At 40.5% G+C, this 416,454-nt stretch overlaps 5 protein-coding genes and 2 long non-coding RNA genes across 21 annotated transcripts; 3 read left to right on the top strand and 4 right to left on the bottom strand.

Annotated features, from left to right (window-relative positions):
* Positions 1 to 8,809: 8,809 nt before the first annotated feature.
* Positions 8,810 to 21,308, top strand: MC2R (melanocortin 2 receptor). The gene is made up of 2 exons (XM_031589012.2): positions 8,810 to 8,884; positions 20,198 to 21,308. The coding sequence occupies exon 2, from the start codon at positions 20,277 to 20,279 to the stop codon at positions 21,306 to 21,308; it is 1,032 nt and encodes a 343-aa protein (XP_031444872.2). The 5' UTR covers positions 8,810 to 8,884; positions 20,198 to 20,276.
* Positions 20,568 to 33,217, bottom strand: LOC149918537 (uncharacterized). 2 transcript variants are annotated; one of them, XR_016465097.1, is made up of 4 exons: positions 32,889 to 33,217; positions 22,334 to 22,403; positions 22,154 to 22,228; positions 20,568 to 21,301 (listed from the first exon to the last, which is right to left on the bottom strand). It is a non-coding gene; the product is annotated as an uncharacterized LOC149918537 (long non-coding RNA). The 2 variants fall into 2 exon arrangements; XR_016465096.1 differs by lacking the exon at positions 22,334 to 22,403.
* A 22,699-nt stretch (positions 33,218 to 55,916) lies between these two features.
* On the bottom strand, positions 55,917 to 60,435 carry MC5R (melanocortin 5 receptor). 3 transcript variants are annotated; one of them, XM_031589009.2, is made up of 2 exons: positions 60,085 to 60,435; positions 55,917 to 59,253 (listed from the first exon to the last, which is right to left on the bottom strand). In XM_031589009.2, the coding sequence occupies exons 1-2, from the start codon at positions 60,171 to 60,173 to the stop codon at positions 58,194 to 58,196; spliced, it is 1,149 nt and encodes a 382-aa protein (XP_031444869.2). In that variant the 5' UTR covers positions 60,174 to 60,435; the 3' UTR covers positions 55,917 to 58,193. The 3 variants fall into 3 exon arrangements, with proteins under 3 accessions (XP_031444869.2, XP_031444871.2, XP_089993460.1); XM_031589011.2 differs by having other exon boundaries at positions 60,077 to 60,435; XM_090137334.1 differs by lacking the exon at positions 60,085 to 60,435 and having other exon boundaries at positions 55,917 to 58,941; positions 59,028 to 59,117.
* Positions 60,436 to 86,262: 25,827 nt separating this feature from the next.
* Positions 86,263 to 101,611, bottom strand: RNMT (RNA guanine-7 methyltransferase). Of its 4 annotated transcripts, none has more exons than XM_090137336.1 (11): positions 101,543 to 101,611; positions 100,260 to 100,536; positions 98,652 to 98,784; positions 97,310 to 97,432; positions 95,399 to 95,514; positions 93,981 to 94,162; positions 93,218 to 93,382; positions 92,174 to 92,291; positions 89,945 to 90,046; positions 88,982 to 89,015; positions 86,263 to 87,126 (listed from the first exon to the last, which is right to left on the bottom strand). In XM_090137336.1, the coding sequence occupies exons 2-11, from the start codon at positions 100,494 to 100,496 to the stop codon at positions 87,089 to 87,091; spliced, it is 1,248 nt and encodes a 415-aa protein (XP_089993462.1). In that variant the 5' UTR covers positions 100,497 to 100,536; positions 101,543 to 101,611; the 3' UTR covers positions 86,263 to 87,088. The 4 variants fall into 4 exon arrangements, with proteins under 4 accessions (XP_089993462.1, XP_031444867.1, XP_089993461.1 ...); XM_031589007.2 differs by lacking the exon at positions 101,543 to 101,611 and adding an exon at positions 101,143 to 101,226; XM_090137335.1 differs by lacking the exon at positions 101,543 to 101,611 and adding an exon at positions 101,136 to 101,194.
* MIMS1 (mitochondrial inner membrane structural 1) lies at positions 101,213 to 118,735 on the top strand. Of its 3 annotated transcripts, none has more exons than XM_031589006.2 (5): positions 101,213 to 101,347; positions 112,028 to 112,140; positions 113,188 to 113,657; positions 115,839 to 115,950; positions 117,231 to 118,735. In XM_031589006.2, the coding sequence occupies exons 3-5, from the start codon at positions 113,212 to 113,214 to the stop codon at positions 117,495 to 117,497; spliced, it is 825 nt and encodes a 274-aa protein (XP_031444866.1). In that variant the 5' UTR covers positions 101,213 to 101,347; positions 112,028 to 112,140; positions 113,188 to 113,211; the 3' UTR covers positions 117,498 to 118,735. The 3 variants fall into 3 exon arrangements, with proteins under 3 accessions (XP_031444866.1, XP_089993467.1, XP_031444865.1); XM_090137341.1 differs by lacking the exon at positions 101,213 to 101,347 and adding an exon at positions 101,365 to 101,538; XM_031589005.2 differs by lacking the exon at positions 101,213 to 101,347 and adding an exon at positions 101,663 to 102,002.
* A 15,607-nt stretch (positions 118,736 to 134,342) lies between these two features.
* LDLRAD4 (low density lipoprotein receptor class A domain containing 4) lies at positions 134,343 to 397,217 on the bottom strand. Of its 7 annotated transcripts, XM_031589000.2 has the most exons (7): positions 396,985 to 397,217; positions 355,667 to 355,750; positions 300,926 to 301,386; positions 265,901 to 266,041; positions 145,482 to 145,636; positions 136,229 to 136,282; positions 134,343 to 135,020 (listed from the first exon to the last, which is right to left on the bottom strand). In XM_031589000.2, the coding sequence occupies exons 3-7, from the start codon at positions 300,963 to 300,965 to the stop codon at positions 134,478 to 134,480; spliced, it is 933 nt and encodes a 310-aa protein (XP_031444860.1). In that variant the 5' UTR covers positions 300,966 to 301,386; positions 355,667 to 355,750; positions 396,985 to 397,217; the 3' UTR covers positions 134,343 to 134,477. The 7 variants fall into 7 exon arrangements, with proteins under 7 accessions (XP_031444860.1, XP_089993464.1, XP_089993465.1 ...); XM_090137338.1 differs by lacking the exons at positions 355,667 to 355,750; positions 396,985 to 397,217 and adding an exon at positions 331,601 to 331,757; XM_090137339.1 differs by lacking the exons at positions 265,901 to 266,041; positions 300,926 to 301,386; positions 355,667 to 355,750; positions 396,985 to 397,217 and adding exons at positions 148,197 to 148,478; positions 148,718 to 148,805.
* A 2,339-nt stretch (positions 397,218 to 399,556) lies between these two features.
* LOC149918538 (uncharacterized) lies at positions 399,557 to 405,932 on the top strand. The gene is made up of 3 exons (XR_016465098.1): positions 399,557 to 399,928; positions 405,134 to 405,185; positions 405,302 to 405,932. It is a non-coding gene; the product is annotated as an uncharacterized LOC149918538 (long non-coding RNA).
* Positions 405,933 to 416,454: the final 10,522 nt, after the last annotated feature.

Raw genomic sequence — 416,454 nt, forward strand, 5'->3', positions numbered from 1 at the left:
ATGATTAAGAGATTTTCTTAAAAATAACCTAGGCAAAACAAGTAAGACTGACTACATTAGTAGAAGTAGTCAACTGAAATACATTTATTTTACATACGCCCTGTGCATCAAACGCTGCTTATTTGAATGCACCTTTTTCCTTTACTTTAGAAGGAGAAGAAAAAACCAACAGAATTTCTATACCAGTAGAATTCCCCTGAGAAAATCCATCAGATTCATCCCAGGATGAGGCCACTCTGAACCAAATCTGTGAGGTATCTGTTCTTCCAAATCCTATTGAAAAGTTCTCAGCAACTTGGAAAACATTGAAGTGTAGATGGTTCCTAGAGGTGACTGCTGCCAAGCAATACTTTACTAGTTCTGCATGTTGCATAGGTGATAGCTCTTGGAGAAATATTCATGCCTACACTGCACTCTCACAATACACTCTCCTCTGTGTTGAGTGGGATGACTCAAGGTTTTTATTCCTGCTGAAATCACAGGCTAAATACCTGTATGAATATGGTGTTTATGGTTAATAACACTGGTTGAAAAATAGCTAGTAGTTAATCTGGCTTGCAATAGCCATGCACTCTGTCCAATACATGGTGTAGACCCCCTATGCATTATTTGTTGTCTCAGGTTAAATAATTGTGCTTGAGCAATAAGGGAAAGGAAAGGAAAAGGAAAAGGAAAAGGAAAAGGAAAAGGAAAAGGAAAAGGAAAAGGAAAAGGAAAAGGAAAAGGAAAAGGAAAAGGAAAAGGAAAAGGAAAAGGAAAAGGAAAAGGAAAAGGAAAAGGAAAAGGAAAAGGAAAAGGAAAAGGAAAAGGAAAAGGAAAAGGAAAAGGAAAAGGAAAGGATTTTGTGGGAAGAAGGAAAGGAAAATTTGTGGATCAAATTTCCAAGCAGTCATACCTGCAAACTGGATGTATTCAGATTTCTTGAACAAGCCCTACAGCAGTGCTAGTAAGTATTTAATCCAGTGACAGTACATGTTCTGAATATGCAAACTTTATTTTGTGCAAGACTCTAAATATTCCTGGTAGATAATCTGCAGGTGTGACATGACTTACCTCCCTGTTTTTCAGTTTAAAATCCATGATGGCTTAATATTTGCCAAGAGATGTTCTTATTTAAAAGATTCATAAGCTGTGGACAGTTTATGAAAACATTTTTGTACTTGTTCAATATTCTGAATGCAAAGTCATGCCCTTTGCAATGCTGCTATCACAAACTGAGTTTATAAATAGGAAAAAAAATGTGCATTATCTACAGCATTATTTTTTAAGACATTTCATATTGTTAACATAATGACTGGCTATTTCACTTCTCTCTTCTAGGTTTTCCTTGGTGAATTTCCTGTATTTCCCCATTTAGCACAGATGGCTCTTAGTGGGAAAACAAAATAGCTCCTTTGATCCCAGTTGTTAGCAAGACTCCAGTACACACAAATGTGTTTGCAGCCACACATCAGCATTTGCATGAGCATGAATCTCTCACAGATAGTAAAATGCAGTCACTCTCCTTCTCAATGCATCATTATCCTAAAAGGTGACAATTAAAATTATTTCAAAGTTCAGACTTAAATAACGTTTTGATTAATTACACTTTGCTTACAATTCTCATATTTTGAAATATCTCTCATTAGCCTTATATTCCACAAGCAAATTTGTATGACTGCATAACTTTTAAAAACTCTAAATATAAATAATTTTCATAGTCTGTACAATGGATGTGTCAAATCTTTTCTTTTCTTTCACTTTCTGAACTACTGTGTCTTTTAGGCTAAATTATTCACCTTCTCTCAGAATAAAAAGCTGGCTATTTCTATTTCTGTTTAGAGCAAAAATAGCTGTTTAATGGCCCTGAACTATAACAGAGTAAGACGAAAGGCTAAAGCTTGCTGAAGAAAAACATCTTCTGAATAAAACGTTGAAGAAAATAGTCTTCTTTAATTTTAATATTTTTAATGTTTTCATATTTTTCATATATGTTTTCATGTTTTCATATATTTTTAATGTTTTAATACAAAATACCAGAGATGAAGAATTACAGTCAATTTGAAGGAATTCTGCATTAGATCTCAGATCAGTGTGAGATGAATCATTGAATCATGGAGTATGCTCATTTGTAAGGGATTCACAAGGACCATTGAGTCCAACCACTCAAAATTCAGGAAGTTTTACTTAAAAATAAGGCTGTTTCTGGAAAATCCGTGAGGTATCTGCACATATGGATTTTGGTTGGAGCAGGCTTCAACCCAGGTCTTTCAGAGCAGTTTTTCCCTCTCATCATGCTATGCAATCTGCCTACAACCCCATAAGCCAAGTTAACACAGGCTGCTGTGACCATGTTCATTCCTTGGTACCTTCTTACCAACCGCAAGGATCATTACTGTTACAGAATCTTCAGCAGCCTCTGTCCTTTTTAAATACTGTAGAGATCAGAGAAATTTTTCCATGTTCCACCTATAAATTGTTTTAGTATTGATAACTCATTATTTGTAACTGAGGAAGATTAAAACATGAATAGTTGCTGTTCTAATCTTTGCTTCTTTTGTTGCTTTTTAATTACATTCAGAGTGGAGTTTCAAATCCTGATGAGAGACATACATATTCACTAAAACCTTGACAATCTTGCATTTAAATGAAAATGACCCCAATACCACCAAATCATACCAAAGAAAAGCGCCTGCTAACTGTAAGACCACTGAGTTGACTGAACCTTTGTTTTGACCTGAGCTTACTGTGCCTATATACACAGAATTATAGAATATTCCAAGGTGGAAGGGTTCCATAAGGATCATCAAGCCCAACTCCTGGCTCCACAAAGGACCACCTAAAATCAGATCATATGTCTAAGAGCACCATCCAGATGCTTCTTGAACTCTGGCAGCTTCGTGTTCTGCCCACTGCCCCGTGCAGCCCATTCCATGCCCACCACCCTGTGGTGCAGCAGCTGTCCCTAACCCCCAGCTGCCCTCCCCTGACACAGCTCCAAGCCGTTCCCTCTGGCCCCGTCGCTGTCACACAGAGCAGAGCTCAGCGCTGCCCCTCTGCTCCCTGTGAGGAGCTGCAGCTGCCATCAGGCCTCCCCTCTGCTCCTCTGCTCTGTGCTGAGCAAACACAGGGACCTCAGCTGCTCCTCATACATCTTGCTCTCTAGATCTTTCTCCATCGTCATAGTTCTGATCACCTTAGTGACTGTTCTCTGTCTGACCTGCTGGTAGCCCATATCAGAAAAAGTTAGCATTAAAAATTTCTGTGTCGTCATCATCCTCCTGTCTCCTTCCTTCAATGCTCCGTCATAAGACCTTCGCAGCAAAGCAGACAAATCAGACAGAAAATCTGTTGCTGTGCTCTGCCCTAGCAATCGGCAGACCGTCAGGCCCACGGGGTTTGCCAGCAGACCAGGGGAGTCAGTACTGAAGCCTGTGCTGTATCATGCAAGCTGTCTTGAAAAGAGAAAGAGTAGGTTATAGGTCTAAGGTCCCAGATGCACCTGAATTCCTACTTTCCAGCACAGTTCTGTGCAGCCTTTGCTGTTCACCGCAGCTATGCTAACACTAATAGTTAGGCTAAAACAAGCTCTGGGGGGCTGAGGGGATTATTTCATTGTAAGTTCTTTCTAGTTTATTCATGACTCACCCATTTGCATCTATCTATTGAAAAATACGTTTTGGTTTTTTTTTACCTCAAGGGTACTAGACAGATAAACACATTGAAAATGATTATATGCTCAGACACTGCAGCAGTAGACACCAAGATAATGTCTGCTTCTTCATTTGCTTTCCGTTCTTTTCTTCTATCACCTTCATCTTTTGTTGAAGCTTCGTCCTGCAAAACTATTCATTATTGGATTTGTTTTCATTATAGAATCATAGAATTGATGGAAGGGAACTTTGAAGGCCATCTAGTCCAACTCTCCTGAAATGAACAGGGACACCTACAGCTAGATCAGGTTGCTCAAATCCCCATCCAGCCCAGCCTTGAAAGTCTCTAAGGACAGGGCATCCGCTACTTCTCTGAGCAACTAGTTCCAGTGCTTTACCACCCTTATTGTAAAGACTTTTTCTTTATATCCAGTCTAAATCTCCCCTCTTCTGGTTTGAAACCATTTCCCCTTGTCCTGTAACAACAGGACAAAGAGTTTGTCCCCTTCTTTCTTACAGATCCTTTTAAGATACTGAAAGGCCACTATCAGATATCTCTGGAGCCTTCTCTTCTCCAGGCTGAACAGCCCCAGCTCTCTCAGCCTGTCATCACAGGAGAGGTTTTCCATCCCTTGGATCATTTATACGACCCTCCTCTGGATGTGGTCCAACAGGTCCATGTGTCATCTGTACTGAGGACTCCACATCCGGACACAGTACTCTAGGTGAGGTCTCACCGGTGCGGGGTAGAGGGACAGGATCACCTCCCTCGACGTGATGGCCACATTTCTTTTGATGCAGACCAGGATGCGGTTGGCTTTCTGGGCTTTTGGGCACATTGCAGGCTCATGTCCAGCTTCCCATCCACCAGTAGCCCCAAGTCCCTTTCACCAGGACTATGTTCAGTGCTTTCATCCTCCAGCTTGTATTTATAGTCAAAGTTCCCATGAACCAGGTGCCAGACTTAGCACTTGGATTTGTTGAACCTCCTGAGGTTCACCTGGGCCCGCTGTTTGAACCTGCCTAGGACTCTCTGGATGGCATCCCATCTACAGGGCATACTGACCACACCACACATCAATACTATACTATGTGTACACACACACACACACACACACACACACACAGAGTCAAGCTTCCTCAAGGTTCACTGCCTCCACCCTCTGGCTCTGGACCTAAAGATTGTTAAATAGAGAGGAGGAGTGATGACAACACAGACACAGGATGACTCTCTCTTGTTTTTTTTTTCTCTTCCTCCCTACGAGTCCAAATGCCACTTGTGAAGATTAGCATGGATGAAAAAAAAAAAAAAATCAATTTAATAGTGTAAACACTTTCAGATTTTTTGCTCAAAGTTTTGATATTTATGCATGGCTGAGAATAACAAATGAACAATATAAGAGTCTTTTCAATTATACATAATAGATAACCAAACGTAGTCTATGCAAAATGTGTTTATTTGGAATAATAGGCAGGTGATACAAACTAGACTGAGAGCAAAATGCAAGCCTTTGTTGATTTTCTGTCAAACAAAACTAATGAACTACCCAGTAAAAGCATGTTATGGATTAATTAATAGTCAAAGGAAACAAAATACAAACGCCTGAAGAAATGTACTTTTCCTTCAGTTTCTATCCTGAGCCTAAACAAAAACTGAATGCTAATGTTTTATAAGGAGAAAAGCAACAGACAAAGCTATTATGTTGGTTATCTCCATTCTTTGCATGTCAAAAAATGATAAGCATGTTATTTCAGATAGTAATTTTTCTACACTTAACAGAATACAAATGGTACACAAACAGCACCTTAAACATCACCTGATTCATAAACTTAGAAATCACATAACAAAAAGGTATATCAATTTTTTTTAAGTCTAAATTTTAAACAAAGAATCAATGCATTTAGAGATTACCTATATAAACTGGTCTTAAAAATCCATTTGGACGATGCTTTCATTTTTACCAAGAGGTGATATGAAATAGTCATCAGAAGAAGTACGCATTCCAGCAACAACCTAACCTTCACTTGTCTCTCATTGTGGATTTAAGTAATATAAAAATTTTATGGCCTGTCTTTGACATTGTAGTGAACCTTACTCCACTTACATAGTAACTGTATTAGAAGCATTTTAACACTGAGACATTCATACTTCAAATTGCAGTCTTCCTCTCTACAGTATTATGCCTCCAATTCAGCTGAATTTCACTGTCCAAGCTCTCAGCACAAAGATAAATCAGTATTTTATAGAACAGGAGGTAGTAGAGATGGTCAGTTTAAATGCAGTTACAAATCTAGCATTGTAGGGATGCTGTCTCAGCCTGACATGAAGTCCTCATACACACCATTACCAGCCCTTTGCACAAAAGGAAAGAAGTAGGAAAAAAGGAAAACTTCAACCAGAATTATCATAGGATTACACCTTTTCCCCTTCCCACCTCCTCCTCAGTACAGGTTGTTGCTCTTGTCCTCATACTGTCCCACTGAAGTCCTTGGGGCTCCAGTTTTTCTGAGAGTAAGATAAAAAAGAAAAGTAGAAAAACTGAGATAATGCCTCAATTTTGTATTCATCAGCTGGAGTCTTCAATAAACTAACAAATTATTTTACTGATTTTACTCCATAAAAGGAGACTCCACAACATCTCTGGGCAGCCTGTTCCAGTGTTCTGTCAACCTTACCATAAAGAAGTTCTTCTGCATGTAAGTACGGAATTTCCTGTGTTCGAGTTTTAGGTCACTACTCTTTGTTCTATTGCTACACACCACTGAGAAGAGTTTGGTCTTATCCATTTGCCTCTCACCTCCCTTTAGATATTTATAAACTTTTATCAGAGCCCTTCTCAGTCTTCTTTTCCCCAGGCTGAACAGACCCGAGTTACTCAGCCTTTCCTCATATGGGAGATGCTCCAGGCCCTTTATTATCTTTGGCCCTCCACTGGACTCCTAGGAGATCCCTGTCATTTTTATACTGGGGAGACTAGAACTGGACACAGTAGTCTCACTGGGGCAGAGCAGAGGGGGAGGATCACCTCCCTTTACCTGCTGGCCACGTTCTTTTTAAGAAGCTTTCAGATTTCTTGTCTATGCTAACTTAACTATGCTAACTGAACTGTGATGTGAAAGCTCAACTTGTCAGTAGCAAACTAAAATAGGTCAAAAGACCATCTACTAATGAAACATATTTTTGCTAACCTTAGTGCACTACATATTTTACAATTAAGCAATAAAGCACAGCTTTCCCATCAACCAATAAAAGATAAAAAAGCAAACTATCCCACAGAAGATTTAAAGTCAAAAGCTAACCCGTCACGTGCAACAGTCTGTCATCATTAACAATGCTTATCAAGGTCAAGGAAAGTATGCCTACCTTGCAGTTCTGGAAGTGTGGTATGCAAAATCCTAGATTATTTCCCTTTTAATTAGTGTATCAGTTCTTCTTAAATTTCAAAAAACTATGTGGGAAAAAAAAAAAAAAAAAAAAACCCTTAATTATATGTATCTTGAAGGCTTTCTTGAGTTTAAATTCGGTTAATATTCGGTTTAAGACAAGGAATATCTTCAAGACATTTCCTATATCCACACATTTTTAAACAAGTATAATAATCCGAATCTACATACAAATACAATTTATGTAAATGTACTGTAAAATGAAGTATAAGTTTATTTCTTAAAGGCAATTTTATCAGTGAAGACAGCTCTTATTGAAACTACTATAAAACCAATTATTTTGTTGCCAATGCTCAAAACCAAAATTGGTAAGAGAAATAAAACATAAAGTTCAGGATTTTTATGGTTGTTGGTTTGTTTTTTTTTTCCAAATGAAAGAATCATGGAAATGAAGTGACAAGCTTGTTAACAGAAATTCTTTGTTATCTATCACAGTAGTTGCTTTTCAAAGGTGAAAATAACTACACTGTTATTTTGATAGTGGATAATTATATGGAAATCAATTATGAAATGCCTCCTCTAGGTTCTCTTCGTTTAGCATTTCCCCCAAAAAGTTCCATAAAAGAAGAAAGGAGAAAAAGCAAACAGTAGTTAGGAGTGAAAAAAGGGAAGGTGATCCTAGACAGCTAATCACCCTTAAAATATGCTCCTTTTGACTACTCTTATTGGCACTTTTGAAGAAATCAGTATACTTTTTCCAAGATGACTACATATACTCCTAATATACTATTGATTTTATATACTGAACTTTATAGAAAATGATATTTCAGTCATCTTAGATTCCTGTATCTGAGGAATTGTGTCTGAACATTCCACTCCATGTGAAAGTTGCCTTTCAGGGCAAAAGCACGTGAGGCTGCTGGTTCCTGACTTTGTCCTCATCAAGCAAGAACACATGATCAAGGAATTCTTCTCCTTCTTTTCCCCTCACTCCAGTACACTAGCTGCAACCACTTAGTGCAAGAAAATAACACCAACTACCTCCACTGTTCCTTCAAGTGCTTATAACTAAAGACAAATCAAGCTTCCCATTGCTTTGGCACCATAACTGTACATTTACACTCAAGAGCATTCAGCTTATGTGCAACTAGGAACCAAGTAAGGATGACTGGAGGCAGAAGTACACACGTGCTGCACCTTGGACTTTATTTAACCCAAGTTCATCCAAAAAAATTCTCACCTGCCATTTAAGTACTATGTGAGTTATCATCACATGTCTTATTTCAGCATACAAAATAAAACATGCTAAAAAATTGGCTGTCTTTTCTGTTGAAGATTTCTTTGAACATATGGCAGTGCCTTGGGGATAAATTCATTATTTGTGTATCTTTAGACATTCCCTAAATCTTAATTTTATATTATATTTGTCAAGTCACTGAAAAAGAACAAGTAATATCTTTGAACAAATATTAGATTATTAATAATAAAATTGCAAATATTCTTGACAAATTCTTGACTTGCAAGCCAAAGACAATTAGGCCATAATATGCTTCAGAAAAATCTCTGCAAATGTCTTCTCTAGAAATCTGTCCTCAAAACAACTGACATTTCCTTTTTGTTGATATCATAGCATAATTAGATGCTTTTGGGGAGCTGTTAGGTCAGGGCTTGAACTGATGACTGAACACCTGGTGAAAAGGTGTGTCTAGCCCAGAAAGCACAGATTGTTTGCACCTGTGCTCTACACTTGACCAGAAGCCACACTGGGCTCGTGTAAGAGTCAGACACTGAAAGGGGAGCATCTCTTGGATCTAGACTGCTTTCTGAGAGGGAGTGCTCTATGGCTAGATGTCCCCCTCGCTAGCTGGGTGAGTTTTAGTTTTTGTTCTGTGTATGGTTTTTAGCCTACCTGTGAGTACTTTACTGGGTACCACCAAAAGCCTACTTGAAGAAATTTTGGTTCTTTATAAGCAGACCAGTTGCCTTTTCTGTAATGCCCTAAGAGATTTCTTTGCCTGACTTACTAAGCGTGGTACAGAATGCCATAGTTGATCTCTTCCCTGTCTTCTGCATGGAGAAAATGTGTATAACATGGAAGCAATGTTCATGTCTGTTTTGGCCAATCAAGAGTCCTAGTTCTCACGCACTCCTCTTCTAATTAACTTTAGAGTTGATGGCTTCCCTTGAAAGCTTGATTTATTTATGGAGTTACTAACTGCTATAATTTCTTATCTCTTTGTCTTTTCATCTGTTGTGAAAGCACTCTATTTTCCCACGTGCTCTTCAGAATTGAAACTGCAGTGAGAATAATACTCATAACATGCACAATCTGGCTATAGTTTTGCATGCATAGAACTAGTAAAATTTCTGTGAGATTAGTTTCAGGTGATAACAGCTTTCTATAATTACTTTGTATTGTTAGTCTTTGAACTAGAACTGTCTACTGATTTCATGGCTCAACAGATAGAAATAATATGCTTTAGATAATATGGTAACAGATTTTTTTTTTTACTTATGATATGCAATTCTAGCTGTTTTTACTGTAATTTGTCATAGTACACTTGATTTACACGGTAATGTTTCTTTGGAAGCATAGTGGAAAAACTCCTGGCCCCTCTTTGACACGTTCTTTCAACTTGCACACAGGCCCATCACAAAACATAATTAACATTAGAAAAATTGCTCTGCTTTAAAATCATATTGCATTGTGATTTTGTAGATGGTTTGTTGTCATTTATTTCTCAACTCTGAAATTCTGTAGATTTGACTCCCGTTCCATATGCTCACAGTACCACAGTCAATATCTGAATACTAGCCTTACTAGTTCTTGCCATTTGGGCATGCAAGAATGTTAACAGTCAGTTTAACCACAGATCTCTGCTGTATAGTAGAGAGCCTGTACAGCCAAGTCAAAAAGGCAATAAATCCAGATCAGTCTTCTTATTCCTGCAGGTTTGTATTTTATGTGCTGGAAGTATTGTGAGCTGCAGGTAGAACTGAAGGACCAATGTTGTCCCTTGTGCACCCATGGATCCAGTCCTATTGAGCAGGTTGAAATAGTATCTGAACATAAATACATAGATAAGTAATGGAAGATTGTTAACCTAATGTAATCTGAAGATTTCTCTAAGGGCTTTTTTCTACTTTTCTCAATATCTTTATGATAATTTAATGATCACAGAGTAAATCATGTTCCCAATTCTTTTTAATAACCTGGCAAGTCACCAGAATCCAAAAACAAAAATGAAAACTGCCTTGAGAGTGGTGAAGAGCAAGGCTTTTTTTCCTCTTTGGAAATCCAGAAGATGTCAGACTATGATGGAATCATAGAATCACAAGGTTGGAAACGACCTGCAAGATCATCTAGTCCAACCGCCTTCCCATTCCTATTAGTACCACAAGCACTAAACCATATCTTGTGCTCCAGACCCCTCACCAGTTTTGTTGCCCTTCTCTGGACACACTCCAGGGCCTCAATGTCTTTCCTGTATTGAGGGGCCCAAAACTGAACACAGTACTCGAGGTGCAGCCTCACCAGTGCTGAGTACAGGGGGACGATTACCTCCCTGCTCCTGCTGGCAACACTATTTCTAATGCAGGCCAGGATGAATATACATTGTTTGCTTTTTTCTTTCTTAGGTTCCCTGCTTCTTAATGTGTTTTCACCTCCAATTAGTAAGGGCCAGGGATTTGCTCAATTCACACTGGAGCTGTCAGATTGCTGGTTACAGACAGTTTGAGTTTTCAGCAGTCCTGCACAGACATGAACGAAATACTCGGTTTCTTATCTCCCAGTTCACCCTTTCTGTATTAGGTTTGAGCTTTTGTTTGGGTCTGTGGTAACAATCAAATTTTTTCAGTTTATACTGTTGAGAATATGATTCTGCTTTTGAACTGTTTTCTAATCTTTATTAATGAATCCAAATGGGAAGTCTGTCTTTTAAGTCAATCTTCTGTTTTTTTCCTGAAGTTATTCTTTCCCACCTGTTTGTTTCTGTAACAGGGTCTGCCAACTCCCCATGAAATACTATTAAAGTCCTACAGATTTCTTTCTTCAGGACCTGAATTACAGTTCTCCGTGATGATATCTTAATTTTCTCCAAATTATTACAGTTGGACATGGGTGCTTTTGAGTTTTTCTCTCTTGTCAGCTCTGCAGCCAGTCTTTGGTAAAGGTCTTAGATTAAAAAACAAAGACAGTGACAATCTTCCTGACGGGCAGTAAACATCCTGTGACATCTCAATCAATTAGCAGGGTGTTTAGACACCATTTATAATACAGAACATGGACTGTTTGTGAATAAACTTGATTTGCGGTCTCACAAATATTAATAGGGAAGCTTATAAATATCAGGAGGAGTGGAAAAGTTAACCCGCTCAAACATGGAGTGTTTTCCCCTTGACTTGTGCATCTTTTATTTCTTTTTCCTCATAAGCATTCTCAGAGAAAGTGGATGATTGATTTTAAAATGACCCTAATTCAAGGTTACGCCAATGAGACAACTGTCTTTCTCTTTGATTTAGATGTTCTAATCTTTCCTTTACGTAAAGACTGTGTTGGCTTCATTGCCCTTATAAGCAATCTTGCTTCCAGCATTACCAGCACACTGGCTCACACATAGTTTCACCAGCAGGTAAGTGGCAGTTTAATAAACCTATCTAGAATTCAGTAAGCCTGCTTGGAGAAGGTAGTGAAAGATGCGATGTTATTTGTATAATGAAGTTCCAAATTTCTAATGATCCTTTAAATCTTTTATTTCATAGTCATTCTTCTGTAACACAAGATTTCAGCAGGGATTTTTTTTACCCTTTTAAGAAGCTTGAGTAGTTTCCTATTTAGGACCTGAAGAAGTACAATAGGAAAGATTTAGTTGAAATGCTTCTTCTGGATACTGCTTCCACTGCTTTAACTCAATTTTATCACTTTGTCAGCCAGAGGTCACACATCTTTCTAAGTGGTCATCAATGAGGCTTCTGGGTCTGTGCAGGGATTGTAGTTCCTGCTAGGTATGGCTTTGTTACATTCACTCTGTGGCAGCAAGACTGAATTCTGCTCTCACTTAATCTAATATAAATATTGAGTAACTCCATCAGTCTTCTTGATATTGTTAAATATTTTCAGCAGTATAGCTGACATAAGAATATGTGTTTGGGGCACTCTTAACTACTAAAATTCTTAGTTATTTAACCCCAAGTCATTATGCAGCATACAGCCAAGGCAGAGTATAGATGATATCTGTCCTTGAAGGAGCTGACTACAGAGAAAGTCTAGGCAGAGTACATTTGTATATTTAACACACACTATTGCAGATACTTGAGCTAACATTCACTCTTCTACTACTGTTAGTTTTTTAGACCATAAACAGAACAATACTGCACACACGCACACATATATGTGCAGTTCTGTGCAGAAGCAAAACCACAGCACCATTTCCATGATCCTAGTGCAGGAAAAAGCATAACCTAATATGGGACATCTTTCTACACTTTCTAAATCTTTCCAGAAGTGAGTTCAGATGGCAGTCCTCCATTTTCAATGAGACTTTGACTACTTCTACCCATATGAGGAGTTGCATCAGCACTGGATGACAGTACGCAGACTGAAGTTTTGTGGCCTCTACTCCAAAGCAATCAAATTTCTATGGGCTTGCAGAATTTGGGATTGATTCTTCTCATATTTGTTTTCCTGTCTGTTACTTCTCCCTCCCAGATCCTTGGTCATGAAGACAGTTCTGAAAATCAGCATCTTCAAGAGGTGTCTTTTTCACCCTGCCCCCATCCAGAGAAAATGAATATTTGTCGAATTTATTTCTAATCACTCTTTTCACTATTTTTACTTTTTAATGTGAGTATCTCAGTGGCAAGATAAATAGCACACTGGTATTTTTAATTAGCTCCCAGGAAATAAGCTTGTCTCTTCCATATATTTTCTTTCAGTAAGACACACATGGATTTACAAGATATAGTGCATTCATGGCTGTTAAAGCACACAAGATCTACATCCTTGGTTTCTGTCATTTAAAATTAGAAAAAAATTCCTAGTAGTTCCACCTATTTTAACTATTGCTTTAATTGCAGCTACTAGAGCATTCGCGGCTGTAGAAAAAGATGGATGGCTCTTTAAAAAAACAAACAAACAATCAAAAAAAACACCAAGGGCAGTTCTTAGAGCAGAAACACAGCAAGAAATGGTTAGTGTATCTCTGTACAGGAGATTTCATTGGTGCTTGTTGATAACATCTGTGATGGCACTATTACTGGCAAACTTGATGATTTACTGGAAAGAATAAGAATAGAGCATTGGCCTCAGAGATGTCATTTGAAGGCCTCTTGATTGATTCTTACAGTGATCCCACAGAACTGTTTGTCCACTATTCAAATTCACTATTTTTTATTCCTTGTGGATACTTATGCTTAAAATTAATTCATGCTGGAGGTAAGTATGAAAGAATAGTGTAGTATAAGCAGTCTGTAATGTCTGAAGCACAGTAACCAATGCTTCCAAAAATCATTGTCATTGTCTTGTTACCAAGACAGTAACAAACTACAAAGGACTTGTCACTTCTCTTTACAACTTTAAAAAGGGAACAGCAGCATGATGGAGTGTGAGCCTCCATGCATTTCCAAAAAAAAAGAAACTGTCATGATCACATCTATTGTCCAGCTGCAAAGGTGGGGAAAATCTTCACTGAATTTAATTCCCTTCTCTTACAGCTACGTCTTAAATAACTCGTAAATGATCCCATCCCAAGGGCGTAGCATGTTGTCTTCAGTGGTGGGAAACATAAAAACACAAATCTTTTTCCTCTCTGATATTGCCAAGATTTTAAAAATGTTGCGAACTCAGTCCATCTTTTCTTTATCATTTTCACTTTTCTGGCTTTCATCGTCTTTGAAGTACCCAGGCTTTGCATGATGTTTTGAACTGAAGCTGTTTTAGCATTGTATGGAGATGAGTAGCCCTGGCTAATACAGTTTCTGTGTAGCCTGAATGTTTTCTTGTGTTTTTTGTTGCTGGAAACAAAATCATGGCATGCTGTATATACCTAAGCTTAAATATGAATGAGTATATCCAGGTTTCTTGAAGTGACATTTCTCCTTATTCCTAAAAAACATCTAGAATATTCTTTTGAAGGTGATTTTATGGGGAAATGATGTGGCAGTAAGAAATATTTCTTCTACATTTTCTTCATCTCTGTACTTTATAAAACCTTCAGACTGTCCAGTTTCTGATCCAGTATGAAAGTTCTTCTATACCATATCTAAAGTCAGGAAAATATAAATAGAATTCTGTTCAATGTATGCATGTATATCTGACACTTAAAATGTCAGCAAGAGTGATTTCCAACCTGATTTCACTCTAGAAGTGTTGCTTATAATGAAGTCAGAGTAACTACTGTGTAAGAAACATTTTGCTAGAAATTAGTTGGTGTATGTGTGGCTTTAGGTTCAATAATATTTTTTTCTGTATTTAGTTTGCATGAGTGTACATTTTCCTTTTATTGTATCATAGCTGCCTTTTACGTCTAGCAGTGTAAAACTTCTGTGAAAGTACTAGACATGAAAATTGTATGGGACATATTCCTTATTCTGATGCAGAAATCTCCAAGACTTAGAGCAGCAAACGTCTTTATATATGTTGGCTATATTTAGGATTGATGCTAGTCCATGAAATTGCAGTTAGGTTACATAATTTTGTATAGCATCCTGGGCACATGTGGAAAAATTGGAAGAGCTGTAATTAGCCATTAATATCTGGCTAACTCTGCTTTGTTGAACACTAGAGGGAGATCAAAGCAAAAGAATAAATGACTAATAGACTGTAGACTGTAGTTACTAATTCAGTTTGTTCATAAAACTTCAACTGATGAAATGAAACAGCAGGTATGGTATTATGCTAATTTTTCAGCATTGTTTTCTCATGCCTTTGTTTGATATTGTTTTACCTGAAACATGATTTTAAAGAATAATGAAAACCTGATAAGGGAAAGGACTGTGCTTATAACAGTATTTCAATGAGCGAATTCTGCATGAAATATTTTCATATGAGACATCTGCTTTGATGCGAAGATTGAAATTTCAGCAGCTGAAAAAATGAAACAATAAACACACAGTCCATCTGTCTTACCGTTTTCTAAATACTCAGGACTTTGTTTTGGTACAAGCCTGCAGCAGTAAGCAGAGGAAACTCATTTATCTGCAGGACTTTCATCAGTGTGTAAGCAACTGAGACTGATCACATTCAGAGTAGGATACAATCCTTTCACAGTCATAACTGCTGTTTTATTCAGTGTTTGCTGAAAAAAGTTAAAACAAAAAATGTGACTGTTATAATACATATTTTTTTTTAGATTTGTGTAAAAATAAAGTTATCAAATGCACACTTTCTTACCCTCGCAGTTACTGATGGGAAATACCAAGGCTTTCCATAGAATTTCCAAAGGAAGGGCCCTTAGGGCATTTAATAGTTTCCTGAGAGGAAGGCTCTGGCTTATCAGGCTCTAGCAGAGAAGGAACATTGGCATCCTAGCTTCAAAACTAAGGAATTATTCATGCTGCAGTTTGTACAGAGACCACTATGTTCTTAGGGATGCCTGAGCTGGGTGGAAACAGGACTGTGTTGGTACTTGTTATTGCAGTGAAGAGTTCACAGTGGGTTAGGTGTCCTGTATAAACTGTTCCTGAGTTCCATGCTCCTACTGCACCGCCTGCCAGACATGGTAATGCCCTTGCACAAGCATCAAGTGTGTACTGTTGTTATTTAGGGGAGAAAAATGGGCTTCTACAGGCTCAGAGGATGTGACAGAAATGAGAGGAAGGAGAAGAGTAGGTGGGAAGGGAGAGGTGGAACTTGGCCTCTTAGCACAGCAAGCTGCTACAGCGGCTCAGGTCTTGCTGTGAGACCATAACCACTCTTAAGAGTACCAGGCAGCTCTCTTCTACACAGAAAACAATAATATCTATCTAATATTAATAGTAAGACTATGTACCCACCTACAAAGCTTCTTGTTTAATGTCACATCTAGGAGAGACAGGTGGCTTTTAGCCAAGGAACCACATCTCTGAGACCAGGCACCCAGGGGAGCAGGTATACTGTGTAAATTCATCTGGTACAGTGACAACATTTTTAAGAACTATGTAGTTAAAACTAAAGACAGATTGGGGATTTATGTGCTCTTTTTCACTTCTTGCTTGAGTTAAGCCCACATGGTAGGCAAAAAGAAGTGCCCACCGGAAAATGCATGGAACATCTTGTCCTCATAGATCACCTTCTCTGATAACAGGTCTAGTCCTTTTCATTACCATGGAAGCCAGTGCTGACCTAATGAAGGGGAGGAAAAATTGTCCTTTTATTTGTTTTACAACTTTATAAACTAAGTCTCAATGTTTTTAAGTGGCATGTTTCCTTCATAAATGCCTTGTACATCTGGAAGAGCTGGAAAAAAAAAGAAAAAAATGTTTGGTTTTTTTTTTAAATGGATTTGGGTACAAAATCATGATCACTTGAATGGGAGTCACTGCAATGTATAAAGCTCTCATTCCTGTACATGCATGTGACCTGTGCTGTCATTTTTTTAGAAGAAAGTCATTCTCGGCTGCATCAGGCAGCATCATCAGTCATGCTCTTTGTCCAACCACTTCCACAAGGGATTATGTTCCAGTCTGACCAAGGTGTTACTGAACTTCTAATGCATAGAAAATTGATTTGTTTTTTTTGTTGTTGTTGTTATCAATATGCACTGGGCATGCAGGAAAGAATTATGCATTTTGTCCAAGGCTAATCCTGCTCAGTGTAGAGACCCCTCAACATCCACTGGGACTTTCTCAGCATGGCTGCAGACAGAAATACTGGTGTTGTATCTTAGCTGTGCAATATGCATGGTGCCAACATATTTTGTCAGTGTCAGAGTGTTGTAAAGAAACAAACCGTAATCACAGTGAATGAATATAACTGACAGGTAATCCAAATTACATTTGTTTCCTATGTTTCTACACCATTGTCTGTATACTTCCCAGTCCTGGCTTGCTGTCCTCCCTGCTTTGTCTTGCTTTAAAAAACTACAGACTGAATGGAAATTGCTGATAATATTACAAATGTATGCATTTTAGCAACTTCACTATTGTTGCCAGCTCATTTCCCATTATGCCAGATCAGGAGACTGCTTCTTTATATAAAAATAATGTTTCAGAATATCCAGACTGAATGAGTTGTTGACTTCTCCCTCCAGGACCTAATTTAAACGTGTGAAGAAAAAGCCTGAGGTTTTTTGTTGGATTTGCGATACTTACCATTAAATTTGAAAATGTGTTTCAAACAAAGTTTTTTGGTTATGTTTTGTTGTTGTTGTTGTTTTCATTGTTTATATCTCTTCAATGCTTTCTGCTATAGGCAAAGTTTTTATTAGACTGCATAACTTCAAGAAAGAGAAAAGCCAAGTAGCTCAGCCACTGATGGGGAATGGGGGGGAGAATAGATTGTTGTGTCCTGTTTTTAACAATCCTGAGACATGAGCACTAGTTGTTAAAGGTTGTTTTTTGCAGCCACGTGCAAAAGATAAATCTGAGATTAACTGGAGACTGGTGCTGTTTAATTATATTGATCTTTTATCTGGACAGTATAATGATGAAACAGATGGAAATGGTATTGACAGTGGAGAGGAAGTGTTGCATCCAGGCTGTGTCTGGTAGTGCAACCAACACAAGAGGGTAAATTTTTTTCAGCTGATGGCCATTTATATCTTTGTGCAAAATGGCCTTGGCTTTAATTTCAGTAGGTAGTAGGTAGAAATATGACTCCGAGTACCAAGGTACTCTTGTGTCTTCCTTTTGTGGAAACTACTAACTTTAAGGACACACTGAGGTTACTGATCATGTTCACAGGAGCTTTACACTCCGTATGTAGCCTGTCTATCCTGTGCTGCTCATAAGCATTGAACTATTTCGTGCACACTCTCATCATTCTGTAGCTGCGAAAGAATCCTGTAAATGTGTGATTACGGCAGAGGTATGAACAAAATATGCATTGTGCAGGTCAAGCACTGGATTTACAACCTGTGTACAACAGGATATGCATATAGAAACTTCTGTCTGGGAAGTCTCAGACAAAAAAGTTGTGACTGCACTGAAGCATCAGAACAGGAATAATTGGGAACATCTTTCATGGAATCCTAATAATAAAGTCTTCAGTAGCCATGTATACATATTGAAGTGAGAACCTCTGCAATAAGAACGTCTTTCTTTGGCTGTTAATTGTCTGAAAACAACATTAAGTGATATAACGTAACCATTCATTTCTATAACTGCTAAGAATCCTTTACAAGATTTCAGCCCTAATCAATTGCTACACTCAACACAGAGTTGTTATAAATTTTAGAACATTTATATTCTGTAAAAGCAGTAAATGTAATATGTTATGCCATTCATAATGCTGCTTTCAGCGAAAGAGCCATCATGTTTATCAAGGGAATAAGTTCAGCAGTATGAGTGTACCAGCAAAGCAGCAGTATTGGAAAAGAGTTGTGAAAGAACAGGGATGTAACAAAGGCTTTTTTTTCCAACTCATTATCATGTTTAAATCCCATTTGAACGAGGCTTTGTTTGGAGTGTCCGTGTTGACTTTCTATTAAGAATGAAAATTAGGTTACGAAACAGATCACTAGATGAGAAATCATAAACTTAACAAGGACATTCTCTAAGTGAGAATAGAAAAAGCATACCTCTACAAAGACATTGGTGCATCTCTTGCGTATGCTAACAGATGTTGACCTAACTGTCCAGATGTGCTGCAGAGCAATTCAGTTCTTTCATTCCATTACAGAGCCTTTTTTTTTTCCCCTGATAAGTATGTGAGCTGTCTTGAAAGAAAGCATTCAAGGGAGCTGATAGCTTCTTTCAATTGAGTTCATGTTCTCTGGTTGGTCCAGTTTTCAGCATATTTCACCACAGGCAGTACCTTACTGGCAATCTCAGCAGATGATAATAGCAAACCCAGATCAGAAACCTGTTATCCCTCGATATGTGGCCGAACACATTTGAGCTGAATGCTCAAAATGCATTAGAGCTGATCACATTCAAGCAGAGGTTCAGCTATACCATTTACAGGCAGCCACTTAAGGAGGATTTGTATAAAAAGTAATTAAAACTTCTGAATTCTTCTTTTGAAACAGTACTAAAAAGCATCATTGCATTTAGCAAACCTGACTAGCAACAAATGCCCAAATGCATTTCAAGACATATCGGTATGAAAGTGCCAAAGAACTAAAGGCTGCTTTGAACTTAAAAACAGGAGAATATTTCAGTTCTTAAAAAAGGGAACATTCCAAATAGCAACTGCATTTGTACTTCACAAATGGAGCTATTAAAATTACAAGAAAAAGTGTGCCTTATTCTCTATGGGTAATATCTGAGCCAAATTAATATCACATGCATTTACACCTTAATGAATAGCTTAAAAAGCCTAATCCTTTGGAAAGATTCCTATAGGCTTTCATGTAATTTAGACCAGGATAATTACAGATAAAGAAAAAAAAAATAATTTCAGTGCAGAAACAAAATATTTGATCTTTTAAATAGTTGTAAAATACAGCCAAAAAAAGATTTTGCTTTGGATCTTAAAAATATGTTCAAATCAAGGGGATGTTTCAATTTGCCTGAAAAGGCAGTTTGGCACTAGTATCTAACATAACTCTGAAAAATTCAATATTTACAATGTTCACATCTAAATTAAGAGCATTTTTTTATTTCAACATCAACAATGTGGTGGTAAATATGCTACTGCTCTGGACAACGGCTTATCTTGGCATTAGTTTCATCCATGTCTAATAACACTATAAATCTTGTGAGAAATGCCAGACTTTCCCAAAGCAAACAGCTGGGCCAGTAGAGACTGCCAAATTTCTTGAAGTCTGTGAAATCAGTTTCAATAAACATGGGATGTTCGTTGGTAAAGAAAACTATATATTTTTTTTAAACTTCCCTGAAGCTAACAGAGAATTTATACCTTATTTTCCTCTAAGGCACCGTGGAGCTTGGAGCAGCTCTTATTTTATCCAAAGCAACTTAGCTTCACTCCAGTGATATATATTCATTCAATTGCAAAAGGTGATATTTCAAATGTTTGCTTTTTTTGGCATGCAGCAATTTTCTTCTTGATATTTATTTTTCTATATGTTCTATTGCAGGAGAAATTCAAAACATTTCAGTTAAGACTTCAAATTGTTCCAGATGAAGGAGAAAGCCTTCAGCAAAAGGATGGTCTGAATGACAGGTCAGCTTCAGAGTAAAGCCAAGCCTGAGAAACAGCAAAACAGAGGCTTTTCAAGAGCAGAAGCAATGAGCACTGAGATACCTTCCAACCTAATCAAACATGCAGGGCAGACAAGCATTCCATCTCTCGAAAATAAAACAGATTTTTCCTTAAATATCACTGACTGCAACCAGGTCGTGGTGCCAGAGGAAGTCTTTTTCACTGTTGCTGCTGCTGGCATACTAGAAAATCTACTTGTCCTTGTCGCTGTCATCAGAAATAAGAATTTGCACTTGCCCATGTACTTCTTCATTTGTAGCTTAGCCATTTCAGACATGTTAGGCAGCTTGTACAAAACTTTGGAGAACATCTTTATTATCTTGTGCAAAATGGGGTACCTGACACGTCGTGGGGACTTTGAGAAAAAGCTGGATGATGCCATGGATTCCATGTTCATTCTGTCTTTACTGGGGTCCATTTTCAGCTTGCTAGCTATTGCAGCGGACAGATACATCACTATCTTCTATGCTTTGCGGTACCATAATATAATGACAGTACAAAGGGCTTTGGTCATCTTGGCAATCATTTGGACATTCTGTGCTGGCAGTAGCATTGCCATTGCACTCTTCTCCCATGAAATAGCTACAGTCATTCCCTTCACCATCCTGTTTCCTTTAATGATGTTTTTTATACTGTGCCTCTATATCCATATGTTCCTCCTAGCTCGATCTCACGCCAAAAAGATTGCCTCGCTGCCAACCAGTGCAGTCCATCAGAGAACTAACATGAAAGGAGCCATTACACTGACTATTTTCCTTGGAGTCTTCCTTTGCTGTTGGGCCCCCTTTGTTCTTCACATCCTTTTAGCAAGGTTTTGCCCACACAACCCTTACTGTGCCTGCTACATGTCCATTTTCCACGTGAATGGGACCCTCATAATGTGCAATGCAATCATTGATCCTATGATTTTTGCATTCCGAAGTCCAGAATTACGGAGTACGTTTAAGAAGATGTTCTGCTGTGCCAGGCATAACTGGAACTGGTAGAAATAAAGGAAGGTGAATATTACAGAAGCACACCCAATGCAACATCAGTTTGCAGAGTTAAAAATACTAATGCAAAATAATACTACACTTGCAGGTCACTGCCAATGATTTTCAGAGGGCTGTAAAAGCATATGCATGAGCAAAGTATCCAGACAAGTCTTTTCAACCGAACCTCCAGAAATATTACTGATTAAGTGAATTCTGCTGATAATTTTCATGCAATAGTCTAAAAATAACTGCACCACTATCTTTTATCATTTCAGAAAAACTTACGTGTAAATCTTCTGCAGCAAGCCTTTTGTTCCCCATGAGATGAGTTAATGCAGTAATTTCAATTTAAAATGTATACTACTTTAAAATTATGTTGTTTAAATCACAAATAAATGAATAATTATTTTAAAACTTCACACCTATATAGAAGTCTGTAATAAAGCAGAAAATATGAACACGTGTTTGTACTTTGCTGGCAACGCTCACTCGTTACTTTGTTCTTCAACATTGGGTCTCCTTAAAATCTTGCCATTAGTAATTTTCAAGTGTCAAAAATAACTTTTGGAGCATGAGTCCAAGCAAACTTATTTTGGTTTAAAAGCTATTTTCAGTTACTCAAGAGTTTTTCCCAACATAGAGATGTTGTGGCAGCACAGATTATAGGCTTTCAATTTTAAAACCCCAAAGCCAGGTCTGGGTCAGCAAAGGGAATTGTTGACTTGTGAGCTCCTCATTAAAATTCTGTAGGCCAGTTTATTTTAATAAAAGAATAGGCTTCAGAGAAAGTAAAAGAACTCTGATATAGCATTAATTTTCTAACCATGACACAACAAGAAATTAAAAAAATAAAATACCGGACAGCAAATTGAAAGATCTCCAAGGAATTCAGTCATCTGGATAAGGGATCAGCTAGCCAGTTTGGAAAAATCCTACAAAACAGATTGCAATTTACAAATTCCTAGTGAGAAATTTTTGAATTATCCCTGTCAAAATAATATAACACTTAGAAAATTGTAAGGCAGAATAGTTTTCACCTCAAAATATCCTGAAGCAGTCTGGAGCATACGGTGAATTAACCTCACAGTAATTCCACACATTATTCAGCTGTGCCAGAGACAAAAGATTTAGTAAAACACAGACATGAAACTGGGGGAGCCAAAGCATGGCTAGAACAAGAGGAGAGGAAAAGAGAAAATCTATTCATGCACAAATAGAGATCTTTTCTATTGTGTCTATCAAAACACAATAAGAAAAACACATATTTTAAGATATATGGGATATGGACAAAAGTATAAGTATTCAGAAGAATTTAGGGTTACAGATAAAGATGTAAGAAAGGAAGCAATAAATCTGAAAGTTTCTACAGAACTAAACAAAGAAAATAAATGAGAAAAAATGAGTTGGTGAATGTCAAAATGATAAAATGTTTTGGAAAGAAAATCATGATATAGACAGACCTTACATTATGTTTTCAACACATGAAATATATATAAAATGCAGTTCCTTCAAAACTATTTTCCATCCTCTTCCCTACTAAAGAAATAGATAAGAGAGCTAAGTACCCTCCATCATGTTAGAAGTCACTGCATGTCCTACGTCCACTCTAACTATATATAAACAAAGCCTCCATGTTCAGACTGTGGTCTTCAAATGTAAATTTTAGTAAAATATGTGCAATAAATATATATATAACTTCTAAACATGGAGAAGTAATCATTAAAGAAAACACTATACGTTTATCACTGTAAAGAGGAAGGAACATTCCAAAATGATTCCTATCACAATCCAATTGTAAAATATTTTATTGAAATCCTGAATGAAGTCCTTCAAGAAGGACCACTCATTTTGTGGAGTCTGTGGTAGCTAAGAATAAGACAAATGTGAGAGCATGGATTGGGGAGGACAGGCTTACAGTTTTAGCAGGCTCTGTATGGTGCCAGCCAACACATACTGGTTTTTCTACCACACCAGAATGGAGATAGGGTGGCTCTGTCTGCAGGAAAGAGGATAACTTGGACCCTCACCTACACAAGTCTCAGGACCCAGCTGGGATCAGCCTTTCTTGCAGCATCCCCAGGCTCAGAGGAGAGAGAAGGATAAAATGTAGGCCATGGACATCAGAAGCCAGAGCCCTTTCTGTCCAGCTTTCATTCCCATGCTACTGACACTTTGCTTTGCAACAAAGACCTGGGTTTCTCTTCACTGCCTAATCCTGTATAGTTGTGAGAAAGGCTAGAAGCAAGGAATTTGAACAAGAAGCTGTATCCAGCCTCATTCTAGCCCTCCAGCCTGCCTTACAGATTCCCATCACCCTGTCTCTCCCCATCTCAAGGCATAGCAGGTAGCAGCAGCTGTGGTCTGAAGACCTTTCATGCAGCCCTCATACAGTCTGTGTTGGACACAAAATTCTCTCTTTTTTATATAAAATCCTAACATTTAAGAAAAGACTTAAGATACAAAATCACTTCTACAAACATCTTTCATCCCATTCCTCTTGGCTGTACATCAAGGGCTGAACAAACTGGCCTCCAGTAACTGAGCAACTATCTGCCCTTTGCCATCTCCACCCTTCTCCACCTCCAGCCCCATCTCCAAGCCTGGAGTGACTTTTAATCTGCAGAATACGGAGCAGCTACCTGGGTTGGAAAGTAGATGAGCTCTCAACACATCCTGCCAGAAAAATGTCTTTCACTGTTCTTTCTGCCCCACACAGTCGCTCTTAATCTAAAAGATGGAGTAGTTATAGCCTTGCATTTCAGAAACACCAGCGCTATGAAAAAAATAGATTGTTACCTACTGGGACACCTGCATGTAGATTACTGTCCAGTACAATTTTTTTTTTTTTTCTATCCATCTTGTTAAAATAAGGAGTCAGCAAATATTTGGCAGGTATTATCCCACATACCTCGTTTTGAGCTGGAAGTATTTCAGCAGGTATTGATATTGGATCTCAGATCCAAGTACTGTTAGAAATGTTTCCACATACTGTGAACAGAAACTAACAGCCTTTTCTTTGTAGCCTACCTGGTATAACCTGAGCAATACTTAATCTTATGGCTTCAGGTTTTGTCTTCAAACTGGCTGCAGATACAGGATGGCTGTTACTGTTAGATTGTCTAATATGCAGATAGCCAGAAAAATGAGAAGAAAGCTGTTACATAACTGGATCTAAGACAAAGCACAGAGAGAACAGGTAAACTGTAGGAAAACTACTTTTGTTCCTCTTTTGTAATATGTCGAAGACAATAGAACATTCCATATGAATTTGTAGGAAATGCAGATCCTATGCATTTTCTGTACAGCTGAAATCTGCAGAAGAATCTCAAGCTGAGCCTAAATTTATATAAAATAGTATAAAATTTAAAAAAAAAAAAAAATCAACAGCCAAAAAGTATGTAAAGATCAGAAGACACTTGTAAGAATTTCAGTTTGCTCTAATTCTGTTGATATCGAGCATTCTGAAAAGATTTTAATTCTGGGGAGGCAGAATCAGAAACAACATAAAATATTCTTGAATTAAAAAACTTCTTAGGTAGATTTTCCTTTTTAAGTATGTCAGCAATTTACTGCATGTCAGCATAGAGCTACATCTCCATATGTTATTTCTTGATTGGCTGTAAATTTGGCCTGCAGTTTATCAGTGGAGCAGTTTCCAAGCAAATAAGCTTTTCAGTTTCACATGTTAATATCTCCATATACTTCCCTCTGTTGCTCTTCAAACAGATTCTTAAAGCCATGAGTTGTGAAGCCTTCATTGTCTTGTACAGAGGTTACTCTAGTTATATGATTTTCCTTCATCTGACCAGCATTAAATTACAAGTGTTTGGAAGTCAGAATTGTACTTTAACTTTGGGAGAAATAAGTACATCTTGGATCTCATTGGAAACTAATAAGCCTGGGTAGAACAATAACGGTGCCTGGAAGATCCACTCCTTTCAAAATCACAGGCGACACTGCAATCAGTGTTTCATTTGGAAGAGCCCAGAGAACTTCTCATGCCTGTGGCCACAAAACTTTCCCTAGTCACTGCAGAAACCAAAGAAGAAAATCTCCTCCTCTGCCTCTGTTTTTGAACTGAACTTTATGTTCAGGAACAAAGTGAACAAATCTGATAAAGGCTCCCAGGGGAACTAATTCCACTGAAGCAGTTGGTATGCCAGTGAGGGACAGACTTGCACAGCAGTTGAATTTTGTTCACAGAAGAGCAAGACATAGTTTAACAACTGCAAGAAAACTCCTGCTTCCTTATGACCCTGCACAAGACTTCCAGCAAAATGATTTGAACTCCTATTAACTGAACAAAATTGCAGTTTTTCAAAAATATTTAAGTACCTGAAAAGGAAGCTTGCCTTCAAGTGCAGCACACCATCAGGAGGTAACAGTATTTATTTATAATATTTGCTTTTAATAAGTGTTACAACTCAAATATTAGTCTTTTCTTTTCTGAAATCCCAAGCAAGAAACATAACATGCAGTCAGCTAAAACTACAGGTGGGAAGAAAATGATAAAAGGGATGGGATCCTAAAGTATTTATTTTGAGACCTAATATTGCTTGTAATTGTACTAAATTGAAGTTATGTTCATAAACCTACTAACATTGTTGGTTTTCTAGATTTGGCTTAGTCTGAGAGGCTTGGAAATGACTTTTTCAGTTCTACATATCCACATTTCAGACTAATGCTTTTTTTAAAAGTCTTTTTGAGTTAGATTTTAACTAAACTCTTCAAATGATACAGTTATTCAAACAATCTATTCACCTAAGAGGAACAGCACCCGTTCTTTAATTCACTCAGGGTAATTATAGAAGATAGCCATCTATGAAGATATTACATGTTCACCATTTAACAGTGCTTTGATAGCGCTTTGAAGCTTCAGGCTTCAGGCTTTGTTTGAAGTGTCACTTTTACAGAAGATGCAATGCTATTGTGAGCTTCTGATTCAAAGAGAATGGCTTACAGCAAACTTCTGGAGAAATGAGCAGGACTATTTAAGAAAACTTTTCATATCCACTTGAAAGCAGTTTTCTTATGCCAGCAAACCCTCTCAAATTACTGCTAAAAGACAAAAATTATATTTTTCAACAGTCACATAGTATAATGAGTGACCATTAGCTTTTAAGTAATTGCAGCTAAACCAGCAGAAGAACAAATGCCGAGTAATTAAAATTATTATTTCTTTCCTTTATATTTATATATATAATAAGACCATAAGACAGGTTTGTCATACCAGCTTTCACTGTTTTAGCAGTACCTTCACACAATCATTTTTCACAACTATAGCCCACCAAATGTTTTGCCTGGACTTTGTACACGCTATCTCAATTAACAAAGGCTTCTCAGAAACCATCGTCTAATTGGAGGATGCAACTTTACAGCAATTACATCCTCTAACACCCTGATTGAAGTTGAAGGAGACAGAGAACATAACCAACGTGGATACTTCTTGTGACAATTTTGCTGCAATGTCAGACATGATCTATGTAGATAAGCAAACAAGTCTTTTATCAATACTGGTGTACAGAAAGGTTTCCAGAATAAAAAGGCAGGCCTCTTTCCCAACCACTCAGGCCCAGGACCCTATGTCAGCCCAAGACTGTCAGCCCTTGCCCCAGCAAGGCAGCAGCAAGTCTGGATTCCAGCTACCCACAACCCTGCCCTGCCCAGGCAAGGCCCTCACTAGCCAAGCCTACATCCCAGCCTGGCATGGCCCAGCTTTGTCCACAGAAAGTTCACTCCAGTGCATGAGGCTGGGTTTGCTTATTGCTCCTAACCACCTTGCTCCTGGTGGGATGAAGAGACTAGGCCTGTCTGCCAAGGTCTTCCCAAGGGAACCCAGGAGAGCCTCCAGCTCCCACAAGGTCCTGTATTTAAGTTCTTACTTACAGTAAGGTATGTAAATGCATAACTAATATGCATTTACAAATCTTGCCTGCCCAAACCTTATCCACTCTACCACACTTAGTTTGGCATCACGCAGCAAACCCCCGCACGAGCTACACCCACAAAGAAGGCTCTGCACAGGGCATGAGAGTATTCAGCTCCACAGGGAGCAATGGTGTCATGTCAAGGTTACACCAAGTAGCTCAATACAGTTTCCAAAGACAACGAGGAGTATCTCCCCAGCCCTTTGAAATCCTGTCACAAAGGTTATTCTGCTTAATTTCCCATTCCTGAAAACTTGTTCCCAGTGTTTGGTAGCAATGAAAGCCTTGGGTAGGCGTCTTCCAAACTAGCTTCCCAGTTTCAGACTTTCAGTAGTTGCTCATTTTCAGAATTAATTGATATTACCCACCATCCTAAATATTCATTTGAGTTTTCACTTGAATTTTAAAGGATGATTTACAGACTCTGCTTGTGCTTCATTCATGTACTGGTTCAACCTCATATTTTCATTTACTTGAGAAATGAAACCACAGCCTAGCAATTTGGGTAATCACATCATCTGATTTGACAGCTAAATCTGTCTTAACTGCCAGCTTGTGCAATGAGGAAGAAAGGAAGAAAGAAAAAAGCCCTTCATCCTGGCATGGGGCAGCCCATGTCAGAGGGCAAACCAAGAGGAACTGATGGAGGCCTTTGGTCTCTCATCTGTGCTTAGCTTCATCTCAGATCACAGCAGAGCTTTCGACAGAGGAGGAAATTTGGATGAAAGGCAGCTGCTGGCTCCTGGATGATAAGGCAGATGAAAGAAATGAAGCCTTGCAAGTGAAAGATGACTGGTTAATAAGAGGTTGAAATTGGCAGTGCTTCCTATTAGAGATGCTGGCACTACAGGTTGTTAGAAGTCTGGGAAAAGGCCCAAGGAATAGAGCAATTGAGGAATAATCCTTCTTTAAAATAATAGAGTTAAACAAACTAAATCAATTGTTAAGTATTTTTCTCTACATAAGGTCTTGAGTGAAGGCTTTGTCTGGGGTGTCAGAAGTACTGGGAGCATGACAAAGAGAGGACTCTACTCTCCGGACTCTCAGGTTGGAATAGTTATCAGCAAAGTTAGGATCAGACTAGGAGAGAAGAGGGCACTGCTGAGATCCTGATATGAAGAAAGAATTTCTGGGATGGCGTAGGACAGTGTCAAACAGTAAAATAAATGGGTAAAGAAGACATACTCATCTTGCAGAGCCTGGGAACAACCCCAGGCACAAGTACAGTTGAAAAGCAGCTTTGCAGAAAAGGATCTGAAGGTATTGCTAGACATCAAGTTGAATACAAGCTATCAGCATGCCCTTGCCTTAAAGAAGGCCAATTGGGCTGGATCGGGTACACTAATGCCAGCAGGTCAAGGGAGGTGATCCTTCCCCACTATCTAGCAGAGCTGAGGCCACACTTGAAATGCTGTGTCCAGTTCTGGACTACCCAGTACAAGAGAGACATAAGAAATACTGAGGAGAGCCCAACAAAGTGCCATGAAGACAATGAAGGGCCTGGAGTATCTGCCCTAAGAGGATAGGATTGTTCAGGTTAGAGAAGAAAAGGCTTAGGTGGAGATCATATCAGTGTGTATAAATATCTGAAGGAGGGTGCAAAGAGGATGGAACCTCATTTCAGTGGTGCCCAATGACAGAACAAGAGTCAATGGGTACAAACTGAAACATGAGAGCTTGCCCAGAGAGTTTTGGAATTTCCCTCATTGGAAGTATTCAGAAGCCACCTGGACACGGTTCTGAGGAACCAGCTCTGGGTGACTCCACCTGAGCTGAGGGGTTGGACCAGATGACCTCCACAGTTCCTTTCCAAACTCAGGCATTCTGTGTTGTGATTCTGTGATTCTGAGTGTTGAGAGATGAGTGAAAGGGGCAGGAATGTCTAGAACAGTCCTTGTTTGTGTTTTGTAATAGCAACCAATAAATGCTACTTTTTTCAACTGCTTTTGCTGTTTAATAGCAGTGTACTGGGTGACACTGAAAGGTATTTACAGCATGGGTGGCCTCGAGAGACCGGGGCTGCCCCATACTGGACACATGGCTCCAGCCAGCTGCAGTGTCTCCACCAACAGGACATGGCAGGGCCCAGCTGCCGAGTTAGTGGTGCCTTGGAGGAAGCACGTGGAAGAAAATGCAAAATGCTGCAGAGCCATGAGGAATGAGGAGAAAGTGTGAGAAACAGCTCTGTAGACAGCCAGAAAAAAAACAGAGAGGGAAGAAGTCACTCCAGGAGCCATAACAGAGATTCCCCTGCAACCCCTGGAAGACCCCACAAGGAAGAAGCTGGATGTGCCCTTAAAGAAGCTGCAACCTGCAGAGACTGAGCAGTAGCAGATTTATCCTGAGTAACTGGATTCCATGGAGAGGATCCACGCTAGAGCAAGGTAAAAGCAAAAGAGTTGGACTGTTACGGACTTATTGCAACCTTCTTTCTCCATTCCTCCCATGCTGTTTGGGTGGAGGGAAGAGGTAGAGGAGTTGATGAAGGAGTGAAGCTGAGCCTGAGAAAAAGGAGGGGAAATGTCTTTTAGCTGGCAATAAAAATTGAATTCACTCTCCCCAAGTTGAGTCTGTTTTGTAATTGATAAATGGTCTCTTTGTCTTTATCTCAACCTATGGGTTTTTTATACCCATACCCCATCCTGTTGAGGACAGGGAAAGAGAAAGTGGTTGCATGGGCATATGGGAGACAGTCAAGGGCAATTCACCACAGTCTGTAAATCCTACAAACAAGGATTTATTTTCTACTGTGGAGGTCAGATGCACTAGGAATACAAGGGAAGGGGGCAAATTACAGGTGAACAAAATGTCCTGTAGTAGACTAGTTTAGTGAATTTGCACCAGCTTTCTTAGAAATCTCAACCTGAAGCATCCTTAGCGCTCTTACACTGGCATGAAAATGCTAATTTAGACTGACAAACCACTGACAATGATGTTTTGCTCCAGTATGTGCATAAGCTTTCATTTGATCATCACTGACCTGAAAACACTGGAAAAGACTAAAACATCTTCTCTCATCATAGTTTACAAGAGTAAATGTTGCAGGTACACAAAGCTTTGTGTGCTGAGTACCATCTGCCATCTTTCTGATGGTGAAAAGCAAAGGAAAACTCCTCTGACTGTTGGAAGGCAATCTGAATTCAACTAAGAGGTGATAATAAAATGCCTTTAGAGGTTACTAGTGTTGCCTTTTTAGCATGAAATAGTCTGAACACTCAAGAAAAACACTTTGTACTTAAATTGCATAGCAGTAGCTTCTTAGCTTCCATAACATTTGCCTACAAGTATTCCCAAAATGATCCATATATTTATTGTTTATTTAACCATTGTTCAAGTTCAAGCTGTAATATTTCTGGAACTGACATGAACCTTGACATGACAAAGGCACAGTTTTCTGGCAATTCTCAAGTGAGATATAGAGGAAAGGCATAACCTGACATGCTTGTGAGCCAATTATTCATACCTTGCATATTGGTGCCAAAGCTGCAGTACGACACAGCAAAAAGAGAACTTGCCTCAGAAATCCCATTTAAAAGGTGGCTAATAGGAAAAAACTATCCTGGTGATCATCAGTTGAACTGCTGCCAAGGAGGAGGGACACCACTGGTGGCAGCAACTGAAAAGAGTGGCAAGACTGGAACTGATTCACCCAGATGTATCATGCTGTGGCTCCTCTGAATGTTCACAAAAGGAGTTGAAGTATTCATGTGTATCTTCACAGACTAACAGACAACTATAATTACTTTATATTGTTTTCTTCATAAAATTTTTTTCAACTTAGCCACACAAGCTTTCAATATTAGTCCTGGTTCCACTTGATTTAGTGACCAAAGATGACATCGAGTGCATTTCCTGTGTTATCTATTTGGATATTTCCCTGTCAATCTTCAAGAGGCACTTGGATAATGCACTTAATTTTCTTACTATTTGGTTAACCCTAAAGTGGTCAGACAGTTGGATTTGATAGACTTTTGGGTCCCTACCAACTTCTATTCTATTCAATAAATAAGTATTAAAAGGGGCTCACCAGGAAGTCTGAGCTATGTGTTCATTAAATAAGAACAAAATCCAGCCTCAAGTACTTTTGGAGGGGTAGTTTAAACATCAGGTCATCATGTTCATAGTCTGTCAAAAGGCAATGACAGCATTTTACAAGAATGATTCCTCTAAATTCTTCTCTAGGCACCACAGAATGTGACAAGATTCTCAGAAGCAAAACAGTTTAACTCTGTTCTCCAAGCTGTCTTCTCTTCTATGTGCACAGGGAGTGGATGGAGACAATTAAGCTGCATTCACAACATGGTCTGTGCAAATTGAGAGCTTGATAGCATGTGTTTGGCCTATGCAAACTGCAAAACATGAATCATTCAGAAAAGAGCATGAAAAAATTACTACATATCTGCAGCTCCCACTTGCAAGCTCTGCTGCAAAACAGGTTTCCTCCTGACAGCAAGATCAATCTGGTTTTGAACTGGTTATTTTTGTAGAAAGTCATTCGGAATTACATTTAGCCTGTAATGGAGAATTTCTCCCCTAGAAAAGTCAGATAAACTTAAACTACTGAATGATCTCATATTGCCTGCAGTTAGATTTCTAAAAGCACAGTATCTCAGCCTAAGGATTTGGAAAATGTTTTCCTGAAAGCAAGTGATAGAAAATGAAGAGGAAACAAAAGATCTGATTTAAGTAAGTCTGTGCTCCTAGCCCTCCTGGCTATCTTGATGACAAAGCCTTCCCCACAAGGAATAAGCTTTACCAGCTGGCAATGTTATGAAATAAATACCTTAGAATAAGAGTCAGAAATGGCATCTGGAGGTTCAGAAGTGCATCTGTTCTGTTAATGGTACCTTCAGATCAGTATTTTTGTGTCACAAATGAAGCTATGTGAAAAATAAAGTGTTGGTTTTAAATCAGTTTAATTGTGATTAAAATGCTGATTTCCATCTGAGACACTTTTTTTTTTTTTTTTTGGCCATTGGTGAGTCTCTTCAGTAAATACCTTCTCAGTTCTGCTTAATAAGTCTTAGAAAGTCATAATTAAGCAGTCTTGTGCACCTGACCAGTTACCATGTTTTCCTCAGCAGGCTGCATAACATGTGCCCAAAGCACAGCTTTATTCATGCAACAGAATAACAGCCAATAGAAGAGGCTATAGGAGAGAAATTAGGAATATGGGGTTTGCTATCGCCTGCAACTTGTGGGGTGATGCCCAGAATGTTCTGAAAGTGAAAGAAGTACAGGTGAATGAAGCCATGCTCTCTGAAATGCAAAAACTTCTGCAACAAAGCATGGCAGCTGGAAGTACAGCGTGGGTGACACAGAGCAATAGCAAAGGAGTTGCCTGCAAATATCATCTTGGAGAAAGAAAAGGCAAAGGAACCAGCTGAATCACGTTAGTAGTGCTTTCTAGCAACAGTAAAAGAAGTGGTAAAATCATCAAGAAAAAAAATGTCAAGCACTTCTATGCAAAGACCATGTGCATTGTACAGTTATTACTTCACACAGCGTCCTTATAACATTCAAGTAATAAGAAATGAGAGTAGAGATAGAATACAAGAGATTAGTTATAACAGCATATAATTCAGTAGTAGTAACAGATTATATTAATTCTAACATTTATGCTTCAAACCTAGCAATTTATGAATTACCTGAAATGCATACTTACTTTCAAGATGCTTGGCTTTTGAAGAATGTTCTGTAATATATTGTAGACTTTCTTTTCTGTAATCCCTTTTATCCCTCAGCATTAGGGACATCTTGCTGCCCTTTAAAAATCACTTTTTCAAAAATCATAGTATGCGTTTTCAATTCCTGCTCTTTTCTGCTAAATCCCCACTCCTTTTCTCATGGCCAACTCACCACCTTTTTCTCTAGCTGCAAGGTGAAGCCTTAGCACTACTCTTTTAGACTAGCTACCAAAGAGTACTTTTTATATGGCATTACCCAAGTTTATTGCAAGAATATCAGCTAGCAGAAAGGTCTCTATTATTCAACTGTGAGAAATGCATTGAGGTGTGTGGAGCCCATATTTTGATCATGTGGAGAAAATGTTCTCACACCAGGGGTAAAAACTCCCCCCTGCTTTCCTCCATAATAGCCAAGATTGGTCTTGGCTAATGGTAGTATCTGAGCCCCATAACAAGGAACAGCTGCAAAATATTTCATCCCATCCTCACCATTGTGACTCCAAGGAGCTATGTACTACAAACACCTGTACTCACCAGATCTCCAGGAAAAAAAAGAAAAAGAGAGAGAAAAAAACCTGTTATTTAAGCGAATTAGTGCATAAAATCTAAAGACAAGATTATGATTAGCTGGACAGGAAAGAATATATCAGAATATCTCCCAAAATGCAGATAGCTAGCTTCTATTTCTGAGGGGGTAGGTGAGAACCGGGAGTCGAGATGTGGGCTGATGCTTCAGAGGGTGAAGAAGGCAACTTTGAGTAAAAATCCAGAGTTCATCCCTACAGGAAAGAATGTAAAGGTAGTAAAATCTTCCCTAAAACAATCAGAGCAGTGAATTAATTAGTTTTAATAATAGTGTAGACTGACCTCTGTGTGGGTGGTTATGTGTCTTTAATCCTTGTTTAAAACCACAGAAGCTTTCTAACAAGATTGTTCTTTTTTTAACTCTTTGGCTTTGCCTCTTTTGTTTTTATCAAATAGATATAACAAGCGTAGTGGATTACCTGTGAAGAATTTCACAGCCTGTACGTTAGCTTCCCTGAAGAAATACTAGCATCCCTTCAAGGGAAAAATGTTGTAGCCAAACACAATGTTGACAGTAAAAAATGCCTGTTTAAAATAAGCTTTCAAATATGTGTTTCCATGGGAGCAAATTAGCCATAATATATGGAAGTAATATACCCACACTTCAGCCAGCATTATTTCTTCCCCACTCCCTGGACATGTCTTGCTGTCTGCATTTCAAACATCTGTTTACATGTTCAAGATTTAGATGCCTGTCCTCAGCTTACTTCATGCATTTCTTTAGCATGTTCTATACACCATTAGAAAAGCAGTGCATTACCAAAACTGTAGTTTCATATGTTTGAAATAGAATTCTACCCGCTTCCAAGGCTGAATAAGGCAACTGAGAAAAAATAAGAAAAGGGATTTACCCATGCACAAATAACTTGTATTAGAGCAAACATCAAGGAGAAGAAATGCAAGAAGACTCTTTTTAAAATGTGAGAAAATGGGAAATTTACAATCCATCAAGATAAAAGGAAGAACTGAGAAGTACCGTACCTCTTCCACTAATGTACAACTTGTTTAAGTCTATCCTTAGCTTTCCAGCCTATGAACTTTGGATCTGTATACAGACACCTGTTGTTCGGTGCCCTTTTTGTTCTAGGAAAAATGTCTTTCCCAACCATAGTTCCCAGCTGGTTGCACAAGTTACCTGAAAAATAATTGAGCTATTACACCATTATTGCTTCAGATCCTTTAGGAGAGGTCACAAGCTGCTATGCCACAAGAGGTGAACAAGAAGAGGTACAATCCCAAGCAGAACCTGGTCTAAGCAGATGCTTTCAATGGAACCTATTACAGAAAGAAGTCCTTGTGCCATCATTTAAAGGGATTGATCTCTGCCTACTTTTCAAACAAGTGAAAGGAATTATTCTGTGACTTCACCATTCCATTAGTTATCCCAGAGGTTTGTTTCTGTGAGACTGAGTTTTTAAATCTCATGTTATTTGCTGTTAACAGTCTGTACGTATCATCTGTGATGCAGGATGAATTTCCACAGCGCTGTTTATACATGTGAGAAGAAGAGGAAGACTAACAATAGCCACCCTAAAATTTTGATGAGGTAGTTTGGGTGTGTTTGACAGGCTGCTAGCATTTTGCTCACAAACATGTCACTTGTCAGATGAACTGGTAAATAAGTAATTGTGATATTTAACACTGCAGAAGCAGAATTAGCCAACTAGTATAAAAGTCTCTGAGAGAGAAGTTCAAGTGATAAGGAAAATATATGTTTTGAGGGAAGAACAAACAGAAACAGTCCAAATTAATGAGGCCAATATGATCAAAGCACAAAGGACAATGACTTCTTCCTATTAAAAAGTATATGCGAAGGAGTGGTGGTTTCCAGTCAGGATGAGAACTTCATATCTTTGTCTTTAGCGTACAGTGGAGCAAAAACAAAAATAGGATTGATGTTTCTTTCTATGGCTCTGATGAAGTCCAAAACCATAATGGTGAAGGGAAACCTCTAAAAAAATCTGAAGACATACTGATTCAAAATTCTACATGCTGGAAGACATGTAGAATTTTAGGGTCAGAAGCTTCTTATTAGTAACTGTAACTGCAGCTTTTTTTTTTACAGGAACTCAGTGAGTGTAATGAATGATGCTACTAATGAAGACAGCTTTCATGTTAGTTCTAAAGAGAAAATTGCAGACTGATCAGAATTTCTTAAAATGGAAGTATATAGTTATGACTTTTATTTCCTAACTATTTCTGGCAGTTTTTTATCTGTCAGAATGTAAGTGACTTGCTGCTTCTATTCATCTCTTGAACAGATAGTTTCATGGTCAGTTATTCTGCCTGTTGAATTTAACAGTGTTGGTTTCTCTGGATGTAAAAGTACCTGTTTTGCAGCTGAAGGTAAGCACAGTGTAATTGTACACATTCAGCCTTGGCAGGAGTTGTTGATTTAAAGCCAATGAAATCATTACTGAGAAATCTCTAGAATATTTTACAGATGATTCACTATTGTGCCTGATCTCTGAAATCTCCATTGATCAAAACAAACTTTATGTCGTACAGAGGAAAACATAAGCAATTATATTAATTTATCAAGGGATAATAACAAAAGCTCCATTAAAAGGGCAAATATATTCCCTTCTGAAAGATGCATCCCAGTGTGTCTTGTTAACAAATGCATAACTTTGAAGTGAGATCTCACCTACGGAAGCAGCATTCTTTACCTTTCACAGAAAAAATGTATTAAATCTACTTCAGCCAATGGCCATCAGAAAACAGTAAATTCTTCTCTTCCTTTTTGCCACATCAACTGTAGCAACAACATGTTTCTTGACCTAGTCATCTCAGATTGACCCAAAGTATTTACATCATCCTTTATCACCATGGCATCTATATTTATTGTATTCATTTCCCAGCCACTCGTGTTTTTTTAATAAGTAGTGTTAATAAAAATAAAAATTGCTCAAAAAGAGATTCATAGATGACTTGTCCCCTATAGAGTTTTACCTGTTTCCCAGCTAATTAAAGCAGCATTCTATAAGGGAATTACTTTTCTATCAAAAAACACCCACTGATGATATTTTAAAAAGCTTATGGAAAATATAAATGCGTTTCAAAAACAGAGCCAATCCAAAAACTGAACTTTCCTCAGGAGCTAGCAAGCTGTAGGTGTTACTTGAGACAATAAACCGAACTAGGAAAATAAGTTTTTCTAATGTGGAAGCAGCTATCTTGGGGACAAAGGTTGGTAACCAGGTTCTTTCCATGTCTAGTAGTTGCATAACTAGAGGTTTTGAAAGAGAGTGGGGGAAAAAAAAATAACCTAATGGCACTGCCAAAAAATAAAGCCTAAAATTGCTGGGAGACAGAGCGAGTAGTTACTAATTAGTCCCTTCCCCAGCTAGAGATAAATATCTGTACTTCAGGGAAACATGTTTTAGCTTCTTTTTATTATTATTATAATTACAGTGACTAATTGAGGATTCACACACACAGTCTGTTTGTAGGCAATAGAATAAATAAATGCAGTATGCTCCAGAGAGATGACAGTAAAGGAAAAATAGTAAGCAGGCAGTTAGGAATGTCATGTATTTCACCCTAGCAAACTGTCTGGCATGGTAGTTTGCTGCTGGCTGATGACCCATTTTTTCATTAGCAGACCTGTTTTGTTTAGGCATAACAGCACAAATAATATATTGTGCTTTCACACCTATGTTCGTCTTCTCTTTTCTTCCCACACAAAAGGGATATATACTTTCAGTACACGTGGGATTTGAATGTACAGAGCTATTCTCCCACTCAATAATCACTCCAGCTTTGATGTCCAAAATTATTTTTAAGCCACTGGGAAACTACATACAAAGGGATGGGTGGATGGATGGATAGATGAGTGTTGCAACCCCAACGCAAACAGACACTGCATTTCTGCCTGTACCTACTTCTCTACCTCTTAACTTGTCACCTGCTAGTGCACGGCTATGTAATTTCAAGTGTCATGTCTAGCTATCCATGATATTGACCTCCAGAACATACAGATTTTAGACGTCTAACAGAAATTCATCACTAACTCCTTGCTTTTTTAAACTGCTTGAAGCAGTTTTGCACTTTTATTAAAGCTGGGATGCAGATCAAACCCTCCTGGAAGATCAGAAAGTGAATCATGATATTGGATCTACTGGGACTGATGGAAAAGGGAATGCAAACAAACTTCTCTCACTTGCAGCTGTAAAGTACTGGCTCCCTCTTCCACTCACTTCCTTTTCCCCATTGAAATTAGGACAAGTCATTACTATCTGCTGTTGGATTCTGCCACAACTGCTAACCTTGAAAGTCACTCTCTGTGTCGTCTGAGGTCTCAAAGATTTTATTTTACTGAAAGGTTTAGGATCCCTTCTTTTCTCCATGTGTAACGCAATGACAGACCTAGTACATAAGGAACAAAGCAGTTCAGCAAGCTGACTTGGAAAGAAGAATGAACTCCCTTCCAGTACTTGAAGGGAGTATATAAACAGGAAGGGGAGCAACTGTTTACATGGGTTCATAGTGATAGGACAAGGGGGAATGGTTTTAAACTGAGACATGGGAGATTTACGTTAGCTATTAGGAGGAATTTTCTCACTCAGAGGGTGGTAACGCATTGGAACATGTTGCCCAGAGAGGTTGTGGATGCCCCATCCCTGGAGGCATTCAAGGCGAGGCTGGATGTGGCTCTGGGCAACCTGGTCTAGTGGTTGGAAACCCTTCCAAGAACAGGGGCACTGAAACTAGATGATCATTGTGGTCCTTTGTAAACTAAGCCAATTTATTATTCTATGAAATACTAGCTTAGGAAAGATAGCTTTATTTTCAAGAAAAAGGATGAAACTATAGCATCCATGAGTGCAGACTCAGTGCGATTGAAGTTCAGATTGGCTACAGAGTCGGGCCACTGCTGGCAGAAACCTGAGCACAGCTGTGAATAAACTCATAAAACTATTTGTTTCATTGAGTCAAACATGATCAGGATGACCTACAAAAACACTCTATTTGCAACATGTAGAAGAAACAAAATTTTCTAAGTCATGAAAGAAACCAGAAGGTAACAAAAGAAAGATGGTAGCAATAGGAGCGGAGCCACTGACATACAATCAGCAGTGATATGAGCAAGAGTGAAGAGTGAAGAAGAGGAAGAATGGTCCAAAAGAGGACCAAAATCTAACATGATATCAGAAGAGAGCAGAATAATTTTTCAGTGATGAGCTGATAATCTCCAAATCCCTGCAAACCCCCTGAATAGTTAAAAGCTTTTACAAAAATACTCCTCAGTAAATAAATAAATATTTTTAAAATAATAAAAATAAAAACTCAGCAAGGACAGCACAGGTTGCCAAAGAGAAGGTGAAAAAAAAGCCAGTCTGCCAGCTGTGCTGGGATGCTACCTGCAACTGCGCTTACCATAGATTTCTTATTAAAGACAGAACTTGGTTTTAAAAATATAGAGAGTTCTGACATTATGAACATATAATCTTGTTTGACCTTGTCATAACAGAACAATGAAATGAAGAGAAGCAGAAAAGGGTACTCCTTCATTTATGATGTCTCCTCCATTCTTCCACGAAAGTTAAGTCATCCCAGTCAATGCATTAACTCCTCTGCTTCTCCCTGAACTTCTTGAGTTGTCTTTGACTGCTTCACCTTTCATCACAGAGTTGTCACTTGGACTACTCAAGCTGATCAAAAGAGCACGAGGGAAGCTTCCTCCTTTTATTTCAACTTGCCAACAGAACAAGTGGGAATGCAAAGTCTGAATGAACTCCAGTGTCATACCTTCAAAATAACATGGGTCACTTGAGTACTGTGAAGTATCTCTGCCACTGTTTTAGTCTTCAGGCAGTGAGATTGTATTCAGCTTTGTACCTATTTATTTCTCTGCCTGTATAATCCCCTTACTTCCAACTGCACAACAAAGGCTTTGAGAACAGAAAATCCTTTTTGACACAGTGCCACAGAGAACTGAAGGATTAGACAGAGTTTTGAAGATGTGCTCTCAGTGCCCTGCAATATTTAGACCTGCAGCAGCATAATTTGCTTCAGGAAAGAGTTCTTTTGCAGAATGTTGTTTCGAATTGGATCTCCAGAGGACCATAGTGGCACCTGTAGTTCATGCTTCACACATTTCTTTGCAGAAGTGCAAGACTGTTGCTTTTACAAAGCACCCTTCCACCTCTGCCAATTATGACTCAGCCCTGTTCTATTCTAAACAGTCAGTGGTAAGAACTTGTATTTTCTTTAGATACAGAAAGTGTGAGCAATCAAAAAAAAAAGAAAGAAAGACAAAAGAAGAATTAAGCAAATACTATCAGTAAAGCTGAAAGAAAAAAATAACAAGAACACTAAAAACTCCTTTAGTTTCATAGAATACACAAAACACCTTAAAGTAAGAGAAAACATGACAAAATGTGCCATAAACCTTACATTCAAAAGTAGTCTCCCAGGCTCCCTCTTTGTTTTTATAATTGGAACTTCAAATTCTAAGATATTTGTTTTTAGTATTTACTATAGTACTATACAGTACAATTGTACAACTTACCAAATAGAGCAGTACAATATCTTAAAAATCACTTGGAAAGGGACAGAGTTATGGCTGATTTTGTATACACAACTTCTTTTGCTCTTAATATGTTCTTATACATGAACATATTGTTATAACTGAATGCTTCCTGAAGAATGCCCTACACAGGAGAGAACAAAAGTCCTTTTTGTTTATATGAATAGTACTTGCTCATTTCTTTTGTTCTAACTTTTGCCTCTGCTATCCAGAAACAATTAACACTTTGCTGACGTGAGCTTGCAGGAAACTCCACTGAGTGAAAGTGGAGAAGCAGGATGTACATTCTTGTTTTGGCTCCCACTCCTGTATCTTGTTTTCAACCAGGACATTGAGAACAGTCAGGGGTCTACATTTCCTAACTTGTCAAGTGAAAGAAGCTCCAATTTCTGAGGGAAGATGTGCAAATGCTCATGCAGAACAGAACTAAATACTATTACCATTACCCTTAGAGATTTAACACAGTTCAGGCAATCTGGTGGTATCAACACTGGAACAACATGTAGTTTTGCAAATTTAGGTTAATACATATTGGCTGAACTCCACAACAGTGCAGCATGCCTACTGCTCACTGCTATTCTAAAATCTTACCATGTTCATCAGAGCACCATTCCTCTTCAAAGCTTCCATTTTTAAGGGATTACACATATTATGTCCTCTTGGGAGCTATTTAACAGATACTAGCTACTTACTGAAACAGAATTACTCAAAAGAAACAGATAGGCTTTCTGTTTTGCCACCATTTTCAGCCTTTAAGGAAAAGTTTATCTTTGTTACTTGTTCCCTCCGTTGTAGCACCAAAGCAGTGAAAAATCAAGGGACATTGTCTCTCAATTAATGCTAAAGGAGATAGCAAAGGGATAAGCCTGAATGAATGCAAATATTTGAAATCCGTTCCTTTAGATCTAAAAAAGCTTTGGATCAATTTAAGAATGAAATCTTAGCTGGCTTCACTGGCCTTGTCATTATTGAGTTTTCTAAGGAAAAGATAACATGAGAGTGTATTCCTTCAGTGAATTCTTTCAAATGCAATTGCAGATGAGCAGCACTTCCCCATTTGTGTTCCTACTGAAAAGATACAGAAATCTCTCTGTGTTCAGTAGGTTCAGAAATACTGCTTTCAGGATCTAAAACAGTTATGGAACTGTTTTATCCCTGGCAATTATGTAAGAAAATAACTCAACATGGCAGCAGTGAGCTCTCCCTCTGGAGTTTTGAATCATCAAATGGTATGTAAAACCACTCAAATCAAGAGTTCGAGTCTGTAAGAATAAGAGATGCTAAGCATTTTTCCTTTTGAGAGCTGCTATTCAGATGTTTTGGTGCTATTCTTGAGGCAAAGAAAGCATCACAGTCATGAGCATGTTTATTGTAACATAGGATGAGTTGCCACAGTCATCTTAATCCCATGCTTTTTTTGTTGTTTCTCAGACTGTGTAATTGACTCTTTTCTTCTTTCACCTTAAGCCAGTCCATCTAGTTCTCTAGTTTTCTCTTTTTTTGGAAATGATTCCAGTGTGTTAGGATCTCTGCTGATTCAGTGCTGAGAGAATAAGTACAGGGTTGGTAAATCCTGATAAGCTACTTTCCAAAGCAAAAAGGCAACATGATGGACAGAAACACAACCCTTACAGGAGAAAAAAGCTGCCGAGCAAAGTCTGTGTGAAATAATGACATTGCTTTAAATTCATTGTGAGCCTGCCCTATATGCAGTAGTGCAAGAGGCTGGCTGGCAGAGACAGCAGAAATGTTTGTATTGTTTCTTCTGGCTGTGAAAGTTCTCTGGTTACCAATGGAAATGTGTTAAAACCTGAAGTCTCAATTATTCCTACCCCTATGTTTATTCATAGGTGGTGATGTGATGGCCTGTGTATGAACTGCTAATTGTTTATACTACATGAAGCAAGATGGCAAGGACTGCAACTATAGCATTTACTAAATTGACTTTATCGTATACCTAATCCTGATCCCACTTTCCAGATCAATTAGCCCAGTGGCTCCAGATGGATAAAGGGGAGCCACTGGATGACAGCTTTAGCTCGGTGCTCTTAAGCTCTTTGCTTGGCCGTAACCGTGCAAAATGACTTCTGACCATGTCTTCCATTAAGACATAGGTCTATGTCTCTCATTTCCCTTCTCTGACACAAGGGGAACACAAGAATATGGATGTATAAGTGGAAGAGAGAAAAGACAGTCACAGGTTTTTCCTCTGTCTTCTTGCAGTTTTGCATGCATCTTTATCACCCTTATGGTCCATCTGTCAGTTCTCATCTAGGGCTCAAAGGAGGAGAAAAATACTACTTCATTCACAATTGACCCATGAGTTGAATGGACCCTTGAAATGAAATAAATAAAATAATGCAAACAAGTGACATTTCCCTCTACATGATTCAAATGGTCCGCCTCTTCACTTCTTAATTCTTTGTAGTAGTCCACTGCACTCCCAAGAAAACTGTTGTTAGATTAAGATAAGTGTTTTCAGATATTTTGTCTAATGGTGTTCCACAGTTGGCACTGTATTAAAAAAATTCCTACCCTGCATTTCCACTTTGAGAAAAGAGGCAGAGGCAAAACTGTTACTTTTGTTCATTTTAAGTACAGTATGGGAAGAAAAAAAAAGGAAAAAAAAAGAAGCATAAATCAGAATACATTTACACTGTAGTAAGGATTTTAAAGAAATAGACATAAGGGGGAAGAATATCTCCAGAGTCCCCAGTACTGACTGCCTTTTATTTTGTAGTCAAACCATAGGTTATATAATGGTGTATGTAAAATGAGGGTCAACATAATTCCATTCACATCAGTTAATTAAGCCCTTGAAATTTCTTCCTGCCTTTCATCTTGTCTAGAAGAAAAAAAGAACATCTGGAACCTGCGTGTTCCTTCCAGCATCCTTGCCTGTTCCAGAAAGCATGATGTTTTTATGCATTAGCCAATCAATCTTTTAGCCAGGGTCTTGGTATCACATCACCTCTCATGGCTCTTTCCTGTGCCAAGGCAACAAAAAGGTGAGGTTTGGTAAGTCCTAAAGACCCTGCAATCCCTGCTCTGCACACAGTCTGTGTCAGGGGAACTCAAACCAGTTTTATGAGGAGCCTCTGAAAAAATCTAAGCAAATAGAAACTTGCACTGTACAAGCGCTAGCAAGTAAAGATTTATGATTTAAAATAATTATTAACCAGATGGATTTCAGGGCTGCTAAAAAAAATCTGGCCAAAGGATATATTAGTCTTAAACAGGAATTTCTGCTCAAAACCAATTAAATATAAAACAGACACTTGAAAACTTCAGAACTTTTATAATAACCCGTAATTCACCATTTGTCCATATTTCTTATTTTTTCCCAAAGAAGTTCTCTCATGCCAACTGGCAATTATTCTGTCATTTAAGTTCTGCATCGTTATTTATACAGTTCACCATTCTGATGGCTGAATGGATCTTAAAATGACAGCTTACTCTTTTACTTGTGGAAATTTAAAAATGAGCATTGGCAGGTATGAATTTATGGTGATTTGTATTATTCCCATGCATGTTACCTCCTTCAAATTTTGTAATGTAAACACAATATGTTTTGGAGGCACCAAAAATACAGAAATAACGAAAGCTCTGGATGATTGGAGATACAATGGCCTGAATTAATGTAAAATCTGAGTAAGGTTAATTGTGATTTAATCAAATAAGATTAAACAATTCCAGAAAATTAACTAGTGAATTAGAAGTGTCATGTCACTGCTAGATCCACATAAAGTAATTTTACATATGTTATTCCATGGGCTTCATCTGTCTTTCTGATTTTTTTTTTGTTTTATTTTGTTTGTTTTATCAATGACTTATTCCTTCAAATCTTGTCAGTTTAAGAAAAAAATTGTATTACTTCATATTTCACTCTGTGATTGCTAGCTCAATTCTTATGTTAAACTTCATATAGTTCTACTGTTCTGGTCTTCACCTGGTCTCATGAATGCTTCTAGCATGAACCTCTAAGCTTACAAGCATCTTTTGGATCATATTGATTTACCACTGTTCACAAACTTTTTTTGGGAAAGGGAGCTGAACTTTGCTAGCTTTCCATGTAATGATTAAAAAAACATAGACCAGAGCAGATTTGTACACCAAACCATCCTGACTATCATAATAAATAGAAAAAAAAAAAAACTTATCCTGTGATTTTTGCATCAAAATTGTTGAGCTGTTAATACCTCAGTTTTAACAACACCATTTCAGCATATTCTTGCCATGATGTTTTCACATCATGATTAGTTTCACATCTTGATTAATTATGTTAAGACAATAGTGGCACCAGAAATGAAAATGAACACTTCCATGTATCTGGTAAAGAGTTTACATTATCAATTTACACTGATAGTATCTATGTCTTTTAATGAGTCTTGCTCTTTTCTAGCTCCAAAATAAAATGTGTGCTCATCATAGGAAGAAGGGGCAAAGATTAATGTTACTTTGTAAAAAATAAATGTCTTGATGAGTCAGGTAAGATCAATAGGAACTTGAATCTGTCAAGTACAGAACACAGACTCAATGATCAGGCTCAGCGTATCACCTTGGGTACATTCACCCCTTGCAGTGTTCCACAGTGCAGACATCTCTGATGCAGCCCTAAAACAAGCTTTCCCCAAGACTCTGGGAAGCATATTTAGGCTAATAATAGGTAAATATTGCTATCAATCCTAGCTGGTACAGTTAACACAAGCACAACACCATATTTAGGCAGCAAGGTTACCTGCCAGACTCAAGTAAATCCTTGTTCTTCAGAGATGCTGGGACTAGCCATGGAATCTTAAAATCATAAAAGTATAGAATCACCAAGGCTGGAAAAGATTTCTGAAATCATCCAGTCCAACCTATCACCCATATTTCCCACCAAAACACATCCCTCAGTACAACATCTAAATGTTTCTTGAACACCTCCAGGGACAGTGACTCCACCACATCCCTGGGCAGCCTGTGCCACTGCCCCATCACTCTCTTTCAGAGAATTATTTCCTAACTTCTAACCTGAATCTCCACTGGTGCAACTTGAGGCCATTCCCTCTAGTCTTATTGCATCCTAGTCCAATCTTAGCACCCTCCTGTTGCCTCCAGAGTTACCAGGTGTGCTATCTCCTACTATATCAGAAAGAGTTTGCACTTATAGAGAGCAGTCTGTTCTTATGTATTTGTTTGACTTGGAGACTAAATCAAGAGCACTGCCATAAGGTTAACGAACAGCAGGTGCCAGTCAGCTACAGAGCTTTTCAATGAAAAACCTGCAAACTACAAAAGATGCCCTCAAACCATCTGACTGCAGAGACTAAGGGAATTTTAGACCAGACGGTGAGCAATCAAAGACAGCAACCTTTATAAAAACAAGGTGTTTTAAAGAGCTTTAGTTGTTTTCATCCATATCTGATTTTCTTTTTTTCCCATGGGAGGAACTCATTTTAAAATTAGTCTGTTTCTGCAGTGCAGATGAATGTGTTGCTGCAGGAAGCACAAGCAGTACTTATCACCAGCTGCTATGGAGGTCCATAGTTACTAAAGGGAAATGTTCTCAGTGGACCCCTAATACTGGCCTGGAATAGGAGATTGGTGAAAGAGTAAAACTGGAAAGCAACAGTAAAAAGAATGCCTTATCTGCAGCACAAGCAATAAGAAACAGAGGCAGAGAGTCACTGACAGCTTATCAGCCATAAAACTAATTCCCCTAACAAACTGAGAGTCAAGTGTGCCTTAGCAGAAAAGTGGAAAGATTTTGAAGTGCACAAGAAAAATTAGTTCCATAGCATAAAAATCCTTTCCCTTGGTTTTACAGATGTAACAAGTTTGAGGAGAATATTACAAGAAAAGTAAGGATCTCTTTTCTATGCATTTGCACATTTCAAGAATAAGAAATGGCTTTTCCTATTATAGCTTCCATTTTTTTAAAGGAGAATTTTCTAGCTCCGTCTAAGAACAGTGGGAAAATTGACGAAGATTCTGTCCCTCTTGTCTTGGTTTTGGTTTTGTCAACACACTTGCATTAGGAATAAGGTTTTTAGGCATCATCATACTCTCTATGTCCTTCAGCATGCTTCCTTCAGTAGCTACTAAGCCCTACACTACAAGCCAAAACCAAGCGAAGGTGGATGCAAATACTCGTATCAGACTAACTGGTACTCATATCGAGTACCGGAATTCCAACTACAAAACTATGTGGCTTCAGAATCAATAGTTTATCAATAGTTGAATTAAGCTGGTCTCTTCAACTTAGAGGTACTTCCCTATATCTTTGTACTAGCATTATCTTGCCTTCCAAAGTTTCCCTGTCTGAAAAAATACTTTAAATGAAAGCAGATACTCTATTGAAACTAATGTCAAATTAAATGCAGTGCAATGAGAAATGCAGTATACTCTCAAATACAGGTTTTAAAGTATACTTCCCCAGTGGCTTGGCTTAACAGAAAAACAAGTCAGTCTAAAAAAGCCTTACTTTACCTACCATCCAAACCAGTTGTAATGAATATGAAACCTTTAAGATGTGAAATTCTATTGCCTATGGATATCTTTGTTAATCAGTAAACAAAATCAGTTGTTTCTGGTCTCATCAGAAAACAATCCTAAGTAGTACCAGCATTTCAGAGAACTTGGGTACATTAGGCTTACAAGTAAGGCGAAATGTGCAAAGTGCTCTTACACATTTTGAAAAATCCTCTACAAGCTTTCCCATCCTGCAAATCACTGTGTCAAACTCCCTCTCCTCAACCCATACTCTAGCAACTGTATTTATTTATTCAAGCTCCATTCATTCTGGTGATCACAGCTGCAGCTTTAGAGTTTTTTATGTTGCAGAGAGATTCGGGACCTGTTACAGCCACTCAGGCTATCAGCCACAGCTCAGTAACCAGGGGAAAAAAAGGGGAATACACTCAATTGTCTTTATTGAGAGCAAACACTGCTCTGTGATGTGAAACTTCCTCCTCAGCTGGCTGTCAGGGGAGAGGAGGAAGGGCCCAGACTGGAGAACTGCTTTTTGAGCTGACTGCAGACATCAGGAAGAGGCAGGTGGGAGCAGGAAATATCCTCCAGAGTCATGGAGCACTACTGCAGCACAGCACACAACACTTTTTCCCACTTCTGACACAGGAGGAAACTAAGCTGAGGGTTATCATACCACCCCATGTGACACTGCAGAGCTCTTTTTTGTGCCTTGAAGCTCAGCTCAGACTATGTTGTGATCTCAGAGAAGTGCCCCTGAAGCCTAAAGTGATCAGATCAGTATTTTGTAGCCCCGCTTGCAAGAGTAACTCAACTCCAGCTTCCTGCCTCCTCCCTCAGGGTGATGGTATGTTTCTGCCAGCAGACTCACAGCAGTAGTTTGAGATTCCACTCATTAGCGTTTGCAAAATACTTTGAGATTCTCAAAGGAAAGATGCTACTGAATTCTAAATAACTGTTCAATTAGCTCTGTACAGAAGTTATTCCACCCAGCCAAGCTGAAAGATCAAAAAAATCATAGAATGGCAAGCCACAGAAGAAAACAAAGCAAAAATCAATTTGGAGATGGTTAACTACTTCCTCATTTCTCTATGAAGAGAGTTCACTACATCTCCGTAACTATCCTGAATTTATCCTGCTGGGCTTGGGGCAGTGGTGGCCTGGGCTGAGCTCTGGAGATCTGTAACCATGAGGCCTCTCCTCCCATGTGGATGAGCTGTAGAGGCATCTGTGTCACATCCCTACCATCGCAGCCCTGAGACGCCATCCTGGGGCTGTGCCGAGCCCTATGCCTTGGAAATACTTAGCTCTTGCAGTCACAGCCAGCTGCCTCCCCTCACCTACCCACAGAGGCTTTTGGGAAGTGATGGTGAGCAGTAACTGCTATTCTTATTTTAATCAAATCAGTCACTCAAGAGGCAAAATCAACAGGCTGCTCTCTCTCATGCTGCAGGTTCTGCCATCTATATCAACTCTGTTTGATGACTGTGGATTTCCTTCACTATCATTAGCCATAGTCTCATCAGTGAACGTTTTGTTACAGCACTATCAGCACTGATTCCTAGCACTTGGCTGTCCATTATTAATTCAGCAGAGCTTTAAAGGAATTGTAATGCCAGGTGTCCAGCTTCCCCAGATCTTCGTTCTGGTTCTCTCCCGAGCATTAAACCTTTTTCATTATTCCATCCAGTTATTTATTACCCTCTTTATAAATTCAGAACAAATTTCTAACTGACATTTTGAGCAAAAGGTCATCTGAAATACACACAGTTTTGCTTGTATTGCCTGCCTTCCCTCCTAAAGGTTCTCTGGAGCTCATGTTCTACATGTCATCTATTTACTCGTTGCATTGTGCAATAGGCCTTTGATCCCCCGCTCATCTACCTGCCAGCACTCCCTCCCACGAGGTAGCTCTGGGGTGTCTCTCCTCTTTTCCATTCCTTTCTAATTAAGCTAGACATGTTTTCAATAGCCTCCTCTCCAAATACAGAAGAGTATATTGCTTAAAATGCCACGGTCCAGCTTAGTTAGCAATCACACATTACGGAAGCACCAGGTGTGTGGACAACAAAATCAAGGGGCTGAATGAGGAGCTAGGAGCCTAAAGGCAGCTGTCTCTTGCTGAGTGTATAAAATCCTTCCACCATCTGGGAATTCTTCCTTCCTGGAAGTTTAGCTGCTGTGCTTTACAGGAATACATCTACAGGTTGTATACCACAGATCCCATCTAAAAAAACAAATTCAATCAACATTCACCGAAAGGATACCTCTCTCTTTCACTGAGGGGACTGAGATAAACCAATTTTCCCAGAGCAAGCTATACACCAAATAGCAATTTTTCTTCACAAAATTTTCGTTCAAATAGTTACTTCTAGATTCAGATTCATTGGCTGTGCCAGTGTCCTTTTTGAAGTGAAAACCTGAATATTTAGCAGCTTCACTGTGAGATGAAACACCTGGACTTCATTCAAGGGCTTATCTTTTACTTCTTCATTTTTAATGCACTTTATGCAGGGACATGGACTGTCGTTGGAATGGCACTTCAAATTTGAGTGATTCATCTCTTTCCTCTGTCATTTGAAAGGGATTTTTAAGCACCTGCATTACAAACTGTGATTACCAAGCAGAGAAGCAAACCCAGGAGAGGCCAAAGATTTAACCAAGAATTTTAGTTTGCAGTACCAGGTGACTTTGCTGAGACCCCTCTGCTCAGAGCACTGGATTCCCCTTTTGAAGACTTGACACAAAATGAGAGATGCAACCTCTGAACTTCCACCTGTGAATGGAACTGAGTGTGTAATAACAGTAAAAGCACCAGAACCTGGTCAGCATCATGGAGCCCACATTCATATGGGCAAAGCAGTCATGCACACTGGCTAAATGAAGGAGATAGCCTGGTCCTTAATAATGAGCAAAACAAGCATCAAACCATTGCATGGCAGAAGTTTCAACCCAAATCCATGAACCCATCTGTGCAAATCCAGCTATCACATAGAAATAAGTACTAGTAATAGTAAAGTACTTTTTCAGACATGGATTTTCTACCAATAGTTAAAATATTGTTATTTTCCTAAGGAAGAAGGAACTAGAGAGCTACCACATCTGGAATTCCTGATACATATCTCAGCAATGAGAAAATGTCTTACTAGAGACTTCAGTGGAATGAGATCCTGTTACACCTAGTGAGGATCTCATACAGAGACTTTCAGTCCAGTTTCCAGTGCTTTCTGACTTTCTTCCTCTAAAACTGAAATTGGCACTAGTTCTACTGAGACATTCTTTAGCACAGCCCTCAAAACAGAAAATGCAGTTCATCCTCATCTGTAAGGTGAGCTGTGAACACAGATTAAAAACTCTTTCTTCCTCAAGCTGCACAAATTTCTACCGCCATATAAGAAGAGAACGGGAAATGTCTCTTTACCATAGCCAGAGCACTTTATGCCCTCTGGGGAAAACCTTTGGGAAATAGTAACTTTTGGTTTCAGTGATGTATCTCAGAGCTGAGGTCAGTGTCAGCAGTGCTAGCAACTAACTACGTTACATCAGATTTAAAATCAAGGTAAAGTACCTGAGTGTTTCCTGCTACCCTTCAAAAGGAAAAATATCCTGGACTCATTTCATTAACTTTGAATGACACAAGGAGCATGTGAAGCAGAAATAGTACACCCACTATGAACTGTATAGAAATTCAAGGATTTGGGTTCTTATTCAAACCCACACAAAGCTTTCCTCAAAACAGTTCAGAGCAAAGCTACGATACATGAAAGTATAATTCAAAGATAGCAGGTAGTCCAAGGGTCACCTTTTCAGGATGAGTGAAGTAGGTACTGATTTTCTGTGCAAGACACAAATGCCAGTGAAACAGCCAGCTTGCAAGCAACAACACCTACTGCTTGCCAAAAGTAACTATTTTCTGCCAAAAACTGGCAAACTGAAGAGAAAAAATAATCCACTTTTTTTGTATGCTTTTATTTTATTGCTGCTAGCTAAGGCATTCATGTAGCAGGCCATCTAAGCAGCTCACTTGATGCCTTTCAAAATCATCTGGAACCAGCATACAAAGATTACACATCTAATTCTTGTCATTCTTTAATCAGCAGTAAAACCTGCCTAATTGAAAGGAGATGAGTGACAAATTCCCATCAGGTGGTAGCTGTCCAAATGACATTCATACCACCTAATTCAAACAAGTGATGGGTTTCCAGACAAAGTTTGTATCTGGACAGGAGGTCTCTGATATTCACCCAGGCCATGGCCAACCCTGAGTCTGGGCTTCTTCCCCATCAGAAGTGGGGCAGCTGGGAGCTGTGAGACTCAGTAAGTTCTGCTACAGAGCTGGGACACAGCCAAGGCATGTGCTTGAGTCCAGAAATGCAGAAGCATTTTAAGTTCCATATTTTCAGCATGTTATATGTAACATGTTACATATACATTTTATATGTTGATATGACATAAGCTTCAGCCACTGAAAATGTAAGTCTATTTGGAGAACAGAGAGCATTTGTGCCTATGAGCAGTTGCAGAGAGGTAATTCGTTAGAGATCTTGCAGTTTTCTGAATTCTGAAGCATGCTGCGCTAAATGCAAGTATATTCTTAAATATCAATATAAAAAAAAATAGAAAACAAAGCATGCAGCATCATTTGGCAGTTCAGAAATTTATTGTTCACCTGTATCTGAATTATCATATGATCATCCAGTTCCCTCCGTGTCCAAAGAATGCAGCAGATCTGGGAAAGCAACATAATGAAACAAGATACTAAATACCATGACAAATTAGGTAGACTTGGCTGGAAAATAACAATTTTGTAGGTGTATATATGAGAGTAGGATGATGAATGGCATAGGGAAAGTACATGGGGACCAGTTATTTATCTTCCTTGCAATATAAGAACTCAGAGGAATTGAAAATTCCCAAGCAGGTGTTTTAAAAGAGAAAAAAAAACACTTTTCCAAGCAGCGTATCTAAAGCATGAAATTTACTCTCACAAGATGTTGCAGATAAATATAAAGAGATCTAAGAGATACATTCATATAAGAAACACTCATGGAAACCTACCAGTCATAAAGCCATAAATATAACCTGCCCAAGAAGTCTCTAAATTGTAAAGCTTGCTGGAAGCTTTGAGGGTATTCCACAGGATTATCATGCACATCCGGCCATCAAATTCCCCAGAACAACTCCTTTTTGGTTTGATGGAGGCCCAGCTCAGTTTCATGTTCTTAGGAGTTTTTAGATGAGGAGCTAAAAAAGAAACTGCTTTACAGATATTCTTAGGACCATAGGAACTTAAATTTCATCAGTCTTTGGTGTGACTGGCACTAGTGGAACTCTGTTCTGTCGCATTAATTCACTATAATTTTCAAAATCTCAGGATGCAAGAGGCATAAACGTTTTTTGTCTTCAGATGTAGATTTCTGCTGGTTTGTTCACAGCTGGAGGAATTACTCAAGAAACAATATGGAAATTGGAAAACAGTGCAAAAAAATAACTGAAAGAGAGAGCAGAAAGGTTAGAGAAAGAAATAAATATTATACATCTTACATATATTTCATTTCTTGATGTCATTTTTTATTTTACTCTATATTTAGCAGCAAGGCCTTATACCCATGTAGGCATTATGTAAGAACAGAAACAATTCTCCTTTTCCATTCTGTATGAAGAACCAGCTGGATCCAAGATGCTCATAGCTCAGGCTGCTGGAAATGATAAGAACAGGTAAGGGGAAAAGTGTTTCATAGAATCGTCAAGGTTGGAAAAGACCTCTAAGATCATTCAGTCCAACCATCCACCTATCCGTAATATTTTCCACAAAAACATGTCCTTAAGTACAGTATCTAAATGTTTCTTGAACACCTCCAGCAACAGTGACACTACCACCTCCCTGGACAGCCCATTCCAGTGCTTGACTACTCTTTTTGAGAAGAATTTTTTCCTAACATCCCACCTGAATCTCCCCTGGTGCAACTTGAAGCTGTTCTCTCTAGTCCTATCACTATTTGCATGGGAGAAGAGGCCGATCTCTATCTTGCAGCAATCTCTATTCAGGTAGTTGTACAGAGTGATAAGGTCTCACCTGAGCCTTCTGTTCTTGAGACTAAATAATCTCAGTTTCCTCGGGTGCTCCTCATAAGGCTTGTGCTCCACCTGGTGATCATAGAATCATACAATGGCTTACATTGGAAAGGTCCTTAAAGATCACTGAGCTTAAACCCCCCTGCCCTGTGCAGGGTTGCAGTAACCCGGTAGAAATTTACATTTCAGGATTCCAGATAACCTAGCAAAAAAACTTATGCAGGCAATTCAATCCCTGCTGTCGTAGGCGTTAACGAGGTATCGGGTTGTGACACGATAGGACCTCTCCTGCTCTGTGACTAACATGTGATGCATGCTTAAGGGGATTAGGCAAAACAGGATGTGTATTTAATGGGTTGTCGTGCCTTAATAAATTGCCATTTGCTTCTCCCTGATATTTGGTGTCAGTGTTGCTATGGCCCTAGTGAATGCAGATCACTAGCCCCCTAATGGTGCAGCCTCAGACACGGTGATTGCCAGAGGTAACAAATCCCTGTCCACATGACTATCCCTGATCCCCATTTTCACATCCTAACTCTCACATCTTATTCATCCACCTTGCCTGACAAGAAGGAAATGTGCATGCAGACCAGTGTGGTTGAAGACTGGGACTGTCCATTGTAAACCCTGTACACAGCAGTGACCACCATAATCTGTTCTGTTCTTAAAGCTGATCATCAGGAAAAGAAGGATTTACTGAAAGAGTGGAGGAGAATCTCAACCAAAGCTCTGGAGATAAAACAGGACCCTTTGAAGTTTTAGAGAGTCAACTGTGGGAGTTGACTATTTTCCCACCGTTTCACAAACGATTTGTGTCTTCTTAAGGTTTCTATGTGTAGGAAATTCCTGTGGTTTCTGAACTTCTTTTGCACCGGATTCCTGAAGAACACGACCAAAGTCTCCAGAAAGACACTCAGAGACTCAGGTGTTTCTAAAAGGAAAAGCACAAGAAGCGAGAATGTACAATCCAGGCCCAAAAGGGAAATGAACACTCCTTGAACAAATAGCACAGGTGGATGCATCACAGAGATGAAAATAATCCTTACACCCAGCCCAGAGACAGAGGCAGCAGCACTCAGTAGTCAGAGCCCTTGTTGGCAGACCTGTGCCCATTGGGGAAGTTGGGCTGGCCTAAGTTGTGATAACATAAGCAGAAGGATCTCTTTACTCCACTCAGCTAGGAGATGTTAAAGCTCTTGGAGAACTAACTTTTCCACATACCTTAGTTCGGCCTTGGGTGAGAGAAAAGATTTAGGTTTTCCTAATGCTGATGTAGGAACATGAGGGGTATGTGATTATCCTGGTAATTCCATCTTAGGCAAAAGCCAGGCATCTGCTTCAGTCTACAGAAGCAAACAAAAGTTAGAGCAACAGCAGAAGCACCTCAGTATAATTATAGAATCACAGAATCTTATAATTGCTCAGGTTGGAAAAGAACTTAAAGATCATCGAGTCCAACTGCAACCTAACTATACTAAGCTAAATCTAACAACCAACCACTAAATCATGTCCCTGAGCACCACAACACAAATGGTTTCTAAACATGTCCAGGGATGGTGATTCAACCACCTCCCTGGGGAGCTTATTCCAGTGCTTAACAACCCTTTCTGTAAAGAAATTTTTCCTGATATCCAACCTAAACTTACCCTGGTGCAACTCGAGGCCATTTCCCCTCATCCTGTCACCTGTCACCAGTGAGAAGAGACCAACCCCGCTCTCGCTGTAAGCACTTTCAGGTGTTGGAAGAGAGTAATAAGGTCTCCCCTCGGCCTCCTTTTCCCCAAACTAAACAGCCACAGTTCCTTCAGTCTCTCCTAGTAGGGCATATTCTCCAAGCCACTGACAAGCCCTGTTGCCCTCCTTTGGACCTGCTCCAGCACCTCAACGTACCTTCTCTACTAAGGTGTCCAAAACTGAACACAGTACTCGAGGTGAGGCCTCACCAGTGCCGAGTACAGGGGCAGGATTACTTTCCTGCTCTTGCTCACCACACCATTCCTAATACAAGCCAAGATGCCATCAGCCTTCTTGACCACCTGGGCACACTACTGGCTCATATTCAGCTGACTGTCCATCAATACACCCTTTCCATCAGGCAGCTTTCCAGCCACTTCTCCCCAAGCCTGTAGAGTTGCCTGGGGTTGTTGTGACCAAAATGCAGGACCAACACTTGGCCCTTTTGAAACTCATACAGTTAACCTTGGCCATCAATCCAGTCTATCCAGGTCCCTCTGTAGTGCCTTTCTCCCCTCTGGCAGATCAACACTCCCTCCCTTCTTGGTATCGTAAATCTGAACAGAGTCATTTATGCACCATCACCCCCCATCTGCATTGTTATGGAACAAAGAATCTAGTCTTCAGCTTTATGAGATGAAGTTCAGGTGCTAGAAATGTTGGTGAGGTGTTTTTTGTTTTGTTTTAACATTCTGCCAGCTCCCACTAAACTGCTTAAAATGCATCTGTGATTTCATCATCCTCTGTGAGTTTATAGAGGTTGAATCCACCTAATATAGATTAGAGTTCGGAGTCATTCCTCACTAAGAAAAAAAAATACTGACATATAAGTCGGAAGCAGTGCTGGTCACCAAAGCAGCAGGGGGAAAAGAAAGTTGGTTTTGAAGCTCTGGAATAGAAATAATTTACTTCTTTTCAATGACTGACACCAACCCTAAACTTCTAGCAGTATATGCAAGAGCAGTACCATTAGCTGTAGGGACATGATGCAACAAATGCCTAGCAGCTAATTTTTTCATGGCTGTTCTTTGACAGCAAATTTCATGCTTCGACTGTGCCTGTCTGTCCCAGTCTGTCAGAATGCTTTCCAAGAAGGGAAAGCATGCTAAATGTTCCTTTCATTTCTCTAGTGAAGCAGGAGAAAGAAACAGATTAAAATATATTATGAGCTTACATGTGTTTGATATGCAATCCTATAGCATAAACATAAACTTTTTTTTCAGGGACTGGTCTAGTCTGTTCTTAAAAATGCTTTCATTTCCCCCTAAAGATGACTTAGTTTGTACAATGGAGATGTAATTCTCGCACCAACAGGAATATTGCTTCAAATACAACCACATGTGTGAACCTGCCACTCAGCCAGAGTGGCAAGGCATCTGTTTATACTGAGAATTGAAATCCTAGAATATAATATTCCTTCTGTGAATAATCTAGAAGGTGTAAATTAGTGACAAGTGTAGCACACATTAAAACAAATAACCAAAAATAGTGGGTTTTCCAACAATCCAGTTTAATAGTTTCTTCATATATTTGTGTTTTTACATCAAATAAAATGGCAACAAAAAAAAAAAAAAAAAAAAAAAAAAAAAAAAAAACCAGAAATGTACAGTTCAAGAAAATACCCAAAGCCATTACCATTTTGGCTTCCTATTTGATGATATACAGTTATGTACAAAACTGTTTTATTTGCAGTAACCAGTGAAGATTTAGTGATTTATTTACAATGTCAGCTGGTGCCTTTTGCTATGCAATTGAGCTGTTTCATTTTTGGTATTTACATTCATAGTAGCAGAAGCCCATTCCCAAAACTTATTTATAGATAGGGCTAAGACATGGACTGAAACAAAGCAAGACTCTCACTACCAATCACAAATGCATCTGTGAAATCCTATTTTTATATAAAACTGAAGGAAGAGTCCAGCACCAAATGCACTGCTGTAGCCATTATATTGACAGTCAATATTATAAAGTGTCTCCACTGAGAATAGCATTCCCACTCATGCCTGGGGGAAGTACGTGCAAGCTGGAGGCAGTATATATTTCAAGCTGCAGAAGATAGATAGAATATATAACTCTAATGGTACTTGTCTTGAAGTAGATATCTTGCCAGAGACCTCCAAAGCAAATGAAGATACAAAGTATGTTATCCTTTTAAATGCGTATGGAGAATATTTTACAGTTCTTACACAGAGGTTAAGCTAGGAGGTGTAAAAGATGAACATTTCATCATAATACACAAGCTGTTTCAGAGAATCACAAAATAGCTCAGATTGGAATGGAACTGCAGAGGTCTTCTATTCTAAATCATTCAGAGCATGGCCAGCTTCAAGGTTAGAGTCAGCTTTAAATGTAAAACAGGTTGCTCAGAGCTGTGTCTGATTAAGTTCTGAATATCTCCAAGGATGGACAGTATGAAAATGCTGGGCACCTACTGTCATGTTTGACCACTTTTATGTTAAAAAAAAAAAAAAAAAAACTGCTCACAACATCCAATGAGAACTTTTCACCTTAGAAGGACAATCTAAGGTTCATTACGTCAATTATAATCCTTCTATTGACAACAACATCATTAGAGCATCTCTAGACCAAATATAACAGCATTATTCTCTAGGCTTTTTAGAAGAAAGGTTTCATTTTTCTACATTATATTCTGACAGCTAGTCAGTAGGGTACCACTGCTTGAAATATTTACCTAGCTTGTACGTATCCACTGGCATCAGGAAATCAATGCCACAGTTGCACTTCCTTAATCTGTGACAAATTCAGTATTTTGCACATTATACAGCTGTTACAGAACAGCATGCTTATGAGATCATGAGTAGGTGCAAATTGCTCACATAAAATGCATGAGGGTTTCACCACAGAAACCTCTCAGCAAAGATAATAACAGTTTGTTTGGGGAGCAAAAGCTAGTATTTCATATTATAGCTGCATGTTTGAGATGTGATCACGTTTGTTTTGCTGTCAGCCTGCTGTCCCTCCTGATTGTCAAACCTGTTTTGTCTCTCACAGCTTGAAAAATGCAATCTACAGCATGGTTTCCTCCAATAAATGCTGCTCCTAGCTAAAATGCTTTTCTAGCTCCTATATAAAGGCAGTCACTCACCCGATCATTCCTTCCCAAAAAAACATTACAGCATGAGCTAGAGGCCACACGTCCTTTACTTCCCTAGCCCTAGGAATGAGGAAAACAAACTAAAATTAGCTCAGTCTTTGTATTCAGGCTTAAAATCTCCCCACATACACCATTATAAGAACACATACAGTCAGAGATGACAACCTACTGTGTCCAACCTAGGAAATCTGTTGCAATGCTTTCTTCTTAAATACCACACATTTTATGACAGTAACAGTTACAACCAGAATACAAGACACCGATGTATGCATACATATCGATCGTAACTTTGTTGAGCAAGGTATGTGAACCCTCATAATTGGAGCTACTTTTCTGACTTTATCCCTTTGGAAGAAAGCAGAAAAAAATAATAATTCTAGGCATCAAAATGAGCCATGCTGTATCTAGAGAGAGAATGAGTATCAAGGGAAATACGTTTTGGGATGCTGATGGGCTTATTTACACAGCCAGTCACACTTGTCACATTTGGTAGAAAGGGAAATAAGGCTTTCCCTGTGCAGTCCTCTTGTAAGATCCAGACTCTTCAGAAGGGTAAATGAGATGCAAAATATTCTTTCTCCCCTCAGTGTAGATGCACACAGTAACTCCTACCATCAGTGTGAGGGTGGTGCATGGATGGAAAGAAAAAAACAGTTTCTGATTGCCACAAAAATCTTGACAGCTGACTAAAGATGTTCCACAGGCCTCTCAGCAGAATGACAAGGTGATGCAAGATGCTGCATTTCAGTTCTCTTCCCTGGTTTTGTTTTCCTAATATTTGTTTGATAGCCCACAGACCATTCTCACACTATAGCAACAAATTATCTCTTTGAAAGTCTTCCTCATTTCCTGGCTACGAAAGGCATAGATCAAGGGATCAATCACCGAGTTGCACATAATGAGAATGAGGTACATGTTGAAGTGAGACATGAAGCAAACGCAGTAGAGGTTTTGAGGGCAGGAGATCATCAGGATGAGATGGAGGAAGAATGGAGCCCAGCAAACAATGAAGATGCCGAGAAGCATAGTCAGAGTGATGGCACCCTTCATGCTGGTTCTTTGATGGACAGAGTTGTACCCAGGCAAAGCAGCTATTTTCTTCACGTGAGTACGAGCCAGGAGGAACATATGGATGTACAGTGAAACCATGAGGAACAGCATGGTAAAAAACATAGTGATGAGACAAATTATAACGTAAGTTGATTCATAATAAAGAATAAAGATAATGCCACAGCCTGTGCAAAAGGTCCAAATGCATGCAATGATAAGCCCTGATCTTTTCACTGTCATGATGTTGTGGTAACGCAGGGCATAGAAGATAGTGATATATCTGTCTACTGCTATCGCCAGCAAACTGCACATGGAAGCCACCACAGATATGCAGATCAGTGAATCAAAGACATTGTCTATATGACGGACGAAGGCATCTTCCATAATTATGTGCCTATTGTTTATTAAGTATATTGTTATGGTCTCCCAAGCATTAGACACGCTAACCAGCATGTCAGCCACTGCTAAACTGCAAACAAAAAAATACATGGGTGAATGCAGGTTCTTGTTCTTAACAATTGCACATATCACTAAGATATTTTCAAGGAGGCTTACAATGCCCAGGGTTAGGAACACCTCAGCTGCAATGACCACCTGCTCACATGGTGACGACTTGCTCTTTACAGTAGGCACAGTAAAGTTGCTGCCAAAGGCACTCAGGTTTAGTTCAGAAACATACAGTTGCGAGGATGTGTTCATGTCTGGAAGCAAACACTTTCTGTTCTCTCTGAGGAACTTGCCAAGGAGTGTGGTAAATGCATTTTCCAAAAGGCAAAAGACCCTGCCAAAAAAAAAAAAAAAATACAGCATGACAAAAACAGGCAGAAGTTGACAAGACAAATATCAAACATTTCTATTTAATTTGGCTTGTACACATCCTGCCTCTTCTACACAATATTCCGCTACTGATTCTAAATTAACTTCCACTTGGCTCAGAGTTTTTCTGCCCATCCAAACTGGGAAATTAAAGCCACAGACTAATGAAGAGATTCATACATTCTTCTCTTGCACTTTAGTTTATCCTATTCAGTCTCCCAGAAGCAATCACACTGTCCTGGAAATTCTGCCAAACACAAATAGACAGCAGAATTTCAGTTCTCAGAGCCCAGAAATGCAGGAGAAAAGTACTACATTGTGCAGAACCTCATCATTGGAATGCAATATATAGAAGTACTGCCACAAATAAGAACTGAACATTTTCAGTAAGAGATTTACATGCTTCCTGAACTTTGAACTACTTAAGTTTGCACAATCTGTGTTACAAACAGTCTGTCTGTGCTATGCTAACAAGCTCATTTTAAGAGCAGAGTATTAAACCACGAACCAAGGCAAATGCTTACATTCTGGGATTCCGTGAGATTACAGAATCAGTAGGAGGGAATTCTGGCCCAGCAATAAGTTTTCTATTCCAATTCATGAGTACTTTTTGTCTTTTAGTAATGCGAATATTCAGTGCAAGCTGTAAGACATCATATTCTTAACATGGGGAACTCTTACAGCTGATTGTCAATTACTTGTTGCAAGTAAAATTCAAAGCTCCTCAGGCAAAACTATTTTCAGTTTTTAAACATAACCTTTCATTTTCAATCAAGAAATAACTGTACCTATTTACCAGAGCTGCTCCTTCAGCTGCTCTTCCTCTTCATCTCCTGCAGCCTTTCCTCCAGAGAGCAGGAGTTTCAGCCCCTCCTCACCCGACATCTGGGGCTGGGGACTCCTTGGTGGGGATGGATGACATTATAGAGGAAAATGAATGAGTAAATCCATACAGTCAAGGCTGAGCACGCATAAATTACTCACTGTGCAACTGCCCTTTTATAGTCTCCGAACAATAATGACTTCAGTACTCAAACTGTGGCTCCTCCTCCCCTTTGCCCCTCTGAACTTCGCTTTTCACTGATCCTGTTAGCAAAGGTTCCGGTCTTTACCACCATCTAGTGGTCTTTGCCTGTCTTTCTTTTTATCAGGACAGTGATTCAGATCTAAAACTCGTGAGCTTTTAAAATTCTTGCTGTTCCAATACCTTTGGGGAAAACTACATTAAAGGACAAAATGCACTAGGCATGCTGCTTGCTAAGCACATCTCATATGGATTGGTTTTTCTGTTTTCTCTGCTTTTGCAAATACTCGCTATCCATAACTTCACATTCCAGAAGAGATAAGAGCAGAAAATCATTGTTAAAGTAGGAGGCTTATTTTATTGTTCTTAAATACATTTGTCTTTCATCCACAGTTAGTTTTGTAAGAATAGGAAGCACACCATCACACAACTCATAAAAGAACATACTATCAAGCCTATCACACCACTAACAGAAGAGAGAAGCAAAGCCATTTATGTGAGAAACAATATAGAAGAAATAAATGATTGTATCCCAGCTCCCTTGTCTGGAGCAGAGATTTCCATGCATATAAGGAGGAGCATACAGAACACTGTGCTGGGAGCCAGAGATGAAGTTCTCTCTTTCTCCATATTGCCACCTTTCCACAAATCAGAGGATTGGATTTCTTCTGTGGTATACAGTAACTCCAAAAGCTTATTTTTAACCTACAGCATTTTTTTTCTTAAAGAATCACCACCAGAAAGCACAAATGATAGGGTTGTACAATGTGCTGTTTTCACTGTCTACTTAGATAGATTTTATTGATAGAATGCAGCTAAATCTGTGTTTCTGATTGTTATACTCCACAGAAGCTTCCTTTGTTGTTACTGCAAGCTTCACTTCAGAAACCCTCAAAGACCTGAGCCATTGTATGAAAGGTGCTTATGTATGAATAGTCCCTGAGCCAGAGGAGATAGTGAAAAATGTTCTGATTCATATGCGTAAAAAGGCTTCTTTAAGACTAGGCAGTTAGTCTGGAGGTGAACTTTGCATACCCCTTCTCCCTGCTAAAGGAAAGAGAATTTAGATTACCACAAAATAGAGGCAGAAAACTATGCTCAAGTACAGCTGTTAGATCTGAGCAGATAGTGCCAGCAAATAAACAGCACCCGAACAGCAAGTGAACAGAATCTGAGCTCAGAGCTCCTTGCTGTGCTCAAAAGAATATAGGATGCCCATCTCCAGTTCTCTTTCTGTTCTGCAATGTAAAGGATGTTTTGGTTCTTCTACATAATCTTTAGTTATCTTAGTTATCATTAGTTATTGTTTACATGGTTTCTGAATTTCCCACAGCAGACTCTGGAAATCATACACCTACACATAATGTCTTCCTTCTTTCTCACTTCTTATACCTACCAATGTCTGTGCAGATGTTGTGCTTTTTCCACTTTTACTAATTTCCCTTCTAGTACCCTAATATTTTGTTTATTATACTCTCTCCCCTTAAATTTGGTTCATCTCCCCATTTACAATTCCTTCTGTACATTCAGTCACTCAGTTTCACAAAATTCTTACAGATCATCTTATCTGCCTTCATGGTAGTTCTGTGTGCACCTTAGAGCACTCTGGGCAGACCACCTGATTGCCAGAAAGAAGTCACACGGCAGAGGAGATGGGCTGGCTGCTATTCCTTAGTGTAGTGTCAGGTCTCTCAGATACAAATTATGAAGCAACCTTTTACCCTTTGCCACAGCCCAGACACTGCAGGCCAGACCCTTGTTATAAGTGGCAATGCTGGACTAAGAAACTCTTTTACTTACAGAAAAAACTTTACAGGAAAAAAAAAAAAAAATGATCTGCCTGGAAACTGGGATAAATCATTAGATCTGTATAGATCTGATGTCTGGTATAGATATAGTTTGTTTACTTTAGAAGATGAGATGAAGAAATGCTTGGAAAAAAAAACAACAGTTTAATGGTAACATTTCTGCAGCAAACAGCTATGCACATAACAGCTGAAGGGGCACCCAATTAGTGACCAGTGATTAAATGAATTCTGAGGATTGTAAATGCAGGGCATAGGTTCTTCAGGTTCTCTATAGATTTTCTCAGGAAGAACTGTAAGCTTCCAACCTTACAGATGGAGGGCTCCTGACTGACAAGTTATTCTTGCAGGTGCTTGTGAGCTTGGTGTTCATCTCCCTTGCTTGTTCTGCTCATTAAATTCTCTGTCTTTGCAGTCAGGTCAGCACTCAGCATTTTCCAAGGCCAAAAGTACTATGTCTGGATGGCCAAGCCGGGGCAAACAGTACCTCATGCATGACTGTGGGTGTGTAGCTATTGGGCTGCACTGACTCGGCATGCAGCCTGATCCCATGAGCACACACAGAGGAACACTGAAGTCCGACTCTTGTCCTCAAAGCAGCATTTTCTTATCACAGATTGAAGAAGGAAGTAGCGGCAGCACACTGAGGTGGAGGCCCACAGGTCTGCAATTGCTGGGGAAGACTGAAGCAAGGTCCCTCAGGCCAGCATGCAAGATGAGATGTGAACGTGGCTGGTGAGCCTGGCCCAGTTATTTCAGATATGGGCTCTGGGAGAACAGGACTTGGGAGAGCTTCTCTTTAAAACAGCTGCAACCAGGGTGCCTGTCTGTACTACTCATCTGTTTTCTCACCAAATTCATGTACTTGACCCTTCCTCCATGCTGCTTGAATGTGTTTTCTGCAAAGGGCAAGAGTGAAATTGCACACCATCTTCATGACAGCAAGGTACTCATTTTGTCAATGAAAGCAAAAAGGAGGCCAACAGTACAATGTGCCCCCAAAGAATTTTCTGTAAGAAGAGCTTATCACACTTAGATGAATTCTGCTGTTAATCTGTGCTAATCTTAATGGGTTCAGAGTAGAGTTTCACTGAGACCAACACAATCCTTCCCAACTTGTATGTGTTAATACACTGAGGTGATTTAATTCCAGTGTCCTCCTGTTGCTTTTTTTCATCTGTACAATGAAAATATATCTGTCCTTCATAACACAGCTGTGGATTGATGCTCTTGGACTGTTTACAAAATCTCTCCTCTGTCTGCTCTTTGCCTGTACTGTCATCAGCACAGAATTTAAGAGCCACAGAGTATCCTCTCGAACTGCACTCTGCTCACAGAAATAAGCCATGGATCCAAGGCAAAAGTGAAGATCACAGCCTTTGAAGATGTTATAACACAACAAATGTTCTCTAGCTGCTTAGACACAAACAACTGTTTCTCTTGACCTCTGCTCTGAGCAGCATTGCCTCAGCCCCATCAAGGTCCCTTCTGTTATCTCCTCAGTATTTTCAGAGCAGTTCCACAGCATTTAATAAAGACAGGCAATTAATCCTGACTGAAAATAAAAGGCGTCAATCCTTGCCTTGAAATAAAAAGCAGGGAATGAAGTGGTGATAGACCCTTTGTAGTTCAGTCCTGTCCCCTATGTAGGACAACTAAAAGCCTAAAAGAAATGCTCTGTAGTAAGCAGTACTACACACATTTTTAATGTATATCATGACCCTACTTTTCAAATGGTATTTGCAGGAAGAATCACAGAAAAGCAAGACTGAAAGAGACATCCTGCTGTGGGTGATGGTGGGATTACCCACACTTCTCCAGACTGCACTGGTACTTCTCATCATCGCCCCTTTCACCAGAGTACACCAGCCTACTTTCAGATCATCTTTGGCCACTATCAGTCCCTGGCAGTTCTGCTTCTCCTGCTAGAGGAGAAAGCTGAGAAAAGTGCAGTGCAGTATAAAAGGTATTCTAGAAAGATATATCTTAGTAATCTTAAGTGGATGATGTCGTAACTAGCTCCCTGAACTGTAAGAGGGAAATAAGAAGTTTGGTAATCATCATTTTTATGTGCCTTCTAATGGGAGCCAGTTCCAGCAATGAATCATCCCCTAACAGTTAGTTTGAGCACGGGTCAACAGTACAGACCTGCTGAATCATATAGGAGTGCTAGCACCAGACTCAGAGAAGCACAGATGACCAGCACCAGACTGCAGAAACTTTCTGATAGAAAGGAGAGGTTAGTTTAATAATGAACAAACTGAGGGGGGAAAAAAGAAAAAGAAGAAAAACTTAGCATGCTCTTGTTTGAATACCTCTTTTTTGCTAGACCAAAGAAATTTCATGTGTCTTTATCCATTTGTATTAGTAAGCAAAAATAAATAAATAAATAAATAAATAAATAAATAAATAAATAAATATGATATATCCTTGGTGTCATTTCTGCAATATTATCTTTGAGCATGGTAAAGGGAAATTTTAAGAGCATATTATTTGTGTTTCTTAAAATACTCGTACATCAGAATCATACAACATATAAAATGCTGCTAATTTTTTTCATAATTTAGCTCCTCAGTGGGACTTTGTTATTTGGGCAATTATATTTTATTGAATGGTCACAGCCAATTCATGTGTGCATGCAGTTCTTATCTAAGCCAATCTTTTGGATTCAATGCACTTTCTCACTAAATGTGAATGTACATGCAGGCCAAGCAATGTTCAAGAATGCCATGACAGCAGTATCTTTATACTGAAATACAGGTTCTTTCCTCACTCTGTACAGACTTGTAAAAATAAGGCTACCTTCTATTAAATGAGGTATATAAATACATTGTGAGAATCAAATCATTACCATTTTGCTCAGAACTAAAATATTTTCTGTCATGCCCTTGTTCCACTGCATTTTCTATGCTTTCCAACAAAGCAACCTTGCAATATACAATATATTTTTTTAGTGTCAGGATATTTTTTAACCACTGTATCCTGAAAGAAATAATAAAAAAAAAAGAAAACAACATTATTTCGGGAGTAGGAATTATTTATCATAGAATCATAGAATCATAGAATCACAAGGTTGGAAATGACCAATAAGATCATCTAGTGCAACCATCTTCACACTACCACTGCTACCACAAGCTATTAGACCATATCTCGCAGCTCCTCATCCAGACACCTCTTGAACACTGCCAGGGACGGCGACTCCCCCACCTCCCTGGGCAGCCATTCCAGTGCCTGACCACCCTCTGAGAGAAAAAATTCTTCCTCATGTCCAACCTAAGCCTCCTCTGATACAACTTGCAGCTGTTTCCCCGGGTCCTGTTTGTTGCCTGGGAGAAGAGGCCAAAGCCCTCTTCACCACAACCTCCCTTCAGGAAGTTGTAGAGTGCAATGAGGTCTCCCCTGAGCCTCCTCTTCTCCAAACTAAACAATCCCAGCTCCCTCAGCCACTCCTCATAGGACTTGTGCTCCAGACCCCTCACCAGTTTCGTTGCCCTTCTCTGGACACACTCCAGGGCCTCAATGTCTTTCCTGTATTGAGGGGCCCAAAACTGAACACAGTACTCAAGGTGCAGCCTCAGCAGTGCTGAGTACAGGGGGATCATCACCTCCCTGCTCCTGCTGGCCACACTATTTCTAATGCAGGCCAGGATGCCATTGGCCGTCTTGGCTACCTGGGCACATTTTTGGCTCATGTTCAGCCGAGCATCAACCAACACCCCCAGGTCCCTTTCCTCTTCACAATCATCCAGCCATTCATGCTAGCTGGGCCTGATCCCCTGGAATCTTCTAGCTTTCACCTGTAAAGAACTAAAAATGTGGGAATTTGTTACAGCTGAAACCAAACATATCAAAAGAAAAAAACAGTAAATGAAGTTAGCCACAAACATGTCTTGAGAAAGGAGAGAAGTCAGTACACTGTTTGAACACAGAATACTGTCTTCATACAGAAGTAACAAGTGCATTCAGTTGTGCCAGTGAGAAACTAAACCAGTTTACGCCAAAGCATTGCCTCCAATATCAACCAGCACAGTAACAAATATCAAGTGATTTTCATGAGCACTCCAAATTCATGACGTTTGAAATACCAAACAGCAGGCACCACGTGCTCAGTTATATTTAGTGTCTAAGCCACTATTATTTGGAAAAAAAAAATCAGAAAATCAAAGAACAGTATGATTTCAAAGAGAAAGCAGACTCTAGATCAAGCTCTGGTGTCGATGAAAAAAAACAAGGAAGATCACAGCATGGGTTAATCATTCAAGTCAGAAGGAATGGCATATTTGTGTCTCTGAGAATTCAGTTGCTATTGGATCATTTGGAAAATCAATTTCTGGAAGAGTTAAGATGGACTATGCCATAGTTTTTCCATTGAATTATATTTCTGCATGCAATCTCTAATTATTGATAAATAAAAGAAGATTGGCATCTACAATCTTTCTTACCCCTCTTGCTGATCTCCTGTATTACTGCAGTGTGGAGACTAAACATTACAGACTGGTGAAAAGCTGCGTCTTCGAAAAAGTGAGCTTTGTGCTGATGAAAAATGATAAATGCAACAAATGCACCTCAGAGTATATGAAAGAAGAAAACAGTCTACAGCCAGCTGAAAGGTGGGAGTGAAATATTTTCATTTGAGAGATGAAAGACAGATGTCTCAAAAGTTTATAATAAGAAATGAAGCTTTAATAACTGCAATTTTTTTTCCATGAATCCATTTTGAGTTGTCAGCCGTCAGTTTCCAAGGCTGACAGACAGAAAGCTCAGGTGCTCAGGAAACCACAGAGGTCTAGGAAGGAAGATTCAGATGTGTAACCTTACAACAGAACAACACCATGACAAAAGCTGGTGTTCCACATAAGACACATTTGGAGCAGCAGTTTGATTCCACAAAAATACCATTGCCCTCCAGTGCTAGCTACTGTGCTTGTATTTATTGTACTCACCCATGGACACGGACAGCCACCAGCACTGATGCTCCAGAGGTTTAAACAATGAGGATTGTGTTTATTACCACGACTTTGCCAATATCATTAATGTCACAGAGCCACAGAATATGGCCCTGAATTACCAAAACAAGTATATTTTTTGTTGGTATATCCCAGAAAGTCAATGATGAGTTCATATGAGAAGTCCTCTGATAGCCAGTGGGGAACAACTAAGGTCTGAACACCTGATTGCATACAAATAAAGGAGAAGAACTAACTTTGGCTTCAGGGAAAGCAATAGCACAGTAGTCCACTTATATTTATACTAATACATGTGAGCAAATATTTGTATATATGTATATATATATGCAAGCTCATGCCTCTTTATTTTTTTCAAAAAAATAAATTTGCAGGCAGAGCAAGTTCACAGGCATTTATTCAAAGAATAGGATTTTTTTAAAAAGGAGCCCCTTTTCTGGCAAATGATAAATATATTTGATTAATGCATATCTTAATTTTAGTAACAGAATTAATATCTACCTGTGGTACTGACATTATCAAGTTCAGTGATACCATCACTTCTGAAAAACAGGAAACACAAAGAGTTTAAGAGCCCTAGGTTTAGAACAGTTAGAGCTTTGCCTTCATTTATAGTGAGAAGCAAACTAGAGAAAATGGATTATCTCATCCAGTATGTTCAATTAATTTGAGATTTGCAAACAATACTATTACCAGTGCTAAAAGATAGATAAACTCCTACCAACATAGTGACAATAATAATGAGATAATGAAAATAAAAGCCATAATTTTGTTTTTCAGATTTCTAAAACTCTGTTCTCAGCAGATTAAACAAGACTAGCAGAAAATTGCAGTTATAAAATTATAAATAATACAATTGATTAAAATACAAAGGCAAATTGAAGTTTAACACTATTATAGAATTGTTAATATGAGAGATAATTAACAAAAAAAAACAACTTCTTCATTAGAGTCTTCCTAAAAGACAGTGAATTTCCCAGTAACTAGAAGTTCCTTTTTGTCTTCTTATTTTGAAGTTAACTTAGTGAGCTAAAGAAGTGTTAGAGAACACCAGGAAGGCCATAGGAATTTCTTGTGAAGGCCCGCTCCTGTAAGTTACGGGGTGCAAAGAAATTCAGGACATCTGATTCAGTGGAATTGACAGCTGTGGTCCTTGCCAGTTTTAGTATTGCAAACTGATGTCTCAGTTACTCGTAGTCGCAATAAGACATTTTTCCATGTGTGTGACTGATACACAGGCAGTCAATACAACAGAAATATATTGTATCTTAATATTTTAGCCCTATCTAAAAAGTTTTCTTCCTATCGTTTCAGCCCTCTTTTTATTTTATTCTTGTTCTTATTATTTTTGTTTATTGAGGTTGTTCTCAGCAATCATTGAATTGCTTTTTTTTTTTTTTTTCAATGCCAAAAGGCATTCCAGAAAAGATTTTCATTAACAGAAGAATGATCATTACTTCTGAAATTCAGGACATTTGGGGAGGCTATTAAATATCGATTTTAAAGGCTAATTCTAAGCACACATTCTAGAAAACCTTGCTGTATGTGTTTTCAAGCCTAAAGTCATGAGCACATTGGAGGGTTGGGATCTGGAGATTATTTTTTTGTTGATTGGCTTGGGGTTTGGTTACCTGAATTTATCTGAAAAACATCATTTGCAGTTGAACACTGGAAAATACAGCCATGAAACAACTATGCATGCAGTATGGCATGACTGGAATCCCATTTACTTCCATCAAGGTCCCTTCAGCAGCCCTCACTTCTCAGTCTGCCCTCTCTGCACCAGCAGTACCAGCAGGAACACTTGGAAGCCATATGACAAACTGAATCACAGAGCAGTTCTGAGTTTTAAAAAAGTAATTTCTTAAAAGGATGGCTGTTTTCCTGCTATGCTTGGGTTCTGATCTGTGTATCTACATAAAGACCTGTGTAATGCAATCAGGAGGTGAAAATAGCCAATGGGAGACCAAAACTGTGGCAGGCAGGAGAGCTGCTAAGGGAAACTGAAGCCAAAGTAAAGCCTTGGAAACCAAAACCACTACCTTACACAATTTTTACACTTAAATAAAATAAATACAACTGATCTCACCTGTTGGCGTGTGGCTACTAACGCCGTATGTCTCTTAACAGGTATACAGATGCATTCATTTAGGAAAGCACAGCACAGCTGACAAGGATGTGAGCTAACTCTAAGGATGTCAGTGAGGTGATGAAGGGAGTGAAGCGGCCTTCCTGAGCAGAAGGACAGTAATGACACCCATCTGTTCCTCCTCTCATGGCCCAGACTTAATTACAGACTTTTACTGCCTGAACAACTGTATAGTCCTGTAGTTGGACGAGTAAGGTTATTTGGGAGGGAAACTGGGAGGCTTCAGCCCCTGCCTCCCAGTGGTTCTGAAATGAGCTGCCCTGAGTTTGGGCCCCAAGGCTGTTCAGTAAACAGTAGGCATCTCCTTCAACACATCAGTGAAGGCCATATTTATGGGTTTGATGCTGTTGTTTAGACTGATGCTCTATTTCACCTAGAGCAATCCCAAGCTCAGTATAACTGCAATAAGAAATATGTCAGACAGGATGCAATAGTCAAAAAGACAAGCTCTCTCTTCCCCTCCCATAACAGAACACAATGCATCCCTCAAACTGAGAGGGATGGCAGTGAGACCAAGAATAGCAAGCTGTAAACAATATACTTATGTGTCATATCATTATCCTTTTATAGTTCTGTTTTTGAAGTCTGAAAATGCACACATTTGTGGCAGAAAGTCCAAACTCCAATTTATTTATTTTTTTCACTTAGGTTAGAAAAGAAATGTCAGTTAGAGGTATCATACCTTTACATTTTGTCTGGCACACCTTGTTGCAGTTGCATGGCTAAAAGTGTTCGTGTGTAAAGCACTTGCCTTCTCCAACTGTAACTGAGCTGCAACAGCACAACCAAACCTCCCATGGGAAGTTGTGCCATCCCATGTAACTTGTGGCTACCTGATGATAAACAGCTGCTGTGTGTAGAGAATCTAAGGGTGAAGCTTAAGTATTTGCATTTAGATGCGTGTACACAACTACATAAGGAGAAATGGTGTATTTTTTCAGCACATTTCTACAAGGACTGCTCCAAAAGCAATGCAACCTATTTTATAATGTTGGCCCACGACATCAAAGGCGAGTGTTCCATTATATTTTATTGCCATGTGACAGATGGCAGCAGAGGGGCAGTCTGACAAAATAGCATCTGGCTTGGAAGAAAAGGTGTGATTAAATTCCTCCATGCAGAAAAATTGCACCCATTGACATTCATTGGCACTTTCTAAATGTTTATCGAGACTAAACAGTGGATGTTGAGGTGGTGACCAGTGTGTTTCAGCAGCAACAGCATCATAGCAGCTATAAACAGCAGATCACCTATAGAGAGATCTAGACAGGCTAGATAGCTGGGCTGAGGCCAGTGGGATGAGGTTCAACAAGACCAAGTGCAGAGTCCTACAGTTTGGCCACAACAACTCCAGGCAATGCTACAGACTTGGGGCAGAGTGGCTGGAAGACTGTGTAGAGGAAACAGGTCTGGAGGTAAATCTGGATCAATACTCAGCTGAATATGAGCCAGCAGTGTGCCCAGTTGGCTAAGATGGCCAATGGCATCTTGGCTTGTATCAGAAATTGTGTTGCCAGCAGGAGCAGGAAAGCGATCATCCCTTTGTACTCAGTCCCGGTGAGGCCACGTCACAATTACTACGCTCAGTTTTGGGCCCATCACTGCAACAAAGACACTGAAGTCCTAGAGCATGTCCAGAGAAGGGCAAAAAAGCTGTGAGGGGTCTGGAACACAAATCTTACGAGGAGCAGCTGACGGAGCTGGGATTGTTCAGTCTGGAGGAGAGGAGGCTCAGGGGAGATCTTATTGCTCTCTACAACGACCTGCAGGGAGGTTGTGGGGTTGGCCTCTTCTCCCACATACCTAGCAATAGGACTAGAGGGAATGGTCTAAGTTGTGCCAAGGGAGATTCAGGTTGGACATTAGGAAGTACATCTCCAAGAGGGTGGTGAGGTACTGGAATAGGCTGCCCAAGGAGCTGGTGGAGTCACAGTCCCTGGAGGTGTTTCAGAAGTGTTTAGATGCAGTAGTGAGAGACGTGGTTTATTGGAAAATATTGGTAATATGTGGACGGTTGGACTGGATGATCTCAGAGGTCTTTTCCAACCTTGGTGATTCTATGATTCTACCTCCCCTCATATGCAGGCTTTTGTTCACTGCTGGTGAAAATGCATAGCTAATGGTGGTGACTATGTTGAAAAATAATGTTTTGTAGTTGAGAATTTGATATCAAATAGTGTTATTGAGCTCTTTGTATCTGTTGTAGTTTCCATGGAAATAAATAGGAGGTATTACCTTCAGAGTGATCTACATATTTGCTGCCTGAAAAAAAGCCTCTGTCAACAGGCTACACAGACCTTTTAGGTCTGAGACTATCTCGATTAAAATCTTGATTAAAATATCCAATCCTTTTTCAATTTTAGAAAAGGGATGCTCCAGCATTTTCACCCGAAATCAATCACTGTAATTTTTCTTTCAGTACTACCTGCTCTTGACTTGGCTAGGGGAGAAAAAAAATAAAAATAAAAAGCAAATATTACTATGAACAGCAAAGAGCAATCCATGCATTCATGAACGTTGGTTTGTGTTCTCTGCCTCATATACCTACCTTGCATACCCTTGAAAAGGATGCATCAGACAATCTTTGTTTCCAGTGCCCTCTGCTATCCCAAACATAGCAGGAAAACAGCCATCCTTTTAAGAAATTACTTTTTTACAACTCAGAAGTGCTCTGTGATGAGATGAATGGGTTTTTTTCTTAGGTACAATGTTGATACACTAATAGCATTTTGTTAATTTCAAGCTTCCCATTAGACAAAACTTTGCCCTTTACTTTCGGTCAGGAGAAATACAAGATTAAAGCAATGTGTTTTCTTTTAATATTGTAAAAGTCATGTAGGGATTTTACTATTAAAGTTAAGTCAAATATCTTAGAAGACTGTTGGGGAAGCTTTGATGAGCAGTGTAAGATAGACATATTTTTCTGACTGCATTTACCTTGAATTATGACTTAATAGAGTGTTTAGTTCAACTGTTCGTAGCAGAGAAGGCACAATGACCTATCCTCATACACTGAAATACTGACTGATTTCAGAGAAAGCCTTAACGAAAGAATATGAATGAAAAACTCCAGCTCCCAGCGTTCAACAAGAGGTCCCTAGCGTTTCAAAACAATCTGATTTCTCATTTGACCTCTTCAAGGGCATTTTGACAGCAGATTAAGAAATTTGGAAAGTTTCTGGGAATAGATTCACACTGATGGGAGCTGAATGTCGTACTGAACAGGCTGGTGTGACTTTCAGGTATGAGGGAAGCATTATCCAAAAATTCACCCCCTCTGCTATTCCCCTTTCCTTTGCTATTAATATAGATCACTACAGCTCTGTTTTCCCCGTTGAAGTTATTTAAAGTCACCTTGACCACCAGTTGTAAAAAGTTACTCAAATTTCATTGATTTTGTAAGATCTGATATCCTTGACCACTATTATTATTATTATTACATCATGGAAGTGCAAAATCAGATATTCTCTTCCATAGCAGGTTGTTTTACTGATGTTACAGTGCAAACACAGATTTTCTTCCTCATCTTTTCAGATCATATAATTCATAACAACGATCTTCCGCATAATATTTTCTAATAAATGTGTAAGTGGGCTCTCAGGAACAATGAGTAAAGTACTACTGAAGATGAACTAGCTACAGATTTGCCTACTCCACTGAAACCAGTATTGAACTCACATTATCAAGTCACCAAAAAACATGTAGGCTCTTTTTTGTAGACCACCTACACTAACCCAATTTAGCAAAGACAATAAAGTAGGTCAAATCCCAATTGCAATTAGCACCTTCCCCATCCACTGTTAACTGCCTGCACAGAAATGTAATCATGCTGTACAATATCCCTGCCATTTAGTTACACTAATGGCATAGCCATCAAATTTTGAAACTTACATCAACATAGTGATAAGCAGAATCTTTAACATTCAGTACAAGTGTTTAATTGGATCTCAAGAACACAGAAAATGATGCTGTGTATCGGTGATAAAGTAGGGCACTGTAATGATTTCCCTCATACTCCTGTAGACTTGTGTAATGGAACTGTTAGGTAAGGGCTTGAGGTGGTGATGGAGAACCTATTGAAGGGGTGCCTTTGCTTTCCATGCTCTCAGAAGGGGTGGGCACAAGGTGGAGCCACATTGGACTCATATAAAGGGAGCCACTGAAGAGGGCCCGTCTCTTGATTGAGGCTGCTTATGGAGCAGGAATGCTGTATGGCCAGTAAATCCCTCCCCCAGTGGGATGAGTTCCAGTCTTCTTTTTGTATGTGACTATTGGCCTAGCTGCAAACCAGAGAATCATGGAATGGCCTAGGTTGAAAAGGACCTCAGAGATTATCTGGTTTCAACCCCAATGCCATGGGCAGGGTCACCAACCACTAGACAGGGCTGCCCAGAGCCACACCCAGCCTGGCCTTGAATGCCTCCAGGGATGGGGCATCCACAACCTCTCTGGGCAACCTGTTCCAGTATGTCACCACGCACTGAGTGAAAAATTTCTCCTAACATCTAACCTAAACCTCCCCTGCCTCAGTTTAAAACCATTCCCCCTTGTCCTATCACTATCCTCCTTTGTAAATAGCTGTTACCCATCCTGTTTGTATGCTCTCTTGAAGTATTAGCAGGCCACAATGAGGTCTCCCTGGAGCCTCCTTTTCTCCAAGCTAAATACTTGCCTGGTATTGCCAAGAACATATCAGAAGCAATTTTGTTTCTTTGTGAGTAAAGCAACTTACTTTGACAGTACTGTTTTTTCTAATCAATATTTGTGCTCTCCATTTATGATTTGTGGCATATATGCTGACTGTAACCCTACTAGGCAATGAAGCAACTCTCTTCTAATGAATAGTTAGCTGATGTCCTCAGCATTCAGGATATGGAGAAAACGGATTACAACAAAACTATTTGGAACACTAGCACATGACAGTACTGTACTTGGAAACACCTTGATGCAAGATAGAATATGTAATATGATACTGCAGCCTGATTGTACAACCAGACACTGCATTTCCGCATTTAAGAAAAAATAAAATAATTAGACCTAATCACACATTAACTCATACATTATATAAAGGCCTTGTACCTAATAGTTTTCAAATATTTTTCCTGCAGTTGAGGAATTTCTTACAGAATTTCTATGCAATGTTTGAAAGATATCTCTCGGTGAATGAGCATTGCCTCAAAAGAACTGTTTTTCATTTAAATTAAACAAGGGATCAGTTAAAAGTGCTTTGTCAAAATCCAGCCTCTGTTGACAATGAGTTTGGCTGTGATGACGTACAGACAGATGTGGGTTGTGGTTGCATGTCTCCTCTGAGGCAGAAACACTCCCAGAAAACACAGAGGGAACAGTTAGATATGCAAAAATACCTGAGAAGGAGCAGGAGCAAAAACAAAAACAAAAGAAGAGCTTTCTATTAGAGTACTGGCTTGGAAGATGTTTATGACTGAAAGAAGCAAGCCATATCTGATTACTACTACCCTTGCCAAGGAAATTATATTCTCACCCTTTGGTGAGAGGACTTCTTCAGTGTAAGGATTCTGGAAGTGCAGAATTTGTCTTGTAAGAGTTGTTTCTCTGGACTAGGAAAATATAAAGAGCTTTCTTCTGGATTGCCCTTCACTAATTTGATCACTGATTTGGTCACCAAAAACTCATACTGAAGTCCAGTTAATATACTGAATCTTTTTACATGGAAAAATTGATTTCCTACATGATCAGCAAAGATCCAGACGATGGCTTCAACTATTTGTTTACAGTGCTAGCTGTACCTCTGTATGGTATAATTGAGGACTTTAACTGAAAATGAGGTAAAAACAAAGGTCAACTAACTATCTCTCACCCTTTGAAAGACATAAACAGTCTTTGAGACATTATGGCTTTCTTCATAAGGCAGGCAGCTGGGGTAACCACCTCTCCCATGAGAATGACACAGTCTTGACAGAGAAGTAATGAACACCAAGGAAATCCCAAATCTCTTAAGTATCCATGATGATTCATTCTAAGTGAAAGGGTGACAGTAAACTTTGTACAGTTTCCACAGTAATGTCCTTACAGGTAATTTCTTCATGTTCTTGCGCAGCTGTATGCCACCCTACACCCTTGGGCAACTTGTGTTTCCTGGTAAAGCTCTTCCAAATTTTGTGAGGTGTCTGAGGGCTTTTAATATGAAAAATACTCAAAACCATAGGTGGCCTTCATACTATACAACTTACCTAACAGAGGTTTTGCCTGTTTATAACCAAATCTTCAAGCACAATGAATAGTACCTCTTGCTTTACATACATCCTCTCACTAATGTAACAACCTACATTCCCACCTGCTGGGATAAAGTTTGTAAAATTTGCCTGTAATTATGAACTATTTTTTGCCTTTCTTCAGTAAGACAACAAGAGCAATTGCCTTGTGTAGTTAAAATCATATTAACTACTGTTTCTTCATTCTGATTATATTTGACAAAAGCTGCAATATATGTTGCAGAGCCTCTGCTCCTTTCAGAAAAAAAATCACCACAGCTGGTATGTAATCATACTGTACTAATGGAAGCAAGAGATTTCTGAGGCAAGTAACAATAACAAGTAATAGAGAGGCTTTACTGGCCCAAAATGCGATAGCAGCCAATCTCAGTCACTCATTATTACTTTACTAGCTGTCCCATGCAGGTCTGGTTTTGATGGAACTACACAAAACAGCAGATGAAAATTTAAGCGTGCACTACAGTGCATGATCTTTAACATTTACCTCAATATGTAAAAGTCTCATAGTGTTCAGAATATTTTCAGTTCTGTACTGGGATTAGTTGGATAAAGGACCAATGCCAAAATTACTGACCGTGCCTCCTTGTTCCACAAGCAATCATGATTATAAACTCATGAATAAATTGGTTTATTTTTTTCTACTATTACTTTCCTTAGGAATAACAAAATGCTTGAGATTTTTCATAACTATGATACAAAGTCCTTCCAGACACACGAAACTGCTGTGGTGCATCAGTGGGAGAAAAAGGAGTTTTCTCAACTGAGAAAACCATCTTAGATTTCTGAACTACCAGACTTGCCTCCTGCTCCATCTTTTTCAACAAAAGTGTTGCTTTTTAGGTGTGATGATTGCTGTTTCTCACAAGTGGCATTAGCTACAACCAACTCTGCCAACGGAGGTCACCAAAGAAGGATGAGAAGGCTTGTCTCAACAAAATATTATGTGGCAATAAGCAGGTTTGGATATAGGCATTTAAGCAAAATAACTGCTAGACATTGATGCTACTGCATCACTTGTTCTGGTAGGGCTGAACTGCTGCAGACTCTTGTTGACAGATGGGTCATATTTATTCTGAAATTAATTTGCTTTCTATTTCAGACCTTTAAAACCAGATGTAGGCAAAGAAATTCATAAAGCAATGTTTGGGATTCACAGTAAAGCAGGACAAAAGGAATGGCTATACTGAATAATATGCACACTCCATCCCGTCTACATTTCCTCAGACACTCAGAGCACTGGTGTTCTCTAACTTTGGGCAATAATTACTTCCCTTGGAAAAAAAATAAATAAATGAGAGCATGGCATAAACATCCTATGGTAGAAATCCAATTTCCACTGTTTTTCCTAGGATGGGAGTTAACTATCTGGAAAGCTGATACATAGGTCTGCGAGCATTTTTTTCACCCCGTGCTTACTGAGCAATCTCGAGTGTCAGAAAAGAATAAGGCTGTTGTTAGTGGTCTACATTACCTGGTTTTTTGGCAGTCAGCTTACAGAGAATTATTGTGTCTTAGGAGCAGGCAGACACTGTCTTGGACTCTGGTGATTCAAACATACAATGCAAAGCTTCTATGAGGAAACTTGGCATTTGTCTTGGGCTGGCAAAAAAAAAAAAAAAAAAGTATATCATGATACTCCCAGATGAAGTGCTTCTGTTTTTTCCTTCACTAAGACCCTGACAAAATATCTTTCAGATATGTTATACAACTCAGCAAACGCTGAGAAACAAGCAAGTGCCAGAAGAAGAAAAATGGTATATTTGAACCAGAGTATGGTGTATTGAAACCACCAGAGTGATCAAAATTAATGAAATTATCTGATGAGTTGGCCTTCTGATTACAGCCCATTTATGCAAAATCAACACCAAGGAGCAAGTTTATCTGTGAACTAGCTTCAAGGAAGTGCAGTGATGAGAAAAGATGAAAACTTTGAACTGCCTCCTTGATTTGTCAGTAACCCTCAAAAGAAAATAAAATGGTTCCACTAACAAGCCAAACACAGTTCAGTTAGCAAAAAAGTAGGCCAGCTCATCAGATGATGCCTTGATTGCATCAGAATTACACATGCACTCTTTTGGAAGCACCAGAAACTGGAAAGTAAAACAGTCTCTGGAAATAAGAAGAAGAATGCAGAGGAGCTCTGGGAATAGTATTTAGTGGAAAGAATGAATGAAATCCTCGGTGGCTTAACTTTTCCCTTCCCTGCTGGTTTCTGAGCTCTGTATAATGCAGATTTGAGCTGTGAAAGGAAGGTTCTGGTCAAAGCCTGTAATGGCTGGACAGAGGGACTTTCTTGATCTGACTCTCTGTAGGACTGTCCATTGAACTGAGCCACAAACCTATGGCCTTAGGAAAATAAGAGCAAAGGCAAGCCTTTAACTCTGTTTCTTGGACTGTTGGATCTGAGACAAAGCCATTCTAGTTAAGAGCAACATGAAATTTTACAGATACAGTATCTCATCAGTATTGTGTATGAACTTAAATGAACACATTGGAATAGGATGGCAAGACGAGAAGGTCAGTGTGGATCTACTAACTGCTGGTGCTTGGTACAGGAAGGAAAAACTTCACATTATACATGCAGAAGCAGAAAGCCAGCAGATGAAAATACACCACACAGATTTAAGTGATTCTTTGACAGTACAAAAGTACTACAAAAGTACTACAAAGTACTGCTGTACTATTTTGTGAACCAGCTTCTGGCCAAATCAGTCATCCATCCAGATGACAGATATTCTTATGTGCAATAAACCCTGAGTCTTTGCTGAGTCACTTTGCATTTCTCTTGTCTACCAGAGTATTAATAGATCTCACAATTCAATTACCTACTCACATAGTTCTATTATTTCAGTATTTCCCAGATTTCTGCGCTTTTGCTAGTAGTTTGTAGATCCACCCTGTGTTCATCCTGCTGCCTGCCTTATGTCATTACATGAATTGGTATGGTTGCTCAGCAGAGCACTGCCTGCCATGTCTTATTAGCATTTTTTAATTACAGTAGGACCGAATGACATGTCAGTTACTTGTAGAAATGATGCACACTCTTATTACAAAAGCAATTACAAACTCATCACTAAGCTTTGGTTTCAGCTTGGACCTGAAATTTTAAAGACACCGCACTTCATCCTGGTAGTTCATGACAACATATCCCCTTGACTAAGCCATTGCCTTTTAATAAGCAATTTGTCCTAATTCATTATTTCACACTTTATTAAGCACAGGTAAACAACAGTCTGGGAAATTCTTTCATTATTTAACTCCTTAGTAAATCACCACACTAATTTCAGCTATCCTCCCTGTTTGTTCATAATTGCTAATTTCAGTGCTAAAAGAAGAAAAAATACATTTCAGCTAGAGTTATATTTTTGTAATGCAAAGTAATGCACTCTTCTTCTCTATCAGCCCCTTCATCTCAGCTCTCTTGCTATCCCTTCTCTTTGCAGAAAGTGTTAGTAATGACATCTATCTTAAAAAAAGGATTCTTACAGGCAATGCATACTCTATTCAATACAGTTTGCACATTTGCACAAACTTACTGATCAGGGTTCTGAAAGACTCCACCACAGAAGATGCAAAACTATTCTTCAACTTGGGGAAAGCAAGAAAAGAAGTTTTCTACAGGAATTTAGAAACTGCTGAGTGAGTTTGGAGGAATCATAATTTCAAATCCAGATACTTAAAACTCCTCTGCTGTCCAGTTTTACAGATCTGAGATCTTTATTCTCACTAGCCCTTTGTATAATCTTATGCCAAGCAAGCCAGACAACAGAATGAATTTTACTCTCACAGCACAAGGTGAGTTACATGAAGTCTGCAGTCTCAGTGAACAATCTACAAGGAACCCTCTGGAACCCTCTACATAAGTATTTCAACCTTATAGTTGGTCAAACTGGATTATGCTTTCAGATCTAATAAGCTTAATTCTACAAAGAGTTTCAATGTGACAGAAATAAAACAAACACTTTACTTTAAATCCAAAGTCAAGATTACGTAGGTTAGATTCTTACTGAAAGGAAGGAAAATATGTCCTGCAGGAAGAATATACTATTTTCTACTTACTTAAGGAGAAGTGCAGTTAGCCTCACACTTCAAACACAGAAATCCTGAGTATGAATTAGCTTCTCTCTGCTACACTGAGCAGTCATCATACACTGGTGAAGTGGGCAATATTAATACCCTAAATCCAACACAATTTAGTTTCATGCCCACATGGAAGGTTCTTCACACTAAATGACTGAGAGGTACTACATCTATGAACAATTTGGTTTTGTTTTTACACTTTAGTTTATAACACTAGATCGCTGCTGGAAAGAGCAGCTGAGAGAGAAGAAAACATGATAAGCAAAAACACCAATATTGTCTGGAGACAAGCACATCTTCAAGAAAGGATGAATGTAAACATTCACCTGATATAAGCTGTTAAGCATAAATTGCTAAGAAAAGCAAAACGAGGGCATGTTCTATATTCCCCAAACTATTTGCAGAGCGATGTATGTTCCCTTCTATGGACAGCTCATGGAAAACTCCTCAGCTACCAGACCGAGAATGTTTACATTAATTTGTAATGTACACTTCTGTCAAAAACTTATTTGTACTTGGGGGCTCATGGCCCTTTCACATATGAAATTGAAATATTTCATACAGTTAACAGGAACTGATTATTTAAAGTAGTAACCATCATTTATTGAGATTCATTTAAAGCAAAATAAATGGGCAGTGATTATTCTACACTACAATACGAAGGATCAGAGGTGAAGACTTTGCAGAGTTGAGTAATATGTTCCACTGATCAGTACTCTTGTACCTATACGATTCTCCATATAAGTCTCAATTAGAATAATTCAACTGATAATTCCTACAGGAAATGCAAAAAGCACTTTTAATTCAGTGCAGCATTTGATGGCAGAGTAGAGAACAGAGGAAAAGGAAAATAAGTGAAATTCAAAAAAAAATTGTCCATTTGCTCATCATAAGGTGTACTGTTCTACCTTGTACGAACCATTTTTCAACAGAACTAGTAGCCAAGCAAAAAATTAGAATACTGCTCCTTGGTCTATGAAAAACAGGGGTTTCAAATCTGTGTTTTATACACAAAACAAGACTTTGCATTGATTATTCAATGGGGAAAGTTCTAACTCAGCAAACAAAACTATTTTTGTGCCTAAAGGCAGAACAGTTCTATCACTGCCAAATTAGACTGAGTGCAAACTGAGAAGGAACCTGATATGGCTTGGAGCCAGCCAATCAGCTGGCTCGTCTTATTCCAAGACTACGAAAAAGACTGAAAAATTAAGAGGAGCAAAAAATCACAGAATGGCTTAGAATGGAAGGGACTTTAAACATCATCGAGGTCCAACCCTGTACCTTGAGCTGGTTGCTATCCACAAGATCAGGCTTCCCAGGGTTCTGTCCAACTTGGCCTTGAACGCCTCCAGGGATGGCACATCCACATGCAAGTCAAGAAACTATTACTCCAGAAAATGTGAACATCATTACTTTGAAGCCTGCGGAAATGTTCATTCTACTACAAAGTATGTGTAGTGAATTTCCAGTTTAACTGACATTAGCATGTAGTTAAGTAAAGGTGAGCAAAAGCACAGCTTTCTTTCAGACTACATTAGAAACACTTCTATGAATGCAGATAAGAACATAAGGCTAAGAAAGTGCACAGTTCTTAAGAACCTGTCTATTGAAACATCATGGCCTATGAATTAAAAGATTATCCCTTCCTTGGGCTTCAGTTATTAATAGTGCAAATCAGTCAGACATTACATATTCAAATACCCTGTCCTAGAAGCAAATTTCAGTTGCTGGGAGACACATCAAAGCAAATAGTAAAGCAACAGTTTTGAGAACCAGCTTTAATAAAATGAAGAAAAGACAACATCTTCCATCTCAGTGGCATTTATGCACCATCAGAAAACCTATAACCTATCAAAAACTTATTTATCAAGTTAGCTTTGTTCTGTCTTACATCTGCTTTCTAAATAACAAAAACATCCAAGGCAGTACATAAATCTATGACAGTGATGGTATCTTGTAAGGGAGGCCATTTCACCAGCACATCTACATTAAATTCTACACACTGAAGCTGCAGAAAAACTATTTCAGCACAGGGTATTTATAGATATCAGCACTAGGATTCAGATTTCAGACGTTTTTCTTTAAATTTCAACTGAGGTTTCTTGTTCAAAAACTTAAACCGTTGTCTCCATGTCTTTGGCACCTAAATGACCTGATTTTTGTGCATTTCTGAAAAATCAGGACACTTATTTGCATTCATGTGTAACAATGCAGATGTTTCCTCACTTTCTTACAGGCAGAGGCTCCCATTTGTAGCAGACAGTGAACGCTGGGGACTGACATTACAAGACAACTAGTAATCCTGTTTAATTTTAGACAAGCCATTTCTCCCCATGGCTGTATTATTACTTTGGCAATAAGTGGCTTGCAAAAGTGGATTCATCATCAGCCCCTGATTACTCTGCAGATGTTCTAAATTTTTTGCTACATAGCTTAGTGTTTCCCAAATTAACAGTTTTCAAAGTCTTTACAAACAGTTTAGCAATCAGAAGACAGCATATAATTACTCTTTTTAATAAAAATAGATATTAGGAGAGTACTTTATTAAATAAAATGTGATTCAAAAGAAAAACACTCCTAGTCAAAAGACTGAGGTGTTCACTAAATTATTCAAACACTGTAACAGGAGTACACGTAAAATTTGCAGCAAGGAGAGCTTATTAAGTCAATCAAATAGATTCTACCAGGCAGCAAGCCACCTTAAGCACTTGATTAAAACCTAAGTACAAAACACAGCACATGCTTCAGTGCTTTGCAGCAATTTTTATCACGCTGGTCTGTAATTCACAAAAGCAAACTCATACAATACAGCATTGATACAACAGTAATTGACTGTAGCATGATACACTTCCTGCACAAATACAGTGCTTAATGTCATTATTTTTTTCACAGAATTATAGAACCACAGGATGGTTTGGGTTGGAAGGGACCTCAAAGCCTACCCAGCCCCAACCTTCTGCCGTGGGCAGGGCTGCCCCCGAGCAGCTCAGCTGCCCAGGGGCCCCATCCAACTTGGCCTTGAGCACCTCCAGGGATGGGGCACCACAGCTTTTCTGGGCAGCTGTGCCAGTGCCTCACCACTCTTCTGTAAGGTTGTAGAATATCCTAAGACCCACAAGGAACAATTACCTATACTAACACTACTCATTACCACATAACCTCAGCTGCAGGAGGCAAACAAATATGTAATTGCTTCTTTGAAAAGTGGAGACAGGAGAAAAAAAATGTTAGGGCTAATAGCCACTGGCAGCCAGATACCTGATTTTTGAACAAGTCTTCCATCCTTACGTCACCAAACATTTTTCATGAGCATCAAATCCTTCATAAATAGAAAGCGCTGATGTTTGGCTTTCTGTCAACACAGCTCTGTACGTACAGAGCATGCAGTCTTGAACATACAGAGCAATTAGTTAAAAAAGAATTTTCATACGCTCACTTTACAGAGGTTTTTTTCAAGGCTGAGGAAGCAAAAACATTTTTCAGTAATGCTGGCTCTCCACACAAACTGAGCAAGTGGTTCCAACACAGGTCTCAACTGCCAGGATGGACTGCATGACTGGAGCGTTGCAATGAGGAACACAGACCCTTGAGGAAGGATGAGACACAAAGATGAAGAGAGGTAGAAAAGTTGTCATTTGTGTAAAAGCACAGATGGAATACACAGAGCTCTGCCTTAGGATGGACAGTGAGCCAACTGAGAGCTTATGGGTAAAGATTAGAGAGCAGACAGGTATGATGGACATACCTGTGGGTGTTTGCTAGAGGCTACTTAACAACAAAGAACAAGTGGATGTCTTTCTACAGGCTGCTAGAAGCAGTTTCACATTCACAGGCCCTGGTCCTCAAGTAAGACTTCAACCACCCTGATATCCAAGGGACAAACGCAGCAGGACAAAAGCAAAAGGAGATTACTGGAGAGTACTAATAACTTCCTGGCCCAAGTGATAGAAGAAACAATGAGAAGTGCTCTGAGGAACATAGTGTTTACCAAGAAGGGGCTGGTTGGGAAAATGAAGATTAAAAGTAGTCATGGCTGCATTGATCATGAGATGGCTGAGTTCAGGATCCTGAGAGCGAGATAGAGGATGAAAAGCCAAGTCAAAATGCTGGACAGCAGACTGACTTCTTCAAAGATTTGCTTGGAAGAGTTCTGTGGGATAAGGTCCTGGAGGAAAGAGGGGCCCATATAAGCAAGCTTCATATTCAAGGATCACTTTCCCACAAGCTCAGAAGTAGTCTATCCTAACAAGTAGGAAGTCAGGAAAAATGTTAAGGAGCCCACATAGATGAGCAATTTGTTTCTTGCAAAACTCAAACACAAAAAGGATGCATACAAACAGTGGAAGCAGGGACAGGTAACCTAGCAGGAATACAGATGCTGTCCAAGTATAAAGAGATGCATTTAGAAAGTCCAGAAGTCCGACTTGAATTGAATCTGGCCAAGGATGTCAGACACAGAAAAAAGCTTCTGTAGGTACCTAAGTCACAAAAGCAAGAGTAGGGAAAACGTGGACGCACTGCTGAATGGGATGGGGGACCCAGTGACAGAAGACAGAAAAAATGCTGAGAAATTGAATGCCTTCTTTGTCTGTGTTTATGAGTAAGACTGTCTTTCACAAACCTCAGGTCCCAGAGACCAGGGGAAGAACTGGCACAAGAAAGATGTACCCATGATAGAAGAGGATCAGTTCAGGGAATATATGAACAAATAGGACATATGAAGTCTATAGGCCCTGATGGAATGCACCTGTTAGTGCTGAGGGAGCTGTCTGGTGTCATTGCAAGGCCACTTTTGATAATCCTTTAATGATCTTTTTAACTAGGAGAGGCACCCACAGACTAGTAAAATCCAGTGCCGCTCCCATCAAGAAGGCCAGTCACCTCAATCACTGGAAGGTAATGGAGCAGCCAATCCTGGAAACCAATTCCAGCATGTGAAGGATAAGAATATCGTCAGTAGAGATTTACCAAAAGGAAGTTAAGTTTGACCTACTTGATTAACTATGAAATGACTGGCCTGGTACATGATGGGAGCATAGTGGATATTGTCTATGTAGAGGTCAGGAAGACCTTCGATACTGTCTCTCCTAAGATCTTCATAGAAAAAGTTGGCAAAGTACAGTCTGGTAATGAAGATAAGGAGGTGAACAAAACTAGTTGAAGAGATGGTCCCAGAGCATAGTGATCAGTGGTGCAAAGCCTAGTTGGGAGCCTGTAACTAGCAGTTACCAAAGTGATCAATACCGGATCCAATCCCGTTCAACATCTTCATTAATGATCTAGATGGGTAGAGTACAACCTCAACAAGTTTGCTAATAACACAGAACTGGGAGGAGTGGCAAATACACCAGAGGGTTCTGCAGTTATTCAAAGGCTGAAGAAATGGGCTAATAGGAACCTCACACAGTTCAGTTAAGTGCTAAATCCTTCTACTGTGTGAAGAGCAACAACAGGACCAGTACATGCTGTGGGCCACCCAGATGGAAGGCAGATTTGCAGAAAAGGAACTAGGGGTTCTGGCAGACTCCAAATGAACACAAGTCAAAGGAGAAGCATGCCCATGCCAAAAAGGTAGCAAATATGTAAAGTGTGACTGGTGGTAAATGGCACAAACACAGGAGGTGCCATCTAAACATCAAACACATCTTTACCATGGGAGTGACCAAGCAATGGCACAAGTTGCCTATTTGAATGGGGAAAAGTTAGTTCAGACTTCCAGTGGTGCCCCTTCATATCTCAACCATTCCACAGTTTTCATTTCCAATATGCTGAAATTAGCTTAGAAGAGGAAAACACTCCTCTGTATTTCTCCCCTTTTTATTATTGTAATATCTTCCAAAAATAGCAAAACTACGTACTTTCAAATGAAACTTGATAAGAAATCTAACAAAACAGCTTTGATGCAAAAAAAATTCAGTGAAACCTTTCAACACTTAAGTGTTGGCAAATTTCAGGTAGTTTCTTAAGTACAATTTCTAGTTAAAAAAAATCATCTTTTAAAAATAAATTTAGTAGAACTCATGACTGTGATACTACTGATTTAGTGAAGGTTAAACATAATCTTCTAGAAAATTAAAAATTAAAAATCAAGAGTTAGAGGAAAGTGTTTGACCTAATTTACAGAGGAAAGGCTCTACAACTACAAACTCAAATAATCTGAATGTTTAATAGCATTGTTCTTTCTTAGGTTTATTATAGGTTTGGAAAAAATACTTGCGTATCATCAACACTATTGATTAATCTGTATGTAAACTAGAATAGCCAACATCATCAAAAAACACCTCTTAGCTCAAGAAGAGACAGAAAATTCCTGAAGTAACTCTCATCTTCTCACTACCAGGTGGCTACCAGCATAATGAAGGAGGACTAAACACCACACCAGAAATCCCCAAGCCAGGTCCAACAGAATGGCAGAGAGTAGGACAGGAGTTAGGTACCATTCTGCCTATCAAGAGCATCAGTTTATATTCGATGGTGTGCGCGCACATATGCAACCATCCCTACCAGAGTGAAATTCCAGTACCCTCAACTATTATACAGGTTCCCTTTTTAGCTCATGATCATGTTCTTAATGCTTTAAGTGAAATCCCCATCACCACTAAGAGCTAATTCTTCTGCCAAGCCATTTGGAATTTTACGAAACAAGCAAGACACATCCTAAGATCCATCTAGTAAGTTTCAAAGAGACATTAAAATTATGAAAAGGTCAGGACAGTCTTTAATATAATAGAAAATGTTCAGTAATTTAAGCTCAGCAACTGTTATTGATTACTGTATAGTCATACTTGGAAAAACGATGTAAAGATTTTTAAAAGTTCAGAAATTCAATTATTTTAGAGCAGCTTTGTACAGAACAAACTTATTTAATCTTGGATGCACCATGAAGTGACACTATATATCAGCAAGCAAAAAAAACCAACTAAAAACATCATGAAACTTTACTATGTAAACTACACCATGAATATCTCTAAGGTAGATTTACACTGCAGGCAGGAGCACAGCACATAAGTAGTACTCAAACTGAGTTGGGTATTGTTTGTCACTTAGCTCTGCAAGCAATGTAGACATACCCTACATGTCTGAATCTACCATATTATGAACTAACCGAGCTTTGCATTACAATATTTAGGCCCTCATTCTACATCACTGAAGTTAACAGTAATTTTCCATCAACTTCAGAAAGTGCAGCATCAGGCTAGTAAGCACAAACACAAGACTAACAAAACATTTTTTTATAACAGTTGTCAAGTTCAAACATAAGTTTTGAGAGCATTCAGATTGCTTACAAATGCTTAAAAAGACTGGTTCAGAATCTTTCTTATATATACACACACAAGTCCATCTGTCACAGACAGGCAATGTAACTCAGAATCATGAGCTTGCTCTCATTTTTGGTAGTGTCCTGCACACTTCTGATAATTAAAAAATAAAAATAAAAAAATAGTTGCCACAATGGAATTCTGACTGCTCCAACTTGCACATGGATATGATCTCTTCTTGCTGAGTCTGGTACGTGAAGTTTCACAGCTGCTTCTCAAAGGCAAATACCAAGTAAATACCTAGGAAAAAAAAAATTGAGCATTTCAAGTTTTAGCTTTCTTCCCCAGCTCATGTAAAACATTCAAAATTTAAGCTGGTTTGCATTCTGCCCAAACAAGCTATTAACATACTGCTGATACCATAAGAACTGCCATGGTTTCCCAACAGGTATCTCTAGCATTCAATTCCAGCATGGTTTTAGACATATTTTCAAGATAGAGCTTCAAGTGTGCATAGAGGCAAATATTTTAAGTACTGCTGATATTGTTGATGCAACAGCAACTTCAGTTAATGATACTACTGAAATGTGAGCGCTGCTTAGATCACTCAACCATTTTACACATAATTAACATTCCCTGGTGCATAAGACATCACATACAACTAAGTTTAAAGACTTCTTTATACAGGCAGTAATGACAATTAGGGGTCAAATGATCAACCACACTTTCAATTAAAAGATGAATATATCCATAATACAAAACTCAATTTTCCTCTTGTAAATATTTCTTTATCCATGATATTTTAAAAATGCCAGATGGCATTTTCTCAACTGCAAAACAGTATAATTTCAGAAACGGACAAGTCCACAGCAGCAAATTGGAAAATACTTACTTGGCATTTAATCAATGCCAGCTATTTCAGAAGTTCTTATGCTTCATACCAGACAGGTATGTTAAAGCACTGTGAGTTCAAAAATAAATGGATTTCCAGTTAAACTCAGAATCTGTTTTAACGGATGCCTTGGTACACTGCAAATCTTTCAAGACAAGCCTATTTTATATTCCTCAGCAATAATGCAAACAAAAATAATGAACAAGCTGTGTTTATCTTCTGAAATAGAGTTTCTGATGATTTTAAATCTCTCTGGGGAATAAATAAGCTAGAACTGTGGAGATACAGTCAACACTAAACTTCTAGATGCATAAAAAGTCTCTCTCAATTAGATATGTAGATTAATTAATACTTTAACACTGCTTCAATAAATATTTACCTTAAGAATCACACCAGTAATAATTTTAAAAGTAAACACCTTAAGATTTTTTTCCACTCATTAATTGATTTGCATTTTTTATTTTAAATCACTAACACAACAGATACAATGGTCTGAAAAACTGCAATTATTGGTTGGCTACAGTTACACATCAGTTAATAACAGTCTCCCTGGAGACAATTTTTACCCTTAGAAATTTCTATTATATGTAAATATTTCATAGTATTTTTCAATATTTCGATATTGAAAAAAAAAACATAGCAAATGTTTTCCTTGAAACATCCTTACATAACTCAAAGCATATTTAATAACATTGTATCCTTTTCTGTGTGAGGCACTGATTTCTCCCTTTATAAAACATCCAAACCTCTCTTCACCATCCATGCTTTAATTGCTTCTTTCTGAAACATATTAACCACTGCGGGCAAAAAGTACAGTTCAAGTCAGTCTTCCCAGATCAGAGTTGTTTCTGTTTTGTTTTAAATGAATGCATGTTCCAAATCTTTTCCAATTTGTTTTCCAGTAATGGTATAACATCCATGTACACATAAGTGTCATATCTGAAGAATTATTTTGCTGGTATTAGAAGATTTACACTAGCATCCTCTTTTCAAACGCTAAGAAAAGCTTCCCCGAAGTGTTTTTGGCTCAGAAGTCTTCATGCTAGAAGCTACAAACATAAAGCAAAATTTCAACCTATGCATTCCCCCCAGCCAATCTCTTGAGAGGTCTGCATGATCTAATCTATCTATGGGCATTTAAAAAACATAACAAAATCTTGTTCCATTTAAAATATGCATTTTCTTCCATAGTTGACAGACTATTTTAATATGCTTTCCACAGCAGTCACTCAGTTAACACCAAGTTCTCAAAACAATACTTACTTGTTGCTTCCCATTCAGATTTACTCAGTGTTCCCTAGAAGAGGATACAAAAACCAGTTCAAACAAAAAAATGAGAAAACAATTAAAAATCTGTTTAACTCAGAGTAATCAATCTTTCACAGACCAACTTCTAACTACTCATATTAAATGGGTTTTCAGGCATTAGATGAGCATTACAGTAGATCACAGATGCATACAACTCCACTAACTAGAATGATGGGGAACTGGGATAGTCCTGATAATGGAAAACACTTACGTTACACAGGTGTAGCAGAAAAGGAACACCGGACTGTTGGGCTCAGTGCTTCTACAATGCAGGACCACACTGGGTCTAACACTGCAAGTCAGCGCGACCCTACTGCTCATTGGTTGAAGTTGCCCAGCACTCATGCAGATGCCAAAGGACTGCCACATTCCCCAGGAATACTGCCAGCCTCCACCTCCCTCCACACCACAAAAGCACTATCTGCAGACCAACTCCCAAGCCAGTTCATGTGCTATACAAAAAAAAAAAAAAAAAAAAAAAAACCTGCCTGGCAGCACTAGGAAGTCCACTTCTCATTCTGTCTTTCAGATGAAAGCATGGCAGAAGTGGAAACAAGAAAAAAGCTGCTACCAGCTTACCCTATCAGTTAAGAAGTACAAAACAAGAAGGAACAAGATCTTTTTGTGCCTTCATTTGGGGCTTTATTTAATCAATACACTACCTACCAACTAATGCTGATTAAACAACTCGTCTTTTAAAAATCATTATAAAAAAGACTTGTTTAGGTAACATAGCACTTACACTTTCTTCTTACACTTATTCCCAGTCAACAGCTACTGTAGTATTAGTAAAAGAAGTACATATTCAGAACATAAGTAGAAGATTCACACCAATTTCACTGCAGTTGAAATGAAGAAGGTACCAAACATCTACAAGACTACAGCCTCAATTTAGACACCAGGTGAGAGAATATTTACCAGTGGTAACTTTGCCTTGCCATCTTTGATAAACTCTTTTGCATGCTCATAATCATCAGGTTTATCAGAGGCAAGCCTGGAATCACCAAATGTGGAATATGGCTGCAGAAAACAGAAAAACAAGAAAAAATATTAATTTGGTATAGGATACACTAGTCATATCAGGCAAGGGTTTGCAACAGTATGGCCCAAAATGGAGGTCATTAATTACTAAAATATGTTACATTTACATCTTTCCATTAAAGCACCCATCTGATCAGGTCCAACACTTACCTGTTTTCCCAGAAAATCTAATACTCAGAATTTATAAATTAACTTTCATCCACTGCATGTCTGAAAAAGGGCAGACAGAATAAGCAATAAAAGTTATGCTCCACACGTAGCTCATTATGAACACAAACTAGATATATACTCCTTCAGAACAGCAACTGATGGAGTTGAGAGTCTTGGTCAGAGAACTCAGTGAAGTAGAACTACTGAAAACAAAGTAACTGTAAGACTTCAAGAAGAATGCTTAAAGTGCCTGAATAACACAAAGGAGCTATAAACGGAATTATACTCCTGTTTCTGCAGAACAAGAATATACTATTAGGGATACCTGTTACTGCAAAGCAGCCTATACTTAACATTGTTGTCTTCAGTTGGACGTAGCCACTAATTGAAGACAGCTCTACTTTTCTAAGAAAGATGCTGATATATAAGATGGTCTGTTGCCATGTTACTGGCAGTATGAACACCATCTGCTTTAGAGTCAACAAAGGCACTGAAGTCTACTTACAGCCCACATGACTAAGCTCACCACATACTCAACTAGATAGCTTTATGCTGAAAAATTTTGCCTTTTGATGGGAAGAGGGGAGCATAGGGAACAGTGACTGAAGGCAAACCCTCATTAAAAAGTTCCTCATAAGCTGCTACCATCACCAAGTATAACAATTTTATAACAATAACAAGGATAAAAAGCAAAACCACCAGACAAAAATACAAACTCAGTTACAGTTAAGTTTCTTTTATTTTTCTCTCTATAAACACACCCTTCCTTTTCTTCCTACAAAGATTAGTTTCTGTTTTTCAATCAGTACTTCTTGCATTAAGGCTTAACTTTCAGCTTTGCTATTGAAGAAGATTGGGATTACAGTTCCTACGGTGTGATAACAAGCATGAACTTTGTGTTTTTGTGCAAAATTACAGAAACCAACATGCTTGGTCAAGTAACACCAGTAAACATGCACTTCTACTTACTAGTTAATAAAAACAAACTTGCTTCAAAACTAAAATTTTATCTACAAAACTGCTCTCTACCAGGTGCACACACAAAGGTCTGAGAAGGCAGGAGCACTGGAGGCACATTCCCCTGCAGCCCACAGAGAAGACCAAGGTGAAGCAGGCTGTTCCCTTGCAGACTGAGAACTAAATCATCCTTGTTGCAGACATAACAGCAGGTATCCATGCTGCAGATGGTGTAGGACTTCACACACAACTGGTGGATAATCCATGAAGGAAGCTAGGAAACTGCAGCCCATGTAAGAGGTGCCTATGCTGGAGAAGTTAGGTTTCAAAGTATTCCTAAAGCATTTCAACCCATGAAATGGACCTGGAGCAGTTCTTTAAAACTGCAGCCTATAAGAAGGACCCACAGTGGAGTAAGGGAAAAGTGTAAGGAGGAAGGAGCAGCAGAAAGGAGCTGTTATGGAATGACCACAGTCCTCATCCCCTGGAGCCACTCTGTCAAGGGAAGCAGGTAAAGGAGTCATGAACGAAGGAGTAAAGTTGAGCCAGAGAAGAAAGGGTCGGTGGGGTGTATCTTCATTTCCCACCATACTTTTTTCTTTTGTTCTTTTTAAATTTTCAGTAAATTAATCTTCCCTAAGTTGAGTTTGGATTGCAAATGATGACAATTAGTAAGCAGTCTTTCAGGCAAAAAGGTTCAGGGTTTGAGTCTTTATCTCAAACCATGAACTTTTTTGTCTTTTTTTTTTTTCTTTAAACTCCCTGTCATGGTTCTGTTAAGAAGGGAAGTGAGAAATCAGCTGGGTGGGCATCTGGCAGCCAGACAAGATAACTCATAATCACTCTTTTCAGCCACAGGAGTTCAGTCAGTACTTTTCAGCACTTAAGGTGGTCCTTAATTAATTGCACAACATCCACAACAGGAATTTCAGTTATTTCACAAATAATTAAGAAGATATAAAATACTATTTGAAAGAAAGATGTTAACTCCACGTTTACCTCCAAGGCCTGCATTCTTCTTAGCAGCATCTTATGCTCCTCATTCTTGATTTTTTCTTCATAAAATTCCCGAAATGTCATTTTGTAAACTAGCTTCATACCATGCTTCTTTGCCATTCTGTCAAAATAATTTTCATAAAGAAATAAAATTATTGTAGCTTCATTTTCAAAGGACCCATTTTAAGCCACAGTGACACCTCATGGTATTCACTGGGATTACAATCTTTCTAAAATTCTTTTAGTAAACTCATTTGGATGAAAATAACTGCATTATCATCATAACGTGTACTTTTTTATTTTTAATTAAACAACAAAAATCTATACAGAAGTCGTCATAAACATTTCAACAGAAAAACATCTCCAGGACTCAAGTCAGTAATCAACATCTGCCACATCAGCTATTACGTATTTATTAAGGAATCCTCTTCCTACTATATTTAGTGCCTTACATATTGATTATATGTTAACACTTGTTATACAACACTGAAGCTACAGGCACCAGCAACTAATGCTAATACTCTTCACAGAGAACTGCAAACAAAGTGTGTGAAAATATACAGATTTGAAGGGAAAGCTCAACATTGCTTTACATTCATATTGAGCTTGAATGGCACAGAAAAAACAATTTGGAAACATTTGTCAGTATCTCAGAAAACAATAGATTGGGAAAGGCCAATCTGAACTAATGCAGTGGTAACAGCAAAATGGTGCTCACAGAAAAAAAACTTAGAAGAAGGAAAAAAAAAATCTATGAAAGTTCAAACAAAGGCTGGAAAAGACAAGCAAGATCAACCAGGTACAGAAATTCCTACACAAAATCCAGGATAAGTCTTTGCAGCCACTGACCAGGGCACCTTCATTTGAGAGCAATGGACAGATGTTAGATTACAATCTTAGATAGAAATCCAAGAAAACAAAGAACAGAAAGACATAAGAAAGACAAAATAAGATTCTCTGCAGTGATTTGCAGAAATACACAAGCTATATAAATACTTATGTTGTTTTGCTGCTTTCATTATATCATGAATTCAAAATTCAACTTACTCCTCCAGTAACGGAAAATAAACCAAAAACTCAGGGACATCAACAACTTCTTCTAAATGGAAATCATATTTGCAGCCAAACAAAGGATATTCTCCCTTCTTCTCAAATTTTACACTGTATACATCATTCCCAAATGAATTTGTTTCTGAAGCTTCAAGTCGCTTTCTATAAAATGAGATAAACAGTAATTGATATGATTTTAATTTTATGAAGAAAACAACACACAAGAGATCTCAAAATGTTTTTTTCCTCAGTATCACCTTGTTCAGTTTTCCTGTACTTTCCCACATTCCAAATCCAATAAAGCAATGAAAATGAAATGAAATTAAGAGGCATACTATATTCTAAAAGTTTATCATTCCTCTACAGTAAACCAGAAACATATAGATCTAGAAAAATATTTAGCCCAGGCACAGTCTACAGGCTCAAAGCATGTTTATTGGTATTACTATAATAAATCCTGACAGCTGCTGTCCAGGCTTCAACTACTTTGCCATTATTTAAGTCACTACCAAAGGTTTGTGTATGAAGATCCACACTGACTCCAGAAAAGCCATGGGTACAAGAATCAGTACCAGAGACAAGAATCAGTACAAGTTTACCTGTTTAAGTTAACCAGAGAGATTTTCCTGACTAGAATCCAAAACTGTTGCAAAAATTTCAGTTTTGTTTACACAAGTGTATCAGAGCAATGTAAGAACAACTATGACTTGACAATACTTCACAGACTTTTAGAAGATTAATAGGCTAAAAAAGCACTTACACAAGCTCAAAGCTATTTGGAGTTGTGCCAATGAAATAACCTCCAGGAGAGAGGTTCCCACAGGCATTTTTAAGCATCATGTCAGCCTGCTCATATGTCTCAAATGAGTAATGGTAAACGAACTGACAGCTGCAAATGTCAAAGCGTATGTCTGGATCACTGTATTTGGAAGACAGAAGATCCTGAAATTAAAAAGGAAAAAAGCACTTGTGACAAAAAGCTACACAAACAAGCATGATTCATTTAAGTCTTCTAGCAAAATTCACTACTCCCATAATTCTTTCAAGTCACTTAATATCTACTCCTTCACAAGTTCAACAAAAACGAGACAAAAAAGGTAAGAGAAAGAAAAAGCTCACTGATAACACAGAAAAAAACTTGTTATCATGATAAAAGAATTATGTCCTAAAATTCTCCTCATGTCATCAAGTAACTACATCACTACATCTGAAAAGTCAAAGTTCCCTAGAAATTTCTAGAGATAATTTACTGCTTAAGATTTCATAACCATTCACAGTTTGGACAGAAACAATCATCATAATAAAACATGCTTTCACTTTTCTATGTCTCTGTAATGACAACTGACATTCCTTTTGCTAGGAAAATATCCATTACACATATTATTGGAGGAGTTCTATTAAATATAGCAATTTTCATGCCAACCAAGTTGCATTTGTTTGTATTTTCGAATACGTACATACATATATAATTACACACCCCTCTTCCTTTGATCTAAATAACCAGTAACTCTGGAGAACATGGAGCTCTTGGAACGGGTACAGTTTGGCCATGTACTCCAGCAGTTTTCCAGCTTCTCTTTTCTGGCTACAGAACTAAAAGCAATTGAAAATAACAAAGCAGCAAGAAAATTCTCTCCAGGGCCCATGATGTGCTAACGTTTCACAGTTAGCAGTTCTAGCTCAGTTTCTCTTCCCTCTCAGACTTCTCATTCACTTCCTCACTCAGGGAAGGTAAATATTGTAGTAATTAAAATGCTACTAGAAAAAATACTGCAATATGCAAAATGAACTGTACAAGTCAAATTACAAAGCACCCCTTATACTTCAGCAGGAAAACACTTTCACCGAGATAGTTTTCACTACCCCATGCTGGACTCCTGAACTCCAGAAACAAATACTCATTCCCTTCCCTCATCAAATGAAAGAAACCAAAAGCAACAGGTTTATTACCTGAAAAAGACAATCAAGCTTCAAGAACGTTGCACTTCACAGCAAATACATTTAACATAGTTTTATGCAACCTTGTAATAATCTGTATGGTTGACTCTCCCAATAGTTCAACAATCTGATTTAAAAAATATAAAACAACAGCCGGATACTACACAGCTACCATCACTTCCTACGTTGGCTGAACAAAAGAATGTTAAATCCCAGAAGTATTATAATCCATATCTCTACCTTGGTACTATCTGCTTGTATAAATTCTGCATCAAAAATACGTTCATTGTAGCGACATCGGGCTTTCATGTCTTCGTATCGCTGCTTGCACTGCTGCACAGAAATATCAGCAATATCTATAGAGAGAGATTTTTAAAAATAAACAGAAATGTAAACCTCGCCCCAGACAAGAAAACTAGAACGATTACTGGAACACTGCAGAGTCATAAAGCCACAAATTAAAGCTGATCTCCAGTTATAGTCTGACATGAAGTTTTATGCCCAGCTTGTAGAGAAAATCTCATTTGCAGGTAGCATCTGAGATTACAACTTCTGTTTGTTTTCGGTCTCCAACACCAATAGAAGTTGAAGCCACTAGATTTTAGAAGGGGGCAGACTCTTTAGTGGGGACTCTTTAGGGGTGATAGAACAAGGGGAAACGGCTACAAGCTTAAAGAGGGTAGATTTAGGTTAGATACAAGGAAAAAGTCTTTTGCAGTGAGAGTGGTGAGGCAACAGAACAGAGAGAGGCGGTGGATGCCCCGTCCTTGGAGACTTGTAAGGTGAGGCTGGATCAGGCCCTGGGCAACCTGATGTAGCTGTGGTGTCTCTGTTCACTGCAGGGCAGTTGGACTAGAAAACCTTTAAAGATCTCTTCCAACTCCAAGGATTCTATGATTTTACAAAGTTCCCATCCTCGCGAGTGCAAAGAATGCTTTCAAAATTTCACATGATATACTAAGTGCTGCAACCATTAAGTGTCTACTTTGGATTAGCTAAATCAGTAAAGCTTCAAGGCATTTTTCAATCAGTACTGAAAACTCTTTACCTTTTTACAAATACACAAGATGTTGAAATATGAGTATACATTACAAATAAATACATTCAGAGATTTTTCTCCTTTTAAGGCTATTTCCTCCACAAGCAGAGTTTCACTGAATAATGACACTTTGGAGAAATTTTAAAACCAGCAATGCACAACTGCTAATTTATTTACATAAGGTCTCCGTAAGCAAATTCACTGACTGTATTTGAAGGCTGCCAACTGAAAAAGAAAGGCAGCAAAGACCTATAAAATGTAGAATACCCAGAATAATTCTCAAGAAAGGAACTGTATGAAATTTTGGTACATATTAAATTTGAAACTAAGCAATGCTTCTTCTGACTGATTATACCTAGAATGTTTTTTGAGAGAAGGGAAGATGATAACATCTTCCTTCTCTGAAAGAGTGGTCAGAGTGGTCAGGCAGTGGAATCGGCTGCCCAGGGAGCTGGTGGAGTCACCAACCCTGGAGGTGTTCAAGGAATGTTTGGATGTTGTGTTGTGGGACATGGTTTAGTGAGAACTATTGTTGATAGGTGGATGGTTGGACTGGATGATCTTTTCCAACCTTGGTGTTTCTGTGATTCTGTGATCTTCCCATTACCTAAGCAAACTATTAAAAAATTATTTAAACAACTTCCAGCTCTTCCCCTTTCTGAGTCTGACTACAATAACCAAGACCAGTTTTTGTCACAGCATTGTAGGGTTTGTTCATTTTTTTTTTAAATGCAAGTTTTATATGCATATTTCCAGAACAGTTCAAAAAATAGTAGAGAATACCAGAGAAAAGACAAAATACAAAATATCAGCCACTTCTCCTAACTTTCACCTAACACAACCAGTGATAACAATGCGCTTCTTTACTAATACTAGTTTTTATTTAAGAGTTGAACTGGAATTTCATAATAATAAGAACGATTAATATTCTGTGTATGCTGGCAAAAAAAACAAGTTTCTTCAAGTTAATATACAAAATAAGTCTTTTTGACAAAAGGTGTATGCACTCCAGGGCATACCATAAAAAAGGAAACACTACATGACCGGAGACATTCTTTTTTTTCCTCATAACACCAGTGAATTTTCCCCAGAAAGTTACTGTGCCTTCTTACCTGTACAGACAAGTTTTTTAATTCTGCCTTTCCTCCATTTCAGTAAGTCTCCACCTTTGCCACATCCCAGATCCAAAACAGTAATATCGCTCTTTTTCTGTCGTACACGGTCTATAAATTCCCCTAGGAAAATAAAAGACAGAATGCTCATACAGTCTGTGACTTATTTCTATTGTACACAGATCCATAGAGGACCAAAGAGGTTTAAGGATTTTAAACCATCTAAGAACTTACTTTGCCCTTGAGTCTTCTTAACACTGCAAACTTAAACTCCTTGTGCTAGAAACTACTAAATGATGAAAGTAACAACTACAAATTGTTAGGACAAAGAACAAGATAACATATTTTCTGTACATTCTGTACATTGCCTGTAATGTGACTGGAGCAATGAACTACGTCCTTGGCAAACAAAAGCAAAACAGCAATCACTAAACAACTGCTCCATGCACAAGGAGAGAACAGAGTTCCCTTTCTTTACCACTACAGTGAAGGCAGATGTTATTTTTAAGTGTGTGAAAGCTAAAAGATTTAAAGCCAACTAAACATGTCAGCCACGACCTTTTCTTGCAGTCACGTTACAAACTTGCATAATGTTCCCCACTTGGTCTTTCCCAGGCCTTGCAACAACACTAGCCACTTGTTCTGTGTTCCACTGTCTTTTTACTCAACATGTACCAATTTAATTTTCTTTTCTATCTCCGCTCTGTCTAGAGTCTCTGTGCTAATGCTGGTGTTAGGAAAACAATGACATGCTAGCAACTTCACAGCAAGAGACGAAAGTATGTTTTGAGACTACAGCTGTAATGCCAGACTAATGAGATAGACTGTGACTGAAAGGCTTGACCACAGATTTCAAGAACAGCTTTACATAAACCTAAACACTGCTTTTAACTGTTCTGATAAAACACAAGAAAAAACAGCATGCTAAGACAAATGGTAACAACATCCCTTAGCATAGCTCCCTCCCCATGAATTTGCTCTGCTGATAAATCTTTCCCTTGTTGGAAGTTTTAATTCCAGAGTGAGGAAACCAATCCGTGGACAACAGATATTGCTTTATGTAAAAAGCAGCTGCTTCTTCTCTAGTTTTTCATCTTTTTAAACTGCTGACTTCGGTATCACAAAAAATATTTTGTGTGTTCAAGACCTAAGGACAGACTGTTTTGAGAGTAGTTTAGAAACTGATTGAGATAGATTCAAATAGCAATAAAAGCTCAATCTAACAAGAACAGATTATTTATGATTCAAAGCTGTCCCTTTCTCTTTTAAAATAGTATGAAAATAATAGTATGAAAAACAAACCATTTCATTAAAGTTTAAGCAATTAGGTGAGAAAACTTACCAATGAGGACACTCTTTGTCCAGTTATTAAAGTTTCGGAGGTAGAATATGCGACTCTGGCTGCGTTTCTCCAACCCAACTTCTTGAAGCTCATTATAATGTGCAGCTACAGCTTGCCCATGGCCTGCCCCACTCTGTAGAGAGAAGGAACAGTATGAAAGAGAATGACTCGGTGAAGAGTATCCCATTTAGCATTTATCTAGCTATAGAAATATCTCTGGTTTAGCTTCACCATAACGAGCTGAAAATAAAAGCCCCATATGATACTGAAAAGCATTTATAACTGCATATAATAGCTCCAAACATCTCATCATCTTAAAAACAATCTTCAGTTGTATACACAACACGTGAAAAAAAAAATTATAAATAAAATAACAGAACACTGAGAACCAACAGAAATTCTGTGAAGCACAAAAGCAACTAACTGGACAAACAAACTGAAGAATTCTCAGTCAAAACTCACAAACATGCCACAGAATTCTAGCCACTATGAGTTTACATTCCAATGGAAAGCCCTCCCAACAGTAATCCACAACAAAAGTCAACACCCTGATACCTTATCAATGACATACCAATTTCTTAAGGGAAAAGAAGGTTTCACAGACTTTAATAAGCTACATTAGTTCTTCAGTGTTTTATACCATTTTTGAAAACTTAAGCATGTACACGGACTTTCTTGTCTGGAACAGTATAACCTCATCATTTATTTATTACCTCCCTTAGCTGACTGAGACTAACAAATACTTTGTCCCTTTCTAGTCTTTTTTAGGAAAAGCACAGGTGGCCTGCTGAATAGCTGCTGAAGGTGACTTTGACAAGCATGTGAGACACATACATATAATCCACCAAGGCCTCTCAGCTGCTGCATCCACAAGGAGAAAACTACAGTAACATCCAGATTGTTGGCAGCTGCTTTCAGTGTAATCACTTCTCTACACCCTTAGGCTACACAAAAGCAATGGATTATTTGTCCATCTAAATCTGATCCTGCACGTACTTTATTAAAAAGATGAAAGGGTGCTTCTACCACAACAACGGGTATTACTTTCCCAGACTGTGTAAGTTAAAATGCAGTAAAAATTACATAGAAACAAAGCATTAGGATAAAAACATTTTAAAGTTGTGGTTAAATATTCCCAGAGGTTAAAATTAGACCAGATGAGAAAACAGCATTACTTTCTACAAACCCGTACGCAACAAGAAAAAGTCTTATATAAAAGATTGCTTCTCTTTTTCACCATTCAATTAGAAAGGCAAATATTTTCTGCTGTTCCTACACAATCTTAAACAAAAAAGAAACAAAAGAAAGCATCTCCAAACCTTTCAGTTTGTTAACAAACCATAGTGAAAAGGATGCACTTTCTGAAGTTTTCCAAATTTTACAATATTTTATTCAGGAAATAAAAGGACAAATTATCTTAGGGAAGAAACTCTTTCACGCATAGATAACTAGAGTAACACACAGGATAAAACTCAACATAAAAAACACACTGACTTCTACTGACCCTCTTTCTCTTCTTTAGTCCAACATAACTTCTGCATCCACTACACTGCAACAAAGCTACCCACACATTCATGCCAACATTCTGTTAAACTGAACAATACTCACCGGAACTTTCTTAGGAGGTTCATCTTCAACATCTGATGCACTCCTTTTCAGGCCACTGCCCTGATCACCACTAGCAAGTTTGTTCTCATTTTCGGTGGAGTGCGTTGTACCTGAAGTTGAGCTATTGCCTTCCAAATTGATACCTGAATCTGACTCTGAAGCGTGAGATGTTCTCTCCGCTTCTTCATCCAAACTCTTCTCCACTTCCTTTTCTTCAGCCTTGGTTAAGTCAGCCATTTTTGAAAGGTTAAACTCCCTACCTGTTGATCAAAATAAACTACAGAGAAAAAAGATCTACCATTAGCACTGAATTTAACATACTGTTGATTAGAGTAATGATTTACCATAGCTATCTTTCTTGATTAACCTGCTAAGTTTCATTGGGTTTGAGACCATAACCATCCTCTTCCTTCCAGAACATAACCTACAAGCCACTTTATATTTAGAAACACACAAACCAACGGAACGCTTCAAATTAATAAGCTTATCTTTTAATGTCACATAATTTCCATCAAACACAGAAATCAGGACGCTTTATAGAAAGGAATTCTCAACAGCAGTCGTGGATCCTGAACTTTACCAAGAGCATCCACGATGCCCTCACTGACACCAGGAGCCTTCAGCCGCGTCTGTATCCCCATAACCCCCGGTGCAGAGCAGCACATCCCTGCCACAGGGCTCACCGAGGCTCCACGCCACTCTTATCAAGGAGGGCCCGCTCTCCCCAACCAGGCAGCTACGGAAGCTGCTTTCCCAGCGGCGTGGCTGCCTCCCGCCCCGGCTGACCGCCAGGCCCACAGCTAACGGCCGCCCGTCTCCCCGCACTACTGTCTGTCTGCCCGCCGCCGCCGCTAGGCCGCTGAGAAAGACGCGCACCGCTCACCCAGCGCGGCCCTCCGCCATCCTGTTTGCGGAAGCGACGCCTCTACCGCGGAGACGTCATATCCGGAGGGGGGGGGAGGGGCGAGAGCGACACCGCGCACGCGCGCAGTAAGAGCTCGGGCTCGTTCTGCGGGAGGACTACGAATCCCAGAAGGCCGCGCGCGGAGGCGGGAGAGCCGCGCGGTGGGACTGCGCCGTGCCTCAAGGTGATGGTGGGGACGGGCGACGCTGCACGTTGTCCTGACGCGCGCGGGAGCGAGCGAGGGAGGGGGGCGGGGAGGAGGTGGAGGGAGCGGCGCGCGCGCGCGCGCTCGCGGCAGTGGCCGTCGGTCAACCGCCGCCTGGCGCGCGCCCAGGGTCCGTGGCCCGCGAGGAGGAGCGGTGGCTCGGCCGCAAGGTACCTTGGGGCGGGGGGACCGGCACGGGAACGGGAGGGCGCGGGGCTTCCGGATGGCCGTCGGCGCTGAGGGGCGGGGCGGCGGCTGCAAGCCCTCGGCCCCGCAGGCGCGCGCCGTCCCCCCGGCCGCGGTGTTGTAGTCGTAGGGGAGCGGGGGAAAGGCTGCGGGCGGGGAGGGGCTGAACTCCCGGGCTCCGGGCCGCACGCCGTCCCGCACGCCCCGCGGCCGCCCTGCCTCGCTTGGAACGAGTCGCCGCTGTGGGACGGCATTACGGAGCTGAGGGGCCTCGGCCGGGAGTCCCAACAGCATACCGCAGGTGGCTGTGCAAAGGTTGTGCTCAGCGTGCTGGGTGCTTCTTGGTGACTCCTCGCAGTGTGTGGCAGATAAACGCCAAAGACTCCTTTCTCCCACCGGGGAGTCTCAAAGTTGAGAAATCTGACTGTGCTTCTCTGAGCTTTGTGAGGTAAAATGATGCTTCTGTGCTCCTCTCGGGCCGTCAGCCTTTCTTCTCATGCTTCCTGTCTGGACTAGCTTTGGAAGTCTTAGAACCCACAGGAGACAGTGGCTAACAGAACAAAACAGAACCCTATTGGCAAACGTGTATGCATTTATGGTTCTCATTGGTAGTCTGCTTCTTAACAATGAGTGTTTTCCAGACACTCAGAGTATGAGAAGTCAGAAGGCTTTTTGCTAAGACTGTTAGATCAGAGGAGTCATTTCTTACTTTTAAATCAAATGTGCCTCTCTGTCAGGTATTACAGATTGCGTGCCTGACCTCATTTGTGTCTGTTTCTGAAGTGCCTTCTAAAGCCAGCTCAGAAGAGGAAGCATGAATTTGGACAGCAGCACATCAAATGCCCCAAAGTCCACACCAAAATGTGTGTTAAGCAAACCTCAACTGACAGCATTCCTCAACTTAGCTAAACCCAAAGAGTTTTATACTGTTGGCAAGCATAAACTTAAAAAGATTCCTTGAAGTTATGATACTTAGGGAGTGACAGGGAACAAGCTCTTAGTCTGAAGCATACCTTGATGCGTGTGCCCCTTGTTAATTTGATTTGCAGCTGCTTCTGTATGGGAAATGTTCGTGCAGAGGGTAATGTATCCCCTGTCTCTCTCCTATGAAGCTTGACAGGTGTTTATCTCCTTTCACTGTTCAAGATCTGCTTGACTTGAAAGCGATATGACTGACCTCTGTGGCAGCATTGTGGAATTGCAATCACTGCTCCCATTGGGGAGAAAAAGAAATCATTGGATGCTTTGTGTGGGTGGATATCAGATGGCTTGCACGTGGCAAAAACTGAGTAGGCAGATTCAGACTCTGTTAAGAGTATGTAACAAATGTAAGTTAAAAAAAAGTCTAGTGTGACTTTCCATGCATCTGCTTCATAGGCTGTAGAGCCGGATAAGAAACGATCTGATCTAGTTTAAAAGGCTCCATGTAGTTCTACTGTCGCAGATGATCTCTTCTCCATGTAAACTGACCTAGTTCTCTGTGTATGCTTATAGACATCATTGAGGCAATGAAGTCTGCTCTTGGAAGACAGGGAGTTCTCAATGTCCCATTATCTCAGATAACAGGCCCTCGGTTTGCATCTCAGCATGTTTCTGGATCTATATGGCAGTGTGATTTCAATGTTGATCTTGGAGATAAGCAGACAACTGGTGCAATGGCAAAAACAGAAAAAGTAGTGATTTAAAAAATGTTTCTAAAACTGGTAGTTGAATCTATAGCATTCCTTGAATTCAGTTAGTTTTGCAGATTCGGAGTAAGATCCAGTATAAGTGTTGATATTGTTATGCTATAAGCCCAGACTGTTGAAGCTGAAGGTTTTTTGAGAAGTAAATCCAACATCAGCAATGCTTCCAGAGTAAGAATTGAATAAAACCACGAAGAGCTGAGATCTGCCAAATATGACTGAAATCTTCCTGGGCAGTATGAATGCTTAAGAACTTGGTAGCGTGTGGCAGTTTGTGTTGGTGAAATTTCAGAAGAGAATGCTTATATTCAGTGTTTTCCAGCCCCAGAAAGAAGAAAGTCAGAAACCAGTCTCCGCTGAACCAGTCTCTGTTTCCTTAGGAAAGATAAATGCAAAAGTAGCGTGAAAGTGATCTGACCACTTAAAACCTTCAAGACTCATAGAATGTTATGAGCACAATAACAAATTCAGTTGCAAGGATTTTTTTTTAATTGAAAAAATAACTACCTATTCTTGCTGCTATTTCATTACCATAAGGACAGGGAGAATAGTTTTCTGTTTTCTCATGATCCAAGACTTAAAAATAAAGAAAAAAGCTGCTGTAACCTAAGCAGTATTCTCTTTTTTCTTGCTGACATAACCTTCACTTTCACTCAAGTCAAAGTTTCTACTAGAAGTAATTTGTAGTCTTTTTAGAATCTTGGACTATGATCGTTGATCTAAAGTGCGTGAACTACGCAGTTGCCTACCAGAGTATCAGGGTAAAATCCTTATGATCTGCTCAGATGATACCTTCCTAGATTCAGTTGATCTTGAAGGTACCAGCACAGGTGTGTTGAGTCCAACATACTTTGTTCTTACTAAGTCAAGAACACATGGCTTCAGATTGTCAGGAAAATTGCAGTTTAACTGTGTCTCAGTATATCAGCTTGGTGTGTGTTATTATGTCAGTCCTCCAGCCTTTTTTTTCTGTTGTTCTGTCCAGGGCAGAATTAATTTCCCCATTAAGGCATTTGTTTATATGATAGGACAACAGCCTTGCTTGGTGTCTGGACTTTTCTGAAGCGCACATGGCAGTGATCTCAGTTCTCAGGGACCTGCATTTCCTTTGAGCCACTCAAATCTTTTCTATGCTAGTGGCCTTCATCATTTAGTTCTTCTTAACATCTTATTATCTTCAAACTAGCTATATGATGTCTGATTCAACAACAAGAAAGGCTTTATTTTTATTAAATTTCCAGACATAACATTGCTCTTTCTAAACAAAGATATCTGAATAGTAAAACTAGGGCTCATTCCATTTGTACCCATCAGAAAAAGAAAGTATCGGTTAGCTGGGCTGTAAACTGTAGTCCCAGGGATCTGTTATTTGATGCGTCCAAAAACTGACCTTGGCTGTGTGCAACAGTCATTATGTAAACAAAACACAAAGTTGGCTGTTTGTGGCTGTGTGTAGTGTTGTAGCAGGAGATCCTCTGCAGTTCTCCAGATATTGAGCAGTGTATCTTTGCAAAAATGGAATGAGGGAAGAGAATGAAGGTTATACCGTCAAATACCAATGAGCAAATTCCACAGAATGGAACACCTCTCCTATGAGGATGGCTGAGAGAGCTGGGGCTGTTCTGCCTGAAGAAGAGAAGGCTGTGAGGTGTCCTGATAGCTGCCTTTCAGTATATAAAGGGGAGCTACAGGATAGAAGGTGACAGAATCTTTACCAGGGTTTGTGGTGATAGAACAAGGATAAATGGTTTCAAGCTCAATGAGAGCAGATTTAAGTTGGATATAAGGAAAAAGCTTTTTACACTGAGGGTTGTGAGGCATTGGAACATGTTGCCCACAGATGTAGTTGATGCCCTGTCCCTGGAGACTTTCACGGTGAGGCTGGATCAGGCCCTGGGCAACCTGATGTAGATGTGGTGTCCCTGTTCATTGCAGGGACGTTGGATTAGATGGCCTTCAGAGGTCCCTTCCAACTCTAAGGATTCTGTGATTCCAAATTATAAAACAACAAATTTTCAGATACATAGATTTTTTTGATTCTAAACATAGATGCATGAGTGGCTTTACAGCAGTTCTGTAAGTTTCTTCCAAAACTGGTTGGTGGAATTGAGTAGCATGTGAAGACACTTGCCTTTAGCTGTGGTGACAGTGCTTAGCCCCAGCGTGTACCAGTCAGTTAGCTCTGCTTAGTTTGTGGTGCTCTGGGTTTCTAATGAATAAGACATGGAAAGTACTGGTCAAAGAGGAGGGCATGAAGTTGGGTAGAAACTTTTGTTTTCAGCATGATTTCCTAAGAAAGTGAAGTGTATGCACTGGAATTAGGTAAGAAAGAACAGACCAGTAATACTAGCTAGCTTTGACAGAGTGGTTGCAATCAGAGAAGTAGTAATTTTTTGGATGTTTTTTGAAAGTAAAAGGAAGGTCTTACCCGGTGCTTTTGAAAAATAGCTGTAACGTAAACTCAATCTTAGGAAACAGAAGAATATGTGTGAGGGAGTTGTATTGAATGCCCTAACTGTGGAAGGATCCTCAGTTGAATTTCATTGTTTTTTGGATGCCAGTAAGCTCAGCCTTATGACATCACTCCATAAGAAGTTGTCCTCAAATCTGCAGCTCGCGAGTTCTTGCTCTCAGTAAGAGGGAGAGAAATAAGACTACTTATCCTTGTTCTTTGTTTCTTGCCTCTGACTGTTGCAGCATCCCCTAGAAGGACAAGAACAACTTATGTTCTGTAGCTATGAGGAGTGATTAAAAATATGTGGCTTAGGTACGGCATTTTCTGACTGGAAGATCTTTCCACTGTGTTTTCTTTGCTAAGCAACAGTAGGCTGTATATTGCATCAAAAAGAATTTGTGAGTCCACTGAGCTCCACACTGTTTTTCTAGTAACTACCCAGCACATAGGGAGGTGTCTGGTGGGTCATGTTCTACTGGTAGGCTCTGAGCATTGCCATGTCTTTGAGATGTCTTAAGCAGCTCTTGATTGTGGAAATGAGATGGTTTGGGTAGATGGCATTGAGATGGGTGAGGGAGAAGTCAAAATGCTACAAAGAGTCTGGCTGACTGAAAGACTCCTCCAGGTACCCAGGGGACCATCTGAATCCTGTTGTGGTGCCCTTTTGTAACCTCAATCTGGAGGTTATCTTCTGAATATGCCCAATTTGTTACTTGAGGCTGCGCCCAAGATTGTGGTCCTATAACTGAAGTCTCATCAGAGTTCCTTCTGGTGTGAAGTCTCTGCTCTGTGAGTGATGCTCTTTCAGATACTTGCAGGTGTTGTCACTGTGTTGGTTGCACGGTTGACAACGTTATCAGTCATGTCCTCTAAGCAAGACATGCTGCCTGAATTGAGTAGTGGCCAAAGAGAGTTTATCAGTTCAGCTATCCAAACCTTAACAAAAGTAATATGTTTTGTCATATGAACAGGTTGCATTTGTATGTGGAGAGGAGGGGAATAGCGTTTACTAAAAATTATGATGATGAATGTGGTTTTGAGCATGTGTGTGTTCTGTAAATGTTATGATCAGCCTCTTCACACATAATTCTTCAAGATTTTCTGATTGATACTACGCATAGTTCCCCATATGGACAACTTTGAATTCACAACAGAGAATTCAACGCTTAACTCTGAATATTTAGAAAAGATTTGCAGTGGAAGTGAATGTCTGCCAACAGTAATTCTGCTGAGGGATGATCATTCTGTGTTGGTTTTTTTTTGTTGTTCTTGTTGTTGTTTTTGCTGGGAGAAAATGACAGCACTTCAGTGTTTAAAAATGTGAAACAGTGCAGTTTGAAAGAATGAGAGTCTTGAACTTGATGCTTCCACTTTAGATTCTGTTCCTGTTGAAGTTGTTTGGTTGGGAGACAGAGGATTGGGTTTAGTTTAATGCAGATTTCATTAGGTAACAATTTCATTATGACTGGTACTGTTGGCTATGTTTGGGATAGGGAGAGAAGGGATGAGGGATGATGAGACCTGCAAGGACCTGAGGTGGCAAAATGGCATTTATTGCAGCCAGAAAGGAAACAGTTTTGGTAGTCTCAATGCAAGATGAGGGAGAAGGTTGTACAAAGTTGATGCTAAGATCCAAGTTTAAGCATATTCTTAATAAATGCCTTTTACAGTTAGTTAAAGGAAAGTGTATGAGTACCTACACTTTTGATATTGCCTGTTCAAAAAGGCTGAGCTTTATTTGACTTAGCAGTAGTTGTTCAAGTGGAGGTGACAGTATCTGCAGTGTGTTTCCAGTTGCTTTATTACACCTTTCATAATAGGAGCAAATGTGTGTTTCCAACTCCAAGAGCTGTTTAATTTAAAAATGATCTAAATTTTATGTCAATCAAGTCTTGAGTAATTGGGAAGATTATGAATGTGAAAATGAGCTTGACTACTGGAATCCAAATTAGGAATAGCAGGAGGTCTCAAGCAAGCTGCAATTCAGTTTTGTCTTTTTTTCTTAGGATTTCAAAGACATGCAAGAAACTGTTCTAGATGAAGTTTACTCATCTGCATTGTCTTTTGCAAAGCTTTTGCTTGACTTAAAGACTTTCTTGTGCCGGGCAGACCTACCCACACCCACCCCACATACTCATGTTGATGGCCCTTTGGTTGAACTCTCCTGAAAGAAAGACACCACTGTTTTGAGGGAGTTGAACTAATGAAATATCGAAAGATTCAAGGATAAAAGAGGCTGTTTGGGGTTGCTTGGGAAAGCTTCCGTATTGTCCTGAAATAAAAGGGAGGATAGAAACCTTTTGTATTGGTGCAAGAGATGTACTGCTGTAAAAAATCAGTAGAGGGCAGAATGAAACTTTAGAATGAAGGAGCCCTGCATAGATGTTCAGCACTGCAAACCCGAATGGAGTTCAGGGATAAAACGTAGAATAATGCTAGGCATTAAACAGTCTGGAGCAGAAAGCACTATAGAGAGCTGAATATTCTTTTAGAAAATAGATAGAACACTCACACTTTGGAAGTGCTCAATTGTGTGCAAATTGGAGATCTAATGCCTTTCCATATACAGGAGAACAGGGATACTACTGTCACATTGACTGGATGCAGATCAGCTGTTAAGACTTCTGTTTGGCATTCCAGGTCTACAATTCATCATGCTCATTGCATTACGTTCTCCTACTTTACTTAATGACTGAATCCAATGTTCAGAGTTCATAAAGCTCTGCAAGAAATTCTATTCTACCCAAAGCAACTTTTGGTTGTGCTTGCCAATACTCAGAAGACTGTAGTAGTAGAGACTGCCATGTTTATAGGGACACTCTGAGTGTTTATTCTATTTTCTTGACCTCACTAAGTTACCAAAAACAGTGCTAAGTCTGAGCATGAGCTATAGTAGTTTGACAAAGTAAGGGTTTAAGAAAATAAGTCTGCACTTATATCAGTACTGAACTGTAGGAATACAATAAATTTAAAAATTAGAGCACAGCATTTGCTAAGGGAAAATAGAGAGGTTAGGCATGATGGAGGTGGAAATGTGAACTGGAAAGGATTTCTGAAAACACAGTTTGTGTCCTTTCCAAATTCTTTTGTGTACACAACACACAGCTCTCTGAGTTTGCTTGATCTTTTTTTTTTTTCTTTTTTTTTTGCTCTAAAATTGATAGGAATATAATTTAATTTTCTGATTTCATAGAATAGTATCTTGGGAGTGGAAAAAGCTCATAGATCTTCATTGGGAACTCTCCTGTGGTATAATTAATGTTCTGTTTTTAACCACTGTCAGAGCAAGTGCTTTAAATCCATCCGTATTTACATATTGTGTCCAGAGTGTTTCTTGTAGAATGAGAAAATAAACCAGTGCAGTCTGTGTATGCTGTACCATCAATTCCCTTGGATTTTTCTGACCTCTTTAGAAAAGATCTTAGAGTGGAGGTTTTGCCGTCTTAAAGGTACTGCCATTCTCACATTTTATTTTCACTGGCAGTTCAAAACTTGTTCATTATGAAAGGATAACTGTTCTTAATGAAATGATCCTATTTGGAAGCTTCATCTGACGTTATCTCCGGCATCATTTCTCTTCCCAGAAGCAGATATCCACAGTGTATCTGTCTGGCTTGTTGCTTGTGTGTTCTCCCAACATCTCTGTTTGTTGGGGTTTTGTTTGGTTTGCTTAACATGTTAGTACGTATCCAAAGCCATCTCTGTGATATCTTGAATTTCTGCTTTCGTCAGAAACAAAAGCAAGTTTAATCTCTACATCCTAATAATCACTGGAAGACAAAGATTTTGCTGTGCAAGTAGAAATGGGTTTCTCCTGAAGTACATCAGTTTTGTGCTGAAGCTGATCTAAATTACAAAAGTAAAAAAATTGCCTAAGCAAAACCTCTGGCACTGCAATGAGGAGCTGAGCTATGCTCAAGAGGCCATGGGAGACACTCCCTTTATATCAGAGGGCTTGTTGATCACTTGTCATGAGACAGACTTCAGAAATAAAATGGATGTCCAAAAATCTCAGACAGGAGTGTGTCCTGAACAGCCAGGATCTCTTCAACTTAGTTTACTGCCAGCTGGAGATGCCACTAAATAGCTAACAGAACATGACCACGCAGAAGAGACCTTATCCCAGTGTCATGGTTTTATGTTTTTTGGTTTTCAGTATTCCGCATCAAAACATCATGTACTGGAATTAAAGTGCTAATGCTCCAATTCCAGGTACCTATCCCTATACATTATGGAAGTCGTGGCATCTGACCCTTCCGGGGGGGGGCGGTCTCTTACTGCCTGGCAGTGGGTGCTGGAGGGTGCTTTCCTAGACGTTCCAAGCTTTTCAGGTTTGACTCGGTCTCAGGAACTCTCTCTCTCCTATCTTATTTGATTTATTAGTCTCAATTTCAATTAGATTGTATTATATTGTGTTATCTTGCATTCCGATATCACAGTTAGTAAAGTAAGTTTTCCTTCATAGATTGTTGCCGCTGTTATTTTTTTTTCCTCCCTTCCTTCCTTCCCATTTTGTGGGGCTGGGGGGAAATGGGGAACTGGGGCCTACTGCCCCCTGTCACAGGCATAGATTGATCTAGTTAACTCCGTGACACCCAGAAGTGTAAATTTCATAGTTTGTCATACTAGCATCAATTCAGTTACTCTCCACATGAGATTCTTACAGCAGAGAACAGCTGCATTTGTCATTAGATGTCTCCATGTTGGTTGTTCTTTTTATTCTTTTTTCTTGTTTCATATTTATGATGAAGCTAATAGAAAAACTAAGATGCTTTAAAATTCCTTCCCTCTGCCCAGTTTTTGTACAGTACTCCACCAGCTTTTCCACCTTGGTGTTTGAAGATTTTAGCTTCTCTGTTTTTCTGTGCCCTTGCAACGTCATGCAATAGCATGGAAAACAAATAATGGAATTAAATGCAATTAAGAAAGAACTTTTCAGAAGTCATCTAGTGCCGTTGTGGATAACATTTGTGTTACTGTCCATTCTTAGAATCTGAGGGGTTTTGAAAACCATAAGTTACAGGGGCAGTTGTATAACTCATGTAACTAATTATTTTCTTGAGGAAAGTATTGTACTCAGAGAGTAAAATAATGCCTCAAATCCATAGGCTGACATATTGTTTTTTTTCCTGCTGCATGTTTGAGCGTCCAGGACCCTGGGAACTTCCTCGCACTAATCACATCTTAAAGGATAGATTGCTCTGGATGCTTATTGTGTTTTAGAAAGATGAAACAACTGCAGTTCCATATCCAGACACCTCTATTGTATGCTTTGGGTTGTCTGCCCTGTTTAAGAGTTGTTTGCAGCGCTGAGCAAAGTAATTAAAATACTGCAGTTGAGCAGCTCTGTACCCATCACCCCTTTAACAGTACTCGTTAATTAAAGTCAATTTATAAGGTATATGCTGTGTCATTTTATTAATTTGCATTTCCTACATGCTGCTCTATCCATTGCAGGTATAATGCTTTCCTCTTCTAGGCTCATAGTGCTACTTGACATAAGTGTCATCCGCAACTTACCCTTCAAAGGTCTCTTCTGTGGTCAGATGTAAAATAAACCAAGTTCCATAGAACAGTAGCATCTCTTGGAAATTTCCGATTGTTTTATTCTCTCAAATGTAAACCCTATTGCATCTACATTTTTCCTTATACATGAAGTATCTAACAAAAAGCTTTTTAAAGCAGAGAAGAAGAAAGTAAGATGGTTCTCAGAATGTTAGCTGGAATATACTGTCATATGTGCCTACAAGGTTTGGGACCTCTTTAGGATCTACTCCAGAGAACTTCCCTTTGGTCAGGCAAGTCTTACATCCTGGAGAAAAACTGTGTAGTTGGTGAGCTCCAGGTCCATCTGAGGATAAAGAAACAACAAAAATGGCACAAGAAGTCTTGGCAGCGGTACTTTTTCTTCCCCTGCTTTCAGCCAGCAGTGACATTATGACTGTTGTTGAGTTCTAAGCACACTTAATTCCCTCAGCAAAGTTCCTGCAATTTATTTACCCATCACAGTGAGCCGCTGACTGACAAGTGTTGAACACACTGTGGTGACCCCGTTGCTTCCTCCTGTTGAGGGGAATTTTAACTTTTTTTTTTTTTTAATCTTTGAACTTTGAATGAAACACTAATTCACAGGAACTTTCAACTTACACAGGAAAAAAAACCCTGCCATTGGGCTGTCAGTGTCCAAAATGGAAACCACACTGGTACATCTTCAGTAAGCTGACTGAAGAGATCTTCTTCTGGTACATCTTTCAGGCTGACCAGAGATCTTAATAGCATCTGTTGGCTGTTCTTTGTATTTTCTCTAAATGTGTCTTTTTTCTTCTTTGGCAGAGTTGTCAATATGTTCAAGACACGTATTTGAAAGGAGGAAACTAGTGGACGAGCAGCAGTTTTTGAAGACAAAATCTTACCCTTTTTGTTGTATATTTGAAAAACAATAAAGGGTATGTATGAGTTCATTTCTTTTAAACCTCGGTTTATATTATGAATTATTTATCATTTTCAATAATCTAGATGATTTAACTATGAAAAAACCTGATCAAAATATATATAAAGGTGAAGGAGATGCACCTGCAATACCCTATACTCTGTATAGTCCTATACCTACAATAGTGGGTGAAGGAGATGCAAGGATGACAGTGGAGCTTAAATTAAACTTGAATGATTTCTAGTGTGCATCAAGATTTATTAACATAGTTACACATCTAAAAACATCAGGAAGATTTGCATGTTAGCATAACTAACTTAGCTGGCATTAGTTATATAAAATCAATTGCAGACATTTTTCTTTGGTGGGAAGGAAAGTTAGTTGTTCAGTAGTTTGCTGTTACAAGTTACTATACATACCAAACAAAATTCCTGTTTTGTTTTATGCAGAACCTCACAGTTGTTCTTGTGAGCTTTCAAGAGTAACTAATAAATCATAAGGTTATAAGAGGATGATCTGCAGTTTTAAAATGCTCTTTGAATTGTAATATTTGAGATTACAGGGATTATTTTGCTCCTAACGATGAATTTTTTATCTTAGTTCAATACCATAATTAATTTTAATTATACTGTGTATGGTATCTCTTTAAGAACATCCCATTATCAGTAAAGGACTCCGGTAAGGTCTTACTGCATCTGTTCAGGTTGAAAGTATCACCTGAGATATCAGTTACTCCTAAAAGTGAAGTAACTTTTCAACAGCTGTGCCATATTGTGCAGATGAAGCAGTAGTTATCACTAAAAATCTTAAAAATTGTTTCAGACAGCAGAGTGAGCATTGAGGGGCACAAAGGGGATATTTTATTTCAGAAGTGAAGAGGTGAAATCTAACAAGATTTGCTTAATTCTAGAAAGTAACAGTTTCTGTGGAAGAAGATAGGAAAACCTTCTGAAGTAGAGGAATAGGAAAAAAAAAAAACTTTAAAATTAAGAACACTGGAGCAATTGCAAATCAGTTAATTGAAATGGAATTTGCTTACAATTTCCCTATTGTTTCTTTGTAGAAACCTCAGCCCCATTTCATCAAGATGCAAAGGAGTGTATTACATACTGCTTCTCAGCTGGCCCATGGGATATGTTTGTTTCCTCGCACTGGTGCCTTTCATGGCTTAAAAGGAACACCAGTGTCATCTAATGTTGGATGCAAAGTGATTTTGGCACTGGACCCTCCTAAACGATGTCTTCACGCAGGTGCAGCATTCTTTGCCTCAAAGAGCAGTGCTGTTTCATCACAGCCAGCAAACGCTCCTAGGAAAGTACCAGAAGAGAGAGAACCTTTGACTTCAGCCACTGAAGTACCCAAGCAGAGCCCTGTAGAATCAGATGCTTCAGATCCTGATCCATTACAAGACAAATCAATTAGTCTTGTTCAAAGATTCAAGAAAACTTTTAAACAATATGGAAAAGTCATGATTCCCGTTCATCTTGTGACTTCCACTGTGTGGTTTGGATCCTTTTACTATGCAGCCATGAAGTAAGTTGATATTTTGTTGCAGTATGCAATGCTGCTGTTTAATTGACCTGGACTTTCACAGGTGAATGGACGTAAGTTATTAACCTGTGTTAAAAAATGCCTCTGTACGTGATAGGGAAATGAGGCCACATTTTTACCTGAAGCATGACATTAATACTGAAAGTATGTAAGGCTCATGAGGTTGTTGTGTACTTAATGTTATCATGCAATTACTGCTGTATACCAGATGTGTTTGTTGCATTTGGAAGAGTAGTATTTTGCAAGAATGTAGCTCTCCCCCAAATATGCATGGATATAAACAGCATTGAAATAATTAGTAAACTTCCACCAGATATAAATAGAGATTTGGAATCCCAATTGAGTTGTTAGATAAAATCATTATAGATCTGTTCTTTGTCTTTGGATTTGAAGGATATTTCATCTCCCTTCATTCCCAGACTTCTCCTCTCATTGGATTTTTAAATCTTTTACCTCACTCTGAGCTCCTCACAAAATATACATATTTCCTTTTTTATTTCTGCTTCCTGTATTTCCCTCCCTCTACTTAAAAAAAATTACTGTAAGTCTGTAGCACAGACTTTTAATTGGAAAATTAAGTAGTGTGGCCAAAAAAAAAAAAAAAGCCCTTACATGTTTCTAATTCAAACTACTTTAGTGCGGGACAGGTAATGTTTTGGAGAATGGCATCTATTACAAAGAACTACATCAGCTAGGAACTATTAGTTCAGATGAAAGAGCATGTGGAAATGGTTTGCTAAATATAAGTAAATGTTTATCTCTGGATTGCTGGTGTTGCATATTTAATAATAGAACATATGAAACAATGACATTTTGTGGTGGCGAGGATGGGGCTTTGACAACAGAATGCCCTACCACACAAGTGTTTGTTTTAGTTACTCTAACCAGCTGGCATCATTGCCCTTTCTAGGAGCTATAGATCCAAATGTCATTCTAAGTTTAGCTCACATTGAAAGAATAAAGGTCTAGAGCTATTAAAAATATTTTGCTTTGGATGAATCCAAGTTGATACTCATATCCAGGCTTTTCAAGTTTGTTTTTTTGAAGTGCTTAGGTTAGCTGCTAAAATACATATTTAACAGATGAAAGCAATTGAAATATTTAACTAGGAACTAATCATAACAAAACTGATTTGTCGTGCTACAGGAGCAACACTATCTTGAAGTGGAAAAATAACTTTCAGAATGACTGCTCATGGTACATGACCAAACCACCGTGGTTTATTTAACAACATTGATAAACACTATCTTTTAGGTCTTAGTAGATCTCAGTTTTCTTCTCTGGAATTAGGCTTTTGTTGATTCTAGTAACTTAGAAAATTCCTGCCTGATACTGTTCCCAATCCTGCTGCTAAAGTGATCACATGCATAGAAAAACACTTAAAATGCTGGAAATAGTAGATAGAAATTGACGATGATGCTAATGATACAACATTTCTAAATTTGGGGAAGTGAGGTATCAGATCTTTAACTGCATGTAGCTTTCTATTATAATGTAAAGGAGGACTGCCTTTTTTTCCCCTGTTCTTCTGGTGCTGATATAATTTCTCTGATTTTCAGATAGAAAGAAATCATAGTAAGAGCTCATTCCACCCATCCTGCCACCTTGTATTAACCAGTATTAACCAGATAGAACAGATGAGCACAAAAGCCCTGCAGTATTGTGCATATAACATTTGCAACCTTTTGCCACGTTCCATTTGTTTCATTTAAAAATGAAGGGAGGACACTGAAATCTGGATCCTCCACATGTGAGCATGCTGCAGATTAGTCTGAAATTTCAAAAGGGGAAAATAAAATATTTTGGGCTGAATGGAACTTGTACAGCTGGAACCTGAGCAGCTGCCTTAGAACCCACTCTGTCTACACACCTCCAAACGTAGTAAACTGGAATGCAGGTTAGGTTTGCAGCTGCTCAGCTCAGCAGGGGTAATGTAAATGGGCTGCCTCCTGGTGGAATGCTTGGGGGGTGGGGGGGAAACAACAAGACATTAATTTACCAACACATACAAAAACTTAAGTGCATTGTTTGTATGAAAGCATCTTGCTATCAAATAACAAAAGATTGTGTGATTGAGTTTAAGAGTGGAAATGATGCTCTACACCACTGTTCAGGTTTCATATGCCATCCTATTCAATTTCAATTATTTTTTCTCTTTGGTAGAGGAGTGAATGTTGTTCCATTCCTAGAGTTGATTGGTTTACCAGACAGCATAGTAGACATCCTGAAAAATTCCCAGAGTGGAAATGCACTAACTGCATATGCACTGTATAAAGTAAGTATTTTTATGGTTTGTAAACAAGCTCTATATCTTGCCTAGTTAAGTAAGTAGTGTTTATTTGTTTAAATCAGGAAAAATTATTGCTGTTTTCTCTCTTTGATAGTTAGACACATTTCAGCATTCATTTCTGTAATACGAACAGTCACATGCAAGTTAGTACGAGCTCTGTGTTCATTTAAGAATCTGTACTTCTAAAATAACTTTCTTGCTGCAGGATGATTGTCTTCCCTCAGAGATTTAATTACAATTAAGCTAGTCCTCTGTATCCCTGAAATAATTAACAGGGATAAAGAAGTAAATTTCAAATGCTTTATGATTTCCAGATGAGCGTAGGTGGGGTTTTTTCTTTTTTTTTTTTTTAAAATTTTTATTTTTTTTTATATTCTGGAAGTGAATTGATTTGTCTTCCTCTGTTGTCATCAAGTACTTTCACTGTCCACTTGAATCAATTACTTAGATTTAGGTTTGGGTCTCATTTAATTGTTGTATGTGCTAAGTCTGTGTTTAGGGAGCCAGAAATATGTCAGACAATGCAAAAACAATGTATTCACTTTGAATGTCACTCATCAGTTTCCTTTCCAGAGGTGGTGTGCTGCTTATCTGTTCTTTTAAGGCCACCCCTGACTAAATGTGAAAGCATTACTCTTGCCAGTTACTCCTGTGCCTGAAAGAGATCAATAAAGAAATGCAGTTAAATACAAAGGTTTTATTATAGATGTGAGATTTGGCAGACATGAAAGCACTAGAGTAAATTGCAAAGGGAAGATGGTACATCGATCTTTGAAGTCCTGAAAGAAGAAGTTTGTTTAAACTTTCTAGGATAACAAACCTGGTCATTGTATTTTGGGTTAGCTGACTTCTTAAGGTCTTTCTTAGCTTTGGCTTTCTATAAGTGGGTCCTAATTTTAGACTTAAGTTAGATACCTATGCTCTTGTGGATTTTAGAATTCAAAGCATACCCTGTTAGTATTTCTTCTTTGTTTATATATAGCTCAGTGCTCATGTGCTGCCTGTTCTGTACTGCATTCTGAGGCAGTTAATGCTCTTTCTACAAAGTGCTCAGGGAGGTTTTTTAAATGCTACTCTGATGCCTGTGCTGGTTTTGTCAAAAGGATACTTAAGTAAGAAGTATGCATTTCTGCAGTGTGTACTGTAAATTGTTTTATTTCTTAACAAACAGAAGATATTTTTAGTATCTGACTCTGGTCAATGTACATTGTTAATATTAAAAATACATTCTGCTTGATAATACTGTCCTGTTTTATTTCTTTAAGATTGCAACTCCTGCCAGATATACTGTGACTCTGGGAGGAACATCCTTCACTGTTAAATATCTGCGTAAGAATGGCTACATGTCCACACCACCACCAGTAAAGGAATATCTACAAGATAGGATGGAAGAAACAAAGGATAAAATCACGGAGAAAATGGAGGAAACAAAGGATAAAATCACGGGGAAAATGGAGGAAACAAAGGATAAAATCACAGAAAAGATTCAAGAAACCAAAGATAAAGTTTCATTTAAAAAAATAAAGGACTAAGAGAGGCTTAATTTTTGGAAATCCCTAACTTAGCACTTTAACCTTTTTTGAGGCAGGAGATACAAAGTGCACTTCTGAGCTTTCTTTGGGTTTTTTTGTCGTTTTGTTTTTTTTTGTCTGCAGACTACAGCTTCACTGTGGATATAAAATTACATATTTTCTTGCAGGCTGAAGTTTCCTGGGAGAGATAAATTGTGACAAAATTTCAATTAACAGAAGCAAAAACGAATTTCACATGAGAAGTTCATATCCAGCAGTAATAGTGTTAACAGTTACTTCTCAACCCTCCCCCCCCCCCCTTTTTTTTCTTTTTTCAAAATTAAGATGATTTCATATTAAAGCCACTACTTTACTCCTCCATCTTAGTGCACAGCCATTATTCCATCAGACTGAATCTTCTGATAAGTGAGAATGGAGATGCCTCTACTGGGGAAGAAGACTTATTTTGTATTTCTAAGTATGTAAACTCAGACCTCCTTAATCGTGATCATCTCTCAACTTGGAGACAGACCATTGTCACTGATACTGCACATGAAGAAAAGAATGGATTAGTTACTCAGTGTGAATGAATTCATAACAGCTACATGGACTTCAGCTGATCTGTGACAGTTTACAATTTGGGACTGCTACAAACATTTCTTGGAAAGTGCATCTTTTCAGAAATCTCAACTGCAAACTATAGGAAGATGAGTTAATCACAACAGCCATACTGTCAACTATACTGTCTTTTTCTAAAGTTGATTTTCAGTAGAAAGTTATTAAAATGAATCAATAATTGTATATTAAAAACTAGGATTTTTTTTATTTTGTTGAAGTTTACAAAACTGTTCTATTATTTCATGGTAGTCCTATAGCAACAGAAAAAAAATCAGAAGAGAGGTTTACTCACATAATAGGTATACTAATGGAACTTTTTAAATACATCAAAGTTAGAGTTAAATCCCAAAGTTTCTCTTCCTATCCAAGAATCCCTTGGATGTCTGTAGTACAGTTTAGCTTTCCTGAGACAGTGATCACAGTCTAGCAGAAAACTCTAGGTTTTCTTACATTGAGCAAATACTTGTTTGCACCTGAAATGCTGAAAGGACTAAAGGTGAAACTACTCTTTTTGACTAGACTGGCAAGCTTCTCTCTTAGTTCTACTCAAATTGTAGGCTGAACTGAGTGGATTTTTTTCCTGTTTCTGTAACGGACCTCAATTCCTAGTAAATCTCTGCATGTGCATTTTGCTTAACAAAGATGTTGGGGTTTTTTTGTGGGCTTGTTTTTTTTTTTTGTTTTTGTTTGGTTGTTGGGATTTTTTTTTTTTTTTTTTGCAGGGAGATAGATAAGTAAAGCAGCAAAGTTGGGCCCCAAGCATTGTAACTGACTAAGATAAAAGAAAATAACTGATAAAATATCACTTCTGCCCCACTCTTTTACTTTTTCAGTGAAATCACCAAGAACCTGTTCATGTTTAAGTCCATTGAACTTCATTAACTCAATTGTGCAGGATTTATTGCGTACTTCTCTGCCTCTGTTCACGTGTCAAAATAGTAACTGCAATCTAATGCCAACCTCACAGGGCTGTTGTGAGGAATAATCATTGTATATTCAGTGTCCTGAAGATGTAAAGTGCCACATTTCTGACAAATACTATTAAAAAGTAATTCTCTCTAACTGCAAGCTCTTGAGAGTGTTGAGGTGAGTACTACTTTAGAATTAGAGATGGGATACTTTTCCTCCTCCTCTTTTAGTGTACTTTTCCTCACCGTCCTTGAACATGTTTTTCTGACCTAGACTTGGAAAATGGAAAACCAGGGGGGAAAAAAAGGCAGCATTGCACTGTGCATGGCGTGGTCTGGGGCTAGAGTCTGGGACATTTAGTGGTAGTTATGTTTCAGCTCTTCCTGGCACCAGACAGGAGCTGCACAGGGGCACTGTGCTGCCCACAGTTGGCACACATATGATGGCAGTGTTCCTCAATGTGAAGCAGCCTCAGGAGGTGCATTTGGTAGCACAGAATGAAGAGATGCAGGTGCTGTGGCTTGGGGAAGAGAAGGGTTTTGTGATACATTCCCTGGAAGGGAGAGGTGTTGTCCTTGCCTCTTTCCAGAACGATCAAAGATCTGATGGGACCAGGGTGAAGGCATTTGCTGCCATACAGACAGTGGAGAAACTGCTGCTTTAGTGACTTACTCAATTTCTGCCTTCTTCCTCATATACAGCAGTCCCGTAGAGCATTACACTGACTTTGCTGCTGATAACCATGAATGTGAGGGTTTTGAGTGACTGCTGCAGCAGGAATTGGAATGAAGTTGTATCTCTCAAGCAGGATCCAAAGTAGCAAACAAGGATCTGAAATTAAGGCCTGAGATGAGGCAGGAGCCAGAGTTAGATCTCAGAGTGGTGCCAGAGCCAAATTGGCAGCCCAAAAAGCAGTCAGAGCACAACTAGTGGCCCATCACAACTAGTGGCCCATGGTGAGACTGAAGGCATTGCCCAAGTAAGGGCTCGAGGCAAGTTCAAGCCAAAATCATAGTCTGATGTGTTCCCAGAACTGAAATAGCAGCCTGAGCAAGATCTAGGGGTGAACTCCTATCCCAGATGCACTTGAGCAGAATCAGAGGCCTGTGTAAGATTCAGGGAAGTCACAGCTCAAGATGGAGTCAGACCTGAAGTTGTGAGCCAAGCACAGGCCAGAGCCAAAGCCAAGGCCATAGATGGGGCCAAAGCCAAAGTCACTGCCCCAGATGGAACAGCAGCTGAAGCCACAGCCCCCGCTATTGGGCCAGGGCAAAAGTCAAAGCTGGAAATGAAGCCACAGATATGGGGCACAGTGAGCTGGTTGCTAAAGTAGCAACCCAGTGTCAGGCGAGACCTGAAAGACACAGGTCCAGCTCCAAGCTGGAGCTTAAATCACGGCCTACAACCAAGATGGGGCTGAAGTTATAGGCAGAAATGGGGTCAGATCTGAAGTCTTGCACTGAGATAATGCTGAAATCACAGTCTGGTGACACAATGACAAAGTAGAGCCCAATATCAGACCAAAGCCAAAGTCACAGCCAGGTACAGGCCTGGATTGGAAGAAGCTGCCAAAACATGGACCAAATGTGCGGTAGCCTCCTGGGCAGAAGTTGCAGTCCAGTAACAGGCTAGAGGTGAAGCAGCTGCCTAAGATGAGACTGGAGGCACAGTAATAGCCCAGACAGGGAACAGTGACAATGACGGGGGACCCAATCTAGACAGGAGTTCAAGCTGTGCCCCAAGCAATGTTAGAAGGCAAAGTCACAGCTGAAGGGAGGACTGGAGCCAAAACAGTCAAGCAAGACCAGAATGGGGTGGGTCCTGAAGGCACAGTCCATGAGGCTGGGCAGAAGTCAAGGAAGATGAAGCAAGGACCAGAATAGACGTGAGAGTCCCCACAGAGGGTGAAGCCAAAGTCACAATCCAGTATAGAGGTAGAGCCAAAGTCACAGCCTAAGTGGTAACCCTAAGTGGTAGTCGGGCTGGAGCAAAAGTCATGGCTTTGGATGAGGAAGAACCAAAGTCACTGCTAAAACAGGGGCCAAAGCTGCATTAGCCTTCTGAGCAGGGACTGGGATAAACCTTATGGCCTGATAGCTGATTGAAGCCGAAGTAGTGGCCCAAGATAGCACCAGAGTTGAATTTAGAGCCCCAGATGGAGCTGAAGCCAAAATCATAATACAAGACAGGGCTAGACCTGAAACTAAGACAACATTGAAGTGAAAGACAATCAAATCATGGCCCATAGTCTGCGCCAGAGTCACAGCCCAAAATGGGGATAGAGTCACAGCTGTAACCTATGATGGCTGTAGCTGACATGGCAGCTGAAAGTAGAGTTTGCTGTGAAGTTATGACTCAAGGAGAGAATTAAGGTAAAGAAGCTGTCCAAGATTGGGCTGAAGTAAAATTTGCAGCCCCAGATGGGGTGAGAGAAAAAGTCACAGCCCAAATAGAGGCTTGAGCTTGAAGAGGAGCTGACACCCACAGATCACTTGGGATGGGAATTTCCCACTGGCAGGGATCAAGCACACCCATATCCCAGTCCTGGGCTGAGCTGTGAGTCAGACCCAGGAGAACTCACCACACAGTCCTCATGGGTACCTTCTGGCTTCTCATGGATCCTTCTGGCTTTTCTGGCCATAAATATGTGGTTCCATACCCTTTAACCACAGCATAAGGGCTAGATGGAGAAGCACATATGCCACAGCCACTGAGAAACTCTCCAGTGGCCTGAGAATCCTAAAATCGTAAGATATCCTGAGTTGGAAGGGATACAGGGTACAGTTGGCCCTTGGGGCTGCCAGAGCACACTGTGGACTCATTCACCTTGCCATCAACCAGAACACCCAGGACCAAGGGGGGTTGGAGAAAATATTTTAGAGATTTCCCCTCCCTTGCCTTGAAGGACAGGGCTGGAGCTGCTGGAGGGGCACTCAGTGGCAGCAGAGAAAGCACCTGGCCTCTGGCAGCACTCTGCAATCCAGCAGGGCACCTGCCACATCATCTCCTGGGTCACTGCTGTCCTCATGTGACCATCCTCATCAAAACACATTTCTGATTGTGTTCCCCGTGGGTGTCAGCTTGGAGCACTGAGCAGCGTTTGTACTTATTCATCACTTACCGTCAGCAACAATAATAATTAGAGAGCTGTAATTATCCCCCGGCAATTATCTGGCTGTTTTGATGAAGATGATCCTCTAAGTAGAAAGAATACATCTTGATTTCATAAGGCCACAGGGCAACATGTAGCATTAAGTTTGGGTTTGAGTTTAAGCAATCGACTGGACAACTACGGAGGAGGGAACACCGGGGAGGATACACAGGCTTGTTTGGCAGATAAATAAATAAATAAATAAATAAATAAATAAATAAAAGCAAACTAAATACAACTGGGTAAAGTTTCATCAAGAAATGAAAGAGGGGAAGGTTCAGGTTGGATAGAAGGAAGGCTTTCTGCTCAGGAGTTGTGAAGCACAGGCACAAGCTGTCCAGGGACGTGGTAGAGTCACCGTTCCTAGAGGTGTTCAAGGAATGTGTGGATGTGGCACTGAGGGACATGGTTGGTGAACAATATTGGTGGCAAGTGGATGGTTGACTAGATGATATTAGAGGTTTTTTCCAACCTTAATGATTCTATGATTGTATGAAATATTTCTGACTGCTGCTTTGGCTGGCCAAGTGATCTGCCTTGTGAAACTGGGGGCAATGGTGGTTGTGCCAGCATCCATCTCTAAAGGTGAAGGCCTGAATCTTTTTCATTTCCATAAAGAGTGGACCTGTATGGGAAAACAGATATTCCCACAATCTCCCATGTCCCAGTCAGGAGTAACTCACAAGCTGTGTGGCAATTGCTATGAGAAGAGTTTTAGCCCAGACCGGCTCTTTACTTCTTCATAGTTACTGTCAGATGGTGATTTTAGTGTGCTCAGTACCATTTACCTGTTGAAGTATAATTTTAATTGAGATGAAAGTGTCCATTTCCCCTAGCATATGGCTAGAGCTAGTGTGCATGTTTTCTTATCTACAAGCATGGTATTGGTAGAACATGCAGCATAATCTAAAAAGGTGAGAGGACTTGCACAGAGCAGCTGATGCCATACGGCTTTCAATGTGCACCAGTGCACTTCTCACTGAGAAGCTGCAGCATCTAATGCTGCACCACTGACCCTCTAAAACACACACAGTTGGACTGCAAAGCCAAAGGGGGCCAAAGTGGTCAGAAGAGCAGTTCTGCAGCGGCCAGCCGAGCCCCATCCATCAGGTTTCTCCAAAGGGAAAGACACCAGCTCATTGGCTTTTTCGGAGAGCTGTCAAGTTTGCAGCTGGAAGCAAATTGGAAAAGCACTTACAATCCTAACCCAGTTGTAGGAAAATAAACAGCTCCTATACATTTAGCTGTTGCCATAAACCCTGCTGAAACTGTATGAAAATGTGTTAATGCTTTCGATTTGGCTTACATGGCTTCTTCACCAAGTAAAGCCAACTAGGGCAAGCTTGGCTCAGCACATGAAAGACTCAGAGACTGGTAACATAATTACACATGTATGCCTATGCAGGGGGACATGTGATAAGCTGTAACATTCCCAGAGCTTTGAGGACAAAACTAGTTTGTTTGTTTTTTTTTTTCCTCTGGGAGTTTCTTGCTGTCTAGGGTTAAATGTAGGTCAAGCTGTCTGAGCCATGTCTGTGGCACACAGAGTGGGATTAAATCGGAATTTTCCACTCAACTCCACTGTCAATCACTGTAATGTCTGCAAATGTTAAATTAATCTGGAGTGATCTGGCATTGCACTGAAGGGAGCTTCTTGGGCTCAAGGGTGACGTTTTGGCCTCCGTGGAAAAATTGCCTTCTCTCTCCAGGCAAGGGGTGGCTCCGTTCTGACGGCTTTTTTAAAACCCTGAAACTACCAGCGAAACCCAGAGAGATGATATTCTGTACAAGGCAAAAGCACACAGATGGCAGAAGGAGCAGGGAGAGAGAGCACCTGACTGCAGGAGGGACCACGAGCGATGGAGGTGGGGAGATGGCTCTGCACTGCATGCTGCCGTGTCCTTCTCCATGCATCCTTAAAGCAGTGTTAGCACCTTTGTGCAAAGCGCTTCGTAGCAGAAGCCATTACTGAGTACAGAGTATTTTGCAGTGAGGATCTGCTGGTTTGCACGTGTTACAAAGGACAGCAAGCATTCAGCATGTGCCACTCCACGTGCAGTCCGTAAATCCTCTGGCATCCAGCATGTTGCCTTTATCTTAGTGTGTGTCCAGCACTGCTGCACATCCCAGAGTCCTTCCAACTTAATTAATATCTAAGTGATTTGTAGCACCCAAGGTAAGCAGAAGCAGGCAGTTAACCAGCACTAAGTATAGCAGGTGATTTCTCAAATGCTGAGGAATATTCTGGGAGTAATTAATGTTGTGAACTGTATGGGCTACTGAGAAACGTAACTCGTCACTTTGACCACATGGAAAAGAGTGGGCTAACTCAGCTCTAATCTCTGCTCTCAGATGTAATAATTTCACACTCGGTCTAGAAAAAGAAATGTAGAAAACAAGCCAAAAAAGAAAAAAAACCTCCAAGTTTTTATTCTTACCCAGTGCTGGAATTGTGTGGAAGTGGCACAATGCACGTGGAACAAAAGCTGGGCATCACTGCAGCAGAAGCAAGCGATGAGAACAGGATTCAGCAGTGAGGTTTTTAAAATGTGCATTTTAATTAGAACTCATTTAAAGCACAACCGATCAAAACAGTGATAATGAGAGAAGCCTAATTAATTTTTGTCTAAGCAACCGAGCCTCATTATAGAGCGGTCTTGGGGAAGAAAAGGGTTTGGAGTGGTACAAGCAGGGTGTTTGTAATGAGAGGCAATACTGTGGGGAGCCTGGAAGCCAGACCGAAAGGTTTCACAGGACTGCAGCAGCCACTGTATTAATCTTTAAACAGGAAAAGTAACCCTACTGAGATGAGACATCCCATTTATAGCCAAGTTCTGAGTTGCAACCATTGGCAAAGATATTAAAACACAATCAAACAGAATGGCATATTATAAAACAAATATAAATACAATTAAAACCAGATTAAGTAAAAGATCAAAGCAGTCTCAAAAAAGCAGTTTCCAGGGAGTTCAGGGTTCAGACAGCAGAGGAGGAGCAGACGCTCAGAGGTCTGGAGCGCTTCTAAGCACCACGGCCCTAGTTACTTTCTAAGCACTGAGGAAGAATTAAAATGCTGTAGAGGGGGAGATGCTAACTCTGGGTGGTTATACGAAAAGAGAATTGATACACTTTTAAATGGTGGCAACAAAAAGTGCTGCAGCATTTAAATAAGGAAGCCATTTGTAGAGAACAGCAAAAAGAGCTCCTGTCCAAAGGTGGCCTAAGGGCTGCTCCTGAAGGAGTGTGTCACAAACGGGCTGGGGATGCACAGCCCCCTCAGCAGCCTCTTCTCCACACACACTGCCCCCGGTCTGCAGCACCACCTCCCTCTAGGCATCGCTCTCCAAGAGGAATCAGCGAGCACAGACACAGGTATGAAATGTAGTACAAGACAAGGATTACATTAATAATCATGCTACATGAAGCATCACTTTATACTTCAACATAAATAGAAATTAACTGCTCACTTCTCACGTTGTTTAGCTTTCCAATAGCAAAGTGAGAGGCACCACTTGTCAACAGTTGGATTTACCCTCTATTACCAAGAATACTTGCTTTTCCCCTGCATATCCTTTATTTTCGCTTTTCAATCAGTTTCTTCAGCTTCATGGTTTGTGAGCACTGCCCTGCCAGGGGCAGCCACAACACTGGGTGCCCGCAAGGGGGTCAAGGCAGTGTTGTTAGTCTATATTTCAAGGACTGAATCCGCCCTTCGACTCCTTAATGACCAGCTAGCAGCTTGAGAGAGAAAAGCAAGGACAAAAAAGGACAAGCCAGGTTTGTTTTACAGAATGTCACCCTGGTGTTTCATCCCCTTTTTCCCCACTTCACAAAGAAATTCAACAGGAGACAAATGCATTTCATGGTTTTTAATAATTCTGTGCTATGGTTTAACCACAGCATATTAAGAACAAGCATAAAATCTGTATTTAAAACTAACAACAGCACTTAGAGCAACATCTTCCTTTAAAAGTATTGCAATAACAGACCTTAGGTCTAAAAACTAGGACATCACCATTTGCTCAATTAAAAAGAGTCAGATACACAACAGTTGAAATCTTTTCCTTTATATAACCGGGAGTTACAGTGGAAAATAAGCAACAAATTAATTGTGTTAAAAGGAAAATAAGGTTAAAACAAACAAACAAACAAACAACAAAACTTAAAGCAAATCAGGTTTGTCATAGCGTCACATGAACAACTATTGAGAAATCCCAATACAGTTGTAAAAAAAAAGTACTGTTTTTTAATAGATTTGTTTTTACAACAATAAAATTTAAAAGAAAGATTAAATATTGTTGATAGTGCTGTACATATTTCAGAATAACTTGAAACAAAATGGACAAAAATATAAGAGACGGTGAAAGTGTGATCTTGAAAGCCACAATGTTGGAAATACAAAAAAATCCATACAGCAATAAAGCATTTTACACTGTAAAATAACTAGCAAGAAGCAACAAAGAGAGGGTCCACACTCTAAAACCAGGCATTGGGTGGTTAGTTTTAAGTAAGACAGCCTGACCAATATACATACTGTCATGAAATGCTCTGAGCACAGCAGCATTGGGCAGTTGATAGCTATAAAGATTAAAATCCCTAACAGCGCTTACATAGCCTTGGTACTGCAAGTAGAAAAGGTTGTTCAATGATATTAAGGTGATTTTATTATTATTTTTGCTGTCCAGGCTCTGTGATGCCTGAGGCTCTCCTAATTTCTGCATATACCTTTTCTAACACCCCGGCTGCCTACTGCGCTTTGTGGAAAATGGCAAAGTGTGAACACGGTGGTGAAGACACTCAGAGTCTGCTCCTGCCACTGCAGCTTCAAGCCAATTAGTGCCTCTGGAAGGAGACATGCTCCTGTTTGGTCCACTCAATATGCAAGTTTTGATACGATAAATCACACCTTAGGTTCTTCTAGCACAAGGTTTGCTCTGTAAAGACTCCTGCTAGTCAAGGCCTGGCTTTTTTTGTTTGCTTTTCTTTCTTCGTGCACAGAAGTTGTTCTGCAGCGCAAACAGAGACGTGACATGGCCAGGCAAGACACACTTCCAGAACAACTGCTCTATGCCCTGGCAAACAATAAATGAGTTAACAAACAACAGTCATAAAATATGCATACTTCACTATGGTACATGCTTACTGATAAAACAGCTCAATAAGAGAGAGGGATGGAAACAAGCTACCTGCACAGGCTTGACGATGTGGAACTGGCCATAAAACGTATGGATTTCTTTAAAACGAAGAACAGAACAGCCACGGTCAACATTCAGACACGGGACACCCGTGGGGGTTTTAAAAAGATATTTACAGACAAATGCGTAGCTGGAGTTTCAGGTCGGCAGATAAGCCCTGGGGCGGCCAAGGGCTGTGCTCTGAGCCATGGGCTGTGAGCGCTGCAGGTGGGAGCCAGGGGCTGCTCAGCCCGCAGGGCTTCACCACGGCCTTCACCAGGCTCAGGTACGGCCCCTGGGAGTTCTCACAGCACTGGGCTACCACCTGAAAACCAACAAAAACACTACCTCGACGACATCCTGACACACCGCTATGTTACATCTGTGGTTAAAGCCTGACAAGTATAAAAAAGTTACGTACAGACAGGGGTATCTATGAGAGATCAGCCGGCATCCATCAGCAAGAGGACTGGTCTGTCTCGGACCGACAAACTTGTACATCACCTACCGTCCTGGGATAGTTAGAACTAACAGCTTAGAAAAATAAGTAGAGTATCTGCAATTCTCTAAAGTAGAACTTCACGTTTAGTTTTCCTGAGGTATTTGCTTCACCGAACAAGCCACATCGAGAGCGCGTGGGGCACGGGGACGTGCGGGGGGACCCAAGCAGCCGGGCAGGCCCGTCCCCTGGCCGGCACCACCCTACCAACTGAAACGCACAGCACAAAGGGCTCCACATCCACACTGGCTCCAACCAGGCTGCGGCCTTCCTTCTGCCATACTACGTATCGACCTGGGCTCAGCTGCTGCTGTCAGTGATCGGCACGGCAGTGGGGCATGAGGAAAGCGAGGCCTCGAGGCCTGCGCTCCGCTCAGCACACAGCGCAGCAGCGGGGAAGCAGCACAGCAGAGCTGGCTGGTTACACGCAAAACTCTTGTTGGCCTCCTTTTCATTTCACGGGGGTGGTCTAGATCGGTTCCCACTTGTCTGAGCTTCACTTCCCATCAAGGACGCAGACAAAAAAAGATCTGAAAGGTTTTAGCCCATTTCTAGGTTAAAAAGAAACGAAAGCAACACCACAACTTAATCAAGGATAATAAATAATAAATCTGCTGGAGAAGTAGTAACGAATACTGGTCCAACTCAGCAATAGCAAGGCAACGACCAAGACAAGAAGCATCTAGCTGCAAGGTTAAAGCTGTGGAGGTTTCGTTTGTTTTGCTTTTTTTTTCCTTTTTCTTAAAGTGACATTTAAAGAAAAAAAAAAAAGAACAGATCTTCACAGCAAAGATGCATCCAACGACCAGTTGCTATACACAGGTGAGCCAAGAAGGATTTGTTCAAACTTTTTCCCTTATGATATTATATTGATATTTAATAGGAAAATAAAATACATAGACTTTTTGTCATTTGTATGCATTCATTTGCAAATCTTCTTACAAAAGAGGACCAAGCACAGAAGTTGGCATTCACAAAGTCTATGCCATTATTTTGTGTTAAAATTGGTATCATCTATACATTATCTTACAGTATTAACATCTATTTGTTTTTGTGTGTTTGTTGTTCTACCCATTGGGTAGGATATGTGCATAATATATTCAAGTTATACACAGCACCATACAAAAACAAAAACAACAACAACAAAAAAACCCAAACAACAACAACAAAAACTAACAAAACTGGAAAGAAAAAGACAGATGACCAAAAAAGCACCATTGTAAGTGAGGCACAACAAAGGTGGGAGCGCGAGGCCTGACCCAACGCCCCCTGGAGTCAGCAAGAGTCCATCCAACAACGGCACCAGGCATTGAGTCAGGCCCTCAAGTGCAAGGGGATCCCATCTGCTCAGACCTGAACATGAGGCACCTTAGTTGCTTACAAACTACCAACATGCAAACCTCCTCAAAATTATACCTAGCACGTACATCGATAACTCATTAATAACCCTACCAGAGCAGACAGACAAGCACAAACCAAAGAGAGAAAGGAAGAAGAAAAAGAGACAGTTTCATCACCCACAAGATCCTACACATCCCACACCATCTCAGAAAGCTCACATACCAAACCAGGTAAAATAGCAGCAGCAGCAGCAGTAATACAGCAAAGAAATGACAGAGTCATCTCCAGCAGTAAATCACACAGAAAGCGGCTGTTGGGGTGAAGGGGGAACTTTCTGGGATATGAGTTTGTTTCTGCCAACCAACACAAAAATAAGCTCTGCTGGTGCTGAAGCAGAACCAGTGCCACCCGGTTGCTTTTGCTCAGCCTGCAAACAGGGAGAAAACAGCAAGGCAGAAGGAAAAGCTGGGAGAGTTTGCAACAAGTCTCATTACGTGATTATGTTGTTTTTCCTTTGAAAGCAGAATGGCCCTGAAATGCATTTAATGCCAGTGACTCTTCCAAGGGAACACCAGCAGCCTCCTTCCCACCAGCATGATAAAGGACTTCATCCAAACAGAGCTGACACTGACAAGGAAACAGTTTGCTGGAAAGAGACAACCGGCTCCAGCATTGCTCGTGGAGGCTGAATTTTGTGATGCAGCTCCTGCTAATCCCCAGGTGGAGCCATGTCAATAAAATGACTTATTTTTGCTGGTGTGAGTGTGCCCAGTGGGGCTTTTGCCAGCACAGCGACAACAAGCAGAGGTGGGACAGAAGGTAACTTGCACCCCTGACTGATGAACCAACACTGGCAAGCTATTAAATATAAAAAAATCTTACCAACCAACCTTTTCAGCTGCGCCATTCTTAAAATTTTGAGGTTCAGTTTACTAATACAAAATAGAGGAAATACAAAGAACTTGGCCAGGAAACCTCTGTACATCCAGCATACCTTCACAAGGGATTTTTTCACATTCTAAGGGGCCTCAACTGGTCTCAAATAATACAGCGTGAGTCCTCTTTTCCAGGTATTTAAAACAACTGACACATTTGGGGGTAGTTTAGAAGAGCAGTTATAGCCATGCTGGTTGGCAAGCAGGCAACTCAGGCCATTGGGCATTGATTCAATTCTTCCTAACGCCATTTATCTAAAAAGCAAAGATGTAATCAAAAGCCAACCTTCATCCATCCAGTACACTAATATATCCCTTGGTTCTGAGCATCAGCAAGGTTTGAAATAACATGCTTCTGAGATTTAAAGAATGCATGAATTACATTGCTTTGCATAAATCATCACATGAGGTCTACATTAGAGCTGTCCCAAAAACATGAGGATTTTTCAAAGCCCAGCCTGAAAAAGGAGAGCAGTTGGATGGAAGATGGACTAGCATAGCAGGGCATGGGCTAGGATCCACTCAGCAGAACTTCCCAACTGACAAAAACAGTGCACAACAGTCACAGGAGCAAGAAACAAATATTCCTCATGCCTCCCAGTGTGACAAACGATCTGTCATCGCTCCTGGGAGCACGATGCCAGTTAGCATTTCTGGGAGGTGATTATGGAATAGTAATTAATACATAGAGAATGGATGAACAGGTCACAGGCACAATTTTGCATGCAGGTATGTATACACACACATGCACATCAACACAACTCAATGGTAATGACCAGAGAGAGCCTGGGGACAATCGGACAATCATAAATATCTTCAAGTGTACCAGCAAGCATACAGTTTAACCTTGGAAAAGGAAAACAAAACCCCCCAAAAACCTACAGAGAACAACTTTAGAACATCCATTTCCACCTGCTTAAATGTGCAGAGCTTGGAGTAAGCAGAATGCTAGCAGCCCATCTACTCCAGAGCATCCCCATGCCCCAACACCAGGGTGTCAGCCTGCAGGCCCAGCACCGCACTGCCTGACAGGACTCATCCAGCACTACACAGCTTCTTCTTCCATCCACAGAAAGCACATTCCTCCTGAAATCTTTTCCTTATGGCGAAGCATCCCACACATCCAGCCCTGCAGGACCACAGGAAAGCAAACAGATGTATTTAGCACCAAGAAGGGACGCATGCCAAGCCGCTAAGGGGAAGAACTAATCTTTGCGGTAGACAGAGGAGAGGTCATGATGCTTTAATTTGTAATAAAAAAAATAATTTTTTTAGCCTGAAAATTTCTGAGCTGGGCATATCGGAGTGAATTTTGGGAAGATGGGTTATTCAGCAAAGATCAGGAGATGCAGCCAGAGGTCAGGCTAGTAGGATTGATCAGACAGAAAACTCTGCACATGCATTATATGTTTTCCGTGCACGGTAGAGCACCAGTATGGAGTTGTAATCTACATAATTAACTCTACAAGGCTTACTGAAATCTTTAATAGCTTCCAAAGTCACATTTGAGTGGCTATGGAACCTAATTCTGGGTGTTTTCAAAGGGAATTCTCCACAAATGCTGCACAGAATCACCAGCATTCAGAGTATACAGACTTCTAAACCTGTAAGTATTAATAACACTATTTAATTTTGTTACTTGTTTCTGGTGCAAAGGCAGATTTCCTCTCACTATAACAACAAAAAAGGAACACACACACTTCTGTAACTTTACATTGTTGCTGGGATTCCCATCAAATACCCTTAATATTTATTCAGAAATATCGCATCTATTCCCGTAAGAGGCCCTCAAATGAAAGCAGTGGATGACAGCTTGCCTGCACCAAGCACCAGGCCATTACAATTCCTTACTGATGGCTGCATGTGAGCTTTGCACAGTAAAACACAAAGAGAAGGCAAAGATGCAGGAAAAAATGCAACCATTAGGTGAGCAAATATTAAGAGTTGTTGTTTTCTCCACTACTTTTTTCTGCAGAATGGGTGAAACGGCTCACATTCTCCACAGAAAAATGTCTTCAATCAAGAAACTGTGACAACCATAATTCCCAAGAACACGAATGGAATACGCAGAAATTCACCAGCATACAGAGATGCCAAAGGATGGCAAAGGGCTGACTTCAAAGAAAGTATGTTCCCCAGAGGTGACCCTGAAGGTAAGTCCAAGGCTCACTCCTGTGAGATCTGCACAGGGGGAGATGCTGGTGTTCAACTGGTCCAACCCCAGGGCCCCAACCAGGCATGCTCAGACACAACCATCGAGTTCCAGCTGTTCTCACCTAAAGGCTTCTTGGCTAAATAACCCTTATTGAGGCAACCGCAAAGGATCTGCGTAGGCACACGCACTGTCTGGCCAAAGCTCACTTCCCAAGGACAGCAAAAGTCACCAAAGACCAAAATCAACACTGGCTGGTCTTGCCTTCTGCAAACATTTCCTAAACTAGCATAAAACCAAATTAGCTTATGAAGAAAACAACCTATGATGAGGCCTACACAACACACGCACACACACACCAAAGACACACACACTGTTTTGGCATTAAAACTCTGCATAGATCAAAGATTCGCCTCAGGTGCCCAGCCAGAAGCCATGCAGAAGTCCTGTCTCTGGCCATAGGAGCCGGCACCCGGTGCATGTGGTGCTTGCACCCGGGCACCAAGCACAAGGCTTCAGGGGGTAGAAAAGGTGAAAAATCGATGACGCGCACACACACACATATATATTAGAAAGTATTCAAACTAAGACTCCATAGGTTCTTACTTTAAGTCCATTTCCAAAATGCATTTTAAGTGCAAGTTGTGCTTTTTTCATGTGCTTGTGCTGCCACTACCACCATTCACCAGCTGCCTTCCAGTGCTGCGTTTGCTCCCACACAAAACAAGGTAGGGAAGAAGTGCCTCGCGCGCCATTTTACCAGCAGGCAAAACCTTCCCATTACTTTTAAGACCAGCATGACAAAAACCAGGCTCATAGACGCTTCATTACTACACGAGTGACCTCCATCCATAAGCACAGTCCTGCTGGCGCCCACGAGACGACGTGCACAGAGGAGGGCTCCCACCACAGCCTCCAGAGCTGAAGGCCAACACTTAGCGTGAACGCTCCTGCCTGCCAGCCCCGGCACTGCTGCGGAGACCACGCGGGGGTCACAGCCACAAAGGCCCATTCACTCCAGCGGGATGGACTGCCAGGGCTGAACTTCAGTATCTAAAAGATGCAATGGAGAGCGCAAAGCACAACAGAGTCTCACATATGTTAACAGCATTGCAGGGGAAAAAACCCACCCTGGGTTTTTAAACAATTTATTGCATAATGTCATGATATGTGACTAAATACACTTCAGGCTACAGTGAGAACAAAAATCTCTAAAACCTTAAGTACTGGCGATACTGCATTATGAAAAGAATGGCAGCACTTTGTTAGGATTAATACAAATCAACACATCTGGGTTTTTGTTTTGTCTTTTATGAAACAAACAAGTCTAAACTGCAAAATAGCTAAACTCTAAGTGATGGAAAATGCTGGGATGTCACATTTGCCTTCTTCCATCCGAAAGTCACCAAGACACTTCAGTGATGCGCTGTTACTCAGATGCAAATTATTGCAAAGTCAACAAGTTAAGTGTCCCTGTATTTCTCGATTTGTGTAAGTCAAGAGATGTTAGGCTAAGTCCTGTCCCCTTCTCTAGCAAACCTGGGGGGGGAGGGGCAGACTCCTCCAGATCACTTCTGGGGCTCAATTGTTATTCCACAGGTGAAAAGACAACATATAGAAGAACTTCACATAAAACAGTTCCCTCATATATAATTTTTAAAACATTAAGATAGTGCAACTTTTTAAAACACATTTATCACAACACAAATTAATTCCTTGCATTCATCTAAGTTCTCAACTTTATACCTTGGCACACAAAACAGGAATTTTGATTCATATTTAAAAAAAAAAAAGCACACCCTGGGAGAAAAAAAAAAGCAAACTGGCCAATTCTTCCCCCATTTAACTAGCAAATCCTTCGTCTTTCTGCCATTCAGTGAGTACAAAATCGGCTGTACAAGCCTCATTTCTGTGCTAAGTTTACTTTTTAGAATTAAATAATTGAAATAGTTTATTAAAAAAAAATAATATATTCCCCTTCCCCCCACCCCCCGAAACACTGCTCATAGACAATTTGAATGGAAGTTTATATTTCTTTCGATCTGCTTTGCATGCAATTCCCCTGAAAGGAATCAGAAACAAACAACTGGTTTGCACGTTTGGTTTTACTAAAGTTGTACCATGTGAAATGTAACAACATTGTGCACCGGAGCACGGGGCTCTTCCTCCGCCGCCCTGCTTCAATCTCTTGTCTTCAGTCCAAATGCACCTCGGAGAGTGAGTTAGACCAGGTTCCCTGGTTTCCGGTCTTGGCCTTTGCTGGGGACAATTGTGCTCTCTGAATTGTTCTGCTGAAACTGAAGTCTGCTCCCCCTCTGCGAGGAAGGAGGAGCATTGCTGTGCTGGTGATGGAAAAACGAGGAGCCTGGGTAGTGCCCCATGACCTCGCTGTACGTCGGGGGTGGTCCTTCCATCCTTCCATTACTGCTATAGTTGGTTGCACTTATGCCCGAATTGCTGCTCGGTGGGCAGGGGCCCCCATTGTACATGGAAATGTCTATCAAGTCGCTATCAAAAATGGTTCGGTTGGGCGGTGCCCTGACAGATTCCCGGTTGAGCTCCATCTGCTGCTCTGGGTCCCGGAGCTGAAGGGTGCACGGGCCTTGGTATGGTGGCGGCTCTTCCCCATCCGAGAGGGAAATGGTTGGAGGAAGGTCAATCTCATGCTGCATGTATGGGTAAGTAGGCTGGAAGCGACTGAAACGGTCCCGCTGCATAAAAGATGGGGCGGTAAACCTGTCCCTGGACCTTGGAGCATACATAATCTGCAATGGGAAGAGAGAGAGACATGACTCCACAGCTGAACAAAGCACTGAGGGCTCTCCGTATTGATGAAGAACTAATAGACAGAAAATGCTTCTATCATCTATCTCAGAGGTTCGATCCCACAGGTATTGTGTGTGCCTGCTTCCACACACACTCATGGAAAAGAAGAGGTAGGAGTTCAAGAAGAATCTAACACAAGATATTGCAGAACAGCTTCAAGAAAGACGATCCTATACAGCTCCTTCTAACATTAAAACATGCACAGCTAAGATAAATGAATTCTGCTTCTGTACATAGGAAACATTCCAAATTATTTTCCTCTCTAGTCTTGACTATTAAGTAGTTCTTCAAAAACTTCTTCAAAAATATTGAACTTTAGCTGCAGCCTGAGCCTACACCTCCTACTCCAAGTTAACCTAACAGCCAGCACTAACAAAAAATTCATATGGTCACTTTAGTATATTTTGTGAAGGTCTCACGCCTTCACTATGAGAGCAGAGCAGCTGTCCTCCTCCTCAGCTTTCAGCCTCTGGGGAGGATGTCTGCACTGGGAGTTGAAAAACTGTCTCTCGCATATTAAGCACTGGAGAAGGTCAGGATTTACAAGAGGAAGAGTTTGAGATAGTCTGTGAGGAGCTATTGCTTCTCACTTGATCCATTCCAAATCTCGACAGACACACCGATTTCTTAGATCTACATCTATCAAAATGCTCTTTTAATTTCTGGGTCCCACAGGGTCCTTAGTCCCTGACCCACACAAATGCAGTGTCAGCTGCACAGGAGAGCTGGGCCACTCAGGACAGCGCACCCACAAGTTACCACACAGGCCCAGGATCTGTGGTGGCCAGAGGCTGGGAAACACTGGTGATAGGGAATGTGCATACATTTAGGAAAAATACAGGGAGAAAAACAACAGGTCTCCTATATTCCACTGAAAAATTACTGAGCCTCTGCACATCACTTACCTGCAAATGTCTACTAAGTTACAGGGAGCTGCTGATAGAGATGAGGCATCAGACAGCCAGAATGTCATTCTTTTAATGAAAATGTCTTAGACATTTAAAGAATGGAAGTTAAGACAGGCTCAGATGTTCACATGAATGTGATACTTGATCTACGCTCCAAGGCCTTATTTACTAAGTAGATGCATGTTTTAAGAGAAGGCAAATGCACATTATGCCAAAGATGGTAAGAAATGTCACTGTACCTCTGAAGCACCCTGGCGTGAAACCGAGCTTTCCGAAGGCCACAAGCACCCTTCCTGCAATGCAGAAGGCAACAACACATGAGAAAAATCACATGACAATCCTGCCTCAACACCACAGTGAGCTTCTAACCATTGGTTATCCACACCTAAGGGAAGTCCCAACCCTTGCTTTCTATAAGTAGAACAAACAACAGGTCTGCATGCAGGTTGAGCTCAGTGCACTGTGAACGTGCAGAGACACCAGCCACATCAGCCAGCCTCACAAACCACAGGGATGCAGCAGGCCAGTCCCAGCCGCATGATGGAACGTGGCTGCCATGAGGTCTGATGAAGCTCGTCCTGCTGCCCAGTGTCCTGATTACACAAGCAGTCGAAACAGTGCACAACAAAACCTGATGACTCCTGTCATGTCCCATGGAGAAGGGACATTTGCTCTACACACAGGAATACCCTGGTCAACACTGACAGGTCTTCGATTCCCACCATAAATCAGCAATGAAACTAGTTTCAGCCACCAGTTCCCCTCTTCAGGCACTTCCCAGCCACCTTCCCAGGCCAAAGTGTTTTTTCTCTCAACCCCCGGCAGCCTCTTTTAGTGCTGTACCCCGGGCAGAATAAAAGGGTGAAGAAAAAGTTGTCAGTAAGGGAAAACAGCTTCAGGTGTACTGTTATTTTCCTTCTCAATTAATTTTTTAATTAATTAAAACGTACTGCAATTGATTTATTTTACTGGAAAACTTCAAAGCTGAAAAGGACACACTAGAGAAGCTACAAAGGACAGAATTTCAACCTTACTGGAAAAAAATCAAAACAATACACGGTTGCGAGCATTTTCTTAGTGCTAAGTAAACTTGCATGATTTTATAGGCATCAGAAATTTCAGGAAGGAAAATGCACACTGCAAATCCTACTGTACAGCTTTTTCTCACCAGAGCATCTTTGAACATATTTCAGATGTAAAAATAGACCTAACTAGATGTTCAGCATGGCACTCAGAGACCAAAACCGTCTGTGATCTTGTCAGGAGAGTCCACCACAGAGGAAAGCTGTTCTGGGAGGAATCTCCCATAGGATTCAGCTGTTAAGAGAAATGCTTTGAATAACAAAGCCTGTCAGTCACTTCTTTTCTGTAGCTATAGAGAGTAGATAAAGAAGGCTGACAATTTAAGTTATTTACAATTTCCTTTTGCAAGTATCCCCACTCACTAACACCTGTTATGAAGGAAGAATCTTAGGTAGATTCATGTACAACAGTGGCTATATAAGATTTTGCTAACTACTGTAACTGCAGTAGTTCAAGTTACACCAGTATCCACCTTCCTTTACATCTCTCCATCACCTAGATGCCCACGTTCTGAAATATCTGAGGGTGTGTTTGCACAATTACAGGCAATCAAGTTATCAGCAGCTGGCCAAGCAGGCTCCATGCCTATTGCAATTCAGTAAAATCTAGTAGTCAATGCTAAAATGCCCAGTTAACAACCCATGGGCTGCCATTCAACAGCAAGCTCCCAAGTGTGCGGCTTTATGATTCGTGCCACTTTCTCTCCTTTAAAGCATTCAGGTTCAGAAGAGAGAAAAAAGCCAAAAGCAAAGACCCAGCCCAGAAAGGAATTCAATCCACCTCCAACATTCATGTTACTTAAAAGTCACTTCAGAATGTGTTGCCAGTGTGAAAGCGGAAGTGATGACACCCATCCTATTACCCACTTAAGGCAGGAGACTGAGAAGAACCAAGGATATGGCACAGTGTGGAGCAAAGCTTTCCACACAGACACACAGTAGGACCTGCATACTGCATCTTGGCACACAGAACCAAGGATGAGCCTTGGAATCAGCAGCATCCAACAGAATGTACTTCTAATGCTGATGTCTGACAAGAGAAGGCACTGCAGCTACTGCAGGGACATGCAGAAAGCAATTAGGGTGCTGGGATCCCAAAACCAAGAACAGGGGTTCAGTCTTGCTGTGATTCTTACTTAATGCATGGACAAGTTTTAGAATCACAGAATCACCAAGGTTGGAAAAGACTTTCAAGATCATCCAGTCCAACCATCCACCTATCACCAATAGTAGTGTTGAAGGACTAAACCACATCCTTCAACACAAAATCCAACCGTTCCTTGAACACCTCCAGGGTCAGTGACTCCACCACCTCCCTGTGCTCATTCCAGTGCTTGACCACTCTTTCAGAAAAGTAGTATTTCCTAAGAAATGAACAGTGAGAGAGGCAAGGAGAAAGGGAAGGAGTTGGCAGGATCACCCACACTCAGCTGTAAAGGAATCCTTGAACCCTTCTAGAATAGGAACTTACTGCACCGTGACCTGCAATGCCAAACAAACATGAAGAGGGGCATCCTGAGCTCCACTGATCTTGGAGTGATGGCAAGGGGTTCAGAGGAGAAGAAAGGAAAAAATCTGGTGCAGCAGGATGGAAATATCCCGAAGACCTTTCTTCAGGGTGCAGGAAAAATGAAATAATGTGGGACTGCCATGAACAATCTGGGCTGACTGGTTGCTTTACACAAAGAGAAGGTGTTATTTCTTGCTCTCCCCTTGTGTGTTTACTTGCAGACTTTCATTTGACAGCTAATATGATTCCATGTGGCCAGATCAGCAAAACACAAGATAGCATTTGTATTTATATTCTCTTGTTCTGAGGACCCAATCTTAAGGAAACCCGAAACAAAGTCAGCACTACAAATAAAAGCAGATCATTTCTTTTTTGCTATGTGAGTTCCAGCATCGTCCTTCAGGCTGGGCGTATGAGAGGAGAGACGGCTGGCAGTCCTCACGTCAGACCACCACAGGCACAAGGAGCTCTCAAGTGTGTCAGTGAGGGCTAAGCCTGAGTACCTTCCACCTATGCTTCTTCTGTGGGCCATACAACACCTCCCTGCTTTTTGTAGGTACTTGATAACCTCAGCCACTTCAACTTGCTCCTTCTTAGGACTGAAGGTCTGCAGGCGTGAGCTTCAATATTTATAAGTGAGAAGGAGGGAAAGCTCAAGCACTCATCCCCTGTGCCACAATCATTTCTAACACTGTTAGGTTTTGAAATAAGGATATAAGTCTTCATGGTAAGTCCTAGTGCTTACAGTTAACACTAGAGTAAGCCAAATTTTAAGGCTGCAGGTATGGCTTCGGCCGACCTTACCTGCCTCTGGGCTTCATGAAAATTTACAGATATACATTTTAAGATTAGGCTTTGAAATATCAGCATTACCTACTAAATCCAACAGGGATTTCTTGATTGTCTTGTGGTGATGATTAGTCAAGGTTTAGAATGTAGGATGCTGGATAAACCTAACTAACTTGCTTTAGTTGTATTTTATGAACATTTATAGCTTCAGACTTCCTGAGGCTGCATTTAAGCACCGTGCTTCCTGCAGCTCTCACTGCCACCCAACTTCCATGGGTCAGCATCAGCATACTGATGGCCAGGGGGAAAGAAATGTACTGGAGGAGGAATTTTTAACTCAAGATAAATTGCAGGTAAAAATGTATGCTCTGTAAGATAAACTCCTCAAACTGTAATGAAGCTAAACCAAGCCATACCATCTCAAATTTGCTTATTTACTGAATCCCTTAAGGAGATTTTTGGTTTTTTTTCCACTTTTTTCAATGTCTGACACTTAGAACTCTGCCTGAAATGTACTTCCTGAGAAACAGAAGTCAGCACTGCACTTGCTGAAGTGCATTTCAAAGAATCAAAGAGCCACAGAGGTTGGAAAAGACCACTAAGACCATCTGGTCCAACCACTGGCCCACCACCACCAAGCCCACTAACCATGCCCCTCAGTGCCACATCCACACAGTTCCTGAACACCTCCAGGAACAGTGACTCCACCACCTCTCTGGGCAGCCCATTCCAGGTACTGAGAGCGTCTCACTTTTCCCTTTGATTTTATATAATAAAACATGAACAGGTATACATAACATTCACATATATGTACGTATACACCTCTGTTTTGCAGGTGAAGCGTTAAGCAGGCAGTGCAGTGCAGTTTCTGACTGCGGCCCTAGGTGGCAGTGCCATATTACACCACACTAAAGCAGCGCTCTGGGAACACACACACACAAGTCCCCACCACACTGCCTCTTGGCCAGTGCAGTCCATCAAAGCTCCTAAGATGCAACACTTTCTGTCCTAGATACGAGCAAGGCAAAACTGCTGCTTTGTCCCTAACAGAATGACAAGCACTGCAGCCAGACTGCTCTTTGCTTTAAGATCTGCATTTCCCAAAGGCGGGAAAGGTTGCAGTGTCTGGCAGAAGGGCACACGGCTCCAACCAGGGGTTTGAGAATGACGGGAGTCTGACTCTTGCTCTTACTCTGCCTCATGAGATCTGCAGTGCTTATTTCTGTTACTTGATGCTTTAAGGCCTTTATTTTTCCCCAGCTTCACAACACTTTTCCACCTCGCTTCTGGAAGTGAAGGAAACAAACATTATTATACTTTCTTTAGGTTAGCTGTTAGGGAGAAATTCTTCACTCATAGGGTGGTGAGGCTCTGGCACAGCTGCCCAGAGAAGCTGTGGTGCCCCATCCCTGCAGGCGCTCAAGGCCAGGTTGGATGGGGTCCCAGGCAGCTGAGCTGGTGGGGGCAGCCCTGCACACAGCACAGGGTGGGGCTGAGTGGGTTCTGAGGTCCCTTCCAACCCGAGCCATCCTATGGTTCCAGTATTTAGAGATGAAGCAAGTTGCCCAAGGACACACTGAGTCAGTAGCACTCAGGAGTCAGCGCTCCTTGCTTCAGGTCCCACCTGTAGATCTCCTCAATGCTGCTTTTCTTATTAAAGGTGTTCTGACTTCATTGTGGTGAACTTCAAAGAGCAGCAGCTAGAACACGCTGTCTTTCCCAGCAGGCAGGAGAACACAGTGTGCACCCAGCTCCTGCCAGCTGATGTCTGGCACAAAGGAAGAGGTTTGGCCAAGCAGGGTGGCCTCTCCCATCTATGCTTTCCTCTGGTCATACACTTGGGTTCTCATTGGCACTGGGATTTTCACAGTTCTCACTCTCCTGAATTTCCATTTTTATTTGGAAAGAGCAGTTCTGGGACAGCACACAGCACTTACATGCCCATGCTCGGGGGCCTGGACACACAGGACAGACCCCAGTGGCAGCAGACCAGCGTGAACATTCCACACTTCTTCCCCATTGATTTGGTAAGAGACAAAGACATAATGACAGAAGCCACCAAGACGGGAGGGAGAAATCCATTTAGCGCCATCAGAAGCTCATTAAGCACCTCCCCACAAGTCACTTCATGAATCAGTTCTCCCTCAACGTCCCCCTGGAAATCACGGGTGATGACACTCCGAATTAATCACCACCAAGCACGATTCATCTCAGTACTGCCCCGGCGTCCGACACCACCTCAGCTCTCCCACAGCACAGCAATTGCCTGCACCCCTGGGACGTGCCTTTCTGGGGCTGCCGCGTGGCTCCATTCCAAAGCCGACAGTGGCTTTTCTCCAGCGACGCGGCCCTGACCCCACCTGCTGCCACTGGGCTGGCCAGAAGGGGGAAATGTTTAATATTTCATTTGCTGCGATACAGACACCACTTACGCCAACACAGCTGGTGCTCAGCAGTGCTCATGGTTCTCTCCCCCGAGCTTGTATTTCTGCTCATATTAAGACCGCGGTTAAACTCCATATCAGCTGTTGCAGCAAACAGGGACTGTGTGTTTTTAAGGTTTGTGTGTTTTAATATCCACACCAGGAGACAGCATAGTTTGAATCTCGGCAGAAAAACCTAGTACTTCTGAAAGCTCAGAAGTCTGCCCGTGTCCTGCTGTGGTCTGCTTAAGGCCTCCACACAGCAATCAGGGAAATAAGAGAAACACAGACAGACCAGGGAAAAGATGAGAATGTGGTAAGGCTCTAGAAAGGAGGAACAAAAGGAAAAAAAATAAAGCTAACGTTGAACCAGTGGCCATACAGAAAAGTGTATCTGCAGAACAAGAATGCAAGCACCACTTCTTGGGAGGTAACTATTGTATTTTATGAGATCAGTCCCTTATCGACCCTTTGAGTGTTACTAACAGCTGGGATCCCAGTGATATTTCATCTGCTTTTTAATATTCTGATCTCTGAAAAATGGGAATTTCAACCTCCAGGCCCTTTCTATTTTTCTTTTAACATGAAGAAAGTTCAGACAGACGAAGCAGAAACCCACAAACACAAGCATGCGTTGCATTTCATTATTTTGAAGCCCATGGGTTTTACAGGTGTAAGGCTGGTGATGAAGGTGACAGAGATCTCACCCTTTCATGGCTGCTGTAGATCTAAAAGGCAGCAGAATGAAAAAGAGGGGCTGTGGGCAAACCAGACCATCAGTGCAATTCAGTGACAGCTCAGCTGCTGGAAGGCACCATTACCAGAGATAGGCCAGGACCAAAAGCAAGAGGCACGGCTTAATGTAGCACAGGCATGGAGAAAATAAAGCCCAAATGAATAGCAAAGGCAGGATCCAGCTACACCTCTGCAGCCTCAGCCAGGTAGGGGGTTTTCTCCACATGGCTCATTGCAGAACTAGCCAGCTCATTTACTGTGCTCTTTTAAAAAATACTGCTGAACTTCCTCTGTTTTCATTCACCATTTCTCTACCAACAAAAGGCCTGAGTCAGAATGACATTCCGTGGACACATTAGTGGTTAATAAACATTTAAATCCATATTCAGAGTCTGAACACCACAAAAAGCCTGTTCCCTTGGGAAAAAGCCCGCTTCCCAACAGCACTTGCACATAGACCAGTGCCTGTCTGGTTAAAACACTGATGCATATTACTGACCCCCTGTCTGACAGCACATGCTACCACAGAACCATGAAATGGCTTGGGTTGGAAGGGACCTCAGAGCCCACGCAGTCCCACCCCCTGCCATGGGCAGGGCTGCCCCCACCAGCTCAGCTGTCCAGGGCCCCATCCAACCTGGCCTCGAGCACCTCCAGGGATGGAGCCACAGCTTCTCTGGGCAGCTGTGCCAGCGCCTCACCAATCTCTGAGTAAAGAACTTCCTCCTAACAGCTAACCCAAATCTCTGCTCTTTTAGTTTAAAAACATTCCCTTTTCTACTATCACTACCAGACCATGTAAAAAGTTGTTCTCTCTCCTGTTCATAAGCTCCATTTAGGTTCTGGTAGGCTGCAATGAGGTTTCCTTGGAGCCTTCTCTTCTCTGCCATCTATTGACCTTGTGCAACCTGCTCTGGACAGCAAGACCGGATGGGTGCCTTCCAGTCTCACAACACCAGACAAATACTTCTGTTTCCTGACTGTCAGACACTGCACGCTACTTCTGTGGTCTGTGCTGCAAAGAGCACACAGCTGGTTTCTGCCAGAATTTCTTTCTAATGCCTAAGACAAGGGAGAACTCAAACATATTTGACACCTGACCTCAAAGAACTCTCAATTCCTCTTCCTCACATAAATGGCATTTTTTTTAATAATGACTCCAGCTTACCAGAAACCAAGATGAGTAACTGTGGTGACAAACCCACACCAGTCAGTTTTCAGAAGAATAAATAACCAGTTCTTGCCAACCCATTATCAATTCCTATGAAGTGCGCACTTGACTGATCACCATTTCTTACAAAGGTGCCATCAAAACGAAACTGAGTCAGAGTTTTAAAAAGGACTGAAGAGCAGTTTTGGATACTAAAGCAGCTGCTGAGTCCTCACTGTCAAATCACATGTCCTTATTTGCAAGAAGATGATGCTTCCTCCCTGGTTTCCAAGAGAAAAGGCACCATTCACTCTAATAGCAGTCAGTACTAACGAACCATGCACAGGAAATAATGGGTTACTTCATGCATTTGACAGCTTACTGCCATTTTAAAAGATTTGTGAAGATGAAAATGTGTTTCCTTTATCTGAAATCATGTCATTTTAGGCACTCATAGCAATTATAGCTAACATTTTCTGGACAGAAGTGTGATTCTTGAATTAGTGTGTCCATTTCAAAGAAATTCTTGAATTAATCCAGTCAATTTTTCCAGTTCAGAAGTCAACAAGGTTAAGGTTTCACAAGCTCTAGTTTCATCTGTAACCAAATTAGAGCCCAATACTCCTGAAGAATGGAGAGATAGGCAGCAAAGCTACCTCCTCTCAAGGAGGTGGCTCCTCTCCTCCCCTACAAGGTGGAAGAGTCACCTCAGTGGAAGAGTGCTAAAAAAAAAAACAATTTGTTTTCAGCCAGATTGGCCCCCTGAAGTTCTCACTATGTCCTTCTGATAAGGAGAACAAAGAACAAAGGGAAAGACTCAACTGGTGTGGAAAGAAGGGTAGTTTAAGCTTCACTAGACTGAATACTAATTTAGGTTATCAGGAACTGTGCCTTCCGGTTGCCATCATACAGTTGCTTTGCCAGAGAAACAGAATGAAAAGGTGGAACAAACAGAGCTGCCAGGAACTCAATGCATCACCAAGCGAACCTCACAAACTGCTCTGTGGCCATCATGGCCAGCAGAGAAACCAAGGACACTGCTCAGAGGATGCCAAAAAGCACATCAGAAAAAGGGTCTCCCTACTACATCATGGGATGCTTCGGCAGCGAAGGCCCAGAGGGACACCTCTAGGTCAGGGATGCTCTGTGGTTAACCCCAGCAAGGAAGCGGTGCAACCCATCCATCAAACTTCCATCTCACAAGGCAAGTTAGGTACCCACGTACTGCTGAGTTGACTATGGACGGCCTTGGCGAGTCCAGATTGAGATTCAGTGTTAAGTCTTTCACTCTCTAGCAAGACATCTTAAACACTCCAGGTCCCTGGGAACAATACTGTGCCTAATATTTCACATTTTTTTGGGCAACTACTGGAAAAGCTCCGGATCCAGTAAAGTGTCTCTGCAGCTCCATAGAACAGTAACAGTGGTAAAACTCCAGGACATTAGTAAATACACAAGAAGTCACAACATAAGTCAGTTCTTCGTATCCAAGGAAGTAAATGGCTTTGTTTCTCTTTCATTCCTTCCCAAATCACAGCAGAGAACAGTATGTCACACCTGAACCTCCAAGCATATAATGACAATATACTACATAGAACATAGCAGGGCCTAAAAATACTCAAAGGCAGCAAATTTTAAATTTACATTCTATTTTTTCCACTGACAAATGCAGCTAACTATAGGAAACACTAAAACTGACAGTAGAGATTTTTAAAACAGTTGCATGTATCAGAGCTTCTCTGCAGCCTCTGATGCAGATGAGCACAGCGTGAGAAGGAATTAGGTAGCAGAGTGGGTACTCACTGTCTGCAAAGTATCCTCCTGTCTTCTGCTTTGGCTCTGACGGTTGATAAAGGAGCGCGTCGAGAGTTTGTAATGGTTCAACAAGCAGATGATCACTACCACCATAACAGTTATAACCACAATGATAATGATGATTTGAACAAACTCCAGTTCAGCTAAAATGAAGAAGAAGAAAAATACGTCAGTCACACACACAATGTAATTCATCACAGAAATAACCTGAAAACACTCCATATTTCATCAGAATCAATGCTGTCCATTTTGCAAAGTTTTGCAAAGAAAACTGTGCCCTAGAACAGTGTGATTTTTTTCCATTGTATTGCACTGCTAATCAATTCATTTGAGTGGCTGCAAGTCTAAGGTAAGAAATTTCTCAGTGATCCTTCACTGCTGCCTTTACTGCTAACAGTCTTCAGCACAAACAATTCTTCTGCAAAAACAAAACAAAATGAAGCAAATCCCCTATTTTAATCACCACCAGCATCACCATGAGAAGCCAGCGGGCTCAGTAAGCTTCAAAGCAAAGCTCACAGACCGAGGCCACAGGACACGGCACCCAGCATTCCAACAATCCACGCTGTGCTGCTGGATCCAAAACCAAAAACAGGAAGATTGAAGGGGGAAAGTTTATTTAATTTTTATCAGCTAAGTTGTATGAAAGTTGTCCACTGAAAGCCACCTTTTTCACTGACTGGATCTATACAAAGTACCTTGTCCAATTACTTACTGCTCTTGAACTAGAAAAGAACTAACTTTTCTAGGGCATTCCCATTCAGGTATAAGTCTAAAAGAGCTCAGGCACTCAATACCACCACAATTACAAAGAAACCAGGCTCTTAGTGAACACCACCAGAGCCCACCACCATACTCAAAGCTCTGTTCATACCACTAAGTATATTTAGAAATGAGTCACTTGCATTCACTTTTGCACCCTCCCAGCTATAGCAGAGCAGCATGGATGAGCAACCTAAGGGAAGAAGTTGCCCTTTGGAAGCTACAGTTGCTGGTATTTCTATGGAAACTGTGTTGCTTGCTTCTCATCTTGAATGACAACCTTGGTTAATGGGAGGAGGTCTCAAGCAAAAAGCAAAGAAGCAACAGGAGTTGCTTGGTTCTCAGCACCTTGCAAAAATCACACCACTTTTGGGAACAAAAACATGAATTTGGAGGAATCAATATAAAATTATTGCTTTAAAAAGCCAGTGAGGGAAGAATGACACCGAAAAAAGGAAAAAAAAAATAAAAAGCCAAAGCAAACATCAGAGAAAACAAGTCTGTTCTCTCTTATCACTTTCATTTGTAGTCATCCTCAACCTTCTATGCAATACCAGTAGCTGAAGCTTACACAAGCATACTGCCACTACAACAGCGAGCTAAAATCACGTCTTTTGCACACTCAGCATTGCATGTGGTGGAGCTGGAGGAAACCCGAGGCGGTCTCACTACTCTTGGACCCGTGGCCAACCAACCCCCATACCTAAAGAGCCAGGAGCACACTGCTGCCCAGGGGGACTGGTGCTGAGAAGCGCCCAACACAGGCTTGCCACAGCTGTAATTCAGAGTTTGTGGCTACCATGCATCAAAATGGTTTCTTTGACCCGAAGTCTTTTGGCTTCTCCCCCCCTTTGGTCCATGCAATGCTTTAGTCTGGAAACGGAGAGAGCGTTGCTAAAGGGCACCACGCAAAACTGGCAATGTTGATTTAGGCTTTCCTAGAATGCAGAGATCACTGGAATGGCACGTTACTTCTCTGTGCCAAGGGCACTCTCCTACACTGGTCGAGGCCCCGGCATTTCGGCGGCAGAGGACGGCACCTCTCCTTTGGGAACCAGCGGTTGGGGCTGTGCGCACTTCCCTCCGGGGAAGGCGGGGGAATCGCCGGGACGCGCAGGGCTGTAACACTATATGCGGCCACGCGATAGGATCGCGGCACACACGCATGAGCACATGGGATTTTCCAAGCTCAGCCTTCTGTCGCTGACATTAGAACACCACAAAGCATCCTGCTGCTGTTCCAGTGGAGGGTAAGAGGCGTTTAACCTCCTCTTCCTCCTGCCCCTCGGGCTCACCAGCGGGTTATTAATAGGAAAAGGGAAAGAGCAAAAGGCACGGGCTGAGGCCGTCTGCGTTCGCTGGCACCGCTCGCGGCAGGGGAACGGCTCCTGGCGTTTGGGCACACGCACTTGGCACGCGTGCGGGGGGCGAGGGACCCCGGTGACGTGTGGCAGCCCCCGCGCTGCCTTCCCGGCACGGCTTTGTCCTAATATGGACTTTTTCCATAAATAAAGTGGGGGAGAAGGCAGGGGGATAGGGAAACGGGACATTTTCACCTCCCGGTATCCGCCCCATGCACGGACAGGCACACTGCTTCACATGCAGCAAACAGCACTTGTATCACGTTTTTGTTGGTTTTTGTTTTTTTGGTTTTTGTTTTTTCCCCCCCAGAATAATACTTTTCCTCACGAAAAAGTCAAGCGTACATGTAATGAAAACACCTTCACAGAGAAATACGAAAAAGACGAAATCATTTATTGCCCTATCCCTGCCCATGCAAGTGGGAAAGCCCGGCTCGATGCCCGAAACCACCCTCTGAAAGCCGGCTGCGCCCCGCGAGCCCTCCGCCGCGTCCCGCACTGCCTGCCCCGCGCTGCCCGTCCGAGGGAGCTCCCGGAGCAACGCCCGCGCGGCCACGAACGACAAGCGAAGCGGGAGTACCTCGTTCCAACAACAGGTCTCTTAACCGTGCATCCTTCACCGCGGTACTGTTAAGCTGCTCCCTGGACATACTGTGTCCGCTGGGAAAGGAGGGCCTCCGCGCCCCGCATCGCCCGCCCGCCTCCGAGCTGCGCCCGGCTGCTCTGCTGTCTGTCTGTCTGTCTGTCTGCCTGCCTGCCTGTCTGTCTCTGCAGACACCAGGCGGAACGCGGCTGCCCTCAGCCCGACCGCGCTTAACGATCAAACCGTCTCAGCCGGTTAAATGCGCTTCCTAGGCTCTAGCTGGAACCAGATGCAAAAATCATAATTGGAAAAAAAGAAAAAAAAAAAGAAGAAAAAAAAAGAAAAAAAAAAAAAGAGAAAAAAAAAAAGAGAAAAAAAAAAGAAGAAAAAAAAAAAAACAGCGCGGGGAAACGATCCGCAGCGCTCCCGGCCCCGCTGCTCCCGCCCGGCCCCGCACTCCCCGCCCTCCCGCGGGCCGCGCACGGGGGATCGCGCCGCAGAAGGACGGACGGACGGACCTTACCGCGCAGCGCCGCGCCGCTCTTTAAGCCGCGGCCGCCCGGCGCCCGGCGGAGCCTCCGCGCCCTCCTCCTCCCGCCCGGCCGCTCCGCCGCCCCGCGCCGCCGCTCCGCGCCCGCCTCCGCGCCCGCCTCCTCCTCCGCCCCCGCCCCGCGGCGGCCCCGCGCCGCTCGCCTGGGGGAGCCCGCGGCCCTCAGGGCCTTGGGGGCCGCCCGTCCCCGGGTGGGGGTCACCCGGCGCTGAGCCGCCATTACCCTCGGCGAAGGCGGCTCACCGCCGACGCCCTCCTTTCCGGCCGTGGAATGAGAGGGGCCGCGGAAGCTCGGATGCTGAAGCGGTGCGCGATGATGCGACGCCGTGGGGAGAGACGCGGGGTTTACGATATTAGGGAGACGCATCCTGGTGTGATATTGCAAAACGAGAGCCGCCAAAAGAAATAATCCATAAAACCTCAAGCCATCTACACGCAGAAATTAAAAAAGGAAAAAAAAAAAAGAAAAAAAAAGAAAGAAAAAAAAAAGAAAGGAGGGGGAGGGGAATGAAAAATACCACAGATTTTGGTCTCGTTTCACATGTCGTTGGCATGACTCCCAGCCGCTGCCTCCCCTCAGCCCCTCCGCCTGCCTCGGCCCCAGCACAGAGCTGCCTCTGCTGGCGGATGCCGGGGCACAGCTTCACCTCTAAGCCATTACTTCTGCAGGCAGGAGGGTGCTCAGCTCCCGCTCGGTGCCCGGGATGGGCAGCAGGCCGCTGTGCAGCCCCATGCCCTCCCACAGCATGGCTGCCATGCTATGAACCCCAGGAACCGCTCTGGGCTGCATGGCGACAGTGCTGCTCCCCACAAGCCCCATGGCTGCAGACCCACAGACCAGCCTCAGGAAACCAAACCAACTTGGAGTCAAGGGGTGAAAGCCGAGAGAGGAAAAACCATCCCAAGTCAGTTGCCCGTCAGGTCAGCACAGCCATGCAGACAGACCTTCCCACATCCCCGCTGCATGGGGCTGGGCCGCTGGGTGCACCAATGGCTTTTGGCGCTGAACAAGTGTCAGGTATCCCACCAAGCTGCCCTGTCAGCACCAATGGGGACCTTGCTTCCTTCTCAGGTCCCCTGCCTGGTGGCGAAGGTCCCACCCCGACCCATCACCCATTGTGCTGGGGAAAGGGCTGGAACTCCCCAGGCGTACTGAGTCGCAGTGCTTCTCCGCAAACCACCCCAGTCTAGCACCTTAATGGGAAAGCCGAGGGCTGGTTAAACTGGGTAGGACTGAGGTGCAATATTTTAAGGCTAGCTGTAATGATCTGTCACCTGTCTCCTAGTGACCGTGGAAACAAACTAATTCTGCAACCCACAGGACCTGCTTTTTTATTTTACTCATACTAAAGATGGTAATCTCTGAAATGGAAGAAAACACAATCTCTGCTGAGCAAAACTGGGAAGACGCTGTTTTCTCAATATGACTATCCCTTTTACCCCTTTTTTTTCCCTCTGCTTCTCAACAGATAGGAATGACTATAACGTTCAAAGCTGCTGAAGAATAAGACCAAAAGCATTGCTTTGAAACTGGAAAATAAGGGGGTGTTTGCCCCTGCCCACAGTGTCCCATGTGGGCCACCTGCGGGGGAAGCTGGGTGGTGTGGGGCTCGGGCTCAGGGGAGCAGAAAGTGCTTTTCCCACTTGCAGTGAACACAGGTAACCGATGTGCCAGCACATACATACCTAGATACATTATGTGGTTTTGTTTAATGTGATTAGGTGCAAGGATCCAACCAGATGGGAACAGCGTGGAGATTAGCGACACAAGCCGAAACCAGCAAGTTTGGTGGAGGGATTTAATGCAGACGAGGACAGCATTTAAGGCCTCCAAATTAACTTGCTGTTAAAGCTGTTCTTTACTATGCATTAATAGGAAGGATTGTGAAATTGATTTCTCTCTTTTTTTTTTTTTTAATCACTGTGTGCAATCCTCAGTCGAAGAGCTGCCTCCAAATCTTTTTTCCCAGAAAAACACAGCAGTCCTTGATGTGTACAGTTAGCCACACAGCCCACACTGTCCGTGTAGCCACACCATGCAGTGGCTTGTTTTTGTGTGCTGGACGGAGGGTTCAGTCTGGGACACAGAATTATAGCGTGCTGTTTGAAAAGTAATCACATTTCAGCCCTGACTATCCTTGCTCTGTTTATCCTGGTGAGTGACAAAATCTGCTCATGAATTATCCCCACTGCAGGTTTATGTGTCCTCACACACAGCCTCGACTCAGGTAATTTACAGCCGTCTCCTCCAGTGAGGTTAAATGCTGCCATGCTGATCGCACCCCAGCCCTACTTAGCCTGGAGACTGCACTGCTGGTGATTGGCTCCCATACCACTGCTGGAAAGCAGGGATGGAATTTCCTAGAACAAGGAACAGGAAGCTCTGGGCACGGGGGACAATGATCAGTACAGGCTGCTCAGACCATGGAAAAACATCCTAAAGGGACAAAGAAGGTGAGTTGCTGAAAACCAAATTTCCATACCAGTACCCATTACACTGAACGCCAGTGTACCGTGATTCCCACTTCTTCTAATCACTGACATTAAACTGTCAGGAAATCACAGAATCATACCAGTTCCAACCCCCTGCCTTGGGCAGGGCTGCCCCCCAGCAGCTCAGCTGCCCAGGGCCCCATCCAACCTGGCCTTGAGCGCCTCCGGGGATGGGGCACCACAGCTTCTCTGGGCAGCTGTGCCAGCACCTCTCTGCCCACTAAGTAAACAATTTCCCCCTAACATCTAACCTAATTTTCCCCTCTCTTAGTCTAAATTCATTCTTCCTTGTCCTATCAATATCAGACTACGTAAAAAAATCGATCCTCTTCCTGTTTATAAGGTCCCTTCAAGTACTGGAAGGCTGCAATGAGATCTCCCTGCAGCCTTCTCCAGGCTGAACAAGGCCAGCTCTCTCAGCCTGCCCTCATAGGAGATGTTCTCCAGCCCTCTGAGCACCTTGGTGACCTCCTCTGGACCCACTCCAACAGCTCCACATCCTTCTTGTGCTGGAGGCCATGCTGAGAACACCACAATCCCTTACATCCTTCATTTTGATGGTATTTCATAACTTTTACTTATTTTGGGTTCTAATCTAACCATAGGTTGTAAAAATGAGCCATTTAGGTAAGAGAAAACTTACTGGGAAGTTTTCAGGCAAGGAATTTCATGATTATTCAAAGTTATTCCAATTGCAGCTGCAATGGAGTACCTTACTGAGCTCCACACAGTCTCAGCGGATGTTTCCACACAATTTCCAGCAAGTACAGGAAAGAGTCATCCTCCATTACTTCATTTTTTTTAGCTCATTCAAACAGGAGCTAGAAGAGATGCACTAAGGATCACATTAAAAAAGCTGAGAGATCACACCATGCGTTATCCTACCATAGGAACAGATGAAAGTTAAAGTAGAGACAGAATTAGCATGGGTGCTAGAATGTATGCATATGCAAGAATCCACCTCCAGCACAAAACAGAAAGTCCTGTTGTAGAAATATAGGTTGCTAAATAAGCTATTAGCGGTATTTTACACACAAAAAGGAGTGTTCATTCTTCCACCCAGGCACGCTTTTCAGGGTTAGAATGTCTCCCGCCAGGTGGATTATTCAGTCCATAAATCCCAATTGCCAACAAACTCCCAGGCAGCCAGGAAAAGAAAACAATGGGGAACAGACTAACACAATATTTCAGTGCTTCCTAAGGTGTAAGAATAGACTTAAAAACCCAGACAGTGCAGAAACCATTATAAGAGCACAAGAAAACCCAGAGAGTTTGGATTTAAAAAAAACACCACCACCACTGCAACAAAACAACAAAAACCTAAGGGCAAAATTCAGAACTAACGCAAGAAGGGAAAACTGAACAAGGATTACAACAAGGTACAGAAAATACAAGCAGAATGTGATGAGCTGTATTTTATTTCTGACATTAATATAATCAGCTGGCTTAGAGATAGGAAACTCTGCCTCACTGATATTGCAGTCTAGTACCTGAAAGGATAAAGAGAGCAACATGCAAAATGTGGAATCAAAAGAAACCTGAGGGAGAGAAGCGATGTAACGCACCCTTTGAGGCCAGTGCTAGCAAAAAAAGAATGTTCTTTTTTTAAAACTGCAATGCCAATGTAAGCTAGCATTAGCATTTAAAAGTGAGTAAGGGAACAGAACCCCAAAATCACAGAATGGCTTGGGTTCAGAGGGACTTTAAAGATCATTTAGTTCCAACCTGCAAATACACTGATACTGAAAAATGGATCTAGAGTAAAATGAAGGAGTTTTCTTCTCATTCTTTTATCCTGTGGTTAACTCATTGTTTGTCTTGCAGCATTTACATACATGCTGTCTGGATGTATAATCATAAGGGAAATTAGCCCTGGATAACCCTATGCTGCAGCACGTTTACAGAAACTGCTATAGAGAAAACAACCCCAGGAATAAAATCGGGGGTGTTCAGACCATTGGAAATCAAGTGAGTCACGCACGATAGGTCTGAAGGATGAGAAAATCTCTTTAGGAGAACATGCCATTAAACATTACAATCAAGCATAAAATTGCTCTGCCACAGTATTTTGTTTTATTTGCATTGTTAAATTTCTTCTCCTAACAATAAAGGATAGTTTATAGCACTAATGATTTTTATAAAAAGAAGCTGTGTAAATGAATCCCAAATGGGGAGCTTCTTTCCTCAGAACTGTAGACTCAGTTTCCTTCCTTGATCGCAAATCAGTGACTCACAGATTTTGCCATCTGCCTCAGGATACAATGGCGCAGCTTCTAACGAGGTTTCATGATGGATTAAGGTCCTATGGTGCAAGAGAAGTGTAAAAACTTATGCAAATTAAAAAAGCACGCTGCATATCCACCAATTTCCGTGGTGCAATAACTATAGATGCTTTGCCATTAACAACTGTCATCACTGAAACCTGTATGACTGTTTCACTAAGTTCCTTCCTTCTGGCTTCTCCAGCCCTGCTTAAATGACTTAAATGTACATGGACACACATACATGTTTTTCCTTAGTAAGTCCATGTAATCAATCTGGATAAGGGGTCACAGTTTAAGAGTATTTAAACTGGTCTGCAAAACACATTCACCTTGCTTGCAGTGCACCCCGCCCCCCCCCCCCAAAAAAAAGATGGGGACTAAAACAGTGAGCATATGTGAAGATTTGTATTTGCTACTGCTTACAACCTATTTCATGATATAAAGGAATACTTTCTGTCCAACCCTCTGTTAGTCAGGCTCCTCATATCAGAAGAAGGGCATAAAACAGCACTTTGGGATACTCTTAGATCCCATCTTTCCAGTGTGTCTTTGACTTCTGAATCAAAATGGAGATATTTGTGAACTGCTTCGATTCCAGCAGCTGCAGCTTTAAAGAAGCCCCTCAGTTTACAGTACAATCTTGAGAACTGACAACACTGGGAGTAAGATCCAGATATAGTCAAGTCTTCCTAGGCCAGCAAGAGTGAGAACAACTGCAGATATGATGCATTCAGCTCATGGGGAAGCGCTGGGCAGTTCCTCATACTGCACCACTCTTCTGACTAATGCCCTGGGTGAGAGTGCAGATGTCACAGAATGTATGAGACAGGAGATGGAGAGAAAGCCCACAGAGAATCCCACAGCCTTGCGATGCTTTCTGCAGGATATCCATATCCGCTTGGCAGCAGCCAGGAAACATAGCTAGGATATTGGTGTGTGTTCGCTGCTCTTGGTTGTGTGTTTTAATGTGCCATCACAGGAATTTCTCAGCAATCAGCAGCATTTCCCAACAAAACATCTTAGAGAAAAGAGGGAATTAAGAGAGCAAGCTCAATGCTCAATGGGAATTGCATCTCTCACCGCTGCTTGTGAAAAGTACACCTTTGGGTAAACACCCAGCGAAATGACAACCGTGCTGCCGAAGCTATTTTTACCAACGCAGAATATGTTATCTTTTCATTTTGTATAAAGGCAATAAAAATTCATAAGATTCATGCTCTGCATTTAAGGAGAAAAGCTTGGTAATACAGCACTCAGACCACATGGTTTCTAACAGTACTGTGAATGGTCTGCATTCTTCAGCCTTTTGACATGTTCACAGAGATGGTGTTTACACTGACTCGTTCATAGTACATCACAGCCCATCATAGCACATTTTAATGATTCAGTTCATCTCTGACAAAAGGAAACATCTGCCATAATTTCTTCTTTCGTGAACTTTATCACGATTAAAAATCTGACGTTTCACCAGCCTGCGTGCCAACCGAGAAGCACGCCAAGCTCGGCACTTCCCGATACATACAAATGCATGCAACGTGAACAGCTAGTCCCAACAGCACCACGCCGTCACTAGCTTGTCAGTTCCCACCACAAAAAAGAAAAAAGATCACAGTTTGTGGGCAATAATTTCATAATCTTGATCTGGTTTCCATATGACAGAGTGCAAGAGAGAGAAAGCAAAAAAAAAAAAGAGAGAGAGAGAGAGAGAGAGAGAGAATGCTTCACAACTCGGTGTGATGACAACATCGTATTTCGATGTCTTGCCCTACTGCAGGCAGAAGGATGTTAAAGCAGCATGTCAAAACTGGTGTAGGTAGCATCTAAAACCTGATTTCCTAACAACACTTGATGGACAGCATGCTAGCAACCTGATACAAAACAGGAATCCAATCTCCTTTATGCAAAATGCAACCAGGCCCACCCAAGGCATCAGAGTATTCTTGCTTCCAGCAGAACCAGTGGCACCTCACACCTGGCTGCCTATGCCAGTCCCCTCTGGTCGCACTGCAGCACAGCACCACGTGAAGCTGGGACTGCTTGGCCACTTCTGAAGGTGGAAGCTCCAAAATCACAAAGGTGCATTTTCAAAATCTGTCCGGCAGCGAAGGGACAGGTGCCCTTTTCCAATGAAAAAATGGCAGGCCCCAAACAGCTGTAATAGCATGTTTCCAAGTGCAACAGCAAAAAACAAACAAACAAACAAAATTTGCTTGAAATCTCATCAGACACACTGGAACTGACAGCTAATGCGTCTCACAGTTGGTTGGCTGGTATTTTTGGATGGGAGGCTGCATTTCAAACGACTTCATCGCATGTTCCCACTTGGTACAACTGTACATCTGACACTGTTGTGACTCACCAGCAGCGTTTCGGTGTAGTCCACTCATGGGATTCCATTACAACCCGCTTAGGCAGGACAAAACTTTCTGCATGCATTTCCTTGTTGAAGTTTTGACAGTAAATATTTGTTTGCATGGTTGCAAAAATGCAGTGTATATGGATGTGCACACATGGAGTGGGAAAGGGTTATAAAGCACATTCACCAGTGCTCACTTTTATCAACCCTTGGCCCCAGTTTGGGTAGCAAAACTACTGATGCTTCACAGACTTGCTAAGGTGATCATTTTTAGTTAAAACCCACATGGCCTCCATGCGCGATACCCTGTTACCAAGACACACTTGACTCATTTGTGAGTTCACTGAACAGCCCTGATGGCTCGCCTACCAACAAGGGAATGAGGGGCAGGTTTGCGTGCCAGGAGGCAGGCTATTCTTACAGCACTTCGGATGTGCTGTCACAACAGCAAATCCCAGTTACACATCTACCAAAAGTGCTAAGGGGATTTTTCCAGGATTTCATGGCACCCAGCATCCTTACCTGCCTAACAGCTCTGAGTGGGCTTCTGGCCACTCAGAAGTTCCCAACAAGCAGCTGGTGAGACTGTGCGGTGGTGTGCATGCGATGCAGCATCTAGGACGTGTCTGGTACCTGAGGTGTGTGCTGGCCATCTGCCCACAGCAACTCAGCCTCCCTGAATGGCTACTTTTACAGGTCACATGTATTACTGTATAAGTAACTGCTGTTTCTCACTCTGGTGGTTACCTGCTCCCAGGTCAGCAGCTCAGCATGAGGAGCTGTACCAGTGTGGCAGGCTGTGTCCCACGGGGTGCTAAGCCCCCATCAGCTGGAGGAGAGCGACTTCTCACCCAGAATTTCACCTATCTGTGAACCTGTTTTGAAAGCAGACCTGGAGATAAAATAATTAAAACAAATTGAAGTGTGTCTGCTAAGCTTGATCAGAAGAGCAAAGTACAAGAATTCAGCAGAATGACATCAACATCCTCTTCCAATGCTGAACATATCACTGCATACTCAAGAGAAACCATGTCCTAAAGACATCAGTACTGCCCAGCAGTCAATTCTCCTGGTGATGTCATCTCAACCCAATGTGGCACAAACTTTGAATTATCCACATCACAACTCTACACCATACAGCAAGAGTTTCCTCAGGAATGTGCTCCCCTTGCTGCCACTGGAACATGACAAGGGTCTCATGAGAACCACAGAGCTCCGCCAATGGCAGCAAGGTGGAGAGACATGGCCATCCAGTGCTGAGCAAGGACAGCAAGGCTGGGTTGCTGCTGCTGCCTCAACAGCCGTACTTCCTGACTTGGAAGCTGTGTGTCATTGTATTTGCACAGTTTTGCTAAATTAATTAGAAAAGACACACCCATTGCAGCACTCATCCTGTTTTTTTAGCCACATCAAATACCTTCACCTTGCCGTCGACACATCTAGTTTCTGTTTTACACACAGAAGAAGGTAAGAAGGGGATTGCTCAAGCCACGATTGTGCATACGAGGAGCATGAATCTGTCATTCAGCCCAAACTGGCTCCCAGCCTAAGTCGATCTGTTTTGGGGCAGGCTGCTTAGACATTCTGAAATTAAAAGGACTGGGGAACTTTTCCTTTGTGTCCTCTCAGATTTGTTGCTCTCAAATCCCAGACTAGGACATTTTGTTCATTCTAAGTGTCTTCCTCAAAGCCAGCTTCAACCTGAATGCCTCTAAAAATATTCAAGAAGGTGTTGTTTTTTTTTTTTCATTTTGCTTTGTTTTTTTTACTTTTAGAGTCAAGAGTTGTCATTCTGAGTGTTAAATCTCAGAACTTTGAAGGTCTGTTTTTTTGCTTAAAAAAAAAGTTGTTCTTTATTTTTTTTAGCAGCGTGAATTTCCACTGCATAAAGAACTATGAGTCCCAGTTTCCAAAATGTTCACATTTTATCTTTTTTTTGTTATATTTCTTCAGTTAATACTTTACAACTCTGCCTGTGAGTGAAGTAGCTTTTGTACTCTGTTGCCTACACATTTTGCCATTTCTAACACAACAGTGCTGTAACCCATTTGTTTTCTCAGTGCATCTTTCAGCATTGCTTGTACTTCACAGTGCAGATGTCTAATGCAGATCAAGGCAGGCAACGCAGTATATTCTGTTCCAAAAGATATCCCCACCTCCTCATTTGTTTTGCAACATGGTTATCAAAGCATTAAATAAATAATGCTTTAGTTAGCATATATCCATTGTTTTACATATTTAGAACAGTTTAGAGATGTTACTTAATTTCTTCACGTGCTCCTCCTGTGAAGTAGATTTTATATGGAAGGAAACTGAACTGCAGCTACAAAGCAAGTCAACAGCTAAACAAAATGATCCAACCAACGGTCCTTACTCAGTTTCCAAGGCCGGAATTAATCCCATTTGTAAGGAAGAAACCAAATAAAAAATTGCAAACCACCTTCTGCAAATGAACAAAATGCAGGCTAAACTTTGATCACCACTTTTTCTCCCTGAGCCTCTAGCCCTGATCCAAAGCCCGAGTTGTCTCCATCTGTGCTCGCACACCCAACACCCGTACGGCTCACTGGTCAATGCAATTTTCAAAGTTTCCCATCTTGAACAATTTATTTTCAGGAACAAAGCCTGGAAAAGGTCCAAAAACCCAGTGTGTGTTGGCAGCGGCTCAGGATGCTGTCTAGGTGCGTCTGGCTTGCTCAACTAACAACTCTTTCCACTTCCTCCATTCAGAGCACATTTGTATTTTGCTGTACTGCAGCAAGCCAGGCATTAAGTTCCATTCCTTCATTTCTAAAAAGGCTACCAGTTTCTCCCACCAGATCCCCAGCTTTATGGGCTGTCAGACATTCTGTTTTTTAGCTGGTGACTGAGAATCTGATAGCAAACGTACAGTTCAGGATTTACGACTGGGAAAACAATTTCCCAAAATATCTGCATGAATGTAATGCAGAACTACACCACACTATAGTGGTGAGTATTCCTGCTCAAAATGGAAGTGCTAAACTTCAAGCACGGCTCCATGCCTGAGGCGATCCAAGAAACTTCTGCGATGAGTAGCAGGGCTCACTCAGCACTCTGCAGGCAGCAGCCATCTCCCTCCCTCTCCTCCTCCTCCAGGTAGCACCCACAATATGAAATTGTTTTTCAGCTGTTTTTAAAGCAAATTCCACTCTATGCTGCTGTCATCAGGATACTGTTTCTCAGCTGCTGCCCTCCAGTTGTTAAATCCTGAAATGGTCCCTCTGAAGATTATTACACTGATTTTTCATGTGCAGTAACATGGAGAGAAATAAACATTAATATTAACCTAACAGTATTGTTCAAATAGTAAGAAATGCCCCCTTCCCCCTCCCTCTGCTCCTTAAAGCTGCAAGAATTAAATCCATAAAGGCATTTACAGAGAATGTCTTATTTAGGGAACAAAACAAAAGTGACTGACAGAGTTATTTGTCATTGCTGGTAAATAAATTTGTGCAGCTTACAATGTTTACCCTGGAGTACCAGCGGAAGATCCATTCGTGATGCATTAGAAATGAGCTTCAATGACAAACTTCAGCCCTCCGCTCTGGCACAGCTGATGTATTGACTAGACAGGTAGATATTAGGTACTCTGACTGTCTGGATGCTATGGAAATCATGCTGCACACATCTGACCATTGTCAATGGCAGAAGACAAGAACCGACCTCATTCTTATTCTAGCCAGGAAAAAGGCCTCGTCTGCATTAGCCTTTTTACTGAAAGGCTGCCATATTTGTCAGTTCAGACGCATGTAAGATAAGCTTCTTCCCCGTTATCTAATATTTCACCAGGCAGTGGAAACGAAGGATAAGCAGAACCCAATAGTCTATGTGGGCAGGAGATCTTGAATGCTGTCAAGCTCAGCACAAGGCTTGGATGCCCGAGACAAGGGGGAAGTTTACAGCAGAAGCTAATCACTTCATTTGGAAGAAAAAAAACCTCACAGGGATTTGGAGAAACTGTTATGACTTATCCTGACTATGCAGCAAGCCAGACGACAAGTGTAAAACCCTTAGTGCAGCATTACACTCCGTGGCACTCCCTCCTTCTAATATAGGTACCACTCAGCTGGAATTGCAGCCTGGTCAGAAGGGATTAATGGGGGGAGCTGCAAAACCTCTGCCTTCCCAGAGTGGCTGCAAGAGACAGAAGGACAGACAGAGAGGAATGAAACAAAAACCTGAATTCTACCTTCTCAGCATGCTGTGGCACAGCAGCTCACAGGAAGGTCCAAAGCATGGTGGTTCAGGCTTACCTGATGCTCCCCCCCTGCCACTGTGTGGGCTTTTACACTGCTCCATAGAATCCCCGATAGATAGGTGCTGAGGGAGCCAGGTAAGATGAAGACAGCCCACTGCCAAGCTCACAGAGTAAGCACACTTTAATGGCATGTCTGCTTAATACACCATCCAAAGCAGCGGTGGCTGTACAGTGGCACTACTTGATTTCAGTGCTCTCACACGAGAATCGAACTGCATTTACATAGGATTGCAAACCCACCACAAGCTTCTAATGCTGGGACACCCAAAACAACCCTAACGGGGTAAATTTGGTAGTATAAATGGACTGCCAGCATAATATCTCCCCCTAACACCTCACCTGCCCACCCCTAACAGCTCCATCCCTTCCTACAGCCCTGCTGCACCACCTGACCATCCCTGTCCCATGACGGAGTGACACACAGGCAGTCACGAGAAGTCCATTCCCAGGCCTCGGTGCCTACCATGCCCGCTGAGGAGGGCAGCTGAGAGCATGTGAAACAAAGCCTGGCCTGTGGCTAATTTTAGGCCTGGCAGCCTCAAGGACATAGTAGGCTGTCTATCTCTGGCTTTCCCACCTCCTTGTTCTTCAAAGTCATCCCCTGAAAAGGTCATCTCTCCCTGTAGTGCTGTTTCCTTCCTCACATGAATGAGTTAAAACTTGGTGACAGCGTACACATGGTGCTTGACCTGACCTCGGCATGAAGCCACCTTCCCAGAGCCTTCCCAGCCGGCTGGCACAGAGAGGACATGGGGCTGCAGCCCCTCCTGCCTCGCCTCACCATAGCTGCTGCATGGAGTACTCAGGCACACACAGAGGGGAATTGCTCTGCCTTTTTCACATGAACCTTGCAGTATTTGTTTGTCTGTTTGTTTTTAATCATGTGGGGAATTAGGAACTAGCAGAAACCTCTTGATTTAAAATGATCTACTTCATGTTGCTAGGAAAGAAAAGGGAAGTGGAAGTGGCCAGGAACTGGTGCCATGTGCAGTCTGCTGGCTGGCCTCAGCATCACAGAATACCCTGAGCTGGAGGAGATCCACAGGGATCATTGAGTCCAACTTCCAGCCCCATACAGACCACCCAACATTCAAACCTTGTGTCTGAGAGCGGAGTCCAACTGCTCCTTGAACTCCAGCACTCGGGGCCGTGCCCACTGCCCCATGCAGCCCATTCCATGCCCACTGCCCTGTGGTGCAGCAGCTGTCCCTAACCCCCAGCTGCCCTCCCCTGACACAGCTCCATGCCGTTCCCTCGGGCCCCGTCGCTGTCACACAGAGCAGAGCTCAGAGCTGCCCCTCCGCTCCCTGTGAGGAGCTGCAGCCGCCATCAGGCCTCCCCTCTGCTCCTCTGCTCTGTGCTGAGTGAACCCAAGGACCTCAGTTGTTCCTCAAACAATCTGGCCTCTCGACTAGGGTCCAGCTCCATTTCTCCTTAAAAAGCAGCCAAACCTCTGTCACGTGGACGTTGGACTCCCCACACAGGAGTGATGTGCTGTATGCAAACTGCCCTGAGCTATAGGGCACAATGTCCCACTGACCTGGGCAAGCTGCTCACCCATGGGCACCTCAGCTGGAGGCAGTCCCAGCACCCAGGCACAGGCCACCCCCAAATCACAGCTGTGAAGGAGGAATACAGGGCAGCCATTGCCATGCTCTCCACCCAGAACACGTAGCAGAGCAGTGCCTGTGTTAAGGGAGTGTCAGTGCCAGAAAGCAAAATGCAAAAAGGAAAGGAAGGCTACAGTAGCTTTTCAAAATGATATAGTTTCAGTCTTCACTTCCTAAAATGCAGCAGTGTTTTACCTAAACACTTGGAAAAAAATATAATAACCTGATGGTCTCCCTTTACTCCTTACAGTCTTCCATCTCTGTCAGTATTTCCACACAAACCCATAGAGAACGTATATGGCTCTCCATTGCAATGCCAGTGCTGGATCCCAGCCGCAGGGCTGTGACAGCCTCATGTGCAACTGAGGCAGGATGTAATGGAAATAGGAGTTTCTGGAGAAAAGCTCATTTCACGTAGCCGTACTCCATACCTCTTCCTTTTGCTTCATGTTCCAGCTAGCATTCAAAAGCTTGCACAGAAATAAATAATCTCTTTTTCTCTTTAATATTATTTTTAATATTCTTTTTTCATTTTTCTAAACCTTGATTAGACAGACATGTCTACTTTAAAAGCAGTCTCTAGCAAGTCCATTCTCTAATGAAACAACTAGGGCAGAATGGCTCACTGTTAATGTTGCATTTAGTCATTAAAAATGTGCATTTGTGATTCTAAAAGCTGCTAGAGGCAAAACACAACAGAGAGATACGTACTCAAATTTGCATTTAGTTTCCAGCCTGGTAGATTCAGTGAAACTAAAATTAACATTTCCACCTTTTATATGCATTTATGGACAAATATACATTGAATAATAACCACCACTCATCTGAATCATCTTTCAGTGGAGAACTAAATGCCTTTTCAAAACCCTAAATAATTTAGCATCATGATAGTGTGAAGTGTGTAAAGATACTTTTATATACTACTGCATTAGCTCTGGGCACCTTAAAGCAACAGAACACGATGGCTTTGGCAGGGAATACACACAACCCATTGCTATAGGAACAAAAATACTTGAACTGGGCTGGAAACCATCCCTAAATAACAGTAAGATATAACCCAAATCATCATAACAACAAATAATACAGACTATACAGTGGGATCATTAATTATGAAGAACTACAAAGACCTCAGTTTCAGATTTCATCCATGCTTGTTAAAAGACATAATGGTAAAATTAATTCATTCTTATTATTTGTGTTACGGAAGCACAAAGCTCCTAGTCCAGAATCATAGCTCCAGTGACCTGGGCAACATGTAATTAAAAAAAGACAGTCTTTACATGTACAATCTGAAGGTCTGGAACTACAACAAAAAAGATGAATTTCTTATGAAATGAGAGGAACAGAATGCTCACATCCACTGCATAGAATTCTGGGTACTCTCAGCTCCTCAGCTGCCTAGCTGATAAAAACCCAGACAAACCCTGAAGGAAGCCTTTTTACCATTTTGACAGCAAATATTATTTCCCATGTATCAGGTACCATCTAGTGAATCACCAAGACAGCTTGCTCTTGTAGGACAAACTCCCACCAGGCCACAGGCAGTAAACATGCAGCCAGACTAAAGGGGCTAACAGGAGAAATGAGCATCCAGTACATTTTCTGCATTGCAGATGCTTTGGGCTCTCTTCTTCTGAGCAGTGAAAGAAAGAAGGAAAACAAGGCCCAGATAGTACCACAAATAAAGCTGTTTCCTATTATGAATTAAAGGCTTAAAAAAACAGAAATGACATCTGAAAAGTTTAACTTAACTAAAAAAAAAAAAGAACAAGATGGACACACAGTGTAGTTGCAGCACAGAATAGCATAACACACACAGTCGTCTTCACTACCAACAGCTGGAAAACAATGAAGCTGCTAAAATTTTGTTCCATCCCCCAAACTCTGCTTTCCTTTCAGGCTATGATGACCAGGAGCAGAAAACTACACCTTGTTTTCCAATACCGGTTTGAAAATTTCACAGCTCAAATTCACATAACTTCTGGCAGAAATTTTTTTTCACAGCTCCTTGGAGCAGGGAACCTTTAATAATTTGCTCTTGCAGTGCCAAGCCAAGTGCCAAAAAAGAAGGGAAAAAAAAAAAGAGAAAAAAGCCACAGTGGCAGCAGAAAATAATCAAAGACAAACTAAGGTCCAATCTAAAAAAATACCAAAACAAAAAGAAGTTAAAGTGAGGGACTGCAGATCAGCGAATAGGTGAGATGAAGCATGCACCCAAACAGGTGCTTGGATGCAGTGACCTAACGGGCTGCTCTGGCTCTAACAGCTCAGGAGCTTCCGGCACTACCGCCCTACCTGCAGCATCCCTGCATTGGAAAAAAAAGCCTTTATATAGAACTCATTTGTTAAGAAGTGGCTCTTCAGGCTATTGTAAGACAATAATTTACAAGGCAAGATTCACTCTGTGCTTTGTTGCTGAGGAGAGCAGAAACAAACTTATTGTTCCTCTCCTACAGTGGTTTAAAAGAAGAGCGCAATTTCAAGGGCAGATCAAAGCTAGACTAATTATTTCCTTTCTGCATATCCTATAACTAAGTGTAACACGTCACTAGGGAAGGGTGAAACAAAAGATGAATGTATTTGCACACACTAACAACAAACACTAAGAAACAAGGACATTATTTATGTAATAAAAGGATGCATAAGGGAAAACATCAAAGCCTATATTAAATATACAAACCCACAAATATATCACCAATGGTGCCTAAATAACTAAGGAAATAAAGTGGCTCTTCTCTTTCTCCATATTTACTTCAAATTACCCGTAACTGCTGAGGCAGTTAAATCCTTCAAGTGCATTACTGATCGTAAGAGTTTGGCAGTTCTAGTATTGCCCACTTGAAATTAATCCTGAGACCAAACAAATCCAGCGTTTTCGTTGTTTTCTGCTGTTTGGAAACATTTGAGTTCACTACGGCCTACACATAAAGATTTAGACTGCAGTCAGGAAGGCTAGAAACATGCTTTGTTGTGATTTTTTAATGAAACTTGACATTTTTTTTAATACAGCTCCAGGAATCAGGGCTTTAAAGCACTCCAGCTACCACAAGAACTGAAGAGTGGTCAAGAATATAATTTGCCCCTAGAAACTTGCAAAAGCAAATAGCTATTGTTCTGCATCAATTCCCCTCTACAGGAGGAAATCTCAACATGAATATTCTCCTTGTTCTTTTGTCCTTTTCCCAAGTTACTTCATCTGTTAGTTAAGAAATTGCAAAGATCTGAGGGAAAAAACAGCATGTGAGTCTGATGTTTTGTCCATGATTCACCAATGATCTCCATGGCATATTCCCAGCACTCCATCCTCAACTACTGCTTTAGGGAACCTCCAGCACGCGCAGTGACTCCAGCACTTAGGGACACTTAGAGATAGCACACAATACACAATGGCATCTGCGAAGGCCAGGCAATTGCTGTATTTCTGTTAAGATCTCTCTAGGATTCAAAGGACAGTTATTATCATATAAGCAGAATTGCATTTTCTTTCTTCCCCAGGAAGACATGTTCTTGGATGATGGACTTTTCTTTTACCCTCAAAGAACAAAAGAGGCTCCCTGGAACAGGCTTTCCCAGGGCAGAAAACCAGGAATGTTCAGAGAAAGCCTTCTTGGCCAGAACAGAGTAAGGAGGTGACACAGGGAAGATGCACAATGGGGATGGAGGGATGGCTGCAACTGCAAGGAGCGCACAGCCACCACCACCAGCTGGGTCTCCAGAAGTGGCAAATTGTGCAGTCCTGCAGGAGTAATACTTAGTGTATTTACTGCTCTTTTTGTTCACTCTCAAAGCCTTAGGAAACGCTGTCACCTGGCTTCCATCCAGGGAAGGCTGCACATACCAGGCTGAGTGTATGGAGAGGAGTACAGCCTGGCACGCACAAGTCTGAATGGCACACCTCAGTTTCTACAGTAAATCTCAGAGCAAACCCAAACTCCTTCTCCATTTCTACACACAAATAAAAGGCCTTTTATTTGCTTGACAGTGCCTTTTTTTTCTTTGCAATGAGCGCCCTTTTACTGTTCCTTGACAAAGAGTACAGATACAGGCATTTCTCACCCACACAGTACTCAAATGACTTTCAAACCTTTGTGTTAGCTTGTCATTTTTTGCAGCTTTCACACCCCTATTGAAACAAAGCTTAGACAAACCCTGAAAACTAAGGATCTCTCCAGACATGTCTAGACTCTCAGTTCAACAAGGCACAGTATTTTTGAACTCTCTAACCTTTATGGGAGGTGACCAAAGCCAGCTCAGACAGACTAAACTGACACACCGCCAGCTAATACCCTGAACACCTTAAAATGCAAATAGCTCTAATCTTATTAAAAATGGTGCAATTCACCCTACTGCAACAGCAGGAGGGGGAAGGGAAGCAAAACAGTAGCACAGCCTACCATTCTCATCAGACAAACAAAGCTGTAATATTTATGAATTATTTCCATTTACAGTTAAAGAAGTCTGAGAACTAGGAATTATTATTTTCTTTTAATCCATACTGAGCCCGGTAAAAGACTGTATCCAGGCTTAGCGTGGGAGGTGAAGAACTGCCACCATCTCCCAAAGACATGACTAATAGGAGATTTGGTAAGGCAGAAAGACAATGCCAAGTCTTTTCTCATACAGTGCAAGTTGGATGAAAGCAAGCATGTAGGAAGGTAGCTAGATCATGCCAGTGTAGGCTTATGCTGTACCTTCATTATAAAGCAGGAACCTCAGTAACTTGGTGGAGCAAACCACATAGAAGAAACACAACAAATCACTCCTTGTGAGCCACAGCTTTCATGTTATCCTATCTCCTACCTCAGATATGGAATAGAAAGAAACTCACTCCAACGCAATGCAGGAGCTGGGCAGTTACACGTTAGCATGCAGAGAGACCTATGCCATGGATGCAGCGAGCCTCACAAACCACAGGACTGAAATTACCTAAAACCTTCCCATTTACAACCAGGTAAAGAACAGCCTCAATTTCCACTCCTACAGGGTTAACATTGCAAACATGAGGTAAATGAGGACTAGTGAAAACTTCATTTTAATGGGGCCGTGCTTATCCAGTAGTGGAGAGAGAATGCTACAGTGGATTTCCACATTCCCTGCCAGCAAAGCATTTCCAGCTCCCTTCCAAAGACTCCAGAGCACTGAGCCCAGCCCTGGGTGAAAATGCTTCAAAGTGATGCTGCACGACTCCAAGTCTGAGATTACTCACATTTCTGGATATCCAATTCCCTCCTTCTCCACTCCTTCACTTTCTTCTCCAGCACAAATGTATTAGCAGCCAAAGCTATCAAAGGGACAGGGATAACAATGCAGTACCAATGGAAGAGATATACTACTGTAAGACAAAAGACTTCCAGCCATGCTAATGAGCGAAAGCATATAGGAGAAAGAACTTCCAGAGCTTTGGATGCATTTTACTGTGGTAATTTGCAACTGGTGTAGAGCAGCGTGTACATACAGGAGTGTGACAACTTGACAGAACACAAGCAGCAAGCTGCTTCTCTTTTCTTAAGGCTTCCCTCAGCAGGGTTGCTTTGAGGAGGTGCAAGCAATTCACCAGTGGAGGCAAAAGGAGGAGACTGATTTGTAGAACTTCAGTAGAACTTCTTCATTTCCAGCTTTGCAAAGACTGCAGCCTCAAGGCATGCATCCTACCACAAGAAAGCCCTGTCTAAAATAAAAACTGATCACACTATAAGCACTAGGACATAATGAAACATATAGTTGCCTTCAGATCATGGATTTTTGTTAAATTGGGGTAAATCTTTTTCTAAGTGAGGTCTCAAAGTAAAGCAAAGAAAACATACTTCCTGGAGCAAAAGGAATAAAACACATTACAGCCTACAAGTGCTATTCCAAACAGATGCACAAAGACACATGATTCTGTCCATCTTGGATCATATGAGCATAAAGATTTACTATACATCTATTAGCTTTCCCATGCCATTAAAAAAGAATATTAACTGATGTTCTGTACTTAAAATTCAGGTTTTAGTCAAATCGCAAAAGAAAGAACAGTCCCTATAAGTGGTCTGAGTTTTGCTACTACTCCCATGGATCTGAGAGGAGAGATTTGGTAACAGTCTTCCAGTCATCAGAAAAAAGGCCAGCAAGAACATCAGCAACTAAGGAAAACTTGTAGGGAATGGGCAGGAGGATCTGGAAAAAACCTCCAGGATAACAGTGGAAAACACAGCTGTCTGCCTGAGGCACATTAGCTAGAAAGAAGCTCACTGCAGTAGCTGCTGATCTTCTAAGGAGTTTCAAAACCATCAGGCAGCACAACTGGCTTTCCCTCTAGCAAGTTATGCTAGATCATAAAACAGATCAATTATATTAAGAAAAAAAATGAAATTCTGTCAGTGTGAGACACTGAGCAATACCTGTGCCATGGTGTGTTTTTCCAGCTTACACAAAGGTCCAGCGACAGATAACCTTGGGTGGTTACTGCTAAGTCAGTGCTATCAATTCCAGATTTTCATAGTTTCCAAACTATGCTGAGTTCCTCAGTGTCTTTGAAGTCCTGTCACCAATTCAGATTGCATCGCAGAATTTTCTCCTGCAGGATCAGAGTGTTCACATGGAGCAGAGTGAGGCTTTATACTGAGTTTAGTCTCAGAATGAGTTGGCAGATAAAATGGGAAATCTAAGTGCATGGTGGAGCATGAGGACAGAAAAGTAGGAATATCAAGGTTTTCTTAACAGCCCTGCAAACTTTACAGAACCTAAACCTAGCTCAAGTGGCAACACTGCTGGAATAGAATAGTGTAAAAGAAGAGGCAGGAGGGATTCTAGTTTACAAGACCCACCTTGCTAGAAAGACTTGGGTCAGTTATTCCAAGCCAATAACCTAAGACCCCAGAACAGAGCTTCACCCAAGGAAAGAATTTTGTTCACGTCTTTTGCTTGTCTTCTTTGGCTCCATTCCCAGTAAAGCACTGCTGACTGTCTCACTCCCATCGTCTGGCAACTAGAGACAGGAAATTGGAGAGGCACCACAGCACTGGGAACATAAAAGTTGCCAGCACAGTGACAAAAAGGCAGGAGATGCCTCCTTTGCAACTCCCCTTTATCCACTCAGTAAATCCATGTGGATGATCAGCTCTATGCCACAAAGAAGGAAAAGATCCTAAAAATTCTTCTGAACACTGAAAGGGGAATCGGGAAATGTTGCACTGTTTTCCTTCACACTGCTAGCTCACTGAGGTCAGCGGGTGCAAGGAAGGTACAGTATAAGGACCACAGCTGCTCTGCATGCCATGCACCACTGCACCTCCAAGCTGCAGGGTCAGAAAAAACAAAACTGTATCAACACTTTGGGTTTAACAGTGCTGATACTGTTCACTCTGCATTTCTGACATGTGCCAGTGATGGTGTGGGGCAGAAGAAAGTGCAGTGAGCACTAAATGAAACAGAGGAGAGCCCTTGGCATTCAGCATGTGTCAGTTGTCTGAATTTTCTCAGATCACCTCAGCAGCACTTACGATACTATATAAGTCATTTTTACTTGTACACTGTCTCCTGCACCACTGCACACAACCTGGCTCAGCCCTTGGCAGAACCAAAACTATGAGGTCCTTCAGGATGAAGAACCCCACTTCAGCACAGGGCCCAAAGGCATCAAATCCAGACCGAGTTGCAATTTATATTCTGCTGGTTGCACTGGTTTTAAGAAATGCTCTTTAACTCATCAGGACAAGGAAGGAAATATGCTAATTTAAATAAATCTATTTCTAAAAAGACATTGAATTGGTATTGCTTGGGTTGAAGTAAGGCTGGCAAGGGTTTCTGCAAACAAGCCAGCTCGGCAACTGGAAATATTTCTCCTAGCATGAGAGCGCATAAAAAAGGTTCATAAAGTTATGCAGGAATTGTCTCTTACCCTTATGCTGCCGATATGAATGCAGAGTTCTTCATACAATATAGTTTAGACCTGTTTCTTGAAAGTATTAAGCTACACCAGCAAAAAAAAAAAAAAATTGTTTTAAAATCATTACATTTGCCATCCGCTTTCCACTGGCACAGCTGTATGTTTTAGGAGAGTGATTTGCACATAGCCCTCACTGTCATACCAACATTTTCCAGTGCAGTCTAAGCTGCAGTCATCAAGTAAGAGAATTTTTGGGTACAAGTTGAAAGGATCTCCCCAACCAGTTTGGAAAGGCTGGAGAGGTTAGTTCAAGGAGAGGCTGGATAAGGCCCTGGGCAACCCGAAGTAGCTGTGGTGTGGTTCACTGCAGGGGAGTTGGACCAGATGGTCTTCAGAGGTCCCTTCCAACCCGAAGGATTCTATGATTCTATTCTATAAAATATACATTGAGTAATTTTTAGATGTATAGCAAAAAAGTCACTGATCATCTTCCCTTTACAAATGAGACTTATCTTTCAAGATGTTCAACACTGTCATTGCAGTCAATTTTGGAAAAACACCTTGTGACACTCAAGATTAACAAAAATTAACAGTGCTGGAGGAATGAAGCAAAATTTTATCAGTAAATCATACAGCTTTATGGCCTGAGCAATGCCAAGCCTGTAAATTTTACCTTTGATTTTGCTTTAATGATGTGGATGTGATTAATAAGATTTGGTACCTGAAGAACTCTCCAGGTAACATAATAAGAATGTGTTTTCGGACAGCTCTGCTTGCAGCCCTTGCATAAGGTAAGCAATTTTTAAAACACAGTAGTTCAGAGCTGTAACTGTCCTACACATAGGGTTCCCAAAATCTCACTGGAACACTACATTTTTTAGGAAATAATTCGATGTGCTTTTTGCTATTTTCCTACTCTGCTCTCACCACTGACTCCAGAAGGTTTGTTTTCCCTTGCCCAAAATGACCCATCACCACTATCACAAGCTAAAATTACACATAACTGGCACATACACTGAGAAATATGAAGGATCACTTTTAATGTGATTTGCTTTTAAAAGCAAAAGTGCAGTTACAAAATAGTTGGCCTACTTCTACTTCTACTTAAACAAACAATCCAGAAACTCCTCTTCATAAATGAAAAAATCACCTCAAAAACTTCAGTGTGGGAGAGAAAAAGGTAAAGACACCATTACCTACTAAATTCCTCAGGGGAAAGAAAATTGGTTTTAAGAAATAAGATTAGCACTAATGAAAGGAAGAAAAGTTAGGAAAAGCTTTGGAAGATCTGGGTCATTAGGATGAGATTTCCATGTTTTTATTAAATAAGAGCTTTCTCAGCTGTCTCTTATTGAGAACAGCATGTCCCTTGCCCTCATGGCAAGCCCACCACAGAGCTGCTGGCGGCCAGATGTCCCGTCCTCCAGTTCCTCATGTCCCACAGCCCCAACACCCGCACCAACTCCTCTCCTGGAGAGCAAAGCCAGCCACCGAGCCTCCCGTACTCTTGAAGCAATAGGGGCCAGAACTACAGACACACTGTCTACAGACACACCTCCCTGTGAGTATGAGTGGAAGCATCTGTATTAATGGTGTCAACTTCTTTTCACCTACTTGTGCTATTGCATTCTTTAAAAAACGTTTCTCCTTGAACAGGCCGCAGAAGGAGCCTCATCAGTTGGCTTCCCTTTCCCTGCTGGCACGGATCCTGGTCCCGCTGACGGGACTGGCGAGGTGCCCATTGATTTCAGCGGGAAGAGGGTCAGGCCCGGTCCTGCCGAGGCTGCTCACGCAAGCGCGTGGCTCCACCCTTGGTTTCTCACATCACGCCCCGTGCTGCTTTCCAGAAAGCAGAGACAGATCGGAACGACGCAGCCCCATTGCTACGTGCTGCCCCTTGAAGCCTCATGCCTGAGTGAGCAGGCCTGATAACACACAGTGTGTCCCACCTTTGCCCTCCAGGCCTTTCAAAATGGCTTCCAGTGGCATCTGTGCACCATCTTGTTGCTTTGTCAAGGACCGTGGCTGTCCTGGCTTGTGGGAAAGCTGGGCATCAAGGAAGCCATCTGTAATACTCTGACATTTGCACTTTTTCTTATAAGTCCCAGTTCCTGGAGTCATGTTTCTTCTTGAGAAACTTGGCTTCCATTTAAAAGCTAATCCTTCCAGGTTCCCGTAAGCGCAGAGGACAGCCTGAAAATCTGGCTGCAGAGTTTCCCAAGAGGAAATAAAAAGCCAGTAAACAAATAAAAAGAACTGGAAGCTTTTGTTGGTTTGATGTCATTTGTTGATTTTTCCTAACATCACTATTTTAAGCAATTCCCTATCTCTTTCTCTCTTTTTTTTTAAGGCTTGGCAGATGATTTTTGAATGTTTCAGACTGGCAATTTGCTCTGAGCTGAATCCTGATTCAGACTGCCATCAACAAAGATTAAAAAAAGAGTTTCCTCACTTGTTTGTCAGCATTATCCCATACTCATTAATTGCATTTTTATATCTATTCTTTTATTGTAATACTTTAAACCTCTTTCTTGGACTAGATTCAAACTTGGGGAACAAAGCCTGTCCCCAATCTAGAAAACCCTCAAGGCAACTAAGAGACTTGGAGCTCATTTTATGCTTATGAAGCTGGTGCAGGAATTGTAAATATATACCTATGAGACACTTGAGATTGAAGAAAAAAGCTGACTGCTGCCCTTTGCAATTGGACACTTTACAAATAAGTATGTAATTGGGCCCTAGTTGCTGACCTGTGTAATGTGCACTATTTCAGTATTTCTGTATTTCCGACTCAAATGAAATGATGCTCATTAGAAAAATGTTCTGCTTGCATTATTCCACAATGCTTGAAACTGCTCTTCTCTAAGCAAAACTGAAACAGAAAGTGGGATTTATATTTTTTAATGCACACACACATCCTGTTTTATTTTTATTTCAACATACTTTCTGCTGTTAGCAAGGCAATACATGCAGCTTGGACAATTGCAGATGTTTAAGAAGAAGCCGTAAGAAAAGGAAAGAAAGAACAGACTTGTGTTTGCTTAATATTGACGTATTTTATGCACGTGTGTGCAAGAGCCTGCATTAGCTGTAACTCTCCCTTTGCATTGTTTGACTAAAGAAATAACAGAGAAAAGAATGAGACTTTCAGTGCAGCTGGGTCAGCTCGTACCATGGGACTGGTATCTGGCACGGGCAGGGCCCAGCTGTGCAGAGTATCTTATGCCAGTGTCATGACCCAGCTACTACAAACCAGGGCTATTGCACAGTGGTAACAGGCTCTAGCAACAGGCTGCTGTGGCTGTAAATACGTAACCCTGCCTTGTCCCCGGCCACCTGGAGCAACGCCTGAATGAGAATGTTCCTGCGCTCAGACTGGCACTGACGAAGACGTCAATACATCCCAGGATTTATGAGCCTGCACACTTCAGCTGCTTACAACAACCTTCCTCAGAGAGCAGCATCAGCTGGGCTGGGCTGTCTGTGCTTGGCTCACTAGGATGGAAACTCTTCCCACAGCCGCTGAAAGAAACCCCATGTGTTTCCCCTTGCTTACCCAACCCCCAGCAGCCACTCTCCTTCATCAGCCAACATGAGAAAACATGCTGCTAGAGAAATACTTACAAGGAGCTATTTCAAATAACTATTTTTATGGTATTTTGAGCCTGGGCTCCCTAAAACACAACCATGAAGGTCTCTGATTTGACCTCTAACAAATTATACCACCATCCCAAAAGGAAAATGCTACTTATTTAAATTCTTTACTGCCAGAAGTCAGGGGCAGGAGGTTGCAGAAGAAATTTTTAGTAGCAAAGGAATTAAAACCCAAACAAAACATTGGCAGCCAGCTCTGAGACAACATAACTATAATACATTTCACTCCAGGTTTAGGCCTGCTAGCCAAATAGGAAAAATACAAGTTATGGTGGGGAAGTCAGGCTTGGAAGCCTAGGCTTGACTGCTCTTCTCACCCCTCTCCAAAAATCTTTGTGTTTTTTTGCTGCAACTTTATGAATTTTAGGGGAAAAAACATCAAGCTGGTATCCCAAAAGCTTTATGATAGCGGTAGAGAGGACTAAACAAAATATATTTATTTTCAGTGCATAGACAAATGAGGAAGATTCAAGGACTTACTTCTGAGAAAAATAATAGCAATGTGTTACCAAGTGACTGAAGAAACAGCAAGAGAGGCTGGAGCAGCTGACGCAGCCGTGAAACTAATAAGCTGTTCCAGGGTGCCTCTGCTCACGGAAGAGATGGGACAAGATAAAAGCCTGGGAGAAAACACCACTACCAGGACTGACTACATCTGAAAACATCCTCACCTGTTCACAGCAAAGCCCAGGGTTTTACCTAGGATTTTAGTACGGACTAAACAACACCAAGAATAAGTGATGTAGAAATGTAAAGTTAAAAAGTCCCTTTTGTCTCACAACTCACCCCAAAAGACTTCAGATCTCACTTAAGCACAGAAGATGAACTCAACACCCTGAAGTAAAACATTTCCAAATAATAAAATTATAAATCTGGGGGCAAAGTGGTGACAGCTGATTTTTCCAGAAAATACTTGTTCACCTTGAAAATAATCCCCAAACGTACCTGTTTGGGATATACATACAGTCAGAAGGCTGTATGTCAGATGGTTTTACAATGCAAAATACAATATAACAGTCTGTGCTGAGAAGTCAGAAACTACCGACTGACCTCACTGTGACTGAGGAAGGAGCAGGAGACTTCAAAGAATTTCTGAGTAGTGAATGCAAGCCCTTTTGTCTTTCTTTCTTTACCTTTTTTTTCTTCTTTTTTGTTTCTGCTAGGATGACTTACGATGATGCAGGAAGATCTGAATAATCCCTTCCTGATTTGTTCTTGATTTTTAAACTTCACAAGAACAGAAAAATCACATCATTCATTTTTTCCATTCCCACAGAGGAATTTTTTTCAAGAGTGCCTCTGGAAAATTCTTACATTTCACCAAGTGTAGCCTTTCAACCAAATGTTCCCTAGGATTAAGCTAGTATTCACAACACCAAGAACATTTTGCAGTGAATAGTAATCCCTCCTTCTCTGGACTGCTCAACTTTCAGTAGGTTCAAGTAGAAAGCACTCTGAGAAGTTGAGGAACTGCAGGATCCTGCAGTACTGCACAAAACAGTAAAAATCCTCAACCTAACAAACAATAAAATCTTTCCAACTCTCCTTCCATCCTCTTTCTGTCATTTATATGTATATTTTTCGATCATTCAGATTTTTCTATGAGGAGTAATCCGAGAGTGTGTTACTTTCCAAATCTTTCAGAAGTTTTTGTTCTGCTCTAGGTGTTTTTCTTGGAACATGTATGCAACCTTAGGGACAGGAGGACTCTTACATTCATTTTCTCACATGGAAAATTGGACTCCACAGTGGCTGAAGTTGATGAAAACCTCACTGAAAACAACTGACTCATTCTGGTAGAAGCTTAAGAGAGAAAAAAAAAAAAAAAAAAAAAAAGAATTAGGCTCTTGCTTCCCTACAGAAATAGATCAGTGATATATGTTTATGCAGTGACATTTTTCAAACACTCATTAATAAGAATACTTCGCATGAATATTCTGTAAATTCCTTAAGAACCAGATACTTCTTCCTGGGACTAGCTCTTCATTAAACGTAATGACTCCTTAATCCAGAAAGGAGAAAATGTCCATACCACCTGCTAGCATTACTGAAAGCTATCTGGGTAAATGCACAATGTGGCAAAGTATGAATATGGATTTGGTAAAAAATAATTATACTGTAACCTTCTGACATCGAATGGAATTGTGAACATTTTCTTAACACACTTATGCACACACAAAGGAAAAAAACAAGCAAACAAGAACTGTTTGAAGATGAATTCCTGCCTTCCCTCTACAGTCCTCCCCACCCACCCAGCCAGAAAATGTGATTTACCAGAAGGAGTTCACAATGCTGCTCTGGCTGAGAAAGTACACTGAGAACTTCACAGTGAGCCCAAAATAGCCTGAAAAGAGGAAATGGGTGGGGGTGAGGTTCTTTCTTCTGCTCACAAAGAGCTTCACCAGCCGATATAGATCAAGCAAAAACAGTCCTGACATGCAGAGCGGCACTTGGAGACAGTCCTCCCCGCTTTTCCCAGTCAGGTTTATTTTAAGTTCACATCACAGGCAGCTTGGCAGCTACATGTTTCCGAAAGTTGCCCCTGCCACTTCCACAAGTTCAAAGCGTCTGTAAGGGTGCAGCTCACAGAAAAGAAAATTTTGAGGGGACAGAAAAGGCACTCGCAAGCTGCTGAAGGCAAGTCACCAAAAAAAAGAGAACACAATTACTACTAATTAAGTGAAGCTGAGAACTTTTCAGTTTTCGGTACCTCATTACTATTTTTCAAATAAATGCAACATTTCCACTAGACATCCATGTGCTAATTGTGCGCGATAGGCACTGATTGTCCACTCAAGCAAAGAAAGAAGTTCTTATCAAGAGATTCAGTTGTGTAAGCTGCACCTTGGTTGTTTTGTCATAGAGTCTCTCACCGTTTTACTGTCCTTCCAGAAGAAAATTTTCAGTTAGAAATAAAAAGAATGTATGTTTGTGTAGGCATGCAGATGCAGAACCAGGAACAATGAACATGGTGGTTGCATGTGAAACCTTGATTTATTCCATTAAGAAGAGAATCTGAGGAACAGTAATTGCATAGTATGATTAGAGAAACTAATCATAATGGAAATACAAACAAAAGTGTAAAAGCACATAAACATGAGTAATATCTTCAGCCTGCATTATAGAATCCTTCTTATCTATAAAAACAGCAATGGGAGATGAAGCAGAAGGTTTCTGAAACTAGAAAAACAAACAGTAACCAAAACTGAGTAAACTTCCTTGAAAGAACATGCTTTTATTATTTCATACCCATATCTTTTACAAATGCCAAAGCTTCCTGATCCCTCTTGTTAAGAGTACTACGTTTCTGGGTAATCTTAGATCAAAAAAATTATCAAAAGCATAGTTCCACAAGGGAAAGACATACTATTTAAAATCAATGGATTAAACTAGACAAATAGATTTTAATCACCTCTTCCTAAAGTAATTTATTTAAGGGAAATAAGAGCCATCTCATCCTCAAAAGTCCATTTTTAAGGTATCTATAAAGAAATGAAAATACAGGTCTTCAAGTTCATCCTGTACATTAATGTGATTATTGGAATACCATCAATCTGAAGCAGCAATCTAAAGCTATTCAACTAAAGAGAAAGTAAAGCTGTCCACAAAGAAGAAGTTGCCAGCCTTTGCCTCTTTATGATATGCAAAATGATGTGACAGCTTTCAAAGAATTTCACATGGTTGGTGTTTCTTATTTTACTGACATCTGTTTCAAAATGGAAGGACAGAAGAGGAATAGTACATCTCTTGTAGAGCAGCCCAAGAGCTCACCATTCCCATGCTGTACACCACTGCCCTATTATACAAGGTCTCTCTATCCACCTTCTACACAAAGTTAGACAGATTAGCTTAAATTGCTGTAAAGAACTCCTATTTCCTATACTCAATACCTTTATTCCAGCAGCTGGCTGCTCTATATTCTTAAAGTGTACCTGAGTCACCTTCGTGTGTTCTCCTCAGCGCTCTGGGAAAATCAGGGTTTAGTAAACAGGTCAAGCAAATGAAAAGATTAGTCAGTATTGTGTTTCAGATGGATGTGAGATGAGATTGCACTGAAAGCAAGTATATTAACAAAATTAAGAAGAAAGGTTTCCAGAATCTTTGAACAATCTAAATGGGCTACTCTACACAAAAAGCAATCGTTCCCAAGTTTTGGGCTTCAGTCTTTCTGACCTTGCTATTGAAAACCATTACTAACGCACTGGGGAAAGCTGTTGCCATGCAGGCTGGGTGACATGGCCCATATGGGTTCCACATGACTGAAATTAAAGGAGTTGGAAAGAAGAGATTAAGAAGGCACCGAGACATAAATATACTTACTGAAGACAGAATAGCAATTATGCTTACATTTACTCCACACTGTTTGTTAACATACATCTCTAAGCAAAGGGCATGAAATTCAATACACTTAAATATTCTGGTGACACACACAAGAAACTAAACTTACACAAGGTAAAGCAAGCTCTATTAAGAATTAATTCTGAATTTGAGAAAGGGTTGAGATTACAATTCTACTTTCATTTTTGTTTCCCCCTACTCCCCAGGTTTTTTGTGACAGAAGTCATCACCAGTTTGAACTCAAATCTTACCAAGGACAAAATATTAGATGGGAAGAAGAAATATGACCTAACCAGCATGGCAATGGACAGCGTTATCTACAAAGGCTTAAAAGCAATCCAGTATGATTTTACTCTTCTCTGCGCCTCTGTTAGAAATTCATCCAGCTCTTCTATGTCTATTTGGCACTGGTGTGACAGGTTGTGATAGTTACTGCTCTGTGAAAGCACTTTATAGAGAATGGCAGAAAAAAATTGTACAAGAATCTCTCATGTTCTAAACACAACTCTTCCTGCTAATTGGGTTTACGGATCTTACTTTCTTTGTGTTATATGGTGGCTCCACATTATCATGTTCTGGTTCTGGTAAGTACACCATAATCCCAGCATTAGAGGTTTCATCTATCATTTCAAATCTTTAACAAATCCAAAATGAGAAGGCAAAAGGAGAATATAAAAAGTTTTTCCCTGTAAAATTACTTCTTTTGAATAACAGTAAAAACAGCTTAGATTTAAATCTGATCAAGCAGGAAAGAAACCGGCTAAGTATGCAGACTGAGGAACTGCAGACCAACTGAAAATGTCTGGTGCCAGTATCCTCAGCAACTCCAGCCCTCTAACAGTCTTCTGAACAGTGCGGATGCCCTCCCTCAGCTGTGAGACAAGGTGGTTATTACAATAAATTCTGTATATACACAGAACTCCCACAGACACAAAAAGCACTGAGAAAGTTTTGCCAATTCAATGGTATCAAAGTAAATCAGTCCCCATACTGGGGTTGCTGCATACGGAAGCATAGCATATATGAGTCTTAGCTCAAACTGCAGCTCACACATATCAGTATACCATAAATAATTTAGTTTCAGTGGCCATTAAAGGCAAAGGGTAACCAGAGGAAGAGGCATAGAGAGTTAGCCCACTAGCTGAACACTAGCTGAAGGCAAGTGGCAAAGCTAGGAAGAGAACTCAAGGTCATGTCTATACTGCTTCAAAAGCCTGACTTCTGGAGAAGCCATAAACACAATGTGCCGTGCCTTGCACAACACAGGTGCACTCTTTGCTTTTCATAGAATCATATAATCACAGAATCACAAAAATCATAAAATATCTCGAGTTGGAAGGGACTAACAAAGATTACTGAGTCCAACTCCCAGCTCCATACAGACCACCCAACATTCAAACTCTAGAGCAGTGTCCAAACACTCCTTGAACTCCAGCACTCCGTGCCCACTGCCCCGTGCAGCCCGTTCCATGCCCACTGCCCTCGGATGCAGACCCTGTCCCTAACCCCCAACTGTCCCCCCCCCCCCCCGACACAGCTCCATGCCGTTCCCTCGGGCCCTGTCGCTGTCACACAGAGCAGAGCTCAGCACTGCCCCTCCGATCCCTGAGGAGGTGAGGAGCTGCAGCCGCCATCAGGCCTCCCCTCAGCTCCTCTGCTCTGTGCTGAGCAAACCCAGGGACCTCAGCAGCTCCTCATACATCCCGCCCACCAGACCTTTCATCATCTTTGTAGTTCCCTTCTGGATGGCCTCTAATAGTTTTATGTCCAAACCTGCATGCACTACTCACGGTAAGGCTGCACCACAGGAGAGCACACCATACTTCCTTTCCTGTCCTTTCTCCTAATCCATGCAGAAGGTTGTAATATCTTCTTAGTTATCTACAGTGACATCCCATTTTATTTTTTTGCCTTTTAATCATGTTCAGTAATTTCGTATTTCAATACGAATAATAATTTCAATATGAATACGTAATGACAGATCTAAAGATCTGCCTTGTTCAAACATCTCGCCTTCATAACCTGTCTGAAGATTTCCTCAACATACACAATCAGTAGAATTTCTGAAACCCTTCTCTTGTCTTTAAAAAAATTATTAAAAAGCACAACAAAACATTTAAAATTTTGTTCAATTTTTTTCTAGCAATAAGAAGTCAACATGTAAATCTCTACTGGAAACCGAAAAAGTGCCCCTTCACAATAACCGCCAGAGAAATTTTTGCAGGGATGCCACAGGCTCCGTACTACTAACTTCTACTGTGCCTCTATCCTTTTGAGCCCCTTAGCTTGCTCGAGGCATGCTCAGAGCCATGTACCCTATCAGTCTCATGTTCACATATGTTCACATCAAATGAAAAAAAAAAAAAAAAAAAGATGATTCTTCTATAGTACAGCGTTGCTTTTCAAAGCATTCTGTTTCCCGTTGACTACTGAGGAAACAGTGGATCCTCATCATTTCTGAGAAGTGGGCCACAGAAGACTTCAGAGCTGAGCTGATACTGAGATGGTGGCATCTTCAGTACAGTTACACAAGTCACAGCCTTCTAAAGCCAAACAACAGACTGAGCAATGAACTGCTCATTACTGTAAACTACAAAGTACTCTGTCAACACAAAATTAAACACCTAAAAATCTGGCAAATGTAAATGTAGAGGCGTCACATTTTAAAATGCAGCCCATTTTCCTAACGGATACATGCCTGAATGAGGTTAAAAATCTACTCTGAATGTTCTACAACTACTATTAGCTGGAAAGGATTCATCAGGAAGAAAATAGCCGCTGTGATAAATGACAAGGAATTCAGTGTTCATCCAGCAGCTCAGCCCCAGCACATGTCAAGGCAGGAGCAGCTGAGGTGGTTGTTAGCCTGGGAGCAGCACCTGGGGCTCCACGATGAGCTGCAGAAGAAGGCAGCTCCTGGAGGACGTGCATGAGCAGAGCCAGTTCTGGGATGGTACGGCAGTGCACCACAGGCAATGAGGTGACACAGGGACAGGCCTGGCTGGCCAGAGACTGAAACAGTGAAACACACACTGAGAAAGGAAGAAAAAAAGCAAACTATAGCAAGCTAAGTCAGATATCACTGACATTTTGCATACATGATGTCTGTACTTTCCTCTTTTGCCTCACCTACCTAGATCACAAGATGCTGGTCTTCTACCCAATAAAAACACTTAGTGACATCGGGCCCTTCTCAGTGAGCCCATCCTTGGCAGGGTTTAGGCCTTTTGCTGGTGCCCAGGAGTGGGGGCAGTGGGCAGCAGGGGAGCAGGAGCATTTCTTGTTCCCTTCCCTGTCAGTGACACCTGTTCGGGAGCAGGGACAAAGGCACAAGGGGCTCCGGGAAGCCCCAGCATCCAGCCCTAGCCACCTTTCATTGAGGTTTCTTTTTCTGGAAACATTACAGACAGCCTTGAATAGAAGAGAGTTGTAGGATGGGGAAACAAAACTTGGTGACAGTTGTTAAGGGAGTGACAACAGTGCAATCAACAGACGGGTTCGTGTGCAGGGAAGTTTGATTCAGCTGATTTTTATAGCCACCTTATTATGTCAGCAATCGGCGTTAGCCGCAGTGTACCAGAATAGCTGCATCCTTTGACCGCACAGCCAGCAATCTCCTTGTGGGCCTACAGCTAATGGTTATTCTGGAATAAGAAAACTTGAATCAGGAGAGAATAACTGATTTAAGATCATTTTAAGGTCAACTTGCTTTGCTGCGAAAGGGCAGAAAGTCTTTCCAATATGAACAGGAATTGGGCCTGACATTTCAAAAAAGGGAACCCATCCCCACTGCCAAAATGCATATGATGTTTGCTTCACCCGTGCCCCCAGCATGCGTGAGGAAGCCCAGCATGCCTCAGCTCACACTCCCATGCCATGCCAAAGAAGGTGTGGAATCTAAAAATTCCCCAAATTAATGTGAACTACAGCAAACATCTCAACAATCCAACTTCTGTTTCAAACAAGCACTAACAATAATCTGCTACACTGCTGTGGCGTGGGCCTGAATCAGGTTATATTTATTCATTTTTTCTTGTTAGAAAAGAAAGAATTAGGAACATCTGTTAAGCTTTAGAAGAGCAGAAGATTGGGTACCTTTAAAAAAGAACAGTATTTCCATGCAAATATAAACTTATCATAAGCTTCCTGAAGCATACACAGGATAAAGGCAGTATTGCTGCAGAGAAGGTGTCTGCTTTCAAGGGGATTTGCATTCTCATCGAATGCTGGACTGGGTCCAGACCAGCCGGAGGATAACCACCCTCCAACCTCCCTGAGGAGACGTACAGAGACGAGACTGAAGCAGTATCATTTCTGACAGAAATCAAATCCTGGCTACTGCACTGCTGGGAACACTACACACAGGAAGGAAAAAAAATGTCTTCCTTATCAAAAAGAGCGATTGGAATTAAAACAATTATGTGGAGCTCATTCAGATGAGACTTTGTCAAAGGACCTGATATGGGAACACATTATGTATTTAGTAAATGCACACAAAAACGAAGTGTCTGTTAACATAAAGTATAACTTTGACAAACAGAAAAGTACAAATTAGAGCTGTCCAGTTAGAAAAGCAATTCATTTACATGCCCAGGTTAAGCAAGCTAAATAACACATCTAGTCAAATCAAACATAAAGCCATGGAGAGCATTCAAAGAATACCATTTGTGGAAATTTCAATCGGTTCAAATTTTAGCACTATTGCCTCAAAGGAAAGGATAACATCTAGCAATATGTCTCCAAAGATCCAAAAACAAGTGACCTTAATGGAAGCTTATGGACATTAGGACGTTGCATTACAGGCAGTGGGTATGTATTCAGTACTTGCTTCTTGATGTAATGGTCCTGGGGATATATATAAGAATCACAGCTCAGACTGAGGAACAGGTTCTTGATATTTGCTGTGTTGCCATACCCATGGAATGACAGGGTCCCAGCATGGCTGAGGCAGGCAGGGCCCTCTGAGTCCCCCAGTCCCAGCCCTGCTGCAGCAGGGCCACCCAGAGCAGGGTGCCCAGGCCCACGGCCAGGTGGCTTCTGGAGACCTCCAAGGAAGAGACCCCACAGCCTCTGGGCAGCCTGTGCCAGTGCTCCGTCACCTGCACAGCACAGAAATGCTGCCTGCTGTTCAGAGGGAACTTCCAGTTTGTGCCCACTGACTCCTGTCCTTGGGCTCTTGGAAAGCCCTTGCCCCTCTTTGGAAAAAGCCTGGCTCCATCTTTGCACCCACCCTTCAGGTGTTTGTAGATATTATTATCTCCATTCTTCTGCAGGAGTAGAGAATTTGGTTCTGCCCCACAGCAAAGTGGATAGAAAAACTATAAGCAAATTTTCAGTGCCAGCAAAGCACAGGAATGAGTGAAGCAAAGTCAGTGCACGAGGTGGCAACTGTTAAGTTTTGTCAAGGTGGCCAACAAATGAAAAAAAAACATATATTGTTTTTAGGTTTGGTGGTGAGCTCTAAGATTGTTCCCAAAGTAGCAGCATTTGAATTGTGTAGGACCTACACAGACCCTCAGCCATAGCTAAACCCTTTGTGAAAATATGTTTGCATCAGCACCAGAAAGCCACTGCCCTAGATGTCCGCAGGATGGATTAGCAGTTCTGCGCTGTCACAGCAGGAGGATGGCAGTGAGCCCCACAATGGGGTAACACAGGAAACGTGCAGCAAACTAATGTTCACCTAGGCTAGAATCAGCAAGATTCAAAAGTGAAAGGACAGCCCATAATAACATGCTTGACTCCTAAAGGACAGAGATCTACCCCGAAAACAAGTCGTCATCACCAGTCAAACAGAATTGAAATGACGTGATAAGGACTTGGCAGGTGATGTTCCTCATCCTCCAGGTGCACACAACTGATCCCACCTAGAGAATGGAGGCTTGCAAGTGGGAATGAATCTGGTAGGAGCACAAGCGTGGGAGGAATCAGTTTTGTTTAAGACAGGTATCACCTTCCCTTCCTCAATATCTCACTGAGCTTTTCTGCATTAATTCCCTTGTCGTTATGTGTTATGATTAAAGTTGAGATTCTTAAGAGGATCTCAGAGTTGAAACATGCAGAAAAAACACTATACAGTGTGGAAAAAATAAGATTGCAAGAGCTAGCAGGCAATACTGCAAACATTTTAACATGGTAACACATAGAAAAAGGTAGTCCAGTGATGGAAAACTCTATTGCTGGTAATTTTACTAGTGAACAACTCTTTACCTAAGACAGAATTCAGTAGGTAATGTTACTTTACTAGGTGTATTTGAGACAAACATTAGCAAGGGAAGAGAAGAACAAGATTCTGAAAGGAATGGGGAAGTTCTGTAGGAGCAACAGCCTGAAGCCACTCAAGATGTGTGATCTCCTCACGGAATTAAAGCAAATACTTATTTCAAAATAAACTGTTATTCGGAAGTGCTCTGGTCACATGAGTTTGGAGCTGAGTGTCACATCACTGCAGCCCCGCAGGGCCACCAGTCTGCTCTGCTGCGAATCTTCCCAGCCAGGCAGACCAGCTATAAAGTTTGCTCTGTTTCCTCACAAGCATACTTGATCCAGTTACAGGTGTGATCCTTACCTACAGTTGATACCAGCATAGCCAGCAGGCACATCTATAGGGGTCTAAAAGTTTCTCTGTAATGCTGCTGTAGCTATTCCCACATGGGAATTCTCTGATACTGAGGAGCATACCAGCACTGAAATCCAACTGTGTCACACAATTTTCTACAGACTTTGCTGTGGCAGTGCTGCTGAGTGCTGGTCTCTGAAAGGTGGTGGCTTCATGCACCAGTTGCTGTTTTCTAGGATTTATGACTGAAAGGATTAAAACCAAAGAAAACTAAAATAGATCCCCGAAGGATATTAATGGCTCTTTCAAGCTCCTTTGCATTCCAGATCTTATTATTACAGAAAAAAATATACTTAAGGTAATAGATACAGTTTCCAAATGGTTTATTCAAAGAGCAAATTCTAACTCCTTATACAAATATCTAATATGCCAAACACAAATCACTCTGGTGATCATTTGCTCCTCGTATACTTAAAGGACAGCTGAAAGTTTGGGCCTTTTTAAATGGATGTGCATACCACTGTTGACAAACATGAGGCTAATACCCTGGAAACATCTGATGCCCAGGGGAAGCAGTGGGAGCTGCAGGTTCCTGCACTTGGTAGGGATTTATATCTCTGCTTCCCACATAGGGATATAAATGTGCTCATGTGTCTGTGGAGAGGTGTCGAATAAAATGCAGATATAGATAATAATTATTTTTTCACCTGAACATTCCGTGCGATGACATGTCTGATTATAGCTTAACATCAGAAATTAAAACTTGATAGTTCATTTTAACGTAGTTCATTTATCTTCTATGTATTCTGATCCTCAGCAAACGAAGGAAACCCACTTCCACAAAGCCAGACGACGAATCATTATGTTAACTATCACACTCACAGAAGACAGGAAGCTTTATCTGTTTATATCGTAGTCATGGAAAGGTCCAAGAAAAGAAGAATGTTAACTAATAGCAATAATAAAAAAATAAATCCTTCAGCCATGTGTTCCATTCAATCATTTACAACATATATTTTTAAAATGAACAAAACACACTGTCCATTTGCTGGGGAATTATTTTAAGGTCCTGGTGTCCCTTAGACTCTCTTCTCACGTCGTTAGATGTCTGCCTTTCACTCTCTCGGACAGAAATGTCTAGACATCCAAATTAAGGAGTGACCAATCACCAACAGACCGATCCCTCTGCGCACAAGGTCAGCGCTGCAGAGGCACACACACACACTTGCAGTATGCACCGTGCAGGAGACCTTTATTTGCGCACAAAAATATTGATGTTGCTAAGTGATACTCAGGCAGTCACCAGCCCCAAGTCTTTGTGTTTGTTTATTGCTGTGTCTTCTTTCCTGTGTAAACAATGCAATGATGATGCAGGGATAGAAAAGCCTTGCTAAATTAAAACAGCTATGGAACTGACTTATTATGTCTGTGTGATATCAACACATGACTTTTTTTTTCTTTATTTTAATCTGTTAGGTCAGAAGGAAAAAAAAAAAAAGGAAATCACATATATCCTGAATAGTCCCAAACATCCCACTTACCTTTCATTAAATATAATTTATTTACAAGGTTCCTCTGCAAATTAATCATGCTGGAACCAGATGTAAGCTTTTTTTTTTTAAGGTAAACCAATGGCCCTAGATTAAATTAGTGCATGTAGTCAATTGGAGTATGAGGCAAACTGAAAATGGTTCAATGGATTCACTTTACTATTACTATTTAAAAATTCAATCCAGTTCCATTCAGCTCTAGAATACAAGTTTCTATTAAAAAAAAAAGAAAAATACAGACAAAGAAATAAAAAGCTTGTCAATTCCATCAGCATTTTGGGTCCCCTCCAACTCAGGATATTCTATTATCCATGATTCTATGACTGTCCATTCTCAGCTGACCTTGGAAGCCCAGCATAAGTACATTTCAGAACCTTTTACACCCTACCTTGAATAGCAAAAGACAGCACAACAACATCAAGATGAAAATGAACTGTAATTCAGGTAACTTGTTTCTGGTTTTGCTCTAGGTTACTGCAAGTCATGTAATAAATCAATGGACAAGCATAAACTTCTGTTCTTAATTGCCATGTACATAGAAGCTCCTCCCAGACTGTGTTTCTTACTCCACCACAGAAACAACAAGGAGTTCACAAAACAAGTGTTGCTGAGTGACTCCATTTCACACGCCCTGACCCACAGCCATGCCCAAAGTGCTGCTCCAGATCGCTTTCTGCTCCACAGGCCACATCAGGCATGGCAGGAGACTGAAGGATAAGAGAGCTCAGTCTCATCTTTGCACTGAGACCAGACTGCTCCTATAGCCATCAAGAGGCAGAAGAATCAGCCTTTAAATACCATCTGAAGCATTTATATCAGAAGTACTTTGGATAAATACCTTACTTGTGGGTTGGGGAAAGAATAGGGAAACAAGGAATTACATAGAACAGTTCTTCAGAAAAGCTGTTTTAATAAAAAATATTCCTTCCCAGCTGGCTTCTATTTGCAGCAAGAATGAGATCCTTCAGACCATGGAACTTAATGGTAATGGCCCTACTGTACAGGACCCAAGCCACCTTCAGCTACTGTGTGAGCAGACAGGCAATCAACTCACCCTATGAAGAGCAAACAGTTGCACCACTCAGGAAACTTACTTTTTTCTTCTTAATTCTTTTCTTAAAAAGCCTTTTATATGTTACTGAAATCCTAATTGTCCTACTGAGATTTCATGCTTCTGATTTTGTAGAGGAGAAAGCTTAGTCACAAATAAACCTTGCACGGTGGAAAAATGTCAAGGAAGAAAACATCAAGCCAGACAAGTATGACTGGAAACTCAGATGTAAAGAATTCAAATGTTTCAAAACATGCCGTGATAGGTATATTCCCACTTCATTCCAAGCAAATAAGATTAGCGTCTATTACTGAGAATTTTATGCCTCAGAAGAAGGCCCTAATTATATTTCACACTGCTCTGAAGACTCCTGTAATATACACAAGTCTTTAATGTGGAATTTTATACGCTATTTATAGCATATAGGCTCTTTTTGATATTATTACTTTTCTATGAAGCTCCTTTGAAGTCAGGTAATTACCTTAAGCGAAATATTTAGCCTGTTGTGAGAATCGAACTATGAGATTTGCGTAGAACAAATAAGTCATCATGTAGCACAGCATAAAGGTTTCAGAGCCACAAGTAGGGTTGGAAACATTAATTATGAAGACAAAGCCAAGAAGGCATTTTAAAAGTCATTTAAAGTGAGAGATGATACATCTGTACAACACCATGTCGCACTTCATGCATACCACTAAAAACTATGTGAGCTACATGCTAAAGAGCATAAAACTATTTCATTACTAATTACTCTCCTTAGTAAAGCCACAGCTGTAGTTACTGCAGGCCTGGCCAGAGTCAGGGTGTAACTGTGAAGAGGTCAGAAGGAGCCACTAAAATAGCTAATGATGATTTGCAGTACCTTCTCCCTAACCAGAAACATCAAATCATTAAAGACTTGTAAATCTGGATTCTTCTCATCTTTCTCTGCAGTTATGAATCTCCTTAGTGGGACATAGGACCTGTGGCTACCTTATATTGACACACACTTTTACATCATTTCTACACTGCTTTCTGACGTAAGATTATCCATGGCCATTTTGTGTTTGACCCAAAACATTTGCAAGAAAAGTCACTTGCAGTGAGAAGTCACTGTTAGGTCCACACAGTTCCTTAAAGCTACCTGAAATTAAAGAATGCTAAAACGCCGTGCCACATGGATCACAATTTGTCACACAAATATTATCCCTTATATGTAATATATAATATAGTAGGTGAAATCAAAACTTTGAGAAGTAACTGAGACAGAAAGATGATGCCAACATATAAATACGTGGCTCGCTCCCAACGCATGGGAACCTCTGGGCATGAAGCTGAGTGATTGTCCCTGAAGGTGTTCAAGAAACGTGCAGATGTTGTACTAAGGGATGTGGTCTAGTGGGGAAATATTGATGGTGGTGGACAGCTGCACTGAATGATTTTGGAGGTCTTTTCCAACCTTGGCGATCCTATGATTCTAAATGGTGAGTCCACCGCTACAGACAATATCAATCCATTACCATTTTCTAGAAGTGGAAGAAATTCACCTGGCTTACTGCATTCAGACAGGTTTTCCCAACTGCATGTCCTTCACAATAATCTAATAAATTGAACTTTTTATATGTATATACACACACACATATATATGTATCTTTTTTTTTTGTTTAAGCAAAAGTCTAATTCCGTATTAAGAATGCTTGCAAAAACCAACACATTAAAAGCAGTCAGCAGGGAGTGTTGCAATTAGATGCTTGCACAGTGCTTCCCTCTGTGCCTACATGCAAATATTTTTTCATCTTATACAGACTTCCAGAAAATTCCACATTTTACTGCAGGAAGACAGACCTCTTCCTTTTTCTCCATTGAGATGTGAGGCCATAAATTGCATACCATCATTACTTCATGGTATAAAAAAAATTTCTCCATAAATTGCCTAAAAAATTCCTGACATCTTTTGTTTTGTTTGTTTTCCTCCTGCACAGAACCTCCCCCACTACAGCCTAGCTGATGACACTGATACTGCAGTTTCACCCTGCCAAAATAAGGGGAGAAGCACAGACTAGGACTAAAAAGGCAGATGAGATAGGGCAAGCATCGGTAAGGAAATAAGTTCCAAGAGCCACATCTAAGATGACTGAAGTGTATACATGGATGATAGGAAACATTTTCCTTCAGAGATGCTGTTGACTGTATTCTTTTATGTAGGGAAAAAAAAATAGATTTTGGACTAATAAGGGCAATCACAGAAAGACAGGCTCACAACTCAACTCTTCTGAGTTTGTTAGAAGCAAAACTCACTCTCTACTGCAGGAGTCTCCTATAAAGCCAAGGTCTGCAGAATGCTGCATGCTCTCAGCATAACTCATTCCATCCCAGCTAATGGCATACAGCAGCTTACAGCAGGCACTCCTCCATCTTGTGAAATGGGCTACAAATACCTTCGTAACAAAATCTGCAGCTCTCTACTTCATCCTCCTCCTTCTTTAAGTAACCTACTGAAGGCAGATAGACTACAGGCAAAAGGGCTACAGCAAATGCATGAACAAACCCAACCAGCTGCAGGAAGCTTTAAGAGAAACTGTGACTGTCTCCCCTGACCTAGGGGCAATACAGGACTAAGTCTTTTCCTAAGCCAATCCAACTGCTCTGGTCAAAGATAAGCCTGTATTTTAGATTAATGTTCACTTAGGTCTGTCCAAGTCCACCTTTTTGCTGTACTTACACCCCAACACTCCAGGTTTGTTAGGTTATTAATTGCGAACTGTCCTGTCCAAGTCTCCTGCACATTCTTTATGTCTCTACAATGGTATTCCTTGCAAATGCCTTTTGGTCACATTTAAAACTGGGGCAAACTCAGCACATATGACTATCAATGGCAGTGTTATTTTGGTTTAAATCAGCCCTGGAAACACTTTCTATCTATCAGGAAGAAATGAAAACTGAAAGATTACTGCTGTCTTACTCCATACGAATGCCTCCATGACACAGAACCTCCATTACCAAAAGAAGACAGGAGATGGATACCTCTGGTAGCTGCACATGAGGTCAGAAAGAAATGCAGCCTTTTGGCAAAAGCTGGGCAAAGGCAGACTTTTCCCTTCTTCTCACTGTTCTCATGGCTTCCATCATGCCATGAGTACGGCGCTGATCCAGCTCCTGGCCCAGGAGCACCCTGCACAGGGGCTTGTGCTGCCAGATGTGCCTCTCCCCATCTGCAACTAGGGAAGAAACTGGAGTCAAGCAGCAAAGTGACAAGAGAGGCAGCAGTCTTCAGCAGCCATGGGAATGATAATTTCTATGGACTGGAAGATGAAATCTCACAGGGAAATAATGCAAACCGTGGCAGCCAGGTCAGAGAGGGGCCCAGTGGCACTGGCTTGAGTTTTAAGGCAAAATCTTACAGTAGACATGCATGAACCTGATTTCCTCATCCTCTGAAGCGCCATAATAATGACAGCCACATACCTGCAAGAGGTAATAAAGCAAAGCAGGAATTTTGCCTGCACAAAATGTAAACATCAAAACAGCTGGCACAGTTATGTTAATCAGGTAATGCTCGCAGAGCGCTTTGAAGATGCTTACAATCCTGTCTAGACATCATCAGGCTCACTGAGAGACTTCAGCCTTTTCAGACCAAGCAGTGCTTCTGCAGGTACCTTTGCACCGCACTGTCTGTCAGGACTCCAGCCTTGGGATGTGTTTGTGAGGGATACGAGGAGCAGCGACTGCAGGCTCCAAGCACAAGCCAGCAGCTAAGCAAAGCAGCACAGCAGGCTCAGCCTAAATATCGTCGGGGAACCAGGTGGGAGTTAAAATAACCACAGCAGCATTGGAAAAAACACATCATTTCTGCACAGTGCAATAGATAAAATATGCATTCAAATACAAAAGCTATTTTTTTGATGTTTCACCAGAGAAACAGGTGAAGGTTGAGACTGTCATAACACAGAACCCTTTACAAAACAGTTTGCTGTAAATGGTGAGAACTGCATTTACTGCACTAACAAGCTGGAATGAGAAAAAATGCCTTTGACATAATAAACAATATCTGTAGAGCTGGGAGCAGTGCAGTGGCAAATGTCGTCACACACAGTCCAAACAGGGAATATAATAAAGCGACCTATGGCCAATGAGATCACAGATTTTGTTGAGGTTTGGAGAAAATCTATCCAAGACATTTCAAATCTTGCACTTTTTATTTGCTCAAAGGAACGTGGCATGCAAATAAAATGAAACCCCAAAGACTGACTGCACAATACCCAAGCCTTTAATGTCAGGTTTCCTTCAGAACCAAACCAAACACTGCTTTTCTCATGTTAAGAAACTGCAAATCTCAGAAACCTTTTCCACTTTGGTATCCTTATCACCTCAGACTGTAGATGGGGAAAGAAGTCTGGCATTGTACAAAAGGTACAGACAGCTGCAACATGAAATACTCATACTCTAAAAAATCTGTGAATTGTAGGAGTTGAAATGGACCTCTGGAGATCATCCAGCCCAATCCCCTGCTAAAGCTACAGTAGACTGCAAAAGAAAGTACCCAGGTGGGTTTTGAGTATCTCCAGAGAAGGAGACTCCATAACTTCTCAGGGCAGCTGAGACTCCAATTGACCCTCAGCAAAGACCCAGTGCCACTGAGGACGCAATGGGAGTTGGAGGTTTCAGCTCAGCCACAAGCTCATATCCAGGAGCCTTTTAAAGCTGGTGTGATGAGATACGGGGTGAGGCTGCTTCCCATCCCCCAGAATGTTCCCTTGGAGTGGCTCCAAAGTAGGGTTGGCATCCCCTTCCTACTGCCCTGAGCCCAGTGCAGCTCTGGTCAGGAACTTTTGGTCAGGATAGGAAAGGCTGAGGGAAGAAAGGGGTCCCTGCCTTTAGAAAATGGCACTCCAGAAGGAATGCAGTGATTTCAGACTAACAATGTACATTCCAAAACGCAAAGAAAAAGGATGGTTTTATTTCCTTTTGCCCTTTCAGAGCATGCCCCAAAATGAACCTTCTTTCTCTGCTGGGGGAGCATGAGAAGGGTCTGCTCCCTGTCCCCATAAAACAACTGTATGACAATGGTCTTATACTGCAGATTTGCTTGAATACTAGCAAGTGGTAAGGTTGTTTTCTTGCTTTTGAGGTTTTGCTTTGTTTTACATATTTTCCAGACTCTTCGCTTCAGCTGTTAAACATTAATTTCTAAGCAGGGAAAAGCTCTTAATACCATTACAGCTCTTATTTCTCATTTTGTCCTTAAATCATTTCTGTCACTGTCCCTAAAATAAAGCTTTAATTGGAAAAGGATTTTTTGTAAAAAGAAGTCCTTTGTAAGCCTACTGGCAAAATACACAGGAAGAGCCAAGCCAACACCTGACTTCTTCCCTTCCTGGGAGAGCACTGCCTTTCCCTCTCTGTTACAAAAAGCATGTATATGTAATGAGCCCAATTTTCAGTCTCCTTTTAACTGGGTTACCCTTTCCTTGCCCAGAATTTTGCATATGCTCACATAATTATGCCTTGAAATTTGCAGATACAATTACTTGCTGACACACTCTGTTATTTGAATGATAAAGTATTTGATTGTATCCAATGAAAACAAGATTAAGATGTGGAAGCAAACGTGTTTTAGCAAACCTAATGTATTAACTTAAGCTTCTGTTGTTTTATGGAAACATGATCCTCTAACAGCACGTCTACACCCTGTCAGGAAGTATTGTCTAGAGACCTTGCATTACAAGCAGCCCAGCCAGAGCACTGCATCACCACATTGGCTAAGAAATAGGGGTACATAGCAATGATCACGTTAATTTCTTTGTTTTTTTTTTTTAACAGGAAAGTCTGCTTGCATAAAAATCGAGCTAACCACGCCACAGGAATGGACTCACACAATAACTAACAAAAGGGCATTTCTAAATTAGACAGATTTTAGAATTCCTGTTACATCTTTATGTTCACAGGTTCATTACATACAAGAAATTTCTCTCCCAAAGACACATTCTTAATTAAATTAGAAATTGTGTTAAGAAGAGAGGCTGTCAGGATACCAAACTACAGTGTATCACAAGTAGAAGAGGTTTTTGATCGAATTCAGTTAGCTTTGGCTACAACTTTTGAAGCTACATTTACTTCTCATTAGTTTAAGTTCAGTTCACTAAATTTTTAATTGACGTTTTGTTAACAAATCTCACAAAAAATCCTTAAAGCTGCATGATGCATCTATCTGGGGGCTGACTTTCTCTCTCTGCAGTGTTACAGCACTCTGCCGGATTTCCTGCTGCTCACCATCAATGCAGACTACTGGTTGGAAAATCCAAATGGGTTCAACTGGGTTTCAGAATAGTTATCGCGTAAGATTTTATTGATACAGCATGCAGATGTGAATCTGGGGAGATTACACTAACAATTCATTCTGGTTGGCATCTGTCAGGAAAGAAAGCAGAGCCCAATGATTACATTTAAAGTTGCTGTATAAAAAAATCTAAGGACAGGGAAAAAATATCCATATACTTGGAGGCACTGTCAGTAAGATCAAGAAGAAAAAAAGATTGTTGGTATTAATACTTTTGTCTGTTTGAGTATACTGGCATCACTGGACAAAAATATCCAGAGCCCGGAGTCCTCTGTGTTAGGTCTTGGGGCATCCAATGAAAAAACAGCTCAACACAGAGAGATATTTAATGAACGAGCATTATATGGAATCAATCAACATAACAAGACTTGCCACTTCAAGCTATTCAGAAATGATGGCAGTGCTTACATCAGGAGAGCTTAAAGATTCTTGTGCTCTTTTTCTTTAATTTTATCTAGTTTCAGAGCCTTTACGGATCATGTGTTTAAGCTTTTCTTTGCGACAGAGAGATGAAAATTAACCTTTTTTACAGTGAGACCAAAATTTTTAAGTATGTCTATAATCAGCAGACTTAGAAGGCAGATTTTAAAGAAAATGTAAATCAATGTGTGACTACAGAGAAAGACTGCAGGAGTCAGTAGCTATAATCCAGCGCTGACAATGCACCACAAATTGGATATTAACTTCAGAAAGAATCAGATGGTGAAATTCCAGTGAGGCCTTGAGCAGCTTCAACTTCAAGCGATAATCCAGAAAGTCTGTGCCATGCCGAGCAAACCATTGTGCAAATGTACAGTAGAGGACAAGCAGTCACTGATAGCAGCTCAGTTTTTGCTGCTGCATTCAACACAAATTTTTATATATGAGGGCCAACTTTACTTTGTGTTTCAGAACCACACAGTGGCCATAATTAATCACCCACCTACTAATACTCCTGCAGTCCAGGAGGAAGCCTACACTTCAGCAGTTGTATTTACAGGGCACATCCTACAAGCACACGGTCAATCACAGCCACAGAGAGAAGCAGAATACTTTTTCTGCATGGGTTGTCAAGTGCTGCTCCTAAAACCAACCTGAACTCGTGTTTGTATTCCAGACTTTTGTTCCCATTGGAGCTGTAAAGGATCAAAAGCTGTTTACTCCTTTGGCTTAGTAAGTTCTACATCAATAAGGTTTCAGTAAAATGTGCCAAAACCACCAATCAAGGCTTTCAAGTTGTTGCTGGTGCCTAAGGAGAGATGACACAGTGTGTTTACAGTTCATGCAGCTCCAAACTCTCCAGTTCTCTGGGTAAGAGGAGGACAGCATGATTGCAGTCCCCAGATTACAGCTTGCATTTAGGAAATGCTCAAATGTTTGTAGCTTTTCCATAGTAGTCAATAACTTTTGACCATGAGCTGATCAAGAATACAGATAAAAATACTTAAGAAAATATTAATCCTGTCTCTATATCATGAGAGTAAAAATAAGAAAATACAAGCTGTGTCCAAGATGTTAAATGTCTAAGAAATTCTTCTTCAAGTCGATTCCTACCTTCTACATTCACAGGAAACAAATTATTTTGGCATAGAGAGAGAAGAAATTGTCAGCTTAAATTAATTTTGTATTACAATTATCTGTGAAACAGAAAATGCTGTGATGACCTATAAAAAAACCTTCAAATTTTCAGACTTTTGCTGACTCTTAAAACTTGCTGCTGTTAAATAAGTATTTTTGTTTTGCAAACAAGGAAGCAAAATAAAATAGTTAAGTGGCTTCCCCAAGTCATTCTTAGACCTAGAGAAAATTTCAGAAGATTTGATCCTGGATCCTACATTGCCTACCAACATTCCTCATAGAGCACATGAGTATAAGCTATCACCAACATAAACGTTTGTATTATTTCTACTAAATAGCTACATGAATTATGTTAAACTCATCTCTCCTTCTCATGCTGTCGCTCTGCTGTTGGTGAGCACTACAGCCTAGCTCACAGCTGTAGGACGATCCCAAGTCAGAGGGCAAGAACAAGTGGCCGGAGGTAGAGCACAACCAAGTGTGGATGAAGATAAAATTAGACATTCAAAGCAGTGATCTAGCAAAGTCCTGTTTTGACCACAGGGTCCTACAGGTTCTATTTTTTACTCACACACAAAATCACAGGAATATCAGGCTGAAGAAATTTGGAGCTTAACGAGTCAAACTCCTGCTCAAAGGTATGATCAAGTGCACACGGGCTGTCTATGATAGATGTGTATCTAAGCTTTTCCTAAAACCTGCTAGCAGGGATACTTTAGATAGGCTGACAGATACCTAGATAGGCTGAGACAATGCTTTACTACCTCAGTAATGGAAGTCTTACTGACTTCTAGTCCAAACCGCCTCTGTGGGACATCAGATTGATTTCTTTGCCTTCTCGTGGAAGTTGTGGCAAACCATTGATCACTGTCACTTAAATACTGACATTTTGCATATCTAAGACTTATGTCCCTTCTGGTCTCCTTTTTTAGTAGGCTACCATTCTTTTCAACTTTTTTTTCCACATCTTTGAAATCTCTTATTATCCAGAACATTCTCTACTTGCGTTTAACCTCCCTGAAAGTGAGTTAACTAAAACGAAACACAGTGCCCCACAGATGAGGATCAGTACAAAACAAAGCAGAAAAATCATTTCTCTTGTCCAACTGTTAGTCTACTACTGCTGAAAACTAAAATATCGGTGAAGAAAGCAAGTGATTCCCAACAGTATAGTTTTATATAGAGAATAAAGCTAAATATGATGCAAGGAAAGTCCCTGCCCTACAGAGCTAGCTCATCTTCTGAAACAACATAATTACACGCACATTCTCACACATATTATAACCTGGTTAGCTGCCTGCGTGACCTACAAATTCTGCTTGTTATTATGCTTTTATATTTATTCAACAATCTTCACTGTGCTTCAGCTCATTTTTCAGAAATGCCACGTGCCGTGACCTTGGCACTACCGTCCCCACGCAGCACGGACCAGCCTGCAAGTGGCCACAGCTGCACTTATCCAGGACTGCAAGGTCTGGCCTTTCAGATGGACATTCCTATAGTAAAGAGTGGCTCTATTTCAGTCATGAAGCTTATGCTGGGCAGGTAAGCAGTCACCTGAAGGGGTCTTGAGTGTCTATTGGCTCTCTGGCCAATTCTGAGAAGGAAAGAAATTAAAAAGCAAAGCAAGACTGTCTGCAGAGAGGGAAGATGGACACTGAGTGCCAAAGGATCACTACTGCAGTGAGGGAACACAAACAGGGATCCTGAAGTAGATCTGTTTTCATAGAGTTTCCCATGTGGCATATGGTCTTCAGTCAGAAGGACTCAGACAAATCTTTTTTTGCCAAGGTCATACCTATTTCTTTCAAAGATTTGACTGAAGGAATTAACTGAAAACTTAAATCTCCCAGAACCTGGGGAAGCAGCTTCTTAAACCACAGAGTATGTGGAGCAGCATGGCCTCTAATGCTCAAATGCTCTCCTTTTCAGATTAATTTCCTGCCAGACAAGTTCCTGGAGATAGTTCTCTGTAGTGCAGAATTCCTGTATTTACACAGCTCGGGGCAGCAAAGAAGCTCAGGGCTGGAAGTCACCAGCTGGAAGTCAGCACCATTGTCTTGAATGTGACATGAGAGTCTTTAGTCCCTTTGACCAGGCCAGAAAAACCACAAAGGAAATGGAGAAATCAGTTCACATAAGGCTACTTTTATAACATCATAGCCTGCAGACCCATCCATATTGATTACCTGATTATTGCAAGCTATGCATTTTTTCTGGACATACCACAGCTACCAAGTTCCCTCAAATTACCTCCTACAACTCATTGTAACACAAGCAATCTAAAATGTTTCTGCAAATCACAAAGACAGATTTTATTTAATTTCAACAAGCAGCTGTTGAAGCAGAATGACAAATAACCACAGCACAGCCACCTCCAAGCTCCCCCCAAAAGCTGTAAATACATTTAACAACCTGCAGCATAAACACATCTTCTGCTTTCATTCTGCTTTCAACCAGGACTTAATACCTTTCTGAAAATGTTTTTGTTACAGATGTATCTGATGAGAAGAAAAGCTTTAAAAGATGCAAATGCCTATTTTTCCAAAGAACATACACACAGTGTCTCCTGCATTGCATCTCTCAGATGAATCAGTTATCCAAAAATACTAGTGGCTAACAGTCTTTCTGAAAACAAATGTAGTAATAAATCTGATTAATTTAACGTTTACTTATTTTAACTTGATAACTAACCTGGGGAATATTTGTCAACTGACGGAAGTCACAGAAGCCTGTAATAGCCTCTTTGTTGCCTTACAGTATTTCCATAATCCACTTTTTGCCATCAGAATTTAAACCAATTCAAATTTCTGAGTTGCAGAAGTGAGGCATTCACCAAACTGCAGGTCGTGGCGTTAAGTCCAGCTTTACAGTCCCACTCATACCACAGCTAGTCACCACAACTGCAGGTGCTGCCATCCTTCAAAGCTCATCACTGACATGATCCATCATGACAACATCCAGGATTTCTTTTTCCTGTAGCATTGTTTTCACGCAGATCATTTCAGTGGTGGCTCAGCAGTTTGGCCCTGCCAAAACTAAGGTGGTGGCAGGCAGATGCAGATCCAGAAGGCTCCTGCACTGACATCGCCGATGAAGCCACTGTCTTACTGAGTTATGCTCTCAGGAACCTTCCCTCGAGCTCAGCAACTACAGTAGCATATGGAACATGCTGAGACAGCTTCCAACTGAAAAGCAGAACAAATAAACCAAAAAGAAAAATCGACCTAAAATATTCGACTGTTCCTGACTGAATACTTTATCAAATTTGCAGTTTATAAGAGCTGCCTTGAATTTCTATAAAATGAAACCAGCTGCAGTTTCACCTATCTTTAGTGAAGGGAAGGGTCTTCAGTTACCATATAACCATCTTCTTCAGTTTCAAGAGGAGTCCTTAAGGGGCCATCTCTAGGACAGCCCACTGCAGGACTCGAGTCTCCTTGCCCTGAAACAAGTCTGCCCACAGTCTTTGGTTATATCAGACCAAAACCAGGAACCTTTTGTTCCTGACGGTGAGTATCTCACATTCATCCCAAAGGTCAACTGTGTCTCCAATTAAATTTTTGAAAAATCAGAATAAGCAGAGCAAGAAATAGTAAATCTGCATGCCATTTTAACTCCTCCCCCAGCCAGGGTAAGCAGGACTCACTGGGAAGGTATGAGCACTGTGTTTTAGCCAGGACCATCCCATCAAGAATACCTAAACAATGACTAACAAAGGTGACAGCAGTTCATGCAGTGTGCTGTGTCACTGGGAAAACCATGTTTTCAGCTATGTACAAATACTCTTGAGTTTGAACAGACAGCTCTCGGGTATGGTACAGGGATCAAATTCAGGGTGGCTGACTCGGGCAGGGAGGTTCTGGCTTTCATTCTCAAGGAGTTTGTGAGAAAGTCACCTTACCACTTTCTAGCTCCATTTCTGTCCCTTGCTCCGCTTCTCTCTTCCTGCTTTTGCCATTTAGAGTACCACCACTTTCAGGCAAGGACTGAAGGCTGCTGCATGGCTGTATGGCACGCAGGTCACCCAGCTATTTTTGGGCTTTTGCTCTCTGTTCTACTTTGCCTAGTTTCATGGCTTCTACTTTTGCATACCACTAGTTCCTAGACAGTCTCTGCTCACATTTTTAGTTGCAGAGTACATAAAGGCCATTAAACTTTGAATAACAACAATAATCACTATCAAACCTACAAAGAAATCAGAATTTGAACTGTTCTGCCTCCTGGCAGAAGTAAATGACTGAGGAAGAACACAGGACAAACACAGAGAAAGCTCACAAGCACAAGCCAGCTTCTCACAAGAGAAGCTGAACGGCAGAGGCTGGGAAAAGTGCAAAGTATTTCTCAAAGTAACCTCTTGTCCGTCTGGCACATTTCAAGGGACAGAACGTCTGGGTCACATAGGAAAGAAGCTGGAAGCTCCGTGAACCTTGACAGAGCCATGTTGCAAGTTGTAAGAACTGCTTCAAATGAGGAAGTTGGGGGGAAAAAAAAAAAAAAAAAAGTGCCACTGCAAATGTCTCTCAAAACCACTTAAAATACAGTAAAGCTTTTAGAATAGGAGACCCAGTGTTGCAAAGCTTTGCAATTCCACTGAAAGTCTCATGATGCTTTATTTAGAGTCAGTGCTGTTAAAAACAGTTGATTACCTTGGAATTGGGTGCCATTAAGGAAGGCCTCCAGCAGTGGTTACGCAGAAGAGCTTGAAAAGCCAAAGTAGGCTGCAAAGCCTCAAGAAAACAACCTGTTTACTAGAGGATCATGATCTTAAAGCTAATCATGACTTTGACAGATTGGCTCAAGATTTTGTTTAAGAGCCAGCGTTAGCAGTATCAGAGAAGTGGAAGAAAAAAAAATCAAAACCAACAAACCTTGCCTTAAAACTAATCCGAAATGAATTCCTCAACAACATGAGAGAACTGGCAGCAAGAATGGAAAGCTATCTCTGCACTGCTTTGCCTTTAAAGCTGCTCAGCAAAGAAAATCTCATGCCTCCCTAAATCAAAGGCTAATAATGAAAACCAGCAGAACTTCAGAAATACATAGGGCTTGTGAAGCCATTCCTGGAAGGAAAGGTATAAAGAAAAGGTAGAAGGGAATCAAGCGGGTGTTGCTTCCAGCACGCTAGCTGGAGCCTGGCAGTCAGCTGCAAAATAGGTGCAGCCACTTCAGAAACAGGAGATGTGGGAGCTGGTGGAAAGCAGATGGAAGGCTTGCTTGCTATGCCAGGGAAGGTTATTTTTTACTGCTTCTTAAAAATTATAATATACACCCTGCGGATGTTCACTGTGAGGGAAGTGGGGCGAGAGGATCAGCCCGTGGCCACAGCAGTGGGAGAGAATCATCAACACTCATCAAAGGTGCTCAGATGGGAAAAAACAGCCTTCAAGTAGGCCAGATCAAGATAACGGAGATGTAACGCCATGAATAAACTATCACTTCCACCTTTGCTACGCTTATCTCTTCCTTCATCATTATTTCTCCACTCCCCCCCACCACTCCTTCAGATTTCCATTTCCAAGTAAGACAGAAGATCAAGATGCGTGTTTGTAATTTAAAAGGCACGGAACAGAGGAAGACACGCAGGGATTAAAGCACTCAGGCTTCTTTCTCACTTGAAGGTTTTGTTTTTGCAGGGAGGAGACCGGTCTGATTTGAGCAAACAGTGTTTTGTCAGCATGTGGCAGCCAAGAGAACATCCTTGCTGGGCATCAAGAGCCACACCAAGGACAGGCAAGGAAGAGAGCAGGGAAGTTCCCCACATGATGCCTGGACTCACCAACAAAGAATGGAAACCAAATTCATCCTATGGAAAGGGGGTCTGCTTAGCTCTATTTAAAACAGTTGTATTGTCTTCCTTCTCCCTTTTTGTCTGCAGCACCTTCTCTTTAAATTACACACCAAATTTGTAAACAATAAAAAAGCATACTTGTCCTAGGATAATTAAAAATAGTTACAATAATATGAAAAACTAATGGAGACTCAACGAATGCCTGTCGGGTCCCTCCCTGCATGAAAACAATATAGAGAAGGAAAGCTAGCCAGGCAACTCACAGGAGACTCAGATTTTTTTTTTTTCCCCCTAGATTTTGGTTTTTGTTTCCCATTTGTTTTTAATACAGCCAGGACTTCTCTCAGACCTGCCAAACTCCACAACATTGTTGTTCATTCAATTTAAAATCTGTTCCACTGAAAATCGAAACAAACAGAAAACAAGCTGCAGGGAATAGAACAAAGTTGCCTTTAAAATCTCATTCACCTCTCCAAAATACAGTTGCACTCGCCTGGTACATCTCTAGAAAATTAACACAAAGCAAAAGGTCAGTAAGGCCCGTATCCCTCGCTGGAGTGAGCGTACATTCAGATGGTTGGAGGGTGCAGATGTCAGCACACACGGCAGCAGGGCCTGGCTCAGGATTGGAAGGAAGGAGTAGGAAACAGTAGGAACTTTTCTTTTGACTACTCCATCTCTCACACAGCAAGCTGAGCAGAGCAGATCAGTTAAGAAGGGGCCCAAAATCTGAAAACCTAGGTGCAGCAGCTTTTGCATTGCCTGGGTTTCACTAAGAACTTCTAAAGTGTTGTCAGACATTTTATCTTGGGCGATTTGTTTCATCAGCCAGATGCAGAGGCCCACCAGGAGCTGAGCTGCTCAGGGCTGGAGGGAAGGCTGTCCAGGCCACAGCAGTCTACAGACAGCTCAGGTTCCAGAGATGTGTCTGCTGGTAGAGCCTGGCACAGAAACACTTAGAAAAGATTATTTGCTTCACTGGTGACCAAGCAACTTAGCTGCTGATTGAGGATGGAGAACTAGCTGTGCAGACAGACGCCAGAGGAATTGCTGACTTACCAGATTCGGAAGAAGTGGGATGCTGCTACGTTTCAGCTCTGAGGTCAGGCTGACGTTTTGCTTGCACAGTATATACTTATGCAATAACACTGTGCAGACTGATAAATCACTGGGTGGAAGGTATTTATATGCGTCTGCTGAAATATATACTACCATGGCTAAACCTTGCATAGAAATGTAAATATTTAACAGCAAAAAAGGGGTAAATCTGTGTGCCTATCAAAATATTTTTCACTCAATGACCTTATTTAAAACTTACTTCTAACACTCTAAATAAATATTACTTGTTGTGTTTTGAGAGTCGGCAGTTTGTTTGTGATTAACACTGTTCACTAGAAGACTGCATGTAAACTATGCTGATGGTTTCCAACCTCTCTGTACACACAGAGCCCTGAGAGTAATGTGGTTCCCTCTTTACCATTTGCTGAAGAGCTACAAAAGAGTAAAACTGAGGCAGAGGCAGGACAGAACAGGGTGCAGTCCCACAGAGTACACACAGGAGTGGCATGCCCTGTGAAGAACAGTTAAGGCTGAAGACAATTTTTGGGTAAGTAGCTCAATACTGCAGATAAAGGTATACAAATGCATGTGTTGCATAAAACTTTTAAAAGACCATGTGTAGCTAGATATGAAATCAAATTAATGGCTAACATGATATTGTGTAAGCATAATTATCAAGATGATGGGATATCTTAAGTTAATTGAAGGAATATTAGCAGGTTCATAAATCTTGTCAGATAGATTTATCAGATTGGAATATTCTGAAAACCTCACTAAACAAGCTCCTACTTTAGAAGGAGTACGATTAGACTGTGTTATTGCACATCTACAAAAACAAAACAAAAGGTCAAAGCAGCGTGCCTAACATAAATCGCACTTGGAAATTACATTACAGGTTGGCACGCACTCCATTCACAGCATCATCTAAAGTACCTCCAGCCAGGAAGAAAAAGATAAAAAGTTCCTCAATATTCAAGAGAACGTTAGCAAAAGAAAACTACATCAGGGTGTTAGCCTTCCGAAACACCCAGTGAAATATATTCTATGAAAATTAGGCTTAAGTCAAAAGAATATTAAAGGACCATCCTACTCTCTAGTCTTCCCACATGACTCAACCACATTTCCCAGACTCTGCTCACAGTGTAACTCAGCACACAGCTTCAGCTCCAGAAATGCATCTGCAACTCACTTTAGCCCGAGCTACATAGACAAAATGAAACATGCCATAACTTAGGAGATGATGGCATCAAATGAATTTCTCAGCATAACTGTAGTGGTGGTTAGTATGACTGAATTTTGTCACTGAAGTACTAAAAGAGTTTTAGCAAAACCTCGACAATGATTCAGTCATTTAGTAAGAAAAGACCTTATGTCATAGACACTGTAGGTTAGCATTCAAACATTGTGTAGTAGCACCTCTGTGATGCAATGGATTTTATTCCAAGCCACATTACTCTATGACCAAAAATCTCTTGAGCCTCACTGTTTACAAGTTTTTACTACAAATATAACTGAGAGTGCATCACAGTTGCCACAGAACAACTGAATCTAGAAGAACATCCACACGACATTTTTCTTGTAAAATAAAGTTGCTTTATCTCCTGTGTTCAGTAATTTGAAACAATAGGACTTCCCTAACCACCTACATGAAGCTTCCACAGTCACAGTAACAGACTTGCTCTTGATTTAACTTTCTCAATCAATAGCTAAGGTGTTTTCTTTTCTAAGATGTACTTTGGTTCATTTGAGATATTTAGCATTAATAATTAGAAACAATCCTCTGAGAAATAGCTTGAGTCCGGTGTTCCGAATAGTTCCGAAGACTCTAATTTGAAATTCAGCCACCTCATTGAACCCTCATGGAAAGGTGGAACTCTGTTCATTTCCCCTACCCTTCCTCCGTTTCACAGATTGAAGATATAGGACTTTCCAGCCTTTCTATACGTTGCAAGGATTACTACTTGTTTATTTTATTCTACCCATAAAAAATAGCATGCAAGAATGTGTCTTCAATGTTGTTCCAGGACACTGTCTGCAATCTTCATAAATTCTGATGCTGAAGTGATTTACAACTTGATCTCATCTCAACCTGGGCTTACCAAGCTTGAGAAATACTGCTTACTCCTTTCATTAAAGGAAACACTTTTCCCTGCAATATGCAGATGACTGTAGAATTGACTGTTATAAGCTGCTGAGGGTAAGAATTTCACAAAGTGTATGATGACATCTGTACAGATCAGAAGGCTGTCCGGAGTTACAACAGTTAAAGATTCAGCAAGAATATTAAGCACTGACTTCTGGGTTTAAGCCAACCACGATGAGAAATCAAGCTGAAACTTAATATGGAGCAGTTAATGTTTTCTCTGCTTAAACATTTCTCTAAAAACTGGAATCGTTCACTTATGTATAATTAGGGGGGATTTCCCTCCCCAGTCGTTTAGAAGCAAAATGAAAGGCGAGGAACATTTGGGCCAAAGAACTTTAAGGCAGAGTTTTAATAAGACCAACACAGCACCACTTTAAACTGCCCCAGGATTCCAAAACCAATCCAACACAAGGACAGTGTGACAAGAGCTCATCACCCCTTCAGCAAAGGGATGAGCTGACAGTGAGAACAGGACACCCTGTGGCCCCAACGTCCTGCACAGAGGCTTCCACTAACTTACACTGTGGAGGTGTGGGGAGCACATTATGTGGACCATGGTGCAGACTGCTAGCACTGGGCTGTGTGTCCAACACACCACAGTGCAGGGAGTTCAGTGCACAGACACCCACATGCTTCTGCATGGAGTCAGCCCCATGGCCAGCAGCTAGCTCAGTGCTGATGACACGTGATGGCACTGATGAAATAATATGGAAAACAGTTAAGCCATGCCTGTACATCCATGCCTTCAAGCTAAAATGGTCTTCTCAAGCCAGAAATGACTCCACAAGGACAGCTCTAGCATTCCGCTTAATGTGCCAAATGGGCAGCTGGACTGATTGCCCTTCTCAGGGGGCACAGTGCCGTCCTTTTCAGGCACAACCTGTTCTGACTGCCCTATTGCAGACCCTGGCCTTCCTTCTGCATCCACTGACTGCACTGTGCACTGAAATCTCCATCTTTTTTTCTCTTCCTTTATATGGTTATGGAAGAGACGTACAACAAGCAGCATGCTAAATGATTTACATGACCCACCAGGGATGGAGAGAGATTTAGAAGGAAGAAATATCAGCAAGCTGGACAGATGGTTGTACTGCAGGGGTTATGGCCACAGAAAAGGCTTCAGAGACTCAGAGGAGAGCGAGGTGCAGAGCCTACAACAAGCAGCCAAGCAAAGGGATGGTAAGGACTACTGGACTGGGGCAAGATCTACTCAGAGGCCACGCAGTTAATTCCAAGGCTGGGTCACCAAGCAAACCTGTAAACAAATGATTTGAGAAGCAGCTATGTAGAGTTTAGCAGTTCAAGTACGCAAAGTGCAATGAAAGCGTACAAGCAGAGAGGGCTGCTAGCATGGGCTCCCTTCTCCAGCTGCATGAACCCTGCAGGCTACAGGAAGGCAAAAGTGATAGAATATTACATGATACTAATAGTGCAAGAAACCATCGGGTGGTATATGTCAGAAGAGTACCCTAACCTCATCACTGCCAGATTTCTGCAGGCACAACAGCAAGGGAAACTTTTGAGAAGGATACTGTGATCATCCCGAGGATGCTTACAGCAGCTTCCAAGACTGCTCAAAACACAAAGTAAAGGCAAGTTTGCTCATGTCACTCTTTTCTTCTAATCCTTCCACCAGTTTTCTTTCCTCTATAACTAAACCTCTATCATATAAATTGCTTGCCTTTGTTTTCAAGAGCTATCCATTTCTTACCTATCATTATCTCATTTGTCACTGAAATATCAGCTTCTGTCTCTGATCTAGCAGTGATGCCAGCATTCATCACCAACTACAGTGACAAGCTGGGACAACAATCTTTGCAGGAGCATTTGCTATGGATATGAGTAAGACTGCGTTTGTCAGGGCAAGAGAAAAGCACACTGCAGTAGTCGAAACATGAAACAGTGAATTTTATCTAGATGAAAAGATGGATAGAAACAGAAGATGTTTTGAAAAAATATGAATTTGTCTGAGACACCTCAGACTCTTCTTGCAACTGTGTATAATTTTACATATTCTACTCCAAAACGCAAACAAGGTTCTATTCAGAGATTCTCATGACTTTTTGCAGCATTTCCTTGTTAATGGCTTTGTATGAAAAAAAAATCCATTGTTTTCTACATAACAGCACAGCTACCCAATTAAAGGCAGTAAAACAATCATACAGACAAAACAGACAATTCAAAAGCACAGCGAATGTGCTCCTATTAAAAGCAGGCTATTTATTGTAAATAATGGGTTGTTTTGTTTTTAATTTCTACATTCCTTCACCTTTATTCAGACCCATACTATGTATCAACTTGACTGTTATTTTAAGCACAGCAGCTGCAGGAGCTACAGACACACTGCAAGGAAACAAACAACCAGAAAAAGTAGAGGAGATTAGTATCACTAAATTACAACACAAGCTTTAGGTTTAATTTTTTTTTTAAACGTGGATATGCAAGTAACTGAGTAATCGCCGTGCCATTATTTGCATCCCAGCAAATCATATTCTAAGGACGACAGAATCCCAGCATGGCTGAGGCAGGCAGGGCCCTCTGGGTCCCCCAGTCCCAGCCCCGCTGCAGCAGGGCCACCCAGAGCAGGGTGCCCAGGGCCATGGCCAGGCGGCTTCTGGAGACCTCCAAGGAGGAGACCCCACAGCCTCTGGGCAGCCTGTGCCAGTGCTCCATCACCTGCACAGCACAGAAGTGCTCCTGCTGTTCAGAGGGAACCTCCTGCGCTCCAGTTTGTGCCCATGGCTTCTTGCGCTGGCATTGGGCACCTCTGGAAAGAGCCTGGCTCTGTTCTCATTGCACCCTCACTTCGAGTATTTATAGACATTGGTAAGACTTCCCCCTGCACCTTCTCTTCTCCAGCCTGAGCAGCCTCGGCTCTTACTCTGTTGTCACAACAGAGGTGCTTCATCCTCTTTATCACGGTCCTTCACAGGACTCTCTCCAGCGTGTCCATGACTCACTTGTACTGGGAAGTCCACAACTGAAAAAATCACTCCTGAATACAGCCTTAACTGATGGAACAGTCAGAGATAAAATTTCCTTCATCTTTATCTACACGTTCACATACACACCAGCGCCATTAAATGCAAATACTAGGACAACTTTCCATCAACTGCTCAGGCATTCAGGATTGAAGACATGCGAAATTAATAACCACATGTAAAAGCCAGGCCTGACTCATGTGTCTCACACTAACATGTTTGTTGATTTGCACTGTTACACCTATATCAAGTCAGTGGTAAATCAGTCCAAAAGAGACCTCAATACCTCAATTTTTTTCTACTTTACCAGCTACCTACTTCCACACATAAAAACTATCAAGAATGTAGCGAAAAAGCATGTCATATTTCTGAGCAAGTGACAGTGTGCTGCCTTCTAAATATACATTTTCATGGATGGCACCAACATTTGAAAGAAATTTTGTAACCATTATCTGATTGTACATTTCCCTGCATTTAAAAAAAAAATACAAACAGAGTTGACTGTCAGCTCTCCTCATGCTTCCTGGCACATGAGCACAGAAAACATTCATTTCATAAAGCAACTTCATAGTTTCTAACACAGCAGCAAATACCATTTACCTCAGCTTGTGATCTCAACTTAAAGCCTTCAAGCTTCCTGCTGGGCCTCCTGTAGGCACCATACCACACAGTGCCCATCTTTGGGCTGACTGAATTTTAGGAGTAATTTCAATGTTTTCCATTTGTTGATGACTTCTATGTAAATACTGATGGCCAGGAAGATTTGATAATTACTAGCTGGTTGCCTTGAAAGTAGCTTGCTTTATTTCATGCTGCCTGGAGTCTGCAAAAAATGAAAGGCATCCCCTCCTGGAAGGTTGCTGCCACAGTAAAAGAGGCACACAGAATTTTACTCCTGAGCAAACCAAGAGGTGCGTATTTGTGCCTTCTGCAATTTCTGCCACAGGGATGAAGTTTATAACCAACTTCCCTCAAATTTCACATATTTACTTGTCACATACTTCTTAGCTCCTTTGTGAGAAGAGAACTGCAGAGGCCAAGATTTGTGGATGCAGGACTGGGTTACCTTCCTGGCCCACTCAGAGAAGACAAGCCACACTCAATGAACACAACCATCCCTTTTCTCCCATGTTTGACCTGTTCCAGCCGCAACTCTTCAGCACAGGACCATCTCCTTTCTGTGTCAGTCCAGGTGCTTGTGTCCCTACATGAGCCCTGGGGCTGAAACACTGCAGCAGCACCTCCCAGAAGATAAGTGGAGAGAGGAATGAAGTGCCAGAGGGAAGGAGAAAGGCGAAGGATGAGCTGGCGTGCTGAAATCGACTCGATTTGGATTGGTTATTTTATGTAAACTCAAGATCCATAGGTCCATGATATTACAAATTTCCAGTTTGTAGCCATCCTACGTGTTTTGTTTGCCAGCCTTTAAGTACCACTGAACAAGCTTCAACAATTTATATCTTCCTAAACAGGACACAATATTCATCTCTAAGAAACAGCTTGGAAGCTACTTAGAAGATAAAATTCAGGAGCTTGAGACAGCCAAAGAGCATTTCATGTAAAAAAAAAAAAAAAAAAGAACTGCAAGCATGCATACTCTGCAAGGACGTGCATTAACTCATTATCAAAAAGTTATAATGCATACCAAGCAGAGTTAATGTGAGGAGCAAGCAAGAAAATTATTGTCACCTCAGTACAAACCACGGTAGAAGTATTACAGAGACCGCTCGCAGAGGAGAAATTATTTGCTGAAACTCTTCACACAGTCAGCAATTTACAGCGTTTTTTTGCCCCCCTAAATTATACACCTCTGATTATGATAATAACTTCAACCTGATAGCATATTTGCTGGAATGGACCTGACAAAGCAGCTATCGCTAATGAAGCGCAAAGTCCATTACAAGATGGAAACCGGTGAAGCTATTAGGTCCTTCAGGACTGGCAAAATGCCAGGTGATGATGGGCTGCCAAGCAAGTTCTGTAAAGCCCATGATGACCAGGTGGGTCCCATCTAAAAGCCAGCATTTCTGAAAATGGAAAGACAAGACAAATTTTTGCAATCAATTTCATAACACTATCACTTCTCTGATAGACAGAGACACCCAGAAAGGCAATCAGAGGCCATGGATGATGGATATGCAGCAAGAATTCAGGCAGATCAATCACTGTAAGAACGGTCATCTAATCTTACAGCCCAGCTTGCATTTAGGGTGTATGCTGAAGTGTAGGAGAGATTTAATATCATACTAAGACCAAGAAAATAACTACCAATGTAAAATCATAGAATCATAGTTAATTAGCAGAAGCAGACTACTAATGAGAACCATAACTGCATACAAGTTTGCCAAAAGGGTTCTGCTTTGTTCCACTAGCCACTGTCTCCTGTGGGTTCTGAGACTTCCAAAGCTAGTCCAGACAGGAAGTATGAGAAGAAGATGTTGAAGGCCCAAGAGGAGCACGGAAACATCATTTTACCTCATACAGCTCAGAGGAGCACAATTAGATTTCTCAACTTTTACCCGTATTTGTCACACGCTGCAAGTGACTCAAAAATGCTTTTTTCTTGGATATGCAGTTGCAAATATATGTATACATACATATTTTATTATTTTTTTATTATTATTTTGTAAAATACTTTCTCCTGATTCAAGTACTGCAAAATGCTGCTCACACTTCTATTTCAGCTTGAAATTTAGGGAACAAATAGGAAGAAATATCCCAAAAAGACATTAATATGAGCAATCATGTCTATAAAATTTATACAATGCTGAAAGAATGTTGCAGCTATTCCAGCACTCTGTTACTGACATCTGAAGTTTGGTTTGCTAAACCTTAAGATTTTCAAATTAACCAAGTATTTAATGCACTGCTCTGCATTCCTGGGTTAACCAAATCTGAGTGATAATTTAAACTGAGCAAAATAAAGCATGACCTGGATTAGGTAATGGATGATGAGGTACAATTAACATTACTATTCAAAATAATGGGCAAGATTCTCTTTGCTACAGAATTTCTGCTTGGTTCAGCAGGAAGGAGGGTCAAAAAAACAATTACTGCTCCCAACTTCTTTGATCCAGTCTTGAAACACAGACAAGCCTCAAGTCTGCTTTAACATGCAGCAGAAGGCAAAATCCCTTAAAACATACTCTGGCAGTTTGACGCTTCAAGAAAACTTGAAAACTTCAGCTTCTCCTGTCTCCCTGTTGGTTTTAACAGAAATGGTCTGTAGGATGCTGTAAAGCTGTGAAGTTTTTTTTTTTGTTGTTTTTTTTTTAAGTTTATCATGGGTAAAGTCACAATTCAGTGACTTTCCTAAAGGGGAAACTAAATCAAAAACAGGAGTGATCGCTCAAAAGAACTTGCAGTATGTCCCAACTTAACACTAAACAAGCTTAAGAAGTGTTTCCTTTGCTCACTCATGGATGCCATCTGAGCAAAGCTGCAGCATCAGAAGTTACACTGGAAGTTGGTGAGGCTCAGAAGACAGCTCGGTGCTTCATTCCCACTCAGGAAATCCCTGAGTATTCCTGGGAGAAAAGAGCCCTGGAATGGATATCAGTGCAAAAAGATAAATTTAGAACACTGCTGAACTGCTTCTCTGCTTCCACAGCTCAGTTACACCTGAAAAGTCCGAAATAACCACTACTAAAGCACTCCTGATGTGATTCCTTGTATTTCATCTTCTGCAAATTTGATACCAATATTGTAAAAAACAATTTAAGACCTTGATTTGCTATCAGAAGCTTGTTCAGCTCGTTCTCATCTTTAAGGTTTCTGGTATTGAGAACATCTTGAAAGAAACTCAGCAAACAATTTATCCATATCAAACCACTCACTGAGGCAGCTTTGTGGACACCTGTAACCAAGAAGGAATTTCAAACAGACAGACACTGAGTGTGATTCCATCAGGCTGCCTCTGCCGGTCTGAGAGCTTGTACCTACAAGGTGCTGCTTTTGATGACTCTGAGGAGCATGCACTAAATAATGCAGCAATTCTGGGACTTTCAGAAATTCAAAGCCATTTGGAAATGAGGAGTTACCAATTCTAGGATTGCATAGACACATATCCGGTTTCCAGTCCTATACAGTAAAGAAATTTCTCTTCTTTCTGTGAAAAAGATGGATAGTTTAAATCTAAATGAATTTATAAAGAACCTATGGATATAGCAAATACTGGGTCCAACAGCACTCAAGCATCTTATCTGTTGACAAGCACATAACATTACTCTATAATCTGCCGGTGATTTCAAAGTTTCTTTTTAAGAGCTGCTTTTACTACTGAGTTCTCAGGAAATAAAGACTAAAAAAAAAAAATCAGGAATGGCCAGGCACATATGAACAGACATTTCAAGCCACTGGTAAAGTGGTGGAATGATCTCTACGATAATATGAAGGGAGGTGAATTAACTCTCAACCTCTTTAAAGTCCCAGATCTCTTACTACCTCTGAAAAACTACACTATTAATGTGCAACCAGTGGCTGTCAGTTGTGTCCAGCAAATCCAGGCATGGATAGCTATGCCTGAATTCAGCTTCAAGGTTTGATGGCAATCAGATTCATCTCTTGATATGGAATTCTAAAGAATGGATTTTGTGTAATTATCCGATAATACTACTGCTAATAAAAAGGAATTAGGTACACTCAGCTTCATATGAGCACCAGTTTTATGTTGGTCTTTGGTACTCCTCTCTTAGAGACTCATGCTAGAAGAACAGTGGTAGAATTAGACATTGTTAAAACTACAGAACTACAAAATCTGAATACAAAACCCTGCTCCGTTCTTGAATAGAAATGCTTCCAGGTTGTCAACAACAACTGAACTATCTGAAATATTATTCATCATTTAAGATAAACCAAACTTGACTGCTTTCAATACTAAGATTTACCATTCATGTAGCTGTGAGAGAGATTACATCACAGAGAGAGAAATAATGCATCACCTAAATTCAGCGGGTGGCTGCAGACCAGTATGCAAGATATTGTGCCCAAGTTACATCATTTTGTGTAGCATTATTTGGATGAGCAAATAAAAAGAAAAAGGCATTAGATATCAAGGTCTGCTTTCAAACACAACTTCCATCCTTCTCTGGAACTTTAGCAATAAAAATAATTCAGAATTTTACTGCAGTAAAATTTCATTACACTTACAGTCGCATGAATATTTTCTCTCTAACACCCCAGCACTTGGTGATTTGTAAGGTCTCTTTATTCAGCTATGAGCAAAAAAAGGTGCAAATTATAATACCTGTTACAGTCACTCCCCTCTCCCTGTGCTTGAGCTGTTCAGAAACTAAAATACATTTAAAAAACTCAAGAAAAGTGTTTACAAGACAGGGTGCTCTGAACAGCTGCACACAGATAATATCACATCCTGACTTGGGGTTACAGTCCCAACACTTCGGCATTACAGTTTCTGTTTTCTGAAGCAGAGTCTTTTCTCTTTTTTTTTTTTTTTTTTTTTTTTTTTTTTTTTCAGTCCAATGCTTCTTTTAATAGTATTTGTACAAGGAATCCTATCAGACTTTTCATCAGGAGATTTTTTTCCAGTTCCCAATAGCCATGAGAGGAGTTTTAAGATCTGTGATCAAATCTGAAACTACTGAAATGTAGACAGTGTAAACCTAACTGTGTATCTAACCACAGACCTTTAAGTTTCATATCACAGAATCACAGAATGGCTTGGGTTGGAAGGGACCTCAAAGATCATCTAGTTCCTTCTGTTGCTGCAGGCAGGATTGCTAGCTAGTAGTTCTGGATAGTAGTAGAACATATTTTTTTTAAAAAAAAAGCATTCTGCTGTCTCTGAGCACCTTCCTTTAGAAGGGGTTCCCTAATGTGCAGTCATTTAACCATTGTCTTTCTATAAAAGCAGCACAGACATTTCAATTTAGCAGATATGTTAAGTCAGAACTCAGGTTGAAAGTAACTTGCAACTACGATCCTGGATTTCACCTTTTTCTCTCCACAATCATTAATGCACCAAAGCTTCATGTAAGTGGATTTCCACATCACACAACACGTGAACAAACAACAGTGTTCACAGCAGAATCAAATAATGTTGTGCATTAATTATGTTTCAATAATAATGCGATAATGGCTTTAGGATTAGAAGCTCTGGAGTCCAACTTTAATAATAATTACCCACAGATCACATGAAAACATGCATAACCTCCTTATGTCTCATTGCATCTTCTTAAAATATATATATATATATATAAATAAAAAAGGTTTCCTGTGATGTCAACTTCCTTTTGACAGTGTCACTGTGGAACTGAATTGTTATTAGTGAATTACATTAAGAGGTTCAAGATAAGAGGATGTTTCAATTATACTTGTTAAACAGTCACATTCAACTCATCATCATTTGTCTGCATATCTGCTCTGTTGCTCACGCAAAGAGCAATGACGTGCACAAGGTCAAGATGTACAGAAATTCTTAGTCTGAGATCCAAGTCTCAAGGGCTGACAGTGGGTATACACATCTGCAGTATGTATAACACCAAAGCACATGCACATGCCTTTAACTATTCATGTGTGCTTTTTACATCAACCCTAGCACCACACAGCTGTCTTTCCTATTTTCAAACACAGCACAGTCCAGAAAAACTACTGCAGGAAGGAGCTTCACTTTCCACTGATGCTAAACTGCGTGACCCTGGTCTTTGGGGATTTCATTAAATCTTCTTGTAAGCAAACAGGGTTTTATTTGAGCAAGGATAGAGATGGGAGGCGTTCCACACATGGCTGTGTGTACACGGAGATAGAAACACACTGAGTAGACAAATAATCTCCCACTCAACGCCAGCCTTTCAATATTGATTGAGTTCAGACTATTTTAAAGCATATCTGCAGGTACATTCCATAGCATCTTGCGAGAAGATTAGAAAACACAGCCCAAGTAGTTTCATGAATCACTGGACTTGAAACAACTCAGTGAGAAAATCACCACTTTGAGCAGCCAGAAGTTATCTGAGGCTAACACCTCTCTTTTTAGGTTAGATTTTATCTCTGCTTTTGACAAATGTTGTCCACCTTTGGTTAGAGCCAAGACTAATGCATGTTTCAGTAACTAAAATGAACATTCAGAATTCTGCAGTATGACAACTAAAGAGACATATACGTCTTTAAAAAAAATAATCATACATGCACTAACACCACCACTTTCATGGTGAGTAACAGTTAAAGCATTTTGTATACACTTTCTGTTTCCTCTTATGTGTATCTAAGTACATAGGATATTGCAAAACCGCTTCAAGAGAACTCTTTATTCCATGCCATGCCATAATTTATCTAGTCATTCCTTCTGCCAATTTTTAAAGCATAAGAAAATATGCTTTAAACCTACTGATGTAACTGTAACCTATAGTGCTTTGGTATTTGGGAAACCTCAAAATCAAATCCATTTTCAAATACAAGACACAGAAGCGTGAACAAAGAAAAAATCTACAATAGATTTTGTGAACTAAAAATCAGTTTGCCAGAAGTACACTTACAAAGGAAGGAAAAAAGAAATCTTGCACTCTTGTATTGCTGCCCTCCCCATCCCAATCCTCAAAAATGAAGTGGCTAGATCACAGTTTCCTGCTAAACTCCCAATCCAGCTCTGTCTTTAACCAGTAATAACTACAATTAACATCTTGCAGGTTCTTTGGCTTATGTGAAAGGAGTGCAAAGTCCCAATGGAGCTCCTGGAGAAACAGCAACCACAGCATGGCCAGTGATAACTGATGCAACTTGGCAAGTTCCTTTTCTGGCTGACTTACAAAGGCAAGAAGTAAATGGATAGGAAAGGGAAGCTCCTTCCAGCTTTTACAGGGAGCAGCAACTTTAACTTGCTGAAGAGCTTTGCTGAAGCATGCGGGCAGTCTTACATGGCTATTACACACACAACTTTGCTGTTGGAGAGCACGCAACTCTAAGCTACCAACACATCTCTGACATTCCTGCAGGGCTGAGGACTCTACCACCTCCCAGGGCAGTCCATTCCAATGCTGGCCACCCTTTCCATAAATAAATTCTTCCTAATGTCCAATCTAGCACAACTTGAGACTACTTCCAACACCCCGTCACTTCTGAACGGAGAAAAGAGATCCTCCTCACTGCAACATCCCTGCAGGTAGCTCTAAACAACCCCCTATTCTCCAAACTAAACAGCCCCAGCTCCCTCTGTCACTCCTGAAATGTCCTGTTTTCTAGTCCCTTCACCAGCTTTGTTGCTCTTCTCTGCACACGTTTCAGCACCTCAATGCCCTTCTTGTAACGAGAGGCCCCAAACTGAAGAGTATCTGAGGTGCAGCCTCAGCAGTATTGCGTACAAGGAGCAATCCCTCCGCTAGCCCTGCTGGTCACACCATTTCTAATGCAGCTCAGGTTGTCACTGGCCTTCCTGGCCACCTGGGTACACTGCTGGCTCATTTAAATTCATGCTACTCAACAATAGGCAAAAATACTCTTACTTTAAAAAGACATATCTCAGCTTGGTGTTCTAATGTAATGGACCAAGAGGCTATTTGGAGTTGCAATTACATCACTAAGACAATATGGAGCTGGCAAAATCAGATTACTAATATCCAAAGTAGTATATGGTCTTAATTGCTGATAGGTGGATGACAATAGAAAGCTAAAAATTGAAGTTATGCTGCCTATCCATTTGACAACTGTTAACGGCACCACTATTAAAACAACAGAAAAAAGCAAGTGCTGTTGTTTATTTTTTATTGACTGATCTGCACTTTACTTGTTTATGTAAGTAAAACAGGATAGCTGTTTCTTTTTAATGGCATCATATCCTAAGGTAAAAATCATTATGGAATAAGATCACAGCATTTGTAAGGAAGTGGTAAAATAAAAGAAAAAAACAAAGTCAAGAAAATGTAGAGCTCACAATTCAGGGCATGGGTGGAGGCTTAGGAGTTTAAAATCATCATTTGAAAAGATACATATGCTTAATGCAAAGATTACATTCATTCAATGGATCCAGGAGTTCAAGGCCATTAACCCATTTCATATACATTAAAAAGTAACTTCTTTTGCCACCGGTGAACAGTGCCAGCACTGTTTTGTCATGTTCACGCAGGCAAAGATTGCTGATAAGATAACCACTCTGGAATCTACCACACCTCCCTGTTAGGAACCTGCTGCATTTCCAATTTAGATGAAGATGCAAATTGTTAAAACAAAAGATAAGCCACAGGACAACTTCTAGATACTTCCTTTTCTGGAATAGAAAAGAAAATGCTTGCCAAAGAAGAGCGCTGTAACCAATGGGTGACAGATTTTTTTTTTGTCTAAGCAGTAGGATTTAAAAAGAAAATGATACAAGGAGCATACTTAAAAAAAAAAAAAAAAAAAAAAAAAGATCATTTTTGCACGGTCGCTGGCCAAAAAGCAGCACAGGTTATGCTGGCAATGAATGTGACTACTGAAACAACAACATATTTCCTCTCACATCTTAAGCAATAATGTTCTTGCTTTTGCCTTAAGTGAGGTAATATTGGGGAAAACAAATGAAGACTACATTCTGTCTCTATTCTCCCTTGAGAAAATTTAAGAGAGTGAAGTCACAACCCAGTGTCCATTCTTTAGATCTACAAATGACAGAATGGAAAATGCCACGTTATTTCAGAAATGAGCTACTTTTTTCTTCTTCTGTTAGTCACTCCTACCTGAAGGCACCAGGGCTATGGAGATGACTTCTTCAAACTCGTTTGAACCTTTCCTATCTGGCAAGTTAATGCTTGTATACCTTGATAACTTAGGAGCTCCATCTTCTGGTACGCTAGTTGGCCCAGATGCCACAAAAGATTAAATTCACAAATCAAGAAGCACACAGACTTTTATAATTTAACTGCAACTTAATATCCAGAAATATCTCAGCAGTCTACTTGTCCTTTCAAAAAAGAATCATCTGATTTCACAGACCTTCTACTACTTCAACAACACATCCGAAAGGTCTTCTGCATACGTCAAACTAGGCTGAATCACTAGCAACAGGAAATTGCCCTTTACAACTATGAAGTATTAGAAATACAGAAACTATGTAGAATTCAATTATCTTTTTTGTTGCTGAGGAAAAGAAAACAATTAGCTCAAACACCTCCTTCGGATATTTCGACAAAATATAGTATTTTGGTGCAGTTTACCAAAGTCAAGCAAGCATCCTTTTTCTGTCTCTGCTCAGAGGAGCCATAAGGTCCTGCTTTTCTCTTGACAAACATGAAGACTATGCTTTCCTCTTTGCCAATGGCATTTCTTTTATATTACTCTCTCAAAAGTTGAGAGCACAGCACCCCCCTGTAAGATGATGCTACAACTTCAACAAACTTAACAAAAACACTAATAAAATCCTCACCAGTAAGGTTGAGCAATGGGCTCCCTACTTCTTTAGAGGTTTTCTTTAATATTTCTAACAAAAATATTAACTAGCCAAATTCATAGCCTTACAAATTAAAATGTTCAGCTCTACTCATTTCAGAATGGAGAACCAGTGCCTACTTCTGTGTTTTTAAGGACTTTCTCCCTGAAGTCTCTCAGTAGACAGTGACATGGTACTGTTTCGGAGCAGAAAATTCCCTTCCTGGAAAATAACTCAGCCATTACGCAGGTCTACCAGAGTAGGACTTGACATCCCCGGTCTCCCACCCCATTTCCAGGAGAGTGATGCACATTTCAGAAATGTGCTTTTTCTGAATGAGGACTATTAACAGGGAGAAGGAGGAAAAGTTACTTGCAGAGTATGGCCACCTGGCAGGGTGGGTCCAGCAGAAGAGATGTGTGTTTTGGCAGCCAGATGGTGGATCAATTAAGGCCTTTTCTCCATGAGATAGTTCCATACCATCCTTAACAGCTGAGCCAATTGCAATTTAGAAATACATCTACTGATCAACATGGATAAGGAAACTATTGTATAAATGCTACCTTTATGCAGAATGACTTCAGATTTCTGAACACCGAAACAGAAGAGCAAAAGGCTTAATTTCCGTGTGACTATTCTCCATGTCTTCCTCATAAAGTAAGCCATGGAACTAAATGCGGAGGAGGCCAGCTTCATATAGGTATGGAATGGAAACACATTTATACACAGGAACATACTAGTGCTCCAACATAAAGGCAGAGGGTTGATCTATCTGCTGCAGTGGACATCTGCAGCTCTTGAATACACAACGCCGCTACTGTAAGGCCTCAAACAAATGAGTAACGGTGACACTATAACCTGGACTACTTGAACCCTGTTATGGAAAAAAAGAGAAGCAGCAGCTAGGCAGAGGGATAGTATGACACTTTGAAAGATACTGCAGCAAAATCAACTGTTGTCGGGGATTTGTATTTTTTTCCATTTTGAAGGGCTTTTTTTATTATTACTATTTTTATTACTACTTGTCAGACTGCTTGTCTGAAATACATTACGAGTCTTAATATTTTTTTTTCAGCAATACACAGCATGCTGGGAGTCTGTGATCGAAGACACTCCGCACAGGCCAACAATCATAATTACGCTGTGATTTTATGCCCAGCAGGAAACTTCTGATTTGCCACCTAGGAACAAAGCTAAAGAAATGATCTAAGGTAGCCAATTAAAGTTTTCATAAAGAACCCCTCATCTATCCTCAAAAACCAAAATCTCCTCTTACAGCACAATCCTCTTAGCACTTATCTCTCCCTTCCTCATTAATACAGTTTCACCTAGCTGGCACTGACACACGCAGAGACAGGGAGAGAGATACACACACATATATACACACTTTACTTTTTTCCTTCTGTTCTCCTGACCTTTCTGATTTGGTTCAGCATTTACTAGCCCACCTGTCTGGCAGATCTTCCCTGCAACGTGTCCTTCAAGATGAAAAACAGAATTTGATAATGCACAGTGACAAACCTTGCAGAGAGCGAGCGGGCAAGCAAAAGAAAGAAAGCGCTAAGGGAAATCGCTTCTAACCAGGATCTGCTGCTGCACAGCTAATCAGGCAGGTATTCAGTTGTTCACTCCTGCAGACTTGCTTAGCATAGAAATAGGCTGTCTGCCCAGGAAGATGAGGTAATGTCTAGGTTTAATGCCAATCTCTGTAACTGGCAGGACACATCGAGTAAATATTTCTGCTGCAGGAGACCACATTAATTTGATTTTGCTACCAATTTTCATTATTGTTATTATTTCTATCACTATAAATATGCATGAGTTTACCTGCTAACTTTGAGAATGCAGACAGCACAGAGATCCAGGTAAGGCTGCCTGCACTTTCCACCTCAGAGCTACAGGATTGGATTCCCCCTCCAGAGCCTTTCTCGTCCTCAGCATCAGTGTCATTTTGTCCTTCCATCACTTCTGAAGGACCAGATACTTGTACTCTCTAACCCAATTCTGCAGTACTAGACACCCTTTTCTAATCAGAGCATATTTTGTCCCTCCTTACTGTACCACAAAAAAAAACCTATTCAGTACTGCAATACTGTGGTCATCACAATTCTTTCTTGGGCATGCACTGCTTTATCTGCAGATTAATACAGCCATGTTTTCCAGCAAATTGTCAAAAATATGAACAAAATGCCCCAAAACAACAAATAAATCAGCTTCTCACAAAACACTGTTAAACAAATGTGACCTTTTCACCCTTTTTGCTCTCTTCACAAGTAGAAAAGATCTCAAAAAGTCAAAGCAGAAACACAAGAAGTTTGTGCCTGTTTACCCATCTTGCAGCCTCCCCAACACAGCCAGAGCTCTAAAACTTAACTGATATTTAAAGGAAATTGGGAGTACACAAGCCTGTGGGAGAGCAATAGAAGAACCTTTCAGGAACAATCCAGTTGAATTCTGTGCAGCATGGTGGTTCCAGAAGAGGCAGAGAGCTGGACAGAAGGTTTTGTGACAAAAGAAGACATTTGTGGTCCCTCTTGTGGTTGGATTACAGACAATAATTTCTCAAAAGTAACTTTTTTTGGCCTTACTCACCCATACTTCTCCATCAGACCAAAAACAAATGGTGTTTTAAAAAAAAATGTTCCGAACTTTTAAACGATATACTACATTGTCAGATTCTGGATAATCTGCTTTTGAGGTCTACCATCTACTTGAAAATATCCTGAGGACCCAACAATGCTTGCATATTTGGTTAAAAACAGAGACAAGGGCAAAGACTTCGTTTTTGCAAGTAAACAATATTCAAAGACTTAACACTGCATTTATCCAATTAAAAAAGCCTCGAATATAAATGGGCATTTTTCTCATTTTTTCATTAGGTCTCTCCAGAAGAGCACATTCCAACCTTAAATAGTACCCATATTAATTTCTTTAAATCCACAGCTTTAACAGCATAACGGGTACAACCATGCTCTGGATGCTACCAGGTTTCATCTGCAGGCACCGTGGCAACAGCGAGCTCAGGCCAAGCATCCCTCCCTTCTCATGGGTCTCTCAGCCCCAGCTGTGGGACAAGCCCATACCATCCCCTGGTTCCTGGGTTTGAACCAATTTGCAAGTCTCCAGCTCAAGTCCAACATGGAAATACTTGCATTTCACATAAATACCTCTTTACATTCTATGTCTGTGCATGATTGTGCGAATGTCAGGTAAAATCAATCGTGGTCACATTCTTCTGCTCAAAAGTTTCAAACAATCTTTGCTGTATTAGGACTGAACAAATTCTTTGCAAACTGGTAGCAAATCTCTTGCATGGAAACGACTTTCTTCCTTGTCTCACCTTTCATCTCTTGAATGTCAGCACATATTTTAAATCACATAGCATCAAAGAGGATAAGGATATATTTCCGTTCATTCTTTTTCCCTTTGATACCAGAATATACATGAGCACTTTAGTTTAAAATCTGGTATCACTTTTGATACACATACTTGGGGCAGCACACCAACTCCTCATTTTTGTCCTCCATGCTTGAAGACATATTACATTTTTAAACTACACTGTTCCATTTGGTTCCACCATAACCACCAGATTTAACAACTGGCGTATGTAGCCTACCACATTAAAGTAGTGTACTAGCTTTCTTGGGGCTCAACCAATTCTGGGCAGACATACAGTTGTACCCACTTCTATTATATGCACGTAGTTCAATCAGGTTCTTTGTAGTTGCTGCTCAGGCATCTCAATTACATTACAAATTTGTAATCACTACCAGTGATTGAAAAACATGAAAGGAACATTTTATAAGCAGAAAGACTTAAGATCTTCATGAAGAGGAAAGGCAGAAACTGTCACAGTTTCTTTCAGATGTCTCTTTATAGCAAACAGCAAGGATAACTGAAGCTGAGTAAGCTTATGTAAATGGTCCATCCGAAACGAGGTATGCTTTCTTCCCTCTCGCATGCCCCAGACAGTAGCAGTATCTGACAAACCTGAGATGGAAAATGAAGCAGAGACCTTTGTCAGAACTAGAAACAAACATGACTCTGCTTGGCAAGAACGCAGTGACTATTCACAGACTGACTACAAGCCAGAGCATGAAGAAAGAAGGCCATTTTCTGATTTAGGGATGGACAGGCACAGCAATCCAACTTGAAAGGAAAAAAAAATCTCCCCTCACTATGAAGAAAAGCATAGCTAAAATGAAATCTGTGGTCCTAATGTTCCTGTGATCAAGAAACAAGACTCTCTGCCCAGCAAGATTCAGTAACACAGGCTGACAGGCATAGGTAATGGATGTGCTTCACACACTGCATTTCTCGATAGGAATCTGTTCACATATTACATATTCAGCTGAGGCCATGCCCTGGCAAAAAAAGACCAGCATGGATTTGACAGATGACACATTAAAGAGATTTTTCAATATTTTGTACAGAAAAATGTGTCTGTTTAGAGGAAGGCTGGATATGCCTGCTGCAAAACAGCAATGGCATCCAAGTATTGGACATTACCAGATTGTACTGTATACCAAAGTGCTAACACACTTCTTCGCACGCTTCCATTCACTGCCAAAACCAAACCAAAACAGGAGCTCATCTCCAGGTCTGTCAAGTTCGCATATTTTACAAAGGACAATTCACTTTAAAATACTTCACTACAAATTATTTTTAGCAATTCCAGTTTTAAGTCATGATGTCACCAATACACAGGGATCACAGACAGCTGCTTTTGAGTGCCACTACCCCCCGAGGTCAGCAATACCTCTGTCTTATGCCCTTGACTTGCTTATTCTCTCCTTCGTATGAAATCTCCCTCAAGAGATTCTTAGCAGAGTTTTAGCCACATTCAGTTTGTACCCTGGAGGCAAAGTCCAATGACAAAATAAAAAGAAACTGTGACTGCAACACTCAGCCTTCCCAAGGACACCCAGGTTCTTCCAACAATTTTTCAGAACTAAAGAAGAACACGCTGTAGTCTTTCAGATTTTACTTTTCAGCAGCTGTTAGAGATGGAAACATGAGCATCTTAGCCATGAACTAGGTCTGGAGAGTTAACATCCTGCTCTGAACCAGGCCAAGTCTTAGCCAAAGCACTGCCCTCAGGGTGTCCTGCCAAGCAGAGACAAGAGAGCAGGGCAGACTGTTGGGTATGCCAGATTCTCTGTGACATGAAATATGTGGCATACTGTGGGTGTAAGCCTTGGCAGCGGGAGCAGGAAAGCTGCAGTTTGGTCTCTGTGAGTACCGAAGTAGTTGTGACAATCGATGAGGTAAAAAATGCTGTCTTTAGGAAGCAGGAGGAAAAAGGTCTTTCCCTGCCTCTAGACAGGAACTCACAGCAGTGCCCAGCAGCTGAAGACAGGGGATCAGGCCAACGTGTCACCACAAGCAAAGGGTTTGATAACTAGAGTGGGAGGTCTCGTGGCTACAAAAAGGGCACACAGAAAATTTATTAAAAAATAATAATAAAAAAAAAATCAAGAGGATCAAGAGGATTTTGGCAACCGGCACACAAAGGTCACTCGGCAAATCTCACACACTGATGTGAACTTCTCACTTTTCTCTCCACTATGCTGAAGAAATTCTCCTCAACCCCCTCAAGTGGTGACAAGTGCTCTTAATCCTGCTCTCTGCCAAAATTCCTTCATCCCCCAACCTGCTATAATGACAGTGCAGAATGAAGATGAAAGAGGAGGAAATAAAAGATTCAGTAACATTGCTTTCCTGTTTCCCAGTCACTGAAAACAAGGTTGATGAATCTTTTCCTGAGAGAAAAAAAAGCTTTAGTTAATTGAAATTTTTCTTATTTGCCATATCCTAACCATGTATTGTAACCACAGGACTAAAAACATATTCAATTCCCTTCAACTCAAGCAGAAATCAGAGACTCAAGGATAGGGATTAAGTGAATAACAAAGCCTTTCTTCCCTCTTATTAAATACTTAAATTTCCTTTAACATGTTTCAAATAAGCTAACTGAAATTTAAATATTTAAGGAAGTTCTCAATTGAACTTTTGACAACTTCTAAAATTTTCCCCTCAAATACTTCCATCACGAATTATTTCAGTTTGATATAAACTTGTGACAAAATGTAGTAAGCTCTAATGTTTGTTTCTCAGCAAGCTTACATTGTGCCTGCCTTACAAGGAGCACCTGAGTTATGGCCCTAACTCCTGGACAGCATAGCTTCTCACTCATCTCTACTAGTATCTTTGCACTAGCAGCAGCTGTAGGTCAGACTACAACAGTCAGGAGATCCATGAAAAAACTTGCATTGATATTGACCTGCTGCTTTTCAGAGCAAGATAGCATTCCTTTCCTGTTTATGTTAGCACAAACAGTTCAAAATTCAAATTGCTTCTTAGTCTGTTGGTTATCTTTGTGGCAATTTCAAATAACAAAGACAAGATATTACCTAATTTTGTTTAACGCAGAGGTTTTATGGAAGCAAGCAAACTGATTTTCAAACCTTCTTAAATACCTTTAGCTTCTGATCTATAGCCACATATCCTTGATGACAAAATAGTCAGCTGATTTCTCCATGACAAAATTAAGCAAAATGCCGACTCTGAAAAAGCTTATTTGCATTGCTCCATCCTTCAGACTCCTGGGCTTCTTATGGAAAATGCCTTGATTGCCACCTCACCATATGCTGGCAGCTCCTCTTCTCTGTCCTTCTCTTGTACCCTCTGGGTAGCAGACAAGAAAAAGCATTGCTAACATTTTCACATAGCTAATCTTTATGAACCAACAGCATTTCTGACAACCCATTCCCTAGAAACTATGGCTATTACTGGAGGAAAGACATTTTTCAACTACTCAGAAGGATACGGCAACAGCTTTATAAAAACTTGACAAGAACATTGTATGTATTGCTTCAAAACTTTACACTACTCTACATCATCCCTCAGCAATCTCAGTTCTCCAGGGAATAATTTTTCTTTTTTTTCTTCTAAAAGTCATGCCGTTTGCACACACAGGCTACAAAAACCACGCTCAGCCAATAAAGAAAAAACATGTAATATTCCCTTTTTCAACAGGGAGCTCTGGTTTGCAAAGGACTTTTGGCAGTAATGCCCTGAATTCCTTTTCCTTTCACTGATCAACTAATCTCACACTAACCAATTAATTAAAAAGGTGCCATAGAAAATAATACTGGATCGTTTTAGCCCTTTCTCCAATTCTACTATTCCCTTCACAGAACTGTGCCTTCACCTTCATGAGTGAGTGAGATGGGCAGGCAGCGTAGGCAGCGAGAGATGGCTGCCGTGCAGAGCCACGACCAGGAAAACTGCTTCAGCACAACAGGATGGATTTACTTGGCACCACTTCAGCTGAAAGAACATCATATGAAGAAAAAATGAGAGGGGATTTCAACCACCCACCTATGCCCGTTCATGACTTTGCTTCCTCACACTACCCACTTCATGGCACAAAGTTGGGCCCTAAGTTCTTCTCACTTCCACATAGAAGAGCAGAGTGGAAAGTTCAATAACCTTTCCAGAATCGTATCTTTTAACATTAAAACGCCTCAGCAAGCAGCAGTTCCTTCCTCATTTCTGACCATATTTCTTTCCTGCACAGTTACAGACTATTTATCTTTTTCAGTAACCATGATACTATTCCTTCCTTATAATCTGTAGTGCAACTCGGCTTATGACACCAAGACCATTAATATCTGTTATATTCTGGTTAAACTTAGCCTCATGAAGTTATAGCCATTGAGCAGAGATGGCTAAAACTAATTCATAATGCTTCTAGGCTTTCACCTGCTGGAAATGCACCAAAATTTGCTCTTTAAATATAGCACTTGCAGGCTGCTGGTGAGTCTCAGGTCCTTCACTACGATATCTGTTTATTAAAGCTCTCTCTTTTTTTTTTTTCGTCGTAAACACAATGAGCTTGTTAAAGTTTGCATTTATATATAAAGTGTTTTCCATTGAAGCCAGCAGTTTTCCCTTTAATTTTGACATTCAAGCACCATTAGGTCTAAGGACGAGCACTGAAGTTCTATCAGCCTTCCACATTCAGAAGACTGTATCTGTGACATCTGATCACCTTTAAAAAAAACCAACACACTAACTTTGGGACATTCAGTAGAACACAGACAAGGGTTTTTATTTCCCATTTTCACTGAATGTATGTTTTCATGTCAGCCAGAGTGAAAGCTAACACAGTTGGAATATACTAAATGTCAATATTTAATCTGGCCTTTCCTTTCCAATTTTTTAAACCACAATGCATCATCCCAGCATGATTAATAACAACTCTTCTGTTGCTTCCCCTGAACCGACCTGAGGTATGTTTGTTGCTAGGTAATGCTTTGTTGTGAGCTGTCCTCCTAACATAGGAAAGATTAAGAGATCTCAGATGGAACCAAAGACGCATGCCAGTAATCACAGCTGAAAGGCGCTTGCACTTGACATCTTCAGATGGGAACAACATGTCTATTGTTTGGAGCCATCAGTACTTTGCAACAATGCCTGACAGACAAAACCACCTACCTTGTCAAGAATTGGGAACCTTGTCAAGAAGTCATTTGTACTGATTGGATAAACAAAAGGGGAATCTGAAGCAGCAGGTTCATAAAACAAACAAAATGTCCTAGAAATGGCCCTTATTCACCGTTACATTTCTGAGTAAAAAGGAGCTCTAAATCTACTTCAAGTGGTCCCAGGAGGATCCAATAGTCATAAAGAAATCTTGCACTGACCTCAAGCTTCCACAGCAGCTTTTATAAGAATACAATACAGCACTGCCAAGGGAGTGGGCTTAGCCAGAGAAAGGAGATTTTTGGCCAAGGCATTCCTCCATCTGACTAATCCTTGGCTTTTCAAGAGCCTGTTGGAGCCACTGGCAGCCTTTTCGAAAAACCTAACGCCTTTTTAGTCCAAACCTATATGAGATAATATTTCAGCAGCCCCAAATCAGGCAAATGTGTAGTCACATTTCCTCTGCACTTTAACTATTCCTTCACCTGACAATGGCATTTATTTGAAAACACTTTCTCTATGCAATGATCCACATTCTTATTAGCGTATTTACAATACGCTATACATAGCCATATTTCCCAGTTTCTGAGCAATACCCTTGGCAGAAATAAAGGAAGCCAGACTGACAGAAAAGTTATACTCCAAGATTACTGCACTGTATTCCTTGCCAGAGGGTAATTTGTCAGTGCAGTTGACAAATTGAAAAAGGGGAACATTTTTAGTGCCAGCCCCAGAAAACAACAGAACTGAAAAACAAAACTCATACCCTTGCTGAAAATACCACTATATAGCCTATAATATAAGGAGGGGAAATAAAAGAAGAAAGAAAAAAAAAAAGAAAAAAAAGTCACCACACCAAGAAGCTTAAGTCCTTAATCTTATATCCTTTAAGAACAGCTGAGTAAATAGGAATACATTCTACTTTTCCCAGTTAACGAGCTAGTTGTGCATTCTGGTGGCACCTAGACTCCCATCAGGAGTCAGACATCCTTTTCAGCTAGGCACTGTAAAAACACTTACTAAAAGCACAGACAGTCCCAAAAGCTTTATTATCTAGAATAAATAAATTATCATGAATTAAGACTCAATTTTCCAGCAGTGTGGGTAATTAAACACTGGAACAGGTTGCCAGGTGGTAGACTCGTCATCACATGGAGTCTTGAAGAGAGATTCAAAAAATATGTTTCCCACTGATTTATAGGAAAAGCTAAAAGGCTAACATTAACAGGGAGGACCAAGTTGAAAAATTACTGTGATCAGTTCTGACCCCTGCACACGTGAATCCCCTCAGCCTCTCACTGTGTTAAGACAAAAGCAATTAATAGTACTGCACTCAAGTGCTACTGATACTTGGAGTTCTGCACAACAAAGCAATGACAACCACACTTCATCAGCAGAGAAGGACTTTTCCCTGTTGTACATTTCATTTTTTTTTTCTTCCACAAGCTGTAGAGGTCCTTCAAAGTGCTGTGCCACTGCAAGAGTCACTGGATAGGATCTAGCCACATTCTATGGTTATATAGAGAACTTTACTTCTTCAGTGCCTAAATAGATATATGTCATTCTACTAGTTAAGCATCTCCCCAGACCTGGAAGCCCAGAGGGTGTTTTCTGCAATGGTTTGGAACTTCTGCTTTCCTTCTTAGCATGGCATATGAATCACAGGATTGAAACTCTTACCTCTGCTCATCCACGTGGGCATCTCAAACCTTCAGTGTGACCTCTGTTCAAGCTTGCTTTCTGATGTGGCATGCAACAATTTAAGAAATACTGTTGAGGTCAACTTGAAGGGTACATGAATGAAATTCCAAGGTCTTTCAGACCCTCAAATTCAAAAATCTATTGAATAATCTTCAGTCTCTAAATCCTGTGAAATCCATAAAATTTATTTTCTGTGGGCAAAATACATCCAAAACAGTATTTTCTACCACATATAACTGACATTTTCAGTTTAATTATTATTAAACAGCTTAAACTTCATTACGTATCTTACTGCGTCTATGCAACTGCCTTGGTTACTTGAAAGCATTAAACTACTTGTCCCCAATGACTTCTCACTGATGGCATTCTGCTACATGTCTGGGAGCTTTTCTTCCTTCATTAGACGTATTACAGGCCACTGTGCACAGGTAGTTATAAACAGTGTGCTACTTCTATACATTATTCATATGAGTTACTGTATTAACAAAACTCAGAAATGCAGAGCAATCTTAAAACAAAATGGATTTCTTTAAAAGAGCATTCTTCTCATGGATTAATACAAATCTCTGTGAGAAAGTTATGGGGGCCTAAATGAGCAAAACTTCTTGGACCTTGGCAGTAGAAACAGCAGTGAGATCTTCAAGATTATGCTGGGTTTTGTTATTGCAGCTTTAGGAAAGCTGGCAGACTGCTTGCCACATCCCACACCCTTCCCACATCCCTGCCAGCTGTCTTGAAGAGCGAAGACAAATTAACCTTAAAAACTTAAGGTAGTCGGCCAGAGGCTGTGGAAATGCTGAAAACAAGGAATGGCTGAGCCAGCCAAATCACTTCATTTCCTTAGGCAACAGCAAAGAGAAAAGGAATAGACAAAAAACTTGAGGACACGGGGGGCTTCAGGGGTATGTGTGTTTTTTATATATATATATATTATATACACTGCATATATACATATGCAGTAAATACATAATTATGCTTGAGAGCAAAGCACTCCCTGAATCAGAGAAGGGAAATAGATGAAGAAAGTCAGTGCTTCAGCTTTAAAAAAACTCAAAAAAAACTCAAAAAATCAGTCACTCAAAATTCAGCAGTTTTTCCTTCTTTGATTGAAAGTCAGTGACTGAGTCCGATTTTTTTTAACTTCACATTCTAGTTTGAATTCCAGAGACAATGTAAAGCTCAGAGAATACAAAACCATTCCTATCAAAGAAAAACAAAATAAAAACCCAGAAGTCCCCATAACCAGCACTTTTCTGAAAGCCCTGCTTCTGAAACATTACAAGAAGAATCATTTTCGTCCCAATGCCATTTGATCTGGCACTGCTACCCAGAAACTCTGCACAATTTAATCAATAAGACAGTTTCTAACCTTCAGGGATATTTTAATCATTATAACCATCCATGGCTATCAGCTCAAATTGTGCGCCCACTCCTAAAAACCTTCTTCAAGGAGAGTTCATTCTACTGGCACAGGTTTTAGGGCACGTATTTGATGATATAACAAATACTACGAGTCTGAGAGGACCGTGAAATTTCTAAAATGGAGCAGGCATGCTACCCTATAAAACATATAATAAAAATCCCTGTCAGATCAGTGCAGGCACCAAAGTTTATGTAGAGCAGACATTTGCCTAGTAAGTACCATCAGCATAGAGCCTGGCTGAATGCTGCAGCAGGAGCATCTTTTGTCCAGAGGGGTTTATTCTGGTTTCAAGCCCAAGCAAGGTCCATCAGTGCAAATACCAGTTTCACCTAAAAAACACAACAAACAAAAAACAAAAAAAAAAAAAATACCCCAAAGCAAACCAATCAAAAATCAAACCAACCCATGTCAATACTCTGGGCAGTTACACCTGGGTTACACGGTGTCTTTCTCTGGGAGGGGGGGGGGAACGTTTGGGACAACCCAGGCACTCTCTATAGAACTGCAGTCACCCAGACCTGACTCATCTCCTGTCAGCAAATGAGCCACTTGCACAGCAGTTTGTGTTAACTGCAATCTTTGAGGAGAAAAATAAAACAACAAAAAGCCTTCCATCACAGATAGGCATCATCTATTTCATATAGCCACATCACTCCTTTCCAAATGCAGGAGATAAAAGGCTTTTTTTTTTCTCTCTCTCTCTCAAAAAAAAGAAAAAAAAAGAGACAGCAAATTAAGCACTGAGATTAAAAAGCAGTTTCTGATCAGCGAGCAACTCCCATGCTGGAAGCAGAGGAAGATATCGCTGCCTGTCGATAAACATCACGACTCCCTGACAATGCAAGTTACCACCTTGAAGGCACTGCCAGAAGCAGTATCATCACCAACAGCAAGGAGCTGGCAGGACACAGCATTACACAGAGAGATCACCCGAAGGTCACTGAACATTTACCTTATGGTAACAAGCCAAAACGAGATTATCTCCACGGATGCCACCTAATAAACTCACAAGAGGCTGGAAGAGATGCCAGCTTGTCCAGAGTGACAGCCACTCAAAACTCTGGCTGGCAGAGGGGAGAGCGAACAGTGAGCCCTCGCGTCCCTGCAGCCCATCTGGGAGGCCAGCGCCATGTCAGCGCAGGCAGGCGCCATGTTGTGCTCAACGCCTTGCCTCACCCGTGGTGCCAGCCGCACGGCCTGCGCTGCAGCAGCACACCTGGCAGCCTGCAGAAATACCGCAAAAGGGCAAAAATAATTTCTACAATAGCTCACGAATGTAATCAATTGGGGCGTTGTCCCAAGGAGGGGTATTACTTCACAGCACTTCAACAAGGTACAGCAAAGTGATAACACACTACATGAAATAGTCACGGATAAAACCATCCAGCACTCTGGAAAGCATCAGAACTTCCATACTTGCAGGCCACAAAACCAACTGATCTGAGTATAAGACCCCACCTTTTCTCAAACCTCTTCTGTTGCAGCAGTGTACTGACAAGTGAAATGGGCAGGCAGCTGCCAAGCTGTCCGGCGCTGGGTGGGGTCTGTAGCTCACCATTGCCCTCAGCCTGCTCCCAACCCTATGCCCTGTGAGGACAACTCAGTGTTAGAAAGGATGCAGGTCAGACATTCGGCCTGTGTCCAATGTGATCAGGCACAACTGGGGCCAATGTGCAGGCTCGCTATTGTTTAATCATATTAATCATATTTACACTAATAAGGAAAACTGTATAGAGTGCTTCAGTGCTGAGCGTGCATTGAAGTATTCAGTCATTGCTGCCTTTCTCTCCATGTGTATTTCTACCTCCCTTCTTCAAAGAATGTTTTAAAAACTCTTCATTCAGATGATTGACAATAGGGTACGTTTATGTAAAGTCCAAAAGAAGTCTCTGATTGAAGAATATGTTATTTGTGGCAAGTGCTACTTGCCACTGACATTGCTAACATGGATAAAGATTCTTCTTACGCAGTGCATGGCAGCAAAAGACACTTCATGACTTCTACAGTCAGTTTAGGGAAAGAACAGAAAAATAGGTAATCCTGCTCCAGCTGCTCAGGATCAGATCAACTAAACATGTTTGTCTGCTCCTAGGAAACCTGGTCTCTTTGGGAATTATGGAGAGGAAGGTCCTGAGTTGTCTCGACAACTTTAGATATAGCCCCTGGGGTTCATCATGGCAAACAAAGGTCAAAAAAAAGCAACGCTCCTCAGGAGCATGCCAATGCTATTAGTAAAAGCCTTTTTAAAACAGCTGATGCTTTGATTTTGTTGCCTTCACAACATCAGGAAAACAAGAGTCACACCTCACGCTGACTAATAATGAGCTGACTTCACCTAGTCAGTGGGCAGACATTTACGTGGCCCCAAGAATATCCCACCGTTCATTCTACGCCAGCAGAAGGCACCATCTGGCCTACTATATTGGTGTCGTATCTAATTTCTGAAATTATGTAGGGCACTCTTTCAGAGAAGTAGGTCGCTGTGATATTTTGGATGCAGAGGTCTTCCACTCTTAGAGATCTGAATCAAACTTACATGTAAGCATAGTGCTGGTTGCTATGACATAATTGTGAGCTTGTTTATGTTATGAACACTGTGTAATGAAGTCTGCATGCAGACTCCTCTATTCTGGGATTGAAAGTACTTTGACTTATGAGTTATGGCAAACATTTTCAGTCTGGGTATCTGCTGTCACAGGAACTATTTAGAAAGCAGCGGGACAGAAAGGCGTGCACAAGGGGAAGGTGCTCAAGGACATGATCAAAGGAACAAGATTACTACTCAAAAAGAAATAAAGAAGTGCATGAGTGCATGTGTTCCTTAGATTCCACTCTGCTTAAGAAAAGGCTATTCCTAGTTACGTCCTGCACCCCTCAAAGTCAATGGTTAACTTTGCATGTCAGTCACCAACCTGATTCAGTACACAAACCAGTCTCTAAATACTTGACACTTTAATTTGAGACAATACTGCAAGTCACTATTCCTTCCCCACACTTCAGCAGAGCCATCCAGCCATCCCAAAGGAGGATGATATTACCAGAGCAGGAAACAGTGCGATGACCTTTCACAGTTAATTTGCTCTTAAGATTCCTGCGCAAGAAAGAAATATTTGGGTTCCTGGAGATGTATCATAACCACAGTTTCCCCATTTGAGGTGGTAACAGGAACAGCTGTGCTCTACGCAAATGCTCTTGAGTACTGATCTGAAGCTAGTAGATATAAAATGAGTTAACATTTTCTTTTCTAAATTGCCTGCTCCCATTCCCAGAATATACATATGAAAAAGCACTAGTTCTCCTACTCCAGCTGATTCATACACAAGGGCAATAAATGTCTCAGTGGGATAGCTTTGCTCAGAGCTGTTTTGGGAGCTGCCATACACGAAAGCCAGTCAGGGGTTCACAGTTATTGACCTACACCATACCAACTTAATATTTTTACACTCTACAGAGATGCCTACAGCTTTATTTAAAATTAAGCTTCAAGAGTGGTGAAATATTTCAGGTGGGTAATAAAGAAGGACAAAAGAAAAGAAAAGGGGGGGTAGGAGGGCATGAAAATGAGAGAGTATTTGAATTTTATTCTACAGTTTTAAGAAATAATCCTTTAGGAGCATGGAAAGAACATCACCATAGAGTGAAGTACTAAGTGCCACAGCATTAACTGAGAGCACAATGTACTTGAGAGCACAATAAAAACTTGGCTCTGCTTCTGCTCTCAGAGTAGAGGCACTAAGATTTAATTTCATAAAGCTGAGCCATGGTACAAACTTCATTTCTCCTCACAAGGAAAAAGTACTGACCCATTTATTTATTTATTTACCTTCAGGACTTCAGACTGACTGAAAGCAATTTTTCTCATATTTTCATTGAGTTTCTAATAAAAGACAATGAAACTAAATATATACACTGATAGAGAAAGAAGTTGTGTGCTAGGTCACGGAACTGTAAAAAACTGTATGTGGAATGAAAGTTACCCAGGAATTAACCACACTGCACACACTAGTGGGGCAGACCATCACTCAGGACTTCAGGGTTTAGAAACCAGATCCAAACACATCTGAATTACTTTCTCCCAGATGTAGACAGCAACACTGAAAAGCCAAGCCCTGATCATTACTTTCTAGCATTACATACAACTGCACATGTCCTTAGAGACTGGTATTATCACTGCATCAGCAAGCTGAGCTTCCCAAAGGTGCTTTTGCAATCAGTTGCAGAAGAAGCCTGTCTGTGCTTCTGGGCATTCAAGGTAGGGAGCCAAAACTGCAAGAAGGCTTTGAAGGACTATCAACTCTCAAGTTATTCAGCCTGTGTCCTCACTGCAAAGTGGTTGCAATACAAACCTCAGTGAACAAAAGGAGCAAGAGCTTCTGACTCTACATCCTCTCTCCAAGTAGATGAGTCCATCTGAGGACAAAGAACCAAAAAACTGCATTGAGAAAGTTTTACATAAGGACAGGAACAAAGCTAAGGGCAACACCCAAGAAACCAGTTAAGACATAACGTGAAGTGCTGAAGAAGCTGTACCCAAATCAAAAGAAAAACACATTACTCTTGCTGTTCTCATTTCTATAGCAGAAATAAACACACAGAGCTGTGACAAAAGCTCCTACATAAAGAGAAGGTAGTTACAGAGAAGAGTAAAATGAAAGCACCCTCCTGAAAAGATCTGCATCGAACAAGAGGAAATCAAAACAAAATGTGTGGATAGTTCTGTGCTGGGTGAGTGCCAGAGCTCCCCATAAGGTACTGATGAACACAGACTACAGTACTTACCTATAGCTTGAAGTAACATTATCATACTTTTTCAGTAAAAAACTAGAAACCTAACTTAACACAGCATTTATTTTTATGAACTCTGTGCTGTCTCTGCTGATTTACATATTGTTTGCACTGCTTGAAAAATGCCATCGACCACCTCTAGAGGCCATTTAAAATCAGCAACATGCTATACTTGTTTTAAATTGGTTAAGTGGGTGCACATGGGGTCTTAGGAAAAAGTGTTCTGGCTCGAGCAGGAAAGTAAAGCCTTTAGTAAAATAATAATAACTAGAAGATAAACATGTATTTGGAAATCCACTGAGGCAAGAGAACAAGCTTAAGTTGCAAGTCATGGTAAGCTAAGTAAAAAGCACAGAAGTGCATTTTGCTGTCTGCCTCTATGGGCCAAATCATGCGAGGGATTGAGTGTTTTTTTTCTAGGGACTGCAGTTAGACAAGGCACCCTTCCTCTCCTGGTGGCTTATGTAAGCCTTTCTGTCTAGACACAAGTTTGACTGAGAGAACATGCTGGTCTTAGATTTTTCTCGGGACTTTCCTCACAATCTGGAAGCTGCAGGTGAACAACACCACACAAGCAGTAACTCTGCTTGACTTCAGCTGTTTATATAAAAAGTCTGAGCTTTTCAGTATTGAGCAGAGAGTGAAGAGAGTTAAAAATCCAACTGTATGGGTTTAATTTCTTACTTCAGTGATATTTCCAAGGGGTTGAACTACCATGCCAACACAGACAAGAACCAGTATTTCTCAGTTACTCCTGCAAACACAAAGCAGAATGTGCACCATCCTACAAAATAAGCACAGAGAAAGAGAAAAAAAAGGGGGGAAAAAAGAGGTAACAGAGGACAAGGAAACTACATGCAAGCAAACTATATATAAACAGCTTTATATAAAACACCTTCTATACCCCACACGTTTTTTTAAGGCTTCCTGGCAACAACAAATGGCATTTTGTTCTCTGGGAAATAACATAGCCTAAATCAATGACACGTTGAACTCTAATACAAGAGCAGTCTGAAAGCAACATATGGGTTTGGTTGAGGTCATGATAATACCTTTGCAAGACCAACTAAAATAGCATCTTTTACTAGAGTTCTGAGGAAAAATTGGCATTTTTATAATTCTTAAGGCAAAATGAGGGGAGAAAAGTCTTTACTAGTCATGAAGTAGTAGAAGTTCAGGTACCAAGATCTGTTTTCTTTTTAAATACCAAAGAAAAACAACACAGCCAATATTCATAGCCAATGCAAGTTCTATTCTAGCAGATGCAGTAAACAATCAAGAACAAGAGATAATGGAGGTGATCTCCTAGCAGAAAATACTTAGGCACCCCTCCGACTTTTGCCTCACCTCTGACTAATACTTCCCATTCTGATCCAGCATCCTGAAACCAGCCAGCCTGCATGCAAGCAGACACAGTGCAGGACTACAAGATGCAATTTAGCATGCTTTAAAGCACTTCCAAACGCTAAGCAAAAACTCATAAACAAATAGGCTTCTGAAATCGTCCTCTAGAGCCTGTGCAAAGCAGCCAAATATCATTTGAGATCAGCCATAGAAATAAAAAAGGCTGCTGTAGTTATAAATGGCTTGTTAGTGGAGTTCATCGGCAGGGCAGTCTGTGATTGATCAGTCGGCTGTCACCAGTGGGAACCACTATAAACGTTTTTGGCAGAGGGACTGTGATGGAATGATGAAAGTATTTGGTCAGCTAAGGAAAAATACAAAATAATTACATTTACTAAAATACAGACAAAAAGGTATTCACGGACATATACATAGTTGATGGTAATCCTATAAGCTTGAAAATTTTCTGCAGGTACACAAGAGGTCTGATGGAGCTGCTGACAGGAGGAAAAAAGCATTTAAGTATTATATACATAGTATTATATATATGAAACTATTAGATATATATTAGAAACATATTTAGAATATGTATATATATATTTCATATGTACCATATAAATGAAATATATGTATATTTATAAAATGTACATATATATAAAATAAAAAAACACACTCAGCTTTTGCAAGAGGCCAGATAAAATCTGTTTGGCATCTCCCAAGATTCTTCTTCTTTGATCTTGCTGCCAACATGATCCATACTAAATGAAGAAGCAGAGCGTACACCATATATCTATCAGTAAGAGTCAGGGGAGGCGTTGGGAGAGGCATCATGAAGGAACATTATGACATTTTCATCCATGTCACTTTTGCAAATCAAGACAGAGATGGTTATAAAAGGAAGAGAAAAAGCTATCACTTCTGTTAAGTAGTGGGTAAATAATGCAGAGTATTACAATTAAAGAAAATGCCACTGTCCACTACTGTGTGTAGGCACACGTGTATATAAACACACATACAAGCACACACATAACTCTCCCAGCAGCAAAAAAAAGAAAAGGACACTGATGCTTTCATTATCATCATGGAACCTCCGTCATTCATCCCAATTTGCCAGCATGCATAAGAGCTGTGATTCTGGGTCCCTACAATCTCTCCATGATGGACTGTGTGATGTTTTGGCATAGCAGCCTCAGGAGAATAACTGAGGAAAAAGAGCACAAGTGACCTAAGGCAGAAGAGTAACCCAGCCATCCACAAAGATACCAGCCCACTCTGCTGCTTCCTGCCACAATTAAGAAATGTGGAAAAGCCTCTTTAAAGAACAGTTTTTGACGCTAAATAAATGATAGACAGACCTTAATTATTTTGGCTATTTATGTAATAAATACATGTAAAAGCAATGGTGAACTACAGGGATCTGAATGTGTTTAAGAATTACAAGAGTGAGGCGAAAAGCTGAATCTATCCTGTATCAGTGTCAGTTTGAACAAACTGCCGCGAGTGGATGGCTTTTGAACAGCCTGCATGAGATCTCACCTCTGCACGTCCCGTACAAGTGTCCACGCCACAAAGCCATCAGCCCAGCTGGCAGTCTCACTGTTACGGCAAGGAGTCAGCCCTTCAGCCGACCTGAACAACAAACACCAGGGGGATTCGCTGCTGAGATGCTATGCTGGGCAAGCTTACAGGAGCACTGTCCATATGTTCTACTCATCACAGGACTGCCGACAGCGAGTACTCAAAAATATGACTCACATGCCATAAAGTTTTGAATTTGGCTTAAAAATAGGAGCTTCCTTTAATAAATAAGAGGCTTTAATATTTTATTTCTTTCTAATTTCTGAGCGCTTAGAGCTCCTAAGCATCATTTTATAGAAATGTTGGGAAGGCAGACCTCAAACCTGAAAGCTGAATTTCACATGAAACCCTTGCTGCCAGTAGACTGGTTTTCCAGCAGGAAAGAAGCAAATACCATGAAACAGGAATAAAATCAGAAGGTTATGCAAAATGCTTTTGCATAAGCAAACTCAATCCAGAGCACTCCAACAGACCCCTAGATTTACTGGCCAGTCCTGTCTTAAACCTCATGTTCTAGCAGAAAGCAGAGATCATCATCCACAGACACAGCAGTACATATTCTTCTTGCCAAGAAGTCCACAGTTCAAAGCCAACAACCCATTTTAAGCAAGACTATCTCAGTTCTTGTACAATAAGTGAATTACATGTGTTTCTTACACCGTTTGTGATTTTTCACACTTGCATTTCAAACTGCCATTGTAGCTTTAGAAAGAGGACTGCAGTTCTGCATGTAATCACACAGGCAAGTTATATTTACCTGCTGTAACAAAAAAGAAGGAACATACTTTTTTTCTTTCTTTCATTTTTTCAGCCTGGAAAAGAGGAAGTTCAGGGGGTATATAATCAATGTGCATGAACACCTGAAGGAAGGGTGCAATGGGAACAGAGCCAGGCTCTTTTCAGAGGTGCCCAGTGCCAGCACAAGAGGCCATGGGCACAAACTGGAGCACAGGAGGTTCCCTCTGAACAGCAGGAGCACTTCTGTGCTGTGCAGGTGACGGAGCACTGGCACAGGCTGCCCAGAGGCTGTGGGGTCTCCTCCTTGGAGGTCTCCAGAAGCCGCCTGGCCATGGCCCTGGGCACCCTGCTCTGGGTGGCCCTGCTGCAGCGGGGCTGGGACTGGGAGACCCAGAGGGTCCTGCCTGCCTCAGCTATTCTTATATTTCTCCAAAATGGAAGTGGAGCTTCAAGAGACTCTACGTTTTGAAAACACATTTCACATGACAGTGACAAATGATCAGAAGGTGACACATCACAGTTAAGTGAACATCACTGCTCTGGGGATCATCAGATTCCTGTCTGCTGGCTACACAGGACAACGCTGTTTCCCCTAGATAGGCTGAAGGCAGTTCAGTCTTCATTCTCAATATTACCTTACTCTGACAAATATAAACCCAGTAAGCCTCACTTAAATACACTGCTATTGTATAAAGCTGACATCTCTCCCCAACTGCAGATTTGCTACGCCTCGGCTACCTTCGATCTCTGTGACTCACTGTTGGAAAATCTGCAGTTTCACAGGGTAGACCCCTTTAAACAACTGTTTTTCTCAGTTTCATTTAGTTGCATGTTTACTTAAAGGAACATTTCTCTGCTGCAGAGCCAAGGGTGATTTATTCCTCTGTGATCTCCCATAGCCCATAGAGCAATGCTTTCACAAGGAGGAGATGTGCACACAGCAGGCCTGGAACTTGCTCATCATCACCATCCCCATGGAAGCTGCTCGCCCATGAGCTCTCCATCAAGCAGAGCAGGCAACTATTTCACCTGTTAGTCATCACCCCTGTACTCCATGGTCACGCTGAGAACAATCTAAAAATTAAATGGGAAATGCAGAAGGGGCAGAAGAAGGATCAGATAGATCGACAAACCATAGAAAATAGCAATGGTGCCACATTTGGTTATGGAAAGGACTAAGGGATCCAGGCTGCCACATGCTCACTGTCTCTCACATCCCACCCTGCCAGCTCAGTGCCTGCAGGGATGGCCACCACGCAGAGGGATGTGCGACAGCAGAAACTCCGAGCACATCCCACTGGGTGCAACCCCCACCAACCTGGGCATCAACACCACTGCTGCCAGAAAATCCAGCTTCAGTGCGAGTTGAACTTGTGTCTTCAAGCAAGTGTGCTGAAGTCTGCTGCGTTCTCCCATCTTTGCAAGCTGTGGCTCAGCCCACGCAGGTATCTCTGTGCATGTTGCAATTAGAGCGCCGAACTGCCAGGCAGACATCGCAGCGGCACATCTCTCGCCATGCCTTTACACTCCCCTCAGCCTCTGCCAGCACCTAGCAGGGCATGTGAGATACAAATGCTTTCACACCTACATGTTTTGTTTAATCAACCGCAGATGCTCAGATTGATTGAGCAGCGATTTGCATAGATTAGCGTGATGTCAGTATTTATAATACAGGAGGAACATCATGCCAAAATCCACCCCTGTATAGGTACACATGCACAACAATAATTGGACTGGGATTTGCACTACGAAAACACACCAACGTTGAAAAATTCAAGTTGGATATAACAGATTCCCTCAATTTTCTCTTTTGCGCATATATCTTGTCTAACCAGTGATACTGGAAATGTTCCCCCATGTCTTTCCTAAAACAATTACAGCAGCTGTCAAAGCTGTCACTGCAGCCAGACCTACCTGAAGAGGCTACGCATGGCCAAGGATATATTTCTACACATCATAATTAGCATCTCCTCAGAGCTGGTTGTGGGAAAAGACCATAATTTTTCCTACAAAAATATTCACATTTTAACAAAAAAATTCAAAATACAGTGGAAATTATGTCAAATGTTCAGTGGGGAAAAAAAAATAAGTTATCCAGATAAGGTTTGAAATTTTCTTTTTTTTTTTTTTTTTGCTGAGAAAAAATAATTTGATTTCAGATTGAAAAAAGAAGCATCACTCAGCATTTCTAAGAAGTATTAATCATTTGTCTTCTGGAACGACAGCTACAAGGGTACATATTTCAGTCATTTACACAATGGCTATCGTTACTTAAAATGTTTTATAAAAAAGGCACTGAATACATAACTCAAAAGGATGGACACAAAAATTAAGTGTTGTATTCTCTTCTGGAATCTAAGTTACACGTTCCGTTGAAATACAGTCAAATACAGTGAATAAAGATTGCTTTATGGGGCAATAATCCCCATTTCAGGGGAGGTATCAGGAAAAGGTGCTGTACCAGAAGGCAAGCAGCATGGAACAGGTTGCCCAGGGCAGTGGTCAAAGCCCCAAGTACTGGACTTCAAGGAATGTTTGAACAGTGCTTTCAGACATAGGCTTTGAATTTTGGGTGCTCCTGTGTGGAGCTGGGAGCTGGAGTCAAGCATCCTTATGGGTCCTTTCCAACTTCGGATATTCCATGTAACTATGATTCTATGATTCATTTTATCATATAATATTAATAAACATTAATACCTGTTTTACAGCAAACCATAGCAAACATCTGCCAAGATCATTTCCCTTGCAATGTGAAATGGTTACCATTACCAAAGGACACAAGTGGATGTGCGGCTGTCCGGAGAGGTGAGTACTACAAGTAGCGACCCAGGTACCTCACAGAGCACTTCAGATGGCTTTCTGCAAAGCTCCAGGGACTGCCAGTATCTCCATTACTGCCCAGACCAAAGGCACTTTTCCCCTGCAGTATCAAAATAATTGTAGGTAGGTACTTTGGCAGGCAAATTTTTTCCCCTTTTTCTCCTTTTTTTTTTTTTTCTAAGAAAAAAACACAGCAGTCCAGGGTCACATCCCAAACATAATACCAGCCAAATCCCAAAAGCCAGCACTAGCTGATGCAGCACACACTCTACTGGCATAGCTCGTTGCCCATGAGGTCTTTTCAACCTTGGGTTACCCACTCAGAGGATGACGAATAGTTTCCAGGCCACTGAAGAGTAGCTTGGGGTTGAAAAACCCATTTAACTTGTTTTGAAACCTCGGTGTAAGTTGTGCTCTGGTAAGACTGGAGTCTCAATTCTGCATCAGAAGTTTCTCACAGCAGTACGAGAAACACAGGAAGGTTTTAAATAGTAATCATAGAGAAACAAGAGTGAATTCAAAGAACATTTTAATTGATATATACTTAAATTTTACCCTGCAAGCTTTCTGATTCAGCGCCCTAGTGCACAACTAACTAAAACAGATGGACATTCCTGGCAATAAATTATCTTTTAGCAGATAATATTGATTGATTTTAACTGCCCTTCTTAAACATGTTCTCTTACCAAAACATTTGTTTCCTTGCTTTTACACAAAAATTGTAGGATATTTCTAGAAGTAGTAAATTTCTAAAGGTGGCTATAGCTGGCAATTTAAAATGGATGTTTTCCCTCCATTAATTTTCCTTGAACAACAGCAAGCACTGATGAATCCACCCCTTTCTCCCTCCTTTCCATGATTCCACTAGAAAAACACAAAGCTCTAAACAAAAAAGTGAAGAAAACACAAACAAAATAATTTAACAGACCCAAACCTCAGAATACACGATCCCATCCTTGAATGTCAGTATGAAATTCAGAAGGCACACCAATTGCTGAGAGAAAAGCAGGAAACAGCTGTAGGTACAGTGAAAAAGGCACACATTCACTCTGTTTCTCAAGTACATGAATATGCACTTTCTTCTGTATAAACTGACCGCTTTTCCATTTGGAAAGTGCAAAGTGATAATTAATGTACAAGGTTAAAGAGAAAGGAGAGAAAAAACTCTTTCAAGGATGCGATGAGAAGTTTCTGCTGGAGGCTACATTAGCCAAAATAAGAATGTCCACTGTACAATATCTAATTTCATGCATGAATGCTGCTCTGGGTCACAGCACTACACTCTCTCCCTCTGAAGCTCCTCCATTCACCCCTCTACACCCCAGACTAAAATATGGCTATTTATAAACTGTTTTGATAACTGGTGTCCCAACAGCCTCACAGGTTTTATAAACAAATGTGTCTGTCTAACCTGATATTCAATTTATAGCATTTTCCAACCAAGAGAAGTAAAAACCAGGATGATGCACAAGGCCATTACTTCCTGATTCAGGCAGAATGGAGAAGAGCAGTAGTGACAGATGAAAAATTACTCCTATTTTTGCCTGCAAAATTAAGAATTCTGCTAGAGCAAAATAAAAACTCCTTCCAATTTCCTTTTTTTTTTTTTCTTAAATAGCCAAACTCGTGTTCATTTTAGGGAAAACATCCTTGGGCCACCTGAGGTATGGTTTATCAGGACTAACATTCTCAATTTTTCTACTTCAGTTCAGGAACAGCAAAATTGCTCAGATATCTCCTACGCATCCCGGGGGACAGAACTTTCTGCTGAAATGAAATGATGGCAGATAGCCAGGCTACAGAACAACAGCTTCAGGGTTACACAGGACAATGTAGTAGCATGTACGAGCACTGAATTAACTCGGACTTATCTATCCTCATTAGCATGACGTTTTCCTAGACTAATACAATCGTGCTTCTGACGCCTAAGAAGTTCACTTGCGTATATCTCAGCTATCATAACTGTACCATCATGGACACATCCTTTGATGTTATGTTGTATAAATAACAATGATTCACCAATTTCAGCATCAGCGGACAGTCTGACTAGGAAAATCAGGCACAAACTAAAAAGGAAGGCAAAATAAATCCACTAAGAACTCACTCTATGCACCTGTGGAATTGCCACGATTCCAAGTAAGATAAGCTGTAAATAACAGCTTTATCTGTCTAGACTAAAGCTTTAGACTGGCTTGGAATCAACATAGCCTTCCAATAAGGCAAATCTCCAGGAGAGGAAGACGACAAAGGAGACAGGAAAAAATCAGTACACGAAAATTTCTTTAAAGATGCTGCATAACTTCACAGAATCCCAGCATGGCTGAGGCAGGCAGGGCCCTCTGGGTCCCCCAGTCCCAGCCCCGCTGCAGCAGGGCCACCCAGAGCAGGGTGCCCAGGCCCATGGCCAGGCGGCTTCTGGAGACCTCCAAGGAGGAGACCCCACAGCCTCTGGGCAGCCTGTGCCAGTGCTCCGTCACCTGCACAGCACAGAAGTGCTCCTGCTGTTCAGAGGGAACCTCCTGTGCTCCAGTTTGTGCCCATGGCCTCTTGCGCTGGCACTGGGCACCACTGAAAAACTAATGGATTCCTTCCAATATGTCCATGTCTCTTGTATGCTGGAGAGCCCTAGAAGGCAGTTCCCAGAAGACACTATGGCAGTCCAAAAGTTCCAGATCTCTCCAAAATCGAAAAAGTGAATAGTGAGTACTTATTTGAGATTCACTCAGAGATATTAAGCTTTATTTTTTGTTTGTTTTAAGAGATCCATACTACTGTTAGGCCCAGAGAAAAACACTGAGGTCTCCAACCAATAAAAATGTTGATGAATACCAGAGACAGAATTATACATCTTTTTCACACGATTTATAGCCGCCTTCTAGAAAACTACTAAAATGGAAAGATTATTAAATTGTTTACTGCTCAAATACATTCTGAAGCAAAAATAAATGCATTGCCAGCTGGTGTTCCTGTGCTCTCTGCAAAGAATCAGTGTTCGACACTTATCTCATAGGACCCAAAATTCTTCTTTCTGGCTTTTTTTTTTTTTTTCAGCACTGTCAGGTTTTTTTTTTTTCTAACTTTTCCTCTTTAAAAAAGCTAGATCAATAAATAAATTCTTGACATAGCTGTTTGCATAACATCATGAACACTGTGGGAGAACATAGCGTGATCCTTACCCAACCCCTCACTGCCAAGGGCAGCTTGGGCTGGGAGCAATGCACGACAGGGAACAAACCATTGCAGGGCGCTGCCCCATCGTGTCCAGACCTGAAGCCCCAGGTGCCCAAAGTCTTTAAAAGGGAAAATACTCTTAAAAAATTGTAGTTTTTCAAGCTGAAGGAAAACAAGAGGGAAATAGGAGGGGAAAAAAAAAAAAAAAAAATACCCCACATACTAGAGTTCTCTATCCAGAACTTGATAAAGGATTGTTAAAACCAACATTTTAACAAAACCAAAGATAGGCTATCAACTTTCTCACTACTGCTCAGCCTCATATTTTAAAGGCACAACATTTTCCAGCCCATACTGGGGAAAAAATAAGACCAAGAATATGTTAGTCTTGTTGTGGCTTACTAGTAAGTTATTTATAACACCCTTCAAAATTTTGGAAGGTTATGTTATGGAGTCCAAGTTACATTGCCCATTGTTTTACAGCCAGGTGCAGGAAACTCAAGTAAAGCCAACATTCTTACTGGGAAAAAAAAAACACACCAAAACTCTGGATTGCAGAACTTGCTTTTTATGAGCTCCTAAGTCAGTACTATGCATGTGGGTGCTTTTCTCATATATGTTAGCAAATGTAGGTATCCCATAAATTAATATATATCATCCGTAAATTGAGACAGCTCTTCATTCTTCTTCTATAAATGCTGGGGACTAACAGAGTTTCATCTCTGAAAAGAAACCTCCAAACTTACAATAAAATTGTTCTCCTGCTAGATGATTTCATGTTAAAGACAGGTGTAATTTAAAGCAATTTTGCTGCTTGGCTCAGGACAGGACAATGCAGTAGTCTCATTTTGTACTTCAAACCAGAGACAAGAAGACTTTCTGTTTTTTCTAGACAGAACAGAACAGGCAATGATTTGGACTATTCTTTATTCTTTCTCAGTTCTTGCAGAACAGAACTAAGTCACCCATTAAAGACTTTTCTCATCTACTAGAGAGAGCACTCCCCACATCTTAAGGAGATAAAGAAATCCAGCTAGTGGCAGTGCAAACACTGAAGGATAATAATAAATATAAAGGATTCTGTATTTTCACCTAGGTGAAATTATACTGACTTCAACAAACAGATGCAATATCTTTTTCATGCAGCAGACTTTAACAACGACTGTGTAATTATCAGGCAGCTGCCAATTCTGAATGGGATGCTTTTCCGCTCTTGCACAGCAATAGTCAAAATTTTGCTTACTTTTAGCATAAGGTCAGGTAGTCCAGTGCAAAGTCTGTGTCTGAGGAAGTAGCATTTATGTACCACTTATCTGTTTTTCCCCTCAGAAAATTCATTAGCCAGTTTCCCTTCCTGCTTACCCTTAACCTCAACTTCCGAAAAAGTATCAAATTCCACTTACACAGCGCTCTTTATAATTAGACAAATTGTTTCAGAAGTTCAGTTACAACATTTTCTGCTGTAGCATCTGAAACGCTAGATATTAATAAAAGCTTTAATCGTTCGGAAGAAATACCATGCTATTCACAATTCTGTGGCACATTTTAAATTCCTCTGTAAGGAACAAAATACAATAGCCAATAAACTGGTTATTTCTGTGTACTTGGACATCGTTTTCTGAAGTCAAAATTACAGTCGTTTTACACCTCTGAGAACACACCTGTCATTTTAATTTTCATCTGTGATGCAGGAGATGGTAAATCCTGTTTTAATATACACAATATTCACATTATTATAAATAAAAGTATCAATATTTTATGTATTGTACACATAATGCAACATACTAGTACAATACATTACATATTTGCACAGGTGTGTTCATGTCTATTTATAGAGACATTCACATCCCTGGCATTCTCTGATGGTCAATGTATACAACATTACAACGCGGATACTTAGACTGTCCAATTGAAGTGTTTGAGTCTAACAGACACCCAATACCACACAAATACATTAATTACCATGTAAAGGCAAAACAACACAGCAAACCACTGCTTGTTACTAACAGAGTTTGGAAGATTTGCAGTGTCCCAAATCCAGTGTTATACTCCTGAAGCTTCTTTTGTATTAATATGCATTCTCAACCTACTACAGGCACCTCGCCATTAGTCTGTCTTTACCTTCTAAGTTTTTGTTCTTCTCTCTCTGTTTTCTCAAACATTTCTGCTTTAATTCTGCCTTGTGCTAGCAGCTCAGCCTCCCATTCTCATTTTCCACATTTTACATATTTCCTTCGGTCATTCACTGGCACATGTCAACAAAATTTACCCGCTAACCTGCTTGCTGATGTTGACATTTTCCAGGAATATGTGCGTCACTGTACAAGGAACTTAAATAAAATGAAAAAAAAATGCAGATTTCCTGGAAGATGCTGAATTAGAAATCCTTTATGCAAAATCCCTTCAGTTATACAAAGACTGGGAACCCAGTGTAATGTTCCATCAGATAAACTCGAGCATTGCCCTTTGCTCCTGCACGTCAAGTGGTGTTTTCTATCACCAACTGCTGCTTCCACAGACCTGAATTCAGGAGTTTTCTACCGTGCTGCTGCTATCTCAGATGATGTGCGGGCTCGATAAGTAGTTATGATGGATAAATACACAACTGGATCACCATATACTGGAGAGCCCTTTTGTTCACAGGGAAATCTTGCTCCCCAGCTTTTTAAATTTACATCAGGAGCTGCTGAGTTTTTTTCCATTTTATTTCCTACCTATTTCTATGGCTGGTTCTGATCATTAACTAAAGTGTATGACAGCAAATCATCAATAGCCAGCTATGCTTTCTTTCTTTTCAACAAGCCTCTCTGCAGTTTTCCTCCAACCACTTCCCATATTTTAGGGACTAGGACCACATCACTTCACTCTAAGAACCTCAGAACATCTGAAGGTACTTGGATGACATGTGTGAGACTGAGGAAAATGAAGGGTGCAATGACCAAACTGGACAGATTTCAATTTCCCATATGAAGAAGATGCCATTCCTATTTGATGAATGTCTCACAATTTACCACCTTCCAACATCCAGATGCTATTATGTCAATGAAGGCTTCAAAATCCTAGCCAAAAAGGTTTTCAGCCTTCCTGTTTAGCTCAGAAAACACAGTCTCAAGAACCATGTTTTTTAAAATCAAGCAGTAAAATAGGTCATATTTTCCTTTAATAAATGCTTACCTGACCAGGTAAGTACTTTTTTAACAAAGAAGTAGGATATAGGTCAAAACCTGAGAACACAAAAATACCAGATACAGTAATTTTAGGACACTTAACACAGAAAGCTCTAGGGGAGAAGAATAGCTCTTTTCTTTTTGCAAAAGCATACGTCGTTGGTGTTTTTTTCTGTACACTTGTTCAGAAACGTATATTTGGCCTTTTTACAGTAATGAAGAAGAGGTATAAGACTAATCTGCAAATACTGAAGTGCAGCTACACTAGCAAGAGGTTAAAGACAGAATTTTTCTCAGGCAACAAAACCAGTCTAGGCTGACATAGAAAAAATACCATAGCCTTGAATCCAGCTGAAGACAGCAGATCCAATCCAATCAGAGAAATGAAATCCAAACAGTGAAGACGCAATGCATTTTCCCAAAAGAACAAAGGAAAAAATCAATTGGGCTCATTTTATTGAAGATCTTTAACAAGAATTCAATGAAAACAATTTCCATTGTTTTTTTCTGGATGAGCAACTAAAACCTACTGAACCAGAACACACTGATGTAGGCCTGATGTAGGAAGTACAGATACAGTTCTACTTAAGTACCAAAGAGGATCTGAATGCACATAGGAGCAAAAAATTTTACATACCAGAATTAATTTTATGTGGAACTTGGGACAAAAATACCTATTACCAGCAGAACTAAAAACTGTTTCTGAAGAATCATATAGCTTCATTCAACAGTGGATTTTAATAATTGCTTGTTTGACATTAATAAATATTTAATACTGAATATATATCACATGTAATATATATTAGCACTAAATATTAAAAATACATTAACTAAATTTTCCTTGTTTATTGATTTCTTATGGTAATGGTTAATTTACCTTGACTATGTTGTCCTTTTGCATACATGAATTTCATCCAATGCTCTCTAGAACTGTTTGGATCCTTTTTGCCCCTCTTTTCCTTTCACGCCCTCTTTGACTGGGCAGTTTAATTAATATCTATTTCTAAGAATAAGTGCTGTCCTGGGGAATCTAACTAAATGAACCCTGTTTCTGAGAAGACCTGTAACAACACACCAAGCTTTAGTGAAACTTCATTTTACACGGAGAACAAATCCCTCCTTCAGACTGCTGTAACGTTTGACTTATCACTGGGAACAGGAAGACAAAGTTTATATTATGTTTTGTGGAAAAAATCCGTAGCATTTGGCTGAAGTTAACAGAGACTAAAATGACCTTCTCCCCAAAAACTTCTTCAGCTTCCAGAAAACAGCTCTTCATTTACAGTGGGTGTCTCTGTAGAGCTCTTCAGTAAACACATCCTCTTCCCGCACGCTATTCAGACTACCTCTTACCCGGTGAGGTAACATAAATAAGTTTAAAAATAAATATGCTCATAAATAAGATATAAATAATTTCAAATAGGCACTGCTCATTAGACAGCAGGGCATTCATGCAAAGTAACCCCGTGACCTGACTTGGTGCATAAAACCCAGACTTCAACTCCGCACGGGTTCCTGAAATCTCTTCCAACAGCGGCCGGCATAGACCAGGGCATGGGGAGGGGAGGGAAGGGAGCAAAGCTGCCAGGTAATTTTTTTCATTAAACTTCCAGGGGCTCAAAGCTTGGCTTATGACACATGGCAGGAAAAAAAATGATCCAGCAGATTCAGCACTGAATACTTCTTTGTTCATTTTATTCTCACATATTTTGCCACAAAGAACAGAAGCAGCACTGTTAGACTGGAATATGTCACCGAACTCGATTCTTTTATCTGAAACCTAAGGCTAAATGACTTCTTTTATCTACTTTGCTGCTTCACTGTCCCTCGCCAAGTGCCTGAATGAAAGCGAGGAAGCTCAGCGCCGCTGAACTTCCAGATGCCCATGGACCTCCTGACGCCACACTTTGAAGGGAGGGAAGTGGACTGATCAGGCTAAAAGCATTTTAGGAGGCAAAACATCAAAAGATGGCAGGGAGCAGTGAGGCGAGACTACTGGCTGATTTCAGCCTTGGCACTGCTTTAAGTGGGGAGACAAGGCCTGGCCCAACCAGCCCCTTGCCCTGCACTCCTCAGCAAAGCACAGCCAAGGCAGCAGGCCCAGCTCGAGGAGAGGAAGCCAGCGTGCTGACATTCAGTATAGATTTGCTGTCATATATGTTAACTACCTCAGGAAACAATCCAAAAGAGCTCCCCTTTATGGTACAGATTTTGCTATACTGTACATCCAATTAAAAGTACTCTCTGAATGCATTCTGTGTGTCTTGTGGAAAATGCTCAACTTCTTTTTAAATTAAAATTTAACGTAATAACCCTTTGTGTTGCATTCACTGAAGTAACTGAATGGAAGAACCGTTAAGGCCAGAAAAGACCTCTGAGAGCATCTAATCCAACCAGTGACCCATCACACCGTGCCCACTAACCGTTTTCAGTGCCACATCCACACGGTTCTTAACACCTCCCGTAATGATGACCCCACCACCTCCCCGGGCAGCCCGTTCCAGAGCCTCACCACTCTTTTGGAGCTGTGGAGCTTCTACTCAGCCAGAGGTGTGAAAGCCACTCAGTATATGAAAGTTTTTGCTTCTTTTATTAATTTGTGAATATTCTCCATATTTAGCCATTACGAAAGGAACGGACAGGATGAATGATTAGATATCCAGCGGGGCTAAATCAAAGAAGTTCCTTTGGACTCAGTTCACAGTGCACATCACTGCAGTGCAAGGTTCTTCCCATCCAACCCTATGAACAACTCCAGTTACAGATCTTCTTAATGACTGCCTAATTTAGGCACAAAAGCAATGATGATTTATAAGAATGAGGTCTACTGTCACCCCTAACCTGAGCTGAGTCACCTTATATGAGTAATTATGACTCTACTCCAGTACCATTTGATTTCCCAATTGCTGAACAACAGATTATTGCTCCTTGTTTTCTTTGTGAAAACTCAGCACAATCAGGTGCTCAGAATGCCATACAATGGAATAAACATGGATCTGTGGTGCTCCACCTGCAACAACGTTCTTGCTAGTAATGCATGCACAGAGTGGCTGGTTGCAGACTGAGCACCACAAACTTTCCTGGCTGATGGTTACGTTTTATGAACACCACAGAAACTGTAAGAACCAAAAATCCCAGGCAGTTAATAATAAAGCAGCTTCAAGACAGTCGTAAGAATGGGCAGCTGGGAACACGGGTGCACACAGCGAGTTTCAGATAGTGACAGCCACACAAGGCAGGGTGATGGCTTTGAGAAATATAGCAACCTTTTCTTCCCACCATCTGCCACACCTCCAGCTCTCTTCCCACTGGCTGACTGGCCAGGCAGCCTTGCTCTGTCTACCACAAGTTATTCATCTTACAGTCTCTCTACCAAATCTAACTTGATCTGTTCTCCCTCAAACTAACATTGGCCCTTCTGTGTTACTCCATCCTTCATGGACACACCTAAAAGGCCCAGCTGCACTTCCTAAGGATTGCCACCAGTTTAACATTCCAGCATTGAAGTTTCAAGTCTTTCAAGGTCAGCCAAACATACCTCCTCCAGGCCATGTACATTGTGAATATGTAATGTAACAAATGAAAAGCTGTGTTAAAATACACTGGTGCAAGCAGTGGGAGTATTGTGTAAAACTGCAGTGCAAGCTGACGGCTTCCACTCCATGAAACTCAGCATGACTTATTTAAGCCTATCTTCAATATGGTGTGACTGCCAAGGGCCAAGAGGCCCAGCAAGTGGTCTTGTGATGGAATCAAGTGGAGTATGCTAAGGCAAGAGGTTGCCTTGATTCCCATTTTCTTGTAAAACTTAAATAGCATTTGACAAGACCTAAAGGCTAGTGGCAAGACTCAGAGATCAGCACTCATCCCTTCAGTAGGTTGAGTGATTCAGTCACATGCAAAAGAAATATATCTGCAATTGAAAGGGTTAAATGCTTGACACTACTGCTATCCAAACATATTTAAAAGATCATTTTCTATCCTAGCCCTCTACCAATGAAAGAAAAAAAACAATAACACTGCACTATAGTCTTCAAACACTTATTTTTATAGCTCTCTCATTTCAATTAAATTTCTCAGTGTTTATGGACAGTAAGCTCTCAGAATACTGCATCGTACTGCAGAGTAACATACTGTTTGTGGTGGAAACTGTGAAAATATTGTGTCATGTGGAATATAATTTTGTCTGGTTTCATTTGTTTTGTTGTGCTTCTGTTAATTATTTTATATTTTATGATAAACAGTTTAGGAATACAAGTTATGTGGCATCTTCACCTATACCTGTTTGTTTATAGAGTTGTGAGGTGCTGGAACAGGCTGCTCAGAGAGGTTAGTGGATGCTCCATCGCTGGAGGTGTTTGAGACCAGACTGGATGGAGTCCTGGACAACCCGGTCTAGTATCAGATCTGGAGGTTGGTGGTCCTGCCTATGGCAGAGGGGTTGGAACTTGAAGATCCTCGGGCTCCCTTTCAATCCAAGCCATTCTATGATACTATGATTCTATGATTTATTGGCAACATTTAAAAATTCTGGTTTTCAAGACACAACACCTGTATCTTCCTTCTTCCTCCCTTTATGTACAACATGAGGCAGAAAACAAGTATGTTTCTTTTCTTTTTCTTTAAAGAGATAAGCTGATCACTAAGAAAATGCCAAATACTGCCTTTTTCTTTCAGATTCACGTGATGAACGTGATTAAACCTCAGAAAGGTCTGCATCACATCTGCAGACTTCTAGCAGTTGTCAGCCCCGCACTGAAATCAGATTTTCTCTGGAAAATCACCTCTGGAGCTGTTGGTTTTTCCCCCACTGGTTGACAAGTATAATTAATCAGAAGAGAGGTGTGTGTCTGTACATATGTACGTATGAATAATGGAATGAGACACAGCTGGTAAAACTAGCAAAGCATAAATGTAATGTCTTGACCACTTGTCGCTATTACAAAATCTTACGGCATTTTTCCCTCGTGTATTAGTCTTGCAATGAGGATAATTAAATTCAGTCTACTTAAATCCTTAGCTTAAATAGCTCCTATAGTCATGTATAGAAAGGTATTTGCATGTCTAGCTCATATTTAAGCGACTTAACTGCCATGGAGAACAGGAAGAAACACATCTTTTGAATATGGTGTATGTACAATATTATTAAATAAAATAATTTCTACGGAGAGTTTACGCAGTCTGTAGTTTAGTTTCTGTTTATCTGAAATATATACATATACATTTGCTATAATAGCCATTTATCCACATAGGTAGAATGTGATGTAAAGTCTACTATTGCTCTTTTTAAGTTAGAGACCATCACAGTTATGAAAAACACCCTTTGCACAGAAGGTCTTGAAATAATATTTCAGAGGGACCAAAATAAAAAAATTATTATTTTTTTTAATCTAATTGATATGGTTCAGTGAGCAGTTAGGTTCAGCTAGCCCTGCAGAATAGAGGGGAAGAAAAACTAATTATTATCATAATCTAATCAAGCTCAGTATATTGCAAAGTACAGCAAAATGCTGTGTCCGTGGGTGCCATTCAAAGATCTCTGAAATCTTTATTATGTATAAACATTTTTGTACACAGTTATTAACTTGGCAAATGATGTCTTTATAGAATCCATAATAGAAAGTGTGGCCAAATATCTAACTGAAGCGTTCCAGGCAATATGCAGAAACAGTTGTACTCATGTAGAAATTAGGTTTCCCAACAGAGATCTCTATAGCCCCGTTTGCACTTGAAAGACATGCCTCGTTTTGCTTTATTCATTTATTTATTTATTTAGCTAGCCAACAAACCTAATCTATATTCTGTAAAACACACTTTTCAACTGTGGAGGAAAAACAATGTTTTAGCATTCTGTAGGGAGAGAAGATAAGGAGGGGCAGAAGAGCAAGGAAGGGAAAGAGGGAGTATTTCCCCAGCTACCTGGAAGATAAAAACATTCTTCTAATTCACAAGCTTTTTAATATGGATAGAGGAGAAAGTTGTTTCAGGAAAGCGTGAGAAACACATTTTACAAATGCATAAACTGGATCAGAGGAAGATCATTTCTTCTTTTACATTCTGGCAGCAAAACCAGAGTCACCCTTTCTGATTGCCAGATGTTCCTTTCACCCAGAACACAACACAGAGCATAGTAGTAGGTAACTTAGAACTACAGTCTGGCAACACTACTTGTGCTATTTCTGCATGCTCCTACAAGGGTGGGCAGGGGCTGCAATGTGCCACAGATCTGGACTTTGCAAAAAATAAAAATAAAAAAGTTCTAGCATATATATGTGTATGCGTGTGCATCCACTTTTAGGAAGTACAACAAATGGGAACGCTAAAACTTGCATTTACATTCTTAAACATAAAATAGTAAAATATGAACTCCAGACAAACTGCCATAGTTCTGCTAAGGAGGAATTCATCATGCAGGTGCATACCATGCATCTCAACTCAGTGATAACAATTCAGAAATTGGCCACTCATTACTGACTCTTAACTGAAAGAGATAAAGAAGAATCAGCCAGGGTGGAAAGCTTTAAGTTGACAAGGCTCTGTTTGCATTTATCAGCATGACAGGAAGCAAAAGGGATGAGTCAGGTTTCACCTGCAGTGTTAACCCAATGCCATCTCTTGAAGGGAACAAAAAGCTGATGGCCCTACAGTTACAGTAATCCACACCAAGAAATTAATATTTTCTAATGAGGAAGTCCTAGAGTCCTCGCTTTCAAAACAATGTTAATTGAAACATGTTAGTTATGGTACAATGTGGAGATAAAGACAAGTGTGAAAACCCAATGCAGGACACTGTTCAATTAATCACACAAGTACCAGTGTTGTTCAACATTCCAGCAGCTAATTAGCACATGGATGGTATCTGAGTAATAGCTGGCTGGTGCAGAGATGACCACACATCTGTTCCCCACCTCTCTGCATCACTCTGCATGTTCACAGCCTACACACATTTCTCCCTCGAAGTCTTAATTAACAGACACTTTGTGTTGCAATAAGCAAAGACACTGTTATCACCTGCTACAAGAAGAGAAGTTCTTCACATCTTGTCCACTAATGTCAAACAATTACAGTTCAGTACGTTACATTTAAAGAGCAGACTTTCCTGAAGGTCCGGCTGATCACCTACAGGAACCTCATATACAGAAGGGCTGTAGGAAGCTTGCTCAAACTGGCTTCCTCTGCCATTCCCAGCACATTTCCCATCAGCTTGCTCCCCTGGGCTGCTGGCCACCCCTCCCAGGGCCAGTGGTGCTGTGCAATGCACCACCCAGCTCCGGCTGGCAGAGATAGCACAGTTCTCACCGCTAAGCAGCTCGATGTGCCAGCACAGCCTGCTATCCTCCTCCTATGAAAGAGAAACATAAGGCGGACCAGATTTCTGCTTTGTAAGGTACGATGGAAGGCTTGTATGCAATGCAAGTGATTACTTTTTAGTCGAGGAAGCTGCACGGCAGGACTTTGATGACAGCTGCACACACGCACCATTCAAAGTAACTCATAGAGACTTCAGGTTTACATCACACATGGGAGCCTACACACTGTCCTCCTTTGGACAATCAGCTCTCTACAAGACTGAAGAAATGACTCGTGCTCAAGTTCCATACAAGGTACCAGTTTAAAGCCTGAAACCTAAGCCTAACACATTTCCTAAGTAATACTCCATGGCTACAAGTGGATTCGGTGTTCAGAGACTTTCTTTCTTTAAACATTGTTGAATTCTTGCCTCCAGAACATGACATAGTAGTAAGATCTCAGTCTCTACAGTCTCAAAAGTCATGAAGAGAGGTTGTGGATACCCCCTCTCTGGAAGCATTCAAGGCCAGGCTGGATGAGACTTTGAGCAACCTGGCCTAGAGCAAGATGTCCCTGCCTATAGCAGGAGATTAGAACTAGATAATCTTAAAGGTTTCTTCAACCCAAACCATTCCATGATTCTATGACAAAACTATTACTTTTTAAAATCAGCTTTGAAATGCATTGAGTGATCTTTTAATCTTAGCACACAACCAAGTTGCTAACCTACCTTCTGTTCATCACTCATAGTTCTGTGTACTTCCTTATTTCCCCACTATTTATTGGCACTCAAAAGTAAACAGTTTCAGACTTCCTGGTTTCTATTCATATCAGTTTGTTCACAACTTCTTTCTGCTGGTTTCCTATGTTTTTCATGTCTGAAGCATGCTCCTGTGCTGCAACAACTGAACACAGCATTCCAGAGAAAGGTGAAATGTTGATCTATGTAACACCACTATAACATTTCACAGCCTGTTTTTATTGATTCAGAATATTTTATCTGACCACAACTATATTCTCTAAAGAGGTCTTAATTCAGCCCGTCATAGTGATACTTAGGTCCCTTTCCTTAAATTACACAATTAATTAGGATCCAATAAACTGCATTAATAGCACATACTTTGCCCTCCGGTATGAATTACTTTGCATTAATCGAGATGGAGCTTCATCCATTATTCTGTTCACTACTGACCTCATTTGATTAAATCTTTCCAGTATACCTCTTCAGACTTCACTAACTTCAACCACACAACCAAATATCATTACATTACATTCATCATTTTTTAAGATACGCTGCCACAATTTTAGAATTATAGTTGACTGATGAAACTTACGCCTATTCTTCATTCATTCTTCATCAAAAAAGTCACATTTTAATGCAAATGGATTTTTTATGTACCTACTTAGAGTCTACTTAGCATATGCATTTCCTCACCCTTAGCTGTTGACATACAAGTGAAAAATTGCATGTAAGTCTCTAAACACCAGACATTATGTGCTAATGTCAACAAACAACACAAAGCATATCTTTTCTAAACATTTTTTTAATTCTGTCAGCTTATCATTGTATTTCTTCCAGTACAATACCTGTTTTACTGATGTTGTTACTGTTTAACATCTCTTTGCATGTTTTTTCAATCATACAACATTTTTGTCTTTTGTTACTTCTGCAAAGTAGATGAATATATTATCTTCATTTTATAAATAAACTAAGGAAGGAAAAGAATAATAATTTACTCAGGATTGCACGGCAGAAATGCCAAGAAACCCTTAATTTGTTGGCAAGACCTATTCAGTGATCACCAATTCTTCCATTCTTTTATCATTCCAGTCCTTCCTCTAGTCTTTCTAGCAACAAGAGAATTTATTTTTCCATGTATGCTATGCAATAGGCTTGTCAAAAGGAGACACAGTTTGAAACTTGTGTTTTATACCAAAGCAGATGCATTTGCAGGAGGAACACAGCCAGCAACAAATACTTAGGCCCGGCTGACTGATCATCTATATTGTAGCAGCCTATCAAAAGTGGCAGGTATTCACAATGAGAGCTACAGCTAATTACAAACAACAGCCACATACACCTTTCATACCAGTAATTAAAACAAATGAGCCAGCATTTCTTTGTCATGGAGAAAAATAAAAGAGCAAGTCTGCAACATAAGGATTCCAGCCATTGTCTAGAAAAATTTTGAGTGGTAGGAACAGTCATTTTTTGAGGAATATCTGAATCTACTGGAGAGACATCAGGATCATTTCTTATTGAAAGGTTCTTCAATACCACAGCGTTATTTCTGGTATTAGCTGCAATGCACTGAACAGAAATGAGGAGAATGAGTACATGAAGGAGCATGGCAGGGGCAGCCAGGCTGAGGTGCAGGAGTGCCATGGATGCCATGTATTCCGGGATGGCTGCTCTCCGGGAGGATACAGACTCTCCTCCAGAAATCCCAAGGAGATCACTGTTAAATCATGCTCTGAGTCCACATTTCCTCAAAGCATATAGTTTAACCCGGCCCAATGAGCTAGGTTTGAGAAACAAGAGAAAACTACGTGATCTTTAGCTGTAGATGTGGAACACCAACTATCCGAGACCAGAGAAACTGACAATCCCACAGACAGTACTGCACGCGTTCTTACAGGACCTCCTATTCAAATAAATAGAACCATAGTTCAACCAGCCCTAATGATACCGATTTGTCTACACACACACACACACACACACACTTTAACTTAGAGCACAAAAAAAGAACATTCTAAATCTTGGTAAAATATAAAAGAAAGATTGTTTAGGAAAACTGTGCTGCCAAGAACACAATAATATCACCAGCAGCCCCCACACATTTGTTATTGCATTCAGCACAAGTGCCAGATGAACATCTGCAGTGTAAAAATGCAGCCCATTAGTTCCTTCAGCTTGTTAGCATATTTTAATACTGTGATCACAGCTTTCTATTTCTATCAAGGTGCTACTAGGTGCCAGACTCAGTACTCGCATGGTGCGTCATTATTATCTCTGTACCCCCCAGGATCTTAATCTGTCTTACTTCTGTGAACCTATTACACAGCAATGCTGAAACAGAAGAGGAGAGCAGGGAGAAATGTGAGAAGGGAAGAGGAAGCTACTGGTACAGCAGTATTGCTGCCAAGGTAAGTAAAGCTGTGATCTTATCATGTATGGTTGGACTAAAGCCGTGTTATGTACAACCCTCTTTAGCCTCACAGACTGTGTTATGTTAGAAAAAAAATCATCTTAACGCATACAGAAAGCAAGTAATTTAACAGCTCTCTCTCCTGACCTGTTTTCCTTTAGCTCCTTACAGTATTTGCATAAATAGTTGGTCAACCTTCTCATTTATGGTTTAAATAGAACGTGAAGAACATTATAACCCTAATTTTAATCTGAACCCTGTAATTAAGGGAATTAGTATTTTTAAACCAAGAAAGAAATCCCAAATAAGTCTTTCGAAGGAGCAGAGCAGAGCTGCAGACTTTTTCATGTTGCTGCTGCTATTAGTCTTAGTGCTACCTAGCTGTGTTACTTAAGACACGCATGCGAAAAGAACAGAACTGAGGGCATGCCTGCTGTAATGTATGCACACATACACCCACAGCACCTGATACGTGTGTGCTACACAGGTGGGGTGACAACTGTGTCTTTTACATGCAGAAGGTTCTATGTGTGCATCTTACTTCTTAAGCATCCAGGTCAAATTTAAGCCTACTTTCATCACTAGATGAACTTGGTCCACTCTTAAATATAAAGCCATCCGAATAGAGACTAAATAAAAAAGCTCCACAAAATAAAAAAATAAAAAAATAAAAAAAACACACTACAAAATCACTTTACAAAAGACAGAAATTCTGTGCTCCTCCTGTGGAGCACACAGCATTCCTCCAAGGAACCACGTTTACTGGGAAAAGCAGAACTGCTTGGCTAATTTACTTACACTCTTCCACTTCGCATCTGCAAGAGTGGTCAGTGCCAAATTCAATACTGACCTGGCTAAGCCTTTGATCTGACCCAAGACAGCTGTTCCTAGGAACACATTTAACTAGCTAGTATGACTCCAGTAAGCCCTTGTCTTAAGCCAAACTAGACTTTGCTACTGAGAAAAAATGGTATAACACTTTCTGCTAGCACAGTCTCCTTCCAAACAAATATAAATCCAGTAATGCCCATTGAGAGACACCCTCTTCTAAATTCTGATGCTTCATTTTTCTGATGCTACATTTCTCTGGGAAAAAAAAAGGGACAAATACTTTGGACAGAGGTTTTCAGAATGAGAGAGACAGGGGAAAACAACAAACAGCTCTTAATTCCCAAACACTCTTGTATTCAGGCAACTATCTATAGGTATATGTTTACGTGGTTTAGCGAGACAAAGACTAAGGTCTTTACTAACCCTGCAGTTTCACGGAGACCTTAAGCCAGTCAAGGATACACCACCACTGAATGCAGCACTCCCATCCATGGCTGCACCGCCCTCCATTTCGTGCTGGCACAAATAGTTGAGCTGAGTGCAGAACTAAAGACATAACACTGGCTGAAACCGAGTACAAGTTTCTCAGGGTTAGTCAGATGCAGATCAGGTCTCCAACCCAACTCAACTGTGGCTGCATGAACATCTGCACGGGGACACTGACCACTAGCTAAGCACATGAACAGTTTCCAATGCTATACAGAAGAAACAGTTTGCAATGCTCCTCTAGGCATCTGTATTAGCCAAGTCAAACAGCACAAATGCAGTCTTCCTAATGTGCATTTACCAGTGCTAACAGATCTGAATGAGCAAAAGAGAGAATGATGGCTTTAAAATTCATGCAGGAAGACTTCATAACTGCATTTAAAATTAGAGAGTTTTAGCTAGGCAGCTCCAAGTGCAGTGTACAGCATAACCACTGCCAATGCCAGCGTACAGGGAGGAAGCGGAGCAAGGAACAATGCTTATTAACGTGAACTGAAAATAAAATCAACGGAAGTTGCTTGATGCCATTCTATATGATTTCTGATGTGGTGTCTGAACACCTATTAGTTGTGCATGAAATATCGTCTGACAGTAACTGACACACAATTTGTTCTCTTTCACTCTTGGGTGGGTGAAGAATTGTGCTTTTGGCATGACACTGCACTGTGGTTTCTGTACTTTACACTTACGCCTGTACCTGTGGAACGTTTCTGCTACTACACACTTCTCATAGAGAGAACAGTTTGACAAAAAGTGCTCTCGAAGTATGCAAGAGTCCATCTGCCTACCTCATACTGGTCTGCAAGGAGCTTTTGTCTCTTGCAGAGCCAAGCGTATCTGTAACATGGAAAGGCATACTGTACTGATGCACGGCATTATTCCTCTGAGTTTGCCAACTTGAAATTTAGGCACCCTCTCAGACACATTAAAGTCAGTCTTTGAATCAAGATTTTAATACACTGTATGCTTTGAGAATATAAAATTGTCTTTTGCATCTGTAAGAAATCAGTAGCAGAAAATGGAGACAAGAAGAAAAAAGGAATTATTAGACATGATCTTACTAAATTGAAATGTTTCCTACTACATGATGCTTCCTAAAAGCTATCAGGAATTGAAGGAGGGGTGAATGAAACGCATATGAAGAACAAACAGAAACAGTTCTAACAAGTTTTGTTTCTAGATCTTTTTGATTAAAGCTGATACAACTGACTTACATAGCTCACAAATGAATAATACAGCATTTCAGAGCTCTTGGAATTCCCACACTTGAAGCTGCATGACACTGAGTTTTTTTCTTATCTCATTAACTGTACAAATATGATTAATGTTCAGCTGGAAACTTCGTGAAATGGAAATTCCTCAGCAAGAGCTGCATTCAGCTCTGCTTGTAAGTAGATGCAAATACCTGATGTCATATTGGCATATTTCAGGGTTGTTACCGGCCACGTATGCATGTCTGGCTTGTCCGAATTGCTAATAGCATAATGCTCCAGGAGAAAAATGGGTACACTCCAGCATTACCAAGTTCCTCTGAAGTTTTATTACAGAATTCAGAATACAGAATGAGATCAGCAGCCTACTTCACTGCTTACACTAAACGCCAGGAAATACGGTATTTTTAAAAGTACATACAAAATGCCAGTGTAAGAAAAAACAAAGAATACACCTTTATGCTTCCCTTTTTTCAAGAACAGGACCAGTTTAAAGCACTTCAAGAATGAAGGCAGCATTACAGGCTGAAAGCAAACTGGATATTCTAAATAACAAGTTATCTGCCTGAGATTTGGTTTTACACACAGATGTAAAATCTAGAACGTTGCCTCTTATTCTGTGCCACAAAACCCAGAGGACCCTTTGCTTTTCAAATGAGTCACCATATGTATTAATTTTTTGTTGTATTTCACCAGTCAAAAAATACTCAGCTCCATCAAAATTCACTCCAGCTACATCATAAGATTTTTGCTTGCTTATCATTAACTGTCCTTAGAGACAGAGAAAGGAAAAGTGGCAGTGGCAGCAGTTAATGGCACACGATCTCCCTTTGGCCACACAGCACAGGCAGCCCCATGTGCCCTCCCTTTACCCACTTGGGCCATGGGGAGCCACGGTGGGCAGAAAGGATGAAGCCTTCTATACCAGCGGGCCACATCCAGAGAAAGGCAGCAGCAGAATGCTTCCAGGTGTGCTGTGCCACGTAGCTAACAGATCAATGCAATGACTGTGCAGTCCCACATGCACGCACACTCCATGGCTCTCCTAGCCACCAGTCCTGCCAGGCTCTGTATCCGAACAGAACCTCTGCACAGTGCCAGGGCATACGCAGCTGAAATCAATAGTGCCGTAACACCGCAGCTTTCCTTCCTCTCCAAAGCTCACTGATAGAGGAGCTTCAGCTGAAACCAGCACGGAGCTGTGGTGGGGAGCAGGCCCCGCTGCCGGCCGCGAGGCAGGCCCGCATTGATTGCCATCTGATTAGAGGCAGTGTGTCCTGACTTTCCCCAGTCACTTAAGCCGGCGTCTCGTTGCTTGTCCTTAGAGACCACAGCTCCACTCAGGCAGAGAGCGTCTAGACAGTATTCATGATCCATCTGTCTGGCACAGCCAGGCTGATGACAAACTCTATTAGAACCGAAACAATTTTTTTCTCTCTTCCCTCCTCCCATCTCCCTTTTCCTCTGAGAAGCCGTAATCTGACACTGAAAATTACTATCATTGTTGCAATTCTCAAAATAGCAGTGCCAGACTTTCATTAACATCAACGCTAGACTGCTAAATATTTAAAGAAATGGATAAATTTCACCTGAAGTGGGACAGCCCGGCACACATGAAAGCAGAAGCACAATCAAAATGTAAATCTAAGCGGTTGTTTTTATCTGCGCGAATTCGGTGTCACAGTCAGAGGGGGATGCCAAAGGTCTCCTTAAACAAAATATTTTCCTTTGATTGAGCTTTTTGTTTTTCAAACAGACTCGTGCTCCAGCCCCCCGCAGATCCCTACAAAGCTCAGAGCTGACAGCAGTAGGAGGGGTGCTGAAAGGGAGAGCCAGAGAGCTGCGGTGCGGCTCCTTTTTTACCTCGCCGAGGAAAATGAACTCCCACAGCAAGCCCTGCTCTGCCAAAACAGCCCTGGCGCATCGCCTCCATCAACGCCGACAACTTGAGATTTGATGCAGACGTCATTTTCACTTGACGAGAAGGATTCGTTTCCCTTTTTTATTGTTCTCCAAATGTTCATACGTGTCAATATTTGTGTTCAGCATGCCCGTGAACACCAGCAGATCACAGCAGTCTTCCTGCGCTGTTTTCTGCTGAACAACGAACCCAAATCTGCACCATCCCTAAAAACTGCAACGCCACTCAATTAGAGGGACTTCAATTCTGCTGTCCGCAAACAGACTACAGCTCCCATTTCCAAATCTAATTTACTTCTAGCAGGACAAGGCAGGTTGATCATTTGTTGTGAAACAAAGGGAAATGCTCTAAGAAATGAACTGTGTCCTGATGGAAACGCGCACACTGTTCCTATTCCTCAGAGCCCAAATTCTGCAGGTCACATGCAGCTGCAAGCCCCCCACAAGGCCAGGTCTTTCTAATGTTTAAAATTCTACAGTGAGCTGCATTTTTCCAATCACAGTTTCATGCACTTAATACACTCAGCCTCAAACCAGAGTTCAAGACCAGCCACCTCGATCAATACATATTCACGGTTGAGAGAAACAAAAACAAGAAATGGGCATTCCAGTAGCTGGCATGGGCTCCTTGGAAAGAGGCTACCTGCAGTAAAATGAAGAGCTCTCTCTGAGTGTCCTCACCTAACCTACTACTCTGATACATTCAGCTCTGATGCCTTTGCATGCCTTTTGACCAACTAACACCTGCGGGATGGCAACTTGTGCTGTCTGAAACCAGTTTCTAACCCGCATGAGCTAATAGAGCCCTCGAGTCTCTCTGTGCCATACAGAACCAAACCTCAAATGTAGCAGCATAAGGAAACCTTACCTACTAGTCAGGAGAGGAAAATGAATAAAAACAAAGGCTGCAGAAATACAGGATTTGTTTCACTTTGCATAAGTGCGCCCTACTGAGTTCAGCAACATTCAGAAAGACTGCATTAACAGCCTCCACACAGAGACAGGTGAGAATAGCAAGGAGAGATGAACACTCAGCCTATGGGATTAATCTACCTTAACACACAGCCATTGCATCTGCTGTAATCATAAGATCCAGGGAGCAAGGCACCCACAAAAAGTATCTGTCTATGCTATTGCTCATGCAACATAACTAAACCAAACAAGCTACAACCAGACATGCTGGATTGGACTGCTGGCAGGAACACAAATGAGAAATGCTTCAGTAGCCAGGAAATATAAGTTACCACTAACATGGGCATACTGCTGAAATAAGCTGAAGCAAGGCATCCCTATGAAAGTTTATTTAGACATCGTTTGGAGGCAGTCTACATGTCACCATGAAATTAGATTAATATTGCTTCTACCGGACAGAAGTCTGAATACAGTGGGAGAAAAGGATTCTTTGGAAAAAAAAGTCCAGGGAAAGCAATAACACACTAATGCAACCTGCTCGGGGTAAAGACCACAGCAGTTCCAACAGACAACAGGCAATCCTGCTCAGATGCAGACCATCATACACACTGCTCCTTTCAACAATTTCCCGCCCAATCAAGAACCGTGTGCAAGAAGATGCGAGAATAATTATTTCCTTTTTACAGTGCTATGTTACCTACCTGCTTGTCACTGTGTAGAGGCTAACTGACATACATATTTCTGCACTACATCATCAGATAGGACATTTCTAGCATGTGTATTCTGGTGCACCCTGGTAGAGATAGCCATTAAAATCATTGACCAAAAGCATGGAAAAGTTTCATAATTCAAAATGCCTTTAAGGCCTGGGGACCACACTTAACTATTCTCAATTTCTTTTTCAAGGCCTGAATAGGCCAGTACAGCTCCCTGCCACATTCCTAGTGATGTTCTTTCCTATTAACAGTTCACAACAACTGCTACCATTTAACAGCCTCTTTAATGGAGAGAACATAATAAATATAATTAATCCTAATTTCTTTTAAATACTGTTTACAGCAGTAGCATTTTTCTGCTTTGCTTTGATCTTATTTTTCTGTTTGGTTCACCTTTAGGTCCACTGTTTTACTATTTGTTGTATTTAATTTAGTACAAAAGTCCCTTCATTTACCAGCACATGTCACACAGTCTCTACTGCAGTGAAAAAATATAGTCATTATTGAGGTCCAAAAATACAACAAATAACCAACCACCCCTTCTGCCTCAAGGAAAGCAAGAAGTTACATAGTTCAGGATGCTCCTACCAATAAATGAAATATTTCCTCTTCAAGCTGCTAATTTGCCCTGTTGTTACAAAACTATCAGACAACATAACTGTTTATGTAATCATTCCACTTCACTCAGCACTGGGGAGCAGAACTACTGCTCTGAACACCATATTTTAAATGGAGTCAGATAAAATGAACAAACTAACAGACCTGGGGAAACAATTTAAATGAAAGAACTTGGTATTTTTTATTTTCTAAGTCTACCAGAGGGTAACTGAGCAGTCCACATGGTAGCCATCTTGTCATGCATAAAAGACTGACAGGAAGGAAGAAGACCACACCAACCTCAGCTCCTGTGAAGCAGCCAACTGCTGCTGAAGGCTTCTTAGAGACAAATTCTGTCTGGTTTGGTGTGGGTAAACTTCATCTTCCTGAGGCACAGGGAGCACCAGCTAGCTTCCCTCATGGCTGCCTTTCAGGCCTGCCTTTCTTCTTCAGGGCAGCGAACTGCTCAAACGCCCCAGGGGAGAGGTACTTTGAGGGAGATCAGGAAGTCTACCAACCCAGGACCAAACAAGTAATGATTTGAAGACTCTAAAGGCCTCTGCAGGCTACTGAACAATGACTCAATCCATGAGGCTATAGGAAATCAAATGGACCGCTTGGATCCCACTGAGGAACTCACAGGGTGTCGCTGTCACCCCTCGGTGCCTGCAGGGCATCCACACCACCCCAACAGCCATCCCAAACATCACAAGGCTGCACAACAGCCTACAGTGCTGGCTCCATTAACACCACCAAATAAGGAAATAAATGTTCATACCCAGAGCAATTACGGTCTCATGCCTGTAATATCACCAAGCTTGTACCAAGATTTCCAAAATATGTAACGAGACAGTGCTCCAGCTGCAGCTTGTTTCCAACGCTATACCCAGTCCTTCCCTCCACCTGTACCACAGTGATTTTCCAAGCTCCTTTTGGTCAAACTCAGAGACAAGGGGGCCCAAGGAGGTTGTGGATGCCCCATCCCTGGATGCATTCAAGGCCAGACTGGATGTGGATCTGGGCAGCCTAGTCTAATGGTTGGTGATCCTGCACACAGCAGAGGGTTGAAATTAGATGATCATTGTGGTCCTTTTCAACCCAAGCCATTCTATGATTCTGTGATTCTATGATTCTAATGGAGGAGCTGCTGTATGTCAGTCAGAAAATCCCCTTTTACATGCACAAAGTATGAGGCAATTGAAAACTCAAAAGCCAGTTAGCCTAAATTAACAGGAAGTACATGTGATGTTGTGATCTGGACCTGAGTGTTTTTTCGTATGACTTCCATTACAAAAACCAAAACTGAAGCAAAATAAAATGAAATAACATAAAAGCACATGTACAGCATTACTATTTTAAAACGTCTGATATCATAGCAGAAGTACAAGATCACTCACATGTTAAATTGGAGGTTAGAATGAAGAAAGGGAAGGGAATACACCCAACACCTGTCAGTTTTCTATTATCAATTAACTCCTGTGATCATATCATGTTTAATATTGCATGCGTTCAGTGCAAAAATTACAGATACACGCTGCTTGTAATTTCTATTATTAACAGCAACATAATTAACATAGATACTCCATAGCCAGTCACAACTAGAGCTCAAACAGCTTTTCGAGAGCTGTCATTATTGGCAGAACAACACCAATGGCAAGCACTGCTAGACACCTCATTCCATACACTACTTTCTCCATCAGACACTGACCAGTGGAGGGACCTATTGATCTGTGGCAAACAACTGTCAACCCTATCAGAAAGGAAATGGTTTAGGGAGCATGTGACAAATTGTCATTCTCCTAATATATGCAATGCTTGTTTCTGCTATCCCTGCATTAAGTAAAGCATTTCTGAAATAACAGTTTTAATCTTTTTAAAAGCAAATATTGAGGTAATACAATACCCTGACATATGACAGGAAATCATCACAGTAACAGCACTTCTCTTGCACCTGTAGGCCAGAATCACTATTGGGAAACTTTGAATTGTGGTTTAAAAACAGTTAAAAAACAGAAGATACAAAAAAACAAAATCAAAATTTGATTTTTGTGTCCATCGGTGATGGCAAAGTATTGAGAGAGGAATTCTGTCACTCTGAGATACCTAGGCACCACAGAATAGCAAGTAAAGCTATTTTAAATACATACCTCCAAAGCTCAGTGACCTACCAAATTAGGGCTGACCTTTGCACTAATAAAATATATACCATGACTGAAACAACTTTAATAGTCTCAATAGCGTGTGAAGACTATCTCACACACAAAACACAAAACATTTTTCAGAAATGGAAAAAAATTGGAAAACATTTTTAAAATCGCTTAAAATATTATGCTTTCTTTCTCAGAAACCACTTACAGTTCATACAATCGCAACCTCATTTCCTGCAGCACAAACTCCTCCACTTCCCTCCACATGACCTCAACTTTCCAGATTCAGACACCCACAGAAAGCATGTTAGACAGCACTGCTGGTTCAGTGCTCTGTCTCAGCTCCCCTAGATATGATACAGCAGACCAGGTTTCTGAAGACACTGATTTTTGAGGTAACAGACATATTCCACATACATACACAGATGCACACGAAGAGCAGGTACTCACAGCTAAAGATGCCTGGAGGTGGATGCTCTGTTACAAGCAGACAGTTCTCTTCATCACTGTTATCCCCACAGTCATTCTGTTGGTTACAAATCAATGAACCAAGATACAAGCATTTACCACTGGCGCAGGTGAATTTGCACTCTGAAAGGCAAAAAGGAAATCAAAACAAAAATTGATGAGGAAATCAGTGTTTATCTTCTTCACTACCTAGAATGACTGATATTAAAAGTAATTGGTATTTTTCACATAGATGCTATCTTGGTGGATGGGTCTTTCACACTTCATCACCAAAGGAAATAATGCAGTATTTGTAAGCATTGCAAGTATGAATGATGTCTGACTATACGTGATAAATTTTAGATCACTAGAATCAATCCACTAATAAACCAGATTTGCCATTTTGAAAATTCAACTTATTTTAAAAAGACAAAAGATTTTTCTAGTTTACATTGCTTGCAGTTCACTTACTTACAACACAGACTGTTATGTTTGTGTAGCAGTTTATGTATGTGGAGCAAGACAGCACTGTGAATAAACACAATCACTGTCCCATGTAAAAAAAAAAAAAAAAAAAAAAAAGTCTTGCCCAATGTAAACAGCACCAGCTGTAAGGCAGTAGCTAGTCTGTAACCAGCAACAGTCCTGTCCAGACACAGACAATTATGCCTTAACTACCTTCCCAAAGCCAATCTGCCAGTCTCCCAGCTAATTACAGCCAAGCACTCACTGCCTGCACACTGAGCTCCCACATTTCAGTTTGCTTTTTTTTTAGAAGGAAACTCTAAAACCTCTATAAAGCATCTGGATGCTATATGCAGGCTCACTGTATTCCTTTACATTTCATTCACTGAAAACAAATGAATGGTTTGCTAAATATGGTTCAGTCACAAGGAAAAACTCCTCTGAGACCAGGTATTTAAACAAAAACAGCATTCCTTCAAGCTCATTCTTAACTTCTCTCCCTCTTTCCTTTTGTGCAAAAGGACTGAGGCTATCTAACTAATCTCACTGGACTGATCCCTATCTCTTAAAAGACCATGTCAAGGTAGAGCTTCTCACCCTCCCCTCCCACTCAATTTTTATGCTGACTTGAAAGCTACACACTTACCTGCTCTGGGTGACCAAGATGGACAACTGCCATCCTTGGCCTCCTGTGTACTGATAAAGATTCAGGAAGTTCCACCAGCGGTAACTTGTCATAGAAATTAGAGCCTAGCGCCTACTCATGGTGCATGCTTTTCTTTAACTTTCTGAGCCCAGTCAGACAAGACTTCAGTCTGACTTACTTGTCCTCAGTCTGAAATGGCAACAGCTCAGTATTTAAACATGGCATTATGTACTGAGATTGTCTACTTGGTCGATAATTAAAATTCCATTGCCCTTCAGCTAAACTGATCATTTAAATGTCACCTCTAGAACCAAAGCTTAATAGTAAGCATTTGAGATACAATTAAGAATTATTCACAGAAATATAAATACCATTATAAAACGCTTTTTCACTAGGCTTCTTCCAAAGATAAATACACTGCTGACATAGAATAGAGGACACATTGTATCTAGACAAATTATAGTTTAATGATTACACCTTTAGCATGTTGACAAATGCTGGCGATTGTCATTCTGAAGCAATGGCAAAGTAGGTGGAACTAAAACCAAGAAACACTCACAAGCCCTTTATTTAAAGTAGTACAATTCCCTGCAATCGAGGCTTCCCCAAGGCTGCAGTTTGGGCTGGCTGATTCTGCTTAAGAGAGATGATTTTTATCTTCAACATTTGTTCATCTTAAGCAGCTTCAACAGGAGAGTTCCCACTAATCTTCACAGCACAAGGATTGGACTTGCTCTGAACTGAGAAGACAGGAGCTGTAATTTAAAAAGACCCTAAAACAGTTACCAAGGGATGACATTTGCACACCTGTATCTGATGTGCAACATAAGCATAGTGATCACTGGGGGGTGGGAGAAATAAATTGGGAAGGGGAATGAAATCATTTTTCACAGCATATTTGCTTTGTAACTAAGAGTGATTTGCAGGCCTCTCTCTGAAAACTTCACATCTCAAGTATTAATGACATCTTGCTATGCATACCAACAAGAAGTTGCTGCAGTAAAATATATGCATCAACATGTGCAACATGTTAAAATGCTACTTAAGAATATAAATAAAAGCTGTAATATGCTGTATAAGAAACACAAGCATTTCCTGTGCACTTAGAATATGTATTTGTACTGCATTTGGTCAAACTGCACTTAAAAATCAGTAAGTATTTTCCTAAGTAAAGTCCTCAAGATTTATAAAGTATTTAAACTATAGAGTCAACTGTTATACAAAGCATTTTTCCACATTCCTCATCCTCTTCAGCCTTGACAAAGAACTGAAAAGCCATTTAAGGCCTGGACCAAAGAGAGTAAGCCTTTGAAATCCAAGAAACTAAGAAGGCTATTAACACTTACTTTTGCAAAGGCACAGAAAAGATCCGTCTCAATACAATCTGATGATTACCACACTTAGGACTCATTTTTGCAAACTCACAAAGTAAGAAACTGGAACAAGGAAAGCATAAAGCCGTTTTGGAAGATTAGAAAAGTTAGCTTGAAAGGGTTCAAACTTTGCAGACATTTTAGATGGGCACACCAGAAAAGGCAGTGAAAATTACTATAAATTGCTGAGATGTTCTTAAAATTAGAGTAGCAACAGACATGCTGCTTCTGTTTGAAAGAGAAGTATCAAACACCATATTGCTTGAAGTTAGAACACATGGCATGTCACTTTGGCCCCATTTTTTAATTCTTTACTGTGTCTTCATGTTGAGCCCTAACATTAAGCCTTCCACATTCCCCTCATGACTGATATAAAATGCTCAAGCAAGATGTCGACTCAAAAGAAACTAAAGCTAAGAACTTTGATTCTATTTGCCACCAGTTTATATGGTCTTCATATACAACACATGAAGCATTAAATTTTTAGTAGCTCTGTTAAAGTGCTGTATTTTAACTAACATTATTGTAGGAGGACAATTGTAAGAATTTGTGATTTAAGCTTTTTTTTTTTCCCAGATATAAACTGCATTGAAATTTGGATTCAGTATTCCACAGCTACTTGCTTCTTCCTGTGACACAAATAGCACCATTATCAAAGTGAAAGAAAAAGAGTTATCAGACCTCTGCTGATGTCCCCACAGGGACTGGATGGTCACTCTCTATGCCATGGGAATTCTCTGTTGATTACAAAATGCTCCATCTCAAGCCATGCCATCATGCTGCACTGGGGTTGCCATCATGTTGCTGACTGGGATGGAGCAAACTTTCTCCAAAGATGAATCAAGCAAGTAAGTCTGTATGGCTGAGAGAGAAGATCCATTCCGAAAGAAGCCCAACAAGAAGATCATCATGGAATGGCTTAGAACTGGGAGAAGCTAAAATCTATGCATGCATGAGATACCAAAGAAGCCCAGAAGTACTTGTAAAGAGCAGTCTAAGCAAGCAGTGACAGCTGACATTACACACAGGACAGCACTTTCTATGTCCTAAGTCTAGAACTATCCAATGAAACCTTTCTAAGTATCTAAAAAAAGGACTTCTCTATACAATTATGGTTCATTGTGTCTTTCTTTATATTAAATTAGAGAAGGACCACTGATGTACAAGGGGCAGAAATACCACTGTTAACATCAATGATGACTTCATATGCTATCTAATAAAATTTAATACCTTATAGAGGACTCAGTAGTGCAAAACTTAACCTGCACAATCATGTTCTACTGAAGTCTGAAAGACATTTTTAAAAGAAAAATGCACTGTAGGGATGGAACAAATGAATTAAACAGATTATTCAATGAAAACATAAAAAAACTTCCGAACAGGGAGCATACCTAACATGAGGTATTTGTGACCTGTGAACTGAAACTCAATACTTCAGAGTAGTTTGCATAGTAAATATATTCAAACAACATGTGCTTTTTCTAAAAGTGGAATGAACTCTTTTTCCAAAGCAAGGCAAATCAAAGTCAGTTTGATGCAGATAGTAGGAAACAAATATTAAGAATATTGTCAAAGTTAGTAAAGAAACCTGCAGAGATCTGTACCAAAGTACAGGAGAGACCTCCAAACACTATTGTGGAAATCCAGACCAGTTCAGACTAGACCAATGTGCCTAATGACACACCAGAAATCTCTTATCAGTAGAAAGCCTTGCACTTGGCTTGTCTAGACAAGAGGAGGGGGAAGAGCTCCAGCTCTGAAAACAAGCCAGCACGATCCTTCTTTCACAAATAACATTTGAAAGCTATGCAGTTTTCCTCTCCATTTTCAAGTGGCAATTAGTGAAACATCAGTAGGTTGGTCAGCAAGGCTCTAACTACAGCTAAACTTGAAGCAGATGACAGCTATTGGAGGTTGAAAAACACAGCCCTCCTTATAATTACAGCTTACTACATTTGTAATTATGTCTGGAGCATAATTTGAAAATGTATCTTGCCAATATACTGATTCTTAAGTCTTAATAAACACACTTCTAGGTATAACTAGACTATCTTGGAAAAAATGAATGCCAAGAATACTATGATGTACATATCCCATTTTTATGAACTCTATGTATCTAGTACCAACGGGCATATTGCTCGTAAGTTTGAGGTAGATGCTCATTCGCATCTATGTACAAATATTCATTAGTATACAAATGAACGCATTCAGAATCATTAATTGTAGGTTCTCTTTCAGCTGCAACAGCAAGAGATGAATTTGCCTCATGATACAAAAAGAATTTTCTCATTAAGAGGCTTCTTTTCCTGTAAAATGCAAGATCTGCTATTGTATGTGACTATTTTACGCTTTCTGTGCCTATCCAACAAGATAATTTTATCCTTGCATTCAACTTAATTATTTTAGACTTCATTTACACTTGACTTCATACATATGAAGAGCATTCCTATTGTTTTGTCATCACACTTACTGTAGGGCATTTTTAATTATAGCTAAGTGCTGTTTGTTTTTCTAACGCAAGTCCAACCACAGGCCAAAAAAAAAAAAAAAGCAATGAAGTGTCATATTGAAAAAATATGGTGTTTTAGACCACTGCTATGATGCATGTCACAGCTCCTTATTTAACAGGTCTGAGATTGTTATCTGACCCAGAGCCATAATTCTACTTCATCCATTCAGATAATAAAAAAATGTATTCGCACACCCAATGATCTAAAACTGTTACCCCTGCACTACTGTAAAACAGTTCTAACCAACAAAATGAAATCCTAAATTATATCCAGGACTGGTCCACAGTAAAGACACTCCCAAATCCACTGAATTGGTAGCAATGCTGGCAGTACAGCCAGCAGAGGGTGATCAAATACCCTAGTGGAGTAACGTAAATTGAAGGCGAAAATCCTTGCCCTTGGGTCAATCTACATTCCAGAATAAAGGCCTAATTTCTGATTTCTTAAATAAGAACTTCACTTTAAATACGCCAACGTATTTCTTCATATAACCATTCAGATTTCAACACATAACAGCCTAAAAGAAAATATGTTTAAAGGGCATCATCACCTGCTGTAATGGTAATAAGAAGCAGAAGTAAATTGGGAGGGTGGGAGGCGCACACTTTCACCAGAGATTAAAGAAATATAAACCACAAATACCAGACTCAGTACAACAAAGCCCTGTTCAACCTCTGATAAACATCTGTCTGTGTATTATTTTTAATATTGTAGATTGTAGCTTTAGAATGGGAAATAAATCATAAATAGGAGGCAGTGTACACTAGGAACATGTTTATTTGGGAAAAAGCTTTGTTAATAAGGAAGATGGCAGGCTGCCATACGATCTAATAAAACTCCACTGGTGCAGGGAAAGGAGGGATAAATAGGTCTTTACAAAACAAAACAAAACAAAAAAATCCACTTCATAAAAAGAATGCCAAGCAGAATACCAGCAAAAAATGAAAGCAGGTCAGCTTATGTAGAATAAGAAACAAAGCTGTAATGCACAAAGGTCTGGCCTCTCTGCTCAAAGCCTCGTAGAGGAGAGAAGACTGTTCACAGAGTAGCACAAAATGGAGAATATGAGATGTTCTCTGCCCAGAAGAGATGACAACCTTAAAAACATGCTGTTTGAAAGGTTGCTGTTGATTCTAAACCAGTTTCATCTGCTCAGCTACTACCCTCTTCCAGTCTCTTGCTTTTCCAGCAATTGTTTTTCTGTGTTCTTCTTAGGGCAAAACCTGACACAATGCAGTTATACTACTTACTATTTATGCTAATACCTAAAGGAAATAAACATAATATTCTTACATTCTGGTAGCAAAATCTGCTATTCAGTTCATCGCTTCATGGACATTAGGACATTTTACTAGGCTTATCTTAATAGCCTAACTGCATTAGACATCATTGGGAAAACTGAAGGAACTCCTTTATTTTTGGATTTTTCAACAGAATCAGTTTCCATCTGTAATCATTTTTACTCATATGTACCCATGTCTGGTGTGAAAAGAAACAGAAAAGCATCCTTCTAGAATCCTTCAAGAGTATTATGAGAAGACTTTTCATTAGCACTGACAATTGTCTGCATCTTCACCAAATTCAAAAGACTCAATCACCATCTCATCCATGCAATCGATGTGCCTCCCCTGCTTCATGGCTGGGACAAACATCTGCCTTGAGCAGGTTCGATCAAGAAGGAAAAGCCAACAGTTCTCATCACATTACTCATCTCAAGCTGACAACCTCTCCAAGGTGAACTTGAAGACTATTAGGCTTACCCAATTAGTCAGTTTTTGCTAGGAGGGGCAAATAAAGGAATAGTTGATTTACTGCCATCTTCGGGGATATATTTTTCTGTTTTATTTTTCATTTATCTTTCCATAAAACAGCAAGACAGTATGAAAATGCTTCAAAAACACTTGCAAACAATATGTCAAGACCTTCATTCTATTCCGAATATATATATAAATCTGCAGCTTGGCTCAAAATGTCCCCTTGTAGTCTCCCCTCCCCTAGGAAATAATATGATTTTAATATTTTGTCAACAACCATCTATTTCTTAATTACACTAAATCATATTCTATTTTACTTACAGTCAATTAGAAAAAATAAATAAGTATATACAAATTGCATATTATAGTAGACACTTGATCATATCCATTTTAAGGCTTAAGTTCACTGCAATGCTAATCCGCAGTCTCAATGCAGTCTTTAATCCTCAAATTTGCCTTGTATAATAATTTGGACATGGCCGTGGCAATGCTTTAGCAATGTTCTATTTTAGCATGTTTTATAGTTCAGAGCCTAAGATCTGCATCACCTTTGATGTAAGTCTGGTTGTTTTTTTTTCAGAAATACAGGCACTGATGGTGGCTGGCTGCCCTTTTACCAACTTGCTTTTCTTGAACTGCCAATCACCAGTTTATGTTCATATAGCACTGAAACTCCCAAACTTCTGAACCAAAAGTCCCTTGCTCCTTAACTGTGTACAGACTCCTCTGCACTTGCATCAGAGTAGCCTGTCACCTTCTCCATCCACAGAGCTTCTGCAGAAACATCCCCCTCAGCATCACGTGCCCTTGGGGAAATATTTTCCCTGATCCTGACCAGCCCCAGGCCTGTCAGCCCCTGCCCCAGCCAGGCCGCAGGAGGGCCAAGCTCCAGCTCCCCACAGCCCTGCCCGGCCACAGCCTTCCTGCAGCCAGGCCCAGCTGCAGGCCCACAGCCCAGCCCTGCCTTTGGGGCCGGCTCTGCCCTCATGCTCCCAGCGGCGTCACTCCTGGCTGGGGTGGTGGGATGGTCCTGGCTGCCAGCCTCAGATGTTCCTTTATGTTCTAGCAAATTTCCCCCAGTCGAGTATGTGGAAGGTGCGTTGGTGATTCAGCTAATGACACTCTCATTTTCAGTTGTGAAATTACATGAAGAGACGATTAAAAATACATTAAAACTGTACCTTATAATTTTTGTCAAGCACAATGTTGTTATCACGGGCAACTGGAGATGGGAAGAAATTGGTACATGCAAATGAGATTTTCTTAACTTATCGTTCTCCTTAGTCATAAATCAAAGAATTCCCGAATTATGGTAAATATTTAAAAATTATCTTAGCTGGTTTTCATCTTAAGAAATCTTAATAATCTCAAGCAGTGCTACTTGCCAGGCTGCTGGAGTGCTGCATACATTGGATTTTTGGGGAATATTGCCTGCATAGCAAATAGTTCAAGAGTAGATCATTTGATCAGGAAACATCACAACCTTTGAATCAAGCGAAGTACCAACTAAAGCACATCTCTTCACAGATGCATTGCTAAGCATTGAGCTCTCAAGGGAGGCACCAAAATGCAGAGAAATACCATCCTCACATACAACACAGAGTATTACTGCAGCAAGTGGGGGTCTGCTGATACAGGGACTTCATTTTCCATCTATGTGACATTTAATGCAGACAAGAGCATGCCATGTTATCAATCTCATACTGATGATAGCATTTTTTTTTTTCCACATAGTGTGTGTACTGAGTAGAAAATACCAAAGGAATAAATGTATTTACCACATGCCAAGATACAGGGCAGTTACAGAGTTTCCAATGGAAACTGAATTACAGATTTTAATGTAAAAAAGAGCTCTCTCTTCATTTCTCAGATGTATTTGGATTGTGCAATGTTCACTACCGTGACTAATGACAAGTTTTTTTATTACATATTATGAAGACTGCTGTTAGTTGTGTCTACCAGCTAACAGCTCTCCAATCCACACCACCAGAGTCACGTGTTCCTGTCATAAACTCCTTGTTACAGCTCATCTTTATACTTAAAACATGGCTTCCCTTTAAAACAAGTCCAGTTATCTAAGGAAGGTCTAATTCACATCACTCTGCCTGAGTATTCATTTAAAATTTGTAAGTCAAATAATACACAGAGTATGGCCAAACAGCTTGCTTTCACTGCTTGCACCTTACAGTATAGTCAATGTTTTTTCACTAATAATTGCATGATGCCACTGATTATTTAATTCTTCAGTCTTTATTCAACTCTAAAAATGAATCACTCACTTCATTCACCTTAGTACCTTTCCCAGAAGGCTGGATTTTTGTGGCTAAGCTTTTGAACTATGTAACATGTTTTTCCTATCGTAAAATTATTCTTCTCTACCTCTTGCTTTCTCCTTCAGCCAATTTCCATTAGCACTCACTCCCAAATACATACTGCATTGCAAATGTACACAAACTCCCACCTATTTGCACCTACATATAATAGTGAAGCTGGTAGTCGTTAGGGCTGCCTAACATTTTCCGCTATAAAAGCCTCAGTGAGTCCTTCCCATGTGCAAAGAACGCAGCAGGTTCTTGAGGTTGAGCAGGAAGAACAGCCTCAGGCTACAGAAGCGCCTTTTCGTGGTCCTAGGAAATTCTGTCCTGCTCTTTACTGAACAATAATTTATTTTTTGTAAAAAAAAATAAAATAAAATTTGCACTTATTTTTCCATTGTCTGTGTCAGAAGAGTTTCTGGCAACATTCCCAAATAACAGAAAGACATAGACACAGTGAGGCTCGGATGATATCGCTGCCAAACCATACTGTGACAGCAGGGGAGCTGGCAGAATAACTGTGGTGGGGAACAGGGTGAGCTCTGCTCCCCCAGGCTTTCACATGCTACTTCAATTCCACTTTCAGGTAGCAGTGCCACCAAGTACAGTCAATGCCTCTGCCCTCAGATGCTCTTCTTCTGCCCACAGTGCTCCCAACACTGAGTGCACAGGACAGGCAAACAAGTGGGCAGACATGTGACTGCACCACAAAGAGGAAAGTCAGTGTTTTATCATTTGAGGGTGCTTCATTTAGCAACCTAAGCAGCATAATTTCAACAAAGATTTTTTCACACTACATCTATGCAATATTGTTTAAGCATCACTAACATCTATTTGGCCATACAGCAGCACTTTAACCAAGATTACTTCACAATTTCCCTGGTCAAAGTGCTTACAAAGTGGATAATGCAGAAAACATCGGTATCAATGTCCCAAAGAAATCTCTATTACATAAATCTTACTGCTCTTCAAGCTGTATCACAGAAAAAAAGTAATAAGTAGGAACAGCACATGATGTTGAGGTACAGGTTAGATATTAGGAAAAATTCTTCTTAGAAGGAGTAGTGAAGCCCTGGCACAGGCTGCCCAGGCAGATGGTGGGCTCACCATACCTGGAGGAGTTCAGAAACCATGTGGATGTGGCACTGAGCGACCTGGGCTAGTGGGCATGGTGGTGGTGGTGGGCTGGTGGTTAGACTAGATGATCTTAGTGGTCTTTTCCAACCTTAACGATTCTATGAGTCCATCTATGTACCATGCAGCATTCTGAGAAACTCTACAGAACAGAAAATCAAAGTCATATATACCATGGCAGATACAAAGTGTGAATGAATACAAAGGCACAGATTTGACATTCTGCAGTCTCTCTTTGATGAGCCTAGGCCATGACAACACAGCAGGCTGTCAGCAGCAATGAAAGGTCCCACTGGCACTCCCAGCGGAGTGATTGGGAAGGTTGGGACCAGGGGCAGAGGGTGAAGAGGGGTGCTGAAGTTTCCAGGCCTGCCAGCGAGGCCCAGTCTGTGCAGAACAACCGCACACCAGACCTTGGTGCAGCAGCACAGTCTGGCACCCAGCTGGCAGCCATCACTGCCTCATTCTAAAGCAAGCTTTGAAAAAGAGCAAGACGTGGTTCACACTGAAGCCGTGGTACCAGCTGAACCTACACACCTGAGGGTTGACAAGCGGTCATGCATACGTACATGTGCAGTCAAGGTTTAGGGGACCACAGACAAATGATGCTGACTTTACTGGTAAAATGTGTGTCACATCTAAGAGCCAAACTGCATTTGATCTCCAAATCATACCTCAAAATCCTGGCACATTAGGTCAAGCTCTTCTGGTCATGACTTCTGCCTGTGGCTTGTCTTCATGGCCAGACTGGTAGCTGCCATGTTTGGCATGCAGCTCAGCCACACCAGCCCTGAGATAGCAACGTCTGTCAGAGGAACGGGACAGCTGGTGATAACCATTTCAGCCACCTGATTGTAATCTGCCATTCTGTATGCCAGCATCCCTATAGAACTTGTTGGGTGTAGACAAGAGATGGGCTAGGACCAACCTCTGGTTAGAGCTCAAGTTATCAGTGTATCAATCACATGTTAAAGCATATTTAAAATTACACAAGTGATCCACTGAACACAGAGAACCACCCAAAAATATACTATTCACTGACAGAATAAATAGCCAGAGCATCGTTAACTCAAGAGCAGTTATAACTGTATTAAAACTGTGGGTGAGGTAGTTTGTCGCATGTACCACCTGCTCATTATTACTAATGTTGTCGGAAACAGTGATAGATTTCTGTGTTTTTATAAACCAACATAATTAAACTGAGGTCAGCTTCATAGCACTGATCTCTCCTCTGATTTCAAATACGGATCTATTTATAACAAAGTGAGAAAGCAGCTAATAAAGAATACTGCTGATTTTCACAAAAAAAAAAAAAATAAGGAACAAAATATGTGTTAGAGCTTCCCTGTACGGTCTATCATGTCCCCATAATTAAGGCTCATTCAGCATTTAAAAAAAAAAAAAGAAGTTGAGATATTAAGAAAAAACATCTAAACAAATTCATTTTCCTTGTTGTTAGCAAAGATGTATTTAAAACACAATGTTTTACTATTGAATGATATTCTAACACGTTACAGTTCTTCCTGAGAGGGATGATCATTTTGAAATCCAGGCTGCAGATTAAAATCATGATATGTTTTGCACATACTACACTCAGACAGCTGAATATAAAAAGAATAACAGCACACCCTCAGGAAAAAGAAAGGAGGCTTACCAGCTACTTAGATAAGGTAAAGAGCAATCTAGCACACAAATATTTGGGAATCAAATTCAAAGGGGAGTGAAACTATGACATAATATAACACTGGGCTCCCTGGCTTTTTTTTACTCTTAGCCCAATTAAGGTCTCATCTATTTACTGATAGATAACTAAGGCTACAATTAAATGAAGACTGTGAATGCATTAGCACTTTTTAGTAAGTCTGTGCACCAAACCTCTTGGTTGCGAGGTTGGATTTGAGATGATCATTTAAATTGGTAGGTAAGAGTAAAAACATTTAAAATTGCTGGCTGTTAAGAAAGAGGCTCACAAAGGAGTAAGTGAAGAAAACAAAATTATGGTTTTAGTTTCAGAAGAGTAGACTAGGGTCCTTCATTCTGATAATCACCATTTTGCTGTCTTTAGAAGAGTACAAAAGACAAAACTTGGGGCAAAAAACATCTATTTGATGGCATCCAAAATGGGAGTAATTCACAATCTTACACTGCATTAAAATTAAGAGCAACACAGACATGGGGCGATGAATATGACAAGCTAAGCATCCCTCTCTTACTTCATTGACATGCAGGTCTGTCTCATTGCTGAGGTGGTGTTTGTTTGGTAGGCCACTGAACATACATTTCTCCTTAACGTATAATTTAAAGATCTTGCTTGATTACTTCTTTGATACTAAAGATGACCTATATAGAGGAAGATTTTGGATAGATACTGGAGGGGATGAGGATATAAAAGAGACATTAAAATAAGAGTAATTCTACTCCTTCTTATTTTCTTTATATATTTAGCAATTCATTCTCTCTCAGCAATGCTGTGGAGAGAAGTCAAGAAATATTACACGAATCCACACGATGAAAACTAAGCAACTGATATGAGAGAGCATTACTCATTAAATCACTTTAAAATCCTCTAGATCAGATCTTCAGCTTTCATGGGACTTCAGATTTATTTCACTTAATGCTTATTTATATTAAATGCCTAGCAATCAGCATGGAAACTCTTGCCTTTTGCATAAAGATTTCAGCAAGTGTCTTCTAAAATTCTTAAACTTTCAAGCCACATATCAAGAGCAAAACAGGGAAAGCACAACTTGATTAATAAAGGAACCGTAACAGTGTTCTTTTGAAATATTTTTCTTTGGAACATATAAACAAATACATCACAGAGAATTAAAACCAAAAAGCAAGGAAGTCTAATCTTTCTGTAGTCTTTCCTTACAAAGTTCAGCTTTGATTCATGCCATCAAATACAGACTTATGTTCTCATATAAATACATTTAATAGCAAACCCAAAATAAAGGCATTGTAGGCTAGAGTTTAGAGCACAAGTCTAGCCTAAAACGTGAAGAACTGACTCTATGACTCCTTTACAAAGTGTTCAGTCTATGAATCGTTTCATACTCTTTAAATATAAGGATAATGTTGAGTTCAATATTTTAATTCAGATTCATCACAACGCTATTGGATTATTGTACATGACAATTCCTCACAGGTCAGTAGGAAATATATTTCTCATTTTAAAACCATATTGTTGACACTGATTCTAAATCAGACAATACTGTACAGCATGCATTAGGTGATGAAGGCTGAAAAAAGCACATTCCAAACACACACAGAATACTCCTTCAGTGCTGAGCTACAATTCTCCGGCTTCCATTTTACTACTTGATGTATGCATACAAAATCATCAGGCTGAACAAGAGGAATGGCTTTGATTAATTTCATATAATGTTGGGGAGAAAAAATACTTGCTATGCTAGTGGTTGGACAAGGAAGCAGCCTGCAGCATGACACTACTACATTGCAACGTGTGAGAGATTTGGTCCTGTCACCAATGGATGGTCTCCCAGCTTGGAGCATCATGACGGGAATGCATAAGGTTGGGTATCAAAACAACCAAGGGTAAAAAGTACTATGCTGTCTTAAGTAACGATTACAGAATTTTTTCCTTCTGAAGTGTTAAAAGTCACTGAAGATTTTCTAGATTAAGAAACTGAAACAAGATTTCAATTATTTTCTTAGCTGCAGTTCTTGGCAAACTGAGTAATATTACCACGTCTCAGTGTTGACAACCAGTATTGATTATTAATTTTAATAATTTCCTAGTTTCTTTTTTTTTTTTTTTTAATCTCATCAACTATTACTTTGTTATCTGTACAGATTACCTCCATGGAACCTGGACATTCTGTTTCAGCTGTACCACACAGACAGCTATCAGATGACTTTCGTTTAGTCCAAACATTTACGCCTATCAAAGCAAAAGTAAAACCAAACATATCCATGGTCTCATCTTACAAGAAATGTCTATTTCTTTGTTGTTCAGAAGTGGTTCCAAATGTCCCTTTTAAACCATCTGCAAAGAACAATTGTGTGAGTGTATAACTAGCACTGCTGCTAGCGGACCTTTACCTTGTTTATTTTTCATTTCCTGAGGCAGAATTGGCACCTAAAGGAGAAATTCTGAACAATATCTTCTTAGAGAACTAATCCATATTCTTCCTGTATCTTTCAGTTCTTTCAGGATCGCATTTCTATGCCCAGTGAAGTCAGTAATAAAGCTGTGTTCACTACAAGACTGCAAGGATCAGAATTTCAACGAGGAAGGAGGAAAAATTGTAAATTTCTTACACCAATATACAAGAATGTCTTTGTCCCTTATGACAATTTCCCCAACTACTTCAAATTAAAGTAGTCAGATAAACGAAAATGATTTATTTCTGTGTGAAATAAATGAATATTAGCAGGGAATGTAAGACATCCTAAGGATGGAAAGCTGCTATGTGCACCGTCTGAAATACGGAGCATCACAGTCGATGTCAATTGTCTGTGACACTGTCACCTCTCCACCCTAGAGGCTGTGCAACTGGGCCTGCCAAAGACAGCCATCAATGCACAATGGCTCTAGAATAGTTCAGAATGAAAAAATAATAAATTTAATTGTATTGCTAAATTACTGATTTAGGAGAAAGGTGTGAAGGTTTGGAAGAGCTGCTCTGAGAATCATCATGATGAACACCACAAGCCCCCGGTACCTGAGAAAGATTTTGAAGAGAAATAAAATTAACAACACAATTTGTGGACATATGAGTCCTGGTTTGTAAGCTATAGGTTGTCTTTGTTATTCTATTTCCAGTACATCAGAGAAGGCTAATTTCAAAAGGACCTACAAGTGAACAGAGACTAGTAACTCTTGGCTTAATCTCCTATTAAAACATGAACAGCCAGTTTATTTTATTGCTAGTTCAGCCATTAGTATCAATGGGTCACGGGCTCAAATTCACTTTCATTGGCAATGTGTCCTCAGTCCCTAGCACAGGGGTGATAATATGTCTCTCAACAGTTCATGTTGGGACTGTAATACACCCATAACAGCACTTCCAATAGGATGTAGGAGTACACCTTGAAACAGAGATCATGCCTTTCTGTGGCTGTGTGCCAGTACTACACCAACTGATGCTCCCAAATTCCAAGTGAGCAATCAGCAATCAGCGCAAGATGCTGATGGAAAAGTCTCTTCTGCAGTAGCCATCATAAATTGTGCAGGTGTATTTGCAGCACATAAAGGGTCCAGGTGCCTCTCCCAGTTCCTCTGTTCCAAAAATATGAACAGGATAATTAAGCATGTCTAGGATTCACTGAGCTGGCAGATTTAGTATTGAAGGAGAACACCTTGTACAGTAAGCAAAGTCCTGATGCGTGCAACATTACCTGCAGGGGCAAAGGAGACAGCAGTATTCATGGATCAGCTTTCCCCCTATGTCTCACATCCAGTGTTTTTCCCTTTTTCTGTCATCCTGCAGAAAATACCCTTACTTACAACAACAAAATTTTCAGACTGAACAAATATTGATCAAGTCATAAGTTTAGATGGCAATACCAGCTAGCTTCTGAAAATGAGCTTCACGGGTACTTTTAATTTCTTTGTCATCACAGTAGCCAACAGACACCGATCTTTCAGGATTAAAATTAAACCAAGCTTTAAAATATTCACAACAAAATTTATTTCCATCTATAATGCAAAGGGAAAAATCAGATTTTGTGCCTGAGTTGTTAAATTGCCATAGCTGACTTTAGTTGACTTCTGACTGCCATCACAGAAGCAATACTCGTTACATAGGATTCAATACAGAAACCAGCTCCATTGCATTCAGCATGAAAACGATACATTGCAATTGATGAAAGGTCTATTCTTGATACTAACAATGTTACTTAGCAAGGTAATAAATCATAAGATGGAAAATTACCCTGGAACATAAACTTGAAGTTTCTTATACATTTGTAGAAGTTCTCAACTTACTTGCACTTTGCACCTTAGTCAATTCCCCCTTAAAATTGATACCTCTAGGCTTTGTAAGGTACTTCATGAATGTAGAAAATACGCTGTGTCTTAAAACTCTCATTTCAGAAAATGTTACAAGCTTCCAGGTTACTAGTTTAATACAAAATGAAAAAAGTTACTGTAGCAACTCTTTTCCCCCCTCTTCATTTTTTAGTATTAAAATTTCTCTTCTAAGGAAGAGCAGTGCTGAGAGAATTGCAAAATGTGTTCAAGCAGTTGCAAAACAAATCCCTTATACGATGGCTCATGCCAGTTCTCCATAGATTAATTGTAAAGCTAGAATAAATGAGTGATTGTAACACAGTATTTGGAGCCCAGACAAGATTTCAAGATTCCTAACCCATTTAAATTCCTTATCAGTAATTATAAGTTTCCTACTACCTTTCTGTTCATCCCTTCACAAACAATTGCAATATCTTGCTACCCTCCATGGGGAAGCATTTTATGCTGTAAGTAGAGACCCTTTAGATAGTCTGATGACAGAAGGTTTCTAACTGAAGCTAATATATTTTTATAATAATAATCACCGTTCCCATAGGAAGAGAAACAGTGGACTTCAAAAAAAATAAAAATAAATAAAAAATAAAAAATAAAAAAAAATCTTGGTCTCCTCCACTGTGTGGTGCAACTTAAAATGTACACAGCAGCTCTCACAATGGCAGAAGGTACATTCCAACCATTTGTTCCTCAGCATGGCTCTACTACAGACCCCACTGCAGTCAGCTTGGTCAAGCCCTAGCAGAAGGACCGTCAGAGCCTTTCTATACTCCCTAGCAGAAGCCAGTCTCTGTTTCAAGCAGTGAGCTGTACGCAAGGGGACATCACGGTTTCCAATAAAGGCCTCTTCTGACCCCTCAGGGTATGAGACAGAAAGCTGTAAAGCCATGTTCTCACGGTACCAACTGGACCACAACCATGAGCACAGACAATAATTCTTACTGAGAGGCTCTTTCCTGGACATATTATCAGAAAGAGGTGGGAAAGTGACAGAGACACAGGGCAGTTATAAGCAGACCAGTACTTCATTATCTTCTGTGTATTGATTGTGTCGCCATTAGTCCCAAAAATGTTCCTGTGCAGAAGCTACTAGTGGAGAATACACAGAGCTCTGAGAAGAGCCAGGCATCAGGAGGAAGGAGGAACATTCAATCTGACAGAAAACTGCAAGTACTACGATGAAGAAAGTGAATTACCCGCTTTGGGAGAATTCTCTTTGTGAGGATGCAAAGCTGTAGTCTGTGCCCCTGAAGCCAGGATGACTTGACTGAGGAGCATGAAACCAAGATTTAAATTGATCATTTGAATTGCATATGACAGGCCACAAAATAAATATTTTGGCTACCAATAAGGTGCGTAGTGAGATCCATGGAGATGTGAACAGAAGCAGCAGAAAAGCAAATCACAGGCTCAACTGCTTCATCAGGTTTACTGAACAGCCTGATTTGAGCTTAGGTAGAACAGTCTGCCCTTCTGGCTATACCCAGAGTGAGAAAGGACAACTCTGCCTTGAAAACGTGAAGGGAGAACTTGTCACAAAGGGAAATGGTGGAAAGAAACTCTAACTCAGTTGAAGAAAATAAGAGTGTGTGTCCTGAATGGCAAATGCTGAAATTACGACGTTGTGGTTTACTGTAGATGTGGCAGTTTAATCAATGCAAGCTTTAAAAAGAAACAAGTTATGTTTTAATTGATCAGCTGATAAAAGTGGAAAAAACAGACAGCATTCGAAACACACAGACACGTCCTTCAGGGAGCTGAAGGAGGGACTGCAATGCATACAGCTTGTCTGTGCTTTCCAACTAAACCAGATGGACTAATGAAAGAAACTACCACTCCCTACAATCTCTGTCTTGTAGAAATTGCTAATACAGAGATGCATGGCCCAACATCAAATAATTCACAGCAAGTAGAACAGCTCATGTCAGTAACACGACTACCCATGAGATCAGCAGAGACACAATGCCTTCCCACGTCACCATAAGTCACTAAAGGAAACAATCTCCAAATACTTCTCAATAAGGTCCAACAGAATAAATCTGAAGATAAACATTGCATTTGACACGCTATACATCCATGCACCTGCTAATATAAATACCTGAACTCCAAATCATACATAATTTACTCTTCATGACACCTACACTGGTAGGTCAAGAGCAGATGCAGAGGAATTAGGAAAGCAATCATTCCAAACTCCAACTACTTTGCCATAGAAAGTAAAATCTAAGATTATCTTTTCCAGCAAAATGACTTGGAGACTAAGAAAAGAAAAACAAAGTTCCCTCATATCTTCAATTTGAAAATCATCATAGCTTTTCTGGTCAGTTTTATTTTAGCCTTTGTTTCTTTTATGTTTTTCTTCATATTTTTTAAATATCTTATTCTCATACTAAATTTTATGCTATTTTAAGGATGCAGCTTCAGATCTCCTTAATTCTCCTTAACACACAAACTCTGAAATACATAAATCCAATGATATGTTATAACCACTGCAAATCCTTATGAAGGCTACTTCTGCAGTAAAATTTAACCAAATAAAAAAAATCAACAGTATATTACTTTCAGCAAAGTTGCAGAATAAACTGAAAGTAATGAGGCAGGAAAAAAAAAGGAGAGTGTTATTATGTCATTTCACAGTACATAATTCAGTCGTTTGGAATCACAGAATGGCTTAGGTTGGAAGGGACCTACCTCAAGGATCATCGAGTTCTGACCCCCCCACTACAGGCAGGGCTGCCAGCCACTAGATCAAGTACTAGATCAGATTATCTAGAGCCCCATCCAACCTGGCCTTAAACACTTTCAGGGATGGGGCATCTACAACCTCACAGGGAAGCCTGTTCCAGCACCTCACCACTCTCTCACTACAAAACTTCGCCCTGACATCCAATCTAAATCTCCCCTCCCTTAGCTTAAAACCATTCCCGCTTGTCATACCACTATCTACTGCTGTAAAAAGTTGATTTAACCAATGTTTATAAATACTGGAAGGCCACAATGAAGTCTCCCCACAGCCTTCTCTTTTTGGGCTGAACTAGCCTAGTTTCCTCAGCCTATATTCAGAATAGAGGTGCTCCATGTCTCCGATCATCTTTGTGGCTCTCCTCTGGACCCTTTCCACAGCTTTCCTGTGTTGAGGGCCCTAGACTTGGACACAATACTCTGGCAAAACAGAGGAGGACAATCACCTCCCTTGCCCTGCTGGCCACCCCTTTTCTGATGGAACCCAGGATACCACTGGCATTCTGGGCTGCAAGCACACACTGCTGGCTCATGTTCCGCTTTTCATCAATCGGGAATTCCCTAAGTTCTTCTCAGCAGGGCTACCATCATCAAAGGAATCATCAAAGACAACACTGGCAGGTGAGCACAGCATCAGCACATTAAAACACTTGTACAGTGATGAGAAAATACAAATGTTTCATAGTGGACCTTAGCAGTAACACAAACTCACTTTGTACTAAAGGCGTATCTGATTCTCTTTAACATTATGAGATTTGAAATATCCTTTTCTAAATGAACTGGACATATTACTCAATTTTGTCTTTTCTGGTAGATGCATTTAACAAAACTAAGTGTCCTTAGCTGCTCAAGCCTTATTAAAATGGGACCCCTTGTTCCATTTATACAAAGGCTACCTACTTTGTCCTTCATTAAAAAGAATTTCCGAAGAATAGTCTTTTGAATACAATTCTATCAAGGCATGCCTGCTGCAGCAAAGTCTGCAAATATATACATTACTCTCTCAGTTTAAGTTGTATATTTTTAAACCCTTGTAGTACTGTTAAGATATTGACAATATTGCACAATGTTCATCAATAAAGTAACATTTTTTAAGTTATAACTTTAAGTGCCTTTGTTAAATGATTTCTACTTTAATAACTAAAGGATTACGGTTCCATTCAATTTAATGATTCATAATTACCATGCAGATAAAAGAACATATGAGGTTAAAGCTATGACCATTAGCTGTAACCCAGACAGCGTAGCACTGTATGATTTATCTATTTTCTTCAAGAATAAAATTGAGGTATAGAGAATTACTATTACAGTATGAACAAGTACAGAAAGCTTGGGAGTGAACGCATGGAATAACAGCAAAAAGGAGAGGAAGGAAAAATGGAAGCAGATTGAGAGTTTATTTCCAAATATCTAAGAACTGCTTTCTCGGCATCATCATATAGTGTCTATGCAGTATCAAACTGATCCAAGTTTTAGACAGTGGCCCCATGTTTAAGAGGAGAAAAAGTAAGAATAGGCACACTAGACTTATGATACTCTCCTGAAAATAATCATGGCTCTTTCAGTTTAAACTGTTTCATGACTGGCAGGTTAAGGATAAGATTTCCAGAGTTTGTTCCCTTTACAAGTATTTCAGGTTTTTCTAACCCACTGATGGCAGAGCTTTCATTGTGGTGGTAAAGACAGAAATCTCCGTTAAAACAATCATGTCAACCACCGTATTCACATCTAATTTTATCTTCGGGACCAAAGAGTCCTCTGCAAGGCTTTACCTTGGAACACACAACCACAAGTCAGGCTTTGACATTTTTCTTCCATCTCTTCCCGCACAGTGTTTCCAGGTGACAGCCTCAATCTTTTTGATGAGAATTCTCCCCCCACTGCCTGTCCATGACTGGTTTTAATGCTGTTTTGTTTATGCAGCAGAAGATGGCCCCTAACAAACTGAAGAACCTTGAACGTACATTTAAAAATTTCCTGGAAGTGAAGGGCTCTTATGCTCAAATATTTGTAGGTTTTGGTATCTTGCGTGTTTGCTTTCCAAATTGATTATTAGTTCTGTTAAGAAATATGATCTCTCTACAAACCCTTTTCACATCAGAGAAAGCAGAGAAGTCACGTAAAAAATAAGCATTTTTGAAGCTCTTCAAAATAAGACTTGCATGGTGTTATAAGATCTATGTACTAAGTAACAAAGCAATGAGCCTGCCTGCCCCACATTAACCAACATCATAGTTTGCACTTCAAGATCCTTGAAGAAGGAGTGAAACTAATATGGGCAGCTCTATTTGTATTCAGCTCACTGTGTTTTGTTTTGTTCCCCTCCATTTCAATAATCCTACTCTCTAGTTGGCAATTCAGCAACAGATTTTTTAAAACCTTAAGTAATATGCTGTATTCTTTAAGCAGTTCTGTACCTCAGTACTTCCTTTTTCTCAGCGTACAATTAATACTTGTAGATAAGAATGGCTGATTGTGGCACAGATTTTATGGGTAGCTGTAATTCTTCTTCAGAGAGATTCTTTCCAGCAGTGCTGGCATAAAGCAAGCCTTCAGATTCCACACGACATCCTACTGACTTACACTTCTCAGGCAGTGAGTAAAGAGAATAAAGATGCAACAGAGGAAATACAAGAAAAGGGTGCAGCTAAATAAACTCTGACTTGGAAATAAAAATAAATAAATTAGCGCTTGTGGTTATAATCTCACCCCTCGTGCTAGGTTCAGAGGTTGTAGCTTTTAGTTCTTAGGTCAGCCATGCTTTCTAGATCACTCCGCATAAATATTTCATTCTGTGCCTTAGTTGACTATCTGTAAATGGAGGACAGCAATAACTATTACTCTCTGCTTCTAGTTTGCTTTTTTTTTTTTTTCCCCCTTTGTGATTTTGAGATTTTAAAATGGGCTGACTTCCCCTGTTTTAGCACAGCAGGGTTCTCATCTCCATTTAAGGCTCTTTGGTGTTACTGCAACACTGAGCATTACCAGCAGGAGCCATATGTGTGAGAACATTAACTTGTTTGAGAAGCAGAATAAGATGCTTTTAAAACAGCGACATACTTGAGAGATTGCACAAAAGCCACTAAGTCAATGCTATGTCACTTTTTCCATGCATACACTAAAGACGACACTGAACAAAAACATCTTTGTGCGTCATACTTGTTGACTTTATTGTTGGAGCTAAAGCCTGTTCCTTTTATTACACATAAACTCTACAACTCCTTCTATAAACAGCACCGATTTGGGCACAAAAGTTATGTTCTTTACGGAAATAAAAAATGTTTCTTTCGTTCACAGATGCCACCTACATCCTGAGCTAAGAATTGTGAAGTTTTGTTGAACTTACTCTTGCATTGTCATGGCAGGTCATGCGTCTCTTTGAATTCTTGCTCTGAGCAATGGAAGCAGATATCTGTACAGAATATTTCTTTTGAGATAAACAAATCAAGTATAATAAAGCTCAGAAAGGGGGAAAAGAGAGAGTCATGCACAAACTCCAATTTTTTCCTTTAAATCATGGACTGACTGAATACACAGCCAGGCTGTGAATTTGTCCTCAGCCAGTATAAATTACTCATTTCTACAGTCTAAGCCTGGAGGATATATAGACAATTCTCGAACAATTCAGACCCGAACAAGCCTTCCAGGTTTTTCTCAAGTTGCTAACTTGTCCTGGGTCAGCACACTCCTCCCCCACCTCAGTATGAGCACACCTACAATGCAGTGGCAGTGTCCATCAAATGCCACTGTATGAAACGACTCTACCCACTGACAGCAGAAGCAAACATCCTCAGAGGCACAGACCAAAGATGCTGCTGGCATGTGGGCTGTAAAGCAGGATTCTTTGGGGCTGCTTTCGCAATTAAAAACTCTTAACTCCACTCCTTCAACAAAGCCTTGTCTATGCTTGCCCTTAGCTCAAAAGGGAATGACTTTCTAGAAAAGAAAGCAATAGCACTAAGGACACAGAAATGTTTCCAGAAGAGACCACAACAGAACACAACATTTTAAGAAGTAAAATCAAACTGCACAACATATCAAAGACCTATTGCTCAATCTGTTCTTCACAGTATCATGCCTGTTCTCCTACGTATGCCCTTCTGTACGTATTATATTAGTCTCACTGCATTAAGGCAATTGATACCCACAACTAGGACCATGGCAACATCATCTGCAGAGGATGTCTTTGGCCTAAGGCTTGAATTAGACTAAAATGCTAAATATAAAACTGATAATCTGAGACTTCCCTGCCAGCAAGAGCTCTGAATCCCAGTGGGAGGATCCACGAGGAATCTTGGCTTGAACTGGGAGGTCTGAGAGCATCTATGTTATACAAAGGAGAGACATGAACATGCCTGGGAATCCTTTCCCTTCATTGCCATGAAAGCTTTCTAATGTGAACAGCAAATCAACATTTACCTGGAAACTGACTATTCTATGACCTCCACTGTACTCCCCATGACAAAGGGTATTCTGAATGGCCCAGAACTTTATTGGAAAAGGTAGAAATACTGATATTTATAGTACAAAGTAACATTAGGGCAGGCTATGTAGGTTTAGCACCAAAATAATTTTTTGAGAGGGTGCTGGTTTGTATTCCAGCCTCAATCCTCTATTGCAGCCTGGAACTTCTGATTCACAGCCAATTGGCCAAAACAAGGTAGCAGGGTGCCCAGCAAGGACAATACACAAAAGAGGGGCCAGGCACTTTTGACCACGCTTCCCCCACTAAAACCATCAATGCTATTTATTTCAGGAGTATGAGGCAAGGGTGAAAAGAAGTACTGACCTGGTTTCAGATGGGAAAGAGTTGACTTACTTCACAGTGTCTGATGCTATATTTTGGCTTTAGTAGAAAAACAACATTGATAACACACCGATGTTTTGATTGTTGCTGAGCAGTGCTATATGGAGCCAAGGACGTTTCAGTTTTTCAGCTTCTTGTATTGTCCTGCCAGCTGAAGGGACAGGGCTGGGAGGCAGCCACTACTCGGGGACCTCCTGGACATTGATCAGCAGGTAGTGAGCAATTGCTTGTACATTACTTGTTTAGTTAATATATGTATATGTTTTTAAAATTATCATTACTGTTATTTCACTTTTCCTAGTAAACAGTTTTTATCTCTCATCGTAAGTTCTGCTCCTTCCTTTCTTCTTACTCTCTCCCCTATCCCTGTGGGAGGATGGGGAGCGAGCCAGCATCTGGGTGGTGCTGAGCTGCTGCAGGGCTGAACCACCACGAGCAGTTAGCATCACCAGCTTTCTGTTATCAAGCACCACCGCTGTAAAAGAATCATTTTTACATCACCTGTTCTTAAGCCTATGCAGCAGAAAATAGCTCCTAGCAAACTGAAGAATCCACTCTAAATTGCTAATTTAAAATGTTTTACATTTCTAAGCCCTCAGGATATGAAGGCAGTTGCAACTGCATAGACTGGAGATTAATGACACAGTTTCACAGTCCAGTTAAAACAATCTAATGGCAGCCTGCTGCTAGAATGGCCAGTTCTGTCTTCTTCTGCCATCACCAACAACTGTGCAGCCAGCTTACTTGTTGTTTTCTTTTTTCCCCCCTTTTGGTGAGGCAGAAATGATAGAAATAGTTTTTTCAGCTGATTCTGCTCACTGGTCCAGCTGTTGCCCCAGATTGTTACCCCCATCATGAGAAACACAGTGGAAATGGACCCATAGTTATGAAGAACAGGGAGCTTATGGCCAGTTTATGCCACCTGCACACAGAGACAGCTTAAACCTGGAAAACATGTCTTGACGGTTTTCAAAGAACACTTGGAGATTCAACTGCCCAAACTACTGCCTAAGTTTTACAGTCAAATGAAAGCAGGATGCCAATTGAAAAGGACTGGAAGATGATAAGAATCATAGAATTGTTTGAGTTGGAAAGGACCTGTAAATGTCATCTAGCAGAATTCGGTTTGAGGACCAAAACCCAAGTTGCTGGGCTCCAGAGGGCTCCAGATATTGTTAAAGCTCATCTGCCCGAAGCCCTCTGTCTGTTCAGAAACCAGTAGGTTTCAAGTCTTGCATGACCAGCGCTTTGGAAAAGCTCAATCTCAGAAAGGAGCAGTGTTTTTACAGCTATATCAAAGCACTGCATCACATTCTCTTCAGGGAAAAGATTATCTTCGGGTGGTATGCCTTGAAGGCTGCACTCTATCAGCAAGTAGTGATCCTACTAGAATCTTAACATTTTCCTTATTCACTGTTGGTGAGCACTGAGCTGAAATTAAAAAGGGTGGGTGCAGCCCTCCGGAAAGGCTTTGGAGCAGGGGATGGGCAGCCCCTAAGGAAAAAACATTGGAGAAGTGGAGTCTGGGGTGTGTGCATGAGTGGATCTGCTTGCTCCACCAAGGAGTGCTCTGTGGGGCAAGCCCAGCCCCAGGACAGGAGGTGAAGGAATTTGAGCATCCATAGAAAGGCTCACAGGAAGGGCTCTGTCCTCCCAGCAAGAAGCTTTGCTCTGAACAAAAAACAAAGCAATCAACAAGCAAAAAGATCTGGCAAATAAATGAATCCCCATGCATCTTGGCCTCTTCTCCTGGAAAGCTAAAGGGATTAAATGTTAGAGAAGTAAATGTGACATTTGACACTTTCTATACGGTGTTGCCTTTGCCTCTATAGCTTTTAGGCTTTTTCACTACATTTAGGCTTACTCATACCTCCTTGTTCTGCAAGGACTGATATGTAAAGGTGCTGCTGCAGCTTACAACAGAGAATCATAACATTAATTCATACTATTTATTTTATTGTAACTGAAAACTGATATTCTATCAAGACAAAGAGCCTGCTCAACAGTACAAAAAACATCAGGACAAAACTTAGCCTCGCGTTGTTCACTAAAAACAACACTGTCTGGCACTGAACGGTTGGAAAAAACCCACATTACATTTATGTGAATAGGGAGTTTGGACTAATATTGTTCCTGTTTCCGTTCAGCCACTGCACCTCCTCAGCCTCCAAAAGGATGTTGTCCTCCAAAAGTCAAGTCCTTCAACAGCTTGACATCAGCTCTGGTTTAATGCAATGACAGGCATTTCCATGCTGTTTCCCCTGCAGTCCCGCTGGGGCTGGGCACCAGCCTGGCCTCTCTCCTCTGACCTCCCCTCCTCCTCCAGCACACGACACTGAGCTCCCCCTGCAGGACTGCACCCCACACTGAAATCTATGGGGGTTCTGCCTTGTCACCCCTCTTCTTCTGAAGAAAAACAAGAAAACCTTACTTTTAGGCAATGGAGATGGGGGATGTAATCATCCTGCCTCTGTAGCAGAGCGCCAGCAGTGGAAAGAGCAGTGGAAAGAGAACCCCCCACTGCACATTTGAGCAGAACAGTGACTAAAAAACACCAATGGATTAGGTTATGCCAGAGGACTCCGAGCTATTTTATTAAAAAAAAGAAGAGTAAATGTTCTGTATTCATTATTCTGGCACCTTGAGAAGCAGCAAAGGACATGTTTTCTGCACCACACCAGCAGCCTTGCCAAAGCATCAGATATGGCACTGAGAAGGTTGGGTCAGTGGGCATGGTGGTGATGGGTGGATGGTTGGACTTGGTGATCTTAGTGGTCTTTTTCAACCTTAATGCTTCTGTGATTTGAAACAGCCTCAGCTAACCAGGAGCACAGCTCACACCTCATATTTCCTCTTTCAAAAATAAAAAAATTAAAACAAAAAAATCAATGCTACCAATTTAAATAGAACAAATGAACAGGAAACAAACTGCCAATTCAACAATCAGTTTTCATTCCTTTTTATCTTCCATTTTTTACTTGAGGGACTATGCATTCGTTTTCTCCATTGAAAAAGTCTGCAGCTTTATTATGACTCAATACTGAAACACAGCGTGTTCACAGTTCAATTTATTGTCACATTCAGTCTGGAATGGGCCATTTGGCTGATTAAGTTGTATACCATGTGAAGGCACCGTGACACATACTATTAGAAATGAGAAATGGCAGACGGACATTTTCAAAGAACAAGCAACATGCTCTGGCTTTGAATATCATCTTCCAAAAATGGATATCAAATATGAGGATTCGACATCCTCCAAGAAAATGTTGGAGCATTCTCTCCCATGACTTCAGGAAGAATTTGCCATTTCCAGCAGTACACTTCATCAAATAATACCACTTGCCCACTTGCCATGTTTCTCTAAATTCCAGCATGCTTTCTGCCTGGTCTGCACCACTCACAGGCTTTTCATTTGCACTATGGACTAGCCGTTACAAGAAGAAATGGACCACGCACCTATAGCCAAATCTGTATTCAGACCAGAAATTAAAGGATTCAAAAAAGTGACCTAAAGCAAAAAGCACTGCTGCTCTAGTCACCTGCTGTAGGGATCGCAGGAGAACTAAGCATTGATTGAAAGCTATTGCTCTCACGTGGCACCACCATTCTTGAACTGGTTTTCAGTTTCTCAGTCACCAGTAATTTCATTAAAGCATTTAACCGTGAAAAGGAGATTTCTGAGCTATTCATTATTACACTTAAAACAGTTCCACTGAATCCTTCTGAGTGTAACATATTTGGATAACAAACTCTTCAAGACAGACTGTATCTCCTTCCACGTATTTTTGCTGAGAATACTATCTGTGCTCCAAAAAACTGCATGCTCTTAAGAAAATGTCTAAGAGACTACAACGGAATACGATCTGTTACTATCAGTGCGCTGAGTAAGGGGCACTGCAAAAAGCAATCTGTTCCTCCCAAGATCTAAAAGACACTAAGAGCTGTCCATGTGTGACGTAGTAACCTTGAAAATTCATAAAGTAAGAACACATTTGTCAAAAAATTGCAGAGAACACAGGAAGGTCAGACTAGCTTCATAGCTTCAAGAGGCAGCAGGAAACAAAACCGCAACAGAAGGGAACAAGAATGCTCAGCTACATATTCAAGTTGTATTCTTTAAATGTTTATCTGCAATTGGAAATCATGCAAATAATGACAGCAGCAATGTGGTAGACCTGTGTTAAAGCGTAAATGAGTTTTCAACTGCTTTTAATATTAATTAGATTGTATACTTACTAGAAGACATTTCAAACCTGCTTTTCTGTTTTACATTGAGCTTCAATTAGAATTTGGAGGAAGAAGGCTATCTTTAGCATCAGCTCTACCAGTTACATATTTTATGACAAGCAAATCATCCACAAGTTTATTCATTAGAATGAAAACAACCTCCAACGAAGGTTGCTTTGGTTTCGGCCTATTTTTTATTATTCTTAACAATTACCTTTTCTATACATTTACCATCTAAGAGTTGTAAAAAACTTTTCTTACAATGCTTGCAAGAGAAAAATGGATGCAGTATTTCTGAAACATGAAAATGCTTCTATACTCATTGCACAGATACAGAAACATAAGTGATGCCTTCCCAATAAGATGCTTAAAGAATAAAGTTACAATGAAAGCCAGGGCAGGTTAGAATAAATGCTATGGGGAAATACTCCAGCACAAAGAGTGTAAACTTTAAATACATAAGACACTTAATCCATCTGTTATCAATTATTCCAAGAGAATCTACTTTAGCATAGAGAAGACAGGGTAGTGCAGGTGGGTTAGTAACGTATAAAATGTACGTACATTCATTATCCAGGGAAGCAGCAATAATAGAATCACAGGAAAGTAAGGCTGGAAGTGCTCTCATGAAGTCCATCCCCTTGCCCCAGGGCAAGATCAACCATACATAAACCACTCCTGACAGATATTAGTCTAACTTGTTCTTAAAAACCTTCAGTGACGGAGACTTTGCAATCTCCCTAGGCAATCAACTGCAGTTTTTAACTACTCTTACCATTACAAAGACTTTCCTAATGTCTAACCTACGTCTCCCCACTATAGCAAGCTTGTCTGAAAACTAAAGAACAGATTTTATTACCTTCCTCTTTACATGAAATTTCCATATATTTTTGAATGGTTATCACATCTTCCCTCACTCCTTCAATCTCTGAACAAATAATGGCCAACTGAAGCATATGCAGTCTGCTGGAGCAATTTCTCCAGTCTCCCGTGCAATCCCTCCAAAGAGTCTCCCTATTCTGGAACCATAATCCCTAGGTCAGACATCTTCACCCAATATATCACCAGTTAAGCAAAACAGACAAATAGAAAAAGGAGCCAAATTAAACATCAGGTTCTCCCATCACCTTGCGCAAAGAAAGGTCCCACATAAACCAGCAGAACTTACTGCAGCTGAGGTGTGAGGTAGAGAAAGATACCCCTGAGGAGGATGAGAAGGGCTGAGTCTGCAAAAGAGAGGAAGAGGTTTTTAGACAAACCTGGAGGTTATCTGTAGTGAGTTGGTCTGGAAGTGGAAGAAGTCCAGAAACAAGAGAAGGTGAAGGACAGTAGCAAAAAAAGTAGGAAGATTGCCACAAGGGTACAGAATCCTAAAGTGAAATCCAAAAGGGGAATGACGGAAGAGTCTCAGTACAGAGGGGAACTGGACACTGGGAGAAGAGGCGGTGAGAGGCTGGGAAAGCACAAAACCCTGAACAGGAAACACAACAGAAGTCCTCAGTGCTAGACGTACACAGAGCAGAGGTAAGGGCATCCCCTCAAGCTGCATTCCTCTGGCCAAGAGGAACTCCAAAAGTCAAACTCAGTTTCTCTGCCAAAGCGGGGTCTGGTGGAGTATCAACCAGGTCAAGGGGCTCTTCCTAGGAGTAACTCTGCCTGTATGCATATTGCCCAAGGTCAGGCTTTGGTGACAATGACCTTGAGATAAGGCTGCAAGGGATTATAGAAAGATTTGAGGGTAGAATCACTTCCACAGGAAAAGGCGTGAGGGAGAAGATGCGAAGCAATGACAGAGCAGGATAAGAAGGTGACAGAAATAGTCAGTGCTAGACAGAAGGGCAAGGGCCCACTGCATAAAGCAACCTCCTGCTATTTATTCCAGTTTCCATAGTGCCTGAGCTAATAATCCCTCTAGCAGTGCAGAAGGTCACAGGGCAGGAATGCCCAAGAGTCAGCTCAGGTCTGTCAGAGCTTATGCTGAGACGGTGCTAATAAAATCCTGATGGACCTAAGCTGACCTTGTGAGGTCAGGATGCTTCATCCACTGATTCTTAATTCACCCCACAGTATTCCCCTTATCCTTTGATCATCCTGGATCTCCCCATGCCACACACTCGCCGGTGATGGAGAGCTGACTTCAGAATCACTCTGTTCAGCTACACCAGCACTCAAAATACACACTGGTGAAATGAGCTGATTTTAAAACACGGACCTCGGCTGCCCCTGTTCCCCGCCACCGATACCCTCACACTGGCACAGCACCAAGGGAGACCCAGGTAGGATGTGTTCCCTTCACGGCAGCTAGGAAGCATGCCAGCGAAGCGGGTCTCCCAACCATTACATCACTGCAGGCCCAGCACAGCAATGTTCATCATGGCCATCCAGCTCAGGGTGTCAGATGTGTCCCAGCACAAATGCCCACTGCTTTGTGGGAACCTAAGGAAAAACAGCTTCCAGCTTCCAAAGTCTGAGAATTGCTGCTCTGAAATAGAGCTTTTTTTTTTTTTTTTTTCAATTCTCATGGGCCACGTTGTCTAGAGCTCTAGCCTTTTTCCTTTTCCCTGGATGCTTTCAACAGGCCCAAAGAGTGCTGCTCAGAGCAGAAGTGGTGTACCAGCCACACAAATGCTAAGCAGAGTGGAAAAATTATTTTGCATGTCTTCCACACAGACTCTTGTCCATATATTCTAGCATAATGTTTATGACATAGTATTGTTGATTCATAGCCATTTTCTGGTCTCCTGCAACTGCCCATCTGTTTTCTGCAGACCTGCTGTCTCACCAGTTATACTACATTTTGATTTACGCAGCTGATTATTCCAGCCCAACCACAATTTAGAACTTGTCCTTAATGAACTGCATCATATTTATTTTAGATCAGTTCTTCAATAGACCGCGTTAGTTTTGAATTCTAATCTTGTGCTGAGAGGGTTTACATCCTCTCCCTCATTGGTGTCTTCTGGAAATTCTGCATGCAGATTCTATCATCTAAGTCATTAATTAAAATATTCAATATATTCAAGCAATCCTGGGCAGAATCACCCTTGACATATCCTTCCAGCTTGGCTATGAATCACTATTAATTAACCTGAGAATAGCTTTCCAGCCAAGTGGGTGCCTACCTTGTAGCCCACATTGCCACCCTGCTAATGAAAGAGTGATAGCCTTTCAAAATCAAGACATGCTTTCTCTGCTCACAGAGAAGTTGGGTTCAACTGACAAGGTACATCCTGGAAGAGAACAATTTACATTTATTTATCTCATTATCATCGACAGGTTCGTTGTAAAAACAAAACACACAAAAAAAAAAATGTTCATTTTTTGATTCTGACATCTTTTCCCCAAAGACTTAGATTAGCCATCCACTTCAAAAGGGGGAAAAAAGAACCCACAAAAGTTTACAAGTGGAAGCATTGTTGGGCCCTTCACAGCTTGTTTTTTTTTGAACCTCGACTGTCCTCTAAATGTTCTCCAGTGGAACTGCTAATTGCTCACATCCTACTCAAGCTATTTCATACTATGCTGGAGAGATAATTTAATAAGCTGTCGCTTGTTTTAAAATACCTATCTCATCTAATTAGTTTATTATCAGGTTTTTTTTTCCTGTTCTGTTTGGAATTCATACCTGTCTTGAAGTAGAATTCCTTTTCTTGCCACCTGATTGCAATCTCCCTTTTTGGCAAAGAAAGATGCAAAAAAAGTCATAAACTACTTGGTCCAACATGCACACATCAGATCACAGGTTTTGCCCTTCCTTCTCTATAAGTAGTACAGAAAGTCAGTCTTCCTCTTATTACAAGTGAGGATATAGTACGTTCCCTTGTACCATATACTTTACCAGCTGCACTTTATGTTGTGCCTTGGCCTATCAAATTTGGACCTTGCAAACTCCAACTACTCTTTTATATTCATCTTGGTAGCACATATAGTATCCAATTTCTGGTCAAGTCCTTCTCATTTTTCAGATCATGCAATCTTCTTTTTTTTTTTTTTTTTAATAGAGACATCTTTTATTTGTGCTTTTAAAACTCTTTATTATGACTAGAAAAGAAAAAGCTAGATCCTTTAAAAATTGTAAGCCTTCCTGTAATTTTTAGGTTTGTTTCCTGCGAAATCTTTCCTGTCAGTTCTATGAGCTTACTTCCTTGCATATTATTGCCTTCATTCTGAAATTCTCTCATCTTCTGAAGAACATGATTGCTATCACTCAAATTGCCTTTTATCATCATAGGCTCAGCCATCTCTTTCCTAATCAAGCCCAGAAGCACTTTCATTGCCTTTTCCACATTCTGCAATCCCAAACCTATCATACTTGCACAATCCACTGAAATTATCATTAAGGCAGTAAAGTTAAAAGGGTTTTACCATATACTGCTGTTTGATAATAAATGGTAAATACAGTATACCTCTTGGAACAAGAGCCATGTGTAATAAACAGCAACTCTGGCATCTGTATCAATAAACTGAGCATTAAAGACAGGATGAAAGTAACTTCTAACCTTACCAGTAAGCCTTCCTAGGTCACAGCATATTAGGAGAGGTAGAAATGAGTGCTTTGAAACACTCTAAAGGTGGCTACAACACAGAGGTATCGTCCTCCAAAGCTTCTTTTAGCAGCACTACATTCAGCTGTAAATTGAAAATGATTGCCGTAGTTGTTCCAATAGCTACAATCACTTGGCATGGCTAGATTCAGTGTTGACACTGCACTGCTTTCAGTCAACAGCTTCTTCTGTGCAAATTAGCTCACTTCCACATGTAGTCATGCCCCCTCTGCCACTAGCCACTACTGTTTACTTCTACGGTTAACTCAGCATACCAACAATAGGAGCAGCACAGCAAGGATAAGAGGAGGAACTATATGCACCTAGCACTACACTGTTACCTCAGGAGCATGTTATGCTAATGTAAATTCTATGAATTTGTCTGAGAAATACACACCTACCCACTGTATAATGCAAGATGTGCTATAGAAGTCTAACAAGGAACATGAAAGACCACCAAAAAGCAAATTCAATTCAAGCTAGGAGAAATGGAAGTCTCTGCCTTCTTCTCATATAAAAGCAATGGTAACTCCACCTGTTTGCTTTACAAGTCTCCTGCCCATTTCTTCTAGAATTCTCCTGAATGCATGGTGCAACTTAACTGTACTAAAGAATTAATAAACATTTAGTTAATAAGATTTCAAAATGTTTATTAATTTCTTTACCTGAGAGCAACTCCAAGGAATATAACAATTCCTTATGAGAGAGAGAGTACAACCCTCAGGCTCTCAAAGTCCCCAGAACAAGTACGAATCTACTGGGTTGTCACCACAATCTGACTGCTGTCCCAGATCTCCAAGGACACCAGTTTCATTATTTGCCATTCCCTTCTACCCGGCAGCAGCAGCCATGAGGTTAGCAACAATCTGACATTCTGCTGCCTTAGCAGTCTGATCCAAGCCAAGAACCTGACCTTCTAGGCACTAAGGGATAGTAGATGCTGTGGTAGAAGAGTTTTAAGTTGTAAAGAAAACAATATAACATTACAAGGCTGTTACGGGTAACAGTTTTCAGACAGAGACAAGCTGCAGCAGAAGGCAGGGCGGGAAGAGGGAACAGATACTAAACCGCAAAGCCAAAGCTTTCTATGGAGAACAAAAGAGTAGCAGGAAGAAGAGGATGAGTGGAGGAGGGCTGGCAGAGTGGCAAGGAGAAAGAAGCACAAAATGCCCAAGCATCACACCTGGGAGCTGTGGGAGCATGCTATGTGTCCAGCAGAGGCAGAAGAGCCCTGCAATGGTTCCTCACTTCACATCTCCCAACAGCAGTGAAACAAACAGCAGGGAACTCAGAGACAGAAAATGATATTCCTATACAAACAAGCCATAATCCAGGAACCATTTGAAAGCAGAATTTTTTATATGGAGAAATAAATGTCTCACACATCACTTATTTTCACTTTGGTATTAATCTACTATCTAGGCCCATTAAGGCAAGAGAACTATCCAACCGATTTTCTATCTATTTCTCGCAGGGTCTCAGATGGCAAGATGATGTGGAAAAAAAAAAAAAGAAAAAAAAAAGCAGGAAGGGGGTTATCAGAAGATCCTGCTTTCTCCCACCTCTCAGATTATAAATCAGTTCAGGCAGAAGACATGCAGTGCGTTCCAGGGCAGCTTACACTAGGGGGAGCTTCTCTCAGGGAGACCCACCACCTTCGTATCCTTTCTTACTACATTATTTCGAATACATCTACACAGAAGTGTACTGGAGACAGTTGAAACAATTACTGTTTAAATACTTCGGTTTTGCCACTCAGCTGAGCCATGAGGAGTTTAAGCACAACTTAGCACAATATCACAGAATGGCTTGGGTTGGAAGGGACCTTAAAACCCATGTAGTCCCAAACCCTCAGCTGTGGGCAGGGCTGCTCCCCAGCAGCTCAGCTGCCCAGGGCCCCATCCACCCTGGCCTTGAGTGCCTTCAGGGATGGGGCACCACAGCTTCCCTGGGCAGCTGTGCCAGCACCTCACCATCCTCTGAGTAAGGAATTTCCTCCTCACATCTAACCCAGATCTCCCCTCTATTAGTTTACAACCACCTTCCCTTTTCCTATCACTATCAGGCAGAAATCTAGCAAGTTCTGCTCTGAGGCATGCTCTGGCTGTAGTGATAGATCTCAATGCTGCCATGTTTCTGAGAAGCCTCCTGACACAATGTCCATCCTGTACCCTCACCAAAATCCCACATTAAAGGTAAGAGCAACTTAATAGACTACATTTTACACAACGGAGATAGGCCCAACTGACCCAGGAGGCTATTCATTGTTAAGCTGTTAATGAGTACTTTAATGAGGAAAGCAAAGATTTAACTTCCCTAAGGCTTATAACAATTCATTTCAGGTGGGCAGAAAATAAAGATATTATTCACTGTTAATACCAGAGTTGAACTGTTCCTCAAGTGAAATGTTTTATAACGTTACTTAAGCTCGAAATACTACAAGATACTATTCAACTTATTTTCAAAACTCTAGTAAACTGCCTCAAAAGTACTAGGTTAACTACAAGAGAAATTCTTACCTGTGAAAGCATTTGTGGCCTGAAAACCAGCTTCCTGCATACTGCTCTCCCAGCAAAGCTTGTGATTCCAACCTTAACCTGTCCTTACTGGAGACAACTGCTGAGCTTGAAGCTGTCAAGTCACTTCCATCTTCGCCCGTCAGAGTCCATTTCTCTTTCTATTCCTGGATTTGGCACCATCCAATTGCCACCTGATCCCGGGTCTTTCAGTCTGTAGGCACTGGGGATATCTGCACTGAACCCAAGCAGCAAGCGTTGGACAGTCCCATCAACCGGCCAGCCAGAGGATCTGAGCCATGGTGGACGTGGAAATGAAGAAAATCATCTGCCAGGACTCGATTTTCCTTTTACAACTAAGTTCTAATCCTCTGTTCCTCCAGCACCATTTTTTCAAGGTCCCAGCCAATGGTGGTGTTCAATTGTCTCTCCTCTCTCGTGTTGTCTCCTCTCAGGCACGCTCACTGAGAAATTAAAAAGGAAGAGATTATGTTTCCTGATGACCTGTAGCAACATTAAAATTAACAGACTCTAGGGAACAAAAACCCAAAACACATTATCAGGAATTGATTGTACACATTAAAGGAGATCTTCAGAAGGCAAATATTGCGATTTTGCTGAGATGTAAAGTGTGACCACACAGCTCTTTGAAGTGCAAAGAGGAACAGTGCTGAGGGTGTCATATGCATCTCTGAGAACATGATATGATTTACATTTCAAAAGCCACATTTAGCAGAGATGGGGGCAGCAATACAATAACAAAATTGCAGTTGAAAGGGAAAAGGAAAAATACTCAAGGCTCTCAAAGTCTAGTCTATTCAAAAACCACAGTGAGATTATTAGCATTTCATATAGCTGCTTCCCGTCTCTTTTGGAGCAGGAAAACGAAGCACTGGATGCCAATGCTCTACACGCTGTTCTGTCTTCTGAGGTTAAAAACCTTTCTACGTCTGTGCCATTGATTATCTGTTTAAAATCTCGACTGTAACACAGATGACACAACTCAGACATCTTCCAACATTCGGTCATGTTAAAAATACCCATAGGCTGTACAAGAGAAAGGTGGGAAAGCTGTTCCTGATACTACTTCTCCACGAGAGCATGGCTGTTTGCAACTCCCTGAAAACCAGAGCTGCTGCATACCTAGTTTTCTGAAAACTAGGATACATTAATAGGGTGAAGGACAGCAGCAGAAAAGTACATACGTAGGGAGAAGATTAAGAAAAAAAAAGGAATGGTTTTGCTCACAGAAAGAAAAGAGGACTTGGGAGAAGAATCCACTCGCCCCCCAGCCATCCTCCTCCTCCGTAGTGCTTGGCTCCCCTCATTCAGTAGCACAGGCAAGTCAAAGCTACGTCAGTGATGATCTTATAATCTACTAATGGATTTTAACTAATGAGTCTAGTCAGCACTTGCAGTACTGGATCAGGATGAAGTCCACCTACCGGGGCAGCCCATAGCAGCGGGTGGAGAACCACCGCCAGTCCCAGCACTGCGTGCTCCAACAAACGGTGTGAGTTCAGGCTCAACAGATGTGTGCAACCCACTGCCTGCTCCCCAACCCCACTTTGATGTCTATTTTGACCTGTCGCACCTAGTGACCAGCCAACAGCCTGAAGCACATGGCTGCACGGCCCCTAACTGCAAAGAGGATTCTCATACCGCTTGCAGCACCTCCTGCTCCACACACACAACTGCATGCAAAGCTGGCTGGTCCTCAATGTCTTTATTAGGGCTTTTTGTGACAGACAAAAAAAGAATCTGCTCTCAGGTGTGTTACTGCCACGAGTGTGACACCTGATGAGCACTGACTCTCTGGAATACACTGAACAAAAATTAGATGCTATGATGAATTTTCTATCCTAATGATATTGATACTGTTTTCTCAATTCTGGGAAGTCAGTATTTCTGAAAAACACAAATTTTTGCTCAAAACACAATGCAGGACATTCAACTCATTTAAGGCTACAGATCACATTCAAGATATTTTCCCCACTTCTTACCAAAACAGCCCAACTTAACAGAAGAGAACACAAAAGTGGAAGAAAAACTGACAATAAAGCCTTTACGTGTCATAGTTCCTATCAGAAAAAAATGAATAAAAACTTTAGATTAACATTTGACAAGATACTATTCGTCAACCTCAGCCCTTCAATGTGCTCTGTGCAACTAATAGCCATTTCATATGAGGTCATTTTAATTTAAAGTACATACCACTGAACAAGTAAAATATACATACATCATAGCACAAATTCCTCTTGGCTCCTCACAGCATGCTAACTATTCCGTAATGACTACAGATAGATGCTGCACTCATCTCCCAAGCTTTTTCTCTAGAGGTCTGAGTTTCTTCTATATTTACAAGAATGGGTCCATATTTGCATTCATTTTCAGCCTTCTAGCTCATGGTTTTGGTTTATAAATCCACAATTTTGATGCTTTCCATTTTTCAGCATTTTCATGTTTTTCCTCATTCTAACGATTCTCAAGAGATTCACACCAATACCTTAGCAACCAGGGAAAATCTCTCATGTTACTAAATAGCTACATCTTCATATTAGATATAACACACTTCCAGTTGTTTAGAGAATAAAACACTATTACTTTTCTGAAAATTAACTTTTTAGTGAAAGAAAAATTATTTTCTACATCTACAGCATCCCTGCTAAGCTTGTTAAGAACAAAGTGGTGCTGCAGAAATTCTACAGAGCTGGCACATTCAGCAACCGCTGCTTGTTCCCAGGGAAAGAATGGGATTTTAACAACTATTCTGGACACTGAAACGCTTGCAGAGTTGGCTTGGAGCTCAAACTTTAAAAGGTACTGCACTCATGCATCAGTCTTAAGACCTCCTTGAGGCCTCAAATGCAAGAAGAGTCCGATATCTCACAATTACCCTAAGTGAGCATCTGCTGCTGCAAGAAGCGCTCTTCTCCTTTGGCACTGAGCTGGGAAACAGCTGGCAGGACATGAGCAGCAAACTAAGCAGTGCTGACAGAACTACAACAGTGTGTGATCTTCAGTTGCCCATTAAAGTTTTCACAGCCTGTGAAGAACCCAGTGGGAACATGTCCCATTGTATTGGTAAAGAGAAAATCTAAAATAGAAAGACCTAGATACTTTCTCTTTGCTCCATCTGTTACCTCCTTTGCAACAGGAACTCTGCTCCTACTTCTGCTTTCATTCATCCATTGCAGTGTTAGGAGCGTCTGAAGCACACCAAAGGAAAACATCATATTTTATAAATACATGGCTGTGCCATAAAGATTTTCAGCTAAGTACTTACATGACTAAAGAAAAAAAAATGAAATGCTTTTTTTCCCCCCTTCTCTCCACTTTTCTCAGATTTGAGCTTGGGAAAGACACCATCACGTAAACCTCACACAAATTGCAAACAAAATATTTGGACTATTTAACATATTATGTGAGTTATAGGTTCTCATGGTATAGTTAGCCAGCCAGCCTGTTATTGCTCTTTTCTAAATAGCTAATGATTATATATTAAAGGGCCACTTTAAAAAATAATCTGAGAGAGAAGTGGCAGCCAGGGAGTGTAATTAAATCCTGCAATAATATCTACATTTTATGAAGTGTTGTGCAATCATTAGTCAGGACCAAGCCTGGAGGAGCTTGCACAGAAAGAAGCAAAACACTAATTTTTCCAAGATTGGTATCTCTTAAACATCTTTAACAACTCAAAAACATTTTGAAAAAGTTACTGACCAGCTTGTGAGCTACCAATTAATTTAACTTCATCAAGGAAAAACTCACGGCTTGAGCTTTTAGCTTTTGGGTTAAGGAAGAGTGAAAGGGCAGTGGTACCAAGACCCCCACAGCAGAACACTGCTGAACAGTGGCTGCAGGAGGGCAGGAGCAACAGGGGATTGCAACAAGCCTCCGCATCGAGAAATTCAGCAATCCGCCTGAAGGGAGGACTGCCAGAGCTGAACTACCCATATGCTTCAAAACCCTTCCCAGTAAGGCCAGTATGTTTTGAGGCAGCATCAAACTGGATATAAATCTAAGAAGCTTCTAGCTAAAAAATAAAAAATATATATGTATTTTTTTTAAAGTCTGACACTTTATATTTATAAAACAATGCTTGTAAAAAAATCTTCTGCAGTTTGCTACAGCAGCTGAAAATGAAGCATGTGTGCATACAGAGCTTACCTCTCCATCCCCTACTGGAGCCTGCCAGAGTTTGCCAGGCTTTGGGTTTTCTTCTTATGGAGACTTCTAAACTAGATACTAGCATTTATCAGTTATACCTAATTCTTCTTAGATGGTAAGATCTGTGTTTCACAGTGTGATCTTCATTTACTTCCATCTATCATTTGTCTTCTTTAAGATAACACTTCACCAGTGCTAAGTGAACCGTGGGTTTTGGGAACTACTGTGCTTCGTAACTCAAAGACACTTAGAAAACTCAAGGTGACATTCACAGAACGTACAGAAATCAGACCAAAAACCAGATGTTTAAAATACGTTTACCTAATCACATCTTTCTCACGCACAGATATACATCATTTGTTTTCACTTTCTATTTTCACTGTACAGCTTAGTTGTGACATTTCAAGCAGCTGCTCTATTTCACTTTTTTGGTGAATTTCTGTGGCTGACACAATTAGTCTGTATGTTAAGTTACATCATACATATTTCTATTCTTGTAGATACTTTCAGATATGCTTCAGCTTGTTCAGGAATAGTATCCAAGCTTTCTTCCTTCTTTTCTTCTTGTTACAGAACCCTCTGACTTGCAGCAAACATGAGGACCATCTAAGCAAGCTGTGGTCCCCCTGTATCAGTTGGAGAAGGAAATGGGACTCAAGAGGGCAGATTGCCAAAATGAAGCATCTTTTTTTCTAGCCTTGTTACAAAATGATCTAGAAAGCAAGATATATCCCCCAATGCCAATGTCAACACACACTGCAAAAAACACCACAGGCGAAGTCCAGTTTTAAAGAAAAAGAATAAACGTTTCAGTAACAGTATTTCTCCTCCTCCATCCTCCTGCTTCTGTTTGTTTATTTCTCTTTCGAATGAAACACCGATATAAAATGGGCCTGTTTAGTAGCTTCCTGCCAAAGTGAATAGCCTCTGGTAATCAGACAGCAAGGAATATTTCACTTGGACAAATCCTATAAATAACTGATAACACAAAGGAGCACGCCACATTTCCTTCCATTAATCTTGTTAACTGAAATAATTAATGTGAGTCCTCTATATTCTACCTCTCTGAAGAAAGTACAGAGCCATACATTTCCCTATAGTTCCACTGACAGAATGCAGTTAAAACCCCAGTGGAAAAGTTCACTCAAATCTCCATGACAAGCTATTGGGCTTGGATGAGATAATTATTGCGAGAAATTGTAGGAGCTGTGTTATGCAGGGCAAATGAGAAGATTGCACTGTTTGTTTTTGGACCTTAATAAAACTATAATTACCAGAAGATGTCAAAAAAAAAAAAATCATTAATCATGCTGCTCTGTGAACCTAACCAATGAGAGAGAAACCTAAGCTCTGAATTTTATTTTCCAAAATAATGACAAGGTAGGAGGAGCAGAATCCAGTCTCAATTAATCTTCTTCCACAGTATCACAGCATCAGTTTTGAATTTGTAGAAGGCTGGTAAAAACTACGTTACACTAAGCAGACTGGAGAAAAGAGCACAAGTTTTTGACTTATGTCCCCATTACTTGTATCAGAAACAAGTCATCACCAGAAAACCTGGCAGATGATGCAAACCTCAAGGCTTTGGAGCATCCGATAACTAACTATACCCCAAAGAGCACTTAGTATCCCTGGGCACCACCCGAAAAACAAGTTGTGAGTCACAGCTACCAGGCCCGAGCTCCCACGGTAAGGAAGTCACTAGTTGAAAGCTGCTCTGCCACATGCGACACGCGAGCAGAGGAAGCACCAGAGGAGAATATCACACTGCCATTGCCATTCCTAACAGGGAACATTACCGACACAGAGCTGAGCACAAGATGATAGAGACAGTCAATAAATGGTCCTCACCTCCTCCCCTCCTACAGTAACTCTTTGCTGTTCTTTCTGGCTTCTTTTAACCTCAACAAAAGCAGTGGGGGTGCGTCCTGCCCTGCAGCCCCGCCACAGCCACAAGCAACACGTGATGTTTACAAGCTCTGCTTTCAGAGTATGCAACAGCCATTTCCCAGCTTTTAGCCAGCCCAAGCTTTCCAGTGTAGAATCCTTTATAGAGGATTTTAAGTATAACAGAAGGGGCACATTTGTCATCTCCAGTGACAAACCTCACATAACAGCAGCAAGCAGGCAGTGCTCCCGGCCTATGGCACACAACCAGTGCCAACCCACACCAGATAACTGATGCCAACTGGGGCACCTTCCTCTCCATCAGTAGCACCTCTGGTAAAGACACTACAGCCTCCAGGGAACAGGGGCACAGCCAACAATTCTAATATACACATACACATGCAAAGATTCACATACATATATCAGTTTTGCTCATAAAAAGCAGACTGGGGGAATCTAGGCCAAGCTGCACTTAGGTTTTTCAAGGCAGAAACATCTGTACTGTGATTGTTCTGGAAAGGAAATACTGAAGACAGCATCTCCCACGTGAAAATGTCAGGCAGCATACAGACACTGACAAAGACATACATACAGCCTTCCCTTAAAACATGACTGAGGACTATGGGAAGAGCTACCCATGGGAATCTGAAAACGAAACATGAGCTTCACAATTTAATTCACATAGACTGCCACCTCACTGACTGAAGAAGCACCGACAAGAGTTCTGTAACTTTCAGGAGGGCTGTTTCAGTCAGTGCTATCCAAATCCATCTGTTGTGAGCAGCAGCTGCTCAGGAGCAGAAGGAACACAGGAGCAAGGCCCGCTGCCACGTCACACACACCACTACACAAAGCCATTTCTAGCATCCTGCAGATGAAACCACACCACAAGAATTCATCTGGTTTATTTACAGCCTCAATGGCCCAAATGCAAAAAGAAATGGAAGCAGAGTGCTCTCCAGACAAGCTCACCTCAGTGAAAGGAAGCTGGGGACAGGCACTGGGCACAGCAGGTCCCCCAGGCAGGACAGGGATATCGGCCCTGCAGCACAGCTGGGTGGGCAGTGGCCAATTCCAACTGCCTATGCAGATCATATACCATGCAAATCCACTGTACTGCCAGTGCCATAAAAACCACCACCACCAACAACAACAAAAAAGCAGTACATTTGTATTCGGGAAGGATTCTTGCTATAAGAAATACCTAAAATTTCTCCTACATAACTACACTGTATTGTAGATGACTGAAAAATCCTGGAGCCTGCTGTTCCCTATACTACCAGTCTTGATTTTCACACAAAGCTACAACAAGCTGCATGAAGCAATAGAGATTCAAATATCTGCCTGCCCTTCTGAAGCCCATGTCTCAATTTTGCCCAGTATCTAGCAACAACAGCAAGCCGAAATTGCAAAGTTACCATTATACTGCAACTGAGCTCTCAACTCAGTGCAACAACCTCAAGCATTCAAATATATTTGCTTATTCGGGCTTAAGTAGTTCCCTCAGTAGTTCTTAGTTCCAACAACTGCAACTTTCAGCATGGAGATGAGAAAAGGAAGAAAATAATGATTTAGCATCTCTTATTTTTCTTGGACTCGGTAGATTTGCCTGTGGTTTTTTTTGGATGTGTTACGATCTCTCTAGGCTTCTGATCCCATCACTGAAGTGGATGCTGCTTCTACCTGTGGGTTAAGGAGCTATGAAATGCTTAGGTACCAGGAGTGCTCCTAGTAAAATAGATCAGAGAGAAAAAACTAAGGCAACATTTTGATTAATTTAATTTTGCACTTGAGTGAATCTATCATTCTGCAAACTCATTACAATCCTATTAGTGTGGTAAAACTGCCCCAAATAAACTCCTTTTATCAAGTAGTAGGCCAGTATTGTTTTATTTCCCAGCAATACTAACAAGACAGTGTCCCTTAAGATTGTTCTTCTTTAAAAAATCTGTTGGAAAACAACTCACAAAAATACCATAAGATGCAAGTGGATGACACAGTTGGAAGCAGTATCCACTGGTGATCACTTAAATCTCATTTTCCGGAGAACACCACAGTTCAGTCTCTCGAATCCCTCATTACTTAACATACAAAAGCAAAGAGGTTATTTTTTTCTTGTCCTTGATGGAAAGCTTTTACATAAGCAAACAGCACAAAGAAACAGGAACTAATGTTATTATCAGCTAAATCTGAGAAATTCCCCTAGCCAAGAAGTTCTTGTTTAGTATTAATATAAGGAAGCAAACAGCATCTTGACTCTCTCACTTTGGCTACAATTTAGGAAGCATCCGACCGTTTTTATCCATACCTTTTAGAAACAAATGTATTTTAATATACTCTTGTCATGCTTTACAATCATTCCTGCTACACTGATACACTGTGTTAGAGTGCTTCAATTGCATCCGAACTGCACAGAAGTGTTTTAGCAATTCAACACTGACAGCACATTAACTAATTAACTGAAAGCAAAACGCGCTGAAGTATTTGGAAAAAAAAAACAGCCTAAAAACTGGTATTTGCATTAAGGAAAATGAGGCTGTTTCATTTCTCACGTGCGCACAACCCACTCACGTGTTCTATTTCTGCGCTGTCTGCCTTTTCAGGAACTCTGACCTCTCTGGTCTTTTTTTCCACATCCACTTAAGAACCAGAACACGAGCATTATTTCTAAATACTCCTAAGATTACATGAGTGGTCTTCCAAGCCAACTTGTCAGTCTTCTCCCACCCCAACCCTCTGCCCATTAATACACAGCCTCCTTCAGGAAGGGCCAACAGCAATGTAATGCAATGTGTCATGAAATTCAGTTACAAACAGAAACTCTGCAATCTCATATCAGAAGAAAGTAATGATCTACCTTTGCTATGGAGTTACAGCTTTGTATTACCCAGATGCTAACTCACCACAAGTTTCATCATAACAAATACTTATATTTTTTCTTCTTTTTAAACAAGTGGAAAATGTAATGAAATCCTGACTTTTTCCTTTAATAATTCAGCTTCCAGTACCACTGTAATGCTTTCTGATAGAGACACCTGTCTTCTGCATTGCAGCCCCATAGCTGAGAAAACAGGGTGGGCTTATTAATAAAGCACAATAAAAAAACAGATGTTTGGGATGGAAAAATGCAACGAAGGGGAGAGACTGTCCTCTCAAAACATTCATGAGAAAAAGCTCATCCAAATAAAAGGCAGTTGTCTGATAAGGAGGCAGCTGGAACCAGTGATGCTGATTATTCTTATTCCACTACATCCCACAGCAAGTCACAAACCTATTTAGAGGAGACAGAAGGGAAAACAGAAAAAATCCCACCTGTATTAATCTATACCATGTAGCTAAAGCTCTTGACAGTGCAACCCAGTCCTATGCCCAAGGAGCAGGCAGATGGGTATATATATGTTCTTTCTGCTAACAGCATTGGCAGAAAAGGGCTTCATATCAACACTTTCAATACTAAAAAGAGAAAAGAGGACAAAAATAAAACAAGAAACACTAGGATCCCAGAAGAGTTAAATATCTAGAATTTTGGATCAACAATGTGAGCATCTTATATAACACAGTTCATCATATGCTACCCAGTCAGTCATGCATCAAGAGCAGAAACTGGGTTAGCCACTAAATTTCTACGAAACAAACTGAGACCTTGATTTTAAAGCACATCAGAATGTACCCAATGCTTTGGTACACTGTTAAAAGTTAATTATTATCACATTAAATATCTGTACTTTGCATTACTTTTAAATGCAAAATTCTTGGGGCTGGGTTATACACTGATCCAGCATATGATGATCACCTTCTGCACAGGTAAGCAGTAATTTCTCCCCATGCTGATGCATGGAAACCTCCACATGCAAGAAAACCTTTCTGAGGCAGGACGGTGGCCCCAGAACCCACAAACAAAGGTGAATCCTTACACAGACAGCACTGACCAAATTTTCCTATCTCCAGCCCAAGGTTACATATCCATCACAGGAGGAATGTGACTGTTCCTGGAGGTGCTCTAGAAACATGCAAACGTTGGCACTGAGGGATACAGGTAAGTGGGCATGGTCGTGGTGGATTGATTGATAGTGGGACCAGATGATTTTAGTGGCTTTTTCCAACCTTAACAATTTCATTATTCTATACACCCCATGCCCCAGAAATCACCATCCAGCTCTCTCTTACAATGGGACCAATCTCTCTTCTCCTACAATGGGACCAACAGAAATGCCATGTCGTGGTCACTGAAAGCACAAGGGACGATACCCAGCTGAGCTGCACACAATGATCTCCCTATCACAAAATGCAAGAATTGCTCATTCTCTTCAGAGCCCTTTTTTTTTTTGAAGGAGGAAGTCACCAGTCCATATGCATAAACAAGGATGCCTAGTTCTGATTTACCTAGGCACTTTTCTGACTTGTCTCACCCCTTCTGGCTCACCATTCGTGCTTTTGGCTTTGTTAGTGTTTTTCTTCATTTTTAAATAACGTGCAAGAAAAACTAACTGAAATAGCGTATAAAATCTGTTCCCTAGCAAAAATAAAAACAAACAAACCAACCAACCTCAGAATGTCAATTCATTACACGTTCTTGAATTTGTGATAGGTCATTTTCAAGCATGTACATCTTCACAATTTTAAAACTTAATAACTGACAGAATGTTGAAGGTGTTCCTCTTGTTAAATCACGTTATGCATCAAAACAGAACCATTTTACAATTTAGACTGTGGGAAGAGTGAAGCTCCAAACTTATTTTGCATACAGAAGCCCCAAAAAAGCCCTGGGCCTTTTTATTATTTATTAAAAACATACAGAACAGGCAAGGAAAAACATCCAATATGTATTTGCAGACAGAACTATGTGGTTTTTTAACAAATAACCAAACTAAATTTACCTTGTGGGCATAAGCGAACATCAAAAATGCCAGCTCAGAGGGTATTTTTCTTTCAGTAACACTATCACTTTGGGAAACTATTAAAACAGCACAAACTTAAAAGCGGTACTAACAAAAACTGAATGCAGTTCAACTCCAGCTTCCAACTAGATGCCTTTTTTGCACACATATGCTTTGCCTTCCATTACTCAGCTGCATAATATAAACCACCAAACTGCACTTTAAACAAATGTGAAGTGACAATGCCAAGTTTTAATTGAAACACATGAAGGCAGTTGGGCAATGCACAAGCATTTCATAGGGAAGCCAGCAGTGCTCACAGCTGGATGAAGTCTCCACCCTGCAAGGGAGAAAGGGATTGAGTTTCCTCACTTTATTTTATCTTTCCTTCAGAAAACAGACAAATATACTAAATAAAAAAACAACAACAAAAAAAAACCACCACAACTATTTTCATAGTCTGAGAAATCTTACTGTTCAAAACCCACAAACAATATGAGAAAACCTCTCAGCACTGTAAGACCAAAATAAAGCATCTCCAAAAATCACATGAGCATTTGCATATGCACTTGTGTGGACAGTCTTTATATGAAGACACGCACATGCGATGATCTTGCAATGTATGCTCTTTTAGAGCACCTCACAGCACTAATGCAAACATTTTTCTGCATCAAGAAGAAACTAATTTATGCTAAGGAAATTCACCTCACAACAGTACAACACAGTATTTTTTCAGGTAGTTTTGCTGAGATTACTAAGTCAATTTTACCATGCAAATGAATAGAAGGGAGGCAAAGGAGAATACCTAAAAAATAAAAATAAATAAAATAAAATCAAGAAGTAAACATGCAGCATGCAAACTAATCCATGTTAGCTGTATCTCAGCTTCAACATTTCCAAGTCAGACTTCCTTCTGTTGCTGCTGGATCAAAAATGCACTTCTTTGCTGTTTATTCATTATTATTTTGAAAAGGCACAAAGCAGGTCTGAGATGGAGGTCACCTTTTCCCATCAGTTGCTCCTCAGATGAACACCATTAGCTACAAAAGTCTTTCTGTCCATGCACAGTGATGTTAAGATTATAGATGTCCCAATAAAACCATAGCCCTCTGCTATCCTCCAAATGAATTTACTTCTGCAACCAGCTGAGTAACGGTGACAGTAAACTTCCAATTTTGTTTCCTTACTGACGTTTTTAACTTCAAAACTCACAATCTACACAGCACGCCATGATACAGCTGCAACGAAAGCACTCAAATTATGTCAGCAGAACTGCAAAATGTAACTGCCGGACCCGGCTCCTTCCCCTTGGGGATGCTGAAGATGTCAGGCAAATGCCCTCTGTTCACATCATTAAAACAAAGAAAGCTATTGCCATGAAATCATCCACTGTGCAGAAACTTCATAAGCCCTTCTATTATCTTTTATAGCCTAAATTGGGAATTGAGAATCTCCTGAGTGCCTTGCAGCACATTAATAAAAAAACACTTTGCTTTATAAAGTTTAGCATTATTACTGTATCACCTTCATCAGCTCAGTGGAGTCAGGTTTATTTTCCCCAAAAATGTCTTTACAAGACGTGATTTTTTCAGTCACTGACAAAGGCAACGATGGTTCTTGGGGTCTCTTTCATAAGACTGCTTCTATTTCCCTTTCCATCACAGTTTAAGAGCTAATTACTGTGTCCAGTTCTGGGCTCCCCAGATCAAAAAGACAGGGATCTCTTAGAAGGAGTCCAGTGGAGGGTCACAAAGCTGACTAAGGGCTTGGAGCATCTCCTGTATGAGGAAAGGTTGGTGACCTGGGTTTGTTCAGCCTGGGGAAAAGGCTTCGTGCCTCTGAGACACTCAGGAACACACTTCTTTGCTCTCCTTCACTGAAGCTCATCTCAGCTTCCCACCTAACCTCATCTCTAGCTCCTTCCTATCCAGGTCTTCTCTGAAACCACCAAGCGCTGACTGTGCTCCTATTTTTCTCACCAAAACCAGGTGGCTCTAACATTTGACGAGTGCTACTAGAAATTAGGAGAACAATACTGTTTCAGCACAGCAAATGAGAAGGTTTCTTGAATGAACTTCAAAACTTTGTAAGCAGAGTATTTAAATCAAATGAGGAGCATGAAGCATTTTGAAGTCATGTCTCTTGAACATGAATGCATGAAGCATTTTTGAAGTCAGTTTCTTAACAAGCGTTGGCTGGCAGCACTTTTCCCCTTCTTTTTTTTTTTTTTTTAATTAAAGTATATACCTTGTGCTGCATCTCAGCTCATTAAATATGTTGGGTTTTTTTCCCCATAAGGAGAACTGGATGCACATGCAGGTTTGCTGCACCTCCAGAGGCAAATAACATTTTATTTTTTTTAATGGTGAAGAACATTATTCAAACCTACATTTATTCACAGAAGTTATTTGAATAGAACTTACTCCACTCTAAAAAACAATCATCTAAGCAAATAAATGATTGCTCACATACAGTTATGTAGAATTAATACGCTCCATTACGTTTCCAGAATATTAACTCATTTTTAAGTGCAAAAAAACCTACAAAAAATGTAACTAGAAAATCTCACTAAGATCATTCCAGGGATATGTAGCTGAATTTTCTTCTTTATCCCTTCTCAGATTCTTGCATACTCAAGATAACAGTCAGTTGATTTCATCAAATTAAGAAACTCTCCTTTAACATTTCAAAAATACTACTAAAAACAATACACACACAAGTAAAAAATATAAACAAAACCTGAAATGTTGTCTTCCTAGATTGAGTGGCATCCATAGGCTCTGATATCCACAAATAATGGAGTCACATCACGCTGACAAAAGCATGATTAAATGATTCATTCTCTGATTATCCTCTTGAAGGCACAGTACAGTGAACATCACTAAGATTTTCAAATCAAGCTCCTAAAAAAAGATCGTGTTGCTCTCTGTTTGTTTGGGAACATGCATTAAGCTAATCGAACTGACAGGTTTTGCAGCAGAATTCCAGATAGCCCAAGTCCCACTCTTCCTCGAGTCCAGCAGCCCAGAAACTCAGACCTGTTCATATTCACTTCTTCTTCCAAGTACTCCCCAGCACAGCATTTTACAGAATTTGTTCCTGATATTCAAGTATAAAAATGCCTTCAGAAATGAAATATGCATGTCTGATAGCGCTTTTCCTCCTGTACATATGGCTTCAATGCTGCTCAACAACGTCAGCCCCTGCTCTGAGAGGAGAACCACGCACCTCCTTAGGGGCTTCCTCATCACATCAGCTCAATGTGGCTAAGCTAGACGAGGCAAGAAATGTTTTACTAGCATGTATTGAGAGCAGCACTGAAAAGTTAAGAAGCAAAATCCTAATTTCTGTCAAATTTCCAAATAAGGGAGGAGTGTGAGCTTCTCAAGAAAAATTCACCAGAGCATTTCTTTTCACCAAACGTGTTTTTTATTAATCCTGTTATTGGATACTGTGGAGCCATGTTGACCAAAATAAAGAACATTGAAACGCAGACAGCCAGCATGGAGAACTTCAGACCAAAAGTTAAAGATAGGCAAAGTGATAAGCAGCTGAAAACAATCACACAGTAGTAAATAGTTAATAAAAACCAGTAGCTAGATTACATACATTTGTTTTATAGTTTGTGCATGTTCACGTCTTTCTTTTGAAGCATGAAGATTAGCACAGTTTTCATGGAAAACAGCTAGAAGAAATGATTCCCCTAAAAGCTAAAATTTTCATCAATAACAGAAGAACACTAAGAATATGACTCTGAAATCTTAGATAGTAAGGCAGATGTTTACCAATACGGTTTTCTTCCATCAACACATACACCCCATCCAAACATTTGGAGAGAGTCCACTTGCTATTTAAAGTTAAATCTGATGCATTTCCTTGTATGAGTAAAATATGTATTTGTACGCTTCAAACCTCTCAGCTTATTCCTGTCAGTTGGACAGCCGAGATGTGGAGCTGAACTCCAAATCTCAGGCTTCCCCTAAGATCCTTCCCATAAGAAATAACATACGTGGAACAACAGTAACATATGTGTTATGTGATCATGCAAAAGTATTTTAAAAATGAATTAATATGGTGAGAGGGTCATTCTTTGTTTCATGCCTAACAACTCCAGCCAGACTGTGAGAAGCAATCTGCTGGGAAGGCAGGATGTAGCTGGACATGGATTTCCTACAGCCCTATGTTTTGCAAAAAACAGGACTTTGGAGGAAGCCGAAATGCAGAAGATGCCTTGCTAGTTTCCTCTGCTCCTAATGTAAGGCCAGGAACAAATTTCAGCACATAAAAAAGAAATATCTCTACATCGGTATGCTTATTTTAACAAACTGATAGATCAGGCTTTTAGAGTTCACAACTAAGCAATTCTTAGCAGAAGTAAGAAGGGAATAAAAAACAAGGACTTTCAAACAATTTTATCAGTTGGGAAAGACATAACCAAGGCTGCAATAGCAGAGTCTATTAAATCCAGCTGCTGACCGGTTTTTAAAAAATGCTACTACTTAATATGACTTGGGAATTACACCCTTGCTGTTCTAAACTAAATATCCTATGGACAGCTTTCAGATTATTGCTTAAACTCTCAACATTAAGACAAACGCAGTTAGCAGAGCAAGTTCCTTCATGTTAAAGAATATGAAAATGTACTTCTTACAGGAGCTACAGCCTCTGGCTATATCCAAATTATAGCAAAACTACAAATAACAACTTAAAACAAAACCTACCAGTATGTTTGTATGCTACTAAAGATCCAGCAGAGACTATGTGAAATTGTCTAAAGGAAAAATGCATAAATAAAAATACTTGGTGAGATGAAACAAGCAATCTTCTGTCCAAATGTAAAACTACCTCCTGACAGCTCTCGAGAAGTATGAGAGTTAAGAAATAGAACTTAGCTTTGAAGTGGACAATCTGTTAGTGTTTGTTGAGAACTGTTCAGATAAATTATGGAATAAATGATGAATGTAAGGCATGGAAGGACAGAAAGAACTGAGCCACAATGCTCTGTAACAGGCAACTGCTAAAATACTGCCAAGAAAAAATGCCTTCCACCAAGGAACTACAGGACAATCCCCAACATGAGCTACACTTCCCAGAATAGAAAAAAGCTGAAATAACTGTGTTAAGCACTCCATTCTACCTTTGTTTCTTGATCGTGCTGCTTCATTTTCCTCTCTGGTGAGACAGTCTGCTGACTCCACGTAGCAGGGAGAAATGAAATTTCACTATTTAGAAAAATCAAAATAAATACCTCTTTTATGAAATTACAAAAGAACCAACCCAGAAAGAAATTGCCTTTCTCATGTCTCCCTCTGTGCTGAGAAATTCTTTTTAGTCTTTCACGGAAACAACAGGGGAAATCCAAGAGGACTTTCTCCCTGCTCCCTAGAGCTAGCTTTCTTCTCTTCAAAGATGTCAGGGACCGGGGCCTCCCCTTTGCTCCAGTGCTTAGTGCGAAATAATTTGCTCCCCTTCCATTACTTCTGTACTAGCCCAGGCCGGCCAGGCACACCATGGCCAACAGCTCTTTCCTCCTTAGTAGTACTGAGGATTAATGAATGCCCAGGCCCCAAACACGTCTCTGACAGGTAGCATGAAGTGCCAGAGCCCAACAGGCAGGCCCTGCCCAATGCTGCTTCTCATCATTTGCCTTGGGGAGTGACTAAATTGAGAACTTCAGAATAAGGAGCAAAGGATATCTTCAACCCTTCTGCTGAAGTGCTGGGCTGTTTCTCAATAATCCTGCTTACATACAAGAGCAGAGAGCTCTTCCTTGGACCAAACAAGGAAGCAATGGAGACAGTGGGGCCATGTTGGTTTTTAAGGTCTTTTTATGAGTCACAAAGTAACACAAATTAAAAATAAAAACGTAAGTCAACAAGCCACTTTGAAACTAAATACAAGAAAGGATTTTTTCAAAACACAGCAACTTGCAGGGGGTAACACATACACCTCATCTATTTAGGGCCAACGCTTTCACTACTTAGTTTTGAAACTTTATTATATCCTGTCAAAGAAAACCTAAATGGGCGCAGAGGTTATCAAACTGGAGGAGTGCTTATTAATACACTACTAATTGTTCTTATGAACACTGTGAACAACTGATTTCTACAAACATCACTGATTTAGCTTAGTAATACTGTCTAAAGAGATGGGACTTAGTCTGAAGAAGAATAAATACATTTTATTTTAATAAAGATATGAAATACACGAGAAGCATAGAGACTTTTTCAATGAAGAGTTTGATTTCTGTTTGTTTTTAACCCCACACCAGATTTCAAGTGCTCTGTGTTTCAGTGAAATTCATCTCCCATTCAGTGGGATTTTTGCTAAGAACTTCAATCTGACCAAATTTTTTTTTTTACCCAGGGAAGCCACGCTCATTTCACAATTTTGTAAGTATACCAAAAGTATTATGCTTTACACAACAAAAGGAGCACTCAAAAATAACTATAAATATTTGATTTCATATCTATTTTCTTCAAGCTTCACTTGAAAAAAGAACCTGTGTGCGCCTAGACATGTTAATACTGAAGGTAATCACTGGGTACATTCATTTCAATTACAGACAACAGTCAGGACAAATTCCTTAGTTTTCTTTTCTCATAATCAAAAGGAAATCTTTCTGAGAAGTTTGGCCAGATTTCATCTGACCATAACAGAGGTTTGCACATCTACATTACTCCAAACTCTTCTTGCAAGTTATGAGTTCAGATTCACTATGGAAACAGGCTTTCAGTTCATTTGAGAAATAACTAAGTCATAAGGATTTAAATCCCCGTGCTATTCATTAAAAATAATTATTCTGTGCATAAAGGCTTGGTGCTGAGTGAACGGTCAGGCTGAAGTATTCCCTTCAGCTGCAGAACAGACATATCAGAAGCACCAAAGATGCATTTCCTCACACAGCCCACCCTTTATTGCTCATTTGGAAAGACTGTCTCCAGAATAAGATGAGACTTCAGACACCCATTTAGTTCCCCACTCCTATATTGGCTTTTCCAATAGGAGTGCTGATTACGAGTAGACAATAATGATTTTGTAATGTGAACATCTGTGCAACAGAAAACAGTCTGAGATCAAATTAATGGCATGTATGTCACCATTAAACAGGTATCAAGATTTTTTTTTTTTAGCTGCCATTAAAGCAAATTCTTACCAAAGATTTAGCAAAAGCATTTAGAAATCTATGAGTGAGGTACTCTTCTGTGTCTTTTTCAAGTTAAGTAAAATACTTTTAAATGAAACAATCAAACTGCTCTTATGCAAAGCTCTAACTGAAGCCTAAAAATATAGGACCCAAAATTTTCTAACTCATTGGTCTCACTGTAACATTAACTGTCACACTGCCTAGAGTAGCAATGAATTATTTTTAATAAGGAACACTATTAGTCGTTCCTCTACTTAAAATCTTATCCATGTCCTTAATCAATGCAGCTTTTCTTATACTCCCATTTTTAAATGTTTAAATCCAATTGAACAACATTGTCTTCAACATTGGAGAAAGTCCCAACGCATAAAAATTCACTTTGGTGTTCTATTAAATAAGCCAGCCAAATCTATGCGGCAGAGAAAATGCCAGTTTTTAATAAGCTACTGAATGCCTACTTTTCAGCAGCAGGAATATAATTTATCTCTAACAGCATGCATACAAGAAGTTTTCCCTACCTCTAAACTCTGAATGAGGCATTCACTGAGGATTAAAAAGCAAACATTAGAAAAAATAAATTTGGTGGGCAGAAAATTTGCTATTCGTTTTGAAGAGTACAGAAAATTTTTCCCTTTCTCCTGGCAAAGAGAGGAGGGTCATGTTAAAAAGCTTGAAATTATTTTCTTCTCTTTAGTATCTGAATATGAGACTACATCATACAACAGAAAGCTGAGCAAACATTCAAGCATGATGCAAGCCTGTACTACCCACCTCATTTCCTAGCAACTACAGCACAAGTGATAAATATGAAGCAGCAAAAAAAAAAAAAAAAAAATAGTAGTATTATAATATGAAAAGACAATACAAAAAATAGTGCCAACTGATGTTGGAAAAAGAGGTCAGAGACGGTCTGTAAAGGAGCAGCATTACAAACTACCGGCTTCTACGTAAGAAATGGATAGTGAAAGATAATGAATGAATGGTCCAGAGACAGACAACTGGCCACCCCACCTACATTCAGTAGAAAGGTTAATGCAATCAGCAAGAAGAAGAATCCATCTGCCAGGAAAGCCATTTGATTATTCCAGTGTAATACATGTTTACATTGTGATTACTCTAATCTGATGTTTCAAAAACTCTCATCTGCTTCCTTGTTTGTACATATCATTAGCAATACCATCAACATTAGGCTATAAAAAGCCCTGGCTTAACTAGCTGCACAGAAGTACTACAGAAAGCATTACAACCACATAAATTCCACTGGCATACTCTTGACCAGGAAAAAAATCTGTGGTAAGCAGGAAAAAAATAGCAAACCTGGGTTTCTTTAAAAGCTGAATTCATCTGCACTGACAACCACTATCTTTCATGAATAATGGCTACAAATTAGACTCAAATTCTGAGGTTTCAGATTCCATAGAGAAATTCTATACCAGATTCAAAATTCTCTTTCAAATTCCAAATACCACCTCAGCAATTCTTGCCTGATTCTATAAAGAAAAAAAGAAAAATGAAGTACAAATGCTGGTTAGGATCTGTACTTACTAAACGTGCTTTTGAAGGCAATCATTCCTAGATTATAGACTGGTTCCAGAGGACTGGAGTATGAAACATTAACTCCCTGAAACAAAATGCCAGCCATCTCTATGTTCCCATCAAATACCAAGGACCAGGAGAACTTCATATTGAATACTGCCTCAGGAAGGGTGCTCTCATCAATTGTGCTGCTGACAACCGGGACGACTGCTCTTCTCAGTGCTTTCAGGACTCAGGGTACCTCAGGACTCTGCTCTCTCAGTGCACTACCAAATTACATGAATGTCGCAGGAATTACTTTCTCAAGAAAGGGTCTCATACACACATTCCGCTTCAGTCACAAAGGCTGAGAGGCAGCAAAAAGGTAGCTGGGTTCTTTTTGGTGCTGTTTTCCCCTTGCTGGAAGCTCTCAGCACATACTCTCCTTCATCTCTTCAACCTGGGGAGCAGCACACCAGTAGCTTTCAGCACACACAGAGCTGCCTCCAAGCTGCATACATTATTTGCAGCTCTCTAAGAAGTAATGTCAGCTCTTTGACACATTTTATTTTACACTGAACATGGAAGTTTTGCTTCCTTACCATAAGCAAACATACAGCACTTAAGGAAGGCTGGAAGAGTTTCTAGCAAAGAAAATCAAATCTGGGAAGTCCAAATTCCACTTCAAATGCTTTCTGAAGAATTTAGACCTAGGGTTCAAGTCTGGGACCAGGCCCTGTTAAAACCAAGCAGACTTGTTAAAGTAAGCTTTAAAGTAAAAGAAGTACATTTTCTGACGCAGTGATCCTAACCAATCGGGCTTGTTTGTTTATGCCTTCACAGAGTTTGTTAATCATGACAAGTGTCTCAGCTAATGCCAATTAGCAGATCCAGCCACCTGGAAACAACCAATACTTTCATATATATTAATAATGCTCTAACAGTACTTTCCCAGTAGCTTTGGTAGTTATTACAGAGCTTTATAAGCATCTTATGCAGTTCCTTCTTAACGCAGAGTATTTACACTACAGAAATTAATGATGTAGTATTTTAGTCTTTATTATTCCCCAGAGTTTGGAGTGACCCGTCTCTTTGACTTTGTAAGTAACTGCATGCTTAATTTGCTACTACCACTGCAATTTTTTTCAAAGCATGACTCAAACTCTAAATCCAAAATTAAATGCATTATTTTCCTATAAATCTCCTCTTGTGGCACTAACGTGTTGGGCAAAGTTTGGGCAAAAATCCTTCTTCATGCAAATTTCATAATGGCAATCATAATAAGCCTTTCTTTAACACAAAACATTGTATCTTATATAAGATATGTTTAAAATATTTACTACCTTGTTAATTCTTTTGTTCCATGGAACAGGCATTTGCTATGACACACAGTTTGTCATCCCATCAACTCGGTGATTCATCTACTTTTCCTACACTTATCTCCCAAGATATCTTTCCTAAGTTGTTTTTTTGTTTTGTTTTGTGTTTCTCTTTAATTTATCACTGCTTAGGTATTGCTCTTTAGATTCTAAACCCAACTTTTTCCTCTACGCTTTATAAGGTTTAATGTTTAAGAAGCTGTTAAGCACCACAATTCCATGCACTTCATTTCCATAATGATCACCTCTTGTTACAAAAATAAAAACTAGAGTTGTTTGTCATATAATTACAGAGTTAAATCACCCAGGGGTTAGAACACACAATTCGGGAAAATAAGACAACATCTTTCCACACAGACTCAGTGCTTAGACTGGGGCAGTCTCTGGTGCCCACACAATATGTACCTCATCTATAGACAGCAGAAATAATACACAAAAAACTGGAATGAAGCATTTTTCAATGAGCACATCCTCAAAGATCCAGGACAGTCGGTGAACATCACCTCCCCAACCCTGGAATATTCATGTTATCACAGGTTCTGGTAGGACTGGCAGGCATGTACAACTCCTGCTCAGCACAGCTCCCATCTTTTCAATTAGATCATACTTCGCCTTGAAGCTGTTTGGGTCACCACAATCATCAGAAGCCATAGCCACCATAGGAAAGAAACCCAGGTCTACACACAAGTGAAGTTTTATTTTATCAACATCAATTCAGCTCATCAGCCCAAACTTTTGTAACTTGTGGTTACCTAGAAAGTACTGTCACAACACAGAGCAGCTACTTGAAGGGTACCTACCCCTCACACTCAGAACAATCCAGATTCTACCCCACAAACAAGAGCACGTGCATACAGCTCAGTGTTACACATCCTTCAGATGTACTCAGCACCCACCAAATGTACAGCAGAACGGGGCCAAGGTCAGTCAGAGACAACTGCAGATGAAATGAAGTCATAAGAGGTTAAATTTATAAAATACAACAGCAGTTTGCATTACTTTTTGCTAGCTGCCACAGAGCCAGAAAAGAGGTGCTTTCCACAGAGGTAAATACTACTACATTCTCAACTGGGTTATGGGTTACAAAGTGATGAGATTAGAGAAGACCTTTTTAAAGCTGAATTAAAAGACACACTTACAATGCCGAAGATACTTGTTTGAATCTGATATCTTCAATAAATGTTTGGCAAAGAAAATTACAATGAATCCCCAGAATACGCTACTTGTTTTTTTCCCTAATATTAAAGCCACTGTAGTGGCTTTAGTAGAGAGAAGTAGCTTTTTGAGTAGAGAGAGAAAAGAAATAACAAAAATACATTTCTATTTCATACACTGTGGCTAAAACATATATTCTTAGGAGGATATAGTACTGCTCATCTTCCTCTTCAATGCTCCAGCAGAAGAGAAAAATGCTTGGAGAGCTCAGGAAAGAAGGCAAAACCACTCAAGCACCCAAGGCTGTAACATGCTCTGCAGGAGAAATAATACCATCACAAAGCACAGCATCAGCAAAGCAATCACAAAAGATTTCTTACCACCTTCCTGTCTCCTAAAATGACAACTGAGGCCTAGAAACTTTTTGGCATAGAACACAAAAGATAACTAAGAGAAGAGCATTGGAATTCAGGTGAACAGAAAGAGCAGATGTGGAACAGGTGTCTAATCTCTACTTTATAAAGTGTTGGCTTTTCAGGCTCACCCCTGAAATAAGAGAAATGTGAAGCAGAATGTAAATCCTGAAAAGGTTCCCATGTCAGGCTTACCAACATCAAACAGGGGCCATCTACAGGTAGGCAGCATCAGTCTCAAGAGGAGATGCATTTCTTAACCAATAACAGAAAGCAGGACAACAAACACCACAGCTATGTCTGTGACACCAGAGCCCAGGGCCCAGTGTTAATGTGACGCGTTACCAGGTGCTGCCCTCAGTTGAAACGAAAAACCTGGGGCTTACAGTCTCTGTACACTAACCTGCAGAGAGATCACTCAACCCTCCTAGCAATTCTTTTTTTAAATTTTAACTCAGATTTCCCATAGGCCTCAAGATGCACACAAATCATCTTATTCAGCTTTCCTCAGGCAAAATGCAGCAAGAAAACCTTTGGCAGCAGAGGTCACCAAGCAGAGAACTCCCATAAGCTCCTGGTAGCCTGCTTCCCTCACCTCCTCATTAGACTGGCATCAGGCTAGTGGAGGAAAGAACCTTGGGCTCCTTCAGTAGCTTCTCTCTTCTGTAAGCTAACAGGGGAGGCTTAAAAGCAAGGAGAGCATTTTCAGAAGAACCGGTGCTTCTTCATGAAACCCTGCAGTCAGAGGTGTAGGAGAGACTAACTGCTTCCCTGCGCTGAAGCAAACCCTCCTTTCTGGCTTACAGCACTTCTTACACAACCTGGCAGAGGTGTGTGGTGAGCTGTGGGGCTGTGATGACTAAGAGCAACAATAACCCAATCAAAGAGCAGCAAAGCATTTTTAGAGCTGAAGGCTCATGCTGGAAAGTTTCTGCAGCTCAGCAGCTTCCTTCTGATGGGCTCAGCAGCACAAAAAGATGAATCACAGCCTTCTGCAGAAGAGATCTTCATTTCCCAGTGAAATCAAGGTTTTCTCCTCTCTGGTTGAGAGGAATAAGCCCCATGCCACTATACAACTGGATGTGAGTAAATTTGCAATAGCTGTACAGGTGGGAAGGGAAAATCTCTGATGTTAATATAAAAATGGCATAAAAATGTGTGCACAAGAGGATGAACAACAGTAAGAATGCAATTTCTTGGGTCTGAAAGGTCGTCTTAAAGGCCATCTTAAATCCTCCATCTTTTTGAGTATTCTATAGAAAACCTGTGGCTACCAAGGGGTGAGGCAATTGAAGGGTTTAGTGGAAAGTGATTTGCTAGCAGAGAATTGTCACAGCCAGCTTGTCAGAGCAGTCAGTTGCCCAAGCAACACTGACCTCAGGCTCTCACACTACACCTCAAGTGTTTTTCCACCCAGCATTTCCTCCAGATACTTTTCCGTCTTCTAAGACATCAGCCCTCTGCTCCTGCAGCAAACAGCAAGAACAACAACCTAGCTTCAATATTGCAACACAGCACTGCTAGGGAACTAAAAGCACCTACTCAATATTTTCAGGCTCCAACAGCAGGACCATACCCGACAGTTACCTGCTCCTAGCAGCAAGCTCGCTGCAGCTGGCTGAACAATGCCTTGCTCTACACCAGGGCCTCTACAGGACACTGCCATCCCAGCTTGGCTCTGTTCGCCCATCTGATGTTAATTCTTCCTGCTCTATAGCCTGGCTCCAGTCTCACTGATTTTCAGCTGTAATTTACCAGGAGCGGAGACTTCAGTCCCATGTGAATAGAAAGACAATTGTGCCTCAGTCACACCACTGCTTTTTAAATAAGCATACACGATATGCATGGAAATTCCAGTAATACTAGAGCAGGATGGGAGAACAGAACCAGGGAAAGGAAGAGATTTTGTGGAAGGAAAGAGATTTTGCTGAGGGAGTACTGTATGTACTCGTGGAAACCATAACAGACCAGCATGGAAAACAGCAATAGGTTACTCCTCCCTCTAGCTCTTTTTTCCTGGTGGTGCAACTTTGCTGGGCCCCTATCTGATCAAGAAGCCACAGCAAAGCATATGAGCTACTCTGTGGACTCAGCAATCCTAGTTATTCCTCACTTATTACAAAAAAAAATTAATTCTTACACTTGAGATACATCAGCATAAATGTGATACGTTAGCTACAAGGCATACTCCATAACTCACTTTTTGTCTTTCAAATATTAAATTGGATTGAATAAACAAGACAGAAGTGGAAGGCAGCAAATCTATGCAACTCAACTACGAAAATCAACTCTTTAAGGTTACTATTAGTCAGAAAGGCATTAAAAGAGGGAACATACATGTTCAGTTCAGTTCTGGTGAAAAGATTTTCTGGCTTGCCATTAAGGAAGAGATTTCTGAGAGACTCAAGACCTAAGTCCTGAAAGCAAAGCATACAAGTGGACATTCAGACAACTCCCTTCCTTCTTGGATATCGGTGGGTTCACCTGACCTCTGGAAAGTCACCTGAGTCTTTACTGATTCTATTTACGAAAGAGAGTCAGTTGATCTGCAACACTTTAAGCCTGACAAGGGTGCCAACCCCATAGCTCAAACCTGTGGTCACAGCGCACAATTCCTTCTTAAGCCAAATCTGCCCTGAGGCCTGGTAGCCAGAGCTGATGCCCAAAATGGATGCTGTGAAAAATCACTGCATACCCCAAGCTGGAAAGGATCCACAAGGATCATTGAGTCCAATTCCTGCATCCACATAGGACCATTCAAAATCCAAACCAATGTCCGAGAGTGTTAGACACCAGCAGTTTGGGGCCTGTTCCCCTTTCCTTCAGTCCCAGCTCTTCAATCTGTCATCTTGTGGGAGGTAAAAAGGAAAATCATGAAGTGTACTGTTATATCACTTCAAAAGTTGCCTGGAAGAGGGGAAAGTTTTGGTCTGTGGTTGGTTATAGCTCCTGAACAACGGTGGCTGCAGAGACAGGAGAGTTGAGCAAAGCCAGAGGTAAATGGGCAGCAGTAGAGAATGAACATCCCACTCTACTGTGTGACAGGCATACAGCTTTCCATCTGAACTTGCCAACCTGCTACAGCTGCTGTTGAGGTGTCAGGCGAAGATGCAGACAGATCTATCTACAAACTCAGAGTGGATTATATTTGTCATTAACAAAAGGCACTTTTGTTGAATGATAATGTCAATTGTTGAAGATAATGTCATGCAACAAACAGGGTAAGACAAGAACTAAAGAGAATTTGGTAGGTCTGCAGAGTCCGGTAACAGAACAGCTGATGACTAAATGTGAATGTTAGATTTTGCTAGTTCCAAGAAGAGCTGGATTTGAACCCACAGAGGCACCAGCAGCACTCCTCTCATGTCCCCACTGCTCCAAGCCACTCACAGAGGAGTTTCCAAAACATACGTCCTTGCCCATCCCACCATACACCAGCGGTATGCTAAAATACATGGACTGCATTTAAATGCTTCCCATGCTATTTAATTTTTAATTATTACAATCAGGAAAAGTTGCACACAAATAAGAGAAAGGAACTGTACTGCCATATTTACACACACAAGTTAATTCAACTTTACAGTTTTGACGTATGTAGCTTATTAGACTCTAAAAAATGTAAAAACACCATTGGCATTTTGCATATTGCAAGTGTCTGGTAGATAATGGCCCTGCAGATTTTATACAGAGCTGTGCAAGTAAACTTGCCAAACTTTCATCATCACTCCTTGGGAAGCTCTGAGGAAGCCTATTAAATTGGCATTTTGTTTGACATGTACGCAGAATGTGCCTAGCGTGCAGAACAGGCATGGCAACAAACCTTTTCTCAACAGCTGTGCTATTTTAGTTAATGATAAACATACATCCAGAGCCACATATCACCACAACTGAAGCCAGTGAGAAAAGCTTCCTCGCCCAACAGGAACAGAGGCCATCACAACTGAGAGGAAGTCATTCATTTATTCCTAACTACACAGCTAATTGTCTCACTGCTCAACATGGCAGAATACAGAGATGACTGTTCTAAATTAGGTGAAGTTCAAAAAGTAATGTCTTCAACACTGCTGCATCTTCCCTCGGAGATAGATTCTCACCCACAGCCACACGTGCAGTCAGCACAGATGCTGTGGGGGCTGTGACCACGTAACTGAAAGAAGAGTTTATTTTCCAAGAAGCTTCCTTAGAGCCTCAGTCTTGGAGGGCAAGACTCTTTCTGTCATCCCTGTGGCTTGCCCCACTCCAAATCTGTTCAAAACAAAAGAAATCTGGACACATGGAATGCAGATGTTAACGAGCAAGACAGCATATTGATTTGGTTAAGCCATTTAATTTTGACAAACTGCCAAAACAACAATAAAAGAATCACAGCGCTTAAATATTGGAGATTTCATCAGCAGCCTACAATGAGCAGGGAGATAATGAGTCCCCTGCAACCTCTAGGAACCGATCGATATTCTCCATGGAACTGCAGTGACTGAGAATTCCAGACAGCGCCCTTCGATTTCCTCTGAAATCTTATCTTTACAAAGTAAACAAACATGAGATAATAACCTTTAAAGTTGCCGCAGCCATTCATAAGCAGATTCATTGCTACAGAACAGCAGCTGACACTCAATACCGCTCCCTGTCAATGCTGGTGTTCTGTGTGTCACAGCCCCCAGCTCCTGAAAGGCACAGGCTGCAGTCTCCACCATGCAGACACATGGAGAACAAAGTGAACTGGGACTCCTTACAAGAATTTTCTGACTTTTCTCTGGATCAGCAGAGCTGATGTAGTGGTGTTTGGCTGAGGGTTGGACTAGACGACCTTAGTGGTCTTTTCAGACCTTAAAGACTCTATGACTCTCTCCCCCCTACAACAAAAATTAAACTTACCATGTAATCAACTGAGTCTACGATTTGTAGTCATAAAAAACACAAAATATTGCAGAACACACCACAGAAATATCCAAATTCCTAAATGTGAAAAATTCCCTTTCCTTTCTGCCATGTATACTGGAGCACTTTTTAAAACACAAATGAACATGAACCAAGTTAAAAATGTTTTCTACTTTATTTGCTTGAAATCAATCTGTGGTTCCTATGTTTAGAAATATCTAAAGCAAACCCAATTACAACAGCTTTTAAAGAGCACGTATCTGAAACTTTACTATTCTCTACGGACATGTTAACTATATTTGCTTCAACAGCCTCAAAATTAAGTTAATGGCTGTATAAAAGCAGAATTTTTCAAACCAAACTTGGCCATATTCATTTTCAAAGAATTAAGAGACATTTCACTCTAAACATTTGATAAATGGCCTCAAAAACAGCAGCGTTTGGACTCCATTAGCCCTGTGTCTTCATCAGTTAAAAGCATATCGTTTTATCGTACTGAGAAGAGAAAAAGAATGGACAAGGTAAGCACCATGCATCGCCCTCATGTTTTTAGAGCAGTTTGCAGAATGCCCTCAGTACACACTGAGCTTACAGACCACATAAGAAAGGCCATTGCCCGAGAGAGCTAACAGCTGCAGCCAACAAAGCAAGCACAACAGCCCTTTCATGCAAGAGAGAGATGAGGGCATTCATTTGAGTATATCAGCTTAATAACATTACGCTAACGTTTAAAGCACTTAAGAACCCTGAGACAAGCAGTACCAAAACAAGATCAGAAGTTGGCAAAAAGGGGCACAATTTCCTCCTCGTCCCACACACTCTGAAGCAGCTGGCAGACACGGAGGGGCTCACCTAGATGTCTCAAGGAACCATGCTCGGCAGAACGATACCAACCCACCATAGCACAGGCAAGATCAAGGGTCTGTGGCCCTCCAGCTCTGGCTGTCAGCCAACCAGGACTTTCCTTTTGACTATTGGTGTGCACGCCTTTGCTCTCACGTGTTCTCCGACCCTCCTAGAAGTCACCATCGTGCTGTTCTTACAGAGATGGCCAAGCCCAAAGCACCAAGTGGGAGAGGTGACACTCACATTGCAGACTGCTACCATCGCATCAGAGCCCGTGAGATGCCAGCAAAATCCATTTGCTCTGAATCAGTTCCTACAAAAGTCATTTCTTTCCTTTGATTAAAAAACCGACAGTCCTTTGCTCTCTCCAAGGAGCACATGCCTTTCAATTCAAAGACTCAGTGCCTCCACTACCCAGCAAATTTCCTTTGTGGGCTTCTGCAGTGTCATCACACTCCTTCTGGTACTATGCATTAGATAGCTCATTAATAAATCAATCACTGGCTATTATCTACACGCTACCAGATTGTGTGCCATACCTAGGAAAACAAGGAAGCTGGAAAAACTCTGTAAAAGGGAAAAAACAACCTTCCATAGGAGGTATGTGTTAAGCTCTGGGCACAGCCAGCAGCTCAGCAGTCCATGGCGCACAGGGGCCCCTCAGCCCCAAGAAGAGCACAGGGCTAGGAAAAGGAGGGCAGCACCTTTCAGTATGGGACAAAACAATGTTCAGTCTACAAACAAAATGCCTTCGCAGTTAAATAGTAATCCCATTTTTCCTTCCTCCCCATCCCAACTCCCCTCTCCACCCAAAGACCTGTGGGATAAATTTCGTCTTTATCTAAAGATGGAAAAAAATAAAGGAATGCAAACCCCACTATGGATAAGAATTATAGAAAATAGCACAGAATGGTTTGGGTTAGAAGGGACCTCAAAGCCCATCCAGCCCCACTCCATGCTGTGGGCAGGGTTGCCCCCCACAGCTCAGCTGCCCAGAGCCCCATCCAACCTGGCCTTGAGTGCCTGCAGGGATGGGGCACCCATAACTTACTTGGACCACAAATGTAGAAGAGCATCACTTAACTGATAGCAGTGTTTGCAAAAAATATTGTTTAAAAAGGTTAATTTTTATTTCTGATTATCACTGTGACATTTACTGAATATTAAGGATTCATTTGTAATCAATTAATGTAAATTATTACCTTCTATACTCCCTGCTGGATTAATTTTATATTATTAGTGATTAAAAAGAAAAAGGTGGCTATCAATTATCACAAGGTTCTCCTTAAAGACGTATGGCAGATACTTAACAACGTATTAGCACACTGTACACCAGCAGTTGCTTACCCATTCATTAAGAAGTCATTAATGTGTTACTTGTTTTTGACTATAAATACAAAATAGAACTTAATTTTCTCATTTCCTGCCAATTCCTGCCCCCCAGCTTGTGCTACTAGGAAAAAAATTACTGAATATCCTTTCTGTGGGTAACTGAAGAAGGTAACTGGAAGGCTTAACACTGAGATTGGCTTAGAATTTTTCTCTACCAAAGGAAAGAAAGATTTCCCTTACAACTCCAAATCATAATGCTTAGGAAAGAGGGAAGACAATCTAGCAGGTTTATACATGATCCTTGATGAATTACTGAAACACTGGAATGAAAAGAGGAAGCTACTGAAATGCAGGGAAAAAAGCACACGTAGGTAAAGAATCAAGTAGCTTAGCACAATAATATGGGAAAGTATTTGAGAATTTGGATCATTCCATTACTGTGAGAGAAACATTTTCCTGTTACAGGAGTATATGTAGGCTGATCAAACAGCCTGCTTTTGGTAGGAGTGTCCCATCTTCTGTACACCCAAACATTCCAGCTTGGATGGGCTATCCTGAGAGTCATGTGTACAGCCATGATGATAATTTTACCAGTTACACTCACACCACCTCAGATTTTGTTTGCAATTTACTTTTGTAAATTCAAACCACTTTCAGCATCTCAGATCTGTAATCAGGTGTATACTATGTATAAATACTAAATGTAGTTTAAAATGTAATCAGGTCTGTACTTCTGTAAGACAATTTATTATTTTTTTTTAATTGTATTTATTCACCCCCTAGACAGCATTTCTCAAAAGTCCTGGCAAATGAAAATAAGCAGCATGATTATTCATGTCTCACAATGCAAGACTTAAAAAATATTTAAGAAAAAAAAAAAAAATCTTGTTACACTCAGTGCCAGTAAGGTACTTCATTTATGTTTTACTGAAGAGCACCAAGCATGGAAGTATGTCAAGAACAGCATTTGGCAGATGAAACTAGACCAGTACCATGGGAATCAACTTGCAGAGCAAGAGAAAAACACAGCCACGCTATAAGGAGGGAAATACCTACACTTCCTTACCTATACAACCTACCTGTTGTGTAGGAATTTACATGCTGGGCAGTTTGCAAGGCAGCTCTACCAGCTGGTGCCTTCTTGGTGAGCTTTTAAGAAAAAATTTGGTTTCAACAGGGAAGGAGCAACAGTGACTGCAAATGAACACCTCAAAAAGCAGCAGAAAAGGAAGCGTAAACTGAGGATAGCAAAGTCCTTCTCATTTAGTGGGAAGATCCAACACATCAGCCTCCAACAGATATTAGGAATGGACAGAATAAAACCAAACATTGCCAGATGACCCCGGAAAACTGCGCTTCCATAACTTACATCAGAAACAACCAAAGGGCAGAAAAACAACTGGCAAGAGTGTGCCCAAAAGGTGAACTCTTACCTATCCTTTAGAAGATCAGCAATCAAAGCAGGCAAAAAAAAGAAAGAACATCACCTAAACATACTTATAGAATTGAGCTTGAAACGCTCTTCCCCTTTAAGTGTTTAGAGAAGAGCTCACCCTGATGAAAACAGAGCTTCTAAACCAAGCATGTGGTGTCAAGAAACAACTCGTCAGGAAGAATCAAAAGCAGAAACAAATGGAGGAAGAGCACTTCCTCTCCACAAAGCTTCCCTGAAGCCTGCAGCCTCCTAACTGCAGTGATGAGATAAACATTTTCTTCACAGAATTGGAAATGTCTCTTCCTCAAGACAGAAAGAACACACAGCGAAAAATCACAGCGAGCTTAGAGTTATGAGCAAGTGTAAAATACAACAGTTTGCACATCCCAGACAGCCATAGCCTGTACAAATGAGATAACCTCTTGTCCTGTACTTACCATGAATACGAATGTCCAGCAAGACACTGAAAATAGTTGGCAAGTCTGACAGATTCTGTCACTAATCAGTCATTTCAAGATTTTTTTGAGCTATATTAACATGTTTAAGTTGCACGTATACAGGTTTCATGAGAAATGTTTCAGCATAACCACATCCCAAATAAATCTGCAAGAGCTCAATAACAGATAAGCTACACTTCAGTTGCATATATTTTTTTGTTTAATGTTACTGACAAAAATAATACACTACACTCAAAACACTTCATGAATGACATTAAATATTAAAATTATAAAAAGAAGAAAGGCTGAATGTTTCAAACAGGAAAAAGAAGGGAAAGATGAACATTAAAGCAAGCAAACAAAAAAAAAGTAGCATTATAGCTATGGGGGTTTCCTAATATTCCAAAAGTCCAGTTTCTTGGGAGAATAGCTATTAACTTTGCTTGGTAAATGGTTCTGAATAACTAATTCAGATAATTGCTCACTAGAAGGTAGAGAGAGGTTATAAAGGAGAAAGAAACTCCCAGAAATAGTAACACATTTGGGGGAATACTATATTAGGTGAGAGCTGGTATCAGACAGCGACACCAACTCAACAAGTTGTAAGGTGACTAACATTTCAATGTTGGCTTTTCTTTCTGCCTGTCTAAATTAAGACACTTTTAGTCCGACGGATTTTACCAATTAAACTGTGCATTTTGAGATCACTGACAACAAAAGAACTTTTGCAAGCGCAATTCAGCTCCAGACCAGAAAAGCACATGAGCTAACTTCAACAGATGTGACCTTTAGAAGCAGTATTATTCACCCTCTGCTTGTGGGCACTTTGACACATTAGCACTTTGCAAGCTCTCCAGGCAGCATTTTATCAGTGGGCCCATCCAGGCATGATGTGCACTTTCACAGCATATTACTGTATCTTGAGGAGGAACGCTCCAGACTGCAATGGCCTTTCCTTGTAGGACAGGCTTTAAGTGTGAAACAACTTCGTGACATTCTCCCTGGCATCCTAGAGCTCCTCTACATACCCAAAAATTCAGTGTGTAAAACCAAACCTCATAAAGGAGAAACTCATTCTAGAGTAGCTTATCTACTAGCAAATCAGTCTTTGATCTGCTTAGAGCTTTACGTTCCAGAGTTCATCATCTTGACTTTTTCCTCCTTGTGCTGAGCATTAAGAAAATATCTGTATTGGTCTACCTTTGACAGTGGAGGCTGAACGCTTAAGTTTAAAGAGATTAAACATGTATTTGGGCAATGTTAACAGAAACAGAGCCTCTCATCTTACATCTGTACCAGCCAGAAATAACTCCAATAAAGTCAATCAGCACAAGTATACAAAGGGACGGAATGCAATCCAAAGAGTAAGACAACCTTTCCCATACAGGTGCTACCCAGCAAAAAAAAGGGAAAAAAAAAAAGGAAAAAAAAAAGAGCTGATGAAGCAATTCGAGGTCACATAAAGACGTCAGAGCAGCCTGGAGCAGATTTTTCTTCCCTAATCGCTGACCGGCTTTGCCCTAGTATATTCCTGGTGCTCACCCAGTCCTGGCTGCCTGAGCAGGGGATTTCTCTATGAGAGTTCAGGGCAATCTCCCAGGCAAGGCAGGAGGCCTCGGACTGCACACACAGCCTACAGCTACCTCAAACCACTCTGGATTGGTAGCTTGGGGTATCAAACTAGCCAGAGCTAACTCGTTATTATTAAAAACAGTTGAAAGTTATGTTTTAAAGCAGATTCAAATGCAAGTAATCAAAAATAGCTTCTCCTGTTTCCTGTTTTATAAACATATCAACTGAGCAGCAGTTTGGGCTACTCACCACCTCCAAGCCCTTGTGCCTGGGCACCGGTGCAAATGCCCACCTGGTTTCACCAGTTTCTGAAACACACAGAAGTCATGTTTTCTACTGAACCTGCAGAGACTGCTTTCATCCTTACCCACACAACACCACACAGTTCACTGTCTTGAAAATGCAGGGTAAGAGGGATTCCTTATGTTAAGCATTAGGCTAACGAATTTGACCTGGCAATTACCACTGGGATCTGCTTTTCCAGATTTGGATGCAACTTTGAAAAGGATATGCATTAGGGGAAACCCAGGAGCTTTGCTGCACTTCACAAAGGCCTTACATTAGGCCTTACACCAATACAAACATTTTTAACAAAGCTTCCTGTTGCCCAACTTTTCTTAAATGCTGCTTCCACCACTGTATCACAGTATAATACATTCTCATCAATTCTGCAGTCGCAAAGAATCATGTTCAAATTCTAAAATTCTGGCTAATGTTACATAAAGGAACAAACTTTAACCTATATACATCAATTTCAAAATAAATATTGTAAGTTAATGTTCCATTGTCTTTGTTCTGCATCTGTCTTCAGGATTTAGCACAAAGTGATGAAGAAGTTTATCTCACATATAAGACATGGCACTAACACTGATCTATTCCCTCCCCAAAACACCAACAGAAGGAGCTATGGATCATTGATCCAAAAAATTAAATGCTGAAATGTACATCGAACAACGTTACTCTCCACTAGCAGATATCCTGTGGGGAAAAAAAATAAAACAAATACAACTCATATGTCTAGCCAAAAGAAAACATTCAGAGAAGAACAAGGTGAAATTCAGTCCCACTCCTCAGGACGAAATGTATCTTATTACAAGCTTCAAATCTTCAGCAGTGTCTGCCTGAGCCCAGCCAGAACATGTGGAGAAAATTTATGGCATTTTATCATGGTCGGCTTGGGGGAAGGAAGAGGTTTCTCTGTGAGGTCAGGCTCAGGAAATTATTTGCTTTTTTCTTCAGTTCTTCAACATGCTTTCTCTTTTACTGCTAACATTGCAGTAATTTTGCCTACAGAAAACTGACTAGCTGAAACAGTACGAAATTAGGGTTAGCTTGCACTGTAAGTTCAACAGTAGGTACACCATTTTTTCCAATCTTTGATAACATCAAAGTCAAATGCCAGTTTGTAGTTGAGCAGGAGGACTTGCATCTGTCGAGCTTCAAGCTCCATGCATGCAACAAACTGATGAACTCCTAAATAAAACAGGCACTATTTGAAATTGTACTGTGTTTCCTTCTTGCTACTTGTCAACTTTCCAAACAACAGATTTTTATTAACAGGGGAAAAAAAAAAAGTTTTATCAAATAATGCACCTCTTACTAAATTCATCATGATTTTATCAAAGAGAAAGAGACCTCATTGTAAAAACAAATGGCATTTTCTTGAAGCTGTGTCTGCAGCTTACAACTGAGCCGTTATTCATCCAGAAGCAAAATAAGGTACAAGGATATCACAAGAAAACAGGGTTGATAAAAAATTTTAGGAAAATACTATGAAAAACAGATTTCCCACAGCTGAAGGGAAAGTGGTAAGATCAAACACAGTACTTCCAGTTCTCCTTTTTTAAGCCCTATAAAAATTTGAAAGAATTCCTGTATATTGGATTGGAAAAAGATGCCACAACTTTGTCCTTATTTGTGGAGGATTTAGAACAACAGCTGTCAAAAAGTTGGTGGCTTCAATGGCTTCAATGACAAAACTACTACAAGAGTCTTGTACTCTCTGAAACAGGAAAAGGCTGAAAGACATCATATGACGTGTCAGATAAAGAGATCAACAGAAAAAAATACTTGTAACAAGAGTATCTTCACTAAAAAATAGCTAGGCTTGATGCTTTCTAACTGTAACAGCATGTGCTGATGAAAATATTTATAATGTATTAAATCCAGGCTTTCTTTCTAGCACACTGAAAAACACCAGGGAACAATAACCAAGGAATGACAAAATGAAAGAATGGCAGAAGAAAACAGACATGGCTTGATTTTTGGGTGATCCTATGCTGAGCCAGGAGTTGGATTTGATGATCCTTATGGGTCCCCTCCAACTTGGGATATTCTGTGGTGGTAGATACACTTCATATTGTCTGAACAGTGATGTTAAAGAATGAATTAAAATTTCTGCTAGGCAGTACTGCAAGGTGTACAAACCTACTGTTCTACTACCTATCCTAGAATACCTTTCAATCAGTAGAGGAATAAATACAGGGCACGATATAGTAAAAGAGAAAGCAGAATATTCAAAACTTGAAAGAAAAAAAACAACTGATCATCCTCTCTATCTTCCCAATTAACATTTTAGCTACTTAACGCACTTAAATTCATGCAGGCGACAAGCAATTTTCACTGCCTGCCAGCCAGGATCACCAGAACTATAAATCCCTTTTTATGAGAATTCCCTTTAAATATAAATTCCTTGTGATATTTCCCTTAGTATGTAGTAACATAGCAATGTGCTTCTACATAGTCTTTGATCTGCAAGTTGGGCATGAATTCTTTAAATTAGAGTCACTTTTAAGGAAAAAAAAAAAAAAAAGGATGAGAAAGATGCAGTATTTTCCAGAAAATCCAAACAGATACAAGCTTTAAACTTTCTGATTAACAAGACCAAACTTTAGGTGTATTAGAATGTAAAATATTAGATTTGGATTTCATTTTATTGAGATGGTGGCAATGAAGAAGGCTGACTAGAAACAAAGCACAGCTTCTATACGTATGGAAGCCACCCCAGCAACCGCTGCCAACCAGCCATGTGCACCTGCAAAATCCATCAGACTGATCTCGTGCCACCACAGCTCATCTGAGGACAGGATGTTTGGCAGCAGTCTATCAAACCTCATACAAATATTTTACTTTACCAAAAGAAAGAAAAAGTGTTTTGCAATTAGTAAATAGTTCAGTGTGAAATATTAATGTACTATCAAAGGGTGGATTATTCACAGATCCTTTCAGTTCGTGCTTTGAAATGTGAAGTTCAATTTGCACGAGATGTGCTTATTTTAAGAAAAGAGACTGAAAATTTGAATGGAACTAAATAAATGCAGCCTTCTCCAAAGTCCTGTACTTTCAGCGTTTATCTCTCTAGAACCTCAATTTAATTTCCATCTTCAAAAGTTATAATTAGCAATTTTAGAATAAACACGTCATGCTTAAATACAAACTTCTCATCTCACAAGGTTATTACTCACAGTCACTCTTCCATAAATAGTGTTAATATAAAATACCACTGGTGCATAGTAAAGGCTGTTTTGACCTGAAATACCTCCCTAGAAAACACAAGCTCAGTGAGCTCCTAAGAGCTTCCAACTGCTGTAGTTGAATAAAGAAAGAGAGTCATGCCCTGACCACCAAGGTTTGATTGAAGAGAACAGTAAAATAAATGCTAAAGTGCATTACTGAGTTTGGCATTAAGAAAAAAAATAAAGGAAATTGTTTGGAAAAGAAAACAAATTGGAAGCACAGATAAAAACCAGAAAGCAGGTGGTAGAATAAGTTTTTTATAACAGAAATGCAGAAGAGAAAGCTAGGTCACTCAAATTTATCTAACTGTATCTTAAAAGAACCTCCTCAGAGCCAGAAAGCCTCTACCAAGTGATTATTCGTTAGGTGCATGCTCCAGCACTGCAATTTGATTTAATTATTACAGCTCCACAGTTATTCATTCTTTAAGCCATAATGTTCATAGAATCATACCCAGGCAGAATGCACCTCAGAAAGTTTACTGCACGTTCGTGCAATGCAAAAAAAACACCTCTTCAGTAACAGGTAAGCAGCAAAGTATCCCATGCAGTCACTGTTATGTTACTGAAAAGCATTTTTAAATATTACTTTCCACACACTTTGCAATTCATACATCACATGAAATCAATTAGAAGTTTAATTTGCATCTAGACTCTAAGCCTGCCATAATGATTTAGTATCATTGGAAATGTAATCAATATTAAAGGTAATAAAGAAGGGGTAAAGGATAATACTATCATATAAGTACAGCAACTGCTGCATTAAATCCTTTGGGATTAATAATTATGGTTCATCTAACCAAGTAACTTTAGACAGCAGCCTAACTGAATGCTCCAGTAATAAATCAAGATCCATCAGTGTGTATGCATTTAAAAACATTTCCAACTTCACTGATCTATTTCTTAGACATTTATTAGGTTTGAAGTGTAAGGTTTTGTGGCTCTTCCAATGGAAGAAATTCTCTTTTTTTTTTTTTTTGTGGTAACTGGCACTGCTGTTAGTATTTCCTACTCCAAAGAAGTGCACTGTTTCTTATAGAGAACAACATCATCTGCACATGTAAACCACGGAAGATGTACATTATTCCTATGAATGTATTCAGCTCATGAGCCGCCTGAAATTAAGACAGTTGTTGACAGTGATGAAAATTTTTAAGTTCAGAACAAACACAGATGACTTTTTACAACTTCGCAGAACTTAAAATTCTTCCAAATAACAAAATAGGCTAATGAATATACACTGAATTGAATATAACACAAGAATATCTCTGTGAAGCCCAACTTATAAACAGAAACATATCTTCAGAAATTGAGAAAAAACAGAAAGATAAAAATCAAGAACAAATAAGGGAAGTGCACGATCTTTTAAGAAAGGAAGGGAAAAATTCACTGCTGCTTAATCACCTTTTCATCAGAAGGCCACATTAATTCTTCCTACTCTAAAAGAATCCTAATTTCAAAGAGAGCTCTTATATCATAAAGCCATAGTCAATCAAGTTGTGCTTTGCTATGAAGAACATTGTACTAAAAACATAAAATTGCAATCAAAATACCAGGTTTTGTGAATTTTTCTTAGAAAGGAGAACCTCATGAGGCCTTGACAAAGCCACATAATTAAGGATAAAGCCAAAAATATGAAAACGAAATAACCAGTTTGTGAGATAAGAATAAATTACTAATCACACCCTAAGTGTGGATCTACTTCTTGAAATAGCTGAAGGCTACAGGATTTTCCATTTTGTACTGGAGCCCAAAGCAGGAAGATGTTGCCAAGATCAGTGTAAGAAGTTGCATGAGAACACCAGAAAATTTGTTTCTAATACCTGTTTGTCCTAATTAAAAAGGTTATGTTTTCAAAACACTTCCAATGCCAGAACAAAGTTGCTGTTCATATGCAGGCAGTGAGGATCTAGTGGTAGTGATTGAGGGAACAACCTGTATCTAGGAGACTTCATACCAGCCCTACAGGAGATACCAGGCCTAGCGATCAGGCTGCAGGCCCGAGGGTTTACTCCTTACTGAAGTCTTTGGAAGATTTACCTTCTAAAACTCAAAAATCCTGTATTAACTCAGACAAAAAGGTGGGCCAGCTTGCTTAAGTGAAGGAGTCCCTTAAGTGCTGCTGACTTTTTCACATTTGAAATGCAATTATTCAGCTACATGATGCTGAGTCATGAGAAAATGTACAAAACATATTCCCATAGCTAAGCCCTTTTAAGTAGAAAAGAGTGCAATTAAATTAAAATACATCCTAGAAATGCTGTTTTGTTAATACTGCAGGAAAGCAAAATAAAGTATATGCAAGGTCACTTGCAGAATAAAAGAAGTACTGGAAAGCAATAGCTTCTTCTAAAATGACCTGGGATTTCTTTTCTCCTGATTGCATAATGACCATACAAATACTTGCATATCATTCCAAATCAGTTATAAAATCCAAATAACTTTTTCCACCAGGATTGTCTCTGACTCTTCTATAAAGTTTTATAAAAATATAAAAACTACATATAATTATTTATAAATATCTTTATAGAATAGAAAAAGCAGTGATGGCCTACAAGCTGAAAAGATTCCATACCACTTTGAGCTACATAACATTTCAGAAAGGTGTGTTGCCACTGGATGGGTGAATGAAAATCGCTGTTTTCAATCCTCTTTGCTCAGTGCAGCTGTCCTGACTGCTATCTTGAACAACCTGCAATTCTCTGAAAGAACACAGGAGATATCTGTAATTCACAAACTAAACATTACCTCCTCCCCAACATTTAAAGTAATTTTCAAGTAATTTTGTAATCATTTTGCTAAAGGAGTACAAATTCTGCAGAACGAAAACTGTCATAAAAGTTCTCATTCTAGAAATAAGAGCTCTTCAGACACAAGTCCACACATATCACAGTGGCACGAATGAGAGATTCTAATGCTCAGGACTAGAGTGCTTTCATCTCAGAAGAAGGCAGAAATGTCTCATTTCCTTTTGCTTAGAACACAGACATATATGACAGAGCATGCTCAGATTGCCTCTGGCTTCCTTTCAGATGCAGAAGTGCAACTGAAAACTCCGAAGGAGCACTAGATAGAGAGTATGTGTACAGTGTGTGCTCCTCAGAGAGCTCCAGCTACCATCAGGTAATCTTTACTTTGTCGGGTCAGAGGAACAGTCCACGTATTCGTTTGGGTCAATACAACCTCATGTAGTTACCTTCATATCATTAATTACTTGGCAGACAATTCTATTACTCTTCACAGAATTGGCTGCTATAGAAACTGATCTACCAAGGGAAGCCATGAAACTGCACAACACAGACCAGATACAAGGAAGAAATTTTTTTTTGCAATAAGAGTGGTGAGGCACTGGCACATCTTGCCCAGGGAGGAGGTGGAAGATGTGGAACCTAATGTCTTCTTAATTTGTGGATTGAGATGTGAAAGGTTGCCCAGAGAAGTGGTGGTTGCCCCATCCCTGGAGACACTCAAGGTCAGGCTGGAGAGGCTCCGAGCAACCTGTTCTGCTGTAGGTGTCCCAGCAGACACCTGCTGTAGTTGACACCAGCAGAGTTGGACTAGGTGACCCTTAAGGGTTTCTTCCGACTCAAACAATTCTATGAACATATGTGGGAGACAAAGACATTTTCTCAGTGACACCAACCAAAGCCCCTGGGATTGAGGAAGAGCAAGCTCCAATCTGGTGAAAGGAGGAGACTGAAAGAGAAACAGACAAAGGAAACACACACAGCTGCCTGTTCAACCACATTATCACAAACATTCAAGAATAATTTACAGAGGGGAGAAGAACCACTGGCATCTCCCGATGGTAGAAGCCAACAGTTGTTTCAGATACAGCATGCAACCTGACACAGCTCTCTAAGGGCACAAAAGAAGATGGTGTTTATATTCCAGCTGTGATCTAAAAGAAACATTCTCCTCAGTTCATCTCCAAGAGGGCTGCAGGAGACAAGCAGGTGTCATAGGAATAACTCCCTCCTAATTGTTTGTTGATTCAACACATAATGGGTCATGTTGCCATGCAAGTTTTGGAGGGAAGTAAGGATACCTCATGTATACTTCTGATAGATCATAGTTCTCATGTGTTGACCTGAAACTCCTACTTCTCCAGCTGACACAGCCCTCAGTCTCTGTGACCCCTCCTGCTCTGTGTCAGCTGTCTGTAGAGATGGTGACTGCTCCTCAGGATGCAAGAAGTTTCCTCATGGATTGGCAAGAACAGCTTGGCATCTGCAGGTCCCTTGGGTTGGGAAACAGGTAGCCTCCTTGCTCAGAGCTGTGTAGAACTAATTCTGGTATTAGGCATAAGAGGTGCCTATCTCCTTCCCTGTGCTCAACTACAGCTGCCACAAACTAGAATCTGTCTGCTCAGGAGCTGACAGTTACTGCCATGAACTCCATATTATGTGATGACTAGGAGAGTTCACCATGCATCTCTCCATACTCCAATAGAAAGAAAAGAAATGAGGACAGTAACACCAAAACTACTATAGCATGTCTGCAATCAACACGCAGTCACCGCATTCTAAGGAAATAAACTGCATTTCCAAATACAATGCAAAACAGATAGAAACTTCATCACTTTTTTTTTTTTTTTTTAAATGAACACACAGTGAGGTACTTATGGTTCAAAGCATTACAAAAGCCCAATATTATACTCACGTTGCCTTTCCTCCTTTCCTCTTCTCAGAACCTAACTGAAAAATGTGTGAATATGAATCAGTAATTCCATATTGTCTGGGGTCTGAATACTCAAAGAGACTAGAATTTGCTGGGCCAACTGCAGGAAATATTTTTTTCATCCATGCATATTCCAATTGCTGCTTCCTTCATCAATGTTAATGCAAGTGTTGATTTAACAAGCAGCAAATATACCAGAGATATTGATGACTTTAGAAACTTACATATGCATTAGATTTTCAAGATGACCATTCCTTAAGAACTAAATTAATTCCTGTAAACCTCCAGTGAACACCAGACCTCATACCAAATTTAGGCATCAAGCTCTGTAATGCAGTTGAACAATGTTTGTCTTCCATAATCACAGTGTCCTGAGCTCTTAAGATTTACATTAATTAAACAAGAAAAGGTCACACAATTGGAAATGTTCACAATTTGGGCAAAACTCAATGACAAAATCTGTTCCATCTATCACCAATTTTTTATACACAGTGACTGTCACTTTGACAGAGTCTATCTGTCAGCTTGCTCTTGGTCATACACAAGAAACTTCATCCTTCATCCTCTGCAAGATTTCACAGGCCTTGTCTTGCCAAGCTCAATGAGAGAGACACACAAAAAGAGGAAGAAGAAACAAAACCCAATAGCCCTCAGGGCTTTTTTTGTCATCTGCTCAGGAAACAATTTCTCTGCAGCTTAAGAACTCCTTCAGATTTAACTTAAGGATTTCAGTATTGAAATTCTGAAAGAACAACATTTATGTTTTTACAGCTAGGAAGGTCATGAGGCAGAAAAAAATCATTGGTTTTAACTCCCAACACTTGAAAATTAGCTGCAGCGCGACCTCAGACAAGGGAGTTTTAAGGTCTCTCTCCTCACACAGGTTATCCACTAACATTGTTACTTCTCCAATTTTTGAAGCCTTGAAGCCTGCTATAGAAGCATACTCCCTCCTCATCCTATACGATGCCTTGAAAAAAACAGAACCAGAAAGCATCTCCTATGTGTTCAGATTCTGACACCATCTAGCTAAAAGGCCTTTGTAATACCTCTATTTACAGACAAACGATGAAAGTTCAGATAGGAGTTTAAAGAGAAGTTGAGGCTTAACCCCATGTTATGAAGTCTTTCCTGTACCCGAATAATCCTCTAAGCATAACCTAGAAAATTCTTTCCTCTCTGAACATCCTTTTCTCCAACTTTTCTTATTATGTGGAAAACTTTTTCCCCAAAGTCTGTTCACTCTCGGGTATTTAACAGGTGATTTGAAAGAAATAAAAGGATGAGGAGAAAAAAAGCTCCTACCCTTCACATCACAGTGGACTGCACAGGATTGGTATGAAAGCCTGCACTGCAGCACAATGCTATCAAATCTTGGGGCCCTTCAAAGGATCCAGTATTGCCTTCCTATCACTGGAGGAGGCGAGAGCTAAAAAAAATAATAAAAAAATCACACGACCTCACCAGCCTGAGAACAGTGGGCTTAAGAGTAAGCGTTCAATCAGCAAAGACACTAACAGAGCAGATGAAAATAAAATGCATTCAGAACCTTTCACAATCTATTTCTGGGTAAAGTTCTCAGTTTCACATGGTTTGCTGCCACTTTGAACTATACTTAATGCAGCTAGCTCTTTAAGTGGTATTCAATGCACCAGATACAAAGAAAAACTACAGAAGGTACCAGAAAAAAAAGTCCAACATATGAATCAAAGCATATGTGTTGCTGTCACTCAGCATCAGACCCAGGATGTGTTCCACATAGAAATAAACATTTAAAGGACTCCTGTTCCGGGACATAAGGGAGAACACCACAATCTAGCACCCCACACCATGATACTGACCTCTCAACAGAAGCCCCACCAACAAGCGGAGGAATCAGCAGACATACCTCAGTGTACACCAGAAACCCCAAGTAAACCTCATTTCCAAGAGAGGCATAAAATAGCACATTCATTTCTCTTGAGATAGGCAGGATATACTACTTTTTCCATCCTGCTTTTCATTTTTTTCATTAGGACACCACAGATTGCAAAGCCTAAAAGGAAGCACATGAGCCAAAGGAATTTTTAGCCTGAAGACAACTGTTACAAAATGAACTTCTTAACTGCAAGTTATGAGGAAGTTGGACAAATTCAGCGTTTGACCATCTTCATAAAACACAGCAGAAGCCTTCCTGTGGGAAAGCTTCTCCATAGTAACTAAAACAGCAATTCGAGTATTGAGTCCCTGTCAAAAATACCCTCCACACAAAAATAGAGTACAAAAGGCTCTCAAAAGCAGAGAATTCAATGACCCAAAAAGAGGAGAAGAGGAGGCTCCAGGAAGCACATGCAGCTTACTGCCATGGATCTGTTTTTCTAGTAGGAAAATGAGAGACAGAAATAAAAAAAGATAAAACGGCAATTTAACAGTGCCTAACAGCATTACAACAACCAGTAAATTGGTGATAAGGCTTCTCCAACAAGATAAATATATGCTTGATTTTCCAGTGGTGCCTTCAAGAAACTGCCCTCATATTAAGAGCTAAGTAGATGGCTGTTTGCAAGGTTTCAGGGGAAACTATACAGCAGCTCAAAAATATACTGTGAAAGGACTGTGCTGCTTATTGAAGAAGTAAAACCACTGCTTACTTAAACCAAGGGACAAACAATCAAAGGAAAATATGATTGTGCACTATTGTTTTATTATACACACAACAGTAACTGAGTGGCGCGATGCAACAGGATTAGTAAGCCTAGATTTAAAACTACAAGTGATCTTCTCCAAGGCAGGTGGGATTCCAAAGCTAGGAACAGGAAAGAACAATGTCACAATAGCTGGTAAATTCAACTCGTGCACAACAAGCCCATATAGTAAAGAGCATAAAGAAGAAAACCACATTTACATAACATGCTGTTTCCCTATTAAGGACTCAAGCAGCATAAGGAAGATTTAAAGCATTCTCCGATAAAGTTCCTATCTAAGAAGAAGAAACCTAGGAAAGAGTACAGAAGACCCCCAAAATCTAGTGAGTGGCAACCCTGGTTGTGGCAGGGGGTTGGAACTGGCTGATCTTTAAGGTCCCTTTCAACCCAAGCCATTCTTCTGCTTGTCCATTAAATTTTCACACACTTCAGCGTAGGCAGAATTTCACTTCAAAAAGATCCAAGGGGAAAAAACCTAAAGATCATTTAATCTTTACCTACAATTAGCCTTAGTGAGCTTTATATTCTAACTTGCACATGGATGGTAGAAAACATTCTCAGCTGTCCCCTAGCCTTACAACTAGAGATCAGAGCACTGTCCATGTCTGAAGTTATCTCTAACTCTATTAAGCTTTAAAAATTAATCTAATTTTTTTAATGTTGAACTTACACATTAGTCTTAATTTTTAAAGTATTTTAATTTCAGCCAGCTGTTCCATGAAAGGGAACTAAGAAAAATACTGTTTGGCTCTCAGTAAAAAGGCAGACTTGATAAAGAAAAGCCTCCCAAGATCACTGTTTCCAAGAAAGGGTCTGGTGTAGTTTTGCATAAAGAAAATACCTTCTGTAATCCTCAAGATTCTGAATTTGACTAAGACATCTTTGAAAGCACACAGGCTGCTCATGTTCATGGAGTTCAGCAGTTGAGGTCTCAGAGGAGTCTGGCCTGACAGAGCATCCTTCCTGCCCACACCAGGAGGAACCAGTGAAGGAACCAGGCACCACCACAGAGAGCAAATCAGTCCAAGAAAGCAAGCAGAAACCCCATCATGCCTTCCTCCTGTAGTCACCAAAACAAACAATCATTAGAACATAATACTGAAAATGTATACTATAAGGCTCATAAAAGAAAGAGGAAGAAACAGGAAAGGAGGAGTGTGTCTGACTCCAGAGTTCAAAATTCTACTTAAACAAAAGCACAAAGATTTGGGAGGCTTGAGAAGAGCGCTTTAAACTTTATCAGAGTGCAACACTTCAGTACACATCCATCGAAAGTAATCACACTGTAACTATCAGGTGAGATGTTAGGAAAATCTTCTCTGAAAGAGCAGTCAGGTGCTGGAACAGGCTGCCCAGGGAGGTGATGGAGTCACAGGCCCTGGAGGTGTTCAGCTGTTGTACTCAGGGATGTGGTTTAGTGGGAAATATTGGTGATTGGTGGACAGTTGGACTGGATGATCTTGGAAGTGTTCTTCGATCTTGGTGATTCTGTGATTCGCTATGAGAAACACTGCAGAGATGCCAACCAGCAAACTGCTGCAAGAGGAGAAGGCATGGCATTGCCATGAGAACCACCTCATCACGCAGGGCTTAACAGAGCACCAGCACAGGGAGTAAGCTCACTCAACTCCACCTTCCCCCCCGCCTCACCTGTAGAGTAGATGCCTACAAAAAACTCAAGCTACCACCATTTTCCTTTTAATGAAAACACAAGCTGTTATTACAGTAAATGATAGGAACAAACAGAATATGGGTTAGAACAGTGCCACATCAGCACAGGTAAGTATTAAGATTTTTCTTACGCCACTAACGAAAAATATTCTGAAATGAAATGAAAAAACAGAACATTTGATGTTGAAAAAGATGATGCATAGAAGCACGTACTGAACTATAATGTACAATATATTTAAAGCACAAGGGATAAAGAAATTTTGATTAATGAAATGGTAGATGGTATTAAATTAGGTATCTCCTGAAACACTAGGCAACTTCATGCAGTCTGTCTGGGGATACAATTAGGAGAAATTCTTTCAATTTAATGTGAAAATAAATATTTTTAAAAAATCAGTAATATTCCCAACTACAGTCTTGAAACGACTGTCCAACCTTCAGACAAAACTATTACTAAAAGCTTTCTTACAGTTCTTTTCTTACTTCTGAAATAATTTTTCTACTGATTTCATGTAAAAAAAAATAATAATTGCAAGCTTTATAGAAAATAGCCAAGAAAGCAACAGGATGCAACACAAAAAAATCACAATTAAACTGTGCCTAAAATTTTCAAAACATACACTCTCAAATACTTTCTCATACCCAGTAGCTACAGAATCAAATCTTAGGGAATTCTCTGATCTTCTTCAGCTGTATAAAATTTGAAATAATTATTCTGAACTTCAGAATAGCTTGAAAGACCTCAACTGCGTGATCACTGCTCCTTTGTGTTGTTGTTTTCCATTTCTAAACATATGCCTGGATGCCCTGGTCTTGCTGGTAGAGCAGTCGCCTCACGCACACAGTCTCCCTTTGAAGCCTCCCAGCAGAGCCAAGAAAGGAGGATGCTGCAGCAGCAGGCTCCCTATTCTTGGGTTATGCAACAGATGACATCATTATCAACAAAACTGGATGACTCCGGCTGAGAACAGACATGAAGAATTTGAGAGCGAATTTTCCTTTACTTTTGGAATTAAGGACTGCTGTTTGGTCAGTTTGAGACGAGGCAAAAATCACCCAAAGCAAGAGCCGTTCATGTCACAGATTACTCCTCAGTGAAAAGTCCTATGATAAATATTACTGTCACAGATGTCATTCAATCCTGTTTCTTTCCTGGGAAAAAAAGTTTTTCCACTCATGGTGAAACTGGAAGGAAATATTTAGCTCAGAATAATATCAGTAATTTAAGAAGCCTATTTACCTGCATGAGAACCAAGGGGGTTTCACTCCCCAGAGATAAATGACCACATGCCAACAGGATGCAGTCCGGTTTCTCACCTCCCTGCAGAGAGATCCTTACCCAGGGCAAACTCATCTGCCCATCATCTGTGCATGCACAAATCCTACACATCACATTTCTCTCTTCTCTAGCTGTTCTACCAACTTCTACATCATAAATGACGTAAACTGACCTTTTTCAAATGCTTCAGTTTACTGAAAGTACCTACTAATTGGTCAGGGAGTGAAGGCATGGATTCTAAGTCCTCACAGGTGGCAAAAAAAAAAAAAAAAAGGAAAGTATTAATTTCTGAAGGAAATAGCTCATATAACTCCATCGCTGTACAGCTGACAGATCTAGTTGTGTTGTCCTTTGAGATAATTGGGACGGATGTTTTGCACTGCATGAAACAAATCCCTTTAGTCAAGTCCTGACAATGAACATACAGTGAGAAGGAGCGATTACGTAATACAAACAATAAATACTTTAATCTGTTTGATTTGAAAGATTTCAGCCATCGGGGCTAATGAACGCACAAAAACAAACTGAGGTTTTAAGCAGCTTAGCTAAAAGCTTCTATACTTTTGTCAAAAGACATAGAAGTATTTAGATCTTGGAGACAAGAATAAAATCAGTATGAATCAGTAACACAGAAATAAGTATACGGTTGCTCCTAGTAATAAGAGAAACTTTTCTGACAGTGCTTTAATGGGCTAATTCCAGGTTATTATAAAAGTGTAAACTTGGAAAGCAAAGCCCAACCTCAATGGTGCTTTACAAGCTCCTCCAACACAAGCACTGAGCAACGTTGTGCATTTGGTGATACTACAAGATAAGTGTAACATTAAAATTAATGTTACCCAATAGAATAAGGATTATAAAGTACAGCAGAAGTCACCTGACCATGTAATGAGTTTACAAATACATATCACTAGACAGTGAGTACAGAAAACCTAAAAAGAAAACAAAAACACAAAAGCTTCATCTTCTGGGGTTTATCTGCAAGAGTTCTCCAGATATTAATTTTTTCCTAATCTTATACATCTGGAAAACTACTGAAAAGAACAGGCAAGGAATGAGAAGCTCTTGGACCCACTTGTTACCATCCTTGTCTGACACTGAAGAATCAGAGACCTGCATCTTACAGGCTCCCTTATGCAACCGTATGATATTTTATTGCATGATGAGTCTCCTCAAAAGCACAAACCTAAATAAAATCAGCTGCTTAGCCGGCCTCTCTTCCTCTTCACCTTTCTTCAAAAGTCAATAACTATTAGAAACCACAAAAAAATAAAAACAACAATTGGCATTTCCCTCAAATCATGCCAGAAGAAAAATCACTGATGAGTCAAGTTAATTTGTGAGTGCGACAATGAGAGTGATTCATAAGTGCTTCAGGTTTAATACTTGAGAGAGAAAAAGCTCCATCAATAAAATAGGATAGAAACACTTTAAACACAATACGTAGAACAGATCGTAAGTTAAGTATTTTATTTTCAGATCTGGATAGTGCTGTTCCATGTGTTCGCCACAACGGTTGCAAACCACCAGCAGTCACCTTCAGCAGCTCCTGCAGGCAGGGAGCCCTGCAGAGGACACTGAGATGTCACACCACATTCCTGGGCTGTCTTCAGAGCAGCTGCAGAGCAAACTCTCATGTCAACTGCAGGGGCAAAGCAATGAGACCCCTGGCTGAAAGCACAACAGAAGTCTCATTAAGGCACAGCTCAGTCACTACCAGTACCTTAAGAGAACACAGATTTAGTAAAGCTGCAAAATTTCTTTGTTTGTTTTCCCCAAATTTAACATCTGGATAAATTATTAAACACTGAAATAAATCTCAGTGCAGTGATCCCAGAGTACAGTAACCAATGTGTATAAGAAAGAGTTCACTGCTGCTGTGATGCTGCTCCTTTCAGACAACAGCTCAGATACTCAGCATCATATCAAAAATGACCTCTGTGCCTGAGCTTCTGCAGCAAATCACGTTTTCAAGTGCATTCCCTTCCTCTGCCCTTCAAATTCATCACATTTCTTTCCTTCCAACCCATATCCAAAAGTAGAAGATCTGTGAAGCAATTCCAATTTAAACCCAAAAGGATATTTACCACAACATTATTTTTTAAATTTATACTAGATTAAATACAGAAGTCCAAACCTATAAAGAAACAAACAAACAAAAAAAAGATCCAGAGGGTTTTTTCATCAAGCAGCTAATAAAATAACAGAAGCATTTGAAAGTCCTCTCAAACTGTTATGACCTTGTTCAGTCATATGCTTCGGGTTGACCACTGAAAGAAATGCAAAGCAATGCTTGTTTTCCCACATCTCCCATCACAGAGCAAATGACAGTTCTGATGCTGGGAATGGACTGCCAAAGTATTTTGCCTCTTTAACTGTGATATAAAAATTGAAAGAATTAAAAAAGAAAATAGCCACGTTGTTGTTAACACTTCGCAACTTAATCATACATCACACTTGTACTGCAGAAAACATGCAACGAGATTCAACTTCTACAGTGTAGCTGGATTTAAAATATGTGCTGTGTTAAAGAAAGATTACCAAGCACTGCAGTGCATGACCTTGCCATCTTCCTTCTCACTCAGAGGCATTTCTTCTCTAACAGCTGAAAATCATCAGAACATTAAGTACTAACATGGACACTACCGAACATACACGCTCTCATGAAGGATGATAAAATTACTTAACTGTGTCTCTTTTGTTTTACGCGCTCACTTACATTCCTCTCAGGAGCAATATATTACCAGTGTCACTGCTAGGAACAAGTAAGTGACATATCAAGAAGAGCCGTTTATCAATAAATACTTCACTTCTCCTGTGAAGTTAATCTTCACACACAGCTATGAGGCAGGAAATTATCAGCCAGTATTTCCCACGTGGGGGCTGAAGTCACACTATAGACTGCCCCAGTCCTTGTGGTGATTCAGGTGTCAAATCTGTAACAAACCATAAGCAATCCTGTCTCCTGCGTTCATTCAGTCCTTGCACTTCGCCCATCTGACAAGAAGGAAACTATCAGAACGATGCTGCCTTGTCATAACTGGAATGAGTAACTCAGCATTTATTAAAAGCCATTAGAAGCTTGAAAATAATCTTACCATTAAAATAGGAAATAAGAAAACACGATTTATCACCTGCTTTCCCTTTCATCTTCCAAGGACATAAGGATCATAACCATACCACAGGTCTTTCTTTGGAAAAAAACATCTTCCAAACAGAACCTGAGAATGCTTTCTCTAAATTCCTTGATCTCTCTTTACCCAGCTTCAAGTTCTGAGATATTCCCCTATAACCAAACATGAATTGAATGATAAGAGGGGATATTAGCAGCCTACTGCAGGAACATCTTAAGGAACGTTTCAAAAAACCTTCTGAGTAGTTCTTTCCTTTTCTCATGTTCCTTAAGATTAAACTAAATGAATGGGATAAATTCTGGAGAGCACAGACAATGAAGCCGGTCTATTTCACTGCAACCAAGAGCACCCTTTTGTCCACTGCTCAGCTGATTGAAGACCGACCAGCTGTGCTTCTCTGCTTCCAGTTTCCTCCTAAGGTAAGAAACTTGTTTCCATTTTCTCTCTGAAACAACTGGAAGACAACTTGCATCACAGCGAGGGCTACATGCTTGTACAGCAGTCACACAAAACACCGCCCGTTTCCACCATGAATTTCCAGCTTTAAGACAAGTTAAGCAGACAGCCCAGCCTTCATAAAGTCTGAACAGAGCTACCAAAACATATTCTTCCATAAGAGCTGAGCCAATATAAATGTTATCAAACGCAAAGGAATACGGGATGGAACAGCAGCAAAAACAGATAAGCAAATTTCAGTCCAAAACAAACTTGCAACAAAAGATTAATTCCATTGTCTTCCACGTGTGCAAAAAAAGCAACAAGTAGCATCTGCATCAAAAAATGCTTTGTGCAAGCCTGACAGCAAGGCTAAACAGAAAATACATGACGAACCCTTCTTAAAGTGTTTCAAATGACTTCTCAGTCCTCGTCTTTCTTGGTGAGGGTTTCAATGAGCTTAACAGGAACATTCTTGTGCACGGGGGTCCACAAGATCAATATTCAGTTGCTGACTCAATATTTCACTCGTGTCCAAGAATCATTCCAAAGCCAAATGTGAGAGAGTAGTATTTAATATAGCAAAACATAGCTTCAAAATGAATCAAACATATAATCAATTTTATGCAATGAAATTCTGCACTTAACTGAATTTCAAAGGCCTCTGAAGTTCAGCTCCAGCCTTTCAGTTGATCATCTAGATTATTTTTTCCCCTCTCTAGTAATCAGGAGTGAGGGACAGGTTACCTCAAAAATCAGCATCAGAAAGCTCAAGAGTTAAGTGCTTCTTATGGAAGTACATATTTGAGAATGAAAAATATCATGGTCAACAATAACACAAATGAGCAAACTAAAAGAGCAAGTTCATGCTTTTCTGTTCTAAACATAACATTTTAGATGTTATGTTTACTCAAATGTCAGAAAGGGGAATGAAAAAGGAGGAACCTCTTACCTAGTGGTACCCAATTCAGTATGCACAACACAAGGGGAGTCAACAATTCACATTTCCTAAAACAGATGTTCATGCATCTCATGCTCCTTCCTCTGTCACTGCAGGCAAATTCTTTATTAGGTTCTAGTAAAAAAAATTCTCTGAGTGTATGCAACATTTTCAAAGGGGGAATAAAAACTGTATCACTCTCTTCTCAGTTCTCGTTTTAAGCCTTCTTACATTTTGCAATAATGCTTCTTCCTATATAGATATGTATTTCCTCTTGTCTTTTATCAATTTAAATAGAGCAGAATTTGATACGACTTTCTCCAAGAGCCAGCAAATAAAATATATATATATAAAACATTTAGAAAATGCAGTGTATCAGTGATTCTTTATTGTATCTTCTCCAATGAATACTTCCTGAAAGTTAGGCAACTCACTTGTAAGAAAACAACCATCCTCTAACAACATGAACTTCCTCCTCAAGGGTCCTGGAGAAGATGACAATCTATTGCTTTGTGGAACAGACTCCAAACCATGAAATATGCACAATCTGGAGGAAAAGAGTTAAATAAAGCTGCTAAAATTCAGCAGCATTGCAAGCTATTCCAAACTATACTTACTATAACCTACACTGGGTGTCCTCTGCATAAGCACCAGTGTGACTTTGTGGACTGCTGAGACTCAGTCTGTTGCAACTGGCATAAGTTGCCACAGGCGAGTAATCACAAGAAACTGACCTTGGCAAAAGCACATTTTACACTTCACTGCTGTTCAACTGTGTTAAACTAAAGAGAGAGCAAGCGAGCACAAGGGGAACAGGGAGGGAGAAGGAACAAAGGGGGATGAATAGAAAGCATAAAAGTGATTGCAGCCATTTTCAGCTTTACCTGAATTTAGGACTCTGAGGCACATCACTTCAAGTGCACAGTGCAGCCTAGGGTTTCAGATGGATTCAGGGCTGGAGATGGTGAGGGGAAGGGATTAAGTCCTAAATTAGGAAATAACATCTCCAAACACCTCTCAAGAAGGAAAGAAAAAGATAAAGGTGACAATCACAACTTCACACTTACCACCACCAGGTTACTCACTGAAAGAGGGTTTTTAAGTTGTTTCTTCCCCGTTTGGCTACACCACTTAAAAATACATTTTAGAATCAGCTGCAATAAAGACTACAGGTAATCCTCAAGACATGCAGCAAAATAATTTAGTCCTGATTGAAAAGTTTCAACACAACCTTGACTGCAGTGGCTCTCTCAAGGGCCCCACAGCAGGTAGCAGGAACTAGCATGGTAGAATTGTTGTGTCCTCTCGTAACCATCTTCTGAGTTTCCTTCAGTTTGGATCAGTTATGTGCCCACCATATCTTTTTCTTATTTTCTGCATTCCACTTTTTCCTATTGATTACATCTCCAAAGCAGCAATCCTGGCAGAGCAAGGTGGCATAGGATTCCCTGGCTAGCACTAGCCCCACATCCTGCCCAAACTTCACAGCCAGTTGAACACAAAGGTCAGCCAGTGGGTATTCTGCATTTCTAGGATATTCAGTGGCTGAAGCAAAACACACAGAAGTTTTGGAGGAGTTAAAAAAAAAAAGTTAAAACAAACAAAAAAAAACAACATTCACTCTCCAATTATGAAAAGCACAAGGTAAACAAATCTTGACAAAATGAGAGTGTACACATTTTATATCTCAGTTACTCTGCCACTCAGTGACTTAAGGATCAGAACCCTTTAAAAAAGTCCAACTGTATGCAGGTTCCCTTCCAAAACCTGAAGGCTGCTTCTCTCCTACATAGACAGTTTTTCCATGCTTCATCTGTTCTCATAATTAACTCAAAACCCCTACTACAAAATTCAGCTTTCGTTCCTCTCACACATCCAAACCTTTTACATATCTGTGAGAATCCAGTCTCCTATTCCAAGCTCTGCTCTTCTCCACTTTAGTCCTCCACATGTCATATTACTACAGGATGAAGAACAATGAGATCTGATGTGTGCTTTTTTTTTTTCCCCCACACAGCCATGTTACCTCAAACCACTCCCACCCGTGTGAGAGTCACCATGGTTTAATGACCTCTGCTGTCACTGGGTGGAGAGATGCAAGACTTAGCCCTGACAGCAGATGGCCCGTTCACACACACTGATGTTCAGCAATTCAACAGTGATATGATCAGCCTATAAATTTAAAGAAACAGCAAGTCCATGAAGCATAGCTTAAAATTCCAAGGGATTCAGGTACTGAAGTCTGAACTTCAGATCTGGGTCAAAAAGGTGTCAGCTGTGGATCTGCAGAATGTTAGTCATCTCATCAGATTGTAGCTTTCACAAATAAATGATGTTTGAAAGGCCCACAGGCACTCTTTGTGACAGCAGGCCACAACTGTGCCAAAAGGGGCTGGACGGACCAAACTGCTCACTTCGTCTGCGTGGTTTCTAAGTAAACTTAGCAGGGTCTAGGCTGGGAGCACACTGATATCTGTCATATTTTGCTGACTGTGCACTTCAGCACAAAGTTTAATTATTCAACTTCATACTGTCTTAGTGCTAAAATAGCTGAGGAAGACAAAAAATAAAATCAGGGAGACTGCTCTAGTTCTGCTGCAATTATGGCCACCATTTGGGCTCAGCTATGATATGGTCACCATTTCCCATAAAGAAGCATAGCAAAACAAACAGAAAGAAAGTAAGTACCTGAAAGGTTCTCAGGAAGACTGAATATTCATGTTCATCTGACTCAAAGTAAGCATATCATCATATTATACAAAAGCACTCTCAGCTGAAAGCAGGAATTTGGTGTCTTTTATTTCTTTCATGCATATCCTAAACAGGTTACTGAACTGTTCTTTCCCTCTTTGCAGCTGCCTCTCAAGCTCTGACACTACACCACTTGTTACTCAGTGCCAACTGATTTAACAATTCAGTGTCTAGGGGGCTCGTTTTCAAGATTTATTTTTTGTAGGTAAAACAGTAATATTAACTGGGTCTTCCACATCCCAGGCAAATAATTACTGATACACTGACTACTCTGAGCAAATCACTTCCTCATGTCTTTCACCTGAGAGATTTCCCTGAGATCCATATATTTCCACAGAATATCCCAGGACTCATAAATCAAAATCTTCCACTATCTAAAATTAGTAGTAAGGTTTAGTTACAATTATGTATATGAACAACTACCATCAAAACATGCATATGTATGACTGCAAGAAAATACATATCAAAAAGATCACATCGTGATAAGGCAGAAAAGTTATGAGATCAATGCGACTACAGTGCACCCCTACTACAAAAGATTGGTTTGTCTGAATTGTATTTACCTTTCTAAAACCGTTTCAGAAAGAAAAGTCTTGTGTAGTTTAAACTCACCCAAAGTAACATAGCGATATCCTTGATGTCCAGGGAGTCAGGAGATTCTTCCTCTTCCTTCTGGTTGTGAATACTGAGTGTGACCTACAGGAAAAAGTGAAAAACACGGATGGTAGACAATCCTTCTTGTTCTCAGTGGGTCAGCATTTTCAAAATTGCTACAGAACACTGCGCTGACTTCAGAAGATCGATCACTACTGGAGTTCCTGAAAGATTTCAAATCAGACTTGTGTTCTTTCTTAAATATCTCTACAGAACGGGTTCATTTTTCCCTTTGAGATCACTGCCTTAATTACAAAGATATTTAAGCGACAGGCCTGACGCTCTTCTTTACACAGAACTATAACATACCATTTGCACTTTCTGCCATTAATTTAAATTTATTGTCAGGGCACTTGTAACTTTCAGAACTCACATTTCCTTAAGATTGCTAAACTAAAAGGAAGGTTATGTTTTCTGTGCTGTCAAGTGCTTTTAATACATTCTACAAAACCAGCAGCGACATAACTAAAACCCATGGAAAACACAGAATTACCCTTCCTCCCATTCAAAACTTCATTTAATAAATAGTTATTGGCGCTTAGGTTCAGCACTCAATAACTCCGAATAAAGATGTCTGAAGTCTAAAAACAGCTGTGGAAATTTCAGCAAACTTTATCTTCTGCAGCCAACTCTGGGATTTCCGTGTTTCTAAGGGACTTCACTTTTTCTTGACAGCACTCTGAACATGCAGCTTTGCAGATATTTACGCTGTATAAAGCCACCTCGATCCTTCTAGCTCTTTCAGTAACAGCAAGCAAATTCGCAAAAGCTTTGCCTCAGATTTCACAGGCATGTGTGTGCCTCTCTCAGTACCCAGGCCGCCTTGCCAATATGTAGGATTAAACTTTTTCCAAGGTTGAATAAGCCACCATCTGTCTATCTTGTGTGGTGCTGTGCGCCATCCGGGAGACTTGTCCCTCAGAGCATGTTTCTACCATATGTCACTCCTGAGTGATCAGCTATGCCAAGACATTTGGGAAAAAATGACTAAGTCTAGCTGGAAAACCCGTTCAGAATTCCAGAGGAGGTCTGCCAAGGCTGTATTTGCAAATAACTCTGCATCCACCAGTATGCAGGTATTGTATGCAGTAACGAATAAACTTTACCTGAGCTGACAGAATGATCCGCATGATGGAACGGCCCTCTACTGTCTAGAATTCACAGACTTCCTAATAAGCCAAGAGGCTCAGCTATGATGTGTCTTTAGGAAAAACACAAGGAATTTTTACGGAAGAACTGTAATTTCTATCACAACTAAGGTAAGCAGGAAGGGAAGAAAACAGGCGCAGTGTATTTCAAGAAAGACTATTTGGTCTTTACAACAAATTACCAACTTCTTTCAAAATAATCAACTAAAATACCTAAGGCAACTGAACATAAGTTCTTCCTAATACACAACAGCATCTGAAATACTTGTCTGCATGCAAAGTAAACCTAAACTGAATTTTAAACCAATGATTAATCATGGTTCACACAATTAGAATTTGGCTAATAAAAATATGACTCTATCCAATTTCAGATTTAAAGAACTGCTTTATGTTCCAATTCCCCAATTATTAAATTAAAGACCAAGCCAGCATTGTTCTTATGGCCAGCTCAAGGCTGCTCATTTACATAACTGACTTTCAAGGGCACTTCATTATGCAGCAATTAATATCAACAGAGAATCGACCAGATCTGCTGCTTAACTTTAAGGAAGATGTTCCTGAGAACACTGAAAGAAGACAGAAACTAATAAGTAGCGATGACAGCCTCCCTCAGTGAGTTCAGCATGGGAAAGGAAATCTGTTCCTGCATACAACAGCAGAAGTATTAAATACCAGTAGACAGGCTATGGGAATCATTACATTTAGTGAAAAAAAAAACCAAGACAAGGAGTGATAGGAAACACAGCAAAGGATATTCATGGAAGTATGAGAGTCCCTTGCCAGTGTTTTTCATTCAGAGTCTGGATGATCAGTATTCTGCCACTCTTTGGGTTATGCACCCATGCACGGGTCCATCGCCCCATGGGTAGGAATGTCATTTCTGCGTGTCTCTGAGGAACTCAGAGGGGACTGCAGATGGAGACCGAGACAGGAAAACTATCAATAGTTGCCAATTGGGAAAATTCTCCCTCTGGAAAAGCATTTGCACTGTGAAGCTGGTAAGGATGCTTTGGATCCAGCTTAATCAGGATGAGTCCCCAGTGTTTAATAATACAACTCTGCATTCTGCTTCGCACATGTGGTGAAGTTCACCACACGCTGTTGTTCTCAGAAACTTATTTTTAGGAAACTTTCCTACGCTCCTGGAATTCATAAGCTTGGGAATCAAACAATCACATGAAGAAGCATTCCTTCATGAATAAAATCACTCTGCGGAACAACTAAATAACTATTACACAAATGCAAAACTTAACCAAAACATCTGTTGCTAAACCTAAGAGCAGGACAAGTAAAAGGCAGACAGTGAGGTCTATTTCCACAGGAAGCCTCATTTAGAGGAGAAGACTGAGGAGAAAGTGTTTACAGACAACAAAGGCTCTCTGAAAACGAGTTCTATATTCTCTGAGCCACCATCTGCAGGGTATTTTCAATTTTCCCACATTCATTCAGCAAAGTTCATTCCCCAGCAGAGGCTTTGGGCACTAATTGGCAAGAGGTTTGTTTTGGGGACTTTTTTTCCCACTGACCAAGACATAAAGAAAATAGTGTGGTGGGAAGCTATTGAATGTCACTAACAAGCCCAGAGGAGCCAGTCCTCTACAAAAAAGTCAACTCCGTGGGTACAGTGGTACATCAACAAAAAAGAGGTTGTTGCTCAAAATGCTAATGCAATATTAAAGTAAAGCACAGTCCCTCTTTTCATCAGTAATCACTATTCGTAAATTTCCAACAAAAAAAAAAATCCTACTTGTGATATAAAAATCAACTTGAGGCTTTTTTGCACTTAAAGATGCAAAAAGAGGAACAGAGGTAATAATAAAAAAAAAAGCTGCTTTTCCAAAGCAAAGAGAGAAAGCAATTTTCCTCACGCATCGTTCCTCATCTTCGTTTCCCCCTCCTCCACACCAAACCCAAGAAAATCTGCCATTGCTTTAGGTCAAAGGAAAAACAGGCCCAGCTGCCGTAAGCCAAACAATGTACAGGTTTGCTATCTCCCCTGCTGTTTTGGCTCGGGCTCTTCAGACTGGAAAATTCAGAAGCACGATCTCCCAAGCTCTATAAATGCCAGAACCATCTAAGAGGAAAATAGGACAAGGCCACCCCCAGGCAAGTTTGTACTAAAATCTGCTGGCTGCAAGGCAAAAATACAGTAAACATCACATAGGGACAGTCTGCGCCTTGGAAAGTATTCCATGTGAACAGTACAGCTTCCAAAGGAAGGCTGAGCTGGAGCGGCTTCTGGAGAGCAGAACGCAATGTTTTAAGATCTGAGTGAGGAGCTAGCGAGCTAATGGCACGCTCAACAAATTGTGTGACACACAAAATGCTTCCGACATTAATCCAAGGAAGAAACGCAAAAGCAACGTTCAGCGTTCTCTGTGGCAAACTAACAGATGCGGCATCCAAGAACCGTTCTGCAGTTCGCTGAAGAAACATCGTTTTTATCTGACAATTGATTTCATGGAACAAAAGAAGTAATAATAAGCAATTAAACAGTCGATATTTTCTTGTCTTTTGGGGAAGAATATTTCAGTTACATTTTCACAGTCCTTGAGAGATGAACTTTGCAGCTGACTACTGTATGTTTTAATGTGCTCTGCACTGACTCAACCTAGAAAAACAAGCCAAAAACACAAGTTGAAACATCCTTTTTCCTGTGTAGCTCCAATTTGCAGTAGCAAGAAGCTAAACAACATGCTCTCCTCCAGATGGCTGAAATAAAAAGAACACTCTTTCTGATTAATTAGGAAACAAATGAATCTGCTGTTAGCACAACAAGTTACCATCAGGAAACCTGGGCTCCCACTAAACTTTGGTATTTGCGCTTGCCCTGCAGCTGTGTTCAGAACCTTCCCAAGAGTGGGCTCTCACTTCAGAAGAGAAACATTACACACAAGTCCACCAAAATACCACACCAAATACTGCACATCTGAAAACGATTTGGGCCCATCCCTGGAGGTGCTCAAGGCCAGGTTGGATGGGGCCCTGGGCAGCTGAGCTGCTGGGTGGCAGCACGGCCCACAGCATGGGGGGGGCTGGGTGGGCTCTGAGGTCTCTTCCAACCCAAACCATTTTGTGATTCTTTCTATGGACAAACCACTCTGCAAGTCAATCTATGAAGAGAGAAGTTTCCTAGAAGAGAGTGCCCACTGGAATAAAAGTGACTGAAGGCCTCATTGCTCTGAGAGGAAACACCAGTGGCAGAGCTGCTGTGTGAAAGAACTTAGGTAAGGTTCAGTGAGCAACAGGCACTGATGCATGTATGTTCCAGCTTTCCAGCTGGTCCAGGAAACCAAAATCCCCAGGCTAGACAAAGCACAAAGAGCAAGGATGTGACAGCCTGAGCAAGAAGCCAGGCCATGGTCCTTGGCAGGCAGCTATGGATGACAGTTAACATTTTAAGTGCAGAAACTGCAGATGGAGGAGTTAAAAAAAAAAAAAAGCACAAAGCACATAAAAGCAAGCACAAAACTGGCACCTGCTGCATATTACAATACATGTTGCTACCAACATGACTCACCTCTGGAAGAAGCTCACCCAGCTGAGGGAATTACAGGGAGCTGCAGCAAAACATTTCCACTTTCTCAATATTCCTCTGCTTTCAGTGGAAGACATGCAGCTTCACCAACACATGGCTTAAGCCCCACAACTAGGAAAGGTACACTCAGAAAAACAAGCCATACTGTTAGGATGAAGATGCTGAGGCAGAGAGCTCCTAGCTTTCTATGAACCAACAATTGTTTTTATGCCCCAAATCTAGGACCTGATACTTCAGCAGCAGTGTTTAAAGGAAGACCACTCGAGAAGAAGCTGGCAATTTGCTGGAAAGGAAGAAGCCATGTCTGGGGCTATGGTACAATCTCACCGCTGCCTTTAATGAGCAGATGCACGCTTAAGGAGGGCACAGAGCCTCAGCGAGGATTCAGCAAAACCACACCATTAGAAATCAGAGTACTTCTATGTGCATAGCTGATGTTTTCAAACATGCTGAGAGTTATTTCTTAGGGACAAAGGGAATGGTAGAGACAATTACTAGACACTAAATCCATGACTGGTTTTTAAAATCCAGCTAAAGGCACTGCATCCTCTGAAGTAATTGAGGAAGCAGAGCAGCTAAAGAAAAAATAAAACTGATTCTTCACACATTAAAAGAAAGGATTATAATAATTCTATACTACAGTGAATTCATTTCATACAGCCAAGTGAGCTAATATCACTCTTCCTTATAGGCCTGTGACAGTTACCTGCGGCAGGAAATAACAGACAACAAAAAACTACAGAAGACCAGAGAAAACACGTTTCAAAGTGCACATATGCATTATATAGCGCATATAATTACAGGAAAAAAAAGTTGATTTTTCTTTTTGGAGCATACAGTGTCAGAAAGTAAACTTCCAGCAAACCCAATATTGCTTTGCACACCATATCAACAAGATCCATCTCTCTTTGTATGGGAACAACCACACCTGTCCACCCTCTCACTCACAATAACACGGACCTCAAGAATACTTCAATGTCTCCTCTTCCCAGGATAAAGAGCCACAACTTACTTTGTGATAAGCCTTTCTGCATCTCTTACAACTGCTGCTTTCTCCAAATTTTTCCCAGCCTAACGTATCATTTCTGGGCTGAGGAGGCAGGAACTGCACGTTACTCAAGATTCTGGGGAGCAGTGAATTTATACAGCAGCAATATTGATAATGTCTGTTTTATTCTGTTCCTTTATTAGTAATGCCTAACATGTGATTTGTTTTTCTCATCAGTGCAGAGCACTGAGTTGGTTTTACACTGCTGTTTATCAAAAACCTCATAACTGACTCATGAATGCTAACAGTCAGCTCAAAGCTCATCACTTTTCAGTGGAACTGCAGTTATTTTCCTCCCTGTAGATCACTTCCCATTTATGTACATTAAATTTTACCTGCCATTTACCATTCTACTGTCTGGCCACATTGTCTTGTCAGGCATTCCTCCAATTTTTTATGGCTCACGCCAACATTACTATCATGAACAAGTAAATATCATCATCAAAGTACCTCTCTTCACCGATAAGCCCCTTTCCCCTTTAGATGTTGAGTACACCAACCAGTCCAACCATACTGTGACCTGCTGGAATGGACCATTTATTTCATCCTTATTATTCCCACTTTCAAACAACGTATTAGTCCATAGCGTGACCCTCCTTCATGCACAGCTTACCTTCCTTACATTACAGAATACTGTCAAAAACCTCTGAATAGCTTCCAGATCTTCCTATCCACTTGCACGTTCACCCCTCTCAAAAGGCTTCACCAAGTTTGGAAGTTGTCACTTCCCTTCGTAACAGAAAAGCTGACTCCTCCTGCAGCAAATAATCTGCAGGGAATAAAGCAATATAATTTTACAGTGTGTTTGTTGTTGTTGTTTGGTTTTTGGTTGTTTTTAAAAAGATCCACAGGCATTTCCTCAGTTTAAAGCCAACTAGTCAGGGAATGCAAAGTACCACTAAACTCTCCCTTTCTGTAGAGCTTCATGTAAGACTTAAGAAAGGCACAGTAACAACAACTTCTCTTGTAACTTTTCCATGAAGACAATACCCTCATCATTTTTATAACAGTCTTTGACCTCAGGAATAAAAAGTAAGGACACAAGAAAACTACTGCAGTTTGGCACGTGCGTGGGACTGCTGGCAACTGCAGAGCACCAGAACACTTTTTGACTGGCTTCTTGTGCCTGCCTAAGTTTCTACTATTCTTCACCGAATTAACAGACTCATTTCCATCCCCACATTGGCTCATCTTTGCTGATCATTAAGTTATTGGCACAGTGAACCGTGTCCTTGTGACCTCCCATCCTGTCTGTCTCCTGCTGGCACATCATTGAGAGCGTGGGTATTCCCACCTGAATGCTAAAAAGATCTGACTTGCATAGAGTTGAGATTCATTTCAGATTTAATCTGAAAACTGCAAGGACTCCTTACATATAAGTACCCCACTCATTCATGCACCTGTAAGACCCTCAGCACCTTTAATACTATGCCTTTCAGGCTCATTGTACCGAGCTCGTTCACATTCACTGGCACGTGGCCTGGAGCTCTGCAGAGCACAGACAATCACCAGCATCCTCTATTTACATTACATCTCACACCGGACAACTGATTTTCCAACAAGCTGATAGACCAAGGAAGCAACATTACCAAAAAATTCAACAAAAGATGGCATCGTCATTACAACCTCTCTTTATTTGAGCCTAGTTAGTTAGTTTCATTAGATGGAGAAGCAGAGAGTTCTGCAGACAGTTTTGCTTAGTTTCCACGTGTGCTGCCAAATTTCCACACTGCGGAACCAATTTTAAACAGAAATAAGTGTCTCCTTCCCATCCTCTGTTCCTCCATGTCATTCTTATAAAGGATATGGAAGAAAAGTTGAATGAAAGGAACTACTCACTGCGGAGGGGGGGAATATAAATGCTATTTTTTTCTTTTTTTCTTTGTTTCTTTTTTTTTCAACTTGCCAAAAACTCTGGATCACTTTGATCCATAATTCTTCCTTTCTTACAGCTATGGAAAGTTTTTACTCTCTTTAAACTGAGGGCTGCCAGAAATGACTTTGTCATAAATTGGTATTCACAGTTATTTTTATGGAACTTTTCTCAGTAACTTTCAGCTCAAGCAGCTCTCATGAAAATATTTCCAAACCATCAACCTGGCTAAATATTTCCAGTGAAGCAAAGTAATCCCCAGTTCCTAAATACAACTCTACTTTTTCTTTTTTTTTTTTTTTTAAACTTGACTTTATCCTTCAGAAAACTAATACAGCTTTAAAAACAGGAAAGAGAAAAAGGGGATAGGAGACAAAAATCTGAGTACTTCAAGCAGTGTCTGGTGTCTCTGGATTATAGAAGATGCAGAACTGAAAATGGACATGAGGTATAGGCCATAATTTCCCAGAAGTATTAATAGCAAATTACATTTAAAAAAAAAAAAAATCTGCTGTTTGAAATAGCATTGTACCTGACCCTGGCCTTGTAGAAAGCTCTCAAACGGATCCGGCCATTGTTAGCCTATGCTCATAGCCAGAGTTTCCACACTATGATAAAGGATCCCCAAAGAGAAAAAGAAAATCTGATGGGCTTTGTATTAACATTTTGTTTAGTTTTTTTCAGGGCAGAAGTGCAAAAAAGTCATTTATTACAATCCTTTCTGTATCTGTCATATGTTGCATGTTTTATGTAACTATCACACATTTGGCAAACTATTCCTACCTACCCATATGGTAGAGAAAAGCTCAAACTGTGGAAGAAAAATCTTCCCTCACAAAGTAAATTTCCTTTTTAACAGGAGCTGTCAATTGCACTGAAGTCTTCACACTCTCCCTAACCACCAGGACAAATATTCCACATCATCCCAAATTCATATTCCCTGGGAAGCAGAACTATCAGACCCATATTTTATGGAAGGTAATAATGTAAGCCTTGAGGGAAGAAAAAAGAAAAAAAAAAAAGAATCACTTCTCCAAGAACTGGGCAAAAAAAATAAAAGGCAGCGGGGGAACAGATGCTGAGAAGAGCTCAGAAGAGTCCAAGCACAGGAGAACAGGAGAGGTTGTTCCAGGCAAGCAGAAAGGACCAGCCTCCCTGGCCTGGGACTTGAGGGACAAATCTGCAGAGTATCAAAGCTTTCACCTGAAACATATCTATATCGTTTAAAAAATGTTTCCCAATATAAGCAATTACTAGTTCAATACCTTACATAAATGTCAAACTGTTTCGTATCTCAGCAAATACAAGCCACAAGCAGTCACAACACCACCTCTACATCAGATCTTTAGGAGGTTGATTAACGAGACTGGGAAGAAACTACCCCTTACCTCAAATATCAGGAGTCAGTGTGGGGTTTTCAAGCCCACCTGGACCAGTTGCTTTATCTGTAGGACTGTCAAGTCAACAATTCCTGTTGACTTTGTTTGAAAGCTACTTCATCAGCCTTTTGACCTCCTGAGTTGCTACAAAATTCCCTGCAAATCAAATGTATACTTTACAGCTGTGATACATCTGAGTTAAGAACTCAAGAATACCCAGCATGGCAGTGTTTCTGAAAGGGAACATCAAGAGCCAGAGTTAAGTGCATAATAAAAAGATTGTAATATGACTTTTCAGTGCACCTGCCAAAATTTGTGGAAAGTCCACCCCCAAAATTAGTACAGAGAAGAGATTTAAAAAATAAAAACATACAGCATTTGGTTGCTGATCTACAAGATTAATCCAACATGGAAGCACGATAGAATAAAGGTGAAACGGCTCAGAGTATGATGCACTAGAATGCCGCAGAACATAGGAAACTTGTCCTGACTGAATGGGTTCCAGACAAATTCTTTCCAATGCCTTCCTCAGCCAAGGCAAAGAAAATGGGAGCAAATAGCTATTCCATGGCATTGGTCCACTTGAACACAACTGCAGAACTAGATCTGAAGTTGATGGCAGAAGAACACTTCAGTGAACAGAAAGGAACAAAGATGAATCATTTGTCAAGTAAAAGGGACTGTAACAGACTCTTCCCACAAAGTTCTGCCCTTCTGTTATTTCTACAACCGTATCACAGCTCTGTATATCGACTTCTAGAAACCAAAACAAGCTGGATGACCTCACAGAAAGCAAGCCTTTTTTTTTGTTGTTTTTTTGCAGTGCCAACTGATGCCATATTAAGAAGGCAGCACAGGTTTTATACAAATAATGTAAATATTTCTAGAAATTGTTTCAAAAACCTCATAATAGCCAGCAGAAATGGCAGTTGGGCTTCTATGCCTGAAAGTCATGGAAACTAACAGTGAGTTCCAGGAAGTATCTCAAAGATACTGAGTTTTTCAGAGTCCTTTTTCGTCCCATTGCTTTACAAGCAAATGCACAAACAGCACAAAATACTCACTTCACAAATACACCAATACGGTAGGCACATTAGATAACACTGTCAACCTTCTGAAGCCTCTCAAGTATACTGTGCATAATGTGCTCACTTACTAAAACAAGAAATAACTCCCCAACATCTTGTAATGATTGACACAGGCACAGAAAACAAAGACAGCAACTCACCGCTAATTTTCAAACAGTCAATTATTTCATCCTTGTTAAAGCAAGCATGAAGATTGTAAATTAAAGTATCCTGACACAGACATATAGTGAATCTCTTCTCCATATGGTTTGTGATCCCAATTTGGGTTGCAAATTTGCCAATAATGACACAACCTGTATTTTTAAAAGTAGTACTAAATTACTTAAGAAGCAGAAGTCTTAAGTCTTTGAACACAGCCCTCACAGGAATTACTTTCTCCTTTGATTTAGTAAGCCTCTCTTCTAAGATTTCTGTCTGTAGGTGCATTGGAAACTCTCCTTTGAGCATCTTTTAAAAGCAACCACCTTTCCTTAAAAAAATTAAATCATCTCAAGAGCTACACCTTGCATTCTGTGATAGAAACCCTGAAAACAGATCACTTCACAACTACACTGTACAGTTGTAATAACAATTGCTAAATAAAGAGTCAAAATAAAGAAACTTAACTCTTTTCTTTTTATGAAATCATGGAAAATAAATACCTTTGCAGCAACCCTAGATTTTTTATATAAGCAACTCTTGTGAAAATTGGTACAATCGTATCTTAATACATCAAATATATCCTCCCATTACACCACATTATGCTTGATACATTATTCTACACACTACACCTGCAAAGGGCAGAACACTGCCTGCTACTCTGCTTCCTAACTCCACTTCGTGTAAGGCAGTCACACAATCATCTCAAGTCTGAGACATTTTATAGCCTCAAGTTGTGCCAGGGGAGATTCAAGCTGGACATCAGGAAATACTTCTCAGAAAGAATGGTCAGGTGCTGGAATGGGCTGCCCAGGGAGGTGGTGAAGTCACTAACCCTGGAGGTGTTCAAGGAATGTTCGGACGTTGAGTTGAGGGACACGGTTTAGTGAGAGCTATTAGTAATAGGTGGATGGCTGGACTGCATGATCTTGGAGGTCTTTTCTACCCTAGGTGATTCTATGACTATTAATCTGTAGTCAAACCACCAGAACACAAATGCACCCATTTTAATTGTCCATGTTTCTACAATTCTGACAGTATGAATCCTAATTTGATCCACGCATTTCTATAAAATACTGCAAGTATATTGATGCTGCTTAAAAACCTACATGCCAAACCAAACAATAGTTTCGGTTATGCCTATTGTTGTATTTGTTTCTGTGCTTGGAGAAATCTCATTTGGCTGAGCAGCAGCAAGTGAACCAACACAGCAGTCACTGCCACACCTGTAGCAGAGTATGACTATCACTAGGGAATACAGTGAAGCAAAACACATGGGTAAAAATAAGTAGATCTATGTATGTATGAACTTCAGAACTGTTCTCTCCCATCCCAGTATTCTCATGTTTGCTCTTTCTGATGTGCAGTCAGCAAACAGCAGGTCCAGACAAATATTTCCCCTTTTCCTGTCATGAGGACTCTGCTAAACAGTAGAGGTGAAATCTTACCATAAAAACAGGACATTTTAAATATCAACATAAATGGCTAGAAATATTTCAGCAGCTTTACTAAATGGAACTATTTGTCACTTGGTCAGTTCCAAGCAGTAGTTTGGCTTGATCATGTCACTTTATTACTTTTATTAATACAGTACCCAGTGATGAAAACATCTGTGCAATGGAAAGCAGAGCAAGAAAGAAGGGGCAGGAATAGAAGAAAAAGGTGTGGCAATCAACAGGAAAAGGAGAGAACAGATTCAAGCAGCTTTGGAAACTGCAAAAGTAGGAGGTTAACAAAAAATGGGTTTCATAAAAACAGGGGACATTTCCTGAGGCAGTTAAGTATTTTAGTCCACAGGTAGCATTTCCTTAGGACTTATTTCTGTATGAGAACATTAAAAGAATCAGAACCAAACAAAGAAAAAAAACCTTCATACTAAGTATACAGAAACCACCCACTCTTTCTGTCCACGACCATCTTCTTTCTCACTAGTAGATGTGGAACATCCACAGCATTAATTCAGAAAGAAGACCACAAGAAGCTTAAATATGACAGAATGCAGACACTCGCCTTGCGTGCACACTGTCACTGTGAATTAGGCATGAGTTGACAAGCTAAAGACCTGGCTTGCAGTCTCATCATTCAATCATCCATCCAATCTCATCAATTGAGCAAGACAGTAATACATGTCCCCTGCAGCTTAAATGACAGCAAAACTGTGGGTTATAATCACAGGTCATCTTCAAAGGACACATAATTAAGGACAGTCTTGTTCTGAATCAGTTGTTTGTTGAGAATAACATAATACTTTTCTCTTTGCTCCTTTTGACTCTTGCGTTTAACACTGTTTAGGAGAATATACCAAAATGAATATTTCATCACTTATTAGAAATAAGCTAACAATAAATGACATGGGGTTGAATTCAGAGTTAGCCATTTATAGTCCAAAAACAATGACAGAAATGAGGTCATTCAGACAAAATTCCAACTGCATCTTTAGCTAGTGCTAATCTACAGTGCCTTTGTTGCAGTCTTACCAGTTTCATTAGAACACCAGACTGGCTTGGACCTTTTCCCCAGTCCTATCACTGCCCGTATAAAAAGTTGATCTCCTGCCTCTTTTATAAGCTCCCTTCAAGTACTGGAAGGCTGCTATGAGATCTCCCCAGAGCCCTCTCTTCTCCAGGCTGAACAAGCCCAAATCCCTCAGCCTTTCTTCATAGGAGAGGTGCTCCAGCCCTCTGACCATCTTTATGGCCCATTTTATTCCTGTTCTTTTCCCATTTGCTCCATCAGCATCCTTTGAGAGCATATTTTAGAGGACCTAGTCCTCAAATTGTATAAAAGGAGTAGACAGCTATTACTAAATCTTTTTTCTTTGAAAAGAGCAGTTAGAAACAAAATTCTGATTGGACAAGTTTAGAAAAAAAGGGTGCATTTTAAACATGACAAAAACATTAGATGCTACTGATTGCTGAGGCAGTGTTTTTTTTAGGGTGCATACACTGTTATTTATATTTTGGCTTATTTTTCAAGTTTTTATGCCCAGGGTAATTTGAGACAACTTCTTCACTTAGTGATCACTTACAATACTAAATAGCTCAACAGTATCCTTCAAATCTTAAACTAAAAAACATACATTTTTTAAAAAAAGATAATAAAATTTATTTTAAATGATCTTAAATGGCAGGGTTTTAACCAAGATGTTCAAGTTACCAACTGACCCGAAAGCAAAGATGTTCTATTTGTTTTTTCCCCCCTTTACGGTATGAAGATCAGACTTGGCACATCCTAGCATATCAGCTGAATTCCCCTATGTGCAAATAGTACTGGCTAGAGCAAAAGGGGAACACACTTTGCATTTGGACTTTCAGATTTTGAAGGCTACAAATAGCACTGAAAATTCTGAATTGCCAGAAACATTCCCTGATCTGATAGCTCATCCTGCCCTACTGTGAAATAAGAAAAAAAGAAAATTACAGTTGTTTTAAGCAAGTAATTATAGTCACGCAAAGATGGGGCCAAAGCCAAGGACTGATGTAAAGCTTGACATTTTTTTCCCTTGGATTTATTTTTTTAAGTTTAAATTCTCTTAAACGGAATAATAAAATAAGCATTGACAAGTGTTTTCTTTTACACAGTGACTGATTAAAGGCATATTTCAGCAATTTGATTTTATTATATTAACTACGTGAATATTTCTCACCCATGCAGGTAATTGCATTTGTACTGAAGCATGTATTTTAACATAGGAAGTGTATCAGAAACTCAATACTGGAGACAGTATTCGATCATGAAAGCATTACTGTTTTCAACAGGAAAAGATGACAGTGGGTGGATTTCAGAAATCACCACCTAGTAAAGTAACCTAACAAAATTCCAACAGAGATCAACTTAAAAATTTAAAGCAACATATGTTTAATAACTTGTGTTTTTAATATCCTAAGGAGAAATATTAGTAAGGTCCCGATTCAATTATCCTAAAAATTAAGATGACAAAAAAGGCTAAATAATTCCCCAGCATACACACTGAGCAAAGCAAGTACCCTGGGATACACACATCAGGCTCAGCCAGCCATACTTCATTTCCTTCAGGCCCTAACTCATACTACTATATACTCAAAGTTATTTTTTTATTTAATTTTTGGCCAAATACACTTTGCTTCCTCACACAGATGATGTGTGAGGAAGACACAGAACATTTTCATTATATTTCTCAAGTGATAGAGTATTAAAACTTACTTTGATACAGTAACAAACAAATGACTACCTAAAAAAAAAGAAGACAAATATTTGAAGAAGTTGAAAAAGTAATTCTGATGCTTAAGGAGAACAGCAATACCTTAACACAAGGAGCGTCCACAAGAAAAAAGAGGAATGGCAGAGATACTACCTTTGGCATGCCCTTGATGACAACAAAGTTGTCGCTTCACGAGCCCTGAAGAATAGTAGAGAACCTGCAAGTCCTTCCAGCCACTTCTTCATATTTAATGTCAAAAGCGAGTGGTAGCTTTTCACCTTATGAGTTGCCCAAACATCCAAACTGCCCTTGAACTCCAGCAGCTCTGCTCTGTGCAGCCCGTTCCATGCCCACCGCCCTGTGGTGCAGCAGCTGTCCCTCACCCCCAGCTGCCCTCCCCTGACACAGCTCCATGCCGTTCCCTCGGGCCCTGCCGCTGTCACACAGAGCAGAGCTCAGCGCTGCCCTCCGCTCCCTGCGAGGAGCTGCAGCCGCCATCAGGCCTCCCCTCAGCTCCTCTGCTCTGGGCCCAATAAACTGAGCGACCCGAGCTGCTCCTCCGCCTTCGAGTTGAACTGTTCCCACGAAGATTAAGTGATTTTTTAAGAAGTACCAATAGGGGGCACCAGAAACGGTCCAGAAGTTGTCACGCTGCTAGTTCCTGTGTTGCTATAGGGAGCAAAGGATCTACCGACAATCCTTAACAGCTATTAATCGTAGGTAAAACACGGGCTGTCCTGTATGTATACTTAAGCTACAATAAAGCAATCCCAAAAGACGGTGGGAAGAGAAGCACAGGCAGATGCGAGGACTTCAGTATTGGGGATATCAGTGCAGTGCTTCTTAGAAAGAAAAAAATTAATCACGAGGAGGATGCGGTTTGCAATTCAGTTTTGGCATCCTCATCAGTTTACAACCACTCTTATGTAATTAGTTAAAGAACAAGGTAAACTCGAGCTCAGACACCAGACCCAGGCACTTTTTTTTGAAGCAGTCCTTCGTTAGGGGAATTTCACATTCAAGGTGAAAGCCTGGCACTAATGAAACACAGAGTCCTCCATTTCTCTTCATAACGATAAGCAACAACACAGGAAGCTTCTCACATTGTCCAGTTCAATTTCCTTCTCGCTTAATTATACATCAGGAGTAATTCCACTAAAATTAATTAAGTTACATCAGAGACTGGCAAGAGAAGGATTAGCCTGTCAGCAGTGTGACACAGGGGAGAGACGACTGCTCTCCCACCACGGTCATCCATTTTCAGCCTCAGAGAATATTAACCCATCACATTTGCACTAATGGCCAAAATCACTCAATCTTAGGGGAAAAAAGCCACGAGCTGAAGACAGCAAGGGCAGCCCACCAAAGACACTCACTGCTGAAGAAGATGCCCACTGTGTGCTCCTTCTCATCGGGACTCCTGCATTGGCATTACATGTTTGTCAGATGAAAAGAAAATGCTCCTTTCAGCTCCTTCAGCTGCTAGGGTTTTTTTTAATTGGCCACCTCAGACAAACAGTACTGACTACTGAGAATCCAATTTACTGTTTAACTCTCCCATTTCATTGCATAGGAATTAAATGCTTTGACAAAGTATGAGGGGTGTCTGAACATCCATCCCAGCACCACATGGCTGAAAAACAGGAGCACCAAACCTCCACGCATTTGAGAGTCATAGAATCATACCATATCAAAGAACCATAGAATGGCTTGGGTTGGAAGGGACCACAAAGCCCACACAGCCCACCCTGTGCTGTGGGGCCGGGCTGCCCCCCAACAGCTCAGCTGCCCAGGGCCCCATCCAACCTGGCCTTGAGCACCTGCAGGGATGGGGCACCACAGCTTCTCTGGGCAGCTGTGCCAGCACCTCACTGCCCTGAAGAAGGAATTTCTCCTAACATCTAATCTGAATTCCCCTCTTTTAGTTTGAAGTCATTCGTCCTTGTACTATCACTATCAGACCAAGTAAAGTATTGGTCCTCTTCTCTTAAGAGCTTCCGCCTTTTGAGACACCTCAAAGGCCACAAGATGTCAAAATGTAAGGTAAGGGTTTTCAAGTTCAGACTGGATGTGAGTGGGGAAATTACAGGTCAAACTCAACTCTAACCCAAATCCAAGTTACCTGACGTGCAAAATGAAAAGAATTAAAAGCAACAATAATAAGTCCTCACTATCAGTTCTGGGTATTTCTTAATGGTACCTACACTTCTTTTATTCATAATTTAGTACTCCTGTGTTCTGCTTATGGTTTATCGAACAGTTTCTCCCACACCCACCTCAGAGCGTTAACTATGCTCTCAGATATTCCCACTTTGCTCCATATATTATTCCATTTTCTCCTCCTTTCCTATACACAGCAGTTCCACACTCACCCTCCAGATGTTACCACCTCACTTAATACTTCACCAGCAGCAGCATGAACCAGGCTAACTCTCACATAGCAACTGGCAGGTCACCGCAGAGCACTTCAGATTGACTCCAGTTTCACTGCATTGCTAGCACAGGCTGCAGACTGGCAGTAGGAGGACAGACCTCGAGAGGAACTCAGGGAAGAGAAGCGAGCCAAGATAAGCAGGGAGACAGACACACCCCGCATTCTTTCAGGCGCTCTGTCTGTGCTCTGCAGATGTTGTCTTGCGCAGCTCATCACAGCAAGGCAGCGTGTGAACAAGAATCCTGGTGCTCCAGACATTTTCAAATAAAAAACTATGAGAACGCAGCAGAATAAAAAAGCAGTGCATATGAGACAAAGTAAAATTGAAAATGGAAATAAAGATTAGGTATCAGACAGCTATGAAATTAACATAGGCTGCATAACAGCAAACACGAGTTTAATAATTTAAAATTAAGAGTACTTTATTAGCATCGGAAAAAACAAATGTGAAGTAACCAGCACCTGGCTAAATATATTTAAAGACAAAAAGATTGAGCTGAATAAATCCCTGCTTATCTTTGCATTGGTGGCTGCTGGCTGCAAAGATGAGCTGGAGGCTGGGCAGGCACTTCCCAATCCAAGCCAGGAAGCGCAACACAGGGACATTCAGCTCCTCTCTGCACTGTACCTGTATCAGAAAGCCTCTACTTTTACATGAAACTACCCAAAAGCTGGAAAACAGACATTTCAGAACATTCTGCTTGTACTTCAGCATAGCCTCTCTCTCCTTAACAAACACAGAAGATGGAGACACACCACTGGCTCTGATCCATCCAAAACCACATGGGTCCTCTACATTCCTCACAATATTTATTGACATTTTGATGGGGCCACCCTTATTACACAGAAGAACAAAGAGAAATTACTTATTAGCCTGTGTGACAGATGGACAGAAGTCTGTTTTAACCAGCCATTCCAGATCCATTTCCACTTTCATGTGGTAGCATATGTTGTTATTTATTGGGAGTGATCACACAGGTTACTGGCTAACTTTACAACAACTTTTTTTTTTCCCTTTAATTTCTTGGCCTAACTCATAAACAATGTGTATTTCTATATTTAGCATGATGGCTTAAAGTGAAATTATTTTACTAGCCTATCCACTTCCTCTATTAAACAACAGAACTCCAGGAATTTCTGGATTCTGCAGGTCTGGCTGCACTGACAAACATTGGTCTTCTTGCAGAAGCCTACAGCACAATGCTGACAATCCTGCAGGAGGAAGAGACACAGAAACAGTGTACCTCATCAGATACATGCCAAGTTAGTATATGGAAGCCTTCCCCTCTCTCTGAAGTCAATGACCAGCACTATGTATCAACTCTAATTAAAGGGGTTGATTTTTCATTGCTTTTTAAATCAGCTATTAAAAAAAAATGCTATCCAAAGGCAGTTACACAACATGATATGCAAAGTTATTTTTCCAATTATTCTTCACGCTGCCCATGATAACCTTCCCTCCTCAATCCAGCCACTGTCTTGCTGACACGTTAAACAGCCACTTTTGTAATACTGGTTCCATACTGGATCATTTATAGAAGCTCCTTGTTTCTAAGTAGGTATTTTTTCTTATTATTTTTCTTATAAATTCCTACTGCCACCTCCTGCAGCTTTCTGAATGCAGACAGGACTCAACACCCCTGAAGAGGCATTTTCCCCAAACAAACGACACTTCTGTGTTCATGTACATCTGGACAGACCAAGATCACAGAGCACGCACATCTGCGCGCTCAAAGTGCTGACAGTGAGATTCAATCTGTCAAGAAACCATCATTTAAGCACAGTTTGTTTTCTTAAACAAGATGTTTTAAAGTAAAACACAGTATTGTGCTCCTGCTGGATGGAAGACAGACTTGAGCAGCAGAGCCCATGGACTGCCATCCTGTGCCTGCACAACTTGTTCACATGGCTGCAATCATACTGGATGGCTAAAATGATCTCCAGGAACAGCAACTCCCTACTTCCACTTGCAGGATTGGTCTAAAGCCACATGATTTCAGCACCCTGGTTTGAAGCATAGCAGTACGAACAGCTGTACTGGTCCAGCTATGATCAGCCCACAGCCATCAAGTCTTTCCTCAGAGAGGCCTAGTTCTTCCCACTGAGACAACATTGAGAGCGACCTTCTCTATATTCATGATCAAAAATACTTCAACTAATTTGCTTCACCTGAAACACTTCTGTAATGCTATAGTGGCATGATAATAGCAGGGTGGCAAAGTCTTTGTCTACAGTAAACAAGAACAAGCCCAGATGCAGCAGCCACGGATGCAGAAAGAAAAGCTGCTTACCTTTGGAAGGCCTCAGAAAGGAAGGGATCTCCAGCAAGAGATACCCTCACCTCCACTGCCAACCCTTAAATGAGGTCTGGGAAGGATCCTGGCTCCATCCCTTCCAGTCATTTGGTTGCACTGCATGCACCTGAGCTCCCCTGGATTGGCCCTGCCTTCCCACCTGGTGCTCAATCACTGGTCCAGGCCATGACTTAGCATTTCCACTACAACTTCCCAACCTAGAATAAGCAGTCCAATCAGCTTGGAAAGTTTCAGCTCATACAGTTCAGAAGCTGGGAAAGATACAAGCAATTGGAACACCTTATACCAATTAAGTTGCAACTTAAGTTACAGGTGCTTAGTCTATTATAACTTGAGCATGTATCTGTCCCTCTATACTAATTCATATTTAGCACAACATCATACTTTTGCAATTTTCCTCTTGGAGATCAGCAGGAAAGCATTTTGTGTGTTACTCAAAGCCACTTTTTATCTAAAAAGCATTCTCCTGAATTGACTGATCTTAGTTATTAAAGTATATAAACATTAAGTGCAAGCCTGAAGAATCAAGTTTTTTATCCAAACAAGTTAGTCAGTGTTATTAATAACGACAGTAGAAGTACAATGTATCATCACATACAGAAATTAAAGAAAGTTCTGTCTGAGGTAGAGACAGAACCTCTAACTTCTGATGAATGTCCACTTCTCCAGCTGTTGAAAGAAAAGCAAGCTTAAGCTGGTTCTTTCTGGTTAAACCTGAACACAGGGGGATTCCCTACCAGAAAAATTTCCCAAGACTGATTCACAAGCAGTCAATGCCTGAAGCAGGCAGCAGCAGAACAGAGCTCCACCTGAGAAGTCACAAAATACAAATGGCCATATTTCCAATTTTAAAAAACAGAAACAATTGCTAGAGGTCTAATACCTCTAGCTGTAAAATGAGCAAGGAAGGAAGGAGATATATAGCATTAAGGTTATCCTTCAGAAGGAAAAGGATGGCAACTCAAACTCTACATGGCTTACCTCCAACTTAAGAGCCCTGACTTTTGTTTTTCTCCTTCATAACATCACCAAATTTAAGACACTTCTGAAACTGTCAGGAAAATGGATATCTTCCTGTCATGAATTTAAACGGAGAAAAGAGGACCTAACAGTCTGTCTAGCACCTCCAGTCTCAGAAATTTTACGTAAAATGATCCGCAGTCATTATTCAGATTGCTGATCTGCTTTGGGCTATTTCTTTGTACAGAAGTCTTCCCTTCTGACCTCAGCACTCCACGCTCCAAAGACTTCACCAGGCTGCACCCAAGGCAGAGCAGGCATTCAACTGGACTCCTGCAAAGGGAACAGAAACAAGAGGGGATGCGCCGAGGAGGGTACTTCTGGTAGGGGACAGGCAAGGCACAGTGTCAGAATGCAACCCAGTCATCTCCGTGCTCATGAATGATGCATGCCCAAATTACTGCACTCTCTAATAAAGGGGCCTGAGAGCTGATTTTTCGCAGCTCCAGCAGAGTAGTAATGTTACAAGCTTAAATGACTTTATACATAATATTCTTTCTTTGTCAGATACTCTAAAGGAAAAAAAAAACTCCCCACTGCTAAATCTCTCTTAAAACCACACATGGAATCATAACACGTGAGCTTGTCCAAACACATTTCCACCAACTCCTACTCCAAAATACAGGCCCTTGCCACAGACCACGTCCTCACTGTCATCTAACAGCTCTTTTTCTCTACTCCAGCAATGTTCTGGAGATAAATCAGAATGTTCCTTTTATGTCATGCCATAAACAAACACAATGTTTCTACGTGAATTCTAACAAAAATTATATATACTTCCCCTTATAAAGTACCATATATCCCAAAAAATAACTTAATGCTGAGCTCAAACTACTGTTCCTCTTCAGAAATGAGCATCTCAACTCACACTCCTGCTTTGGGAAGAAGTACTGAGAGGGCAGGGGGGCAAGAGATTTACAAGATATACTGTATTCCAGGTAAGTTTGTATATTATTTATATTATTTAGTACCTAAACATCTGTTACTGTCCACCAAGTGCAAGCTAGTGAAGAATCACAGAACTACAGAATTGCTCAGGTTGGAAAAGACCTTAAAGGTTATCAAGTCCAACACAACCTAACCATACTACCCTAACTCTAACAACCCTCCACTAAATCATGTCCCTGAGGACCACATCCAGGAATGGTGACTCAACCACCTCCCCAGGGAGCCTATTCCAGTGCTTAACAACCCTTTCTGCAAAGAACTTTTTCCTGATATCCAACCTAAACTTACCCTGGCACAACTTGAGGCCATTTCCCCTCGTCCTGTCACCTGTGAGAACAGACCAACCCCGCTCTTACTACAAGCACCTTTCAGGTATTGGAAGAGAGCAATAAGGTCTCCTCTCAGCCTCCTTTTCCCCAGACTAAACAGCCCCAGATCCTTCAGTCTCTCCTCGTAGGGCATATTCTCCAAGCCCTTCACAAGCCTTGTTGCCTTTCTATGGACCTGCTCCAGCACCTCAATGTCCCGTCTGTATTGAAGTGCCCAAAACTGAACACAGTACTCGAGGTGAGGCCTCACCAGTACAGGGGCAAGACTACTTCCCTAGTCCTGCTCACCACACTCAAGATTAGCTTTTCATCATCAGAGTTGCATCTTATTAAGAATTAGAATGGACCCACTGGAAAAAAAAAAAAAAAGTAAAACTAAACAGATGAAGAAAAAACAGCTTTTACAATTATTTCCAACTGTTGCATTGCACGCCATTGCTTCTACTCTATTACCCAGCCACAGCACAAATAACATTCAAAAAGTAACTTTAAAATGGTTAAAAGAATAAATGAAGGAGGAAAAAGGAAATTATGAAACTTCTAATGAAGGATACAAGTTACCACAAATCTATTATTTGGCTCCCCAAGTAAAAGCCAGAGCTCATCTGAAGTACAAACTGTATGTTGAATTGACACAATGATTCCCAAATTTCAATGCACATTCGAAATGCTAACTTGTTTTAATGTAAGGAAGAGCCACCACTAAATATAAACAGTCAACTCTGCAGAAAACTAGCACAGGAAAAACATTTTGTCACAGAAAAACAGTATTTAAAGCAAACACAGATGAGCCCCACAATACAATCATATGTCACACTCATGTCTTTGACCTCTTTATGATACTGATCCTAAACACAAATGCGTCTTCTTGAAATGAGCTCTCACACCCAAAAAGAAGTTTGAGTTTTGTAAGAATTACAATATATTTGGCCTTGTAGTTTCTTTAGCTATCTATTATTAGCTGGACTTTAGTTGTCAAGACAACAGTTTCCACTTCCACAAAATACTGTGACATTTTGCTTAAAGTCAATACCAAAAGTTCATCAGATTGGCCTCGCAGCCAGACAGTAAGAGCATCTCCTCAGGATCAGGTCAGGCTGTCATCAGCAACGGCAATCAAACATACAAGGAGACTGGATATCTGTAAGAGAGCACATTCACCCAGTAGAAACTGAAGGATTCAAGGTGCAACCCACCTTATACGAGATCAATGGCGCTACACGGCTCCTGCACAGTGCCTTGCAACAACCACCACCCCAAACTGGAGAATGATGCACACTGTAACTGATGAACATGCATGCTTCAATACAGAAAAAACAGTTCAGGTATCAGAATATTTGGGGATATGGTAGAGAAGAGAAATAAAAATGAAACAAAACCGTCATAGTGCAGCGAAGTCAAACTACCAGGACATGGAAATCAGAGTAACACGGCAGTTGTTATGTACTGAACGTATCCCACTGCAGTATTAATGGGGAGAAAATGAACATGCTTCTAGGAATCAGGCCAAGCCTGGTACAGTGAGAAAACCTGAATGTACAACAGAGATTGGTTTTTTTTTTTGATTATGTGATGTATGCATGACAGCAATAAACAAAATGCAACAGGAGACGCACCCAGAATCTATAACTCACTAGCTTGCTATCTGTCTGCAAGGCACCAGTGGGAGAGTCTGCCAATACCCAGTTTAGTTTTTGTAAAACAAAGTACCATAGGATCACATCTCATTTCTTTTACTTGGTACGTTTCTTTCAAACTAAGTATTTTGTATTTAAAAAGAAACAAACAACAACAAAGATGTAGACCACTATAATTATATAACATGGATGTCCTCTGTAGAGTCCCAGACTCCTGGGTAATTGTTTTCATGCAAAAAGACAAAACAATAAACATCTTGGAAAGTAACTATGAAACCTGCTCTTTCCAAAACAGCGGCTGCAGCAATATTTGGGTTTATGAGAGCCACAGGCTGAAACAACAGCAAAATAGACTACCCAAAGCATTTTTCCCAACCCACTGGTATTCATTCAATATAGAACAGAAAAGGACAGAAGAAAAAGTATACTCAGGGATAACTGTGCACAGACTACTCAAAGGGATTTAGTTATCAGTCATTTTATTTCAAAGATCCATGTGAAAAATGTGAGATTTACTCATTTTTTTCTCCATATCTGTCTGTACATACACATGCATTTACATTCCCCGCTGCCTTTTAGCTCTTTGCCTCTCTAAATAAATGTTTACTTTAACTCAAAGAAAGCAACAGTATCCCAAACACCAACATAAGAAGCTGTCCTTCCTCTGAAGAAATGCTTTATAAATACTTACAACATTTAGTCAGAACATTTATTCTCTTGCAAGAACAGATGGGAATAAGCTACCTGAAAGTATCAATATTAGCTTGTTAACTCAGTCTGCAGAAAACCAGAATAGCTCACTGGCAGCAACACAAAGAAGTGGAGAAGAAAAGACGAGGAGAAAGGAAAAGAAAGCACATCAATATACGAATAACCCCCTCAGTATGCCATTCTAAGGGATATGTGGGTAAGGTGACTGGTGAATTGGAAGCAGTCCTCTTGAGCAACAGGCATTTTTGTCAGATTTAAATTTTCAGAGACTTAAGAGTATTGTTTCCTGCACCCCTATGTTGGAACAGCTCAGCTCAGCCAAGCCATCATGCTCTCATTTGTCAGATTTAAAAAAGAGAAGCAAATGCAGAAGCTTTAAGTGCTATATTTTATTTTTCCCTCAAAGGTTATTTACAACATGTGGCATGGTAGCCCCTATAACACATAAATGAATCATTTAGTTTGCATTAAACAGTGATAAACTACTGACAAACTATTAAGATATGCTTCGTTTCTTTGAAGTTTTCCATACTTACCTTTCAACTCAGTGCATCATGAAGGAAGGCTACAGTTGCCTACTGTGTTTCTACTATCATTTTATATTACTTCTTAAAGAATCTTCTTTTTCTCCTCAGATGTCATAATATATTGCAAGTCATAATATCATAATATCATAATATATTGCAAGTATCACATGAAAAACAAATATTTCAGCAGTTGACATAGCAGAGTTTTTAATCCCTAGCAATGAAACAGAGTCCTTAGATAATCAATACATACTGATGCCTAAGCATGAGAACCAGCAATATTGTCACATCGAATTAATGTCTTTCCAGTTCTAGTTTTAGAATAGAAGAACCTCTCCTTCTGAAAGTCAGTAAGTTAACCATGCATAAAATACAAGACAATGAGTTCTATGAACACTGCTAATGCTTCTTTTTCCAACAGCTACCTTCTACACAGTATTTACCTTGAAGGTCTTTTCTTCTTACCTACCCCCATACATCAAATATCAACGTGAACATTACTGAAGCATTACTGAGAGCAAATTCTGATGCGTTCAATACAAACTCTGCCCATATCAAGAGGATCTACTTTTGTAGACACAATATGCAATAACCTATAATGCAAACACATTTTATTTCCCTCACAGTCATTAACAGAAGAGTGTTTCAACTTAGAACAGTCCCACATTTTCAGTTATGAACACAGACTTTGACATAACAGGGAAATCTGTCCTTAGAGCCATCAGCACTCTTGTCAGTGAGCACAGCCAGCCCCCAGCATCATCACAGGCCTCCTGCAGAGTTGGGATCAGTACATTTGCTTCCCTGAAAATCATACACAGGAAGTATTTAATTTAAGCTCAATCATCTGGTTGAGAACTGAGGAGGGAAAAAAATCATGTTTTAAAAAATTAAAATGAAAAAAGAATAAAACCCAACTAAAAACATACCAACCAGGGAAAATACATTGCTATGTATCCTCTTTTATCATGGCAACTGGTAACATGGAGTTTGAAACAGGAAGAGGAGGATTTTCTCTTTTTTTCTTTTTTTTTTTTTTCTTAATACAGAATACAAACAATGGGACCAAACAGGGAATTAAGCAGTACTGCCCACTTACAATTCAGGCATGTCTCACTTTACAGCTTTTAACAAAACAGAGCTAAGTTGGAGCACTGGGGTTATAAAGCGTGCCACTCTTCTGTCGCCTTGGCAGCTTGCTTGCACTAAGAAGACAATGCAACAGCTTCATCCTATGCAGAGGCCACAAGAAACCCACTCGAGAAGGTTTCCTGAATATTCACAAGGTCAAATTCTGACCTGCCACCTAGAAAAGTCTTACTAAGGTATGATTCCCAAGGTTTGGGGAAATAGATGGAGAAATAGTCTAACCAGCAGAGAGTGGAAAATTAAACTAACAGTAAAGAAAAAGTCCAGAAGTTGTCTTAGTGGTTTCAGATGGCAGATGGTCCTCTACACCAAGGAGTGTAAGAAACAAGGGCATACAAAATAACACAAGAACAGTGCCTTGTTCCTCCCTTAAATGTTTGAGATGGCAGGCAGCAATCTAACAGCTGCTCGTCTAGAGGAAAGAAAAGGAATTACAGAAGAAAACTTGTACAATTATTACAAGCCTCTGTAATATACTCCAGGTGTTTTATTTGGAAGACCTTGCACCTTGCTTTAGTCCAGACCGGATTTCAAAAATTCATGAATTAAAATTGGAAGTTTTCTGCAAGCTAGCTTCATTGTAAAGGTTCTAGACTAAACAAGGCATTTGTTAAGCTAAGTAACAAATCTACATGTGTTATACATATATTTGGCTGTTTTGGGTGGTATGCTTTTTTAATATTATCCCACGCCAATCTGGACCACTTTATGCAGTAATTCATGGGGTCTTCAACTACACAGGGTAACTACATGGGGTCTTGTACTTGTACTACTAACGTTTTACAGTCTATCTAAAATGAAGATGAAAAACATGGACAGCATCCTTAACCCATTTCTTTAAACATTAGCAGACAAAACAACATTTTCAGATAAGTATCATCATATACTTGGCTGTTTTCCTCAATAATCAGTCTTAATTAAAAAAAACAATGCAAAAAATACCTCCTACTCATCTCTTTGCAGGACCATTTGACACTACAAAGGGAATACCGTCTTAATAAGGTAGGCACAGAAACAGTGCAGAGGAGATTGCACACTGATACTCATGCCACTTTAATCAAACTCTAATTAATCTGATGGTTTTACATTCTGACATAGTTTGGCTGAAAACAGACATACCTAATTACAACGACTTGTTTATCCAGCAGCTTAAGGTTTTGACTGTACAAGTGACGTCCACAAAACAAACATGCCCTGTAGCATGTAATTTACTTTGATATGAAAAAATGTTGAACCAAAAAAAAAATCATGCTTTGTCAGCAATCAGACAGATGAAGAGAAATTAAAAAGGTAGCTAATTGCTTTCAGTCCTAAGCAGCAAATACTTGGAAAGAGAGCAAATTTTTTTTACCATCTAGCATTTCTCGTGGTTCAGACTTTGATGTGATAACACACTACAGGCTGTTCCTCTATCAGACAGTCTCCATCCACAATTATGCATTCAAGCTCCGGCCCGTCAAGCAATGTTGGAAAAAAACCTGTTGGCTCATACAGCATTTGAGCCTATCACCCATGAAAGCTCCCAGAAGAAACTTTCAAGGCAAAAGCCAAAGACAACCTTCTTCATTTTCTGAGCTTTTTTGTTTTTTAACTTTAGTAGTATAAAGATTATAACAAACTAGCATCAAACACTCAACAATAAGGATTACAACCTTCCAATTTGCCACCTCTGTTTTTTTCCCTCCATCTTGAATGTCCAAACACACAGTGCCTTAAAACTTACTACTGAGAGACCCAAGCATCAGCATTCCAGAAATTACTCCACAAAGATGAACTCCACCCTGTCAGGTTTGGGAATTTTTTTTGGTCAGTCGGCATTACAAACTTGGGATATATAAACTTAATTGGATAAGACAGTCAAATTTTATGCTGACTACCTGAGCAGAAGTCAAGCATGTAATCTTCTTCTGTAACACAACACTTCTGCATAACTAGACAGGAACATTTAATGACAAGAAAAATCAGATACTCATCAACACATGAAGAGCTGGAAGAAGGGAAACACTTGGCTAATGGGAAGAAGACATTACACAGCCACCCTTCAGAACCAGAACCTTGTTTGGCTTGTTATTAGCCTCAATTCAAAATGAAAAGAATTACAGAGCTGGTTCAAAATGACCAGATTTCTATTTAAGTCCTCTTCTCTGTAGAAAGCTCTCACCTATTTAAAATTAGCAGAAGGGAAATGAAGAGGGGGGAATCAGTAGAAGACATGAGAAAATACAAATATAGTGGGCAACTTAAACAGCATCTGTACACATAAGAAAGAATTCCTAGCAATATTAACCTAAAGTCAGATAAATCATTCAACAGCAGAGAACAATCAGGGAGATGCATCTCTTATGCAGTAATATGTACTCTTGCCCTGTAAAACAAATGTGAAGAGGAATTAAGCAATCAATTAAAACAACAGTTTTAATAAACTTTCTGAAAAAAGTTGCAGATTTGCAATGAAATGCAAAGAAAGTAAAAGAGCTTTAAAAAGTAAAGTTGTGCAATTAAGTAATATAAGGCAAAGCTCCGAAAGAAGTTTGCATTTCTTGTCAGTAACATTCCTGTATATCTCTTTTCCATCAGAAAATCTAATGAATCAAAACAAATACTTCTTGTAATGTATCCTTTTGAAGGCACTAACTGTGAAATAAGAACTGAAATAGGCATTTTGTAAGGTAGAATTTTTAAAACATTATGACATGACGTTTTTTCCTTTTATTTTGCACAGAATCATACAAGACTACAGACAAAAACTGATCCAATATAAATGTAACTTTGGTTGAAAAACAGGAATGTGATTTTTTCATTCTGCTATAAAGCAATCAAGTTTTGATATGGAATCTTTTCAGCAAGATGTAAAATCCTCTCCTTACCAAAACTTAATCAGTGTTATTCTGACCCATCAATTACCTCTGCAGGGTAATTAAAACAATATAATCCATGTTTTTTTAAGCTGCAGAAAAGGCTGTTTGATTGTGATTTTGGAACAACCAATTTCAGCACTGAGGCAAAAGGAGGGACCTGATACAAGTACAAATGCACACATTTGTATCATTGAAGTGTTGTCAGTGGTTTCCTTCTTGGAAAGTAAACCAGATGATTTGTGACTAATTACAAAGACAATGCTCTGAAGACAATATCTCAAGGACATACAGCAGTGCCAACAACTTTAGCCACATGCAGCAGCTCCACAAGTCAGTAACTCCTTTCTACCTGCAACAAGACTTCAAGTAAACTTAGCTCTTTTTTGGCACTTGGAATGTTTAGAAATAAGCTTGCCTTCCTTCATATTCTCCATTTTCTTCCACTACAACGAAGGCTTACTCCTACTGCAGGTCAGACAAGATGAATTCCAGAAGGTCCCTAGCAGTCTGAATTACTTCTCAACTCTCTTTGCATCATCAGAAGGTGAAGCAGGAGTAAGCACAGTTTACCTCTTCAATCTACACTGTGCCAGGACAACTCTGCACTCCATGAAATTTCCCTAATTTCACTTACAATCTCCTTATTCAGCTTAAAGGTGCCCACAAGAAACATTTTACACCTGTAAGCAGAGAGATCTCTAGCATGCAGCAAAGAAAGAAATTTGCTTCTGGACTTACTTTGGGCCTATTTCTCAGCCTTACATAGAACCTGCATAGACAACAAGTTGTTGACTGAAGTTTGCCAAGTTCATTTTTATCAACATCCACTGATTTTTAAAGAAATATTATCAGGTAAAATTTACCAAAATCAGCAGATATCACTGTTTCCACTACAAACATGCAAAGTCGTGATGGTCTCTAAGGCCCTTCTGAAATTAATAACTTTGCATTTGACATCCCTTGCAAGACTGGAAAAAAGATTTACAGATGAACCCAACTGCACAGCTGTTTGTCCAAATACACACGTCCGTTTTTCAGTAAAATTCACCAAGTCACCTCAACAGCAATTAATACAACTGTCATGGACATAAGGTACTCTTTCCCTCTAGATCTCCATTTTCCCTGTTATTCTGTCCCCTTCTCAACTCTACTCTGAGTCACAGACAGATTAGAAATCAGATCAGCCTAGAATTTGCAACAGTGACTTAGCCTCTTTGGACTAAAAATAAACAGTAGATAGAGTGGCTGGAAAAAAAAAAAAAAAATTGATGCCAGTCAGTCCCAACATGCTCTATTTTACCACAGCAAGCATAAACAGCATCTGAAGTTTACAGGGCTTTCCTTCCCACAGCGCGCTGCCACCCTGCTCCTGCAACTCTGTCTTTAGGTCCACCCAAGAACACAAATACCCAGAATGCGTATGTTGAAGACTGTGAGCCCCTTAGTCTTGGAATAAATATTTCTGGGAAAGCAACAAAGAGAAATAATCACCTGGCTTATTCTACGTAGCTGTGCAAAGCGTTTACGACAACGCTGGCTCTAAGTGCCACAGCAGGCAATCCTCAGGCAGCCCGCGTGCTAAAATAATACCCTAAAGCAGGAGCAGCATGATTGGATTTCTGTGTACATCTAAGGTCACCCAGGTCCTGTGTCTGGCCGGCTGCTCCCCGCCACCAGACACCTGTGCCACATGGGCTGCCTGCGCAGCATGCTCATCCTGGAGATAAATGCAGCAGATTCAGCCAGCCACAAACTTCCTGACATTCTCCAGAACAGGCAGGTTTCATTCTTTTTCTCCAGAGCATGGAGGTTTTGATATTAATCTGAACAGGGAGGAAAGCTGGAGTCTGCTACGCAGAAACATCTAGTCAAATAAATACGTCATTAAGCTAACTAGCTACAGGATTGTCTAGCAGATGGATGACATCTTGGTTGCTAGTGGAACACTTTTCTATAGCCTTGTTTGAGGCAGACACATATGGCTCTCCCAAGTATTGATGCAAGCTCCCAGATGGACTAGATCATTGCTGACACCTTATTATAAACCCTAGAGATGAAAGAAGGGAGCACAGTTTTTTAATCACAACACAGGACTCTGAAATATTCAGACCTCCTAAAAATAAATTTTATGACAGAATCCTAATTTTTATTTATTTATTTATTTTTAATCGTTGAAAGAAACTACTTTCAACCAGGAACAGTAAGTAGGGGAAACACTACAGCAAGAATGACTACAGCAGTCTTGAGAAACTTGAGGACCAGAAGATCCATACCATGAATGCATACTGTAACTATGGATATATACAACCATTACAGCTCTGAGGCTGAAAAAAATTATCTGCTGTTCAGCTGGTACTGATACCAAAGAGCTTCCATATGGAATTTCTTGGTTAGGGTGGAAGGGGAAAGCGAAAAAGAGGAAGATATTCAGACATTACAGCTGCATGACTTCCCTGAAATGTCTGCATCTAAAGTACAGGAGAGGGAGAGGGAGAAAGAGGTCTTCAGCTACAGAAGTGCCAGGAAAACAAGCAGAGAGATCAGGGAAATAAGAGAACCTGTGGAAACAGCATTTGCTTTTTGGTAAGGTGTCAGGAACACCTGAGAACATCACAAGGGAAAAAGGTGTATTTTACTATTTTACTTATTGTGGTTAGAAGCAGGGGGAAAAAATATCCTTTTAACATTTTTACACCATGAAAAAAGGGACTATCCTTTGCATCCAGTAAGTTCACTCTTATCATTCACCCAAAAATAAGAATTTGTCATTCAGATATCTTAGGTATTTTCTCTTGCCTCCAGAACCTGCTATAGCATCTAACCCAGGAAAGATAGATTGTTGAGACTGTTACAACTTTGTGACAAAAATTCAAAAACAAATAACTTAAATTTTTAAAATCAAATCAACTCTCGCTGAGACAGGGAATATGTTTGGAATTCTGTACTTTCGTAAGCCTGTGAGAAACTTATTCTGTAAACTTCTATCTACCTCTGTTACAGAGGCCTTAAACTCAAGTTGCAAACAACTTAGATGTGTCAATTAAATATGCACCAAATAAGATAACACAACTCATTTGTTTCCGCATTTATTGAAGAGACTCTTGTGTTTTCAGTATCTTCAACTGCACCATCATGGTGGAGGTTGTTCAAGGCCAAGTTGAATGGGGCCCTGGGCAGCCTGGTCTAGTATTAAATACGAAGGTTGGCAGCCCTGCCTGTGGCAGGGGGGTTGGAGCTTGATGATCCTTGGGATCCCAGCTAACCCAAGCCATTCCATGATCATTTCATTGTACTGAAATAAAGAGCTGCTCTCAAGTTACCATTCATGTAAGAAACAACTTTCAGCGAGCATTTTAGCATCAAGTTGGACAGTAAGTTCAGAGAGTTCTGTTTGCTTTTTGTAAGAAAAACGTAACAACCCTTGAATCAACTTATCAAATAGAATGTTTATAAGCAAAGAGAAAGAACAATTTCTACTACCATCACATCACAGACTTCAACACGAATGTCAGGGAGTCTTAATTTTGTAATGGTAGCTAACAATAAATAGGAAGCAAGCAAAAAAGAATTTTCAGCTACATACAGTGCATCTGAATCTACTTCAGATGAGCAGTTTCTCTTCTGCAATACTACGGTCCCTCTGGGAGACAAGCTCAGCTGGACAGAAACAGAGTAAAGAATAGAACTACCTTTTTCTCAGAATGATTCGTAGTTCCTTTTAACCTTTTAGAGTATTCCAGCTTCAAGACATTCTTTGCTTTATGCACATCTTCCAATATAAGGCACAGCAAAGTGCAACTTCCAACCCTCTGTAGTCAGGGCTAATATGACAGAAAGCAAATGAAAGCCTTAAGACAACAAAGGATTTGGTACTCCTGAGGAACTTCCTCAGGTGAGCCGCAGATTAAAAAGAAGTGGCAAGACAGATATTAATCGACATCCCCAAAGGCACAGTGAAACACAGCTCAGCCAGAATCAGCCAGTTTCTGGGCTGCGAGACATTTTTCAATGTTATTAATTTGTTTCAAAGCAAAAGGAACTCAATCTCTCTGCATTTCCTACCAGCTGCTGAGTAAGAATTTATTTTTTTCTTAGTTTTACTGCTTGGAGGGCTGCCAGTTTCAATATGCAAATACAAAGGATCACTGCAGGGCCCAAATCTGAGGTGGTCCCACAAGGTTTATTGCAGATAGAAGTCTCTGCAATAGACTTCTCACACAGACTATGCAAGTAAATCCCGTTTCTGGAAACCCTGGTCACGAAGTAGGATCCTTAGCAGTTCTGCTCCATGCCACGGACCCTGAAAACACCAGGCCTTCATCCAAACCAGAGGTCACTGGGAATCAAAGAGAGGTCATATCTTATTTTGGTTTGAGTGAAAGTCTGTCAAATCTAATATATTTGCAATGAATCATTCTCGAGCTCAGTGAACTGCCATTTCTGACTAAATTACGATCACTTAGCAGTCTGCAATTAGCTGCAGCTAAGATGCCACTTCATAGTGGCATCATGAAAACTGATCAATAATAAGCAACACTGACAAAAGTCAAGATAAATCAAGTACATGATAAAATGTTGAAGTTAAGGTAAAGTAAACACCTAAGTCAAGAGGCTCTCGTTCATACATAGGTGGTTTCAGATCACTGTAATTCAAATTACATTCTGAATGATGTTCTCATTCAGATGTAAAATGACCTTTGATTGATTCGAGCTAGAGATATAAGGGACTGTTCTATATTCAACACAGCATTCACACACAAGTTTAACATACTTTAACACATACATCTTGACTTGACACTTCGTCATTTCCTTTGGTGTCTCCATGTAGATATGATTAAAGGCTTTTATCTCCAACCAGTAACAATACCCAGAGGAAAACAGGGAATGGGAAAAGTCAAAGTCAGCTCCTGGTTGCATATTCAACTTAAGAGAGAACTCATCATCGTAAATGACACTTTCAGGATATCATGTGTATCTAACTCCTCCTCTGCAGCCCAAAGAAGCCATCTTTTTCTATTTCTTCTCATTCCTCCTGGTTTCTGAGAGTTTTAGGTAATTAAAAAAAAAAAATCAACAAAATGCTTCTTACTTCATTACTATGCATTATCAGTGCTGCATCTCTTTCTTGAAATTTACCTACTTGCCAAGCCACCTCCCTGAAAAAAGATTTGAAGCTTTCCGCTGTAGAAACACTGCCTAATACCAGTTGTTTTCGTCAAAAGGCTGTGAAGATCACTAGAACAAAAGTGATTTTTACCTACAGCTGTGAGTTAGAAAGCTAATCTCTATACCCATTGCAGGTAACTTCGTCTTGCAGCTAAAGAGATTTTTATCTCCCTAATCCTCAGTGCATTAATGCCTACATTAAAAAGCGATAGCATCACTGTTATCAATCTAATAAGGCATTATAAGAATAAAGATATCTGTAAATCACTTTGATGAGAAAGCTTTGCCATAAGGTGCTAAGTAGAACAGGTCAGATAAAGCACACATTTGACAAACACTGGCAGTATTTCTGTTCATCAACAGATGGTAGCTTTTTGAAAAAAATATTATTATTATTATTATAATCTACATGAAAGTAAGTACCAAATCATACCTGCATTCAACATACTGCAAGCTGTTTTGACTGGAGAGATGGATCACTTTAAGCTTCCTGACTAAATAAACACAACTCACAATTTAAGACATTTAAAGCGAGAATTGAGCATTTTCAAAAAGTTAATCTAAAATGTGCTTTCTAAAAACTTGCTAGGAAGGTTATTAAAACAATAAGAAGAACGTGAAAGAGTCACATATAAAGAAAACAACACTTCTGGAAATATTTATAGAACTCTCTCCTTTTCCACTACCCATACAAGGTTGGTGAGGAGTTACAATTAATGCAAACCTTTTGTAAAACAAAATATCTATACATCAACTGCAGTGGCCGACAAAGGCTACTAGTCAGCTCAACAATAGCTTTTATATAACCATTATCTTTAATTCAGAGCGCTGTATCTTATCTGCACATACTTTCTTTACAAATGTTCTGTTTCGTTTTGCAGAACGCTCGTTAGGCAAAATCTAAAAAAAAAACCACGGTCATCCATTAAGGTGAAATTACAAAAGAAGAACATAAGCCCATTAGGTAATTCACAGAAGGTGCCCGTTCAACACCTATGGAGATTAAATTAGGTTATTTTTAAGTGTTCATCACTTCATCTTCTCTCCCACACCTCCTGCTGTGTTCCTAGCTCTGACCCATAGGACAGAAGCCAGGCAACTCACTTCTGTCTTTGAAAAATCCCAAGTAAACCACAGCAGACATCCAGTTGAAATTCTGTATAATCCAGGTCAAAATACCTTTAGTGTCACTTGACACAATAACTACTGGTTAAAAAAGCAGAAAGCAAAGCAACACTAAATAGTTCGATGTAACAATTCTACATGTAGGCAATTACATATAGTAGAATCATTATGGTTGGAAGAGACCACTAAGATCATGTAGTCCAACCATGAGCCCGTGACCACCATGCCCACTAACTCATGTCCCTCAGTACCACATCCACACGTTTCTTGAACACTCCCAGAGAAGAAACTGACATCCAACCTGAACCTTCCCTGGCACAACAAGTTGCTAGTTACATGGGAGAAGAGGCTTACCCCCACCTCACTAAGATCTCCTTCCAGGGTGTTGTAGAGAGCAATAAGGTCTCCCCTGAACCTCCTCTCCTGCAGACTGAACACTCCAGTTCCATCAGCTGCTCCCGACAAGATTTGTGCTGCAGACCCTTCAAGAGCTCAGCTGTCCTAAGGACACGCTGCAGGGCCTCAATGTCTTTCTTGTAGAGAGTGGCCCAAAACTAAACACAGGTACACTCCTACTAGATAGAGGACTAAAAAAACTATATTAATTATTGCTTCAGGAGTCATTAATACCTAATGGAATGTTTAAAGCTGTTTACAAGTCCAAAGTAATAATGGATCATTCCTAATTAACACACAGTAAAAATTTCACAAAAATGGAAAAAGAGGTTCATTAAAGAAATGGCTTTATATCTCAGTCACAAAATGCCCCCTCCTTTCCCTCTATGCAATGGGGAATAGGCTACAGGTACACCACATTAAAAGATAACTAAGAAAGAATCACACATTTCTCCTTCTCATAATCCCTGGAATCAAGATGAGATGAAGCTGTAATTAACAGACTGGACCTTCTGAAGATGCCTGCGAGTACTGGACACAGCAAACAAAAAACGAAGTGCAGCAGCCTTATACTGGCACGTGCTGGGTGTTAACAAGCAGGTGAGTCAACTGTTAAATTCTGAGTAAAAGGAGGATTTAGGCAGAAAACACTTTTCCAGCCTTCTCTCATGCTGAAGAGAGTTCAGACGTGACTCTATTAAGCGCTAACATGCATTCTAATAGAATTTTATCCTACTGTCTAAAATCATTACTAAAATATATTCAGTGGTCAAAGATCATGGCAGAATCATTCAAACCTCAAGATGTTTATCAGACAATTATTCATAAGAGCACTTCTCTCCTCCAACTCATTACATCTTTTACAGACAACTTCAGAATACATGAACAGAACGATATGCTGCATACAAGAATGGAAATCTCCAAACTTGTCTTTTACAGGCAACAGCAAGTTCAATATGGTGAATAAGTTTTGAGAAGCAGACTCATTGCCAGTTTCCTTTTCTAACAAAAAGGGTAGCAAGATGCTTAGCATGGAAAAAAAAAAAAAATCAAGAGCACTTAGAGATGCAAACAATGAAGACATTTCCCCAACACATCTTATTCTTGCATGCAGCATTTGAGCACTGGGGGCTTTTCCAAGAGATACCATTCTGCCTTTTCACACTAATCCTAAACATGTTAGCTGAAAAGCAGAGGAACAATGCCCACCCCACTCACCACTTGTTTCTCCTGTCTTATAGACAGCTAGCAGTCAACACCAACACAGATAAAACTTTTTAACAGTTTACTCAAATATTTCCACATAACTCCCAAAATACACCGTACAATTGTCCCTTTTTCACTGGTGCTGGCACTGAAGTCCACTCTGATTTATCACCTCATCTTAGCAAAACCAAACGAAACCAAACAGTAAATTATAATTTAGTCCTACCCAAAAGCAAACTCTGCTACACGTTCTTACTCCAGCACACAAAATTTCTCATAAGATGAATAGGTCTCCAAAATTGCACAACTGAAAATTTACTGAAAAGCAAGTAACAAGCACACACATTTCTGAATTCAATTACAAGCAAAAACAAACAAAAACCCTTTTATTAGAGTTAAAATAATGATTTTAGATATAAATTTTCAATTAAGGCCTATTAACCTATCTACTTCAAAATTACCAATACAGACACCTATCTATTTTAAAAAAATGACTATACTGTGCTGCTGCTTTTTTGCTGAGCAAGAGAAAGACTAAAGCCTTGGAAAAATGCTGAAAATGTTAATGTTTTAAATGTCTCATATAACATTCAGCTTGGAATATAACAACTTTGCTTAATCAGTTTCAACCTTCAGGACTAAGCACAGGACTCAATGCAAAACAATATATTTCAAAATAATATATGGAAAAATGCCTCAGCATGAACATTTTTTCCCTTTCTTTTAAGAGTTTTCCAGCCATCATACCAGAAAGTCCATTCATCTCTGCTTAACATGCAGTAAGAACTCAGCAGTCGCATGGGGCAGAAGCCCAGCACCAGTTTATATCGTGCAGCACTGCTCCTGCAGCACCATCCCTTGTCACACACCCTGATCAGTCTTTCTGCAGGGATGCTGGCCATCACTTGCACTGCACTGCTCCCCAAGCTAATATGCTTTTCAGTTTTAGAAGATAATAAATTGCAAATCCCATCTTCTTTCAGTCCTCTCCTTGAAAACTAAATCCCTCGCCCATAAACCACTTCCACAATGAAGCAATTTCCCAAGACTGCACAGCTGCCTCAAAGGTGTTACATCCAAACTCTTAGGTGCAGCAAGTTTCCAAAATCCAGCAGAAAAGATTCCCAAACAGTTTATCTGTCATAGGCAGACATTAAAAATAACAGTGGGTGTGGATGTGCTGCTTTCCCAGCCCTCTCCCAACTGCATGCACTTCCACCCCCAACTTCTTTGCTGGTTTTCATGCAGATTTGTGCCAGACACTTGGCATCCTCATTAAGTGGTGTCTGGCAAGCTGCCTAAGTTTTAGTGGGTTCTGGGAATGCCAATATATTAACCAGAGGACTGTCTGCATGCCCTAAAGAGATTTTATTCAGGAAAAGTCAACCATTTGGCACAAAGAATGCTTCATTCAAATCTAGGAAAGCTCTCCACTGGCAAGAAGAAGAGAAATTGCATTTACGTTCTTCCTAATTTCTGTCTCCTATCTAAAAGAAGAGTTTGAAGGAGAGCAAGATCGTTTAAAAGGTCAGAGTGCTGTCTGTAATAGGATTTTAGGGAAAAAGAAGGCAGATATGAGCAGCACAGACTCAGCATCACATCAAGAAAATGATTCATTTTCATTCTATTGTCTCTTATGACCAAAATAATCTTAATCAGGAAGACTGAATTTAGCTACTATTATGCTGAGCAATAATGAATGGCAATACAGGTACTTGCAAATCTCCATTGCTTTCAGCGAGAACAAGCATTTAGCAAAATGCACCTACACTTAGCATCTTCCAAATATACTAAATCTAGGCACATGCTACTGAAATGCATACATTAAATAAATATAGATGATGAATACAGAGGCGTTTTGTCAGCATGGAGAACAGAAAACACCGTGATCCAGCCATCGTTCTTACCAACCTGCAGGCTTCCTTCCCACTGCAGTCTCCTCACAGTTGCTATCACTCAACTGACAGTCTCAGAAGTAAGCACATAAAGCTCCTCTCTAAAATAAATAACATATTTTTCTTTCAAATAGAAGGTTCAGAAGAATGCGAAGAAAAAAAGGTCAACAGCTTTCCTTCACCGGAATATTCTCTTGTGCAGCACATAGGAAAAGTTGAAGGACACCAACAAATGTGTCATTACTTTGTTCCAAGATTGTTTCTGCAGCCTTATAAGCCTAGAGAATCCCATTAATTTCAAGAAGTTATTCAGCTAATCGAGTACTCTGCTATCATTTAGACACTGCTACCCACTTTTACAAAGAAATTATTTTAAACTGACATTTACTTCAAACCCATCATTTTGATTTGTGCAGAAATTTGCTGGTTTCCTGACAGCAGCTTCAAAATATCACGATCCCTTTATAATGACTAATTAGCACCAGAGAGTTAACAAGAAATCAATTAAAATCAGTTCAGTTTAAATGTTTTAGTGTACATATTAGAAGTCTGGCAAAAATAAGATGATGTTTGGTGGGAAAGAAATTTTTAGCTCTCTGGGCTGCATTTGCTTAGACATCAACCTTCTAGGCAACACGGCTATCCTTAAAAATAGCTGTCAACTGAGAGAAGAAAATGTGCACGTATGAATCATTTCACTACAGGGTTGGATTCCCAGCAACCGATGCACCACTGTTCTGGCATCAGTGCCTGTGCCGAGCAGCTGATACTAGCTTGGTGCCATTGAAGAATTTCACGGTTACCACAGAACCAATCTGCAAAGAAATTCATCTCCAAACTCCTAGAAGTATCTGTATTCCCTCTCCGGCAATTCATTTGCAAGGAACTACTTTAAACTATTGGGAACTACCGGCAGAAAGAAAACCTTTCCGAGGCTGCTCAGAAGTTCAATGCAAGATCCATTCCTGCCAACGTGAGACCTGGTGGGTAAGCATGTGCTTTTTAATGCTTCATTTCTCTCAACATTAATTTAATTCAATATAACCTCTAGGATGCCTTTTTTTTTTTTAAATAAAAATGTACTTTTTTTTCTGGCACATCATATTCTGAAAGGACTTTCAATGATTTCAGACAGCATCACTTAAGTGCAAGCAGCTCCTGTTGGCAGGGCAGCAGCCAGTACAGAAGGTGCTGGAGGGCAGCTGGGAAAAAGAAAACTAAATTTTGGACAAGAAAATGAAATGGAAAACTCTCTTCCTCCAAAAAAAGAAACAAGAAACAAGGCCTGCTACCTCCAGTGAACAGAGAACTAAAAGCATCTTATCTTCACAGGTCTCAACTTGAGGGTTCTATGCAGAGAAAACATAATTTTATCTATTTAAAGCCCATCATGGGGCAGGTTAACTCTGAACTGTTCGGTTTGGCTACTGGTTGGCAGTCTGCATCTTACTAAACTCAGTCCTCATGTGCCTCAGTCTTGAATTCCCATTTCTTCCTATTTCTGCAACATGCATTGAGGGCTGAGCTCCAGCTCTACCAGCCAGAGCTGCCCAGTGCCCATAATGTTTCAATTAACACAAACTACTGCTTTGAAATATCTGGTCTCACATTGTTAACCCATCCTATGTTACACATTTATCATCATTTCGGCCTGCCCAGATATCTTAACTTGCTGGTGAATACCAATACGTCTTTATGCGAGCGCTGCAATGGTCTCCAGATATCAAAGAATCAGAATTAAATACGCTGATATAAAACACAGGATATTTGAAAAGATGTGTTTTCCCTTCTGTACGTAACGACGTGCATTTGATGCATTCCAACCCAAACTCTCCTGGCTCTGCTCGCCCCACAGATCACGCCAACCAAATGCCTGTTGCCAGAACACCAGCACACACGCTCAGAGCACCATTACTATCTCAGTGAACGTAGACAAAAGGCTGTGAACATAGATGCTAGAGGACTTACCACCAGCACGCTGCTCTTCCAGCAGGCCTTCCCCTTTGCTCTACAGCCACAAAGCCGCAATATTATTATATTCTCATTAGCTGAAGCAGACACGTGTGCACCACACACAGTTATTCATCTCCACTCAAAGCGCGCAGACGTTACTTAAACACTTTTGGACTGTTGCAAGGAGTGCAATTCTCTGAGCCCTCACCCCAGCAGTGAAGCCGCAGGGCAGGGCAGCAGCTTCGTGCTCCAGCAGCACCCAGGGCTGAAGCCTGGAAAGCCAAAGGCGCTTTGCAGAAGGGCTCACCGCTGTTCTCACGCAGTGTCCACGTCCTTACCTCATCCACGCCCTCCTCGCCGTGGAACCTCTCCTTTCTGGGGCCCTCAGGGGCGAGGTGCCGCACGTGCTTCGCTCTTCACACCATGCGCTGCACCTTCCCGTTCCCGCGCATTTGACGCAAAAGTTTTTGTGTGCCAGAACCGACGAGCTCTGAGATTTCCTTCCTGACAGGAAGGTACCTGCTTTCAAACCCGCAGGCTCCTACAGCACCGAGCGCTATTTCCAGCAGCACACGAAACCGCTCACCAGACCGCTGTCCTCCTGCACAGCCACCAAATAACCGCACCGGGCTCACAGCCTCCCCAAGAGCCAAATCCCAACAGAGCCTCTATGCATCAAAATCATACGCCTCCACGCAAGTATAAACAAAAGGCAAAAAAAAATAAAAAATAAAAATAAAAAAGTTATTTTTGCACGTTGCCCGTTTCCTACCCTTTCTCCCGAAGCCCGGAGCCCCGCACAGCGGCACAGCCCGCTCCCAGCGGCACGCACACCTCCGGGCTGCGCGCACCGCACGCCAAGGATGGAGGCGGACGCGACGGATTTCAGAACTACGTTTCTGCGGATAAACTTTAACCGAAGCCGAAAAGAAAAGCGGTACGATGACACGCGGGTCACCGGAGAGCGCCCGGCCGCCGCCCGCCCCGTTCCCTTCCCGTAAAAGTTGTCCGCCGGCACCCGGCCGCTCCCCGCCCGCCCCCAGCCGCGCCGCCGCCGGCCGAGCCCCGCGTCCCCCCGCTACCTGTCAGCGGCACCGAACACCTGGGGGGCCGCCCCCAGAGGCGGGCGGCGGGCGGCGACGGGGCCGCCGGAGCCGCTCGCCGCCTCCCCGCTCCCGACCCCGGGGCCTCCCGGCACTTTCCGCCCGCACTCACCTCCCCCCGGCCCCCGCTCGGGGCTGGCCTCCCGCGGGGCGCCGCGCCGCCTCCCTCCCTGCGCGCAGGCTGCGGCCGCGGCTGCCTCCAACTCATCCCAGCCCCGCCGCCGCCGCCGCCGCCGCCTCCTCCTCCTTCTCCTCCCCCCGCCCTGCCCGCTCCGCTGGCTGCCGCCTGTCTGCGGCGAGTCTGGCTCTGGCGGCCGGGCGCGGGGCCGCCGGCGCGGAGGAGGAGGGAGAAGGGAGGGAGGCGGGCGGGGAGGAGGAGGAAGCGGGGGAGGGGCGGCCGCGCTCCCTCCTTCTCTCCCTCCCTCCCCGCCGTCCCCTCCCCGCGGCGCGGCTGGCAGCTCACAGCGCCCCCTGCCGGGCGGATGTACGCGGCGCCGGCCTTCCCCCCGCGGCCCTCCCCGCCGTCGGCGCCCCTTCTGCCTCCGCCCGTCTGGGGCTGAGATGCTGGGAGCGGCCCCCGAGTCCTGCTTCCTCCGCGCCTGTGGGAAACAAGGAAACTGAAGAGCTGGGGGAGGCCAGGGCTCAGTTTTGTCCCATGCAGAATGAAATTTTTCTGACATTTAAAAAAAATGTTGCAGGACAGGAAAACCCAGTTCGAGGCGCAGCCTGACAGGCTGAACCCAAGGCAGGAGCGCGCCCTGCCCGGGAGAGCTGAGGCTGCACGCACTGCAGGCACCATCCGGCTACACCTGGCCGAATGTTCCTGTGCCCAGCAGTCTTGCTCTCTGCCCCCATTCACCTTCCCTGTCTCAGCAGACAGCCCTCGAGGCTTAGGGCTGCCATTGGGCTTGGCCAACTCAGCCTCAGCTAGGCCAAGCCTGATGGCAGCACACCTAACAGCCACATGTTGGGAATACGTGTAGATGTCCAAAGACATCTACACACCATCCCCACAGGAAAAATATATTTGAAAAAAATAAATCTCTATTTCTACCAATTCTTATGTCCAACCTCTATTCCCGTTCCCACCCATGATGCACATTGAGAAGACTTTCCACTTCATAGCTGAATCGAATGAATAGCAGCTCAGAGTGGGGAACCCGATTAGCTCTGTTTCCAGTTTTAAGTGTACATTCTTAACACAAACACACTCCTGAAGTTTCAGTTCATTCCCTTATTGCCTTACCTTGCTCCTGGAGAAGAGGATGGGCACCCAGGCCCCACAAATAGTGAAGGCCACGCTGCAGGCTGTCAGGTGTGACAGGAAATGGGGGACCACTGGATTCATTCCAGAGCAGAGAAACAGCAGTGAAGGACAATTTTAGCAGACATATTTTGGATTAATCAGCAAGGAGCCAAAGGAGTACTAGCTGGCACAGGAAAAAAAAGCTTCCAGTAATCTGAGGGATACATCAGGGCTACATGCCCTGAAAGTTGCAAAAATCATCCAAAGTTCACAGGGTTAACATTCACTACACTGAACTACAGTCTGCATTTTACTGACAAATTGAGAGAAGCTTGATTTCAAGTTTGCTTTGTAGTTTGCAACCAGGAATCAAGTGCTCAATTTCTAGGTGTCCCAGCAACCTGTACGTATGCGGTCCACCACACCTGGGTTTGACACACTGTGGTTGTGCTTCCTCAGCATGGAAAACAAGAAGACACTCACTTCAGGCAGAGATTCTTGCCATGTGCAAAGTCACACCCCCAGCCCACAGAAAAGTTTGCAGAGCACAACAAAATTACCATCAAGTACCAAACCACCCCTATACAAAACCTCAAGAGTGGAAAAAAATGCCTCTAGAAAGGAAAGATATGGGAGAGTAGATTAAGAGGACTGTTTTTCTTTACTCTCACACAGAAAACTCATCTGTTATCGTGATAACAGTGAGTATCTACTTTTCCTTGAGTGTGCCTCTGGCACATATGGTCCCACATGAACTGGTGTAATCTATTAGAAGTTCTGTAGTGGACACGATTATACTTGTAGTTATCAATTCCCGTGAACTGGAGACTGGAGGTGCTTTATTTTTTCCAGTCCTGGTTTGAAGGGATTTATGCCATTTCTTCATAATGCCCCAAAGTTACTTAAACAGATTAAAAATGACTAGTTTAGCTGCTGCCAAAAAAAAGAATTGTCTTTTATGAGTATAATTCTCGTCAGCTAACAAATATGCACACTGTTGTTGTCTCTTCTCCTATTTTCAAGTTTTCTTTTTCTAATTCCTGACAGGTCCATATATCTTCCCAAAGTTTTTAAATTTAAGTTTGAAATTTTGTTCTAAAATGCAAAATTGCAGGACATACGTGTCATCTTCTGAGATGAAGCAAACAAATTTTTACTTAAAGGTTCACTAATTTGCATGTTTATAGAAAACTGTAATGGCAGAAATTGGAATATTTGGGGTATGTAGAAAGAGGATAGCAAAAACAAACAGCAAAAATGCACATAAAGTGCTATGCTTATATTGATCTATACCAGGAAATTGAACCAAAGTTATCACTCAGTACTGCTGGTACACTTTTTCCCATCTGAGACATCCCTGGAAGGGACAAGCTGACGCTGAACATATTGGCATCTGCCAAAGGACAACAATGCCTCAGGTTTCTCAATTCTTTTACCTTTTAATCACTACTTCCGTCATTTCCAGGTTCTGTTCAGTGTCTGGATAGAGTACAGCTCCACTTCAATATGTCTGAAGAACATCAGCATTTCTGAAATGTAAAGAGAGGGAGTCAAAGAGGAGTGTTAAGATTTTTATACATCACAGGAGATGCTGGAGCTGTGCAGACGTTTCTCTCTGAAGAGAATCCGAGAGCGAGCTTGGGAATATGAGGAGACATTTCTTATTTTTTTTTCTCCAGATAACAAGTCTCTTCTGGGAAAGCAATACTCACATTATCATGATACTGGATTTTCATACCCATGAGGTTGCGTTGGCATCCTGGCGGCATTTCCTGGACAAATAAGAGAAAGCTCCTATAATTGATTTAAGGTATAGGCAAATCTGTGTATGATTTCCTTTCTTTTCTTTATCCCTTCTTTATCCTAAACAATATAGTTATGGGTTTTAGTTACTGGTGACTCATCTTGGTTCCCACCAGGAAGCCACAGACCAGTGTATTTCAACTGATTCCTATTATCTGCTTCACAACAAGAACAAGGAAGATAAAATTAAAAACATTCAAACCACAGTAACACAGCCAAATAACATTTGGGCACATATAATAGGATAGCCTTACTAAAGTATGTGCAAAAAGCATGCTACAAGTAAAACAACACCTTAAACAAGTTAGAAGATTTTTCAGTAGGGCTTTTTACCCAAGAGGTCATCACGACTTATCTCCCAGACAAAAAATTCTTCAGTATGCTAACATCCAAAATACACTACTCAGACAAGCCCCTGGGGTAGGGAGTGCTGGATTTGGTGCATTTTGTGCTCTAACACAAAATTAACAACAGACAGAGCCCTCAGCCTGAACTGAACTCCAGAGTAGGTGCATGGTCTTGCTCTGCACCTCGACACCCAACCAGATATGCATAGATGGATGGGGCTCAGGGGGCTCCCTCACCACACAGAGAGCTCTAGGATCTTGGCTGTATTTCTCATGGTGTTGATGGTGTGTAGTTGTGCTCCTCCAGCAGTTGTGTTCTCTCTGCTAATGACCACTTTGTCTGCCTTCTTAAAGAGGTGTTAGGTATTACAGCAGTGACATGAGAGGGAAAATATGTAAGGATATAAGTAAAGGCACAAAAGAAAGATTATTTATTAAAAAATATATAATGTTGTAAAAAGATTGTTTGTTCTAGTCATTCACTGAAATCATATACCAACTACTTTGTTGTTTCCAGGTACATGCACACAGGCTCATTCTGCAATATGTTCTTCACCAATTCCACCCACCCACCTGCAGGCCTCTCCACCAGGTGTCAATCTCAGTGTTAGATAATGACACATATCTTAAGAGTCGCTTTGGTTTTCTTGTTGTGCAGGATCTAACTAAAAAGGTTTGCACGCTAAATAAAATGTAAAGTCAGACTGAAAGTCTGTAAGAATATTTGGATTGCATCCTCAGGTTTTAACAAATAGGTAACGTTAGAGAGCATAAGATTTTGGACAATAAAAAAGTTTGAAAGGACATCATTAGATAAAGTCATAATCAAGAATGCAAATGTAAAGTCCAGACTACAGCTCTCCTAGCTACTGTATACAGCAAGTAATCCTAGAGCCTGGCAGAGACTTGGCAGTAAATCTCAGTTGGACACACATTCTGTAGCTCCTGTTGAAGTTTCAAAATCTTTAATGTTGGCCAAAATGACATTTCTAGAAGACAGCACCAATGCACCAGTTGATTTAAACCTGTAAAAAGCAGTGGATGAAAAGCTTTGACAACAATTAATGTCACAGAACTCATACAGAATTGACACACAGAGAGGACAACTGCCACCTCCTCTTTTTCCTAGGCTTAGTTGCAAAGTTGATCCATTGGGAATGCACATAGACCAGGTTGCCACATCTACCTTTAGTTTCTGATAAATCAGCCAAGAAGGCTATGATGTGGAAACCTGGCTGCAAGAAACCAAGAGAAAGGGACAAAAATGAGATCATATCACAAACTAACAAATATCACACGCACTACATTAAAGAGAGAAACTGTTAAAAGAAAGAGGCAGAATGACAGAACATCTATCAAGATATAGATCAACATCCTATTATACAGAGCCAATGGTGTACGGAGCTATGTGATAATATTTGACCATCAAATGAGAAAGAATACTTGTCTTAACCTGGCTATTCCTCCCTTTTATTAAAAAACAAACCCTCAAACCATTTTTCTTTGAGTTAGCAAATCCTTACAAAATGTACCTACTGTCTTATGAGGCAGCACAGATTGAAGGAATGGAATCCTAACCTGAAGAAGTTTTTGACAGCATTTCTTTAAAGTAAAAATAGTAACAACAGTTCTGAATTGATTCCCTGACTTGTATTTGAAATACCAAACTGTCTAGTTTTCTGGAATGTTGATAACAGTACCACATTAAAATAGAAAGATATTTAATAACTTCCATATGCTTTCACACTGATCTATCTTCGTTACAAATTAGTCAGTACATTTTTCAGATGGGGGGAAAGAAGTCCCCAGTATGTATGAGACTAATGATAATAAAATGCTATTTCCAAATCTCTCTTAGCACTACAGCACTTTGGACACTGCTTCAGTAACTTAGCGTGTGAATTAATACATAGGATGAACTAGAAATTTACGTCAAGTTGTACAACTCAGTATATTTTCATATTTGCAAAATGAAGCCTTTGCCATGTGAAAGACAAGATTCTTGTTTATAGTAAAATACCAGAAATATATTTTCTTTTTTATTCTCTGGGTACAACAAGCCCATCTCTCTCTGTCTTTCTGCATTGTAGAGGTGCTCCATCCCTCTGATCATCTTTGTGACCTTCCTCTGGACCCCTTCCAACAGCTTCACATCAGTTTTTGTTGGGTGCTAGGCCTGGATGCAGTGCTCCAGATGAGGCCTCATGAGGGCAGAGCAGAGAGGCACAGTCACCTCCCTCACCCTGCTGGCCACCTCCTTCTGTCCTGCAAGCACACAGTGCCAGTTCATATTGAGTTTTTCCATCAAAAAACACTCTTTTCTCCCTAGAGCTGCTCAGAACACATTTTTTGCCCAGTCTGCATTCATGTTTGGGGTTGCCAATCCTTGCATTTGGGCTTGTAGAATTACATGAGGTTTGCATGGGCCTGCCTCTAAAGCCTGTCCAGATCCCTCTGGAAGGCATTCCTTCCCTCTAGCATGTTAACTGCACCCCACAGCTTGTTGTTGTCCACAAACTTGCTGAAGGTATACTCAATCCCATTGTCCACTTCCCTGACGAAGATGGTAGATAGTACCAGTCCCAGCACAGATCTCTGAGGAACACCACCTTATCACTTGTCTCCACCTGGACATCAAGCTGTTAACTGCAACTGAGTGTTACCATCCAGCCAGCTTATTATCCACCAAGTGGTCCATCCGTCAAATCCATGAATCTCCAATCTGGAGACAAGGATGTTGTGCAGGACAGTATCAAATGCTTTGCATAAGTCCTAGTAGATTACATCAGTTGGTCTTCCCTTACATACCAATGCTGTGACCTCGTCACAGAAAGCTATCAGGTTTGTCAGGCATGATTTGCCTTTAGTGAGGCCATGCTGGCTGTCAAACACCTCCTTGTTTTTCATGGATCACCTTATGGCAACATATGGAAATCGTATGAGAAGGCTGCACAGCAGAACTGATCACCAATAAGAGCATGAACATTTCAGGCCTAACTGTAATGAGACAATCAGTATTACAGTGTATAAGCATCTGCCTCTCTCTATTCACCAACCTAATCTTTCCTATTTGGCTGCCCATATTCCTAGCTTTCAAATGCTCCCCAGTAAGTTGACACATCCATGTATTTTTAAAAGCTACTCAATTCTTCTTCTTTAGGGCTTCAGAGAATAATTCTACCTTTCTATTTTATGCACTTGAAATAAAAAACTGTTTTTTTTTTTTTAGATTAGGATTATCTTCATTGTGTCCCTGGTACAGTACAGAGCACACTGTCAATGCTTAAACTTTAAAACACATAATTACCTTCATTTTAAGAACCCCACACTACAATAATTTTTTTAGTTCTGCCCAACAGGTCTCCCTAAGGATAAATCTGGAGGGCTTTGAAATGTTTCCAGTGTCCACTTACTGCTACTACTTCTTTTCTCTTTCTTCTTTTTTTATTCTTTCCCCTCTTTTTTGGGGCTCCCTTTAAAATAAAGCCTTTGTATTACTGCGGCATTGAAAATTTTGTGGACTTTACTATGAAGGAATAAAAATTAACGTAAATATTTGGCCAGATTATACTGCTCAAATTGCATATATTTTAATATAAGCAGTAGCTGAGCGTTTTGCATGTCTAGCTCACCTCGAGGCATCAGAAGCTAACGCTGCCCACTGAACCTGATGCCTGCATTGTCCAGAATGAGAGCAAATGAAACCTGCTGCTGATTGCACCGGGATTGCTTCATTCCTTGCTGTGACCAAATGCATTTTTTCCAAGTTCGAATACACTTACAGAAATACTGAAGATGAGACTGTCACATTATTCCCTCCTAGCTGACTATTCTCAGTGAGGCCTTCGGAATTGGTTCCTTCTTCTGTTGTGTTAAATGTATCCTGGTGACTTTTTTTTTTTTAAATCTTCCCCACTGCTTTTGCAGGTCATCTATAAGAAAAATATTAAACATCTGCAAGCGTGAAGTTTAATGTCTTCCACTAAAGGCTCTCAAAGCATTTTGTTGACGTTAACCTGTTCAATCTCACCAACCCAGACATACAGAACCATTATTTCTACCCTACCTACAAAAGAACAACAGAGAAGGCTGAGTGGCAGAATTCATTCTTGCAGTCAAACTCTAACTACTAGATCAAAAACAGCTTGAAGAAAGACAAACGACGCTCTAAGGCACAGATGTCAATGATTGTATTAACCACAGTTCCTCTGATAACATGCTGTCTTTTATCTCAGATACTTCCTTAGCTACTCACTTATTTATAAGCAGGATACCTACAGATTGCAAACATACCTTACAGACTCCAAAATGAAGTCAAAAATAATCTCTCTCAGTTATTTTAGCATCAGAATAACAAGTTGAAAGAAGATGAAATACATAAAAATGATAGATTTGTATATCTTTTTTCTTTACACACTGGCTATTCAGCTGGCATTTTCAGAAGTCTTCACTGACAGCTGAACCATGTTAGACAAGACACTACTTGAAAAATATATTCAAAAATTGCAGAGAAATGTTTCTACATTTCACAAAATTAACTTGTGTAGGTCACCATTATATGACCTACATAAATATATTTCTCTACTGAATCCTAGTGTACCAAGATGTGCTTTGGCACGTTGTGAAAATGATACTCTGATTCATAAGTTTAATGTAATGAGATGCAAGAAAAGAACCCATATTTCTTTCTCTCAAATCTAGGAAGTGAAAGAGTATTGCACTACATTTAATGACAGTTTTCTTCAACTGGTTAGAAACACTATGTGTTATACACTGCAGAATACAGACTTCAGTACGTAAGAATGAAAAAAGCTTTCATAGGTTGCAAAATGATTTACCAATGTTTTATTTTTATTTTACCAAAGGTTAAGTGAAAAGTTGGATTGTAATCCTAACATTGAAGAACTCCTGTAGCAGGTCAGTGCCATTCCAGAAATTCTGATACAATACTTTTTATTGAAATCTTTGTCAGTCTACACAGTGGTATAACATCCATTTATTTTCTGTTATTAAATTTTGTCTCATTCATGCAGAGAACTGAGACTGCTCAAAGGATGCATCAAGAGTACATATGGAAAGAGGTTCCATTTGGTAGAAGTTCTACCTCACCTGTGCAGATCGACATCTTGTTCAGTATCATACTTGCTTTACCACACTCAGTAGAAAAATCAAGAACAAATAGTCACAAACTACACATGGAAATAAATGGCTTTGAATTATCTCATATTGACCTGACAGTATAATTTTCCTGCAGGCAGTTAATGCAAACAGCTGACTTATGATAACTTAATTAGAATAAGAAGTTAAGGAGAGCAGGTAATTCGTGCAGGTATACTCTCAATATACATGCACCTACATTACCTCAGAGAGTCTGGCAACAATTTCTTAAAACACAGCCACACCTATATCTTATGCCAATCTAAATTATATTGTTGCCACAAAATTTCACTTCTTCAAGCCATGTCTTTCTGGCAAGTTGACAAATATGTGAAATACTCTCTTCCTTCCTCAAACTTGAGCCTTTTCACCAGCACGCATACATGGGCAAATTAAGTGTGCTTATGGTTTACTTGTAGCTATGTCACAGCACATAACTATCCCAAATTGTATTGCTTCAAAACCAGACAATTATAACACAATAAAGGCTGTTCCTTCTCATGGGTATTAGAATGTCTTCTTACTGCTTATTTTTGTTTAAGCATTGTTTTCACAGTGACATTTACTTATTTCTTTGCTACACTCTAGAACTGTTGTTATCCTGAAAGCATGATAGATGAGCAACAATTCTAATTTCACCATACATAGACCTCAGAGCCTCCTCAGGGGAATAGCTGAACTGTTATCTCCAAGACATGTCTCCTTCCAAACATTTGCCCTTCCACTGAGGGCAAGACAACAGAGCAAAGCAGATATTGTTCTGTTCAACACCATTCTTGGCTCCGTGTCCCAACAGCAACATGGAAATCTTAGCATGAAACAGCACAGCTTGGAGCATGTCAGCAGTTGCATGGAGCATCCTGACAGAGGCTGCACAGCTGCTGCAGCTCCAAGCTACCATCTTAACTCCTGAGCCTCACAGCTCTCACACATCTCTCACTGACTGTGTGAAGGTTGTAACAGTACCAGGGCGACTCCTCTCCATCCACAAGTCCTGCTATTAGCTGCTAGAGAAGCTGCTTGGTAGTTAACTATGACAATCCAGGCACAGGCTACATGCTGAGTTCCTTTAAAGAAGCCTCAGAGAACTTCAGAATCCCGCCTGCCACCAAAAATTAAAAACTAAAATACTTTGGACCCAACGTTGCTGTAACTTGTCTGTTCTCAAAGAGAATTACATGAGCATAAAAATTTGTCAGCGGTCAATCTCAGCTCTGTAGCAGATAGATACAATTTTATAATAAATCCAGATGTGACTTGAAGTCAAAAGTTAAACTAAAATTAGTACCCACTGAATGACTTTTTTTTAAGAGAAAAAACACTCTCTACAGCTTAAAGAAAGAACTGTAAAAATATCTAACAATCATGTATCTCTCTAAGCGTCATTTCGTTTTTGTCTCATACAAACATATAAATCTAAAGAGACAAAAGTGGAAAATTTGTCCATGTTTGTTTGGATATGCTCATAACTCATAATCAGTTTGTGTGCCTCAGTAGTGCCCCAAGTGTACAAAGCTATCCACCATTACCATTTGATTTACACGTACAATATCCACCTAGAGAAAAAGTCTTAGTGCACTGAAAGAGATCAACATAGGCTTTCTACATTTAACAAACAAATGAAATTACTTACCAGTCTTCAACAGTATCAGCCTGCATACAATTAGTAGGTAAAAAACAGAACTAAAAAAGGAAACAAAGTAGATTTTTTTTGTACAAAAACCCTAATGTTCCACCTACCACCATGTAAAGCGAGTTCACCTTCATACCATGTTGTGCCTACCCAAACTATTGCACTCACACACTTCCACTGAAAAAAAAAAACATTTCATTTCCAGTGATGTAAATAAACATCTCTTTGTTCAGGAAAGATTACTATTCTTTTCAGCAACAGGCATGATCTCATTCTGATACAACCATCCCAGTAATTGCATGAAAGAAATTTTGCATTGCCACAGCTGAGGGAACATTCTAGAAAGTGAATCTAGAAGTCTAGAGGAATGTTTACAATTTACCTCATCAACTGCAAGAAGAATGTATGTCACTTAGCTATTTCCTAAGAATGAGAAGCACAATCTGCACAGGGTAAGGCTAACATCAAGATGCCTTACCCCAAAAATGCCTCAGCCTCCTAGTATTTTAAGATATCAGTTGGCCCCTACTTGCTGCGCAAAATCCCATCTCAGAAAAGGATTAGAGATGCATTTTGACCAAGAACATTCAGTTGCCCCTTGAAGAACCCGTTTATTTTCATGTTAGTGTTTATATTTTCTTCTTCACGGTCTTCTTTAAGTTCTGCAAAGACATACTACACATAGCTTTTAGTCCAACTGTAGGTTTTTGATTAAAAAAATTTCAGATTTGCAAATTTCAGAAAGAAATGGTAATATCACTATAGTTACATTTCCTTCCAAATCAGTTGTCCTTCCAGAGGTCTAAACAAAGAACAGAATAAGAGATAAACAGATACAACAGCTGCAGGAAAGAAAAATCTTTCAGATCTATCCCAATAAGTGTATCGTTTCAGCAACTGAACACTTATTCTTGAACTGCCATGAGCACTTGAATGATTTCTAAAACAAACATCACAAGAGCTAGCTACAACAGAAACATGTTACCCTGCAGAGCTTTGAGAGTTTCAATTTATGAAGACTGACATCTACAGAAGGTTGATGCTGACACACTAGTACTGATCTAGATGCAAGAATGCTGCATTAAACAGCCATCACATTCTCCAAGTCCCACTAAGAAGCCTAAGTCCTTGCAATTTTATCATGTTTTTCAAGATTCAAGTCAAAGGACTCAGGAATGTGAAGTTACAAGACTAGGCCCGTATCCTAATCATTAGAGACAGCAAGATCAAACAGAAATCCATCTCCAGCACAAGCCCTTGTACTTTTCTCAGCTGGATTTATTTAGCACATCAACACTTCCAGTGCTGGAACAGATTTTTAATCTTTCCTTCAGCACAGAATCTTGCAGCCCTAGGATGGTGGTGCTACCCCTTTACTCCCACCACTTCTACCTGTATTTCATCTGAAAGACTGGGTTTGCTTTGTTTTGTTGTTTTAGACTTAAGTCTCTGACATACCTGGTTCTACAGGCATGGCTGTTAATCTCCTTTTCCTGTCATGACTTCCTGGACTTAGGGACTGAGTACAAATACAACTTCATCTTCACACAAAAAGATCCATTTGATGGATGCTGTATTATCTGATCTGATGGAGTACAGGCTCTCAGCACAACTGAGGGACTTCATTCCATCCCTGGATAATCAAGCATGGCAAATCCATGGCAAGGGGAACAAAAATTGGTGTCCTTTGGAAACTAATTTTTATAGTGTTTCATATCATCAGATATGCACGTTAACTGGACTAAGTATTGCAGATCTCTTCCTCTGCAGAAGAAAGAATGCCTCCCATACTAATGAGTATTCTCACTTTTTTTGAGTGTTTTTGCAACATACTCTATGGGACCTGCTTTAGCAGGGTGTTGCAATAGATTTTTTCACAGGTCCCTTCCAGCCCTTATGATTCCATGAAGTACAAAACCTTAAGTTTTATTGTTTAAGGTGGGGCCTTGTGACTCGTTTCTGTCCTGTCTACAGATCTGTTGAAAACTACCATTCTTATAAAGGTAATCTCACTGCAGGCTGTTTCCCTCCATGTTTGAGAAGCAGAATACTATCTTTTTCTCAAACCTGAATGTGACAGAGCATTTGTTATTTCTCCTGACATGTCCAAGGGAGCAATACTTTGCCCAGGTTAAAAAAAGGATCAATCTGTGGCCAGAAAGTAGGCAGAGGTGCACCTCTGCACATTTAGACTCTCTGACACAAGACTCTTCAACGTGACAAAAAAATATATGCCTAAGCAAGTAGCCTGGAATTCACATCAGAAGTGCAAAGCTCACCATTTCCCAAGAAATTGTCATGCAACTCCCACATGATGAAATTAAGAAAAAAGCATCTAGGTGTTAATAGACCTCACAGTTTGCTATTGCTGATGGAGCAGCTACTCCCCCTGCGGTTGCAATTAGGAGACAAGAAGATCTGGGTTTCAACCCAATCTCATGAAATTCACAAAGAAATGGCACCAGTATGCAGGCTGGCTTCCAATCAAGCTGACAAAGGCATCCTCATACTTAGCATCTGTATAATCAAAGAATATGAAGATGTTATAATTATGAAATAAACAAGAGAGTTAGGCAAAGCAGTTTATAATATAACAAAGAGAATAGATAGGACGCTTATCCATATCCTGGGCTTGCTTATGAAACTCCAGAGGAGCGAATCTCCAGAAAAAACCCTTCCCTACTGGCAGTCAGCTCTTAAAGGGGTCTAGGAGAGGTGGAGCCAGGCTCCACCCCTTCTGACAGCACAGGTGAATTGCCTTCACCTGTGCTCCGTGGCTGACTCATTGCTCACCTCAGGTGATCAATCAGAGGTTCAGGCCGTGACTCAGCAGTTCCCATACAGCATCATTCCAACCTGGTCTGCTTTCAAAGACATCTTTCGGACCTGGTCAGGATCTACATTAAAAAAATAACGAATTCTCCAGTTCAGATGTTGTTCTCTCAATCTGCCTGTTATCACCCTTCTGCTAAATTACCTGCTGGAGGAGCTCTTTAGTAGAAAAATTCCATGTTTCTTTCGTAAGGAACTAAATTAATTTTTAAAAACAAAGTCTCTCTAACCTAATCTTTGACAGACAGATTAGAGAATAACCACACTCACAACTAGCATATCTGAGACTATTATAATCATAGCTAGAAAGACAGTGACAAGCTGATGAGGGACAGTTACCTCCTCTGCAAGCATAGCAAGATCTAGTCTAACATATGCCTATTACTTCATTAGACGACCTTTGTCTTCTAAAAGGCAGCTCATTCCCCGCATGTGGTAGGGAGGTTGGAGATTCATGATCCTTGAGGTACCTTCCAACCCTGTCCATTCTGTGATTCTGTGATTATTTTCTAGACTTTGTCAAGAAAAATTGTATTAGTATGCTTGCTCATCCGTTTTGCTAAAGCTAGCACCTACATCTCCCACAAACATTCCTTTCTGCACAGCCAAATGTCAAAATATCCGGTCTCTTCCCAAAACCTTTTTTAAAAGATCAAGCAGCTCCCTTGCTTTCAGTATTCTTAACATTGCAGTATATGAATTTCCACATCTTTCTATACTCATAAATGTGCCTTTGCAACCACACAAAATAAAATACACATTTCAACAAAAGACTGGATGAGAAGAAATCTCCATGACATAAAATAAGATGGATGATAACCTACTTCCTGAAGCCATACAAAACTATCTTACCTTCATCTTTCATAATTGGATAACTACTATACTGTGACAGCTCGTTTCATTTCTGGTGATTATTCTTCTTTTAAATGATTTTGTGTTCTATTAGCAGTTGCTTTGTAGGTTTTGTCTAATTGGTTGGCTGTTTTGGTTTCTAAGACTCAAAACACCTTTTTTCATTCAAAGCCATACTGAAATTCCCAAGTGTAGTTCCTATAGGCCTCTGAGGACTCTGGGAGTGGCCACAAAGGATATAGGCACACAGAAACCATAAAAACTATTGAAGAGATGCGTGGCATACAGAACAAGCTTTCAAATGACTTACTAACATACACGAGCTGGCTAGTGTGTATTGTTGAACTCAGACACAGCGATGCAGGTGTGAAGGTGCAGCAAAAGAGGTCTGGGGATATGCATAATTCACCAACATTAAATGGTTTATGCAACTCAATGGCAAGATTAAGCACCAATTGCTGTTCCAGGTAGGTAAGTGCTTTGAAAATTGAATCCCACAATTTAATTCACTTGATTTCTAAACATATCAAACCTCCTAAATTACTATTCATCTGCATTGCAGGCTTCTAGCTTTTAAGCCAACTCTCTTTCCACTCAGAGACAGCATTGAAGTACATGGTCATGTTTTCAGTTACAAGCAGGTAAGAATCATTATCTCATTATCTTACGTTATGTTCATATCCTGTTCACAGGATATTAAACTTCCTGTTTGGTCACAAGGGCAATACAGCTTAGACACATATAATATCAATTCTAGCCTTTCACTAAATTCTTTCAGTTCCTTAATTCTTCAAAAAATACTAAAATTTCACTTGTCAGGTCATATCTACATTCTATTAAATGTATCTTCTGTCCATCACTCAACAAAGCAATTTAGGATGGAAACCATACTTGTTCGAGATAGGCTCAAAATGGAATACAAGGCCCAAATATTACCAAATTTTGGAAAATCTACTGAGAAGTAATTAAAAAAAAAAGAAAAAAAAAGTAAGAATCTGTACCAGTGCTGATGAATTGATAAGAGCATCTTAATATTTTGCATTTGCACACTTTGTTTCCATAGAGAAATCAAGAAACCATTCCAATACCAGACACTACAAAAAATAGATAGAAACGGACAAGAATATACAGTTCCTAAGCCCCACTGGACCTATTCTCAGAGAATCAATAGGGGTGGAACACCTTGATTTACCTGAAAGGAAGAAACATTTTTCATCTCTTTGGATCTTTCACACACCAGTAGGTTAAATTGCGAGCCTTCATTGCTCTGTCATTGCCTTCCCACTCCTTGGAGGCCTGGGCTCGAAACACTGAGAGCATCCACAGGAACAAACAAACAGGTTCCAAGCTGATTTTCACACAATTGCTGAAAACCTGTAAGATAAAGGTGAAGAAGATCTGAAGAGGTTATTGAAAAAGGAAAAAAAAATCTGCAATATGAGGACACGAGATATTTCTTTCTGAATATAGAAACCTCACTTTCTAGCTATCATTCTTTACCATGAGGAAACTTTCAAAGAGTGTTTCTAGTACTCATGAGTCATTTTCTAACACCGCGTCTTTGGCGGGTTGAAGCATTTTGAAAGTGGAAAGCAAACAAAATTGCTTTTAATGCACTCAGAAGAGGGTACTTCAGGTTTTTTAAAGCCATTTTTTTTCTCTATCTTTTAGCTGCTAGGAGGCTTTAAATGGGACCCCTGTAGGTTTTTGTCTGTAAACCATACGAGAGCATAAAAGCCTGGAAAACTTGCAGAGATTCTGAAGCAGGTTCACACAGCTTCATTGAAACTGTGTGTGGTTTTGAAGCTCACCAGGGCTCTAGTCACCAGGATCCATTTAAAACTGCCAACTTAAAAAATAGATTTAAAACTCATAAAGGATTATGAGGAAAAATGTAAGACTTATTTTGCTAGGCTTTCAGCTTGAAAGAAAAAATACTATTCTGTAAATAGAAAGGAATTAGTTTTCATTCTCTAAAGGGTTTTGTGTCTTGTTTCTTCTGAAAACACATACAGTACCCTCAAAAACAGATCTCAGTAACTCCTATAAACACAGTCTGAATTAACCCACATCAAAGTGCTTTACCTCTATCAAAGAATCAAACTGGTGGATTCATTATATCAACATAAGGTGAGTCAACTACTGCAAAAGCACGTGCATGATGGTTATAATGGAAACGTGTCAGATCTTTCTTTGGAGATGACACTTCCCAACACTTCAGTATTAAGTCAGAACAGACAGAAAGAAGAACCACACTGCTATCCATAAATACCTGCAAAAGCCTGAAAATATTTGCATTTCTATGAAGAATCATTCAAACATGATTTGACTGACACCATTATCTTGCCATCATGTTTCTCCTTTTAGACTGTAACATGGCTTTGTACTACAAAAGAAAAAGAAAAAATACAGTCTTGAATATTGAGACATAAATCAGTGATCACTGTAAAGTCTAATATGGGTTTTCTTGTACATACACAGATGTCATTGAAGCCTGTGAGAATTTTGTGAGGAAAGATTGTGAGATTGGACTTTGTCTTCAGTGTTAACATTTGAGGAAGATACCAAGAAGTTAGCTGACAGAAATGAAACTTTGTCTTTCACATTTTCTGTTGGCAAACAGTACAATATTGCTCTCAGAGGTCCAAAGCAAAATGTTCAAACCACAAATAAGAAAATAACACATTTATACCTACCTACGTGGATTGGAGGTGACAATGGACTTGACCCCAATTGTGGTTACAGAAAGCAAAATGCATAGAAAACATGTGTGCAAAGGACTTGATGCTCAAACTACATACTAGCATATTCTCTCAGCTTTGTTTGTACAACTGCAGCAATATTCAGTCTTTCGTAAGTGGAGGAGTAAAATGAGAAGCAAAACTAAAATAAAAAATGAAACCAAATATTTCAGAAGCCAATGAAGGGAAAGGGGAATTCCTTCCCGGATCCTACAGGTAACTGTCAAGTCTGGAGCACAGCATTAATACACACAAGTGTCACGTAAGCAGATACTCAAGTCGTCTCTGTTCAAAAAAAGAAAAAGAAAGAAGGAAAGCGGAAGGGAGAGGTACTACTAAAGTACTACTCAAAGTCTGGAAGAGTGTGGCCCATGGCTGGCATCTCAGTATTTCTTTTCCATCAGTTAAACCAATTTGAAGAAAATCCCTGCAAAGAAGCTTTCATAAGATGGCATTTTTGTGATTCAGCATAGCACCAATATTCCTTTTGAGTTTTATAACTGTTCCTAGAACATTCTTGGCAATGAATTTAAACTTTTTGAAAGAGGTTGCATTTCACTGTAAATGGTTATCTGGTATTCACAACACAAAATAAGCATTTGAATATTTATTGTGAGCACACTGCATTTTAGAGAGAACACACAAAGATTCTTACCACAATTATCTTGTTCCAGCTTTAATATATTAGCTGTCACCTCTTTAATGGATCTTGTGAGAAAGGAAAGTTTCTTTCTTTAACTCTCTTTTCCCCTGAACGCAATTACCACCTCATTCAGAGCTCTTTGTGTCCACCTAATCTCTCTGATTATGTCTCTGACACCGCCACAATACTACATGACTGACATACCTGACAGCTGTGACTACTGACAGAGCACTCACAAAGAGAACCAGCTCTATGCAGGATGAGTATTACCTACCGCCAGCCCCACAGAGCAGACATGGAGGGAAGGTAAAACAGGGGTGGGGGCATTTCACGGCTAGTCTAACCCCTACCGATTTTCCCTCCTATTATAGCCAAACAGCACTGACAAGCAGAGCCTCTTTGTACATACCTACCTAATGAACCAATTGTTGGCTGAATACAAAAGAACACCCATTAGTATTTTAATTTTGAATTTATAGAGTAGAAAATGCATGTTTGGAGACCTGACTTGCAAGCAGTACTTGATGGATCACTTTGTCTCTCTCCAGTCCTTTTCTGTTTCTCCGGGTCATAACTCCCAGCTGGTGCTCAACTGTCAGATCTGTGCAGGTGGCAACTGATGGGAGCTCGAGGAAAGCCATACCTGAAAACGTCAGTCCCAGACAGCAGGCAGCCACTGGAATCAGACAGGAACTAGTTCAACATTCAACATTTCGAGCCATAAAGCCATGAAGGAGGATAGCAAAGAATTGGTCAAGAAAATATTAGCAATGAGTATACTAATGAGGAAAAATGTTCAGGTAGAGTGCTTTACAAAGTGTTTTCAAGTTCCACTTTTTTATGTGCCATTTCATCCTGTCAGCACCAACTTTATACCTGTTCTGAGAATAGTACTAAAAGCTAATTTTCATAAGTATGTTGCATATTTAACATGGCCAATTTAGTTGCATCTTTTTGAGTTCCAGAGCAGCTTCACAAGTTATGCATTGCCAGAGTCAGAGACAAGGGACAGTAATCAAACTAATGCATTGAAATGGGAATATCTACAAGTCAGCAAAACATAGCACTCAGTTTTCAGAGACAATCAGGTAACATTTACATTGAATTAAGTGCTATATATCCATCTGCTTTCATAACTAAGAGTTGCTCATGTAAAATTTAGCAGAAAAAAAAAAGTGATCTTGAAAGCTTTGTGATCAAAGAGTATGTTACTGTTTCTACCTTAACTTCCATATGTTGTGAGGTGTTCATGCTGTTACTCTAAGTTCAACACAACTTTACAGTTACTTTCACAAAGTTTAAGGAACACTTTATTTAAATGTCTGACATTTATGTAAATGTAAAGAAAACCTTTTTAGCTCTGCATGGTTTAGCTTGCAGTACCTGTTTTTGTTACCTGTTTGTTTGTTATCTGTCTAGTAACCTGTGACACATGCTCCACGTGAGATGATAAATCACTGAACAAATACAAAACTGTAAAGAAAAAACTCATTTATGTTAACAAGTACATTGAAAAAACCTCTCTTTTGCTGCTCATGTCAGCTCAAATTTCCAAATGGGGAAATAGAATCAATATTTTAACTGGTAGATCTGGAGAGAAAATTGGCACAATGCAAATGTTGCTGCTTCACAATTATTAACAGCCAACTTTCTTACTGATTATGAGGCAGCACTGCAGACAGATGCATTCTTCTCACGTTTTATATCCTTCTTACTGATTGTAGGACATGCACATTTTTTCACCTGTGCAATAAAATGGAAGTAGTAAGGCATGAACTTCTATTACCTAGCTTTGTGTAATAAATAAGTAGATAAAATAAATAAAAGTTAAAACAAGATGGCTGTGAATAGAAGAATATTCGATTACAAATCCAGGGACAACTGATTTTATGTCAAATGCCCATTCTTTCATTAGCTTCTGAGGACTTTTGATCCCATAGTGCTTTTTTTCCATTTCCAAAGATGCCATAACATGAAAATCTAGTATACTTCACATGCATAAGATATGTTACCCGTTAATTTTGTAGTAATCTCTGATAGCCCTACAGCCCCTCAACTCTCCCACAAACCCTATGGGCAAGAACATACAAGCATTACCCTTAACAGGCATTCTTATCAGAGAAATACCCTACGGCACTACTTCAAAAAGCCACCACTGTCCTTAAAAGCCTACTTTATACATAAAAAATCCCTCAAAAATGTACCACTTTAACCTTTTATATAATCAAAATAACTTTCCAGACAGTCAGGCCTTGATATGCACCTTTACTAGGTTTTCTGAACACTAATTAGTTTCAGATGCCAGGGCAACAATCTCCAAAACACACT

The sequence above is a fragment of the Phasianus colchicus genome, chromosome 3, assembly GCF_987193195.1.
Source record: "Phasianus colchicus chromosome 3, bPhaCol1.hap1.1, whole genome shotgun sequence".
NCBI classification, from domain to species: Eukaryota; Metazoa; Chordata; class Aves; order Galliformes; family Phasianidae; genus Phasianus; species Phasianus colchicus.

Bases quoted from the DNA above. Each gene is read 5' to 3' on its own strand.
- MC2R (XM_031589012.2), top strand. From the start codon at position 20,277: ATGACAGGTCAGCTTCAGAGTAAAGCCAAGCCTGAGAAACAGCAAAAC.
- MC5R (XM_031589009.2), bottom strand. From the start codon at position 60,173: ATGTCGGGTGAGGAGGGGCTGAAACTCCTGCTCTCTGGAGGAAAGGCT. The intron at 59,254-60,084 runs GTAAATAGGTAC...TTTTTTTGGCAG, and splicing joins CAGCTGAAGGAGCAGCTCTG to GGTCTTTTGCCTTTTGGAAA.
- RNMT (XM_090137336.1), bottom strand. From the start codon at position 100,496: ATGGCTGACTTAACCAAGGCTGAAGAAAAGGAAGTGGAGAAGAGTTTG. The intron at 97,433-98,651 runs GTAAGTTTTCTC...TTATTTTCCTAG, and splicing joins GACAAAGAGTGTCCTCATTG to GGGAATTTATAGACCGTGTA. The intron at 89,016-89,944 runs GTAAATATTCTC...ATCCTCTTCTAG, and splicing joins GCAAGGCAAAGTTACCACTG to GGAACACTGAGTAAATCTGA.
- MIMS1 (XM_031589006.2), top strand. From the start codon at position 113,212: ATGCAAAGGAGTGTATTACATACTGCTTCTCAGCTGGCCCATGGGATA. The intron at 113,658-115,838 runs GTAAGTTGATAT...TCTCTTTGGTAG, and splicing joins TTTTACTATGCAGCCATGAA to AGGAGTGAATGTTGTTCCAT. The intron at 115,951-117,230 runs GTAAGTATTTTT...TATTTCTTTAAG, and splicing joins CTGCATATGCACTGTATAAA to ATTGCAACTCCTGCCAGATA.
- LDLRAD4 (XM_031589000.2), bottom strand. From the start codon at position 300,965: ATGCAGGAAGCTGGTTTTCAGGCCACAAATGCTTTCACAG. The intron at 266,042-300,925 runs GTAAGAATTTCT...TTTGCCTTTCAG, and splicing joins GGCCACAAATGCTTTCACAG to AGTGCAAATTCACCTGCGCC. The intron at 136,283-145,481 runs GTGAGTACCCAC...TCTGCATTGCAG, and splicing joins AGGAGGATACTTTGCAGACA to GAAGGGTGCTTGTGGCCTTC.